This window comes from Bos taurus, chromosome 17 (assembly GCF_002263795.3).
Source record: "Bos taurus isolate L1 Dominette 01449 registration number 42190680 breed Hereford chromosome 17, ARS-UCD2.0, whole genome shotgun sequence".
Lineage (NCBI taxonomy): Eukaryota > Metazoa > Chordata > Mammalia > Artiodactyla > Bovidae > Bos > Bos taurus.
Window position 1 is genome coordinate 69,988,945 of NC_037344.1, and position 569,113 is coordinate 70,558,057.

General features: G+C 48.5%; 12 protein-coding genes, 2 non-coding genes and 1 pseudogene across 54 annotated transcripts; 8 read left to right on the forward strand and 7 right to left on the reverse strand.

The window, feature by feature from the left end:
- The first annotated feature begins 16,002 nt into the window (after positions 1-16,002).
- RNF185 (ring finger protein 185) lies at positions 16,003-46,148 on the forward strand. Of its 3 annotated transcripts, none has more exon segments than NM_001083703.1 (7): positions 16,003-16,084; positions 30,999-31,220; positions 33,941-33,959; positions 36,012-36,124; positions 37,807-37,861; positions 41,776-41,893; positions 43,766-46,148. In NM_001083703.1, coding segments are annotated over 6 exon segments (579 nt in total). In that variant the 5' UTR covers positions 16,003-16,084; positions 30,999-31,044; the 3' UTR covers positions 43,864-46,148.
- Positions 46,149-49,869: 3,721 nt separating this feature from the next.
- Positions 49,870-104,357, forward strand: LIMK2 (LIM domain kinase 2). 3 transcript variants are annotated; one of them, NM_001038098.1, is given in 16 exon segments: positions 49,870-49,971; positions 64,516-64,615; positions 91,116-91,251; positions 91,928-92,037; positions 92,560-92,748; positions 93,902-94,007; positions 94,292-94,488; positions 95,562-95,748; positions 96,483-96,569; positions 97,202-97,333; positions 97,578-97,634; positions 99,034-99,099; positions 99,961-100,135; positions 100,813-100,868; positions 101,612-101,769; positions 102,920-103,317. In NM_001038098.1, coding segments are annotated over 16 exon segments (1,917 nt in total). In that variant the 5' UTR covers positions 49,870-49,955; the 3' UTR covers positions 103,065-103,317.
- Positions 104,358-105,487: 1,130 nt separating this feature from the next.
- PIK3IP1 (phosphoinositide-3-kinase interacting protein 1) lies at positions 105,488-116,237 on the reverse strand. Its single transcript, NM_001075552.2, has 6 exons — positions 116,004-116,237; positions 114,957-115,073; positions 114,750-114,869; positions 113,682-113,876; positions 113,508-113,586; positions 105,488-107,067 (listed from the first exon to the last, which is right to left on the reverse strand). Exons 1-6 carry the CDS (start codon positions 116,071-116,073, stop codon positions 106,863-106,865), a joined length of 786 nt encoding a protein of 261 aa, NP_001069020.2. The 5' UTR covers positions 116,074-116,237; the 3' UTR covers positions 105,488-106,862.
- Positions 116,238-136,995: 20,758 nt separating this feature from the next.
- PATZ1 (POZ/BTB and AT hook containing zinc finger 1) lies at positions 136,996-155,216 on the reverse strand. 6 transcript variants are annotated; one of them, XM_005218161.5, is made up of 5 exons: positions 153,207-155,216; positions 151,825-151,888; positions 145,681-145,852; positions 139,923-139,995; positions 136,996-138,515 (listed from the first exon to the last, which is right to left on the reverse strand). In XM_005218161.5, the coding sequence occupies exons 1-5, from the start codon at positions 154,475-154,477 to the stop codon at positions 138,482-138,484; spliced, it is 1,614 nt and encodes a 537-aa protein (XP_005218218.1). In that variant the 5' UTR covers positions 154,478-155,216; the 3' UTR covers positions 136,996-138,481. The 6 variants fall into 6 exon arrangements, with proteins under 6 accessions (XP_005218218.1, XP_015331072.1, NP_001178126.1 ...); XM_015475586.3 differs by having other exon boundaries at positions 136,996-138,512; positions 139,923-140,060; NM_001191197.3 differs by having other exon boundaries at positions 139,923-140,060; positions 153,207-154,477.
- Positions 154,974-155,036, forward strand: MIR11976-1 (microRNA mir-11976-1). Its single transcript, NR_162251.1, has one exon. It is a non-coding gene; the product is annotated as a microRNA mir-11976-1 (primary transcript).
- Positions 155,217-181,039: 25,823 nt separating the features above from the next.
- DRG1 (developmentally regulated GTP binding protein 1) lies at positions 181,040-195,935 on the forward strand. Of its 3 annotated transcripts, none has more exon segments than NM_001034691.1 (9): positions 181,040-181,231; positions 182,011-182,134; positions 183,042-183,217; positions 187,258-187,327; positions 189,615-189,784; positions 192,944-193,074; positions 194,139-194,306; positions 194,569-194,691; positions 195,623-195,935. In NM_001034691.1, coding segments are annotated over 9 exon segments (1,104 nt in total). In that variant the 5' UTR covers positions 181,040-181,189; the 3' UTR covers positions 195,723-195,935.
- A 4,383-nt stretch (positions 195,936-200,318) lies between these two features.
- EIF4ENIF1 (eukaryotic translation initiation factor 4E nuclear import factor 1) lies at positions 200,319-239,763 on the reverse strand. 8 transcript variants are annotated; one of them, XM_015475598.3, is made up of 19 exons: positions 239,695-239,763; positions 238,475-238,594; positions 225,867-225,940; positions 223,756-223,883; positions 222,425-222,711; positions 221,924-222,125; positions 218,409-218,584; positions 213,500-213,635; positions 213,106-213,285; positions 212,233-212,465; positions 209,295-209,366; positions 208,656-208,839; positions 207,646-207,725; positions 207,167-207,309; positions 204,975-205,059; positions 203,576-203,708; positions 202,106-202,450; positions 201,697-201,861; positions 200,319-201,173 (listed from the first exon to the last, which is right to left on the reverse strand). In XM_015475598.3, the coding sequence occupies exons 2-19, from the start codon at positions 238,565-238,567 to the stop codon at positions 200,932-200,934; spliced, it is 2,958 nt and encodes a 985-aa protein (XP_015331084.1). In that variant the 5' UTR covers positions 238,568-238,594; positions 239,695-239,763; the 3' UTR covers positions 200,319-200,931. The 8 variants fall into 8 exon arrangements, with proteins under 8 accessions (XP_015331084.1, XP_024833600.1, XP_002694676.1 ...); XM_024977832.2 differs by having other exon boundaries at positions 207,167-207,306; positions 239,695-239,762; XM_002694630.7 differs by lacking the exon at positions 239,695-239,763 and adding an exon at positions 239,512-239,586 and having other exon boundaries at positions 207,167-207,306.
- Positions 239,764-245,526: 5,763 nt separating this feature from the next.
- SFI1 (SFI1 centrin binding protein) lies at positions 245,527-333,485 on the forward strand. The gene is made up of 32 exons (XM_059876212.1): positions 245,527-245,684; positions 247,466-247,595; positions 257,035-257,208; positions 258,667-258,738; positions 276,834-276,944; positions 282,405-282,499; positions 285,065-285,182; positions 287,043-287,145; positions 298,817-298,973; positions 301,147-301,308; positions 303,034-303,104; positions 304,947-305,039; positions 307,069-307,166; positions 308,328-308,394; positions 313,062-313,192; positions 319,527-319,608; positions 319,932-320,110; positions 320,816-320,891; positions 321,410-321,505; positions 321,878-321,954; positions 322,706-322,808; positions 323,882-323,978; positions 328,576-328,736; positions 329,138-329,212; positions 329,697-329,771; positions 329,861-330,037; positions 330,118-330,380; positions 330,885-330,989; positions 331,090-331,488; positions 332,165-332,650; positions 333,115-333,226; positions 333,295-333,485. The coding sequence occupies exons 2-32, from the start codon at positions 247,498-247,500 to the stop codon at positions 333,397-333,399; spliced, it is 4,218 nt and encodes a 1,405-aa protein (XP_059732195.1). The 5' UTR covers positions 245,527-245,684; positions 247,466-247,497; the 3' UTR covers positions 333,400-333,485.
- On the reverse strand, positions 333,421-360,853 carry PISD (phosphatidylserine decarboxylase). 7 transcript variants are annotated; one of them, NM_001024475.1, is given in 9 exon segments: positions 333,452-334,673; positions 335,044-335,204; positions 335,383-335,529; positions 335,681-335,819; positions 335,962-336,198; positions 337,416-337,581; positions 350,834-351,009; positions 354,255-354,334; positions 360,775-360,830. In NM_001024475.1, coding segments are annotated over 7 exon segments (1,251 nt in total). In that variant the 5' UTR covers positions 354,255-354,334; positions 360,775-360,830; the 3' UTR covers positions 333,452-334,448.
- A 1,444-nt stretch (positions 360,854-362,297) lies between these two features.
- PRR14L (proline rich 14 like) lies at positions 362,298-412,311 on the reverse strand. 7 transcript variants are annotated; one of them, XM_015475599.3, is made up of 9 exons: positions 412,251-412,311; positions 402,763-403,286; positions 395,712-395,784; positions 387,952-393,067; positions 387,013-387,084; positions 386,253-386,424; positions 385,608-385,714; positions 378,509-378,580; positions 362,298-375,809 (listed from the first exon to the last, which is right to left on the reverse strand). In XM_015475599.3, the coding sequence occupies exons 2-9, from the start codon at positions 403,234-403,236 to the stop codon at positions 375,530-375,532; spliced, it is 6,366 nt and encodes a 2,121-aa protein (XP_015331085.1). In that variant the 5' UTR covers positions 403,237-403,286; positions 412,251-412,311; the 3' UTR covers positions 362,298-375,529. The 7 variants fall into 7 exon arrangements, with proteins under 7 accessions (XP_015331085.1, XP_002694685.1, XP_005218245.1 ...); XM_002694639.7 differs by having other exon boundaries at positions 412,172-412,311; XM_005218188.5 differs by lacking the exon at positions 412,251-412,311 and adding an exon at positions 411,697-411,781.
- A 3,818-nt stretch (positions 412,312-416,129) lies between these two features.
- On the forward strand, positions 416,130-489,061 carry DEPDC5 (DEP domain containing 5, GATOR1 subcomplex subunit). 10 transcript variants are annotated; one of them, XM_005218191.5, is made up of 43 exons: positions 416,130-416,331; positions 417,006-417,123; positions 421,619-421,706; positions 422,490-422,536; positions 424,130-424,215; positions 425,413-425,496; positions 426,497-426,546; positions 427,987-428,056; positions 429,634-429,712; positions 430,613-430,674; positions 433,549-433,618; positions 434,553-434,625; positions 435,897-436,000; positions 436,286-436,360; positions 437,664-437,798; positions 438,531-438,592; positions 438,731-438,804; positions 439,568-439,637; positions 439,833-439,869; positions 440,754-440,874; positions 443,386-443,606; positions 444,789-444,992; positions 445,734-445,869; positions 447,068-447,165; positions 448,795-448,860; positions 451,947-452,130; positions 452,294-452,454; positions 455,408-455,525; positions 457,619-457,786; positions 460,203-460,422; positions 462,572-462,705; positions 468,367-468,475; positions 471,195-471,260; positions 473,758-473,912; positions 476,391-476,468; positions 476,843-476,975; positions 478,165-478,273; positions 479,190-479,414; positions 482,096-482,265; positions 483,086-483,257; positions 485,611-485,671; positions 488,113-488,195; positions 488,312-488,936. In XM_005218191.5, exons 2-43 carry the CDS (start codon positions 417,066-417,068, stop codon positions 488,602-488,604), a joined length of 4,809 nt encoding a protein of 1,602 aa, XP_005218248.1. In that variant the 5' UTR covers positions 416,130-416,331; positions 417,006-417,065; the 3' UTR covers positions 488,605-488,936. The 10 variants fall into 10 exon arrangements, with proteins under 10 accessions (XP_005218248.1, XP_002694678.1, XP_010812498.1 ...); XM_002694632.7 differs by having other exon boundaries at positions 451,974-452,130; XM_010814196.4 differs by lacking the exon at positions 457,619-457,786 and having other exon boundaries at positions 488,312-489,061.
- On the forward strand, positions 434,352-434,537 carry LOC112442113 (uncharacterized; annotated as a pseudogene).
- Positions 489,062-503,454: 14,393 nt separating the features above from the next.
- LOC132342648 (uncharacterized) lies at positions 503,455-509,866 on the reverse strand. Its single transcript, XM_059876444.1, has 3 exons — positions 509,302-509,866; positions 504,849-504,936; positions 503,455-503,832 (listed from the first exon to the last, which is right to left on the reverse strand). Exons 1-3 carry the CDS (start codon positions 509,735-509,737, stop codon positions 503,727-503,729), a joined length of 630 nt encoding a protein of 209 aa, XP_059732427.1. The 5' UTR covers positions 509,738-509,866; the 3' UTR covers positions 503,455-503,726.
- Positions 509,867-514,630: 4,764 nt separating this feature from the next.
- On the forward strand, positions 514,631-524,402 carry YWHAH (tyrosine 3-monooxygenase/tryptophan 5-monooxygenase activation protein eta). 2 transcript variants are annotated; one of them, NM_174492.2, is given in 2 exon segments: positions 514,631-514,882; positions 522,958-524,402. In NM_174492.2, coding segments are annotated over 2 exon segments (741 nt in total). In that variant the 5' UTR covers positions 514,631-514,795; the 3' UTR covers positions 523,612-524,402.
- A 41,246-nt stretch (positions 524,403-565,648) lies between these two features.
- Positions 565,649-565,721, reverse strand: TRNAW-CCA (transfer RNA tryptophan (anticodon CCA)). The gene has a single exon. It is a non-coding gene; the product is annotated as a tRNA-Trp (tRNA).
- Between the last annotated feature and the right edge of the window lie 3,392 nt (positions 565,722-569,113).

Consider the following 569,113-nt stretch of genomic DNA (forward strand, 5'->3'; position numbering starts at 1 on the left):
GGGTGCTGAAGGAGTGTCCAGGGGCTCAGAGGAGGCTCCTGAACTTGGCCTCATCACCCCGCCTCAGGGATGGCTCCCACGCCTACCTCTGCAAAGCTGGCGGAAGGTCATGAGGCTCTGCCAAAGCTGGGTAAAGAAGACGAGGGCAGGGCTGGGGCTCTGTGGTCCCCCCTCATCCGGGAGCTCTGAGGCTTCTGGGAAAGGGAGCATCCATCCCCCGGCCGGTTGGGGTGCTCCCCCTGCCCAGTCCTGGTTCTAGGAAAGGCACTCAGCACACTCAGGGAACAGAGTCCCAGGCCTCCCTGCTTCCTGGACTCCAAGCACAAGCGTGGCCCAGTAGCAGCCCTCCTGGTCTGATTGATGGTGTAGACACAGCCACCGCAGACTTTGAAAGCAACTCTGGGCTGGGCTGATACTTTGGGTTTGAAGAGATGGACGTCCCCAGAGGAGCAGAGGTGGACTCGGGGGCTGGGTCTGCAAGCGCCTCCATGCTTGGACTGCAGTCACCTGGGGACACGGCAGCCCATCCTGTGTCCTGCAAGAGACCCGGGCGGTCTCTCCATCAGGGAGGGGCTACACCCAGTGCATGTTCCTATATCTCAAAGCTGATGTGTTATTCAACTTCCAACCAACTGGGAAAGCTGGGTACTTACAACCCACATGCAGATGAAGAAACTGAGAATCAGTGAGGGTGAGGAAACCTCAGCTGACAGTCAGAGCCCAGCTCGGGACGGGTTAGAGGCTGGGAGTGCAGCTCTTGGGGGCTTTGCTGGGAGGCCAGAGCTGGCTGGGACAGTGTCTCTTCTGTTCTGCCCGTCAGCCTACTGCTCCCGTAACATCCCCTCAATCTCCACCTGGGTCTCTTCCAGGAGGACGGGCCCCAGTGGGGGCAGAGGTGGGGAAGGGGAGCTCCCCGGGGCAGAGGAGGGAGAAGGAAGCTACAGGCTATGCAAATGCATCTCTGGCTTCAGCACCAGCCTGGGTCTGTAGCTCAAAAGGTCATAGCTGGGGACAGTGAGGAGGAGGGGGAGAGGGGGAGGGGAGCACAGCATCCAAACTCCTTCTCTCCAGAGGCTGGGAAAGCGGGTGTAGGGTAGAACAAGTGGTGGCTGGAAGGATAGGGATGCCTGGGGTTCCCAAAGGCAGGGACTGAACACAGAGGGGGTCCCTCTGGGAAGAAGTCTGATGTTCCCAGTGTCTGGGAACTTTCCCAGTGTAAGACCCTGTCACATACCTTGCCCTCCTTTTTTATATTACAGAAACTTTTCATGCTGGTCACAACCCAGGGAGTCTGGGAGGTGCCTGGGCAGGAACCAGACTTTCAAGGTGGGACAGACCAAGCTTGGGTCCTGGCACAGTGTGACTTCAAGCTTGGAAGTCTCAGTTTCCCTGAGCCTCTGTCTTCTCATCTATGTGACAGGCATACTCACAGTGGACACTTCACAGGACCCTGGGCACAGTGCCTGGCATCTGAAATGCTATCACTGAAGGCTCAGGACACCCCTGGGCAGGAAGCAGTTTACCCAGAAGAAGGCACATCCACGAGGTTTCAGGGCCACAGCATCTGTGGCGGGGAGTCCTGGTTAGGCCCCTGCCTGGCGATGTGACTGCAGGTTCGTCTCTGCCTCTCTCGGGGTCTCAGCTTCCTGCTCTGTTCAGTACGGGGTGCAGTGGAACTGACCTTTGAGGTCTCTTCCTGCCTGGTTCCCAAAGGGAGGCAGGCTGGGGCCTGCCCAGGGCCTTGAGGGAGGGGTCACTGGATTTTCCCTTTAGATTAACCGGCAGCCACGTCAGCTGGACAGGCTCTGGGGCCGTGCTTCCCCCGGGGGCGCCCCTCAGCGGCCTCGGAGCAGAGGGTGCCGGGAGCCAAACCAGTGGGACAGGACCGGACCAGTGGGGCCCACAGACAGGAGGAGCCCCGCCGGTCCAGGGCGTGGCAGGGTGCAGAGTCGGTGACGGTGTGAGTGCCGGACGGGGGTCCTTGGGAGAAGGAGTCCCCCTCCCTCCCGTCCCACCGTTTGTCTCTGTCTCCCCATCCCCGTCATCCTCTGTCTCTTCTGGCCCCTCTCCCATCCCTCTCTGTCTGTCTCTTTCCTGCCCTGACTCTGATTCTCATAATTTCTGTCTCTTCCGTCCCTCCACCTCCATCTTTCTGCCTCTAACTTCCCATCTTCTTTCCTCTCTCCATTTCTCTCTCCGTCTTTCTCTACATTTTTTTCACCGAAGCCCTTCTTTTTTGTTGTCTCTCTCCTTCATTCCTTCTTTCTCCATCTCTCAAATGTTTCTGTTCTGTTTCTTTAGTGCATGCGTGTATGTGTGTGCGTGTGTGTATGTGTGTGTCTCTCTCTCTCCTAATTCTTTTCCTCCTTTCTTTGTCCCTCTCCCCCCTCCACACCCTGAACCCAGGTCCAGGGCCCAGCTTAACCCAGCCCTTTCCTGCTCATATTTTCCCAGCCGTGACCTCATCTGATGCTCACAACCCCTGCCCCTCCCTGGGAAGACAGGCAGGGCAGGGTTTCTCATCCCATTGTCAAGATGGATGGAGGTGATTTGCCAGGAGTCACACAGTGCATAAGGGAGAAGCCAGGTTAGACGTCCCCTAGGCTGTGGGGAGGGCCTCCCCTGGCCCTGGGAGACTCTCAGCTCCTTGAGAACCTTCCTGCCGAGGGCCTTCCTCCCTCTGCCCCGTGGAGCTGGCCTCCCGGCCCCACCCGAGGGCTCTCTGCAGCTCTCTGCGCCAGGACAGTGGTGCAGGCGGTGCCTAGCTCCAGAGCATTCTGCATTCATTCAAAACCTAAAATAGTTACTGAGAGTCTACTTTGTGTCAGGCACGGGCAGAGCCATGCACAGAGAGAGGAGGGGAGGGCGGTCAAGGATGCTTGAGTTGGGGGATGGAGGTGGGAGGCATCCTTGGGGGGTCAGGGGTCGGGCAACCCGGAGCAGCTGGGGCCTGGGCTGTGTCTTCTAGGAAGCTGCCTCCATGGGAGGGAGTTCCCTGGTGGTCCAGCGGTTGGGATTCCGCACGTTCACTTCTAGGGCCCTGGGTTCAATCCCTGGTCAGGGAACTGAGAGCCTGCGGTAGATCTTAGTGACCACACGTAGTGACCTTATCAGATCACACACAAGCCTGGCTAGGTTTGTCCCCTGGCCATCTCTGACCTTCAGGCTGAAGCCTGCCATGACTTGCAGGATCTGGGCCTGGCTGAACTCACCAGCTCCCCGCTTCTCTGTTCCAGCCACACAGGACTACTTTCATTTCTATAATAACGAGGCCCTGTTAGGGCCTTTGTACGTGCTGTTCCCTTTACCTAAAATACTTCCCTCTGCTTTTCCTGGGCTTGTTTCTGCTCATCTTTCAAGTGTTGGTTTAATCACCTCCTCCAGGAATTCCTCCTCCCTGACTACCCTAACCCAGGATGGGCTCACCGAGGGGCTGGCAGTTGCTGCTGGCATCAGGGGCACCCAGGACACGGTTCAACACTCAGCAGCAGCACCCTCATTTAGGACAGGGGACTGGAGGAGGGAGGCATTGTGGGTGTCATAGATTCAGGGTTCAAATGGACCCTGTTTCCCATCCTACTCTGTCATAGCTGGTCAGTGTAAAGCCACTTTTCTGAGTCCCTGTTGTACAAGTAAATAAATCCGTTCTGTCCACACCAGTGCTGAACAATAAAACTCTAGTGCAAGCCATGAATGTAATTTAAAATTTCCTAGCCACAGTTGAAAAAAATGAGAAACAGGTGACATTAATTTTAATGATACATTTTATGTAAACCACGTGCAAAATATTATTTCAGTGTGTAATCAACACTTAAATTATTAATGAACTATTTTGCATTCTTTTTTCATACTAAGTCTTTGAAATCTTTGTGTATTTTATATTTACGTGCATGTGTGAAGTCTCTTCAGTCATGTCTGACTCTTTGTGACCCTGTGGATAGTAGCCCCACCAGTCTCCTCTGGCCATGGGAATCTCCTGATAAGAATACTGGAGTGGGTTGCCATGCCCTCCTCCAGGGGATCTTCCCAACCAAAGATTGAACCTGCATATCCTGCATTGGCAGCTGGATTCTTTACCCACTGAGCCACCTGGGAAGCCCGTTTCATACTTATCAGTTCAGTTCAGATCAGTTGCTCAGTCGTGTTCAACTCTTTGAGACCCCATGGACTGCAGCATGCCAGGCTTCCCTGGCATTCCCAGGCTTCATCACCAACTCCCAGAGCTTACTCAAACTCATGTCCATTGAGTCAGTGATGCCATCCAACCATCTCATCCTCTGTTGTCCCCTTCTCCTCCTGCCCTCAATCTTTCCCAGCATCAGGGTCTTTTCCAATGAGTCAGTTCTTCACATCAGGTAGCCAAAGTATTGGAGTTTCATCTTCAGCATCAGTCCTTCCAATGAATATTCAGGACTTCTTTTCTTCAGGATGGACTGGTTGGATCTTCTTGCAGTCCAAGGGACTCTCAAGAGTCTTCTCCAACACCACAGTTCAAAAGCATGGTGGCTCTGAATTTGGATTTCACATTTCAAGCACTCAGTAGCAACATGACTCTACAGGCTACTGAATTCTACGGCATGGCTCTGTGTCTTGATCTGTGTGGTGATTACACAGTGTATTTAGATGTAAAAATCCATGGACCCGAATACTTAAGACTTTGGCCTTTTTATGTATACAAATTATCTCTAGTCTTGAGAAAAAAAAATATTCCCAGGTTTCTGGCCTGATCCTGGGTGGAAAATGGGTGAGGCAATTTCCTGGGGGTGGAGAAGACTGAAGGTGAACAGATGGGGAGCAGGATAGGAGGAAATAGTCTGAAATCTTGATCCCTTTAGGGGTTTGTTGCTCCCAGGACCTGGGCAAGTTTCCAGTCACCCCACACCCCCGACCAGGAGCTGTGCAAACTTCAGCTGCCCCCTGGTGGCCATATAGCAGTTCAGTTGCTCAGTCGTGTCCAGCTCTTCGCAACCCCATGGACTGCAGCATGCCAGGCCTCCCTATCCATCACCAACTCCCGGAGATTACTCAAACTCATGTCCATTGAGTCGGTGATGCCATCCAACCATCTCATCCTCTGTTGTCCCCTTCTCCTCCTGCCCTCAGTCTTTCCCAGCATCAGGGTCTTTTCCAATGAGTTGGTTCTTCACGTCAGGTGGCCAAAGTATTGGAATTTCAGCTTCAGAATCAGTCCTCCCAGTGAACACCCAGGACTGATCTCCTTTAGGATGGACTGGTTGGACCTCCTTGCAGTCCAAGGGACTCTCAAGAGTCTTCTCCAACACCACAGTTCAAAAGCATCAATTCTTCGGCCCTCAGCTTTCTTTGTAGTCCAGCTCTCACATCCATACATGACTACTGGAAAAACCACAGCTTTGACTAGATGGACCTTTATTGGGAAAGTAATATCTCTACTTTTTAATATGCTGTCTAGGTTGGTCCTAGCTTTTCTTCCAAGGAGCAAGCGTTTTTTAATTTCATGGCTGCAGTCACCATGTGCAGTGATTTTGGAGCCCAAGAAAATAAAGTGTCTCACTGTTTCCATTGTTTCTCCATCTATTTGCCATGAAATAATGGGACCAGATGCCATGATCTTCGTTTTCTGAATGTTGAGCTTTAAGCCAACTTTTTCACTCTCCTCTTTCACTTTCATCAAGAGGCTCTTTAGTTCTTCTTCGTTTTCTGCCATAAGGGTCAGGTGGCATCTGTGTATCTGAGGTTATTGACATTTCTCCCAGCAATCTTGATTCCATCCAGTCCAGCGTTTCTCATGATGTACTCTGCATATAAGTTAAATAAGCAGGGTGACAATATACAGCCTTGACATACTCCTTTTCCTATTCAGAACCAGTCTGTTTTTCCGTGTCCAGTTCTAACTGTTGCTTCTTGACCTGCATACAGATTTTTCGGGAAGCATGGAAGGTGGTCTGATATTCCCATGTCTTTAAGAATTTTCCACAGTTTGTTCTGATCCACATAGTCAAAGGCTCTGGCGTAGTCAATAAAGCAGATGTTTTTCTGGAACTCTCTTGCTTCTTTGATGATCCAATGGATGGTGGCAATTTGATCTCCAGTTCCTCTGCCTTTTCTAAATCCAGCTTGAACACCTGAAAGTTCACGGTTCATGTACAGCTGAAGCCTGTATAATGTATGGCTGATAATCCTTTCCTCTATGAACTGTTAGGAGGACTCACTGAGATGGGGCTCCCCTGATGGCCCAGTGGTTAGGGCTCAGTGCTTTCACTGTGGGGGGTGTGGCTGCGATCCCTGGGTGGAAACTAGGATCCTACAGGCTGAGCTGTGAAGCCTAAAAAAAAGGGGGTTTATGAAGGATTTTTTTTCATAAAGTTAATCCTTTATGAAGGATTAACTTTCATAAAGACCTTAGCATGGTGTGTGACTCATTAATAAACATTCAGTTCAGTTCAGTTCAGTTGCTCAATCGTGTCCAACTCTTTGTGACCCCATGAATCGCAGCACGCCAGGCCTCCCTGTCCATCACCAACTCCCGGAGTTCACTCAGACTCACGTCCATCGAGTCAGTAATGACATCCAGCCATCTCATCCTCTGTCGTCCCCTTCTCCTCCTGCCCCCAATCCCTCCCAGCATCAGAGTCTTTTCCAATGAGTCAACTCTTTGCATGAGGTGGCCAAAATACTGGAGTTTCAGCTTTAGCATCATTCCTTCCAAAGAAATCCCAGGGCTCATCTCCTTCAGAATGGACTGGTTGGATCTCCTTGCAGTCCAAGGGACTCTCAAGAGTCTTCTCCAACACCACAGTTCAAAGGCATCAATTCTTCGGTGCTCAGCTTTCTTCACAGTCCAACTCTCACATCCATACATGACCACAGGAAAAACCATAGCCTTGACTAGACGGACCTTTGTTGGCAAAGTAATGTCTCTGCTTTTGAATATGCTATTTAGGTTGGTCATAACTTTCCTTCCAAGGAATAAGCGTCTTTTAATTTCATGGCTGCAGTCACCACGTGCAGTGATTTGGGAGCCCAAAAAAATAAAGTCTGCCACTGTTTCCACTGTTTCCCCATCTATTTCCCATGAAGTGATGGGACCAGATGCCATGATCTTCGTTTTCTGAATGTTGAGCTTTAAGCCAACTTTTTCACTCTCCTCTTTCACCTTCATCAAGAGGTTTGTTAGTTCCTCTTCACTTTCTGCCATAAGGGTGGTGTCATCTGCATATCTGAGGTTATTGATATTTCTCCCGGCAATCTTGATTCCAGCTTGTGCTTCTTCCAGCCCAGCGTTTCTCATGATGTATTCTGCATATAAGTTAAATAAGCAGGGTGACAGTATACAGCATTGACGTACTCTTTTTCCTATTTGGAACCAGTCTGTTGTTCCATGTCCAGTTCTAACTGTTGCTTCCTGACCTGCATACAAATTTCTCAAGAGGCAGGTCAGGTGGTCTGGTATTCCCATCTCTTTCAGAATTTTCCACAGTTTATTGTAATCCAAGGGCTTCCTTGGTGGCTCAGAGGTTAAAGTGTCTGCCTCCAATGCGGGAGACCTGGGTTCGATCCCTGGGTTGGGAAGATCCCCTGGAGAAGGAAGTGGCAACCCACTCCAGTATTCTTGCCTGGAGAATCCCATGGACGGAGGAGCCTGGTGGGCTACAGTCCACGGGGTCGCAAAGAGTCGGACACGACTGAAAGACTTCACTTTCACATAGTCAAAGGCTTTGGCATAGTCAATAAAGCAGAAATAGATGTTTTTCTGGAACTCTCTTGCTTCTTCGATCATCCAGCGGATGTTGGCAAAGTTGGATGTTGGCTAATAAACATTCAGTTCAGTCGCTCAGTTGTGTCCGACTCTTCTCGACCCCATGAATGCCATGATTAATTCATTCATGGGACCAGATGCCATGATCTTCGTTTTTTGAATATTGAGCTTTAAGCCAACTTTTTCACTCTCCTCTTTCACCTTCATCAAGAGGCTTGTTAGTTCCTCTTCACTTTTTGCCATAAGGGTGGTGTCATCTGCATATCTGAGGTTATTGATATTTCTCCCGGCAATCTTGATTCCAACTTGTATTTCTTCCAGTCCAGCGTTTCTCATGATGTATTCTGCATGTAAGTTAAATAAGCAGCGTGACAATATACAGCCTTGACATACTCCCTTTCCTATTTGGAACCAGTCTGTTGTTCCATGTCCAGTTCTAACTGTTGCTTCCTGACCTGCATACAAATTTCTCAAGAGGCAGGTCAGGTGGTCTGGTATTCCCATCTCTTTCAAAATTTTCCACAGTTTATTGTGATCCACACAGTCAAAGGCTTTGGCATAGTCAATAAAGCAGAAATAGATGTTTTTCTGGAACTTTCTTGCTTTTGCCATGATCCAGTGGATGTTGGCAATTTGATCTCTGGTTCCTCTGCCTTTTCTAAAACCAGCTTGAACATCAGGAAGTTCACGGTTCACGTATTGCTGAAGCCTGGCTTGGAGAATTTTGAGCATTACTTTACTAGCGTGTGAGATGAGTGCAATTGTGCGGTAGGTTGAGCATTGCCCTTCTTTGGGATTGGAATGAAAACTGACCTTTTCCAGTCCTGTGGCCAGTGCTGAGTTTTCCAAATTTGCTGGCATAATGAGTGCAGCACTTTCACAGCATCATCTTTCAGGATTTGAAATAGCTCAACCGGAATTCCATCACCTCCACTAGCTTTGTTCCTAGTGATGCTTTCTAAGGCCCACTTGACTTCACATTCCAGGATGTCTGGCTCTAGGTGAGTGAACACGCCATTGTGATTATCTGGGTCATGAAGATCTTTTATGTACAGTTCTTCTGTGTATTCTTGCCACCTCTTCTTAATATCTTCTGCTTCTGTTATGTCCATACCATTTCTGTCCTTTATAGAGCCCATCTTTGCATGAAATATCCCCTTGGAATCTCTAATTTTCTTGAAGAGATCTCTAGTCTTTCCCATTCTGTTGTTTTCTTTTATTTCTTTGCATTGATCGCTGAGGAAGGCTTTCACCCATTATTAATAGGAGTGTTAGTATTTGTCTTAGAGGAGCAAGAGGAGAGGAGGTGTGGGGCAAGGAGGAAGGTTAGGGCTATTAAAATAAGAACTCTGGGGACTTCCCTGGTGGTCTAGTGGTAAAAAATATGTTTTTCAATGAAGAGGATGAAGGTTGGAACCCTGGTGAGGGAATTAAGATTTTCCGGGGCAACTGAACCCCGCCTCCACCCCCACCTCAACAACTATTGAGCCCTGCAATGAAAGATCTGCATGGCTAAGACCTGACACAACCAAATAAATAAACATTAAAAAAAAAAAAAAAAAAGAACTCTGGGGATGCTCAGAGCAAGCAGAAGAAGAAACCAGAACATTTCTATTTATTGTATTATTCCCCACTAAAATGAATATTTTTCACTTAGCACAGCTTGTGGTAGACATCAAATACTATTAAATCCATGCTAGGTCCTAGCAACATAAATGCAAACATCACCACTGGGGCTTCTGGGGGCTGTATGTACCTCCACGTGCTAGGCAGAAAAGCTATTACTTGATATATTTTTGAAGCTGAAGTGCTTCCAAGTTTGGTAGTTCCAATCCTGTTATGTCTTGGGAACGTTTCTAATAGCAAGAACATGAAGAAATAAACAGTGCTATTTCCCCAATGTTAAAGTTTTGGGAATGTTTCCAGACGAGACCGTGAGAATGACCTCATTTCTGACAAAGGAAAAGTTGAACTCTCACCTTCAGTCTGACTCAAGAACCCAAGGAAAGGACAAATGGGAATACAATCAGCAAGTTTGTCTTAAATGGAGCTGTTGGCTTCAGTATCTTTTCATAATGATGGGGTTCTGTGACTTTTCAAAGGAGGTAGCAGGTCAAGCAAGAATTTACTTCATTTTATTTTGATTCTTGTGTAGCTGGTTTACAGTGTTGTGTTAATTTCTGCGGTGCAGCAAAGTGATTCAATTACACACATGCTATATTTTTCATATTCTTTTCCATTTTAGTTTAGAACAGGATATTGAATACAGTTCCCTGTGCAAAACAATAGGACTTCTTTGTTTATCCATTGTATATGTAATAGTTTGCCTCTCAAACAGGAATTTTTTTAAAGTACACTGAGAGGTCACTCAGTTCTAAGCCTGTTCCGTATCCTCACAACAACATTCTGAGGTAGGACTGCTGCTGCTGCTGCTAAGTCGCGTCAGTCGTGTCCGACTCTGTGCGACCCCAGAGACGGCAGCCCACCAGGCTCTCCCGTCCCTGGGATTCTCCAGGCAAGAACACTGGAGTGGGTTGCCATTTCCTTCTCCAGAGGTAGGACTAAATCTTTCCATTTCAAAAGGTGAGGAAATGGAGGCTTCTGTAGGTGACACTTCTGTCTGAAGTCATACAGCTAGTAAGCATGGGACCTTTGAACACTCTCCCATCAGAGATTAGCAGAAACACGCCCCTGGCTGAACAAGTTGGGTTTATTATTTGTTACAGCAAAGCAGGGGATGTGAACTCTGAGAAACACTAGGGCATCTCAGTAACACAGTCTTAGGAAGGTCATTTAGGATTTGGGCTTGTGAGAGATAATTCGAGGATAGGCTTTAGGAAGCAGGGCTTCCAATCAAGGAATGGATAGGAGACCTGAACAGACATTTCTCCAAAGAAGACATACAGATGGCCAATGGACACATGGAAAGCTGCTTCACATCACTAATTATTAGAGAAATGTCAATCAAAACTGCAATAAATTATGACATCACATCACTCAGAATGGCCATCATAAAAATGACTACAAATAATACATGTTGGAGAGGGTGTGAAGAAAAAGGAACGCTCTTACACTGTTGGTGGGAATGTAAGTTGGTGCAGCCACTGTTTAAAGCCATTTGGAGATTCCTCAAAAATCTAAAAATGGAATTACCACATAATCCATCAATCCCACTCCTGGACATGTATCTGAAAAAGATATAAAGTCTAATTTAAAAAGATACATACACCCCAGTGTAGCACTATTTACAATAGCCAAGACGTGGAAGCAGTCTAAATGTCCATCAACAGATGAATGGATAAAGACATGTACATATATACATATACATACATATACAAAATGGAATATTATTCAGACTTTCAGCTCAGTTCAGTTCAGCTGCTCAGTTGTGTCTGACTCTTTGCAACTCCATGGACTGCAGCACACCAGGCCTCACTGTCCATTACCAACTCCCAGAGCTTGCTCAAACTCATGTCCGTCAAGTTGGTGATGCCATCCAACCATCTCATCCTCTGTCGTCCCCTTCTCCTCCTGCCTTCAATCTTTCCCAGCATCAGGGTCTTTTCCAATGAGTCAGTTCTTTGCATTAGGTGGCCAAAGTATTTGGAGTTTCAGGTTCAGCATCAGTCCTTCCAAGGAACATTCAGGACTGATTTCCTTTAGGATCAACTGGTTGGATCTCCTTGCAGTCCAAGGGACTCTCAGACTTTAAAAAGAATGAAACATTGCTATTTTTCAGCAACATGGATGGACCTAGAGGTTGTGATACTAAATGAAGTAAGTCAGGGAGAGAAAGACAAATATTATATGGTATCACTTATTTGTAGCATCCAAACAAATAATACAGATTCATTTAATAACAAAATGGAAACAGACTTAGAAATGAAGAAAACAAACTTATGGTTATCAAAGGGGAAAGGGGAGGAAGAGGGATAAATCAGGAGGATGGGATCAACAGATAGACACAACTATATATAACATAGATAGAGGATCTGTGCTCTCACTTCCAAGGGACCAGGCTTGACTCCTGTGGGCGTGGAGGGGGGAGCTAAAATCCCACAAGCTGCTTGGTGTGGCTAAAAAATAAATAAAGTTTAAAAATTAAAATAAACAACAAGGATGTACTGTTTAGCACATGGAACTATATTCAACACCTTGTAATAACCTATAATGGAAAAGAATCCAAAACTGTACATTTTAAACGAACACAATATTGTAAATCCACTATAGTTAAATAAGGAAGCAGGGTTTTAATTTGGATCAGATGCTGTGTATGACTGGGTATCTTGGTAAATCTTATCTAGAACAAGGAACTAGACAGGGACTAAAGCTGTAATTGATGAAGAAATAGCAATCTCTATGTAAGCCATGGTAGGGAAATACTTGGTCATTTTTGTGCTTTGGACAATGTTCTTCATTTTGTCTGATTCAGACATGATTATGGAAAGGTCTTGTTCATGTCTTGATCCATCACAGTCATGGAGTGGCCTTGTCTGATGTTGATGTTCTGTGCTTTGCTTTTATGCTGAACAGGAGAACACCAAGGGCTCCCTGTGAGTGTCAGCCTAGCTCCTGGATATCAGGGGCTACTTTTCTGTTTCTCAGAGCCTGAACTCAAATCCAGGTTCATGTGACTAGAAACATCTCCTGTGTCTGCAGGAACTTGAAGGATGGCAGATAAGGAATTTCATTTATGAGTTTATTTCATCTACTGCCTTCACCTCCTAGTCAGACTCAAACCGCTAAGACAGTCCCTGGGATAACAGTAGGCACTTAATAAATAAATACTTGTTGAATTAATGGAACAATGAAGATGGGTGTTAAAAACTCCAGAGAGCAATGTCTGTGTGCAAACTGCAGCTCTATCATCTTTCAGTATGTCATCTAAAAACTGTTAATTAAATGACAAAATTGCATAAGCTTTTAAAAGCTTTTCTTTACCATTTGTAAAGCAGAAGTAATGACCAAAACCAGTCACAAGACTGCTGTGAGGATCAAATGAACCATTGTGTGCAATGTGCTTAGGCAAGCTCAGTAAATGTTTGCTATTAATATTTTGAAGCTAAGTAGCCCATTAGTTTTGTTATTGTATGTTTAATATTTTACCTGCTAGGCATGAAAGCAAAGATCTTGTCTTCTTTTCTACTGCTTCACCATGCCAAGCACACAAATGTTTGATACGTAAATAAGTAAATTGGCTAGTAGGACCCAGGCTCTCCCCTCATTTTGAGGGTAAATTTTAATTTTTATATAATTTCTGTCAAATGAAATAAAAACACACAGTATGGGAGCAGTCAGTTTCAATTTTATTGAGGACTTACTGAGGACTATAGCCCAGGAGGAGATAGCTTCTTAGAGGAACTTCTCTGAGGAACTGCTCCCAAATGATAGTGGAGGTTGCTATATATGTGACTTTATATCTAAAATCACATATATAAATTGTAAAACTGTATAAATCTAAAATTGTGTGTGCAGTCAGGACTTCCCTGGTGGTTTCAGTGGTAAAGAATCTGCCTGCTGATACGAGAGATGCAGGTTCAATCCCTGGGTCAGGAAGATTCCCTGGAGAAGGAAATGGCAACTCACTCCAGTATTCTTGCCTGGGAAATCTCGTGGACAGAGAAGCCTGGTGGGCTACAGTCCACAAAGAGTCGGACACAACTTACATGCAATCAAGTACACATCTTGATAGAAGTTTGCTGAAAGTCACGAAAAACACACAAGTCAGTTAATGACAAATATTTTCCTAGCTATAATAATATGCAAGAAGTCGGGCTCCTAAAATTTTCTCCTGAAAATACATAACCATCTGAAGGCCTGTTCTGCCAGTTTTCCCAGTGCAGAGTGCCTTTTTTCTGATCTCCACCCCCAAACTCCTTTCTTTGTGTGTTGGAGGTCAGAGACTATGGTGGCTAATGACTCAATCCTCATAGAACCAGGTGTCAAGAGTCTTTCTTCAGTTGATATTTAAAACTAAAAGAAAAGTTGCAAAAATTATGTAAGGAACTTCCACATACCCTTCACCTAGATTCATCACTTGTTTACATTTTGCCTCATTTGCTTATTCTCTCAATTTTATACATTTTTTCCTAAATCATTTTAAATTAAGTTGGAGACATTGTGCCCTTTTATCCCTAATAATTCAGTGAGTATTTCCTAAGAAAAGGGGAGTTCTCTTAACTTATAACAGCAATACAATTATCAAATGTAGAAATTTTAACACTGATACAATTTGTAATAACAGCAAAACCACGTCCATATTCAAATTTGATCTCTTCCAGGAAACACATGATCTTTACTTGACCTATAACTGGTGATGTTAACTCTGATCATTTTGATTCACTTGTCCTGCAAGGCTGCTGCTGCTGCTAAGTTGCTTCAGTCATGTCTGACTCTGTGCGACCCCAGAGACGGCAGCCTACTAGGCTCCTCCGTCCCTGGGATTCTCCAGGCAAGAACACTGGAGTGGGTTGCCATTTCCTTCTCCGATGCATGAAAGTGAAAAGTGAAAGTGAAGTTGCTCAGCCATGTCCGACTCTTCGTGACCCCACGGGCTGCAGCCTGTGAGGCCCCTCTGCCCATGGGAGTTTCCAGGCAAGAGTACTGGAGTGGGTTGCCATTGCCTTCTCCACCTGCAAGGCTAACCTCTGTAAAATTCTTATTTTCCCTTTGTAGTCAATAAGTAATTTATGGGAGACCCTTTACTGTGTAACCATCCTGTTCCTCCAGGTTTACCATCCATTACTGGAAGAAACACAAGCTGGAATCAAGATTGCCGGGACAAATATCAATAACCTCAGATATGCAGATGACACCACCCTTATGGCAGAAAGTGAAGATGAACTCAAAAGCCTCTTGATGAAAGTGAAAGTGGAGAGTGAAAAAGTTGGCTTAAAGCTCAACATTCAGAAAATGAAGATCATGGCATCGGGTCCCATCACTTCATGGGAAATAGATGGGGAAACAGTGGAAACAGTGGCAGACTTTATTTTTTGGCTCCAAAATCACTGCAGATGGTGATTGCAGCCATGAAATTAAAAGACGTTTACTCCTTGGAAGGAAACTTATGACCAACCTAGATAGCATATTCAAAAGCAGAGACATTACTTTGCCAACAAAGGTTCGTCTAGTCAAGGCTATGGTTTTTCCAGTGGTCATGTATGGATGTGAGAGTTGGACTGTGAAGAAGGCTGAGCACCGAAGAATTGATGCTTTTGAACTGTGGTGTTGGAGAAGACTCTTGAGAGTCCCTTGGACTGCAAGGAGATCCAACCAGTCCATTCTGAAGGAGATGAGCCCTGGGATTTCTTTGGAAGGAATGATGCTAAAGCTGAAACTCCAATACTTTGGCCACCTCATGCAAAGAGTTGACTCATTGGAAAAGACTCTGATGCTGGGAGGGATTGGGGGCAGGAGGAGAAGGGGACGACAGAGGTTGAGATGGCTGGATGGCATCACTGACTCAATGGACTTGAGTCTGAGTGAACTCCGGGAGTTGGTGATGGACAGGGAGGCCTGGCGTGCTGCGATTCATGGGGTCACAAAGAGTCGGACACGACTGAGCGACTGAACTAAACTGAACTGGTTTTCTAACTCCATCATATTTGTTAGTCAGCATTCTACTAAAGGGTTTCCCAGGTGGCGCAGTGGTAAAGAATCCACCTGCCAATGCAGCAGAGGCAAGAGACATAGGTTCCATCCCTGGGGTCGGGAAGATCCTGTGGAGTAGGAAATAGCAAGCCCGCTCCAGTATTTATGTCTTGAAAAATTCCATGGACAGAGGAGCCTGGTGGGCTACAGTTCATGGATTCACAAAGAGTCCAACATGGCGTGCGCTCTCTCTCTCACACACACAGTCTACTAAAAAGAAGAATTTTCCCTCTTCCCCCATTTATTTGATCACTTCTTTATTTATATCAGTAAAGACTCATTGGGTTACCATTTTAGTCAATCGGTTATACTCTGTTACTCTCATCATGTATTTTGCTCATATTGCCCCAATTTGGCCAGTGGGATCTTCAAGTTAGCTCATGGGTCCTTTGACATATTCTCGTCAGTCTGATTCCCATCATCCTTAGACATTCCGTTCCAAAATGTTCCAAGCTTGTCTGACCCTTTCCATGGTCACACCTTGGCTTTCTCAAAGGCTTCCAGACAGTCCTTGTGTTTTTTCCCTTCCTCCCGGCAGGCGGAACCTTAGAGCCCAGGATCTGGCCCGGAGCACAGCGCAATGGACCAACCTCTTCCGGTTTGGGCCGGAAGTTCCTCGGAAAGCGGCGGCTTGGCGTCAGCTGACCAGAGTCCGCGTAGAAGCGCTCCGAGGTCCGGCCGGATAGACTAACCCAGGTAAGAGACTGGCTGAGCGACCGACGGGCTGACAGGCTGGGGCGGCCTTGGCGGCGTTAACTGAGCAGAGGCAGGTACATAGGGGTTGGGTGGGGGGTCAGCTCGGGGCCGCCCAGGTTGAGGGACGGGGATCGGTTTCCGCCCTCACCGGGCCCACGGACTTGGACACTTGAGCCCAGAAGCGCAAAGACTTCAAGCCCGACTCTGGCCCAGGCCCTTCGTCCCAGGAGGGAGTTCAGGATTATGTTGTGGTCTTCTGTCCAGCAATTACAGTTTGGGGAAACTGAGGGCTAAGTAGAGAGAAGGCTCCCACAAACTCTCCCCTCCAGTCAGGAACTCACTCAGACTCCCAGTCGAGGCCGCTTCTCACGTGGGGGGTGCTTTTAATGAGTTTGCCCCCAGTGGAGAGGCCGAGGCCGGGCAGCGGGCTGAATAGAGTTGGCTTGGGAGTGAAGGACCAGAGTTGGAGACTTCGCCGCCAGCAGCCAGTCATGCTTTCCGTGCCGAGTCCTTTCCGCGTACCAGGTCTGTTCCTCACTTGTGAAACAGGGCAGTGTTTCTCTAAATACGGTTCTCACAGCCTGTGCTTTGAAATGCCGTGGGGTGCATACTTCCCAGTACAGGACTTAAATAAGAGCTCTGATTTAGAATCTGGGTCGGAACCGGGGAAACCGCATTTTGAACATACTCCTCGGGGGTCCTCTGCATACCCATGTTTGAAACCCACTGATGGTACGTGCTTTCTTGCTGTGGGTTCTAGAAATCCATTCTTTGCTTTGAGCAACTGGAACTCCTTCAGTATCTTTGGAAGAGGGTGCGGTGGTGTTTAGCCGAGAAAAGAGAGCAATGGAAGGGAACTGTCATCGAAAACAATGTTATGGTGAAAAGAGCTTCCACTTCATCTTTGCTGTTGAAAGAGGCAGGAACTAGGACCAATAGGTGGATTCTACAGGAAGACAAGATTTTAATTAAAGAACTTAAGGGTGGTCACAGGGGACCAGCAATGGAATGGATTGCCTCCAGAGGTGGTGTACTTCCTGTCGCAGGAGTTTTTAGATGAAAGTCCTTTTCAACTTTAAAGTGGCTAATTCTAAGTCTTTTTTTAAGTCTTCTCTGGTGCTGACTTCTTTTTTTCTGCCCTCTTTTTTTAACATCTATGTCTCCCCAGCCTACATCTCCTAAAAGTGAGGCCAGTGGGTCTGAATTTATGTAATCTCTTCCTTGTTCTGTGTACCATCCTTTTCAAGGACTTGGGAATGCCCCATCTGATCAGGGCCATTAATGTTTGTTGAATGAATAACAAAGCAGGGTCCCCACCCCCTCGGTTTGGAGCTTATTTTCCTAGAACAACTTGGAAATGAATCTGAAGACTTTGTGATTGATGAGGAAAACCCAGTAAACTCTTTGGACTCAGAGTTGAGGAGCCTGTGTCTGAAAGATCCCCTTGAGGTTGTTCAGGCCAGCCTCCCCCCAGCCCCGGGACATAAATTCCTCTTCCTCTGCTCCTGCTGCTAAGTCGATTCAGTTGTGTCCGACTCTGCGCGACCCCATAGATGGCAGCCCACTAGGCTCCTCTGTCCCTGGGATTCTCCAGGCAAGAATACTGGAGTGGGTTGCCATTTTCTTCTCCAATGCATGAAAGTGAAAAGTGAAAGTGAAGTTGCTCAGTCGTGCCGGACTCTTAGCGACCCCATGGACTGCAGCCTACCAGGCTCCTCATCCATGGGATTTTCCAGGCAAGAGTACTGGAGTGGGGTGCCATTGCCTTCTCCTTCCTCTCTCTAGCAGTGTGTTGTTATAGATGATGTGTCTACTGAGAGAATTTTTGCAATCTGTTGGCTAACTTCAGCATTAAAACCAGTCCTTTGATGGACTTGACTTGCCAGTTCATTCTCAGCCGTAGTCTGCAGATAATGCTTCTAGCGTGTCTTTAGTTTTCTAATAAAACATCATAGCTCCTTATTTTGTGATTTACAAAACTCCAAGCAGATCCCTTTTTAAAAACCAGTTAGAATGTTTAGGTTGCCCAATGGAACAGAGGTTCCATATTATGACCCAATCCTGCTGACATGCCTTTGCCAAAAAAAGGTTAGATTTGAGCCAAGACTTCGTGCTTGTGTTTATTCTTCCTCCCTTTTTTGTGTTTCCTAGAATTTTTTTTTTAAAGTTGTGAAGTGCTTATTCAGATGTTATCCAGGTGCTGAGTAAAATGGTTTTAATTTGGTGGTGTCTTTAAAACTTTTCAATCTGAAGTTTTCCTTTTAAAAAAGTACCTTAATCAGGATTTCCATAATGTGTTCTTCAGGCTGCTAGTCTGAAGAGAAGCCTCTGAAAAAAATATTCTGTGGTTAAAGTAAGTTTGGAAAAAGCTATGTATGAGTACCCCTTCTTAGAGCTTCTCAGCGTGTAGTATCTTGTCAAAGGCACTGAGACGTCGATAAGAAATGTGCCTAACCTTGTTTAATCTAGTGTTGCCAAACTTAATTGATGTGAAGCACTTTTTTTTTGGGGGGGGGGGGGTTGGGTAATGGAAGCACACTGGCAGATTCTGACCTGGAGCAGGAGTCTGCAGTCTTTGGCCTGGGGCCCAAATCTGACCCCACTGCCTGTTTTTGTGTGGCCTGTGAGCTGGGAATGGTTTTTACTTTTTTTAATGGTGTAGATTACATCCAAAGAGGAAGAATATTTTTTGATATGTGAAAATTAAAAGAAAATCAAATCTATTTCTATCAATAAAGCTTTATTGGAACACAGCCACATCTGTTAATTTACATACTGTTTTTGGCAGCAAAGTAGAGTAATTGCTCCAAAAACCATATCATCTGCTAAATCTAAAGTATTTACTATACAGTGCTTTTCAGAAAAAAATTTGCCAACCGCTGACCTGCTCCATATACTTTTTTTTCTTTTTCTTTTGAAATGATTTTAGACTTCCAAAAATAACGCATAAAGTTCAAGCATACTCTTAACCCAGCTGTCCCTAATGTTAACATTTACATAACCATAATAAAATTATCTGATAAATTTAGGATAAATACCGTACTACTAACTATAGGCTTTATTCAAGTTTTGCCATTTGTTTCACTGATATCCTTTTTCTGTTCCAGGATCCAATCTAGTTTCCCACATTGCATTTAGTATCAAGTCTTCTTAGTCTGTTCAATCTGAGACAGTTGCTCAGTCTTTTTTGGCTTTCATGAATGTAAACTTTTTTTAAAAAGATGACTTTATTTATTCATTCATTACATTTTGGCTGTTCTGGGTCTTCATTGCTGTGTGGACTTTTCTCTAGTTGCAGAGCGTGGGGGCTACTCTCCAGTTGTGGTGTGTGGGCTTCTCATTGTGGTGGCTTCTCCTGTTGCAAAGCACTGGCTCTAGGCATTCAGGCTGGAGTGGTTGGGGCAAGTGGGTTCAGTAGTTGCAGCTTGCAGACTCTAGAGTGCAGGCTCAGTAGCTGTGGTGCAGACGTTTAATTACTTCTTGGCATCTGTGCTCTTCCTGGATCAGTGCAGTGCCTCCTGCATTGGCAAGTAGATTCTTTACCACTGAGGCACCAGGGAAGCCTGACTGTAAATTTTTGAAGAGAGGTGGCCGATTATTTTGTAGATGTTTCTCAAAGTTTTTGAGAGGGTGGGATAAAATTCACATATTATGAAATTCACCATTTTAATGTGTGAATGTTCCCAAAGTTATGCAGCCTTCACTGCTGTTTGAATTCCAGAGTATCTTCATCATCCCAAGAAGAATCCCCGTACATGTTAGCAGTTTCTCCCTCCTCTTCCCTCTTCCCATCCCCTGACAGCCACTAATCTGGAATCACATAGTATGTGGCCTTTTGTCTCTGGCTTCTTTGATTAAGCATAGTGTTTAGGGTTCATCCACATCATAGCATGTGTCAGTACTGCGTTCCTTCCATGGCTGAGTAATATTCCACTGCGTGGACGCACTGTTTGGTTAGTTGTCAGTTGATTAACATGTAAGTTATTTCTGCCTTTTAGTTGTTACGACATGCTGCTCTGAACATTCATGTGCAAAGTTTGTGTGAACATATTTTGAGTTCTTTTAGATGTGTATACCTAGGAGTGGAATGGCTAGGTCATATGGCAACTCTGTTTTTAACCTTTTGAGGACCTGCCTAACTGCTTTCCACAGCACCTCACCATTTCATATTTTCACTAGCAATGTATGAGAAGTCCATTTTGTCCACGCCCTGTTCGACACTTGTTATTGTCCTTTATTATTTTATTATTTTTTCCACTCTAGTGGGTGTGGTGTGGCATCTCATTGTAGTTTTATTTGCATTTCCCATTTCCCTAAGACGTGATGTTGAATAACTTTTCACGTGCATATTGGACATCCTTGCATCTTCTTTGGAGAAATGTCTATTCAGACCCTTAGCCCTTTTGTAATTGAGTTACTTGTCATCATGTACAATTTTGCATGTAAATATTCAGAGTGTGCAGATCCCCTGAAGCCCCTTGAAGTAATTCAGCATGAGCTGAACTGCAAAATCTGAGGCAATGCCAGTAACGCCCTGATCTGAATGCAGTTGGATTTGGACATGTTGAAAGGGCTTCCCAATGGCTTAGCGGTGAAGAATTCTCCTGCCAGTGCAGCAGACACGGGTTCCATCCCTGGGTTGGGAAGATCTCCTGGAGGAGAAAATGGCAACCCACTTCAGTATTCTTGCCTGAAAAATCCCATGGACAGGGTAGCCTGATGGGCTACAGCTCATGGGGTTACCAAAGAGTCGGACACAACTGAGTGACTGAGCGTGAAGTTCAGAGTAAGTTGCCATTTGAAACTGCTGACCACTCAGAGCTTGGTTCAGCCCAACCACTGCTGACTGTGCAGAGCTGGGATGGCCACGTCCAGTGAAAGGGGTACCCCGGCCTCACCCCAGACATGATAAGAACACTAGGAGATGCTGTCATTCAGGAGCTACTCTTGTGTTTGTCTGATCACAGGCAGGGACTTGAGGAGTCAGAGGTAGTTGGCAAAGTCAGGACTGGTGATGGCCTTGGGCTGCTACCTGAGTTGGCAGAGCTACCAGTGCCCTCATACATCTCTGGACTCCAAAGCATTCAGCTCTCACTAGACTGGAAAACACACCAGTAATTATTCTTTTTTTTTTTTTTTAATTAAAAAAAATTTTTTTAAGGTCCATTTTTTAAGTCTTTATTGAAAATTTGTTACAGTATTGCTTCTATTTTATGTTTTGGCTCTTTTAAATTTTTTGGTCAAAGGCATTTGGGAACTTAGCTCCCCAACCAGGGATCAAGCCTGCAGCCCCTGCATTGGAAGGTGGAGTCTTAATCTCCGGACTGCCAGGGAAATCCGCACACCAGTAATTCTAATTGTGAAAGTAATTTGTGCTCCTACTAGACATTTTGCAGAATGCAGAAACCGTCAGACAGTTTCCCGCAGCAGCTGAACCGTGTTACATTCCACCAAAAGCGCACAAGGCTCCGGTTCCCCACCTCCTCGCCAGCTCTTGTGCTCTTCTGTTTTCTTTTGTTTTCTTTGACAGTAGCCATCCTAATGGGTATGAGATGGCATGTCATACTTTGATTTGCATTTCCCACATAATTAGTGATGTTGAGCATCTTCTCATGTTGTTATTGGCCATTCGTATATGTTCTTTGGGGAAATGTCTTTTGAAGTCCTCTGCCCATTTTTGGATTAGATTGTTCATTTTTTTGCTGTTGAGTTTTAGGAGTTCTATATGTACTCAGTATATTGATCCCTCAGATACGTGACTGGCAGATATTTTCTCCCACTCTGTAAGTTGCTTTCTTACTCTGTTGATAATGTCTTTTTTTTCCCCCCGCTTTGGCCTTATGGCTTGTGGGATCTCAGTTCCTTGGCCAGGGATTGAACCCAGGCCACAGCAGTGAAAGTGCCAAATCCTAACCACTAGACAGGGAACTCCCCTGATCTGTTTTATGCATGCTCTCCTGATGGTCCTCCTTAGGACCTTAGGAGAAGTGGGATCATTGTTTTTGTCAAGTATATGCTGACGTTATTAAAACTCTTAGACAGTTTTGTTGTTACCTAGTTAAATCTTGTTGACCTTATTCATTTTCTTGATGTTCTGTCTTTAGAGTTTTTCAGAGGTCCTCAGCTTCAGATAAAATTTGAATTAATGAGATTTTGTAGACTCTGAATTGAATAACAATTCACTGGCCACATGAAAACAAAAGCTGAACTCTCACTTTGAAAAGGTTTTGGATGACAAAGCAAGGGCACACACAATCACCCCATCTGCAGGTGAGGACCCTGGCCTAGCTGAGAGGGCCAGCTGAGAGCTGGACTAGGCCCTCTGGCTCTAGGTTGTTCCTCTCACTGTATTATACTAAAAATTCACCATGCTTGCCTAGGACCTGTCCACTCTGAAGATCTTTCTTTGATACAATGTTTTATCCAGTTATGTTGATTTGAACTGAAATTGTCAAATTCCCTTTTGTTTATTGACATATTTATTGAATGTATATTGTCTGTCACGTACTGTGCATGTGACTCTGGGAGTGTTTAACTGGAGTAAGCAAGACAGTTCAGTGAATAATTGATCCTCTGTGTGAGTAGTGTTATCTCTAATACAGATCGGTACTAATCTAGGGAAACCTGAACTTTCTATGGTCCCATATCCATAATCTTTTTTTTTTCCCTTATATCTGTTGAAGAGTTTTGGACAATGCTTAAGAAAAAAATTACTCTAAAACAGTTATGTAACATTTCCAGTTCTGAAAAACATCCCTGAAGAATGTCTTGTACTTTTAGAACACTGATTTTCTACGGCTTTAGTTGGCTACATTGATTCATCTTGAGTTGTACAGTTCAAAGTACTCCTGGGCATCAGATCCATCAACCTACATGCATTTATGAGGTGCTCTTGAGGTGTCTAGCCCTGTGCTAAGGCACTTAGGGTCTGGGTCTGGACTTGAGAGGACATACAAATGAATCATTGAGGTACTTAATTGAGCACATTGGCTTGGGAGTTGAAAACTGCCTCTGACTGGCTCTGTGACCATGGGCAAATGACCTAACTACTCTGCACCTCAATCTGACATCGCAGGGGGTGCTGTGTATGGTAGGGAGTGTTTACCTCGAAGGCAGGTTGTGAAGATTGGATGAGACAGTTTGTGTAAAGGGCTGAGCACAGTGTCAGCTGATGTTACTCATAGTGGTAATAGATACAACAGTTCCCTCCTGACCGTAACACTGTTGGGGGAAATCTGATTTTGCCCAGGTCAAAAATCGTGTCTTGGTCTGGATTTGCTCATACACAGTTCTGCTGTCTCATCTACAATGCCTTCAAGGAACAATGCTCATTCAGAAAGGGAAGTTTTGACTCATTCATTCAGCAAATTAATCAAATAAATATCTGCTGACTGCATAGATCCGTGGGGAGTGTGAAGAAGTAGTTACACCTTCAGTATGCTCTGTGAAACCTCAGTGGAGGGGTATTAACTCTGTGCCAGCCCTCATTGTTTTATCTCTTTAATCCCTCCAACTACCCTGTGAGGAAGGTAATTGCCCCATTTTAACAGATGGGTAAAAAAGGCCTGAGAAGGTAATGCGCGAGGTCACAGAGTAAGTGGTGGATCTGAGATTTGAACCCAGAGCCATCATATTCCTCTGTGCCATGATGATTTTTAAGGACAAAAGCCCATAAAAAGTTAAAGAACATTTTAAGACAGTGGTATAAGGAATGACAGAAGGCAGCCTTTTGGTCCTTGAAAGTTTGTGCTGGGGTTATCTGAATCCTACCCCATCCTTGCCTATGAAACCTGGTAAGCTTTAAGAAAAGTCATTGACACTTGATGCCAAACAAGCTAAAACACTTTTGATTTAGAAATGATGGAAGATAGGACTTCCCCGGTGGTCCCCTGGTTGGGATTCTGTGCTTCCACTGCAGGAAGCGTGGGTTTGATCCCTGGTCGAGAAACTAAAATCTTGCATGCCACGCAGCGCAGCCACAAACACAAAAAGGAAAAAGAAAAGAAAAGAAAAAAAAAACAATAATAATAACTGAAAAAAAAAAACCCACCGAAAAACAAATAATTGAAGACAATGTGAGAAAGTTGAAGCAGCTGAGCCTAGAATTTCCACTCAAATACGTGTTATGTTTGGAAATTGTTACCTATAAGGCCTGGTCTAGTGCATGGGATATAATGGGTTTTAATAGTTAATTAGCAAATGAATTAGTGAATTTAAAATATCTTCCCAAACTGCCAAAATTACCCTATTTTCCCCATGAGACTTAGGATGCGTTCTCTTTTGAAAACGTGTATACTGTTGGCAAAGATGGGAGTAACAAACACTCTTGTGTATTTTTCATGGGAGTAAAAATTTGCACATCCTTTTTCAAAGGCGTTGGTACAAAATTACAAATTTTAGATACCCTTTGACCCAGCAGTTCTAAGCTGGAATATGTCTTAAAGATGTAGTCTAGAACCATTGGTCTCCAAGGCCAAGAACAGGATGACTAGGTTGCATGGATGAGAGAGACTTTTCAGTCTGATCATTTTGTGCCTTTTGAATTCAGCCACATGAGTGTTACTCATTAAAAATATAAATCAATAAAATTTCAAAATGTGAAATGTCTGAAATAATTATTATGCTAAGGATCATTACAAGTTAGTATAGATATCTTTAATCAGATTGCTTTCCTTTTTGTCCTGTACTAAGATCTGAAATTCTGGGACATTTAACATTTTCCCATATTTTTCTGTGTCTTAATAATGTAGTACTTACTATGGAAAAAGTGGGAAGTACAGTTAAGTGTAAAAGCAGCTTTAAAAATTTGCCCATGGTTCCATTATCCAGAGACACTACAGATAACATTTGGGCCCCTTCCACTTTTTTTCTGTATCTTTTAACCTGTTAATATCATACAGTATGTTCAGTTTGGTATATAATTTTCTATTTTGCTTTTTTTTTTTTTTTACTTTATGCTATATAGAAAAATTCCCACATAACCAAAATCCTCATAGAAGGGTAATTTTTAGTGGTCTTATAATCTGTCGTGTGAATCTACCAGTTTAGTTTAGCCAGGGGATGGAGCTGGGTGGGGAAAGGAAGAGACATTGGGATCATGGAAGCCTTTGGAAGGTGAGGTGGGTCTGGGTTAGGTGGCTCAGCTGGGCATGTCAGCCTGACAGGCCAGGACTGAAGGGCACAAGGATTTCCACGCTTTCCTTCCTGCTTCGGCTGCAGACCTTGCTGCCCTGCTACCCCCACATGAGCTCTGGGCTCCAGCCATGCTGAACTTGGCAAATTGAGTTGTCCACTTGTCTTGTGTCACCAGTAAGCCCTGCCCTCGGGCGCTCTGTACACACCACTGTCAGCACACTGGGCTGCCTGTTGGTTCACTTGCCTGTATCTCCCTTTAGACTGAAACCCTTTTTTATTTATGCCTTGAATGCCTGGCAAATAGGATCATTAATAAATCTTTGATGGTTGGTATGGGATTGGGTGGACAGATAGATTAGCGATACCCAAGAAAAGGACCCGTGCAGCCCTAAGGAAAAGAGGCCAGTTGCTTAGCCTCCTCTGTCCTTCTGGGCCTGAAAGCCCACTCATGCCCTTGGCCCTGTATTTGAGGGCTGGGCCTCTGTGAGCTAACTGTGGGACCAAAACTTCACGTAGACGCCAAAATTTTAGGGCCTGGTTTCTGTGTGTTCCGAGTTCAATCACCCTCTTACTTAGATTTCCTCCCACTCTAACCTTCTGTGAGTATGATGTCGACATTCTTAGAATGTGGGTCCCCTCTCTGCCTGTGTGTCCAGCAGCAGCCTGATGATCCGTGAAGACAGGCTGGGGCTCGCCACTGTTCCTGACAGAAGACTTCTTTGTGAACACGTGTCTGCCCATAGAAACAAGACCTCTGCGGGATCACCTCTCACATCATGCTAGTTATTTATCATCCAAATCTGTAATCTTCATAGTTAGAACCAACGTTTCCAGATGTCTCTGTACACTCTGGTCAAGGAATTCTTAGAGTTAAAGGGGCAGGAAAGGAAGATTATGCATTCCTGCAGTTTTCTCTAGGACCTGAGAACTGAACACAAGAGTACTGCAAAGAGATTTCTTCACGAGCTCACATTCCCTGGTAGTTCCTTCAGGGATATGCAACTCTTGCTTTCTCTCTTCTGCTTCGATCCTGTGAGGTAAGCCAGGCCAGCTCTGGGAAGGTCGTAGGAGTGAGGATGCTCAGTCAGTCCACTCCAGCTGCCAGGCTTGGTGTTCCTAAGGGATCATGGAGTATTACAAACCTGCCTTAGTCCCAGCACTATGTGTGGTGCCTTGGACATCTCAGATTTAGAGATGTTTTTCAGAGCAAGGTATGAACTTGTTCTTTAAATGATCAGCTTTGTCACGGATGGTCCAGGTGCTGGCTGGTCTGAGGCAGACTTGTCCCTGCCTCTGCCTGCCCCCTGAGTTGACCTGACTTCTCCGTGGTCCCTGTGGGCTGTAGCTGGGGTTGGGCATTCTGAAGGACAAGCCTTGAGGTTATTGTCTTTCCAAACTGCATTCTGGTAGAGTTCTACTATTTGAGAGCTGATTTTCCAGAACACTTCATCAGAATCATCTGGAGTGGACTGTGGGGACACTTATTTAAAATACACATTCTTGGGACTTACCTGATAGTCCAGTGGCTAAGACTTCTCACTCCCAATGCAGGGAACCCGGGTTCAGTCCCTGGTCAGGGAATTAGATCCCACATGCTACAACTAAAGATCCTACAATGAAGATCAAAGATCCCACCATCCAGTTCCAGATCCTGTTTAAATCACTGAGGGAGTCTAGGAACCAGATCTCTGGGGGGCTGCCGTGTTTAGGAAAAACAGGCAAGTTTGATGGAGCTCCTTGTTAAAGATTATTATAATTAGCTCCTATTCTAGACTCCAGGGACTCAGCATGGTCTTACTCTTCTTTATGACTCTGTCACCCCAGGTGGTAGCACCAGGCCTCCATTGTAGTTGGAGTAGAGATCCTTTGGTCTCAGGCATAGATGGATGAAGGGTGAGTTTGCTTTGCAATCACTGCAAAGAACAAAAAAGTTAGAGGAATACATTTGAGGAAAAGCAAAGACCAGATGTTTAATTTTGTAATGCTGCATGTCAAAGGGGCAACAGGTAAGAGTGAAAAGAGTGCTGATGTGTTGGAAAGTCAGAATCGGGCACAGAATTATTACACGTGTAGTGGCCTGACCTTGGGCAGGTCCTCTGACATCTCTGGCCTGATGTCCTCTGTAAAGTGGAGTGAGAGTCAGAAGTGGTAGTAGATGTGAATGTGCTTTGAAAACTGGAAAGTGCGTTCAGATCAGGAGTGAAGAACGGTAGGGGTAGGGACAAGGGCACACAATGGACTGCTGCAGGGCTCCTCTGTGGTCAGGTCTAAATCGAGGCCTTCCGGGGACCAGGCCAGCTTTCAGCAGGATGGCAGCGCACATATGCCCGGGGTCTACTTCCTCTCTACTCTATCTGGTTCCTGAGCTGACAGGGCCCTCTGTTCTCTAGACCAGTGTCCCAGAGGCTCTGTCCACATCGTGTTCTGCAGGTGCTCAGTGAATGGACCCGGGGAAGGGCCTGGTGCAGTGAGGCTCCTGTGCCTGAGGGAAGGCAGGAGGTGGGGAGAGGAGGCTCTGGGGATGGGGCCCAGGGTACGTTGCAGAGAGAGCTTGTGTGAGCGGCCGGCCTGGGAGTTGACTGAAACCAGTTATGTGTGTCTGTACCCGCTCACTCAGCAAATATTTGAGTGCCTACTGGGATGAAGCTCTAGAGCTTAGGTAGGGACCACGTGATCAGTCTGCTAAGAATTAGAAAGAAAGTGATACGGTCTACCTAGAGTCGGCACATGCCGGCCTGTCCCAGTGCCTGGCCTGCTGCAGGACTGCTATTCCCTGCAAACTCTGAGGTGACCTGTCACTGTCCCCTGGCCATTCCTACCCTGCCACCTGCCATGACCCCGATTGTCCCCTTAGGCCTCTGTAGGAAATGTGCTGTGTGGAGCCTTGTAGGGCCAGTGAATGGAGAGGGCAGTGAGTTGGGGGCAGTGGGTGTATGTGCATCTCCCCACAGCAGCAGCCCCCTCCTACCTTGGTGGCTCCTACAAGTCACTGTGTTATCTCATACGGCCACCTTAGCAGCCTGTAGGAGGTGTGACATTTTCATTTTTCTGGTGAGATACTCAAGCCATCAAGGCTTTTACTCACAGGCCTTTACACGGCTGGTCAGTGTGGAGCCAGGACTTCAGCTCAGAACTCTCAGGTTTGGGAAGTGAAACATCAGGGAAAAAGTTTTTTAAGGGCATTGTTATTGTCTGACTTTAGAATACAGGTAAAAATGTCAGTATTATAAACAGGGAGGACCTCTGACCCCCACCTGCAAAGTTCCCCAGCCCTCCTAATCCCAGAAATGACTGTTGATAGTTTATAGTGTGTGCGGTGTAGACATTTTCTTTGTGAATGTGTGGATGTACACTCATTTATATAATCTATTTCTTCTCACCTAAATAAACTTATACTCTCCTGCAGCCTGACCTCTTTGTAAAGTACCTTTTATTATGGAAGATTTTCAAGCACACATAAATAATGCGATGAATCCGCATTCATCATCCAGCTGCAACATCAACTTCCTCGTTCTTGTTTCATCTTTTTTTTCCACTTTCACTTTTCCCCCTCGAGTACTTTAAAGCAGGTCCCAAACATTTTCTCATTCCTTCATAAAGACTTAATTGTACATATCTAGCAGGTGAAAAAAATTTAAATATGCCATTATCACAACCAATAAAAGTAACAGTAATTCTTTAATATAAACTAATGCCCAGGCTGAGTCGGTTTTTGTCAGCCATCTCACAAACGTCTTTGAGCAGGTGGTTTGTGTGAATCTGGTTCCAGTGAGACCCGCCTGCTGCCAGTGGCTGGTGTGTCTCAAGTCTCAGTTTATAACTCTGCGCTGTTTATTTTCTGGAGAACTTTGGTTACTTGTCCTGTAGAAACTCCTACATTCTGAATTTGCTGATTGCAGCTCCCTGGAGTTGTTTAACACGTGCCTCTGTGCCCCGTATTTTCTGAAAATGGTCATTTGTTTTACAGACTTGATTAGAGTCTGTGTTTTAGGGCGAGGACACTTTGTTATTGGTGCTGTGTGCTTCCTGTTGCATCACATCAGGCGACTGTCATTAAGATCCATCAGTGAACCTGACTGAAGGTTGTCTTTCCACATCTGTACATATAGTCCTTAATTTAAAAAAATTTTTTTTTTTTTTAAAGAAACACACGTGTCAGGGTGCTTGAGTTGGAATGACAAAGAAAGGCCATAATGGGGCCCTCACAGACAGGCTCCATGCTGTGAAGAAGAGAGCAGACTTGTGGAGAGGTGGAAGCCCTGGACCACGGGGAAGACCTGGAGCAGAGGCCAGAACAGTGCTGTGCTGCTGGCAGCCAGCTGCTCTTCTGGGACATTATGTAAAATGATGTAACTGAGTGAAAAAGTGGTGCTGAGCTGGCTGCCTCTCCCTGCTCAAGTCACTGAGCTGCTGTTGTGGTGAGGGGTGCTCGTGGACGCCGAGTTCCAAGTCCGTGGTGTGTAGGAAGGCCCTGGGCCTGAAGGGACTGTGGCCTTTTGGTCCTTATCTCTTGGTACCCTGGAAGCTGAAATCAGGGAGGTCTTCTGTTGCTCCAGGGGTGAGTCCCAGACTTGTGGTGGGCCTACCTGCGCTGGAGAGAGTGAGTGGGATGGCCTGCCGCAGCAGTCTCAGAGAAGGAGAGGGCACCTGGAGACCATGGAGTCCAGTGCCTCAGTTTACAGATGAGGAAACCGTGGCCCAGAGAGGAGAAGGGAGGGTTTCAAGACCACCTAGCAAGTGGTCTTGGAACCACTATAAGCAAGCTGGAGGCTCAACTGTGACCAGCATCCAAGCCTCTGATTCTCTGACTGGTAGTCAGCTAGCATTTCCCCCTTGGAATTTCTGAGGTGACCAATTCTTACTCTGCAGCTAGAATTTCTGGGTATCCTTTGGTGGTGGTCTCATGCTTGTTCTTGTTCAACTCCTGGTGGATCTTTGAACTGGAGGTGGTCATGAACGGTGGTCTGTTTCTCCCCGCGTGTGGTGCCCAGCTTGGTCTGTGGTGGTGCAGTGGTGGAGTGAATACAGACTGTGTCAGGAGTCCCAGCCTCAGCTCCGCATCCGTTAGTCAGCCAAGAGGTCTCATGCTGCAGTTTTCCTGAGGGGTAAAAGCTTTTCCTTCATTATGTTTATATTTATTTTTTACTTACGGTAGGTGATACTGATTTTCTATTTTCAGCAGGGATATAGCCTTCTCTTTATTGAAAGTTGGTAGACTTAGACAAAATAAGGTAGATAGGATTCCAGCTTAGCAGAAGGGAAAATGCAAAAGATGGCAGTGTGGAAAATGTTGGACCAGATGACTTTTTGTCCTTGCCAGCTTCCTAACCTTTCACGGTTCCAGGGTTTTCTTTGTATTCTGGTGTGTGCTGGTCACAATCCTCTGGCTTGAGCAGACTCACCCACCAGCATAGAGGCCGTCCATAGTTATGAGCACTGCCTGTGAACTTTCAGTCTGATTGAGCGTGTATTTATCACTTGGGCAGTTCCCCAGGAGAATGGAAATACACTGAGACGGGGTCCTGGTTCCAGTGGAGGCTGTCTTCTTCTTGTGTGCTGTTATTTACGTGGTCCATTCTGGGCTACATTCACGGAAAGTTTCTGAGTCATTTTTCTCTGGCTAACACCCCACGACTGCCACCCTCTGCCACTTCTAGGAAGTCTCAAGGGTTCAGTCATAATCTGAATTTCCAGACGTGAGAGAAGATGGGGGTGTTGGTGTGGAGCGGGGCACAGAGAGTGGGCTGCAGAAACGGGCAATCATGTCTCTGCCTTTCAGATTTCCCTGGGGAGAGTCTTCACCCCGAGCTTGCTGACGGCCAAGGATGGCAAGCAAGGGGCCCTCAGCCCCTGCGTCCCCGGACAGCTCCAGTGCGGGGGGGCCCAGTGGCAGCAGCAATGGCGCTGGTGAGAGCGGGGGCCAGGACAGCACGTTTGAGTGCAACATCTGCCTGGACACAGCCAAGGACGCCGTCATCAGCCTGTGCGGCCACCTCTTCTGGTCAGTACCCTTCCGTTCTTCTGGGGCACACGTGCCAGGTCTAAAAAGCTTGTGGCCCTGGACAGTTTTGGAGCATTTGGGTCCTGATATACTCAGGCCCAAAGGCAGGAGACCTGGGTTCTCATCCCCGCTGTGCTGCTGATAAACTGAGTGACCTTGGACAGGTCCTGTCCCCACCCTGGGCTCCCTGACCCCATCCCTGAAGTGACAGTGCTCACCATTTAGTGAGCACCACTCCATGCCCACTTGCTGCACTGAGCCAAGAGGCAGTTACAGTGCAATGGCCCTGAGCAAGGACCTTGCCCTGAATCCTGACTCCACCACTTTCCTCCTGAGTGACCGTGGGCAAGGTGCTTCCACACACAGTGCTTCATTTTACAGGGTTGTTAGGGAGCATTCAGTGACTTAGAAGAGCATGTAGAAATGTTATGTTTTAGCTGTGATCCTGATGTTTGTTACCATATTTTACGTTTATCAAAATGAAGTGGCCGAGTCCGTGTCCATTTCAGCCTTGGTGCTTATAGAAGCCCCTCCTGGCTCTGAGAATCTGGGTGGATGCCAAGATTTTATTGATTTATTTTTTTGCTCTTGCTTTTGAGCTGGACCCTGAGGGTTAAATTGGGGAAACGAGAGGGATGAGAGTGCCAGCCAGGTAAGGTGCAGAGCGTGCCGCCCGAGGCAGGCGGTTTGCATGGTCAGGTTCATGTGACACCTGAAGCTGCTGTGTGGGCAAGGAAGTATTAGAAGCAAGAGGGTTAGAGGAGGATTGGGCTAGATTGTCAAACCTAGATTTGATTAAGCAGAACATGGAGCTGTTGAATATTTTTGAGCAGAGGAGTGGTGTGAAGAAAGGGTCATTTAAATAACGTGTCAGTAAGTTTAAATTGGCAACAGGGAAAAGGATAAATTTATTAGCGATTTTTTTTTTGGAGGCTCTTGCTTTGATGATTAAGTTTTATGCAAGAACTGTTTGTCATCAGCCCTCTCTTAGAAATTGAAGATACTCTAGTTTTGTGACTGAGGTATCATAAAACCAAGATTTTAAAAAATTAAGAATTCAGTCAGGGTACCATTGGAAAGAACACATTCAAAAATGAAACAAATGCTTCCAACCCTAGTGGTTTGTCCCCAAGCAAATCTGCTGTCCTCGCTCTGAACCCCAGCTTCCTTGTCTGTGAAGTGGAGACAGTTGCCTCGAAGGTTAGTGTGACGACTGTTGAGTGACACGGAAACAGGAATAGTCATTCAGCCATAGCCTGGCACACAGTGGTTGTTTAATGCCTGGGAGTGACCATCATCATTGTTAGAATCTGGAATTTTTCCTGGAGAGGCACCCTGTCTTCTCCCCTGCAGCCTGTGAGGGAAGTTGCCACTGGAGAGCTGCCACAATTTGGGGTGCCCTCTGCTCTGTTGGGAATGGAGTTGCAGGGTTAACGTTGGAGTCAGGTGTCTGTTATGTCCAGGGAGGTTGTGTGTTCTGGGTTATGAGGGTAAAGTTCAGTAATTGGGAAAGGAATTATCGTCTGAGTCCAGAGGAGATACGTTGCGTCTGCGTTTTCTACTGTCCTAGCGCTTGGTAGGCATGCACCAAGTGTTTGTTGGTTGAGTGGATGAATGAATGAAGAGAGAAAGAATAAATCTGGAGGTAGAGTAACTTTTCCTTCAGTTCTGTAAATGTCTCCAGCACCCAGTGCTGGGCAGCAGAGGGACAGGAAACTGGAAGCCAGAAGACTTCTGTTTTGTTTGTTTTTGACTGTGCTGAATCTCCGCTGCTGAGCAGGTTTTCCTCTCGTTGCAGCTTGTAGGCCTCTTGTTGCAGTGGTTTCTCGTGTTGCAGATGGCAGGGTGTAGGGTGCTCAGGCTTCAGTAGTTGTAGTGCATGAGCTCAGTTGTTCTGTGGCATGTGGAGTCTTCCCAGATCAGGGATTGAACCCATGTCTCCTGCATTGGCAGGAGGGTTCTTTACCACTGCGCCAGGGAAGCCCAGACTTCTGTTTTAGTCCTGGTGCCACAGGCAAGTGGTTTCATGTTTCAGAGTTTGGTTTCTTCATTTGTAAAATGAGAAATCAGGTAGCAGTCTCTCCCTAAGCTGAATGTAGACCTTTCTGCCAAGCAGTGTCCCCGTCTTTCCATTATTTCACGATGTCTTTACCGTGCCGTTGAACTTTTAAGCTGCTTCCTGCCTGCAGAGCTCTCAGGGCTGAGAACAGCCTGAAGATTTTGTTAAATTGGGTCTAGATCCCACCTTCCTTGTGGGCCTGAGGAGGCTGTGAACCCACTGAAGTTGAGTCTAAAATAGGACATGTGTGCACGTGCGTGTGTGTGAGGATGCCCCCGTGAATTTCCCTGCACGGAGGATCCTTAGCTTTTGGTGGTTTCCTTCAGAGGTCGTAACCCCCCCAGAGGTCGCTTTGTAGAGAAGCTGGTTTGGGGAGGGTCTGGAGCCTGGGGATCTTCATAAGTAGTGGGACTCCGAGGGTAGAGACTCGGGTCTTGTCCCCATTGCTTCTCTTCCTCTGTGGCTTTAGCTTAGTCTCTCCTAATTTCTGATACCATCAGTCCCCACAGGCTCTCAGTGGGTTGCAGTACTCCACAGTTCAGTCCTGTTGCCCCTTTCTCTGCTCCCACCACACCCAGTGTTTCTGTTAACGAAATCATTTTTTTACCTTTCCCCCTTTCTCTTTCTCCTTGATGAATGCTTGCCCTGGGGACTCTTGCAGTTGGCCGTGTTTACATCAGGTAAGATGCATTGCATTTTACTTTGTCTTTCATCAGCTGTGGTTGCACAAGACACCCCTGGTCTCAGGAGACTGCTGTCAGCAGCTGCAATCTCCCCTGCTTGTGGGCTCATTTGCCTGTGTTCCCCCTAACCCTGTGTATTCACCTGCCTGCTGACAGCCACTTGATGAAACAAGAGGTCAGTGGCGTCCCAGGCGGGGTGCTCCTGACTGCTGCCAGTGGCCTTTGTGGCTTTGGCAAGCTGCTCCTCTCTGGGTCTCATTCCCTCATGTGTAAATCAGATTGGATGTGATAGTATGTTAGATTTTATTGTTGAGATTGTGTTTCTATAAAAAGTACCTCCCATCATATCAGCACTCTTTCTAGCCTTAAAGGCCTTGAAAATACTAGGAAGGGGAGAACTCTTTTCGTCTCAATGGAGAGCTTCTATGAAAAAGTCTGTTTTCCCAGCATTTGATTATTATGAAAACCAGTTGGTAAGTCTTCTCCAAGACCCAGGCGCCTGCTTGGTGGGACAGAGCGGGGCCTGGCATTGATGGCTGGCTGTGAATAATCGCTGCTGGCTGACAGTCTCCATGGTTGTTGGCAGTCAAGCCCTGTACTCGTAGGTGGCTTGGGAATGTAGAGGGAGGTTAGAAATTCCAGACCGCTGGAGCCTCAGAATCTGAACGGGAGAAGCAGAGGAAGCGAGAGGGCTTTCCACTGCGTTTCCAGGCTGTGTGTTCTGACCCCAGTGGAACCTGGTAGAGCACGTCTGTTGTACATCGATAGAGAGCACGCAGCACACTTTCACGCCTTTGACAGTAAAATAAAGGCAGTAGGGTATAAAACCGTCAGATGCTGCGTTCTCCTTGCCCTGAAATTCTAGATTCACATTTGTGTGATAAATGACGTATCATTGTGTCTAAAGGTACAATTTATGCTTTAAGATAAATATTGAGTGTGTATGTATGTGTGTGTATATGTATAGAGAGAGAGATTATAAATCAGTATCTAATGTCTACAAAGACACTAACGTAATGTATTTTTATTTTAATTTTGTTTTTGAGAAAACTAAAATTATTTTAATACAACCAGGGAAAGGACCTAGAAAACTCAAAATGGGATTGTTGTTTTTAATTTTGAAAGAAGTAGTTGAATGCACAAATTAATGGAAATGCATTAAAAAACACTAAGCAAATTTAGATAATAAGAAAAATCTATCCTTAGCACATAGTAAATAACCAGAAAATGGTCAGTTTATGTCTAGATACTGATGACTAAGGTACATAGTTGTTGAGGAAATGCTGTAAAAGTAAGAAACAGAAAAATATGACTGTCAGGATCATACAATTGACCTGTTGAGGAGGCCTGTTGAGGAGGTGGAGATTTAAAGTTTGTTATTTTGGGACTTCCCTGGGGTCCGATAGTTAAAACTCTGTGCTCCCAATGCAGGGGGTGGAGATTCAATCCCTGGTTGGGAAACTGAGATCCTACATAACACATGGCATGGCCAAAAAGAAAAATAAAGTTTGTTATACTTACATGTGCGTGCTCAGTTACGTCTGAATCTTTGCAATTCCATGGTCTATAGCCCGCCAGGCTCCTCTGTCTGGAATTTCCCAGGCAAGAATACTGGAGTGGGTTGCCATTTTCTTCTCGGAGGATCTTCCCCACCCAGGGATCAAACCTACATCTCCGGCTTGGCAGGTGGATTCTTTGCCACTGTGACACCTGGGAAGCCCTTGTTATATCTGCCGCCTAACCTGAGACTGGGTCTGTCAGACCTCTTGACACAGCTCCAGGCCTGCAGTTGCTTCCTGCTGGGAAGCCCCGTGAGAGAACGAAGCATTAAAAAGCCTGTTTAATTATGATAGCATTTAAAGGCAATTTTGATTGCACCACTAGTAAATATTTATCAAGTGCCAGGTGCAGGATGAGAGACTTGGGTTCCTTGCGATGTTCCTTGCTGGTGTTCATGTTTCCAGCGTGAGACCTCTGGTCCTCTGCTGGCTCTGACAGACCACCCTGGTGGGCTTCCGCCCTTCATGCACTTTTCTCTCCTGCTTGCAGTGGTTGGAGACGAGACCTAACAGACAGGTGTGTCCAGTTTGCAAAGCTGGCATCAGCCGCGACAAGGTCATCCCGCTCTATGGCAGGGGCAGCACTGGGCAGCAGGACCCCAGGTGAGTCCATGGGGCCCCTCTTACTGCTCCCCGTGGACACATACTCACTTCCATTCAGCACCCCTCACCCCCACCCTTTAGTAGGTGCTTAGAGACCCTCAGTTTCCAGACGCTTGAGATCCAGATGGGAGTCAGCCAGGAGGGGAGCGGAGCCAGGTTGCCACTTGCTGGGCTGTAACAGACGTGCTCTGAGCACCTGCTCGTGGGCTGGTCATGTGCTGGGCAGCACGCCGGACTCCACCACCGCAGGTGTGCAGAGTGCTGTGAGGGAGCCTGGGAAGCAGGGTATCCAGCGGGAGGATCTGCAGGGAGGGCGGTGGCTGTAGCAGTGATGTAGAGAGTCAGGGGGAGGAAACGGGATTGGGAGACTTTCTGGGGTCTGAGATTTCTGGAGATGGAGGCATGAGCAGGTCTGGCATGCTGTAGACACAAGTACTGAGAGCCTGCATGGTGTGGTGCGTGCACACACACACACACACACATAAACACACTCTCTTCCTGCAGCTCCTCCCCCACACACTCTATCTCTTCCAGCATCACACACACATAGGCACACACATAGACACACACACACACACACACACTCTCTCTCTCACTCTCTCTCTCTGTCTCTCTCCCTCCACCCCCTCGCCCCAAACTCCTGCAGTGTCTCTTAACCTTCCACCCCACTCCAGCATACCCTGTACCCAGACACATTGGCCTTCCCTTAAGGGACACACTTACCCTTTTACCTTCATGAGCCTTTGTATTTATTGTCCCTTTGCCCTTTCTACCCTGTTGGTCCTGCTCAACTCCCCGCTCCTCCTCTATAAATTCTCCATCTTTAATGAGCAGCCCTAAAGTCACCTCCTCCTTGAAGCCCCCTTTCCTCCCCACATTAGGTGCTTGTACCCTGCTCCATTCAGTTGGCACCTCCATTAAAGAAGTGCCTTCTACACAGTAGTGTGATATTTTACAGCCCCTTTAACCCACAAGCACTTCAGAAGTGGTGTCTGTCATAGCCTGCTGCCTGATGGGTAATGAGCAAAGTACTTGCCCAAGAGTAGTGGGACATAAAGCTGAAGGTGATGGGGTGGAACAGAGAGACCCTGAATCTCAGCCCTCTCTGCTGACAGGCCATCTTCTGTTCCAGTTTGGATTTTGGGTTTTTGACACAGTGACCCACTGGCAGTCATAACCAGTCTAGGTCCAGCTCTCTATTAGAGGAGTAAGCCAAGAGCAATCTGATGAGCATCTTGTAGCAAGTGGATTTTCTCTCTGGTTTTCTACACACTGCTGCCGTTGTTGCTGCTGCTGCTAAGTCGCTTCAGTCGTGTCCTACTCTGTGCGACCCCATAGACGGCAGCCCACCAGGCTCCCCCGTCCCTGGGATTCTCAAGGCAAGAACACTGGAGTGGGTTGCCATTTCCTTCTCCAGTGCATGAAAGTGAAAAGTGAAAGTGAGGTCGCTCAGTCATGTCCAACTCGTAGCTACCCCATGGACTGCAGCCCACCAGGCTACACACTAGGGAAAGGCAATTGCAGGTAGCACAGAGTTGATAGTTGATCTGACTGGGCATTGGTTCATGTGCATGGCACGAAAAGGGGCCCTGGCCTTGACCTTTTTGGTGAAGGGCTCCCCCACTCAGGAAACAGATCAAAGCGTTTCCTAATGGACTGACTTTACACCGTTTCTGTTTCAGAGAGAAGACCCCTCCCCGTCCTCAAGGACAGAGGCCAGAGCCGGAGAACAGGGGGGTAAGGAAAATTCTAGAACAAACCTTCTTGAAATGAGCCCCTGACTTTAGAAGTTTCCCTCTTGGCCCTACACTATTTCTCCTTGATTACAAAAGTAAAGGGAAATTTGCAAAATACAGAAAGGAAAAGAGGGGAGAAAATAACTTATAATCACACCATCCAGAGATAACCACTGGAAACATTTTGGTCTGTTTACTTTTCTATTTTTCTATAATTATTTGTGTACACAAACTTTATAGATTTGTGTGTGTATCTTTTACAGATAGATCTGTTTGTATACGTATATTTTTATTTTTATGGCATTTGGCTCCTGTTTTGTAACCACCTTTTAAAATTGTATTCTTTCTTTTTAAATTAAAAAATTTATTTTTAAAAATATTTCTTTTTAAAATTTTATTTAATGCCTTCTGTATGCTGGGCATCAATCTAGGCACTGGTGATGTACATAGTGAACATACTAAAGATCCCTGCGTCTGTGGAGTTCATAGGCAGCTCTGGGAGATATTTCAGGTTCCGTTCCAGACTGCCACAGTAGAGTGAGTATCACAGTAAAGCAAGTCACACAATTTTTTTGGTGTTCCCAGTGCGTATAAAAGTTATGTTTGCAGTATAGTCTATTAAACGTGTAATAAGCAGACATAATTTTTAGACAGTAAATTAAATTATGGCCAAAAAAAGTATATACTTCAATTAAGAAATACTTTATTGCTAAAAAATGCTATCATCAAAACCTTCAGCAAGTCTTAGTAGTAGTAACACCAGAGATTACTGATCGTAGATCACCATAACAAGTCTCATAATGAACAAGTCTGGAATACTGCGAGAATTAGCAAAATAGGATAAATCAAACCAATGATGTTGGAAAAATGGTGCCTTTAGACTTACTTAATGCAGGGTTGCCATAACCTTCCATTTGTAAAAAACACAGTGTCTGTGAAGCACAATACAATGAGAAATATCCTCAGAGAGGGAGGGATTTGTAATGATGTATCTTGAGATTTTGCATCAGTAATATTTTACTTCATGGCCATTTAAATGATCACATGGACTTAATGTAATTTATTTAATCCTTTGGATTGAATGGATATCTAACTGCTTCCTTTTCTTTTTTATATTTAAAAAATACTCTGGTGAATTTTTTTTTTGGCCACACTGCACAGCCAGCTTGTAGGATCTTAGTTCCCCAACCAGGGATTGAACCCAGGCCCTCGACAGTGAAAGCACCGAGTCTAAACTGCTGGACCACTAGAGAATTCCCCTTCTGATGAATTTATAACTTTTTTGCAGGTTCATGATTACTGGGATAAATTCTTAGTAGAGTTACTGGATTAAAAATTTGCACATTTAAATGTGCACAAAACAAGTATATTTCATTTCCCCATCTTTTCGTCTGTGTGCTTGTGTATGTATATTTTTATGTAGCCATTAGTATTCTGCTTTCTTCTTCAAGAAAATTGTTTAATTTTAAATTTTTTATTTTGTATTGGGGTATAGCTGATTACCAGTGCTAAAATTTAATTTTGACAATATTTTCCATAATGTTCTTCATGTCCTCTTTATTAGTTTTAATGATAATAAAAAATACTTATTTCATTGAATTTTGATGCATTATAATTTGTTTTTTTTTTTCATTGAAGGACCTTTTAGTTGCTTTCAGAATGAGGATCTTAGTAACAGCAGTGAACACTTGATGAATGATTATTATATGCAAAGAACTGTATGTTAAGGCTTTATATGTATGATCTTATTTAAACCTTACATCAACACACTGAACAAAAGAGAAAACTGAGGCTTGTGAAGTGACTTGTCCGGGGCCACACAAAGCTGAAACCTAGACCAGGCTTGTATTGAAGTCCTGGCTCTTGACTACCAGATGACCCCACGTTAACCATCCCAGGCTTTGGTTCCCAGCAGAGCATTGCTCCTAACACGGTAATCCGAGGCCCCAGGAAGGTGGAGGCCCTGGCTGAGATGTACCTCAGAAAACTGAGATGTACCTCTGACGTTGACCAGCGCCACTCACAGCCGCCAGTCAGGCTTTGCCTGCTCTGCCCCAGGAGCAGAAGCCTGTGAGGACTTGTGGGGTTGCAGAGGTGTTGCTGGAAGTGGGGCTGGAGGGCCAGTCCTTGGGCTGGCCCTGAATGAGGTGGTGGTTCCTGATGAAACAGTTGCATCTTTCTAGGTGAGGCAGCCCTGATCCCAGGAGCCCTCAGACTCTACCAGGCTGGTTCTGAGTCGGAGGCTTTTCTGTACCAAGGATATGGAAACCAGTTGTTTTCTTCCCTGAACATCTTATCAAAATCGGCTGTTAGGCTTTATGGGTAGTGCGGTCCAGCAGGAAGTTCAGAGCTGGTGCCAGGCTACGCTCAGTAGGGATGGGGGCGGCCACTTCCATGACCTTCGAAAGGCTCACAAGTGCAGCCGGTCAGCTGTTTGTGAAGAGCAGTTAGCCCAACAATTTTTCTTATTAAAATTATTTTAAAATCATTTGTTCTAAGGATCTACCCATGGATGCAGAGGAGGAGAGTTTTTTTAAGATGTGCACAGTAATTAAGAACATGGAGGGGGAAGAGGGGTCCACGTGATTAAGACTCTGCACTTCCATTACAGGGGGCTCAGGATCGATCCCTGGTCAGGAAACTAAGATCCCAAATGCTGCTCAGTGCTGCCAAAAAAATAAAATTAAAACAATATGCTTTGGGACTTCGCTGGTGGTTCAGTGGCTAAAACTCTGAGCTCCCAAGGCAGGGGGCCCAGGTTCCATCCCTAGTCAGGGACTGGATCCCACATGCCACAACTAGCACAGACCTGGTGTAGCCAAATATTAAAAAAGAAAAAAAGCATGGATTTTCAAACCGTATTATTGATCTAGTTTCAGATCTAAACTCTACCCCTTACCAGCTGTGTGACCTTGGTCAAGTTATTTCACCTCTGAGCCTTGGTTTGGTCATCTGTGAATGTGGGTGATGCTGATGTAAGAATTAAATGTGATTTGAATGTCCCAGTACTTCACTTGATGCCCAGCACAAAGTTGGCCCTTAGAAAATAGGAGTTAACCTATTTACAGTATTGCAGTTCCTGCCGAATCTTTTCATGTGAAAGATGATGCCGGGTAGAACACATTATAGAGAGAAAAGCTGAGGATGATACCAGACTGCTGGCAGTGATCATTGCAGGCAGGAGTTATGAAGTGGAGGGTGAACAAGGAGACCTCTGACTTCTATGTCATTTATTCTTACAATATGTGAATTTCTCATAGCCAGCATATATTACTTTTATAATCAGGAGAAAAGGTGTTTTGAAGTTTTAAAATTCTCTGTGACAATATTAAAAGAAAAATTTGAGGGAAAATACTTACCCTTATCTTTTCCACCTGTGTACGTATTGTCTTGTACCTGTGATCATGGTGTTCAAACAGTTTCATCTGATAACTTGTCACAAGAGTCTTTCTGTGTTCCTGCATAGTCACCGTAATGTTCTCTGGGAGGAGGTATGGAAATTGTGATCATGGTCTCCATTGTTGGCTGATTACGGTTCCACTTTCTATTGCTGTTACAGATAGTGTGTAGCTTGTTCTATGTTCCTTTGTAATTGGGCATGGGGGTTATTGCCACTCCGGCTGTTACAAAGCATGAAGAGTTTTCTGGCTAGTGTAGGACTCTGGGAAAGAACCCCTGGAGCTCTGAGAACCCTCACATGCATCAGCAGAGAGTTCTACTTTGGGCCAGAGCCAGCCCTTTCTGGCATTCACAGCTCCTTAGCTGGGCCACCTGGAAGGGCAGAAGAGCAGAGCTCCTCTGCCTTGGGGTTGAGATGGGAGGAAAAGAGGGTGGGAGGTGCCACACGTAAGTAAGGTGACATGTGACAAGTAGGGGAGAAACCTGCTGGTTCTGAATTGCGTCTCTTCCACACAGGGATTCCAAGGGTTTGGATTCGGAGATGGTGGCTTCCAGATGTCTTTTGGAATTGGGGCCTTTCCCTTTGGCATATTTGCCACAGCATTTAACATAAATGATGGGAGGCCTCCTCCAGGTAAGACCCTGTTCTCTTGGTAATTTTTCTTGTGGACTCCTTGGAATTGCACAATATGTATGTTACTACATGGATAATCAGGCTTTTCAAAATGCGCTAAACTCTTTCCAGATTACTGGTAGTCCTGGTCATGACACTGCACACTTACCAAGTGTTAGGCATGTTCAGAATGCTTTCCATCATAAACTCGGGGTCCTCCCAATGAGCCCGTGGGATGGGGGTGCAATCAGCTCCATTTTACAAACCAGAAAACACTCAGTAGTGGTTCCCAAGATATTTCCCATGCCCCTAAAATGAAAAGAGATAAACTGTACCAGCTGAGTAGAAGCATCATCCTGGGCACATACGCCTCACCTTTGACCATTGAGGGCGGGGAGGGCAGGGAGACTGCATGGAGTCAGGACCTCTCGATTACTAGCATCTTTGGCCATTTTCCCCCAGGACACACATGGGGCTGGTCCTAAGTCCCAGCCCTTTGGGAACTCTGCCTGGGTCTGCCACCTGCTTCTGCCTTTCTCCCTTTAGCTAGCTTGCGTGCCAGCTCGTTCAGTGTCGGGCAGGGTGGCGAGGTAGATGCCCTGGGCTCTGTTACAGTCTGATGCCCGGGCCTAGATCATGACCCTGGAGCTGCCAAGGCCACTGAGTGGAGCCCATGCTCACTGGGGCCTCCGGTGTGCAGGGCACAGTGCATGGTTCCGGACCAGGAGCTCACACTCTCAGGACAGGAGCCTCTCCTGAGCTGTCCATTCTTCTCGTACCTCCATCCTGGTGCTTGGCACGTGGCAGACAATCCATGAGTCTTTGTTGCCTTCCAGCCTGCCTGACTCCACCAGAGTGCCTCACTGGGGAGGAACGCAGCACCACACAATCTGGGGACTGGCCTTCCTGACTTCCTCCACCCCAGAAGTCTCTCCTCTGTCCATCTGCTGTTTCAGCAGAGGAGAGAGGTCCCGCAGCGCCGGGTGTGCTGTGCTCCAAAGGAGCCAGTCAGGGCCCTGGGAGGAGCAGGCGCCTGCCTGGCAGCACGGTTCCATCCAGCCTGGCCCAGTCTCACCTGGGCTTCCCAGGCGCACAGCCAGGCTGCCCTTGGGCCACTCCACCCCCCTGCCCCAGTCACAGGCGGTTTTCCCTGTCGTGTTGGGTACAGTTTGCTCAGCTGGGATGGAGATTCTCCTAACTCCTTGCCCCACAGGCAGGAGGAGGAGCTCTGTATAGTAGCTTTTCTCAGAGCGGAGAGGAGTGGAGACCCAGGCTCTCAGCCCACTTTTGCCCCGAGCCTGCTATGCACTAAGGGAGACAGGTCGTCTTGTCTGTCTGGGTGCTCATTCTTGCCTCTGAAAAAGGAAGGCACCCCACACGGGGCTCCGTGAAACACCTCCTGACTCACCAGTGCCAGAACCCGGAGATGGTGTGCAGAGGCTGAGAGCACAGCTGCGGGGTCTCCACCAGCTCATGGACCTTGAGATGTTGGGAAGGTCCCCTCATACCTGTGCTTCAGTTCTTGTTACACAAAATGGGATAAAAATACCTACCAGGCCGTAATGTGTACACTAAACAGCATACATCAGATACTTAACAGATCGCAGCTTTTCTTTTCTTCCTCTTAGACTTTCCTATTTTATGTGCACCTGCAGGCAAAAACCCTCTTAGGATAAACTGGAGACTTTTATCCTCATTGTTACATGATTCCACATTTTTCAAATAATTCTAATTTTGTTTTGTCTGATATTATTTGGGGTTGGAAATATTTTTAGTGTAGCAGGATTCTCTTGTAAAGAGACGAAGGTTGATGCTCTGGACTTCTGACCCCAGCGGGCAGTGTGCACAGCTGTAGCATTCTCACAGCCTCTCCCCTCCCTTGTGTCCCTCCAGCTGTCCCAGGAACGCCCCAGTACGTGGACGAGCAGTTCCTCTCACGCCTCTTCCTGTTTGTGGCCCTGGTGATCATGTTCTGGCTATTGATTGCCTAATGCTGGGCTCCCGGCCCACACCCACGGCAGGGCCGCTGGACCGGTGACACGCCACCCCCACTCTTGATGTTTGACTTCCTGGCTAATCCTGACCCCTGGAATCAGTGGGGTTAGTGACACATCAAGGAGTCTTGCTTCTCCATCAGAGTTTTGGGACTCAAGACCAGCCGTTGAGGACCCTGGAGTCTGGCCACTGCTGTAAACACCCTGCTGTAACCTCAGGCCTTGGCATCGAGTCCGTCTCTCACTGGTTACACCATGAAATCCGGTTCCAGCCAGCTCAGCAGGTCCTGACTCCACACAGGGGAGAAGCAGGAGAAGAGAAACTGTCCAGTTTCCCCCAAAGTTAACATTACAAAGACAAAGGGATGAGCCCAGTATGGGAACTTTCTTCCATCTCTTTAAATACCCCTTGGTGAGTGGCCTCTGAAGTCAGTGGGACTCCTTGAACAGAGAGGTTCCCCTGCCACATCCCAGTCCTGTTCTGTCCTGCTTCCTCCTCTTCCTCCTCCGCAGACATGCATGAAATTGCCGTTCTATTAAGAACCTAATTGCAGCAGCTGGAGCTGGGGTTGATTCATGAACTCACCGGAGACCCAAAGATATATTGCCTCTGGGCCTTGTTCAATGTCTTCGGCTCCAGAGTGGCCTGAATGACCTCCTGATTTCCTGACGTAGATTACCTGCAGAGACATGTGGTTGCCCATCACCTTACCCTCCAGAACGGTGCACATCTGCCTCCTGCTCGGGGGCACCAACCCAGGTGATTGCCGAGCCCGGGACCGACTGCATCTTAGGAACGATCTGCTGTGGAACTCAGGTGGGGTTCCGAGCTCGGGTGCAGAAAGGATTGAGCAAGCAGCCATCCCAAAGGCCGCAGAAGCTCTGGGTGCATCCTCTCCCAGACCCCCCAGAGGATACTAGGGGGCCGTGTTGAGTCATCCCAGCAGCATGTTGAAGACCACTCTCCTCAGAAGCCAGATTGTCCTTACTGAAGAGGCAGGGAGGGGGAGACCGGCATGTGACTCTGATTTTGGTATGGCTCCAAGACCTTCTGTGTGTGTGCTAAAACCAGGGGAGCACGCACCTCCAGAGCCCCTGGTGTTTTGTAGAGCCGGGCGCAGAGACCAGGAGCCTCAGCATGATAAGAGGATGCAGTCTTCCCGTGGAAACCTTCCCCTGGAAACGTCCAGGGAAGCCATTCGTCCCCAGCCCTTGATCTGATTTTCACTCTGAATCTGATTGAGGAAGAGTGGTGCCGGCAGCAAGCCAGTTTACCGGGTGGGATGGATCTCGCTCTGCTGGTCTGGCCTCTTCCTAGAAATCTAGTCTCTTGCAGGAGAGACCCTCGGGATGGGGGGAGGTGGATTTACTCTGGGGCTCTCTCCCTTCACCGGTCCACACTGCTCCTGGGTTTACCCCAGTTGAGAGCCCCACCTAGTGTGTGTTCCAGATACGGCTCTGCACAGCCTGTGGAAACCGAGACCTGGAGGAAGATGAGGGAGGCCCTCTGCCCTCTTCACTGCAGCCCCCTTCCCCAGCCCCGTACCTTTCAATGCCAGAGCTCAGTGTTCAAACCGACAAAACACAAGTATTGAATAGGTGGTTCATTTACCGAGCCCATTTGGTAGGAATAAGCCACCTGCTTTACAGTGTGCCTGATGGATTTTAAACATTCTCTGGGCGCCCACAGAAGAGTGCTCTTTTTCTCACCTCTGGAAATCCCCAAAGTGTGAGGCCCCCTGAAGTTTCTCAGTGCGATGGCCCCACCTAGTGATGGGCAAGAGGACTTCAGTTGGATGGATCCAACAGAAATGGGTCTGCAGAAGAAAGGTTAAAGAAAGAAGGGTTGCAGGTAGGAAGACAAATAATTTGGACCCGTCAGTGAAGTGGAGTGAGCCCAGGAGAGCTCCACCAGCAAAGGCATCCCAGGAAACTGTTAGAAAAGCCAGGTTGGCCCTGTGCTAATCTTGAACCTTGCAGGTCCCCACTTGCCCTCTGCCAGGAGTTGGGGCAGGAGAGCCGGCTTGGGACTGCTGGCCCAGCCCCGACAGGGAGCCCCCTTCCACCACTCCCCCACCCCCATCCCCCACAGGCTCACCACAGCGCCTCTCTGCCGAGGCAGTTTTCCTTTCTTCTGTGTGTGTTTTATGTTCTTGGTCCCCAGCCCCTCCTGCCACCTATCAGAAAACAACACCGTGTACAGTGGCACACCTTGACCAGTCACTAATTTTCACTGTTGTGAAAGTGATTTGATTTAGAATTAAACAAATGGTTTTACATAACTGTGAGCTGTGGAGTTTCTGTGTCAGGGGAGTGGGGGTATAGGCTGGGGACTCATCACGCTGGTCTGGCCTCTTCAAAGCACCTTTGTGTCCTCAGGAATGTTAAACTGAGGATGGAAGTCTTCAAACACCTGTGGATAATTAGAAATGAGAAGCTTAGGTTGGAGGCCTGGTTTCATAGACAGCCCCACCCAAGTTGTGACCTGTCTGGCAGGCAGACCCAGTTCTGATAAGTGTGTGGAAATCTGAAGCTTGCAGGCTGCCACAATGGAGCCTGGCTTGTGGCCCGAAAGAGCCTTGAGGAAAATTGGGTTGTTGAGTGTCAGCATGTCTCTCCATGTTCCTTGACGAGGCAGGCTGTCTTGTCCTCCAGCCGTGCCCTCCACCTTGAGCAGGGGCCGTGCTGCTCTGTGGAGTTCCTTGGAAGACGGTGGGATTACAAACCTGGCCCAGCCTCAGGCTCCCCAGCACATCAGAGCTATAGGTCATCCCTCTGAAAGGAGCTCTCTTCACCCTCTTAAACTTTGACCTCAGAGTTACCAAGTTGAATAGTGTCAAGATGTAGTAGAAAATTTGAAGATAAGGGAGCTCTAGGAGTTGATAAACCCAGTAAGAAAAGGAAACAAAGCACAGAAGAACAGGACAGTAAAGCCTCCATGGAGCAGTCTGCCAGCCCCAGTAACCGTCAACACAGGTCCAGCCTTAATTTATCCCCACGCTCACACTTCCTCTCCAATTCATTTGTCCTGTTAGAACACTGTTTGGAAGCAAATTCTAGTCATAGCCCATCAATTAAGTATTTCAATGTGCATCTCAATAATGATTTTTTTAAAACTAAAATACTTTTCATGTACCTTTAAAAATTAATGGTACTTCCTTAATATCATGTATCTAATCATTGTTCAAATCTTCCTAGTTGTCTCATAACTTTTTCGTATAGTCTGTTGAGATCCAAAATAGACCCATACATTGGTATTGGATGTCTTAAGTCTCTATTATATCTGTATGGTCCTTTTCCATCTCTTTTCTTTCCCTTGGGGTTTATTTGTTAAGGAAACCAGTTCATTTGTCCTGTTGAGTTTTCTGCGGCTTCGCTTTTGCTGTTCGCATCACCATGATATTAACCAAGTCTACTTACGCTTGTATTTCCTGTAAGTTGGTTGTTAAGTCTAGAGACTTGGCCAGATTCAGGCTTTATTTTTTGTTTATTTTGTAAGACTGTGTCATAAGTGGTGGTGTATACTTGCTGCATCATATCAGGAGACACATAATGTCTGGTAGTCCCTCTTTGTGATGTTAGCAGCCTTTCCTGATCACTGTCTAGATGTTCTCTGCGCTGTGCAACACAGTAATTGCTAGCCATGGGTGGCTGTCAGTCTCCTGAAATGTTGCTAGTGGCCTGAAGAACTGAATTTTTAATCTTAATTTAAAATCTCACATATGGCTAGTGGCTACCACACTGGACAGTGCAGATTTAGATTAGTTCACAGGGGTTGCAAAATGATATACTTGAAAATAACAATGTGTTAAGAGTTTAGAAACAAGACTGCACTTCTGGCAGAATGGGACAACAGAACTACAGAGGACATGGGGAGCAGTGGGGTCAGTGGGCACAGCTGGTGGCTGTAGGCATGGCAGAATGGCACTGGGGCAGAATGCGTTCAGGAAGAAGCAGAGTCCTGGGGAGACGGGAGTAGGAAGAGAAGGCTTTAGGGTGAGATGTGGTTAGCTCATGAGGGCCTGGTTTGGCTGTTATTTTGTAGGCAGTGGAGAGCTATCACAGGTTTTTGAGCAGAGAGGTGACAGAAGCGTAACTCTGGACGATTCATCAGTCCATTTTAGGTAGGATGATTCAGGGAGAGGAGATTACAGATCCTAGACTGATTTGGTTTGAAGCACATGGAAATGACACGGAGTGTCTGGCTGTTGACCAGTAGACCAGTTCCCTCAGGATGGCAGAGCTTCTTGCACCTTAAGCTGGTGTTAGGGCCCAGGTTTCCATTTCTGTCAGCCCAGAGAGTTGATCGTGAGTCAGTCAGCAGTATCTGGCCTCAAGGACTGACCAAGCCATGGTCATGTAGTCAAACTGGACAGTTGACTTGGTACCAGAAACGCAAGGGGCCTTCTCTCTGCACACACAGGTCTTTTCTGCCTTCTAGAACTCCCTTTGAGTTCAGTGCTTTTGAAATGTTCTTTGTGTCCATGTTGAAAAGCTTTCTCTGGGTTATGTCATTTCTATAGACTGCTGTTCTCTTCCTTTCCATTTTAACTTGTGTTTCTCAGAGTTCCCTCAGCTTCCCAGGGGGCAACTTGGGGGAGTTGTTTATCCCCTCACTCCCAGTGGGTGAAGACCATGAGGTTTGAGATGGGAAAGAAGGGAGAGAGAGTGAGGAAGGAGATGAAACAGACCTGGGTACCTTGCTTTGGGGCAGAGAGAGAGGGAAAGCCTCCCAGGGGTCTTGATTCCAAGGCTGCCAGTGCCTGGGTGTCTGGGAAAATATAGTGTAACCTCTTCCATGTGCAGGACAAATAAAAGTCCCGTGCCTTTTGTCTAGCCCTGAGGTGGCTTGTCAGGAGAGTTCCCTGGATCCCCATCACTTTAACTTAACACACAGTTTCGTCTTTACTATATCAGAGCAGAGATTTCCTCAGACACTAAAGCCAGCTGCTGAAGAAGTTTCCCAGGAACTAACAGAAGTCAGACATATCTCCGCCACTGCCCCTCAGCACTTTCTTCACACTCAGGACATCAGTGGCCCATCTGACCTGCATCTGGTTTGGACTACATGGTTAGGGCAAGAGGGAAGAGAACTGTGCTCACCTTTGCTGGGACTGGAGTCAGTGGGATGAACTTCGTCATTGGTGGGCGTGTCCTGATTCATTTCCTTGGGCCCCCTTCCTGTCCCTTCCTTGTCATTTGTACACTTTCTCATGACCTAAATCTGATCTAAGAAAAGACCCAGCACAAGAGAATCAGACAGGAAGGACCTCAGGGACCAGCTGATGTGGTCAACCCTTCATCACACAGGGAACCAAATCCAGTGAGGGAAGTGGCCATCAGCCAGGTAGTGGCTGCCAGAAACCAGTCTGTTGTCCTAAATCCTGGTCCAGGGCTCTTCTCTACAAAAAGGAATCCGAAAAGGGTGAATCCAGACCACAGGTATATTTCCACTGGAAGATCTGGTGTTTCGGAGTCATTTATGTACATACTTGGCTTGCTAAGGATCTGCCACCGAGTGTGAGCTTGCTTCTAGACAAGTGACTTCTCTGAGCTGGAAGCTTCTAAGAAAAGCTCACCCTCCACCACCCTACCCAAAGCTATTTGAGGGGTAAACCTGGTTTCTCCAGATTCATATTCTTGATTCTTGCTCTACTGAAAAGAGCTTTGAACTGGAGATTAAGAGCCTGTGTTCGCATTCCAGCTCAGCTCATTTTGAGGTAGTCAAACTTGACCCTTTAGCCCTCTTTTCTTCATCCTTAAAATGGGTAGAGGGTCCTCTGAGTTAGGTCTCGGGCCTGCTCTGAATCGCCCTCACCAGTTCGGGCACCCAAGGCGGGCGCCTCTAGCGCTAGGGGGCGCTAGGGCTGCCACAGAGCCGAGTCAGGGGGCGGGGCCTGGCCTCGGCTGGGCGGGGCGTCGGCGGGCGGGCCCCGTTCCAGGTGCGGGTTTGGTCCTCACCGGGCGCCGTAAGCGGTGCAACCCGCTCGCACCCGGGGCTGAGGTCCTCCCGCGCCTGAGGCGGCGGCGGGAGCTTCGCCGAGCTGGTGTGGCAGCGGTCTCCTCCTCATTTCCGCGCCTCCGGGACCATGGCGGCGCAGGCAGGTAAGAAAAGGCCGCGTCGTCCTGTCCTGGGCTCGGGGCGCCTGAGGGGAGCTGGCGACCTCTCGGGGGTTTCTGTCTGTGTGGTCCCTGCTCCTCTGAGGGATAATTTGGCGAGTGAGCGCAGCGCTCCCCGAAGACTCGGAGGTTGTGGGGGGCGGGGAAGAGGGCTCGCGAGAAGTGGGGGGCTAGCGGAGTGGGTCGGTTTCCCGCTAGCTGAAGTCCCTGAGGGGGGGAATGCCGGGGAGCATCTTTTTCTGTGGCCCTAGGGGCCGCAGGTCCTCAAATTAAAACTCTGGAAGCTGAGGAGCTCGGGTTTCCTTAGAGTGAGGGGTTTGAGGGAACATGGAGAGCACGGGAACCTCAGAGTTTGAGGCAGTTCTGAGGGAATGGAGAGTTTTCCCGGGTAATGGGTTTTCTGTGGAAAATTGCGGAGAGAATGGCTTTCCCCATGGGATCCAAGGCTTCTGGCGGGTATGTTGCGGTCGGTCTCCTGGGCGTTCGGATTCTTTGAGGAAGTAAGCAGTGTGGGCTCCTTGGGGGTTTAGGAAGCGATGGAAGATAGGGAGAGTGCATCTTTCTGGGGCAAGTAGGCCCCCGCCCCGGGGCCCTCACGGGGTCCCTCTGAGAGCAGAGAGGAATGTGGGCCAACACCTCCTAAAAGGAAGTATCTAAGGGTGAAGGGTAGCTTCAGGGTTAGGTTGGCTGGGCCTGCAGTCCCCTCCCCATCACCTCACACCACCCTGCAGCTTCCTGCGCTCCTTGTCGGTCCCCCAGCACCAGGACCTTACTGTTTCCCAGCCACCTGTGTGGGTGGCCCATCCTCTAGGTCGACCAGGGTCAGCATCCAGAAGCTTTCTAGAGCTGACAGGAGGGAATAGTGGCGGAGGGAGACTGTCCTGGATATCTGCCCCCTGCTTCCTGGCTTTCAGCTTGTGGACAGTCACTTCCTCCATCCTGAATACAAGGAGCAGGCCACCAGTGGGTCACTTCCTCACCATGGGAGCATGGCATTTTCTCCTTATTCTTGATAATAGGCTTCTGGAGAAAGAGGGCTAGGGGTAGACATGCTGCCTGTCTCTTCCTGTTTTACCTTTGTTTTTTAGCTTCCAGAGTTTCTTCATCTCAAATGATTTCTAATTTTTTTTTAACTTCTAGGTAATGTCGGTTCCCTGTCTTGAACTTTGATTCTCAGAAACTTGTGAAAGATCTTAGAGTGCAGTAATGTTTATTGGCTCTTTCTCTGAAGGAACTGAAAAGCTGTCCGGAGGTATTAGTGCTCCTGGATGCATTAGTTTGTACATTCTTCCTTAAAAATATTTATTGGATACTTCTGAACCACGCGCTTAGCCAAGCGCTGAGAAATATAAACAAAACAGACACAGTTCTTACCTTTATGGTGCTTACACTCCTAGAGATGAACAGTAAATAAATGAGGTGAGCAATTGAGATAATTGCAGTAAGATTGCACCAGGGGCAAGTGGAGTGGATAGGGAATACATTCCTTCAAAAAGCAAGTTTATACTGAGCCCTGAAGATAAGAAGTTAGTCCAGCTAAGAAAGGGCAAAGAACTTTCCAAGCAGAGGGAACATTAAAAAGGTCCCGGGGCAGGAAGGCACGTGGTGCCTTTGAAGAGCTATGAGAAGGTCAGTATGGCTGTATTATGGGAGAGGAGACTAAGGTTCAGAAATTGCTTGTTCAAGGTTGCAAAGTAAACCAAGTAAATGGCGTTGGTCAAAATTCATATTTTCCAGCTTCAAATATGGTGCATCATCCTCTCTATATCACAAGCACTAGAATGAAGTTGCTCATGGAGTCAGAGAAGGAAGTGGGACTTAAACTTTTACTTGTCATGTCTGAACTGTGTTCCAAGACAACTCAGATTCTTGTGTAACAGGAGAATCAGCAACAAAGAAATCAAATATTTGCTGAGTACCTATGGTGTCTAAGGCACTGGGCTGGGTCCAAGTGTTACAGATGCTAGAGATAATGTAACTCTCCTCATTTTATATGTAAAGAAACTGAGGCCCAGGGAGGAAGATGGATTTGTCTTGGGTCACTCAACTAGTGGTAGAGCCAGGACTAACCTTTGACCTGTCCAGTGCTCTTTCCAATAGTCCAAAGTCCTTGAGGTGTACAGGGTCTGGCACACAGTAGGCCCTTGGTAAATATTTGTGGAAATGAATAATATGTGGTTTGTGCCTTTGAGATATTCACTATTTAGAGTAATTAAGGAAAAAAAAAAAAAACAAATCAAGACAAGCTATTATGAGTCCTGTAGGTGACAACATTTTGTGTGTGTGTATTAGTCGCTCAATCATGTCCAACTCTTTGTGATCCCATGGACTGTAGCCTGTTAGGCTCCTCTGTCCATGGGATTTCCCAGCAAGAATACTGGAATGAGTAGCCATTCCCTTCTCCAGGGGATCTTTCTGATCCAGGGATGGAACCTGCATCTCCTACATTGGAGGCAGATTCTTTTAATATCTGAGCCACCAGGGAAGCTTTCAGGTGATAACACTAGGGAATTTCAAAGGTGAAGGAGAACTTTATTCATACATTCATCCCACAAATATATATTAAGTTCCTATTGTATACCAAACACTTCTAGGCCTGGGGGATTCAGCACAGAGCAAGATAGATCAAATCCCTTCCCTCATGAAGTGTATGTTCTGGTGGTGAGAGATAGACAGTAAGTAAATATATGAATATCATATGTCAGGGGTAACTGCTTGGAAGAGAAATGAAGTATGATAAGGGCATAGGTGCAGTGGGAGGTCATGAGAACCTCTGTGGTTAATGCCATCTGAGCAGAGAAATGAAACGTATCTGGGGGAAGAAGATTTTAGACAAGGTATACAAGAAAATGAGCAAAGACTCTGAGCCAGGAATGTGCTTGGCATGTGAAGAACAGCATGGTGTCCAGAGTGGCTATCCGATTTGTTCAGGGAATACTTGAGGGTAAGATTTGAGAAATCTTAGGTAGGTTAAAGAAAGGGGGATGGGATTTAGCAGGTTGATATCCTGGTAAGGGAGAAACTGTGGGAGTACAATTGCAAAGGCTGGTGAGTTTCAAGATCTTCACAAGGGGTGGTGACTTGATATGTAGGTAGAGACAAAGATTGGAAGGTGTGGGAGTCGTAGGAAGTGGAATGTAAAGCTGAGAAGGTGCGTGAAGCCAGCCTGGAGGTTTTAATGCCAGGCTTGTAGAATTTTCTGGTCTGCAGTAGAGACCATAGGTTTAGTGGCATGATGTGGGTATTTTATGTTTAGACTATCAGTTTGTTTTTGGTGGGCACGATGAATTGGACAAGGGTGAGGAAGAGCACCAGTCTGGAGTAGGGTACTTTGGGCCCTGAGCTGAGCTTGTTAGTGATAGGAATGGAGAAGGAGGCACCAACTAGAGGAAATGCCTTTTGTCATGATCAGGACAGGGTGACACGAATGGCCCTGGATATGGGATGGAGGGAGCAAGATAGGGTCCAAGAAGACCACAAGGTTTTAAAGCTGAATAGAAACCCATCATAGAATAGAAACCCAACTGTTAGGTTTCCACATTCCTGGTGGGTTGTCTGCCTTTTCTGGAGGCTAGGCTGGTTTTAGCCCAGGCTTCTGATCAGTGCAAACTGAGGCAGGGAGCTCAGGCTCAGACATACTAGGGAGGTGTGGGGTCCACCCCAGGTATCACTTTGGCATTTCACTGAGAGGACAGGGAACTGTACAAGTCTCTTATAAGTCTGTTCTTTCCCACTTTTGACATTTCTTTATACAGTAGCAAGAATTAGACTCTTACCTATTCATTCACATCCAGCAGTAGCTAAACATGAAACCATTGCTTGATTCTATTAAAATAAACCTTGAACATCCATCCTGGGATTCTGTTTGGTCAGATCTTTCTGGCCATGATTTATTTTTCCAGGAAAGAAAGTCTAGAATGTAGTTAAAGACATAGACTTTGGAGTTAGCAGACCCTGTGGTTTAATTCCAGCTCTAACACTTGCTAATGGACCATTTCTATTTCATTTTTAGTAAAATGGAAACAATACTAGTCCTTATTTCATGGAATCCTTATTTTTGATTTTTAGTTTTTAGTCACTCAAGTTGTGTCCAACTCTTTGAGACCCCATGGACTGTCAGACTCCTCTGACAGTCTATCCCGCCAGACTCCTCTGTCCATGGAATTCTCCAGGCAAGAATACTGGAGTGGGTTGCCATTTCCTCCTCCAGGGGATTTTTCCAACCATGTTCGTTTAGTTCATGCTTGCATAATGCTTAGAACACTGCCTGACACGTAATAAGGACTCAAAGTAATTCTTCTCTGCCGTTGACAATGGGTTGAGAATGACCATTGAAGAGTGTACGATTGGTTAACCAGGTTCACCAATTTGTAGCCCTTCCCCCAGATAAGAAAATGCCCACTCATTCACAGCTAAGTAAACTTGTTGGAAGTGAGAACCTGAGTGCCCCAAAGCTGCAAAAACCACCTGTCTTGTTTGTGTCTCTACCAAATATCTTAGTCCTCTACCAAGCTTGCCCTGCCCCCAGCACCTGGTTTGTCCCTCTTCGAGGTCTGTTATTTTTGTACATGTCCTTGCCCCTTATCCTCATGAAGGGCCCCAGAAGTTTGTGGCCTACTTTGTGTCTTGCATGTGGGCACATAGAAAACATTTGCTGAATTTGTTTTGAAAACCTCCCCTTCAGATTTTAGAGGCAGTGGGTTTTTTGTGTTTTTGGTTTTTTTTTTTTTGGCCGCATGGCATATAGGATCTTAGTTCTCCCATCAGGAATTGAACCTGTGTCCCCTGCAGTGGAAATGCGGAGTCTTAACCACTGGACCACCAGGAAAATCCTGAGGCTAGTGTATTTAATAGCTCAACTGTTTCCCCAGCCAACTCCCTAGGTATACAGGAAAGAAAGAAGGAAAGCTACTCACAATTCAGTTGCCAACTAAGTGCCAGGCACTGTGGGAGGTATTTTCATGTAATGTATGTCTCTTAATTCTCTTGGTAATGCTGTAAGGTGGATGATATTATCCTCTTTTTAAAGATTAAGAGACAAGGGAGGTGAAAAAGGTGAAGAGGATTAAGAGGTACAAATCTCTAGTTATAAAATAAGCCACAGGGATGTAATATACAGAATAAGGAATATGGTCAATAACATTGTAGTAACTTTGTACAGAAACAGGTGGTTACTGAGTGTGGTGATCATTTCATAATGTACACAGACATCACATCACTATACAGTACACCCAAAACTAACACAATGTGCTGCTGCTGCTGCTAAGTCGCTTCAGTCGTGGCCGACTCTGTGTGACCCAATGGACGGCAGCCCACCAGGCTCCCCCATCACTGGGATTCTCCAGGCAAGAACACTGGAGTGGGTTGCCATTTCCTTCTCCAATGCATGAAAGTGAAAAGTGAAAGTGAAGTCCCTCAGTGACCCCATGGACTGCAGCCTACCAGGCTCCTCTGTCCATGGATTTTCCAGGCAAGAGTATTGGAGTGCCGTGCCATTGCCTTCTCCGAACATAATATATATCAACTATATTTCAATTTAAAATCTTAACTGATAGGAACGGGGGGAGAAAGTTATTTGTTTACTTTCTTAAAAAAAAAAACTTTAAGACACAGGATCTGAGAGGTTAAATAATTTGCACAAGGACACAGAGTCAGGTTTCAAACCCAGGTCTAATTCCAGTTCTTCTGCTTAACCCTTAGAAATGTTTCCCAATAAACTAAAGAAGGGCAGAAGGGAACAACAGCAAGAACAAAACCTTCTGAGATTCCTGTGTTTGTGCCTTGACCTGAAAAATGAGAGGCCCCTGGTTTGGTGTCATAGACCCTCAGAATTAGTAAGAATAATCTGATCCCTCCTTTCATGAAGAATCTAAGGTCCAGATAAGTCCATAAGCATCTTTAAAAATCATCTACTTTTTCTTCCTTAGACACTCCCTTTGGTATATTTGGGAAGCTAGTGAGGAGGAAAATTCTTTGGTATGCAGAGAAGAGTATCTACTGGAACATAAATCATTATTGTTAGTCTTGTTGGTAGTCACTTCATTAAAATGTGATATTTTTTCTCTTGGCTGTTTCCTACCAGTTGCTGCCCTGCCCATTTGCTTCCTGCTTTATCCCTAAACAAATCAGATTTCTATACCTGACCTGTCAACTCCCAGGGGGCACAGCAGTCACCATACTTGTTTTGTGCTGCACGGAATTGGCTGGGTTTTGTTCCTGGTTCTCATTGTCTAGTGGAACATGAGAAGCACCATTGATTTTTTTTCTCAAGTGAAAGGATAAAATCTGTACATGTTGGTTCAGGTCAGGCTTTATGGTTTCATGAGCTCTCAGCGCTTGAAATTTCTCACCACTTTGAAGTCAGGAAAGGACTAGTTTGCAGAAACCCAACTCTTAGCTCAAGATTAAGGTGAATTTTAGTGTCTTATGGGAAACACACTGGCTCTGAGTTGGGGTGGCAGGCTGAGCCTTCCACAGAGTAACTGTAGTCTTGAGCAAGTCTCAGCTTATTTGAGGCTGCCTAGGGTCATGAACTGAGAAGGCGATGGCACCCCACTCCAGTACTCTTGCCTGGAAAGTCCCATGGATAGAGGAGCCTGGTGGGCTGCAGTCCATGGGGTTGCGAAGAGTCAGACACGACTGAGCGACTTCACTTTCACTTTTCACTTTCAAGCGTTGGAGAAGGAAATGGCAACCCACTCCAGTGTTCTTGCCTGGAGAATCCCAGGGACAGGGGAGCCTGGTGGGCTGCTGTGTATGGGGTCGCACAGAGTCTGACACAACTGAAGCGACTTAGCAGCAGCAGCAGCAGCAGGGTCATGAAACGGAGAAGGCAATGGCACCCTACTCCAGTACTCTTGCCTGGAAAATCCCATGGATGGAGGAGCCTAGTAGGCTGCAATCCATGTGGTCGCTAAGAGTCGGATACAACTGAACGACTTCACTTTCACTTTTCACTTTCATGCATTGGAGAAGGAAATGGCAACCCACTCCAGTGTTCTTACCTTGAGAATCCCAGTGACGGGGGAGCCTGGTGGGCTGCCATCTATGAGGTCGCACAGAATCAGACACAACTGAAGCAACTTAGCAGCAGCAGTAGAGTCATGAAAATCTTAAAAGGTCTGGTGGTCTCAGAACTTAGGTTTGAGCCTTTCTCATGGTTTGATAACTCAGTTATCCTCTGATCCCATTTATGTTTCAGAAAAATGAAAGGGTTAGGTTTGAATAGATGATTTTTAGCCTTACTATCCTCGTACCCTTGTGCCTGCCCCAGTAGAGTCACAGGTTGTTTGAGGGTCACATCACCAATTATTAAGTTGGGAGAGAGAAGCATGTATAAGCTGAATATGTTTTATACCGTTTTTCCAAAGATCCTGAAGGTGAGAAACTTCCTTAACGAGCCATTTATTACAATTATCACCTTGTCTGCATTGCACACTTAGCACTTCTTAAAAGCAACAAATCCCAGTAATAACCATGAAGGGATCAGTCAATTCAATTCAGTTGCTCAGTCATGTCTGACTCTTTGCGACCCCATGGACGGCAGCATGCCAGGCTTCCCTGTCCATCACCAACTCCCGGAGTTTACTCAAACTCGTGTCCATTGAGTCGGTGATGCCATCCAACCATCTCATCCTCTGTCATCCCCTTCTCCTCCTGCCTTCAGTCTTAATCTGTGAAGGCACAGTTTTTTGATTATTAAACACCTAACAAGGGCTCTGTATTGTTCAAAGTTGCTGAGGGCATTTACGTAGCCAAGCTCCCTTTTTCAGACTCTTGACAATCAGTAGTCGCTGTTAAGTCTGCAAACAGGATCGGTAAACACAGTCAAGGGAGAGGTGAACAGCCTGGTACAATGAGGTCTTTTCTTAGAGGAAGACTTTCCCAGGCAGATAGCACTCAAGATTGGTCTTCCACTGGGCCTCACCAAAATCTCCAAGACTTTGTATTACTATATTTTTCTTCCTTTTCCTAGAATGAAGGTTATAAGAGAGAATCATTGACTTTTAAGACTGTAAGCGTGCGGAAAAGGCCAAGAGTATTTTTCTGAAGAAAATCCAGGCATGGGAGGCTGAAGGTTCTGAGGGAATTGCCTAGGCCAGGTACAGTGTGACAGACCAGGACATTTTCATATGACTTTACCTGGAGGTAGTCCTAAGGACACATTCCAGGTGACTCATCGCTGCTGACTGTTGAAGCTTATCTTTGGAAATTACCTCTATAGCTGGCAGCTGGGTAAAGTTTTTCAGTTGGATTTGCCACATAAAGGAGTATCCATTTGGCACCCACCTTTAGGCTAGGCCTTGGAGATCTGAAGATGATCAAGATACGATCTTTGCCCCTTAGAGCTGGGGGCAGTGATGCAGACTGGGAGGGAGGGACTGAAGGAGGCAGAAACAATGAGCTGTAATTACAGAACAAAAGGTATTAAGCAGGTATTTGACAAAGTGAAACAAACACTTACTGCCTTTAGAGGACCGTGAAGGGAAGGTGGACGTCTGATGAAGGGCAGAAAAGGTGGGTAAATAGTAGCCTAAACACCTAGAGTAGCTCGAGGTGTGAGCGTTAGGATACAGGAATATGAATGTGTGTGACAGGGATGAAAAATAGATCAAGATGTGACTAGAACATTCCTTTGTAAGGCGTGTTAAAAGATAAAGGTTCTTTAGGGCCACCTTGTAGAGGGCCATTCCTTCCTTTTTCTTCATTTCTTTATTTTTGGCTGTGGCTGAATCTTCATTACTGTGAGCAGAGACTCTTCTTTATTGCAATGTTCTGGCTTCTCATTGTGGTGGCTTCTCATGTTGTGGAACATGGGCTCTAGAGCGCACAGGCTTCAGTAGTTGTGGTGCATGGGCTTAGTTGCCCCACAACATGTGATATCTTCCCGGACCAGGGATTGAACCCATGTTCCCTGCATTGGCAGGCAGTTTCTTAGCCACTGGACCACCAGGGAAGTCCTCCTTTCAATAAATGTTTGTTGAGGGATTGTAATAGACCAGGGAGCTGACAATAGGCAGCTTTAGTGTGTGTGAGGAGCTTGTGTTCCTGCCTTAGGAGCTTTGCACAGATCTGCCCACCATCCCAGCTTCCACAGCTATCCTTTCCTCCTCCGCTTTGCCTGCTTAATTTCTCTTCATCCTTTAGAGCTCAACTTGGAAATTACTTCCTTAAGGAATATGTTTTTGTGTGCCCTACCCAACACCATTTGCTCCGTTATAAGGACTTGATATCTCCTTCCTATGACTTGCCACAATTATAGTGAAAATAATTATGTTATTGTTTAATATATGCTCTATGTTTAATCTGTCTCCTGTGTGCTGCTCTTTTCCGACCAAGCACAGTTAGATACATAGTTGGCATGCAATAAATATTTGCTGAAAGAATGACTGAAGCATGTCCATTGAATTTAGCAATAAGCAGTCACTGTTGATCTTGGTGAGACAGTTTCAGAGAAATGGTGGGGGTGGAAGTCAAATTGCAGTGGATTGTGTGGTAAATAGGAAGTGTGGAAATGAAAGCAGTGCAGTATGTGTAGACAGCTTGTTTTTAAGTTGAAGTATAGTTGAGCTCCTTATTGCCAAATTCAGACTTAAATTGAAGAAAGTAGGGAAAACCACTAGACCATTCAGGTATGACCTAAATCAAATCCCTTTTGATTATACAGTGGAAGTGAGAAATAGATTTAAGGGACTAGATCTGATAGAGTGCCTGATGAACTATGGACTGAGGTTTGTGACATTGTACAGGAGACAGGGATCAAGACCATCCCCAGGGAAAAGAAATGCAAAAAAGCAAAATGGCTCTCTGGGGAGGCCTTACAAATAGCTGTGAAAAGAAGAGAAGCAAAAAGCAAAGGAGAAAAGGAAAGATACAAGCATCTGAATGCAGAGTTCCAAAGAATAGCAAGAAGAGATAAGAAAGCCTTCCTCAGCGATCAATGCAAAGAAATAGAGGAAAACAACAGAATGGGAAAGACTAGAGATCTCTTCAAGAAAATTAGAGATTCCAAAGGGACATTTCATGCAAAGATGGGCTCGATAAAGGACAGAAATGGTATGGACCTAACAGAAGCAGAAGATATTAAGAAGAGGTGGTAAGAATACACGGAAGAACTGTACAAAAAAGATCTTCACAACCAAGATAATCACGATGGTGTGATCACTCACCTAGAGCCAGACATCCTGGAATGTGAAGTCAAGTGGGCCTTGAAAGCATCACATATATGAACAAAGCTAGTGGAGGCGATGGAATTCCAGTTGAGCTATTTCAAATCCCGAAAGATGATACTATGAAAGTGCTGCACTCACTATGTCAGCAAATTTGGAAAACAGCAGTGGCCACAGGACTGGAAAAGGTTAGTTTTCATTCCAATCCCAAAGACAGGCAATGCCAAAGAATGCTCAAACTACTGCACAGTTGCACTCATCTCACATGCTAGTAAAGTAATGCTCAAAATTCTCCAAGCCAGGCTTCAGCAATACATGAACCGTGAACTTCCAGATGTTCAAGCTGGTTTCAGAAAAGGCAGAGGAACCAGAGATCAAATTGCCGACATCCACTGGATCATTGAAAAAGCAAGAGAGTTCCAGAAAAACATCTATTTCTGCTTTATTGACTATGCCAAAGCCTTTGACTGTGTGGATCACAATAAACTGTGGAAAATTCTGAAAGAGATGGGAATACCAGACCACCTGACCTGCTTCTTGAGAAACCTATATGTAGGTCAGGAAGCAACAGTTAGAACTGGACATGGAACAACAGACTGGTTCCAAATAGGAAAAGGAGTACATCAAGGCTGTATATTGTCACCCTGCTTATTTAACTTACGTGCAGAGTACATCATGAGAAACGCTGGACTGGATGAAGCACAAGCTGGAATCAAGATTGCAGGGAGAAATATCAATAACCTCAGATATGCAGATGACACCACCCTTATGGCAGAAAGTGAAGAGGAACTCAAAAGCCTCTTGATGAAGGTGAAAGAGGAGAGTGAAAAAGTTGGCTTAAAGCTCAACATTCAGAAAACAAAGATCATGGCATCTGGTCCCATCACTTCATGGGAAATAGATGGGGAAACAGTGGAAACAGTGTCAGACTTTATTTTTGGGGGCTCCAAAATCAGATGGTGACTGCAGCCATGAAATTAAAAGATGCCTACTCCTTGGAAGAAAAGTTATGACCAACCTAGATAGCATATTGAAAAGCAGAGACATTACTTTGCCAACAAAGGCCCATCTAGTCAAGGCTGTGGTTTTTCCAGTGGTCATGTATGGATGTGAGAGTTGGACGGTGAAGACAGCTGAGCACCGAAGAATTGATGCTTTTGAACTGTGGTGTTGGAAAAGACTCTTGAGAGTCCCTTGGACTGCAAGGAGACCCAACCAGTTCATTCTGAAGGAGATGAGCCCTGGGATTTCTTTGGAAGGAATGATGCTAAAGCTGAAACTCCAATACTTTGGCCACCTCATGCAAAGAGTTGACTCATTGGAAAAGACTCTGATGCTGGGAGGGATTGGGGGCAGGAGGAGAAGGGGACAACAAAGGATGAGATGGCTGGATGGCATCACTGACTCCATGGATGTGAGTCTGAGTGAACTCCGGGAGTTGGTGATAGACAGGGAGGCCTGGCGTGCTGCGATTCATGGGGTCACAAAGAGTTGGACACAACTGAGCGACTGAACTGAACTGAGGCTTTCTCTGGTTGTGGCGAGTGTGGGCTGCTCTCCGTTGTGGTGCTTCTCGTTGGGCTTCTCGTTGCAGTGGCTTCTTGTGCTGCAGAGCTCGGGCTCTAGGTACTCAGGCTTCAGTTGTGGCTCACGGGCTTAATTGCTCCACGGCAGGTGGGATCTTCCTGGACCAGGGATCGAATTCTAGTCCCCTGCATTGGCAGGTGAGTCTTACCCAGTACACCACCAGCAAAGTCCCATAAGTTTATCTTCTGTTAGACAGCTTTTAATACATGTGGCTACGAAGTGGAGAAGCAAGGGTGGTAGCTAGAGGAGAAAGCGGGCTCCAGATTTGTTTTTAATGGGAAAAACTTGAACTTATTTAAATGGCAGTTGGAAGGAGCCAGTGGAAAAGGGAGTGGTGGTGGAGACTGTCTTCTGAAAGGTGTGATGGGGTGGAGTCCAGATCATAGCACATTGTTCAACAGTTGAGTTCTGTAGACACTGGGGAGTCTGGGCGAGTCAGCCGAGACTGTGCAGTACACCAGGAAAAGAAGCTGTCTATGGGGTCGTACAGGGTCGGACACAACTGAAGCGACTTAGCAGCAGCAGCAGTGTCTAGTACAGAGCACGTGTTAAGTGTTTGTTTAATGGCTTTGAGTTTCTGAAGACTGGAGCGCACCGCAGGCTCTGGAGGGTATGGACATAACGAATTAGCTTGAATATCTTCATAGTGGAAAGTCCTGATTCTTCTTGAATTTCGGAAACAGCCAGAGGTCACTCAGAGCCAAGACAAATTGTTGAGCAAGTGGGTGGTCAGTTCAGAGACTGTTCCTTGTGGGTTAAAAGTAAAAGCAAGAAACAGGTGTAGCTTAAAATAATCAGACTTGCTGGGGGTGAGACATGGCAGTCTTAACAGGCCTTTCATATAAGAGTTCCCAAAACATTTCATGCCAGTACCTCCAGAACTGGGAAGATTCATTTTGATGTCTGTGTTCACTAAAAACCCTCTCACTAAACCACCGGTTGGAGACAGTGTCTCAGACTTTTCTGCCTCAGAGTTTGTGAGGTTTTTGGTGCACTGTGTGAACACTACCACCTTCAAAACACAAAGGCTTCTCCCCCTTGAAAGTCTTAAGAAGTTTAGATCCAGGAGGTGATGCGTGCATAGGAGAGAAGCAGGTGGGCCGAGGCTTTAAAACCTTCTGCCAGCTTGTTCAACTCTTCCCTGTGCTGCGAGGACAGCTGCCGGTGCCCTGGCTGCCCCGGAAGGCCGCCAGGCAGTCTTGAAGTGTGCGGAGCCGTGCATTGTCTATTCATAGCCCCTGTGCCTGTAAACCAGGGTCCGGTGCCTGTCACTGTGCCTGTGGCAGTCTGGAGTTACCCAGAGAGAACAAAGCTGCACACACGGGCACACAACAGAGTCTTGTAACAACCCTGTCCCATTTCCTAGGCCCGAGTCAGGTACCACAACTTGATCTCAGCTGCCCGCTTTATTTCACGAAGTTAGCACCTGAATCACACCAGGAGCATTGTGTTCTGTCCCTTTGGAAGGGACATGGACGGGCTCTGTGCTACTGCCCATACTTCTCTGAGCCCACACAGCCCTTCCCCATCCTTTTTCAGGCTTTAGTAAACTTTCCCCATCTTTCAAGGCTCAACTTCCCCTGCAGACACTTTACTGGCTCCCCTGAGCAGAATGAGCAGGAACTAGAAAGAGCACAGGCTTTAGAGTGAGCCAGACCTGAGTTGGGATGCTAATGCTGCTGCTTGAGCTTTCACCCCCAGCCCCAAGTTTCCGTTCCCTCACCTATTAAATGAATATAATAATACCTGTCTCATGGTATTGTTTTGAGAATTGAGATTGGGTCTGTGAAAGAACCTAGCACAGTTCTTGGCAAGTAGGAGGCGTTCATGAAATGTTTGTTCTTTCCCTACTGTACTGGTAATTTCTTTCTCTGAACTAAATACTTTGATGTGAAATAACATCTCAGTAAAAAAAAATTACAATATGGAAGAATGTTTCTTTTTCAGTGCATTTCCTCTTCCAGGAGCAAGGTGATTTATCCAACAGCCTCCAGTGTAGAGCTTAGACTGATGGGTCCAATGAAAAGACCCGTGATGCTGATTGAATGAATGAGCTCCTAGACAAAGTGATGGGAAATCAGCACAACTAGGGCTTTTGAGGAGAAGGACAAGGCTGCAACTTGTGTAACCTAGAGAACAGACCTTTCTGGGTGCTGGCTAGGGACAGTTGTAGGAAAGGCCGACCCGAAAAGAAAGAGACTTGTTCATTTCATGTACTCAGGACTGTAAGCATGGGCTGAAAGGAAGGAATAGGCAGGTTTTGTTTCAGTAAAAAAAAGGAACAACCAGAACCAGCTTTTAAAATATTTATTTACTGGTTGCTTCAGGTCTTTTGTTGCTGCACTTAGACTTTCTCTGGTCGCAGCGAGCAGGGGTTCTACTCTGGGGAGCACAGGCTCTAGGCACACAGTAGTCAGAGCACAGGGGCTCAGTAGTTGTGGCACATGGGCTTAGTTGGAATCTTCCTGGACCAGAGATCGAACCCGGGCCCCCTGCGTTCCTATGCACTATACCACCAAGGAAGTGCCGGGACCATTTTTTAAAAAGTGGAGCGACACTGCTTTTGAGGCTATGGAGTTGCTGTTGCTGGGGAGATGAGCAGCTGGATGATTGCTCAGAAGGGATCTTGTGGAGTAGGGAACCGTGCGTGTAGCAGAGCATCACTCAGCCCTTCCAGCACCAGAGTCTGTTAAGTCCATCTTCTACAAGGTGGGGATCCTGCCCCCGCACTCCCTGCTTCTTCAGCCTCTGAACCCCTTGCTTCTGTGTGCAGGTGACGATGCCTGGAGGTGTCAGGGCTGTGGAGACTATGTCGCTCCAAACCAGAGGTTGTACAGGACCGTCAGCGAAGCCTGGCCCACCTCCTGCTTCCGGTAAGTGAGTCCATGTGCCTGTCTTCACCAGCACCCTGCGGGCCAGGCACTGGCCTTCATCCTCTGGAAGATACAGAACATGCTTCTGACTTGAGAGTTTCCATTTCGAGGGGTGATGTTCAGGGGGCAAAGAGGGAGGTGCCCAGGAAGTACATGTGAGCAGAGGTCAGGTGTGGCCCCCTGACGCCAGATGGAACTGGAAGAACGGCACGTGGGCCAGGTATGGCTAAAGATGGGAGGTTTGGGGATGGGAGGAGCCCTTTTCAGGGTGTCCCAGCACCCTCACCTGGCAGATGAGGAGACTGAGGAGGAGAACGTGCGACTTTCCTACACCTGCACTTCTGATTACACAGATGCCTTGAGGGCTGTTGGCACAGCCAGCTCTTCTTCACCCCAGGATGCCTCCCTAGCTTCCTGCTTTTTATTATCAACTCTGTTATATCAGTGGCTCTTAGATGATTGTTTGGTGGAAGCTTGGTTTCTTGAAAACAGCACAGCCTTTAATGTCAGATCTGTTCCTGCTCTCTGAGACTCAGTTTCTTCATCAGGAAAATACAGATGTTAATCATCTCTCTCACAGACTTGTTGAGATCTAATGAAGTCAAATATGCCAAGGGTCCAGCCCATGGTAGGTACCTACTGAATGGCTGGAATCCTCGAGAGTAGGAGCTTGTCTTTGTATAATACAGAGCATAACCCAGCGCCTGGCCCGCAGTCATTCTTCACCGGGAGGCTGGGTGGGCATTTGTGGCCCTCGAGGTCTGAAGCGGCAGGGCTGTGCTCACGACAGAGAATGAGACAGAGTGCAGACAGGCACCACATGCTGTAAATACCAGCTCCCACACACAGCAGAGCATCCCCTGTGCTGATAGCAAGTTACTGAATTGACCTTTGAGCACTTGCCTCCGCCCAGGGAACTATGTGGCGGGTTGGCCTGGAGGGCTCTGGCCTCTGGAGGAGTTGGAGCACTTTCCTGCCCTTTCAGCTCTAACTCAGAGCTCGCCAGTCTTCGCTGTGCATCTGATTACCTTGGTTACTCCTCTTATCCCCAGGGAAGTTGATTCTACTTCCGTTTTGCTTCTTTGGTAAGATAGGAGCAGAGTGTCAGAGCTGCAGGGGCCTCTGGCTGCCCTTTCATTTTACAGCTCAGCCAAACCAGCATCAGAGCCCTGTGAGTTCCCAGGCTGGAACTGTCCTCGGCCTTCAACCCACATGGTCATGTTTGTTCCTGCCATTTTCTTACTTCTATGGATATCTGCTATCCAAAATAAGCAAGAATGGGTAGAACAAGCTATAGGAGAATTGCTGGATTCTCCTATAACTAGAAGCACCACTTCCTGAATGATACAGCCCCTTCATATCACAGACTCGAGGCCTGAAACCAGAAAGACAAAAATTACATGGACTGGCCATGGATGAAATGAGCTGGCTCTAGAACTTAAGTCTTGGGTCACTAGTAGGTCTGGTGAGATGCTAGCTTGTTAGAGTGCACTGTGTGTGTGTATGAGACAGACACAAGTACGTGCTCACAATGAAGTGAGGCATGTTATCCTGGTGGCAAAGAGTGCAGGCTATGAAAGAGAACTGTTTTCAAATCCTGGCTTTGCAGTTTGTTAACTGGCCATCAGTGACTTCCCTGAGCTTCAGGTACCTCATCTGTAAAATGGGGAAAAGAATAGTTCTCGTCTCACAAGGTGGTTCAAGAGGATTAAAGGTAGTGACCTGTGAAAAGTCCCTGGCATAGGGCCTGACACATAGAAAACCATTAATAATCAGTAGTTGTCATTAAGTGCTATGTTGAGTGTGTGTCTACATTCCCCTATATGCGCATGTGTATTTTAACTTTGAACCACCCTGGCACAGTTAAACCAACGTCATGCCTGTGGGGGAAGCATTCAGGTCAGTCTCCTATTTGCAGCTTTGCCTCGAGGACAGAATCTTTCTGATCTCGCTCTACTGAAGGGGCACGTCTCCCGACTCCTGAGCTTTCCCATGAAGTGGATGGCGTGGAACCCTCAGACAGAGCCTGGCGGTTTGCCCTGGGGAGACTGGCTGCTCTGGAGCCAATTTGTTGTTGTTCAGTCACTCAGTCCTGTCTCTGTGACCCCCATGGACTGGAGCATGCCAGCCTTCCCTGTCCTCCACTAGCTTCCGGAGTTGGCGCAAACTCATGTCTGTTGAGTCGGTGATATCCAACCATCTCATCCTCTGTCACCCCCTTCTCCTCCCATCTTCAGTCTTTCCCTGCATCACGGTCTTTTCCAGTGAGTCAGCTCTTCACATCAAGTGGCCAAAGTATTGGAGCTTCAGCATCAGTCCTTCCAGTGAATATTCAGGGTTGATTTCTTTTAGGATTGATTGCTTCGATCTTGCTAATTTGACTCTGCCCCAAATTGGAGGAATATCTTCAGGGCTTGGAAGGACTGCATTTTCTCTCTGACTCTAGAAGTGACCTTGGTTACGAGGAGCACAAGGCCTCAGCCTGAACTGTCTTAAAAGGTCTCTTCCACCCCAGCTCATCTGATTTCAGAGTGTGGGTTCAGAGTGTCTGGGTTCAAGTCTGCCAGAAGCAGGGCCCTCCCTTCCAGCTACCCAAAGAAAATCCATTCTTTGTGATTCCCAGCCCGGCTCTTACCCAGCTGGGCTCCAGTTACAATAAAGGAAATGACTTTTCTTCTCCCCTTCCCCCACACCTTTGTTTTCCTAGTCACAGGGTGGGGCTGGATATTGAATGGAGAAATTGCTGGAGTTTGGCCCAAACTCCCCCCCTCGCCTTCTTACACCAGCCCATCCTCTGTCTGCAGCCACATCCGTAATCTTGCCTCTGATAGTGCCTTCCGCCAGATTCTCAGGTTCCCCGGACAACAGGAAATCACTTACGGCTGGGAACCGCGGCTGTACAGTGGAGGCCAGGTGACAAACCTCCTGGAAGTCTGGAATTGTGCTGGTGCCAGTGGGCGCCTGGCCAGGATCCCCCTGGTCTCTGGATGCTTGGTGACCACCCCTCCCGCTTCCTCCCCTCAGCCTTTGCAGTGGGCCCATTTGGACTCTTAAGTTCCTCTGACCTTCCTTCTCCATGAGCAGTGCTGTTGGCTCTAGAGCCGGGGCCCTCCTCTCTGAAGCTCTCTGGAAAACTGGCCCCTCTTGCTGGGGAGGGAAGCAGCTGGGCCGCTCACCCTTTGCTGTTGTTTAGTCAATATGCTGGGTCTGACTTTGTGACCCCGTGGACTACGGCAAGCCAAGCTCCCCTGTCCTTCACTGTCTCCCAGAGATTGTTCAAACGCATGGCCATTGAGTCGGTGGTGCCATCCAGCCATCTTATCCTCTGTGGCCCCCATCTCCTCCTGCCTTCAGTCTTTCCCTGCATCAGGGTCTTTTCCAACAAGTCAGCTCTTCCCATCAGGTGACCAGTGTATTGGAGCTTCAGCATCAGTCCTTCCAGTGAATGTTCAGGGTTGCTTTCTTTTAGGATTGACTAGTTTGATGTCCTTGCCGTGCAAGGGACTCTCAAGAGTCTTCTCCAGCACCACAATTCGAAAGTGTCCATATTTTGGCACTCATTGTAGCTGAGGTTAAAACAAGAAGCTATGAGTGGTGACTTGGTCTCTTGGCATGTTTGCAAAGCAGGTGACAGGTTTTCTGAAGACTGTCCTTTTCACCCTCGTCAGAAACGGTTGGCCATGGAGGAGGGTAAAGCTGCCTCTGCTGGTCTTCGTGGCCCCGACCTAGAACTCTGCTGTCTGACCTGCTTTGACATCATCTTCAGAGGGAAACACCGGGCCCCCTCCCCCCATACGGCTCCTGCTCACGCTCAGGGCCTTCTTCCTCAGGGCCATGAAGAGCTTTCTCTTTCGAGAAGTGTTTGCTAAAGGCAGAGCTCTGGAAAAGAGATGCCGCAGATAGAAAGCTGTCATCACTTCGTCAAGCTGCAGACCATTTCCTCTAAATTTGTGACTCCAGGAAAGGCTGGTGAAGAAATCACAGACGTAGCCACCGACTGTGGTGTAATGGGCTGGCTGACGACAGAGGGTTTTCTGCGGTGCTGAGAGCACCCACACCCCTATCCACACAAGCACAGTAGCTTGATAATTAGAGTAACAGGTACCATTTATCGAATGCTCACTCTGCACCAGACACTGTCCTAAGCACTTCACATACATTATCTCATTTAATTTCCACAGCACCCTAATAATGGTGGTGCTGGTCTTACCTATTTTACAAATATAGGGAAGTGGAGCTTACTTGCCCACAGTCACAGAGCTAGTAGCTGGCATAGCTGGGATCTGAATCGAGGTGTCCTGCCTCCTGGCTTACCAGAGTCTTTGCATTCCTGACTGGGGCAGTCATTTAACCTCCCTGAGGCTAGATTTCCTCTTCTGTAAAGGCAAGGTGAAAAGAGACCACTGGTGGTATCAGCTAACATTGAAGGGCCTCTGTTCAAAGGCTTCGAGAACTCAAGTGTCGACAGAAAGTGCTGTTAAACGGCTCCGGGCGTGGGAGTCGGTGGAGCATCCCTGCCCCCTGCTGTTGGTGCTGCTGCCACTCAAGCCCCTGATGCCCATTGACCCGTTTGTCCAGTTCGTCTCTAAGGAAGCTGTCAGCAGCAGGGCGTTAAGGCGGGTGCTCAGGGGCCTGCGGCCTGCCGCGCCGGGAAGGGAAAGGGCAAACACCTGGGCCGCCTTTTGCCCCCACAGGGGACTCCATCGTGGACAAGGTGGGGCTGCTGGTATGCAGCAGAGCTGTGCACCTTAGTCCTGCTCTGTTCTCTGGAAAGAGAAAACTAAGATCCCATAGAAGCCCCGCAGCAGCTACTGGGGCAGAGATGGAGAGGGGTTGTGGGGAGCCAGGGATGGACAACTGATATTTACTAAGCATTGTATTGGGAGTTTCACTTAGATTATCTGATTGAATCGGTTTCACTTAGCTTGCCTTACAGTGATCCTGCAACCCCATTTTGTCCTAAAACAGAAAGGGCCAGAAAGGATAGGTAACTTGCTCAGAGTCACACAGAGCTGACGTTTGAATTCAGGTCTCTCTGGCTCGGGGCGGGGGTGGGTGTGGGGGGTTCTTCTTCCCACTGTGACTTCCACAGAGGAACAATAGACCTGGATTTGAGCTTTAACTGAGCCAGGCCAGCTGTGTAACTGGACCAGGTCGTTAGCTACAATGAGCCTCATTTTCTTATCTCTAAGACATGGTGAAAGTTACCCACCTCATGAAGTCCCTGTGAGCATCACAGACGTAGCGGATCAGAGAGCACTGAGAGTGTTAGGATGGGGCAACGCAGGGTCAGCGGCTGCAGGGGCAACTCTGGTCCTTAGTTTGCCATTCTGACTTCACTTAGAGCATCATCTACTGTATTAAAGCATGCAGTTGGCTGCTGTTGGGGATACAGATTTGACTTCTTGGCCTGGTCTCCTAGCTTGGAGCATTCTTAACAGTGGGCTCTAGTCTGTCTTCCACTGTGTCTCTCCCCTGGAACATTCCCTTGTTGGTGGTCCAGAGGACAGCCCCACCAGTCTGTCTGCCAGCCACTTTTCAGTCCATCTTGTCTGGCCTCCTGAGCTGCGCTGGAGGTGTTAACGTGAACCAGAGTTCGCAGTCAGGCTGCTTGAGTTTCCATCCCAGCGCCACTTGAGTCACCACCTTCATCTTTCTTTGCCACAGTTTCCTCCTCTATAAAGGAGTGACTTGGTTCCATCTCAAAAGGTCATTCTTTGTGCAGACTAAATTTGACCGTGTGCTCAGTGCACTTAGCACTGCCTGGCCGTAATCAGGACTTAATAGGTGTTAGCGTTGACTGTTGGTGTCTCAGTCACTCTGGAAGCGGCCCCTCCCCTTGGCTGCCCCGAGTTTCCCCGATCTCTCTGGTCGTTGTGGCTTGTTCACGCCTCTCTACCCAGCTCTGAAATGCTGCCGCCCCTCCGGGTACTCTATTTCCTCCCTGGGCAGCCTCACCCACCCCTGCGGCTCCTGTCGTCCTGCACACACTGGTGACCTATACTCCACACACTGATGAAACCAGTACCAGTCCAGACCTTTCCACTGAGTTCTAGACTAGCTGTCCTTCTGTCGACCTCACATGTCCCTTTGGATGTCTTGTGGACATCTCAGACCCCGCTGGACCTTCAGTCTTCCCCCCAAACTGACTTCTTTTCCATTGTTACCTGTCCCGTTGAATGGTGCCACCATCCGCCCACTGCCCAAGCCACAGCCCAGGTGTTCTTCACCTCTTGTCATCTGCATATCCAAGCCTGCCGGTTTTAATATCTCTTTAAATAGTAATATAATAGCTTTGAATGCCTCCACTTCTTTCCATTGCTCCTATCACCACTGTGTTCTGGGTTACCACCATCCCTCACCTGATGACCGCAGTAGACATCTAACTGTCCATAGTCATTCTGCACCCCCAGTCCATTCTCCACAGAGAAGCCAGAGTAGGTGATCTGTGGGGGGGAAAAAAAAACCAGTGTGACCCCATCACATTCTGTCATCTCTCTGCCTTATACACTTCAGCAACTTTCTAGCGTTCTTAGATCAAGGCCACAGTCCTTTTGGGTGCCTGTAGAGCCCCCTGTGGCCTGGCCTCGCCCCACAGCCTCTGTTTCCTCTGCTTCAGCCTTGCTGCTCCTCACAGATCCAAAACTTGCTCTTCTTTCTTCTGAAAGGACTTTGTTCCTGCTGTTCGCTCTGCCTGGAATGCCTCCTCACCCTGTTTTGGTCTAATTAACACCTGCTCATCCTTTAGATCTCTACCTGGATGAGGAATGGATGTGTCAGGGAAGTCGCTGCAGAATAGGTCATGGCCCCTGTTTCACAGACCTTTCCCTTTGAAGCCTTTTCTGTGGGTTTAAGCTCACATTTATTCACTTGATCATCTTCTTAATGACATCCTCAGATCTGTACTCTGCTAGCATAACTTGGTTGGGGACCACAGGGCTTTTTACCTGTCATGTGTCGCCACTGAGCTCATGTTGGCATGGGAGGGATAGTTGTTGAATGAATTGCCAGGGGGCGGCGAAGAGATGTGAAGTAAGTGAGGCCTTTCCTTGCCCTTCCTTCCCCACATCCTTCCCTCAGCAGCCTCTGTGGCTGCAGTTACTGTAAACGGTAGTGAGTGAGTGGTTCTGAATGTTGGGTTACTTGGGACAGCTGCCTGCATCTGTTGAGGTGAGAAGTTAAAGACTTGTCTTCTGCTCCCAAAGGAGCCCGAGAGGCTGGCCCAGGAGTCCTCCTGTCCAGCGGCAGGTCTTGACCTGTCCTTCTGTGTAGGTACAGTCCAGACAGGAGTAAGCCCTGGAGAGAGAAGGGGCTCAGCTACTGTGGCCCAAATTGGTCATGAACTGCCCTGAAATCTGCCAAGTCCCAATTCTAGTTGTAAGTTTTAAATTTTGTTTTTTAAACTTTTAGAAATCTTTGAAAGATGGCATTAGCTAAAGATGACCATTGAGTGTAAGGGAGGGGGGGGAAGTATCTTTTACTTTTGGGTGATTTATGGTGGGGAGAGTGTGGATTTGGGCACTTCCCCAAGAACTTGGAGATGAAGTTTGTCCTGTGGGGGTTAGACTGGTTGGGTCCGTGTGGAATGGGAGCAGTCTTGTGTGGTAGTTAAGAAAGACTCTAGAACTAGATTGCGTGGAGGCAAATCCTGGCCCTGGCATCTACTAGCTGGGCACCTTGAGCAGGGTACTCACTCTCTCTGTGCTTTGTTTCTTCATCTGTGAAACGGAGAAAATTGCCTACTGCCTGCCTCCTGGTATTATTTTGGGGGCGAGTGAGTGAAGCTGTGTGTGGCCCTGGTGGGGCCAGGGCTGGCAGAGCAAGCACTTGTCACTATTATCTGCTTGTTGGTAGCTGCCAGGGAGCCCTGAGTCTCCCAGGGCTGAATCAGTATGTAAATTGGTGACATATGCTCCTTAGAAGAAAAGCTATGACCAACCTAGACAGCATATTAAAAAGCAGAGACATGACTTTGCCAACAAAGGTCCATCTAGTTAAAGCTATGGTTTTTCCAGTAGTCATGTATGGATGTGAGAGTTGGACTATAAAGAAAGCTGTGTGCCAAAGAATTGATGCTTTGGGACTGTGGTGTTGGAGAAGACTCGAGAGTCGGAGATCCAACCAGTCCATCCTAAAGGAGATCAGTCCTGGGTGTTCATTGGAAGGACTGATGTGGAAGCTGAAACTCCAATACTTTGGCCACCTGATGCGAAGAGCTGACTCATTGGAAAAGACCTTGATGCTGGGAAAGATGAGGGCAGGAGGAGAAGAGAACGACAGAGGATGAGATGGCTGGATGGCATCATCGACTCGATGGACATGAGTTTGAGTAGGCTCCAGGAGTTGGTGATGGACAGGGAGGCCTGGCGAGCTGTAGTCCATGGGGTCGCAAATGTTGGACACAACTGAGTGACTGAACTGAACATACTTAAAGAAGTAATGATTTTTTTTTCAATTAAAATTATTTTAAAAACTAGTGGAAGTCTTCCCTGGTGGCTCAGTGGTAAATAATCCACCTGCCAATGCAGAAGACATGGATTTGATCCCTGGTCCAGGAAGATCCCACATGGCACAGAGCAGCTCAGCCCATGCACCACAACTGTTGAATCTGTGCTTTAGAGCCCGTGAGCTGCAACTGCTGAGGCCTGTGCTCCCCAGTGCCTGTGCTCCACAGGAGAGGTCACTGTGATGAGAAACCCTTGCACCACCACTGGAGAGTAGCCTCGACTCTCTAATGAGAGAAAAGTCTGCACAGCAGCAAAGACCTAACACAGCCAAAATAAGTGATTTTTAAAGAAAAGAAAAGTCAGTAGAATAATGTCCAGCAGTGAAACAGAAAGTGAAAAGTCAGGCAAAGCTAAAAGTATGTCCACATAGAGATACCGAATCTGGGTTTAGTCACCAGAAGGGCCTTCTTTGTTGCAGGCAGGGCTGGTTTGGTTAACACTCAACTCCCAGAATGACATTTCTCTCCGTGACTCTTCATTTCCCTTTATCTTAGGTTCATGCTCACATTACAGCTTTCTGATGCCTAATTCAGCTTCCTGGGTTCTTCTTTTTTTTTGGCCACACGGCACGTGGAATACTAGTTCCCCGACCAGGAATCAAACCCTCACCCTTGCAGTGAAAGTGCTGTATCTTACCCTGGGACCATGAGGGAAGTCCCTAAACTGACTTTTAAAAAAATAAATGAAAGGACCGTCTCGATGGAGACCTGGCCTGAGGATGAAGCTGTGCTCTGCTGTTAGTGAACACTAGCCGGCAGCAGGCCTCAGTGGACGTGCACACAGTCAGCTGTGGACTTGAGACAAATGCCAGTAGTGGGAGAGGAACTGGCAGCTCAGGACCGGCACTCCCTTTGTATTTCAGTCTTCCTGTTCTCTTGGTTGAGAGCCTCTGCTTGCTTAATGCCTCTGATGACTCCTCTTGCCCTTGGGCGACCTGGCTCATGGTGGTCTGCCCTGCCCTCCCTCACCATCCCAGCCTCCCGCTGCTCGCTCGCTCACATGTGCCCAGTGCCAGGGGGGACGGGCCTTCCTCTGTTCCACCTCAGTGCTTTTGCACATGTTGTTCCTTCAGCTGGAATGCCTCTTGTCTGCCTGGCGATCAGCCTGTTAGATGCGGCCAATCCCTCGTGGAGGGGCCTCCCCACATGCACCCGCTCTCCTCCCCACCAATCAGAGGAGACTTTCTCCTTCTCTTATTCTCCGTGTATAACCTCAGGCGCGGCTCCGTCAGTATTTGTTTACATGTCTAGCATCACTCCCCGAGTATGAAATTCTCTCAGTCTGGAGCTGCATCCAGTTCATCTTTGTATCCCAGAGCTCGGCAGAGTGCCAAGAACACAGCGGGCACTTGGGGTTTGTCGGGTGAACCATGTTTTTGTCCAATGACCACCTTTCTCTTTTGACTCTTGGATGAAGCCCGCCCAGTACACGTCATCACCATCTCTTCGCTCTGCAATGTTCTCCCAGGTGAGACCGCTTCTTCTGACATGGGGGCATGGAATAAGACCTCCATCTGTAAATGTCATTCTAGAGTCTGGAGCCAACAGTGCTGCAGCCTTGAGGGATGGCATGCTTTCTGCACAGCCCAGCCCATGGTGCTAGAACCTCTCCTCCCTTGGGCAGTGCTGGAAGAGTGCTAACAGGCTCTCTTTCCACCCCCCTCCCCGTGACCAGGAAAAACCTCCCAGTACCTCAGGCCGGATTATCTGAGTGGTTTTCTACGCGTCAGTCACCTTCTGGTCCTGCCTTACCCGGTAGTGATCCTGGTTAGATTGAGGGAGCCCCACTCTGCTCCCATCAGTAGCACTGACTCTTGTAGCAGTACCGGCTGTTTTTGTTTTTTTAAATATTTATTTATTTGACTGACCCAGGTCTTAGCTGGGGCATGTGGGCTCTTTAATTGCAGCATGTGGGATCTAGTTCCCTAACCAGGGATCAAACCCGGGCCCCCTGCATTGGGAGCATGGAGTCTCAGTCACTGGACCACCAGGGAAGTCCCTGTTTTTGTTTTTGTCAGCCCTTGTGCTTTGCTTTGTTAACTTGTTTCAGTTCCAGAGGTGGCCTTTTCATGAGATGACCGTGTATTCTGGAGTCACCTTTCCCCACTGTACCTTGAGCAGCAACACTGCATTGTCACTGAGGACAAGAGAGAGGCAGCTACTGTGGGTTCCAGATGCGTAAGAACAGTGCCAGGAGGGGGGCGTCCCCAGTGAGCCAAGGCTTCACAGGATGTCAGCCACCAAACCTTTCTTTACTCGAGCTGCATCCAGAATAAGCAGATGAACAGACTGCCTGTAGCCGTTTCCTCCTTCGTAGCAGGGGATGCTAGTGATCTGTCCTGCCTGCCTCTCGGATTTTGTGTGAGGATAGGATGGAATCAAGGGGGAGAGCGCACAGAGAGAGGAAAGCTGTGCTTTCAGCCTCCAGTCTGCATCAGAAACACTGGGGCTTACGCAGAATGCAGTTCTTGGGCTCACTCTCAGCAGTTCTTACTACATCGGTCTGGAGTGGGCTCAGGAAGCTTGATTTTTAACACGCTGCCCAGGGGCATCTCATGCTGCTGTTCTTTTAACCACGGTTTCAGAAACACCACTATAAATCAAAGAACAAGTATAAAATAGTTATTCGAGGCAACGTTAGTGCCTTGGACCTGGAATCCAAAGTCTTGGGTTAAATCCCAGCTCTGCCCATTCCTAAACCCGTGACCTTGAATGACCTTCTCTTTGAGCTTCAGTTCTTCTTAAGTACAAAGGAGATGATACTCTTGGACCTGGAATCCAAAGTCTTGGGTTAAATCCCAGCTTTCCCTATTCTCAGACCTGTGACCTTGAATAACCTTCTCTTTGAATTTCAGTATTTTGCCTGTAAAATGAAACTGGTACACCCCAACCTCACAGGGTTGTGAGAATTAAAATGTTATGTGAGCAAGCCCACCTCAGTAAAGGGCTCATGGAATTCGGTCAGTGTTTTACAGAAAGGGAGCCAAGTGTCCACTACTTCTGGAATGTGGTGTCGTGTTAACAAACACAGGGTGAAAGACAGTCCTTGGCGCCGAGCTTAATCAGATGGCACAGAGTCTGAATAGAGCCTTAGACATAGGGTCCAGCCCCTCGGAACTCGGAAGGGAGGACGGAAAGCCCAAGGTATACAAGGGTACCCAGTCATGTGAAATGTGTTTAGTTTAGATGGAAAAATTATTCCTCAATACACTGAAGAAAGAAAGGCGGGGGTGGGGGGACCTTATGGGTGTAGGAACAAAACTGCTGTTAGTAACTTTTGAGAAACTGTGCGGAATGGGGTAATCCCCCCGGGTGTAATTGCTTATTACTGTATAGTTGTTAATACCTGCTGTGTATCAGGCATTGGTGATCTAATCGTGAATAAGAACGGAGGTGGCTAACTGGCCTGGTTTTCAAAAAGGAAGAATAGAGATCCTGGAAAAAGTACTCATTACTTTTTTGGCTTGACTCCTTCACAGAGTCCTGATGGGATTTTGTGGACGAATTCCAGTGGGGTTCCGTGGAATTTTGCAGATGATGGAATAGGTGGGCAGTGAACACTTAGGACAGGGGCTCCAGCAGCCGTGGATCCGTCGTGACTCATTAGACCTGACTTCATATTCTCACTGGGTCCTCTTGAATTCTACAAGGCATTGGATAAAATCTTTTGTGATATCCTAACAGTGCAAATGTGGGCAGGAAATCTGGAGAAATCAGAGGCAGAAGTTCAGGGTACCCAGCACTTTGGGGCCCTGTGTTGTTGCAGAGGCCGGATTCCTGAATACCTCACTTGGGCTCCTGTTGAGGAAAGGCCTTAGGACTGGAGGTCGGCAGACCCGGCTTTTAATCTCAGCCCTGAGCTTCCCACAGTAACTTGGATGGGTTGCTAACATCTCTGGGTTTCCCTTGCCTTGTCTGTGCTGTACATACTCCTTTCTAGGTTGTTGCAGGGACTGACCTGGCTGATGAGCTTGAAAGCTCTCTGTAAATGGAAAACACTTTATAAACCTTAGTTTTCATCACCAGTCTAGAAGTTGCTCATAACGGGGTTCCTGAACCATTTACTAGGCATCTGTGAACATCAGGTGTGGACCTCACATATTCGATCTGGAGGTAGGTGGATACAGGCTCCAAGTCCCTCTTATGTGATGTGCTTGAGGACGCATCAGGGAATCCCCTTCCTGAGAAGATATGAGTGCTCTGTGGGAGGTGGGCCTGGAAAAGGGAGGAGATAGCTGCCAGCTGGAGGTGGAGGAGGCTTCAGAAGGAGCTAAGGGAACAAGGGCTTGGGGACTGACTACCCAGGGAGAGCCTGCATGGCCGGGTGAGGAAGTGGAGGGGAGGAGGTGGCCAGAGCCATGACCCTAGGAGCGAAGCTGTGGAGACAGCCTGGGGATCCCCAGTGCAGGGCGCCCAGGCAGGCTTAGCACTAGGAAAAATGTGTGAGGTGTTTGCTCTAAACCGTGGGACTTCTTTTTGTTTTTGTCCATTTATCATTTTAAAAACCAGCACTTAGGAGCTTCCCTAGTGGTCCAGTGGTTAAGAATTCACCTTGTAATGCAGGGGACACTGGTTCCATCCCTGGTCTGGGAAGATCGTACATGGCACATGGCAAGTAAACCTGTGCACCAGTTAGTGAGCGCACGTGCCCTAGAGCACATGCTCTGCAACAAGAGAAGCTGCCACAGTGAGAAGGTGGTGCACACAACCAGAGGGTAGTCCTGCTAGCGACAACTAGAGAGACCTGTGTGCAGCAGCAAGGACCCAGCACAGCCAAAAAAGCAGCACTTAGGGACTTCCCTGGTGGCCCAGTGGCTAAGACTGTTCTCTCCCAATGCAGGGGGTCCAGGTTTGATCCCTAGTGAGGGAACTAGAGGCCTCATGCTGCAAGTAAGACCTGGAACAGACCAAAAAAATATATATATATATGTATATATATATATATGCGGCACTTAAGTGTAAGGAAAACAATGTAGGCAGTATCAAAAGGGTAGAAAATGAATGCTGTTTCATCTGTGCTGCTTGTTTCACTGCCCTAAAGAGGAAACCGATTAGCCATGCGCTAGAATCCAGCAGGATGGCTAAGGACTATGTATGCAGACTTTTGAAACAATGGGAACACTCTGCACATTCTCTCCTATGCCTAGATTTTTCATATAACCCCTCATCCAGGACAGTTTCTGTTTCAGGACCTAAGGTCTCCCTCATTATTTGTAACAGCTGCATAGTATTCTGTCTCATGGATGTGCAATAGCCCAGTCCTGCTGACAGACACATGGATTGTTCCTCATCTTTTAGTATTAAACCATGCTGTGAACAGTGTCTCGGCGCATTTGTAGGAATATTTCTCTGGGCAAGATTTCTAGCAGTAGAATTGCTGGGACTCCCCTTCCTGAGAGCTGACTGCTGCTGTAGTGTGGAAAATGAGCTGGAGTAGAAGGGGAGCAGAGGCAGGAAGAACGGCCAGCAGATGGGCTGACGCTGCTCCCTGGCTAAGGTCCCTGAGTACCCATCCCTGGTCAGAGTCCTCCCGGCCAGTAGAGGGCCCCACAGGGACAGAGTTCCCCAGGCATCAGGCTGTCTGACCAGAGCTGCCTCCGAGAAGAGGCTGGGGTGATTCATTCATTCATAGTGTTCACTTGGGACCGCTGGTCTGAGGGCTGTCCTCTCCAGCCTCTCACCAGCCACCTTGAAGCCCCGCTCCTCAGCTGATTCCGAGGAGTCGGTCGGCTGGGCTCCCTGCCAGGTTTCCAGCTCGAGAAACGTGCAAAAGATTACTGCCTCTCCTGCCATCTTCCCCCGCCGTCACCGCCAGTCCAGGGATCCCGGCACTGCCTCTGGCAGCTGCCGCGTCTTGTGCCAGCTGCTCTGGTACCTAGAAGAGTGGCTTCCCACCCAGAACCAATATCCAGGGGCAGGGCGTAGAAATACAGCCTCCACTGTGACCTTTCACCTCCCATTCTGAGGGGTTCGGGCCCTTCGAAGTTGGCCCCGAGGAGCCACACACTTGGGTCTGAGCGGCCAGCGGCTTCTCACATCTGGTGGTCCCCCATCTTTTGTGGTTTCTCTGGAGGTCTGGATTTATGGGGGTCAAGCAGACTCTGCCTGGGAGGGGCCTGGGAAGTGGCTGCACCTCTTCCTGGGGGAGGTCCTCACATTAGTTCCCCACACGCCCACCCACCCACCGAGTGCTTTGTGAGGGAGCAGGGGGATGGAGAGAGCCTGCAGCCTCGCTCGCATTCCTAGACACCGACTCACTGCGCCCGCCGCCGCTGGAACAGCAGAGCTGTGTGAAATGTCAAGAGGAGTTATGCTCATGGGCTCCCTGGCCCTGTCTCGCTGTGGCTTGCATTTTCTTCCACCCGCACTCTGTTCATCAGATGGAAATCAGAAGGTGCAATTAGAAGATAATTTGCTAGTTCCAGACTTAATTTGGGGCCCCCTCCTTGCCTGATCGAATTACAGGGGAACATAATAGATTTTTGGTGAGAAGTAGTTGGCTGGAAGAACAGAGCTCCCCGCTCTCCAGCTGGGCGGGCCTTTCAGTATCCCGCGTGCCGTCCCCCCTCCGCTCTGTGCGGCTCCCCACCCCTGGCTCTTGTGTGGCCCCCAGGCCGGAATCCTGATCCTCCCAGGGTCAGCTCAAGAGGTCTAAACTCAAATTGAGACCCAGGGAAACAGGGAGCCCTCTGCAACTTCATAGTGCTGAAAAACGTGGAAGCTGGCAGTTTTTTAGAAACATCACTGAGACCGAGATAGAGGCAGCAACTTGCTGAAGGCCACAGAGTGAGCCTGTAGTGGTAGTAACAGTGGTCTTAATGATATTAGCAGCTAACATTTATCAACCCTTAATGTGTTCCAGACTGCGTGCCAAGGGCTTACGTGCAGGGCCTTGTCGCATTCAAACCCAGACAGTCTGGCTGCAGTCCCAGGCCAGGCTCCAGCATAGCAACGGTAGAGCCCAGGATTGACAGCCCAGGTTCGAATCCTCGCTCCACCTCTCACACGTGCAGCTGGTTGACCTCAGGCATGGGGTTTATACTCGGTACCTCGGTTCCTTCCACCGTAAAAAGGGGGGAGTCACAGGACTGTCAGCTGGCGTGGTTTAAGTTCATTCATGTGTGTAAGGTGCTGCGCGCAGGCTTGGGGCAGGGTGCGTGCTGGTCCAGTGCTCACTGCCCGCCGGCCGCCTCGGAGGCTGGAGCGTGGGGCCCGTGTGGCAGGACACAGACATGGCTGCCGTCCGCACGAATGCAGGAAGTGGTCTTCACTATTAGAGGCCAGGTACAGTGTGGTTGAGGGAGCTGCCTGTGGGGCAGAAGCCAGCAGACTAGCCCACTGCCTCTTTTTGTACAACCTTTTGATTTTCACATTTTTTTATCTTTTTTTTTTTTTTTTTCAAAAAAATATATTTATTTATTTATTTGACTGCCTTGGGTCTTCTTGCAGCATGTGGGCTTTCTCTAGTTGTGGTTGTTCTGCGACATGTGGGTTCCTAGTCCCCTGGCCAGGGAGCAAACCCATGTCCTTGGCGTTGGAAGGCAGATTCTTAACCACTGGACCACCAGGGCAGTCCCTTCACATTCTTAAACAGAGGAAAGCAAAAGAATATTTTGTGGCACGTGAAAACAGCACAAAATTCACGCTTCCATATCCATAAGTAAAGCATTATTGGAATATAGCGACATCCATTCATTTGTTTTATATATATAGGCCACTGTCGTGCTGCAGTGACACAATCTGTATTCATTTTAGGCCTGCACAGCCTAAAATGTTTGCTCTCTGGCCCTTTACAGAAAAAGTGTCCCAACCCCGGCTCTTACTGGATTTGAAACCCAGCTCCCTCACTCAGCAGCTGTTTGTCTTCAGGCTAGTGACACAACGCTTAGGAACCTCAGTTTCATCATCTGTTAAACGGGGGTGATAACATCTACCCCATGTATTGGCCATTTAAGTATGACAGATAAGTGATAATGCAGGGCCTGGAACGTCCTAAGTGCTCCATAAGTGGTAGCTTATAACAGGGTGCAGACACCCTGTCTTATCACTTGCGTCCTTATCCCCGTGCCCCATCAGTAGAGGAATGGGAAGAGGCCCCCCCAGCTCCCAGCCTCCACCTTCGCCACGGGCTTTCCTGTCTCTGGGACAGGGTGACTTGCATGGAGAGGAGCGTGTGTCGGGTGGGAGAAAGCAGGCGTCGCTCCCTCAAGTCCAACAGTGGGGTCTGGACGTGGCCCTGTCTTCCTCAGGCAGAGGGTAAGGGACTCTCTCGATGGTGGGCCCTGGTTTAGCCAGTCCCGTCTCCAGACACGTGGCTCATCGTCCCCACAGGCACCCTGGGCCTTGCCCTCCATCGTGCCCTGGTTTTCAGTGTGAGAAGCCTGGTTACCGTGGACACCGGGGAAGAAGCACCACTGCCTGCTGAGGCCGAAGGGTGGCATTCCAGGAATGAATGAATGAATGAATGAATGAGAGGGCACAAGTGACCTGGACTCCAGTCCCTGTGCTCCTCCTGTGTGCAGAAGGGTTTTGCGGGAGATGTTTTACCTTGAAGAGGCAGAATGAAGCTCGGCGGCTGAGACCTCCAGCTCTAAAGTCACATGAGCCTGCATTTAAATACCAGCCCTGCCGCCGACTGGTTATTTGGCCATGGGTAAGTGACTTAATCTCGCTGTACCTCGCTTCCCTTGTTTCCACCGAGGAGATAGCCCCCATGTCAGAGAAACAAGACAGTATCACATGGCGCTTGTCACAGGAGAAATGGCAGGCAACATAGCGCTCTGGGCCTTGTTTCCTCATCTGCGGCGCAGCTCTGCCCAGAAGTGGAGTGCCCAGGCCAGACAGAGGGAAGGAATGAATGGGGACCCTCGTGCCAGTACCGTGTAGATGCCAGCCCGGAGCCGAGAGCCCAGAGGGCAGCTCCCTGGCCCTGGGTCTCTGGACCGGCCTCTGGGGCCGGAGGGCTCCCCCTTTAGGGGGTGTGGCTTGGCCTGGAGCTGGTCTCCTGGGCTTTTCTTCATCTCCGAGCAGAGTTCCCATCCTTTGGGCAGCTCTTCAGGCCGGGGACACTTGGGGCAGCTGTGCCCACCCCGTCTCCTGCCCTGCCCTTCCCCAGGCTGAGGGATGGACACCCAGCCAGTCCTGGTTATTGTCTGCGGCGCCAGCCTGCAGCCTCCCTCCCGCTCGGCTCCACCCCTTGCCTGCAAGGTCTGTTTCCTAATAGCTGCTCCAACCACACACCTCGTTCCGCGCGGAGCCCCTCCCCTTCCTCCCTCCCCCGGCAGGGGTGGGGCTGCCGAGGAAGGCTAACTTGACAGCAGCGCCTCTTTCTTGGCGAGTCACCGGCCCCTGCCTGAGAATGCCTGAGTGCGTGTAGCCTCTGCAGAGAGGTGCTTCTCCTGAGTCCCGAGGGGCCGCCCAGCCTCGGAGAACCGGGGAGCAGCGTCCCAGCCATGAGCTCCTGCGGGACTTCGCTGAGGGGCAAGGGGCTCAGAACGCTCACGCCCCTCCGGCCGCCCCGGAGGGAGAGGTGAGCTGGGCAGCCAGCGCTGCCAGAGCCCCAGGCCTGTCATGGTGGCCGCCCGCAGGCCGGAGGCCCTCCCCGACGGGTTTGCAGCTGAGCTTGTGTCTTGTGTGTCTGGCGTGGGAAGAAGATGGGGAGTTACTTGTCCGTCCAGGCTTACTTCACCTCCAGAGACCCCTTCCGGTGAGTCGCGCTTCCCATCTCCTCTTTGGGCCCCGGTCCTGAGGGGAGGGCCAAGGCCACCCCCCTTTGCCTCTTGGGTTTTTCTTGTCCTCCCATCGCGCGTGTGTCAGGCACAAGCCAGTGGAAGCCGCTTCCCCACGGAACCAGGTCCCCCCACCCCAGGTGCTGGGAACAGGGAGGGGAGGGGCGGTCGGGCCGCAGCCGCCAGGGAGCTTGGCCTCCCGGGGCTTCCCAGACGCACCTGGACGAGCCTCCGAGAGATGCAAGGTGCTGCCGAGCTGGCCTGCTCACGGTGCTACTTCTTCCTGGGGGAGCGCAGGAGGGGCTGTTCTTTCCAGCTCTCCACGTCTCACCTGTGGGCTGTGCCGCCTGCCCGGGAATTTGTCCCAACAAGCAGGATGGGCAGGTTTTGCCAAACAGCGTGGAAGCCGGCGAGGCTGGGTGTGGGCAGCCCAGTACACTGTAAGCTCTCTCATTACACACGTTTGTTCTCTTAATAGCAGGCACCTTGGCCTCTGGCCTCTAAGGGCTCCTGCATTCCCTGTGAGTAGGATTGCCTGGCAAAGTCCTGGGCACGTGAGACCTGGGGCAGCCGGCTTTGGAGGGTCCCGAGCTAGGGGGCCAGCCCCCATGCCTGCCAGGTCCCCAGACCTGAGCTTCTGCGGGGCTTCTCACGGGGAGATGTGGAAACTTCCGGTCTACCTCCGACCTGCCTTTCTCTACTGTCTGCCCCACCCCACCTCCCTACAGAAACTCCCCAGGGGGTTCTGGCCTCTGGGTCCCTCCTGGCTGGAGCCATTCCTGGCTGGGGTGGAGCTTGTTTTCATTCTTTGGGAGCAGCCTGTTCTGAGGTCTGCCTCCCCCTCACCAGTGGTCCTGGTCGGCTTCTCCCTCTGGCGTCCCCAGCCCAGCCCCTTGCCCAGATTGCGCTGTGGGGATCAGTCGGGTGGCCGTGCCCTGGGCAGAAAAGCAGAGCACCACGTGGCTTCTCAGAATCACCAGACCCTGGTCGAGTGGTGGGAAACCCCAGGGTCTGAGGGGGCGGGATAAAACTGGTCCTCGGGGCTGCCTCTTCCAGACATCCTGCCCGGCACTTCATCCTGCAGTCTCTTGACAGCCTCAAGACCTTTGGTGTCCCCGTTTTACAGATGTGGTAGCTGCTTTCAACAGTTAACTTGCAGGGTCTTTCAGGCCAGCCTCGGGAGGCTGCATCTCCCCCTGCGTGTATCTCCCCAGGACCGTTCTCAGGTTTGCTTTCCTCACAGAGGAGAGAGGGAGCAAGCAGGGAAAGGCTTCCCCATAGTTTTCCTGGCACATGGCGGGGACAGCAGATATCCTCCTCTGCAGGGCCTTTGGGGATGGGGATTGATCTTGAGTTGTACCATGTGGAATCAAGATGCCAAGTGTTTGAAGCAGCCACTAGTTTAAGCCAGGGCCTCATTAATCCCTCTTACTCTTAATCCTGGATCGGCAGCCTGGGGGTGGGGTGGCTTCCTTAGAAGCCAGGAATGTGTGCCCCTTTTAATCTCTGGGGGCACAACACAGCCTCTCAGGAGCTCAAGCAGATAATGGACAGTCAGCGTGGACCTGTGAGGACCCGGCCACTGCGCCACCCAGGTCTGCCCGTGCTTTGTCTTGCTCTGCCCCAGCCCCTCCGGGCAACCTGACGGCCCTCCCCCCAACTCTGTTTGCCCAGCTGGAGTCAGGGGGGGACTGACTGGCGGGCCACAGCCGCTCTCCCCTCCCCCGAGATGGGAGGCCACATTCCTGAAGCCACTTCTGAAGAGCTAGCCGAGCATGGGGCTCTGTGCCCTGCCTCCCCACCCAGGGACCACCCAGACCCTCTCCTCTCCCAGGTAGCAGTCCAGTCAGTCACCAGTGTCACTGCCTTGTCAGAAAGCCGCTTCTGCCCTCGCCCCCTCCTTTATTGCAGGATGTCCTCAAGGGCTGCCCTCTGACCAGGTGCCTGACCCCACCCTGGGCCTCGGTTTCCTCCCCTGCGGAGCGTAGGGACTGGATTTCCTGGGCTCCTCGACACGACCCTTGCCAGATTCTGTGGAAGAAATTAAGTCCTTGACCCCAGGCCCTGAGCACACAGTTCTGGGTCTGCAGCTTCAAGGAGAGTGACGCAACCAGATTCCATGGGGACATGATCAGGCGTGACAGCTCGCCGGGGAGGGAAGTGGGAGCCGGGGATGAAGAATGCGATTTCTGTGCCCCAGGCGCCCCTGCCCGCCAGGCAGGCAGGCAGGCATCGTCCCCTTCTGCCCGTGCACCAGGGTTGGGGGCTGAGACGTAGTCATGAGCGTCCTCGCGAGTAAGAAAACCCCTCCGATCGGAATTTACAGAAGAGGAAAATTAAAGAGGGACTTTAGTCTGACATCATTAAAGGATTTTTCTTTTTACAGCTTTCCCCTTAATGCCTGACGTTGATTTGGTGAGTTTGGTTTACACATTGTCTCTTGAAGAAAACAAGTGCATCTTTGTATTCTAAAGCAACCCTTGTTCAAAGGGAGAAACTATTCTTAACCCTGCCCACCTTCACAGTCATATTTGGCAGCTGCCTTAGGTCCCCTGGGACTCTCTCTCCTCTGAAAAATGAAGGGCTCAGATCAGGTGAATGGTTCCCAGCTCTGCAACCCACGTGGCTCCTCAGACACACAAGCCCTCTCCCATTAGCTGCAGCACCATGGCACAGATGACTTGAAACCACAGGCTTTCTGGCTTCTGGTTGGAACTGAGTCAGCGCACTCTGGCAACACTTATTTCTTGCTGATCAGAAGCTCGTTATGTGTTTGGTTAATTTTTTCAAACAGGATAACAACCTATTTATTCCATAATAATTACGGCTTAATTGACAGCCTGTTTCAGTCTGCAGGGTCTGCAGGAAGGAGGGGTGATTAAGGGGTCTGGGGTGGTAGAAGGCTGAGCTCTGACGGACCGGAGTCTCTGGGCCCCTGCTCTATTCTGCCCCCGACCCCTTCGGGCCCAGAGGAGGTGTGGCGACCCCAGTCGTTTCACTCAGGCTAGAGCAGAGAGATCTGCCAGGTGCCCCGTGCACCCCAGTCAGTGCTCAGAGGCAGGGGCTGGAAGAAGCTTCTCCCACTCTGCTTTCTGCTCAGAGGCTAAGGACAAGCCTCCGGCCAGGCCCTCAAGCAGGACGCTGGAGGGCTTGTTCTTTAACCTGTGTAAATCCAGGTAACAATGGCTGTTCTGGCGCTCTCACCACCAAAGGTGGAAAATTTACCTGTAAACGTTTGGTCTGAAGAATTTTCATGTGACTGAGGGCGGGGCCTCTGTCTTATCTCACTTGGCTTCTCTCAGCACCTTGCTTGTTCCATCTTGCACACCCTCCATGAACAGTAACTGTTTCCTAATTGGTCAGAATTGATTATGATCAATTGATTTCTAACTGGCTAGATAGATAATTCATTTGGGGACCTTCCCTGTTTCCAGAAATCTGTTTGGTTCTGGGCCAAGAAACAGGTCCCTCTTGCTTGGGCCTGGGAGAGGGACGGGTCTGTCTCCTTTCACCCTGGGTGTTCTCCAATCGGAGAGGGAGGTGGGGAGATGAGCACTTCCTGGGCCCCCGCTCTGGGCCAGGCTCTCGCTGGGCGTCTGTACGTGGTTTAATTTTCATCATCACCAGTGTGCGAATGAGGACACTGAGGCCTGGGTCATGAAGTCACTGGCTTCAGGTGACTCAGATAGTGAGTGGCAAATATGGAATGTGGACCCAGGTCTTAAGAGAAATTATTTATGAAACTTTGATTATTATTTTTTAACCAGTATGTTCCCTGCTGACTCTAAAGGCTTTAGCTTGGATCTGAGCTGCCCACTGAACTGACCATCAGGGTTTGGTCCACTCTAGCTGCCCAGGCTCTCCATAGTGCTCCAGGAAAGTTCTGGAGGTTGTTAAAGCATGTGGCTGGAGAGTCTCTGCTCCATTCACTGCTCTGGAGAGTGTGTTGGCTGATGCCTTGGCCCTGGGGTCTGGCTCCACTGCCAGGCCCACCACCTCCAAGCTCGATGCCCTGGGCCTGTAGCCAGGGCACATGCTAATTTTCACTTGAAACTTCGGAAAATTGAAGGCTGGGAAAGGCTTTGGGGAGAAGGTATTGTGGCCATGGCCCCTGAGGATCAAGGTGGAATTCTCCTGAGTCACACCTTACATTCCCAGAGTGAGTTTTGGACCCTTTTAATAGGGGCAGAGTCTGCTGGGGACCAGCCTGCCATGGACTCAGTGGAGGAGGAGAGTCATTGTGCCACTTAACGTTGGGTCCTTGGGCTTCAGGAGAAACACCAGCAGGTGTTGACACGCAAAGGGACGCGTGCTCTCAGGGCTCCAGCCTCTGTGTCTTCACAGATGCGAGCCCCACGGCCCAGCTTAGTGGGCGTGCTGCACCATGAAGCGGAGGCACACGTTGGTGCAGATTCCGGCTTCGTCATGTGTGTTCCGGGCAACTTCGCAGAAGTGACTTGACTCTGCTTTTCAGTCTCTTAGTCTGTGAAACAGGGCTAATCCTATCACCCTGCAGGGTGCGGTCAGGATTAGAGCTCATGAAAGTTAGGTATCTCATACAGCGCAGCAGAATATGGTTACATTCTCGAAACAGGTCACCGTGGCTGCTGTGAACATTTAAGTGAATCTGCCGCAGCAGTGTCTCCGGAGGCCCAGAACCACTTGTGTCCTGTGTAAAGCAGCCTGGGGGCTGTGTAAAGCAGCCCGTCCTCCTGTCAGACGTTCAGCTTCCTGTTCTTCAGAGTTGCCTGTGGCGCCGGCCCTGGCTGAGCAGCCGGCTGTGCCCCGCAGAGGCATTCCTTGACCCAGATATGTGCGTGGTGGTGTCACGCTCTGGCCAGGTCTTCTTCCCAGGAGGCCAGCACGTCTGGCTCCTGCATGCCTGCACTTGCCCCTCTCCCTGGCCCCTTCCCGGTCCTGGCCTGGGCTACTTGCAACAGACAAAGGGAGGCTATTGGCAGTGGAGAGGAGGACGCATTTGGTGCTCCTGTGCCCTGCAGTGCACATACCATGGCAGGGCTGTAACAGGGCCCCAGCCAATGGTTGGTGCAGGTTCGTCTGCAGCAGCTCTCCTCCACCTCAGACAGGAGAGGGGCGGGCAGGGCCCGGTGACCGGGAGCCGCGAAACCCCAATGCTCCCACCTGGACCGCTGGTGCTCACCACGCCCATAGTGTTCACTCTGGAAATGTTTGCTGAGGGCTTACTCCGAAGGCCCTTTGCACGGTGCTGAGTCTCGCAGGGGTGAGTGGGATGCTGTTCCTCTCCTCAGTGAAGGAAGAAGGCAGGTACCCAGATGCCTTACATCAGAAGGTGGGAGCATGAAGGAAGGCCCTGCCCCTGCTGCCGGCCCCCGTGCCGGGCACGTCACCACTGTCCAGAACTGAGTTCTGTCCTCACTGCCTGCCTAAAAATAGGTGATGTTGCCACTTCAGAAATAAGGAGCCGAGCAGCTGGCCTGAGATCACCCGGGGGCGGGGTGGGGGGAGATACATGGTGCTGAGATTGGAGCCTTGGATCATCCAGGGGAAAGTCTAATCCCCTCAGTTTACGGGTGGGGGGACTGAGCCCAGAGAGAGAGAGGGGCTTGTCCAGAGACATGTGGTTCCTAAGAACCTGAACCTGGTGTCTCCTCCCAGCTCAGAGCGCATGTAAAAGTGTGCCTTTTACGCTGAGAGGAGTTGGAGTTGCGTGCCCAGAACGGGGTCTTCCCCTCCACCTCCTGTAACTCATGGTCTGCACTGAGCCGTCCTGGGCACTGCACATCCATACTCGTCTACCTGAAATTCAGCAGCCAGAGGACAAATGAGAAACGCTAAGAGTGGGTGGCTGATGGCGGACGCCCCATCTCGGCCTCTCGCCCTGCACTGTTAATCAAGTTTTGTTTAGATTTTCTCTTCTTCAACCCATTATAAGCTCTTGGAAGTGGAGGAGGGGACCCTGTATGATCTATCTTTTCTATCTGCAGTGCCTACCAAGTTACTCTAAGAACACACTTGCTTTGCCCTTCACAGTTTGCAGGAGACTTTGCTCTTTATTAACTTACTTGTTCTTAGTGGCTCTTTGTAGTAGATGCTATGGGTCACGTTTTGTCCGTGAGAAAAAGCTAGTAAGAGAAGTTCTCCAAAAACCACCCAGGTAATGGCAGTAAGTGGCCAATAACATGAGTTTCCATTATCATCATCACTCAATAGCAGTGGACGCTACAGCATTGTTAGAGTGCTAGGCCTTTTATATAAGCTGTCTTATTTTAAAAAATATTCTTGGCCCTGCCACACAGCTTGTGGGACCCTAGTTCCCCGAGCAGAGATCAAACCCTTGCCCCCTACAGTGGAAGCACAGAGCCCCAGCCACTGGACCGCCAGGGAAGTCCCAAACTGTCTGTACTTTAACATGTATTATTTTATTTTCACAGTAGTCTATATTACAGATAAGGAAGCTGGGTCAGAGAAGTGAAATAACTTGCCCAAGATGACATAACTAGTAAAAGGCAGGTCAGGATTCAAACCAAGAACAGTTCCACCCTGCCTCTCAGAAAGCAAGGAGAGTGTGGGTGCTGCGAGGCCTCGACGACAAGAACAGTCTGTTAACTAGGAAGAGGGAGGTGGGACAGGCTCACCCGGCCAAGGGGCTCTTAGCTCTGAGTGCCAGGGTCAGACGTGAGGGTGATCGCGTGTGTAGACATGACCCCAGAACACCCCCAGCCTGACCGAGTGTGGAGCTTCACAGCCCAGTGACTGGAGGAGAAAGGAGCTCTGAGGCTCACACGCACATGTTACATGGTGCTGATGGAGTCTTTCTTCCCCTCATTATTTTATTTTGAAAAATTTCAGATATATAGAAGAGTTGAAAGACTAGTTTAAAAAACTCATATATCCTTCACCTAAGATCATTTGTTAAGTTTAAGCCACTTCATATGTCTGTATACACACATACACAGAGTTTTATTTTTTACTTATTTATAAGTAAATTGCAAGTAAAAGGAAATCAGTCCTGGGTGTTTGCTGGAAGGACTGATGTTGAAGCTGAAACTCCAATACTTTGGCCACCTGATGCGAAGAGCTGACTTATTGGAAAAGACTCTGATGCTGGGAAAGATTGAGGGCAGGAGGAGAAGGGGACGACAGAGGATGAGATGGCTGGATGGCATCACCGACTCAATGGACATGAGTCTGGGTGAACTCCGGGAGTTGGTGATGGACAGGGAGGCCTGGCGTGCTGCGGTTCACGGGGTCGCAGAGTCAGACACGACTGAGTGATTGAACTGAACTGACTCTCCTTATTACTTTACTATTTTTCTTCTATAAATTCTTCTGTATAGGCAAAGTATCATTATCGCATCTAAAAAATTAACAGTAATTTTGCATTATAATCTAATGTATAGGCGAAATTCAGATTTCCTCAGTTCCAAAAATGTCACTGTTGCCTGTTTTCATTTTCAATCCAGAATCGAATCCAGGGCTTAGGTGTTGCATTTGGGGGTTTCTGTGTCTACTGGGCTTTTCTAATCCCTGTGCCTTAACTTTTTAAAACAGAAAAGACCAGTTGTCTTACAGAATGACCTCCCCTTTCTGGATTTGCCTGATTGTTTCTATACACTTAATCTGTTTTTCTCAAGGATGCTCATAGGTAATGCTGTTGGAGATGGGTAGGTTCTCAAGAGTGGAGGTCACTGAGCTTCTTTGGTTCATTGAGGTATCATTCTTGACCAGAAGTTCTTAACTGGCACATGAATGGGCTTCAGTCCTATGACATGTACCCCATACCTAAATTATATGCACATTTTCCTCATGTGTGTATTTTTTTTGGGAGAGGCTTCTTACTCAGTCGCTAAGTCATGTCGGGCTCTTTGCAACCCCATGGAGTGCAGCTCACCAGGCTTCCCTGCCTTCCACTATCTCCCAGAGTTTGCTCATTGAGTCAGTGATGCCATCCAACCATCTTATCCTCTCTGTCATCCCCTTCTCCTCCTGCCCTCAATCTTCCCCAGCATGAAAGTCTTTTCCAGTGAGTCTGCTCTTTGCATCAGGTGGCCAAAGTATTGGAACTTCAGCTTCAGGGTGAGTCCTTCCAGTGAATATTCAGGGTTGATTTCCTTTAGGATTGACCAGTTTGATCTTTTTGCAGTCCAAGGGACTCTGAAGAGTCTTCTCCAGCATCACAATTCAAAAGCCAAGAGGTTTCTTGACTCTTATCAAATTATCAAATTTCTCCAAGGGCTTCAAGACCCAGAAAGGTTTAGGTTTCTGTTCTTGCCTTGCTCTTCAGGTGTTCTGAATGCCAGGATTCCCTCACCAACTGGTACTATGAGAAGGATGGGAAGCTGTACTGCCACAAGGACTACTGGGGGAAGTTTGGGGAGTTCTGCCACGGATGCTCTCTGTTGATGACGGGGCCCGTCATGGTGAGTGCATCCCTCCATCTCTGCCCCCTCCGTCGTCAGAGTTCATTGGCAGTGCCTCCGGTTCCCTGTGGCCATTTACCTTCTGTCTTCCCGTCAGCCGAGGCCTCTCCCTTTATTTATTCAGTCACTTAACAGATGATTTTTAGGACCTATTAAGTGCCAGATGTGATCCGTCTCTCAGAGACTTAACAGTCCAGTGTTGGGAGGGCTGGGCAGGCAAGGAGGGGAGACGGTGAGATGGGATGGGGCCCTAAAGGGGAGTATGAGCCTCCCTCCTGGGGCTGATGACTTCTGGGGGCCTGTGCCCATGGCTGAGACCGAGAGTTTTTTTCTTACAGTCTCAGAAATGACAAGGAGGGACTTCCCTGCTGGTCCAGTGGTTAGGACTCCTCGCTTTCACTGCCAAGGACCTGGATTCAGTCCCTAGTTGGAGAACTAAGATTCTGCAGGTCACATGGTGTTGACAAACAGAAAGAAAGAAATGACAGAGAAGCACCAGTCCAGCCCTTTCCCTGGAAGCTCTGGGACGGGGCGGGCCAAAGTCAGCGATGACTGGGCAGGGATGGTCTGTAGAGCCCTGATGGGAGGCCCCTCACCCACCCCGCCTCCACTCGGGCAACAGTGCCAACTTGTCTCCTCCCCACGTCTGTCCACCCTGCTCCCCACCTGCCCACAGGTGGCCGGGGAGTTCAAGTACCACCCAGAGTGCTTCGCCTGTATGAGCTGCAAGGTGATCATCGAGGATGGGGACGCATACGCCCTGGTGCAGCACGCCACCCTCTACTGGTAAGATGGTGGCCCCGTGTCCCTCCTTCCTGACAAGGGTGGCTGAGCGGGCGGGGCAAGTGGCAGTGTGAATTGTGCAGGACTGCTGGGGTCTCGGCGCGCTGATTGTATTCCTGTCACAGCGATGGCTCTTGACCAGCTCTGAAAGCTGTGAGCGAGATAATGAACGTCTCTGCCTTCTCTCCGTACCTAGTGGGAGAATAAGCATACTGCCCTGCAGGCCTCCCAGAGGGAGAAGGTGGCTGGGAGGGGACTCTCGGAGAGGGAGCCCAGGATGTTAAAGGCAAAGGCCCCTTAGAAGTCAGCCCAGCTGCCTCGGTCGACAAAAAAAGTCAGGCTGAGGCCCAGTTCTTACCTTGAGTCAGAGGCAGAAAACCCAGCTGCTCATTGTGAGCAGCCAGCTGGAATCGGGCAGGGCAGTGAATGTGGGGCTATGCGCTCTGTCGCTGGAAGGCTCATCGTTGCTGGGGGCTTCCAGGTGGGGCTCCAGGATCTCAGCCCCCTTTCTGCTCCTCCCCGCAGTGGGAAGTGCCACAACGAGGTGGTACTGGCACCCATGTTTGAGAGGCTGTCCACGGAATCCGTCCAGGACCAGCTGCCCTACTCCGTCACACACATCTCCATGCCAGCCACCACCGAAGGCAGGCGGGGCTTCTCCGTGTCCGTGGAGAGTGCCTGCTCAAACTACGCCACCACCGTGCAAGTGAGAGAGTGAGTGCCTGGGGTAGGGGTTCTGGAGCGGAGCACACAGCAGGCCTTGGAGCCCCAGCATCTTAGCAGAGCTCTGCATCCACATCGCGTCTCTCCTTCCTGGGCTCACTGTGCTGTCACCACGCCTAGGCCCTGGCACTGACTGCCCTCATCCCCCACCATGACTGCTTCCCGCCAGATACCTAACACCAGAACCGCTTACCTTTCACGGGTCAAATTTCCATCATGTTTGCTCTTTGAAATTATCTGGCTTGGTTATGTTTGTTTATCATCTGTCCTCCTCAAGAGTTCCCTGTGGAACTTAGTCTGGTTCTTTGCTGCGCACCCAGGGCCTGGAGCAGTGCCTGGCACATAGTGGGTGCACATGGATTGTTGTTTCATTGGTTGAGTGAGTGAATGGAGGAAGGAGAAAGAGGTAAAGACTCCATGCTGTGTCCAGGCTGGCGACCGGATGGGGAAAGGGTCTGTCCATCTAATACCAGTTGTGAGGCACTGTGGCTCCCAGCCCTGTAGACGGTGATCATGTGCTTACTGTGTGCTGGGTGCTGGGTGCTCACAGCAGAGCGGGGTCCTGGGGCTGGGAAGTCAGAGGGAGGTGAGGTCTGCTCTAAGCCCGAAGCTGTGTTCAGGACAGAGGTGGGGGTCTGTGGCTGTGTCTGGTATAGATTGGGTGGTTGGGAATAGCCAGAAGGGGCCTGTTAAGTCACAGAGAGCCTGGATCATGAGGATCCAATGGGTCTCTTGAGGGATTTAAGCAGCAAGGTGACATGACCAGGGGAGCGTTTTAGAAGCATGCTGCTGTGGAAGTGGGATGGGAGAAGGGCAGGCCTAGAGGTACAGAGACCAGTTAGCAGGCTGATGCATGGAGCAAGAGACGGGTGTTGGTAACCATGGTGATGGAGCATTCTTCAGGACGTGAGGATTGGGGGGTAGTGAGGGAACTCCTGAAGCGGGGAATGCCGTCTAGGTTTCTGGCTTAGGCCTCTGGGTGAGTGGGGTGCCTTTCACCGAGATGGGGTAGAGCCTCTCCCTGAGTGGCCTGGGCCTGGGGGCCAGTCGGGGCCCAGGGCCTGGTGAGCCCTTCCTGCACAAGTGAAATTGGTCAGGCTGTCTTTAAAGATGCCTCTGCCCTGCCTTCTCTCATCTGGCCCAGGGTCAACCGGATGCACATCAGTCCTAACAACCGAAACGCCATCCACCCTGGGGACCGCATCCTGGAGATCAATGGGGCCCCCGTGCGCACGCTCCGCGTGGAGGAGGTACCTGCCGTGTGTCCTGTGGGGAGTGGGGGGCGGACCGTGAACAGACCCTCTTTGTCTTGCCACTGAGCCTGTGAGCACTGGTGACCCCCTCTGTCAGCCTGGCTTGTTCCCAGGGCAGCAGGGATGGCTGGCCATGTCGGGGAGTGCCAGGCTGTGGGCAGAGGGCACGGTGTGGCCAGTGGCCGCCAGAGGCCACAGCGGGCTCTGGTCCTCTGGCCTGATGGTGGGTGGCCCACGATGGGATGCCCTGCGGGCCTGCCTCACACCGCTCCCGGCTGCAGGTGGAGGACGCCATTAGCCAGACGACCCAGACACTGCAGCTCCTGATTGAACACGACCCCGTCTCCCAGCGCCTGGACCAGCTGCAGCTGGATGCACGGCTCTCTCCCTGCGCGCAGAATGACAGACACGCGCACACCCTCAGCCCCCTGGACACCAAGGAGAACCTGGAGGGGACACTGAGGAGACGCTCCCTGAGGTGCCCCGTCCCGCCCTGGCTCTGTGCTGCCCCACGCCCAGCTCTTGGACTAGTGGAGCTGGCTCTCTGAGGCCAGCAGAGTTAGGAAGGGAGCCAGCTGGCCGGGAGTGGGCAATGAGGATTGTGCTGACCCAGCGCCCCCCCAAGGATAACAGTTCATAGCCAGGGCCCATGTGTGATCTGACCCAGCTGTCTGCCAGCTTTCCCTAGAAACCAGAGTGTAGTTGCTAAGTCATGTCCGACTCTTTGCTACCTCATGGACTGTTCCCTGCCAGGCTCCCCTGTCCATGGGATTTTCCAGGCAAGAATACTGAAGTAGGTGGCCATTTCCTTCTCCAGGAGAAGCCAGAGGGTCAGGCTTTGTCCACTGAACTCTGAGCTGGGCAGGAGGCAGCGGTGCTGGATCCCAAAGGGTGGCAAGGCCTGTGGGGGAAGCGTAGGGTGCCGAGGCTGGACACGGGGCACAGATAAGTGTAGATAAGGACGTTGACAACCAGAAAGCAAGAGATGAATGCACGAGGGGGGACCAGAAGTCCCTTCTTTAGGAAGTCAGAGTGACAGTCACCAACCATTGGCTGCTCTTTAAAAATGTCATAAACAAAGTGGCTTTTTTGCTCTAAAAATCATACGCACTTATTAAAGTTCAGGAAATAACAGGCAGGTACTACAGAGATGTCCCATTTGCTCATGTTTTGGGTGGTAGTAGGCTGTTGCTCTAAGCCAATCGGGGCTGTAAATCAGGCAGACCTGGAAGGTGGTGGATTCCCATCGACCCATCGACAGTGCTGCCAGCTGGTGGAGTCTAGTCCCTCACTCTGGGTGAGAGGTGCTCAGGGTTCCCGCTTTGCGGGTGATTTTCCCATGCTTACATAGACTCCGGATGTCTGCCGCCCCCAGACAACACCTCTGTCCAATGTCAGAGTCCCCCTCCCCCGTCCCAGCACCCTGACTGCAGAGGTTGGAAAGACCAGGGTGGCCCTGAGGTTCCTGCCTCAAGGCTTCCATGCTGGGTCTTTGAGGGCTGCCCTGTCCCCACCCTCATCCCTTCTCCTCCTCCTCCTCCTCCTCCGCAGACGCAGTAACAGCATCTCCAAGTCCCCCGGCCCCAGCTCCCCCAAGGAGCCGCTCCTGCTCAGCCGTGACATCAGCCGCTCAGAGTCCCTGCGCTGCTCCAGTAGCTGCTCACAGCAGATCTTCCGGCCCTGTGACCTGATCCACGGCGAGGTCCTGGGGAAGGGCTTCTTCGGGCAGGCCATCAAGGTGAGCGCCAGCTCTGCCCCTGTGCCCCCCAGCCCTCAAACCCTCCTCTGGGGATTTTCACTATTTGCCCTCCCAGGCCACCTGAAGGCAGCGTTGCTGCTGGTGTGAGCTTGGGGGACCTGGAGCCCCGGGTGGGATGAGGTTGACTGTGGCCCCCCCATCTCTGGTCAGTGAGTGTTTCTAGGTGCCCAGAGGCCTCGGTGTGGGAGTGGCTCCTGCCTCCCTGCTGAACAGTCTCGGGGACTAACCTCTCTCTCTCTCTCTCTCCTCCTCCTCCTCTGCTGAGAGCTGGGAGGGGGGGTCAGGTAAGCCATGTGTCTCAGCCTTCGGGGCCATGGGGCTGGAGAGCTTCCTCCCAACCCCCCCAGCTCCCTGGTGCATGTCTGTGGCACTGACCCTCTTGCCCCCCAGACTCCTGTTCCCCGAGAGACACGCTCCTGGGTCAGATGACCAGAACCCTTGCTTGGCTTGGCAGCACCCCTCCCCCTGCCTCCCCCCAACACGCCCCTTTTGTGGGTTCTCACCTCTCCTCCGTGCATGCCCAGCTCTCCGGGGAGGAAGGTGTGCTCCCTTCTGAGGCCCTTGCTGTGTGTTCTGCACTTGAACTGTCAGTCTGATCCGGCTGATGACGTCAGCGTGTCCTCCAGGGCATGGGATGGCCAGCGACAGATTTGCGCACAGTTCCCCAGAAGGACCTCTGTTCTCTACACTAGTGACAGTCACCCTCCTTTTAGGTGACGCACAAAGCCACGGGCAAAGTGATGGTCATGAAGGAGCTGATCCGGTGTGATGAGGAGACACAGAAGACTTTTCTAACTGAGGTAAGAAGCGGGGTGGGGGCTAGGAGTTTGTGTCACTGTTGAAAGAAGGAAATTGATACTAAAGAATGACTTCAATCCCAGCTTTCAGCACCAAAAAAAAAAAAAAAAAAGATGTGAAGAGGAAGCTTAGTTTGGAGTCGTCACTTTCTTTCTGCCTGCCTTTCTTAAGGCAGAACAGACCATTAGAGGAATGTCCCTGCCCCCCCCGTAAATGACGGCACATTATTTGTATAAAAAACACTGAGGACAGCACGAACTGGTACAGTGAGCTGTGCTTCATGGAGCTCGTGGAGTGTGGGGTGAGCGCAGGCGCTTTGGAGCAGCTCGACGCTGGACACCCCGCCGGGCCAGCCTGGCACCTTGGTGTCCTTCCCCACCGCCCCACAGGGTGCTGCCCTCCTGGTCTCCACCTCGCTCTGGGGCCCTGCCTCTCCAGTTCCCCAGATGTAGCTCCTAGAAAGGCAGGGTCCCAAGCACGAGGCCAGGGAGGCTGTCCCCATCCACGTGGGGCTTTCTTCCCCAGCACCCGAGACAGGAGGGGGAGACACGGGGCACATGTGTCATGCTGACTCCCCGAGGGAGGGGGTGAGGAAGAAACTGGGCCCCGCCCTCATGGCCTCCCCGCCCTGCAGGTGAAGGTGATGCGCAGCCTGGACCACCCCAACGTGCTCAAGTTCATCGGCGTACTGTACAAGGATAAGAAGCTGAACCTGCTGACGGAGTACATCGAAGGGGGCACGCTGAAGGACTTCCTGCGCAACGTGGTGAGCACAGCACCCCCAGAGTCCCTAAGAGCCTTGGGGGGGTCATCAGTGGGGCCCCTGTGTCACCACTGCTCTGGAACCACAATGATCAGAGAGACCTGCTGCCTTACCTGCAAAGGGCCATTTTGGGTGGGACTGGGCACAGGCAGGGAGGGTTTACTGCAGATCACGTTGACCCACGGGGCCTGGACCACCAGTAGAACAAGGCCCACCGGCCTCTGACGGGCCTTCCTCCATCCTGCAGGACCCGTTCCCCTGGCAGCAGAAGGTCAGGTTTGCCAAAGGCATCGCCTCTGGAATGGTGAGTCCTGCCGACAGCCCTGCCAGCAGAGTGGGTCTGGGAGGAGCTTGGACAGGCATCTGCTGAGGCTGGTGTGTAGGTGCTTAGTAGGGGTTAACAGTGACCAGAGGGGCTGACATTGAGGAGGCCAGAAGGAAAAGGCAGGCACACACCGTCTTGGAGGCAGGTGGCACAGGAGAAGGGTGGGCACCCCCTGAGGAGGGGCGCCAGGCAGGTTGGAAAGAGTTCCGTGGGCCTGTGAGCGGCTCCCGGAGCCCAAGGGAGGGAACTGGTGTTGCGGGGAGAGGGGCGGGTTTCTGCGTGGAAGGGTGGCTCAAGAGCCAGAGGCGGAGGCCTGGATGGGGAAATAGCAAATACAGACTGGTTTGGACACATGAGGGTAGGAAGAGGGAGAGGTTAAAGTCAGAGTGCTGAGATAAGAAGATGCGGCACGTACACACAGTGGGGTATGACTCAGCCGCGGAAAGGATGGATTAGGCCGTTCGCCGCCACGGACGGACCTAGAGACTGTCACACTGAGTGAAGTCAGTCAGACACAGAGAGACAAATATCATATGATACCGCTTATGTGTGGACTCTAAAACAGTGGTACAAATGAGCCTGTTCACAAAAGGGAAGTGGAGTCACAGATGTAGAAAACAGACTCATGGTTGTCAAGGGGGAAAGGGGGAGGGATAAACCGGGAGGATGAAATCAACATATATACACTACTATATGTAAAGTGCGTCACTATTAAGAAGGCACTGAGGAGTACAGGGAAGTCTCCTCAGTACTCTGTAATGACCTGTATGGGAGAAGAATCTAAGCAAGAGTGGATATGTATATGTGTCACTGATTCATCTGCAATACACCTGAAACTTCACATAGCATTATAGATCAACTACACTCCAATAAATTTTTTTTTCCCTAAGTGAGAGCACTGAATGCTAACCAGTAGATCACAGGGAAAGTGTAGACAGAGAGGGAAGTGTGTGTTGGGAGGACAGATCAGCTGGGCCAGGAGGTGGCCACTTCCCCTCTCCCAGCAGGAAAGATCCAGGGTGGCTAAAGCCAGAGACTGGGAGGGGGTGGCCTAGCTCTGAGTAAAATAGGTTGGGGGGTGCTCACTGGGCCCAGGGAGTCGGGAACTTCAGGACAGAGCAGCGCCTGGGTTGGGATCGGTGAACAGAGGCTGCTGGGCAGGAGACGGCAGCAGGGAGAGGGGAAGCCCTCGGCCTTCTGTTGACACCGGGATGAGGAGTGACGGCAGGAGGGCCCTGGAGTCCAGCTTGGGTTCTTAAGCTGGCGTGGGGGGTGGGGGTGTCCTGGGGGAAGAGCAGGTTTTGGGGCCCCCGAGTCTCAGAGTCAGCGTCTAGCCGATTGACTGGCCATGGGCCTCAGCTCCTACCTCTTGTTCCAGGCCTATTTGCATTCCATGTGTATCATCCACCGGGATCTGAACTCGCACAACTGCCTCATCAAGCTGGTACGTGCCCCCAGGGCAGCCCTCCTGGCTCCCTTGTTGCCAGCGAGACTGCCTGGCCCCTCTGGCTTTAGACCAGAGGTATCGCCTCAGGCTTCTGTCTGCTGGGGGATCCTCACACATGCAGACAAACCCCACCTCCTCCCAGTAGCAGCCTTTGAAATCCTGTGGTTGGAAGGGACTTGAAGTTCCTCAACTGTTTGTAGAGCCCTGTCACTTTTCCTGGTTTTGCCCCGTGTTGGGGGCAGCAGCTCCCCAAGGACCCCATTTTGCAGCTGTGGCACCTGAAGCCTCAGCCCGAGGCTACAGAGCTACTAAATTCACAGGGAGGGGTTTGGGGCCAGCCTCCCTCTCCCCTGCTGGTCAGCTCTGCTCGCTACAGTGTTACTCCTGTTGACTTGCAGTGTAGCTTCCTGGGTGTCCACTCACTGGCCCTGGCCATGCCCTCTGGACTCACACCAAACAGTCTTAATCCCTTTTCCACATGACTGCCTTGTAGCTATTTGAAGAGCTTATCTCCCCTTCGCCCCCCACCCCCACGGAAGGCCTGTATCTTGTCTTTTTCTGTCTTATCCTGGTTCCAGCTTTAAATCTTTCTGAGAACAAGGCAGGATGAGAAAAAAAGCAAAACGAAATCCACTGTCCTGTCTCTTGGGTTCCACTCTCCAGGTCCCAGGGCCTCTGCTGAGAACACCCTCTAGGTCTGGGGGTGTCTGCCATGCAAAGAGCGCAGACTGAGACGACAAACACCACCATCAAGACCCCCCTTGGTCATACGCGTCTTCTCTCCTCCTCTTGGGACTGTCCTGTCCCCGTCCGGTCGTCCCCCGCCCCCCAGGGCTGACCTGACCCTTGTCCTCTCAGGACAAGACCGTGGTGGTGGCTGACTTCGGGCTGTCACGGCTCATAGTCGAGGAGAGAAAGAAGCCCCCCGTGGAAAAGGCCACCACCAAGAAGCGCACCTTGCGCAAGAGCGACCGCAAGAAGCGCTACACGGTGGTGGGGAACCCCTACTGGATGGCCCCGGAGATGCTGAACGGTCAGTCCTGACACCCCGGAGGGGAGGTGGGGCCACATCTTGCAGCAGAGCCCCAGGGCGTGTAGACCAGGTACCCGAAGCCGGGGGTGCACGGTTTTCATCCCATGCCTGACTGGACCTCAAAGACGCCTCCCTCCCCGAGATCAGGCCTGCAGGCTGGCTGGCGCCCCATCCGGGGCCCACGCTGAGGTCTGACCGCGGTTCCTGTGCCCCAAGGGGTAGCTGAGCGCTCAGGCACTTTACTGCCTGTTCTCACTCCTTGCTGAGAACTGAGGTGTGCTGCCCCCTCGTGGCTGAGGCGCAGACCAGCCGGAGATGCTGGCCAGGCCTCCTGAGCCAGACAGCGCTGTGAGACTGCAGAAGTGGCCCGCTGCAGCCGTTTCTGAGGTCTCCAGCCAGAGAGTGCACAGGAGGCAGTGCCAGAGTCCAGGCGCATCCTGGCCCAGTTCTCTTTCACTATCCCGTGCGGCTTCACCCTGGGCAGTGTTGTTTCATGAGACCTCTCTGAGGCTGACTGGTTTTCAGACGGGGCCTGTCCCCACAGCCTTAGAGGCACCCCCACAGAACCTCTCCTAGCCCTGGCTCTTAGCTCTGACCTGACCTGGCTCCAGACGCAGTGCAGAGCAGAGACGGGACCAAACCTAACAACAGCCTGCTCTCCTGTGTTTTTTGTGAAGGAAAGAGCTACGACGAGACGGTGGATGTCTTCTCTTTTGGGATTGTCCTCTGTGAGGTGAGCCCCAGCACGGAGACCAGGCCTGAGGCAGCAGACCTGGCAGCCCGGCCCCCGCAGTCGAAACGGGGGCTCTTCCTCCTAAGATGCATAGTGCCACAGAGTCAGCAGGAGCAGAGGGCCGTGTCGGTTATCACGGGTCTTTGGACACGTTCGAGTCTCACTTTTAAAAATATCGTTCACTTAACAGAAATCAGTTCAGCATCTACTGTATGCAGAGCCCTGGGCTGGCAGCAGAGGGCTTCGGACATGAATCAGATCCAGTGCCTCCCTTCTCAGGGCCCGAACTCCAGCACAGGGCAGGGCGGGGCTGTGTGGAAGCAGCCCCTCCAGAGGCTGGTCACGGGCGTCTTGCTTCTGTGCTGAGGCTCCTCCAGATTCTCTAGTCAGGAGACAAGCCTGCATTAGCAAGATACGGAGAGACGGGAGGGGGCAGCCCTCTCAGCTGGGTTTTTACTTCCTTCCTCTTCTGTTTATTTGACTGCATCTGGCCTTAGTTACAGCACGCAGGCTCAGTGGCTGCAGCACAGGGCTTAGTTGCCCTGCAGCATGTGGGATCTTAGTTCCCTAACCAGAATTGAACCTGCGTCCTTGCATTGCCAGACGGATTCTTAACCACTGGAGCACCAGGGAAGCCTCTGCCTCCCGCTTCTGACCATCCCTCCTGTCCTGTCCCCGCACCAGCACCCCCCTCCCCCACCACATGGCTGCACCGTCCCTGACCACTGTCTCTCCACCTGCAGATAATCGGGCAGGTGTATGCAGATCCTGACTGCCTGCCCCGAACACTGGACTTCGGCCTCAACGTGAAGCTCTTCTGGGAGAAGTTTGTCCCCGAAGAGTGCCCCCCAGCCTTCTTCCCCCTGGCAGCCATCTGCTGCAGACTGGAGCCTGAGAGCAGGTTGGAGTCCACGCCCCTCGCTCAGCCCTCATGGTCCTGGGATGCTCACCCCAGTCCTCAGCCATTGCCAAGCCTTTCCCAGGCTCGCAGATGTGGCCATCAACCACTGAAGCCACCTGACGACCCTGACATGTCAGTCAGCAGGGAGGAAGACGGGGGTTTTGTAGCAAGTGACCCAGAGACAGCGTTAAACTTTAACAGCAGGAAATTCACCCAAACCTATATACCATGCTAACAGTGTTTTCAAGTTTCCATATTCCCATGTCCAAACACATTTTTTTTTATACAGTTATCTTAAGTAGAGAAAAGTTTGACATTTCGCTTTGCATTTTTGTCACTACCCAGTATTCCAGATTATCATTTCTGTTGACTGTGAAATTCACTAGGAGACTGTAGGAACATACATGCGTAGATGTTCAGGTTTTTCCAGTTTGTCCTTATAGTAGGTATTACAGTGAGCATCTTTATGCATTAGCCAATTTTTTCCTTTAAAGAAATCTTCTTAAAATTATCTTTAGTATATGAGAACATGTATTTAATATGTGAGAAAGACACAGATGCTATGGAAAAAGTACTCAAGCCAAGCAAAAAGGGTTGTTCAGGGTGCAGGTTACCACCATCTTTAAGATGGTGCTCAGAGTAGGTCTTGCCAAGAAGGTGACAAGATGTTTAAGCAAAATCGAGGAGGAGATGGAGGAATGGACCTGAGCTGTCTCCAGGGCAACAGGAGCCAGGCATTCTCTTTCTCTTTGGGGTGAGCTGCCAAGACTGTGAGAAGCCCCTCCCGGGGCAGATCCCATCGATATGGAAACGACTTTCAATCTCAGGACTGAAAGGATCTTTAAAAGGGCACTTAGTCCAAACCTACCTGTGATGATTGCGTTTTCTCTGAGACCTGGAAGGGGCTTTTCTCCTCCTGTACTTCATTTTCAAGCTGCCCCTTTGAGCCAGACCCTCCTCTCCCTGTGTTACCACCTCTCGTCTTTGCAGCAGCCTGTGCAGTCTATGACCTGAGGCACACCAAGGTTAAGGGCTCGCCCAAGGTCAGACACCCAGGAAGTGGTGGAGCCACAGGCCTGGGTGCCTTCTTTGCCACCTCACTGCCCACCCCTACCCCCATGACTCACCTGTCTCCTCCTCCTCTTTCTAGACCGGCATTCTCCAAACTGGAGGACTTCTTTGAGGCACTGTCCCTGTACCTGGGGGAGCTGGGCATCCCACTGCCCACAGAGCTGGAGGACCTGGACCACACCGTGAGCATGGAGTACGGCCTGATCCGGAACCCGCCTCCCTAGCCCTGGCCCAACCCCCTTCTGGGGGCATCCCCCAGCCAGCACTGCCCCCTCTGCACCCATCCCTGCTGCGGGCAGGGCCAGCCAGGCCTCCTGGGGATCGGCAGCTCATTCAGAAGCAGGACTGGCCATCCTCCTACGTCCCCGGAGGCAAGCGGGCACAGCACCAGGGAAACGTCCCCACAGGTCCTGGAGCCCGGTTACTGTCTGTAAATCCCACACTCGCCTGGAAGCTGTGAAGAAAACAAACAAAGCCTGGTCCCTGAGCCAGGAGGAGTCTGTTACCCATGACCACTCGGGAGCGCCCTGGCAGTGGATTCCCAGAGGCCCTTGCTGACACTGACCAGCGCACCCTGGACCTGCTGGGCAGGCTCCCAGGTGCACCGCCGGCGGACCCTGACGCCTCTGGTTCGGCCGGTGCAGGAGGACTTCTTGTGGAGTGTGGCAGAGAGTGCGGCTGTCCGAGGACCGGAAGCGACCGCGGTGCTCCCCGGCCCTGGCGCGTCCCGCCCTCCCCTGGGCAGCATTGAGGGAGTGGGCTGTAAAGCGTCTCCTGGTCGGTTTGTGGTGGGTCCGGCCAGGAGTCAGGAGCAGGGCTGGTTTCTGTTCGCCTCCTGGGCCCCGGGGCCCCATAGGCTCGAGGCGGAGCCTCCACTTGTGTTCTCACACTGAGCTCCGGACTGGCGGGGAGCTCGTGGGCGCGTCCCTCCTGCCAGCGACAAGCAGTCACCCGCAAGCGCAGGTGGCGGCCAGGGTGAAGGAGAGGCCCTGCCCTCTCGGAAGCCCTGGTGTCCTGGCTGCTGTCCTTTGCACGCTCAGGTGCGCTTCATCCAGGAGCCCAGGCTTGTGCGGGGCGGGCTCTGGAGGACACTGGTTAGTGGAGGCCCAGCATGTGGGGTGTGAGGTGACCCTGCACCATATTTGCTAAGTGAGGAGTGGGTTTGGGACCTTACTGCGGTGTGTGTGGTTGTGCTGGGGGCGGGGGCGGCTGGGTGACGCGGGAGAAGGCGGTTGCCGTTCAGACTGTCTTGGTGTTGTACCTGTGGGGGTGATGTGTGAAACGCTGTACACAGACAGACCTGATGAGCTGAGGCACTGGGTGTTGCCTCTGGCCAGTCTCCTTGCTGTTGACGCCCTGCTCAGGTGTGGAGTGCGCGAGCCCTCGCCCTGGGCTCCCGGCAGCAGGGAGGCCGGCATCGTGCAGCTGGTGCTGCCTCGGTGGTCCCCGCAGGAGTGGGGGTGGTGGGCCCAAATCAGGCCGCGGAGCAGACCAAATAAATTAAGCAGTTAACATGACTGATGGTGCGGAGAGTGAGAACGTGACTTGCGGCCTGGTTCAGGGACACGCACATGGAGGCTGCAGTGGCCACTTTGAGGCCCCGCCCATGTGACCCCACAGCAGGGGTTCGAGTGCTCTGACCCCACCTCCTTACACAGACACCCGCCTGCTCCAGGGGACGTGTGCAACCCGGAGGCAGCCAGGCCTCGGGGCAGGTGACCTGCCGCCTCCCAGCCACGCCATCCCCTCAGGCCCACCCAGGCCCGCCCTCCGACGTCCGTGCACTCCCACTGCCCAGCCGTCCCGGAGTCCTCTCTGCAGGGCTGGGTGCCACCTTAACAGAGGGAGGAAGTGTGTGCTCGTCACCCCTGCCCCTGGTGTCTCCTTCCAAGAGCTCAAGGGGAGACCTGCTTCTTGCGTCCGCACATGGGGCCTGTGGGGTGCCAGCTGGGCCAGGTGATGCGATCTGGCTCGCGGGATCCTGGGCACAGCACGCATCCACAGACCCAAAGGTGCTTTCTCCCAAAGCTGGCTGGAGTCGGGGCCAAGATCTAGTTCCTGGAAAAACACGTGCTAGGGTGCCCCTTGCTGGCAGCAGTATAGAGTGGTGACTGGATACAGGCAGAGGTTGCCCTGGGTGTTCCTAGAGGCTAAGAACCTGTTGTGAAATCCTTGCTAAAAAGCCCCCAAAAAACTCCCGTTGGTAGCTTCTGCTAGAGCTCTAGGAGTCACCCTGCGGGGACCTCCCTCGGCCCAGAGCAGCTCCTGGGAGCCCATCACCCCCTGCACACCCATCCCTGCTTCGGATGCTGCAGCCGTCCCATCCCCCAACCCTGTCTCCAGCTCCTCCCTAGCGTCTAAAGAATGCTGAGGGGGAGAGGGTCTGCAGTGACTGGCTGCCCCCTGCCATGCTGCACAGCCTCTTTCCTGCAGCTTTGACCCGAGAGGCTCTCCTGGTGATGACGCTCCAGTTTCCAACCACCTGGCTGTTGCCCCTGGTGTGGACCAAAGGGAAGGACAGACAGCGGAGCTCGCCCTGCAGGTGTTGACAAGGTAATCAAACACTTCCCAGCTTTTAAGGAGGAGTGTCCTGACACCCCACAAAAACTTGGCAGTATGGGGTTTTTTTTTTTAACGTTGAGTCAAATGCAGAGCAATTTCCTGCGCTTTTATTCGCAGGTGTCAGAATGAGGTATATAAAAACATGTACACAGAAATGCTTTTATAGAAAAGTAGAAACCGGTAATGTTCTCCTCTGCATCATGACCAACAAGAGACCCCCCGAGGCCTAGGTCCCTCAGCAGGTGACTTCTGGGAACAGCCTGCCCGAGAGACAGGGCCCCACAAACCCGGCCTCCGTGAAGGGTGGTGGCAGGGCTTTGGGAAGGAAGCTCTGCGGACAGGTTAGCTCTGCTGAGGCCCCGGAGTGTGCCATCAGGGCCTTGAGGCTGACTGGGCCTTGAGGCTGACTGTACCGGTAGCTTCCTCTTCAAACCGTAGTGTCACACCCTTCAGGCCCCCTCTGTCCAAAAGGCGTCAGGAACCCTAAGGTCCCTTCCAATAGGTCTGTGATTGTTTCACAAGTTAGGGGTCGTGACCCTCACCCTGCTTCCCCACAGGAAGGTGCTGGTCCTGAAGCCTTCCATCACCTCACCTCCAGGCGGGTCTCCGGGGTTAACCTCCGAGCAGCAGCTCACGAGGCCCCGCCCACAGCATCATTCCTGCAGGTCAGCTGGCTGCTGTCTCAGCCCTGAGGAATGCAGAGAGGTCACTGTGCACCCTGAGAGGAGGCTGTCGGGGGTGCCCCGGGCCCGCTCAGGTCCTGGGGGCTGAGGCAGCTGTGACCCCTCGCCCTCCTCAGCGGAATGTTCAGTGCCGTTCTGCCCTTCCTCTCCTTTGGGAACAGAAAGAGCCCTGGGGCCCTGGGCCCGGCCCGCAGTCCTCAAGGCACATCGCTGCCAGCAGCCTCTGCCTAGATCCTGTTCTCAACCCACAGTGCTGACTTTCATACAGACTTGTTTCCATTTCTCAGAAATGGTCAGTAGGGGACTGCGTCCCAAATGCTGAAAAAACCAAATATGTTTTTTAAACACCGCCTCTCGACCTACGTGACCAGAACTGTGAATAACAGCACACGCCACTGAGACCCACAGCGAGCACGTGGGGAGGCCGAGGCTGAGGCCACCTTGCACAATGAAGCAAAGGGGAGCTGGGGGAGCCCCCTGTCCATCCCTGGTTTGGTTCCGGGGCACAGGAAGCCCCTGTCACAGCGCTGCTGTGGGGGCTGCTGCTGTCCCCATCCGTGGGAAAAACCCTGCTCCACGGTTATGGAGAGAGAGCCTTGGCAGGACCCTACCCAGCCTCGCTCTCAGCCCACAGTGCCACCTGCTCCTGTCTTCGGGTTCAAACAGAAAAAGTGGGGGGTTTCAACCACAACAAAGTGTAGATCCTCCCAGCTGTGGAGGGGGGTAGGTAGTCCCACACCAGTGTCTGCAATGGGCTCCTGCCCATCGTGGCAGGGCTCAGGCTCCTGGAGTGCCCGCCTGGCCCATGAGGGGGGCACTGCCCTCCTGAAGGTCGACTGGAGTCTGGCTGGCGTGGACCACAACGGTCTTCTCATCCACGATCTCGCAGGTGGGGTTGGTGAAGGCAGACAAGGGCAGGGTGATCCGCTGCAGCTCCCGCTCGCACACTTTCTGCTCGTGCTGGGCTTTCAGGTCCTTGCCCCTGGCAGGAGAAGAGGGAAGAGTCGGGCTGTGCCTCCCGCACGGTCTGCTCATAGGCCAGCACCCTGAAGCTCGGCAGGGGCTGGCCGCAGTCACAGCCAGGCAGGGCTGTTCTGCCAGACTACCTCAACTCAGCAAGGAGCCCCTAAACCTCGTCTGTGAGATGGGGGTGACAGGAGCACAACCCTCACTCAGCTGCAGTGGGGTTAATGAAGATGGTGGGGACAAAAGAGACGCTTAAAGCAAAACAGAGTTTTGCTTTTTCAGCCCAAGGCACCATGGGATCCAGAAAAACCCTCAGCCCTCACCCATAAAGCCGTCCAGAAAACTGACCTGACCATCCTGTTCTGAGATGCCTCATCCAAAAGTCTCAGAAGGTGTGAGCTCTGACTGGAAATGGGAACCATCCCCTCCCCGGAAGGTGTGAGCCCTGGCTACAAAGAGGGACCATCCCCTCCAAGCGCAGTGGGCAAGGAGCCTCTGCGGGCTGCTTGGGTCGACGGGAAACGGACACAATGACCATGGGACCCCTGAGTGTTCACAGGCCTTCTCCTGGTACTCCGTGACCCAATCAGGCTGAGGTGTTAACCCCATTTTATTCACATGAAGTGCTCACTCCATGCTGAGGGCTTGACGTGCATTACCGTACTTCATTCTGAACCCAAGCAATTAGGTGTTATCATTCATTTTATAGATGAGGAAGTAAGTCCAAAGAAGCTGAACTCTCCAAATGACACGGTGGGCTCGAGCCCAAGTCTGTTGGACTCTGGCTGATGCTCAAGAGAAGTTCTGACCTTATCAGGGTCACCCCCACAAAAAGGATAGGGCAGGGCCTCACCCACCCAGTCTTCGGCTGCACATGTCGGGTCCACCCCACTGGGCCGGCCACGCCCACTGCAAGCCAAAGGGTGTGGTGTGCGCCTGGCACATTGCACACCAGAACCCAGGTCAGCATCCTTAGCACAGCAATCAGACACGGCTCAGCCGTCAGAGGAAATCTTCCCGGAAGGAGCCCATCCTGAAGAGGCCCTGAAGCAAGCAGCTGATGGATGACCTGGTGCGGCAAACAGGCCTGCCTCAGAGTCCCCAGGGAGACAACCGAGAGCAGACGGATGACACAGCTATTGCCCAGGGAGGTGCAAGGACAAAGATTTCCAGAGTCACAAACGCTGAGGACAAGGGCGCTGGAGGGAAAGGAGCAGGGGCCTCCTAACTGCCTTTAAATCAACCAGTTCTCCACCCCTGGAGCAGCCCAGCCTGGGCTGTGTGACACGGCCTTGGGGAGCCTTGTTTCATCATCTGTGAAATGGGAATGATACCTGACTCCAAATATGATGATCAAAGTGAAAGTGGAGTCACTCAGTTGTGTCTGAATCTTTGCGACCCCATGGACTGTAGCCTACCAGGCTCCTCCGTCCATGGGATTTTCCAGACAAGACTACTGAATGGGAAAGCATTTCGGAAACCATGGGACTGCTATAAAGCTCACAGGGGGCTGTTGCGATTTGCCCTGAAGGTGATGTGACTCACCAGGCAACGTTATCTTAATCTGGGTTCCCACAGGAACTCTCCTACTGGACAGCCAGGGTGAGTGTTGTTTATGTGACCCCGACCACTGCCCTCCGCTCTAGGCCTTGAGCTTCATCATCCTGTAAAACGGGGAGCCGGACTTGAGAACCTCCAGGGCCCCTAACATCCTGTGAGATCCTGAGCATGACGTGTGCCCCGCGCACCCCTGCTCCTCACTGTTGGGTCACAGACAGCATACCTGTGCGCTCATGCCCCCGACTAGCCCTGGGTGGCCAAGTCTCTGCATGTAAGCCTTGCAGCTCCTGTCCATCCGCATCGGGCTCCCCAAGCCACAGCAGAGGAGCTCCCCGAGCCCCTGGAGGGGCTGAGGAGGGCCACGGGGACACGGCTGCCTGGAGCAAGCGCACCCCCACTCATGGCCCAAGGTTCGCTCTGCCTCTGGGCACTTCTTGGTCACGGCTACTGCCACACAGAAGAGAACACCTCTACCTCTGGCATACAACAGAAAACTACAGTCTGCCCACGTCAGGAGAAACTTGGAAAGTCTGGATTTAATTCTATTAAGGAAGAGTCCCTTGGACTGCAAGGAAATCAAAACAGTCAGTCAAAGGAAATCAACCCTGAATATTCATTGGAAGGACTGATGCTGAAGCCCCAATACTGTGGCCACCTAATGTGAAGAGCCAACTCGTTGGGAAAGCCCGATGCTGGGAAAGATTGAGGGCAGGAGGAGGAGGGAGTGACAGAAGATGAGATGGTTGGATGGCATCACTGACTCAACGGACATGAGTTTGAGCAAACTTTGGGAGATAGTGAAGGACAGGGAGGCCTGGTGTGCTGCAGTCCACAGGGTCGCAAAGACACACGACTGAGCGACTGAACAAGAGGGAGCCCGCAAACAAGCCAGCAGAGAACCAAAGGCCATTTACAAAAGCAGCAGAGTATGTGCCCAGAGCCTTGTGCCAAGGCCCGCATTTCAAAACCTAAGGGGCTGGAGGAAGAAGGAAAGCAGGAACTCATGCTTTCCAAGGACCCACTAAGGTGCCAGGAAGTGGCCTTCCCACCTTCCACCCTGAGAAGGGCCACCTATGCACCGGCTGGATGCCGCACCCTTTATACGTGCGTTATTTTTGTCTCATTTCCACCCAGCACTGCGTGTCATCCACATTTTACAGCCGAAGAAACTGAGGCTTTCCTCAGCTGCCTCCTTTACCAAGCATCTGGCTGTGGTCAGCCGGGCTGTTGATAATGGTCAGGCTACGTCATACACAAGTCTCGGGGGGGAGAAAAATCAATGTGGATTAATGGGGCAGAGCTGGGCTTGAAGCTCAGCCAAGGGTAAACGCAAGGAGCAGGTGCCGGGACAAGTCTGGATGGCAGTCTCTTCCATTTAGAAGCCTCAAAACACACTCAGCCCCACATGCCTCCTGCTAACGGCGCCTGTGAGTCCTAGAGGTGCCAAGGCAGCCCCCAGCTCCTTCTGGGGTCTCAGAGAGGCCACCAGCATGGCTGTACTGACCGTCAGGCAGCTCAGCCCCTTCTCACACCTATGAGGTGGGGGGACATCCAGGCTGTTGTCTGACAGCCAAGAAAGAACAAAAGACTCATTCACTAACTCAGTTCCTCTCCTGGGCGGGCTGAAGCGTTGACTGACAGTTTTCCCCCTGCCTTTTAATCAGAGCCAGAGCACAGACACTGCGCTCGGGGCAGTGAGCTGCAGGCTGGCCACCTGAACCAGAAAACCAGGATAGAGCCCACCAGGCTGAGCCCTTACCCGCTCCCACCTGCCTCCCTTCCTCCCCTGAGAGGAAGCCTGGTGCCTGCCCGCCCCTCCCAGCCAGGGGAAAACTCCCTCCCATTAGCCTCCTGGCCCTTGGAAGGGTTCAGGGCTCGCAGGAATTCTATCCTGACTGCTCCAGGGTCAGGCCTGGTGGCCGGGCTGGCCAGAAAGCAGGAGTGCACGGAGCTGCTGTCTTTATCTGACATCCGCCTGCTGGGTGATAGAGGCACCCAGGACCTCCTTTAGGCATCACAGGTTGCCTCAAATTATTGCGTAACTCTGAGCCACTGCTCTCGTCCCCGTCAGAAGTGGCGCTGTGCCACACTGCTGCTCAGGACAAGTTCTTCAAGGCAGCCAAGGTCAGGAACACCAACTGTCTGCCCAGACTACACTCATTTGATCGTCACAACAGACCTATGCGGCATCTATTAGGATCTCTGTTTCAGGGACAGGACAGCAGAAGTGGAGAGGCTCCACCATTTATTCACGCAGAGGGCGGATTTGGGATCTGAACCTAGTACTGCCTGTGGCCCAGCAAGTAATACTGTCTTTAGGAAACGTTTGAGCTGGGCAGCTCATCGCTAACCTGCCCCCGTGCTATTTTACACATGAGGGAAGCAGAGAAGGTAAATGACTTGTCCAGTGTCACACCCAGAACTGCTCACAGTTCCAGAACCAGATCCTTGTTCTTTTCACTTTTAAGCCCAGCTGTTATAGTTTGAAAGTTTCTGTTTTATTTTGAAAGGTTCTGTGCGTGTTCACCCAGTCGTGTCTAACTCTTCTGCAATCCCATAGACTACAGCCTGCCAGGCTCCTCAGTGCATGAGATTTCCCAGGCAAGAATACTTTGCCGTTTCCTCCTCCAGGGGATCTTCCCAACCCAGAGACTGAACTTGGGTCTCGTGCATTGGCAGAAGGATTCTTTACCACTGAGCCAGCTGGGAAGCCTGCACTGTCTTATGCACTCCAAAGCAAATTGGCATGAAGCTCCTGAGCCTTGCTGGACTTCTGGGAGACACTGGCAATCCTTATTGGCCGTGTAGCTTGGACACACCGCTGAACTCCTCTCGGTCTCAGCTCCTCGCTGTGAAATGGTGTAAAAGTGGTCCTTCTAGTGTGGTCCTGCGGCTTTGGTGCAATCGTCAGGGAAGGACACTCAAGTGGGTCTTAAGAAAGTCTAAGTGGCTGTGGTGGTTATTTAACCTGACTGGTGTTCTGCTGTCTCCATGTAACAGTTAAGGGTAACCTGGGGTGGGCATGGGTGTGCATGAAGAGGGGGCACAGCTCCATGGAACAGAGGAGACAAGGAGGTGCAGAGAAGTGGAAGGACGTGTGCTCCACAGTACTTCCAGGACACTGTTCTGTGACTGGGGAGAGAGGGGGCTGAGCGCTTGCCTCCAGCCCACAAGCCGTTTCCTGTGGGCTGTGCTTGGGGCACTTTTGCTGAGGAAAGGGGTGGTCCCGTGGTTAGAAGTCTGGTGACTCGGTGCCTCGCCCTGAGATTACAGGAAAGTAAATATAGGCTCTCAGGGCGCTCCCATGACAGCCTAGAGGAGCAGATCTAGAAGCAAAAGGCGTGGCTTCCTCCTCCGGCCTGAGAACTGAGCTCGCGATTAAGGACGTTTAGCAGTCAGTTCAAGCACCTGGAGGCCTGGACACTGTCACAAGACCGGAGGCAAGCCCAGTGCTATCCAGTGGCTGAAGAGGAAATATTTCAACAGCTAGACTCAGCCAACACGGTTTGGGTCTGAGCTGCGAACTGTAACCAGGGCCTCCCCATCATTCCCCCTAACTCCCTGAAATGACAAACAGGTGCCCCTAAACCTGCCCCATCCACTGTCGTGCTGAGGGCAGCGACCTTATGCTAGGGGAAAGGAGACCCTCTCAGGTCAACACTTCCCCCCTCTCTGAACCTGTGCTTCCTGAATCACAGAAGATCAGAGAAGCAATGGAGCCTGGAGAGCACAAGTGCAGTGTGCCCACATTTTACAGAAAAGAAAAACAGCTATGGTTTACTGATCTCTTTCTTTGGGCCAGGCAGTCAAGAGTCTCAGCGACAGCCGTGCCCTGGAGTAGGAAACAGAACCACCCTGCCCGAAGTCACACAGATTGCTAGTCACTGGCAGGACTGAGACTGAGCTCCACCGAATGCTAGTGTGTGACCTCAAACAAGTCTCAGTTTCCTTATCTGTAAATATCATTGGCCTTATCAGGGCTGATTGTGAGGACTGAGTTAAAGCACACATATCATTTGAAGCAGTACCTGGCCTTCAGAAATACTGCTGCTTTCACTGTTATTATTCTTACCAATATGTCCCCTTTTCCATCTGTAAAATGAGACTGACTGCATCACTCTAGAGACAACTCGATTTTATTTAATACTGGGTGTCCCACTGGGGCTGTGGTCCTCACCACTGGAAAACGCAGGCCACTACATTACTTCCCTTATAGGAAGCCTTCCCAGACCACAGAAAAGAAATATCACAGATACTCAGGAATGGAAGTCAAATACCCTGATTTTTGCCCAACGTTTTGCAAATAATCTTCCCAGAGTCAACCAGGGCACAACTTGATTATCATCATGCACTCCAACTCGCTTCCTTCCTCCTGTCCTAGAGGAGATCCCACTGCTTATAGCTCAGGACATTCAAGCCCCAACTGCAAAAGCAGTGGCTGGGAACCTTTTCTAGGAGCAGATTTTTATAACTCACAGAATTCAATCTCCCAGTCCCTGCAATGAGAGCCCAGCCTCATTTCTGAAAGGCCACCCAGTTCCACAGCAGACATGCTTCCACACCAGACAGCAGGGAATGTCGGTGTCAAGAGAGCTGGATGTGACTCCAGCCACTCCCAGGCAGTATAACCTTGAGCAGGTTACTTCACCCTTCTGATGAAGGCCTCCTCACCTGTACAACGGGGAATAAGAATCCCTACCTCATCATGCTTTCTGGGTGATAAGTAAATGCACCAAAGAAGAGGGTTTGTCCAAGGCCACCTGGTGAAAACTAGAACCAAGTCTCTGCATCCAAGACCTCACTTCCTTTACAAGTAAGAATGCCACAGAGGAGTCTGGTTTGACTTTGTGTACCTTCCTCTCCTCTCTCACCGAGCCCAGAAAAGAAGCTACTGACCTCTTGTAGGTGTAGCCAAGGACAATTCCAGCTCCAATGACGACGATGATCACCATCATGGTGATGCCCAGCACGTAGCCTGCCAAGGACAGGACACAAGGTTCCATTAGCTCCACCCCAGATAATCAAATATTTCTCCTTGAATTTCACAAGGACAGAGGCGGGCAGTCATACCCAGTGTTCCCAGGTCCTTCTTCTCCTTGGAGTTCACCCGCACTCGTTGGCTGATCCCAATCACTGGCTGCACAGCTGCAGCCTCGCTCCGGGCAGGCAGGGCGTTGGCAGGAGCAAACACCTCATCTCCCCCTGGCACTTCAGGGGCCTCCTCAGTTTCTGTTGCAGAGGTTGGCAGGCCCTGGGAAGTGGTATCTGGAGGTGAAGTGGGAAAACAGCTCTCATCAGAGAGTGGCCTGAGTTTGGGGGAAGCTGAGTGGGCCCACCTTAGAATGCGCTGTACACACTGAAATCAAGACCTAGGGGCAAGATCTGGCCTGAAGGCTGGACCACAGCTGGAACAAGACAAAGAAGGCTGTGAGAATGGGCCTCACCTGCCTCCCATGTCTTCATATTTTCAAATTCTTACCGTCTTCCAAGGCCCAGCTCAGCTCACCTCCAGGGGTACCCCCTCTATGCCAAGAGGCAATGCGTAACTCCTCTAAACAGCTCGCATTTGCTGAGCCCACGCTTTATGCCAATCCCTATGTTACATGCTAACATATCCCATTTAATCCTAGAGAATCGTCCTTGCTGCCCTGGGAGCCATAAGCTGGACTCTAGAGTCTAAGAAACTTGGATTCAAATCTGGACCCTGCCACTGCCTTTGGTAAGTCGCTGAACTTCTCTTTAATCTTAGATCCTCCAAACTGGGTGCAGGGGGGCTGTGAAAGAGTGCCTAGCACACAGCAGAAACTACACAAACCGGCCCATAAACACCGAGGGGCGAGCTAAGGGCGTGGACCAACAACACACTTCTCCGGGGCTCCCCCAGCGGCGTTCCCGGCGCGGAGCTCGGCCGAGGGGCGGGGCCTAGCCGCCCACAGTTGTTTACTAGGAGCTCGCGGAGAATGAGCTCATTCCGGGCGGCGGCGCCGGCCAATGAGCTTCGGGTCCCGCGGCCTGGAGACAGCCCTGGCCAATCGGACGGGGCGGGGCGGGGCGGGGCCGGCCGGTGTCGCGCGGCCGCACGTGCGCGGCGGGTGTTGCGACAGCTCCTGGGAAGCCCTGGGCGCGGGGTCTGGGTACCTGGGCAGCGCAGGTCCTGGCAAGGTCGCTTCTCGGGAGCTCCAGCCTCGCCGCTGACGTAGCACCAGGGCCCGCGTGGGTCCTGGTCCGGGTTCCGGCAGTAGCTGTGGTTGCCGGCGCCTGAGAGGGGAGAGAAGGCACCATGGGTCGGGGTTGGAACACGGCCTCCGCCCGCCCGCCCGCCCGCCGTCCGGGACGGGCACTCACCCGACTCTGGGGCAAATGCCAGGCCGCTCTGCGCGTCCAGCCAGTTAAGGCAGCTGTGGCCCGGCGCGGGGGAGGGCTGATCTGCCCGGTACAGGTGGCCGTTATCCCAGAAGCAGCCTATGAGGAAGAGGAGCCCCCCGACAGGACACTGAGTGGCGGACAGGGGAGCCCGGGCCCACCCCTCCTGGGAGACCCTGCCCTCACGTGGAAAACCCCGCCTGCCTCGCTGGGCTGTAGTGAGGCCGGAAAGAGAAGGGAGGGCGGGCGAGTGAAGAGCCCCTAGCCGGTGCCCGGCCCCCTCTGCTCAGTGTTGGCTTTTTTCTTTTCTTTTTTAAGCCGGAAAGCACTGCACAAGTGCAAGGGGTTGTTGCTCTGGAACTTGTGACCACTTTGGAGGAAGGTGCGGGGGAGCCCTGGGTTCAGGACCGTCTGTGGAGACGGTGGGAGTTTTGGGTCAGGGGGCGGCAGGACCCCAAATCCATCCGTGTGTTGTCATTCTATGTTATATAAACTCTGGTGTTCTTGTCTCCGTGGATGAGGCCACACTTTCACAGGCAGCATTCCCTCCCAAGAGAATCCTACAAAGGCCTTTATATCCAGTCAGGCAAAAGAGAGCCTCAAATGGAGGGAACCTGCCTAATTGCTGCCTGGATGTGACTCCAAACTCCCACTCCCCTCAGCAGGAGGGCCGCAGGAAGGGGCTGGGTAAGGAGGGCAAGTGCTCTGGAGACAACCTGCAAAGCCCCCGAAAAGAACAGGACTTAGGAGTGGGGGAGGTGAACCTCCAAGTTCCATCCACTCGTGAGCCACCGGCAAGAAAAAGAAAAGAGAAAGTGCTTACTTGCCTTTGTTCTTAATGGCAAAGATGGAGCTGCAAGCTCCGGGCAGGGAAAGGAGAAAGAAAAAAACAAAACCAACAAAGCTTTCATGGGACAACAGGAAGCTGCTACAAGCTCCGTTTCCTGTCCTGGTCCTGCTTGGAAAATAGGAAGCATCACCCTTTCTGCTTCATTAAGTTGCTGCAGAAAGGAAAGATTGTAATCTCACCTCCAGATCCATAGGCTTCTGCCAGGAGCATGTTGCTGACGAGGATTGTTCGCACCCAGGCCAACAGCATCCTCACCTCCTTCATCCTGCAGGTGACTGACCAACCAGAGTCCAGCCGGGGTCCCCCTAAGCGGCGGCTCTGCCTCCCGTTCCCAGCCTTGCAGTCAGACCTGCTCTTGTTATGTGCTTCTGGTAAACAGCCTCTCTTTAGAACTGGGAGCTTCCAGCAAGCTTGCTGCAGCGAGGTGGTTTTTTTATTTTTCCGGCTGAAAGGCGCCCCCTGGGTCCTAAGCCTCCTATGCCATGCTCATCACTCTGCCCTGAGTCAAGAGAGGAACTCAGCCAAGCGGAGAGAGGCAGAAAAGTTCAGGTCGTGCTTAGCAGTGGTTCAGCTTGAGACATGCACTGGCTGCATCCCCGGAGCCTTTCATCTCTTCTGTTTACATTTGTGTGAGTACATAAAGAATAATTTTGTCAAGAGGCATCTCTAGGGGTTGGGGGCTCAGCGAGTTTGGAATTATAGTCAGTAAGGCAGAACCACTTAGGGAGAACATGTTTGCTACACAACTTGGAGGAACTCAAGACTGGATGGGACACAGATAAGAGAATCCAGGTGGAAGCAGCTCTTTATACCCGTTCTTGAAAAAAAGAAAAGGGCCTTGTGGTTTATACATGTTTATAAACACTGACTCTCTCTTTTTTTTTAAACAGTGTAACTTTGCCAGAGTCATATCAGTCACATTCTTTTGCTTCTCTTTGGGGCTTGGGAGCGTCATATATAGTAGGAGCCCACTAGGGGTCTCTTTAGTTGGAAAAATATGTCCTGCAGACATTGGGACATTTGCTCAGCTGTGTTTAATAGCCTGGCCTCTCTACCAGCCATGAATTCATATAGAGGAAGTTAAGGAAAATGGTTGCCCTTTCCCCACCCCCACCCTGTGGGAAATCCATCTGCAGCAATTTATATCCATTATTAAACCTCACCACATCCATACGCCTGAAACCTTTTGGAGTTAGGCAACACGGCCCTCTTCCTGTCTGGCTGGCAGCGCCTGTTCCCAGGCAGCCTCAATAAACTGAGGGATGGAGCAGAGTGATTCGCCAAGACTACCTTGTGACTCAGGCGAATCTCAAAATAGAAATGGGAGACGGTTTCCATCTGAGGGCTTGCATCTTGCAGGCAGTAATTTAGGGAGGAGGGGAACAAAAAAACTTTACTACGTAAGTTTCAGAAGTTTTCTCAAGGAAGAAAGCTAATGTTAAGCCAACTAATGTGAAGTGAATCTGAATTCACTCAGATTCAGACGTGGAAAGGGCAGAGAGATGAATTGAGTTGACTCTGTAGAAGTTCGGTGACACTGGGTTCCGTCCACCCATCAAATAAGACACATGGCTTTGTTTGTGCAATTGCTCTCCCATCTACACAAGCTTCTGGTCCTCTGACTCCTGACTTGGACTGGGAATAACAGACATAAATACACAGATATGCCAAATTTTTATACTTTAATAATTCTAACATATTCAGGGGTCTTTTTAAAACACTTTTAATTTTACAAAAATTTTAAGAACCTCCTATAAGTACATGTTAGATAAGGTTCTGTATACTGAAATACTGAGAAGAAATCTGTGAACAAAGTATTTGAAATATCTGCCTTCATGGAGCTTATATTCTAGGTTAAAAAGAGAAATGACAAATCTATAAAAATGTCAGGTGGTCTTAAGTGTTATGAAAAAAAGTGAAACTGGATAAGAGGGGGAGAGTAAGGAGGTGGTACCTCACTTGCTAAAGAAAGCTTACACTGTTTTCAAGGAGGATATTTTTACAGGGAAAAGGCTGAAGGGGAAGTTCTTTGTGCAGTTTTCCTTGTGAGTCCTAAGTGCTCTTACACCACTGCGAGAGACGTATGATACATATTTTATTTCATTACATAAACTATATCAGCTTGGGAAAATGAGGATGCAGTTCTGATTTCAGAGTAGCAGGAGATTCTTGTGGATTGATCCCTCAGCATCTAATCTGTTGCCTTTGTAAGCAGTGAGCACTCAGTTATTGTCTGATGAAATGCTCCTCCTTAGACTCTGAAGGGCTGCTTCCGCTGGATCATAATACTTTTCCTCCTGATTACAGTAGAGACAGCTGTGCTCAGCCCGGCACTCGTACCATTTTCAGATTATCCACTGTGCCCATATAGGAGTGCCAGGACTTCCTCCTCAGGAGCCCAAAGCTGCTTTACCTGTTGCTCTTACCGTCTAATTTCTCCTTTTAAAACACTGCTGTCTACCCTAACTTACACACTTTGATATACGGCAAAACCATGTTTTGTGCTGTGCAACTTAGCTGGAAAAGTGCTGCCTGAAAGAGATAAAGAACAGGCCAGAAGAGATTTCTTTCAGCTTAGTCATCTCTGCTTTTTCTCCCTGGTAACTAAGGCGTTTATCAGGGTGATTTGATTTTTTTGAGACTGAGGGACTCATGTCTCAGTCCTTCAAAGGCACACTCTATTATAATAGGCTCAGTGCCTCCCTTCCTTGGGGAAATCAGATTGAGTTCAGAGATGTGCCTGTCGTCATCACTGATGATGTCTTGTTTTTTTCCTTAGGATCCAAATTTGAATTTTGTTTCATGTATTGGTGCAATATTGGTCATTTTCTGTGACCTATAGTTATTCTAAACTTCAGATTTCTTCTGGAAATATTACTGCAATAATAATGTGATACAATGCTACCCAAAATAGTTACTTTGGATTGTTTATTTCCTGAAGATAACATTGTGAAATATAATACTCCTGTTTTACTAACTATTCCAGGGATGTTTAACTATTGGTTTCATGTTAAATCATTGCTAATCCAGAAAGGAACTAAAAAACCTCTTGATGAAGGTGAAAGAGGAGAGTGAAAAAGTTGGCTTAAAGCTCAACATTCAGAAAACGAAGATCATGGCATCTGGTCCCATCACTTCATGGGAAATAGATGGGGAAACAGTGGAAACAGTGGCAGACTTTATTTTTGGGGGCTCCAAAATCACTGTAGATGGTGATTGCAGCCATGAAATTAAAAGACGTTTACTCCTTGGAAGGAAAGTTATGACCAACCTAGATAGCATATTGAAAAGCAGAGACATTACTTTGCCAACAAAGGTTCGTCTAGTCAAGGCTATGGTTTTTCCTGTGGTCATGTATGGATGTGAGAGTTGGACTGTGAAGAAAGCTGAGCCCTGAAGAATTGATGCTTTTGAACTGTGGTGTTGGAGAAGACTCTTCAGGGTCCCCTGGACTGCAAGGAGATCCAACCAGTCCATCCTAAAGGAGATCAGTCCTGGGTGCTCATTGGAAGGACTGATGTTGAAGCTGAAACTCCAATACTTTGGCCACCTGATGCGAAGAGTTGACTCATTGGAAAAGACCCTAAACCTGGGAAGGATTGGGGGCAGGAGGAGAAGGGGACCACAGAGGATGAGATGGCTGGATGGCATCACCGACTCTATGGACATGGGTTTGAGTGAACTCCGGGAGTTGGTGATGGACAGGGAGGCCTGGCGTGCTGCAGTTCATGGGGTTGCAAAGAGTCGGACATGACTGAGCAACTGAACTGAACTGAACTGAATCCAGAGAGACAAGCCTATTGAATTACCTCATAAGGGAGCCTCTAGAGCATTCCCCAAGAAGGATGGGCAGTTTGCTTTGAACTTAGCTCTAAGAAAGCCTTCATCTGTTAAAAGGCTTAAGAATGCTTTTTGTCAGTGAAAGGGCCAAGATGTTGGTTTTAAAAAAGTCTGTGATGAGATCTGATGAGTTGACACCAGATATTCTCTCCATATGATGTGCTGTCAAGGGGCCGTAAGTACTTCCCTGGAGACCCAGTGGTTAAGACGCCAGGAGTCTGCTACAGGGGACATGGGTTTGGTATTGATCCCTGGTTGGGGAACTAAGATCCTGTATGCATCGCAGCATGGCCAGAAAGGAAAAAAGCGACCACTGAGATTTTGCTGAGAGGTGTTTGGGTGTACAATCACAAACTGAGCAGGGGGTGATTTTATGAAGCTTGTTAGGAAATAATAGTCCAGTCAAAAGAGCTAAACTCCAATGGTGTTTCTAAAGTTTGGCCTTCAGTGAGTTAGGTTATGTACATTTTGGTACATGACGAAGTGTTCGACAAACATTTGAAACAAAAGGGAAAAGCAAAGTATGTGAAGGAAAGAGTCTAATAAGCCCACAGAGAGTAGTAATTTTTTAAGGGTAAGCAATAAAACACCCAAGGGGTTCCCTTGGTAAAGAACCCACCTGGCCAATGCAGGAGATGGGGGTTCAGTCCTTGGGTTGGGAAGATCCCCTCCAGTAGGAAATGGCAACTCACTCCAGTATTCTTGCCTGGAAAATCCCATGGACAGAGGAGCCTCAATGACTATTGGGTTGCAAAGGGTTGGACACAACTGAGCGACTAAAAAACAAATTACTTAGCATAGGTAATCCCACGTATCCTTAGCCTCTCACTGTAGGGGTTGAGAATACAAACACAAACGTCAGGATTCAAGTCCCAGCTCTATCACTAGCTACCAGTAGGGAAGCTACTAAACTCCCTGACTCAGTTTCCTTATATGGGAGAGAGAGAGAAAAACAGTGCCTGCATCACTGAATTGTTGACATTCATGAAGCCTTGAATAATTAATTGTCAGTTTTTAATAAATGTGTCCATTTTTGTGTCACTAACCTCAACTTAGAAATACTGAGTACATTTGCTGTTTTTCAGAAAATTACAATCTGGTTATAAAGATCAGACTAACACGTTTGAAAATAAAAACAAGATGGGGCATTTATAAGTAGGTGTTGAAGGGCATGGCAGGAGGAAAAGGAGGCAACCGAGGATGAGATGGTTGGATGGCATCACCGACTCAGCGGACATGAGCTTGAGCAAACTCCAGGAGACAGTGGAGGACAGAGGAGCCTGGTGTGCTGCAGTCCATGGGGTTACAAAGAATCAGACACGTCTTTGAGACTAACAGCAACAACCACAAAGTCTGACACAGATGATAAAGGTTTATCAGTTCAGTGATTATTTATTCAATGCTGTTCACAGGCGGGCACTAAGCTGAGCGCTGAGGATACAACAGGGACCCTACCAGGTCCTTGTCCTAGAGAAGTTCACAACCTTGTGATAGGTCAGGTGTCAGTGGACAGGCAGAGCAGTGCGGAGAGGGACTCCACTGATACTCCAGTGACAGAGTCCATGCGTCCAATGCAGGGGGCCTGGGTTTGATCCCTCGTCAGGGAACTAGATCCCACATGCCTCAACCAGAGAGTCTGCATGCCACAATTGAAGATCCCTCGTGCTACAAAGAAGATTGAAGATCCTATGTGCTTCGACTAAGACCCAGAGAAGCCAAATAAATGTGTTTGTTTTTTTTTTTTTAAAAAAACACACACACAGAGATGTCAATACTAAAGATTTCTGCTACTGGGACTCACAGGAGAGGCAAGTGGTCTAGTTTTAAGAGGTCAGAAAAGGCTTATCAGAAAAAGTAAAATCTGAAAGGGAAAGATCCACTTTCTTGGCAGGTTGGAGGATGTACAGAAGCCTGGTAGGGGGCTGTTGCCATGGCTGCTGGAGCCTTCAGGGAGGTAATTAAAGTGAGGCTGAGAAGCCAACAAGTGAAGTCGAAGAGGGAAACACCAGGTTATGGAGGTTCCCGAATGTGGGCGTTATCCTGAAGATGAGGCAGATCCAGTATAGAGTCAGACTTGTGTTTTAGTTAGCTGACTTGGGCCGCAGCATGCAGAATTAGAGGAAGCCAAGGCAGAGCTGCAGATGGTGACTGCAGCCATGAAATTAAAAGATGCTTACTCCTTGGAAGGAAAGTTATGACCAACCTAGATAGCATATTGAAAAGCAGAGACATTACTTTGCCAACAAAGGTCCGTCTAGTCAAGGCTATGGTTTTTCCTGTGGTTATGTATGGATGTGAAAGTTGGACTGTGAAGAAGGCTGAGCGCCGAAGAATTGATGCTTTTGAACTGTGGTGTTGGAGAAGACTCTTGGGAGTCCCTTGGCCTGCAAGGAGATCCAACCAGTCCATTCTGAAGGAGATCAGCCCTGGGATTTCTTTGGAAAGAATGATGCTAAAGCTGAAACTCCAGTACTTTGGCCACCTCATGCAAAGAGTTGACTCATTGGAAAAGACTCTGATGCTGGGAGGGATTGGGGGCAGGAGGAGAAGGGGACGACAGAGGATGAGATGGCTGAATGGTATCACTGACTCAATGGACGTGAGTCTGAGTGAACTCCAGGAGTTGTTGATGGACAGGGAGGCCTGGCGTGCTGTGATTCATGGGGTCGCAAAGAGTTGGACACGACTGAGCGACTGGAACTGAACTGAACTGAGGCAGAGCTGAAAGGCCTAGAGGAGGCCGTTGCAGTGGCCCAGGTGAGAGAACAGTGGGCCTGTCCTGGGGCTGAGGCCACCTGGGTGTGAATGCTGCTCTCCACGATGGACAGGAGTTTGAGCAAGCTCTGGGAGTAGTGGTGGACAGGGAGGCCTGGCATGCTTCAGTCCCTGGAGTGGCAAAGAGTCAGACAGGACTGAGCGACTGAGCTGAACTACCACCTAATAGCTGTGTGACCTCAGGCAGGTTGCTTAAGGCCCCTGTGTTTCTGTTTCCTAATCTGGAAATGGAAAATGGTAATAAAATTTACCTCAGAGGCTTGTTGGGAGGATTAAAACACCCAAAACACACCTGTCCGACTCATAGTCTCACAGACATAGGCAGTGTGGCTGAGGAAATGTAGCGCGTGAGCAAGACTCTGGCTGAGGGGGTGTCGGGAGCAAGCCGGGGGACCTACAGAGTCTGCAGAGGTGGTGGTGGTGCCACTCGCTGAAACCAGGATCGAGAGGAAGAGCAGGCTGCGGAAAGGCTGAGAAAATGTGGCCAAAGGTGTGTGGCTGGCAGCCAGGAGAGTGTCTAAAGTTAGAGAAGCTGTTTCGGGAAGGAGGGTGGGGTCAGCATTGCCAAATGCTGCCAGGAGCGTCAAGGAAGAGCTGAAAAGAACATGTCAGTGAGACTTCCCTGGCAGTCCAGAGGCTGAGACCTCATGCTCCCGACGCACTGCACCTTAGAGTTCACATGCTGCAACTAGGGCCCCCGGTGCAGCCAAATAGAGTAAAAAAAAAAATTTTGCCATAAATTGGGGAGGTCAGAAGTGTGGAGTCCAGGAGCTGTAGACTGTCAGGAAGAGGAAGCAGGAAAGGAACAACTTGGGTTTGGAGCTGGAGTCATTGCCCTTGGCCAGTTGCTAGGTCTGGTGTGGGCAGTCACATGACATGATGGACTCTGCCGGCTGACTTTAGGGAGGCAGCACTTTAGCCGGAACCTTGGCTGTGTCTTCAAAATGTAAAAACGCTCATCCGTATCATTTCAGGTGTGCCTAGATGATCGTGGTGTTTGCCGTGAATTATTTTAATTTGTCCTACATGGCTGTAGTTATTAATAGCGTTTATATTCACGTGAACAGTGTGTAAACTGGGTGTTTATCTGTTAAATCTGTCCTGGATGCAGGAATTAGCATGTAGCTGGGAAAATATCTCTGTACCACCTTTTGAATCCTGAAATTCTCCTCCACTGAATCCTGTTGATTCCCTCAGTAGCAGCTGTGTCTGGGCTGAATCTCCTTTCCCACGTCACTCTCCCCTTCTCCCGCTCCTGCTCTGCACTGTCACGTACATCGTTCTCTTCACCCACCTTTTCCCACACTTAGCTTCCTCCCATCTCCTCTTCAGAGATATTCTTTAGGGACTTCCCTGGTGGTCCAGTGGCTCAAAGACCCCACGCTCCCAATGCAGGGGGCCTGGGTTCAGTCCCGGGTCAGGGAACTAGATCCCGCATGCCACAACTAAGAGTTCTTATGCCACAGCTAAAGATCCCACCTGCTTACAGTTAACACCCCATGTGCCTCAGGTAAGACCCGGAGCAGCCCTTCCCCCAAATATATATATATATATATATATATAGTTTAAGAAATAAACTATATTAATAAACTAAAATTAATAAACATTGTAATATATAATCTCCAGACTCTGTTACAGTAAAATGAAGAGAGAAGAAAAAAAAAAAATTCCAAACAGGATCAAAGAGTGACTGTGGCTGGAGGAGGTGCAAGGATGAGGGAAATGAACGTCTTATTACCGCGAAGCCCAGATAACAGAACCGAGCGTGTCACAGGGGAGTCATAAGTGGACGCAGTTTGGCCCCAGCTCGGCAAGACCCTGATTTCAGTGACAGGAGGTCACGTATCAGCTTCAGGCTCTCAGTGTGTCCTGTGAGTTGCCATTGGCGTTTCTACCTGGAACTTTCTTCTACGTTTACCTTAATGGCTCAGTTGGAACGCAGCCATCGCCACCTAGCGTTCTCGAGCTTTATGCAGTATTGGCAGCCGCTTCCTTATTGTCCTGATATTAGAAATAGAAATTCCGCCCAGTTGCAGCCAGGCTGTCGCCGCCCAGGTGTTGGAGGGGCACTTCCACTTTATAGGACCTTGTCCCTCCCAGCGCCGAGGGGCCTTTTGTCGCCTTCAAGAGCCGTCAGATTCATGAAGAAGCTCCCCGCCCCTCGGGTGGCTCTGCCGTCAACTGTCTCACCGCTTGCTGCTCTGACTTTGTGCTCCCTTGGCCGTGAGAGTAAAAGCTGCCCCAGTCAACACGGCAGTGCTAACACGCGTAAAGCGTTTAGAAGAGCGGCTCACATGCATGGAGAGCTATGACCATTGATATGACTGTTGTTACTGCCACCATCCCAGATCAGCAGCTATGCTGATGGTTATGAAAATCCACATGATCTAGAAATGGGGTAGAGAATACTTGGTTTCCTCTCCGTTTTGTGGCCACCAAGGAAGTCCCTGCGAGTCCTTTGATGCACAGAAGTTTTTCAATTTTGAGGAAGTCTAATTGGTCTGTTTTTTCCTTTGGTTGTTTGAGCTTTGAGTGTTATATTTTACATGTGTTTGTTTAGCTGTTCCAGCACCATTTACCCATTGGCTCAATGGTAAAGATTCTGCCTGCCAATGCAAGAGATGCAGGAGACTCTGGTTCAATCTCTGGGTTGGGAAGATGCCCTGGAGTAAGAAATGGCAACCCACTCCAGTATTCTAGCCTGGAAAATCCCATGGACAGAGGAGCCTGGTGGCCTGCAGTCCATAGGATCACAGGGTCAGACATATCTGAGCAACTGAGCACAAACACACACCCTTCCCATTAAAATAATTATGCAGTGTCTTTTTTTTTTTTTTTGCCCTACTGTGCTGTGCTTGGATTTATCAACCTCTTTTGTCATCCTGCTTTCTGAGTTGGTATTTACTATTTAGATAGCCTTGTTTGCACTGTCTTTTCTGGAGCCAGACTCACTAGGTCTCAGGTCCCACCCTCAGACGTCAGAGAATGCTGGCTGTATTTTTCAGTTCATCCTCACAGAAACTCGGACCACTCCCGCCTGCCTCAGCCCAGACCTAGTACCTCCTGCCAGTTGTGAATTGAATTTCTGGGGTAAAGGACTGCTAAGAAAGCCTCTGTCTTTCTTGTTTAACCATTTAATTTTTTGTGTATTTTTGGTTGTACTGGGTCTACGTTGCTGCACATGGGCTTTCTCTAGTTGCAGAGCTGGAGGGCCGCTCCTCACTGTGGTCCGCAGGCTTCTCGTTGCGGTGGCTTCTCTTATCGTAGAGCACGGACTCTAGAGCACGCAGGCACGGTAGCTGCGTGCACGGGCTTTGTTGCTCCGCAGCACGTGGAATCTTCCCTGTCTAGGGATCGGACCCATATCCCCGGCACCCAGCGGGTGGATTCTTATCCACGGTACCATCAGGGAAGTCCAGAAACCTCTTAGTGGAACCAGAGCTCTCCAGAGGTCAGGAGTGGCACCAGCCTTACAATCTGCTGTATGCTTTTTTGTAAATTACTATCTTGGAGAAGCCATATGAGGAAACACATGGGGGAAAAAACTTATCTTTTGAACTTCTCTTGTATTGCCAAAACAAGCCCCTACAAGTGCTGTGTGTGTATGTAACGTGTCCCCATCCTTAGACAGGAGGTGCTCCTGGATGACGCGGCTTGTTCAGCTTGTACAGCGCCCGCATGTGTCCCGGGAGCAGAATTCACCCCTCATGCCCGTGGAGTCTCCTGTCATCCTCGCCAAACTCAGCTTTCCTACTGGGCCACTGAAGACAGAATTTACATCTCAGTCGCTTCCCCGAGGGAGGTCTGAAGTTCCTTCTTCCCCGCTCTAGCAAATAACCAGGCGAGGGACCCCAGAGAAAGGACGTGCACATGCTCTGCTGTTCTTTAAAGGATCAGGCTCGTGGCTCCTGGAGCAGACCTGAGGGAGGAGGGATAGCCGACCACGTCCACAGCTTCCGGGTGTCTGTCCTGAGCTCATGCAGATTTGGGGTGAGCAGAGATGCCCAGTTTTCTCCCATAATAAACAGGGTATCTCCTGTGAAATTTGGCTGTAGCAGTCATCCACCAGCTGGTTGACATACATAAACTTCCCCTGTGGGAATTTTCAAACAGATACAAAAGCAGAGAGACTAACGAGTTAGCAGGTACGTGTCACCCAGCTTATGGCGCTGTCAACACAAGGCCAGTCCTGTTCCTCCCCTCCCCCCACCACTCCCTCTCCCCACTGCATTATTTGAAAGAAAATTAGTATATTGATCAAGTTTTCAGTTTCTACTTGTTCTTGAAGCTGTCTCCCTCAGGTGCGGGAATGTGAGCTGTCATTTAGCTTGCTCTTAGCAGCTTTATTGAGCCCGGCGTTCTCTCTCTGGCAGTATTTTTGGTATTGGCAGAAGCACAGGAATTTTCTGGCCTCAACAGTCAGAGTCCCGGGAGCCCATCCTGTGTCTTCCCTGTGATCCCGGCGCTAGACCTCCGCTCGTGAGCTCTACCGGCTCATCTCTCCTGACGGTAGGGGCTGGGGGTTACTCTTCACGAGGGTCTAGGCTGGCTCAGAGAAGGGGCTTAATACCGAGTTGTTGTGCCTGACTGGATGAATTCCATTTGGCCTTCCCCTCACCCCAACCTCACCCTCAGCTGTGCACCTGGTTCTGTGTGTCTTAAATGAGGAGGAAGTCACCTGAGCCTCACTACCCCTTCTGTCCAGCTGCAGAATCCAGCTTTTTCCTGGCTCCCCCTGCTGGCCGCTCCCGTACAGCTGCGACAGGTTGATGCCAGAGCCAGCTCTGCCAAAGGGAAAGTTGAACACTGTCCTGAGGTGGCCAGGCCAGTCCAGGCAGGTCTGAGGAGGAGAGCAGCTCATGGAAAACAGCTCTGGGAAGGGCGGCTTTCCGGGGAAGGGACAGGGAAGGTGGCCCACTGCCCACCTCGGTCAGGAGAGTGGAGCTGGGGCCTCAGCCCTGGAAGGCCACGTGGGCCCGTGAATGAGCAGGTCATCAGGGTGTGGGTATCAGGCCAGTACTGATAATAGAGTTGGGCTTCTCCCGCCCTTAAGACACAGCAGCCTGGGGTCAGACATAGTCACTGGGCAGGCAGGGGGCTGCAAAATTCTACCTTGGCCTCCATGGAGGTCGAGGCCAAGAGGGTGGTGAATGTAGGCAGGAGCATCCCCCCAGTTCCCAGCTCTTTGGACGAGTGGCAACTCTGCAGAGCTCTGGGTGCATGTTTCTGCATGGAGGGGCCCTCCCTCCACCCTCCATAATTATAATAAATTTTCCACACCTCCCCACTCCTTTGATCACATTTCTTGGTTATCTGCACATATTTCTCTTTTCCACAACACGACTTCCCGGGAAATGGGCTGTGGCAGGACGCATCTCACCAGACTCCAGCCAGCCTCAGGCGTCAGGAAGAGCGTGGGAGGTGGTCCAAGCCTGAGGGCAGGGCCCCTCTCCTTCCCTCCAGCCCCTAAGCCTAAGAGCCAGGATAATTCCACCCTGAGCTGAACATGGAAAATGGGCTTTTGTTCTCTTTCAGGGTGTAGAGTTTCCCCAATACATAAGGAAGGGAACCCAATCCAGAAGAACCCCAGGGCATGAACGTTGCCATTGGACTTGGGCAGGTGTAACTGTGAGACAGTCCCTACAATGAAATGTCTGGAAGGAGTTAATTTCTGTGCAGGGTGATGGGGAAGGAACAGTGGCCCGTGACCTGCTGTCTTATGGGGGAAAGGAGACCGTGCACTTACAAAGTATAAGTATATAATACTAACACATCAGGTGTGCTGTGTGCTAAGGTTTAAGAAGAACCTGGGGAAACAGAGAGGGGAGGATGTGTTGTGTTATATTAGGTGGTTAGAGAGAACGGCTCTGCCCTGTGAGTGCCTGGAGAAAGAATATTCCCAGGACTCCGTGGGTGGTCCAGTGATTTAAGACGCTGAGCTTCCACTACAGGGGGTGAAGGTTCGATCCCTGGGGAATTAAGATCCTGCATGCCACACGGCTGAAATAAAGAAATAAAATGTAGATGAACAGCTTCAAAAAAGAAAAACATTATTCCAGACAGGGCACAGCGAGTGCAAAGGCCCCAAGGTAGGAGTGTAGGAGCGTGCTAGCTTGTGAGAGGAACATCCTGTGTGGCCAGAGCCGGGTGAGGGTGGGAGGGTCAGAGAGGGAACAGGAGACCGGGTCCTGAGGGGCCTTGCACACCTCACAGAGGGATTTGGATTTGCTTTGAGTGAGATGAAAAGCCCATCAGAGTGTTTGGAACCCCCACTAACATGAGCCCACTGACGTTTGAAAAGACACCCTGGCTGCAGAGACTGCTGGTAGGGAGGGCTGTGTGGGCAGGGGACCAGCCGGATGACAGGGTGGAGAGACGAGGTGGCCGGGCTGGGCAGCAGCAGGAGCCAAGGAACACTCGACTTGCAGATGGGGCTGCAGGTACAGCCAGCAGGGCGTGCGGGCTGCCTCCAGGGCCTGGCCTGGGAGAACAGGCTGCCCTTCACTGAGATGGGGGGTGGGCGGGGGCTGTAGAACAGCAGGTCTGAGGAAAGATTCACCAGTTCTGCAAGTGAAGGGGTCCTCTTCAAGTGACAGTAGACATTTCAGAGAATTGGCTCCTCAAAGGAATAATAATAATGGCTAATGACATTTCATCATGAGAAACGCTGGGCTGGAAGAAGCACCAGCTGGAATCAAGATTGCCAGGAGAAATATCAATAACCTCAGATATGCAGATGACACATCACCCTTATGGCAGAAAGTGAAGAGGAAAAAAAAAGCCTAAAAAGCCTCTTGATGACAGTGAAACAGGAGAGTGAAAAAGTTGGCTTAAAGCTCAACATTCAGAAAACGAAGATCATGGCATCTGGTCCCATCACTTCATGGGAAATAGATGGGGAAACAGTGGAAACAGTGGCAGACTTTGTTTTTTGGGGCTCCAAAATCACTGCAGATGGTGACTGCAGCCGTGAAATTAAAAGACACTTACTCCTTGGAAGGAAAGTTATGACCAACCGAGATAGCATATTCAAAAGCAGAGACATTACTTTGCCAGCAAAGGTCCATCTAGTCAAGGCTATGGTTTTTCCAGTGGTCATGTATGGATGTGAGAGTTGGACTGTGAAGAAAGCTGAGCACTGAAGAATTGATGCTTTTGAACTGTGGTGTTGGAGAAGACTCTTGAGAGTCCCTTGGACTGCAAGGAGATCCAACCAGTCCATTCTGAAGGAGATCAGTCCTGGGTGTTCTTTGGAAGGACTGATGCTAAAGCTGAAACTCCAGTACTTTGGCCACCTCATGCGAAGAGTTGACTCATTGGAAAAGACTCTGATGCTGGGAGGGATTGGGGGCAGGAGGAGAAGGGGACGACAGAGGATGAGATGGCTGCATGGCATCACTCGATGGACATGAGTTTGAGTGAACTCCGGGAGTTGGTGATGGACAGGGAGGCCTGGCGTGCTGCGATTCACGGGGTGGCAAAGAGTCGGACACGACTGAGCAACTGAATGGAACTGAACTGAATGACATTTAGGGCTTCCCAGGTGCTGTGTGTGTGCTCAGTCGCTTCAGTCGTGTCTGAATCTTTGCGACCCCATGGACTGTAGCCTGCCAGGGTCCTCTGTCCATGGGATTCTCCAGGCAAGAGTACTGGAGTGGGTTGCCATGCCCTCCTCCAGGGGATCTTCCTGACCGAGGGATCGAACCCAGGTCGCGTGCATCTCCTGCATTGCAGGCCGATTCTTTACCCCCTGAGCCATTAATTAATTGGCTGCATCCGGTCTTCACTGTGGCACATGGGATCTTTGTTGCATCATGCAGAATCTCTGGTTGTGGCATGGAGTCTCTAGTTGTGGCACACGGGCTCTAGAACAAGAGGGTTCAGTAGTGTGCTTGGACTTAGTTGCCCCGTGGCATGTGGGATTTTAGTTCCCGACCTGGGATCAAACCCGATTCCCTGCATTGCAAGGCAGACTCTTGGCTGTAGGACCTCCAGGGAAGTCCCGAGCCTCGATTTTCTCATCTGTGAAATGAGTACTGGGTGAGACTGCACCAGTCACAGTCATGAGAATCAGAAGAACCGTGTGCTCAATGAATGAGGGAGCTATTAGGGAGGGAAGACTTGTTATTTAAACCTGGCTGTAGAATTCCTCTTAGGAAAATGTCTTTGTTCAGACCATGGAGCATGGTCTGCCCCAGCCAGCTCTTCTTCACTGTCTGATTGCTGGCTGACTTTCCCCAGCAGCCCCTACACAGTCAGAAATGGCCCTTTTCTCCCTCAGTGATATGAAGGCATTTGTCATTGTGATTGTCAGCTGTTATTTGGGCGTCAAGCGTGTGTTTGCCCAGGTCCTTCCTTTTCTGAGTCCCCGCCCCGTTTCCCCCCACCCCACCCCTACATCTCTGAGTCGAAGCCTGCTCCAGGCTCCTGCTGCAGGGCCACCACCTTCTCAGACCTCCTGCAAACCAGCAGAGCCTTTATCTCCCTCTCCCCTCTGCTGTCACATCCTCTCCGGAGGTTCGGACGTTTCCTTGTGTGTGCGTGTCCCACGTCCTGTCCTCCCCGTGCAGCCGAGCGCCGTGAGAGCAGTTCAGCCCTTCCTGGCACGTCGCCCTCTCAGAACATCTGTCAAATGAATCAGCCATCGCTGAGTGCCAAGCACTATTCTAGGTGTTGGGAACACAGAGATGAATTATCTTTGCACGAACCCCGTCTGCAACGAAGCCTGGCCCCGTGTGGGGAGATGGATCCATAAAAGGATGATGTAAAAGTAGAAATTATGCAGAACAGGGAGATGGCACTTAGGGATGGGGCCCTGGGATCCACGGTCAGACAGTTCAAGATTCGGGTCTTGACTCTGGCACCGCGCAGCTGTGTGAACATTGGCAATTACTTGACCTCTCTGGGCCTCTGTGAGATTAAACAGAACCTACTCCTCAACCACCGGAGAAGGCAATGGCACCCCACTCCAGTACTTTGCCTGGAACATCCCATGGATGGAGGAGCTTGGTGGGCTGCAGTCCATGGGGTAGCTAAGAGTCGGACACGACTGAGCAACTTCCCTTTCACTTTTCACTTTCATGCATTGGAGAAGGAAATGGCAACCCACTCCAGTGTTCTTGCCTGGAGAGTCCCAGGGACGGGGGAGCCTGGTGGCTGCCGTCTGTGGGATCACACAGAGTTGGACACGACTGACGCGACTGAGCAGCAGGGACGGGGGAGCCTGGTGGCTGCCGTCTGTGGGATCACACGGAGTCGGACACGACTGACGCGACTCAGCAGCAGCAGCAGCATTCCTCAACCACGGGGCTGTTGAGGTACTTGGGGCCCCTGGCACGGTGCATAGCGCAGAGCAGTGATGTGAGGGTGAAGCTGCCTCCCTCCTGGAGAGGGCGGGGAAAGCCGTACAGGCAAGGGGCCACCTGAGCTGAATAAGATGAATAAGCATTCCTCTCGGGCTTCTCTGGTGGCTCAAGTGATAAAGACTCCACCTGCCAATTCAGGAGACACAGGTTCAATTCCTGGTCTGGGGTGACCCCACATGCTCCGGAGCAACTAAGCCCGTGTACCGCCACTACCGAACCTGTGCCCTAGAGCCCGGGAGCCCCACCTGCTGAGCCCACATGCTGCGGCTGTTAGAGCCGCAAGAGAAGTGGCTGCAATGAGAAGCCCACTCACAGCAACTAGAGAGCAGCCGCCGCTCGCAGAAATTAGAGAAAAGCCCGGGCAGCAGTGAAGATGCAGCACAGCCGAATAAATAAATAGATAGAATTATTTTCTTTAAAAAAACGGAGCTCCTCAGGTAGACAGGAGATGGAAATGACACGAAAAGGCAAATAGTTTATCATCATCCAGAGAAAAGCTCAAAAAGAAGTAAACAGGCCCTGCCGCGTGTGGAATCTGTGGTCCTCAGCGTGGACGTCGGGCAGTTTTTTAGCTGAAATCTGAAAGATTACTCACTCAAATGGATGTGAACGTAAGCAAAGGCTTCCAAGAATCAAGAATGCCATGTGAAGACTGCCGAGAGTGACGGAGGCCGGAATCCTCTGGAAGAACCATGCGGCATCCATTCCGGTTGAAGCGTGCCTGGAGCAGCATCATGGGGGCCGGGGTGGGGCGGGCAGGCTCAGGGCACGGGTTCCGACCCGGGAGAGGAGAGAGGCAGAGGAGAAGGAACGTGCCAGCCGGACGGAGGTGTGGTCGGTCCCGCAGGCCCGCCCTCAGCGCTGCAGGCCTGGCCCCTGCCCGTGTGGCCTCCCCCGTGTGGGGCGCTGGACGGAATGCAGGCAGCAGGCCTTCCCTGCAGCAGAGGTGCGTGCTTCTCCTGTGGTGGCTCTCTTCAGCGGCCTTATCCTCCAGGAGCCTTGTTTGGTCAGGACGGATTCGTCTCTTAGGTGAATGTTTGGCGTTTCCTTTCACACAGTTTAGTGGGAGATGCAGATCCAGACAGACATCCTGCCCCCTGAACCTCTCCAGTGAGGACCACCTCCCAGGGTCCAGCAGGCACCTCGGGAGGGCCCGGGAGAGTCAGGCCTTGGCCATGGAGAGCGGGGCAGAGGCGGGGTGTGTGAAGACGCCAGTTCTGGAGGCCTGCTGCCAGGTGCTGGGTGGCTGGCTGGGATGTGAAAACTGGCGGGAATTGGCGGGGCCCTGGGGATAGCGTTAGGGTGAGTCTGACGTGGCCACCCAGCATAAGAGAAGGCAGGACTGTGGAATTTCCTCCTGCAGGAATACTGGAGAGAACTGAAACTCTGAGCTCACTGCCAGACCTGGCCCTTTATCCTGGTGCCTGTGAACACAAGCCTGTGGGGAAGCCAGGGGGAAAGCTGGGGCAGACGGGGACAGAGCTGGCCTCACTCCCCACTTCTCCGGCTTCCCGCCCACCCTCTTCCCTCTGACCTGCCTCCTCTGCCCCGCCCCTTCCCCCAGAGGAGACATGAATGAAAACAAGGTGACCAGAGAACTGGGCAGGCAGGTCTGGCTCTGGGCACAGTAGGTGCTCCTTTGTATGGGGCTTGGAGTTCTTTGAATGACCTTGTTTGGGGGACATGGCATTGCGCTCTGCGGGGATCAATGGACTGATCAGCAGACCAAGAAATCATAAGCTCTGGGTGTCCGATCCATTTTACTCACATAAACTGTGAGCCCGCAGTTGGCTGGCCCCGAGTCTGAGAGAAGTCTGAGCTCTGAAGCCAGGGGAGGCCGGAGGAACAGGAAGAGAGGCTGGTCTCGAGTGGTGGTCAGCCGACTCGGGCTATATGGGAGCCAGCATGCACCAGGTTTTATAAGACGGATGAGCTAAGAATGATCTTTACATTTTTAATTGGTTGGAAAAAAACCCCAAAGAATATTTTGTAGCACGTGAAAAGCATATGATGTTCAAACCTCAGTGTCCATTGATGCAGGCTTGTGGGAACCCAGCTGTGTCTGTGCCTGGCTGCTCCTTACAGCGGCCACAGGGCTCTCAGAGCTGAAGGTGTGTACCCTCCTGTTTCACAGAAAACACTTGCTGGTCCTGCTCTTGTGCTTTTGTGTGGGTATAGCCTGGTGGAGGGGACGATGCAGGTGAACTAGGAGGGAGCCTTCTGAATGTCTCCTGACGTGCTTCACAGGAACCAGCCTGTGTAATCCTCACAGCGGCCTCGAGAGTAAGAGCTGCACCTGCCAGAGGCTACCGGGTTAGAAAGAGGTGGTACTCGGACCCTCGCCCCGTTGGCAGTCTCAGAGCCCACCGAGAGCCAGGGCCTCTGGTGACAGTCCGGGGAAGGGGGCCGGTGCGGCACTGCGAAAGGTCAGGGGAGGGCAGAGGTGAAGGCGGCCACGGAGACGCTAAGACTCAGGTGCACAGGGCTGTGGAGGAAGAGCCTTCCAGGTGGCTGGTGTTTCAGGGAAAAGGCTCGGGGCTGGGCCAGTTGGGAGGTGCTGAAAAGGGGTGGGGAGTGTGGAGCCTGGTGGTCAGGACTCACCCCAGTGCAGGGCCAGTCCCAGCCCCTGCCCCGCACCACTGAAGGCCCTATAAGGCTGTGTGTTCTGGGCACATTGTTCAAGGGTAAGAACAGCCTTGCCTCTTTGGGAGGTTGTGAGGGTGTATAAGTGTAAAGTGTTCAGAAGGGCACCTGGCACTTGGTATGGCGGCTATCGCACTTACTCTTGTTAAGTTTGGGCTGTGACTGCAGGTCCGCACCAGTAGGGGCTTGTGCTCTGGCAGCCCCCGTAGAGAGTGTAGGATTGGAGCGGGGAGTCTGGAGGAATCGAGCTGATGTGGAAAGTTATTAATAGTTCTGGGGACCGCACAAGGCTCTGGAGAGAAAAGGGCAGAGTAGTAACAGAGGGGGCCAGGGAAGGCTTGGGGCCCACTCACGCCCAGGGATGTGCCCGATGTGTGTGATTCAGCCTCAGTACAACCTCCCAGGTCAGTGCTGTGTCCCCCCTTCACGTCAGGAGGCCAAGGCGTGGAGCATCGCCACGGCTGTGGAAGAATCTCAGAAGCACCTGAGACTTGCCTCAGGCACCCCCACTCCCAGCTGTCGGTGGTCACCTTTCTTGGTGGCCATATGTGCTGGGGTCCCTTGGTGCCACAGGGCCCCGCTGTGGGTTATCACCACTGTGGGGAGGCAAGGCCAGTGCCCCTGTCCTAGCCTAGACCACCAGGCAGTGAGTGGCTGGACAGGTTCCCTGGTGTGACAGGTCTGCCCAGAGCCAGTCCAGCAGACTGCTGGGGGTGCGCGAGCATCTTCATTCAGAGGGACCCAGGTTTCCCGGGTGGCTCACCCGTAAAGAATCTGCCTGCCAAGCAGGAGATGCAAGTTGGATCCCTGAGTGGGAAAGATCCCCTGGAGAAGGAAATGGCAACCTACTCCAGTATTCTTGCCTGGGAAACCCCATGGACAGAGGAGCCTGGCGGGCTGCAGTCCATGGGGTCCCAAAAGAGCAGGACACGGCCTGGTGACTAACCAACAAGGGGACCCGGGAGCTGAGGGGGTCAGTCTCGAGATGGAGAGTGCCCTCACTGTCTCGGGCACTCCTGGCACTGACCCTGACTTCCTCTGCAGCTTTTTTCCGGTGCAGGCCCTTGTCGTGGGAGCCTGGTGGGGAAGAGAGGCAGCTCTGTGCCAGGTATGGCCATGTGCAGAGGTACTGCCACTGGAGCTGGGGCCAGAGGCCCTGGAGTCAGAGGACAGAACTGAGTGTGAATCCTGCCGGCGCCCCTTCCCGTGTGATGGGGCGAGGGCGTGCTGGGGGCAGGGCAGCGGTGCCTCCACCTCTCAGCCCATCTGCTCACCTGCAGGAGGGGGAGTAATGGGCCCCACCTCACAGGCTGTGCTGAGAATTAGGCCCAGGGTTCAGCTCAGGCTCCCTCCCGGCCTTGTCCTTCCTCTGACACTCACCCCAAAGGGCCCAAAGCCTGCATCACACACTCCACAGAGCCCAGCCACTTACCCCAAATTTCCTGTAGATGCTTCGGGCTTTTAAAGAAAATCCAGCTATGGGAGGTGGGGGCAAAATAGATGAAGGGGATTAAGAGGTACAAACCTCCAGGTATAAAACAAGCCACAAAGAATGTAATATACACAGTAAAGAACACAGTCAATAATGTTATAACTTTGTATGGGGATAGGTGGTTACTGCACTTATCCTGGTGATTGTTTCATGATACACAGATTGCTATGCGGTACACCCAAAACTCTCATCACGCATGTCAACTCTATTTCCATTAAAAAAGAAAAAAAAAAAAATCCAGTCTTTACCTTTAAGCCAGAACAATGTAATTACTGATATTAACGTGGGTCTAAATCACTTTGCGCCTCATTTACTTCTGGTCTATTTCCCTCCCATCGTTACACTTTTCCTTTCCACCTGCTTGGAGGTGAGATGCTGTTTCTGAGTTCTGGGACTTCCCTCTTCCCTGGGGTTCCTCAGGATGTCCGGGGTTCCATCCGTCTTCCTGTCCCTTTGTGCGCTGCCTTTTTAACACGTTATTTACTTTTGGCCGCGCTGGGCCTTCACTGCTGCACAGGCTTTCTCTAGCTGTGGAGAGCGGGGGCTGCCCTCTAGTTGCAGCGCACAGGCTTCTCATCACAGCGGCTCCTCTTGTGGAGCCCGGGAGCTAGGGTGCGGCCTTGGTGATTGCAGCTTACGGCTCAGGATGAGCGATTGCGGCGCTTGGGCTCAGCTGCTCCCCAGCACGTGGCATCCACCTCTCACGGGCCTGGGGCGCGTACCTGCTCCCCTGCTGTCACTACTCCTACCTTGGATGTTTATCTGGACTCTGTGGTTAAGTCTGCTTACTGGTTACCCGTCTCTCTCCCTTCAAGCTCCATGAGTGTATCCTGGGCACCACGGTGACCTCAGGGTCTGGGGCAGAGAGCAGTGAAGACAAAGGGGAGAGGGTGGGTGGACGCTGGCAGCCCAGTCTGCAGGGAAGCACCCACCTGTCGGTCCCAGTGGAAGAGAGGCCTCCCGGGACCGCACACGGGTGCAGGGGCTCAGATGCCCATCCCCCAGTCCCAGAGACCCTCATAGCTGAAAAAAACAGAGTCAGGACAGCAGGCAGAGTAATGTAATGTACTAATGTTTTTAATACAGTCTGATCAGGTCAGTTCACGTCACAGGGTTGACCCGGGCTTGCTCCCGTGCGATACAACCACGGTGCATGATGTCCACCCTCGCTCGTTCTGCCTCCCTCCAACAGCACAGAGAGCCCCGCCCGCCCTGACCAGACTGGCATTTTTAAAATTTTGCATAAAACTATTTCTTCCATAGACTTCAAACAATCAACTAGCCAAGTTAATTATGGTACATCTAAACAAAGTTTTAATCCTAACCCTAAAGTGTGACTGCGGTTTACAAAGAGCTCTGTATCACCTGGGATAGCTTTCAGTAGCAATTCACTACGACTGGTCCTAAAAAATAATAATAATAATAATAATAATTAGAGAATTAAAACCCAACAGCAAGTTGAATGGTTAAAAAATCGCAGAAGAACTGGAATTTGGGGTTGGAGTGTCCTCAATGCTAAGCCTGTCCTAGTGGCAGAATGCTAGCCTTCAGGTAGGGCTCAGAGAAAGGGTGGGGGCCCTCCAGGTCAAATGTCAAGCTCAGAGGGGCTCTCAGAGGGCACTGCCCCCACGGTCCACGGGACGCTGCTGCGGGCTTCCAGCTTCCTTAAAAACAGTTGGGCATCAGCTTTGTGTAAGTGGGTAGAGACCCTACTGTGGCTTCTGTGGAGGGATATGAGAAGGGGGGATGAGGGGTCGGAGAAGGAGGGCAGGGGACTGGACTCTCCGAGGTCCCAGGACGCTGTCAGGTGTGGGGGTGGGGCTGGGGCCACTGAGAATGACGAGCACCGGGGGCTGCCCGTTGGAGAAACCGGCCCTGGCCTCCCCCGGGAAGCCCGCGTGTAGTGTTTTTTGCCCTCATCCCATACCGGGTCTTGCAGGTTATTTCTGCCGAGTATCAGATGAGAATCTATTTCTAAAGACCACTGGGGGATGGGTGGGGGGTGGGGGCGACAGGGCTGGAGCGGGGGTAGTTAAAAACGAATAAAAATCTTCTCAGCTACAGAACCCAAAGACACAACTTCCCTCCGCATTCACAGCATTTCCCAGCCGTCCCCAGCGGCTGTCTCCGCAGGGACGCAGCGTCTGTCTGGCTGCCTCACTTGCCCTCGGGCCCCAGGGGCTGCTGGTCGACCTCGGGGTCGACCAGAGACGAGGCGAATGCGGACTGAACGATCTGAAACCCGAAGGACTCGAGGAGAGACATGTTCTGCTGGGGAGAGAAAGGCGAGCCGAGGGCGGGGCCCAAGTCCCCCAGGGGGCCCCCGAGGGCGCGGACGTGCACCTTCTGGATGTGTTTGTTCAAGTAGGACTTGGAGCGGAAGAAGCTCCCGCACTCGGGGCAGGGGTACTTCTTCTCGCCGTCAGACTCCATTTTGTTTTTGGGGACCGCCATGTCGCAGGAGAAGGAGCCGTTGGTACTCTGTTTCTCGGGCGTCTTCAGGTCGCTGGCGTCCGAGAGGTCACCGTAGGAGTCGGAGCTCTCAATCGGATCCTGATGCGAGCATTTCTGGCCTTCTAGGAGGAAACAGAACACAGAGGGGCGGGTGAGGCCGGGCTCTGGGGACGCCCCCTTGGAGGGGGTCACCAGGGGCCAGCTCACAGACTCGTGGAAGGCAGCTGATGACCAGCCACCGCCCAGCAGAACCCACGGAAGTGCAGCGGGTCAGTCGGGGAGCCCGGCGTGCCTACGGGGGGGTGAGGCAGCAGGGCCTGGGGCCGCTGACCTCCGTCGCCGCGGACTCTCCACGCAGGCGCACTTGAACCGCTCACCGCCATCTTAGCCTGCTTCAAGGAATATGGAGAGGGGGCCTCCACTGTCTCCACCCGGAGAACTCAAGAGCCCAACTCCTAGGCGCCCTCTCAGGTGCCTCTGCGGGTAAAACAGCTGTGGTAATGATGCTGAACAGGTATGTCGGTGACCTCACCTCGGCACCAAACTGGCTGCGCCCTAGCAAGGCAGAACCAGAGCCGTGGGCTCCTCGACCCAGGCAGACCCCATCGACCGCTGAGGCTGAGCCGGTCCTTCTCCCGACGCTGCGAACACACGCCCTGCCCTCCGCGCCTCCGCCTGCCAGAAGCCTTCCGGGCCAACTGGTCAAAGCACAACAGCTTAGAAGGAACTGAACAACTCCATCGGCTGCTGTCCATACGCAGGGCCCGGGACAAGCCGGCCTTAGGACAGCCCTTGCTCATCTGCCCTGCCCGGCCCACACGGGCATCCTCCACCAAAAGCAGCTTCCTGTCTGGGTTCAGAGCGCCATGCCGGGAAGGGAGGTCTGTGATGGGAGTGTGGAGCATGCCAGCTCTGCCCTCTGCCAAGCCTGGGCATCACCCACAAGGCAACCACAACTTGAAATACCGCGGAACAACCGGAATCAACCAGTGGAGGTGGGGCCTAGGGAGCTCTACGCAAACCGAGTCGGAGTCAGCGCCATGCATCTCACAAACGCGGCCAGAGGCTCTCCGGAAAGGGCTGCCCACAGCAGCCAAAGGCCCCTGCCGAGGGGGAAGCCAGCCCTTGGCTCCCCCTGCCCACAGGCTCAAAGGAGAAGGAAGCGTTCAGCCGCAGCACCACGCCCTCCTGGAAGGGCCACAGGCAACGGACAGGCCCAGAGGCTCATCATGCAGGGCTCCTCTTCCTGCCTGGGCCGGGGGCGTCCCTCAGGGCTCTAGGTGTGGGGACTGGCCAGGAGCGAGGGGGGAGGGCTGGGGAAGAGGAGGCGGGGGCTGGATCTCGGCAGTGCCCTGCAGTGAGACCCCCACTGTGACTTCTGTCCTGGAGGCCACTGCCACTCGGATCTCGAGCCTCCTCCTCGAGGCGGCCAGCAAGTCGGCCGCCTTCCCGCCTCCCCACGCCCGGCCCAGCGCCCCCACAACACAGTCTGCGCAGAGAAGCAAAGTGCAGAGCAAGGGGTCGCTTGCCTTTGTTGCCATAGGTCCTGGCGCAGTGGAACGCTGCTCCCCCATTCGGGATGGGCTCCTGGTGCCTGGAGACCTGGGGAAGGGGAACACCGTGGTGGGTTTTAACATGGACCTTTAAGTAGGAGGCAGAGGAGAAACCTAAACAAGACAAAAGGAGATGAGATCCGCGGCCGGCACACAGACACCTCTCTCTGCTTCCCCCTCGCCTCTCCTCTGGCCGCGCGGGCTAGCACTTCTAACAGGGGCCCTCCTTGGCTCAAGAGCGCCGCAGCCACGGGAGCCACTGCCAGGCTCAGGAGGGCGGCGGCACCGTCCTGAGTCGGCGTCTCTGCAGAGCCTGCCCCGCAAGGCTGCGGTGGAGTCCGCCTGGAGGGAGGGTCTGAGATCCCACTCCTGCCGGGGCCAGAGGCCCGCTGCCTCCAGACCGCTCAGTGCCTCAAGGGGGCCAGTGGTCAGAGCGGATGGTTCACAGCCCCACACCAGCTGCGGGGACCTGACTAGAAACACAGTCAGGAAAACACAAGGGACTCCAGGGCAGCCGCGGGACTCCAGCTGCCTAACACGAAGGCAAACCATCTGCACAAGAGACTGGACGCAGGCAAAATGAAGTCCCAAAGAAGCGCCTCCGGAGTCCCCCTTTTCCTGATGGTCAGGACCAGCTCTATTCTGCTCATTTCTCACCTGCAGAGTGACTGGGTTTAGTGACTGTTTAGACCTTCTGAGGAACAATGAAAATGGGAAGTTGTCTTAAAAGGAGGGTTGCAGTCATCTCTCATTCACAGTGGTCTTCTTGGTTAGGTTTTGGAGGATCCATCAGGTTCACTTAAGGAAGAAGGAAGAGGGACAGTCCTTGTCTTTACTGGGGAGAGGCAACCCCGCCATCTGGGAGCTGCCCCACTCAGATGCTCCGAGGTCACTTTGGGCCTTGAGACGCTTCCGCAGCAGCAATGAGTCCTGGGAGATGGAACTGGCTGGACCAAAGGAACTCCACTTGGGGTGTCACGGGAAGGAGCTGTGACATCAAGTCCCCCTACAGCCAAGGATCCAGAAGTGCCTTCAGCAGGAACCAAAACTTTGCAAAAGACCCACGTGCAGTGCTAGTGCCTTGATGGTATCCCTTCAGTCCAGAGGCAGCTGACATATCCTTGGGTACTTCCATTTTCTCGTTAAATTGTAGCCACAGGGTAGCAGTGGGCCCACAACCAATGGGCCAGTGGCTGGAGAGTACAGTGAACGTGTGCACAAGACTTGGGTTTTTTTTTTAATGTTTATTTATTCTGTCTTCATTGTGGCTTGCGAGATCTTTAGTTGCAGCATGTGGGATCTAGTTCCCCAACCAGGAATCGAGCCCAGGGCCCGCCCCCCTGCATTGGGAGCATGAAGTTCTAGCCCCAGGGAAGTCCCTGAGACTAGTTTTAAAAATGCTTGGATTGGCCTGGCTTTCAAATGCTGCTGGAACTATTGTTCAGTAAAGGTCACCTTCAGCCAGTGACAGAGGCATGCCAGGCCCTGCATACTGTGTGTATCGTGCTGTGCTTCACAGCCACAGGTACAGCTGCTAAATGGCAGAGCCTGGACCCAGTCCGGGGACCACCACTAGGCAGACTGTCTAATGGTCCCTGCATCTTGGTCCTGGACCCAGAAACATCCCCGGGCTTTGTGCAACAGGCTCAGTTACCACCACTTAAATTCCTGCACTTTTCTGCCACATATGCATGCTAAGTTGCTTCAGTTGTGTCTGACTCTGTGACCCCCATGGACTGGTAGCCCACCAGCCTCTTCTGTCCATGGGATTCTCCAGGCGAGAATACTGGAATACTTGCCATGCCCTCCCCCAGAGGATTTTCCCAACCCAAGGATCAAACCCAGGTCTCCTGCACTGGCAGGCAGGTTTTTGTAGAATCTCATTTAACAAACGTGCTCCCGATGGTAGCAATTGTGGTTCTGGAGGGAAATGGGGGACACGGTGAACTGGGCTTCCTCTCCTGATGAAAATCCTCCGGGACAGGATGCTACTGTCCCGCCCTGCCTAGTAGAGCATGCTGTCCTGCGCTGTGACTGGGTGGTCTGCCTGCGGCCAAGCATGGGAACAGACTGGCTTCTGAGGGTCCCACAGGAATACTCCCTCGAGGGAGGTTGTGGTCAGAAGGAGCAGCGAAGGCCCACAGGATGGAGGACCTCAGCCCTGTGCCCTGGCAGGCAGCAGAAATATCAGACTTCTGCTGATATGATGACACCGCTTCAGCAGGCAGTCTGTGTCTCTTCATCCCTGTGGGGCCTCTGAAGTGGAGCGAACCACTCTCCTGGCACACCAGGACAGGGCCACGGCAGCCAAGAGGGACAGAAGAGGTGGGAAGGAGCCCCAGGAGCTATTATATCTACTCCTTGTGGGAAGAGCTGTGCTGGGGACACAGCAGATGCTCAATGAAAGCTCACTGCATTTTCCTGGAAAACAGTCTGGGGACCACGTGGCTGGGTCCCCTTGACTCTGCCCCAGCTGCTGACTGCTTACTATCTATAGCAAAGCCACGTGGTGGGTGGTAGGCAGCATCCACAGCTGCCACCTAGAGCCCAGAATTTAAACACACGGCAGCTCAGCAGCCAAGTTCTGGGTTGAAAGCTGAGTTTTCCACAAACACATCTTTGAAGCCAGACACATTTGGCCGGAATTCTAAACTCACCTGCTTGTCCATCACTGACTAACCAAGAACCAAAGAGGCCGCATGATACAAGGTTTGGGGTGATGGGGCTCGAGCACACCCGTGACACCCCCATCGCCGACGGGCTACCTTCCCACGCTCCAGGGGCAGAGAGTTTACTGCCACGAAGCCACTGGGCCTCTGCGGCATGTCCTTGGCTGGTGTGTGCACTTCCCACTCTGGAGGCAAACCCTCTGCTCACAGCTTCCACATTCGTGCGGGGGTCAGAGGCTGCTTTCTCTTGGTCCACACCTTGGTGGGGCCGCGCCCAGCTGAGCTGTGCTGGAGAGGGCTCTGAGCAGGTCTGTGTCCGCACGGCCCAGGAGATGGCACACCTGTTGTTGGTGACAATGTGTGTGCTCGCCTCTGGCTGGAGTGACGGCGTTCCCTACCCGTGGAGCAGTGACACGTGGGTGCAAATGTTGTCTCGGTCACGGTCAAAGGGAGACTCCCAACGTGCTCCCCCTCGTCCCAGGATACACGCACGTGTACACGGCCTACCACAGAAACTTCAGAAGAAGGGAGAGCATGGCAATTATTACACCAGGTCGTCCCCACCATTCAACTTGGCTGACTTCCTCAACTCGAACGTGAGGGAGCCGGCTTCTGCAGCCATCCGATTCCCCTGCTGGGACTCATCTCCTCTAAGATGGGACGGCCCATGTCCCGATGTGTCTCCAGCTCAAAGACGAGATCATCTGTCTCCAGCGTGGGATCTGCTCTCTCCCATTCTTCATGGGCAAGAGTCTTCTGTGTGGCTGCAAACAGGCAGATGGGTGAGTAGTTGAGCTGACTGCTCAAGGACTGCTGGGACTGCAGGCTATCAGAAGACACCTGGAAACCGACCTGATCCAGCCTCACCTGTTGATCGGCGGGCTGACCCTCCGCTTGGTCCATCGCAGACAGAAGGATATCCACCTAATTCCTGCGGCAGCACCTGCGTCACAGCTTTGACAGGTCAGCCCAGAGCTCCCTGTGATCTGATTCCAGGGTCTCCATGTCCCAGTGGCCCGTCCTCTTCCTGGAAAAACTGCCTTCCTCTTCCTCTTTGTGGGGGGAAAGGAATTTCTGCCCAAGGAATGAGTCTAAGGTAGAACCCTGCTTCTTCTCTTCTGACGAAGACCAAGACTGTCTTCCTTCTGAGGACCCAGGGTGGTTTGGACTTCTCTCTTCTTAGAGGAATAGGACTTCTGCTCTGACGCTGGGACCCGAAGCTGCTTTGCTTACAGTCCAGATCCAGGGGCTTTTCTGAGGGAAGGAGGGCTCTGGTTCTACTCTACCAGCACCCCCACCCACCGGAGCCACGTGGCCTGTGGCCGCCGCCCAGTCCTCTTCACCAGCGCAGGGCAAACACAGCCTGACTTTCAGCAGTTGCTGGCTCTGCCACACCAGCTGTCTCCTGACTGGGTTAGCATTCCCTCCTGCTCCCCGCTGCTCTCAGCTCTTCTTTCCTCCTGAGCAGGGTCCCCAGGGGCTGTGGCCCTGGGCCCCCACCCCATCTCCCTGCCTCTGTAATCCAGGCTTCATTTCAGTCTCCTCACTGGCATCCTCCTCCGCGTGCACCGGTTTCCCACCTCTGGTCTCCGATGCCGACTCTGAGGCTGAGAACGTCAACTCTGAAACCCTGACAGAGTGCCTGCTGGCAGCACAGTGCAGCGGGCCTGAGCCATCAGGGGCGTGAAGAGGAAGCCAGACAAGGAACCGTCTCCTCCCGGAGCCGGGCAGCCCCGCTGCCCTCTACGGACATGCAGAAAATAGGACGGATGCCTCCGCAGCTTTTCTGACCACCTCCCAACCTGCCCGCTTCCACAGCACTTCCTGGTGGTACACACATCGGCATCCGGCAACCTTCAAGGCAAACCCCAAGTGCGCAGTCCTGGTGGGGGGTGGACCCAGCCCAGGGCAGCAGGAACACCTGGCTACTCTGCAGGCACCCTCCACAGGATTCAGAGACCCCGGCCAAGGACCGCAGGGGTGCTGTGCCTGGTCCAGACCAGAGTGTCGGAGAGCTTTGTGTCTCCCGACACGGCGACAAAGGAGGGCCTCCCGAGTGTGCTGTGGCTTGCAGGGCCCAGAGAACGGTCACCCGCCCCGTCTCCCGGGATCCTCACAACAGCCCTGTGATGTGGGCAAAGGGGTGTTCTCAACCCCTTGTAGAGATGAAGAGACTGAGCCTTAGACACAGGGGAAGGGAGAGTTCAAGGTCGTACAGGAAGGTGAGGTGGGAGGGGCCGGCGAAACCCAGGGTCCCCCGCCTCCTGGCTCAGTGGTCAGCCCGTGAAGCCACACATAGGACTTCCAGGAGCACTGGAACCAGCGCGTCCCAGGAAACAGGACTCGCAGCCCTGTCCCCCGCTCCCAGCCAAGCCAAGCGCACCATGCAGAAGCTGCCTCACGCACGCCGGACAGCCGCGCCGACTCCGTCAGCAGACACGGCACAGCCTCCTCCTCAGACAACACGAGCCTCAGCCCTTCCGGCAGCCGGCAGGCCCGGCAGAGGCGACTTCACCCAACACGACAGTCAGACGCCAGCCAGGCCGACCTTGGCCGCGAGCACGCTGCCCTGCTCCGAGCACCTGCCATGTTCTGCCCTCGTCAAGGCCACAGTCTGCCCGGGTCTGGATTTTTATGCTAGAAAGTTCCGGCCCTTGTTTACCTACGGACTTGAGCTCTTTACCTGGCTGCTGACTTTCACCCGTATGCCTGTGACTCAGCCGGCACGGCTCTCGGGTCAGTCTCTCTCTCTCCTACCTCTCGGGGGTCTCACAACTGCCACCGACCTCAGTGGTTCAGCGCATCCATCCTGCCCCCGGGGCAGCAGGTGCGTCATGGGCCTCAAGCCTGGGAAACACCTCTCTCCTGTCCCCGCCTGCTGACCTCCTGGGAGCTCCCACTCCAAGCTCCCCAAGTTGACGGGAAAGGAAAGGGCAACACACAGCTAGCTGAGGGTGAGGTGTTCACCGCTCAGTGGGGTGGGCGGGAAGGGTGGCTGTGCAGAGTGGGGCCTGAGGCGGGGCGCAGGCCCGCCCCCCGACGTGAGGAAACAGCAGGGCGATTACCTCGGTTACAGATACTGCAGAAGTTGCTGGGCCCCTCGCTGTGCTTCTTCAGGTGGTCTGCCATGTACGCCGCCCGCAAGTACTTCCCGCATACCTGGCAGGGCACCTTGTCTTCGTGGCAGGCCAGGTGGGAGCGCAGGCGGTCTCGGGTGGCGAAAGAAGCATTGCAGGTCTGAGGGCAGAAAGGAGAACGGGGTGAGGTAAAAGCTGGCCCCACACCTGACTCCCCGTTGAGCACACCGTGCCACAAAGCATTTCCAACCAACACAGGAACTCCCTGTACAAAGAGAATTCGGCAGGTGGCCCAGGCTTCCTGCCCAGATGCCGAGCAAGCCGCTCCTGCTCCCCACAGTCTTCCCCGCAGGACCCCTGAGCTGGGATCACTGGTTCCCACTGGCCCCCGACACGCCCGGTTCATGGCAGGCTGAGTTCTGCAAAACGAAGAGCTAGGCACTTTTCATTCTTGAACATTTAAGAACTGACTTTAGTTGCCCTGGCTGTAAGTGAATTTACAGAAGAGCTGCTGGCATGTAAATAGAGCAGTCTTCACCTTCTCCACCCTGGGTTTCCCCTGGTTGCCTCACACGAAGAATTCCATTTACTCACTATTTATTCAAAAGTGACAGTTGCGGCCACGGGGAAATGGGAAGGAAAGGCAGGGTAGAACAGAAATTACTCTTCATAACATTCGCGTGCATTTGCATTGAAAAAGCAGCCCATGAAAGGACAGCATCAACTGCGCGAATGTGAAAATTAGCAGAGACCGAGAGGCTCCTGGGGGGCATCTGGAGAATTCCCAGGACTGGTGCCAACCGGGACAGCACCGCCTGCGCCGGCCAAGTGCCCCTTGTGCCGGGCAGGCCCAGGCTCCGCCTTCATAGGTACTAGTGACGGACAGTACCTCACGGTGGCCCTCGAGCCTGGCTGTGCCCTGACCCCGCCAGCTGGGAGCTGCACTCAGCTCCCCAGGTCCCTCGACTCAGTCTCAGTCCCGGATCTACCCGCAGCGTTCCGCCCAAGCCGGGGCCTGCACAGAGCCCTAGAGGTCACAGAATGTCGGGAAAGCCCTGAGGGTTCAATCTGATGACCTTCAAACTATTTTGGTTCCATGCATATGTCTCAGCTTTGAGTCAAGGTTGACTTCATTTCTTTTCTCCCTATGTGTGTGTTTACTGTTTTAGAACCATAAGAGAAAGCAACATTCACCTTTAAGGTCATCACAGACAGAACATTAACTCACTGAAGACGGGCCACCCCCATCAACTGGCTAGAATGGAGGTGCTCCCACAGTCTCCGTTGAACAGAAACAGATCCTGAGACCCCCGAGGCCTTAAGGTAAGCGTCTGAACACTGTCTCCACGTACAGCGTTTATCTGTTGCTTCACTATACAATCAAAGCGAGAAACAAACGTGTGAGATGCTGTGGAGATAGAAGACGCCGAGGTGGCCACCCCGGCCCCAGATGTGTGTGTCAGGACCGCCTCTGTTCTTCTTGGCCGTTATGTCTTGAACAAATGTCACAGATGTGAATAGAACAAGTTACGCTAATAAAATACAGCTTACCCTTGAACAGTTTTCAAGGGTTTGAACTGCAAGGGTCCGTTTACATGCAGGTTTTTTCACTAGTAAATACTGTGATAGGTGGTACAGCGCCTATAATCAGCCGAACCCAAGGAAGAGGAGCCTGGACAAGGAGGAATCACAGGGACAGGAGGCCGACTGCTAAGTTGTGCGTGTGTATCTGAGCCCGAGTCAGCGCTCTCACCTTCACGTTGTTCCAGGGTCAACTGTACTGCTTTCACCTACTTCACATGTTGAGTTGATTCATTTGACAAATGAGGGGCTAAGTTCTGAGAGCGACCTGCACAAAGCAGAGGGCTCAGCTACTGCTGGGCCAGGGCCCTCCCCTCCGTGGTCAGCCTGGGGTGTTCCCACCCTCCGCGACCCACAGGCAGGCAGGCAGAGGTCCTGCGAGGACCTGGGGCAGCTGGACTGAGAGCCGGCCCGAGCCCATGCTCTGACCACCTCCAGCCTCAGCAGAGGTGTCTTCTGGTGAAAGGTGTTGGTAGTTTTTATCAGTGCCCTTGGGGGCCAGGCTGTCCTGACAGAGGTGACAGGATTTGTGCAGGGAAACTTGGGCACTCACATGACTCAGAAAGCATCATGGGTGTCTGGTCTCATGGCCTCAGTTGGGGGAAACAGAATTCTTCCCTCACCCAGCCCACCAGACTGTAAACCAGGATAAGGGGCGCTGTGGACACCTCAGGGAGAAGGGATGAGAGCTGGCTCTGCTAGACAAGTGACCGCGGACCACCCATCCCGTGACGAGGCGCAGTGTAATCTACACCACGCAACACAACTCAAGAAAGGAAGCAACCACGGACCAGGTGTAAGAAAACGCAGCTGAAAACGCACACTGAGGATTCCACCTTCCGTGCTCTCTGGAAGAGGGTGCCGCCAGAGGGAGGTGAGGGAGAAGCCTCGTTGCCAACTTTCTTTTGGGACGTATCCTTATAAACACTACCTGTCACGCTTTGCTAACAAAAGATAATGGACAACCAAACCTCAATTATCCGCAAGTGGATTATCCGTCTAGGGGATTCGCTAAGCAAAACTGAAATCGCAGACCAGGCTGAGGTTCCCCACCCCGTCCTCCACTGATTATCTCTCAAGGGATGAGAGCTAACTTGAGCCTGAGTAAGCATCATTAGGAGTGTAAATCTGCTACTTGGAAAAAGAAAATGTGAAAACGTTTCCTGTGTTACAAAGCCACGCTGGAATGGTGGTTGGCTTCTCTATGCCAGCACTGACCCTCTGGCCGGAGAACCAGAGGTTTTCTGGAGGAACTGAGAAAGTGCCCAAGTCCAGGCCTGCCAGAAGTTCACACAACAGCGAGCATAAAGGGCCTGGCTACTTGACTCAGGAAAAGAAGCAGAAAGGCTGAGAGAGATGGATCTCAAAGACGGGGTGCCCAGAACTTCCAGGCTGGGGCCACTCAAGACAGAGGCAGCCCCTGTCCTAGGGGCAGAAGGCAGGGCACCATGCCAGGATCAGGACCCCGGCCCGGTGGTGCTGGGACGGCCGCCTGGCCCCAGCCCCGCGTGCAGGCAGCCTGCTGTTGCCAGCGGTACACCGGCCAGGGCCCCCCAGCCTGAGTCCCCTCTGGTCGTCACCACTCAACCCACAGCCCCAGCCAGGCTCCCTCCCCGCCCTACCAGTTTCTCCCCATCCCAGACTTCCAAAAGTCCCAGACTCCCAAGGGTTGAGCAGTTTGGGAATGGGGCCCAAGTGGTAGCAGGGACACCGGGGCACACCCTATGCCGGTGGCCTTCGAGTCTGGCAGCCTCGGGGTAGAAGTCTTAAGGGCAACGTGTGGGGGCCCAGCAGGCCCCCTTCTGGAGGATGTCAGTTCCTTTATTCCCACCTCAGTTCCTAATGAGTTATCCCTCCAGCCCAAACCCCACCCCCGACCAGCCCCTGAGAAGTGGGGCCACGGGGAGCAGCAGGAGAGGTCTGAGCTGTTCCAGCCTCTCGGTGTCAGGTTGAACTCCCTGTGGGGGGAAGGTCCAGCCCACAGCACGTGCAGATGAGCAGTGCTGGGGCATCATGAAACCCCAGGGAAACTGGTGTGTCACCGCCAGGCTGAGCCTCCAATGCCCCTGCATTCGGAGGACCTTTGCCCTCAGGCTGAGGTATCAGTCCCCGTAACCGCTGCCTCTCTGGCACCAGGAAGGCCGAGAGGTATGGCCGTGCCCAGCCCTGCCAGGGGCCCCAGGAACCAACTCCCAGCGAGCCGTCTCTTCACCTCCGATGCTTTCAGCACACACACCATGCAAAACAGACTCCCCTGCCCTGTTTAACCCAGCCCCGGCACACCTGGCTGGCCAGCCTAAGCCTAAGGGGCAGCACATCTTCACCTGCCAGGTCACCGTCAGGGGGGTTCTGGCTGTGGGGCTGGAGGCGGGACCACGGCCCTGTGAGCGTGTGTGTGTCGGAGGGCAGGGCAGGGCAGGCACGTACACCAAGAGACCGTGAGGTCAGCGTTATGACACAGACCAAAGACAAAACACACAAAGCCTCAAATGTTAGAATGAAAACTTTTATCATCACTCCTATTATTCCCACAGAGCCCAAGGGGGCTAAAGGACACACCACTGGGATCCAAGGGGGAGGGTCTACAACTGCTTTATCAGCCCCCAAAGCCATGTATCAGGATGACCCAAGGTAAAGCTACTGGTTAGTCTAGTTCCTGAGCAGACCTGCTAATGAATGACACTCAAAACCACAACCGTCTAATTCACGAGCCAGCAAGGAAAGCAGGACCTGTGTGAGTGGAAGGGAAGCAGGCAGCTCGGGCTGGCCAGCAGGAGGAGGACTCACTCCCAGGGTAGGAGGAGAGGAGGCCAGGCCCCCTTCCAGAAACCCCAGGCTTCAGGGAGGTGCTATCAGGGGAGGGGAGGCACTGGCCTCCAGGCAGGGGCAGACACCCAGGGTACCATCAGCTAAAGGGGGGAAGCAAGGCCCGAAAGCCCTGAAAGAAACACGGAGACCACGGCGGGCCCAGGAAGGAGCTCCCTGCAGCCCCCACATGGGGGTCCCTGAGCTGGGGAAGAGCCCGAGTACCCAGGAGGAGCTGGGCACAGTGGACAGGTCTCTCCCAGGAGCAGGAGGTCCAGCCCGCTGCCCCCACCACAGAAGACCTTCTCAGGAGGCCCGGCTAGCCTACAGGCCATTGGGTAAAGGCCCGGCCACCCTCAGAGGCCGTCCAGCCCTGCCTCAGATATCCTGGGGGGGCTGGGCAGAAGAGAGCGTTGCTGGAGGGTGCCGGGCCCAGGTTTTCAAGGGCTGGGAAGGATTTTTTTAGAGAAAGGGAAAAGGCGGTGTCAGGAACCGAATGGGACGACCTCCACAAAGCAGGCTGGGCAAAGTCCCATGATGGCAGGTCGCTAGGAAGAGATTCCAGGGGCGGCAGGCCGCTGCTGCTCCCAACCCACACCTGGAAAAAGGGCAGAGAGTGCAGGTTACCCCCCCAGGCCACCGGGCACGCCCCCACTGCCCGCTGGGCACCTCCTGCTCTGCTGGGCTGCTCAGCACACTACCTGGGCGTCAGAACGTGCTCCGTAGCGGAGAGTCAGAGAGAGAGGAGGCAGCGAGCGCACATGCATCCTGGCAGGCCTGCAGGAGCGCCGCCATGCCTGGCCCCCTGGGGCTCCCCGTCCCTCCTGCAGCACGTCCAGCCCTCCCTGTCGGTCTCCCCGGAGCACTCCCTCCTTGCCACCAACAGGATAAAGAGAAGCAGGTCACCCCACAACTGTCTCTCGCCTGAGATGGTGAGAACTCGGCCCAGGAAAGGGAAGATGACCAAGGAAAAGAGAGAGTCGTGTTTTCCCCCCACACAGGACTGCTCAATGGCCAGGAGAGGAAGCTTGGTTTTCTGGGCACCACAGGGCACCCAGATACCATTCAGGCAGACACACCAAGGGTGAGAATCTGGCTCAGTCTCCCCTACCTACTGCTACACAAAGAGCTCTCCAGGACAGGAAGCCACCTCGCTCTCCAGTTCTCAGAAGCCCTTGGCTGCGCGCACACGTGGCTTGGGACAGGTTAAGCAGGTGCCGGTGCAGAGGTGAGAGCACCAGCGCCCTGCCTCCTTGCCACCACCCCCACCGCGAGGTGCCTGAGCCGAGGGGACCCAGATGGAGCGCCAAGCCGGGTCAGGCTGCCAGGCACACAGAGGAAGCGGTGCGGGCCGGGCCACCAGGAGCCCTTCCGAAACCACTTCTGCCCACGGTGGCCCCTGCGAACCGCCGGGAACCAAAGTCGGACGCGGTGGGCTGCCAGTACCCCAGGACGACACGTGTGCCCTGCGGCCCACCATCCAAGGAACTGGCAGACGCCAGGAGAGGACAGCCAAGCAGCAGAGCGAAGACAGAGACGGGTGGGAACCAGGACCCAGCAACCAGAAGGGAGGGGACATCAGCAGTTGGGGGGAGGGGGCAGGGGAGAACAAAGGAGGAGAGCAGACGAGGGGGAGGGGGGCAGGGGGAGGGGGCAGAGGGAGGTGTGCACAGCGGCGGTCAGCCGGCAGGCCCGCTCAGACGCCAGCGGGCTCGTGCTCCCTCTCTGCCCCGGCCTGGCCCCTACCTGACACTTGTGAGGCCGCTCAGAAGTGTGCACCTGCTTGATATGTCCGTTCAAGTGATCAGGCCTGGAAAAGAGAGACCAAGAGAGACTTTAGAACAAGACCTCCAGAGAACAGGGGCTGCAAGCTTGGCCAGACCTCCCCCTCTACCCCTGCACGACAAAGGAAAGTCAGCTCGCAGCCCTGGCTCCTGAGGCCCAGGCCTCTGTGGCCCGGTTTTCTCTAGAGGGGGAAGGGAATGAGCTGAGCATTTGTCTCTGACCTTGTCTGCCCGCCCCCACCCCCAGACACTCCGTGATTTCTAGGTCCCAAGGACAGGGCTTTAGAAAGAGACCAGGCTGCCTTGCTGCAGCCTTTCCGGGAGGGGCTGTGTGTGCTTCATTGTCCGGACTAAAGCCCCTTAGAAACTCCATGTTCCCCTCCCCCAGCCTCTCCCGCCACAGCAGCCAATGAATGCCACCCGGATGGAATTCAGTCCCCAGAGGCCAAGGAATGGAGCCCTAAGTCCCCAGCTGGGCTGGTAAACCAGATGCCCGACAGAGCAGGTGGGCAGGGGCTGCCTGACCGGTATGACTGGTTCCTGCTTGGGGCCCCTCTGAGGGAGTTCTCTGCATGGCGGTGTTCAGACACACAAGGCCCTCAGAGCCCAGGCAAGCTAAAACCAGCCTTTTATTCTGAATATCCTCTTAAGAGGAAAAACAACCCTCTGCTGGCAGACAAGTCTGCAAGTTCCTTATCAGTCTCAGTAAAAAAGTCGATCTAAAAAGACATCCTGCCCTTCTTCCCCCTCCGTCCAGTGCACATAAAGGGGATCTGTGGGTTCAGGTAGGCTCTGGAACCACCAGGTCAGAGCATATCAAAGATCTCGCTGTTCAGAAGACTCTGGGTGCCCAACTCCGTGCCCCGTGATTCCGGGGTCTCCTGGCCCAGGACCGCCAGTGGTGGGGGTGGGGTCCTACGCCGTCCCAGAGGCACTTGTTTCAGTCCCTCCCCCGGCAGCCAGGCAGCCATTCAAGCGGGGAAAGTCGCTGGAGGAGCCCGGCCTCCCGCCCCCAGAGGGGGCCCCTCGCCTGGTGCCGGAAACACAAAGGGAGCCCAGGGAGAAGAATGGTGAGGCCCGGCGGCTGTGGCCACAGCCGGCCCCTTCCCACAAGGCCCCGAGGAAGAGCAGCAGGGCCCGCCTAGTGCCAGAGAACGTCCCCCGAGGCAAGAGAAAGCGGGTCGTGACCACACCATCTCAAAAGTCAGCATCGTTAAAACCCTCTGCCCAAACCTGATGTGGCCCCACAAGGCCAAGTGAATCCCCAGATGCTGGCGAGGAGCTGGCTGTTCCAGGAGGGGGGCTAGGACAAGTCATGGGGGGTGGGGGTGCGCCGTTCCTCACCTGGAGAAGCCTTTCCCACAGCTCTGGCAGATGTAGGGCTTGCCCACGGACCCGTCGTGGGAGCGCACGTGGTAGGACATGCGATCTTTCCTCTTGAACCGCAGCCCACACACGGGGCAGGAGTAGGGCTTCTCCCCCGAGTGGGAAAGCTTGTGCCGGTTGAGATGGTACACATCACGGAAGATCTTGCCGCAGATCTCGCATGCCACCTGCTTCCTGGTCCGGCTCCTCTTTCGAGGGCCGTCAGGGTCCTCAGAGATGGGCAGCCCGTTCTCACCCAGCCTCGGAGGAGGAAGGTCGATGTAGCCCAGCTGGAGGCTGGTGACCCCATGCTGGGCCTCGTGCTGCCGGAGCCGGTTGGCATCAGTGAACACCTTCCCACACAGGCCGCACGGAAGGATGCCTGCCTCCCTTAGGCCCCCCGGGGACCCGAACATTGAGTCCAGCAGGTTGGCCTTCCTTGGGCGGCCCCTGCCTCGCTTGCCAGTCAGGGGAGGAGCACTGGATGCCACATTGGGGAAAGGTGAGGTCAGCAGCTGGGGGGACAGGGGTCCGGCCACCATGGGCAAGCGGTCCACCCCAGGTAACACAGGCAGGGAGGCCTGGCTCGCAATGGCTGCACCAGCTGCCCGCGCTGCCTCCTCCTCGGGCTGCATGCTGCCTGCGATGCCATTGCTGTTGGCAGCTAAGGCTGCCCCGTTGGTCATGTCCAAAGGGAAACCCAAGTCCGAGGTCCCGGGGGGCCGAAAGAGCATGATGTCGGCCCGGGCAGGGGGCACCAGGATCTGCACATTGGACTGTTTGATGACTTCCTGGCAGATCTCAATGACCGACCTCATCAGCAGAAACTTGGCGGCGGTCATAAGCTCAGGAAAGCTCTCCAGGCGAACCACGATGCGGGAGGTGTAGGCGAAGTCCAGTATGTCCCCAAACACCTTAGAGCTGATGGTGTGCATCTCCAGCTCCCGGCTGCCCCCAGCCCCGCCGCCCGGGGCCGCCGCCGCGCCCCCCACGTCAGCGGGGCCCCCGTCCGCAGCTCCGCCGTCGCCCAACTGGGCGCTGAACACCGACTCAAAGTACTCGCTGCAGGCGGCCAGCACCGCGCGGTGCGCTGGGAAGCTCTCGTCGCCCACCCGCAGGAGCACGTCGCAGAAGCGCCCGCCGTTTTTGCGCTGCTGGTTCAGGTTGTGCAGCATCTCCGTGCTGTGCCTGCTCACCTGGTAGGTGTAGCAGCCCGACGGGCCGCAGGAAGCGTCGTTCACTCGCTCCATGGCCGCCGCCCCCTCCCCACAAGCCGGGCCGCCGCACTCACCCGCCCCACTCCCTTCCCCTAGGCAGCGAGAAGCGGGGCGCAGCGAACGTGTCTATACTCCCCACACGTGCCGGCCCGGGGCTCTGTAATCTCGCAGGTGCGCCGAGCGCACACGCCCCCTGCCCGGATCGGACTGTCTAGACGGCAGGACGCACCACCGCCCACATAGCTGCCCCCACCCCTGCCAGATCGTGCACTCTTCTCTCGTCTCCGCCCGCCCGCCTCCCCTTCTCTTTCTACCTCCGGGGGGGTACGCGAGCAAAGAGGTGCGCCCCTCCCGCAAACACGCCTGCCACCTCCCCTCCCGCCCGCCAGGCGGCGCCGGCGCGCAGCCAAGAGGGCGCGCGCGCGCGGGGAGGAGGAGGGGGGGGTCTGTCGCGCAGGCGCGCGCGCGCGCGCGCCGCGGTTTTTCCCGGGCCCGCTGGGGGCGCGCGCTGCGTCCCCTGCAAAGCGCGAGCCGGGGCGGGGGCGCCGGAGCGGAGGAAACAAAAGGCTAAGGCGGCGGCGGCGCCGGGGCGCGCACCAGGGCGGCAGCGCGGGCCGGATCCCGGAGCCTGGCGGGCGGAGTCGGCAGCGAAGGCTGGAGCGGGCGGGCAGCGGCGGCGGCAGGGCGGGCCCTTTCCCGGGCTGAGCGAAGACGGCGGCTGAGCGACTGCGTTGCGGCCCCGGGCTCCGTGTGTTCGGAGCGGAGGAAAGATGGCAGCGGCTGCACTTCCTCTTGCACTTTCACCCCTGGGGGGAGGAGAAGGAGGGGGCGATACCAACAACACCCCCCCCCTCGCTTGCAGAAAAAAAAAAAGAAACGGCGAGCTCGGCGTGGGGGGCCCTCGGTGCCCCCGGCCCTGCACGTGCGCACCCGGATCCCTGGCCCGGACCTCCCCGCGCTGCAAACTTTCCACTTTCTTTGTGCCGAGCGCCCCCCCCCCCCTCACTCAGCCGAGGATGCACGTCCCCCCTTCCCTATTTATACACCCCCCCTCGCAGCTCCGCTCCCCCCCGCTTCCTGCCCCCCCCTCCCCAGTCCCCTGCTCCGCCAATGCTAGCGCAGATTGAGCCCCCGTCCGGCCCCCGCCTCCCCACCCCGCCCACGGGGCCGGGGGCTGCAGTCTCACCCCTCCCGGACCAATGCAAACGAAGCGCCTAGCCAGCAAACCAGCTCCCACTGCCCCTCCCTCCCCGCCAAGAGTGGCGGCTAGCGGACAGGGCCGGGGGAGGGGGGAGACCAAGGGGGTGCAGATCCGGGCCCCCCAGCCTGCCGTGTGCGCCCGTAAGTCCAGCGGGCGTCGGCTACGCTTCGGCACCCCCCTTTGATGCGCGAAATCCCCAGAAGTCGCTTGCGACCGCCTCCCCCACTCCCAAACCCAGAGAGGGCCAGGGTCCTCGCTGGGGGCAGGCCGAACCGCCGGAGCTCCTTCTGGACCCCGCGCACTGACTGAGCCGAAGGGGCTTCGAGCCCGGGAAAGCTGGGGATACGAGGCCATCGTCCATCCTCTCCCCCAAACCGCCACACGCCAAGCTTTGTGCCCTAGGGAGTGGAAAGTCACCAGTTTTGGGAGGCGACAACAGAGGCAAGGGCGGTGGGCAGGAGCTGGCATCCCCGCGTTCCCCAGGGAAATGGGGGTACAGGAGGCTCCAAGGAGCCTTCCTGAGGTCGGGAGCATCCCCAGCGCCCGCAGCCCAGCGAGTCGCCGAGCGCTCGGGCTCTGAGCCCGGCGGGCGGGCCTGGACGCTTTGTCCCCGGCTGTCCGGGAGATGCTGCCGCGCACGGGTTGGACGCAGAGGTTCGTCTGCTCGGGAAGAACCGGCGACTGCCGCCAGGGAGCCCGACTTGGAGCCCTGGGCTACAGGCACAGCGTGTGCGGGCGGGAAGTTCCCACAGTTGCAAAGAGGGAACGAAGTATGTGTTCCAAACTTTCCACGGTTCCAAACTGAGCGCTTCCATTAAGAGAAGCGGTGTGCGGGGCGGGGGGGTGGGGTGGGGGGGTGGGGGTGGGGGGAAGCATTCTGGGTATTAGCATGCAAATGAACGGGCCCGGCTTCCAACTCCTTTCGGGATTCCCACCGCCGCGCGCCCTAGTTGCGCGGAGCCACGCGCACCCGGGGGCTTCCGGGCGTGGCACCGCGGGAGGACTCGAGTTCGAATTCGAGACCTCTGCTTGCTGGTTGTGTGTCCTGGTGCCAGTCACTCGGTCTCTCTGAACCTTAGTTAAGCACACTCAGTTTCCTAATAGGTACACCCAGGACAGCAGCACCTGTCTCGAAGTCTGCACAGCACGTAATTCTGGGCCGGGTCTTTCTACTTACACACCTCCGCCTTTCTAGGCAGAGTAGGTGTAAAACACCTGCTGAAGAAAATAAGTGATGAGGCTTAGAGGCTTGAAGGAAGTTCTCTGGACCCGGAGCCAGGCCATCTGTATTCTAAGCCCAAACTAGCTGTGCCACCTCAGGCTACTGCCTTAACCTCTCTGAGCCACATCGCAGATCTTTTGGTGGATTCTGGGAACCGGCAATTTTTGTGTTGGAGAGCAGCGACAAAGAATGAAGGAAGGAATCTGATTATTGAGTGCTTACGGTGTAACACACAGCCTCTCTCCAAGATAAGAGATGTTCCCATTCTACTGCTGAAGAAAATGAAAGACTTGCCCTACACCACACAGGTAATGGTGGATCCAGGAATCTACCTGGGTGTGCCCCTTCGTAGTCAGTGGGTCCTGAACCCTCCTCAGTGTCTCCACACGAACTAGGAACTGGTTCTCAGTCTGCTGTGTTTAGAAAACAGGGTGCTGAGACATCATCCTGGAGGGGTCACTTTGAGAACATGGGCTCTCAGAGTGCTCTCAGAACTCTGCCCCACAGTGCTCTGAGGAAAACAGAAGATGCATCAGCCCCATTTTGCGGATAGGAAGCCCGAGGCTCAGGGAACTTGAGTGAGTGGCCCATGATCCCACTATGAGGAAGTGGCCAGAGACTCATCTAGATCCCAGTCCTGACTGCTACTGGGAGCTTTTTTCTGCATATCCTCTGGGCAGAATAATTGTGTAGTTGGCCTGTGATGGTCTCCCATTTTCATCTATGGCTGAACTTTTCATCTTGCCTATCTCTTAGGTTCTTTTGATATAATTGAGATGAAATTCACATAAAATTATCCATTTTAAAGTGTCTAATTCAGCAGGACTTATTACATTCATAGTGTTGTACAAACAAGACTTCTTACCAAGTTCCAAGACACTTCTGTTACCCTAAAAGAAAATTATGTCTCCACTCCCCACTTCCTCCAGCCCCTGGCAACCCCCAGTCTCCATTATGTTCCTATGGATTTCCTTGTTCTAGATATTTAATATAAATGGAATCACACAAAATTTGATCTTTTGAGTCTGGCTTTTTAAACTTAGCATAATGTTTTCGAGGTTCATCCACGCTGTAGCACTATCATTCCTTTTTATGGCTGAATTCCACCATCTGGATATACTACCTTTTACTTATCTGTTCATCGGGTTGGTGGTCTTTTGGCTACAGTGATTAGTACCACTGCTGCTGCTGCTGCTGCTAAGTCGCTTCAGTTGTGTCCGACCCTGTGCGACCCCATAGACAGCAGCCCACCAGGCTCCCCCGTCCCTGGGATTCTCCAGGCAAGAACACTGGAGTGGGTTGCCATTTCCTTCTCCAATGCGTGAAAGTGAAAAGTGAAAGTGAAGTCACTCAGTCGTATCCAACTCTTAGCGACCCTATGGACTGCAGCCCACCAGGCTCCTCTGTCCATGGGATTTTCCAGGCAAGAGTACTGGAGTGGGGTACCATTGCCTTCTCTGGATTAGTACCACTATGAACATCCAATTACAGATGTTTGCTTAAGTACCTGTTTTGGGTATATACCTATCAGTAGAATTGGTATCATATGATAATCTATGATAATTCTGTGTTTAACTGTTTTCCAAAGTGGCTTCACCATTTTACATTACTACCACACATGTCTTTTTATGAGCAATTTTAGACTGATCAAACCTCTCATTTTATGAATAAGCATGCTGGGGCTCAGAGAAGTTAAGTAACTTGCCCAAGGTCACACAGCAAGCTTCAGACTAGAATCACATTTTCCTGAGTCCCTAGCCTTCCACCCATGAAGAGTCTCTTACGCACCTTCAAAGACCTGAACTACTTGCCTGAGCATCCGATGACTGATTTGACAGACCTGTCCAGTGAACGGCTAAATCAACCCTATTGTGCAGCTCCTCCTCTTCCCTCAGCATCTGTCCAAAGATCCCACCACCATGTTCCCAGTTTCCAGATCACACCTTGAAAAGATGCAGAGCTCGTAATCCCTGTGTCTGCCTCCTGCTGCTGGCCTGGTGGGCCCACTTCTGTTTCTGTGGAGACCACACGCCTCCATCTTGGCAGTGCACAGCTGGACGGCGAACCAAGAGCATCCTCGTCTCCCAGGCTAAGTCAGCTGTCAAGGCTGTTTGCTCACTAGATCCATATTTACTGAGCATCTACTAAGCACTAGTTTTTTTGTCTGTTTGTTTTTCAAAAATTGTTTTAGATGCCAGGGATACAGCAGTGAGCAAGTTAGACCACGAATCGTGCCCTCAAGGAGCCCACAGCCTAGGGAAGGAGACAGACCAAAAAAAAAAAAAAAAAAGGACATCAAAAAGACTTCTCCTGCCTCTCCTCCCCCATTCTCCCATCCTTCCAGGCCCTGCCCAAATCCCACTTCCTCTGGGACATCTTCTCCACAAGCCCAGATCCAAGTAATAACTCCTCTCGTCTCTCACAGTGCTTCCCCTCCACCATTGGAAAAGTGATATGTGCATTGCATGAAAATGTAGAAAATACATGAAAAGACAACAAAAAAGAAAGATCCTCTATAATTTCATTACCAAGAATTAAGCGCGCCACTTCCTTCTGGTCTTTTTCTCCTTCTACGTATGTATAATGTTTTTGTTTTTTAAACATAATTGGGTTCTATTTTACATACTGCTTTATGCTCTGGTCTCATAGCAATGTATTTTCTTCCCAGCATGTTTCAGTGTTCCTGTCTGGGAACAGGGTGTTGATAATAACAGCAGACATTTATTGAACAGTAATTGCCAGGCATGGCACTAAGGACGTTAACTTGGTCTGCCGTCTGTCATTCTCGAAACTCCCCCATGAGGTGTATGCTCTGGGATTCTCATTTTGCAGAGGAGGGCACTGGGGAACAGCCAGATGAGGAAGGGGCCGGGGTGGCTGATTATGCATAAAGCAGAGTGACACCTGGACCCCGACCACTCCTGGGGCCTTCCCCACAAACCCAGACTGCCAGGCTTTGGTCGAGCAGTTGGAGCCAGGGATCCAACGGGAGGAGGTGATGGAGAGAAGTAAGCCAGAGAGGCACCTTGGTTTCTGCCAGGCAACCAGAAAGCACCCTTCACACCTTTATCGGGCTTGCTTAGAAGGCCTGTGACAGCAACGCGCCTCCTCTGCTGGCTCCCCAGTGCTGGGCTGTGTTGACAGGGTCATTCGTTGGGCCACGATGGCACCTCATGCAGGAGCAGAGCACGGAATCTGGAGCCAGACAGACAGTGTCGTTTTGGGTGAACTGTGCCAGAACTTTATTTAGTGCTTCCAGCCTTCCTCTGAGGGTAGGATTATTGCCCTCTTTCTATAGGTGAGGTTACTGGGAAACGAGGTGGTTCGTCCAAGCCTGCATTCGTGGAGGGTGGGGTCCAAGTCGAGAGCTGGCCTCCCTGACTTCAGCAGCCAGTCTCTTAGCACCGAATCCTAGGCCTCTTTTCTTTCTTGACAGCTGGGTTTTCTTCGTGCCTGGGAAGAGCATGCAAATCATTTGCCTCTTCACAGAGGATCCTGCAAGAGGCCCCAGAGCTTCTGCCTCCACCCCCACCCAGCTTATCTCGGCCTCTCTGTGCTGTGGTCTCCGGGGCCTGACAGGGACCCTGCAGGCTGGGGTTTATCATCAGCCATATTTCCTGCCGCTTTGTCACCAGCAGGACTTTCTGTCTCTTTCGGTTAATCGGGAATGAAAAAAAAAGCAAAAAGGCTTTCTATGTAATTATCTTATTTTTCTTCCTATATGCAAATCTATGAGAATTTTTCTTCTTGCTCCTAACTAGTTGAGAAAGAGCTATGGTGCCACTGGTGACGTGGGTGCAGGAAGCACGCGTGCGCACACCCACATATGTGAAAGACAAGGGGCCAAGCATGGCAGATGATAAGCTGTTGTGTGTATGCTTGCACGCGTGCGCGCACCCACATACGTGAAAGACAAGGGGCCAAGCATGGCAGATAATAAGCTGTTGTGTGTATGCTTGCACGCGTGCGCGCACCCACATACGTGAAAGACAAGGGGCCAAGCATGGCAGATGATAAGCTGTTGTGCGTATGCTTGCACGCGTGCGCGCACCCACATACGTGAAAGACAAGGGGCCAAGCATGGCAGATGATAAGCTGTTGTGTGTATGCTTGCACGCGTGCGCGCACCCACATATGTGAAAGACAAGGGCCAAGCATGGCAGATGATAAGCTGTTGTGTGTATGCTTGCACGCGTGCGCACACCCACATACGTGAAAGACAAGGGGCCAAGCATGGCAGATGATAAGCTGTTGTGTGTATGCTTGCACGCGTGCGCACACCCACATACGTGAAAGACAAGGGGCCAAGCATGGCAGATGATAAGCTGTTGTGTGTATGCTTGCACGCGTGCGCGCACCCACATACGTGAAAGACAAGGGGCCAAGCATGGCAGATGATAAGCTGTTGTGCGTATGCTTGCACGCATGCGCACACCCACATACGTGAAAGACAAGGGGCCACCTGAAGAAAGCTGGCTCCAGATGCCAAAGTCTATATCCTTAATATAGAAAGAATTCTTAAAGATCAATTAAAACGTAAACATCCCTCAAATCAGGATATTTGCCGTACTGTGTTTTAGGCATTTTGTGAACTTGAGATTTTTCAAAATAAATGAATTAACTAAAAAAAGAACTCTGAAGCACACAGCATTGTGAACGTACTAAATGCCTCTGAATTATGCACATTAAAATGCTGCCCTTTACGTTATGTGAATCTTACTTCAATTTAAAAATTTTTTTCTTTTTTCTTTCCATCCGTCTAGTAGGCTTTGTTGGTTTAGTTTTACACAACATTTTTCATGACCTAATTATACAAAAGGTAAATGATTGCTGCAAAATACAGAAATATAGAAATAAAATTGTTTTAAAAACAACCATCATCCCAACCAACAACAAGCCAGTTACAATTGGGGGAGCATTTATTGGTAGCACTCTAATTTATATTCCATTCCTTCTCTTTCTGGATACAAATCCGTTAATTTTTAAAAGAATATCCTAAAGGAAAAAATGTGCAAAGGACACAAGCAGGCAACTCACAAAAAGAGGAAATGAAGCGTCCTATAAAACCAGATACTCTTTCCAGTGTACTAGTTTGTCTCCATTTAAATATGGCTTCCCCAGACAGCCTAAGTATTGGATTGGCCAAAAAGTTTGTTCCGTTTTAAGAAAAAGACACATCCTTGGTGAAAATTTAAAACGTCTTACAGTTTTACTTAAAACTGAAAAAACTTTCTGGCCAACCCAATAGTGAACGGTCACTATGTTTCCAGCGGTGCCCGAAGCTGCTCCTTTCTTATTTTCACAACGCCTCTGACACCAGCGTTCCTCAGGTAATGAGTACCCCTTAAGTCGTCTTCTTCCCTGCTAGACAGAGGCTCCCATGCAGAGAATCCTCTTATCTCATCCCCACAGTATCTCCATTGCCCAGTACGTGCATGTGACTTATAAATACTTGTTGAATGAATCTATGAAAAAGGCCATTTTGGGCAATCAAATTATCCAATGTTTTGCTAGCTGTCATTATGGCTGCAAGGGCCCAGAAGGACCTGGTGTTCTCATGCTCTGATGGTGCCTCCTGCAACTTTCTGGAAAGCAATGTTCTAAAAGCCTAGGAAATACGTTTGCCCTCTGACCTAGCAATTTCATTTGATGAAATCTGATGAAATAAGCACAGCTGTGCTCTTAAGATATGGGTTCAAGAATGTTCACTGGAGCACCGCTCCTAACGCTGACAACTGGAAACCATCAGCTGTTTGCACGAAAAAAAAGTGACAGCCTTTGGGTTGAGTTAAGCTTTCAGCTGAAGATTCCGTGGTAAAGTGTGGCCCAACCACCAGCTCCCTTTGAAAACTGTCATCACTATACGGCAGACGGTATGGCAGGATGGTCCTGGGACGCTCCTGTTCCCCAGCCCTTGGCACAGGACACAGAGCCCGGAGCGCCCTTGGAACTCAAAACAAAATATGTTTATTGAAGTGAACTGACCTCAATGGAGAGACCACAGGGTAACCCGCCATGGGAGTCCGTGCTGGGTCTCTATCTCGGGCTCTTCCTAGACCACCGCCCTCCTCTGAGCCTCAGTTTCCTAACCAAGAAGTTGGCTCAAAAAAGTTAGCTCTCGTTATCACGGCTTGCCATGGTGGTGGTCAGCCTGGTTTAGGTCATTTTTATTTTTATTGTTCATTTTTCCAAAATGGATTATTTGGAAGTGAGAAGCAGACGGAAAAAAATGATCCACAATCCCATTATCCAAACAGAGATACTAAAATGTTATTTTTTGCCTAGCCCTTTCTTCCAGTTTTTTAATCACGGTAAAACACAACTAACATAAAATTCACCATCCTAACCATTTTTAAATGCACCATTCAGTGGTTTTGAATACATCCAGCGGCTCAGCGGTAAAGAATCCGCCTGCAATACAGGAAATGTGGGTTCGATTCCTGGGTCAGGAAGATCCCCTGGAGAAGGAAACGGCAACTGGGTTCAGTGTTCTTGCCTAGGAAATCCCACGGACAGAGGAACCTGGCGGGCTACAGTCCATGGGGTCACAAGAGTTGGACACAACTTAGCAACTAAAAAACGACAACAAATGGTACAACCGTCACCACCACCCGTCTCTGTAGCTCTCTTCATCTTGCAAAGCTGAAACTCTGTGCTCTTTAAACAATAACTCCTCATTCCCGCCCCTCCGCTGCCCCTGGCAACCACCAATCTACTGTCTGGATGATTTTGACTCCTCTAAGTACCTCATGTAAATGGAATCATACTGTATCTGTCTTTTTTTTTGGTCTTATTTCACTTAGTATAATGTCCTCGGTGTTCATCCACGATATCAGAATTTCCTCCCTTTTTGAGGCTGCCTCATATTCCCCTGCATGTATGAACCATGTCTTACTTATCCATTGATGGATACACAGGTTACTTCCTTATTTCGCTATTGTAAATGATGCTACCATGAACATGGATGTATAAATAGCCTTTTTTTCCCCCATTCCAACCTGTAGATTTTTTTTAAGTGTCACAGTGATACTAATGAATATATACAATTTAATCTTGCTGCTGCTTCTGTTTTTTTAATTTCTTTGTTTGGTTGCAGCAGGTCCTCACTGGGGTGCACACGAGATGGTCACTCTTCGTTCTTTTTTTCTTTTAGTGGTGGCGTGCAGGCTCTCAGTGTGACCCATGAGATCGAATTCCCTCATCAGGGATTGAACCCGGGCCCCTTGCATTGGGAGCGTGGAGCCTTAGCCACGGGACCACCAGGTAAGTCACTATGCTGCTTCTTAAATGTACCAATATGTCATGAATACCCTGCATGTTACCACTGGGGCTGGAGGTAAGTATGTTTGTGGGGCAGCTTCACCTTTTACCTTAAGGATTTCTAGTGTTTCATTCTATTTTTGTAATGAAAAGGGATTGCTTTTGTAATTTGAAAAGCAATGAAGATTCCATAATGTTGTGAGTACTTTTCAAGTCATTATATAAACATTAAATATAAGATAAGCAAACACTTTCACTCGATGCAGAGTTTCCTGTTGCACGGATGGTTGTCTTTTTATTTTTAATCAGTTTCTATGTTGGCCCTTTAGGTTGTGTTCTTTTTATTTTTCTTTGCTGTTAGAGTCAGCACTGAGATGAACATCTTTGCACATCACACATAGTGTGAGTTTCTAAATGATCATCTAATTTTGTACGTTGGGCTGAAAATAGAGGAAGACAGCTTGTCGGGCCAGCAGTGCTTTCTCAAGGCATTTTTTTACTGGGAGAGAAGGTGAGAGATAAGTAGAATTTGGGCAGGGGGCTTACAACAATAAGAGTGAAAAACAGATTTTAAAATAAGAATTTTCATGTAAATTACTGGAGTTTCCATAAATGAGCCTCAGGTCCACTTTGGCTCAGAAATTTGGGGTGTCAATTCAGACTGGTCAGTAGTGATTCTAACTGGACTGGTGAGTACCTCAGTCCAGGGCTGGGATGCAGGGTTGCAGGGAGATGACACCTGCAGAAACTTGCAGTCCACCGTCCACACTTGCCAAACCCCTGTCAGGCCTCTTGCAATTCCCTCTGAGGGCAGATATAGCTCCAGCCATGGAGGAATTCCTGGGGGAAGGACTAACTGGCCAGACTTGGATCCACTGCTACGTGGGTCCAGTCAGCTGTGGTCAAAGGCAAGATCATGTGGTGCAAACGTGGCTGCCAGGAGCCAGCCCTCATCTCTTTCTTCCCCCAAGCAATCTTGCCCTCTACAGACTGGCTTTCTCTATCTTTCCAAGCACATGGCAGAAGAGGGCTACATTGAGTGAGTGAAGTCGCTCAGTCGTGTTGGACTCTTTGCGACCCCGTGGACTGTAGCCCACCAGGCTCCTCCATCCATGCGATTCTCCAGGCAAGAGTACTGGAGTGGGTTGCCATTTCCTTCTCCAGGGGATCTTCCCGACCCAGGGATCGAACCCAGGTCTCCCACATTGCAGGCAGACGCTTTACCCTCTGAGCCACCAGGGAAGCCAAATTTTGTCATGTTCCTCATCCCAGGCACACTAACCAACTAGAGCTGCTGAAGTCCAACGTTGAGTCCTTTGCAAAGAAAACTGGATGAGTCCAGTTCAAATCTCTTATTCACCATGCCTGTGGCCAGGAGAAAGGAAAGAGTCCTGTCCTAACAGATGACTCCCCTGTGGGGAGAGGGTAGTTCTCAGAAAATGTGGATTGTTATGAACTGGTCAGATACTTACAAAATGAGGGCTCTTCCTGATGCGACTCCATCATGTCGTAGCTGCTAAACTGCTAAGCTTGAAAACGTTTTCTCAAAGAAGGGGCTTGCTTATCTGTGTTCCATTGAAACACCAGAGAAACTGAGTCTTTTCCTTTTAAGGATTTCAGGACTAGAAACCTTTCTGCACATGGACTAATCAGACTGGCCAGCACCGTGAGCTAGACTGCCTGCTGGGTCCTGACCATCCAAAGATGATCAGATATCGTTTCAGCTCTGGAGATCCTGCCCCCGCCCGCAATATTGTGTCTGTATCAGTCAAGCTCACTTAGAAATCTGTTATTTCTGATACAGCCTGCTTTGCAACTTCCATATGACTGCATCAGAAGGCACTAAATTGCATGAATTCATCTGAGAGTTGAGATCACAGGAACTAATAATGTACTTGATCTCCTTACTTTGAATCATCATTTTTTTTTTAAACAAAATATTATGAAGGCCATTGACGGTGGTGAAATTAATATCCGGTTGGGATTTCCCAAGCAGCCGCAGAGGCCTGTCATTACGTAGCGGAATCTGGGCCAGACACCCTCGTGATACGCTCCAGTGTCTGCCTTGGCTTGTCGTGTTGTTAGCACTTCTGCTGAGAGCAGGAGGGGAACACACTCAGTGCAGGACACACATTCATCTGGGTTGTTGCTGCTGTTCAGTCGCTAAGTCGTGTCCGACTATTTGCCCCCCATGGACTGCAGCACCAGGCTCCTCTCTTCTCCCTGTCTCCCAGAGTTTGCTCAGATTCATGTCCATTGAGTTTGTGATGCTGTCTAACCATCTTGTCCTCTGTCACCCCCCTCTCCTGCCTTCAATCGTCCCCAGCATCAGAGTCTTTTCCAACGAGCTGGCACTTCGCATCTGGTGGCCAAAATAATGGAGCTTCAGCATCGGTCGTTCTAATGAATATTCTCTGGGTATTCCAGAATAGGAAGGAAGTACCTAACCTTCCATCTACGAGCTGGGTCACTGTGGATGGTTCATCTCCCCTCTCTGAACCCCAGAAAAAAGGGCTGGCTGCCTCTTAAGTTGTATTCCATGGAACCAGGGACTCACTGCTGATAAATCCTCGGAGCTGGGGATTCCAGTGAGCAGCCAAAGGAAATGTTCACACACTGCTTCATTGGCTAGTGCCTGAATTGACTACGTAGAGCTTGTGTTTCTCTTATGATTTTTAAAACACATCTTAAAGACTCTGAATAGAAGGGACAAAGGCAAATGTAAAAACAAGAAAAAGTTGAGCATCATCTTTTAACACATCCAGGTACATGTTGCTGCTAACATCATTTTGTTTTAAAGCTAAATAAACCGTGCTGCTGTCTCAGCCGGGTTTTTTCCTCTTCTTTTATCTCGTGTGCCTCACACGGAAGCAGAGATCCTAAGTTTTTTTTCTCTAGGCTAATCTGCAGGACCCAGTGCAAAATGAAAACTCAGGGCCCCCTTGTACACAAGACAGGAAGAAAGTGGTGTTGAAAGTAACAGCAAGTAAGGCTTTTCCCTTTCTTCTGTGATCACTCTTTCTATTAATATCTGTCTCAACTTACAGTGTTTTTCATTTCATATTTAACATAGTTCCAAAGAGAGAAAAAAAATTTTTTTAATTATTAGTATGAATTTTACCATTCCCCTTGACATTGTGCATTGCCAGTTTTAAACGCAAAAATCTACGAGAGTCTAACTCACACAAAGAGTTACCAAATTACACAATTTGCATTTTGTAACTTGTCCACAGGCTTGTGTTTTGTGTTTGCCACAGCAGTGGAAGCGCTGCACAAAACACACTCAACTGTTTTTATTTCACTTCTCAAGACACACATGTTCCAGCAACAGCTTACTGATGAGTCAGGGCAGACTGGGAGGAAAAGAAACTCTGGGTTGCTGTGTCTTTGCATTTTCTCCTGTCGTCATTTTCAGCATAAGTACTTGGCTGATACAAAGGCACATGAGTGAGAGAGAATACAACCGGGCTCTTTGGTCATTCATCTTTCTTAAAATGTTAGTGTCTTCTTTCTGCGTTCAGGCAAGTCCCAATTCAAACGGAAGACATGGCCGCTCAGGGCTGTGTCCCCGCTTCCCCTCAGAGGAACCCTTTGACCTTGTACTTGCTTTGGGGCTTGCTGAATTCCCACGTAGCGTGGCTCCACCGGAAGCTGTGCCCACCGAGCATCTAGAATGCTGGATCCGTTCTCCATGTATCAGTGCTGTGATCAGTCATGTCCAACTCTTTGTGACCCCATAGACTGTAACCCACCAGGTTCCTTGGTCCTTGGGATTCTCCAGGCAAGAACTCTGGAGTGGGTTGCCATTTCCTTCTCCAGGGGTCTTCACCCAGGGGTCGAACCCGCATCTCCTGCATTGGCAGGCGAATTTTTTACCACTGAGGCACCAGGGAGCCCACATTTTGACTGTATATTGATTTGTGTGTTTGTGTTACTGTACGCCACGCCATTTTTACTCCACTGTGAGCTCTTCCAGGCCAGACGATGTGTTGGTTGTCACTCAAAGCAAGTGCTGGGAAAACCCCAGGAGTATTTTCCCAAAGGGATTCTGATAAACCGCAATTGTTAATGAACAGAGAAGTTCCTCATGATATAATATTGAGCTCAAAGAAAGAGTGGTATGAAACAATATAAAGAATGATTCTCTTGTAGTAACACGGATGGAGTTAGAGATTATCACACTGCCCGACAAAGACAAATATCATATGATATTATATGTGGAATTTAAAATATGATACAAGTGAATTTATTTACAAAAGAGAAATAGACTCACAGACGTAGAAAATACCTTATAGTTACCAAAGGGGACGGGTGTTGTGTGTGCTCAGTCGCTCAGTCGTGCCTGACTCTTTGTGACCCCACGAACTGTAGCCCGCCAGGCTCCTCTGTCCATGGGACCTCCAGGCAAGAATACACGAGTGGGTCGCCATTGCCTTTCCCAGGGGATCTTCCCAACCCAGGGATCGAACCCACGTCTCTTTTGTCTCCTGCATTGGCAGGCGGATTCTTTACCACTAAAAGGGAAGTGGGGAGGGATAAATTAAGAACTTTGGATTAATAGATACACGCTGCTGCTGCTGCTGCTAAGTCGCTTCAGTCGTGTCCGACTCTGTGCGACCCCAGAGACGGCAGCCCACCAGGCTCCCCGTCCACTACGATATGTAAAATAGATAAAAGACAAGGACCTACTGTATAGCACAGGGAACTATGTTCAGTATCTTGTAATAAGCTACCTTAAGACACGTACACTTACACGGCTGGTATTTGTGTTACTGTTTTTAACACATAATTTTAAGTTTCAAGGTAATACCCTGTTCATACTTGTTTTAACAGGTGAAACTCTCTTAATCGTCTCTTGCCGCTGGCCTCTCTTTCCACCCCCTGAATGTAGGCAGGTTTGTAGCCCAGTATGTATCTATTTCTTTATCCACATTCATCCACTTATCTGCAGGGCTTCCCAGGTGGCACTCTGGTCAAGAATTTGCCCGCCAGTGCAGGGGACGTAAGAGACATGGGTTCGATTCCTGGGTGGTGAAGATCCCCTGGAGAAGGGAAAGGAGTCCTTCTATTCCTGCCAGGGAAATCCCACGGACAGAGGAGCCTGGCGGGCTACAGTCTATGGGGTCGCCAAGAGTCGGACACGCCTGAGCACACACACACAAAGTGAGGTGCTGAGAATAATCGCATTAATTCATCATGGCTTAAGGTTTCCTGCGTTTTTACCTAATGTCCTGGATCCCATCCGGGACACCACGTTATAGTTGTTTTTGTTTAAACACTTATTGATTTATTTTTGGCTGCATTAGGTCTTAGTCGCCCTGCACGCAGGGTATTCCGTTGCGGCCTCGGGGGCTTCTCTCTGGTTGCGCACAAAGGCTTAATTGCCCGGGGCATGTGGGATCTTAGTTCCCCAACCAGGGATTGAACCGTGTCTCTTGCATTGGAAGGAGGAGTCTTAACCACTGGACCACCAGGGACGTGCCATCACGTTATATCTGAATTGGCATGTCTCCTTAGGCTCCCCTTGGCTGTGCCAGTTCCTCAGACGTTCCATGTTTTTGATGACCTTGACAGTTTTGAGGAGTCCCTGCCAGGTATTTCGCAGACTGCCCCACTACTGGGAGTGGTCTGATGTTTCTCTCATAATCAGACCGAGGTTATGGCTTTAGGGCAGGAAGACCACAGAGGTAAAGCATCATTCATCACATCATATCCAGGGCGCCCACCATCTGCAGGATTTATCACAGTTGTTAACCGTGATCACCTGGCTGAAATAGTGTTTTCGGAGTTCCCCAAGGTCAAGTTGTCCCCTCTCTTCGCACACACACTGGACTCTTTAGAAGGGGGTCTCTGTGCACAGCGGGCACCTGTGTAGTAGGGACTTCGGTTCCCCTTCCTCATGGACAGAGTGGCTGTGTGAATCATTTGGAATTGTGCACAGATTTGTCTCTTTGCCCCATGTCTCTTTTTAAACGTTTATTTCATTTATTTATTTGACCACATCAAGTCTTAGTCACAGCATGTGGGAGCTACTTCCCTGACCAGGGATTAAACCCAGGCCCCCTGCTTTGGGAGGTCAGAATCTTAGCCACTGGACCACCAGGGAAGTCCCTTTCCCATGTGCTTATTAATCAATCGTTTCCACCGATGTGGACTCATGAACATTTATTATTTATCCTTTGGGTATATGTGGTGTTCCTGCAAATCTCAGTCGGTAAAGAACCTGCCTGCAATGCTGGAGACCTGGGTTCAGTTCCTGGGTCAGGAAGATCCCCTGGAGAAGGAAGTGGCAACCCACTTCAGTATTCTTGCTTGGAAAATCCCATGGACAGAAGAGCCTGGCGGGCTGCAGTTCATAGGTTGCAAGAGTCGGACATGACTTAGCACTATCTCTTCTTTCTTTCTTTTTGTGTATGTACTTCTTTATTTACCTTATTGCTCAAATTGTTCTAGTTTTGGCCATTGGGAGCTTGTATCTATAGGATTTTACGTGAGTTTTTTTTGTTTTGGTTTTGTTTTCATAAAAATTAGGTAAACTGCGTATGTGTGTACACGCTAAGTCGCTTCAGTCCTGTCGGACTCTTTGCAACCCAGAGAATGGTAGCCCGCCAGGCTCCTCTGTCCATGGGATTCTCCAGGCAAGAATACTGGAGTGAGTTTCCATGCCCTCCTCCAGGGGATCTTCCTGACCCAGGGATCAAACCCACATCCTTTATGTCTCCTGCACTGGCAGGAGGATTCTTTACCACTAGCATCACCTGGGAAGCCCTCCCTTTTAGTATCTATGCCTAATTCTGTATTGTTCATATGCAGAATGGAATCTGCTGTTCCGCTACTGATGGACATTGGATTGTTGCAGGTTTTTTTTTTTTTGCAATGACAAACAATATGCCATAAACATTCTTGTACTTATTCAGAAGTTATAAGATAGATTCCCCAAAGTGGAATGCAGGGTCAAAAGGCATGTATGCTTTAAATTTTGGTAAATACTGTCATTTTATTTCCCAAAAGGATTATCACAATTCACCTTTCAAGTAACAAGGAATGAGAGTGCTCCTTTTTTCCACATTCTTACTAGTCCTGGATGTCTTTTCTCTATTTTTATCAATATAATGGGGACAAAATGCTATCTCCTTATTTCTTTAGTTAGAATTCCTGTGGTCAGTAGACCCATAAACTCTTTTTCATATATTTACTGATTCTTAAGACATTCCTTTCTTCCATTAACAAACTGCTAGAGAAGGCAATGGCACCCCACTCCAGTACGCTTGCCTGGAAAATCCCATGGACGGAGGAGCCTGGTAGGCTGCAGTCCATGGGGTCCCTAGGAGTTGGACACGACTGAACGACTTCACTTTCACTTTCATGCATTGGAGAAGGAAATGGCAACCCACTCCAGTGTTCTTGCCTGGAGAATCCTAGGGACGGAGGAGCCTGGTGGGCTGCCGCCTATGGGGTCGCACAGAGTCGGACACGACTGAAGCGACTTAGCAGCAGCAGCATAGTATCAATAAGAATGATAAAGTTTTGTTTTTCATACGTGTTGTAAATATTTCTTTTATCAGTTGGTTACTTATATTTGGCTTTGTTGTGGGTGTCTCCTGCAGTCCAAAAATATGTTGTTTTGTAGTTAAATTTGCCAGTCATTTCCTTTAAGGCCCCCGGGTTTGTCTTATTTTAGGAGGCTCCACTCACCCAAGTTTTTATAAATGCTTTTTTCACGTTTTTTTGATTGTGGTCATTTTTAAAAGATTTAATATCGTACCATTTCATGTAAAACATGACACTCTTACCATAATATAATTCCATTTACACCCCCAATATTGTCCTTTGTGCTATGATGGTCATATTCCATGTGTCTGTACACAACTCACAATACAATACTGATTTTGCTTTAAACAGTTGTCTTTTTAAAAAAATATAAAACCAAAAATTTCCAGTTTTACCGAGACGCAGTTAATGTGTAATTTAAAAGACAAGTTAAAAAATATTTATCTACATATTTTTCATTTCCAGTGCTCTTTGTCCTTTTGCTCATCAGAGTTCCATCTGGAGAATTTCCTTGAGCATTTCTTGTGGCTGGCAGTGAACTTCCCTTAACTTTCAATTATCTGAGCCCCTTTATTTCACTCTTTCTTTTTTTCCTAAACTTTAAACTTTTTATTTTGTAATCAGATACAGCTGATTAACAGTGTTGGGGTAGTTGCGGGTGAACAGTGAAGGGACTCAGCCATGCATATGCATGTATCCACTCTCCCCCAAGCCCGGCTCTCCTTTAGGCTGCCGCATGACACTGACACCCTCGCTTTCTTAGAATAGTTTTACTGGATGGAATTCTGTTCTCTATTGCAGAGAACAGGTTCTCTGTTTCAGCGCGTAAAGGACCTCGCACTGGTGTCCTCTTTCATCTGTTTCTGATGAGACAGGCCTTGTCGTTTGTGCTGATTTCCTCCATGTGTCTTTTTTCCTCGGGCTGCTGCTTGATTTTCTCTTTAGCTACGGTTTTCAGCACTTTGCATATGGTGTTCCTAGGTGTGTGTTTGTATTTATCCTACTTGAGGTTTGTTGAGCTTCTTGGATCCACGGGATTGTGTTTTCTGCCAAACTTGGGAGACTTTGGCCCTTGTTTCCCTGCATGGTTTTTCTACCCTGTTATCCCGCTGCTCCTTCTGGGCTACTCATGCACCATTTGACGCTCCGTTTGTGTCGTCTGGCACCCACTCCAGTGTTCTTGCCTGGAGAATCCCAGGGACGGCGGAGCCTGGTGGGCTGCCGTCTATGGGGTTGCACAGAGTTGGACACGACTGAAGTGACTTAGCAGCATGGAACACTAAGACTCTGTTCCTTTTTCCCCCCAATTTATTTATTTTCGTTTCTCAATTTAGATAATTTTTGTTGATTTTTCAAGTTTGGTTTAGCTTTTTCTTTGCACTTTAAAAATCTTTTGTTGACTTCATAAGGTGAGATTTTCATTTCAGATGTGGTGCTTACCTGTTCTATAAATCCCATTTGCAAAAATATCTCCCATGTCTCTGCTAAGATGTTTCCTCGTATGTCTGCTGCTTCCTTTAAATCCTTGAATGTGTTTATAATAGTCCTGTTAAATCCCTTCGTGCTCATTCCAACCTCTAGGTCCTCTCCTGTAGATTTTTCTCTCTCCAGGTTGTCTATCTCACTTTCCTTTGTCCTTGTGCGTGCAGGTTGTATAGTGTGGTGGATATGAGTGATACGTTGTAGGGAGTCTGGATTTCACTGCATTCAAGGGTTTTGAGTTTGGGTCTGGTAGGTAGTTAAATACCCGGGGTTCCCTGACCCGGGGTTGAACCTGTGTTCCCTGTATTGCAAGGCGATTCTTAACCACTGGACCGATAATGGAAGTCCCACCAGATTTGGTTTTGAGTTGTGTCTGGGAGAGTCTTTTTCGGTTTTGTCTTTAGTCCTTGGGCATGACCTTTACTCTAGGGCTTAGTTCTTACTCCTAAAGCATGGCCTTTGGGGAGTCTCAACTGAATAACTCAGATATTGAGGATGTACATTCTGATTGGGTTTGAACTGCATGTTCCAATATTGAACAAACTTTGCTACCTCTATTCAGCTCTCAGCCCCGAGAAGCTGTCTCTGCTGAGCCTCACGGGGTCTCATCCTGTACACACACAGCCTGTCGGCCAGCTTTCCTCAGCAGAAGGATCAAGAGGAATTCCCACATAGGCTGTTGCCTCCTTCCAGCCCCTGCTGTGCTGCTCCCCTACCCTGGCCTGCAAATGCTTGCTGCATCAGCGGCCCCAAATACTGCCTTCTGACTTTTCAGCTCAGGAAAAGTCACTCCTTTGCTTGGGATCCCCTGCAGTTGGGAAATTGTCACCAGGGTGAAAACCAGCAAACATGGGACTCATCTTGTGTACCTCCCTTTTCTCAGGGATCACAGTCTGCCTTGCCTCTTTTCCAAAGCATGAAACCGATTGCCTCTGATTTTGTCCAGTCTGATACAGATGTTGTTGAGGATCAAAGGATTAGTTCATCATCATTGGAAGTGGAAGTCCTACTTTCTCTGTCTTTTTGTAAACATCTTTTTAGAGGTATAATTGACATAATATGTTGTACCTAAGTGAAGTGTATAATTTTTAAAATATTTATTTATTCGTCTACCTTGGGTCTTTAGTTGCTGCATGTGGGATCTTAGTTCCCTGACCAGGGGTCGAATTTGCATCCCCTGAATTTTAAGGTGGATTCTTAGCCACTGGACCATCAGGGGAGAACCTAGAATGCACAACTGATGAGCTTTTATTTATGTATATTCCCATGGAACCATCACCACGATAAAGAAATAAAGATAATGAACATATCTATAACCCCCAAGTTTCCTCTTGTTCTTTAGAACTGAAGACATCTCAGCTTAAAACCATCTGAACCTGGTGCCTCCTAAAAATGATTGATACTTACTTTTACAAACTCTAAGCAGTTAATATACTAATCTATTTAGGTCTAGTCTTCTCTCCTGGGGAAATTGTACTATTTTATTTTATTTTTTTTTGCAAGGAATGATGGTGTTTCCCATAGATTTTCTAACTATTTGATGTAGAGTTATACAGAATAGCTTTTTGTAATCATTTTTAATTGCTTTTATTAGCGGTTATATGTCATTTCTGATTCACAGTTACTGTTTATTTATTATTTTTCTATCTTTTACCCATGTGTCAGACTTGCCAGGATATTTTTCCTTTCGATTTTATTGGGCCTTTCAGATCCTTTCAACTATTTTGACAAATTGTTATTTTGTTCATTTTCTATTTAAATTATTTTTAGAATTTTCTTTCTACTTTACGTGGTTCTTGTACTAATTTTTAAAATTGAATATTTAACTCATTTATCTTTTTAAAAATAATTACAACCTTTAAGACGACACAATTTCCTGAGTACAGTTTTTGTAGTATTACCATGGTTTTGTATGACATGTTTTATTCATAAAGTTATACATAATTTGACATTTCACTATTTATTTAAGTATAGTTGATTTACAATATTATATTAGTTTTAGCTGTACAACATAGTGATTCAATGTTTTCATAGAGTATATACTCTATTTCTTTATTTTATTTAAATTTTTTAGTCTTGGTTACACTGCGTGGCTTGCAGAATCTTAGTTTCCCTATCTGGGACTGAACCCTGCCCCTGGCAGTGAAATCTCAGAGTCCTAACCATTGAACTGCCAGGGAATTCCCAATACTCCATTTAAATTTATTACAAAATAATGGCTCGATTTTCCTGTGCTGTACAATATATTCTTGTTGCATACTTATTTTATACATAGTAGTTTATATCTCTTGATCCTGCACCTCTATCTTGTCCCTGAAATTCAGTCTTTTCATTGTATGAATAGATGTATTGGATGTTATTCCTTTCATTCTATTTTATGTTTATTATTTATGCTACTTTATTATTTCCTCTTTCTCTTTTTCATTACTTTGCTGCCTAATCATATTCTTTATCCCTCCTGTTATTTTAGAAGCTCTTCTATACTTTTTGATTCTACATTCTTACCTTCCCATTGCTGACATCATAATCAAATGTACATTTCTTTATTAACATACCACAGTTAAATATGACTAAGGCTTTGGAGGTACGTGTATTTCTCCAACCTACCTCCATTTTGCTAAACTAGATTGACATTTATAGTCTAGGGTTTTAGTAAGATTTCTCCTCAGTTCATTTCTTCTGTTTTGAGCATACTTACTTAGAACAAATAATACACGTTTTTGGATATTTTTACAATTTTCTCAGAAGAAAACTAAGGGAGGAAAGTGAGTGTTCTTTTAGCAAGGTACTGTTTGCTCTTTGCCCCCAAATGACTGCCCGCCCTGACCATATTCACCGTCTCAGATGAGCAGGATGTATGCTGGTGTTCAGGAATAATTTCCTTTCTTGAGACACCCTTAGCCCACACACTTGCTCCAGCCTAATGGCACTTTCGAAGCCACAGTGCTTCCCCTGCCCTGCCTTTGCTCATCTGCCTGGAATGTTCCCTTTCTTTCATCTCCATCTCCATTTCCCTGGGCACGTCTCTTTCAAAGCCATTTTCTGACCCAAACCAGATGTAAGCACTTCCTTCTTTGAACCCCACAAGGTAGCTTGTTTATACCTCTTCTGACACTTGGCATTGCTCACTGGGTCTTGTATTAATGAGTTTGGGGTATTTTCATACTTTTACCCCTCTCCTGGGGGATAAAAGATATCCTATCTTTGCATCCCCAGTGCCTACCACAGTCCCTGGCTCATAATTCATACTGAATAGAAATGACTAGACTGTATTGTGCAAATCAAGGAATCACCCACTTGAATGGCAGAAGAGGCAGACTTTTAGTGAAAACTTTTGTGTATTTTCTTTTTTTTTCTTTTTGCATTTAAGAGAGAACGTGTTTGTAGAGAAGAATTGTCTCCATCATGCTCTGTTGTTTTATTCAGTTGCTCAGTCATGTCCAACTGTGACCCCATGGACTGTAGCACGCCAGGCTTCCCTGTCCTTCACTATCTCCTGAGTTTGCTCAGACTGCCCTAGATGTGCACATTCCCTTCTAAAAGTAAGACACGTCACTCACTAGTGATACTAATACCCATCCTTCATGGAGGGCTTCCCATCCTCTGCTGTCACAGTATCTGGGAATTTTTTATTTTTTCTTTCTGTATCTGGGAATTTTGAAGCAATTAAAAAAGTGGTAACATGGATTTTTCATGTATCATTATCCTGTTATTTCTCCTGCCATCAACCAGATATAGATGTTTAGCTTACCTTTCTATTGTGTCTGTAGATAAAGTATAAATGGTCATTTAGGGGAAAAGTTACATATCTTTTAAGCTTCTTCTTAAAAAAATTTTCCCCCTGTCTTGTTTTTATTTCCATTTTATTTTCCTGGTGTACAACCTGTATTCTTTGACTGTTAGAATTATTTACATTTGTTTAATAAATATGTTTCAAGGACTGCCTGTAGCTGTCCCCATGCTGGTGTTGCAGATTTATATCCTCACAGGCTCAGGGGTTGGTGGGGAGTCAGAGGAGTAAACAAGTAGAGTGATTGCTGCTCTGATGAGGTGAAAACCTGGGGCAGCCACTGGCGGCTCTCCACCAGTCTTAAGCTTCAAGGAAAGCTTTTCAGAGACTGTAGGGCCTGGAAGACCATGAGGTTGAAGAAGAGTTATCCAGATGCAGGCGGCGCAAGGAAAGGGTGGGAGCAAAGTATACTGAGCAGAAAAAACAGTGCAGAGAACACCTGCACATTTGAAGAACTGCAGTTATTTCAAAATGCTTGGGGGGTCCTGTCAAGAGACAAAGCTTGTTCTGTCTTTCCTCTGTTTTATTCCTTTTTTTTTTTTTTAAAGAAACACAGTGCCAAGGCACTAGTAGTTTAGCCCTAGGGCAAGAAGGCCTTCTGTTGTGGTTGGTACCCAGCAGACCTGGGCTCGCTATGGCTCTTAGAAGCTGAGCTTTAAGGCCTTGCCGTGGCCTCCCCAGGGCTTCCCTAATAGCTCAGTCGGTAAAGAATCTGCCTGCAGTGCAGGAGACCCGGGTTCGATTTCTAGGTTGGGAAAATCCCATGGAGAAGGAAATGGCAACCCACTCCAGTATTCTTGCCTGGAGAATGGATAGAAGAGCCTGGCAGGCTACAGTCCATGGGGTCACAAGAGTTGGACACGACTCAGCGACTAAAACACACACACACACACACTCGGCCTCCCAACCTTGATACTTAAGCACAGGGACAGTGTCTTAGTCACTCTGCTCTGTCCTCAGACCTGGTACAGTGCCAAAAAGCAATAGGAGCTCAGTTACTATTTGTTGGATGAAGAAGACAGCCACCCAGGACCTGGGAGTGCTTCCCTGGTAGCTCAGTCGGTAAAGAAGCTGCCTGCAGCTCAGGAGACATGGGTTCGATTCCAGGGTTGGGAAGATCCCCTGGAGAAGGAAATTTCAACCCACTCCCGTATTCTTGCCTGGAAAATCCTATGGTCAGAGGAGCCTGGTGGGCTGCAGTGCATGGGATCACAAGAGTAGGACATGACTTAGTGACCAAACCACCACAGGACCTGACAGAGATCAGTATTACCCTTCAGCACAATCCTGACAGTTGGGGCCCCCCAGGTCGGTCCTGGGGTGTCTTTGGTCAATGAAGTGGTTAACTTAGCTGCAGGCGTCCTATGACAGATTTGCTAAGGAGAACCTCTTCACAGAGCATCATGCCCTTGATATTGTCAGCCAATTAATTCCTTAAGTACTGTAAGTTAGCAAAGGCATGCTGATTTGATTTTATCTGTCTTTTAAGACTGATCTTTGATCATATCCCATTCCAGCTGGACTTCCTCTCCTCTCCTTCCCTCCTCCATTAGACGGTGCATGATCTAATTACCTCATCACCCCTTAATTTATTTATGAAAAGACTGAGGTTAAAGGAAAAAAAGACAGAAACTTCTGAGTCCTTCGGGACTTTCTATAAAAGCTTTCCTTTCTCCATTCCTTCCCTTACACGGAATAAAACCTCCTTTTGCGTCTCTGGCAAGTTGGAATTGTTCTTACTTAAAAATTTAGATAAATAAACTTCCCTCCCAGGGCTGAGTGGAGGCCAGCCTGCAGGTTAAGCCTGGCCTGCGGACTCCCAATGGATCAATCAATCTATCAACAAGAATTCCTTGATCTTGCAGGAAGCAGCTTTCAAAATTAGCACACAGCTTCTGGGCGTCCTGGCTTCCTCTGCACAAGACACTGGGGAAGAGGAGCCTTTTGAAATTTTAAATTTTATTATTATTACACAAATAATGCATGGATACATTAATCTTTTTTTAAAAAATTGAACAACAGTAAGAGAAGGCAATGGCACCCCACTCCAGTACTCTTGCCTGGAAAATCCCATGGATGGAGGAGCCTGGTAGGCTGCAGTCCATGGGGTCGCTAAGAGTTGGACACGACTGAGCGACTTCACTTTCACTTTTCACTTTCATGCAATGGAGAAGGAAATGGCAACCCACTCCAGTGTTCTTGCCTGGAGAATCCCAGGGACTGGGGAGCCTGATGGGCTGCCGTCTATGGGGTCGCACAGAGTCGGACACGACTGAAGCTACTTAGCAGCAGCAGCAGCAGCAGCAATGCAGAGTAAGAAGTGAAAGTCTTTCTCCACTTTTCCTTGCATCCATCCCACTGTTTGAGATTGTATCCTTTAATTCAGACCATTTAACCATGTACAACTATATAAACATATGGATGTGAGAGAAAGCTGTGCGCCGAAGAATTGATGCTTTTGAACTGTGGTGGTGGAGAAGATTCCTGGGAGTCCCTTGGACTGCAAGGGGATCCAACCAGTCCATTCTAAAGGAGATCAGTCCTGGGTATTCTTTGGAAGGAATGATGCTAAAGCTGAAACTCCAATACTTTGGCCACCTCATGCGAAGAGTTGACTCATTGGATAAGACTCTGACACTGGGAGGGATTGGGGGCAGGAGGAGAAGGGGCTGACAAGAGGATGAGATGGCTGGATGGCATCACCGGCTCGATGGATTTGTTTGAGTGAACTCTGGGAGTTGGTGATGGACAGGGAGGCCTGGCATGCTGCAATTCATGGGGTCACAAAGAGTCGGATACGATTGAGTGACCGAACTGAGCTGAACTTTAACATCTTTCTGTGTCCTATCTTTTTGTCTTTTCATACTGTTCATGGGGTTCTCAAGGCAAGAATACTGAAGTGGTTTGCCATTCCCTTCTCCAGTGGACCACGTTTTGTCAGAACTCTCCACCATGACCCGTCCATCTTGGGTAGCCCTACATGGCATGGTCCTACAAGGAATGGCTCTTAGTTTCATTGAGTTAGACAAGGCTGTGGTCCATGTGATAGATTGGTTAGTTTTTTGTGACTGTGATTTTCAGTCTGTCTGCCCTCTGATGGAGAAAGATAAGAGGCTTATGGAAGCTTCCTGATGGGAGAGACTGACTGAGGGGGAAATTGGATCTTGTTCTGATGGATGAAATGAGATGTGATGGTTGGATGGCATCACCTACTCAATGGACATGAGTTTGAATAAACTCCAGGAGTTGGTAGACAGGGAGGCCTGGCGTGCGGCAGCCCAGGGGGTCACAAAGGGTGGGACACGACTGAGCAACTGAACTGAACTGAACTGAACTTTAACATAATTGGGATCACAACGTAGGTGCAGTCTTGCTACCATTTTTTTCTTGAAACACTATGTCCTGGACATCCTTTCAGTTAAGACCACACAGATCTACGTTTTAATGCCTGAAATAGTATTTCACAGCATGGAGGTACCGCTATTTAATTATCCTTAACACAGTTTAGAGTTTTTCAGTATTACAAGCAATGTTCCAAGGACCGGTTCTTTGGGAATTATCCAAGCATGCGTTTACTGCAGCCTCACCATGTGCCACGCACTTTACTCGGGGTTGGGGGGGTAAACAAAACAGACAGCTAAAAATAGTTTTGAGTGATGGAAAGGGGGTATTTTCTTTTCCCAAGAGGATAAGACAGGCTGAAGATCGGTCTCCACATCAACCCAGGAGGCCAAGCAGTCCCCCGGGTGTCTCCCCAGCAGGGAAAGGGGCCCCAGCACCCGTCGGTGCTGGCGAGGAAGATGTGGGTGCCCTTTTCAGGAAAGAGAGGCTGATCGCTGCGGGTCAGCAGCGAGGAGTCGCTCCACATTCACCACGCGCCGGGCGCTGGGCGCGGAGCCCTGCGCGGAGCGCACGTCCGGCGGGGCGGGGCCGAGCGGCGCGCGACCCTCAGCGCGCTCGGGGAGGTAAGGACCGGGGCGGCCTCTCTGGCCCCCAGTCCCGCGGGCTCTATGACACCGCACTGGCTCGCGGGACGGGGCGGGGCGGGCTGAGGAGGAGGAGGAAACCAATTCACGTTGTAAATCTCGCGGTGAGCCACGCGGGGAACTCTCGTGAGACACAGGAAATACCGCGCTTGCGCACTGCTGTAGCGCCCGGTGGTTGCGGCCGGTCTGCCGGCGACTGTGAGGCGGGCAACTGCTCCTGTGGAGGCCGTTGAGTCCCCCGCAACTCGCCACCATGAGCAGCACCCTAGCTAAGATCGCGGAGATCGAAGCCGAGGTAACGGACGCTCGAACGCTCCGTCCTACCTTCCTCTGAAGCGGCGTTGCTCCCGCCTGAGCTCCCCTCAGACGTGTCAGGCCCGGGGCCGCGTTGCCGGCCTCCCCTCAGCCTCTGCTCGCTCTTCTTGACTCCCCTCAGCCCGGGCCCGCGCTACTTACTTTTGCACCTTACTTGGCGCCCCCTCCCAGCATTCGGCTTCTGTCTGAACTTTCAGTTTTCTGTTTCTTTTCTGTGAGCAGCACGGAATCCGATCTCCTCACTTTAGCCCTGACTTGCTCACGAACCTCAGTATCTTTCTTCACACCCCTTCTTCCCTAGTCTCTGCTTTGGTGACCCCCTTTCCCAGAGTGTTGCTCCCGGGAATAGGATCTGGAAGTAAATTGTCACCTGTGGTAGGTTTGATTTCACCTGGATTGTTGTGTGGTTCTTCTGTCTGAACGGCTCAGAGTTCTTTAAAATCGATTGGGGTACACGGGGTACAAGCAGTTGAAAAGGGTTCAGCAGTTGAGTTGTAGTCTAATCTGTGAACGCTGATTGTAATGATTTTGGTCACATTTCTTCTCTGGGCCTCAGTTGTTTGCTCTGTAATGAGGCGAATTGACTGGGTGATGGAGAGAATGGATTTTTACTCTTTCAAAGTCTGACTTAAAATGGGTATAGTGACGTTAGAGGACTTAGAAGAAAACATCCTTCTCAGAGCTGAGGGAGCATTCATTCTGGATGTTTTACCTTGTAGGAACTGCTTCTGATTTATGGCTGTGATTCCTCCCTAATAGATGGCTCGGACTCAGAAGAACAAGGCCACAGCACACCACCTAGGGTTGCTTAAGGCTCGTCTTGCTAAGCTTCGCAGGGAGCTCATTACTCCAAAAGGTGGTGGTGGTGGAGGACCAGGAGAAGGTTTGTGTTTGGGTTTCTCTTTTCCTTTTGTGTGTGTGTAATTTTTATGAAAGTAGTAAAGGTAAAAACTAGTTTAGAAATGTCTATCAAAGTAGATTTATGTTTTCTAAGCTTAAATTCTTGAATTGTGTTTATTTTTATTCTATTGATTTCTGGGTTTGTGTGGGGTTTTTTTTTATTTGGCCATACAATGTTGCTTGTGGGATTTTAGTTCCCCTATCAGGGATTGACCTGGGCCTTGGCAGTGAAAGTGCAGGATTGTAACCACTGGGCTGCCAGGGAATTCCCAATTCTGCTGATTTCAAAGGTTAATGAATATTCTCTCTAAGTGAACTAGGGTTTTGTTTATGTATATCCTGTCCTGATCCAAAATAGATTTATGTTGGCTCAGTGAAATATATAAATAAAGAGTCGACAAGATAAAGGAAGTTCCTACAAAGGGAAGTGAAGGTAGGAAGAGTAAGTTGAAGCCAAGAGAAAGTTGGTATGAAAAGTAATGTCACAAGGTCTGTACACTTCTAGAGAAGGGCCACAAATTTGGCTTTGAATTTGTTTGCAACTAATTGTAAGAAAAGAAAACTCCTGCTAGTCACACAGTTCCCAGAGTTTGTAGGGGAAAAAAAAAAGTTTTTTAGATCAATTATTGTATAATATTTGGGCCCTAAATACTGTGCATAGGTATATAACAACTGTTAGAGGTATAAAGTTTTTCCATCAAACAATCCATTAAATACTGTGAATTGCCATGGGGGAATTTTGTGTGCTTAAGTTCTACCCTAGAGATAAAACTGTTAAAAGTTGGAGAAATAGGTTTTAGAGGGGTAGGCGACCAGAATGTAAAAGGAATTGCTTGAGTCTCAATGCTCCCAGGATAACATTCTTCTTTTTATATTTATTGATATTTTAGGATTTGATGTTGCCAAGACGGGTGATGCTCGAATTGGGTTTGTGGGTTTTCCGTCTGTGGGGAAGTCAACGCTGCTCAGTAACCTGGCAGGGGTATATTCTGAGGTGGCAGCCTATGAGTTCACTACCCTGACCACTGTGCCTGGCGTCATCAGATACAAAGGTGCTAAGATCCAGGTAAGTTAGGCCTGCAGGCCAAGGACTGGAAGAAGTCAGTTCTTCCATTCATTAAAAAAAAACTTACTTGGAACTTTCTGTATGCCAAGCCTCGTATTTGATCTACCAGAACCTCTTTGGCTAGCAGGGGAGACAGAGAAGACCAGTGCATACAAATAAAAATATCGTTTGTAAAAACACGGAGAAAGGAAGGACTACTTTTTCCACCTGAGGATGGGGTGAGGGAAGGTCTGCTAAGACAGAAAAAGCTTTACATGGAAAGTGACAGTAAGATGGGTTTTGATGTTTATTAGAATTTTATCAGCTGGAGAATATAAAGGGCAATTTCAGGCAGCTGTAATGGGGAACAGCCTGCATTTTGAGCTTAGCTGTGGATAGGAAGTAGTAGAAACTGAATTTGGAAAGGTAGATTGGAGCTGAATTATGAAGGATCTTATGTGCCTGTCAAGGAAGTTGAATTTTATCTTGTACATAGCTGGGAGCCATTAGAAACTTCTTAATAAAGAATAACATGATCAGACCCTTTTTAGAAGGTAATTCTTATCTGTGAGGCTTAATGAAGTTGTTGTCTTCAAAAGTTCTCAGATAGATGATAGATTTAGGGCTCCCAAATGAGGAGTCCACTTGGGTATGAAAGATATGTGTAAAATATGATGTAACACTTTCTTTTTGGCTCCGCAGCTAAGAAGGTAAGGTTCTGAATTTCATGACATTTGAATCTAGGCTAGAGGTTCCCAAACCCTTAGTGTCTCAGTAGGTTCATACCCTCAGTGTCTTAGTAATTATTTCCTGACAACTTTTCTGTTTCTAGTAATTTTTTGTGGTGCTCCAGACCAAGAGAAGTAACCTGTTCCTTTAACAGTTAGAGCCAAACAATTTTTTATGATCTTACAGCTACATTTACTGTAGCTGTAAGTAAATAACAGTTATTTACTAATGGGATATGGACACTGTTAGGTACCATGTAACTTCTCAGACTTTGGAGTCAGATTGAATACTGCCACATTTGTTTCTTTTTCCACCCTTATTTTTGTGTGTTGCTTAATTTTTGCCATAGTAATCTCTGAAAAATCCAACTTTCCAAAGATTTGGATCTGTTATTTTTGACATCGGTGTAGTAGAATCTAATGGTGAAATTGTGAGCTTCTTGGATCTAGTAGGTTGACAGATACTGAGAATTGCTGTTTGTCTTGAAAATCAGAATGCCCCCAGTGCCTTGGCAGAACATTTAAAAACTCTTTAGTGTAGGCATTTGTTTTCCCTCTAAACAGTGAGTTACAGAGTGAGTTGTGAAGTGCATTCATATTTCCTTATTACAGAGTCTGAAGTAAGGAGGGACCAGTGTCCTGGTGGTATTTTCAGTGACTTTTTCTTTCTGGTTAGGTTCCATTAGAACACATGCCTTTCTAGGACTCCATGCCAATGTATATAATAAGAATGAGGACACTTGGGCATATCTGGACCATTTCTTAATTTCATCGGATTTCAGAATCTTATTGATAGTCAGTTTTGTCAGTTCAGAGAGTAACCTCTTTCCTGAAGAGATGTTATGGCAACGCTTGGTAAAACCCCTCTCTTTTCTTGTCTTTTCCTCAAAACCTTTATTTATTTCAGTCTCTTTTGACCTTTTCAGGTTTTTTTCTTCCTTTTTTTCATGGTGCTTTCTTTTCCATCTGTGCCCTCTGCCTGTTTTTCCTTCCCTTTCAACTTTCTCCAGAAACCAAGTTAAGTAGGCATACTAGTAGGTGTGTTTAACTGGATTAAAATGATTGCCCTCAAAATGTTTTTTAAAAGGCTCTTTTGTGGCAGAGGATTCATTATCTGTGATTCTCTAGGGAATGGTATACAAAATTAGAACCATCTAATAATTATAAGGAGATTGATTTCTGGTTTTTGTTGTTGGTGGTGGTGTTAGGAAGATTTTTTTTAACAATAAAGGTGCCTAAAAATGGAATAGTACCTCTTGAGGTAATTAGTTACTGTGTCTGGAGATGTTCAACTAGTAGCTGAACCACCTACTAACCAATTAACCAGTGATGTTAGAAGAAAACTGATGTTTCACATTGTCAGAGATTGGCCTGCAAAGTGGATGTACAGTGCTTTAAAAATTATGGGGCTTATGTTTCACCTTGCCAGAGTCCCTAGGACTCTTGTCATATATATGTATGTGTGTGTGTTGTGTATCTATGTATATGGACATGCACATATATCTGCTTTAACTTCTAAAGGCATTCGAATTTAAAGTAGGTTAGCATCCAGATCTTAAAATCCTACAGTTATGTGATTTGAAGATATATTTTTTTCTTTTCTCAATTCTTAGTTGTAATCTGAAATTCATATATGTAAAGGATGGCCTGTTTTTATTGGGTGAAATTTAGTTGCCACATTTTAATAGTTCAGTGTAATTTAAAATATTTAAATAGTTTAATGTAATTTTAAATATTTCCCTCTCAAGAAAAGCTTAAGTTAACTTGCTTTTATGTGTGTTGGGGCCTCAATAAATTTCTCCAACATGTTCAGCTGCCACAGTTAGAAAGCTCTTGCTCTTTTTTTCTCAGTTTAATATTAAAGGAAATATTATTTTATTTATTGCACTGTGCCAGGTCTTAGTTGCAGAAGGCAGAATCTAGTTCCCTGACCAGGGATTGAACCTAGGCCCCCTGAATTATTGGGAGTGTAGTCGTTGCCCCTGCATCACCAGGGAGGTCCCCAGGCTTATCTTATATTTTCCCTGCCCCAGACCTGCAATGAACCACTTCTGAAGGAGCTGTTCCTCCCTTTTGTTGGAGACAGGTACTTAGAAATCAAGATCTGGTGTGCTCACTAGTCCCAGTTTTAGAGGAGGTGATGTTATTTATTATGTAGTGAGGAATAGAGAGGAGCTTTTGAGCAGGTTCTTGAATGGAAAAGTTGAACTCTAAACACCTCCCGAGTTTGTTCTTTTTCCTTGTGGTTTATTTAATGTGAAGTATATTTCTGTAATATCAGATTTGCTTACCACAAAGGATAGTTGTTTTTTTTCCCTTTGGCCATGCTGCACAGCTTGTAGGATCTTAGTTCCTAGACCTGGGATGAAACCCAGGCCCTCGGCATTCAAAGTGGAGAGTCTTAACCACTGGACTGCCAGGGAATTCCCCAGCAAAGACTAGTTTTAAATGATGTTTTGATAAGCTCTAACTATATCCCTGTCTGTTCATGTAGATAATTCAGTATTGGCCATTCAGTACCATGGCCCTTGGTATTTTCAGGTTTTACATATGCTTGTAACGGACTCTTAAGAGCTTGTAACTGTAGTTTATGATCATGAGTGCTACAGATTTGGTTTTGATGTTCTTATCATTAGGTACATACACTGTGACTTATGTGAAGTTTTACTTATTGCATTTCCCGGGCAATTGAGTGGTTATTTTCAACTGAGGACACATATCAGAGTCACCCTTGGAGCCTTTTGAAATACACATCAGTATCTGAATCCTACTTTGGCTCTTGCAAAGTAGAATTTGCAGGAATAGGGCTTAAATATCTGCATTCTGAATTGTTTTATAGGCGATTCTTGTGTGCTTGCTTAAGAATGGCTGCAGAAATTTTTGTGAATTGGAGGATTTGCAAAGGTCTCAGGATTTATCACTTGTGAATATCATGATCCAGTTATTATCTATAGTAAAGAATTTGTGTGGAGGCTCAACTTTCTGCAAAGTGGGAAAATATTGAAAGATACTAAGGTAGAATTATGGATTTGTGTCCCCAAGATGTGGATTAAAATCTGATTTATTTGGACTGTGACTTTGGGCAAACCACTTATCCTCTCTGAACTTCAACTAATATCCTTATTCACAGACTTGCTACGTATTTTGAGTGAGATAAAGTATGTAAGAAGCTTGCAGCTGGTATTTAGTAGATGCTTAGTAAAAGTAAGATTTACACATTGACTTACAAGGAAGGTTAGATTTGGATCTCCTGAATTTTGAATACTTAAATCATTCTGTTTAATCTGTTGAGATTTATAACCAACTTTTCCTTTTCTCTCCTTAATCTTGCAGCTTCTGGATCTCCCAGGTATCATTGAGGGTGCCAAGGATGGGAAAGGTAGAGGCCGTCAAGTCATTGCAGGTGGGTATTCTGGGGCCACCGTCCTGGTATATCATCTCTTCACTGGGTGCTGTTCCTTTAGGGACTGTGGAGCTTGGAGTTGGCACCACAGTGAAGGGAGTAGTTTTACCTGACTTCTCACTGGAGCAAAATGTTGGAACTTGAAGGTATTCAGAGAACAGTCCAGACCCCCATTTGAAGGGAAAGGAAGGACAGGAGAAGTGAAGTGCTTTGATAGAATGTTGCCCTGTTGTGACAGATTCAGAGCTAGACCTCAGGTTTCCTGACTCCCACTCATGCCTTTTCTTCTTTTTTTTTTTCATTTAAAGTAAAATTTTATACAAAAAAATAAATAAAGTAAAATGTTATAAAAGGCTAATCATAGGGTAATTCTTTGGTGGTCCAGTGGTTAGAGCTCCATGCTTTCACTGCTTAGGGAGTGGATTCAATCCTTGGTCAAGGACCACAAGCCACATGATGCAACCTTTAAAAAAAAAAAAAAAAGACTAATCATAAATTGCACTAATCTGCTACTCCATCTGTTTTCATCTCTACTGTCATTCCCCATTGGCAAGTACTGTCAAGTCTTCAACTGTTTATTCTACTTCATATTTTAAAATGTTATGCTTATATTACTGTTTCATGGTTAATTAATTTTAAATACCATCTATTGGTTTCATGTTATGGTAGGAAATTAGCTCTCTCATACTCCATATCTCTTCTATTTTTTCAAATATATTTTTTCAAGTTATAATTTTTAGTTAACTCATCAGTCATGGTTTATGTTATTATGTAATGACTGTGTAACTTATTCAGTGCTGAGATAAGTACTGTATTATGACTTGATTTCTTTAATCTTGAAATCTGCTTTTTAAATTTGTTTTTCATTGAGTTAATAATTGGTTCTTCTTTTGTTTGCTTTTCTGTTTGCTAATAGTTTTCAAATGTTCCAGTAGATCAAATGCCTATCAATCAGTATTTTTCTAGATATTTGAATACAGTGGCTATTGAGGACTTTGTGTGCCTGGTGCAATTGAGTTATGGAATTTTAAATTTTATCATTTTAATTTAAATTTGAATAGCCCCAGGTGGCTAGTGGAGTCTGTGTTGGACAGTGTAGCTCCAGATTTTTTTTTTTATAGATACATTTATTTATTTCTTGAAAGTGAAAGTGAAGTTGCTCAGTCGTGTCTGACTCTTTGTGACCCCAGGGACTGTAGCACACCAGGTTCCTCTGTCCATGGGATTTCCCAGGCAAGAATACTGGAGTGGGTTGCCATTTCCTTCTCCAGCTCCAGATTTTTTGCATGGCTGAGATTGTGTATGGGATCCCCTATTTCTTAGAGTTGTTGTCTTACCTTTTTTGGGTTATTTTCATGTTTTGCTGAAGTACATTATTTAGAAACTTAACGAAAAAGAGTGAATGATAGGTAAATTGTTCTTGTTTTTTTCATGTTTGAAAGTATTTTTATTCCACCCTTACATTAAAGTAATAATTTAGCTATTTATAGAATTATAGGTTTGAAGTCATTCATGGATGACTATTAGGAACTTGCTAAATGAAAAGAGTTGGGCACAAAAGACTATATTTTGTATGATTCCATTTATAGAAAATTCTTAAAAATGCAACTTAACCTATGGTGACAGAGCAGTGGGTGACTGGGAATTGAAAGGGAGAGATTGCAAAGGGGTACAAGGGAACTTTTGGAGATGATGAAATGTTCCGAATCTCAGTTGCTATGGTGGTTACATAGGTGTATACATTTGTGATCAAATTGTATGCTTAACATGGGTACTATTTATTTTTTATAAATTATAGCTCAAGAAAGTTGACAAAAAATATGCGAACTGGATAACTGTTTTCTTTTAAATCTTTCTGAACTTTTTCAGGGATTCAGGTTATTACCTGGTTTGTATCTTCATTCCAAATTATTTTTCTGCTAGTGTATCTAGAATGCTAGTATATCTAGATCTAGACACATCTCTCCATGCACTAACAGAAAACAAAGCATACGTTGCAGAGTGACTCTGGCATAAATCTTTGGAAACCTTAACTTCATGTGTGTGTGTATATGTATGCATGATAAGTCACTTCAGTTGTGTCCGACTCTTTGTGACGCTATGGACTGTAGCCCACTAGGCTCTTCTGTCCATAGGATTTTTGAGGCAAGAATACTGGAGTGGGTTGCCATTTCCTCCTTCAGGGGACCTTCCCTACCCAGGGATCGAACCTTCGTCTCTTACATCTCCTGCATTTGCAGGTCTTTAATGATCTTTGAAAAAGATTTTTTTATTTTCAATTCTTCAGTGGCCAGAACGTGTAACTTGATCTTGATTGTTCTGGATGTCCTGAAACCCTTGGGACATAAGAAGATAATTGAAAATGAGCTGGAAGGCTTTGGCATTCGCTTGAACAGCAAACCCCCCAACATTGGCTTTAAGAAGAAGGATAAAGGAGGCATTAATCTCACAGCCACTGTAAGTGAAGAAAGTATATGGGGTAGGTTGTTGAAGGGACTGGGGTGGAGAGTGGATTGTGGTTCGTGGACACTGACATTTGGAAATTGCTTGGCTTCTCCCAGAGCTAATTGAAGTCCTACAATGACATTGTAATGACTGACAGAGTAGGACAGGAGTCCGTCTCAGACTACTTTTGTGGTTTTATTTCCTCTTTGGGGTGGTATGGAACTAAAGCTTATGCTTGCATGAAGTAGATGGCTGCTTATGTCATCTATTTTCATTCATTCAACACAGATTTATAGAGCACCTCCCATGGGCCACCATTGTTTTAGGCTTTCCGGGGAAATGGAAGTTCAGTCAGTTCAGTCGCTCAGTCGTGTCCAACTCTTTGCGACCCCATGAACCACAGCATGCCAGCCTGTCCATCACCAACTCCCGGAATCCACCCAAACCCATGTCCATTGAGTTGGTGATGCCATCCAGCCATCTCATCCTCTGTCGTCCCCTTCTCCTCCTGCCCTCAATCTTTCCTAGAATCAGGGTCTTTTTAAATGAGTCAGCTCTTCACATCAGGTGGCCAAAGGATTGGAGTTTCAGCTTCAGCATCAGTCCTTCCAATGAACACCCAGGACTGATCTCCTTTAGGATGGACTGGTTGGATCTCCCTGCAGTCCAAGGGACTCTCATGAGTCTTCACTAGACAGACCTTTGTTGGCAAAGTAATGTCTCTGCTTTTTAATATGTTATCTAGGTTGGTCATAACTTTCCTTCCAAGGAGTAAGCATCTTTTAATTTCATGGCTGCAGTTACCATCTGCAGTGATTTTGGAGCCCAGAAAAATAAAGTCTGACACTGTTTCCCATCCATTTGCCATGAAGTGATGGGACCGGATGTCATGATCTTAGTTTTCTGAATGTAGAGCTTTAAGCCAACTTTTTTACTCTCCCCTTTCACTTTCATCTAGAGGTTCTTTAGTTCTTCTTCACTTTCTGCCATGAGGGTGGTGTCTTCTGCATACCTGAGGTTATTGATATTTCTCCCGGCAATCTTGATTCCAGCTTGTGCTTCCTCCAGCCCAGCGTTTCTCATAATGTACTCTGCATATAAGTTAAATAAGCAGGGTGACAATATACAGGCTTGATGTACTCCTTTTCCTATTTGGAAATGGAAGAGGGGGCAAAAATTCCTGGCTTTATATTCGAATGGGTAAGTAGCAAACAAAATTAATGAGTGATTATAGTATATTATGAGTCTGAGTGCTACCTGCTGCACTATTACAGCGTATTATGTTAGGATAAACTAAGGACAGAAGTTAACTAGGGAAAGAGGATGGAGAGTGTTGGTGGAAGGGTTGTGGTTCTAAGTAGGTTGATCAGAGAAATCTTCACTGAGGTGACAAGAAGGAGTGAACCAAATGAATATCTTGAGGAAGGGCATTTCATGTAGAGGGAACATCCAAGTGCAAGACAGGTAGAGCTTGCCTTTGCTTGTTTGAAGACCAACAGGATGAGCAAGTAGAAGAATAGTTAAGAAACAAAGTCATGGCATAGGGCCGTACATACTTTTACTTTGCAGAAGATGGTTGGGTTCCGGTCTGTGGAATAAAATTGATTCAGGTTTTAATGGAATCAGTCTGGCTGTTTGTTGAAAACAGACTGAAATGGGTTAAGAACAGAAACACAGAACCCATTTAAGAGGTTATTAAAATAATCTAGGCAAGAGGTGATTGTTTCTTAGATCAGAGTTGTAATAGTGGAGGAGATGTGGAGTAGTTATTGTGGAAAGATCTTGGAAATAGTTGGTGGGAATTACAGCTAAACTGGATGTGGGTTGTGAGAGAAAGAGGTGATGGTGAGTTTTTGTTATGAGCTAGAAAACGGACTCTCGTGACTAAAATGATAGGATTTAAGTGCAGAATAGGTTTGGAAGGGAGGGGAAGATCAGATATTAAGATGCCAGTAACACTCAAGTTAGATATCCAAATATTACTGTCAAATAGGCATTTGATCGGAGAAGGCAATGGCACCCCACTCCAGCACTCCTGCCTGGAAAATCCCATGGACGGAGGAGCCTGGTAGGCTGCAGTCCATGGGGTCGCTGAGGGTCGGACATGACTGAGCGACTTCACTTTCACTTTTCACTTTCATGCGTTGGAGAAGGAAATGGCAACCCACTCCAGTGTTCTTGCCTGGAGAATCCCAGGGACGGGGGAGCCTGGTGGGCTGCCGTCTGTGGGGTCGCACAGAGTCGGACACGACTGAAGTGACTTAGCAGTAGCAGTAGGCATTTGATGAAAGATCTTGCTGCAGGTATAAATTTATTGGTTATCAATTTTAAAGCCATGAGCTTAGCTGAGATCACTTAGCTGAGGAAGGGAGTATAAATAGAAAAGAGTTCCAAGGATTGAGCTTTGTGATACCTTCCTCCACCCTCTCACAATGATTAGAGGCCAGGAGATGGGAAGAATCAGCAAATGAAACTTCTCAGTCAAGAAAGAAAATCAGAGAAGTTTAGAATCCTGAAAGCCAATTAAAGAAAGTGTTTCAGATTGGTAGAGTGATCGGTTTTATCAAATGCTCCTTCTAAGTCATATAATTGAGGATTGAGAATTTCCTATAACATCTAATATGCTAGAGGTCCAAATTATTTGACTGGCATAGACTTAAGCTGTCCTGCCCCAAAGATCTTTCCTATTATCTTCTCATAATGTTTGAGTTGGAGGCTTCTTTCTGTATTTTTGCTATGGCTGCTGTAGTAAAGTACTATAGAGTGGGTGGTGTAAACAGCAGAAATATAATTCTCTTAATTCTGGAGCCTGGATACTTGACATCAAGATGTGAGCCATACTGGTTTCTTCTGAGGCCTCTGTCTTTGGCTTATAAATGGCTGTCTTTTCCTGTGTTTTCATATGATCCTCCCTCTGTGTGTCTGTGTTCCAATCTTGTAAGGGGGAACATGAGTCATATTGGATTAGGGCCCACCCATATGACATTTTAATTTAATTACCTCTTTAGATTTTAAGTATTTCCTACTCAAAGCCTGTCTTATCTAGGATAACGGTCTTTAGAAATAAATTTGCCCTTTATCTAGAATTATCTGGGTATATCAACAGATACTTTTAGGAGATTTTTTTTTTTTTTGCTCTCTGACCAGTTTTTGTCTTCTGTGCCCATTCAGTGCCCTCAGAGTGAGCTGGATGCTGAAACTGTGAAGAGCATTCTGGCTGAGTACAAAATCCATAATGCTGATGTGACTCTGCGTAGTGACGCCACAGCAGATGACCTCATTGATGTGGTGGAAGGAAACAGGTACTGATTAAATGGTGCCTGAGTTTGAATTTGAAGCCTTGTAATGGAAACAGCATTGGATTGTGAATCTGGCAGACAGCAGTTCTAACTCCAGTTGTGCTCTTATTAATAATAGTGGGCCTTGCTTTCTTTTTTTTTTTCTTCTTTTTTTCCTTGCTTTCTTGATAAAATGAAGGGTTGTTCTTGATTGCTAACATCCTTCTTTGCTCTGAAGTTTGATGATTATCAAATTGCTTGTTTCAGTTACTTGCTATGAACTAGACTATCCACTAAGCTCTGTGTTGTATGATGGTTCAAGAGAGTAGGTTCTCAGTCTGCTCTCACAGAATTAATCCATCTGAGAAATTCTGTAGGCTCTTCTGCAGAACTTAGAGCAGACTGGGATGTGTCTGTTCTCTAAGAGTACATAACTGAGATCTTACATAACATGAGACAGTACTATTTGAAATTAATAATTGAAACTACTGTTAAGTTATTTCTGGCATTTTGAAAACAGACAAAAACTGGTGCTTTGAGTTACATGTTTTATAAGTGAGGCAACTGAAGCCTGAGAAGTTGTAGCTGGCCTAATTATTAGTAACCTTAGCTGCCCTATTGATTGAACAGTTAGGATTGTGACACTGCTAGATGTTGTGTTTAAAATTTTTTTTTTTAATTCTTGAAGTTATTATACTATTAGAAGTGTTTTACATTCTTACAGTTCATAAAACAACTGGGAAATTAACTCTGAGATCGCCTAGGGACACATGTCTAGAAAGTGACAGAGCTGGGAATACATTCTGTGTGACTCTAAAGCTTGTAGTATTTACACTGCAGCATGCTTTCTCAATAATTAGTTGCATGATTAGGGACTGTGGCTTGAGTTCCGTTACTTCTTAACTGATAATTCACTTTTTGCATGTTCTACCTTATTTTGATAGGAAACATTTTCTTTTTTTTGGCTGACTTCCTCATGATTCCAGTTTAGAGTCTCTGATTTTGAGTCCTGGGTGAGGGGCTGTTGAATCAGACTGACAGTCTTGTCCACAGCTCTAGACTAACATACTGTTTTTCTGTTTCTGTAGAGTCTATATCCCCTGTATCTATGTGTTAAATAAGATTGATCAGATTTCCATTGAGGAGTTGGATATTATCTATAAGGTGCCACACTGTGTACCCATCTCTGCCCATCACCGCTGGAATTTTGATGACCTGTTGGAAAAGATCTGGGACTATCTGAAACTAGTGAGGATGTAAGTCTTAGTGGAGAGGGTGTTATTACTGTAGGACTTAAAGCAGACTGTCCAAAAATAATACCTGCTAGAGCTCATTAACATAATCTGTTTTTGGAGATAAAAATAAATTAATTCCTATCATCTGCAAGGCCATATTGAGGGTACCTTCTCCCTCAAGATAGAGGTTATCCATGTCTGGTCTGGGTTGATGGAGGGTTGAGTTGTGTTCACACATGAAGCTTTCTAAGAAGTAAGCAGCCTTGCTCCCTCTGTGTTCTAGTTACACCAAACCCAAGGGCCAGTTGCCCGATTACACGTCTCCAGTGGTGCTGCCTTACTCCAGGACCACGGTGGAGGATTTCTGCATGAAGATTCACAAAAATCTTATCAAAGAATTTAAATAGTAAGTATGATGGCATGTGGTGCCTTCTTTTCCCTGTGAGCTACTGATTCTTCTAATGAATAATTCTTAGGATAGTGTTATAGAAATTCAGTCAGTTCAGTCGCTCAGTCGTGTCTGACTCTTTGCGACCCCATGAATCGCAGCACGCCAGGCCTCCCTGTTATAGAAATTAGGCATCAGGAAATGCTTGCTTGGTTAGAACCTTGCAATGTCTTCTTAAATGCTAAATCAAAACAGAAAGTGACACCACGCCAACTTGGAGCAGGAAGAGCCCTAAACACCGTTTCAAGTTGGGAGGGCTGACAATACAAATTGCTCTGAGGTTCTCTTGTTAATTCATTTTCCTCTTGGCAAACACAAAATGTTAATTCTTCCTGCCAGCCTCATATTGGGCTTCACTGGGTACTGAGCCCCCCTAAACCTTTTGGATAAGCAAATACTCTCTTGATAGAGTTCTCCTAGTATGGCTAAGGAAGGACATCCTATGTTTCTTACCAGTAACCACTGATGGTTCATAGGCCCAATGAAAACTAGTATCCTGTAACTGACATTGCATTTGTAGGAATCAATTTCCAATCAATTATTTCAGGGTATTTCTCTATAACAAGTCTGTGCTTTCTCCTTTTATTTTTAAATTAGTCTCGTCACACTTCTCATTTGTATTTTTTTGCTTGACTTTCATAAATTGGCTCTGGAGCATGGGGAACCACATAACTTTTAAGTCTTCCACATTTTATGTGAAGGCTCCAGTGTGCCACACTTCAGGGGAAGCTAAAGCCTTTGGGCTTTGACTGGGGATTGGGAACCTTGTCTGTTGCAGGCCTTTGACTCTTAAGAACTGGAATGCTAACTCTAAACAGAAAGTGACACCTAGGTAGCTAGAAGCTAGGTGATTATTTACACTGAATGTTCTTTTTTTCCTTCCATACAGTGCTCTGGTGTGGGGTCTGTCTGTGAAACACAATCCTCAAAAAGTGGGTAAAGACCATACGTTGGAGGACGAGGATGTCATTCAGATTGTGAAGAAGTGATGCCATCCCCTTCCCCATCTGCTGGGCCAAGCCTAGCAGCTTTCTCCACGATCAAACACCTGACTCCAAGCCCCTCCTGGGTTTGACAGGCACTGGATCAGGATCAGGGAGGGAGATGGAAGCACCCAAATTGGAACTTCACTTGTCTTAACTTGGTGTCACCTTATATGTTGAGCTGCATAAAGGACCTGGTAGGCCAGCTGACTATGTACAGTTCATGTGTCATTGTCAGAATTTGTTTTGAGATGGATTGAATGAGGATGGTTATGTACAGTGAGGCAGCTGCAGAAGAGGTCCTTGGGAGCTTGGTATTGAATGTGAAATGGGTAAAAATATGACTGCAGCATTTCATCTGGTGGTTAGTCATGAGATGCTTCCAACTGGATGTGGTCCTTTCAGTCCTTTCAAGGGGTCTTTCTCTAATGATACTGGAGAAAGGAAGGACTTGATGTAAGTTAAGTGATTATTCCCTGCAAGTCTAGCCCACTTGGGAGATGGTGGTTCAGTAAAATACTCCGACCAGACACATTGGGCTTTGAGTGGCAAGCCCACCTTTAATTAGCTGTGGAACTCTGCATAAATTACTTGATCTCTGTGTCAGTTTCCTCGTGTAACATGGAGATGGTAATAACACCTTCTAGAATGGAGATTCTTAGTGTTAAGAGATGGTACTTGTAAAATGCTTATTAGCACAGTGTCTGATATGTAAATACTTGGTGAATGTTGGCTGTTGTTTTCACTGGTTCCTCTCCTTTAGTTAGAGCACAGCTGTGTATCGGTGTTGGGCTGAATGTTGAGCTGAACTGTGCTGCCAGCTGCATGCCACTGTCTCCTTTGCCATAACCCAGCCCTTCTTGACTTCAGGACTTCCCATGGCAGTCCTGGCCCCAAGCACATAACCTGGATGAAAGCATGGAGGTAGCCCAGTGCAAGTGAGGCAACCAGTCTGATCAGAGCAGGTTTGTGGGTACACCTGTGTGTTTGTATGGAGGTGGGAGGGAGGGTAGGTTATAAGAAGTAATGGGGTCAGGATTGCTAGAGAGGGTACTAAGGACATCATTAAAGGTTAATAAGGGAATTTAAAGGGGTTTTCTTGATAGTGGAAAATTGACTGGCAAAAATCTGTGTGTTGGAGTGATTAGTGAGAATATGGGAGACAGAGGGTGTGGGCGTACAGGAGGAGAGACCTAAACCTGGCAACTGGCCTGCTCTTTGCAGAGAGAAGTCAAAGACTATATAATTATGGATTGCACGGATGATAGAGAAGGGTGGTCCATGAGAAAGTCAGCAAGGGAAACAGATTTACAGGAAGACAGAATTTGATTTTAGATGAGGTGAACTAGAGCTTCTAGCAGGCTGTGAGCAGTGAGGATGTGGGATTATCTACACACTCGGCCTTTTCCAGGAGTTGTTTCTCTTGTTATCTTAGTGACAGTTGTTTCCCTCTCGTATCTTCCTAGAGCTTGGGCTTAACACTGTCCCCAGACCCAGGAGATAAGCCTCTCAGGCCTGGTATCCTAGTGACTTTGGAGGGTGTAGATCTTGATATCACTGGTACATTCATGATAGAGGCCATAATTTAGAGTCTACTCTGGCTTTTCAGAGACACTGGCTTTCTGAGATATGGGATTTCCAGCAAGGTTTACTTTCCAGGCAGAGCTTATATTGGGTTTTGAGGAATCCTCAAATTCACTTTCATTGGGCAATGAAATGCCAGAATGTTGAGAAAGATGTTGAAATCTGGGTTCATTCCAAGGCTTCAGGATATGCTTTGAATGGGCTTTGCTTCCATCCTTCCACACCTTCCCCTTCCCCCATCAGTGGCCCCCTGGTGTTTGAGGAGAGCATTACCCTACCTCCTTTCTGAGCTCAGACTTGGGAGTTCTGGGAGAGGTACAGTTTTGTGTTTGGAATGCTGCCTGGGGTGGGGCCACCAAGGAGCGTTATTCCTACAGGGCAAAGCTTTCTCTTCCTGAACTCCACGACTAGGGTTGAACTCCACGACTAGGGTTGTTTGACTGTCACAACATAGCTTGAATTTCCATTTTTCTTTTCAAATGCCTTTAGCTGTGTTTCAGTTCAGTTCAGCTCAGTTGTGTCTGACTCCTTGCAACTCCATGGACTGTAGCATGCCAGGCTTCCTTGTCCATCACCAACTCCTGGAGCCTACTAAAACTCATGTCCATTGCGTTGGTGATGCCATCCAACCATCTCATCCTCTGTCATCCCCTTCTCCTCCCACCTTCAATCTTCCGCAGCATCAGGGTCTTTTCCAGTGAGTCGGTTCTTGTCATCAGGTGGCCAAAAGTATTAAGCTGTGTTTAATAGCGGACAATAACTTAACTGGCTGAAAGGAAGAAAACTTGGTCTCTCACATAAGTTGTCTGGAGCTCAGATGGGCTAGCTGGTGGGTCACTGAAGATCCAAATTCTTTCCATGATGCCATCCTGTTCACTGCTTTGCTGGGCAAATGGCGCCCTTCACAGTCAAAGAATATCTTTATAGCCTTGGGCTTTATACCAGTATCTAGAGGATGCCTAAGAGGGCTGAGTCTTAACTTTTGGTGAAGCCATTTCCCAGAAGCTGCACAGCCAATTCCTCTTAGTGTCTCATACCCATTCTTGAACCAGCTGTTAGTAAAGGGAGTAGAATATTGAAGAGTCTGTTTACTCCAGTTATGTTATCTTCATTCTTGGAGTTTATCCCTTTCATTTATAGGCTAGTGGACCTGACTTTCTTTCTACCTTATAAGAGACTGTCTTATAATCTCCTATAAGAAGACCTGGCTGTATTTTCCCATTAAAAAAAAAAAAAAAAATTAGCTTTATTTTTTTTCGTTGTGCCTCATAGCACACAGGATCTTAATTGCCTGACAAGGAATTGAACCTAGGGCCCCTGCACTGGGAGTGTGGAGTTTTAACCAGTGGACCACCACGGATGTTCCTGTACTTTCCCATTTTCCCCCCTACTTCTCATTATTACTAATTTTCAAAGTACTGGTTGCTCAACTGCTTTCTTAGGGGTGGAGGCAATGTTCTTTCCTACCTGACCCCTCAACTTCCACGAGATTCTCTGTGGCCCTCTGCTGTTTTACTTTGAGGAGGCTTTGCACATCCTTCCAGCTTTGATTGCTTCTAAGCTTGTCTCATGCCTGCTAGACTCCCCAGAGTTGCTCCCTGTAAGAGGGCTTATTAGCTGAGACATCATGTCATCATGCTCTCCTTACTCCATAGCTGGCTCTTAGTTTCTGAAGACTGTATTCACTTCCTTTTTTGCCTCTACTTCCATTCACCAAAATAGCTTTAAGATCTATGCATTTAGCTTCTGCTGTGCTTTTCTTAGCAGCATTCCTTTATTTTCTTCTGACCCCCATCTCACCAGCTACTGGCTTTGCCCTTTGCTTGGTGCCTACATTTGTTCATGTCTGTCGTATTAGCTTCTAGCCTAAAAAGGAATTCCTCACTAGCAGCTTCAAACCAACCCTCCCCACTTTACACCTAGGACTGTTGGTTCAATATGAAAGGAAGTGAAAGGACACACTAGATGGAATTTGATCCAGGTTTCTGTTTTGCCACTGTTGCTTGAGACTGTTTTCCAGATTTTTTGTTTATGAAACAAAGCATTTGTGAGAATTCTAAACAGGGCTTATTTCTGAAGTTGACTCACTCAGGTCCCACTGCAGGGAGGGAGGGGTGAAGCTGAAGTACTATGAAAAGGCAGACCTCATGCTCAATCCACAAAGCCAGGTTTTGTTGAAAAGCGACTTGCTATTTGTTCTTGGAAGTATAGGGCAGGGTGGGCAGCTCCAGGTTTATAGGCTGCACCCCTAACCCTTAGGCTGTTTTTTTAACCTTTCAGTCAAAATCCAGTCATCTTGCTAACTTCACTTGTGCCGAACCAGAATGGTCTCATTATTTGAGCCTCTACTATGAAGTCAAACTAGAGTTGAGGGCCCTAAATGGATAAGAACTGAGAAATCGGCTGAGTTAAGTCGAGGAGCTTGAGATTTGTCACCTCAGATTGGGAGGAATAAAAAACCTTCAGTCAGGAAAGGGGACTCAAGGCCATAGTTATTCTGGTAGAATCCTTTTCCCCAGTGTTGTGCATGTAGTTACGGTACACAGAATAACGGAACGGAGAAGTAAGAACACAGAAGAAGTTAACACAGGCACCAGAGTCTTGAGGGAAGTTCTATATGGAAAAAATTCTGGAATGAATCAGAATACTAAGGCTCCATTTTTCCCTATTGGGGACTCTGACTTGGAGACCCAGGAAGCCAACTGTTGACTTTTGCCCCAGTAAACGTGACAAAGGACCATATACCTGATTACCCAATAAATTATTTTCTCTAGTTGGGTTTAATTTTAGAAATTACACATTATCATCTGATATTAGCCATAAGACTACCTATAGGGTCAGCTCAGTCTAAACTCACCCATTGGAGTCATTAGGCTCAAGAAAGAGGGCCATGGCTTCCTCCTCCCAGTCAGAGTTCAGGTCCATGAGTCCTACAGAAAAAACTCAAGGTAATTTCCCTCAAGAACCTACTGAAGAGGCAGGGATTCAGGAAGAAGAAAACACAGCAGTGGCATTCACTTCATTCACACACTTAGCATATGCAACTTTAATCAACCAAAAGAAAAATCCCCAACTGTACAAGTGAAAAAAAATCCAAAATGTTGACACAGGCTTACCTAACACCAGCTACTTTTATGTACAGCTGTATAATTTCAAAAAAGCTATCCTATATGTATGTACAAAAGTTGTTTATACACAGGTCTGTACATAAGGGTCTATACATTTATTTCCTCAGAACCCTTAAGGTGCCACCTCTTGGTGAAGACACCAACACTTCATTCACATATCTTACAAAAAAAGACTTTCTAGGACTGACAATACTGCATCCTGTATTCAAACCATGTAGACTCCACTGACTGGTTAAGTTCCTTCCATCATAACGCAGACCACACCAGAAGCCTGGGTGCCCTAGACAGCTTCACACAAGAATGACCACACCAGATGCCTGGGTGCCCCTAGACAGCTTCACACAAGAATGACCACACCAGATGCCTGGGTGCCCTAGACAGCTTCACACAAGAATGCTACAAAGTAAAAGCTGCAAACCGACGTGAGATGAGGAAGCAGAGTCCTGAGCAGGTGCCGCCGCAGGTCCAGGCTTTGGTGAGCGCGGGAGCCCCGCCTGCCCTGCTCACTGTCGGTACTCCAGTTCATCTACACTGATGACTTTGGTGGGCATGGAGGGCAGGGGCTGCTGTAGCACATCTGAGCCAAACCATTTGGCGAGGCCCACAGGGGAGCTGCTCCTCTGGCTGGGGCGGTGCTCGAGCTGGGAGTGCACATGCGGCAGGCCTGACCGGCTGGGCACATTCTGAGGAGTCGTCTGAACGCTGACAGCAGCTGCCTGGGAACCAGAGCCTGGAGGATGAAGAACTGTGGAGATACGAAGGAAGGTTCTCATTCAGAGCACAAGGAGGGGAAGTAGTTCTCCACTAGGCCGTGCTTCACTGTGCACGAAACTGTGAACAGTTCTTAACAAGGTGATTGATTCTAGGCTTCTTTTGGAAACTCCTTTCCAAAATGCCAGAACAGTACCTTGGAAAGCTGAACTATTCAGAAGCCATTTGTACTGACAGTCCATCTTAGGTGACACACCCCCTACTCCCCATGACAAGCAGAAGCAACGACCCAAGCCAGGGAGAGTATCTACTCTCGGCACTCCCTATGCTAAATCTGTCAGAAGGATTCTCAGCCTCTCTTCTCCAAAGAGGCAAACATACCCCACCCCCCCCCACAAAAAAGCCAGGGTATACCTGGCTTTCCAACTGTCTTCACAGGAATTCCCAATCCAATCTTGCTAGGATGTATTAGTAAATAGTGTCATTTTATCCCCTTCACTGGAAATTGGTTCAAAAACTCCTAATCCTTAGCTCATCTGGTCCTCTCCTGAACCTACCTGAGCGCTGTAGCTGCTGCTGCATCATTGCCAGATGCAGAGGTGTCCCAGGACGAGGGTTTAGGAGAGGGTGACTAGTGGCAGGTAGAGGGTAAAAGGGTTGACTCAGGATTGGGCCAGACAGTCCCTGTAAATGGGTCAGGTCCATCCCAGGGGGAAGCACACCTATTGGGCAGAAAGAAGAAACATCAGAAATAATGTACCTGAAAATTTTCAAGCTTGACTATACAGTTTTGCTGATCTGAAAGTTCCTTAAGAATGAAGACTGCTCAAGCTAGGTTCCTAATCTTTCAGTGGGCTAAGGACTAGATCAGATTGGACCCAATGGAATATCTTTCTAGGGATAAGACCCTCCAATGGTACAGCACTTCATCAGTTCTAGCAACTCATGCTAGAGTTAGAAACTCACCAGCTTGGAGCAAACTTGGAAGATGCTGTGGATGTACTCCCTGGGCCAGCATCCTTTGGACCAACCCTGGGTGAAGCTGGTGAGCGGGCCGAACGATGGGGACGTGGGGGACCAGGGGGACTTGGTGGACAGGGCGGAGAAAAGGTGTTCCTGGAACGGGGGATGCCAGGGTGGGTGTCTTCCTCCCCGTTGCTTTAGGTCGATAATCTTGTTCTTTGGTGTAACGGTTGGTCTGGGACAGTGGGGTGGAACAGGAAAACCGCTGCAGGGTTGACAATTTGGGATTTGTGGTGGGAGAAGAGTCCCGATCAGCAGTGGGCACAGAGCTGGATGACAGGAGGTTCTCTGTAAGGATCCAGACAGAATATTTTGGTATTCACAAACTTTTTTGTCTTCCTGATGAACCAGTAACTCATTTGTTAGAAAGCTCACAATCCTTATTTGATCCCCTCAACATATTTAGAGGACTGCACAGTGGGGCCCACTGTTTTTTGTCTTATGAACTGGCCTAGTCAAGGTCATGGGTAGTTAGGGACAGACCCTGGAGTAGATCCCAGGTTTTCCAGTCTTCCAACACCTTGCTGGAAGAGTTTATTTTTGCTACACTCTCAAAATCCAAAGACTCTGAAGTTGTAAATGAGATAACTTTAAAAAAATAAAAAGGATCCATCTTTGTTCTTCCCAATCCAAGAACAGCTATGGGCAAGCAAGGCTGGCACATCGGGTCTGGTGGCCTGACTTGGTCGGGCACTTGGCTCTGTCCATAGTTAGGGCTGTGCTCTGACTCTGTGTGGGAGTTGCTCCTGTCCTAGTCGGGTGCTTGGGATTAACTTGCTTTTCAGCCTAAGAGTAAAAGTGAGTAAAATAATGCAAATTCATCACAACAGAAAGCCTACAGAGCAATTATTGTCTGGTGAAGGACTCTGAACTGCCTTTTAATAGGACCAACAGGATTTCCTTCCTTTCCCCAGAAGCTTTCTCAGAGGCAGAAAGCTCTTAGATCAATATCTAGACCTATGCAAACCTCACTTATTAGAATCTGTTTCACTATGTCCTTAATCTGAGCTGTGCAACCCCTAAAAACCTCTTACATTTTCCACGTATTTCTGAAAGCCTCACACACCTCCTATATGTGTCACTCACTGCACAGATCTTACTGGGTAATTAGTCTCCAGACTGGAGAGAACCTTTCAGAAATAAAACTGGTTGAACTTTTATTAATTTGCCAAATAAATGTACTCATAATTCAAGCCTAAATAAGGATCCTGAATGCTTGTTCTTCCTAATGCCAGCACTCAAGGCACTATTAGACTGGTCAGAATTTCAAGTGGCTAAGTGACTATGAGCTGGTCCACTCCTCCTGTTAGACCCAGAACTGAGGTCCGGAGCAGCAGGGGCCTTGCCCAAGGCTTAGCGCGCTGGCGCACACATTGCTGGTGCTCTACCACACACTCAACGGCTCTGAAGTACCTTCACTGGGCTTCTGGGTGTCCTCTTTACCGTCACCAAGAGCTGCTTTTCCAGAGGTTGGTTCCTCCTTGCTTTTCTCTTTGCTCTCATACATCTTACGAATCACTGAGGTAGGAGTGAAGGAAGGAGAAAGCTGTAGAGGAAAACAGTATTCACACATTCTTTAATTGCCTCTCCCTAATCAAGTGGCCAAACTACTGAAGCTGAAGAGTCCCCTTTCACAGCATGTGGCAGAGGCCAGCTCCAACATTCTGGCCTCTAGCTGCTGAAAGAAGAGCATCAGGATGGGCCGAACAGGCAGTGTCCCCAATGTGCCGTCCCTTGCTCGCAGTTCACTTTAGTCAAAACCGAGATGCAGCTAGCACACAGCTAGTTAAAGCACAGAAAGTTCTACCTGCCTCTGCAGCCTCTGCTCCAGCCATTCCCCACGCCAGAGTTAGGCTGGGAAGGGGGAAAAACATGGCCCGGAGAAAACCCTGCAACAGCAGGCCCCCTCCCCTAAGCTGGGAAAAGACATTTCAGATGCAACCACAGAACCTAGACTTCTCTGTCCTCTTAATGTTTCCCACCCTTACTTGGCTACCAGAAAACCCAAGTAGCTTCCTGACGGTCTCCTCCGCACCAGCACTCACCATTTGGGGTCATTTGTTCCCACCTCTTTACTGCCTGTTTTTACACTGACGTTTTTACTGTGCATGCAACTTTTCTCATTAAACAACCCTGTATCCTTGATGACAGGAGACAGGGCATGAGTTAAGCACAGAAGAGCTCCTAGATCCTGCCTTCAAGGTGCTTGGTGCAAAGACCACTTGGGGTACTGAAGTACAGAATAATAGTCTTTTACCCTCATCTTATCAGCCCTGAATAGGTGATAAAGGTCTGTGGGTTGAGTGAAACCTAAAAAAATAAATGATGCTGGTTCTTGAGTCAGTTGTGAAGCTTGACTTGTCACTGCAAATGAGCAAGCCACTCTGTCCCAGCCTTAACTCTGAGACCTGAATCTAAATTTGTGGACTCACACCATGGTTTACTGGACTCCCCATGCTCTAGCTCCCATCACCCATCTTCCTCACCTCCCATCCTTCACGTTCATCCCTCTTCTGCTCCCCACTCCAGTGATCATTCATCGGAACATACCACACCACCCTGTATGCCCTGGCCCTGACTCTTCTGTCTGCTGGAACACACTTTCCCCAACATGGGGGCTTCACTAGAACTTAGAATCCTAAGAGACTACATCCTGAAAGGGGAGGCCCTAATTAACAGGCAGGTGTAAACGTCTATTACATCACTGACTCCTGTGGAAGGCGCTCAAGGAGAATTTGGGGTACCTAGTGACACAGGAGCAGCCAAGCAGGGAGAAGCCTAGGAGTCATTCATAAGGGCAGAGGTCACTGACCATGCTTGTGATGGAGGCGGCTGGGGCAGGGGAAGAGGAATTCCCTCGGTGCACGGGTGCTGGTGACTTGGTCACTCGCTGTTGCCTGTAAACAAAAACCAGTTATCCGTGTGAGTCCCTAGCTGCTCAAACTCCAAGTTTAAACTGCATAAAACTCAAGGCCAGCCCAGGAAACATCCCATTTCCTTTCTTCAATTTCCCAAGCATTTAGTAAGTGTCTAACATGTGCAAAACTATATGCCAAGTTCTGAGGAGAGACAAAAGCTTAATGACACATAGTCCTGGGTCTTGTAAGAGCTGTCATCTAATGAGGGAGATACTAATCTAGGGCAAACGTGGCATGTCAAGGGTACCAGCAGAGTACAATGGGAAAGCGAGGGGCAGAGGGGACAAGTACAGGGACATGGGAAGGTCTTGGGAGTGCAGGGTTATCCAGGGCAGATGTGGAGTTTGTTGCTGACTATGCCAGTGAGGCAGGCTGGAGAGGGCCTGCATTCTGTAGGGCAGGGAGCAACACCAAGTACTACAGTCCCTGGCACAGAACTGAGGCTCTGAGAGACACCAGGTCAAGTCAGACAGGGCACCAGGACTGAGCTACTTTCAGGACCCAGTCACCCGGAGCATTCCCTGCCACTCTGGGTCTGTACACAGGGCTGGCCCCGGGCCTCCCAAATAAAGTTTAAAAGAGCAGACTTCCTTCTCTCCCCAGACTTTCTACTTATTCTCTCTTGGAAGAAAACAGGAAAGAGTTGATGACCACACAGGCTGAGAGAAGAATGAATTACATGAGCTCACTGGCTAATCAAAGCTTCACTGCATTTCAGTGATGTCAGACCTTGTACTGCAAAGGCCAAAGCCTCAGGACAGTCAATGATTCTGAAGTTCACTGACTCATAAGCAGAAGGGAACCCTAAACTCCTGGCTGCCTTCCAGTCTGTATCAGGGAAGCCCCAGTGCTGCCACACTGAGACCAAGTAAGACAGCGAGGGGAGAGAGTATTCTGAGTGACTAAGAGGTAAAAAACAGGCAAGACAAGGAGAAACCGTGTCTGTTGGGGGCCACGACTGTACACAGAGTGTACAGGCAGGGAGGGCCTACCATCTGATCCAAAAATTGACACTGTCTTGGATCTACCTGCTGCTTTCAACTAAGTCACATTTGAAAAACCTGTTTCTGTATCTGTCAAATGCAGTTCTTTACCCCATCTACCTCACAGAGTTGTTGCCAAGAGCAAATTAAGTTGTGGATATCTAAAGTGCTCTGAAGGTCAACAAACTGCTATGCCGTAGAGAGAAGTCCAGTGAAGGGGCTCAGCAGAGCAGCTGTGAGCTCTCTGTACAGGCTGGAGGGCTCTCTCAGGGTGGGCACATTTATGCCAGAGGACAGGGTGCTTACTAGTTCCAGTGCTTTCTGAAAGTGCCAACATATGACCAGATAAAGTAAGACACTGAGGCAGCATTTTTAATAATCACATCAAAACAAGTAAGTTTCAAGTGCCAAATACTATATACAGTGGGAGTACTGTGTTTAAGGATGCCCACTTTGGTGATAAAACTAAGAATATGAAGGTGGTGACTACTTTTCTTTTAGAGACTGGACAATGGTCACTTCTGGAGAAAGGGATGAGGGACAAGGCACAGGGATGGCTTCTGGGGAGCTGACAAGGGAGTCTGCCTTACAACAAGCTATACATTTGCTTCATGCAGTTTTCTGCCTGTTTTATTTTACAATTAAAAAAAGGACAATATTGCTACTCTTTCTTCCCCAACTTATGGTTCGTTTCATTTCACTGCCTGTTGAAACTGCTGGGGAGGATGGGAGGAGAGTGCAGTCAGGAACTATTTGATCAACAAACCTGACTCAAGGGACAGTTTGATACTCAACAAGGAGCCTGAGGGTGAGGAAGCAAGGTGGAGTTTTACGTTCCATCATTTCATAAGTATAACTGCAAATAAGTAGCTATGCCAGCTACATCTGTAAAAATGAATCCTTTAAATGAAGAGTATAAATAAAATTATATAGGATGAAAAGCCTATGCCCCTGCAACAGAATTCAATTATACAATTTCCTCTACTGAACACTCGGTAGATAAGACTTGTCACCATATGTTGTACAGTGTATCAGTGTGTACAACAGAAATGATACTGTGGATAACTCATTTGCAAATCTCAAGGGTAGGATTAGAAATTTACCTGTTTCTGAATCCATCTCTGGTTCTGTCCACCTGCGGTTTGCCAAAACCAGGCTGGTAGAAGTTTGCTGCCTGCAGCGCGAGGTCATGTGGCACGGCCAGCCCCTCCAAAGCTGCCTGTTGCAATTCCAGCTGGCTCATCTGCTGGACAGATGTGGCAGAGTGGGAGTTAGCAAAATGACAGCCAGTGCACCTTCTACAAAGGTCTCTCTTTGATCTTTCAGAAGAGGTATGTTTTAATCAGCAGCTAAGAGAAACTAAGATACTGCAAACCTGCCTAAACTGTGCTGCCATCCACTGAACTGGATGTTAGTGATTTATGACTTTATATGATGCAATAACTTCACCAGTTTTCTAGCCTTCACTGAGCCTGAGTTACAGTTCAAAACCACTTTCAAGCATTACAGCCACTTAATTCTGTACCCCACAAGCAACAACAAGGGTGGAAAGCAAACAAGTTTGAGAAAAACTCAGCCAGACCTGGGCCGTGACTGGGCTCATGGGCTTGCGCATGCCTTGGAATGGATCTCCGAGAAGCTGCTGTGGTCCTGACGTGAAACCTGTTGGGAAGGTTAGATTCAGGGCGTGTCAAGACAGCACCTGTCCCTCAGAGGCATTATCTCTACTACATGATGCGCCTTGCTGAGCATCATCTCTTTCATGAAGGACTGACTTCCTGGGCTGATGATGTCGCTCTTCTTCTGTGCCCCTACAGTGGGGACCTCACGGACCTCTATCCGAGCACTTAATGATTCAAGCTGCTGGGGTATCCATCCCCCACTAAGCTGTCTCTTCAGAGCCGAGACCTCTATCTGGGAGAGAAGAGCTTTTCTAGCCAGTGATCTGGCTCTCTGTAACCACACCAACTGGTACCAAAGCAGACACCAGTGTTCTGAGATTCACACTGTTTCCATTAGATCTCCCTAACTGTGGAAAGATTACAAAAACTTTCTCTCACAATATAATTGGCAGGGGTCAGAACAGCCAGCAGCATAGAGTGGTCGAGGGTACAGGAACACAGATTCTGCACAACACTTTTGCTAACACAGCTTTCTGGAAGTGCTTCTCCCATTCATGTTCTGAATCAGCCGTAATACCTCACAGTTGGTTGTGTATAGCTTCATCAGGTTGGCAGAGAGCCACTAGTCTGACTTCTCCATGAAGGAAAAACCTAAGGAGCCAAATTAATTTTTTTCAGTTGAATTTTCCAAATAAGGAAGATGACTAAAGAGCTGGATCCAATTTAGTTCTCCAGAGAAAAAAATACAAAACTGTAACATAAACCTATTTATCCAGAAGGGCAGCTGGATAATTATCTTCCACTTGTGTCCTTACCACCCCCTGAAAAAAGTGTAACAAATCAGCACGTTTCTTTTTAAACTCTTCAAGGGTACCAATGAAAAAGACTTTGCCAGTTTTAGGAGATGGGTATACCCTAGGGGAAGGAGAAGGGAAATGACGGATGGACACCTATGCACAAAAGCATTTACCAATTGGTGATGGTATTCTGGGACGAAGATAGTCTGCTGAGGCTGCTCTCGTCTGAAACACCTGTGACAATGGAGGAGAGGGTGCTCTCTGGCCCAGTAATGATGTCGTAGGCTCCAGGCTCCCCATAAGGCCACTCAGGAGATTGGAAGAAGCAGGTCTCTGAACAGGTGGGCCCAGAAGTTCCTAAAGGCAGAAAAGTCAAATCCTTGTGAACAAACCTAGTTCTTTCTTCCTCCTAGTCAGAGGCTGTGGATTATGAATTTGGAAGCCAATGATGAATCTCCCTCCTGCTTCACTGAAGGACTTGGTACATGTACATGCAATGAATTTCTCTGAACGTTCAGCTACCAAGATTTCCTTTAAGTTAGTGCTATAGATATAGGTTAGATACTTTAAATTTCCACAGAAATTGCAAACCTGCAAACGGGAAACCAAGGCTTTACTCGATCATCTTTTTTACCCACCAACCCACCCCACATTTATAGCTACAGAGAACTATGTCAGGCAGCAAAACCGTATCCTTCATTGCCAGGCAACATGGATCATTCTCTACGGCCCAAAGCTGGCCCACTACACAAAACCAGTTTGGAGGACTACTGTTCAGGACTCCAAGGCCTCGGTATAAGATTGTTAAGTACCTGCAAGATGTTCTTAGGGACAGGCTGGCCTGGAATCTCAGCAGGGGACATCAAATGGCTTTCAAGAGTTCGCTAAAAAAGTCAAAGGAAAACTGGTTTTAACCTTCTCACATACTTAACTTATAGATTAATTGGGGACCACAAGGAAACATTAAAAACTCCCCAGGGAGTTGGCACTTAACAGCAGAATGATATCCAAATCACAGAAAACTTAGATCAACTTGCCCCACTTGTCACACAGGTCCCAGAGATCTTGGAACAGGAAGAATTTTCACATATACATGAAAAGTCCACTCAGAGACCCTCAGACAAGGTCTTTTCCTCTCTGGTAACCCTAAGTCCATTTCACTATTTCTAACATTGCATCCAAAAGAAGGGAAAAAGAAAATGGCGAAATGGGGGAACACTTTAGTAAGAAGCCACAAGTAGGAAATTTTGATAATTTACAGATTTTAATGTTCACAGCAACCTTTGCTAGCTATTATCTTTAACAAGATTTACAGATCATAGATGGTATAAAAAAAATGTGAGTTCAGCCAAAATCATATTTCAGTTTCATATTTTAGGAAATTTAAATGTTATTATTTTTAAGCAGCTATTCCAAAGTGGGTCTCCTATTCAGGGCGAAATTAAAATCTTCCACTTTCAATTCTTTTAATGCAGTAGCAGTTATACTTTGCATCCAACTTATATTACCTCTGGTGCTTCAGAAAACCCTTGTGTGTCCGTTTAGCTCTGCTTGAAGTGTTTCTCTGTCAAGTTTCCCTTCTACCAGCTGGAACTGTGAAGGTCCACAGCAGTGTCCTCAGGCATGACAAACAGCCCCAAATATGCAAGTGTTTCATGGTTGGTTTTGGAATTGGAAAGGACTGTAAGTGATTTTAATAAGATCTCCTCAAGAGTCATTTAATTCCAACTAACAAAAACAAACGCACAACTTTATACTAGATGGCTTGCTATATCTGGAGGATAGAGTCTACAACTTAATTTGGAATAGAGTTTAGACTGAACCGATATGTCCTCTTTTGGGGATAAACAATATGACTGAACCAAAATGGCTGGAGGCAGATCAGAAATAGTATACGCAACACACACAGCTGTAGTAACTAACGGCTTGGAAGCAGTCCCTGACGAACAGCAACATGCAAATTAAGCAGTATTTTGGGATGATGCCTCGTGCACTTCATAGATTATTTCCTTGTTGTTGTTTTTCTAGATTGAGTTTGTGTTCCCCTTTGCCTATCATCCACTCCTTTATGCATCTGTCTGAGGCTCATTCCCTCAGCTGAAGCCAGATATATTTCAGAGCACTGAACCCCCAACATCAAGCAAGTTATCTTCACAGCTTAGGGGCAACTGTGTTAATATCAAACCCTAGAATCATATCTAAAACAAAATGTTCAAAAGCATCATTGGGTAAACAGTTGAACCCACCCCCACCCCCGCTCCCATTTCTTTACTAAGACTAAAAGAAGCTATTTACAAGATTTGACCCACCCTGCTGTGGTCAGCACCTAATCACCAAGACAGAAGGTAACAAGAAAGCAGAGCAGGACTGTTTACAGCCAAGTGATCTGGTCCTCATTTGAGAGCATTTACATCTAATAGTTCCTTGCATGGAAATTATTTAAAGCAGCTTACAAGGAACATTCCCCTGTAGCTGGCATGGTGTGGTCAGATACACAGGAATAACTCTACCTATCTGCAATGTCCCCTTCTGGAGGTAGAGAGTCAGGTAGGTAGGCCAGGAACAATGGTATCTATGTTAGGATTTATCACTAACAGCTAGTCAGATTCAAAATATCAAATTCAGATATCAAATATCAGATTCAAAATATTCTCCCTTGGTACCAGGCACAATGAAACACATGCTTCCCCCATGGTTAACCAGTAGTTCCCAGACAAGAAGGTGTCAAGAAAAACAGGCAAAACTCAATTTGGTAAATTTGCGATAACTTAGCAACTAGAATAAGTCTATGTTTTTTGTTTTTTTTTAATTAATATTATTTGATTTACTGTTTCCCTTTCACTCTGTAATCATCAAGGGTTAGCAATAGTAACACACAGACGGTGGCTAAGAGGCACCCTCTAAATGTGTTATGCGGAAGACTAGTGTGGGCTACACACCTGTAATTTACTGACATACAATCACCTTGTAACCCAACTTCATGCCTAAAGGTGTTTTATAAGTTTGGAGTCACAGCTTTTTCTATTAATAAATAAACAGAATGCAACTGTCTTGAAAAATCCATCTTAGATACTTTACAAATGCCATGTATATCTGTCAACTACCTAATCAAGAAAGCAAATAATCCCAGGTATCTGGGAGCAATTAGGAGTAGTGAAAAGATTTTACTATAAAAATATGGTAACATTATTTTAACTTAAGTAGCTGAATAAGGGCTTCCCTGGTGGCTCAATGGTAAAGAATCCTCCAATGCAGGAGATGCAGGTTCCATCCCTGGAGAGGGAAGATCCCCTGGAGAAGGAATGGCAACCCACTGCAGTATTCTCGCTGGGAGATCCCATGGACAAAGGAGCCTGGCAGACTATAGTTCACGAGGTTGCAGAAGAGTCAGACACGACTTAGCGACTAAACAACAGCAAACAGCTGAAGAAACAGAAAACTCTCTCTAGAGTTCATCCCTAAAGGTATTTTTACACCATTTTTTTTAAGCACTGAGTTAAGATAAGCAAGTCATATCTGAATCCATCAGTCTCTCTACTGTCATGCACAATACATACAGATAAACCTGCTTTCTCAAGTAACAACAGAACAGTGCTAATTGGAGAAGACACAAAAGCATCGAGGATCAAGTGACTACTAAAGAATTTCCAACTTACTCAGAGTACCTTTTAAAAAATCCATTTATTGGATGGGACGTGGAATAGAAAGAGAGAAAAGGAGAAAAGGCTGGGGTCTGTGCCAAATACTTACACTGACTTTAGGCTGAGAAGGCAAAGTCCCACTTGCCTTCATGGTGCTCACTAGCTTGTTGAACGCAGTCATGTCTCCGTCTTTTTTGAGCTGTCGATTGCTGGCCACAGTACTCAGGGTCTCCTCTAAATGTTCTGCCATAAAGGGGGTCGAATTCTTCACTTGCTGGTCAACCTTCAAGCCCTTGAGCCCTGCTTCCACCTCCTCCACGGAAAGCACAACCCCTGAATGTGCTGAAAGGTTGAGAAAGTCTAGGTTCAGCCAAGCAAAGGAATATGTGGTAGGAACTCTCTTTGTACTCTGTGGTGGATAAGGTGAAAATGATTTATTTCACAGTTGAACTGAAGTTGTCAGGAAAGACTGGTAACAAATACAGACAAACTGAAGGCACCGAGATCCTGCAGGAGGATGTCTATTATAAAGAGTCTTCTGGAGACTCGTGATGAGGGACAGGAATCCCAGACAGCCCAACAAGAACGAGAGTGCTGCCTGCACGATGGTTATTCTAGCATCAAGGCTGCATGTTCAGGGCTTATAACCTAAGCAAGAACACGGCAACCCAGGGCAGAGGTGTGAGCAGCTGCCAAGTTATGCTCAGGAGGACTGAATATTCACTGGAGGGCTCTACTCAGGCTCCAGGTGAGCAGGACTTAGAAGAAGAGTTCTTGCCACAGAGTTCAATGACCTGCTGATCTGGTAGATTCTCAAAAGAGGTGGTACTGTTTGATAAGTGTTTTTGAAGAACATTAAACAAAACCCACCATCTATTTGACTTTTGATGAAATAGCAGTCTGTTAGAACTGATTCTGCCTTAATTAAGACTCAGCATCCAAATGTTTTAAATACCTAAAACAGACTCTAACAGACACTTACAGCTCTCTTTAAGCTTTTCTTTATTTGCAGAAAGGCTGGAAAGAAGAGGCTTTAAATCCACTTTGGCTTTCTGTAGCATTTCTAGAATATCCACTTTAGTTTCAGCATGGTCTTCTAATGGTATAGGAGCAAAATAATTCCCCGAGTTCTGTCCAGGAGAGAGTATGGCTTGTTCCAGACCTAACATGGCAAGTTAATATATGTATAATTAATTGGTCTTCAAAAAAGCACAGAAACACATCTTCAACAATATTAAAATGACACAAATTGAAGGATATTTTTCAGTATCCAGAAACCCATGAATGCTAATGGACCCCTGACTAATAAGGATGAAATGAACCATATTAAGGAAAGCTCAAGTCTATGTCCAGGACAGAATCTGAAGCAACTGTACCTGCAAGTCTCTCCAGTTCTTCATGAGGTGTTGACCCAAGGCTGCTGGATCGGCTTCCTGATCGGCTCGGGTTAGAGAACCACCTACTGAACCGACTGGCAGAGACTGAACCTTCTCCCAAAACATCTTCTATCATCTAAAGGGAGAAATGAAAGAAGCTAAGATAACAGTTTCCAGGTGAAAAGGACAAGAAGGTTCAAAATTTAAGGAAGGGTCACTTACTTTGAAACTTCCTTTGATGCTGCTGACCTGAAGGCAAACACCCTCAGAACTTAGGATTTTGAACATCTTTAACTTCTCTTCCCCTCCTGGATCGTTTCTGAGTAACCCAAACTTGGGCATAACCATGTATTTTCTAAGCATATAAAGCAAAACCTCTTTGCCACAGAAAGTGTTCTGATTTTCTATCATTTGCCTCATTAGAAAATCCATGAATGTTCTAAGAGGGCACAGTTTCAAAATCAAAATCAGCACCAAAGTAAAGCATTCCGCTGCCAACCTTGAGTGGCCTTTAACTAAGCATCAGGTGTGGAGAGCTGATGAAAGAAAACCCTTGCTTCAAACTTCAACACCCTCAAGGTTGTAATAAACACCGTGAAATCCAATGCTGCTAATTTCAGAACCCAAAAGCTAAAAAAGCAGAGCTCATATTTCCAAGTCAAAGTTTAAGAAGTGTCAAAATGTGAAAGACAGACTTTTAAATGATCTCTAATATCTGTTTGAACTTCATGGAAAGTTTCAGGTGTTTGTTTTCTTTTAAATCTGACCTCCATAGTTTTTGGTTTAATAAGAGTGATTAAATGATGCATTATGATCAGAAATAATTTTTCAACAGTGTTTCTTAACAGTAATTTCTATTACCAGTCCTTCTTGAAAACTAGATTTAAGCATTTTTTGGAAAGAAATTTTCAGTTATACCCTATTATAAATCTAATTAAATACCCAAATTGATCTTTATGCAGTGCTCTGATCAATATTTAGAAAAGACAAGATAAAGCAAATATCAATCCAAAAATGAGGCCCATTCTTGACGATAAGGCATAAACAGCAAACAGGTTTTTCCCCAAGACTTGTACATATATGACGGAGTTAGGGACTTTGTTTTATCTGAAATCTAGAACTCATACTTCTGTCTTCGCAGGTATTGTTCAGCAGATTCAATCACATTCCACTTGTAAACTCTTACACCTTGAATAATGCCGACTTTCAAGTGTACTAATTTGCAATCATTAAATTTTAAGATAAACATTATAAAGTGATGTTTCACTGTGAAAAATTGGGAACTGTACCCAAAACACAACCGCCTTGGTGAAAAATGGTTATTTTTAAAAATAAAAGCTACAGCTATTTAAAATATTTTAATTTTAGAAAGAGTTTGAAATTTTACAAATAGCAAAAATAGCTTAGCACTGTACTTTGTTTTTATTTCCTCTGATCGTACTGTATAGGAGAAAAGCCAGAAGATACACAGGAAGAACGTGAAAAAGTAAAGAAAGTGAATATAAGGTATCTGGATATTTTCTAAGGATTTGACAGTAAGTGTTGAGAAACTCATTTCCATACTTTGATCAGTGACCAACTTTGTTAGAGAAGCTTAGTTTTATTATAGCTAAAACATACGCAGAAACAAAGTCGCTTTTACTCATGTTTACTGGAAATGCCAATTTCAAGAACTAGAACATTTTGAAGCCAAAAAGAATCCTAAGAGTCAATCTGGTCAGTCATTTTTGCCACAGGGCCAGCTGGGATGCTACAATGCTCAGCTGAATGCTGCTACATCCCACATCCTCCTCTAATCAAGTCTTTGAGGAGGCTGTGAACTGCAGTCTGGTATGTTTCAAATGCTCCTTCTAGACATTTTTAATAGCATTTTTAAGGTCACCCATACGACTGCTAGTTTGGTCTGTCAGAGGTTGTTTAGACCGCTCATATCCTAGGATTCATATTATGCTGATACAGATACTGTGAAATATTTTTGCTCTTTGACAATTACTAGCTTTTACTGATCAATGCTTTTCTTACTTTCCACTTTCACTGAAACGTCTATATTTTTGTATTTGCTTCATTCTGGTTTGATTTTTCTTTGGATTTCTAATGAATGCATTTAAGGCTACCTGTTTTCTTCTTAGCATACTTTTGACTATACCACCAAGGTTTTTCTTTGTCTCATTCCTGTTCATCACTAAGTGATTTAGGATTTCTGTTTTGATTTCGTTTTCCTTCATTTGACAGTTCTATGTACTTGTAGTGTGTCAGGCTCTGTGGTTAAGAGGTGCAGATCTAAAATCAAATTATTTTTCATTATTTATTTGACTGAAATTATTTGCACATGTGATCCAAATTTTCATTTTGTACAGATTTTTGTGGCTGTCAGCTTCTAATGTATTGTAATGCTAGTAAATATAACTTACAAATATAGGTGCAATTCTCTTTATGCCAATTTCTACCCAGTATTTATGGGGCCTAAGTGCCAGGTACTATCTCAAACATTTTATATAATTTGTCTGTTGATATTCAAACATTATATTGCCCTTATCTTCCCCAACTGATTGGTCATTTTCTGAGAATTATGAGTCTAGTTATTTATAAAGCACAAACAGAGCATCTCTTTTTACTGATCCCAGCTTTGCTTTTAAGTGAACCTATTGTAGAATACATACCTTAGTGAGTAAGTACCTCCATGAAAAACCTGGAGAGAATTCCTAGCCTAGGTTCCTATTCAGAATTAACCAAGTTTTGGTTGAGGGTGAGGCTAAAGGATAAGACAGTGCTCAGCTCCCATTCCTCCCGTTTATATTTTATAGGCAGTACAGTTGTGGGGAATTTGGAATAAAGAACTCTTAACTCAAAGTACAAAAACTAGAATTCAGTTTCCACTACTTACTAGCTATGTGACTTCAGAAAAGTGATTTAAATCTCTCTGTGCCTGCTTCGTCATCTATGAAACGGGAACAGTTGTAATCTAACTTACAAGGTTTTTCTGGGGATTAAATGACCTGTTGAATGTAGAGCCTAAAACAGCACAGCATGCATGTTACCTATCATTACAAGTTCAGCTTTGAATTCTCTGTCAAGACACACAGGTAAGTTTCACGGGTGCTCACAGTGGGAGCCAAGTACAGGCCTCTAAATTTTGACCTTTAGCTGTGAAAACTTTTTACAATAAGATTTCCATTGTCTTCTAAGAGAATGCAAAAAAAAAAAGTCACTAAACACAGTTGGTGTAAAAATAAAAAAATTACTGTCCCCTAAGAATTTGAAAAGACCACTCGGTTTTATATCGGGTAAATTAAACTCACATCTGGATGCAACCCTTCTGCTCAGTGAGCCAAAGGACTACTAGTCAGCTCACTGTAAGCGAGATATCAGACTAGGAGACTAACAGTTAAAACTGTGCTAGAACTTAAGCAGCAAAGCCAGGCAGCTGCCAGTTGGTTTGCAGCCACCCTCCACCTGCTCCTGACCAGCTCCATGGACAAGTGTGGTCTTGGGCCAGGCTGGTCCACAATAAGTTCAGAGAGCTGCAGTAAGTGCTTAGAAACTTTGGTAGCGATCTGGCATTGCTGTGATATTTTTACTTTATACTAAAGTACTGGTCCTCAGTGGACTGGAAACAATATCTGGTCCTCACCATAGAGAATTTAAGCTCTACTGCCCTAGCACACTCTTGCCTGGAAAATCCCATGGACGGAGGAGCCCGGTGGGCTGCATTCCATAGGCCCATTATTCCATGGCGTCGCAAAGAGTAGGACAAGACTCAGCAACTTCACTTTCACTTTTCACTTTCATTGGAGAAGGAAATGGCAACCCACTCCAGTGTTCTTGCCTGGAGAATCCCAGGGATGGGGGAGCCTCGTGGGCTGCCGTCTCTGGGGTCGCACAGAGTCGGACACGACTGAGCGCCTTAGCAGCAGCAGCAGCCCTAGCACTCACCTGTGGCCCTACACCTGTGAGTGCTATGCAATGTCTGCTCACCTGTTCTGGGTGGGCATCTTTTAGGCTTTGGGCAGCAGGCAGATGACAAAGGAGACAGGACAGCGCAGCCTGCTTGGTCATGCCCAGTTTTGTCCACTCATGTAATAATCGACCAGGAAGCAGTTGTAGTTGAGGAGTCAAGTAAGTTAAAGTCTGTGAACCAATAATTCTAAAGGACTGGCCAAACTTACTAGCTGTATTTCATGTCCTATAAATGATGTCTAAGATGTACAGTTGCTCTTGGTCAAATGGCCTTAAAAATTCTATCTCATCAGTCCTATGCACTGTTTCAACAACTACAGAGTTCTGAGGACATAGGTCACAGTTTTGTATTTTCTCTGAAAATTTGATGAAGCATTGCTAATCCCTAAGTGGTCAAAGGGGATGCGGCAAGGGCAGGGACGAAGAGCAGATGTGGGATATCTTATTGTTTCTATTTTAGAAGTCGAGAAAGATTAGACCTCAGCAGTTTAACAGCAACAGTGATGGTGTCCCACGTTCCTTTCCACAAAAGGTTTTCAGAACCATCACATCACACAGGTACCACCTAACCAGCCATACCCGAGGAATGCAGATCAGTGTGGTACTGACCACCAGTTATAAAAATCCACCTCCACAGTAACTTTTTACAACAAACACTTGACTATTTAAAAATAGAAGCAATGTTCTTAAACATCTGAAGAATTCTTAGTCCAATGCTAACAGCCTGGAGAAAGAGTTAACTGGTACAGAATCCTCACTCAATCATTTCTACTTAGCCTCTCAAAACAAAGCCAACAAAAATTCAAATAATATTTAAGAATAAAAGTCAAAAAAACCTCCCAATCATCTAGCAAAACAAAACTTTTAAATAGAATCTTAAAGATTCAGGTCAAATTTAATCCCAATTGGCTGATCCAATTGTGATTAATTATAAGCATGCTGCTACACTCACCGAAGCCAAGCATGGCACCTTATCAAGGTTAAAGAATTCATTAAAGTCAAATTCTCCCGGGGACTGCTCGGGCAAGACGGCCTCCCTTGGCACTTCCTGATCAGCAGCAGGCTCCTGTTCGAGGATGACCTCCACCTCATCCTCTTCAGCCACTCCTCCATTGCACTCGACTATGCCTGAAAGCAAAACCGGACAAAGACAGTCTGATCAAGCACACTGCTCCAGAGGTATTCGGTGGCCTCGGCACGATCACGAATGCAGAAGAGCCGCGGGTGACTTTAAAAGCAGACTTCCTGTACCGGTGCAGCACTTGCCACGTATGGCTCCTACGGGGGCCAGGGCAGGAGAAAGCCTGAGTACCAAGCCACAACACCAACTTGACTCAGCAAGGGCTATGGTCCCTCCTCTGCCCCGTCTTCAAATTGTCCATAATGCAGTGGATCTTCTTCTAATTTTATTTTTAAAAGGACAATCTTTGAGCATATCTTATACGAATGGAACCAAATTGACTTGGCTCTGCTTTCACCCATGCGCCTGCATTAACACTTTAAGTCAGAGTAGTTACGTGAAACCTAATCCAAGGGCAATTTTCACTTGCCTACTGACTGTAGTTCATCCTTCAAGGCAAAGTTCAAACCTTCACTGGGAAGTATGTCCTGCCTACCCAGTTTTACCCTACCAGAAAATTAATCACCGCCTTCTCTGTAATATGTGTGCTATCCCTCAGAGTACATACCACACTATATTAAAGTCTGATGAGACTCGTCGGCTTTGCCTTACTGTACAGTGCCTGGTACGTGTAAAACACAGTTACGTCCAGATGTGAGGATGGGAAGATAAGGGAAGCTAACATCTTAGTTTTAGCCAGAGGATGGGGCATAAAACAAAATCCTTCAGATAAAAACAAACCCTTTTTTTTTCTTTTAAAATAAGTGCACTGAGAGATACAGGAAACTCAACCTTTTAATCTGAAGGACAGAGCTCCCAAAGCCCTTCTCTATAAAAGCACCTGTGGAAGAGCTGCTTATGGTTTCAAGATCATAGCAGACACGAAGTCCTCTTAGGGGGAAACAAAAGAGTACCCATCCCCTCTCGAAAGGCCCCCACAGGCCTGCAGTCTTGTTATCACTCAGCCAGGATATTCTAGACCAAGAGAGGCTACGTGCTAGCGTCTGCTTTGGTTCCAACAACACTTCAGAAAGCTAGACAGCAAGGCAGGGGCTACAGCGACTGAAAGGTGGGGGGACCCACTCACCCAGGTCATGACTGTCAGGCGGGGGTGGCAGCCAGGGCGGCAGCAGTGCTCCACCATGTGGTGCTCCGTGCTGTGCCCAGGCGGCAGAGGTGCCCGCCCCCTCAGGGCCTGGGCCTTCTGAGGGCCTAAGGCCCCAGCGAGGTGGCGTTTTTGTGCCTCGGACAAGGCAGTGGGTCAGCAGACACTTATTGCCAGACAGCAGAGGCCGACTGACATTTAACTAAAACTACTACTTAGGTGGAGGTAGTTTCCTCATTTTATAGACAAAGAAACCAAACCCTAGAAAAGGCAAACAACAGCCTGATCAGTGCCAAGTCTGTGTTCTTTTCCACTAAAGCAGCTTCTCACTCATCGAACCTACTGGAACCTGTCTGCCTACTTCACAATGAGAGCCAGCAGAGTCTGAAATTAGTTCAAATGCTCACAGAAAAGCTTTAGTGATTCTCCTGTTCTCCTGTGTGGAGATGAGAGCATCTCTTAACAGATGAATGGCTTTTGCAAGCGGCAGAAGTGCCCTGTGTGTAATTTTATGCCAGCTTGAGAGCAAACTGGGTCTAACAACTGAGAGTGGGTAGGAATATGCTCTAGCAGACGAACACAACTGGCCATTTATTATGATGGTCTCCAAAGCCAGGGACCCAGGAAAGATAATTAAAGTTAGGTTTTATCATATTTCAGAATGAACATATGCTTTTCTTTTTTTGGCCTTGCAGTGCAGCATGTGGGATTATCTTAGTTCCCTGACCAGGGATCGAACCCATGCCCCCTGCAGTGGAAGTGTGGAGGAGTCTTAACCACTGGGCAGCCAGGGAAGTACAGAATGAATACAGATTTTTCATTAGAGAGAACACAAATTAAAATTTTCTATCAATGGAGACCTTTAACCATTTCCTCCTTCCAGATAATTTTTTTTTCTGTTTTAAGTGCAATACATTCAAACTTTCATTCATCACCATATATACAGTACCTAGCACTGGGCCCTCTATGCTAGGTGCTCAACACACACTGTGTTAAAACCACGCAGGCAAAGAACACATCTGTTTTGTTGATGGCTATACTAGCACTGTGATGTGCCTGCAAGGAACTCAACACACGGAGTTCAATGGAAAGCTAAAATACACTTGTAAATGGGCTCAAAGGCACTCATCAGCCCTCCCTGTCTTTTCATTCCTGCAGCCAATAGACAACTACAGGACACGTTCATCTTAAAGACGGTCGGTAGGGCAATTAACCACTGCCGGTGACAGAGCCAGGAGCCCTGGATGCTGCTTGAGGCTCTGCCGTTCAACCCACAGGGCCGGGGCCCTGCTGTCACCTCTTTCCAGGCCTGTCTCTTTTTGCATCTGTGAGCTGAGGAGGTGACACTACTGATATATTTCGCTACTTTTGGTTCCTTCTTTGTTGATACAGCAATGGCTAAAATTCATATTTCATCTTAGTTCAGAAAAAGATTGGCTTTTTCTCACCAGAAGCCTGATCTTTACAATTAGGTGAACAGATCACACTTGGTGGCGTTGCCTTCACCTAACTGAGACAAGACAAAAGCATCTCTCAAAGGCAGTTTAACTTCAAAGTCTCTCAAGCTGCCCACTTGCCTCTTCACTGCTTCCTCCCAAGACCACCAGCCTGATCACTGCCCTGAACATGACTATGAGCTCCACCCTGCAGCAGGCATGCCTCATACTTCAGCTCTGGCTTCTTTAGTTTAGCCAGGGAGGTGCCTGAAAAAGTGAGTTTGGGAGAAGCCAAGTGACAGCTGACTAGGAAGGCCTACCACCACAATGAGGGAGGCTGGCTCAGAAGCACGAGCATCTTGCTCAACTTCACTACTCACTTCCTCAACGTCCACCTATGGAGCCACCTATGTCTCCACTTGCTCTAAGATGGGTACAACAGCCTCTACCTCACAGGGCTGTTAGAAGTAGGATTATATAGACAAAATGCTAATCGCATGTCCAGTATACATAGGCTCAATAAACGAGACCCCTATTATTTCTATCACATACTCTTACCTCTGGGGGGCCCTTTCGTGTACACAGTGCTCTTACTGGGTGGGGAGACTGCTCTGTTTAGCCCTGCAGGCAGGACACAAGTTGAGGAGACGTACGGCCTACACAGTGAACTCACGCACAGGAAGCAGCTTCACTGTTCAAAACATGCCACTTCTAACACTGCTGCCTATCTCTAAGTGTAGTTAAGCCAACTATAAACATGTTTCATTTCAGAACAGTGAGCTTTCCCTCCCAGAGGTCTTGCTGACCTTCCTTCACAGAGGCTGTTCGTCGCCGCGTTCTTTTTCTCCCCTTATGGTCTTCTTCCAGTATCTTATCATCAAAGCCAGTCAGCTCAATGGTTTCGGACTGACTCGTGGGTCCAGCTGAGAACCATTCTGGTTCTTCTTCTGTGTAGGAATCGTTTCTTCTACGCTCACCAAAGACACGCTTACTATCCACAAACTCCCTCTGGAAAAGTACACAATGCAAAATAAAAAGTAAGATTCTAGTCAAGGCATTTCTACCTCAGTCCAAGTCTTGATGAGTTAAGCGATGCTCGGTAGCGCGATGAAGATGCTCTGTGGCGGCCTGACGCTGCTCCCCACCCCAGCTCTCGGCTCCTCCCTCTGTACTAGGATGGGCTGTGTTCACCCAGCATCACGGCTCCTCCCTCTAGACTAAGATGGGCCGTGTCCACCCAGCGTCACACAGCACACTGGTATAAATGAAGTGCACACGCGAGGTGCCAGAGGATCGAGGAGACAAACCCTGAAGCGCTTGTCCTTGTAGTCCCTCTCGCGGTCTCTCTCTCTCAAGTCTCGCAGGTCCTTCTCGCCAAGACGGTGATCCTTCTCAAAGGTCCGAGCAGAGATGATCCTCCCGCTGCCGATCCTGCGTCCGCCAAGCAGGCGGAGCCCGTCGCCGTCTTTCTCCAGCGGGCTTCCTGAGCGCCGGGAGCTGACGGCCGCCGTCACGTGGCAGCCCCCTCCAAAGCTGCGTCTCTGTGGGCTGAGAACAACATCTAAGTCATCTTCCTTCACACGCTCTCGTGGATCTGCAAAGATGCCAGAAAGAGAGAGTCAGGTGAACCAGCAAGGGTAGTTCTCCTCCCTGGGGTAGGGGTGTGTCTGTGACTGGTGGCCACTGGGGTCCTGGGAAAGAGTCACCACTGAAACAGCCAGAGAGTTCACATATTTTTAACAAAGCGTGCGCCTTTTGCTTCATCTCTGGAGGGAGAAATGTACTTCATAATCAGTAACTTTCCATGATTAATCTCCACAGTCCTTTTAACTAAATTCTTTCTTTTTTGGGGTTGTACAGCATGGGATGCAGGATCTTAGTCCTGGTGTGTGTGTTCAGTTGCTCAGTGGTGTCCAACTCTTTGTGACCCCCTGGACCACAGCCTGCCAGGCTTCTCTGTCCGTGGGATTTCCCGGACCAGGGATCAAACATGCACCCCCTGCAGGGGAAACGCAGAGTGTTAACCACGGGACTGCCAGGGAAGTCCCTTAACTAAATTCTTATCTGTATAATTATTAGCAAATGTTTCGTCAATTAATAAACTATAGTAGGTGTCAGTATTTGAAACTAACTACTTTAAAAGTTAAAGTCTCTCTTCAACAAATGGTATTGAACAGCTGACTATCCATATGCCAAGAAAGCCTTATCTTCACGTTGCTATCACATATAAAAATTAACTCAAAGTGGATCACAGATATAAATGTGACCCTTAAAACTACAAAGCTTCTAGAAGAATATATGAAGGAAATCTATGACAGTGGCTTTGCACAATTTTCTTAGGCTTTGACACCAAGAGCACGATCTACGTTAATAAATGATAAACTGAGTTTGATCAAAATCTAGAACTTCTGCTCTTTTAAAGTTACTGTTCAGAGAAGATAAAAGCAAATCTACCCACCATGGCCACACAGGAGGGCTATGATTTTACTTGCCAGGTAATCATTAATGAACTGTTCAGTCAGTTTTCTGATAATGGTACTTTCTCCCAACGCCTAAAACTCTCACAGCTATGAATGAAGCCAGAAGCGAAGGGCACTGCCTCTGAAATCGCGGCTCCCACCTCTTGGAGACTGCTTACCTACTATCCTGCGCACCAGGGAAGGCCGGTCCGTGTCCAGCTCTTTCTTCAGGCTTTCCACCGGTGAGCTCCGCCCTGAAGCTGGGTAGAGGGAGGCGTGCCACTTCTCAGGGTCCCAGACACCATCACTGCAAGTCAAAGGGCACCATGGTTCAGCTCCTGCACCACAAACTACACAGGTAGTCTACCTTCTACTACTGCAGGTGCCAGGTTAGGGAAGCCCCTTTGCGCTATAAAGCTTCACGGTGGCCATCAGAACGGTTCCCTCTTTCAAAATAAAAACAATAACAAATTCTGCAGTACTTTGCTATTGTTCATGTAACAGCAACAGACGTGAAAAGCCGTGGTCTGAGAGGAAGTGTATCTAGCCCTGTCCTATACAAACAAATGCTCCCTAAATATCGATTACTCAGTTTACTGAAGATAAGTACAGGGAGGAAAAAGTCCCTTAATCTTCTCACTAGAGGCAGCTCCTGGAATGCTTGGTGTATATTCTTCCAGAATCTCTATGGACAGTCTTGGGTTTTCCCTCAAAGGTGCGTAGTCTAGGTCTGATATTGTTACTCCCATGCTAATGATGGGGTGGCAGGCGGTGCCGTGTGCCGAGCAGAAGCTCTGGAGCCTAATGATCTGGTACGAAACTCCAGCTCTGCCACCGCTGACTGGGCCCTCCGGACCCCTTACTGAGCTATGTCCTTTAGCCTTGTCCAGAAAGGACTTTCGCGCCCCCGGGTCAGACCAGGCTGTGCTGCACACTAGCACCGCACCCTGCACTCGCCCTCCACAACCCGTGATGGTGGGCACGACAGGCTCTCAGGAGCATCTGTGCCCTGGCGCAGGCCCACAGTCCAGGATGACGGCACGGTGTTCAACAGCACCTGACACCCAGCGCTCGCCACACAGCGGGCAGCAGTGCAACGCCTCTTCAGTGAGTCAGTGACCGTCTGGGCCTCAAACTCCTTTAACAAAGGAGGTATTACCTACCAAGGATCACCTGGAGTGTAAGAACCCAATACATCTTAATTCTCTGAGAGAAAAGAAATAGCAGAATGAGAAGCCCTTTCCTCTGTCTCTTCTTTTCATCATTATCAATATTATTAGGCACAATGTCTCCACTTCAGGATTAAAGCGAGTACATGTGCCCATGGTAACTTTATTTTATGCCAAGGAATAGCTGTAATAAGAAAATTCAACTTGAGGCATAAAAAACCCATTACAGCTTTAATGAAGAAAAAAAAAAACCAAAAACCAAAACTCAAGCTCATCTGAGACTCAGCAAAAAATACTAACCAGTTGGAAAAGCCGTTATTCAAGGATCACCCTTACCAGGGGGTAAGTGGCGTGGAGTCCAGATTCAGCACCCCATGAACCGTCCATATACAAAATTTAAAAAAAAAACATGTCCTATTTTACCAAACAATTAAACACTTTATATTCTTTAAAAAATGTGGGCCAATATGAAGTATTTACCTTGATATTTAAGTGACCGTAGAGTCTTAAGATAACTGTAAGAAATGCAATGTAGGGTTATTGTAATTTCAGACCATTGTAGCTATGGCCTTCTCAAACCAAAGCTTTCTACTTCTTTGGAGGGAGCCCAAGATGCAAAAGGGCTAATCTGATTGGCCTAATGGTTCTCCTGTTTGGTGGGGAGAGGGCTGATAAAAGGCTCAGAGTTCTGCTGATCATCCTACCCTAGGCCCTTGAAGAAGGACCCTCAAAAGCATGTGCAAAACATCACTGGTAGAGAGAAAAGACCCTGGCTGGGACTCCTGTGCTCAAGTCAACCCTGCTTTGTGACTGTGTGCCTTGGACCAAGGCATTTTCTAGTTTTAGTTTCAACACCAGTTAGTTGAAAGGGAACTGGTTCAGTTGTCCCTGGAGTTCCCCGCAGCTTCTATCTCTGAACTTTAGCGAATCAATCATGAAGCTGATAAAGAAGACAGTGCAGTGAGATGCCACTTTTGTTCAAGCTTACCTGCAATGTACTCGTGTGGAAACCCCTGAAATCTCCCCACTTGTTAATTCTAGCAAAACAATACAACTCTTAATTTACTAAGTTTGGTATAACTTAGTAAATTATACCAAAAGAAGCTGACCCCCATAAATACCTGTCATATTTCTCAGAGAGGCACGAAGGCCTCTGTTTGGAATGAGGGCGTTCTTTAATATCCAAGAGCTCCTCCTAGAAAGAGAAATCATATGGTGATTTTGAACAGTATTTCTTGGGTCACATACTTTCAACTTACTTTTGTTACCAGTAACTTAGTGTCTACGTTAAGCAGTTCACACAGTTCTTATTTATTTACACCCTGGCTTACTCCTGAAAGGACAAAGTCGGCTCAAGGTCCTCAACAGGCACTCAAGTGTAATTGGCAAATGATGTAAGTGATCAGTTTACTGCTAAAACACATTCTCTCATAAACTTCCATCCAATAATATACTCCACACACTGAACGCTGATAAGGCATGGTAGCTTCAGGCTGATATAAAACGTTCAGCTAACCTGTCTAGTCTTAAATGCATCAGAATCCAACTTACAAGGGGCAGATTTCCTTTCCATTGAATAGTGAAACTGCAAGGGGAAAAAAGCGTCCCAAACACCCATGTACCACTTATCTGGTGTACGTGTCCTTAACATTCACAATGTCTCTCCTTAACTGTTTTGGTGCTCAAACTGAGAGCCTCTTCAAACTGGCTCCTGTATCCTTTTGACACACCCCATCATTTTAAATTTTTATTTATTTAAGCCGTGATGCCTGCCATGAAGGATCTTAATTCCCCAACCAGGGATCAATCTGCACCCCCTGCAGTAGAAGCACAGAGTCTTAACCACTGGACCACCAGACAAGTCCCCCATTATTTTTAAAAAAGCACGTTTTTACTTTCTGCATTACATGTACCCATCCTGTCCTAGTCTTAGAGTCAGCCATTTCTCTGAGAAATCCAAGTTCCTTTAAGTGAGAATGGTGTAAGAATTCGAGGTTTGGTAACTCGGTATCCTCATTTGCTTCCAGGTATGTTATATACCTGGAAAATGAGAAAAGAGAAGCTAAAGGCAAAGGAGAAGAGGAAAGATATACCCATCTGAATGCAGACTTCCAAAGAATAGCAAGGAGAGATAAGAAAACCTTCCTCAGTGGTCAATGCAAAGAAATAGAGGAAAACAATGGAATGGGAAAGACTAGAGATCTCTTCATGAAAATTAGAGATACCAAGGGAACATTTCATGCAAAGATGGGCTCAATAAAGGACAGAAATAGTATGGACCTAACAGAAACAGAAGATATTAAGAAAAGGTGGCACGAATACCCAGAAGAACTATACAAAAAGGATCTTCATGACCAAGATAACCACAATAGTGTGATCCCTCAGCAGAGCCAGACATCCTGGAGTCCAAAGTCATGTGGGCCTTAGGAAGCATCACTATGAACAAAGCTAGGAGGTAATGGAATTCCAGAGTTATGGAATTCCTGATGGAATAACTGAGTTATTTCAAGTCCTAAAGGATGATGCTGTTGAAGTGCTGCACTCAAATATGCCAGCAAATTTGGAAAACTCAGCAGTGGCCACAGGACTGGAAAAGATCAGTTTTCATTCTAATCCCAAAGAAAGGCAATGTCAAAGAATGTTCAAACTACCGCACAATTGCACTCATCTCATACTCTAACCAAGTAATGCTCAAAATTCTCCAAGTCAGGCTTCAACAGTATGTGAACCGAGAACTTCCAGATGTTCAAGCTGCATTTAGAAAAGGCAGAGGAATGAGAGATCAAATTGCCAACATCTGCTGGATCATAGAAAAAGCAAGGGAGTTCCAGAAAAACATCTACTTCTGCTTGACTGACCACGCCAAAGCCTTTGACTGTGTGGATCACAACAAAATTTGGAAAAATTCTTAAAGAGATGGGAATATGAGACCACGTTACTTGCCTCCTGAGAAATTTGTATGCAGGTCAAGAAGCAACAGTTAGAACCGGACACGAACAACAGATTGGTTCCAAATTGGAAAAGAAGTACGTGAAGGCTATATACTGTCACCCTGCCTATTTAACTTATATGCAGAGTACATCATATGAAATGCCAGGCTGGATGAAGCACAAGCTGGAATCAAGATTGCCAGGAGAAACATCAATAACCTGAGATATGCAGATGACACCACTCTTACGGCAGAAAGCGAAGAGGAACTGAAGAGCTTCTTGATGAAGGTGAAAGAGGAGTGAAAAAGCTTGCTTAAAATTCAACATTCAATAAAGTAAAATTATGGCATGTGGTCCCATCACTTCATGGCAAACAGATGAGGAAACAATGGAAACAGTGACAGACTTTATTTTCTTGGGCTTCAAAATCACTGCAGATGGTGACTGCAGCCATGAAATTAAAAGACGCTTGCTCCTTGGAAGAAAAGCTATGACCAACCTAGACAGCATATTAAAAAGCAGAGACATTGCTTTGCCAACAAAGGTCCATCCAGTCAAAGTTATGGTTTTTGCAGTAGTCATGTATGGATGTGACAGATGGACCATAAATAAAGCTGAGTGCCAAAGAACTGATGCACTGTGGTGTTGAAGACTCTTGAGAGTCCCTTGGATGGCAAGAAAATCCAACCAGTCCATCTTAAAGGAAATCAGTCCTGAATATTCAGTGGAAGGACTGATGCGGAAGCTGAAACTCCAATACTTTGGCCACCTGATGCGAAGAACTGGCTCATTTGAAAAGACCCTGATGCTGGGAAAGATTGAAAGCGGGAGGAGAAGGGGATGACAGAGGATGAGATGGTTGGATGGCATCACCAACTTTATTGACATGAGTTTGAGCAAGCTCCAGGAGTTGATGATGGACAGGGAAGCCTGGTGTGCTACAGTCCACGAGGTTGCAAAGAGTCGGACACGACTGAGCAACTGAACTGATGTTACACACACACGCACCTGCTCATATAGATGCATATACACAGAACCATTGCCGCCTTTTTATATAAACATCTTCAAGTAAACTAAAAATAGCGATTCCCAAACCTTCAGTACCAGTAAAATGCTACAACTGCTTTGCAAAAAAGCACATACCACTGTGCCAGGGCCCCTCCAACACCCTTGTCACAGGCCTCACAACAGAACACTTGCTGCTTGTCTGATCACCGCTTCCCCTGTCTTGGGGAGAATATGAAGGGGCAGAGTTACTCTCTTAGCCTTTAGGCATCACTGCATAGAAGCATGCCATGAAATCACTCAGTGTCGTCATACACCTGAGGTACCTAGATGTTTTCTCCATGATAGCAAAATGCCTGAGAAGCAGAAGACATTTTACTTTTAATACCACGATATCAATCAGGCATTTACATTTATTTATGATTCACTTATGAATTGTGTCTTATTAATTGGGTAGAAATACCTAGAAAAATTGGGAATGTTGAGATGCACAGAATCCCAAATATAAGAAAATGTCTAGAGGCTACTAAAAATTCTGAAAAAAACTGTCAAAGCACTGACATACCACTGCAAACTGGCAGTAGCGAGTGGAGTCCAGTGGGATCTGCGTGGTGAACGACGTCAGGAAGGTAGGAGTGACACAGCCTGGTGGTGAGGGAGGGGCGGGGTGGATGACCCACAGTAGTTATGATGACAGAAGACATCCTAAGAACAGGAGGGCTTAAAACATTTTCCAGTAAAAACAGGAAGGACCTTGCAATATAGGAAATACTTATACATATACCACAGGAAAAAAACACTGCAATTTTCTGCTACTTGAAGCAGCCCAAAGATGAGTACACACCCCTCACTTCACCATTCACAAATCCAATATTAAAGTAAGAACCCCAGGATACTATTAAACCAAGGGCAATGTACTTCATCCTTAAATAGGTATATTCTCAATACACAAAGTTCCTAAACAGTGTGGCTTTGAAATGTTTTAACTCCAAACAACAGGGAGCCCAAGTGATAGGTGTTCTCTATTATTACTATCGCTGTTTGCTGAAATGAGATACCATTTCATGTCTACCAGGACGACTGTTTAAAAAAAAAAGAAAAGAAAATAGTATTGACAAGGATGTAGAGAAACTGGAAACTTCTATCATTGCTGATGGGAATGGAAAATTGTGCAGCTATTGTGGAAAATGGTGGCAGTTCCTCAAAAAGTTAAACACATGACCTAGCAATTCCCCCACTAGTTACATACCAAAGAGAACTGAAAAATTATAAACCTATACAACGCAATAGTTAGCAATAATACAGAATAAGTTCTGATGCAATATAAGCCTTGAAAACACTACGTTAAGTGAAAGAAGTCAGACACAAGAGGCCACATACTGTGGGATTCTCTCTACACGCAACATTCAAACTGGGCATATCCATAGCGTGGGAAAGTAGGTTGATGGCTGCCAGGTGCTGGGGGAAGGGAACTTTGTGGGGTGACTGCTAGTGGGTAGAGTTTGTGTTTGTGGAGACGAAAACAATCTCAAATTAGATAGTAGTGATGGCTGTACAACTTTTTGAATTTACTAAAAACCACTAAATGGTATATATATTTTTTTAATGTTTATTGGACACACCGCATGTGGGATCTTAGTTCCCCAACCAGGGATCAAACCCATGCTCCCTCCATCGGGAGCTCAGAGTCTTAACCACTGGACCACGAGGAAAGTCCCTAAATGGTACATTTTAAAAGGGGTAATTTTATGTATGTGAATTCTATCTCAAGAACAAAAAAATTTTAAGCAAACTAAGAGGTTCAGTTACCAAAAGTTAATGTTTTACTCTCTCTTTTTACAGATTTATCACTCTAATTACAGATTAATAAACACAAACGACTCTCAGATACAGAAAAGAGGCTCAGATTGGTACAAATGTTTTATGTTTCTCTCCCGTATTAGTCCAGTTTTCTCTGTTGACTATATGCTTGGCATGTACTAGGTGTGAACGCTCAAGGGACTGCACAAACTTGACAGGCATGTAAGAGCACGGAGGGGAGTTACATGCACGGAGTTACGGGCACGAAGGTTGGTGCACGTGGGCACCAACCATGCCAGCAGCACCATCCGTGCCAGGGTATGCCTCTGACCAAATGCAATGGCCAAAACACAGTCCACCTGTCTACAGAGGATAAAGAGTCATTTACTTTATTAACAGGCCAAGAACTGGGAAAACAAAACAATTCTTGGATTGTAATAATTGCTGGAAATAACATCTTTAAACATCTAGGTCAAACTATACACTGTTCTTGAGAGTAGGCCTTCTAAAACCAGTTTCACAGCATCAAGGAAACCGCATATAAACAAATTTGTACAATTTCTGCAATAAGTGTTCATCTCCAATGGCGATCCAAAGACCTCCACTGGACCCTAAGAGGTTAAGAAGTAGCACTTTAAACCAATCACGTTTCTCAAAATGTGGCCCAACGTCTACCCCAACATTTGGGGAAAAATGAGATCCTCATGGGGTTTAGAGAGCTAAACCTGTTAACCTTCAGCAATGTCTCAGGTTGCTTAAGATGGTTTTCCATCCTGAGAGGATCCCCCACGTAAGTGGGGAGGAGAGAAGCCATTAGCTAAGTCAACACAAAATCTGCTCTTTCATAACTGTCCACAGAACACTTCCTGTGTGCCAGGCTTAGTGGCTAGCACAGGCAGATGACTGTTGTCCCTGGCCCCACTGCTCTCCAATCTCTCAAGAGACGTCTTCTTGAACTCGCCATCTCAGGAGTTCTTAACAGCAATTATTCCTGGAAAGGAATCTCTTTGGGATACTTTCAAAGAAAACCTTCAAGTTTGGCGAAAAGCAGAATACTTCAGAGTGCTCATTTTGAACTGAGTATGTTCCTTCGCTATGAGTACTTCAGGAGGGGATGGGAGATTACCCTTTTGTAGAGTTCTGATAACCTACAGAAACTTGCATCGTGGACAGATTTACTGAAACGATCATCTGGTCAAGAGAAGAGTTATTATCTGAGACCTTGCTTTTTTTTTTTTTTTTAGACCTTGCTTTTTTGCATAAGTGACTAAAACCTGACTGGGCAAGAATACGCTGCTAATTCGCTAAGAGTCCCACGCCCACAGAAGTGTAAACGTATTTTCTTAGGTTTAGCAGCCTTCCTTAAAGAAAACGTGTCAAGCTTTCCCAAACAATCTATCTGGGAACTACTAACATGGACACCGCTTTCAGTGATCAGAATTAAAGTAGAAATCAAATGACAGAAACCCAAAGCAATAGTTAAAGCCTTACACAGTTTCTGCAGAAATCCTATGCATTCTGTTGACCATCTGACATAGACTTTCACACAAGTCACTTAGAGAGGTGTTCTTTACTTCTGTGAGCTGAGTTTAATTCCTACGAGTAAGACGGCCAGGCTTTTTTTGGGGGGGGCAGGGGCTGTGCCCTGCAGCATCAGGGATCCTATTTTCCCAACCAGGGATCAAATCCGTGCCCCTGGCTTTGGGATGAGGGGTTTCAACCTCTGGACTGCCAGGGAAGTCCCCAAAGCCCGATTTTTTTATGATTACCCTTTACATTTCTATTTCACTGTTAGTTGTCTAAGCACCCTGGAAATGACTCAGTACCTCACCTGTGTGCCTGCTCTTTCTGAAGAGGGCAGATGTCCCTGGAACAGCATTTGGGCTGGGTTCCCCTTTGACCTCCTCTCCTGGTCCCCACCCTCCACACACCCATTAACTTTGGGCTTCGCCCATGAGGCTCTCAAATGGTTGCTGACTGACCTGATATCTCAACCTAGGAGTCACATGACTTTTCTGAAAGGCTTAGAAAGCTTTTAAAAATAGCAAAGGGGTACTGGCATCCAGAGATGACAGCCAGGCAATGGTAAATGACCGACAGGGTGTGTGGGATGCACTTCCCCATCCCCCACTCACGAAGTTTGCTGAAGGGGCACCATTCAGAGCAGGTCTTACAAGCAGGTCAGGGTTCAAACTAGATCCTGTAGCATCCTGCAGGATGCAGCACCTGGATTCAACCCAAGCCTCTAATGGTGGCTGATTTGATGCACACACTTTCTTCTATTGAAAGAATTCATGTGAAGATAAGAAAATGGAAATAGGGAAAAAAATAGGAGAGCCTGCTTTTTCTGTTGATCTGACCAATACAATAAAAATAAACCTTGGCTTTTAAACATGTTTATACAACTGATAAAAGCAATGTAGAACATGAAGTAAGCTGGTAAATAAGTACAGAAAGAAACTTACAAAAATCATTTTCAGGGTAGAAGCACTATATCTGCAATACTGCTTTATGGTTTCATATTAAAATGGAAATGGTTACTGTGACGTACAGAAAGCAAGCATGTGGATCTGAAGTCGGTATCTGAAGAAGCTACCTTTCACTGCTTCCCCCTACCCTTATTATATCATAAGCTGTTTCTAACACTTATTGTGTGTCAGGCACTTTTCTAAGCACTTGACATCCATTTTCTCATTTATTCTCTGCAAAAATCCTATGGGGTAGACACTGTTCTATCTGCATTTCACAGAGGACAAGGATGAGAGTCAGAGAGGTGAGAATATGGCTGAAGGCAACACAGGTTAAGTGAGTGGCAGAGTGGGGATACCAAACCAGGCAGCGGGTTTTGGCGGCTCCCTGTTCTCTCCACTGATTCTCCCAGAGGATGAAGGAAGACACCCAAGCCCTCCCAGCAGCTCTGTCATCAGTGCTGGGTTTGTCTCCGTCCACTGAGACCACGAGGAGCCCTGAACAAACTGCCAGCTCCCTGCACAGGCTTCCCCTGGGCCAGCTCCTCTCAGAGAACCTTTCCTGAATCAAAGGCCCTGCCCACAGATGTCTATGTCCCAAGTTCCCATTGTGAAATGACTGGCTCCTTATCTAGCCAGAAGTTCCCACCACAAGCAAGGAGAGGATACCCAAGGGGGCAGGGAACCGTGAATCCTGACTTTTTCCAGATGATTCAGAATTGGAACAGGTAGGAAAGAGCACTAGCAAGACAGTGTCTGCAGTGGTATCAGTCAGCCCCCTCTAAGAACTTCCAGTTAGGTTTTCTGGACAGCAGAAACTTTAACATGGTATCGTGATTTTTTTGTACCATAAATCTGCCTTCCCCAATATAAACAAGCACCCCTATTTTTATGCTGGCTTGAAAGTTTGTAGCTTAGTGCCTCACTGAAATGCCACCTATTAACTCAATTTATGAGGCACCCATGAAGTTGTTGAACGAGATCTCGGTATAGTAAAGACTTGACTATCTGACTACTGATTTCAACCTAGACTTTAAATCAAACAGTATTCTCAAAGGCTTGACTTCAAGTCTCGCAACTGATTCTAAGAAGGCCAGAATGATTACTCAAAGCAGTCCACTTCAGTTGCTTGTCTGTTTTCTTAATGATTTTCCCTGGCAGTCAGCACTTTCACTGCTGGGGCGCAGGCTCAATCCCTGGTTGGGAAACTAATATCCTGCAAGCCATGCAGCATGGCAAGACAAACGCGCACATGCACACAGAAGCAAACAGAGCAAAACGCAAAACAAAGACACCAACGCGGCTGTCGCACCGCACACAGAAGCAAACAGAGCAAAACGCAAAACAAAGACATCAACGTGGCTGCAGCACCGTAACCAACTGCCCCTCAGCCACAGATCAGTGTGCTTCCCTTTAAGGATCCTTACCCTGACAAAAGGGTGCCGGTTTATAACTAGTCAAGGCAATGAAGAGCACACAGGAAACTCAGATAATCCAACACTTATTTTTCAGGTGGTAGATTTAACATGCAGGCTTAACATTGGTCAGTATCAAGCTGAATATTCTAACTGTCCTCTGCTTTTATTCCCTGTCCAACTGGCAGGTGACAGCATTCATTAAGGAGTCTGTGGCAAGCTACAGGAGCAAAAGAGCAATAGTACAAAGCGTGTAATACTCCGATCTAAGAGAATCAGTTTATTCACCTGAAGGAAAAAAAAAACCAAGGATCTGAACAGTGAGATAGTCCCAAGCATTTCTATTCTGTGTTTCAGGCAAAAGATGCTACCACTAACTGAAGAGCAGGTACTACATCTCAAGAGCTGGTAAAAGGGCCTCTGAAGAAGGTAAGCAGCAGCTAACGGGTCCCCAGCTTTTCCCACTCGTGAGCCTCACTACCTCCTGTTTTCTAAACAGATGGTTCTCAAACCTGAATCTGAGTCAGAATTCTCTGAATTGCTTGTTATTCAGCCAGACATGGCTGGCCCTACCCCTAGAGTTTGATTCAATGCCTATGAGATGGGGCCTGAGATTTTGTATTTCTAACAGTTTACCAGATGATACTAAACCATGGCTTCCCTGGTGGCTCAGATGGCAGAGAATCTGCCTACAATGCAGGAGACCTAGGTTCAAACCCTGGGTTGGGAAGATTCCCCAGAGAAGGAAATGGCTACCCACTCCATTATTCTTGCCTGGAGAATTCCATAGAGGAGCCTGACAGGCTAAAGTCCATGGGGTGGCAAAGAGTCAGACATGACTGAGCAGCTAACACTTTTAGTTTTCACTAAACGTTACTTCAAGCAACACACTTTGAGAACCATTGTCTAAACTATTTTTAATCCATGACTTTTGATGTGGGATCCCACTCTATAACTTCCCAAAGTCCTTAAACATAATGCACTCACTAAAAAAAAAAAAAAAAAAAGCACCATTTAAATACTACCAAATCATAGCTTTTGATCTTAGGAAAATGCCAATCTAGCAAAATGGACCTCAGTAGGTTTACACATTAAGGGCTCAAAACCCTCAAAATAGCAAGTGATATAATAAGTCTACTTATAACCATCCAAATTAATAATCACTGAGGCTTAGGAGGAGGCCTGAAAATTCCCAGTGTGACTCTTACATGAGTTCCTGAGACATTCATAGAGGCACAGCAGACAGTAACTGAACCCTGAGGAGTAACTATGCACCTGAGTCCCTTGACAACATCAACACCACATTTCAAGTTCCCCACGGAAGATGAGAGCCTTGTTACTCAAAGCATGGTCAGTGGGCCAGCAGAATGGGCCCCACCTGAGAGTTGGTTAAAAAGTCTCATTAAAAGAGTTGGTTAAAGAGAGGCAGAAACATCACTAAATGCTTTGTTTATTCCAACAGTTTGGTCCCAATAAGTAGATAGGGAGGAGGATGGCTCAAATATCATTCCAGGAGTAGAATCAACAGACCATTTACTATAGTGCTCAGAACACAGAACTGTTTTAAACTTCCTTCAAAAGAAAAAAGGCTTAGTTTGCCTCAAATCCCACATGAAATTACCAGAGTGTTGAGAAACATGTACATGGAAACACTAACCTAACACCCCGACAATACCCAGTTGCCACCCTAAAACTGTGTGTGTGTGTGTGCTCAGTCCTGTCCACCTCTCTGCAGCCCCATGGACTGCAAAGCCTGCCAGGCTCCTCTGTGCATGGAATTTTCCAGGCAAGAATACTGGACTGGGGTGCCATTTCCTACTCTAGGGATCGAACACATGTCTCTTGCATCTTCTGAACGGCAGGCAGATGCTTTACCACCAGCGCCACCTGGAAGCCCCTGTAATTGTCATTAACTAAAAACTCTTAAATGAGCCGCAAAGTACAACTATTTCTAACTAACCTGCGTAGAGACCGTTGAATCTAAATGGTCATGAACCGAAAAAATTTCTTTAAGGCACATTTATTTAACTGAGGCAGAATTCTGAGGCTAGACTGCCAAATACAGGCAATACTGAGTTTCTTAATCTTTACTGTAGACATTGTAGACATTCATAAGTTCTACACTAACAGATTAATAATATCTTCCTAAAAAATGACTTATTCATAAAGATAGATATGCATTAAAAAATGAAATATACACCTTACCCTCTAATCAGGGTGTGAAAGTAATTCAACAGCCTCTATGCCTGGATTCTACAATATAATGCACCAGTCAGAACTTTCACTCAAAAAGAACCGGGAGACCTGAATTCACATGAGTTTATAAAAGCACTTTCCTTTCTTTTAATAAGCCTTTCTCCATTCAGATTTCACTTGTCCACATTTTAGGTAACGAGTTTAAGTTGTGAAATACTACTCAAGCACTCTTAGGTTTGAGACAAACTATATTTGGGAAAAGCAAACCTGAATGAAGAAGTCACGTGCTTTCTATCGCTGCATATTCTGTTATGCCAAAACAGACTGGCTTAAGATAGAAGCTGACCAAAAACCTTTAACAAGTGAAAACACTCTTGTCCTCAAGTTTTTTTTTTTTTAATGCTAAAAATGAATGTTACTCCAATAACATTGGGTATTTTATCAAGTAGTTAAAGTACCCAGTGTTACTGGAGTAATATTCATTTTTAGAGAATTAAAATTAGCTAGTTAAAAGTAGCAGCATCACTGCACACACAAGCTGGTTAAAAGAAGCAGAATCAGTGCACACAGAAGGCCCGAGTTTAAAACACGAACCAGCCAGCATCCTGGGAAGCCTGGGACAACAACCACATTCGAGTCCTTGACTGGGCTCGTACAAGGGAAGTAAGATACAAGGCCCAACTGGGGCATAACCCTCCCCCCAACAGTCCCAAGCACATTTCAGGGAACTAGGAAAGAATTCAATGCTCTTGTCAACTGCTTCAGAAATGGTCAGTAGTCCACAGGACAGTGAAGCAATAGCTTCAATAAACACATGACCTTGAGGTGATTCCTCCCCCAACCACCTCAGGAAAAGCAGGTATCTAAAGGAATTGAAATCACCTCAAGTCTTCAGCTAAGGGAAATATGATTAAAGTCTTACTTTCTTGAGTCCATATCCATTTTATAACAGCACGTAAAAACAATTAAAAAATCTGGTTACCCTAGGAAGGCACACCAAAGAGTACTCCTGTGAGTTCACCTCTCAATGAAACATCAACAGAGGACACTGATGTCTGTGAGGCATCGCAGAGCTGGAATCCTTACTCTACGGCCTGTAAGTCAGTAGTAACGCACCAGTCGCACAGCTGTTACACAGAGTGTGCGCCAACACATTTGTTGCTGTTGTTTAGTTGCTAAGTCCTGTCCGACTCTTCGAGAGCCCATGGATGGTAGCTGGCCAGGCTCCTCTGTCCATGGGATTATCCAGGCAAGATTACTGGAGTGGGTTGCCATTTCCTTCTCCAGGGGATCTTTCCGACTCAGGGATCGAAACCTGGTCTCCTGCGTTGGCAGGCAGATTCTGTACCACTGAGTCACCAGGGAAGTGCCAACATATTCCGATCCACAAATTCACACAGGGAGGATCTGAGCCTTCAGTGGAAGCCTGCTGCTGCTGCTAAGTCACTTCAGTTGTGTCTGACTCCCTGCGACCCCATAGACAGCAGCCCACTAGGCTCCCCGGTCCCTGGGATTCTCCAGGCAAGAACACTGGAGTGGGTTGCCATTTCCTTCTCCAATGCATGAAAGTGAAAAGTGAAAGTGAAGTCGCTCAGTCATGTCGGACCCTCAGCGACCCCATGGACTGCAGCTTTCCAGGCTCCTCCGTCCATGGGATTTTCCAGGCAAGAGTACTGGAGTGGGGTGCCATTGCCTTCTCCTCAGTGGAAGCCTACTTAGGGGCAAATTTTAAAGTCTGGGTGTTTGTACTTTCAGAAAAAAGGTTCAAAGCAATGTTTTACTAAATCTAGTTAATATTTAGTCCACATAGTCAGAATGAGACTACCTCTTTAAACAATACTAATGAAGTTTCTGCACAATGTTACTTATCTCCTCACCTATAAAGAAACACTATTTCATTAGTAACAAAGCCTACTTTTGTATAGCGATGGGGGGATCTGGAAGCGGGTTGCTTCTTCAGGTCGAGAAAAGCATCTCCATTTTCTGTTTCACCCACACTTCTATCCATGGCTCCTTGGTTGACAGTTTTTTGCACCTGTAAGAAATCAAGAACTGTCACCGAGAACAATAAATTTTAAAGAGTCCTCACTGTTTAAGAAACTGAAATGATCTCGGACTCCCTTTAAAAAACCCTTTCTGTAAACCAGAACCCACTGGAAACAAAACCACTGGTACTTGGATATCTCTTATAGTAAAGAGCTCTAAGCATCAACAGGGTAAGGAAAGCAGAAGTGGAACGTGCCCAGATCAGGGGACAGCCTCTAAGCAGCTTTAATATAAAAAGAAACCAAGCCTGGTCGCTGCCACTCGTGAGGGCCGTCCGGCGGAGTGGGGAAGTTTCCCGAAGTGGGGGCAGGTAGGAGACGGGCTGGGATCGGGGAAGCGGAGCAGTGGTAAAGTGCCTGTCACTTGCCAATGGACGGCGCCAGCTGCCCCTTGTTACCGGAGGCAGGGGACTGGGGACGGGGCCACAGCTCCTCTCACCCGGCCCGCCGCACCTGTGGACATGTCAGGGGCGCCCGTGCCAAGGAAGGGGCGAGCGCCGGCTTCAGATCCAAAACTCGGCTTCCCGGGGCCGCGACCCCAACCCCCGGCCTCTCGCGCAGGCCCTGGCCCAGCAGCCGCCTTCGGAGGAAGGGCGGGGACAGTACTCACTGAGGGGAGGCGGGCCAGAGGGAGCGGGAGGGCCGAATCCCCCAGCCCCGGTGCTCCAAGCTGGAGCCGGCGCAGGCCCGCCGCCGTCCGCCCCGGCCCGGCGGCTCGGGCCCCGCCAGCCCGCCCGCTGCCCGCCAGCCGCCCCGCTGGCCTCCGGTCCCTGCCCGCCCCCCGCGCGCGCCTCGGCGCTCGCGCTCACGCACGCGACCCCGGGGCTCAGCGCGCCCGCGCCCCTTCTCTCCCCGCGGGCCCAGGCGCGCGGAGCCCCGGACCCCGCCGCTGCCGCCCGGCCCTTACTGGTTGCCTCGGCCGCCGCTCCCCTCCCCGCCGCCCGCGCCGGCCCGAGAGCTGCTCCGCGCGGCCTTCGCTCTTGCCCCCCCCCACCCGCCCGGGCTGTCTCCCTTCAGCCGCCGTAACCGCGGCCCAGCCCTCCGCCCCTCCTCCCCGGCCCCCTCCCCCTTAATAACTCCCTCCACGCACCCGGGCCCCAGCACCGCCTTCGCCGCCGCGCGCCCGGATGTGAGGTGTCCGCGGCGGTGCCGGCCGGAAAAGGGAAACACGGCGGCGCGCTCCCAGGGCGCCGGCCCCTGCGTGCGCCCGGCGGCGGGGAGGCGGAGGCCGGGAGGCGATGGCGGCGGCGGGTGGAGACCGGGCCGGGGGCCGGGAGAGCCCTCCCGGATGCGCGCAGGCAGTCGTCGCGGGCAGCCCCGGGGAGGACGCCGCGTTCCCACGCGCGCTTCGGGGCGGGGCGGCCGGGGAGGACGGGACGGGCGGAGCTTGGAGCCCACCATCACCGCCCGGCGGCCGTCCGAGGAAGACAACTGGGGCCGGGAAGTGGATCGGGGGGCCGCAACCTGGGAACGCGGCGGCTGCTGCGTTTGCACGATCCGTTCTAGGCGGAGAACCCTGGGGCTTCGGCAGCGGGATTCTGTGTTAGGCGAACCTGGGGGCTTGGAGCCTTCCGGAGTGTGTTCGAACCTCGACTTTTTTTTTTTTAACTGGTGGTGTGATGTTGGGCAAAGCTCTGACTGAATTCCGCTCTTCTTACTGTAAATGATGTATGTGTGTGAGGAATAAGCGAGATTACACGTTGCTGTGTTAAAACTGCCACGGTTGCTTCTGAATGAGCTACGGGCGACTGACACATTCATTGAAATGTTCTTTCCCGCCCCGTAACCTGAATCTTTCCTTAGTCTGCACGGGAAGGGGAAGTGCGAGAGCTTTTGGCTGAAAATGAAATTGCAGATGTCAAGCGCTTAGTACGTAGTGCTGGAACCGGCAGACAGGGCCACAGAGAGGCAAAAATATCAATATGATTCCCCTCATCTGTGAGCAATGAGAGTAACTGCCGTGCTGGGAGGAAAGGTTTAACGGAGATCGCGTGTAAGCCTGGTCTGCAGGAATTTCACGAGCTCGTTTCTGCCTCGTGGGACCGTGAAATGATACGTGACTGTGGAGGGAAACGTAATTTTTCTCGTGGAAGGATAGCGAAATCTACATATCTTTCAATGAGCCTGCTTTCTTTAAGCTTCAGTTGTGAAATCAGCCCACTGGGCAGTGACTGAGCTCTTGAGTTCCCGTCCTGAGTCTTAGCAGAGAAAACAATTATGAAAACTTTTTATTTTTGTCTATTGGGTAAAATGTGTTTTTTTACAGTCTTCTATCCGCAAGCCACTATGGAGAAGTGGAGCAGGCCTTTTTTTTTTTTTTTTTTTTTTGAAGCTCTTAAATCCTGACCCTCACAGTGTGAAACCATAGTTACTTTACCTTTGGAACCTGTTTACTCATCTATCAAAAAGAAATAGCAGTACCTACTTTTCAGGCTTGTAGTGGGAATTAGAGATAACATTAAAAACACTCTTCTGGTTATCTTTTGCTGTTTAACAAACAATCCCAGAATTCAGTGGCTTAAACCAACATTTACTTTACACCAAATCTGCAATTTGGGGTGGTTCTAGCTGGGACAGCTGGTCTCTACTCCCTTCGGCTTCAGCTGTAAGGTTGGGCACTGCTACTGCTGCTGCTAAGTCGCTTCAGTCGTATCCAACTCTCTGCGACCCCATAGACGGCCGCCCACCAGGCTCCCCGTCCCTGGGATTCTCCAGGCAAGAACACTGGAGTGGGTTGCCATTTCTTTCTCCAATGCATGAAAGTGAAAAGTGAAAGTGAAGTCGCTCAGTCGTGTCCAACTCTTAGGGACCTCATGGACTGCAGCCTACCAGGCTCCTCCGTCCATGGGATTTTCGAGGCAAGAGTACTGGAGTGGGTTGCCATTGCTTTCTCCGAGGTTGGGCACTAGGAACATCAAATGGCTCACTAACGTGGTTGACGGTTGGTGGTGGCTGTCAGCTGGAACCAATGAAGCTATTGGCTCTAACACTTAACACCTGGTCTCTTGCGTGGCCTGAGCTCCCTCACACTACTGGCTAGATTCCCAGAGCAAATGTCCAGGTAGGAGAGGGCCAGACAGTCGTAAACTGTCTAGCCTAGCTTCCAAGTCACTCATTGTATGTTCTGCCCCATACCAGTCTTTTTTTTTTAAGATTTTTTGATGTGGACTGTTTTTAAAGGCTTCATTGACTTTGTTACAGTATTGCTTCCCTTTTATATATATATATATATATATATATATATATTTTTTTTTTTTTTTTTAGCCAAGAGGCATGTGAGATCTTCGCTCCACAACCAGGGATTGAACCACTAACCTCTGCATTGGAAGGCAAAGTAGTAACCACTGGACAACCAGAGACGTCCCCACATCCCACATTCTAGTCTTTAGATAGGAGTCACTAAGCCAGGCCTGTATTTAAGGGAAGAGGACTTAGACTACACCTTTATATAGGAAGAGTGTCACAGAATTTGCAGGCATATTACAAGTCATATATGAAATGTGCTCCAGGCACGGTAGCTATTATGCTAGAGGCCTGGTCCTCTGATCTATCCTAGTGAGAATGTACTCTTCCTCCCCCGGGCTCTTCTTTAATGTATTGTAGAATCTTGTTCAATTTACTTTTTACCTCTCAGAGCCTTAATTTATCCTTATTAAAGGAGACAATTATTACCTAGGAATAAAGGCAATCTTTTACTAAAGGAGAGCCATCTGTGAGCTCCTTTCACCTGTCATGTAAAGCTGCTGCTGCTAAGTCGCTTTAGTCCGACTCTGTGCGACCCCATAGACGGCAGCCCACCAGGCTCCCCCGTCCCTGGGATTCTCCAGGCAAGAACACTGGAGTGGGTTGCCATTTCCTTCTCCAATGCATGAAAGTGAAAAGTGAAAGTGAAGTCGCTCAGTCGTGTCTGACTCCTAGCGACCCCATGGACTGCAGCCTACCAGGCTCCTCCATCCATGGGATTTTCCAGGCAAGAGTACTGGAGTGGCGTGCCATTGTCTTCTCCGCACGTAAAGCTAGATGCTTGCAAATCTTTGTTTCACTGTAGCTTTTGAATGCTATTCTCTTTGGCAGAAATGATAATTTGTAATTCCAAATGCCTCCTTTACAACTAAAATGAATTTTCAAGCATCAGTATGGGAAATCCCTTTGAGAGAGTAAGAAAGAGATAAGTGATTTATTCTACTTATAGATTATTTGTAAAATCTTGGTTTAGGTTCACATTCTTGTTTTATAGTCCGTTGGGGAAATGAGCAGTTCAAGAACAGCACAAAAGCAAATGGAAATTAGAAGCCTAGAAATTTTGAGAGCAGCTTCAACTCATAAAGTTGGGATTACATCTCCACTGCTCTCCACCTTTCTAAATGGGCTTTTTCCTAATCAGCTTTTCTGTCTCCAAGGGTACTCCCTAGTTCCAAGAAAATAGGATTTGAACAGTTTCACAGCTGTGGCATCATGTACTCAAGGATTCAGTTCAGTTGCTCAGTCATGTCCGACTCTTTGCAACCCCATGGACTGCAGCATGCCAGGCCTCCCTGTCCATCACCAACTCCTGGAGCCTACTCAAACGCATGTCCATTGAGTCGGTGATGCCATCCAACCATCTCATCCTCTGTCGTCCCCTTCTCCTCTCACCCTCAATCTTTTCCAGCATCAGGGTCTCTTCAAATGAGTCAGCTCTCTGCATCAGGTGACCAAAGTATTGGAGTTTCAGCTTCAACATCAGTCCTTCCAATGAACATTCAGGACTGCTTTCCTTTAGGATGGACTGGTTGATCTCCTTGCAGTCCAAGGGACTCTCAAGAGTCTTCTCCAACACCACAGTTCAAAAGCATCAATTCTTTGGCGCTCAGCTTTCTTCACAGTCCAACTCTCACATCCATACATGACCACTGGAAAAACCATAGCCTTGACTAGACGGACCTTTGTTGGCAAAGTAATGTCTCTGCTTTTCAATATGCTATCTAGGTTGGTCATAGCTTTTCTTCCAAGGAGTAAGTGTCTTTTTATTTCATGGCTGCAGTCACCATCTGCAGTGATTTTGTAGTACTCGGGGATTACAAAGGCATTATTAAGGGACTTCTGGAAGACCATACAGCAAGTTATTTGCAGAGCCTAAACCCTTCCTGGAGAAGGCAGTGGCACCCCACTCCAGTATTCTTGCCTGGAAAATCCCATGGACAGAGGAGCCTGGTAGGCTGCAGTCCATGGGGTCACGAAGAGTCGAACACGACTGAGTGACTTCACTTTCACTTTTCACTTTCATGCATTGGAGAAGGAAATGGCAACCCACTCCAGTGTTCTTGCCTGGAGAATCCCAGGGACAGGGGAGGCTGGTGGGCTGCCATCCATTGGGTGGCACAGAGTTGGACACGACTGAAGCAACTTAGCAGCAGCAGCAGCAGCAACAAACCCTTCCTGGCACCTTACATCTTTGACTTTATATATGCAAAGTACTTAAAAGAGTCTGACACCACCAAGTGCTGTTGCACTATCTCTTGTTATTCTGATTAATCCTTCCCAAGAGGACTAATTATTTTATTATAATTCAAATAGAAATGGCTTTAATTCCTTCATAAATCAGTCAAAACCAACGGTGGTAAATGCATATGAAAAAATATTAGTAAACCATTTAAAAAGCATACTTACTGATTTATCTTCCTGGATAGTTGTAATTTGTATAAACATTATTTACATAAATATTCATACTTATAAAAGTAACTTTACAGTAAGTAAATACTAGTTACCATGTTAATTAAGATTTTTGAAAGTCACTAAATTATTTTAAAAAGTACTTGGCCACATCAGATAAAAAGATTTTCCCGTGTCCCGCTAAAGTGGACCTTCTCCTTTTAAACACTTTTAATTACAAAAACTGACATAAGTAGAAAATAGAGCAAAAATGCAAATTACCTGTGATTCTAATCCCAAAGCACTCATCTTATTTTTCCTCATGTTTTTAACGTAACATGTCTCAAGTATTTATATTCATAATGCTAGCCTTTGTTTTTCGCGCTCCACCAGAAATCTCAGGTGCTTTAAATGTTTTACAAAACACAGAAGGAAAGGATTCAAAAATGCCCTACCTTAATGACCTATAATGAAAAAGAATCTGAAAATATATACCTGAATCATTTCTCTGTACACCTGACACTATTAACACTGTAAATAAACTATTCTTCAATTAAAAAATAATACCCTACCTAACGTCTCCCATCCCCATGTTAAAAAGATAATGAGTGGGCCGAAATTTTAAAATTAACGGCTGTTTATGGGATACTAATAATTAATGCTTGTTAGTTACGTTTTAAAAGTAATGGTTAAGAGACGATATCAACCTGGGATAATCTCAATTCCCCGGCTGGGCAACCATGTGCCCTCACCCACGCAGTCCTCGCTGACAATCTCCCCATTGCACGCACGCGCGCGCTTCGGTACCGGCTCACTGCTCCCCGGGAACCGTGGAACAGTGCCGCCCATCACGCGCGAGGCCGGAGGTGGCTGAAGGACGACCTCGGTCCCCCCCGCCGCCGGCCTCCACGCAGGAGCTTCGCTCATCTCTAGTGCCTGCCCCGCGAAGTGTAACTCGGGAATCCACTCAAAACAGGTTCAAACCAACATCGATGTCGTAAAGCAAGTGAAACAGCTCCCACCGCTCCTGTCCAAAAGCGGTAGAAAGCTGAGCTCTGAGAGAAGCGAGCAAGCCACAGAGGCACCGAGGCCTCCGTGGGGGCTGCCCGAGGCAGGTGCGTCTCTCCACGCACCTCACGGCTAACTCGCATTTCGGATGCTGAGAGGTGGCGTTGGCGGGTGCGGGTGGGCGCGTCCTCTGCCGCACTGAGGCTGCGCGAACTCCGGGTCCCGGGCGGGGCGTCCCTCACGCACGCAGTGTTGCCGTGGAGACGGGGGGCGGGGCCGGCGCGAGACTTGCGTCCTGAGGCGCGGGAAGCGAGGGGGTGGCGGGCACTTGCCTCGACGGCCCGAGGGGTTGGGGCCGTATCTCCCGAGACTTGTCTGAGGCGGGAAGGCTCGGCCTCTGCGGCCGGAGCCTAGAGGCGAGCGCACGTCCCTCCGAGCCAGGTCGGTGACTACTCTGTGGGCGCGTCCGCTTCCTCCTCCTCTGGAAGTGCAGGTGATGCTGCCTCCCCGCAGGGCTGAAGTGGGAGAGGGTAGGCGAGTGGAAAGGGCGCGCAGGACGGCGCCCGGCGTCGTCGCTTCTCGCCCCGCGTCCTCCCCGCGCGTCAGGTGAACCCGGGCGGGTACGAGTGCCGCGTCGGTGCTGGGCTCATTGGTGCGCGCGAATTCGAATTCCCTGCTGTGTGGCCGAGCGAACAGGGAGAGTTTGCAGAACTTAGGGGCCACACCAGAGCCCCGAGGGCCAATTGGGCGAACACCCGCAAGTGGGAGATTAGTGCTTTTTTTTTTTTTTTTTAGTTCAAACTAGTTTACTTGTTTATTTTTGTTTGCACTGAGTCTTCGTTGCAGCGCTCGAGCTTTCTATGGTTGCCTGGTGGCATGGGGTATCTTAGTTCCCTGGCCAGGGATGGAACCCAGGTCCTCTGCATTGGGACGCCGATTCTTAACCACTGGACCACCAGGGAAGCCTCGTGGTGCTGTTTTTATCTGATGGGAGGCAGTTCAGGTTTATTGTTAGCCTCTGGATTATAGTAAATATTTGTTGAGCGAATGGTGTTAGGTCCCTGTGTACCAGCCCCAGCTGTACCACTTAGTGATGATGTGGGCCCTTCATCTATAAAATGAAGATGGTTACCATCTGCTGAGGTGGTTGTGTTAAAGCAACTAGTTAATGAAACGTGCTCAGTATTGATACTGTACCTGGGACAGAGTACCCGCTCCATGAATGCTATTTTGACTCTAATCTAGACTTTCTAGGTGGCATGGTACCCACCTAAGTGCCATAGAAGCATAAGGCTTGGAGGTCTCATGGAAGGCTTCCTGGAAGAAGTAGTTGAAATTTATTCTGCAACATGGCATATAAATTTAGGTATTTCCTTGCTTTTCTTTAGCAAGATCTCATTTCTCAGTTATTGTTAGAAGCTGCAGAATACTGTAGAAACTTCTTTAAGTTACTCTTGGATTTGCATTTTTCAAATTAACATGTGTATTAAAAAATTAGTATTGGGACTTTCCTGGCAGTCCAGTGGTTAAGATTCTGAGTTTCCAGTTTCCGGGGTGCAGGTTCCATCCTCCCTGGCCCAGGAACTAAGATCCCATATGCCGCCTGGCAGGGCCAAAAGAAAATTAATATTGAAAGCTTATATTAGAAAATAGTCTCCAGGTTGCAGTTCCAGTTTCCATTCTTCTAACTGTTCTTCCTCATGTTACTTGTAAATTGGAAGTAAATAACCTTATAGGTGATATTTTTTGATTTGTTAAATTTACACCTTGTGTCAACCATTATTCATGGGAAATAAGTACTTAGCTCAGTTTTTCTTTCCTCATCCCATCAACGTGGTTATGTGGTAATTTGTTGTTAATAGTGTTTACGTTAAATAACAAATATTCACTGTTGAACCAAATGTATGTGCCTGTGCACGCCCTCAGTTGCTCAGTTGTATCTGACTCTCTGCAACTCTGTGGACTGTAGCTTGACAGGCTCCTCTGTCCATGGAATTTTCCAGGCCAGAGTACTGGAGTGAGTTGCCATTTCCTTCTCCAGGGGATCTTCCCAACCTAGGGATGCAACCCAAGTCTCCTGCGTTGGCAGGCGGATTCTTTACCACTGGGCCATCTGGGAAGGCGCATGCTGAACCAAGTGGACTGTTGCAACTCTTCCTCTCTTGTATATCCCATCATTTTTTCTGAGAATTAATGCTTGTCTTATTTTCTAATTTTCCTAGTATTCCATGCACAGATCACTAATTTTTGATTCATGAAGAATCTGCTTACTGAAAAGTGTGCATCAAGCCACTGGTTGAATTTTCAGCAAAAAAAGATTAAGCAGAGAATGGAGAGGAAGGTCGACTCCAGGTGAGTGATGAGACTTGACAAAAAAGATAAGTGAAATTATGGCTTATTTAAAAGCTTGTAAATATTTTTTGTGTGAAAATAATAAATTCTTAAAATGTAGTTTTTTCCTAAAATCAGGAGTAGTGAGTAACAGTTTTTTGTTGATATTTTGGGTCTCTCATCTAGGGTATAGAGTATAATGCACATTTTGTACTTTATGTTACAGTCAGAATCCATTTTGGGTGTGTGGAGATATCCATCATTAAAATTCTTACTTTGAGCAGAAATAAGGATGATATTCCTGAGAAGTTATATTGAGGCTGGCTTTCTCCTTCTCCTCCTTTGGATCGTGGCTGCTTTCAGCCTGCACTAAGGTTCTTTTGATTGAAAATAAGAGACTTCAGTTCTGGCTAGCCAAGGAAAAAGGGAATTTACAAGAAAGAGACTACAATTTACTAACAAATCTCAGATTCACAGTGGTGACTTGCACCTGGCCCTTCATGAGTATCCTGCCCCTTAAGACAGAGGGACTGGTTCAGGGCTGGGCATGTGACTGCATGGGGCCAATCAGAGGTTTTCCTCTAAAGCTGGGACAGGCTTTGAAGAGTGAGACCCACCTGGTGCTGAGGTTATAGTGGCAGCTGCTGCAGTCTGCATGCTGCAAAGGCTGGGACCCTGTACGCAGGTCAGCACACTGAGAGAAGCAGGAAGAGTTGGCAATTTGAGCTGCCAGTTCTAGTCTTAAGGCTCATGTTCAGACTTCGGAAGTATGTGAGCTAGGGATTTACCTCTTTGTGCTGGCTATCTTCAGTATAACCCAGGGCTTTCCACTGAATTTGACCAGTGAGGTCCTGGTAGAAGATAGTGAGGAGAGAGGAAAGTGAGGCCAGACTGTTTATCCCCTTGGCTCCCTCCCTGCAAGATGCCTTTTGGCTTCAGTCTTTCCCAGCATCATAGTCTTTACCAATGAGTTGGCTCTTCGCATGAGGTGGCCAAACTATTGGAGCTTCAGCATCAATTCTTCCAATGAATATTCAGGGTTGATTTCCTTTAAGATTGATTGGTTTGATTTCCTTGCAGTGCAAGGGATTCTTAAGAGTCTTTTCCAGCACCACAATTCAAAAGCATCAATTCGTTGGCACTCAGCCTTCTTTATGGTCCAGTACTCACATCCGTACATGACTGCTGGAAAAACCATAGCTTTGACTATACGGACCTTGGTTGGCAAAGTGATGTCTCTGCTTTTTAATACGCTGTCTGGGCTCGTTATAGCTTTCCTTCCAAGGAGCAAGCAACCTTGCGTCCTAACTAACATGCAGAAGGTTTTTGTTTATTTATTTGGCTATGCTGGGTCTTAGTTGCAGCGTGTAGGATCCAAGTCCCTTACCAGGGATTGAACTCGGGCCCCCTGCATTGGTAGCACAGAGTCTTAGCCACTGAACCACCAGGGAAATCCCCATACAGAAGTTTCTTTCTTTCTTTTTTTTTTTTAAATAGAATCTACTAGGTCTTGGGCAAGGTGGAAGCGAGCGTAGCTGGAGAGACCTATTCAGTAGCGTTTGGTCCCTTCCTCCTGAGTAGTGCCATCTTTGTACTTCAGCCCCCATGTCCTGTACAGACTGTGTCTCAGCTCAAAATTCAGTTCTAGGAGAATGAATCTGGTTGGTCCAACGTAAGTCAAATTTCTCCCCGTGCTCTAATCAAGTTTTTCTTGGAGTAGGGTCATGGAGCTCCCAGCACAGCTTCTGAGGTCCTACCCCTGCTGATCCCACAGCTTTTGAGGGATCCATCCTCAAAAGCTGAATCCATGCCCTGACAGTGTTTAGCAGTGATCCGTAGAGAGCTTGTCAGGCCTGCCTGCCTTTAGCTTCTGAAACAAATTAACCATGGCCTTAAATTGAAACTCTGTTTCCTCAAATAGTCTGCAGCTTTAGGATGGGAAGCTTTGATAGGAGAATGGATTCCCTAGGTATTCTGCCGTAAAGCAGTCTGAGATCCACTGTGTGAGTCCTGCAGGACTCCTTGACGTTCCTTTACTCTCCTTGAACGTCTACACTGCTCATACCTAGTATTCACACCAGCTCTTTCCAGTTCCCAACTCCCGACTAGTTTCTACTCATACTTCCAAACTCAGGTCCAGTATCGTCTCTAGGAAGCCTCTTCCCACCCTGTCCCCCCTCCCCCCCAGTGTGGATGACGCACCCAGTGTGGGTGTTCCCATAACACACTAAGTTTACCTTTTTCGTGGCATTTAATGATTGGTATTCTCATTGTCGTCTTGATACACCATTAACTCTTGAGAAACTCTTAAGTGTCCAGTAAACTTTCTCTGAGTGAATAAAAAGTGTATGTGTATGTGTGCGAATATACACGTATAGCATACACAGATATACATCTCTTTAGTATCTGAAGCCTGTGTGGATCTGTTGTTTCTGTTACCTTATGCGGAGTCGAGCTTCTTTGTATGCTGGACCCGGTACATTACAGGACTGTCTCTAGGTTTATGAAGGTGCCTTCCTTCCTAAAGGGTTTGCATTTCCCTTTGTTATTCTTGGTGCATTACTATTCCACAGTCGCCTTAAACCAGTTGTAAGGCTTATGATTCCCTGACCCTCTTAGAACCCAGAGTGTAAATTCTCACAAGCCTGTAGAACTTCTGATTCACCCACACCCTCAATTTAGAGAATGGGCCCTGAGTCTTTTGGAGATGGGCTTGTGCTTTCTAAACTGATGTACCTGTCAGCATGCCAATTACTTCCATTCATTTCAGTGCATGAAGTACCAGTTAATTTGTTTACAATGAGAAATAACTAGGGAAACCAGCAGTGTATGCCTACCTGCTGCAGGAAGCCATATTATATTCTGAAGTTTTCTTAGGAAGTTTGAAATCACAGTGTGGGAACATAGTTGATACATTACCTCCAGGATGAGTGCAGAGTATTCAAATCTGACTGTGTCACCCCTCCCTACTTAGAACTTTCCAGTGACTCTTGTTGCCTTTGGGCTCCAGTCCATGCTCCTTTGCTTTGCCTTCAAGGCGTCTCCACAGACCGTTTTCTAGCCTCATTTCTCACCACTCTATGCCTCATACTCTGTTTGCAGCTGTCCAGCTCTGTAAGTTTGGGTCAGGTTCAGGAAATCCAGACTTGTTGTTATTGTTTAGTTGCTGAGTTGTGTCCAACTCTTTGCAGCCCCATGGACTGTTGCCCACCAGGTTTCTCTGTCCGTGGGATTCTCCAGGGAAGAATACTGGATCAGGTTGCCATTTCCTTCTCCAGGAGATCTTCCTGACCCAGGGATTGAACCTATGTCTCCTGCATTGGCAGGTTGATTCTTTACCCTGAGCCACCTGGGAAGCCCGAAATCCAAAGTAATGGATGCTAAACAAGATGGAAGTGATTTTCCTTTCACACATAGGAAGTCTGGAGGCAGGTGGTTACGATGATTATGTTCAGTAAGGTTCTTATGGACCCAGGACCTTCCCACTGTCCGCACCGCCATCTCTGAAAGGTCCTTATCCTTCTGGTTCAAGTGCGCAGCCATTCCGAGCAGCAGGTAGGAGCAAGATAGGAAGACAAAGTGTGCATTAGCTGGCCCTTAAGGCAGATCGTAGGAACCTGCCACCTGATGAGCCCCTATACATCCACTTAGAACTTAATTTTAGAAGGTAGCAGTAGGGGAGCCTCAGAAATGTAGCCCTTATTCTGGGCAGCCATGTGTGCAGCCAAGTAGAGGATAAATACTGGGAGCGTGTCAGTGTCCTGTGCTTGCTGTAAGCTGTCGATAGTCTTGTTTTCTCATTGTAAGACATGAGAAACACACTGAATACACATTTGTCTTTGTAGCATATTAAAAAACTGAGAAATTACTTTGCTGACAAAGGTCCACATAGTCAAAGCTATGGTTTTTCCAGTAGTCATGTATGGATTTGAGGGTTGGACCATAAAGAAGGCTGAGCATCGAAGAACTGCTGCTTTTGGTGATATTGGAGAAGACTCTTGAGAGTCCCTTGGACTGCAAGGAGATCAAACCAGTCATTCCTAAAGGAAATCAACCCTGAATATTCATTGGAAGGACTGATTCTGAAGCTCCAATACTTTGACCACTTGATGCAAAGAGCTGACTCATTAGAAAAGACCCTGATGCTGGGAAAGACTGAAGGCAGGAGGAGAAGGGGCCACAGAGGATGAGATGGTTGGATGGCACCACTGACTCAATGCACATGAGTTTGAGCAGCTCCAGGAGACGTTGAAGGACAGGGAAGCCTGGCGTGCTGCAGTCCATGGGGTTGAAGAGTGTCGGACACGACTGAGTGAACAACAGCAACGACAGCAAGCCCCAGGCTGTACTGTGTTGCTGAGCGTATTACAGTAGGTGCTTGATACTGAGAGAATAAACGAACACTGCAGGGCGCACCTGCCAAGTAAATAGTTAAATGAATTGGTCAGGGCATGCCTTCCCCCGGGCACTGTTTTGTTTTTTAAATTTTTCTTAATTTTAAAAAAGTCAAAAAAAGTCAAAGTATAGTTGATTTGCAGTGTGTGTGTTTCAGGTGTACAGCAAAGTGATTCAGTTACACATATGTATACGTTCTTTTTCATATTCTTTTCCATTGGAGGTTATTACAAGATACTGAATATAGTTCCCTGTGCTGTATACAGTGGGTCCTTGTTTATTTTATAGTAGTGTGTATCTGTTACTCCCAAACTCGCAATTTATCCATTTCACTTCCGGTAACACCAAGTTTTCTGTATTTGTGAATCTGTTTCTGTTTTGTAAATAAGTTCATTTATATCATATTTTAGATTCCCCATGTGAGTGATATTGTATGATAATTTCTTTATCTGCCTCACTTCACTTAGTATGAGAATCTCCAGGTTCATCCATGTTGCTGCAAATGGCATTATTTCATTTTTTATGACTAATATTCCATTGTGTATATATGTACCACATCTTGTCTATCTATTCATCTGTCGATGGCCATTTAGGCTTCTTTCATGTCTTGGCTATTGTAAATATTGCTGCTTTGACCATTGGGGTACATGTATCTTTTTGAATTAGAGTTTTTGTCTTTTCTCCTTGTCCCTTTTGAATGAACATTTTCAGATTCTGTCTCCTCACTTCTATTTTTCTGTGTTTCTTGGCTAATCATCATCCTCCCATTGACATTTTTTTAAAAAAAAGCAATTGTATTCCTGTGTTCTGAATTAAACCAGGCTCCTCCCTGTTCCTCATGATTGTTGGGTTTCTGGTATTGTTTTTGAAGTGCCTTCTGTTTCATCTTTCTTTCCTTCTGCCTTTCCTTTGTTCCATAAGTGAACACATTTTATATGTCTACCTACTGTGAGTGCCTGGCAGTGTGTTAGGGGCTGAGTATATATTAGCAGATAAAAGTGGTTCCTTTCATCATGAGGCCTTGTGATGGGAAACAGGCATATATGTACGGAGACAAATCTGTGGCTTCAGTTTGTGATCTCTTCCTTTCGGTGTTAGAATAGCTTAGATTTCTGGGGCTACTTCACTTACACCAGAGTTGGTATCCTTATGATCTTTAAACTTACAGAGCTGCAAATAGTTCATTGCTGCTTGACTCACTAGCTGGTGAGGGGGAGCCCAGAGTCTGATGAAAGGAGAGAGCAGTGGTCAGGGATGACTTCAGGCGTGGGCCTCCCCGTCTGATGACCTGTTTATGACGTAACAGGACTTCAGAAGGGCACTGACCTAGCACTTTTTCCTTGAGTTTGCTGTTTCATAAGCTCTTAACATTTTTAGAGCCTCTTTTATTTTTATGGTAAAAGGAGTGGGATGAAAGCCTCATTTTAAAATTTTTTGTTAATGTTTTATTTTGAAATAATTTCAAATTTAGAGAAACATTGCAAGATTGGGACAAAGAACTATATATCTTTCTCATCCCAGGTTTTCCTGTTGACATTTTTACCACATTCATCTGGTTCTGTCTCTCTCCTCCCCGCATCTCCGTCGTCTTGTCTGTCTCCTCTCAGTGTTTTTGTGTCATTTATAGACACGTGCAGAGGGGCAAAGCATTTTAGTCCCCGATACACATGCTTCTGGCTGGACTCAAACACAGCCACGCTCTGCCTTCTCCTTTCAGCTCATACTGTAGGTGAGGACCCTTCTCCAGTCTGTGTACTGCCATCTTTTCACAGTTTGTGCTTTCTGTTGACAGTTTTGCTGTTTGAAGTGGCCCCTAATCAGAGCACTGAAGTTCTGTCCAGTGTTCCTTGGTACAGGAAGACTGTGATGTACCTTAGGAAGAAAATGTAGGGGACTTCTTTGGCGGTTCAGAGGTTAAGACTCCACTCTCTCAGTGCTGGGGGTGCGGGTTCAATCCCTGGTTGGGAAACTAAGATCCCGCATGCCTTGTTTGTTGTCCATTTGCTCAGTCGTGTCCGACTCTTCGCGACCCTATGGACAGCAGCACGCCAGGCTTCCCTTTCTTTCACCATCTCCTTGAGTTTGCTCAAACTCATGTCCGTTGAATCGGTGATGCCATCCATCCATCTCATCCTCTTGTCGTCCCCTTCTCCTCCTGCCTTCAGTCTTTGCCGGGATCAGGGTCTTTGAGATGTGGCCTTGAGATCAGGCCTTGAGACGAGGCCAAAAATAAAAAAGAAAGTGTAGGCCTTCCTGGTGGCCCAGTGGTTAAGAATCTGCCTGCCAGTGCAGGGACCACAGATTTGATCCTAGTCTGGGAAGATTCCACATGTCACGGGGCGACTAAGCCTGTGCGCCCCAGCTACTGAGTCCACGCTCTAGAGCCCGTGCTCCATAATAAGAGAAACCCCTGCTAGGAGAAGCCTGTGCACTGCAGTGAAGAGGAGCCACTGCTGGCTGCCACTAGAGAAAGCCCATGCACAGCAGTGAAGACCCAGCACAGCCGGAAATAATTTTTTTAAAAAGTGTATGTTAGATGCACTTTGTCCAAGCATGAGTTACAGGGCTGTTGGCTGTGAGTTCAATGTTAAAGACTCTCCATATGTATTAAGTATGGTGTCTTTAAACACAGGCACACAGAAAACAAGGCTCCATATTGATTAGTTGATGATATTTTTTTGGCATGCAGGATCTTAGTTCCATTACCAGGGATCAAACCTACGCCCCCTGCAGTGGCAACGTGGAGCCTTGACCACTAGACTGCCAGGGAAGTCCCCATGAGAATGCTTTTAAAGACTGGCAGGAAGCTAACTATGTGTTCTCCTGTAGGGACAGTGGTTCGGTATATTCACTAGCTCAGTGCTTATGGTGGCTTTATAGAACTTACCACAAACAGTGAGAATCAAACTATGTGTTTCCTCCCTCCCCTGGGCCCTTTGTGAGTAAACTGAAGTCAGTTGTCCCCAAAATGATATTTATAGCAGAAAGAAAACAACAAAATGTAAGAAAAACTTCCCTTTTCATTTTGTCTTTTTAATATTTATTCATTTATTTGGCTCTGCTGGGTCTTAGTTGCAGCATGTGGAATCTAACTCCCTGACCAGGGTTTGAACCTGGGCCCCCTGCATTAGGAGCACAGTCTTAGCCACTGGACCACCAGGGAAGTCCCTCATTTTGTCTTTTTAGTCCCCTTTAATTTGGAAATATTTCTCAGTATTTCCTTATCTTCCATGACCTAACATTTTTGAAGAGTTTAGCTTACCTTTTATGCATATATTTGAATTTGTTCAGTGTTTCTTCATGATGAATTCAAGTTATGTATTTTTGGCAAGAATTTCACAGAAATGATGCTGTGTTCTCAGTACGTCAATATCAGGAGATTTGGTCCTATTACCATTGATATTAACTTTTATCACTTGGTATAGATGATATCTGTCAGGTTTCTCCACTATAAAGAAGTGAATAAGTGTTTTATGGGGAGATACGTTGAAACTACATTAATAGCCTATTTCTCATCAGACTGGCACCCACTTGTTTTTACATCCATTGATGATTCTTAGCTGAGTCAGTTATTCCTGTGATGGTTCTTAAAAGTTTATTAGTTGTATTCTACTGCAGAGTAGAGCTTCCCATTTTTCTTCATCTATTTATTTACTCATTTACTTACTTCAGTATGGATTTGTGGATTCCTGTTTTATTCAGTGGGTTTTAGTCTGTTACTGCCAAAATTGTCCCAGATTTGGCCAGTGGGAGCCCTTTTCGGCTGGTTCCTGTGTCCTTTCGACATTCTCCTGTCATTCTTTGAACATTTCTTTACTATCTGATCCAGTAAGATAGTGCAGCTTGTCTTGTATTTTTCTTGTCTCAGACCTGAAAGTCAGCCGTATTTCCAGGCACTGCCACTTCCTCTTAGTAGGCAGTGACATTTTAGAAACAGTATTTGAGCTCTACGTTTGCTCATTCCTGGTGGGATGTTGTTGCCACCAGATATTTCCTGCAGGCAGATCTCTGACACGTGTTTTTGAAAATCATGCTGCTGCTGCTGCTGCTAAGTCGCTTCAGTCGTGTCCGACTCTGTGTGACCCCGTAGACGGCAGCCCACCAGGCTCCCCTGCCCCTGGGATTCTCCAGGCAAGAACACTGGAGTGGGTTGCCATTTCCTTCTCCAATGCATGAAAGTGAAAAGTGAAAGGGAAGTCGCTCAGTCGTGTCCGACTCTTCGCGACCCCATGGACTGCAGCCTTCCAGGCTCCTCTGTCCATGGGATTTTCCAGAATCATGAGTTCATACCAATAAGAAAATCTCTTAATGTTTCTAAAATGGGATTAAAAGTCATAAATTTAGTGTTTGGTCAAGGTGTGTAGTTTCACATTGATGTAAAAGTTGCATAACCTGGAAATCATTCCTAGTTGTTTCTGCATGAAGAAACCTATTTCTAACTTGAAAATGATTCCCCTTAAATGACACGTTAAAGAAGTATGTGTTAGGACTGAGGTCTCCAAGGTGCCCTGCAGCTCTGTAGCTTCTGCCTAGAGCTGATCTAGTAGTGCCCACCTCCAGATGGGGTGGGCATTTCTTTTTTTTGTTGTTTATTTTAATAATTTTTATTTATTTTTTGGCTGCACTGGGTCTTTGTTGATGCACACGAGCTTTTCTCTAGTTGCTGTGAGCGAGGGCTATTCTGTAATTGCGGTGCAAAGCCTTCTCTTTGCAGTGGCCTCTCTTGTGAGGCATGGGCTCTAGGGTGCTTGGGCTTCAGTAGTTGTGGCTCCTGGGCTTTAGAGCACAACAGACTTAGTTGCTCTGCAGCATGTGAGATCTTCCCGGACCAGGGACCGAACCCATGTCTCCTGCATTGGCAGGCGGATTCTTTACCACTGAGGCCCCAGGGAAGCCTGGGGGGTGGGTGTTTTTGTCAGAGATTGGGCAGTTTATTGTCCTTGAAGTAGAGTTATTACCTTTCTGTCTTGATGAGCTTATCTTTTTAATTTCACTTGTATGTTTAAAGATATTTGCATCACGTGCAGAGATAATTTGGTTCTCTCCTTTTCTCCTCAAATTTGAGGTCTTTTAGGGACAGTGCAGTAAAGAAACCTTATTCTCCAAAGATACTGTCCACAAAGAAGCCCTCTGCATTCTCTGGGAGCCGGAGTGAGGTATCTAGGGCCAGTCACCCAGTGAAATACCATCCCTCACAGGCCCGGACCCGAAGGGGCCGGCTAAGAGAACTGCGTGTCAGGTGAGCTTGCCAGGGGTTCCCTGCCTCAGGGACTTGGTCATTGTTCCCCCTTTTTGGTTAAAACAAGGGGGTGAGTCTTATTCTCTTATCTCAGTTAATTGGAGACCGCAATGCCTGTTCGCCATGATGGAATGCTCAGAATATTTGGGAATATGCAAATGTAAAAGCCATCATTGAGTGTTTTCATTCATGGGCTCCACTTGTGCCCCACAATGTGTAAGCTATAAAGAGTCTTCCAGAAAAAGTCTAAACGTGATCCAAGAAAATGATCATTTTCTGCTACTCTTGATTAGGTCTTTGAAAGGCATCCTTTTGTTTATTCAGCAAAAAGTTATCAGGTGCCTGCCTGGCCAGGTGTGGTGTTAGATGCTGAGCGTATAAGGTGAATATGACATTCCTAGTGCAAGAGCTCACGGAAGTGTAAAGTCAAGTAGGCTTGGCAGACAAGCCACAACAGTGAAGTGTGGTAAGTGCTGTGAGGAGGGCGGATGTGGTCCCCAGGCCCATGGGGCGAGAACAGTGCACTAGCCCGGCATTGCCAGCAGTGACTTCCTGGAGAGGTGGAGTTTAGCTGAGTCCTGAAGGATAAGTAAGATTAAGGCAGGTAAAGGGCAGGAGGAAGGAGAGTGTTCCAGGCTGAACCTGGAGGTTAACTGGCCAAGACACGCTCACCTTCCTGTGTGCTCCAGGTAGCGTGCTAGGGATACTGTGAGCCACGGTCCCTGCTCTCAGGCTCAGAGTGCAGAGGGAATGATGGGCACCCTGTGAGCGGTTTCCTGGGATTCTGCATCATAACATTACTCTGGGGGCTGGATCAGGGCTGAGAGTACCAAGCTCCTTGCTCTGTTTGGTTGGGGAGAGCCCAGGAAAGCTTCACATAGGAGTGAGCGTTGAAGATGAACCTTGTTGGGTAAGCGGGCATTTGCCAGGCCTTTGCCAGGTGTTTCGGGCAAGAAGAATGTGAACAAAAGCACTAGCGTATACTTCCTGTTCCTCAATTCTGAAGTCTTTATGGACAGAGTATATTAATAGTATTTTTTAAAAATAATCTGCTCAATTTTAGCTTTTAAAATCTGTCCCATCTTGTGCTATTTTTTAAAAATTTATATTAATGCAAAATAATCGGCTTTACAATATTGTGTTGGTTTCTGCCATATATCAACATGAATCAGCCACAGGTGTCCATATTATCACCTCCCTCTTGAACTTCCCTACGGCCTCCCACCCCATCCCATCCCACCCCTCTAGATTGTCACAGAGCCCCAGGCTGAGTTCCCTGTACCATACAGCAAATTCCCCTTTTTTCTGTCTGATGCAGGATTATCTATGATTCACCTTCGACTCACGCTAGCATCCCACCCCCTGAGACCATTAAATTTCCGTCTCCTTTCCAGAAAATTGATGATACAAACCAGATGGAGTTCTTAAATGTGTATGTCCTTTCTCTCCTTCTTTCAGATGCGTGGCCAGAAAGTACTTTCATTTGTGGATTCGCATGACTTTTGGAAGAGTGTTTCCCTCTAAAGCCAGGTAGTATTAGCTCAGAACACCAGACTTCCCCTGAGTTTCATCCTGGGTTTCTGTTTTGCACGAAGCCCGTGTGTAACCTTCATCCTGGCGTGTGTTTCATTCCCCCTCTGCTCCTCCCCGGCCGCCAGGAGGGGAGGATGATATAATGGTAGTCTAACACTTACTAGTCTGACTGAATGAATGTTATAAAGGAACCACAAATAAACTAGGACAGCTAAGACCCTCTCGGGGAAGAAGTATTTGCCCTGGAGAAGCAAATGAGCTCTTTCAGGTCCCTGTTGAGAGTAACAGATTGACTTGGTCTGGGGCAGAACCTAGGGAAAAGTTGACGCTGTCAAGGGGCGTGAAATATAGTCAAGTGTAAGTCCCACAGCTTCAGTTTGTCTAGGCTGCCGCCTACTGCTGTGGGTGTTAGTGAAGATCATTATGGCTGCAGTGCCCAGAGTGGACCACACGGGGAAGACACTGGGGTCAGGACACTGCAGGAGGGGCCAGTGTAGGGAATGTTTCAGAGAACTGAGAACCATTGAGAATGTTGTTTTTGTTATTCTGTTGCTAAATCATGTCCAACTCTTTTTGACCTCGTGGACTGCAGCATACCAGGCTTCCCTGTCCTTCACTATCTCCCAGAGCTTGCTCAAACTCATGCCTGTTGTGTCGGTGATGCCATCCTTTGCATCTTGTCCTCTCTCGCCCCTCTCTCCTCCCACCTTCAGTCTTTCCCAGCATCAGGGTCTTTTCTAACGAGTCAGCTCTTTGCTTCAGGTGGCCAAAGTATTGGAGCTTCAGCTTCCGCATGACTCCTTCCAGTGAACATTCAGGGTTGATTTCCTTTAAGATTGACTGGTTTGATCTCCTTGCTGTTCAAGGGACTCTCAAGAGTCTTCTCCAGCACCACAGTTCAAAAACATCAATTCTTTGGCACTCAGTCGTCTTTATGGTCCGATTCTAACATCCATACATGACTACTGGAAAAACCATAACTTTGACAAGACAGACCTTTTTGGTAAAGTGATGTCTCTGCTTTTTAATATGCTGTCTAGGTTTGTCATAGCTTTTTTCCCAACGAGCAAGTGTCTTTTAATTTCATGGCTGCAGTCACCATCCGCAGTGATTTTGGAGCCCAAGAAAATGAAGTCTGCCACTGTTTCCATTTTTTTCTCCATCTGTTTGCCTTGAAGTGATGGGACCGGATGCTCTAATCTTTTTTTGTTGTTGTTGAATTTTAAGTCAGCTTTTTCACTCTCCTTTTACGCTTTCATCAAGAGGCTCTTTAGTTCCTCTTTGATTTCTTCCATTAGGGTGGGATAATCTGCATATCTGAGGTTCTTGATATTTCTCCCAGCCATCTTGATTTCAGCTTGTGATTCATCAGAGTACATCTATTTCACATGATGTACTCTGCATATAAATTAAATAAGCAGGGTTACAGTATACAGCCTTGTTGTATTCCTTTCCCAATTTTTTTTTTAGATTAAAAAAAAATTTATTTATTTTAATTGGAGGCTAATTGCTTTACAGTGTTGTGGTGGTTTTTGCCGTCCATTGACGTGAATCAGCCATGGGTATACATGTGTCCCCTCGTCCTGAACCCTCCTCCCACCTCCCTCACCATTCCATCCCTCTGGGTTGTCCCAGCACACCAGCTTTGAGTGCCCTGCTTCCTGCATCGAACTTGGACTGGTCATCTATTTCACATATGATAATATACATATTTCAGTGCTATTCTCTCAAATCACCCCACCCTCACCTTCTCTCACAGAGTCCAAATGTCTGTTCTTTACACCTGTGTCTCTTGGTGTCTTTCATATAGGGTTGTCTTTACCATCTTTTAAATTCCATATATATGTGTTAATATACTATATTGGTGTTTTTCTTTCTGACTTACTTCACTCTGTATAATAGGCTCCAATTTCATCCACCTCATTAGAACTGACTCAAATGCATTCTTTTTTGTAGTTGAGTAATACTCCATTGTGTATATGTACCACAGCTTTCTTATCCATTCATCTGCTGATGGACATCTAGGTTGCTTCCATGTCCTGGCTATTTTAAACAGTGCTGCGATGAACATTGGGGTACACGTGTCTCTTTCAATTCTGGTTTCCTCGGGTTGTATGCCCAGCAGTGGGATTGCTGGGTCATAAGGCAGTTCGGTTTCCAGTTTTTTAAGGAATCTCCACGCTGTTCTCCATAGTGGCTGTACTAGTTTGCAGTCCCACCAACAGTGTAAGAGGGTTCCTTTTTCTCCACACCCTCTCCACATTTATTGTTTGTAGACTTTTTGATGGCAGCCATTCTGACCAGCGTGAGATGGTACCTCATTGTGGCTTTGATTTGCATTTGATAAGCAGTCAGTTGTTCCATGTAGGGTTCTAAATGTTACTTCTTGACCCACATGCAGGTTTCTCAGGAGGGAGGTAAGGTGGTCTGGTATTCCCATCTCTTTAAGAATCTTCAACAGTTTGTTGTGATCCACAGAGTCAAAGGCTTTAGCATAGGCAATGAAGTAGGTGTTTTTCTGGTATTCTCTTGCTTTTTCTATGACCCATCGGATGTTGGCAGTTTGATCTCTGATTCCTCTGCCTTTCTAAGTCCAGCTTGTACATCTAGAAGTTCTTGGTTCACTGTTGAAGTGAACTATTGTTTACTTCAGTGAAATGAAGTGTACTGTTGAAGCCTAGCTTGAAGGATTTTGAGCATTACTTTCGTAACGTGTGAAATTAGTGCAATTGTACAGTAGTTAGAACATTCTTTGGCATTTGGGATTGGAATAAAAACTGACCTTTTCCAGTCCTGTGGCCATTGCTGAGTTTTCCAAATTTGCTGGCATATTGAGTGCGGCACTTTCACAGCATCATCTTTTAGGATTTGAAATAGGTTAACTGGAATTCCATCACCTCCACTAGCTTTGTTCATAGTAATGCTTCCTAAGACCCACTTGACTTCACACTCCAGGGTGTCTGGCTTAAGGTGAGTGATGACACCATTCTGGTCATCCATGTCATTAAGACCTTTTTTGTACAGTTCTTCTGTGTATTCTTGCCACCTCTTCTTAATATCCTCTGTTTCCATTAGGTCCATGGTGTTTCCTGTCCTTTATTGTGCCATCTTTGCATAAAGTGTTTCCTTGGTATCTCTAGTTTTCTTGAAGAGATTGCTAGTCTTTCCTGTTCTATAATGTGTTTTTAAAAGCTGGAATGTTACGGGTTCTCACCCCTTCCCCCTCTCCTTGCTATGCCTTCTCCTTTTTCTGACAGAATAGCTTTCCTGATCTGGAAAACCAAGGTCTCTTGATTCAGAGTCTCTCGAACAAATTCAGCTTTTGTCTGTGTTCTCTGAAATCTTTTCCCTGTATACCTGGGGAAGGGCCCTGCTGTTCCCGTCTTCTCCCCGGGTCTTTACCAGAGAAGCTCCCGGGGTGGCCGCTCCTCCCAGCCCAGGGGTAAGGCATAGTCCACCTCTGCTTCTCCTCCTTCCCTTGGACCTAGCCCTGCCCTTTACTGCCCGGGGAGCTCTTCAGCCTTCAAGGAAATCTTTTTTTGTGTGTCTGTCTTTCTTGTTGCCACTGGGAGAACTAATCAGGCTTACACAGGAAGTCTTTTGTTTTTCTTTCTTTTTTTTTAAACTCGGTTGAATATTTTATTTATCTTCCCTGTGTTAGTTTAGAAGTTGTGTACTCTTTCATTCTTCTTTTCCTGACTGCCCTAACAGATTTGTTTAACTTTTTCAGGTATAATGTTAATTGGTTTTTTTACCCTCTCCCCAAACAAGGTTCCTTTGATCACTTTAATTCTGCCTGTCGCTGTCCCCATTTATGTGCCCTACTGTAAGGTATTTTAATTCAGTTTACATTTTAAAATCTTCAGAACAATATTTTTTTTCTTTTGGCCGCATCATGCAGCATGTGGGATTTTAGTTCCCCCAACCAGGGATCCAAAAGTAGGTCTGCTTGTGATGAATCCTCTCAGATTTTGTCTAAAAATGTTTTTACTTTGCTTTCATTTTTGAAAGATATCTCACTGGTTATAGGAAGTCTACGTTACCAGTTTTCTCCCCAGCCTTTGAAGATACTCCATTGTTTCATGACTTGCATTTGCATGCTGTTGATCTTTTGAAGATTCAGTGTTTGTCTTATTTCTTGAAGATTTAATATGATATACCTGGGTGTGGATTTTTTTTTTTTTTAAGTCTTTTAGCTCATTTTGAGATAGGTTATAGGTTTGGTTGGTGGTTTTCTTGTTTGTTTTTTTCCCCCCATTTTGTGGCATGTCTTTCTGGAATAATTTTTTTGTCCATTGTTGCTGTTCAGTCGCTCTGTCATGTCAGACTCTGTGACACCATGGCCCACATAACTCCAGGCTTTCCTGTCCATCACCATCTCCTGCAGTTTGCTCAAACTCATGTCCATTGAGTCGATAATACCATCCAACCATCTCATCCTCTGTCCTCCCGCCTTCAATCTTTCCCATCATCAGGATCTCTTCTAGTAAGTCATCTCTTCGCATCAGGTGGCCAAAGTACTGGAGCTTCCGCTTCAGTATCAGTCCTTTCAGTGAAGATTCAGGGTTGATTTCCTTTAGGATTAACTGGTTTCATCTCCTTTCTTTCCAAGGGACTGTCAAGAATCTTTTGTCCATAGGCCTGTTACTCTCCTTTTCTCCTACAGTAACTTTGTATAGAATTTGACCTCAGTTACTTTTCTGTTGCTCTTTTTTATGTGAAATTAATTTTTGTGGACTTTTACAGTGAAGTGAGCTTTAGTTAAGCTTCCTAATTGCACTCATCTCACACGCTAGTAAAGTAATGCTCAAAATTCTCCAAGCCAGGCTTCAGCAATATGTGAACCATGAACTTCCTGATGTTTAAGCTGGTTTTAGAAAAGGCAGAGGAACCAGAGATCAAATTGCCAACATCCGCTGGATCATAAAAAAAGCAAGAGAGTTCCAGAAAAACATCTATTTCTGCTTTATTGACTATGCCAAAGCCTTTGTGTGGATCACAATAAACTGTGGAAAATTCTGAAAGAGATGGGAATCCCAGACCACCTGATCTGCCTTTTGAGAAATTTGTATGCAGGTCAGGAAGCAACAGTTAGAACTGGACATGGAACAACAGACTGGTTCCAAATAGGAAAAGAAGTTCGTCAAGGCTGTATATTGTCCCCCTGTTTATTTAACTTACATGCAGAGTACATCATGAGAAACGCTGGACTGGAAGAAACACAAGCTGGAATCAAGATTGCCGGGAGAAATCTCAATAACCTCAGATATGCAGATGACACCACCCTTATGGCAGAAAGTGAAGAGGAACTCAAAAGCCTCTTGATGAAGGTGAAAGTGGAGAGTGAAAAAGTTGGCTTAAAGCTCAACATTCAGAAAACGAAGATCATGGCATCCGGTCCCACCACTTCATGGGAAATAGATGGGGAAACAGTGGAAACAGTGTCAGACTTTATTTTTCTGGGCTCCAGAATCACTACAGATGGTGACTGCAGCCATGAAATTAAAAGACGCTTACTCCTTGGAAGGCAAGTTATGACCAACCTAGATAGCATATTCAAAAGCAGAGACATTACTTTGCCAACAAAGGTCCGTCTAGTCAAGGCTATGGTTTTTCCTGTGGTCATGTATGGGTGTGAGAGTTGGACTGTGAAGAAGGCTGAGCGCCGAAGAATTGATGCTTTTGAACTGTGGTGTTGGAGAAGACTCTTGAGAGTCCCTTGGACTGCAAAGAGATCCAACCAGTCCATTCTGAAGGAAATCAGCCCTGGGATTTCTTTGGAAGGAATGATGCTGAAGCTGAAACTCCAGTACTTTGGCCACCTCATGCCAAGAGTTGACTCATTGCAAAAGACTCTGATGCTGGGAGGGATTGGGGGCGGGAGAAGGGGACGACAGAGGATGAGATGGCTGGATGGCATCATTGACTCGATGGACGTGAGTCTGAGTGAACTCTGGGAGTTGGTGATGGACAAGGAGGCCTGGCGTGCTGCGATTCATGGGTTCGCAAAGAGTCGGACACGAGTGAGCGACTGATCTGATCTGATCTGAATATCACAGAGCTCCCTCTTCTGTCCCTTTCGTGGTGTCCACAGGTGTGGAGGCTTGCTCCTCTTAACCACGCCTGGTCTGATCCTCTGTTTCCTTGTCTCCTTGTCCTTTTCCTGCTCAGTATCTACTCTGCTCCCAGCAGTTCCTCCTTGGCATGAATCCCTATCTGATTTTGAGGTCAGCACCTTCAGCTCTCACGTGAGCCGTGATTTTGGAGAGTACCAAACTCCTCTGTATTTCAGCTGCTGGTCTCAAATTGTGCCTCCACATTTTGCCTTGACTACTCACCGGCTGATTTAGGTTCTCCTGTCCTCAGGCTCCTCAGATACCAACTTCATTGCTCCTTTCAATGATGAAAGCTCAGCTTCTTTGTACTCTGGTGCTGGATCAAATCTTGGACACAGAATTCCGGGTGAAGCAGAAAAGGATAGCTCTATTGCTTTGCCAGGCAGAGAGGAGCACAGTGGGCTAATCCCACAAAACCAAGTGTCCCAACTTGGGGAAGACAGTGACAGGTTTTATAATAATTGTTCAAGGAGGGTGTGATCAGCTCGTGGACATTCTTCTGATGGCTTGGTGGTGCGGCAATTAGGAGTCCACATCATCAACCTTCAGGTCCAGCTGGTCTGGGGTCTGCATGCTGTGTATCAGTCATTATCTTCTTCCGCCTGAAGTGGGTTTTAATATCCACAGAGCAGCTCAGAGATGGGGGTCCTTTGATGGGGAAACAGGACCCTGCCCCAAGGCTGCTCTTTTCTCCTTGGTCTCCCATCCTCTCCCTTCCCTGATTAACGGCTGCTTGAATCTGCCCATTGGAACCCAGGGAAGATCATGGAGCTGAATGAAGGGTGTTTCCTGCAATCAAAGAAATGAAGGACACAAAGGCCTTGTGGCCAGGACCCCACTTTTCTTCTCTACGAATGGTGGTCCTTTGACTTGGGTGATTTGTCCTCACCTGCTTGCATTTTGGGTTTTTAGAGTTAACTTGTCACCTGGTTTTGTTGTAGTTGATACATAAGTTTTTGGTTTTTCTGCATGGTTTCTCTGTGTGTTTTATAAGGGTTCAGAGATTGAAACACTATGTGGCTGCCTTCACTCTCTTCCCCAAATCCTTTTCCTGCTTAATTTTTTTATAACTTAAATTTGACTCATTTAACTGGAAACCTCTTCAAATAATATCTATTTATATACCAAGTATTGGGAGATGCTAATTGTGTTAGAAATGCATTTGACTCCAAGTTAGAGAAAGTCAGAAGATGGCTTATGCAAATCAGGATTTGGTTTTTCTCACAGCCTGGTTGGAAAAGATGCTGATGCCGAGAAAGATTGAAGGCTAAAGGAGAAGGGGGTGCAGAGGATGAGAGGGCTTGATGGCATCACCAACTCAACGGACGTGAATTTAAGCAAACTTCCGGAGACAGTGAAGGACAAGGAATCCTGGTGTGCTGCAGTCCATGGGGTTGCGTAGAGTTGGACATGACTTAGTGACTGAACAACAGCTGTTTGGGGATGTCATCAGAGACTCAGACTTTTAGATACTTTTCAGTTCACCATCCTGAGCATATTGGCCCTTTATCCTCAGAGAGGACTGTTCTGGCTTTGCACAAAAAGGGCAAGGAAGGTTGGTATCAGCTAGACCTGTCTGTTTATCAGGAAGGCAAAACTTGCCTAAAACCCCCACCTGCATTCTGCTTTTGTCTCATTGGCTATAGCTCTGTCACGGGACTCTTTAGCTACAGAAGAGGCTGGAACAAAAACCTTCCCAGCCTTTCTAGTGGATGCTAGTGAGGAAGTAGAGGCTGGGCATGGGGTGTGGGGTATCTGCGACCCACGTCTGCCTCTCTGCATCAGAGCATTCATGTTGCACTCTTGTTCCTTCCTTTGCACTTGAGTGGTGGCAGGGATCGAGGAAAGAATACTGGGCTGGGTTTTAGGAGACCCGAGTTTCGGTTCTTAACCAGACCCTAGATAATCACTTGATCTGGGATTAAGTTACAACTCTAGGCCTCTGTTTCTCAAATTGTAAAATTGAGAAAGTTTGTTCTCTAAGCATCTACCAGAATTATAATTCTGATACTGTGTTTTCATTGACTTTGAAATTTGTGATGGAGTGGGTATTTTCAGCTTGCAATCTCTTTTTCAATCAAATGGGTTATAACTTTGGGCAAGGTTGGGTGTATTGATCCCCCCCCCCTTTTTTTTTGGTCTTTTCCCATACTGAATTATTTATTTCTCACTTTCAGGAACATTAGGAGAGAATGATATCACACCAGAAGTTTGAGAATAATGCCTTTATGTGCTTGGAGAATGTTTTGACGTCTATAAACCGTAGTTGTTCTATGTTTTACTTGGCGCCCCACTCCAGTGCTCTTGCCTGGAAAATCCCATGGATGGAGGAGCCTGGTGGGCTGCAGTCCATGGGTCACGAAGAGTCAGACACGACTGAGCGACTTCCCTTTCACTTTTCACTTTCATGCCCTGGAGAAGGAAATGGCAACCCACTCCAGTGTTCTTGCCTGGCGAATCCCAGGGACGGGGGAGCCTGGTGGGCTGCCGTCTATGGGGTCGCACAGAGTTGGACACGACTGAAGTGACTTAGCCACATTAATATATGGAACCAGAGTAACCACTGAATTAGTAAGGGCAAAAATAATATAGTATGGGTCCTTAGGTAAGGCCATCTTAGGTAGGAAGTAGTCACTTCTCTTTCTGAAGAGAAGATCTGAACAAAATTACTGAGCTAATTTGGGAAGTAGATAAAAACATCACTTCCATTTAGAGTATTTAGTTTATCAATATTTATTTCTCATTCTTAACCGAGGCCTTGCTTCCTATTTTCTTGAGAAAATAGAAGTAACAGAGGAGACTATCACTGCATCTCCCCACAGCCAGCGTCTGTCACCATGTGGCTTGCTTTCCCTACCGTGAGGCAGATGAACTGTCCAGGTTCTTGTCTCTGGCAACATCTTCTGGTGCTGCACTTTCCGGTGCTTATACCAGGCCACCACACTAGCAGTTTCCCCCCCCCCCCTCTCTTTTCTGTATTAATTTTTCCCTCTTTACTGGATCATTTGCACCAGCATATAATGCTATTATTTTCCTATCCTGAAAAAAAAAATCTCTTTGATGCTGCTTCCTCCTGCAGCCAGTTCTCTGTCTCTTTGCTGCCCTTCAGCTCTCATCTCCTGAACATCTCCAGGCTCTATAGCACCTCTTTTTGTAGGCTCAAATTTACCTCATGAGGCTTTCGTTTTCCACCTTGCCACCAAAACTGTTTTTACTTTTGTGAGGTCACTTTGTTGTTGTTCAGTCACTAAGTTGTGTCTGACTGTTTGCGACTGCAGTACTCCAGGCTCCCCTGTCCTCCCGGAGTGTGCTCAAACTCATGTCCATTGAGTTGGTGATGCTGCCTAACCATCTCATCCTCTGCTGTCTCCTCCTCCTGCCTTCAGTCTTTCTCTACATCAGGGTCTTTACCAATGAGTTGGCTCTTTGCGTCAGATGGCTAGAGTATTGGAGCTTCAGCATCTGTCCTTCCAATGAATATTCAAGGTTGATTTCCTTCAGGATTGATGGGTTTGATCTCCTTACAGTCCAAGGGACTCTCAAGAGTCTTCTCCAGCACCACAGTTAGAAAGCATTAATTCTTTGGCGTTCAGCCTCCTTTATGATCCAACTCACATCTGTACATGATGACTGGAAAAAGCATAGCTTTGACTATATGCGCCTTTGTCGGCAAAGTGACATCTCTGCTTTTTAATACCCTGTCTATGTTTGTTATAGCTTTTCTTCCAGGAAGCAAGTGTCTTTTAATTTCATGGCTGCAGTCACCATCCACAGTGATTTTTTTTAGCCCCCAAAAATAAAATCTGCCACTGCTTCCACTTTTTCTCCTTGTACTTACTATGAAGAAATGGGACTGGATGCCATGATCTTAGTTTTTGGAATGTTGAGTTTTAAGCCAGCTTTTTCACTGTCCTCTTTCACTTTCATCAAAACGCTCTTTAGTTCCTCTTTGCTTTGTTCCATAGGGATGGTGTCATCTGCATATCTGAGGTTATTGATATTTCTCCCGGCAATCTTGATTCCAGCTTGTGCTTCATCTAGGCTACTATTTTGCATGATGTGCTCTGCATATGTTAAATAGGCAGGGTGACAATATACAGCCTTGTACTCCTTTCCCAGTTTTGAACCAGTCATTTTTTTCATGTCTGGTTCTACCTGTTGCTTCTTGACCTGAATACAGATTTCTCAGGAGGCACGTAAGGTGTTCTGGTATCCCATGTCTTTAAGACTTTTCCATAGTTTATTATGATGCACATAGTCATAGGCTTTAGTGTAGTTAGTAAAGTGGAAGGAGATGTTTTTCTGGAACTCTCTTGCTTTCTCCACGATCCAGCGAATCTTGGCCATTTGACCTCTGCTTCCTCTGCTTCTTCAAAGCCCATCTGTACATTTGGAAGTTCTTGATTCACACGTTGCTGAAACCTAGCTTGAAGGGTTTTGAGCGTAAACTTACTAGCATGTGAAATGAGCACAATTTCATGGTAGTTTGAACATTTGTTGGCCTTGCCCTTCTTTGGAATTGGAATGAAAACTGACCTTTTTGAGTCCTGTGGCCACTGCTGAGTTTTCCAAATTTGCTGACATTTTGAGTGCAGATTTTTAACAGCATCATCTTTTAGGATTTGAAATAGCTCAGCTGGAATTTCATCACCTCTACTAGCGTTGTTTGTAGTTATGCTTCCTAAGGCCCACCTCACACTCCAGGATGTCTGGCTCTAGGTGAGTGACCACACCATTGTTTTTATGTGGCTCATTAAGACCTTTTTTGTACAGTCCTTTTGTGTATTCTTGCCATGTCTTCTTAATCTCTTCTGCTTCTGTTAGATGCTTACTGATTATGTCCTTTATCATGCCCATCCTTGCATGAAATGTTCCCTTGATATCTCCAGTTTCTGTGAGGCGATCTCTAGTCTTTCCCATTCTATTATTTTCCTCTATTTCTTTGCCTCGTTCATTTCAGAAGAATTCACCATTGATTTTAGTAAGTTCACTACTTCTGCTAAAGTCAGTTGTGAATTTCCTCTCACTTGCCTCACCAGGGAGCATTGGCCAGCCCACCATTCTCTCCTCTAAGAAGCCCATTCTTCTCCCAGCTCCCAGGTGGCCACCCTCTCACTCCTCTGCCTCTGCTCCTCCCACTTTCTTCTCCTGGTCCCTCCTCACCCAAGTCCCCCACCCCTAGTCCTTGCACTGCCTCTCTGTCTGCATCCCGCTCATGGCAGCCTTATCAAATCCCAGGTGATCCCCAGAGGTATGCACTCGCCCAGACCTCTCCCTTGAACTCTGGACTGCTGCCCGCGTGACATTGCTGCCTGCACCAGCTAGACGTCACAGCTCAGCGTGTCCATAGCCAAAGTCTGGATGTTCCTCACAGACCTCCCTGCTGAGTCTTCCCTTTGCAGTAAAGGAAACACCCATCCTTCCAGAGACTCAGGTCAGAAACCTGGGAGTCCTCCCTGCTAGCTCTTACTCCCTCATACCCCAACTGTGGTACCAAATGCCAAAATTATGTTGATTCAGCCTTCAGAATAGATGCCGACTCGAGCGCTTTTCAGCACCTCCACTTGCCACCATGGTGGTTCAGGCCATCATCGTGTCTCCCTTGAATGACTCCAGGAGCCTCATCCCTGGTCTCCTGCTTCCAGTCTTGTCCTTAGTCAGTCTCTTTACACAGGCCAGGGGCTGTTTCCCATCCTATGGACGGTAAAAACCAGAGTCCTTACTGTGACTTACAGGCCAGTCACCTTTTTTTGTTTTAACTATTTGTGGATCTTTTCTTTTTTTTCATTTCTGCCATTATAGTTTTAATTTCCAAGAGTTCTTTTTTTGTTGTTGTTCTATGAATGTTCCTTCCACTAGAGAAGGGAATGGTAAACCACTTCAGTATTCTTGCCTTGAGAGCCCCATGAACAGTATGAAAAGGCAAAATGGTAGGATACTGAAAGAGGAACTCCCCAGGTCAGTAGGTGCCCAATATGCTACTGGAGATCAGTGGAGAAATAACTCCAGAAAGAATGAAGGGATGGAGCCAAAACAAAAACAATACCCAGCTGTGGATGTGACTGGTGATAGAAGCAAGGTCCAATGCTGTAAAGAACAGTATTGCATAGGAACCTGGAATGTCAGGTCCATGAATCAAGCAAATTGGAAGTGGTCAAACAAGAGATGGCAAGAGTGAATATAGACATTCTAGGAATCGGCAAACTAAAATGGACTGGAATGGGTGAATTTAACTCAGATGACCATTATATCTACTACTGTGGGCAGGAATCCCTCAGAAGAAATGGAGTAGCCATCATGGTCAACAAAAGAGTCTGAAATGCAGTGCTTGGATGCAATCTCAAAAATGACAGAATGATCTCTGTTCATTTCCAAGGCAAACCATTTAGTATCACAGTAATTCAAGTCTATGCCCCAACCAGTAATGCTGAAGAAGCTGAAGTTGAATGGTTCTATGAAGACCTACAAGACCTTTTAGAAATAACACCCAAAAAAGATGTCCTTTTCATTATAGGGGGCTGGAATGCAAAAGTAGGAAGTCAAGAAACACCTGGAGTAACAGGCAAATTTGGCCTTGGAATATGGAATGAAGCAGGGCAAAGACTAATAGAGTTTTGCCAAGAAAATGCACTGGTCATAGCAAACACCCTCTTCCAACAACACAAGAGAAGACTCTACACATGAACATCACCAGATGGTCAACACCAAAATCAGATTGATTATATTCTTTGCAGCCAAAGATGGAGAAGCTCTATTATACAGTCAACAAAAACAAGACCAGGAGCTGACTGGCTCAGACCATGAACTCCTTATTGCCAAATTCAGACTTAAATTGAAGAAAGTAGGGAAAACCACTAGACCATTCATGTATGACCTAAATCAAATCCCTTATGATTATACAGTGGAAGTGAGAAATAGATTTAAGGGCCTAGATCTGATTGATAGAGTGCCTGATGAACTATGGACTGAGGTTCGTGACATTGTACAGGAGACGGGGATTAAGACCATCCCCACGGAAAAGAAATGCAAAAAAGCAAAATGGCTGTCTGGGGAGGCCTTACAAATAGCTGTGAAAAGAAGAGAAGCGAAAAGCAAAGGAGAAAAGGAAAGATACAAGCATCTGAATGCAGAGTTCCGAAGAATAGTAAGAAGAGATATAAGAAAGCCTTGCTCAGCGATCAATGCAAAGAAATAGAGGAAAACAACAGAATGGGAAAGACTAGAGATCTCTTCAAGAAAATTAGAGATACCAAGGGAACATTTCATGCAAAGATGGGCTTGATAAAAGACAGAAATGATATGGACCTAACAGAAGCAGAAGATATTAAGAAGAGGTGGCAAGAATACACGGAAGAACTGTACAAAAAAGATCTTCATGACCCAGATAATCACGATGGTGTGATCACTCATCTAGAGCCAGACATCCTGGAATGTGAAGTCAAGTGGGCCTTAGAAAGCATCACTATAAACAAAGCTAGTGGAGGTGATGGAATTCCAGTTGAGCTATTTCAAATCCTGAAAGATGATGCTGTGAAAGTGCTGCACTCAATATGCCAGCAAATTTGGAAAACTCAGCAGTGGCCACAGGACTGGAAAAGGTCAGTTTTCATTCCAATCCCAAAGAAAGGCAATGCCAAAGAATGCTCAAACTACCCCACAATTGCACTCATCTCACATGCTAGTAAAGTAATGCTCAAAATTCTCTAAGCCAGGCTTCAGCAATACATGAACCGTGAACTTCCTGATGTTCAAGCTGGTTTTAGAAAAGGCAGAGGAACCAGAGATCAAATTTCCAACATTTGCTGAATCATGGAAAAAGCAAGAGAGTTCCAGAAAAAACTTCTAGTTCTGCTTTATTGACTATGCCAAAGCCTTTGACTGTGTGGATCACAATAAACTGTGGACATTTCTGAAAGAGATGGGCATACCAGACCACCTGACTTGCCCCTTGAGAAATCCGTATGCAGGTCAGGAAGCAACAGTTAGAACTGGACATGGAACAACAGACTGGTTCCAAATAGGAAAAGGAGTTTGTCAAGGCTGTATATTGTCACCCTGCTTATTTAACTTACATGCAGAGTATATCATGAGAAACCCTGGACTGGAAGAAACACAAGCTGGAATCAAGATTGCCGGGAGAAATTCAATAACCTCAGATATGCAGTTGACACCACCCTTATGGCAGAAAGTGAAGAGGAACTCAAAAGCCTCTTGATGAAAGTGAAAGTGGAGAGTGAAAAAGTTGGCTTAAAGCTCAACATTCAGAAAACGAAGATCATGGCATCTGGTCCCATCACTTCATGGGAAATAGATGGGGAAACAGTGTCAGACTTTATTTTTCTGGGCTCCAAAATCACTACAGATGGTGACTGCAGCCATGAAATTAAAAGATGCTTACTCCTTGGAAGGCAAGTTATGACCAACCTAGATAGCATATTCAAAAGCAGAGACATGACTTTGCCAACAAAGGTCCGTCTAGTCAAGGCTATGGTTTTTCCTGTGGTCATGTATGGATGTGAGAGTTAGACTGTGAAGAAGGCTGAGCGCCGAAGAATTGATGCTTTTGAACTGTGGTGTTGGAGAAGACTCTTGAGAGTCCCTTGGACTGCAAGGAGATCCAACCAGTCCATTGTGGAGATCAGCCCTGAGATTTCTTTGGAGGCAATGATGCTGAAGCTGAAACTCCAGTACTTTGGCCACCCCATGCGAAGAGTTGACTCATTGGAAAAGACTCTGATGCTGGGAGGGATTGGGGGCAGGAGGAGAAGGGGATGACAGACGATGAGATGGCTGGATGGCATCATTGACTCTATGGACGTGAGTCTGAGTGAACTCCGGGAGTTGGTGATGGACAGGGAGGCCTGGCGTGCTGCGATTCATGGGGTTGAAAAGAGTCGGACACAACTGAGCAACTGAACTGATGTTTGTTCCTTTGAAAAGAAAAGGACTTCCTTGGTGGTCCACTGGTTAAGACTTCACCCTCCAGTGTAGGAAATGTGGGTTTGATACCTGGTCGGAGAGCTAAGATTCCACATGCCTTGCAGCCAAAAACTCAAAACATGAAATAGAAGCAATATGGTAACACATTCAAAAAATTCAAAAAATAATGATAATGACATCCTCGAGGCTTGTAACTTTTTGAGGTTAATATAGTGATTCGTTTTTAAGATTTCTGCCCTCTCTTCTAAGCTGCTTTTTTGTGTGTGCCTTTGTTCACTGTCGCATGTGAGAGCCTTTCCTCAGTCCTCGAGAGATCCTTCTATTGTCAGCCCACGTTTAAGAGTTAGGCGCTAAAACTCAAATTTAGAAGATAGATACGTCTATTATATTTGTATGCATAGGGACTTGTAAATTGAGGGTTTCCCTTTAGGCTTTTGACAGTTACCTGGGAGACCTCCATCTTTCAGTATCGGAAGGCTTTTTCCCTTAGGCTGATCAGCTTTCCCCAGAGGAGAGAATCCTCCAGACTCCTGGGTTGAGGTGGAGTGGAGTGGAGGCGGCGGTTACAGACTTGGCGGCAGGCGGAGGAGGGGAATGTGGGTCTCATTGTTGGGTACGTAGACTCTTGGTTCAGGACCATCTCTTGAGCTCTGCCTGGTTTTGGAGAGTCCAGTGCCACTCAGGTTCATTCTCTCAGAGATAAGCCTGAGTCTCTGCCCGTGTGAATAATGGGGTCCAGGGGGATCCAGCCTCTTCTTACAGGCTTGCAAAACAATCCTGTGTTTTCATCCCAACCCAGGACTCCGCACTTCCTGATGCCGCTCATTCCCACCCCTTTCTTGGGTCTGTGCCACCATGCACTTGCCTCTTGCCCCCCAGAAACTGAGTTCTCTCTCTCTCACCTGTTGATTCAGTTGCCACCCTCCTGCCTGCTTTCTGTCCTCTAAGATTTGTTGGCGTCTCTTGTTTAACATTGTTGTCTCTTGTCTCTTTCTTTGTGGGCTTACACCTTTTTAAAGTATTTGCTGTTATTTTAGTGAGGTTTTTGGAAAGAAAGGAAATAGATGGAGAGTCGATGGTAGAAGGAAGTACTTGTGCAGAGGGGTGTGATTCTTTTCCATTAAAAGTTATGGACAAAGCTGTTCAAAATTTTTTCAAACAAAAGAAATCTGTAATACAGGAAACACCAATCTCTTGTAATGCCTCCCTGAGAGAGAACCGCTAGTAACAGTTTGGTATTCTGGAGGTCTTTTCAGGATTTTAATATATATAATACAATAATTTATGTTCACATATATACATGCATATGGACATGTTTTTATGTATACATACATTTTGTACCTATTTATTTGGTATGTATTAATTCTAACATGGGTACTGGAAATACAAAAATTACTAATAACTTTTTTTTTTTAAGTTACACATATCATATTTTACCTACCATGAGGTGGTGGTGGTGGTTGTTCAGTCGCTCAGTCGTGTCCACCTCTTTGAGACCCTGTGGGCTGCAGCACGCCAGGCCAGGCTTCCCCGTCCTTCAGCATCTCCCAGGTTTGCTCAGACTCTTGTCCGTTGAGTTGATGATGCCATCCAACCATCTCATTCTTTGTTGCCCCCTTCTCTTCCTAGCCTCAAGCTTTGTTTTTTCATCCAGCAGGTTTTCTGGAGTACCTTCCATTTCAGTATCTTTAGTTCTATTTATAAAAAGATGACTATGCATCGTTGATTGAATTTGACATTGATTAGAATTTAAGATGTTCTCTTTTGATAGGTATTTGTGGTGATTTTCTCTTATTTATTATTATGAAAATAGGTGAATTTCTTTCTTTTCTTTTTTTTCCATTCTTTTTCAAATTCTTTTTCCATTTATGCTATTGCAGAATATTGAGCAGAGTTCCCTGTGCTGTACAATAGGTCATTGCTGATTATCTGTTTTAAATATAGCAGTGTGTACATGTCCACCCCAAACTCCCAGTCTATCCCTCCAACCCCTCCCACCCTCCCTCCTGGTGACCTAAAGTTCATTCTCTTAAGTTTGTGAGATATTTCCGTTTTGTAGATAAATTCATTTGTATCATTTTTCAAAAGACTTTGCCTATAAGTGATACCATAGGACATTTGTCTCTCTCTGTCTCCTCACTTAGTATGATGATCTCCAGGTCCATCCATGTCGCTGCAAATGGCATTATATCATTTTTTTTTTTTTACGGGCAAATAGTATTCCTTTGTGTGTGTGTACCATATCTTCTTTATCAGTTTATCTGTTGATGGACATTTAGGTTGCTTCCATGTTCTGGCTATCGTTAATAGTGCTGCAGCGAACATTGGGAGTTTAATTTCTCTATGTATATTTTTGCCAGCCAGTTTTTTAAAACCTATGACTGAGTGAGGTAACCTGCAGAAGCAGGGAAAGATTTGGAGTGGCTGACAGGTCAGAGTTCCCGAGTAACCGGTCTTCTTGACCACGCTGTTAACATCAGTACGCTGTCACTGCTCCGCTGTTTTCTTAGTAGGTTTTCCCTTCTTATTTTATCTTGCTTCTGTTTTACTCTTGTTATAAATCCCCTGGCCAGATTTCAGTTAAACTAATGCACTCTGTTCTGTTAAGTCCTAGAACTGCCATTAGGCATTTGCTTATTTTACAACTTTTAATCTCCTGGGTATGTCAATGAGAAGTAGAGCTGCTATCTTTTACTAATCAAATATTTTTCAGTCCTGTGAACGAAAAAAAATTGAGAATGTTAATTCTCAACTCATTGTATTTGAAAAGTCAGAGTTTTTTACTTTCACCTCTTGAATTGATAAGAACTAGAGTATAAATTTTTTTAGCTTTATTTCTAGTGTAAGTAGAGCTAAGATTTTGACCTGAAAAAGTTAAATATGTGTATTTTTAATCTATATTTTGGTGTTATCGAATAATAAGCCACAGTTTTCTGTGAGAAAGCAATGACCATAGGAAACAGTAATTTGGGAATAGGTATCAGCTCCAACATCATCAGGTATGTCTCTCTGATTTTTTATTTTTCACTGCCGTAGGCTTTACTATGAACAAAAAATTCTGCGAAAGGTCTTTGAAGAGTGGAAAGAAGAGTGGTGGGTTTCCCATCGAGAGTGGAAACTCCGTGTTCGAGCTGACTGTCACTACAGGTCAGATTTCATGTTATATTACTTTAATTTTACTGGTGAAGTGAAGTGAAAGTTCCTCAGTCGTATCCAGCTCTTTGCGACCCCATGGACTATACAGTCCATGGAATTCTCCAGGCCAGAATACTGGAGTGGGTAGCCTTTCCCTTCTCCAGGGGATCTTCCCAACCCAGGGATCGAACCCAGGTCTCCCGCATTGCAGGTGGATTCTTTATCAGCTGATCCACCTGGGAATTTTACTGGTACACATTATCAAATAATTACTTGTTGGCATGATCCTAGATCAAAGGAAGATAAGTCTTTTTTTTTCTAGTTTTGTTGAAATATAATTGACATATATGAATTACTGTATGACTTTTAGGTGTACAGAATAGATATTTGACTTACATATTGTAAAATGATTGCCACAATAAATTTAGTTAACATTCATCATCTCATATAACTGCAATAAAAAACAATGAGGAAAAAATTTTCTCCTTGTGATGAGAACTTTCAGGATTTATTTTCTTAACAATTATCATATATTCTCTTAACAACTGTCATATATATCATACCGCAGTGGTAAGTGTAGTCGTCATATTGTACCTTGTATCCCCAGAACTTATTAGTGTTATACCTGGAAGTTTGTACCTTTTGACCACTCCCCTAACCCCATGCCTCTGGTAAACCACAAATCTGATCTTTTTCTCAGGTGTTTTTTTTTTTTTTTTTTAAAGAGTGCACATGTGAGATCAATGTTTGTCTTTCTGTGACATACTTCTCTTAGCTTAATGCCTTCAGATTCCATCCATGCTGTCAAAAATGACAGGATTTCTTCTTTTATATATGTATATGTGTGTATATATATATATAGTTTTTGTGGAATTTCCTCATTTTTAAATGGCTGAATAGATTCCATTTTATGTATTTGGGTTGGCCAAAAAGCTCGTTCTGTTTTTTCTGTAATGAGCTTTTTGACCAACCTAATGGATACAACTTCACCCATTCATCCATCTGTGGCCTCTTAGTTTGTTGCCCTGTCTTGGCTTTTGTAAATAATGCTGCTATGAACATGGTCGTGCAGATATATTTTCAAGTTAGTGTTTTTGTTTCCTTTGGATATATTCCCAAAAGTGGGATTTCTGGATTGTCTGGTAGTTCTATTTTTAATTTTTTGAAGAGCCTGCATACTGTTTTCCTTAGTGGCTATTACCAATTTACAAATTGTACCAGCAGACCACAAGGTTCCCTTTTCTCTATATCTTCATAATAATTTATCTTTCTTTTTTAATCTCTTATTTTAGGGAGACCTAATTTCCTACTTTTTTTTAAATTAAAGTAAAATTGGTTTATAGCATTATATAAATTTCAGATGCACAGCATTATTATTCTATCTTGTCCTTTTGGTAATGGCCTAGAGGTGTGAGGTGATATCTCATTGTGATTTTGATTTGTATTTTCCTGATGACTAGTTATCTTTAAGTATCTTTTCATGTACCTGTTGGCTGTTTGTGTATCTACTTTGAGAAAATGTCTGAGTCATTTGCCCATTTTTATTTATTTTTGTTGAGAATTAGTATGTTAAATGGAGAAGGCAATGGTACCCCACTCCAGTACTCTTGTCTGAAAAATCCCATGGATGGAGGAGCCTGGTAGGCTGCAGTCCATGGGGTTGCTAGGAGTTGGACACTACTGAGCGACTTCCCTTTCTCTTTTCCCTTTCACGCATTGGAGAAGGAAATGGCAACCCACTCCAGTGTTCTTGCCTGGAGAATCCCAGGGATGGGGGAGCCTGGTGGGCTTCCGTCTATGGGGTCGCACAGAGTCCGACACGACTGACGCGACTTAGCAGCAGCAGTATATTAAACACATGCGTTGCATTAATGCTCATTTAGAAAAAGAATGGTTAAAGGAAGTTGTATAATTTTTAGATTGGATAAAGATGAAAACATTGGGGATTCTGGAACAGTATTTACTTTCATTTAATACATATTCTTATTTTTCCTACCATAGGACTTTTGAGCGCCCCAAGAGCTTAATTGTTGTTATCTATTTAAAAAAGTAACCTCACTTTTCAGTCTTTTATCTTTTACCTTTGACCACTTTTAAATTGGATTATTTGATTTTTTGCTATTGAGTTTATATATTTGGATATATATATTTATATCCAAATTATATATTTGGATATATATATATCTTTATATAGTTGGATATTAATCCCTTGTCAGATATATGGGTTGCAAGTATGTTTTCCCATTTTGTAGGTTGTCTTTTTCACTTTATTGACGTGTTTGCTGTGCATAAGCCTTTCGGTTTACTGCAGTCCTCCTTGTTTATTCTTTATGTTGTTGCTGTGCTTTAGGTATCATATCCAAAGAATCAGTGCTAAGACCTATGTGGAGGAGCTTTTTTCTTGTGTTATGTTTTCTCCTGGGAATTCCATGGTCTTGCATTTAAGTCTTTAATCCATTTCCATTTAATTTTTGTGAGTGGTGCTAGATAGGGGTCTAGTTTCATTCTTTTACATGTGACTATCCAGTTTTCTCAGCACCCTTTATTGAAGAGACTGTGTTTCCCCCCATTGATTCTTGGCTCTGTTGTCAAGTATTAGTTGACTGTATATATTTGGGTTGATCTGGGGGCCCTGGATTCTGTTCCATTGGTCTCTGTGTTTTTTATGCCAGAACACTGTATGTGCTGTGCTTAGTTGCCCAGTCGTGTCTGACTCTTTGCAACCTCATGGGCTGTAGCCTGCCAGGATCCTCTGTCCAGGGGGATTCTCCAGGCAAGAATTCTAGAGTGGATTGCCATGCCCTCCTCCAGGGGATCTTCCCAACCCAGGGATCAAACCCGAATCTCCTGCATTGCAGGTGGATTGTTTACTGTCTGAGCCACCAGGGAAGCCTATGACATTGTATACTACCGCTTTATAGTATAGCTTGAAAACAGGAAGTGTGATGTCTCCTGCTTTGTTCTTCCTGAGGATAGCTTTGACTATTTGAGGTCTTTCGTAGTTCCACATAACTTTTGGGATTTTTTTTTCTACTTCTGTAAAGATGAGATTGGAATCTTGGTTGGGGTTGCATTGAATCTATAGATGACTTTTGGTAGTATTGACATTTTAACAATATTTTCCCAGTTCATGAACATGGACGACCTTTCTGTTTATCTGTATCTTCTTTGATTTCTTTCATTAGTGTCTTGTAGTTTTCAGAGTAGAGACCTTTCACTTCCTTGGTTAAATTTATTCTTAAATATTTTGTGTTTTTTTTTTATGCGATTGTAAATGGGATTGATTTAGTTCTTTCTTTTTCAGATAATTTGTTGTTACTGTAGAGAAATGCTACTTATATTTTACATTAATTTTATATCCTATGGCTTTGCTGAGTTCATTGATTAGATCTAAAAGTGTTTTGGTTGAGTCTTCAGGAGTTTCTATATATAAAATCATGGCACCTTCAAATTGAGACAGTTTTACTTCTTCCTTTCCAATTCTGATGCCTTTTATTTCTTTTTCTTGCCCACTTGCTCTGGCTGGGACTTCCAGTACTATGTTGAGTAGGAGTGGTGAGAGTAGGCACCCTTGTCTTGTTCCTGAACTCAGAGGAAAAGCTTTCAGCCTTTCTCCATTGAGTATGTGCTAGATGTGGGCTCATGATATGTGGCATTTATTATATTGAGACACTGATGATCTTTTGGTTTTCTTTTTTCATTCTATTAACGTGGTGTGTCATATCGATTGAGTTTGTGGTGGTTGGACCATCCTTGTAAGGAGAAGAGTTTTGTATTATTTTCTGTTTTTCTTCAAATTCTTTTTAGAGTAAGCAAGATCAGAGTCCTAAATTAAACCCAAGGCACAGTACTGTATGCATGTGAACTTATACACACAGAGGTAACCCTCTAATTTAGGTAAACCATTATGTACTGATCATGTTAATGATTAGAATAGATTTTTCCTCACCAGCTCCCACTGCTATATAATTTCTAATTCTGTTTTCTAAACCAGTAGAGTTACTTTAGTTTATATTGCTTGGGAAGAAGTATATGCCCAATATAGAACTTTAAGAAAACAGAAAAGAGGGACTCCCTGACAGTCCAGTGGTTAAGACTCCATATTCTCAATTGCAAGGGTCATGGGTTTGGTCCCTGGTCAGGGAACTAAGATCCTCCATGCTGCACAACACAGCCAAATAAAATAAAGTTTAAATTAAAAAAGAAAATAGAAAAGAAAGAGAAAAAACTTTAAAAAATTATTTATTTTTTAGTGATAGAAGAAACTCTTAATCCGTGACATTTGTATTCCCAGGGATGTGAAAAAAGTAAAAATTGGGAATTCTATCACATACATATTTTCTATACCTTTTTTAAAAGTAAAAACTTAATATATCTCACATATTGTATCTTTTCCAAATGGTATTCACTCGTAATCACGTCTTTAGGCTCTCTGGGGTAGGGTTTCTGATTTATGGATATTTCAGATAAAGTATAGACAATGTTTTTATTAGGGGTTTCCCTGGTGGTTCAGTTGGTGAAGAATCTGCCTGCATTGTAGGAGACCCCAGTTCGATTCCTAGATTGGGAGGATCCGCTGGAGAAGGGATAGGCTACCCACTCCAGTATTCTTGGGCTTCCCTTGTGGCTCAGCTGCTAAAGAATCTGCCTGCAATGCGGGAGAGCTGGGTTCCCCTGGAGAAGGGAAAGGCTACCCACTCCAGTATTCTGGCCTGGAGAATTCCGTGGACTATATATATAGTCCATGGGGCCGCAAAGAGTCAGACATGACCTGAGCGATTTTCACTTTCACTTTCACATAGACAATGTTGAATCGTTCTAGTAAGCTGGCAGAGTGTGAAATCAAGTCTTAGGAAATGGGATAGTGAAGAGATGGAGGGACTGACAGTCCTGTGGATAATGTATGTATTGAGGAGGAAAAGACAAAGGAGGACGCTGACCATGTTTTAAGTGCAAAGGAGAACTGGTGTTTTCCATGGCGTGGGTGAGTAAGAAATGACTGTCTTTCCAAATGCTGCAGCTCTGTGGACGCTGAAGATGAAGTCACGCTCAGGTAATTCATGCCTTTTTCCCCTTAGTGATAACATAAGGTGCGGAGAACAACTCTGTCAAGGAGGACACATTTCACTGTGATTGTAGGAAATTAAGCTTTTAGTCATTCTTTATGACCCCATGGACTGTAGCCCTCCAGGCTCCTGTGTCCAAGGCATTTTCCAGGCAAGAATGCCGGAGTGGGTTGACATTTCCTTCTCTAGGGGGTCATCCCAATCCAGGGATTGAACCCACGTCTCCTGCTTGGCAGGTGGGTTCTTTACCTCTGAGCCACCAGGGAAGCCCAGCTTAGGATATGGATTGGTTTTTCTGTGTCAGAAGTGTTCTGTTAATTTTTCCTGTGTTCAGAACGGACTGGGTGTGTCAGATTAAGAGTTGTTTTGTTTTAAAGAAACACTGCTTGCTTTTGTGGCTCCTCAGGTATTACTTGTACAGCCTGATGTTCCAGACCTGGAAGACCTACGTGTATCAGCAACGGGAGATGAGGAGCAAGTACCTGAGAGCCGAGAATCATGGTGAGAAGAGGAAGTACATGCTAAAGAAAATGCCTCCATTTACTTGTTTTTGCTTTTTCCCCCCCCTTTATTAAGACTTTATTGGGAGTCCCCTGGTGGTCTCATGGTTAGGATTTGACGTTTTGTCTGCTGTGGTTTGGGTTCAGTCCCTTGGTTGGGAAACTTGGGATGTTGAGCAGAGGTGGTGAGGAGTCATCCTTGCTGTATACTTGGTTAGTGGAAAAGCTTTTGAGTTCCTCACCATTAAGTATGGTATAGGCTTCTTGTAGATATTCGTTATCAAGTGGAGTAAAACCCCTCCCTTTTCCTAGTTTACTGAGAGCCCAGATTTACTTTCATAGAAGCTTCTGTGAAGGACAAGTACATTGTCTTTGAGAGAGAATAACTCTGAGTCAAAGGGAAGAATTGATTGACTCCCCTTCCTGTTTTCCCGGATGTGTGATTTCTCAGCAGGAGCTCCTGTGATCACATCCCCATGGTTTATCTCCATGCGGCATGGTTTGGGCACCTACAACTCACGTCATCATGGTTTGTGTGAACAAATCACCAGGTTCCCACCCTGCTGCTGCAGCGTGCTGGCCGTGTTTCTCCCACAGCACATGGGGCTGCTGTCTGTCTTGCCACTGTGTGTCAGATCACACTGCTGGCTTCTGATCTTCTTGGTCCAGGTTGACCCTTAGTCATCTTGTGACAGTTCAGCTCTGGTTGGTATCTGGTTCCTCTGTGAGTTGAACTCAGAAACCCGTTTGGGTAAATCTAAGGAAAAAACGCATACTGAATGATAATGTCACCTCCTGCTATTTCTCATAACCACGAACGCCCTGTAGGCCCCTCAGACTCAGCAGGTCCCTCGGACGCCTTGTCCACTGCACCCTGGGTAGACCTGCTCTTCCTGTAGCTAAGAGAGACCTCACTTAGGAATGGCTTCCCCATGCCCACAGCATTCACCTGTCTTCTCTTAGGGCACGGCTCCCTGAGCTGTCACTTGCATTCTTCTTTGTCACTGCCTGATAGTAAACGTTATAAGGCCCTCTTCTTTCATCTTTTTTCATTTGTTTTCTCCTTTTTATAGATAATCTCATTTCAGTTCAGTTCAGTCGCTCAGTTGTGTCCGACTCTTTGCGACCCTATGAACCGCAGCACACCAGGCCTCCCTGTTTGCAAATGTACCTCTAAAGGAGGCACCATTTTGCAGGTGAGGAACTTGTGTGGGGTTACTTAGCTAAGTGACAAGGACAGTACTCAGGCCCAGCTTGTCTTACTCAGCAGCCTGTGCTCTAAAACCGCAGTGCCCTGCTGGTCCTTCTTGCCTGAGATGTGCTGACTCCGGAGCTGGGGTGGGCCCACAGAAAACTGTGAAGTGAAAGTTGCTCAGTTGTGTCTGCCTCTTTGCAACACCATGGACCTGTTGCCCACCAGGCTCACCTAGTCTGTGGAATTCTCCAGGCAAGAATACTAGAGTGGTTTGCCATTCCCATCTCCAGGGGATCTTCCCAACCCAGGGATCGAACCTGGGTCTTCTGCTTTGCAGGCAGATTCTTTATCTTCTGAGCCACCAGGGAAGCCCAAGGAAGCTACATATTAAATTCTTTTTCATCTTTTGATGTGATTTGTCAACAACTATGAAATACAAAGTAAAGCTATAGTCCTCCTGTCCACATTTTAGAGAATGTGCTGAAAATGTTTTACATATTTTTATTTTCTCCTTTATGTTCTTTAAAAAAAAAAAAAAAAACTTCACCAGTAGTGACTCTCACAGTGAAAATGGAATTTACTATAAAGGGAGGCCCGTGGACCTTTGCCCTTCCTGTATGTAGTAAATTCTCTTTGCTCTGGGATCATTACTGGCCCTTTTTATTTTGTCTCACAAATAAATACAGATAGTATCCTTTCCTTTTTATCTTGCCTATTCTACTTTACAAATATTGTTTCAAACAGCAAATTTTATAATATGACTTCTTTTTTAACCTTATATTGCTAAGTAGCTTCAGTTGTGTCTGACTCTTTGCGACCGCATGGACTGTAGCCCACCAGGCTCCTCTATCCGTGGGGATACTCTAGGCAAGAATACTGGAGTGGGGTGCCATTTCCTACTCCATTAACCTTATATTAATGGAAATTTAAAAAATCCACAAAATGGAAAGATACAATAATGAACTTCTGTGTACCCATCACCCAGCTTCCAGTTGTTATCAACTCACTAGTCTTGTTACATCTGTATCCCCATTCACTTCCCTGCTTCCTTTGTTATTTCATGTGTAGGTATTGAAGAGTATATAACTCTATAAAAAATAAGGACTTTTAGAGATATCTGAACAGTGCAGTGCATTGGTTTTCCTTTAAATGTTTTGTAAATGTCATCACTTACGTAACTGTTCTTTGCATCTTGCATCTTTATTAAGTTTGTAGAGCTTCACAACTTTTCCAGCAGAGGGCACTGGAAGACCGGAGGAATTTAGATACTCAGCAGAGGGACCCGTCTGAGGGCCTCTGAGCTTTTTTGTCTTAAGCCAGAGTAATCCACCTTTCCTAACCCCTTCTTGGAAATCTTTTTGGTGCATCTAGATGCAAAGCGAAATATGCGACGGGCCTGGAAGTCCTGGTTGGTCTACGTGGTTTTCCGTAGGACCAAACTTGAGATGCAGACCACTGCCCTGGAGTTCAGGCAGCGGAGTATTCTGTGGTGAGTGTGCTGCACGGCCCTACAGATCAGCAACATTCGTTTTTACCTCATCATTGCTTTATGCTGCTGGAAAGCCAGCATAAAAACCCACCTTAAAACAACATTTTGAATATAATTGATACGTAGTAAATATTTATTGGTACCTTGTTCAGCATTAAGATCAGGTTTTCACAAAATCATAAGTAACACTAATTGAGTATTTACTGTTAAGCCTTGTGTTAAGTTTCTGAGTATGTTGATTTTTTAATGTAAAGTGTCCCATTTACTCCTTACCATAAACTGTAAGATAAATACTGTTATTGCACAGATTAAGATACATGAGCTCAGGCAAATTACTCAACGTTTCTACTGTGCATGAGTCGTAATTAGCGAAACTAAGGCTCACCCTCCCATCTTTCTGATGCCACAGCTCACACTTTTACCTGCTGCCCTGCACTGCATCTCAGCAGCACCGTCCTCCATTGGAGAGACCACCTGAGTCAGTTCACTTTGAAAGCCAAAAGTGTGTAGCAGTGAGCTGCTTTATAGTGGTACTGATGCCTCTGTGCACTGTTCCCAGCGGTTCTCTGTCCCGAACGGCAGCGCACTGAAAGCTCAGTTCTGGCCAAGAGAGCGGGGCCCTGTGTGTAGCGTGGGTAAGAGCAGAAGCCTTGCAGCTACACTGACTTGGGTTCAAACCCCTCTTCTCACAAGTACTGGGTCATTTCACTTCTCCAGGCCTCACTTTCCTCACACCGTGAGGTGTCTTTTTCAGGTTGTCATGGGAAATACATAAGGTAGTATTTGTGAAGTATTAGCCTAGTGTCCAGACCATCACTGGACATAAAGAAGTAATTTAAAATGTTTCTTATTTAAACTTTATTCAGCAGATATTTGTAAATGCTTAGTAAGTACATAGTTTCTCTAGAGTCTATGGAGGATATTTCTACATAATTTTATTTATTCAGTATCTGTTACAGGCTTAAAATGTTTCTGATTGAGTCCAGAGGTTACATTCAGGGAATTTATAATTTCTCTAAGTGCTTAAAAAGATAAGTAGTAATGCCTGATAGGTTGAGATTTTGAAGAGATACAGCTAAGCATGGCTTAAGTTAGGAGGAAGAAGATATTGGTGAGTTAGAGTGACCAGGGTAAAAACAGAAGTTGCAAATGCTCTTTTCCACATTACTGCTTTTCTGCAACAAATCAGAGAATAAGTAGGAAGGAACCCAAGGCTAGAATGAAACCTGGCAAGGACAGGAGGAAGGGAAGGGATCCATCAAGATTGGAAATCTAAAAGCCATTATTGGGTGACTTCCCTGGGGGTCCAGTGGTTAAAACTCTGCTCTTCCACTGCTTAGGGGTATGGGTTCAATCCCTGGTCAGGGAACCAAGATCACACATGCTGCGTGGAGTGGCTATAAATAAATACTAGTAGTTTAGCAGTTTATCCTGTGGGATCTCCTGAAGTAGTTGGCAGTGATTTTTTTTTAAACCCACATTGGCCAAACAGAGTGTGTCTAAATTGTCTAAGGCTGGTCTGACCTTGTGTGCTATGTCACCCTGGTTGTGTCTGACTCTGTGTGACTCCACGAACTGTAGCCCGCCAGGCTCCTCTGTCCATGGGATTCTCCAGGCAAGAATACTGGAGTGGGTTGCCGTGCCCTCCCCCAGGGGGTCTGACCTTAGGGACCATCAGTTTCCAACCCTTAGCTGGCAGCTCTAGAACTGTTCCTTGATTGCTTTTTCTGGCAGCAGATCTAATGGTGTTGGTCTTAGGGAGAGGGACCTGAGCCGGGGGTCTGAGGCCCAGCCCTCACTTCCCTGCTCTTTTGCTGACCGTGCTCTGACTGGTCCCGTCTTTGATTTGCTCTCCGGCAGGGTGTGGTGGAGTGCGTGGAGATGGCGACTGGGCCAGGTCCGCCTAGGCCGAGCCCTCCAGGCCACAGCCGTGAAGCGCTGGGCCCAGAGCCTCCAGCTACAGGTGAGTGTGCAGACTCGGGCTTTGGGGTCTTCTGTGCATGTCGTCAGGCCCCCACCCACAGAGCACGCGCCCGACTTCTGGCGTCGTGCTGCTGCCTGTGCTGGGCCCTCCATGTGGCTCCAGGGGTGGGAGGCACAAGCAGCGTGGAAGGCTGGACTCTTCAACAGAGAGGCTGCTGGAAGGATACAGTAGATGTGATTTTTTGTTGTTAATTTGTTTTTGGCTGTTCTGGGTCTTTGTTGCTCTCTGCGGGCTTTCTCTAGTTGTGGTGAGCGAAGGCTACTCTCTAGTTTCGCTGTGGTGGCTTCTATTGTTGCAGAGCACAGCTCTAGAGTGTGGGGGCTTCAGTATTTGTGGTGCATAAGTTTAGTCTCCCTGTGGCATGTGGAATCTTCCCAGACCACAGGTCAAACCTGTGTGCCCGGCATTGGCAGGATTCTCTACCATTGAACCACCAGGGAAGCCTGCCCCGCCCCAGTAGCTTTTTATTAGACAACATTTTGCATCATCTCTGCAAGTATATGCAATACATGGAGATCGTGTGCAAACAGCGTAGGTCAGGGGTCAGCACACTCGGCCACAGATCAGGTTTGGCCAGCTGCCTGTTATAAAATTTTACTGGGATGCAGTTACACCTGTCCATTCATGTCTAGGCTGCTGTCAGGCTACAACGGCAGAATTGAGTAGTTGCAACAGAGACCACATGGTCTGCAAAGCCTAAAATAGTTACTATCTCACCCTTTAAGAGAAAAATTTGTTGACCTCTGAATTCACAAGGTCTTTTGAAGCAATAGGAAGGAAGTAGACTTAGTTGTTACCAGTGATAATGTGGTAACAAGAACAGTAGGAGCAGTAATGGTGTTTTTGTGGTCTTACTGTCCTAAATGCTGGACTAAGGCCCTTACATGTGTTACCAGAATTTTCAAAATTATTTTTAAAAGCCCATATTATTACTTTGCCAACAAAGGTCCATCTACTCAAAGCTATGGTTTTTCCAGTAGTCATGTATGCATGTGAGAGTTGAACTATAAAGAAAGCTGTACGCTGAAGAATTGATGCTTTTGAACTGTGGTGTTGGAGAAGACTCTTGAGAGTCCCTTGGACTGCAAGGAGATCAAGCCAGTCCTAAAGGAAATCAGTCCTGAATAATCATTGGAAGAACTGATGCTAAACCTCCAATACTTTGCCACCTAATGTGAAGAACTGACTCCTTGGTAAAGACCTTGTTGCTGGGAAAGATTGAGGGCAGGAGGAGAAGGGGACGACAGAGGATGGGATGGTGGGATGGCATCACCAACTCGATGGACATGAGTTTGAGCAAACTCCAGGAGTTGGTGATGGACAGGGAAGCCTGGCGTGCTGCAGCCCATGGGGTCGCAAAGAGTCGGACACGACTGAGCGACTGAACTGAACTGATAATTACAGGTTAAATAACTCCGATACCTGGGCCCTGACCTTTGTCGTGCAGCTGGCAAAGGTCAGGGGCAGCATTTGAACCCAAGCAGCCTGAAAAGTGCAGAGTCGTCCCTTGACCATCATGCTGCCTTATCCTCATGGACTGGTGCTCTCAGGAGGGAGAGGGGTCCAGGTGAAAAAGCGGAAGCACAGGAACGGAGTGAGGCTGGTTTTCCGTCACTGAGGGGCTCGGGCTGTGTGCGTGCTCTTCCCTCTCAGCAGCCACTTTGAGAGCCTGCACACTCGTTCTGCGGGTGTCACTGTTGCTCAGCACGCTTTTAGAATTCCCTTTTGACTTTTGCCCTCAGAGCTTGCAACAGTGGCTTTGAATGACTATCTTCAGTGATAGGTTTTCATGATTTGAGGTTGGATTTAACTTATAAGACACAGGTCATTCAGAATCAAATCCAATGAAAAACATGAGCAATAAGAAAACACTGATATGGACCAAAAGCTTTGTGAGACTCTTAAGACAAATTTTATGCTGCAGATTATAAATAAAATCCTTGTGTCTGGTACGTATGATTTACCAAGAACCTTAAGTCATTCCTCTCAATCCTCACATCTCTGAACTAGTCAGGACAGACATCATGACATATGTGAAATTATAAAAAATGAGGTTTAAGCATAAAAACATGAAATATGAAACACTTGTTAAAAATATTAACAGGAGTCTTCCTTGGCTGTCTAATGGTTAAGATTTCACTTTTCAGTGCAGGTCCAATCCCTGGTCCAGGAGATAAGATCCCTCAGGCCTCACAGCCAAAAATCCAAAACATAAAACTGAAGCAACATTATAACAAGTTCAATGAAGACTTTAAAAATGGCCCACAACAGAAAAATTAAAAAAAATTAACATATCCATATCTCCAACATACAAATTTAAAAGCTGTTAGCATTTTTCCATCCTTGCTCCAGAATTTGATGTAATTTTAATGTAGTTAAATTCGCATTTCAAGCCCTATCCGTCCTTCCTTCTGCCACCTTGCCTTCTTAGAGATAACTCCACCCTGATGTTGAAATCCTTATTCTCTTATATTCTTTTTCACTTGTAAAAGTGTATGTATACATGTACATAGAGAATAAATGTTCTGGCTTTGTGTTGTTAGGAAATTTATGAATGGCATCATACTCTACTTTGCAGCTTGCTGCTCTGTGTTTTTAATGCAGCAGTGTATTTTTGAGGTTTATTCAGGTTGATACAGAGATCTATTAACTGCATACATTCAGCCATTTTGCTGAGTAAGACTCAGTTTATCTGCTCACTGCTGCTAGACTGTTATTTCTTCCTGAGTACTTTTTTTTTTTTTTTTACAATTACAAAGTGTTGCAGAAAGCGTTCTTTTTTAAATGAGTTTACTTTTGGTTGAGCTGGGTCTTTGTTGCTGCTCACAGGCTTCTCTAGTGTGATCGGGGGCTACTCTCTGAGTTTCCATGCGTGTGCTTCTGATGGCGGTGGTTTTTCTTGTTGTGGCCCATGGGCTCCAGGGTGTGTGGGCTTCAGTAATTGCAGCATGTGGGGTCAGCAGTTGTAGCTTGCGGGTTTAGTTGCTGTGTGGCATGTGGGATCTCCCCAGACTAAGGATTGAACCCGTATCTCCTGCATTAGCAGGCAAATTCTTCACCATTGAGCCACCAGGGAAGCCGCCTCGGAGAGCATTCTTAAACACACATCCCTGTGTGAGAGTCTGAGAGTTTCTCGTTCCTGGAAGTGAAGCTCTTGGGTCTTTGGGTATCATCTCGTCATCCTTATCCAACATCACCCGTTTGCTCTCCACCGCTGTGCCAGTTTACATGCTAAAATTGTTGTTCTGGTTTCTTTGGGACTCATCAGCACTTTGCATTGCCAGACTGGGTCATTTTCACCAATGTGATATGTGTGAGGTGGTTCTTCATTGTTGGTTTAATTTCCGTTTCACTGATTCCTAGTGAAGCCCGGTATCTTTTCTGATGCCTGATTGTCGTTGGGTTTCTGGTTTTGAGCTTGTTACCATCCCTCACTCCTTTTTTCTGTTGGGTTATCTAGCTTTTTCTGCTCTGTGCACATTGTCATAGATTCTGCTTACTAATCTTTTGAACTATTAGGTACACTAACTATTAGGTATTTTCCTCTAGCCTATAGTTTATTTACTTATTTATTTTTTTGCTTTATATATGCTGCCTTTTTTTCATACAAGTGTTTTCTTAAACTATGTATTTATTTTACTATGATGTGGGTTCGTTGCTGCGTGGGCTTTTCTCTAGTTGTGGTGAGTAGGGGCTCTTCTCCAGTTATGGTGCAAGGGCTTCTCATTGTGGCTTCTGTTGTTACAGAGCATGGGCTCTCAGGAGCATGGCCTTCAGCGGTTGTGGCTCCCGGGCTCGAGAGCACAGGCCCGGCAGTCATGGTGCATGGGCTTAGTTGCTCCATGGCACAGGGATCCTCCTGGATCCGGGATCAAACCTGTGTCTCCTGCACTGGCAGGTGGCTTCTTTACCTCGGAGCCACTAGGGAAGACCCCCATACAGGTGCTGGTAATTTCGTTGTAGCCTAACTTCTATTTTTATAAGTTGTGTGAGACAGGGTCTTAGTTTGTCATTTTCCTTATGGGTAATTAATTTCCGCAACACTCTTTACTGAGTAGTTCATCTTTTATCTTTTTTATACTCATCTTATTTGGAGAAGGAAATGGCAACCCACTCCAGTGTTCTTGCCTGGAGAATCCCAGGGACAGGGGAGCCTGGTGGGCTGCCGTCTGTGGGGTCGCACATAGTCGGACACAACTGAAGTGACTTAGCGGCATACTGATCTTATTAGTCCACTTCCATTTGGGGCAAGGTCCCATTTGTTCCAGGGTCTGTTCTGACCCTCTCTGGGCTCTCTGGTCCATTGGTGTAGCTGTCTATCTCTAAGCCAGCATCACACTGTTTTAATTATGATTTAATGAAGCAGGTAAGAAAGAACAAAGGTTCTCTCATCAGAATACCTGGGTGGACATTCTGCTGCCGTCACCTGTTAGCTTCCTGCCCTTTTTAAATGAGTTATCTAATCTCCTTATACCGTACCTTATTTATTTGTAAGTAAATAATGGTGTTGGCTTCCCAGCCCGGTGGTAAGGAATCAGCCCGCCAGTGCAGGAGAGGTAGGTTCAGTCCCTGTGTCAGGAAGATCCCTGGAGAGGAAATGGCAACCCACTCCAGTATCCTTGCCTGGAGAATCCCATGGACAGAGGAGCCTGGCGGGCTACAGTCCATGGGTTCGAAAAGAGTTGGACATGACGGAGCGACTGATCGTGCATGCAAATAATAATGGTACGACCTAACAGGGCTGTTGAGGATTAAGTGTGATGAGGCATGTAGTATGGTTAGAATGATGCTTGGACTATGGAATCCTCAGTAAATGCTAACTGTTTATTACTACTACTGATCTTACTGTATAGCTCTTAAGTCTTCATATGTGGAAAGAGATCTTATTTACTCTTGTTCTTTTTCAAAATTGCCATGGCAGTTCTTCCTTACTCTTTTAGTATCAACTCATCAAGTTCCACAACAAAGCCTACTTGGATTTTTATTGCAATATACTGACTTTTCACACTAGATTGGAGAAAGTTGTTTATGATAGTCTCCCCACCTGTGAACTTGAGGTAGCTCATGATATATTGATAAGTGTGAGAGGGAGAGTAGGAAAGGTTAGGCTGTGGTGTAACGAGGCGGGCTGAGTAAGGCTGTGCCCGCAAAGGCTTTGCAGGCTCTTTTTCCAGGGGGAGGGGCAAGCTCCTGGCTTTGTGTCGAGAAGAGCTATGATCACACTTCCCTCTTAACAGGCTCCCTCTGGTTCATTGAGTACTGCCTTTTGAGGAAGAAAGGGAAGAGAGAGTGTGTGTTTTCTTATATTTTCAAGAAGAAATAATGGAAATATAAACCAAAAACGGAAGAGTTGTTACCTATGAGGGAAGGGAGGGAATATATAGGAACAAAATTTCAAGGAATTTGCTTTGTTACACAGTTTTAAGTTTGGAACCATGTAAATATTTTATATAATTAAAAAAGAAAAGTAAATCAATAAGTAAAAGAACCAAGCTCTAGGATTTTAGAACACACTGAAAACAAATATATCAAGTTTGTAGCAATGACTACAAAGAGAAAAGAATTACTTTAAAATATGATACTCTGACTCTTCATTCCTAGCTGGGAGTATTCTAAGGACACAGAGAACTAAGACATCTAAAGTTGGATTCAGTGGTCTTATTGTTTGTAGCAGGTTTGGATTGTTGCCTTGAACTGTTATAGCTACTTTGTAAGATAAAGCAAATAACCATGGCAGTGTCATTAAGAAGCAGATTTTCAGTATAAAAGGAAAGATTACAGGTATAAAATCAAAGAAACAAAAGCCCTGTAATCTGAAATTAGAAATTCCAGTGTCAATATGGACCCATGATTTTATTTTTTTAACCTGAATTAGTGGAATTCTAACTATTGACTGAAAAGACTTAGAGGCAGTGGCAGTAATACAGCAGTTAGCATCCCCAGTGCCTAAGCTATGGTCTCTTATTTCCTTTTATTTGCCACTAAAAGGAACTGAGGTGTTTTTGGGGGAAATGACTGATTCCAGGAATAGAGCAGGAACTAGACATCAAGGCGATGGCACGCCACTCCAGTACTCTTGCCTGGAAAATCCCATGGATGGAGGAGCCTGGTAGGCTGCAGTCCATGGGGTCGCTAAGGGTCGAATATGACTAAGCGACTTGACTTTCACTTTTCACTTACATGCATTGGAGAAGGAAATGGCAACCCACTCCAGTGTTCTTGCCTGCAGAATCCCAGGGACGGGGGAGCCTGGTGGGCTGCCGTCTATGGGGTCGAAAAGAGTCGGACACAACTGAATCGACTTAGCAGCAGACATTGTAAGCCTAAGTCCTAGGAGATGGTGTGCAGGACTGTGAAGAAATAAAGAGCTTGATGGGCTTGTGTCCGCAGGCCTCCTGCAGGCTTAAGAACAATTTGAGCATCAAAAAGCGTAATGACTATAGTGGGTTGAAAATATACAAAGCATATAAAAATTCATGCATTCATTAGAGGAAAAAAGAGCTGATTGGTCACAATTTTGGGTTGTTAGAGCTTTAATTCTATTCTTTGAAAATTAATGAAGACCAAAGTCAAGCATTTATCCTGCCTTTCCTGTACAGACTACTCTCTGAGAAATGAGAGGGTTAATGAGAGAATAAGGCTTTTTTTTAAAAAATAGAATTCCAGTTAATAAACAAATGTAGGAGTATTAGAATTAGAAAATTGTTGTTTTTCCTCCCAGTGAGAAAATGGATCTGGGCAGTAGTCACCCAGCGGAAAGACAACAGAGAAATATAAGGGAGGGGTCAGACTGATGCCATCTGAAGCCACTGAACAGTCTTGGCACTGAACAGTCGCTAAAGCTACGGCAGCCTTCCACGCTGCCGTAACAGGAAGGAATCCGAAGCACTTGAAACATGTCCCTGACTAAAATTTGAACACGACTCCAGCCAAGCCTAACGTGAATCTTATTATCAGTTCGTGGGAAACACAGGAATCGGAGGGACAGTTTAAAGACACCAGGAGGAGACAGTTGGCCAAATCTAAGACGTGGAACAGTTTATAGGGTACGTGACCTGGTTTCTCCTTAACAGGTTAGTAGCATGAAGAGAAAAAAGGCCGAGAGGGAAATTGTCATCAGAATGGAGAGATTTAGGTACTTCCCTGGTGATCCAGTGGCTAAGACTCCAAGCTCCCAATGCAGGGACTCGATACCTGGTCAGGGAACTAGATCCTGCATGCTGCAATAAAGATTTTAAGGTTGGTGCAGCAGTAATTGTGGTTTTGGACCCTGAATTTTAAATCATCATACCTGGGCTCATATACGTCTTTATTAATTAAAACAGGAACCTTTACAGTCAACACATTTTTGCCAATAAGAAATTAGTTTGTTTTATAGCATAAAAATCCACGCTTCAGGATTTGATGAACTCTTGGAAAGCATTTTTTGTGTCCTCCTGGTTATGGAAGCATTTTCCCTGCAAAAGGTTGAGATGCTTGAAGAAGTGGTAGTTGATTGGCAAGAGGTCAGGTGAGTCTGGCGGATGAGGCAGAACTTAGGACCCGGTTTGTTCAACTTTTGAAGCCTTGATCGTGTGGCGTGCACTCAGGTGGTGTTGCTGAGAAGAACTGGACCCTTGCTGTTGACCAATGCCGGCTGCAGGCGTTGCAGTTTTCCGTGCATCTCGATTTGTTGAGCGTATTTCTCAGATGTGATGGTTTCACTGCGATTCAGAAAGCTTTAGTGGATCAGATGGGCAGCAGACCACCAAACAGTGACCATGACCCCTTTTCTGATGCAGGTTTGGCTTTGGGAAGTCCTTTGGAGCTGCTTCTAAGTCCACCCACTGAGCTGGTCATCACCAGTTGTCATATAAAATCCATTTTTTGTCGCACATCACAGTCCCTTTGAGAAGTGGTTCATTGTTGTTGCGTGGATTAAGAGAAGACAGCACTTCAAAATGACGAGTTTTTTGATCTTGGGTCAGCTCATGAGGCACCCACTTAATGGAGCCTTTTCACCTTTCCAGTTTGCTTCAAATGCCAAGTAACTGATTTAGAATGGTTGATGTTGAGTTCTTTGCCAGCTTCTTATATAGTGGTAAGAGATCAGCTTTGATGATCCTCTCAACTGCTGCTGCTAAGTCGCTTCAGTCGTGTCCAACTCTGTGCGACCCCATAGATGGCAGCCCACCAGGCTCCGCCGTCCCTGGGATTCTCCAGGAAAGAGTACTGGAGTGGGTTGCCATTGCCTTCTCTGGATCCTCTCAGCTGGTTGTTGTCAGCTTCCAGTGGCCAGCCACTGTACTCCTCATCTTCAAGGCTCTTGTCTCCTTTGCAAAACTTCTTGAACCACCACTTCTCTGTACATTCCTTAGCAGCTCCTGACCCAAATGCGTTGTTGATGTTGCAAGTTGTCTCCACTGCTTTGAGACCCATTTTGAACTTGAATAAGAAAACTGCTCGAATTTGTCTTTTGTCTAACAGCATTTCCATAGTCCAAAATAAATATAAACAGCAAGTAATAGGTCATTAGGAAAAAAATAAAGCAAGAAATGCACATTAAAATGATCTATAGCATAATCACATTTAAGAATGTATTCCAGTATCAAGTGGCAAAGTTCAATAATGGAAAACCACAATCATTTTGCACCAACCTAATAGAAGATCCTGAGTGCCACAGCTAAGACTTGGTGCAGCCAAATAAAAAATAGTTATTTAAAAATAAGTAGCAAAATGGAGAGATTTAACTTACAAAGCAGTCATAACTAATGAAAAAGGACCACTGGCTGCTGTGCTAAGAACAGACGACGGAAAATCAAGAGTAAAAGCAGGGGGGACAGTTAGGAAACGATTACAAAGTTCCAGGCGAGACTCTGGGCCAAGATGAGAGCAAGATGGTGTTGGATTCTGGATATGTTTTGAAGGAATTGCCAGCAGGGTTTGCTGCTGGACAGATAAGGTGTGAACCTTCAGAGAAAAAGTCTGAGAGGACTCCCAGGCGCTTCGGCCCGAGTCACTGGGCCAGTGGAGTTGCTGTTTACTGAGATAGGGAAGGTGAGGGCAGAGGCAGGCTTGTGGGGAAAGAAGGGGAGGAGCTGCATCCTGGGCTCCATAACTTTAGCCTGATGGGCCTTTCACATGACCTTGAGGGGCTGTCGGGGAGGAGCTGGGTGGGTATGTGTGGAGTGTTGAGTCCACACCAGAGAGGTAAACTCGGGAGTCCTCAGCACACAGGTTTCATTTGGAGCCATGAGATGGTGAAAGCACAGAGGGAGTGGGTGTAGCCAGTGGCACTGAGCCTGCCCAGTGAAGAGACGGGAATCGGTGGTGGGAGAGAGGAGAGGCGGAGGCAAGGAGGCCCGGTGGGGAAGCTGAGCTGTGTCAGACGCTTCTGGCAGGCAAGGACTGCGGTTTGGCCTTTGGATTGAACAACGTGGAGGTCATCGATGCCCTTGATAAGAGCAGTTTCAGTGAACCCAAGGAGGAGAGGATCTCCCTGCTTACTGGGGGAAGAGAAGTGAGAAAGTAGACAGCCCTGCTGAAGAGTTTGGAAAGGAAAGGAGAGCACTTGGGTGTTGGTGGGTGGCCGAGTGGTCTAGAGAGGGGTGTTTGGTGGTTGGTTTGAGGATCACTGATCTATTCGCTTCTGGAAGTACTTGGGTGACCATAGTCTTTTAAAACTTTATTTATTTATGGACAAGTCTTCCTTGCTGCACCCGAGCTCTCTCGTTGCTGTGCACGGGCTTCCCGCTGTGGTGGCTTCTCTTGTTGCAGAGCATGAGCCCTAGGCATGCGGGCCCAGGAACGGGCTTAGTTGCCCCGAGGCTTGTGGTAGCTTCCTGAACCAGGGATCAAACCTTTGTCCCCTGCACTGGCAGGCAGATTCTTAATTACTGGGCCAAGAGTGAAGTCTCGTGTCACACTAGGCTGCAGTTTTTTCCCTCAACTTTTTAATTTTGACAAGTACCAGATCACAGAAAAGCTGGATACTGGCTTCTCTTCACCAGGTTAACCCATCCTTAGCATCTTCCCACGTTTGCTTTCTCAAGTGTATCGGTGTATTTCTTGTATTTTCTGAGTCGCTTTAAAGTTGCAGACATCAAGTTCAAGCCTGAGTGAAAGTGAAAGTCACTCAGTCGTGTCCAAGTCTTTGTGACCCCATGGACTCATACAGTTTATGGAATTCTCTAGGCCAGAATACTGGAGTGGGTAGCCTATGCCTTCTCATACAGTTTATGGAATTCTGTAGGCCGGAATACTGGAGTGGGTAGCCTATCCCTTCTCCAGAGGATCTTCCTGACCCAGGAATAGAACCAGGGTCTCCTGCATTGCAGGTGAATTCTTTACCAACTGAGCTATCAGGGAAGCCCCCACCCTGAATACTTCAGCTCATATCTCCTAAAACAAGAACGTTTTCTTATGTAACCACATCCTCACTGTGTAATGTTGATCTGATAATATTGAGACTACAGTTTGTATTGCAGCTGTATATTGTTGCTCTTTTAGTATCAGATCCAGGGCCCAATCAAAGGTCACCCGTTGCTTTTGGTTGTCACATCCCCAAAGGGAGAAATAACAGCACGTTTGAATGCTGATTTTAAAAATCTAGCAGAGAGTGAAAGCTGATGACACAGGAAGGGAATGGGGGTAATTGCCAGAGTGATAAACTTGAGAAGGTGAGAGAAGATGGGCAGGGTAGGGGTGACCTTTGTTGGGAGTGTGGAGAGAAGGCAGAGCCCCTGGGGGATGTGTGGGAGCTTGAGAAAATTGTCTTTTGATTGCTTTTATTTTCTTGGTGAAATAGAAAAAATGGTATTCAGATGAGAGGAAGGAAGGGAGAAGGGGTGTCACAGGTTTACAGAGGTATGAAGGTATAAAAGAAGGTATCAAGTCATCTATGACAGTTTCCTTCAGAGTAGGGCAGGTGTATTGCTGGGTGTGCATGAAGACCTTCCCAAGGGTACCCTAGATGGATAATCTTAAGGGAATCCGTCCGCAGACCCTCGGTTTCTGTAGGTCCATGTCCTGGGGACTCACGTGCTGAGAAAGGGCCTCAACCGTAGGCTTCCTCCCCCTTTGGAAGAAAAGACAGAGCCTCACCTGTCCCAGATCTGAATTAATTATACCACCCCTTGGATTGTCCCAGCTTATTATTCCTCTTCTTTTTTTCCCCCTCTTAATCCAGGAAAGGAGGGCTTTCTTTGGTTGCGCTGAGCAGGGGCCACTCCCCAGTTACAGCACGTGGACTCAGTTGGGTGACTTCTCTTGTTGCAGAGCCTGGGCTCTCGGGCCTGTGGGCCTCTGGAGTTGCAGCACACAGCCTTCAGTCCTTGGGGCTCCCGGGCTCGAGAGCACAGGTTCAGTGTTTGTGGTGCACAGGCTTAGTTTCCCTGAGGCGTGTGGAATCTTCCCCAGCCAGGGGTCGAACTGTGTCTCCCGCATTGGCAGGTGGATTCTTTACCCCCGGACCTCCAGGGAAGTCCCAGAATGCCCTTCTCAAAGATCCTCTCACCCCACATCCCCATCACTTATGATCCTGCTTTGGAATCGCCACTTCCTCGTTTTCTGACTTCACCCTCTCCAGTGTGTGGGTTTCTCTTTTCCCTTACCTGTATTTCACCTCTGGTTTCCTGCCTCCCTTAATGGTTGTCTTTTCTCTGGTTTCCAGGCTTGGTCACGGTGGCAGGAGCAGCTCCTCTTTGTCCAGAGGGAGAGATGGAAGACGGTCTCCGCAGTGACACACCTTCAGCGTCGGCAGCAGTGGAGAGCCCTCAGGGCCTGGCTTGAGTACCTGCAGCTGCGCAGAGAGAAGAGGCTGCGGAACCGTGAGTCCTGGGCGCCAGGGGTAGAGGGAGGGTCGCCATGCCCACTGCCGCCAGGGGTGGCCATGAATTTACGGGGGGTAGTAACAGTTACAGCACAGATTTTGAAAGAAAAGATCGAGGAGGACAATAAAGCATCCTGAATTCACATTTAAGTTATTTCCTTCTGTGTTTTTTTTTTTTTCAATATTTTATTCAGTTTTTTTACTTTATTATTGTTTTTTATTGAATGAAAGAGTCTTTACATCCTATAGAGCTTTACAGTTTTCAGAAGTTGCGCACACGTGATTTTGTATAATCCCATAACAAGCCCCCTCCCCACTGGCAACCATTAGTTTGTTCTCCACGCAGCCGAGTCTGCTTCTTTTTTTTCTGGATTTGCTAGTCTGTTGTGTTTTTAGGTCCCACGCATAGGTGGCTTCGTACACTATTTGTTGTGTCTGACTTGTTTTTAAAGTGGCGTTTTGTGTCCTCTTCCCCTCAAGGGACCGGCATTCTCCGGAAGGGGCTCCTATTCAATGTATTTAATTCAGTAGGATTTTAATTACGCTATGAGCGCTGCAATTATTATGATTAGTATGATACACAGTTTTGTATCTTGCTTTTTTCCATATAACTAATCGATGCTTTCCTGTGTCTTTAAGTTACTTTTTATAAGATTTTTTGTGTGTGTGTGTATACCATTTTTAAAGTGGTTGAATTTGTTATGGTATTGCTTCTGTTTTATGTTTTGTTTTTTTGGCCATGAGGCATGTGAGATCTTAGTTTCCTGACCAGGGATTGAACCTACATCCCCTGATTTGGAAAGGTGAAGTCTGTTTTTTTTTTTTAACTTTTTATTTTGTTATGGGGTATAGCCTAATGAACAACATTATGATAGTTTCAGATGGGAACTCAGCCATACATACACATGTATCCATTCTCGCCCAAACTCGCCTCCCATCCAGGCTGCCATGTAACATTGAGCAGAGTTCCTTGTGTTATACAGTAGGTCCTTGTTGATTATCCACTTAAAACGCAGTGGTGTGTATATATCCATCCCAGACTTCTAACTATCCAGAAGACGAAGTCGGAACCACTGGACCTCCAGGGAAATCCCATAAATTTTTTTTTTTTTTTATGACTGTTTTACAGGGGGCGCTTACCTTAATATACTTAGTCATTCTTCTATTAATAGATATTTGGGGGAATCTGTGGCAGTCCAATGTTAGGACTCCATGCTGTCACTGCTGAGGGCGAGGACTTGATCCTTGATTGGGGAACTAAAATCCCATAAGCTGTGTGGTGTGGCCAAAAAAAGAGAGAGAAAAGAGATATTTGGGTTGTTTGTCCCTAGTTATGCAGATGCATGATTTATGATGTTGCGTTTTCTGAGCGCTATCCTGAAGGTTTAGTTTTCCCACAGTAGGTCAGAAGTAACGACAAATTGGTCATGAAGGCCAGTACTTTTTGTCCTTCAGTTTCTCGAGCCCACACAGAAGTCCTGGCCGCAGGGTTAGGCTCCCCTGCTTTCCCCAGGCCTCCCTGCAGGATTCCTAGCCTACCAGCACTGTCTCTTGGGAGAACTGATGTGCCCACTTGAAAATAGTGATGAGGGACCCACTGTCTGGATGCCCAAGCCTGGAAGTTCAATGAAGGCATGAAGCTACTTAATGATGAGTTGCAGACTAATACATGCCTCCACCTAAGGCATTCTCATCCCAGGACCAATGCCCTTCCCCTCTCTGGCTTTAAGCTCATCAGGTCATTAGCTAATTAGTCTTAAAAGGAGATGGAGCTGGCGGCCTGTATCAGCCTGGCTGACGGCTCACAGAAGCCTCTGCCAGCGTGTCGACCGAGTCGTGTGTCACTGACTCGTTCCTGAAGTCCCGAAATGCTGGTAAAGAGGCAGGAGTAAAATGGGGTTTTCTTTAGAAACAGCTGTCCTCGGTCACTAACCAGGAGCTTCAGTCCTTCGACAGAATCCTTTTCTCTTTCTGCGGAGAGCAGAACTGTAGCTAAGGAATCCATAGTAACCCTCCCCTATTCAAAACCCTTTTTTCCAACGTTCTCTGTGGAGCAGCAGCCTTAAATCCCAGCTGTGTGCCAGTGGTGGGTTTCAGCCCATCCTAGAGATGCCTCCAGCTTGTGGCCCAGCCTTGACGGGGAAGCACTGAAGCTCCTTTCTCTGTTGCAGAGATGGCCGAGCGAGTCCAGTGCGCCACCCTGCTCCAGATGCACTTCTCTGCCTGGCGGCGGGCCTGGGCGCGGAGGGAGAGCCTGCATGCCCACCGCGCGCGGGTGGAGGGCCTGGCCAGGAGGACGCTGCTGCGGAGAGCCCTGACGCACTGGGAACACTGTATCCTTTGCATTCCTCAGGCCTGTCCTCCGGCCCAGCCAAGACAGGGAGAGCCCGGCAGCCTGTAAGACAGTCAGGAGACATGGGAAACAGTTACCCAGCAATTTCGGACAGTCCTGAACTCTGGTCGGCTTGTTAAAAAAAAATTTTTGTTCCATTCTGGGAATACTCATACAAAAGAGTGCCTATAACAAACATTTGTAGTTTAAAGAATAATAGTAAAATGAGCACAACTCAGTAGAACATCGCACACACCCCAGTCCTCTCCTCCCTGACTGTATTCCCTTTCCTCCCTCTCAGAAGCATTCCCACTGCCCTGATTTTGTTATCATTTCATCCTTTTCTTCCTGCCCATTAGATGGTGGAAATAGCCATGCAGTTTCTGCTTCAGAAATTTGTTTCAGTTCACTTCTGTTTCAGAAAACCTTCTGTCCTTGGCGGCCATGTTGTTACGATCCCAGCTTCCGTTCCTTGAGCTGCTGCTATGTGCAGACATTGTGATTATCTCCTTAATCCTCATAGCAACCCGGTGGAGTGGGTGTCGCCATCTCCATCTCACAGATGAGGAAGCGGAGTCGGGGGTGCTAAGTGATTTTCAGTCTCATTGGCAGAGCCAGGCTTCTGACTCCAGTGCACTTTCTTAATCCCTCCCCCTGCCACAGTCTGTGCCCAGGTTTGGGGTTTGGACTGCCCTGGATATTCACTCACGTTTTCATTTGTTCACTGAACTCTTGTTTTAAACCCCTGCCCAAGTTGTTGAATACAGGGAAACCTGGAAACTTAACAGTAGCTCATTGTCAACTGGGGGAAAATAGACATGAAAACCAGCCTGTGTAAATGTGGCCTGATAAGTACTATCATAAAGGTTTGTATTAAGTCCTGCTAGAGCTGCTGTGGAGACCTAGCCGAGGAGGTAATTGATGTTTGAGCTGAATTTAAGCCTTGCGGGCTGACACGTTCTCCCGACGGGAATCGGGAGAGGCGGTTCAGGTGTAAGGAGTGGCATTTACGCAGGTGTGGATGAGAAAGGGCACCAGGGGTGGTGACCAGGGTCTGCATTGCGTTGTGGGGTGTTAGGGGCAGGCAGATACAGGCTGGGGCCTGGCTCGTGGGGCCCTTGTGTGGGTGGTCAGGAATCTGGGCTTCATCCCGGGACGCTGAGGATCCCCTGCAGGTTTTTGAGAAGCGATGCAGCAGATCTGTACTTTGGGAAGGATGAGGCTCGATGGTGGGAGTGAAGCTGGCACAGGGGACCCAGTCTGGTGCACGGCCCAGTGCTGGGGGTGGGGACAGAACCCAGAGACAAGGAGGGGAGCAGATGGACTTGGCAGCTGAGAGATGGAGGGGTAGGAGGAGAAAAGGACTGAAAATAACTCCAAGGGTTTAAGCTCAGACATCTGACCGGATTGTGCTGCCAAAACAGAGAGTGCGGGAGTCTCAGGTTCTGCTGAGATTTTTAAATGTTTACTCTGACTGGTAGCAGTTTATCTCGACTATTTTTGCCCCTCATGAAGTAGGCATCACAGGGGAGAAAGGCAGATAAATAACTCACATCGTGGTTCCCCTCAATCCTCTCTTCCCTGGGTCATCAGGCGAGATGAGGTAGACACCAGCCCTCCTGGCTCACCCGTCGTCACCTGCAGCCGGGACCCTTGGGACGGGTCACTGGGGTCGCACCAAGCTGGGGTGGGGCCTTGTCGAGACGAGAAGCCTTGACTCGGGCAGACATGCTGCTGTGCGCAGAGGACGCTGAGCGGTGGAAGGCGGCAGGAGAACACTACAGGCGAGGCCTGCTGGTAAGGGCGCCGTGGCTGTGCTCGGGCATCCCTCCTTGGGGGGCCCGACCCTCGTCATGCTCTTTAAGTGCATCTGGTTGTGTGGTTGCCATTTGTCATGGAAGCCCCCTTCATTGTCATGTCCTGATTTTAATTTTGGATCAGAGATGGCGATGGTGTGGGGTCAGAAGGGTTGGAGCTGCAGAGGAGCCTTAGAAGCGATCCAGTCCTGGGGTATCAGCACTTCAGGCCCCCTCTTTAAATGGTGGAGGCCTAGTCTTGCAAATGAATCCAAGTTGAGGTGCGTGGATGAAGCCAGGTCTTAGAATAGTGTCCATTTTGCCGGCTGCTCTCCCCCACCCTCACCGCACGAGGTGGCCTCCAGACACTGTCAGGAGCCTCTGGGGGCCCACAGATCACTCTGTGAAAACCCCTAGGTGCTTCTTCTCTATCTCAGAAAACTGAAGCAAGCCTGTGGAGCATGGGCTCTGCTTAGTCACCCATGAAGCATTTTGGACGGAGCTGGAGCCAGGCCAGCATGTCTTGCCCCTGTCCCCCGACCTCAGTCACCAAAGATTACTTCTTTTCCTTCTGTTCTACTCTGCAAAACTGCATTTGCGGTTGTGTAAATATACAGGATTGCCAAGAGGAATAGCAACAACTGCAGATATACAGGTGATACCACCCTGATGACAGAAAGCAAAGAGTAACTAAAGAGCCTTCTGATGAAGGTGAGAGAAGAGGGTGAAAAAGCTGGCTTAAAACTCAACATTCAAAAAACGAATATCGTGGCATCTGATCCCATCACTTCATGGCAAATAGATGGGGAAACAATGGAAACAGTGACAGACTTTATTTGGGGGAGTTCCAAAATCGCTGTGGCTGGTGACTGCAGCCATGAAATTAGAAGTCACTTACTCCTTAAAAAAAAATCTTCAATCGAGATAACGTATTAAAGAAAAGAGATAACGTATTAAGAAAAGCTGACAATCCGAGATAGCATATTAAAAAATAGAGACATCAATTTGCCAGCAAAGGTCCATCTAGTCAAACCTCTGGTTTTTCCAGTAGTCATGTACAGATATGACAGTTGGACCATAAAGAAGGCTGAGCACCGAAGAATTGATGCTTTCGAACCGTGGCGCTAGAGAAGACTCTTGAGAGTTCCTTGGACTGCAGGGAGATCAAACCAGTCTATCCTAAAGGAAATCAACCCTCAGTATTCATTGGAAGGACTAATGCTGAAGCTCGAATACTTTAGCCACATGATGCGAAGAACTGACTCATTGGAAAAGACCCTGATACTGGGAAAGATTGAAGGCAGGAGGAGAAGTGGGTGACAGAGGATGAGATGGTTGGATGGCATCAGTGACTCAGTGGACATGAGTTTGAGCAAACTGGGGGAGATAGTGAAGGGCAGGGAAGCCTGGTGTGCTGCAGTCATGGGGTCACAAAGAGTCGAACATGACTTAGCAACTGAACCAAGTATACATGTTGACCCCACATGGTAAAAAAAAAGTAAACCCACCATAATCTGAAAGTCTGTCTCTTCTCTGAGAGGCAGTGGTGATATTTTGACCTTTGTCTGGTGTTTCTGTGTGGGTCACAGGGACTTCTCCTGGTCAGGGGTGAGGGTGATTTGCTCTTGTGTGTGCAGTACCTGTGGGCAACAGGGAGTGTTTATTAAGTGCCTACTGTGTAGGCTGGCTTGCATCAGACTCCCAGTTGAATCTCAAAGCAGAGAAACACTGTCTGGGACCCGGGAGCATCTGTGAACAGCCATGGCTGAGCTTCTCACCACCTTCTCTGGCGTCGAGCTTACTGTTACAGGCACACTGTTGACTGTGTCTGTTCTTTTCACAGCATCTTTGCTTTAAAGCCCTGAAAGACAACGTGACCCACGCCCGTCTCCAACGGATAAGAAGGAATCTTGCTCACCAACAGCATGATGTCATGGTGAGGCCCTCTTCTGTACCAAAGCATTTCTTCTGATGGCCCTTCTTTCTCTCTTTTTTTTAACCTTTGTGCTTAGAGGTTTGTTCAGATCTTGAGACTCCAAAACCTTCAGGTCCATATTCTTCAGTGATCCATACCACAGGATAGAGAAACTTTTTTCTCTTATGTAATGCCGTTTTTTATCTGTTTGCTTAAGAAAAAAAAATGGTGATTGAATCAGAGGTCAAGCACTGTGGATTCAGCCTTGACCTGGGGAGTATAGTCTTAAGTCGTGTGTTCCAGGGACTTTGGTACCGTTTGCACCGTGTGTCTGTCGTCTTCGGTGGTTAATTTTCCTGAGGGTAACCAGCATTCTACCTTCATTTGTCACTTGTGCTTCTGGGCATAGAAGGGGGTTTTCTAATTGTGAAAGTGTTGAAATGTACAGAAAAAATATAAAAAATAGTATAATAAACCTCAGTTTACCATTTAAGTTCAACAGTTGTTAACAATTGCTTTTTTTTCCTGAGTCATTTCAAAGTAAATTACAGATGTTTTGACACTTTACATCTAAACGTTTGAGTATGCATTGCCCCCAAATGAGGACATTTTGCTCTATAACCACAATATCATTATCATCCCTAACAAAACGAATAGTAATGCTCTAATACTAACCAGTGTGTGCTCACGCAGTCATGTCCAACTCTTTGCAACCTCTTGGACTGTAGCCTGCCAGGCTCCTCTGTCCATGGGATTTTCCAGGCAAGAATACTGGAGTGGGTTGCCATTTCTACTCCAGGGGATCTTCCCGACTGAACCTGTATCTCTTGCATCGGCAGGATTCTTTACCACTAGTGCCACCTGAGGAGCCCAGTATTAACCAATACCGAGCACATGTTGAAATTTCCATTTTCAAACTCAGTTGCCCCAGACCCAAATGTGTTTATAGTTGTTTTTTACAAGCCAGGATTCAATTAAAAATTTATGACTTACTACATTGGGTTATGTCTCTTAAGACTCTAGTAAATCAATAAGCTTCCCCCACCCCCCATTTCTTTTGTTTAACATGTTTATTTTTTAATTGTGGTAAAACACACAAAACTTCATCTTAACCACTAAGTGTACAGTTCAGTGGCATTAAGTACATTAACATCACTGTGCACATCACCCATCTCCAGAATCCTTTCATCTTGCAGAACCAAAACAGTAAATCCCAGTCTCCTCCACCTCCCCCAGCCTCTGGCAACCACCGCTCTCCTTCCTGTCTCTGTGAATTTGACTGTTCCAGGTACCTCATATTTATAGAACTTTGCCCTTTTGTGACTGGATCATTTCACTTAGCATAACGTATATATGTATTTTTAATGACATTGACTTTTTGAAAAGGAAGACCAGTTTTTTGTACAGTCTTCCTATTCTCCATTTTTCTGTTTACTTTTGATGTCATTTGATTTCCCTTTTTCCTATGTAGCTCTTGTGAACTGGAAATTGGATCTAAGGGCTTGACTAGATTGAAGTTAAATGTTTTTTGGCAAGACTACTTCGTAGACAGTGAGCTTCCTTCACCAGGGTAAAGAATCTACCTGCCAGTGCAGGAGATGCAAGAGATCCAGGTTCAGTCCCTGCGTTGGGAAGATCTCCTGGAGTAAGAAATGGCAACCCACTCCAGTATTCTTCCCTGGGAAGTCCCATGGACAGAGGAGCATGGTGGGCTGCAGTCCATGGGGTCACAAAAGATTCATAAGTAGTAATATGTAATAAGATCAGTTTTAATTTCTAAAATGGTGTTGGCCTCCATGAGGCCCCGATTAGGAACAGCTTCTTCATTTTTATTTCCACAGATCTGATAGATTCAGCAGTTTGTTTTTTATGTTGGCCCAGAATAGTTCCATATAGTTTGGCCATAATTATTTTTCAAGTCTCTTACATGTCGGGTGTTCCAAATTGAGGTAATTCCTGCATCTTCTGGAGTTACAGATTCGCTACCTAATGGGTCAGGAGAGATTGTTTTGCATTAATGCACTTCCATTTCCTTCTTGTTTCACTTCAGCTGCTTCACAGGGTCTGGAACCTCTGGCAGTCGCGGCTGGAGCAGAGGGAGGAAAGAGAGCAGCTGCCCTTCCTGCGTGCTGCCTGGGACCACGGCAGGTAGGGACGTGGCCTGCAGGCTCCCCAGGCCCCGCTGTGACTTGCTTGCTGGTCTCTAGGAGTCATCACCGCCCTTCCCCACGTTACTGTGCAGATTCGGAAAGGCCCTGCCATGGACCCGTGGTTCCTGCGCCTGCCTCTTCCGTTCGGTTGATGAGGTGGGAGGTGGGATGAGGAGTGCTTGTGCCGGTGCTCGGCCAGCAGCGCCTCAGGTCTCAGGCGTCGGTGACGTTCTGTCTTGGGATTCAGGCGTCATTAGTGTTACAGAGACGTCCCAGGCAGGTGGGTGTTTGTGGCTTGGTCTTGGAGGTTGTGAAGCATGTCCTCAGTTAAACATTCAGTTAGATTAAGTAAATAAAAGCATCACATGTCCACAGGGAAAACTCAGAATGTATAGAAAAGAAATAGAAAGTAAAAAGTAACGACTGCCTGGACGCCTTCCTTCAACGACTTAGTCTTATTTTTCAGAGGGAACCGCTGTTCACTTTTTATTTTTTTTTGACTGCCCCTCGTGGCTTGTGGGATTTTTAATTCCCCCACCAGGGATTGAACCAGGGTCCTCAGCAGTGAGTGTGGAACCCTAACCACTGGATTGCCAGGGAATCCCCTTTTCTAAAAAATTTTTTATTACTTTTTATTCACTTTCTTGCTGCAAGACATGTTCAATAAACCCTCCCCCAAGAGTATAACTTAATTTGCATAGCTATGGGTCCAATTTTGGAGCACTTTTTAATGAGTCAGTGAGAATCCCAGTATTTAGCCGACTCATATCGGAGCTGCCAGGGTATATCACTATTATAAGTCCTGTTTTACAAAGCTGAGTGTGGTTCTCAATCTTGGTATTATGTGAAGGCATGTCACAGACCAACATGGTCCTAAAAGACCCCAGAGTTTGGCCATAAAACCAGAAAGCTCAGCATACTGGGGGGATTTCATACATATTACCTAATTCCAAATCCACTGTCCTTGGTGGTCCAATTTGGTTTACAAGAAAGCTGTTAAATTTTGGGGATTGGCCCACAGTCCAAAATCAGGGGTTGGTGGATTTCATGTCAGAAATCCAAAGTACCTGCACCCAGATTCACCTTCCTTAAAGTCAAAACAAAAGTTTAGAAGCCTGGAAGTGGGAGGGTGACTCCCTTGTGTTGTGTTTTGTTTCAGAATAACATTGCTTCGCAAGTGTTTCCAGCTGTGGTCACAGTCCACCCAGAAGAGGCGATCCCAGCAGGTACAGAGTTCCTCAGCTCAGCGGGCTCTGCTGGCTCACGTTCTTGGATCTGCTGGTGTTGGAGAGATTCTTAGGGAAGGCCTGTGTCAGGAGGCCTGGTGTTCTGGTTTGGAGGCAAGGGCACTGAAAAGCTCAAGGTTCTGCCCCAGGGCCCTCCAGGAGTGTCAAGGTCTGCATGACTCCCATCCCTGCCTCCATGTGCTTTGACAGCACAGCTGCTCTCTGAAGGCGATGAGCGTATAAGCCATTCTGTTCACATCTTGACTGTCCTCAGCCAGCCCTTCATCCCGTGGGACCTTCGGGAGATGCCGGGGAAGGTGGAGAGCCTGAGTCCCATATCCCAGAGCTAAACCACGTGAGACACAGGTGCTCGCGGTGGTGGGAGGAGGCAGGTGGAGAAAGGCTTACCGAACAGCTGCTATGCCTGAGACCAAGCCAGGCCCTGAGAATGCAGCTATGATACAAAGCACAGGGGGTTCCTACTCTCACGGGGCTTGTAGTTCAGCCCCGGAGGGCCTCTAATGATGGCTGATCGCTGAACTGAGAAAGGTGGGTTTCCAGGCCACATCAGGCTCAGGGGAGTGTGTGTTCAATTGGTGATGTCTGCAGGGCCTCGCAGTAGGACATGGGCTGCTCAGCTCTTTGCTTGGCCTTCCCCCGGTGAAAACGGGCGGGACACGAACCAGGCTTCTCCTGGTTATTTTGCTGCTGCCCTCTCCACCTCCTCATCTATCTGCTGCTCGAGTCTGGCACATGGATCTAAGGAGCTTGGCTGGTTGCTTGGTTTGAACATCATACTGACTCCCTTGGGAGCTGGTCCTGTCTGCTCTTCTCCCTATTCCTATTTCCACTCTGCCCTTCATAGCTATGCACAGTCCAGCTGCCAGTCCTTCCTGGGTGTTCTCTGCCTGCTCCTGTTTCCCAGTCTGCCCACTGCCCTTTCAGCTCAGGTGTCAGCGCTGGCCCCTGCCCCTGTGCCACACGCAGCCTTCTCATCACCCAGCATTGGCTGCCCCCACCCTATCCACCCCACCAGGCTCTAGGCTCCTTGAGCACAGAGCCTGCCCTGCCCCGTTCATCTCCTGAACTGTTGGCCGAGGGCAGGCCCTGACTGTGTTTGGATGAGCGAGGGACACAGGTGAACAAACAGATGAGCTGCTGGTGACTGCTTCAGACTTTACCCCAAAGACCACCCCAGTGCTTGATGTTTGGGACTGATCAGGGCCTGGGTCGATTCTGCGTCACCTTTGCCTTCCACACCTGGAAAAGGCTTAGAATTGGTGCATTCTTTGACATCCCTTTGGATTATGTGGCTGTTTTGGAAAAGACATTGCCACCTGGTCTCTCAAGGTCATTTACTGCAAGCACAACAGAATATGAAGAAAGAGTCCTTTTAGAAAAAGAACATGAGCCCCCAAGTTGAAAGGTTATGTTTATTCAAGGTGGAAAAGAAGCAAAGGGTCTCATTGAATTTCTCCCTGAAAAAGAGGGATCCCCTCGACCCTGGGGCCCAGCACTGGAAGAAGGTCAAGGGTTGAGTCCTTATCTCTACAGGCCTCCAGCGCAGCCCACACAGTGGACGGTCTGAAAAATAGTAAGAGCCCTGCTCAGCTGTTATGTTTTAAAAAACCTGTAGCTAACAATCTGGGTATTATTGCTTGGTTCAGATATCCAGGAACACATCAGTGCCTTTTATTTTAAGAAAAGATAAACGTGTAATTTATTATGCGTTTCCTTCTATTTAAGAAGTGATATTACAAAGAATGGCGAGAATGTTTGCTTGTTGTTGAAGCTGGGTGAGAAGTCTGTGGGGATTTGTTTTATTATTGCTTCTACTCTTTTGTATACTTGAAAATTCCCATAAGCAATAGGTAGACATCACAGAAAATTAGAGAAGTGTACAAAGACATAAAAAAAGAAAAAAAATACCCATAATCCTGCCTCTAAGATGACATTTGGTGAGTAAACCTGATATTTTTTTTCCTCTGTGTGAGTAGGAGTGTGTGTACCCATATATTCACAAACACACACGTAGGCATGCTGTAAAATTTTCTATTGCTCTGTAAAAAAAAATCACCCCAAACTCAGTGGATTAAAACAACCACCACTTTATTATGTTTTAAGAATTCTGTGTGTCAAAAATAGAGAGGACATAGCAAGGATGATTGGTCTCTGCTCCGTGTTGCTGGGGCCTCTGCTGGTATGATTCTAGTGGCAGGGGGTTGGAGTCATTTAGCTTAGTTTCCTCACTCACTCACCTGGTTCTGGGGCTGGAATGACTCAAAGACAGGGCTCCACTGGGACTGTTAACTAGAGAGCCTATGCACGGCCTTCCCCAGAGGCTCGGGCTTCCTTTCAGCATGGCGGCCCCTGGGTAGCAGACTTCCTGTGTTGCAGCTTAGGGCTCCCAGAGTGTTCCCACGAACAGGACAGGAGCTATGTGGCTCTTTATGACCCAGCCTTTGAGGTCACTTAGTGTCACTTTCACCACTGGTCAAAGTAGTCACTGTCCACCCAGGTTCAAGGAAAGGAAGATCAAAGAGTTTGCAGTCTTGTTTTTTGGTTTTGTTTTATTTGTTGTTACCGTTTTTGGCTGAGGCATGGGGGTTTTAGTTCCCCAACCAGGGATGGAACCCGTGCCCCCCAGTGGTGGAAGCCCTAGCCACTGGACTGACAGGGAATTCCCTGCAGCCAGCCCTGTCTTAAAAACCGCCACACACATGTATGCTTCCCCGCCACCCCAGGATTTTGTATCATGGAGGCATATGTATCATTCTGTCAGTGGTACATCTTCCTACTGATGTAGCCATAGAATAGCCATAGAATAGTAGTTTTTGTCAGTTGTTCAGCCGTGTCCAACTCTTTGTGGCCCTGTAGGCTGCAGCACACCAGGCTTCCTTGTCCTTCGCTACCTCCTGGAGTTTGCCCAAACTCATGTCCATTGAGTCAGTGATGCCATCCAACCATTTCACCCTCTGTCACCCTCTTCTCCTGCCCTCAATCTTTCCCAGCATCAGGGTCTTTTCCAGTGAGTCAGCTCTTCGCAACAGGTGGCCCAAATATTGAAGCTTCAGTATCAGTCCTTCCAGTGAATATTGAGGGTTGATTTCCGTTAGGATTGACTGGTTTGATCTCTTTGCTGTCTAAGGGACTCACAAGAGTCTTCTCTAGCACCACAATTCAAAAGCATCAGTTCTTCGGCGCTCAGCCTTCTTTATGGTCCAACTCTCAGATCTGTACATGATTACTGGAAAAACCATAGCTTTGACTAGATGGACCTTCGTCACCAAAGTGATGTTTCTGCTTTTTAATACTCTGTCTAGGTTTATCAAAAGTTTTCTTCCAGGAGCAAGTGTCTTTTAATTCCATGGCTGTGTCCCCATCCTCAGCGATTTTGGAGCCCAGGAAAATACAGTCTGTCAATCTTCCCATTTTTTCCTCCGTCTATTTGCCACGGAGTGTTGGGATCAGATGCCGTGATCTTAGTTTTCTGAATGTCCTGAAGTTTAAGCCAGCTTAAAACTGGACAGAACAGTAGTTGCCTTTTTTTCTTCCTGTTTTTTATTTAAATATACATGTTTTTTATTTTAATTTGTGTTGGCTTCTGCCATACAACAGTGCAAATCAGCCATAATCATACATACATCCCCCCTTTCCCTCCCTGATTGCATCCCTCTAGGTCATCACAGAGGGCCAGACGGGGCTCCCTGTGCCACACAGCACTTCTCCCCAGCCATCCGTCTGACACCTGATGGTGTCCATATGCGGAAGCTACTTCCCATTCTCCCACTCGCTCCCTCCCCCACTGTGTCCACAAACCCATCCTCCACATCTGTATCCCCAGTCCTTCCCTGCAGATAGTATCATTTTTTTAGATTCCATATATATGCATACATATGTTCGTTTTTCTGATTCACTGCACTCTGTAACAGGCTCTAGGTTCGTCCACCTCACTAGAACTGACTCATTCATTCTTTTTTACAGCTGAGTGATATTCTGATACATGTACCACAACTTCTTTTTCCATTCATCTGCTGATGGACATTTAGGTTGCTTCCGTGTCCTTGCTGTTGTAAACTGTGCTGCTGTGAACATTGGTACATGTGTCCTTTTTGATGATAGTTTTCTCAGGGTATATGCCCAGTAGTGGGGTTTCTGGGTCACATGGTAGATTTTACTGATCCTATAGTAGATTAAGTAGCCTTTTATAATTACATAAAAATTTAAAGACTCTGTATTTCAAAAAAGTATTATAAAATCAAAAGATACAGGGTGGAAACAAAAATTGATAACACACACGACAGAGGACTAATAAATTTAAGGTTCAAAAAACCCATATATGTCACTGAGTTAAATGCTGACAGTCAGTAAACTGGGCAATGAGGATGAACACTTGGGCCATAGGACAAAACGTTAGATAGATACACATACACACGCATATGGGGTCAAATGTAGGGAGAGACGCTTAATTCACTTTTAATGAAAGGCAAAGTTTTCCACCTATTATTTCATTTTTCACCTGTCATGTTGGCAGAAATTGGAAGTCATGCTTTTCATTTTAAAAGGTGTTTGTACCGGAAGCAGTCCTCCTTTGAGAATGTGACCTGGAAAGACTTTTTTCGTTTTTAATGTAAAGTGCAAATGGTCATTCACGGTCTTCCCCTCAGCTGTTGCAGGCCAGAGCAGACGGCCACTTCCAGCAGAGAGCCCTGCCTGCAGCCTTCCAGGCGTGGAGGAGACTCTGGCGGTGGCGCCAGCAGCAGCGAGCCCTCGAGGCCCGGGCAGCGTGCTTTCACAGGTACCCCGCGCAGCTCCTCTCCGGCCATGTGTCTCGGGTCCAGGTCTGCTGCTGCCCATGCAGCCCTTTGTTTCGTTTCTCAGCCTGTTGGCACCGTCGGCCCGGGTTCTTCCTGGATTTTCAACACTGTAGGCTCACTGAGCTTGTCTGCCCGGAAGAGACAGCCCGTGTTTCCCCTGGGGAAACATTTGCCCATCTGTGTACAAGTGCTTCGAGAACTGCCCTGGTTTTATATCCCTTCCCGCATCACGAGCCGCAGTGAGCTGCTTTAAAGCTGCCCATCAGCGTCCCGGATCAGGGTGTGGCTGGACGTCGCGTCACCTTGGCTGGCTTTCCTGAGCGTGATTTCCCTGAAATGCTGGCTCCTCTTCTGCTGGACCATCTTTTCCCTCTCGATGGGTGCGGTCTTCCTTGGGGTGCTTCTTTAGTTGTGGTCAGTGTGAGCTTAGTTGCCCCGTGGCATGTGGGATCTTAGTTCCCCAACCAGGGATCAGCCTGGGACCTTTGTCAACCCCAACCGGGGACCTGTGTCCCTCACATTGGAAGGCGGTCTCTTAACTCCTAGGCCACCAGGGAAGTCCCTCAACCTGACTTTTTGAAGCCTTGAAAATATTGTCAGCAAAGTTAGGATGGACAGAACTCCATCCTTTTAGCTCCCGTGGGGGCAGCCTTGCCGAGAGCAGGTTTGCGCCACCCGTTAGTGGAGTACAGTGAAGAGGTCATTAATGACTAACTGGCGGCCACAGAGGTGTAGGTGTGGTGCGAGGGGAGAATGGAAAATACAGAAGCCCATTTGCCTGTGACGACATCACCTCCACTAATACTTTCCTTCTCACAGCAGCCCGGAGAGAACAGGTTCAAAGTGATAAATGACTCACCCTGTAACAACAGCCAGTGTTTACATTCAGGTCTTCCTGATTCCAAAGTCCAAGCATTTGCTGCTGGATCAGGAGGAAGGTCTTCTTATGACTTGGTTCAGTCCAGTCACTCAGTTGTGTCTGACTCTGCAACCCCATGGACTGCAGCACGCCAGGCCTCCCTGTCCATCAACAACTCCTGGAGTTCACCCAAACCCATGTCTATCGAGTCAGTGATGCCATCCAACCATCTCATCCTCTGTTGTCCCCTTCTCCTCCTGCCCTCAATCTTGCCCAGCATCAGGGTCTTTTCAAATGAATTCAGCTCTTCGCATCAGGTAGCCAAAGTATTGGAGTTTCAGCTTCAACATCAGACCTTCCAATGAACACCCAGGACTAGTCTCCTTTAGGATGGACTGGTTGGATCTCCTTGCAGTCCAAGGGACTCTCAAGAGTCTTCTCCAACACCACAGTTCAAAAGCATCAATTCTTCAGCGCTCAGCTTTCTTCACAGTCTAACTCTCACATCCATACATGACCACTGGAAAAACCATAGCCTTGACTAGACGGACCTTTGTTGGCAAAGTAATGTCTCTGATTTTTAGTATGCTGTCTTGGTTGGTTGTAACTTTCCAAGGAGTAAGCATCTTTTAATTTCATGGCTGCAGTCACCGTCTGCGGTGGTTTTGGAGCCCTATGACCTGGTAGGAACTTTCAGTCTTGGTGAGGAGGAGAGGCTGATGCTCAAGGGACAGTTGGAGAACAGTCCTAAAGAACAGACCATCTGTGTCCTCAGAGTGTCAGCACAGGTTCTTCCAGGGCTCAGAGCTGGTGCTGAGGGGTGTGCCTGGGGAGGCTTGCTTTGTGGGTGGGGGAGAGTGGATGGTGGGACGAGGAGGGCCAGACTGAGGGGCCGCCTGATCCTGCAGGTAGATCGCGCACAGGTGTTTGACAGGTGCGTGGAAGTAGTGACACTTTGGATGTTGCCCTGAGCGCGGTGCGCATCACTTAGGGCACACACGGGGGGGCCAGCTCTGGGAGAAGTGGACCTGCACTTGGCTTTGGAGGCGCCGAACGCTGGTGTGAGAGGGTCAGCCAGAATCCTGGACTCCGTACACTAAGGTCAAGGAGGTGCTTTTAGTGGGTGGCCATGAAGCAAAGAGGCTGGCGTGGGCTGGCATTTATCTCTGCCCCCTCTGCTGCAGAGAGGGGCTTTGCCTTAGTTTCCGTACTGAGGTCTAATGTAAGAGGCATTCAACAAATGGCTTCACTGCCTACAACGCACGTTTCCTTTACAAATGAGCTGGTTCTGTTGCTTGCTTGTTTGTATTTTGGGATGTTATGAGGACCAGAAATCGAGGGCACCTTCAAAGCAGCCCAGAGGAGCTCCTAAAAGGGATGTGGTTGGCGTCAGCCTTGGGCGAGTTTAGAACCATCACTTGAGACAAAAGTGTGGAGGGCGAATCAAGGTAGGGAGTCAGATGGAGGCTTGAAGGCTGGCAAAAAAGATCTAGACTTTACTTCTTTGGGTTTAGTTGGATCTTTTTAGAAAACTCAGTTTTTCAGGTTCCTGCCTTCCTGGTTCACGAGGAGGCGGAGTGATTGGGAACCTGGCTTAGAAGCCGACAGGCCCGACTGAGTGCAGACCACACTGCACGCTTGGCAGTTCTGTGGCTCTGGGCAAGTCACTCAGTCTCTCTGAGCCCCAGTTTCCTCAAATGTAAAATGGAGATGAAGTGATAATATCCCACAGGGTTGCCATGACCATTGAGTAGGATAATCCATCCCCTGGAACTGATTTGTGGCTCTTAAGGTCAATTGATGTCCATGGGTTTGGTTTTGAGTTTAGCAAATCAAAGTTCCAAAAAAAAAAAGCATATGTTCTATCTTTCCATAATTCTTGGGGTACTTAAAAAAATATTTCAGGAATATAAACTGAATTCATGGTGGAATCTCATGAATTATGACTAAATAGTTTATTAACCAGCCAGTGAAACATTATACCGAGAATGAGGCGATACCATTTGCCTTTTTTTTTTTAATTGAGCTAAAATTTACGTACAGTAAAAGGTATAGATGTTAAGCAAGTAGATTGAATTTTTACAGATTGCGTCGCAGGATAACTAGCACCCCACCTGAGATACAGAATGCTTCCATCATCCCGGAGAGTTCCTTCCTGCCCTTTTCCAGTCAGTTCCTACCCGCACGAGTAATCCCTGTTCTGCGTTCTGCCCTTCTAGGTTCGTTTTTGTGTGCTTTTGAACTTTGCACAGTGGGATCATATAGTACCTGCTCTATTGTGTCTTCGAGTCTTTTAAAGTTCAGCCTAATGTTTTTGAGATTGAGCCAGGTTATTGCATGTATCTATAGCTGTTTTTAACTTGCTGAGTAGTATTCAATTGTATGTGTCTAAGACACTGTTTCGATCTGTTTTAACATAGGAGTTGTTTTCCAGTTTGAGGCCGTCGTACCTAAGGCTGCTGTGGACACTGTTTTAGTGGAACACATTTTCGCTTCTCTTGGGTCGATACCTTGAAGTAGACTTCTGGGTCAGAGGGTGGGCATCTGCTTAATCTTGTAGGTGGCTATAGCATTTTCTGCTCACACCAGAAAACCTGAGGATTCTGGTTGCTCCAGCATCCTCACCAACATTAAAATATTTTTTTATTTACTTTTGGTTGTGCTAGGTGTTCGTTGCTTCGTGGGCTTTTCTCTACTTGTGGCGAGTGGAGGCTGCTCTCTAGTTGTGGTGTGTGGGCTTCTTATTGCAGTGGCTTCTCGCTGCTGAGCGCAGGCTCGAGGGCATGCAGGCTTCAGTAGCTGGGGCTGAAGGGCTCTAAAGCACAGGCTCATTAGTTGCGGCGCATGGGCTTAGGTGCTCCACAGCATGTGGGATCTTCCCAAGTCAGGGCTCGAACTTGTGTCCCTTGCATTGCAAGGCAGATTCTCAACCACTGGACTGCCAGGGAAGCCCCAACATTGCTCTCGAAGTCTTTTCAGCTTTGCTGTTTCAGTGGGTATGTGGAGAGCAGTTTCATTTTCCTGAGGACTAATGATGTACAGCATTTCTTTAAAGCCTGATTGTTGCTGTTCATTCGCTAAGGCATGTCCAACTCTTTGTGACCCCGTGGACTGCAGCACGTCAGGCTTTGCTGTCCTTCACTATCTCCTGGAGTTTGCCCAAACTCATGTCCATTGAGTTGGTGATGCACTCAGCCTTCTTTATGGTCAAACTCTCACATCCTTACATGACTGCTGGAAAAACCATGAAAGTCGCTCGGCCGTGTCCAACTATTTATGACCCCATGGACTGACAGTCCATGGAATTCTCCAGACCAGAATACTGGAGTGGTTAGCCTTTCCTTTCTCCGGGGGATCTTCCCAACCCAGAGATTGAACCCAGGTCTCCCACATTGGAGGCGGATTCTTTACCAGCTGAGCCACCAGGGAAGCCCAAGAATACTGGAGTGAGTAGTCTACCTTCTCCAGTGGATCTTCCCAACCCAGGAATTAAACCGGGGTCTTTACCAACTGAGCTGTCGGGGAAGCCCACAGCCTTGACTGATCAGACCTTTGTCGGCAAAGTGACGTCTCTTCCTTAAAGCTCATGAGCCAGAAACAGGACATGTGTAATTTGACCAAGTCAGATTGACTGCCAGGAAGGAGGGGAGCTCTGGAGTGCTGCTCTCTGTACACGAGGGAAGGGAATTTGTAACCGAGGAGGCTCTAAGAGAAAGAGGGTTCCTTTTTGGATGGATCGCTGTTTCTGAGGCCAGATGGGGCGGGTTGAGAGGTGGGGACTCACTTGGGAGCATTGTCATCGTGAGTGTCCTCGGGAGTGAGTGGTCACAGCAGAGCTTATCTGGGCATCACTGCTGAGGACAAGGGGGTCCTCGTGGCGTCTGACAGCTGCCGCGTCACCAAGGGAGAAGCAGGCTTGGCTTGTGGTTGGCTTCATCAAGTGTGGGAGTCCTCCAGACCTGATGCATGGTCGGGCTGCATTTACGCTTTTCAGTCTGAGCTGATTTTCATCCTTGGAATACCAGACAGGTTTTGATCCTTTTGGCCTTTATCACATGCTCACTGACCACTTTATACCTTTTGGGAGGTGTCCGTTCAAGTCTTTCTCCTAGTTTTTAAGAGAATTGAATTGTGTGTCTTTTAAAAACTCTTACTGATTTGTAGAAGATTTTAAAAATATTTTCTGGATACCAGCTCTTTGTTGGACTACGGTATTGAAAATACTCTCTTCCAGGATGTGGCTGGCTTTTTCATTTTCTAACTATTTATTTTAACTGAGAGCAAAGTAGGTGATTATATATGTACTGACGTGAATTAACTGTGTTTTGTTTTCATTTTTTTGTGAGCGGAAGTGTTTAATTTCAGTACGGTACAATTCCTTGATTTTTTTTTTCCTTTGATAATTTGTGATTTGGGGATTCCCAGAAATAATTTGCGGTCTCTGCCTCAGCTCAGTGAGATTGTCGTGCTCTCCTCGGCCTCCCTCCCCTGACCCCAGTGTCCAGAAGGTGCCCCCCAGGCGAAATGGGGCTCACCTTGCACGTTCCCTGTCCCTCGATGATCACACCTGCGGTGCCTGAAAACAGTAACTTCGTGCATCTTGTCCCAGTTTGTACCACGTGGACGGATGGGTTGCTGTGTCCTGGCAGGAAGTGCAGCTCTTTGTTCTGAGTGGTGTATCCGACGGGTTAAATGCCAGGGTCGCTGTCTCCCGTCCCCCAGCATCAGTCCTAATGGCTTTGCCAAGGCACAGCCCCTGCAGGCTGTTGACCAGTTGTCCCAGTGCTGCTTCCCTGGTGGCTCAGACAGTAAGCTGTCTGCCTACAGTGCGGGAGACCCGGGTTCGATCCCTGGGTTGGGAAGATCCTCTGGATCTGGCAACCCACTCCAGTACTCTTGCCTGGAAAATCCCGCGAACTGAGGAGCCTGGTAGGCTACAGTCTATGGGGTCACAAAGAGTCGGACACGACTGAGCGACTTCACTCACTCACTCACTCACTGACGGTGTGCAGGTAGGCCTGGGCAGAGGTGCAGACCATCTCTCTGTCCACTTCACCTGAAATACTTGTTTGAACTTCTTTTTCTTGGGGCCCAGCTCAGCTTTGGGTTTTCCGGCTTCTGTTTTTAACTGCTTGCCCTAAGGACGTGGGTAGCAGCAGCCTGGCTGCTCAGCAGGGACTGGAAGGGCTTTCCCTGCGCCCGTCGAGCACTGTGGGTAATTGAGCGTGGGGCGCAGGAAGAAACAGGGTCTCCAGGCCTGAATCGTCTTCACACCGTGTGGGTGAGGCCGGAAACTGTGTGGAATGTGTCAGGTCATTTGGGGGGTTTGGCTTTTGTCTGCTTTCCTTGCTCCCCACCTGGGCTTATTTGGCTCTTAATATAAGAGAAAAAACCTAGTCATTTGGAACGTATCATTCTTGTGGAGTTAAGTGCTCTCCTGTTATTCACTTTTTCAGGGAGGTGTTAGAGAAGCAGGTGTTTGCCATCTGGTGTCAGAAGATGTCTCAGCATCGAGAACACCGCTTGGCAGAGAGGATGGTGAGTGGCTCCCCCGGGGCCCCCCAGGGAGGTGCTGGGACACTCAGGGCCTGCTTCAGGTCTCCACCTGGCGCCTTGCCCCTGAGGACGCTGCTGGACACAGACCCATGCTGCAGGGCGACCCGCCTGCAGCCAGGCTTCACGAGGCCAGGGCAGGGCCTGGCATCTGTTTCCTTGTCTGTCAGTGGACTCTGCAGATGGTTTCTGGGCCCGCCCAGCTCCTGCATGTCCAGCTCTTCCGCCTTGGTCATCGTTCGTGGCCTGGACTTTTCCTGGCTTCCGTACCGCCGCCTCTGTGACCCTTCCAGTCTCTCCTGCCACAGGCCGTGCTCCATGCAGAGCAGCACCTTCTGCAGAAATCATGGTCCTTGTGGCGCCAGCAGGCAGCGGCACACCGCCTGGAGCAGCAGCAGCATGCACTGGCCTGTGCCCACCACCACCTCGGGCGGCTCAGGAAGGCCTTCTGTGTCTGGAGGGAGGGCTCCCGAGGGCTCAGAACAGAGTGAGTGGCTACTCGTGCCTTGGAAACCCTTCCCCACTCGGGGCAGCTTTGACTGTAGTGGCAGACTGTTAGCTCTGAGCGTCTGCCGGTGGGGGTGGGGAGGTGGTCGTGTCAGCCTGGATTCTGGTCTTAAGTCCCGGAAATTCAACTTGAAACCGTCTAAGCAAAACTGGGGCTGCAGTGGGAGGCTCCTGGGGTGCTCATGGATCTCTGGGCTCAGGACCTTGGCTGGTCAGCAGGGCCTATGGAGCTGAGGTCCCGCCCGTCAGCTCCATCCTGCTCACTGATTGGGGCCACTTGAAGCGCCCATGGCCAGGGCAGACTATGGCAGTTTCACCACACCCCGTAGTCAGGGACCAGGGCAGACAACCCTGTGTGCCCGGCAGGCGTCGTCCTGCCCTGGGTTCTCTCTTGATCTGCTTTGTGCTCCGAGGGTCTCTCACTTCTAGAACTCTGGCCACATTGAACCTCCTCCTCAGTTACCTGTTCCCACACGAACACAGAGCCCTGTGAATTTGTCCACAAAAATTGGGCTGCATGAGTGCTGTTCTGGGTGGAACGCCCAAATCCTTTGTCAGCTGTTCCCAAAAGGTCTTGATTCCCCTGCATGTTTAAGACCCCCTGGGCAGGGTCCCGGCTGCAGTGGGGTGACCCTCGAGAGGGCCTTCACAGGGTCTGGGCTGAGTGCCAGCTGTCTCCCTGCAGGAGGACGGGCACTATGCGGGCTGCACGGTTCCACGCGGCGTGGCTTCTGCGCCGGGCCTGGACCAGGTGGCGGGAGGTGAGGCCTTGGCACATGGGCACTGCCCGCCTGGGGCTGTGGGTGGGTGGAGCTTCATCAGGGTGACTCAGGGCGAACACAGGGTCTCCTCCACGGCCCCGCGGAAACCACCTTCCCCTGAGTGTGTGTGGGAGGCCGGGCGGCAGCTGGGGTGAGTGCCCAGCTGGTTTCATGAGACGACTGGGCATAGGTCCCCGCTGTGGCAGGTGCCAGGCTGTCCCTCCTGGACGCTCTGAGTCTAAAGTTCCTGGTCTAACGGTTCACAGACGTCCTCTTCAGGGCGAAAAAGGTTCACACTGCTGCTGGTTCGCACTGAACCGCAGGAGGCATTTGCCCCATGTCATCCTCACAGCCCTCTAAGACAGCCCTCTAAAAACAATGTGTTTACAGAAGAGGATGCTGGGCTTGGGGTTAATAACCACTTTACCCGAGCTTCCCCAAACCAAGAGTGAGACTGAGGCACGGCCAAGCCCCCCTCAGCCCTGGGCCCGCGGCGGCCGGCTCTCTCCTCTCCGCAGCGCCGGGCTCTGCGCAGTGCCGAGTGGCGGAAGCTGGCGCAAGCCGACCTGCACCACCAGCACAGCTTGCTGCACAGGGCGCTGCAGACCTGGGGGGTACGCGATGCCGCGGTCCCCCAGACCTCCTTGGCTGGCAGGGAGGGGGATTCCGAAGACTTTGTTCCCCTTCCTTGTTCCTCCCGCCTCTCCCGAGGTAGTAATTCCACAAGACTCAGAGCAAGTGCCCTGGCCAGTGGGTCTTACACCCCTGAGCTAGTTCTCTGTCCTTCCCCGGGGGCCAGGGGCCTGGGGGCTGGACTTACCAGGTGAGGGCATAGCTGGTCCTCTCGCTGTTCCTGGGTGGGCTCCTGGCCTCCCCCCACCCTCTGTGCTGCCTGCTCTGGGCATCACAGGCCCTGTACCCCTGCGGCTGCCCCAGGGTGACAAGTGCTGCGGCCTGGGTCCTCCAGTCCTCCTGGTCATCTGCAGGTTTATCAGAGCCGGGTGCGGAGCGTGCTGCAGGAGGCGGCTGCCAGGGAGAGCCGGCACAAGAGGCGGCTGCTGCGGTGAGTCCGCGCGTCCCTGGCACAGCCCAGGGACCGGGGAGCAGGCTGCAGACCGCGGCAGGTTGGGGGGACCCCAGCCAGGGTCTGGCAGTCACGCCTGGCTGCCTCCTGCTGCTGAGAGCAAGGCTTCGGTGTTTCCAGTGCTAGTGCTGTTCACTGGGGCCTCACGTGTCTTGAACCCACGCTGTGTGCTGAGCGGGGCCTCTGGGAGGCACCTGCGCCATCTCCCGCCTGTCTTGTTCATCTGAGTACCTTTCCCTGCCCCGTTCAGACCTGCAGGAGGTACCTTGTCACCTCTGCTCCCTCCCAGGCCCACCTCCTGCCCTCCCCCCACCCCCTGCTCTAAGCCTCTCTCCAGCTTCTGGGCCTGTCTGCATCTCGCATGTGGGCTCACTCACGCCCCTCGGCCGCGCTGTGTTCTTCCCCTGCCTCAGTCTGTTCAGCACCTGCTGTTCCAGGCTGTGCGTGCCTTCCTCAGTCTTCCTGTCTGCACCTCTCTTACCATGGATGCAGCGCCTCTGTCGTTGTCACTGGGTTGCAGCCCTGTGTTCCCCGTGGCGCCTGAATGCACGAGGCCGTGGTGCCCGTGGTGCTCCCACGGCACCGCTCAGCCGCGTGCGGGGTGTGCAGTCAACGTAAATCGTCCGTGCGACGGACACGCTCGGGTGTGGGGAGACCTCGATTCACGACCAAGCAGAAGAGCCTCGCACTGTCCACCCCCAGGTCACCCTGTCCCCCCGTGTGCCCGCAGGCATGTGTTACATCGCTGGAGAGAGAACGCCATGGCCCAAGCAGACGAAGCAAACAAGATGTCCCGGGCGGCAGCTCACTACAGGAGGACTCTGTGCTCCAAGGTGAGCCCTGTGGGCCAGCTGGCCGCCGGGGGGCTGGGGCCGCGTTCCTGCCATGGGGCGGCCTGGAAGTGCCTCCAGAGGCGTGAACTGAACGAGGAGCCCAGAACAAGAGACAGCGCCCTTCTGCACATACACAGCTGGGCCAGCAGGCGGGCTTGTGTACTCACTCCTTTTACTGAATTCTGAACCAACATCCGTAAAACAAAGGCAGGGTGTATACTGACTGTGAACCAGCTCTCCCCAGAACCAGGGTTGCCCACACACGTGGAACCTTCCCTTGGGACGCCACGCCTCTGTCTCCTCGTATCATCACGGGGAGGCCTCCCTGACCCCTGCTGCTCTTTGGCCTTGTGGGATTCATGGCCTCGGGGGCTTTCCGTAGAGCCTCCTGGAAAGTGCGGTCATTGGTCACAGTTGGCAGGAATTGGTGCCCTGGCTCCACGTGCTGGGGGCGCATGGGAACAAGTCACGTCATGTGACAGGACGCACATGCCGTGGTGGAGGTGGTCCTCGACTCGGGGGCATTTCAGAAGAAGGCAGTTTGCTGGGAGCCCGAGGCTGTCCTGGCAGCTCTGGGGCCTCTGTGAACAAACAGCAGTTCCACGTGGTCAGGGTCCAGTCTGCTCTCAGGGAAGTTCACAGGCCGGTGTGAGCGCCCTGCTCTGGAAGGACGGTCGGGGCTCGGAGGGGAGGCGGCCTCTGGGGAGTGGAGTTCGTGACTGTGTGGCGGGCAGGCGGCAGGCACCCTCTGTCCTGTTACTGTGGTTTCACGTGTGCCTCACGTATGTCGCACGTGACATGAAGCTTCCACTTAACACACAGGATGGGAGCCCGAGTGAGCCTTGATGTCTTAACGGCACTGTGTGAAGTTCAGCTCATCTGGGCCCATCGCCTGGGACCCAGGGCTTCCTGCGAGGGGCCTGGGCAAGGTGGCCTGGGTCTGTGTGGACGGCGGGCACTTCCTGGAGCCCACATGAATGCCGTTCACTCCATGAGGAGCCACCCACAGAGCCGGGTTGACCCCAGGAAGTGGGGACGTGCCATGACCACACTCTTCTGCTTCTGCCCCTCAGGTCCTGCTTGAGTGGCGAGAGGCAGCATCTGTGGAGGTGTATTACCGAGAGCAGGCGGACGGAGCTGTCAGGGAGGCCCAGCTGGTGCTGAGTAGAGGTAAGTGGGGCCCGGCAGCTAGACGGTGGTGGTTCAGTCATGTCTGACTCTGCGACCCCATGGACTGCAGCACACCAGGCTTCCCTGTCCTTCACTGTCTCCCAGAGCTTGCTCAAACTCATGGTCATTGAGGCCATCCAACCATCTCATTCTGTCGTCCCCTTCTCCTGCCTTCAGTCTTTCCCAGCCTTTTCTGATAAGTTGGCTCTTCTCAACAGGTGACCAAAGTATTAAAGGTTTAGTTTCAGCATCAGTCCTTCCAATGAACATTCAGGGTTGATTTCCTTTAGGATTGACTGGTTTGATCTCTTTGTGTTCCAAGGGACTCTCGAGTCTTTTCCAACACAATTCAAAAGCATCAGTTCTTTGGCACTCAGCCTTCTTTGTGGTCAGACTCTTCACATCCATACATGACCACTGGAAAAACCATAGCTTTGACTAGACGGACCTTTGTTGGCAAAGTGACGTCTCTGCTTTTAATATGCTGTCTAGGTTTCTCATAGCATTTCTTCCAAGGAGCAAGCATCTTTTAATTTCATGGCTGCAGTCACCATTCGCAGTGACTTTGGAGCCCAAGTAAATAAAGTCTGTCACTGTTTCTACTGTTTGCCCATCTATTTGCCATGAAATGATGGTCCTGGATACCATAATCTTCTTTTTTTGAATGTTGAGTTTTAAGCCAGTTTTTTCACTCTCTTCTTTCACCTTCATCAAGAGTCTCTTGAGTTCGTCTTCACTTTCTGCCATAAGAGTGGTGCCATCTGCATATCTGAAGTTATTGATATTTCTCCTGGCAATCTTGATTCCAGCTTGTGCTTCATCCAGCCCGGCATTTCTCATGATGTACTCTGCATATAAGTTAAAAAGCAGGTGACAATATACAGCCTTAATGTACTCCTTTCCCAATTTTGAACTAGTCCATTGTTCATGTCTGGTTCTAACTGTTGCTTCTTGACCTGCAAACAGGTTTCACAGGAGGCAGGTAAGGTTATCTGGTATTCCTATCTCTTTAAGGGTTTTCCACAGTTTGTTGTGATCCACACAATAAAAGGTTTTAGCATAGTCAGTGAAGCAGAAGTAGGTGTTTTTCTGGAACTCTCTTGCTTTTTCTATGATCCAGCAGATGTTGGCAATTTGATCTCTCCTTTCTCTGCCTTTTCTAAATCCAGCTTGAACATCTGGAAGTTCTCAGTTCACGTACTGTTGAACCCTGACTTGGAGAATTTTGAGCATTACTTTGCTAGCGTGTAAAATGAGTGCAATTGTGCAGTAGTTTGAACATTCTTTGGCATTGTCCTTCTTTGGGATTGAAATGAAAACTGACCTTTTCCAGTCCTGTGGCCACTGCTGAGTTTTCTAAATTTGCTGGCATATTGAGTGCAGCACTTCAACAGCATCATCTTTTAGGATTTGAAATTTCTGTCACCTCCACTAGCTTTGTTCATAGTGATGCTTCCCAAGGCCCACTTGACTTCACATTCCAGGATGTCTGGCTCTAGATGAGTGATCACGCCATCGTGGTTATCTGGGTCATGTTTTTTTTTGTATAGTTCTTCTGTGTATTCTTGCCACCTTTTCTTAATATCTTCTGCTTCTTTTAGGCCCATGCCATTTCTGTCCTTTATCGAGCGCATCTTTGCATGAAATGTTCCCTTGATATCTCTAATTTTCTTGAAGAGATCTGTAGTCTTTCCCATTCTGTTATTTTCCTCTCTTTCTTTGCCTTGATCACTTAGGAAGGCTTTCTTATCTCTCCTTGCTATTCTTTGGAACTCTCCATTCAGATGAGTATATCTTTCCTTTTCTCCTTTGCCTTTTGTTTCTCTTCTTTTCTCAGCTATTTGTAAGGCCTCCTCGAACCATTTTGCCTTTTGCATTTCTTTTTCTTGGGGATGGTTTTGATTACTGTCTCCTGTACAGTGTTACAAACCTCTCTCCATAGTTCTTCAGGCACTCTGTCTGTCAGATCTGATCCCTTGAATCTATTGGTCACTTGCACTGTATAATCGTAAGGGATTTAATTTAGGTCATACCTAAATGGTCTAATGCTTCTCCCTATTTTTCTTCAATTTAAGTCTGAATTTGGCAATAAGGAGTTAGTTCAGGATCTGAGCCACAGTCAGCTCCTGGTCTGTTGTTGCTGACTGTATAGAGCTTCTCAATCTTTGGCTGCAGAGAATGTAGTCAGTCTGATTCTGGTGTTGACCGTCTGGTGACGTCCATGTGGAGTCGTCTCTTCTGTTGTTGGAAGCGGGTGTTCGTTGTGACCAGTACGTTCTCTTGGCAAAAGTCTGGAAGCTGAAGAGCGGCCTGTGAAGATTAAACTCAAGGTGCTGGCAGGGCCGTGCTCCCTCCACAGGCTTTGCGGTGGTGGGGAGGTGGTCTCCTCCCCTGCTCAGCTGGCTTCTGGTGGCTCCTGGGCACCCTTGCTGCACCTCAGGCTGTAGACATGTTGTCACTCCGGCCTTATCGTTCCTCACGTCATCATCCGTGTCTGTGTCTCTTCTTAAGAGACCAGTCATAACTGGGTTAAGGGCACACCCCACTCCAGATGTCAGTTGCTCCACACACCATTAGCTCAGGTTCTGGGGTGGATGTGACCTTGGGAGGAGTAAACTGGTCCATCTTCACATCCTTTTCCCAGCCAATTGCCATTAATGAAAAGGCCCAGGCTTGAGATCTACAGAGAAGTAAAGACCTGGAGCTGGAATGGGGTCTTGGAGGCAGTTTGATGGGGACGTTCTGCCCGTGACAGCTGCTTGTCAGGTTGGGCCCTCCCTGTCAGGGTCCTGCTTCCTAGTCTGCTTGGGAAGCAGGGACTGTCCAGCTGGCCCCAGGCAGTCCCATGACCTGCCATTCCAATGGCCTGGGGGGACCGCTGCTGGAGAGAGATGTGAAAACAGGGACCCTTGGGTCTGCAGGGGCACGTCTGACACTCTGAGGAGACAGCTGCTGGTTAGAATGAATGAGAAATGGTTTAAATCGGACCATAGAGAAAATGGATCAAGCTGTTAAATTGGCTTAATAGCATTTGCTCTGAGACAAAAGCTAATCCACTCAGATTTGGTTCTGACTGGTTCTTGTGTCAATGAACACAGTTCCATGCTCTCCTGGACAGAATCTCAGGGTCCAGCACGCTCCTCTGTGACCTCAGACTGCCCCTCACCCTAGAAACCAAGGTAAATGTTTCTAGTCATTCCCAGGAAAGATGCGGCGCTCAGCCCGCCCCCAGTCTCTGCTGGGACGGCTGCCCCTCACCCTAGAAACCAAGGCTAAGTGTTTTTAGTCATTCCCAGGAAAGATGCGGCGCTCAGCCCGCCCCCAGTCTCTGCTGGGCGGACTTTGGCACTGGTGCTGCACGGCACCCGGTTTGGGTCAGGCGACCGCGGTGGGGGGGTGACCGGCACAGCTGAAGCTGCTTCCCTTGCGGGCCTGCCGGCAGCGTCTTTCCTCACATGGCTGGTGGCACGTGGCTGGCCCTCAGTTTCTGTGTCCATTAGGGCTGGTGCGGGGCGCTGGGGGCTGTTGATGACATGCCGTGTTCTCAGCACGCAGCACATGTGCTCGCCATACCCATGGGGCTCTTTCTTGGCATAAGTGAGCCTCTGAGTCTCAGGCACACATTGGTGGTCCAGGGCTCGGCTGGGGCTGCAGGAGGACGGAGCAGGGGTAAGGGATCGTGGGCACTCATGCCCATCAATGGCTGTGTAACTCAGGCAGGGCCTCCTCTCAGCCTCGGTGTGCCGGCTGAGTGTGGGAATGGTAGTACCTGCCCTGGAGGTGGTCGTGGGGGTCCAGTGAGGCTCACACGTCCGTGTGTAAAGCAGGACCCGGGGAACAGCAGCACTTAATGTGACACCTCCAGGCTACAGAAAAGGAAAAACTCCAAAAGGGAAAGCAGCACCAGAACAGAGTGCTTGGTCCCTCGAGAGAGTCTGGTGACAGACACGCAGGGCGCGGCCCCGACCCACCTGCTTGCGGAGCCCGGCTGTCAGAGGATGCATGCGCTCAGCAGAGCCGGGCTTCGCCGTGCCTGGCTCGGGCTGCCTGGGCCGCTGAGCCTCGGTTTCCTCCCATTGCCTCAAGCCCAGCAGCTGCTTGCAGGCGGCTCTGCAGGGGTCTTGGCACACCTGCGGCTGCTGTGCACAGGCTTATGGCTCGGGTGGGGTGGGGGGCCCAGCGATCAACAGCCCTGGTTCCCGTCAGGGTGTGCGCAGCCTCTGAAGGTGGCCAGAGCTGTCCTCACAGAGGACATGTCCACACGCAGTGGTCTCACCCAGGTTCTCCACCCTCTAAGTTTCACCGTTGCCTGCTGCTCTGTGAGGGCTTCCCAGGTGAGGCTAGTGGTAAAGAGCCTACCGGTGCTGGGACATAAGAGGCACAGGTTTGATCCCTGGGTTGGGAAGAACTCCTGGAGGAGGGCTTGGAAACCCACTCCAGTGTTCTTGCCTGGAGAATCCCATGGACAGAGAGGAGCCTGGTGGGCTACAGTCCATGGGGTCGCAGAGTCAGACACGACTGAAGCGACTTAGCACGCACAGCACTAGGGGTCCACGTGCGTCCTCCACGAGAGCTGACTGACTCCGGTCTGTCTCAGGCCGTCTCAGGACCTGGTTTCGGCTCTGGCGGGACCGAAGCCGGAGGGCTGCCCAGCAGAGGGTGCAGATGGAGCGGGCAGTGCGACATTGCTGCCGGAAGCTGCTGCAGGAGGCCCTGGCCCGGTGGAAGGCGCACCATCAGGGCTGCGTCAGGAAGAGGGTGAGGCGGGGGGCAGCTCCACGAGCTCCCCAGCGCGGCTGGGCTGTCTGGGTGAGGAAAGGTCTTTGCTGAAGCGCTCCCAGCAGCCAGTGTGGACGGTGGTGACAGGGGTCTGTGGGTGCAAGGCTGCCCTTCTGGTTGGTGAGTGAAGGCGGGGGACGCAGCCTCGGGAGCCTGGCCCCCGGAGGGACAGTGGCTTTGCAGAGAACCCGTTCAATCTGAACCACGCCTGTCAGCACTGGGTGAACTGCAGAGCCATCTGGACACCCCACCTGTGCAGGAGGCCCTTGGGAGGAGGTGCTGGTGGGCCTGGAGCCCACGACGCCCTCGGGGGCTCTGCGTGTGGGCACCTGCCGGCCCCAGGCACACGGCCCACAGCCCACTACGTGCTTTCTCCCCAGCTGCGGCAGAGGCAGGCCGCCCGACTCCGGGCCCAGACGCTCAGCCGGGCCTACTTCCACCAGTGGAGACGACAGGTGGGCGCCCTGGAGAAGCCCCTCCCCGTCCTGCTCCCTCCCGGCCTGCCTCCAGCTCCTGCTGGTGTCACCCTCCTCCCGGGGCCCCCCCATCCCTGCCAACCACTGCCCAGCACTGCCAGCTTCCTTCCCTGGGAACCTGTCTAAGGCCAAGTCCCTTCCTGCAGTGTCCTGTTGAAAACATGTCAGGGTAACGTGTAGAAATTGATAGGAAACCCACTTCAGGTCTTTACTGAGGCTTTGCGGAGACACCGGGCAGACTGCGTCCTGTGTCCCACCTGGCGGCCCTTCAGGGGTCCGGTCTCTTTGCTCCCCGGAGCCCAGAGTCCTGCCCCCGGAGCTCCTGGACATTCTTTCCCGAGCAGCTTCCTCGATCCCCAGCCTCAGGGCAGGCAGGGCGGGACCCAGCTGGAGAGGGATCTGAGGGTGACTGGGGCCGCGCAGGGGGGCTCCCTGAAGGGGACACTGCCTTTGTGGCCCGCAGCTGCTGGACAGGAGGCACGAGCAGCAGCGCACGGCGCAGGCCCTGTGGTTCTGGGCCTTCTCCCTGCAGGCGAAGGTAACGGGCTCCCCGTCCCAGCAGAGGCCACAGCCGGCGGGAGGGGGCCTCAGCAGGACGGCTGGGCCTCACCGCTCCTCTCCCTGGAGGCCTGGGCCGCCTGGCGGGGCTTCGTGCAGGAGGCGAGGAGGAAGAAGGCGCGGGAGGAGCAGGCAGTGCAGGTCTACCAGCTGCAGCTCCTCAGGGAGGGCGTTGAGCGCCTCCTGCGCTTTGCGGCCGGCATGAAGGCCTTCCGGCAGCAGCTGCACGCCCAGCAGCAGGTGCAGGTGGGTCTGGGGTGTCCCCATCCCCCCAGCCCCGTGGGCACGGGCGGCACAGCACCGCCCTGACCGGAGGCTGTTTGCAGGCGGCCCACAGTCTCCACCGCGCAGTGCGTCGTTGTGCCACGCTCTGGAAACAGAAGGCGCTGGGTCGGGGCAGGGAGCCGCAGTCCCCTGTGTCCACTGAGCCCAGCAGAAGAGTGACGTTTGAGTGTCCCCTTATTAGCCACGTTGCCGCCGGGGCTGGCGATGCCCCCCTGGAGACCAAAAGGCTACCAGCTCCTCGTGGGCTTTGGGGAGCTTTGGATGGCCTGGCGTCAGCCCCTGGGGACCCCCAGCTCCTGGAGCTGTGAGTAGCCCCGTCCCTCACCTCCTTCTCCTCGCTTCCTCCTGGGGCAGATCTTGGACAGTATGGGAAGGACACTGGGCTCCGGGGTCACGGCTGAGCCACTGGGAGCCCCCTGTGCAGCAGAATCCTGCCCCCGCTCCTGTGGGGCCCTAACCGGGGCTCAGCTGCTATTCCTCCCAGATGGGCCCCCTGGTAGCCCCTCCTCACCAGGCCTGGTAGTCTCCCCACTTCTCCCGGCACAGCCAGGAGCGGGTGCCCTCTGGGACACGCTGGCCCTGCACGCTGCGCTGCTGCAGCCTGTGCCTGGCTCCCGTGAGACGCGTGGGTGGGGCGCCCACAGGCAGCAGGCCCCTGGAGTTGCTCGTCCAGGAAGGCAGCTGGGGCGAGGGCCTTCCTCACCCGGCCTCCAGTCTGCCTGAGAGATTTCAGAGGACGGGCTGGATGACTGCACCCACAAGGTCCCAGGCCCTGGGCAGCCTGGAGAAACAGCCTGTTTCTTTCCAGCAATGCTGCCCGCTGGGCACGGAAGCAGCCGCGACGCCCAAGCTTCCTGGTGGAGCCCTTGCAGAGCCAGGTGCCCCTGGTGTGTGGCCCCCTCAGCAGGCAGGGGTAGGTGCTGCAGTCCTGGTGCCTTAAGGGGGCCTGGCTCCCTTCCTTCCTGCTCCTCTGGGGGCACTGCCTGACCGGCTCCCACCGCTCCGCCACTCAGGTCCCAGGCCCTGTGGGAGTGCGGCCCACACCAGGTCCGGCCAGTGGGCCCCGCCCGGTCAGTGCTGGACCCAAGCAGCCCCCTGCCACGCGCCCCTGGCCTGAAGCTACCACCCACAGCACACCCCAGCCCAGAGCTGCTGCCCCCATCCTCCTTTGCGCCACGTGGGGCCCAAGTACCCGTTTGGGTAAGACCCCTGGGGCGTGTTCTGGTCTGGCCTTTGCTGCTGCTTTCTCGCATACTCAGTGCCTTAGCCAAAGCTGTGCCCGCTGCCTTGGGAGACGTACCCAGTGTAGGGGCCACTATCCTGGGGACACAGCAGGGAATGGCCCCCAAGGCCTGTGCTCGTGACGCTTACACGGAGGTGGAGACCAAAGGAAACCCCACATGCAGACAGAGGTAGAGGCTGTGGACCAGGGAGGGCCATGCAGGCCCCAGGGAGAAGCTGGACTTAGGAGAACGAGAGGCTGTGGACGCGGGTCCAGCAGAAGGTGCTGCGGCTGGGCCGCGGTGCGTGGACGCCATGGGAGGCAGAGCAGGCAGGGCTCGCTCTGATGGGTTTGGCGAGAGGAAGGGAAGGAGTCCAGGATGGCTCCTGGGTTTCCAACCTGAACAACGAGGGGAATAATGAGTTCTTTTACTGCGAGAGGGAAGACGTGGCTGGGGACCCAGGTGACACATGAAGAGTGAGTCCTGAACCTGTCAGGTTTGAGGTAAAGCAACAGATGGAGCCTGGCCTCCAGGAACGAGGTCAGGGCTGCAGATCAAAGTTGACAGTTCGCAGCACAGGTTGGAGGTAACCCCCTGAGAACCGAAGGGGTGACAGGGAGGAGGGGTTGCGACTCTGGGGCCTGTGATGTGAGAGTCAAGGAGCTGGGACGGGGAAGTGAGGAGGCACAATTGTGCCCTGGGCTGGCCCCGCAGGAGCTTGTGCCCGAAGGGCTGCGACCTGAGGGGGTGGAGAGGGGGTGGGAGCATCGCATCTCTCCAGGGGCTGGTGTCACCAGGAGGAGGGAAGGAGGGCTGGAGCACCTTTCTCAGGGAAATGGTCGGTCGGTCTTTGCTAGAAGGGGTGAAAGCTTGGTACAGCTGGCAGTGGCTGCTCCAGTGGTGGGGGCCCTCTGGTGGGGTCGGGTGCGGAAGTAAGAGGGCAAGGCCAGAGCAGGCGTGGGGAACCCCGGCTCCCCACCTTCCTCCCGCTTCCCTGGTCAGTGTTCATCTTTCCTTCACAGTTGTCAGCCCAGCCGGTGACGCCTGGGCTTCCATCCCAGGTCCGTTCGTCCCTGGCCGGTGTCCCCAGCCCCTGTCTGCTCCTTCCTGGGGACTTCAGGGGCACCAGGCCTGGGCCTGGCTCTGACCCTGAAGGTGTGTACCAGGGGCCTGTCAGTGCCTCGAGAGGGGGCACCCCTCCTGGCAGCTCAGCTCATCCTGGACTGAGCCAAGAGGCTGGCCGAAATCAAGCATATTCTCCTGTGGGCACTGGCCACAGCGACCTGGAGGCTGAGCTTGAGGGCATCCGGCAGCAGCTGCAGGACTACCAGACCACAAGGCAGAACCTCAGGTGAGACCACGGCACTTGTGCCACCCAGCAAGGGGGCCGACCGGGGCGCTGTGTCCCTGGGGACAGCCCCGCAGGCAGGCAGAGCAGCGCCCCGCTCAGGTCCAGGGTGGTCTCACCTTCAGGGACCTGAGGGCGTAATGCTCAGGAAAAGCTGAGCAGAACTTGACACCCAGCTGTGCCCCTGGAAGCCGGTGGTCTGCCTGGTACGTTGTCACTCATTCGGGATGGTGCCCTGCGTGTGCTCTGGTCCACAGCCAGCCTCCCCCACGCCCAGGCACCTCCACATGGGCAGCAGCCTTGATCGGAGGGAAGGGCTTGGGTCCCCCAAGGCCTGCTCTGCACAGGCTGAGGATGGTGGGGGAGCCTCTCTGCCTCCGCCCATGGCAGCAGAAGCGGGTGTGCTTGTCTCCAGGCTGCAGGCTCTGCCTGGGCAAAGCCAGGCAGCAGTTGCCTTACGCCCTCAGGTCCTGCCAGCGGCAAGCACACAGCCTGAGGCGGTGGCTAGAGCTGAGCAGGGCGGAGCCCCGGGCTGAGGATCAGGAAGCTGAGCAGCAGGTTGAGGAGGAGCTGCAGAAGGTGAGGCGCGGGCGGCTGGGATGGCTCCTGGGCTGGGCTTCCTCTCAGCTGGCCCCCCATCCCCCCAGGTGGAGGTGCAGATCCAGCAGCTGGCCCATGAGCTGCAGGCCCGGCGCCAGCCCGTCCACACCTGCATCTCTCGGGTCCAGGCCCTGCGGCGGGCTCTGTGCTAGTCACCACGTCCAGGAACAGAATGCAGAGCAGCAATGTTTTTTAGTTTATTTCAAAATGTTGCAATTAAATGAATCACTGTTCAGAAGTCTCCCACTTTTCATACAAAAATACTGTGCTACTGATACAGTTGAAAAAGTTCAAATGGCTTCTCCTGCAGGAGAAATTCACAGCATCCCCAGGAAACATGAAACTTGGCCCTCCCCCCCGCCCCCCATCAGTGGCTCCCTCAGGACTTCGTACCTGTTTGTTAGTATCTGTTACTTGGGGACAGGTTTTCTAGGCACTGACACCCCCCTCCGTCACACACCAAAGACATCAACAAGGCTCCTTTGTTTCCAGTGTAAGCCCCTGATCAATAGCAGCAACTTCTGCATATTTATATTTACACAGGCCTGGATGTAGGGAGGGGACACAAGCTCGCCCCTGGTCCCAGCTGGGCCACCACTAGGGGGGTCGATAATAGATCCTACCAGCTCCGAAAGGTCACTCGCCAGGGCCTGCAAAGCACCGAGCCACCAAAGGCCACCCTTGGAAGCTGCTGACAGAGTCTCGGCAGGTGACGTGTTCAGCCACATGTGCAAAGAGAGAAGACAGCCTTTCCCAACAAGCAAGGTGGAGAAAACTCAGGGACAGAAAGCAGCTGCGTTACCGGCCCCGCTGTGGGGCCCACAGTCAGTGCCAGGAGGCACCTCACCCTGTGCAGGGGAAGCAGAGGCGGAGGCCAGAAAGCAGTGACAGGACGAGCAGCAAGAAGGTACCTTAACTACCGCGTATCTCAGAACGGAAATCGGGACCAACCGAACGCTTGGCCGGGAGGTCAAAGAGCCAGTTTTTACGAGACGTAAGAAAGTCTCCAAGAGGGACTCCATCATCCTGGCCCACACTTTCTCCTCGGGTGGGAGAGGGGGTGACGGCGGTCTAGGCACGATGGGCTCTGACGACCTTGTCTGCACCCCAGAAGCAGGGACGGAAGTCACCCAGGTCCTGCCTGGTAAGACCCTGCAGTCCCCTTGAAAGGACCCTCAGCAGCCACGGCCATGCAGGAGGCTCAGAGGGAGCCCAAAGCCTCCCCAAATCGGATCTTCTGTCCTGCCTGCAGTCTGAAGTTGAAGTCCTTGGGGGCCTCGAAGATGAGCACGATGGTGGAGCCCAGGTTGAACTCGCCCAGGTGCTCGCCCTTGCGCATGGGGATGCCCTCCTTGTTGGCGTGCGTCACGAAGCTGAAGTCGTTGTAGGAGCCTTTGCTGTACCGCGGGCTGTTCGTGTGCAGGTCCTGGGAGGTGGGGACAGAGCATGTGGGCCGTGGACACACCCTGCCCCCCACCCTGCTTGGGAAGGGAAGTGGGAACAGCAGCTCAGGCCAGGGGCCAGGTCTGAGCTGAGAGCCCCTGACCTGCTGTGACCTGGGGCTGGAAGGAATGGAGGAGGCATGACCTGCCTGTTCACCTGTGCCCGTCACACACAAGGGCTCCCCTTGGGTTTTCAGCAGAAGCAAGTGCCAAGCACGGAGATTAATTCCCTCCCCCTGCAGCCACCTCTAGACCGGGGTGGGAGACCCGCCTTCCTAGAAGTCGCAGCCCCAGCAGCTCTGGCCGCACAGGAGACAGTGCAGGGAGCCCAGAATGGCCGTGGGACCTGCTTACCCGGTCGAAGTAGATGCGGATGGAGCCCACGTTGGTGGCCCCCACGGCCGTCAGTGAGAAGAAGCCGTGTTTCCAGTCCCCAGTCAGGACCACCCGCTCATTGTGGCAGAAGAGCTCCTTGATCCAGCGGGCCATGCCAGGGTTCACGGACATCAGGGAGCCTGTGGGACAGACATGTGTACTCCCTGCCTGGCCTGTCATTCTAGATGCAGAGCAGGCTGGACCCCAACCTGCATCCCCACACCCAGCTTTGCCCCCAACTCTGGAGCCCACGGCCTCTGACAGGAAGAAGCCGAGGCGCTCGTCCGAGGCCCCCGGGGGCAGCTGGGCCCGGCCTACCTGGGAAGTGGCGCCTGTGGGAGACGGTCCAGTCAGTAGGGGAGTGGAAGCAGTGGTAGTCCCCGGGGGCCAGGTAGATGACGCAGTGGTAGAGCTCGTTCCCTTCGCGCGTGACCAGCTGGCTCCTGAAGGAGCTGTGGGGCGTGGCTGCGGGCAGACGTGGGCCAGCTGCTCAGAGCCCTCTGTGCCACCTGGACACCGGCTCCAGGGAGGCCTGAGCTGCAGGCAGAGGGTCTCCTGTCCACAGGCCTCCCGCCCCTCCACCTGCTGGCGCCCAGCACCGAGGGCCAGGACCCACCTGGGGGGAAGGGCAGGTCCTCTGAGGGCGTGCGGGGGCCCAGGAACGACTCCAGTGAGTAGGTGACCCCCTTCACCTGCTCCACCTCACAGTTCTTCACCTGTCCGAAGTTGAGGATCTTCCCATCCGAGGGGCTGATCTGGAAGGGTCAGGAGAGGCTCGCTGCAGGGGAGGGTGTGGAGGACAGGGCCATGGCCCCCCTGGGGGTCCAGCTTGGAAGCAGTGCCCACCAGGCCCAGTGTGCCCAAAGGTGCCGAGGCGGGAGGTGGGTCGGGCCTCACCACGCTGTGCAGGCCGCACACGGGCCGGGCCTGCGGCTTCAGCTTGCGCCGGAAGAACTCGCTGAGGTTGCGGTAGTGGTGCAGGTCTTCCACGGCGGCCTCCTTCATGTTCACCCCGAAAGTCCAGATGTACAGGCTGTAGACGGGCCTGCGCAGCCAGTGCGGCAGCTCCACTTGGTTGAGGCGGCCCCAGGCCCGCGACAGCAAGCGCGTTGGCACCGACTTGTACAAGGCCACCTGCAGGCCCCAAGGGCAGGTGAGTGTGCCACGCCGTGCACGCAGCCCCAGGACCCCCCCACAGGGACCAGCTCTGAGGCCCGAGCAGCTGGGACCCTTGAGGGCTTTGTGACATGGTGGTTTCTCACCAGGAACCAGACTGAGCTTCCAAGTCTTTACACAGTAGCTCAGGTATCACCCGTTTCCTGCAGCATTCCCACCCCGTTTCTTGGATGGGGACGGGCATACGAGGATCGGATGTGGTCACACACAGGCTGTGGTGGGCACTGCTGCGAGCGTCCCAGACCAGCACGGGAACAATCGGCTCTCGGTGCTCAGGCGAGTCCACACCCCAAAGTGCACGTGCTCAGCCTGCCCTGAGCATAGGGGCTTTCGGGCAGAAGTACCGGGCACTGACACCTATACTCCAAGGGCCTCGCAGTCCACACAGCCGTCCCCACCCAAAGCTCCTCTAGGAGAGGGAACTCTGCACCTCAGTCAGACCCTCCAGCCCAAGCTCTTAAATCTCAGGTGCCACTGCAGGACCTGCTTTAATTGGTGGCTGCTGCTTGCTGAACACTGCCAAGACCAAGTCCCCAGGGTGCAAAAGCAATTCCACTCCCAACTTTAAACACCTCTAAAGAGGCACTGAGTTAGCAGCTCTTTGCACTCCCGGCTGATACCCACGTGTGGGGGTGGCCCAGGGCTGCCCTATGACCCTAGGCCTAATGCCCAGTGCCCCATAGGTACCCTCAGCTTCCAAGCCTGGTGACACCCATTGGGCTGCTCAGGGCCCTCACCTGGCCCTGCTGGGGGCTCCTGGGTCCTCAAAAGCATCCCTACCCAAAGAGGCCACACAGGCTCTAGCGTGTATGAACTGCCCTCTGGCGTCCAGAAATTTGATTCTTCTCAAAATCACCTCTAAGCTTTCTTCTGCCTGAACACAGGAGATGAAACAGACACCATTTTCTGAATGCCCAATGTGGGTTCTTTCCAGAAACAGAGCACTTACACGGCAGGAATGCAGGCAGAGAGAGCAGCCCGTGGATGATGGGCCTTTCCAGTCACCTGTCCACAGCCCACATGGCCACCGACCAGCCCAGCCCTTCCACCAACTTGCCTTCCAACAGCATCTGTTGAAGGGCTCAGGCCCCACAGCACCACCTCTGCCCAGATAACTGGGCACCCCCCTCCAGCCTGCTGCGGGGAGGCAGGGCCGGCAGCCCCCGCACACTTACCCTGCTCACAGGCCTCCATCCCACCCGGCTGAGGGGCCTGAGGGCGCCGAGGGGCAGGAGATAGTAGAGGACCGTCAGGGGCCAGGAGCGCAGTTTCAGGGCAGGTTTGGACATGCAGCTCAGCTGTCCCAGCCTCCGCCTCAGGGCCAGCTGAGGGAAGTGCAACCTGCAGGGCACATGTCCACGCACGACCGAGGTCAGCAGAGGACCAGGGGCCCCACCCTTCCCATCCACCGCACCCTCGGCAAGCTTGCCTGCCTCTCCACGGATTTGGTGACACTGGCCAGACCTCCTCACGCTAACCGCACTCTGAGTCGGGGGCTGGGCTGCCTCTGTCAGCGCTCACCTCCCAGTCTCTCTACCTGCATGTCAGCTGAGACTGCTCAGAATAGCTTCTGAACCTGGCGAGGGCCCTGTCTCGGACCGTGGGGCCGAGCACCAAGGAGGCAGTGTAGACAGAGCCCACAGGGCGGTCCCCGCCTGCCTGAGGCCAGCTCTGTTCACGTGGGCTTCAAGGAGAGCTAGGCTGAGCCCCCAAGCCTCTGGCAGCATAGGATCTGGGTAACTCTCTCCACGGACCAAGCCTCTTCCTTCCTCATCTGATAAGAGATCAGGCCTGGTAAGATCACACATACACACGCAGGTGCACACACACAAACCCCTCACGGCTACTGCTCCATCCCCCCTGCAGTCTTTCTACGTCAGCTCAGGTTCTCCACGACAATCCAGAGGGTGGTGGCGCGAAGCTCCCTGCCAACCCTCAGGCCTGCTGGGGCCACACACACCTGACCCAGGCCCCCCCTTCCAGTAAAGGTAGGTGGGCCTTCCTCTGACCCCACCAGCCCTAATTCGGTACAGTCAGCAAAGGCTCAGCTTCAGGGGAGCCAGAGACCAGGGTAAGTTCTATCCTGAGTCGTGACACTGAGGCCCAGGTCGCCGTGCCACAGACCCAGGACCTAGATGCTCTCAAGGCCCCAGTGTGGGCTTTAGACCACACTACTACCCGCTCGGAGAATGTCCTGGAGCCTCGGTTTCATCAAAAACACTACACTCAGCTGGAGCAGCAGGCTCCATCTGCGCCTCTGCTCTCAGAGCAGCTCGGTCCTCTGCCCCCAGCTGCTCAACAAACCAAGGAACAAAGGCAGCACAGCTGATAAGAAAGCAGAGAAGATGGAGAACAGCCGAAGGCCGGGCCCTGCAGCTCAGCAGCGGCCCTGAATCTGCTGACTCTGCACTGCTCACCAGACCCTCTGCGATCATTCTCTCCCGTCCCTTTAAAAAGGTCCACGAAATGGGTAGGGGCCAAGCCAAGCCAGACACATCACTCCTCTACCCCAGGTTCCTCCCGCCCACCCTGCTCTCTGCAGGAGTGCGGGGACCAATCCCAGAGAAGCTGCGCCCAAGCGGGGCGGGGGCGCAGCGTGGACACTGGACCACCAGCCCGCTGGCCCCCACCAATACCTGAAGCGGGCTCTCCGACTCAGGCCCCCCGGAGTGGGCCCCTCTAGCCGCGGAAGCTGGTCCCCTAGCCCCCTGCCGCCGCCACCACCTCCACCGCGGAGCCGCTGGACGTGAACTCTGACCTTCCGGAGGTCGCGGCGGGGTGCGGCGGGGTTAGGACGCGGCCGTGGGCATCTCACCATTTCGCCGCGCGGAGCTCGGGTCCTCGCCGCGCCTCTGACTGACACATGGTGGGCGGCGCGAGGAGGCGGGGCCGGCGCGCCTTTGTCTCTCCTCCTTCCTCCCTTCCCCCCGGGTCGGCGCTGTCACCGCTCCTCGGCCCCAGAGGTGGCGGCTGGGGGGACCGCTCCCCGGCTCCGTCCGGTCTGAAGGCTCGGGGGCGCAGGTGAGAAGTCGGGGCTGTTGCGGAGACAGGCGCGGGTCACGGACCTGCTCGCCCCGCTGTGTTCCTGGCCACCTGCCCACTCCCGGTAGGGAGGGGACTCGGCGCCGCCGGGCCCAAGCGGGAATCTGAGCTCTGCGCTCCGGGCAGGCACCCAGCGTCGGCCCTGCCGCCCCTCCCTCACCAGGACCTGACCCATTTTTCCTTTCAGGTGACAAAGTAGCATCTGAGGGATGAGGGCGCGGCGCTGGGACCCGGCGTCTGGCCTGCTGTGGCTCTCCTCGCGGCCTCCACCCCTTCCTCCTCATTAGAGGGGCAGCCGGGCGCCCTCGGGGAAGCCCACCACCCCGCCTTCCCCTCTCTCCGGGGACGAGCGGCACTGTGGGGCGAGGGCGCCTGCCTCGCAGCTAGCGGGCAGGGGAGCAACATTCCGCAGCCCCGAGTTCGTCTGCCCAGCACACTGCCGACCCGCGAGCCTGGTGGCATCTTTACAGGAAGACACATGGGGGCCTAGGGCTGCTCCCGCCCGGGCTACCGAGCAGGGCAGAGCAAGAGGCCCCAACTCGGACCACCTGGACGTCTGCCGCCCAGGGCAAACCCACCTCGCTGAAGGTGAAAGTCCAGCAACTGCCGGCTCCCTGGGTGTACGCGGCCATGGGGCTGGACCAGGCCGACTAGGGTCTGGATGGTCAACTGAATTTCTGCCCTATCTCAAACCAGGACACCCATCTCCCCAGGCCACCCTCCTGAGTGGCCAGAGGGTGCCCACCCAGACTTCCTCTGCCCGAGGGCCAGGCCTGAGCTGACGTCCTGCCCACCTATGAGCAAGCCTGCCCCACCTGAGGCCCCAAACTTGCCTGCTGGCTCCCAAGAGAAGCAGGCCCAGTGGGAAGATGGGCAGTTGGGATTGAGCATGGAGCTAGGCTTCAGGACCAGGTTCACCAGCCATGCCCCACCCCCCTCTAGAAAACTGGATTCATGGTGGGGGCTGGTGAAGTCTTGTGGGCCTGGATAGCAGCCAGACTTCCTTGGGGCAGATTTCCTCACTGTCCTCCTGGCGGGACCATGACCGATTCTGCATGTTGTCAGGCACATTCAGGAGCCCACAAACAAACCCAGCTCATTCCAAAACGTCAGGCCCTCAAAGCAGATCCTCACGTGTGCCTTTGCGCTGCATCCTCTCCCAGAGCCTTCAGTCCAGGGGCTCTGGGGGGACCAGCCCAAGGAACTGCTATCCTGGAGTCACTCCAGAACTGCCCTGAGGAGCCCGAAATCTGCATGCCTCAGTCCTGTCTCGGCCACTACTCTGCTGCCTCCTCTAAAATGGGACACTGAGACCAGGGTCAGATTTCTTCTAAATCACCATCGGTGCACCCCCCAAAGGCCCCCAGGAAGCAGGCATGAGTTCAGCTGTCCCCCAAGAAATGGGCCAGCACCCTCAAGCACCAACCAGCTGGGAGCTGCACACTGGCGGGAATGGGTCCCTAGAGGTCCACCCTTCTCACTCAGGGTGTTCCCACTTCAGAGACCCCCTGCCCTCTGTGCCTACAGTGGCCTTTGGAGGCCAAGCCAGAGCCTTCTCTCTCTCTCTGGCTCCCTGAGTGCAACTTGGGGCACTCAGGCCTGAATGTGGACTCTGCAAGGAGGGCACTCTGAAACACAAGTACAGACAGCTTCCCTCTCTCCCTAGAGTCCCAAGGACACTCCGTGGGATGAGATGGGGCTGGGACCAGTAGGAGTTCAAAGTCATTGCGCAGCCTAAGAGCCAGCCATGCGGAACATGTGGACAGAGTGGCTCTGGTGGGGGACGGGGACCATCTGGTGGCTGTGACCCTGGATGCCCCCGCCACCCTCACCCTGCACGCTGGGAAAGGCCAGCGGCAGGCGCTGTCTAGGTCTCAGTCCCCTCATCTGAAAGGGGAAGGACTGCTCCTCCTGGTCACCTGTCTGGAGGCTTGGAAACCCCACGCCTCCATTCCCCCCAAAAGCTTAGCGCAGCCTCATCCCGCAGTCCTGGCTCCTGAGGCCCCCCTCCCTTTCAGACCCACGCTCTGGGAGGACAGAAGTTTGCTCTCACAGGGAAGACGGAAGGAACAGGGCGGAGGAGGCAGTTCGGACAGAGGAGCCCCAACCCCAGGGCAGCAATGATGTGAGCAGGAAGGGCGGGCTCAAGAAGACCAAGTTGGAGGGGCTCACCTTTGTCAGGACGAGCTCTTCTGGGGTTCACAGAACCCTAGCCCTGCCGCAACATCCCCGCCCACCCCTCACACCCTGCACAAGTCAGCCGGGGGCAGAGGGGGCAGAGGGTGTTCCGTATGGAAAGCTCCCTGGGTGCCAGACACCCGGCCTGAAGCCTCGGCAGGTGACCCCCAGTGCCCCCAAACCACGTGTCCCTGGCCTGACTTGCGGTGCACACGCCTGCTCTGTGGGGTAGTCACAGGGCAGCTGTGTCCAGGTGGGGCCACCAACGATTCCTCCGTGAGTGCCAGGGCTAGAGGTGACAAAATGTCAGAAGTAGGGAACCAAGAAAATGGATTCTCCCTGAGAAATGGGTAAGCCATCTTGGGGAAGCCTCCGGTGAAAGAAGAGGAAGCAAAAAGAAAGGTCCAGATGCGCCTTTTTCAGGGGAGGTGCAGGGAGGAGGCAGGAGTCGTTCTTAGCTCCCCTCAAGGAAAGCAACCTTCTCCAGGACAGTCCTTGGCACCAGCCGGGAGTGGGGTTCTGGGAAGGGCGGGTTTCACCCCCTCAGGCCCGTGGTCCCGCTTCCCTCCCCTCAACTCCCAGCCCCCGGCAGCACTGAGGAAACTGGGCGCAGGAAAGACCCCGAGCAGCCCGGGTTTCCCTTTTCCGGGCTGTGGGGCGAAGAGATGCTACAAGACGCTGAGGAAGTGAGCTCATCCGCCGGGCCCCGTGACCCACCGCGTGGGGCCAGGGAAGCCACAGCTCGGTGAGGACCGGGAAGGGAGCGGGGTGCTCCTCAGATCCCCGGTGGGAAGGGGCGACCCACAGCCCAGGAGGCGAGGGCCTCCTTGCTCACTCACCCGCAGGTGGTCGGCTCCGCTCGCGTCCGCGCCGCCTGCGCGACTGAACTCCCGGGAGGCGCCGCTCCACGGAAGCAGGGGGCGGGCGGGCGGGGGCCTGGCTGCAGCCACTCAGGCCGCCGGGGCGGGGGCAGGGGCCGGACACCAGGCTCGGCCGCGCCCGCCCCGGCCAGGGTCCCTTTAAGGGGCGGGGCGGGGCAGAGGAGCGGCAGGAAGAGGGGACCGCCTCCGGGGCTGGGGGCGCCGCGCGGCCCCCCACACGCCCCTCCCCACCGCCGGGCCTCCTCGCAGTGCGGGCCTCAGCCTCCAGCCACCTTTTCTAGCCAGCCCTCAGAGCTGACAGAAGGCAGCGAAGCCCTCGCTCCTTCTCACACCCAACCCTGAGGACAAAGGCTGCTTCCCCTCCCCAACCCCTCTTCTCCAGGCAGATACACCCTGACACATAAACCCCCAGTGCAGACCAGCACAGGAGGCCCAGTGGGCAAGGTCCGCCCAGCCCTGCACGCAGGCTTCCTCGCAGGGATTAAGACCTGTGGGGTGATTCTCCTCCTATCTTCCTGCCCCACTGGATGGTGGGGCCCCAGCCTGCAGGCTTCAGCACCCTACCCCCTATGCCCACCAAAAACACTTGGTCAACATGGGATGGAATGAGCCAGTTTTCAGGGGTGCACCACCACCACGACTCAGTCACAGAAAGCACGCAGTACCACCCCAGCATCTTCTGACCATGGGGAATTCACTTTCCAGAGCATTTAGAAGAGCCTCTTCCTCTTCAGGAAGCCTTAGGGCTTGTGAGGAGATGGCAGGGGAGCCAAGGCCATCTGCGCCAGATGCAGAGAAGGCGCAGTGGCACACACAGCTCACACACCTGCCAGCATCTGGATCCACCAACAAACCACAGCCTGGGGCATCTCAGCGGGGAGGAGGGAGAAGACGGAGGCTCCTCCCTCAGGGACGGCCCCCATCACCGACGGGGCGGAGCTGGGAGGCAGGCGGGGAGGGGGGGGGGGGGGCATGGGCATTCTCAGCGAGTCTCCAGGCTCCTCTGAGCTTAGAGCGCCAAACACCACTCACGATGGGAGGACAAGGAGTTAAAGCACAGAAGATGCTGATACACAATCCTAACAAGAAAAACACAGACCCAGAAACCTGGGGAGACCATCGCGGCTTCCCCAAAGCCTGCAGTGCACCCAGACCCGACGGAGCGGGGGCGGGGGGGGGGGGGGGCAGTGTGTGTGACAAACCTGGCCCAAGAGCCCAGCTTTTCATCCTCCGAGCGCCCCGGAGCACTGCTGCTCTCCACCGTGAAAGGACCAACTGGGCTGCTCCACGTGGACCTGAGCTCTGGAATCATTCGAAACTCTCAGGCTGGTCAGTGCTTAGAAAACTCATAAACCAGCCCTGAGACCGGCTCTCCCGCCTTCTAACCTGCCCTCCACCACGCGTACCTCAGGAGGGAAATGCCTTCTGGACCATATTCCAGACAAAACTCAACATGGTTTCTGGGACTAACAAACCCCTCGGCAGGTGCACTTTCCCCGAGTGAGGCCCCTCTGGCCAGCCACACTTGGGCCTCTATTTCCACCTTGCCTGGACTCCCCTGGGCGGGAGTGCCACCTAGCGCCACCGCAAGGTTCTGCAGGCCCCCAGCCACTCGGCCAGAGCACTGAGGACGGTACCGGCCCCTCCCCACACCCTGAGCACCGTGCCCTGCTGGGCCAGGGGGCCAGGGAGTGGCAGGTGTCCTCTGTTAGTTCTCACTGCCCGGGGCTAGTGGAGGCCCCTGAGGAAGAACAGTGATGGCCGGCGTCCCAAAGCTGGCACAGGGAGCCAGCAGCAGGTCATCAGCCTGGCAGGAGCCGGGACAAGCACAGAGCGCCCTCGGGTGACTTCTTGATCCAAGGGCTTTTCACAGCCCTGCCAAATTCTCCCGTGGGGCTCTCCAGTGTTAACCAGCAGTCCCACCAGCTCGATGACTTCTCTGCTGCCTGGAGAGCAAACAGGGTGCAGAAGATAAGGAAGCCCAGCAGAAAGCTCCCTCCTGGCTGGAGCCCAGCCTCATCCATTCCCTGCCCCCTCAGGGCTCCAGGCACAGGTGCCCCCCAGGCTAGGGGAAAGGAAGGGCTGGAGGCGCTGCCACAGCTCTGCTTCCCACCAACTGGACTGTCTGCCCATCTTAACATCCAGAGTTGTCTTCTCACCACCTATGAGGTAAGAAGCAGAATAGCACTTACTGAATACCCACCCCCTGCCAGCATGGGACCAGGTATTTATACCTGTGTCATTCTCATTTAAAAGCAGCCTGTTCACAGAGAGGAACAATAAAGAAGCTACAACAATTACCGGAAGTTTAAAAGCATGTAAAACGAGCTCCACACTGTCCAGGCTCACGGAGGGAAGGATTACCGGAAGTTTAAAAGCATGTAAAACAAGCTCCACACTGTCCAGGCTCACGGAGGAAAGGAGACGCCAAGTGCAGGTGGTGGGTGGGGGCGGGCCACGTGGGAGACCGACAGGCTGATCCGGCTTTCTTTCTTTTCACAGCTGGGATGCCGCACCTTCCTTTTAAAGATACTAAACTGAGCCGGAAACAAGGAAGCGATGTTAACACAGGGACCGCTCCCTGAACACCCCATGGCTAAGCTGAGACAACAAACTGCATCCTATGCTCAGATGTGGACTGAAGTGTCGAGGGATGAAGTTGCATTTTACAACATCTGCAATGTTCTTTCACTGGCTTTGAGGGGAGTCCACAAATGCACGCAGAAATGAAGCAGATACAGCGAAACATTAATGTCCATGAATTCAGTGGTCTGTGTGGGTAACTCTTCTCTCAACTTTTCTGCCTTATTCAAATGCTCACAATAAAAAACTGGAAGACTCTGTTTAAGCCACGGAAAAACTCTAAATTCTACTACTGGGGAGAAAAGCCCCAGACCAGGCTGGCACACGGTGCCTCTCCTGAGAACCCCTCTCTGTCCACACAGCAGCTCCTTGCCTGGTGGGAGAGGCAGCTGCCAACCACCACCCTGCACCTCGGGCCCCATCTCCATGGAGTCAGCTCCTTGGTGCAGGAGGAGGACACGTGCCAGCTTCTGCCCCAAAGGCCACCCTTTCCACCCCGCCCACATGACCACACCTGTCCTCAGGCCCGGTCAGAAAGGGACACCTCAGAAGTGCCAGAACCTGGGGGTGGAGGCTTCTGCCACCAGATGCCACCCTGCGTGGGACAGGAGACCCTGGGGTGGGCACACCTATGTGCTCCCTCCACACACCTGCCACCCACGTCACCTGCTGGCACACCTTTCAGCCTCTTGGTAAGAAGCACTTGCGAAGGTCTGTTTCCCCTTTTGCACTTACGGAGACACAAGCAGGGCATATCTGAAATCAGAGCCGCCACACAGACACAGACCTCACGACACTCTGGGCACAGGGGGCGGGGGCGCCTTCCAGCCCCGGGCAGATCTGTCCCCTCAAACCCACCTCTCCACAGAGGCCCGGGGCGACCACCCTCCCCCTGGAGGCCAAACACCAGGCCTGAGCAGCCCAAAATGATCAGACTCTTTGACCCTGAACCCAAAGCTTTCCCAGGAAGGACATCATGAGTTCCTGAAAAGGCACTTGGGGAAGAGTCTTTGCCTCGCCTAGCCACAGCTCTGGCTCTGAGGGCAGGTGTCTTGATCCAACCGGGGACGCAGGAGGGTGGGCTCCTTAGTCCATGCCAATCAGACTGAAATGTTAAGCTGACAAGTACACTGAGCCAATACAGGCAGAGAATAAACACATGAGAAATGTTGATGGGGACTCACGCTCAGAGAAAAGCCGACAACAGAGCGTAATACAGTGTGAGTCTGGAGGCTCTTCATTCCCTCCCCTCCACCTGCTCAAGTCAGAACTCACCAGGCGTTTTCCACTCCCACCCCACATCCAACCCAGCAGTGCATCCTGTGCACTCTCCCCTCAAAACATACCCAGAATTGAATGTGCAGTCTACAAAATCCAATGACCTGGCGCAGCTAACAGAAGCACAGCAGACAGGTACCAGCAGAGCAGTTGCCAGGGGCGGAGGGAGGGACCCTGGGCTGGGGGTAGGAGGGGCAAGCTATTAGGCACAAAAGAAGCCACAGGAATATACTGTACGACGCGGAAATACAGTCAGCAGTTTATATGAACTATAAATGGAGCATGACCTTAAAACCTGTGAATCACTGTACTGTACACCTGTAACTTACATTCTACGTTAATTACACTTCGATAAAAAAACAGCATAGACTGCCTTTCCCCTCCTCACTGCTCCCACTCTGATCCAGGCCCCACCTCTCCTGCTGGGATCCTGTCAGAGCCTCCCAACAGGTCCCCTAACCTGTCCCCACGGTAGCCAGGACAGTCGGATCAGAACCCACATCACTCAGGGTGCACTCAAAAGATAGGCAGAGCTGGCGCCCTGGGTCCTCCCGCCCTCCGGGCCTCCAGCCACAGGGCCTCTTGTTCCCCATCAACAGCAACAAGCGAGCTCTGTCCAATCTGCCTGGATGGCTCTCGCCGCTCCTCAGATGCCCCGGGAGCCCACACGGCTCTGGGCGGGCCTGCCTTCCTTCCTTCCTTCCCTGGTCCTGCCCAGTCCAAGACACTGTGCCCTGTACCTGTCTGTGCTTCCTCCATGGCGTTTCAACACCTCGACATGCCCATGTGTCCCTGTTTCTTGTCTGTCTTAGCCCCTAATAAGGGCAGCTCTCTGAGGATGGGAACTCCGGTTCTCTTCACTAGTGAACCCCCTGTAGCTCAACAAGGCCTGGCACATGAAAGAGCGCAAAGATTTGCTGTATGGAATAAACACGAGAGGAATGATGTTTGCTGTGACAATGGTTTCACTAACACCCACTGAGGTTCATGTACGATGAGCCTATGCCTAATGGACAATGCCTATCACAGACGGCTACAAGAGGCTTAGATGCCAAACACACAGCACAAACTCTGCAGGTCCCCACACCCTTTCAGACAGCAACTCTACAGCCAGCACTCAGCCCGCGGACAGGCCTACGTGCAAAGACATGCTCAACATTGAACCCTAGTGAAAACCACCAGTGCACCAGAATCCACCACAGTAGCAGAGTCACTTAAAGTTCGTACTTACGTGGAGTCTGCAAAGTCATCATACTAGGTTGGTGCAAATGCAATTTCAGTTTTTGCATTGTTGAAATTTGCTGTTTGATACTGGAATACATTCTTAAATGAGGTTGTGTTATACAACATCTTAATGTGCATTTCTCGCTTTATGTTTTTTGTGCTAATGACTTATTGCTGTTTAGTTTACATTTATTTTGGACTATGGAAATGATGTTAGACAAAACGTAAATTCGAGGGATTTTCTTATGTGAGTTCAAAATGGATCTTAAAGCAGTGGAGAACACTCGCAACAAAATGCATTTGCCCAGAAACTGCTAACATACATACAGTGCAGTGGTGATTCAAAGTTTTGCAAAGGAGACGACAGCCTTGAAGATTAGGACTGTAATGGCCAGACATTGGAAGTTGACAATGACCAAGTGAGAGGATCATCGAAGCTGATCCCCTTATAACTACGCGAGAAGTTGCCAAAGAACTTAACATTGACCATTCTACAGTCGTTTGGCATTTGAAGCAAACCGGAAAGGTGAGAAAGCTGGATAAGTGGGTGCCTCATGAGCTGACCGAAAATTTAAAAAATTCTTTTGAAGTGTCATCTTCTCTTATTCTAAGCAACAACGACAAACCATTTCTCGATAGAATTGTGACATGCAACGAAAAGTGGGTTTTATATGACAACCAGTGATAAGCAGCTCAGTGGTTGGACCAGGAAGCTCCAAAGCACCTTCCAAAGCCAACCTTGCACCGAAAAGAGTCATGGTCACTATTTGGTGGTCTGCTGCCCATCTGATCGACTACAGCTTTCTGACTCTCAGTGCTGAGAAATACACTCAGCAAATCGATGAGATGCACCCAAAACTGCAACGCCTGCAGCTGGCACTGGTCAACAGAAAGGGCCCAATTCTTCTCCATGACAACGCCCGACCACATTTCGCACAACCAACGTCTCAAAAGTTGAATGAATTTTGCTAAAGTTTTGCCTCATCTGCAATATTCACTGACCTCTTGAACATTCACTGACCTCTCACCAAACGCCACTTCAATCATCTTAACAACTTTTTCCAAGGAAAACGTTTCCATGACCAGCAGGAGGCAGAAAATGCTTTCCAAGAATTTATCAAATCCTGAAGCACAGATTTTTACACTACAGGAATAGATCAATTTATTTTTCATTGGCAAAATTGTGTTGATTGTAATGGTTCCTATTTTGATTAATAAAGATTGTGTTTGAATCTAATTATAATGATTTAAAATTCATGATCTGAAACCACACTTACTTTTGCACCAACCTAAAGACACAAAATAGGAGCAGCTGCCCCTGGACGGCACAGGTACGAACTGCACGGGTCCACTTATAAGCAGTGTTCTCAATAAATACGCACTACAGAACTATGCAAATGGAGGATACGGAGCCACGTACCCCAAGGGTGGCCTGTAAAGTTACATGCACATTTCTGACTGCTGCAGGGACAGAGGTTGGTGCCTCCAATTTCTACATTGTTCAAGGGTCAACTGTATATCCGTTTAAAAACAGAGATAGACAGGAAGTGAATACACGAAAACTAAAGCCCACGATTACGCAACAAGTCATCTAGTGAGAAGGAGGGGGAATCAAGAGTGTCCTGTTTTCTAACATTCTGTCAGAGCATTAACATCATCTCTGTCATTTACGAGAGAATGAGACTGATTTACAGACAGGGGCCGCCACCACTCAACCGGGAAAGGACAGCCTTTTTCAACCAACAGTGCTGAGCACACCGGACATCCACGTGAATGAAGTCAGACACTGACTTACACGACACAAAAAACAACTCCAAACGATCAGAGACCTAAACATCAGACCTAAAGCCGTAAAATTCTTAGAAGAGAGACTTCCCTTGTGGTCCAACGGTTGAGACTCCACGCTCCCAATGCAGGGGGCTGGGGTTCGATGACACACGCGATGGGGCCACTCAGCTGTGCACACCCAGAGCCGGTGCTCCTCCACAAGACAGACCAGGATGAGCAGCCCAAGTGCCGCCCCACTCACCGCAACGGAGAGCCCGCACAGCCAACAACAAATTTACAGAGGAAGAGAGCGCAAGCAGGACTGACTTCAGCCCAGCTCTTCCAGGCCTCTCGCCGCACCGGGCCGCTCTGCCCCCATGTCCCGTCACTGTCCGGAGCCCAGAGCTTATGAGCTAATTCAACCCTGTCCTCTTTACAGACAATCGTCTTTCAGGTACTGACTCACAGGTGGCAGGAATTCCAGTTATACAAACAATGGATGCTAAAAAAAAACACTGACGTTGGTCTTTTGTGAATGAGGAAGCAGATTTCTTCCACAAGCAGATTCTCTTGGGATTCCTTGGAAATGAGTGGGGATTTCCTGAAAGCAGGTGAGCAGGTCACAGGGTGGCTCAGCCTGACAGATGCTCAGGGTCAGAGGGAAGAAAGTGTGAGTCTAACACTCCAGTGGGGTCATGGGTCACAGTCTCACAAGTATTTCACTAGTTGGAAGGAGAAGGATATGTTTACACAGGAAACCACCACCAACAGATACGCAGCGCTCAGCGTACTTAACAAGTGTGACTACATACTATACAACGACCCCTCACCAAAAGGAGTCTGGAGTATGTGACCCCACAACAGAAAACTTGGAAAGTGATCTGTCTGAATCCACACAGCTACTAAGGCGCACAGACAGAACCAGCCTTCAGGACTTGAGACCCTGGCTGCCAGGGGCAGCCGGCCCGGATTAATGATATGGGGAGGCTCACAGGGAAACCCACACACATCACCCCAAATACCATCAAGTCTCTGCTTTCACAGGTCAGGGTCTACTCACAGTGCAGGTATTTCATTTGTTAAATTAAGGGTGAAAAGAAACCAATTTTTAAACTCACACCTTTATACTCAATTTCAGCGTTGACGGAACGTCCACTAGGAGTCAGGAGCGACGCTGTGCCGCGGGAAGCCCAGGCGCCTTGAGTTCATCAGGCGTCCCTTGACCGCAGCCGACACTCTGTGACACCCAACCGCACCCCCACTTCCCGGCCCAGGAGCTTTTTGAGCAGTAATGGTAAAGAGACTGGACGATTGCAGTCTGGTTCCTGGTGAGAACGTATCCACATCACACAAGTCCAACTCTTCTGGCCCGCCCTCAGACTGAGGAAGCATGACGGCCAGGACGCCAGCCCCAGGGGAAGGCATGAGCTCCCAAGATTTCAAGAGGCCTTGGGAAGACCAGGGCTGAGTCTGAAGACAGAGGGAAGCCTGACACGACTTCTACATCGCCCCAAACCCACTGGAGACATGAGCTCCAAGAAAGCACATTCCGCTTTCTCAGACGGCTTAACTTCGGGGTGATTTACGGAGGGACAGGAACTGTGCTCCGGGAGGACACAAGGCGGCTCCCCGGTTCCTACCTCCCAGTGACCAGCAAGCTTGGGCGGGACGTCCAAGCCCAGCTTCTCCAGCTCTCGCTCCCGGTACTTCTCGTACTGCCGGTACCCTGCATACCCGCCAGCCGTGGCGACCAGAATGGGCAGGGGGCGCAGCAGGGACGAGGTGCGGGCAGGGGCCGTGTGGACTTTCCTGGCATCTGTAAAAAAACAGGAAAACGTTGAGCCAGGAGAAGGGACAGCACTGAGTCATGCAAACACAGCACCAACAGGAAGGCTGGGACAAGCCCTCAGGAAAGCTGATGGGGCCCCAGAGATCTGACGAGCAGGAGCAGCCGTGAGTCACTGCGGAGACGCTGCTGCCTCCAGAGTCTACCTAGTTGGGGACTCACGCGTCTTCCCCGTGAAACAACGATGTACCTCGACTGCCACCACAGCTACACAGTTTAAGATGAAAACGTCAAATGTAAAGAGATCAAGAAAGTATCCCAGGGTGCCCTGCTGGCTACCCACAGGGCCAGACAGGGACAGGCTCTCTGATCTCACTTTTATGACCCAGACCCAGTTCTGACTGGACAGCAGTATTCTTTCAAAGGCAAAATCTCATGAGCTCTTACAATTCAACAATAAAAGACAAATAGCCCAATTAAAAAACATACTAAGGGCTTTCTTCATGGCTCAGTGGTAAAGAATCTGCTTGCCAATGTAGGAGACACAGGTTCTCTCCCTGGTCTGGGAAGATCCCACATGCCAGGGAGCAACTAAGCATGTCCGTCACAACTGTTGAGTCTCCGCTCTAGAGCCTGAGAACCAAAACTGAAGCCTGCCAGCCCAGAGCCCGTGCTCCATGATGGAAGACGCCACCGCAGTGAGAAGCCCGTGCTCACCACAGCCAGAGAAAAGCTCACGCAGCAACAGAGACCCAGCACAACCAAAAATGAGTAAACAAAAAAATAAAAACATACTATGGATATGAACAGATGTTTCTCCAATAGGAATGGCCAGAAAGTACATGTAAAGATGCTCAACATGCATTATGGGTTGAATCATGTCCCCCCAAACCAGGTGGCTCCATGGTAAAGAATCCACCTGCTAATGTAGGAGCCACAAGAGACTTGAGTTCAATCCCTGGGTCGGGAAGATCCCCTAAAGTTGGAAGTGGCGACCCACTGCAGTGTTCTTGCCTGGGAAACCCCATGGACAGAGGAGCCTGTGGGCTACAGTCCAGGGGCCACAAAGTCGGAGACGACTTGGTGACTGAGCGCGCACACACACAAAATTCATATGCTGAAGTCCCAGCCCCAGCGCCTCTGTCACCTTTCTTGGATAGAAGGTCTCTACAGAGGGAATCAGGTTAAAATAAGGTCCCCACAGTGGGCTCTAATAATATGACTTGTCCGCTTACAGAAAGAGAAAACCTGGAGACAGACACGCATACAGGGAGAAGACCATCTGAAGACCATCTGAAGACCATCTGAAGGGCAGCGAGGTGAAGGCAGCAAGTGAAGAAGACTGCAGCACAGTGAGAAGAGGGGTTTGGATTTTTTTGTTTTTCTTTTTTTCTGGCCATGCCGAGAGGTTCGTGGGGTTTTAGTTCCCAGACAAGGTATTGAACCTGGGCCCTTAGCAGTGACAGCTTCAAGTCCTAACCACTGGACCGCCTCCCTGCTGTTTCTTTTTTTAATGAGCAAGTATGGATGTCATTAATCTCTTCCATCTTCTGATTATTCCTAAAGAACCCTTACTACTTAAACTAACTAGTCTACCTCTGACCAGAAAAACTTGTCAGAAAGCAAGAAACAGTTTTTTCCCTCTTTCTGGATTGTCTGGTGAGGAGAGACCTGCTGTACGCAGCCTCACGGCACTTAGCCAGCGGCCCAGGCTGGCGGGTCACACCCTCCTCGGCGCTTTGGCTACACCGGTCCTTGCTTCAGTTATAGGTCTCTTTCTCTACCGGCTTTCTTTACTCCTCTAACAGGAGGCAGTAAGCAGAGGGTGCCCTTCACTCCTGATGCCTCCCCGCTGTGTTTGTCATGTTATAAAAGCAGTTTTTCTGCAGATCTGCGACATTCTGACTTCATTTCTGAGGCTCCCCTCCATCCTTCAAGTGAGTCTTACATGTTCCCACGCGCAAGTCCTACTTAAGTAACACCCAGATGTGCTCCTATTTAACTACCTTAATAATAAGCTTTTTGTTTTTATTCTCATTAACCATCTCATTTTATTCCCAAGGTATGATTACTTGGCAGTCAAAAACAGCTTTTGGTACAACAGAATAAAAAGGGTATCTAGATAATAAAAACAACGCACATTTTTGTACAGATTTAAACAGCTGCTTAAAAGATCCAAAAAGTTCATAACCCAGTGCTGAGGTGGGTGTGGGGAACCGATGTACTCATGAGCCTTTTCTGCTCAGGAGTGTAAACTGGGACAACCCTCTCTGAAGAGCAATTTGGTCTAAATACCAAGTTATAAAATACACAAACCTTTTTAGTCGGCAATTCTAAGTCACCAAATTTATCCTGAGGATGCATAAAGATATGTTACTACAGAACTGTCTGTAATAGAAAAAGAGTTCAGTTCCGTTGCTCAGTCGTGTACAACTCTTTGCGACCCCATGAACCGCAGCACGCCAGAACTCCCTGTCCATCACCAACTCCCGGAGCTTACTCAAACTCACGTCCATTGAATCAGTGATGCCATCCAACCATCTCATCCTCTATCGTCCCCTTCCCCTCCCGCCTTCAATCTTTCCCAGCATCAGGGTCTTTTCCAATGACTCAGTTCTTCACATCAGGTGGCCAAAGTATTGGAATTTCAGCTTCAACATCAGTCCTTCCAATAAGTATTCAGGGTTGATTTCCTTTAGGATGGACTGGTTGGATCTCCTTGCATCCAAGGGACTCTCAAGCGTCTTCTCCAACACCACAGCTCAAAAGACTAGAAGCAACTTCAATGTCCAACACTAAACGGTACAGTCAAGTGATGGAACACCACACATGCACCCAGTAAAAATAATCAGATAACAGCAGCTAAAGCTTCAGTGGTACCTATGTGCCAGGTACTCTAAGCACCTCACAGGCACAATTCCATCTGATCCTAACGACAGCCCTGTGAAATAGGTGCTGTGTTTGTGTGAATTTACTGATGAGTGAACTGAAGCCGAGAGGCCGGCGCCGTCTCTAAGTGCTACTTGTGCTGTGCTTAGTCGCTCAGTCGTGTCCGACTCTTTGCAGCCCCACAGACTGCAGCCCGCCAGGCTCCTCTGTCCATGGAATTTTTCAGGCAAGAATACTGGAGTGAGTGCCATTTCCTTCTCCAGAGGATCTTCCCCACCCAGGGATCTAACTCACATCTCTTGAGCCTCCTGCATTGGTAGGCAGATTCTTTACCACTGTGTCACCTGCAAAGTCCAATCTTTTGTAAGTAGTAAATTGCTACTTACTTGTGGAAAAGGTTCTCAGAGGTGGCTTCCTCAAGGACTGAAGGAAGTGGCTCAAGGCAGCATCTTCACAGTGAGGACGCCTATAATCAAGCAAAAAGGAGTCGTTAAACATTTTTTTAATTAAAAAAAATTAGAGGATCAACTGCCAAAATTTGAATACAATCTATAGAGTCAATAATACTATTGCATCCACTTAATCTACCAGTTGTGACCACTGCACAGGACTGCCGTTTTGTAAGAAAATGTCCTTATAGGAAAAGGGCTCAAACAGTTAAAGGGAAAGGGGCACCAAGTGTCTCAGCAGAAAGTGTACACATATACACACTCACAGAAAGAGACAGAGGGAGAGAAGGGGGAGTGATAAAGCAGATACAGCTGAACAGGGGAGTCAGAGCACAGGGTATTTGGAAATTCTCTGTACTATTTTCATATCTTTTCTGAAGTCTAAAACTTTTTCACAAAAGAATTACTCTTAAGACCATAATAAGCAGTCAAGCTGCACTTACACAAAAAGCATACATTTCTTCACCACAAAAGAACAGCTGTACACAGCCTTGTAGCTTCTAACTCCTATTAATTAAAGAACCTAATAAAGTGCTGAAATTTTAAATGTTTTGCTTTGGGGCTGTGCCACGAAGCCCACAGGATTGAACCTGTGCCCCAGCAGTGGAAGCACAGGGTTCTAACCACAGGACCACCAGAGAATACCCTGAATTTTTAAACTTTATATGTTTACCCTGGGGAAAGAATGACGCAAACAAATCAGGCTGAGCTACTCTAATCTACTTTGAGTCTGGAAGGCTCAACTTGTTTGGAATTTTTAAATTATTATTTGTGGCTATCTTGCCACAAAAGCTACTTTCACAGGGTAAAAGGGTTTTCAAGCATTCTGAGAAAAAATATGACCATTTTCATGGCTTCAAGCTGTAAGGAAATGGTATTTTATTCTTTGTCGCTCTTCATTTCCTCTTTACTTAGGGAAATAGGACACATCCCCAGTGCAGTAAGTGACTGTGCGAGCAAGGAAAGCATTAATGAATTTTTAGTAAACAACCGGCTCTCTCCTTAATCAAAGAGCAAACAACCCACCTTCAATTCAGATAGCACTTCAGTTCTCCCAAATACTGACCTGAAATCTAAAGTAAAGAAACTACGTCCTTGTTAGTAAGGGTTTCTTTTTTTCCTTTGGAGTCTTTTATGAAAGTATAAATTTACTCTATTATAAATGTCTAAACTGCTATTTTTGTGGAAAATAGAATGGCATTTATGACTTTCATACAGTAATATTTACATTCATGGATTCTTAGTAGTTATGTCTTACATAAATATCCTGTGAACATTATCAGATTTAAACATCTTCATTTACTCCTGTGAAATTTCCTTAATGACACTCTCGCAGCTTGGTGCTAACAGGGTGACTCTGATTCTCCTACAGGCAAGCAAGATCTGCATGCTGAACAAGTCTGGGACCTTGACCATCACCACCCCTTCAGAGGCCAGATGGACGGACAGCTACTGACACAAAGGAGGGAGTGTTGCAGTAGGTGAATGTCCTTTCAGAGTGCACAATGCTCATCTCTCAGACTGGACAATCCCACTGCAAAAGCAAGCGCCTGAGACTCTGCTTTCCCAGTGGAATTAGAGCCAGCGCTGTACGTTCTGACTGAAGGCTGCATTGTTGCGTGGCGCACACTGCTGCACTGTGCATTCCAGAACTGCTGCTGAGCCCCCAACTCAAAGAATGCTTGCAGACTGTTGAATAAGGCTTTTTCTTCCCTCCCCCCGGGGTGGGGGGCGTTGGTTAGGGGAGATACAAGTGGGAGATCGTGGTTTATCTACTGTAACCCAATGCACAGCACCCAGGTAGCTGGTTTGCATTCACATCTTCCCAAGAACAATGTCAAGGTCTCGCCATCCACTGCTGCAGCCCTAGCTCCTGGAACAAGTGCCTGGCAAATAGCTCGTTGCATCAGATTGTCTTTCATCCCTGGGTCATTCTTATTCTCATATCAACACCACACTTTTTCTGATCTTACAACACTGCCCACGCCACTGCGGGCGCGCAGAAAGAGCAACGTTCGCTGCCATCACTTCCTCGCCTTCCTGTCTCTCTTAATCCCACTCAACCGGGCTTTTGTCCCCACCACATCGTCTCCTGCCAAGGTCACCTCTTCCACGCTGCCAACCCCTACTCACATTTCTTGGACATCGTGTTATTTGACCTCTCAGCAGCATCTGTCACAGGTGATCCCCTTCTTTTTTTTTTTCCCCCTCCAATTGAGGTATAACTGAAATGTAACATTATATTAGTTTCAGGTGGAGGATATTATTCCCTATTTGTATATATTGAGGAAGGATGCCCACAATAAAACTAGTTAAACATCCCTCACCACACGTATTTGCAGATTTTTCTTGTGATGAGAAGTACTCTCTTAGCAACGTTCAAATACACAAGACAGTCCCAGGAGCTGCAGTCCCCACACTGTGCCGTGCGTGCCTGGGACTCAGGCAGTTTTAACTGGGAGTTTGTCTCTTTCAATGCCTGCCTTCACACCTTGCTCTTCTTGAAACACATAGAGCCTTTGGAGCCCTGATTTTCCTCCTGTCTGTCCAGTCTCCCTAACTTCAAACAGCTGCCATGCCCAAGGCTCAGACACCTGCTTTGTCCAGGCTGTCGCCCTAGAGATGTTCACCCAGTCTGGTTTTAAACAGCCAGATGCAGAGGACTCTCCTCACTGCTACGTCAGAGACCTCCAGACCATATTTCAACCTGGTACCCAACATCCTCACTTTGAAACGCCTCAAACTAAGTTTGTCCAAAACAGAATTCCCAACCCTCCCTCACTCCCCTTCAACGGCTCCATCCCCCAGAGCTGTTGATCTGTGGCAGAGACTAGCCAGCCGGTTATTAAACCCACTTCCTCTGCCCAACAGATGAGATTTCCTAGAAGTGAGTTCTAACCACTGTGAGAACCATTCAGACTTCCCAGGTCCCCTCCTGGCCTGTTAGATGGAGACAAACATGCAGATCCTGGGCAGCCGTGTGTTACGATGGCAAGAGATGGGCCCTCAAATCACGGTGCCTTCACGATGAAAAGCAGCCTGGGCTTATATGATAGAGACAAAAACTTTCACTGTGTTAGTCACCAAGATGCTAGAGTTTACCTGTTACCACACCAACACTGCTATAATTAATACACCATCCCAGAAAAAAGGCACCACAACTCCCCCAGCGCACAGGCTGAAACCCCAGAACTCCTTTGCAAGTCCTTTCTTTCTCACTGTCCATATTCAATCCACTGACAAGGCGCGAAGCCCCCACTTTCAAAGTACACCCTCATCTGCCTACTTCTCTTCTGGCCTGAGCCACTGGGTCTCTGCTGAAGAGCTGCACTAGCCTGGTCTCCCTGCTTGGCCTCCGTGTCCCATTCATCACAGAACATCCAGACTGACCTTTTCAAAACAGACCCTACAGAAGTGGCCCTCTGAACCCCAGACCTCCTGCTACTTCCCCTCTCCTCATGCATCCACCCCCTTGCACACCCACGCCTCTGCATGTGCTGTCTGCTCCGGGGGGCACACCCCTCCAGCTCAGTCCCTCCTCACTCAATTCTCTGCTCAAATGCTTCCTCCTGACCACAAGCCCAAGAGTTCTCTCTCTGGAGCACTAACTCCTTAATTAACTTCCTTTATTTTTCTTCTCACTACCTGAAATGAACTGATTTTATATATATTCACATATTTCTGTCTGTACTTGTCGACAAATACAGGGGTTTGTCTGTTTTCCCCCTAGACGTCAATCTCAACAGCGAGATTAAGCATCAGAGAAATGAACGGCTAGGTTCAATCACATGTACCTTCTGTATGGTAAACCCACGTGTACCTCCTGCAAGCAGGCAATTAAAGCCCACTATTAAGCACTTAAGTCTGACCCTGGGGCTCAGATCTCCATTCCGCCACTTGTTAACTAATTCTAAGCCTCAGTTTCTCCACCTCTAAAAACAGGACCCACCTCATTAGGAGTAAATGAGACAATCACATAAAACCTGAATCCCAGGCCCTGGTACCTAGCTACATATCACTCTTATCAAAAGTAACACAAGTGAGGTTCAGCTGGCACATGGGGTGGCCGCACCAACTGTGACCACTGTTCACCCTAACTGGTCTGTGTCCACACTGTCAGAGTTTTAAACTATTTTATGATTTACTTATTATTTTTGGCTGTGCTGGGTCTTTGCTGCTGCGAAGTTCTCAAGCTGTGGGGAGTGACAGCCACTCTCTGGTTGTGGTGCTCGAGCTTCCAATTGCAGTGGCTCCTCTTGCTGCAGAGCACAGGCTCTAAGACTCGGTAGTTTCGGCTCTCCAGGCTCCAGAGCACAAGCTCATCAGCCATGGCACGTGAGCTTAATTGCTCCACGGCATGTGGGATCTTTCCAGAAGAGGGGTCGAACCCATGTCTCCTGCATTGGCAGGCAGATTCTCTACCACTGAGGCACCAGGGAAGCCCAGTTTGAAAATATTTTTAACATCACCTCTGGTGGTAACACTAACTATAGTCCTTATGGCCCTCCTGCTTTTTAGAGCCGTGAAAAGTTCTCCTGAAAATGAACTGGCAGGTTTCTTAAGGCCTTATTCCATGTTCTATCTCGTATTATTTAGCCGTATTCCCTCTCTCTTCCACTAAACTGTAAAGTTCTTTCAACGCAAGGCCTGTATCTTTTAATTCCTCTCTTTTCTCCTGCCCTCCCCCCTCACCCCGGCATTGTAGTTGACAGTGGCAGGAATGTCATAAATACTCCTGAAGGAAGGTCTTGCACAACCACGCACCCCCTAGGCACTAGGTTCATACGTGCCTGAACCAAAGAATCGTCCAGAGCACCCATAAAAAATACAGTTGCAAGGGCCCCAACCTACACCTACTGAGCCTGAATTTGGCAGCATTGTGGGGATATACCTGGGAACCTCTTTTACTAATAAACACCCACTCCATTCTTTTATCAAATTTAGGAAACATAGTCCTAAATTATCACTTATAATTACTTTCTCTATTTCTCACCTGTCACATATCACTCAGTTACTGGAAAACTCTGCAGTATGAGGCTTTCAAATATATGTCTCTCAAACAGACACTGCTTTACTTAAAAATCATGGAAATGGTATCTTTTGGGGGTTTTCTGCATCTCAATATAGTTTCCATCTGGATATGTAACAGCTTTGAAAACTGAATTACTGTACCCAAATCCTCACCCCTCCTACCCAGTGGCCCTAAATCCAGTTGTATCTACCTATACTCGTACTAAAGTTTCGACTTTTTTCCCTTTTTAAAAGATAGTGGGTGAAGTCACCTTCCTCACCATCGTTTCAAAAACAAAACAAAACAAAAACAAAAACATGAGGGTCACTTTTTTAGTCTTTCCAACTTATGACACATTTTACTACTGACTCGTAAACAGCACACCTGGTAACAACATTAAAACCACAGAGACCCTCTTCTTCAAATCCTAACAGTTATCACCACACTGTGGAGCCCTCTCCTGAGAAGTTACACCACTTCTGAGTAGTTAATAATAGAAGAGGGAAGTTGTCCTAGCCAGGGCAATGGCATTTTCTGTTCCCTCTCTGTCCGAAACCAGTGTCTCTACTTCCCAAAATCACAGCGCAAGCCCTCGTCCACGCTGACAAAATGAAGCCAGTCCGAAACACAAAAGTTGCGGGTCTCGCAAATCTTAGCTCTTCGAAATGACACCGAGCGACAGATTCTAAGTTACAGCAACCAACATTTTAATCCATTTCCCCAGAGTCCAAATGCTCCCATGCTAGCTCTTACATAAGCTACTTCGAATTATGAATGTCCTCACGGTGGGCAGCCTGAAGGAAAGGTCCCTGCGTGAGACACAGAGGTACCTGGGAAGGAGTCTCAGCTCTGCTGCTACCTGGCTGGGTGGAACTGAGCAAGTCCCTCCGTCTATCAGGGCCTCGACCTCGCCAAAAAGAAAGGGCTGGATTTATGACCCCTCTAAGAGTTGACAGTCACCAGGGTAACCGAGACCCTATTTCCATCATGGACTATTTTGAGATTACGGAATCCTATCCTCTCACTTCAGAGTCCAAGAATCCAAAGTGAAAGCCGCCCAACTCCAGCTCCAGTGCTTTTCCCACATCTCGGCGCCCCTCCCAGCAATACCACTCCCAGAGAAAGAAGCGTCCAGCCCTGCCTCGGCTCTAGTGGCGGACACGCAGCCCATTTCACCTGGTTTAGTGGGTGCTTTTTGTTTATATTTTTGTTTTTTTGTCCCTTGTGGAGTGGAAAGGACAAAGAGAGAGGTTTAGGCCAGATTCGGACCGTCCTAGGCGGAGGCAGTCGCACCTGCGCCCGAGCTCTAGGTGAAGGTGAGTGGCTCCGTCTCCACTCGAGCATTCCTCAGGGCGAGCCCGCGACAGAGAAACGACTCCTCTCTCTAGACCCCTGTTTGGCTCGGGCCGTCCGTCGCCCCGAGGCAGGCTCCCCAAACAGCTGTACCTGTTCCGCCACGCGACCCCGGGCAGCCACCTCAGACATCCCTGCCCCACGGACGCCGCCATCTTGTCTCCTCCTTCTCGGCGGGACACGCCCCCCCACTCTTTTATACGCGGGTCGCACTCATGTGACGTAACGAGTCTCGAACTCTCGGGCCCAATGAAGAACGCAGTGCGTGTGGGGGGCGGGGCTATGTGTCTAAGGTCCTTCGCCCGCCCCTTTAGGCACCTGCAGAGCCGGGTCGGGTAGGTGAGCAAGGTGGCTGCGCCTACTGTGCTAAACCTGGACCTGGGCGCCGGGTTGCCAGTTCTCCTTCCTCCCTCTGACGTGCGTTTCCGCATGTGCCCGGAAAATCTGACTCACCCAAGGTCTGAGAATGGATCAGTTGAGCTAAATTGCTCATTTTACGGGTGGGGAATCTGAAAGCGTCCACAGCTCAGCTGCCGTTGAGTAAGCGCTTCTTAAGTGCCAAGCTCTGTGCTAATGACTCAGCGTGCACGGTGTCTCATTCTTCACTTCTCATCGCTGTACTATCAGGGAGTCCAGAGACCAGAGGTCTTCGATCACCTAGAAATGCAATTAGTCGTTGCACGAGGTAACTGATGTGACAGCGAGTGCTCCTGCAGTTTCTTGACCTTCAGGTTTAAGTGAAAATAGACTTAATAGTATCTGCCTTCGGCAGCTAGCTCTGAGAATTATTCTTATTTTAAAGATAGAGAAATCAGAGCTCAGGAAAGCTAACCACTAGAATGCTAAAGGGCATACTGCTATAAAAGAGAAAAGCTAGAATTTGAACATACATCTCTAGTTCCAAAACCCATGAACTAAACATTCTTCTTTTTAAGCCCTTTGCCTAGAATCTGGCTGAATATGGGTCCCCAAACTAAAGGAATATAGCTCCGCTTTTTCCTCCCTAAGCTGCTAATTGTACTTGTCTTCACCAGGCATTTGATATTTGCCTGGTGCCTGCAATTACTGACATTTCTACATGGTTGGTTATGCTCAATTAGGACATAACCAGGCTCTAAAGGGAGCCTAACAGGCATCGGATTTCCTATTGAAGAGGAGACATTTCCCTTTATGGTTTTCAAAAGTCTGAAGCAGGTGGGGAGTATAGAATGGATTTTACTATTCATTGAGAGTAGTAACTCAAAACCAGGGTAAAAAAAGAAGTGGGAGAGGGAGATTATTTCAAAATGAAGTGCATTTGTGGAAACTGAATATTTACATGGTGGCTCAGGTGGTAAAGAATCTGCCTGCAGTGCTGGAGACCTGGGTTCAATCCCTGGGTCAGGAAGATACCCTGGAGAAAGGGAATGGCTACCCACTCCAGTATTCTTGCCTGGAGAATTCCATGGAAAGAGGAGCCTGACGGGCTACAATCCATGGGGTTGCAAAGCGTCAGACACTACTGAGTGACTAACACTTATACCATATACAAAAATTAACTCAGAATGGATCAAAGACCTAAAGCCAAGAACTACATCTTGTATAAAACTCTTAAAACAAGGGAAATTTTCATGACATTGAATTCAACAGTGATTTCTTAGATATTACATCAAAAGCATAGGCAACAACAAAATAACAAAAGTTGGATTTCATCAAAATTTAAGTTTTGGGCATCAAAGGACGCTGTCAATAAATTGAAAAGACAACCCTGAGAATGGGAGAAAATATTTGCAAACAAACACATCTGATAAGGGTATGGTCTCCAGAATATATACAGAATTACTAAAACTCAACAACAACAACAACAAATAATTCAATTCAAAAATAGGCAAAGGACTTGAACAGACATTTCTCCAATGATAATATACCAAAGGCCAATAAAAGATGCTCAGTGTTACTGATCATTAGGGAAATGCACATCACAAGCACAGTGAGATACCAACTTCACACCCATTAGAATGGCTATAATCAAAGAGAAAGGAAAATAACAAGTGTTGGCTAGGATTTTGAAAAATCAGAACACTTACGCATTGCTGGTAACAATGTAAAATGGTACAGCTGCTATGCAAAATGACTTGGTGGTTTCTCAAAAAGTTAAACAGAATTATCATATGATCCAGCACCTGTGTGCGTGCTCACTCTGACTCTTTGCAACCCTATGGACCGTAGCCCACCAGGCTTCTCTGTCCATGGGGTTCTCCAGGCAAGAATACTGGAGTGGGTTGCCATTTCCTCCTCCAGGAGATCTTCCTAACTGAGTTCTTTACCACTAGCGCACCTGGGAAGCCCCAATCAAGCACCCAGGTATAACCTAAAAGAATGGAAGCAGAGACTCAGAAATTTGTACACCAATGTTCATAGTAACATTATTCACAATAGCCAAAAAAAAAAAAATGGTTCAATAGATGAATAAATAAAAATGTGATATGTCTGTATAATAGAATATTATTCAGCTATAAAAACATGTATGAAGGGACTTCCCTAGTGGTCCAGTGGTTAAAAATCTTCCTTCCAACCCAGGGGTCATGGGTTCAATCCCTGGTTGGGGAACAAGGATCCCACATGCTATTGGGCAGCTATTAATAAATCCACAGTTTGGAACCCCTGAACCCCCAAGCCATAACTAGAGAGAGAATCCCAGACACCACTCGAAAGACCTCCTATGCTGGAAAAAAGATCTGTGAGCAGCAACTAAGACCCAATACAGCAAAATAAGTAAATATTAAAAAAAAGTATGAAGTATTGATATACGCTACAACAGGAATAAACTTTGAAAACATTATGGTAAGTAAAATTAGCCAGTCACGAAAGGACACATATTGTTTAATTCCACTTACGTGAAGTGCTTGCTGCTGTTTAGTTGCTCAGTTGTGTCCAACTGGTTTGCGACCCCATGGACTGCAGCCCACCAGACTCTTCTATCTGTGGGATGTTCCAGGCAAGAATACTAGAGTGGGTTGCCATTTCTTGAACGGGGGCTTCCAAGGTGGCGTTGGTGGTAAAGAATCCGCCTGCCAATTCAAGAGACCCCGGTTTGATCCAGGGTTGGGAAGTTCCCTGGAAGAGGAAATGGAACCCACTCCAGTATCCTTGCCTGAAAAGCTCCATGGAAAGAGGAGCCCGTGGGTTACAGTGCATTGGGTGGCAAAGAGTCAGACATCACTGAAGTGACTGAGCATGCAAGCAATAAATGATCTCCTTTTTGTCTCTATAGATTTCCCTATTTGGCATTTTCATATGAATGAAATCATATCATATATGCATTTGCATAACTGGTTTCTCTCACTTAGCATATTTTCATGGTTTGTCCATTTTAGAACATGTACCAGTACCACATTTTAATGATTGAATAGTATTCCATTATATAGATAGACTGCATTTCTTTATCCAGTCATAGTTAATCATTTCTACCTTTTAGCAATTATGAAAAATACTGCTATAAACATTCATATATGGTTTACTGTATAGGCATATATTTTCATTTCTCTTTTGTATATACCTAGGAGTGGAATTGCTGAGTTGTATAGTTTAATTGGGTTTCCCCAGTGGCTCACCCGGGGCTCAGAAACAATATGGACCTCACAGAAGCAGAAGATATTAAGAAGAGGTGGCAAGAATACACAGAACTACACACACACAAAAGATCTTAATGACCCAGATAACCATGATGGTATGGTCACTCACTTAGAGACAGACATCTTGGAGTGCAAAGTCAAGTGGGCCTCAGAAAGCATTACTATGAACAAAGCTAGTGAAGGTGATGGAATTTCAGCTGAGTTAGTTCAAATCCTAACAGATGATGCTGTTGAAGTGCTGCACTCAATATGCCAGCAAATATGGAAAACTCAGCAGTGGCCACAGGACTCAAAAAGGTCAGTTTTCATTCCAATCCCAAAGAAGGGCAATGCCAAAGAATGTTCAAACTACCACACATTGCACTTATTTCACACGCTAGCAAAGTAATGCTGAAAATTCTCCAAGCCAGGCTTCAACAGTATGTGAACTGAGAACTTCCAGATATTCAAGCTGCATTTAGAAAAGGCAGAGGAACCAGAAATCAAATTGCCAACATCCATTGGATCACAGAAAAAGCAAGAGAATTCCAGACAAACATCTACTTCTGCTTCACTGACTATGCTAAAACCTTTGACTGTGTCGACCAAAACAAACTGGAAAATTCTTAAAAAGATGGGAATACCAGACCACCTTACCTGCCTCCTGTGAAACCTGTATGCTGGTCAAAAAGCAGCAGTTAGAATCAGACATGGAACAACAGACTGGTTCAAAATTGGGAAAGAAGTACGTCAAGGCTGTATATTGTCACCCTGCTTATTTAACTTATATGCAGAGTACCTCATGCAAAAAGCCAGGCTGGATGAAGCACAAGCTGGAATCAAGATTTTTGGAGCATATCAATAACCTCAGATACGCAGATGACACCACCCTTATGGCAGAAAGTGAAGAAGAACTAAAGAGCCTCTTGAAGGTGAAATAGGAGAGTGAAAAGCTGGCTTAAAACTGAACATTCAAAAAACGAAGATCATGGCATCTGGTCCCATCATTTCATGATAAATAGATGGGGAAATGATGGAAACAGTGACAGACTGTATTTTCTTGGGCTCCAAAATCACTGCAGATGGTGACTGTAGCCATGAAATTAAAAGACACTCCTTGAAGAAAAGCTATGACAAACATAGACAGCATATTAAAAAGCAGAGACATTACTTTGTCGACAGAAGTCCATCTACTCAAAGCTATGGTTTTTCTAGTAGTCGTGTATGGATGTGAGAGTTGGACCATACAGAAGGCTGAATGCTGAAGAATTGATGCTTTTGCACTGTGGTGTGAAGACTCTTGAGAGTCCCTTGGACTGCAAGGAGATCAAACCAGTCCATCCTAAAGGAAATCAATCCTGAATATTCATTAGAAGGACCGATGCTGAAGATGAAGCTTCAATACTTTGGCCACCTGATGCGAAGAGCCAACTCATTAGAAAAGACCCTGATGCTGGGAAAGATTGAAGGCAGGAGAAGGGGGCGACAGAGGATAAGATGTTTGGATGGCATCACTGACTCAATGGACATGAGTTTGACCAAGCTCCCGGAGATGGTGAAGGACAGGAAAGCCTGGTGTGTTGCAGTCCATGGGGTCGCAAAGAGTTGGACATGATTGTCAGAGAGTGTTCTGCCTATGTTTTCCTCTAGGAGTTTTACAGTTTCTGGTTTTACATTTAGATCTTTAATCCATTTTGAGTTTATTTTTGTGTATGGTATTAGAAAGTGTTCTAATTTCATTCTTTTACATGTGGTTGACCAGTTTTCCCAGCACCACTTGTTAAAGAGTTTGTCTTTTCTCCATTGTATATTTTTGCCTCCTTTGTCAAAGATAAGGTGTCCAAAGGTACATGGATTCATCTCTAGCTCCATTAAAAAAAAGGCATTTGGCTGCACCAGGTCTTAGTTGCAGTACACAGGATCTCCCGTTTTCATTGTGGCCTGCCCAGGCCCCACGTACAGTAAAAGACACGACCCTTCTCCTAGGACCCCACCTACTGTCACACCAGGTCCTGGTGGTATAAAAAGGAGGAAAAAACACTGTAGTTGCCTGGGACAGACTTGAGGACCTTTACCATGGTCAGATGGAACCCTCTGCTCCGGACCCCCCTGGCTACTTTCCAGCAACCCTTTGACATGCACTGGACTAGAAGCTTCCAAATATGTGTTGACAATGGTTTCCTCTGGTCAGGACAATTATACCAATTTCATGTGTTGTCAGATTTTGTTTCATCTCATTTTTCCTTTAAGTCGTCTCTGTAGAAACACATTGTATTGGTGAGTCCCTGGGTAAAATCCGAGGGGGGAGGAGTTTCCTGAGTCCAGGTAGAGATGCTTATCCTCCAGAGTGAAGGCTGGCAAATGAGGTGTCACTTCCTGTTCTGTAAATCGAGTTTTATTGGAATACAGTCACCCCTATTTGTTCACATAGCATCTATAGCAGCTTTCCTGCTACAACCACAGAGCTGAGTAGCTGCAGTAAAGGCCATATGGCTTGCAAAGCCTGAGATAGCTACTGTCTGACCCTTCACAGAAAAAGTTGTCTAAAATCTTGTCTAGAGCACCCTGCATGGGGGCCTCTGTCCTGGCATCATCAGAGATGGGAGCTAGCCACAGCCTCCCAAAGAAAAAATGTAAGAAGGGATTTGGATATAGTTCACCAAAATGGAAAATTATTTCCATGGGATGGTCTATGCTCTCTGACATTCAGTGACTATCAAGAATTCAGATTGGAATCAATGGAATATTGATCAGGTTAATTGTCCTGGGATTGGTGGGGAAAGACACAGAGGGCTTGCTGGAGAGCTGGAAATACTTGTAGAAAAGGCCAGGGAAGGCTTGCTGACAAGTTCAGAGGGGCAAAGGGACAAGCACATACCCGGCCAGCCCAGAGGAGTGGAAGTCATGGCTTTCAGCACCTCATCTCACATCTGAGGATCCACGTTGGTTGTCAGCATAGAAACTTGCTATAGAAATTCTTTAGGAAGGACAGAGCGTGAGATGGTTGAATGGTATCACTGACTCAATGGACATGAGTCTGAGCAAATTCTGGGAGATAGTGAATGACAGGGATGCCTGGCATGTTGCAGTTCATGGGGTCACAAAAAGTTGGACACAACCGAGCAACTGAACAGCAACAATAGTTTAATTGTTTAAGGAACTGACACAAGGTTTTCCAAAGTGGCTGTACCATTTTGCATTCCCATCAGTAGTGATGAAGGTTCCAATTTGCCTGGAAATTGCACCGTAGTTGAAGGGGTCTCAAAGAGTCGGACATGACTTAGCAACTGAACAACAACATGGAAATTCTAGCACAGTTCTACAGGGGAAGGTGATCAGCACTTTTCAGTAGTAAACAACAACAAAGCAAAGTAAAAGACACTCGTATACAACCTCTGACATCTTCAGTATGTGTGTATCTTTGTGTGTGTATATATACATACATGTATATATATATATATGTATGTGTGTGTGTGTGTTAGTTGCTCAGTCGTATCCAACTCTTTTGCAACCCCATGGACTATAGCCCGCCGGGCTCCTCTGTGCATGGAATTCTTCAGGCAAGAAAACTGGAGTGGATTACCATTCCCTTCTCCATATATATGTGTATATGTATATACATATGAACATGTTCCAACCCCCTTAAAATTTAAGAATATATATGTCTGTGTGTGGATGTAAAATCTTTACATATCAGAGCTTCAAGGCCTCCTTCCAGCTATGAAGTTCTATGATTTTAAGGCAGCATGTGCCTAATTTGGGATTCTGTTCAATTATATATATATATATATATATATTTTTTTTTTTTTTTTTGCAGCCATGCAGCATATGGAATCTTAGTTCTCCAACCAGGGACCCAGTCTGTGCCCCCTGCATTGGAAGTGTGGAGTCTTAACCACTGGACTGCCAAGGATGTCCCCATAAATGTTTAAGATGATAAATCAGTTCTAGATTGTGTCTATATAATGAGGAGAAGAGAGGGGTACTTACTGGACAAAGAGAGAGGGAGGGAAAGGAGTTGACAGAAGAGGCAGTGACGGAAACAAACACACCCATAAGGAGCTGCTGACGTGAGGAGGAGGCTGTAAGGAGGGCGGCAGGTTCACCGGGCCTCACCTCCAGCACCTGGCCTCTTAGAGAACATCATGAAAGTTCTTCCGAAGGTGTGTTGCGGACCTAAATGTGGTGCACGACCTGTAGGCAGATAAATGTACTCGGTCGGGCTCCTCTGAAGCTCACAGGGTGGAGAGGGGGTGGATCGCAGTGCAGGTAGTTGAGCGCATGGGGGAGTGTGTGGGCTGAGGAAGCAGCTGAGAGGCGCCTAACAGGGAAGGAGCCGTAGGCAAAAACCTCCAGAGACCCGAAGACGTGGAGGCAGTCAAGTGTAGGGGTGGAAGAAAGAGTATGTGCACCCGACGGTACAGCTTTTTGTGCAAAAGCATCAAGGCCAGAGGCAGCAAGGAGGGTTTGAAGAACCAGAGGGCGGAGCGCCTGGGGGCGGGGCTGGAGAGGCAGGTGTGGGCCGAGGGGTGGGGTTTGCTAGCAGAGGTGGATTGCACCGGGTGGTGTAGGAAGAGACCTCGGCGCAAGCACTTGCGCCGTCAGTCAGTCTTTAAGGCTCAGCTTCCTCATCCACAAAGGGGGATTAAAAACATCTACCTCATCAGGTTGTTGTGAGGATTCAAGAAGGTAATGAACAGTGCCATTACCTTGGTTTACTGGCACTGGGGGTCAGTAAACGCTACTGTGGGAGAGAGGAACACTGGGGAAGGATTTCAAGGGAGTGAGTGGTTCTGACAACGGCGAAATTAGATCACTTCGGGCTGGTGGCAGTAGGGGGAAACCCATCAACCACTGCAGTACCTGGGGATATTTGCCCCGTGTTTGTACTCTTCCAAGGACCATTTTACCCTCTCCCAAAGTCTGACATTAAAATGCAAAAGGGAGAAAAATTCTCAAGACGATTCTTGCCTGCAGGAGCCTCCACCCTCGGCATCCCGGCGTGTCCGTGCCCAGGGCCAGGGATGCAGGCTCCAGTTTGGGCTGCGGAGAGGTACGTGGAAGGTAGGCGACCCCACAGGAGGTGAGAACATCTCGCTGGCCCCGCCCCACCTGTGAGCTACAGCCAATCAGACGTCGCGAGGTCAGAGTGGGTGTGGCCGCGCCGGGAAAGGGCCCCAGTTCACTTGCTGTGCAGCCACCAACCAGGTCCCTGGAAGGGTAATAAAAGGGAGGAGAGTCATGAGGTCTTCAAATACTCAGAATCGGCAGGATGGAGAGGACCTCAGCCGGCCTGTCAAACAATAGGTTCTGTTAGTGAAGGCGACCTTTCATTCACAATCAAGTGTTTACTGAGCCCCTATAATATATACCAGGCATGACCGACTCAAAGGGCATGAGCTTGAGCAAACTCGGGGAGAGAGTGAAGGACAGACAGGGCAAGCTGGTATACTGCAGTCAATGGGGTCACAAAGAGTCGGACACCACTTGGCTACTGAACAAGGCGGCAGTGTTTTAGGTGCCTGAGGGGTCTCAAGAGGGACCAGAGAGGAGCCTACCTTACAGGGATGAACAGATACAGGGAGGAAATTATAAATGCTAGACACATAAAGCATCGGAAAGAGGATTTACCAGGAGCTGGGGGTGGGGGGAGGGTACACTTTTAAGAGTGATCTGGGAAGGCAGAGAGCTGAACAGTGTCTGTGGGCATCACGTGGGAGAAAACCCTTCTGGGCACCAGGATGCTGGGTGAATACATCATAGGGAGGACCATGCCTGCACCGGCCAAGGGTCTGCGTGCAAGTCCTGGTCAAACTGCTCCCACCCCAGGGAAATGCCCAAGCAGAAGTACTGGCTGACAGCGAGGAGGGAAGAGGACGGAGTAAGCCTGAAAAAGCCGTTAGAAAAGACTCACCTGTGACCCTGGAAGTTACCTGAAGAACTGGGGATTTTCTAAAACCCTCCTCAAGAAAAGTCCCAGAAGGAACTGCAGAAATTAGGTCTCCATCACACGCAGGGGGCAGGCCACAGTAGAGGATTCTTCCATCAGTTTGGACCTCTTGCTCTCAAGAGGCCCTATCAAGGCATGCTTCTGTGGTGGGGATACTAAAGCAGTAACATGGGGATTTCCCTGGTGGTCCAGTGGTTAGGAAACCACATGCCAATGCAGGGCACATGGGTTTGAGCCCTGGTCCAGGGAAGATTCCACATGCCACAGGGCAATTAAGCCTGTGTGCCCCAACTACTAAAGCCCACGTGCCTAGAGCCTGTTCTCTATAAGAAAAGCCACTGCAATGAGAAGCCCACGCAACTAGAGAGTAGATCCTGCTTGCCACAACTAGAGACAGCCCGCGAAGCAACAAAGACCCAGCACAGCCAGACATAAAGGACCAAACTAGTAACACTGCCTCAGGTGATGACGGGCCTCTTCCTTCTAAAGGAAGAAAAGGTGTGGGGAGGACTCTGCTCTAAGTAACCGTGAAACCTAACCAGCACAAGCACATCCGCCAGGCAGGATGCTCCCTGAAGGTGACAGACCACATGGACAGAGATCTTTGCTGCAGAAATCCAGGAATTGGAAAAAGGCCAGGAAGAAAGACTTGGGCACTGCTTTTCCTCTGGATGAAGAATATCCTCAGGAATTTTGCTTCTTTCTGGAACATATCAGCATGATGGTAAATAGCGTTGTATTCAGTTATTCTCTTGAGTTTCCACTGGTTAAACACAGAGCTGAGAATCAGAAGACTCGCAGCCTAAACTCACGTACAATTGGGAAGGATATGTGATAGAAGGCAAGACCTTTTTTTCATTTTATTGTTTCAAGGCCTTTTTAAAAGTAAGTGAATGTACTCCACCATATTTATACTCTCCCAGGTAGCCTCCTCAGCAGGCTAAGCTCTTCTTCCAGACATCTTACTAATATTTGATGTTTATTTTGACCTGAACTTGTTACTGCTTTTTTCATTTCCCAGCCATGTGACAAAACCAGCACTATTCAAAAACCACACACACAGCTTCCCTACCCAACTTAACGGGGTGTGACATGAATCTCAAGGAGTCTTAGCTGTTTCCAGATACTGAAGCCCCTCAAAATGATCCACCGCCTGAGTAAACTTAAAATGCTGCACAACTGGCTCAGAAGGCCACCCACAGGTGGAGCTCTACACATGCCCTGAGCACAGGCCAGTCCTCAAAAAGTGGTGACCACTTTGGGAGGAAACATGTTTGTTGTGATATATGTAACTTTGGAATGTCTATTAAAATAAATAGCAACCTCATTATATTACAGGTAAAAATTTAACTTATGAAGCCATAAGAGGAGCCTTGAGAGTTATCTGAAAGGTTTTCAAAAAAAAAAAAAAAAAAGAATCTTTTTATTTTCATAAATTAACACACATAACAGTGGGATTTTTAGTCACAAACTACCGAACAGAAAAGAACTGCAGGGGCATTGTGTGTGCCAAGTTACCAAAAATGTACAAATTTCACTTAACTATTGACCATGATAATTATATAAACACTTCAGGCGGCTATTTACTGGCCCAGACCAGCCCAAGGAGATGCTGAGGTCTCTCGCCAAGGATTAAAATCCAATTCAGCACCAGAGAGGGGCTCGAGAAGACACACGATGTACAAGGATCCAATCTGACAGGGTGCAGTGCCAGAGGGCGGACTATGCAGGGACCCTTGCTTCACAATCAGAATAAACAGCCTCTGCTGCTCAGTGTGTGGCTAGATGATAGTGTCACACTTTGATTTTAGTAAAATGAAGCCTTCTTCCTGGCCAACTTTTGATACAGGAAGTTTGGCTCTGGCAAGGAGCCCTCCCCGTGCACGAATCCAAGGTAGGGGGCTACGAGCCTCTGGCCAACCACAGACTTTGGGGACAGCCACCCACGATGCTGTCTCAGAGGTCCTTTCCATGATACTGGGGTCGGGGGACACGCACAGAAAACAGAACACAAGGTAATTAAGGAAAGCACCGACTGCATACTCGGCCCCCAGGGAACGGGGGAAAGTACCACCGCCTACAAGTTGGTCTTTTGCAGATCTCGACGTACATTATGAGATGAAATTCTAGCCCTGGAAACGAGCACTGGCTCTGTGTTCCACCAGCTGCAAGAGCCTTGGATTGATGGCCCTGCCCTGCACCCTCTGTGCCACCCTCGGCCTGGCAGGCAGAGAACCAGCCCCACGGGGAGGACTGAGCCCAGAAGGTGGGATCTGCAGTTAACCTCAGGTTGGCTCTGGTGCCCTTGGTAAGGCCTTTCCAGGCAATATTGTGACAAAGTGTCTGATTTTCACAGCTCGAGGGGGAGTGCTGAGTTCCAGATTCACAGCATGAGTTTCTGAGCTCTTCCGGCTCCAAGTAAGGCAAACGCTACATGTCTCTGCACTGCACCCTCCTTGGCTGTAGCTCTTAAGAGTAAGGTCAGTGTGAAAAAGTGGACATAATCTGCTTGAGTGGGTGATGAGGTACATTTAAACTGATAGAGAAATGAAGCTGCAAAGGAAACCAGAAGAAAAAGGGGGAGGGTGGCCAATACTGCCAGAAACTGACAGAGAAAACCACAGCTGAGGGGTCAGTGAAAAGCCAACGGGCAGAACCACTGATTGGACCTGAGATTTCTCCTCTCTTTCCCATATTAAAATCACTAAATCTGGTGGGGTGGGAAGTCCCCATCCATGGAAACTACCAACTCCAAGCCCAGAACCAGACCTCCCAAGGCTCTGGGCAGGTGGCGCCAGCAGCCAACTGGTGGCACGTGGCATAGCTCCTAGGACCACGGACAGTGCTGCAGCTGTTAGACATTAAGACAGGTGCGGCTGAACACAGCTAAAACCTGACGTGGATTCAGGCAAGCAACTTCAAGTCTGCAGCGGGGGCCCCTTCTTAACTTCGGAATGAGGCAGGACCAGAGGCAGGCCGAAAATTACAAGGGGAAGCTGGCCTCAGAGAAGCTACTTCCTACACTCCCAGGACAGGAAGGAACCCGGCTTCCACCTCCTCCATGCCTCCCCTCCAGACGCTGCAGCTCCAAACCCCGCTCCCAGCCCTGACAGGTGCCATGCCTGCAAAGGGCAAACTTGAAATTGGATCTCCAGAACACTGGTGAAACTGCAGCCGCACCCACTTCAGTCTGCCACGTTTGCCCCACGGTGGACTCATCTACACTGGCGACGGAGCTGGCAAACAGGGTTCTGTTCATTTGCTGGGAGTTTGTCCAGAGGGAGCGCCCTAAAAATGTTCGTACGTGGGCACAAACTCATCCCTACTCCCTTGAGCAAAAAGATGGACAGAAGCATTTGTGTCTGAGGACCCTGTCCCAGGATGGGAGAGGTGCTGAGGCGACACACAGGTCATGTGTACACAGTCTGAGCAAAGTGGATGCACGGTGGCAGCCTCTGGTTTGCACTGTCCACGGCCGGTGTGAATGCCTGACTCTCCTCCGATGCTGCGTGGCCATGGCCTGAGAAGCCTCCGTGGGTCAGCAGGCCGGTACTTCGGTTCCTGAAAGCTCTGCCTGAGGCAGCGGGCCGACGAGACAGATGTGGCACTTTTCTCACACTGTCTGTTCTGCTCCAGTGAGGCACAGACTATCAGCCTGCAGAGGAAAGGCACATAGAGACCCCCACCCCCCACCCCATCTCCCCGCCCGCTGACTCACGGGGCAACAAAAGGAACCCAAGAGACATGATCCAGGATGGGACCACCCAGCCCTCTCACAGGCTGCCTGGGAACGTCCCCACTGGCCAGCACTGCTCCCCGGAGGAGGGTGGAGGTGGCGGCCGGCGCCTGGGCTGGGTTTTCAGGGTCTGGCTCACCAGCCAAGGAATGCTAACTCTCTGCACTCTTTTTACAGAGACAGAGATGAAAAGAAAAGATAAAACTCAAGGGAAGGGGAAGGGGGAGCAGGGTGAGGGCACACAGGCCTGACGTGGGATGGGACGAAGCCTCTGGGTTGGGGGCCTCACACAGCAGCCGGCCGCTCCCCCGTCCACACACTCCTCGGGTGCACACAGAGAAGCTGAGAGACCTTCCTGACGTTCCTCCAGGCTTCCAGCAGCACTGACGCAGGAGCCCAGAGGACAGCAAGGTGCCCTTGGACGGGGCTGCCCGTGAACTCCGTGACCTCGGCTGGCCCCCTCTCCCCCTGGACCAAGCAGGTCTGGCAGCTGTGGACACTCTGGGTTGGCCTTCGTCACCACCAGGGCCGCTGTGGACCTTTGTCATGGACACCACTTCAGATGAAACCCGCTGAGACCACACCCAACTTTCCGACTTGTTAAATGACCAGGAGAGAAATCTGCTCTTACTTCCGTCATTACAATAAATACATCTAGTTAGTGGCCGAGAATGAGAACCCAGATGAGTTACAACAGTCATGCCCCGAGTTGCATGTGGGGAAGAGGCTGCCCAAACGCGTTGATGGGAAAGGAAGGCTCTTGGCCACCCACCAACAAACCGGGTCAAATGCCTGTCGTGTGTTCTGGAGATGTGTATTGTCTTTCTCCTTGATGTCTTAAAAAATTCGTTTTAAAATCACATTTAAAGGCTCCAAACATGCAGCAAAAATTTAAAAAAAAAAAAAAAAAGAGGGAAATAAAACAAATTAATCAACACCACAACATTAAAAAGTGCAACTTACTTCAAATGGACCCTGGACGGGCTCCTCTGGCACTAGTGACCCACAGTCACAGAGGGGAAAAGACAATAGGGAAAAGCCACACACACACACACTCACACACACACCCCTGGTTCTGGACAGACGGACTCAAAGGATTAGAAAACACAACAGCTCGTCTTTCCTCAACTACTGAAGTGAGCCAGTGAGACCTCATGGGACAGGACGCCAGGTCTCTCTCCCCAGGCCACATGTCTGAATGATCTTGGTCTAGCACCACCATAAACGACGTGGGACTTTCACATGGACGTGCAAATGCTGTGAGTCGTTGAAACCTAGTGTTGCTGAAGGGGTGCCGCGTGCCCCTCCACGGATGGCAGAGAATGGGGTGAGGAGGCCGGCGTCATCCGGGGCCATTTCCAAGAGAAAGGGAGCGTTCCTGAGGTTCTGTGCTCAGCAGTACAAGCTGGAGGGCCTTCCTACACCAACTCCAACAGAGGCTGCACCCGGAAGGAGGTAAAAATCCACAGCCTGTGCTCTGAGGGGTTTAGGTGGGAGGGCAAAATCAGGTATCCTCTTCCAGGAGGCCAAGAAAAGTCTGAAGCCGAGACCCCCAACCTGAATCGCCACTCAGCAGCCGGATGACTGCTCCTGCTCCTCCTCTTCCTTGGCAAAGAAGGTCTCCAGTTCCATCAGTTTCTGTATCAAGAGTGCGTCCAGCTCGCGGCTCTGCAGTGCTGCCTTCTGGGCCCGTGTAAAGCTGCCTGCTACCTTGACCTTTCCACGTGCACGCCTCTTCCGAGGGACTGTGAAATCCTGAAACTCTAGGACTCGCTTCCTCTTCTGTTGGCTGATGGAGATGAGCGTACCGTTTCGTTCCTTAGGTTCCTCGAAAATGGTCTCTAAACACCTAAAGGTGAAGTACAAGACAGGATCACTGACACGCAGACCTGGGGGGCCACCGACCCTCCCCATCTATGCTGAAGGCTCACTCCTCCTGACTCAGCTCCTGTCTCTGGCCTGGAGCTTTATTTTTTTATGACCAAAAAAATACATACATATATATATATATATATATATATATATATATGAATATGTAACACAAGCACTTTGAATACGTAATACAAGCAATTTGGAAAACTCAGCAGTGGCCACAGGACTGGGAAAGGTCAGTTTTCATTCCAATCCCAAGGAAAGGCAACGCCAAAGAATGTTCAAACTACTGCACAATTGCACTCATCTCACATGCTAGCAAAGTAATGCTCAAAATTCTCCAAGCCAGGCTTCAACAGTATGTGAACCATGAACTTCCAGATATTCAAGCTGCATTTAGAAAAGGCAGAGGAACCAGAGATCAAACTGCCAACATCCACTGGTTCACAGAAAAAGCGAGAGAGTTCCAGAAAAACATCTACTTCTGTTTTATTGACTATGTCAAAGCCTTTAACTGTGGATCACAATAAACTGTGGGAAATTCTTAAAGAGATGGGAATACCAGACTACCTTACTTGCCTCTTGAGAAATATGTATGCAGGTCAAGAAGCAACAGTTAGAACCAGACATGGAACAATAGACTGGTTCCAAATTGGGAAAGGAGTACGTCAAGGCTGTATATTGTCACCCTGCTTATTTAACTTGTATGCAGAGTACATCAGGCAAAAAGCCAGGCTGGATGAAGCACAAGCTGGAATCAAGATTGCTGGGAGAAATATCAAAAACCTCAGATATGCAGATGACACCACCCCTATGGCAGAAAGTAAAGAACAAAAGAGCCTTTTGATGAAAGAGGAAAGTGAAAAAGTTGGCTTAAAACTCAACATTCAAAAAATTAAAATCATGGCATCCAGTCCCATCACTTCAGGGCAAACAGACAGGGAAACAATGGAAACAGTGACAGATTTTATATTTTGGGGCTCCAAAATCACTGTGGATGGTGATTGCAGCCATGAAATTAAAAGCCGCTTGCTCCTTGGAAGAAAAGCTGTGACCAACCTAGACAGCATATTAAAAAACAGAGACATTACTTTGCCAACAAAGGTCCGTCTAGTCAAGGCTATGGTTTTTCCAGTGGTCATGTATGGATATGAGAGTTGGACTGTGAAGAAAGCTGAGTGCCGAAGAACTGATGCTTTTGAACTGTGGTGTTGGAGAAGACTCTTGAGAGTCCCTTGGACTGCAAGGAGATCCAACCAGTCCATCCTAAGCAAAATCAGTCCTGAATATTCATTGGAAGGACTGATACTAAGATGAAACTCCAATACTTTGGCCACCTGATGCGAAGAGCTGACTCACTGGAAAAGACCCTGATGCTGGGAAAGACTGAAGGCAGGAGAAGGGGACGACAGAGCATGAGATGGTTGGATGGCATCACCGACTCTATGGACATGAGTTTGTGCAAGCTCCAGGAGTTGGTGATGGACAGAGAAGCCTGGTGTGCTGCAGGCCATGGGGTTGCAAAGAGTCGGACACGCGTGAGCGACTGAACTGAACTGAATACAAGCACATAGTGAAGAAACAGAAATTGGACAGGATGGTAAAGAATAAAAGTAAGACACCCCCACCCCACTAGCAACAGTGTTTCGTGTATCCTCCCAAAGTCATTCAGCATACAGACGTGCACAGGTGAACATGCCATCAGCAGAGGTCAGCCCTGATATGTGAAGGGCTGGGTAGCAAACATTTTAAAAACTGATGAGCCACTTGGGTCTCTGCTACATATTTATTTTCATTTTTTAAACAGTCCTTTGAAAGAACAGAGATCATTCTTAGCTCATAGGACTGGAAAAAAAGAAAGTAAACAGGCAGCTGGCTGAACCTGGCCTGTAGTTTGCCAACTCACGGCACCATCCATCCAGCAGTCTGGGTTCCTCTTTACTCAAGGGGTAGCAGACCACAGGCTCTCCTGTGCGCTGTGCCGCTCTGACTAGCAATAACCTTTAAGAGCGCCCCAGCTGGGTACGCAGGGATCCCATTTTAAGTGGCTGTGCGGTGTAACCCACAGTCAGGATGGATCGTAATTTAGTCAGAACTCTAGTAATGGGTATTTTTAAAGTTATTTCCAACCCTCTCCTATTATTGAGTTGGCCAAAAAGTCTGTTCAGCTTTGTAAAATCGTATGGACAAATTTAAAAGAACTTTTTTGGCCAACCCAATATTTAGCAATGCTGCAATGAACAGCATTATATGACAAAAGCTTCATAGCAAATGCTCATCCTATCTTATAGGATAAAACTCTCCTCCTTCATCCTAGACACCACAGGAATGCAATACACGTTTAACGATTTGAATAGAATTTAGACCCACACAAAGCCAAGTAAGTGAAATGTCTTCTGTATTTGGGTTTGGAGTCAAATCTGTAGATCAATGATTCTTAGTCTTGAAGACACAAGTACAAACGAAAAGAGGATGACCAACCTGACACATTTCTTTCCTGTCCTACTGCTGACTCCAATTCAAGCGAACACTGAAAATACCAATCCTAGTTATTTTTGAGATCCGGTACTGGAAGAACTGAACATAAAACCCATTCCAAAGTGAAAAGACTGGAGACTTACGTCGATCATTTCAGAAGCCCTCCCAATCTATTATTTCCTACTTGTGTGTACCTACCTGTTTGCAGGAGGAGATTTATAATTCTTGTTGGTATATATTTCTTCTAAACTAAACTCTTTTTTCTTTAACCTGAAAAGAGAAAAAGGTATAAATTCTTCATGGTCTCGGTTTTAAGAAAACAGATTTATTTATTTGGCTCTGCTGGTTAGTTGCGGCATGTGGAAGCTAGTTCCCTGCCCAGGGATCAGTCCCAGGCCCCCTGCATTGAGAGCTTGGAGTCTTAGCCACTGGACCACCAGGAAAGTCCCTTCACGGTCTCCTAAGAGCAACAGGATTGGTTTCCCAACTTTATCCTTTTCCGGTCTTTTACTTTCCAATAGCTCTTGATATGTCTCATGTGAACCATGAATCCTGGATCTTCCTTTTCATGCTGCTGATCTTAACTTTGTGAGATTCAGTTCAGTTATACTTCCTGGGAGGGATATAACTGGATCTGTACCTATTATCTTAGCTTACAGCTTCTTTTTTTCCTACTTTTTCAATGTTTCTTCTCTTTGACTGACTGTTCTCTTTTTTACCCTCCCCTCCTGGCTTAAAAATTACACATCTTCTGTTCTTTTAGCGGTTGCAAGAATTTTGATTAGCATATTTAACTTAGAAACTGAAGTGCAGTAATATTTTTACCCTTCTCTCAAACAACACAAGGTCCTGGGAAGTTCTAAGTCTAATCAATACTGTCCCAATTTAAACGTTAGCAGTGTTCTACGTTGCCTTTTGATTTTGTAATTATGCATCTAATGAGCTAACCATGTTATCTCTTTATTTTGTTAATTAAATTTCCTTTATTCTATTAACATGGTATACTACACGGATTGATTTCCTGTGTTCAACTAACTCTGCATTCCTGGGATAAAACCCACTTGGTCATGGGTATAACCATTTTTTCAAATATGTTGCTGGATTCAGTTTGCTAGTATTTGAAGATTTTGGTGTCTACGTTTACAAAGTTTCCTGGCTTCCTTTCAGATCATCTTTCTGTCTTTGGAACTCGGAGCTCTCCTCCCCGCCCTGGCTTCTTTTCAGATCATCTTTCTGTCTTTGGACTCTAAGCTCTCCTCCCCGCCCTGTCATCTGTTCTCTCTGTCTCTGTCTCCATTGCCGCCCTGCAAATAGGTTCAGCAGAACAATCTTTCTAGATTCCATAAATACGTGTTAAAATGTGATATTTGTTTTTCTCTTTCTGACTTACTTCACTCTGTATGACAGACTCTAGGTTCATCCACCTCATCAGAACTGACTCAAATGTGTTCCTTTTTATGGCTAATAGTCCCCTGTATATATGAGTTTGTGTTTTGTCTGTTTATAGCTTGTTTCTTTTTTCCCCAGCAGGAAAGATACAATTTTTATGAAATAGCTTATTCAGATTTTTATTTTGACTCTGAATTTTGTTATAGTTAACCATTTCCTCTGATTTCTTCAAGTTTCTTTTTTTTTACATTTAAGTCTGATTTCATGTGGAATATATTCTGGTGAAAGGTCTAAGATAGAGACCCAGCTTTATTATTCTTAGAATGGCTGCCCAGCTGTCCCAGTAGCACTTTACTGATTAGCCCATCTTTGCATCACTGATTTGAGGGGACACCTTTGTTACGTATTAAATTTCTCTATCTTTTTGTGTCTATTTATGGACCCCTATTTTTGTTTTACAAGCTTGTATATTAATCCTCTGGCATCATGTTGTTTTGTTCTTCTCCATTCTGCCATATTTATTTACTTTTTGACATGTACATGTGTGTTTAGTCACTCAGTCATGTCTGACTCTTTTGTGACCCCATGGACGGTAGTCCAACAGGCTCCTCTGTCCATAAAATTTTCCAGGCAAGAACACTGGAGTGGGTTGCCATTTCCTACTCCAGGGGATCTTTCTAACCCAGGGACTCAATCCTGGTCCCTTGCATTTCCTACACTGGCAGGCAGATTCTTTTTTTTTTTTTTAATTTTTTTTTAGTTGAAGGATAATTGCTTTACAGTATCGTGTTGGTTTCTGCTATTCATCAACATGCAGGCGGATTATTTACCATACACACAGCTTTACAGTTAGCTGTGCTGGGTCTTCGCTGCTGCACTTGGGCTTTCTCTAATGCAGTCAGCGGGGGCTGCTCTTCATTGCAGTGCGCAGGCTTCTAATTGTGGTGGCTTCCTTTGTGGAGCGTGGGCTCCAGGGCACGTGGGCTTCAGTAGTTATGGCTTGCGGGCTCTAGAGCGTGGGATCAGTAGTTGTGGCAAACGGGCTTAGCAGCTCTGCATCATGTGGGATCTTCCTGGATCAGAGATTGAATCCATGTCCCTTGTGTTAGCAGGCAGACTCTTATCTACTGTGCTACCAGGCAAGCCCTGGCATCATGTTGTTTAAATTGCTGAGATTTTACAACATATTTTAAGATCTCTTAAGACTATATTCTTTTTTTTTTTTTTTTAAATCTACTTATTTTTGGCTGGGCTGGGTCTTGCTCAGGCTTTCTCCAGTTGCAGCGAGTGAGAGCTACTCTTCATGTGTTGCATGGGCTTCTCATTTCAGTGGCTTATTGCAGAGCACAGGCTCTAGGCACTCATACTTAGTGGCTGTGGTATGCAGGCTCTAGGGTATGCAAGCTTCAGCAGTTGCAGTTTGCAGGCTTAGTTGCTCCACAGTAAGTAGAATCTTCCTGGACCAGAGATCGAACCCATGTCCCATGCATTGGCAGCAGATTCTTTACCACTGGATCACACAGGAAGTCCCAAGACTAGTACTCTTTTATTTCACTTGTTTGCTGAATTTTCCAGGCTATTCATGCTTTAGTTCTGTACCTACGTTAAATACGTGGCTTCCCGTTCATTCATATCTCTTCCTAAAACTACAGAGCCTGGTCAAGTGTATTTGCTTTAAATTTTGTTTACTGGAATGTACCAGTTACTAAATTACTGCTTCTCAGCTCAGAACGTGGCCTCGGTACCTGCTCTGTGATCATGGAATCTTGGCCTCCTTACACGTTTCTTTTCCACAGTGAGTACAGTGCTGGACTTTGGCAAAAGAAGGCACCAGACGAACACTGGAGGAGGAAGGGAGCTTTTTTCTTGCTCCTGCCACATGGTCCATCGTGGGTGTTTGTGTACTGGGGTGTCTGAGGTGGAGTCAGATGGGGACACTTGGAGGGGCTCAGTCCCAGCTGAAGAGCCAGAGTGTGCAGCCTCCAAGGACTCCTGCAGCACTAGTTTGGTGACCACTGCACCACAGATAAGGCATTCAGGGACAGAAGCACATGGTGGGACCCCAACTTCCTGGGGGTCATTTCCTGTGACTCCCCTGGAGCAAGCATCCCCCACTGTAGGCCACGCAACTGCAGCAGCACCCCAACACCCTGGGTGCAGCCCTCCAGCCTCATCTCGTGTCCCACAAGGCTGCTGTTGTTTCCTGCTCACCCAGCTCCAGTGTTAGCAACCCAGCCATCTGATGGCTGCAACCATACCTTCTGCAACAAAATGAGACTCCAGTTGAGGTGAGGGCCCTAAGATGCCCTTCAGAATTCTCTGTACGGGGCACTTTCCTGGTGGCTCAGAATTGCCTGCCAATGCAGGAGGCATAGGTTCGATCCCTGGTCTGGGAAGATCCTACATGGCGCAGAGCAACTAAGCCGATGTGTCAAAACTACTGAGCCTGTGCTCTAGAGCCCAGAACTGCAACTACTGAGCCCAAGCGCCCTAGAGCTTGGGCTCCGCAAGAAGAAAAGCCAGTGCAATGAGAAGCCTGCCCACTGCAACCAAGAGCAGCTCCCCGGAACTAGAGAAAATTCTCTGTACACCTCTATGGTTACTCTTCTGTTATATTTATAGTTTAACACTTTAATATTAAACTTGCCCTGTTTAACATACCATGCGGTTTCCATCTCTGAATGGACTCAGACTGATATGTGATACTAAGGTAAAACCCCTAAGGCTTTGCTACACCACGGGTCCTCACACCGGCATACTGGAAGACTTTCAAGAGAGCACACGGGAACTCAGCTCCAGCGTAATCAACCTCCTGAACTCTAATCTCCTGCTCATGACTCATCTAGAAGTGTCCGTACGCTCATGCATAAGTTCCCACAAATTCTTCCCGAACAGTCCCATCCACCCTGAATTCTACCTTAGTATCGGAATCAAATCACTGATCTCACCAACCCCTCTTTACAGATTAATGAAGTCACTGTAAACTTGTCTGGGATGTGTCTCTCCCCACTTAACACAAGGTTCCATGAAGCGGCTTTATCGAGAGGAGACTGGGTCTGGTATAAGGATATCTGGATTTCAGATTCAGTGTGGGATGGAGCTCTCAGAGGGACTTTGTTTCATTCACCTCCTGACTATCATCAGACAACGCCTATTTAAGAAAGAGAGTTTCAAACACCAAAAACTAAAAGTTTAACTGTACACAATGTCTTTTTCAAACTATTCTCAACACTCAGTCTGTTATCACTTAGAAAAGCTGGACTTAATAGTTGATTCTTCTTCTTAAAAAAAAAAAGTAACTGAAATGTTTACTGGGACTATCAAACTTTTGAAGATAAAGTATATAAAACTTAGAAGAATTTTAATCAAATGTTATACAGAAACATTAAGTCAATTATTCAATCTTCATCTTATAAAATACAACTTCTACTTTCTGTTAACAACAAAAATTATATGATGAGCTGCCATGACAATTGGTTTGCAGTGATACACTTGTACCCTACATTGAAGTGATGAGATTTTATATTAATTAATGGATCTTTTTTTTCCCATGATTAGTTGTTCCTAAAAGTCTAATCACAGTTTGATTCCTGCATGTGCACACATGTACTGAAGCAACATCATGCTTTGTTATATAGTCCTCTCTTTGTAACTTATTATTTTAGCTACAAATCACATTGCTTTATTATAAATTCAATAACAGGAAATTTTTATACATAGATTTAAACTTTGTCTTATGACTTTTAGAAATCTATAAGATGTATTCCATAGTTTATTTCTCAATGGTCTGTATGGTTCTCTTGAAGGTGAATATTAACATAATTATTGTTTCATAGCCCTGGGCGTGGAGGGGAGACCGTATTTGTGGCACTGTGCCGTTTCATGTAAGAAACTTGGGCATCCATGGATTTTGGTATCCACAGGAGCTCTTGGAACCACTTGCCCGAGGATACTGAGGGACGACTGCATTTGAATTGGAAAACAGAAAAGTAAGGAAATAAGACTGATCCGGCTGATGGGCTTGAAAAATAAAATATGCCTTTGCTAATTAAGTTACATGTCAAAAACTTTCCATAAGTTTAAGGCACTAAATCAGCATCTTCAAGACATAAAAGTGTACTTGAAGTAATAAAAGCATCTTAATCAAAATGTCTTTGGTAAAGACTTATTGAAGATCCTAGTTTTCAAGCTCACTCATTATATAGGATTAAATAAAGTACCTCTAAGTGACAAAGTAGCATGTAATTTGTTAGCCATCTGATACTGGTCAGATCCTCCTGGGTCACGTCCCACAAACCAAGACACTGCCTACCTGCAAAGCCTGGGTAACAGAACCCAAGGGAGTCAGCACTTTTCAATTCTTTGCTTTCAAAAAAAAATTAAGTGATAAATCATTAAATATAATTTGATGATAGATCACTGAGGTATTTTTTAATATTACTTGACAGAACTTGAAAGGGTTGAATGTCACTATTCCACTAAAACTCTCTCCACTCCTACTACTTATCTAAATAAGGTGAATAAGGTTTTCTAGAACTTATATCTACCAAAAAATTGAAGATAGGATATCATAATTCTGAACCCTATTTTGTTCTAATAAAAAGGACTATTCAACACAGGATATCTGAAATACTTTAAAAATTTCTCTTGAAAAGACATTGCAAAAAAAAAAAAGAAAGAAAAGACATTGTAGGATGATCAATAAAAGAACTATAGGATACAACACATTAAGATAAAACCAAGTGGGAAAAGCGGAACGTCAATCATAGTAACAGTTAACTGTCACATCTGTATTGTGTGAAGCAATAAAATAGATACATTTTTTTCTCAACTGGACTGTACAACAATTTTAAATATTGGGAATTCTTATTTACCTTCTACAGGTAAGTCCTTGATGTTCAGGAGGGTGAAATAACTTACTTTGGGTTAATCAAGGGACCCAGGCTTCAATTCGCCAATGAGAAATGAATGCGTGAAATCCATCCCAAAGGAAATGTAACTAGACATCTTATAAAAATGTGTGTGTCTTCATTGTGTGTGTGTGCGTGTGTCACATGCACAGTCGTGTCCCTCTCTTTGTGACCCCAAGCACTGCAGCCCACCAGGCTCCTCGTCCATGGAATTTTACAGGCAAGAATCCTGGAGTGGGCTGCCATTCCCTTCTCCATGGGATCGTCTGGGCCCAGGGATCGAACCCGGGTCTCGTGCATCTCCCGCATTGGCAGGTGGACCCTTTACCACTAGCGCCACCTGGGAAGCACATATGTGTAATGCACATCATCCCCAAACTCCAGTCATGTCAAATACACAATCCAGAATCATGCCCAATACATAATTTAGTAACCGTTTTCTTTTCACTTCGCTCTTTAGGGATGAGCAATCGTCTCTGTCACAAAAATCTTTAGAATCCAAAATTTTAAATCATCTCTGTACCATAACACGGATCTAGCATTAAAAAAAAAAAAAGACTTCTCTCATAACTTGTGGGTCGCTTTCCAGTTCTGTGTGCAGAATGTCGTGAGTCTGGGCTGTGCGGTTGAGTGAGACCTGTGGGGATAGGAGCCACCAGGGCCAGGACAGAAGTTCCGGCATAACACAGGTGTCTCAGCCACTGAGCCCTGGCACCGGCACCTAAGCCTGGAGACAACAGCAGTGCCGACTTCCCAGCACCCCTGGAGGAGGCATTGGGATTGTAAACACAGAGGGACCTGGCACAGAGAGCTCAGGAAGTGACCCAGAACCCTGCACACAAATCTCTGGCCACAGTACTGGTGAAATTCTTTTGGATAAATTCCTAGAAGTATTGATATAACAAAAGCTCAGAGTATATGATCATTGAAAAGGCCACTATATTATACTAAACAATTTCCAGAAAAATACATCCGTGTGTGTTAGAGAAGGCGCTCACCTTTTGGGTCGAGGAAGGCCCATGGGCGTGAGGTTAGGGTCTGGCTTAGGAATGGTTTTCCGGATGCGAATCTGTGAGACTTTCTTCGGCCTCTTCTCCAGCTCAGCCTATTTTTAAGAAGAAAGACAGGTTGTAAGTCATTCTAAATACACAGAGGCCCCTTTGTTGACACTCACCACACTACTTTCTCAGTGTACAGGTGGCTTCGGGAAGCAGTTTTATGACAGAGCTCCCCCAACCACTCCTCCCAACAGCATTTTCAGCAACTGCCCTCTTCATGTCACTGTGCGTGCAGTTCAGATACTAAGATGATCAATACACAAGTTTAAAACTGTTGGAGACAGTGGATGTTGAGAAACTGAAGCACAGCATCATTCACTCATCTCTGAATGTGTGAAGTCCCCTGCTCTGTGCTTCAATTCTCTGAATGTTGTTAAACGCGTCATTAAGAAAAAAGGGTCCGGAGAGCAACGAGGATGAAGAGATCCCAGGCACCCTTTAGTGGCCAATGGAAGAGCCCCTGTCCTGGTGACATCCGGTACTGGGCTGAAGCTACAGGTGGCAGTAAGGAGACCCGGGGGCTGTCTGCACCTGTCGTGGAAGCTGAGGCGCCTCTGCCACCCGAGCCCACCGCACCAAGTTTACCTCTTTCTGGTCTGGAGGGCTGCCCTGTGGTCGGGGGCAGGCGGCCGTCACACCGTCCAGCTCGTCAAACCCGGGAACCGGGAACTCTGAGGCTGAGAACAGGAGCTTGCTGACGGCTGAGTCTGTTACCAGGTGAGACTTTGGTACCAAGGCAGGGAATGGAGGCTCTAGCCTGAGAGAGACAGCGGAGAGAGAGACAAAGAAGCAAATGTGGGACAGGTTCACCTTCCACGCCGGCACTAAGTGACATTCCCGTAAGGCTGTCCCCATGTTGCTTCTGGACACGCCTGTGTCTGCATGTGTGATAAACTACAAGAATGTGGTCAAGCCAGTTCCCTGGGGTGGAATAAGGAAACTTGGAAGATGCAGTGAATAAGGAAAAAAATGGGAAAAGGCAAGGAGTGCTTGCAGGAAGAAGACATTTAGGGAACTGAACAAACAAATTGTGCTTGGATATGATCAACAGCATCCGGGCACTGAAATCGGCTCAAGACCTGAGATGTATCTTGAGGGGACTTGCAGTACAATGACCTGGCTCCTGATTTTGACTTTTTTCATTTTTTAAGTAAATGGGACTGATCCCACAAATCACACAACTTTAGTTACACAGTCCTGAAGCTGAACCTCTGCCTGTGCACCTGAGAGATGCAGATCAGGCTTAGAAGGAGAACAGAGGCCAGAACTGCACCGAGCTCAACCCACAGCAGCTGCTAGAGTACCCCCCTCAGCCCCACGTCTCCCTCCCTCCGCGAGCCCTCACCTCATGTGACTGCCGCCGGCACTGTAAGCAGCTTCCAGGCCCGGAAGAGGCATGGACGGTAACACGGTGCGGCTGAAGTGGAGCAAGAATAAACAGTGACAGGTCAGGGTGGCAGGATGGTGGGAAAGGCTGTGGGGCCCCGCAGGTTTGGAAGGATGCTCAGTCAGAGCCCAGGGAAGACCTGAGAAGCGTCCATCTACCCATGGAGACAAAAACCTGCCTCCAGGGCATGGAATTTACATGTCCATGCCCATCACTGGAATGGAGGTGGGCTGACAGGAGGGCTGTGGCCTGACTTAAATGGAAAGGCAGAGAGAGATCAGAAGGCAAACTGATATTGGTGAAATTATTTTCAACTGTTCTCAGTGGTCAAACCACAAGAACTCTTTCCCAGTTCATAAAAGCCTATGAATTCTATAGCTATAACATGTACATGCCAATCTTTGAAGTTCCTCTACTCCAGAAAGAAACAGAGGTAGGCTTATAAATAGTCTGGGTGTTTGCCTGCATAATTAATTTAAAAAGTACTTCTGTATACTTTACACACCAAACAGTGAGTATTAACAGCTGTGAACAGATCATAGATACAAGTCACAAGTCACCACTTACAGTCTTTAACACACAGTGCGATTTTTTCTTGGCAAGAAGAGGGCAAGAGAAGAAAAAGAGAGATTTAAGATTTAACGGTTCGTAGAATTAAACCAACAGAATGAAGGAAGGTACCAAATAAAGGGTTCTGCAGGAAATCCAGATCCTTCAGGAAAATTCGAGGGGCCCGTACTTCAGAATTACTGCTGCACTTTCTTAGCAGAGATCTGGCAATAAACAGGCAATGCAGACACAGACTCTGAGCCTTGTAGCTTTAGGAGCGCCCTCCCCTCTCCCCAGTGGGAGGATGCAAACACGGGACTTCAGCAAAGGACGGGGCATGGAGTTTACCTGCTCATGGCGCCCAGAGGTGACTGCCGCTTGCTGTGAGAGGGTGGAAGGGCAGAGATCTCCAAGGGGCAGGCGGAAGGCCCATGCTGGCTCCAGATGGACAGCACCCGGCCCACCGAGTAGGGCAGGGAGCAGAAGACCTTGTCAGCTATGGAGGCGGGAGACCGCAGCCCTTTGAGGCCCTGTGTTAACTGGGTCATGAAGAGCCTCTGCATGGCAGGCGTGTGGCTGACGCAGCTCCGTTTCTTCGTCCAGATCCGGTAGCATCCCGGGGAGCAGAGTGCTAGGAGCGTGTGGAGCCCGAGGACGGAACAGCCCCCTCTGGTCTGGACTAGGGCGGTGGCCCTGCGGTCCTGGAGGGGAACTGGAGGCTGGGCGCCTGCCTGGCTGCAGAGGCCAGGGTCTTCCCTGAATGTGGCCATTCCAGGGCAGCCTTGGGCCAGGAAGAAGGAGAAGGTCCACTTGGGAGGTGGAGAACGGCCCCAGCGGGCCTCTCCTAAGGCGAGTCTCGCGGGCGCACAGTGCTCGGGGAAAGTCCTAGGGGACTCGGCCACGCGCTCAGGGCCCAGCTTCACACGGAAGGATACCGGGAAGGTTTCGGAACCGAGCAGCAGCGATGGCATCTTGTCACTCACATCTATGAAGCTCATTTTGACAGTTTCGAGCGAATAAAGCATCAGGGGTTTACTGCTAGGCCTTCTGTCCCAGTCACCAGCTGCCAGACACGGGTTCAGCTGCGTCATGCTGCAGGAGAAGCCGTCCAGGAGCCTCCGGTATCGGAGCTGCTTGTAGCTTTTAGCCACGGGGAGAAGGTCCGAGGAGCACCGCCGGGACCGCAGCTTCTGGGTCCTGGCAGCGGGGACCAGTCTGGAGGCGAGGATAGACAGCTTGCTGAGTAAGGCCAATTCTTTGGTAGGCATCCGCACATTCAGGCCCCCCGAGGGTGGGCCCGGGGCAGCCTTCAGCTTTGGTACGTGGCTCACAAGGCTTCTGGCAGGGGCTGTTTCGGGCTCTGGGCACGCAGGTACAGACATGGCACGGGAAGTGAGAAACCTGTGTGCTTTTGTGGGGATGGTCTCAGAGGAACTCTTTAGGAAAGCAGAATGTGCAATTCTACTCCTTTTCCTCCCTACGGAGACCAGCTCCTGGCAGGAGACTTTCTTGCAGGTTCGGGGGGGCTGCTTCTTTAAGGGCAGCGCCCCCTTCCTGTGAGAAGTGTTCCCAAAGGCACCGTGGAAGGCCTCCCGCCCCGTGGAGCTGGGGTCTTGAGCACGCCGAGGGGCAGTGCGGGGGCCGGGGCATGTGCATGACTCTGTGTCCTTTCTCAGCGGGTGACACGAGCTTTCCTCCTCCACGTCAATGGGCTTCTGAGGCCCCACGGCAGAGGCGCCCGTGGCCGGCTTTGCTGAGGTGACTTCCGTTTCTGAGGCGGGCTCATTTTCGCCACCCTGAGGTGGGCTCTGACTCTGCCCCTCATCTGACAACGTATGAGATGTTGTGCACTGTCCCAACACTGTGTGTGCTTCTTTCTGGCGTGCCTGCTCCTCTTCCTTGTGGCTCAGAACCTTCTGGCTTGGGCGTCTCTCCGAGTCAGCCGGCACCCTCGGAGCTCTAAGGTGGGTCTGAGATGCCTGGCTTGGGACATCAGCGAGACCGCCTTCCCTGATTGCCATCTCTTGCGACTCCTGCCCGGCAGGAAACTGACCCCACGGCCCGCTCTGCTGCTCTGCAGTGTCTTCTCCTTTCACATTAGTTTCTGCATCTAGCATCAAAGGCGAGCTCTCCGCCCTAATGGCTGTGCTGCTCTCTTTGCTAGGCTCACTCTCACTCCTTGGTGCTCCTCCTTCCATCTCAGGCAGGACTGTGGTGTTCTTATTCTCACAAGGCATTTCACCGTCTATTGGCTTAAAAAGGTTTTGGGGGTCAGTTTCTTCACTATTAATAATTGTTTCTGATTTTTTTTGAGACAATGGGTGCAAAGGCATTATCTCAGTGGATTTCGGGCTTCTCGAGGGGACAGAGTTTACATCGTGGTGTCCAGAAGATGTCAACTCTACTGAAGAAATTCCAATGGTATTTTCTTTGTCTTGCTCAGGATTTATTTCTAGTCTTGATCCTTCAATTGTTCCTTGTGTTTCTCTCAGGGATGCTTCTTTAACTTGCTCTTCATGATGAATGTAATTTAAAGACATATTTATTTTACCCAATACTCTTACATCTGGTTCATGATCTGCAACAGACCCCGTGTCAGGCACACAAGGGCCTGGACACACTTCCATTTCACAGTCTTCTACCGGTCTCCATACTTTCTCTTCACATGATTTTTTAATATTGAGAGAGTCTGATGTAGAAGAAGCAGCATCTTGAAAATCCGACTCCTGGTCAATCACTCCTATAAATGCAGCGACAGGCGCTCCCCTCTGGGACAGCGTACTCGCTGAGGCTTCCAGCGACGTTGCCCTGGCGTGCCTTGCACCCCCAGTGAGAGTACCAGAAACCCTTCCATCCAGAATGCCTTCTGTGGGCTCATCACTACAGCCTGTGGAGACCACATGTGCTGTCCCATCTGTGGGCTCCGCACAATCAGAAGTCCTCCCACAGCCCCCTTTCTTGGGGCTCCTGCCAGATGCTGAACTGTTACTGCCTGAACCAACGGGTGGAGCCTTCAGGCTGTGGCTCGCCTCTCTGTCAGGCTCTGTGGGCGACTTGCACTGGTCACGGCCGAGCGTCTCCTCAGCTGGGTTACCTTCACCTCTGCATTCATTGGGTCCGCCTGGGTTACCCTGGGAGCCGAGGGCGTCATCTGCCTTCTGCTTGGGAGTTTCAGCTGCTTGGTTCACGTTCTTAACACCGGAGAACATTATGGGAGGAAACTGGCCAAACAGTTTTTCAGGACTTGGAATGTTTGTGGGTTGGTTTAATTCTTGTGCGACACGAGCAGAAACATCACGTTGACAGAACACAGTCTCTTTGGGTGTGTCCTGTTCTTTTTCCTCTGGCCCTTCCTTGCATGGTCGGGTGGTTTGGTCTGGAGCTTCACTGTTTAACGTGCCTGCCATCATTTCATCTCTGGCCTCACCTCCAGGAAGGCTGCCTTCAGTTTCTCCCTCACCTGGCTCACTTTCCTCCGATGCACAATTCTTTCTACAGCTGCAGCTTTCCACAGAGCTGTCTCTCCCTTGGGAGTGGTGATCGATATGCTGAAAGGTATCTTCATACTTGGTTAACAGACAGTTCTCAACGCCCAGGGTCGTTCTGCTGGGCTCCAGGGCAGCACACCTGCTCTCCTCTGGGACGTTTTTCTTCACACAAGGGCAGCTAGAGAGATCCTGAGACGGAACGCTCTGACGTTCCCGGACTGAGACCTCTACAGGCAAGGCTGCCACTTTGCTCTTATCTGAGGGAAGTCCAGAATGCAGACTACCTACTCCCGAGTTAGCTGCTTCGGTCTTTCTTTCTAGGCGTTCTGATCTGCTGTTTGAAGAGGCACCACAGGTTCTGTCACTTGGTGGAGAGATGTCTTCCGTCTTTGTTTTCACAGGAATGGGGTGGGTTCCGGCAGTGACAGCTGTGCCATCCTCTGATGGAGGGCGCTGGCTCTGGCGGGAACCCCCGCTCACTGCCACAGGCATCTCTTTGTCGCTTGGCAACTTTGTGTGGGTTTCAGAATTAAGGGACACTTGATTTAAAACACATTCACTTCCTGTTTTGTTTACAACCAGTTTGTTGTCATGAGGAAATTTATTCACCTCCCAGGCAGCGCTCTGTTTACCTAAATGTGGACCATGGTCCTGGGCATTTTGTATGGCTATTTCTGACTCAGGCCTGTCATCAAGTTCTAGGGATGGTGGCAATGGAGTAATGTCTTTCTTGGGCTTAGACATCTCATTTATAGAATTTATCTGGTCCTCTGGCGTTAAACTCACAAGGGATTTCCCTTCAATTAAAAATCCATTAGGTGAGGCTTGGTTTAACTGGGGTCTGCCTTCTAGATTTCTCTGGGTACGGACTAAGGAGTCACAGTCTCTACTGTGAGTCTTCTCAGTCAGCACACTGGGCTCCAGGGTAGTTGTCTGTTCTGGTTCTTCAATCTGCACCGAGGAGGGAAAATGACTCCCTTCAGAGTCTGTGCCTGGTTGGCTCATTTCAGCAAAAGTTCCTCTGTGGTCCTCATTGTTTGCCAAGCTACCGTGAACATCTAAAGTGATTTTCAAATCATTTTTTTCAAGCATTCCTTCCATGGCTTTAGTAAAAGAACTGGGTAGGAAGGAATTGGAGCAGCCTATATGGGGACTGCCTCGAGGGCAGTAGTGATCGTGGGCATTTTCTTTGGGGAAGACAGTAGTCTCTTTTTTTCCAGAACAGTGGCGACTAGAATTCTCTCCTGGTTGCCTGGTGTTAACAAGGAAGAGTTCTCTTTCACTTCTAGGGTTCAAAGGCTGTTTGTGTTCTTCTCTAGAAGACAAGTTCTGGCTTTGACCATTCCCATCCAAACAGGAACTGTGCGTCTTTCCAGCAGATCCCTTTGGCAAGCCATCACCTTCAAGACCACGCTTTTCTGAGGATGTTGTTCTGGATCCTGGACCAGATAAACCTGATGTGAAATGGGAAACTTTAGAATTTTCTTCTGAGGGTTCTGTTATAACCACCTTTCTCGTGGCTTTGGGACTGTCATGTGCAGAACTGTGTCTCTCACTGTGGTGCCCAGGGACCTGTTGGTGATTGTCATCGGCTTCACAGACGAGGTTTAATTTACGTAACTCTTCCTCCCTGCTGTCCACTTTGGAAACAGCACTGTTCCCTGGTAACAATGACAACCAAGAAGGATAAGTTCTTATTTCTTCACATTCTTTTTCTTTTGGATTTGCTTCTGTTAATCCAGGGTCCACAATGTTTAAAGGCTCTAGAGAAACTAAGGTGCTGGACTCTGAAACCTCAGCACTGGTCATGATTTCGTCTGTCTCTGAGTGTCCACGACACCCAGCCAAGAGACCCTGACTCACACGGCCATTCTCGAGTCCTTTGTTATCGTCCACCTTAGTTCCATGGACCTTCATAACTTGGACTTCCTCAGTAGATGTCAGAAGAGTTTCAGCTGTGATTTGTACATTTCCTTCTGCACAAGAGAAATAAATCTGAATTAATGTGTAATCATTTGCTCTAACTTCATAAATTTAATCACGCAACAAAAACAACTCCAAAAGAGGATTGCAAAGTTAGTGTTACAATACCATTGGCTTTGTTCTTCTTTGCAAAATATGACAGAGAGCCAAAAGAGTACCTGAAAGAAACAGGTTATTCTGAACAAATCCTTTCTTTAAATGTGTTACTTACTTAAACACACTGACCTAGCTGGACAAATGACGATAATGGGAGACATACGCTTACTTCAGTCTTAGGAAGCTTTCATCCTAAAGCATTTATAAAGCAGACTCACATTAAAATAGCTTATGTTACGAAATGACCATCTTAATACTCGAATAAATAAGTAATAAATAAAATTATCTTTGAAATAGAATAGTAACATATAAAGCCTTAAGTAAAAGAGATTAATCTGTAAGTGGAATATGAGTCTTGAACCCGATTACCTGCAAGGCTTGCCGCCCTACAGGGTCGGTCATGAGTTGGTAATAATTGAAGGTGAGAGACAGGTTCACAGGGATTTAGTATTTTTTCCTTTCCTCTTCTGAGTAAGTGAGAAATTTTTCATTATGAAACATTAAAACACACACACACAAAATACCTAAGATGTAAATGTAACTCATGAAGGAGTTTTACTTCCCAGAAGTTCTCTGAAACTCTAGGCACAGGATGCAGTATAAAGAAGTTCCCCCAACCTGTTAATCTACAAAAGACTTTTTGTCCCTCTCCCAAAGCTGTTCACATAGAGGTAAATATGTGTATATGCCTGTATGTATGCTGCATGCATATAACAGGACGCCTGCACTGAGCAGACAAAGCAAGATGCAAATCAACCTACAGATCTAGCTCCCACTAGAACATAAGCTCCACGAGGGGAATGATCACCTCTGATTTGGTATCTCCACCTCCCTGTTGTCTAGCGTAATACCCGGTACATAACAGCACTCAGTAAATACTTGTGGAGCCGATAAATGACTACAGTTAGGTGACATCAACAAATGCTATTGGATCTTACTGCTCACTCTGTACTGAACACCCCATGGTGACCCTGGTGACTGGTAGGTATGTTACAGATGTCAGCAGAACAAGGAATTAAGTGAGGGAAGCTGTTACAAGTTAGGCACACTGGAGGGTGAAATGTGTTCTGTGAGGTGTATGCCTGTTTCAGCAGCACAGGAGTTTCGCAACCTTGGTTGAACATCGTGGATTTGTAGTCGTGTGACAACTGTTTAAATGGTGCTTACATTTGCAGAAATTGACAGACAGTCTTAAACTTGTATGAAAATGCAATGGACACATAACACCCAACACACAATCTTGAACAAAGAAAATGGACTGGAGGGGTTGGAGAGGAGGATAAGGAGCCTGCAAGATGGAAATGTTCCATTTTTTTTATGTGATTACACAACTGCATGTTTGTGTACACACACACACACGAGTGAATTTCACTGTATGTAAGCTATACCTTAATTAAAAAAAAAAGTCAGTGCCCCAAATGTCTAGACCGCTTCCTGGTTGCCTTTTAAATGGGTGTGGTACTGGCTCATTTTTCAACTTTCCACTCCTCCAAAATGTGAATTACAGGAAGATAATGACTATCCTCAACTTCAGAGCTTTACTCTCCACAGGACAGCAAGGCCTTTGAGCCACAGAGAGAAACTCCAGCAGCAGGAAGCAGGAGGATGAACTAGGACAAGTGTCCTTTCTCACAGGGATGGTCTGCACCCCCTTTTCTGTCCAGGCTGCCAAGAAGCATCATCAAATCTGACGCTGTTCCACAGTAACAAAATGTTCATGTGATTAAACATATTTGCTGTTTGTTTTTTTTTTTTGCAGCTCTAATTATTCTACATAGTTAATCTTAATTATGCAACAGATACACACAGAATCTTGGCTCAGCACCCTCTTTTAGGCCTCGGTTTCTTGCTTAATCAATGAACAGATCAATCACAATGAAGTAGTATCTCTGAGGCCCATATCCTACCATTGTTTTGAGGAGCAAATATGTGTACGTGCTCAGTCACGTCTGACTCTTCGCGACCCCCTGGACTGTAGCCCATCAGGCTCCCCTGTCCGTGGGATTCTCCAGGCAAGAGCAGTTTGCCATTCCCTTCTCCAGGGGATCTTCCCAAGCCAGGGATCAAACCTGAGTCTCTTGCATCTCCTGCATTGGCAGGCAGAGTTCTTTACCACTGCAAAACCTGAGGAGCAAATGAGGTAACAGAAATGAGCTTGGCAAACTCTCAAGGTGATGGGGAGTGGACGTGGGATGAACACAGTGGGATGTCCTGTGAGGCAGTAGTTCCTGCCCTGTCCATGTGAACTCGTTTGGAAGGCAGGGTTGCTTTATAAAGTCAAATGGAAGATTCCACACTAGTTTTAAGGTTCAACTCATAGTCAATGCCTCATTACAGAAAAAGTGGGAAGCAAAGTTAGTCACAGAAGAGGCACCATTGGATAACACCAGGGGCCTCCGAGCATGTCCATGGGCAGTAATACCAACAGCTGCTACAGCCGGTCCTTTGTGCAAGATGGGGTCCTACAATCCTCATGTTCTCAGTGGGAACAAAAATGGTGTAACAAGTGGAAAAAGGAAAGGATGTGAGAGAAATGGATACCTTTGTTCCTCAGACCATCTTCAGGGAGGCCCGTGCATAAAAGTTCTTCACTTGCCTGCATCCGGAGGTCCTCCTGCGGTAAGAAAACCCAGTGGTCAAGGAAGACCCAGAGACTCTGAGCTCACAATGCCAACGATCCTCTGAGAGGCTTCTCTGCAGCTCTTAGAAATGTGCTAGTGGTCACAAGGACTGGGAACTGAAGGAAGCCGCAAATTCAAGTTCATATTATTAGTAAAACTTCCATTCCTCTAGACTTTGAACTTGAAAAGTCAAGTTTCCCAAGGTCCTGACAGATCCAAACAAAACCTTGTGTCTTCTGAATCAATAAACACACTGGTGCAGTGTGATCTTAATAAAGTGAAAACCTAACTGGAAACTATCAGGAAGTTGGATGGCACCCAGCCCCTAACCATGTTCTTTCTTCCTGGAAGGGCTACTTTCCCTTTTCATCCCTGTTCACTGGAGCAGGGGATGAGGGGGAGCACCATCAATGACAACGGACAAGAGGGACTTCAGGAAAACAGGCAGGGGCAGCGTGGGTGTGGAGCCCGATGAGGACAGGGTCCAAGTGGGCTGGCCAGCTGCAGACGCCGACTGACCGACGACGGCTGCTCACATCAAAGTGTCCTTCTGGCTCACCTCTGTTTATTTGCCCACTGATTTACATTTGTTTTTTGTTTTTTTTTTTTGCAATGTAGACCCCAGACCAGTTGGACCCAAAGGTTGACGATGTGCACTCCTACTTACCTCATCACTGACCCATCAGAAGGGTGTCCACCAGCTAATCACGCCCTCTTTGAACAATTACTATAAAACTCCTCACTGTCTTCCCCAAGTGGGGACACTTGGATTTGAGGGCATTAGCCCACTGTGTCCCCCTTTGCCTGGCAAAGCAATAAAGTTATCCTTTTCTACTTCACCTGTCCCAAAACTCTGTCCCAGAGATTTGACTCAGCACCAGCATCGGGGCACAGAGAGGCTGAACTTCTCGCATCACCCTGAGGAAACTGAGGGTAGGAACTACATGCCCGCCGGCCAGCATTCAACTGCCGCAGCCACGCCATGCGTGACGGCGCACCCCAAGGAGACTCAGGAAGAGAGGCACAGGACACTGACCTCAGGGAGCTGAGGTGTGCATCAGAGGAATGAGTTCAGTGAGTTCAGACTCTTGCATCTTCCCACACAGACAAAAGCACTAAATTCCTTAACTGGAGATATCTGGGGGTTTTTTGGTCTTCTTCTATTTTTTTAAAAAAATCTTTTGGTTTTTCTTTTTGCCTCGCCCTGAGGCACGAGGGGTTTAGTACTCCCCCTCCCCACCAAGGGTGGAGCTCATGTCCCCTGAAGCGGAAGTCTGGAGTTCTAACCACTGGTTTTCTTTTACATCAATAATCTTTTGATGTTCAAAAAAAAAAAAAGAGTAGAATTTTCCCCTACACTAATTTAATTGGTAAGTACAAGATTCTGACTGACACAACACTCACTTAAATCTACAGATGGTGAAGTCACTGTTGTAACTTCTGACAATTTTTTTTATAGCACTTAAAAAAACAATAAGCAAAACCATTTCTTCTCTAAGCAAAGTTCTGCGGTGGAAACAGAAGACCCAAGTGATGGCAAGTACAGGGGGAAAAAAGTATCGTCACTGGACCTGAGAGAAGAGGCCTGGCATGGAGCGTCATGCAGGAAGCAGGACTGTGCCTTTGCTTTTTCTCGCAACTTTAGAGATGAATGCTTTGGCGAAGCATGAACTCAAAACACCTCTCTCCCACAGAACTTACTGTTACTGTACTTGACCAAAGCGTACAAATTCTAGCGTGATGCTGGGTCAAATGTATTTGCAAATGGGGAGAGGAGAAAGCTCTTACTCATCATGGAAGGAAGGACGGAACTAGAAAATCACCGCTTGGGAACCATCATGATTATTACCTCAAGGAGACTCATGAGTGGGTGTTAAACCTACTGGCTAAAAGTTTGAATGAGAAACAGAAATAATTACGTATTCTTCAAATATCGCCCCACAAGATACTCAATAATTGTGAAGGGGAAAATGGTACCTCCACAGTGGAGAGGCCGGGCAGTTCCCCTGCCCAGGAAGGAGGCACCCCCTACACCAAGCCTGAGAGAGGATGTATGGAGAAGAACCAATCATTTCTGTGGGATTCCTGCCCCGCTAAATGCACAACCACGATCTGATCATGAGGAAATGTCTGACAAACCCAAGCTGAGGACAATGCTACAAAATAAACGGCCTGCACTCTGCAAGTGTCAAGGTCATGAGCTGAGGAAACACTGCAGATTAAAGGAGACTAAAGAGACATGACAAATGAATGCCACGAGTGATCTTGAATTTTTCTCTTAGACCAAAAAAACATTTTCTTTTGGTAAAAGACGTCAGTGGGACAACTGGTCCAGTGTGAATGTGGTCTTTCGATAAAAGGGTTAATGTCTTGATTTTGATTCGTGTACTGCAGCCACCTAACAGAATGCCGGATGTCTGTGAGTAAATACACAGTCAGGCATTTAAGCCTCACATCTGCAACTGCAAACTAAGATCAGAAGGGGAAAAAAGCAAATGTGGTGAAAAGCTAACAGGAGAGGGATCCACATGAAGGTCTTCACATTGCTTCTGCAACTCTTCTGTGAGTCTCAAATTATTTCAAAATGAAAGGTTAAGAAAGCACCTTTTTCTGTGGTAACCCTTGATCCTTACTCCAAATGACACTGCCCTGCACACTTCTAATTCTCAGGCTGTGTCTGAGGGGTGAGACTGGATGCTATTCGAATAGTTCTTCAGATCAACACTCTATAGGCAAGGCCGAGTGCTGGAGCAGAAGCCGAGGGGGGAGGACCCAGACTCAGCTCTGCTCCAGCCTCAGGATGCCCAACTGTAGCTTCGCGGGGCGGAGAGCGAGCTCCTAGGTGGTTTTATAAATGGGGACCACAGACAGCTTGCGCCATGAACAGAAGCTCTCGCCACCCAGCACACCTCAGACACTTGTCATCCCTTCCTGTGAGAAAGCTGACAGGACTGTCATCAGCAGACCCCGGTGTCATCTGGGGTGACCGCCCTAAGCTCTTCTGGGTCTAAAGAGCCTCTGCAGGGTGAGAGTGGACCTCCCGCCAGCAGCACACAGCTCCCCTCAGATTCCCAAGGGCCCTGGTGATCTCGCCAGGTGACTCCTGAGGGGGCCCTGGTGGGGCTGCTGGGAGTTCAGTTCCTCCACACCTGCTGCTCGAAGGAGGGGTCCTAGCTAGAGCCCTCCCACCCAAGCCAACTGCTTCAGGTCATCCCCTTCTCCCTGGTTAGCAGCACGATCCTAACAGGGAAGGGGAGACGCAGGGGCCAAGAGTGACAGATTCCCCTCTCCCTCGCTGACCTCTTGAAAGGTCCTAAGTAAGGAAAAACAAGTCTCCCCGCGTAGGGGCTGTGGACCCTACAAAGCTTTAAGTTTCAGATCTGATCTGGGTTATCAGATACGACCAGGTGAGGCTGATGTCGGATGTGAGGGACACCCAAGCACTGCCAGCAGGGTGGTGGGCGACCTCCAGATCAGGTGGGAGCTTGACCAGCCTGGGCCCCAAGTGCAGATAAGAGCACAGAACAGACAACTTGCAAGCTGTGGCTGAGTAGCCTAAGTGTCCTGTGTGTAACTCCACCGCCCTCCTAAGGCCAGCCCATCATGTAACACTTGCAAAAACTTATCAGACATGAAGTTCTCTTCCTATAATACTTTATCAGCTAGTTTTTTCCAGTAGTCAGGTACAGATGTGAGAGCTGGACCATAAAGAAGGCTGTGTGTGTGTGCTTAGTCGCTTTAGGTCTGTCTGACTGTGACCCTATGGACTGTAGCCCACCAGGCTCCTCTGTCTGTGGGATTCTCCAGGCAAGAATCCTGGAGTGGGTTGCCATGCCCTGCTCCAGGGGATCTTTCCAACTCAGGGACTGAATCCGTGTCTCCTGGGCCTCCTGCATTGCAGACGGATTCTCTACCAACTGAGCCACCTGGGAAGCCCAAAGAAGGCTGAGTGTCGAAGAATTGATGCTTTTGAACTGTGGTGCTGGAGAAGAGTCTTGAGAACCCCTTGGACTGCAAGGAGATCAAACCAGTCAATCCTAAAGGAAATCAACCCTGAATATTCACTGGAAGGACTAATGCTGAAGCTCAAGTCCCAAAACTCTGGCCACCTGATGCAAAGAGCCGACTCACTGGAAAAGATCCTGATGTTGGGAAAGATTGAGGGCAGGAGGAGAAGGGGCTGTAGAGGATGAGACAGTTAGATAGTATTGCTGACTCAATGGACATGAATTTGAGCTAACTCCAGGAGACAGTGAAGCACAGGGAAGCCTGGCATGCTGCAGTCCACGGGGTCGCAAAGAGTCAGACACGACTTAGCGACTGAATAACAACAACAAATGTACTTAAGTTTCAGGATTCCTAGAGGTAAAGTCCTAAACATTTCTCTCTACCATCTAGATTTTTTAGCTGATGTCCATAGCTGATCACTAGTGTCTTAATATTCCTTGCAAAATCTGTTTCCAAGATAAAAGTTAATGTGGATCCCTCTTGCAAATTAAGTGAGATCACTACATCAGTCTGTAGCATGATATACACTACGTAAAATAAGAAAGGCCACACCACAGTGGAATCTGTCAAACCGACAGCGACCTCTCCACCTCAGCCTGCCACAGCCAACGTGTCACTCTCCTGCCCACTGCTTTCAACCAAAATCAACTTGCCATACTTCTCCAAAGTCGAGGCAGATTTTAGGAGGGTACTGAAAACCATTCTTACTGTTCATCTGTAATCTCATTTCCTGTTAAAAGCTGGCTGTGAGTCCTAAAAAGATGCAATACTGGTTCATACCTATGAGGTTACTATAGAGCCAGAAAAAAAAAAAAAAACCCCACAAATATCTTTAGGAGGGAAATGAACACATACCAGGCTCTTCAGCTTTTACAAGCAGGCTGGTTAAAGCTCCCTGGGGCCTGATGTATCTCTGAACCTTGGGCCCTAGATCCTGCAGACCTCCTCCAAGCCTAAGCTTCCTGAGTTGCAGGCAGTGGTGGTCCCAGCTTCAGGCAGAACCACCGCCGACACACGGAACACACAAAAGCAGGGCCACACATGAAGCAAACGAGATAGCCCACACTTCTTGACGCTCATGGGAACAGCCGTGACCATGTGTGTATACTGAAGAACACTGAAAATCAATGAGACTCCGAGTCTCCAGATGGACCTGTTACCTACACTTGCACATCTGGGAAGAGCTGTGGGACAGGAACTCTAAATCACCTTTACAGGGTTTACAAGGAGTGTTCCTCTGTGGATCTCAAGTCAGAGAAACTTTAGATAAGGCATCGATTATGTGAGCTGGGTAAGGCATTTCATGACAGCCCCCCACAGGGACTGACCTAAGAGAACTGCTAAAATAATGAGAAAGTTTCACCTTGTGTGCATGCTCAGTCATGTATGGACTGTAGCCCACCAGACTCCTCTGTCCATGGGATTTCCCAGGAAAGAATACTGGAGTGGGTTGCCATTTCCTCCTCCACGGTATCTTCCCACCTCAGGGATCAAACCCCCATCTCCTGCACTACAGGAGCACTCTTCACCGCAGAGCCACTAAGGAAGCCCTAGTTCTACCTTAAAGCCTGGCAACATGCACACGGTGTCTCGGGCACTGCTCTGTCACACACTTTTAACAACAGGAACTGAGAACCGCAGGCACATGGGGATCACTGTGTCCTGGCTGACCTGGAGAAGAGCTTATGGCCATCAGCTTCACTACTGAGAGTGTGAAGTTCAGATTTTTTTCACTTTTAAATAACTGAAAACGAGTTCTGTCCAACAAGATCTTTTTTACATAAACAGCAAGCTCCTTCACACTGTGGAGAACTTCCTCAGGATCAGAGACTCTCGGGGTGACAATGAAGCAAGCTTAACTGGCCCTCAGCATACCAGCCTTTCACTTAAGTGAAGTCATGGAAATCACACGAGATTGGGTCTTTTATGAACATGCCATTAAATTACAAGTTTCTCAAGAGTGTCACACACCTCGAGTGATCACCGGCCACTGTGCATCCTTACTGGATGTCTCCTGTCCACATATCTGTCAGACGATGTACTGAGTCCTCGGATGTTTCAGCCAGCAGATGATTCAGAACATTTTCTGAATCTGTGCTGAGCATGAATATCTTGAGGCTAAAGCTTTCACAACAGATTCAACCAGGCAGATCTATCCCTGTGACTCTCAGCACCAAGAAAAACAAACAAAAGAGCAAGCACAGGGCTTCCTCGGTGGCTCAGTGGTAAAGAATCTGCCTGAAATGCAGGGGACACGGGTTCAACTCCTGGTCCAGGAAGATCCCGTATGCCATGGAGCAACTACCCATTAGTCTCACCTAACGAATCCCTCTTACTCTAATAGCAAACTCACAGAGACTGGATTTTTCACGTCACACTAAGCAGAGATTCCACTTCTCACTCTGTATTAAAGAACGGGTTTTCTGATTTAAGCTTCAGCCTCCCACCAAGTGGGTTACCTTGAATCAGTTCTTTGGAGATTATCATCTCTGACGTAGAAAAAAATATAATCAAAGTTTAGAAATGACTTTCGAAACAGAGAGACCCCTTGAGGGTTTCCATCCTGTGAAGCCCTTGCTGCGTCCAATCTCCCTCAGGCACCTCTGTGACACCTCACTCTGTCCTGACCGTGATACTACCAAACTCAAGCAACCAGTACGCATTGTTCCTTAACACTGAACACAGAAACCCCATGCAACTGTCACAAAGAGACTCAACATTCCATACACAGCAGCTGCCACACAGGACTGACACTTTCTTCATGAGATAAGCACTTCCTCTCTTCAAGTGTCTGATGCGACACACGTTTTCAAAGATCACTGAAAGAAAGTTAACATCAAGATCAACATTCTGGAAATGTTTCAAGAATGAGTTGTAAGCCACCTGTGAGCATCTGTACTTTATCTTGTGACGCGTCAGTCCAGCTGGAGAGACGCCGAGTGAGCCAAGGTCTCGTGTCTTACCTGGCCGGGGCGGGGCTGTTCTCCAGCAGCTGTGGGATACTGATGCAGGTCTTCTTCCGCTCCCTCACAGGGGTCTCTCACCACCTCTGCCTGGTCCCCTTCATCTCTGAAGACCTTTTGCTCCAGGCTCTTGGCTTTCGCTTCCCTATCCAGGCTCCCAGGAGCCACAGGACCTTCTGTTGAGGGGTCCACCAGCCCACACTGCCCAGGCTCACCCCCATGGTCCGAGGTCTTGGGGGCTTCTTCACGACAACTGTCCGCAGGAGTCCTCTGCAGCTCCGAGGGCACAGCCCTACTCTGACTTACACGAGAGCTTGAGGCTCCGGGTTTTACATCTGGAGTTGCACTCGGCTCGGGGTCAGCATGAAGCTCTTTGGAGGCACTCCCTGGGAGTTCAGAGTATAATTCCTGCACCTCAGCAGACATGGAGGAATCAAGTGGAACGGGCTGGGTCTCCACGCCGGATGACAGCATGGGGGCAGGTGCAGATATGGAGTCAAGCCTCTTACACCAAACGGTTCACCCTGACACAAATCAAAGGAAGGGATAAGAATTTAAAACCTTGCAGGGTAGAAGGAAGCTGTCTCAGCTCAAATTGACTAAAACAAGCGCCAAAAATTCTACCTCAAATGCCAGCATTATCTGGCACCAAGAAATCTGCTTAACAGACTGAGTTTGAGGAAAAATAATACCTTAAACCTTCAGTAGACGTTTGTCTAATTGTAATTCAGAGACCACCTTGTGATAAATTCTCAATTTAAAGCTGGATTTAAGTGAGATCTGATCAAAAGTAGATGAGAATAAGACATGTCTAAGCACTCAAGGATTGGAGAAGGCAATGGCACCCCACTCCAGTACTCTTGCCTGGAAAATCCCATGGACGGAGGAGCCTGGAAGGCTACAGTCCATGGGGTCGAGAAGAGTCGGACACGACTGAGCGACTTCACTTTCACTTTTCACTTTCATGCATTGGAGAAGGAAATGGCAACCCACTCCAGTGTTCTTGCCTGGAGAATCCCAGGGACGGGGGAGCCTGGTGGGCTGCCGTCTATGGGGTTGCACAGAGTCGGACACGACTGAAGCGACTTAGCAGCAGCAGCAGCAGCAGCAAGCACTCAATGATAGACCCGATGTATCAAATCAATTAGAAGATAAATGGGAGTTCCCTGGTGGCCCAGTGGTTAGGATTCCAAGCTTTCCCTGCTGGGGCCTGGGTTCAATCCCTGCTTTAGAAACTGAGACCCTGCAAGTTGTGAGGCAAGGTCAAAAAGAAATACATTTTTGAAATTAGAAGGTAAAGATGGTTTTCCACTTGTTCTCAGGTCATGAACCTTGCCCATTTTATTCAGAGCTGCAGCCCCACTGCCTGGAACAGCTGCCTCACACCTAGCAGGCACTCAGAGAGCATCTTCTGAATGAACATACACTGAGGGACTCAGAATCTGATCGACTGACTTCTCTTCATTAAGAATTTTCTTTAGAAGAACATACAGAGAAAACAGGATTCGATTCTTTTATTGTCACCAAACCCCTGAGCTGTGTCCACACAGCCTGGAGCCAGACAGCACTATACCAGCTCTGGGGCAGAATCCTTCCTGACTTCTACTCAGCACCTCAAGATGCCCAAGTGCCTTCTAAGACACCGCTCACGTGATTTTCCTGACAGCCCCATGAGCTGAGCAGGGCAGCCGTTGTCCTTCTGTTGTAGGCTCCAACACCAAAGCTGAGGAGGGTGAGGGTGACCTGCCGGAAGTATTGGGTGCTTTCCAGGGGGCTCAGTGGTAAAGAATCTGCCTGCCAATGCAGGAGACATGGGTTCGATTTCTGGGTTGGGAAGATCCCCTGGAGAAGGGAATGGCGACCCACTCCAGTATTCTTGCCTAGGAAATCCATAAGACAGAGGAGCCTGGTGGACTACAGTCCATGGAGCCACAGGAGAATCAAACACAACGGAGAGAAAGAGCACGCATGCCTGAAATATTGCATTGTTAATGCAAGGGAGGAGAGGGGACGCCTGGGGCTTCTAATGTGGGTGTCACGTTTCACTTCTTCTGCTGGGCAACAGAAACATGGGTTATCTGCTAAAATAAGTATGTTTAAGTAGTTCATGATACTACATTATTAAAGTAATCAAAACAAACACGGAGAGGTAGGATATGGTACCCCCAGAGCCAGGGGTTCCTGGCTGGTGACTTTTCCATTTTAGTCTACCAAATGTGTGCAGTTTCCACCACAAAATCCACTTGACCTGACCAAGGCGGAAATGGTTAACCAAATGAGATACTGCATGCTTTCATTCTTGATGCTTTCCCTAACCCTGAACAGGAGGACAGAGAAAGTGAGAAATATTTGGCAACTCCGAATTCAGAACACGAATTTACTAGAGGTACTGGCGGCCAATCCCTTTGGCCAAAACAGACATAGAAAGGATGTTTCAGAAAGCTACTCCCACTGCTTCCGAAAGTCCACGTTTTCCCATAATAAACACATTACATCAAGTAAAACCCAGTGCCAACTACAGAACTGTTCTGTGTTGAGCAGTCTCATCTTCTCCAGCGACCGCAACTGTGTTTCTGAGCAGGAGGGACTCCCTTAGACACTGTGTGACTCCTTAGGACCCAGCGGCCTTTGGGTCCCGTCTCTATGTGTACCCCGATTCCCTGAGGGAGCCCACCCGCATTGCTTCCACAAAGGCACATGCTCCGCTTCCCCATCACTGAGCGCCCTGCTCCTTGAACACCCCTGGGCTGACAGGGGGATGGACAGTCCCCTCCATGGGCTTGTGCTGCCTGGACTGGAGCTGGGACCGAGGAAGGGGGCGGGGGGCGGATGACAGGCTCTCTCCTTGTGGGCCATGCTGCCCTTCTCCTGGTCTTCCGACCCGTGGTGGACAGTTTATTCCCGCCCCTGTGCTCTCATCCGCTGAGCACCTCTGTGTTCTCAAGGAACCCTACTCAAAACGAAAGGGCACACTGTGACACCACTAATTTAAATGCTAGAAATTATAGGAAAGCAGACGGCTGATCCACGAGGCTGAGGTAATGTAAGAAGAGACTTAACTCCAAAAAGGAAACAAGGAGAGAGAGGCCGCTGACCACAGGAGCACGGCAGGGCTCGCAGACTTCCACAGAGAGCGCCAACAAGGCCTCCTTCTTGGAGTTCATTCTCCCTTTCTCTGCGAGCTCCTGGATATCTCCAGGGGTACTCTGGATTTTAGGCCAACGTGTGTAGATACGTGTGGGTTAAGGGAATAACAGTGGAATTGCTATTGAGGCCCCTCCCAAAAAAGGCTGGCAGTGCTCCTTTTTAATTTGGTTCAGCTCCCCTTTCACCTCAACAGACACCATCCAGCTTCTGACTGTCACATCACAAACAGACCACAAGAGCAAGCGCAGAAGTGGAAAGCCCACTGCAGGAGATGGTCTTGTGGCTGGAGAGGCTCCATGGGTCTTGCCAGCCGCCATCGTGCAGGGCTTTTCAAACCCTGCCCTGGACACGCCTTCCCCGGCTTCACTTTCTTCACGCCCTTGCCTTTTCATGCAGCTTGTCTGCCAAGAAGGTGACTCAAAACCGTCCCTTTAGGCACAGAGGAACCACATGACTCCACGATTCCACTCTGAGGAACATGTGCAAAAACCACACGACTGCACAAAAACTTGTACATGGATGTTCACTGTAGCACTGTTCACAGGGGCCAAAAAGCAGAAACAACTCAAAATGTCTATCAATGGATGAATGGCCAACAAAATGTCGTCCATCCACAATGGAGTATTACTCGACTATGAAAAGACCCAACGTGCTGGTTCGTGACACAACACGGATGCATCTTGAAAACATCATGCAGGTAAAGGAAGCCATCAGGAAAGACCACTGTTATAAGATCTCATTTCCATGAAATGTCCAGAGCAGACAAATCTAGAGCTGGAAAGTGGATTAGTGGTCGCCTACTTCTGGAAGCGATGGTTTTTCCAGTACTCACATACGGATGTGAGAGCTGGACCACAAAGAAGGCTGAGCACCAAAGAATTATTGGTTTCAAACTGTGATGCTGGAGAAGGCTTTAGAGTCCCTTGGACAGCAAGGAGATCAAACCAGTCAATCCTAAAAGAAATCGACCCTGAATGTTCATGAAGGACTGAAGCCGAAGCTCTAATACTTTGGCCACCTGGTACGAAGAGCTGACTCACTGGAAAACACCCTGATGTTGGAAAATACTGAAGGCAGGAGAAGGGGACGACAGGATGAGATGGCTGGATGGCATCACCAACTCATTGGACATGAATTTGAACAAAATCCAGGAGATGGTGGAGGACAGGACACTGGCGGGCTGCAGTCCATGGGGTGGTAAAGAGATGGACATGACTGAGGGACTGAACAACAACTTCTGGAAGAAGTGGACAAACGGAGTGGCTGCTGATGGACAGTGCTGCTTTGGGGCACAACTCTGACTATGCCAAACACCACTGAATTGTACAATTTACACTGTGAATTGTATGGTGTATGAATTATATCTTAACAAAGTTGACTTTTTAAAAAAAGAAACCTGTCCATAGCCCCAACCTTTTCTCAAGTTGTGATCTATGTTTCATTCACAAGGATGGCACCCTCTCAAAACTTGTTGTTTAGTTGCTAACTTGTGTCCAACTCTTTTGCAAGCCCATGGACTTTGCTCAGACTCTTCTGTCCATAGGATTTCCCTGGCAAGAACACTGGAGTGGGGTGCTATGTCTTTCTTACCCTCCTGCTTTGCAGTTGGATTCTTTACCACTGAGCCACCAGGGAAGGCCCCCCTCCCCCAAACTTAACATGTCTAAAATAGAGCACACTCAACCCAGTGAAAAATCGAGTGTTGTCCATGCAAACAGCTGTGAGATTCAAGGATGAGTTAAGATGTTCTCAGTAACCTTACACACTTATTTCTGATCCTGCTGCCTCTCTCAGTAATGGCACCGCGTTACCCTAGAGCTCAGACGTGAATCCCCGGATGTAACTGTCTGACCGTCCACACGCCGTGTAGTCAGCACTCATCCACACGCACCCAACGCCAGCTGCGTCTCCACCACATCTCACTGTTCCATCCCCATGGTCCTAACTCAAGATTTTGTTCTGAACACAGGATCACGCACAAGCACAAGCACACACACACTAAACAGATCTTTATCACAGAGGGGCAACACTGATCACCCCCAAAAATGGCTCAAAATATTCCTCAGGAAAAACTACTATTACTTTTCCTGTGCCCCCACCTATGCTGTGAACTGAAGTGGACCGAAACAAAATTGAAAGCTTGGTGACTAAAAGGTGACTTCCAATATACAAAAGCCAGATATCACAAAGCTACTGGCTCTCAATACGTGTGTTTGGTAGAGACAGAATTCTAAGACTTTTCAACCTGTAAAACAACCATGCATATCGGCTATTCAAGCAAAACAGACATCCTCTCCTTTTTCTCTTCAGCCCTTCTCATCCTCAAGTTTCTCAGCAGTGTGTAGTGGAGTCACCACAAACAGCTCAGCGCCTCAGCTGAAACCCCAAGCTGAGTGAGTGAGTGAAGCTGCTCAGTTGTGTCTCTCTCTGCAACCCCATGGACTGGACTGTAGCCCGCCAGGCTCCTCCATCCATGGGCTTCTCCAGCCAAGAATACCAGAGTGGGTTGCCATTGCCTTCTCCAGGGGATCTGCCCGACCCAGGGACAGAACCTGGGTCTCCTGCACTGCAGGCAGACTCTACAGTCTGAGCCACCAGGGAAGCCTCAGAGGTGAAGTAGTATTTAGAAGCAAGCCTAGAGTAGCAGTTTACAATTATTCTTAGCTCACCACCGCATGTCACTAAACTCTCCATCTATCAAGATACTTGGTTGTGCCACAAAGACAGCAGAAACAAAATTTTACCATTTGAGTCCTTCAAATTTCTGAATTCAGTGGAGCAATAAAAAAAAGACGGTATAGAAATATACCTCTCCATAGAAAGCTGTCTGGGATGTCTTATCAAACTAGGTAAACATTGTGTGTTTATCTGTTGTCAGTCGTGTCTGACTCTTTGCAGCCCCATGGACTGTAGCTCACCAGGCTCCCCTGTCCAGGGAATTTTCCAGGCAATAATACTGGAGTGGGTTGCCATACCCTCCTCCAGGGGATCTTCCTGAAACAGGGATCGAACCTGTGTCTCTTGTATCTCCTGCACTGGCAGGGAGATTCTTTACCACTGTGCCTCCTGGAAAGCCCATATTAAAAAATAGGATTATTTTATTTTGGTAAAGTATGTATCTACATCCATACAGGAAAAATCTTTTAAAAACTATAAGCCAAATATTAACAATGCAACCATGAGTGATAGGATTATTAATGACATATCCCCCCCCCCTTTTTTAACAATGAGTGTGTAATACATGTTAAACTTTTTAAAAATATTATATCTCAAGATCCAAATATGAAGCAATAAATAACAACTGGTAAGTGTATTATCCCTTTACTTTTATCAGTATTTTTTAAATGTTAGCTTTCTCCTTTAACCATAAACGTTTTTACATTAAAGTTTTAAATATACTTGAAATAAAGTAAGTATAGCACGTGCTTATAAAATGTAGACAGAGATTTATGGCTTAATGCTTACTACAGACTTATAACCAACCTACTGGATTGAAGACATCAGATAATTACCTAGTTTGAAGTACAAGGGAAAAATAACCCATAGACTCACAAACAGCTCTTTCTTACTGCTATTGGCTTGTCATCTTTACCGTGGAGACTAACATTTGGTGGAGTAGGCAACACAATTATTCCAACAGAAGAAATCATTTTTCAATTGAGAACAATCATCTCCCAGTCTTTGTGTTTCAAAGGCAGAGTCAGGGTTAGGAAGTAGTCTAGTTTTGGTCTCCAAGGTGGGAGACCAGGGTCCCTATCCTGCCCCTCACACTCAGCACGCCCTTGAGTGTGTGCCACTGAACTTTCCTGGGCTTGTTTTCCACATGTAAAATGGACAAGTCAAACAAAATAACCTCAGAGAGTCCTGCTAACCCATAAAATTCCCAAGACTCTAAATAACTTTTCTATTTCACTTTGTTTTGGCACAGGGCACCTAAAGACGCCAACAAAAGTGGTACAGAATTCAGACTAATCCCCACCGCAAGGGCAAAGGAGGTAATTTAAGACCACTTTACATACGAAAAGGGTAGAAAGCTGTTCTTTAGCGTGTCTTCAGGCAATTGGGAAGTGTTAACTCCTATCCCACCAGATGACAAAAGCCAGGGGGAGGGTGGGGAGACTACCAGTGAAAGATTAACTAACACTGCAGCTCTCAGCCTCATTAGAATACGTTTTATTATAGTAATTTTAAAAACCTGACAAATGACAACTTTTAGTCATTCAAACACTCCCCAAAACAAAAGTTCTGGGGGTATAAAGTTTACAGCACTAAGCAAAAGAAGAATAAGAAAAAAAAGAATCAAAGAAAACAGTAGAACAGAAAGCCATGTGCCCCAATAATCCCAAGTCTGAAGGTCTCCCTTCTCGTTAATTCTAAAAGCAAAGGGGCTGCCCTTAACGAAATGAAGCAGTGAGAACACTGGGCGCTGCCACACTTGTGTCAGGGGACAATACTCACAATAGTGATCGGGACCTCAGAAGTTCCCCACAGGCCTTTCACCTTGAGAAAGGGCCTTTCTTTTCCAAAGATTCAAACACTGTAGCCAATCTCTGAGGCAATTCGGAAAAGGGGCCTCTTCTTGAGGGACAGAGGAAGAAGGATCTTTTAACAAGCTCTCCAGACAAGCTCAAAGTGGGGCAGGGAAGTCCACACAATGAACAGGGCCTCGCTCTTCCACAAGGGAAAAGAGTGCACAGGAAATCTCAAGCGCATCAGGCACAGCTTCCCTGTTCCTCCTGTTATCAGCACTCAGAAAAAGGATCCCTCTGTCTCCACGGGGGTGGGGAGTGGGGAGTGAAACACTGAAAATGCTCCTAATTTCTACTGACAGAGACTCTGCATAAGAGATTTTCATCCTTTTGTCAAAGGGAGGGGAGAAGAGAAACCATTTGTGCCACTCCAAAGATACAGCAGGAAAGGGCACTCATCTCAAAGGTCTAGAATCATATTTTTCTTGGGAGAGCAAGAGAAAGAAGTTGGAATCTCCTTTCTGGGGGTGAGGGGTGTGCAGATCAGATAGAGGGAAGCTTTTTCATCAGAAGAGCAAGTACGGGGAGTGGAAGAGGGCAGCTCTAACCAGTCGGGAAGGACTGATAGCTTCTGTGGACAAAGGGAAGGCTGCTTCTCCTATCAGATCTTCCAGACCTGTTTGCCCAAACAGTCTTTTCCCCCAGATTACGCTAACAGCTTTGTTAATTTAGGATCTAAAAGAGTAAAAGCGCCTCTTTCTCTGCCCCCCGGGGGTTAAAAGCCTCCTCTCTAGTGAGGAAGGGACGCGGGGGGCGGTGGGGAGGGATGGGGAGAGGCACGCATGGAAAAATCTGTTTCTCTATGGAAGATACTACTTTTCTTTCCTAACAAATTAAGTAACTAATAGCAACAGTCTACCAAAAGGTTACTATGTACCAAACAGTTACACGAAATTTCCTGTAGTCTTGAGGACAATTCCATGAAGAGAAGACCGAAATTAAGAGATGGGCTAACTGACTAAAGGTGAAGCTGTGAGTCAAGGTCATAAAGATGGAAAGTGGGACACACGAGCTTGCATCCCTCACACTCCCAAACACTACGCTCTTCATGGTGCAAAGGTAAAGAGCTCAAGGCACACCAGAAAACTCGGGGGCAGAGAAGCAAGGCTCCCTCGGTGGACACGGCTGGGGGAGGGGGAAAAGGCCGACTAACGCCGCTAAGTAAATTCTAGGTCTTCCTCCCCATATACCGGGATACAGGCGAAAACTATGAGGGAAGATAACTCTAGCTTTTACAGGAAAGGAAGATCTCGCTCACTTTTAGGCAACTTGAATCTTTCTCTCCACCTGAGGGGCGCTGACCAAATCCAGACAAGTCTTATCCCTCCTGAAAATAAGTTCAGAATCGCCCCCTCGCACTCCGGGAGCGGGTCTCCCTCCGCTGACAAGCGCGATGCAGCCGGAGTCGCGCGTTCGCCCACGACAACGGGCGTCGCCTTCCCGAGGAGAGGAGTTGGGGGGTCCCCCGCCGTACTGAGGTCGACGAGGAGTCGCTTTCCCCCGCCGGGGCCATGACACCGAGAAGCTGTTTTGCCCTCGCGACGCGGGGCCTGGGCTCCTCCCTCTCCCCTGGTCTCTCGGCGCCCGCAGCGCAGCCTGCGTTCCCGTCGGCGCTCCAAGAGGGCGGGGGACCCGGGCTCTCCCTCAGCCTGCACCATCCGGCTGAGGGTCCGCTAGGGCTTGAGTGGGACGGGGCGGCTACGCCCCAAGCGTTCCCGCCCCCAGCCTCTTACCCTGAGGCCTGCTCCGCGGCCCGCGCTCGCCCCTCCAGCCCGGCCTCTGCTGCCGCAACCCCGTAGCCGCCGAATCTACCTGAGCCAGCCGAGCCGAGAGAGCCCGGGGGCGCTCCGGCCACCACAGCCTCTTCGTCTCTATGGTCGCCCTGCACTTCCTCATCCGGGGCCCGAGCCTGCCATGCGGACTCGCCCAAGTCCCGCCCCCGCACTGCGCGCGCGCACCCTTGAGGCGGCTCTTCCCTGTAGGGACTCCCGCCCTCGGCCAGCTCCGGCGGCCTCTGCCCCGTCCCCGCCTCCAGGACTCTTAAAGGGGAACACACCTTTTGATTCCGCTGTTGAGCCTCAGGCCCAGTGTCTGATTGCACTGCTACCAACGCTGGTCCAGTCCTCTTTTGTGGCCCTAATGTTTGCAGCTCTTGGGATCTCTCGGCTTCTACCCTGGCAGCCCAAGATATCTTTTTATACCTGGAATCAGTATTTTAGATCATGTCATTCCCCTGCTCCCTCTCCTTTCTGGAATTTTGTTTTCATCTCTTCATAGCTTTAACACTAGCTGAAATTGCCATCATCTATTTATCGACTCCTTTTATCATCTCTCTCTCCCACCCTTGTCTGTTTTGTTCATCATTCTTTGTTCACCGCCTAAAGCAGTGCCCGCGCAAGCAAACACTAAGCAGATATTTGAAGGAAGGAAAAGAATGTTCTTTTAAGAGGGAATTGAGGTCTAGAGAATGCAATCAACTTGCTCCAAATCACACAGTCTTGTGTTTAAACAGAAGTCTGTTATTTTTTGGCTGATTAGAGAGCTAAAGTTTAACAGTTTTGTGAGAGATTTTAATTTTCTCTTCTTTGATCAAGGTATCTTTGAACCAGTCAACATATGGACTGTTTTATCTGAGATAGTGGTTTTCCCAGCTTTAGTTAGGGCTGGAGATACAGAAACCCAAATGCCAACACTATTGTTTACATCCAGTGAGTCTATCCATCGTCCATGTATGCATGCACTTCACATATAGGCTACTACAGATGTTGTTGGGATTAAATAACTAGAAACTCACTTTAAGACATTTCAACACGTTTTTACAGGAGTATGCAAGACCTCAGGTTCTTCCTCAGGCCACTGCATGCCTACAGACAAGGATCTGAGAAACGCAGTGTTATTGGTTTGTCTTCTGCCTCAGGTTCTAAGATGACAGGCACTGCACCATTATTATTCTCATCTTTATTTTTAAAATGTAATATTTTGTTCAACATGGATTTTTTTGTAGTAACGCTTCCTTTCAAAACAATCACATTATCATTTATCTCACTGAGTTTTTTGGCACCCCCTTAGCATTTTGTGCCCTAAATAAGGCAAGTGGTTAATAGGATCACCGATTCAATGGACATGAATTTGAGCAAACTCTGGGAGATAGGGAAGGACAGGGAAGGCTGGTGTGCTGCAATCCATGGGGTCAAAAAGAGTCAAACCGGAATTATGACTGAACAACTCAGTAGCCTCACCCACCTCACCCTAGTCCTAGTCTTGCTCCTAGCTCTGTAGTAAGCACAAAAGGACCTCAAAGAAGTATCATCATTCAACCCCTTAAAAGTCAATGAGAGCCAATTTCCTGATAAATTCCATGCTTTTGGAATCACTGCAGATGGTGATTGCAGCAATGAAATTAAAAGACGCTTTCTCCTTGGAAGGAAAATTATGACCAACCTAGATAGCATATTAATAAACAGAGACATTACTTTGCCAATATAGGTCCATCTAGTCAAGGCTATGGTTTTTCCAGTGGTCATGTATGGATGTCAGAGTTGGACTATGAAGAAAGCTGAGCGCTGAGGAATTGGTGCTTTTGAACTGTGGTGTTGGAGAAGACTCTTGAGAGTCCCTTGGACTGCAAGGACATCCAACCAGTCCATCCTAAAGGAGATCAGTCCTGGGTGTTCATTGGAAGGACTGATGCTGAAGCTGAAACTCCAATACTTTGGCCACCTCATGCGAAGAGTTGACTCATTGGAAAAGACCCTGATGCTGGGAGAGGTTGGGGCAGGAGGAGAAGGGGACAACAGAGGATGAGATGGTTGATGGCATCACCGACTCAATGGACATGAGTTTGGGTAAACTCCGGGAGTTGGTGATGGATAGGGAGGCCTGGCGTGCTACGATTCATGGGGTCGCAAAGAGTCAGACACGACTGAGCGACTGAACTGAACTGACGTGGCATTTTAAGTTCTTTTAATTTCAAAGACCTAATGTAACATGTCCTTCACTTCATCTGGCCCTCAAACATCTCGTGAAGGAAGAATAACACATACTTTTAATTCCCATCTGTCAAGGGAGAAATTTGAGCAGAGAGAATTATCTTGTGCAAAGGTACACAGCTAAAAGCAGGCAATCCCACAGGTGGTTGTAGAACCAAGGCTATTGACTCCCCAGTATTTCAGCTACCTGCTCCAGCCTTCCCTAGCTTTGCCCAGCTTTAGACTGGGCAAAGTCTCAAACCTTGACAAGGTTTTTTGTTGTTGTTGTCGTCGTTTTTTTGGTTTTTATGAATTTTTGCCAAATTAAAAAGTGAAATATTTGTATTTCTAAGATATGACACCAATTATAGACATTGCTCAGGAGAAAGAATCAAATTCCCCTAAGGGTCAGGGACATAGAGTCCCCTTAATTCTGTTCCGGACGGAAGGACTTCTCACTAGCTACTAAAAAACAAAGAAACAAAAACAGTCTGAGAGATCCGGGGGCGGGGGGGGGGGGGGGGGGGGGGGGTGCCACCTGAAATGGCAACATAAACAAGTCTAACATTTAACATTTTATCCTTGAAAAGTTTTGCAACTGTTGCAGTGTGCTTGATTACATGCTTTTCTTTACAATTAAAAATTACAATTATTTAAAAATTATTTAACTTCTGAACCCTTCACCCACCCCCACCCCCAGTTCCTTTGTGATATGCGGTGCTTTTTTCCTTTCAACATTCAGAAAATTTCCAAAAATTATAGTCAATTGCCTTCCCTTGTAGCTCAGTCAAAATCAGTAAAGAATCTGCCTGCAATGCCGGAGACCCGGATTCGATCCCTGGGTTGGGAAGATCCCCTGGAATAGGGAATGGCAACCCACAGTGACTAACTTTCACTTTCATAGGTCTAGTAGATGGAACTGGAAACTTGCCTGGAGCCCTTAGCCAGCTTCAGGCTCTGCCCACACAGCGCTATTTCCCTTGAGAAGAGAAAGGTGTCCCAACACAATAGAGCCTTAGGCCCTTGGGTGGGACATGAGGATGCTGGTTAAACGCTCAGCCTTGGAGCCAGGTTGGACTGCATTGGGTCAGGATCCGTACTCGCTTACCTCCCGAGGATTTTTCTGTCCTCGGCCTGTTCCAGTTGTCTGTGAAATGAAATAGTATCTGCCTCCATAAAGGAATGTGACGATTACATAAGAATGTCTGTGATAAACCATGGTAGCTATTAGCAATAAACAGAGGCACTGAACACCACTTGGGGTTTGGAAGAATTTGAAAAGCTCCCCCAAAGTGGATACTTCCCAGCAGGGACCATCGCACTAAGTCGCACATGCTCAGCCCTTTACATTTTACAAAAGTTCCCCCAGAAACTCTATTTTGTGCCTCTCTGTTGCCCTAGGAGGCCCCGCGAAGGTCCGTAACATCCTTTATAGATCCTGGGACGCTCGTCCGAGTTTGTCCTGTTGGGGAAATCACTAGGTCGGAAGTCAATTCTTGGGCTTGAGTCTATTTCGGAACGTCTAGGAGGAAAAGGATTTCCTGCCCCGGTCGATGGCTCTTACGAAGCGGGAAACGCCGTCTGGCATCCCGGCCAATAGGCCGCACGTGAGGCCCCGCCCCCGACGCGAGCCCCGGATGGGGAAGTAGCGCGGACACCGAGACGAGGCGGAGGCCCGGCCAGAGCGGCCTGGCGCGGGTGGGCGGGAAGGGGGCGGTGCCCCGGGGCGGAGCCACCGGAGCGGCGCGGGTTCTCAGGTGAGCGCTCTGTGGCCGGGGCGGGCCGGCCGGCGCCTGGAGATCCGGCACGGGATCCTCGCGGACTCTGGGGGCGTAGGAGGGACGTCCGGAGGCGGCGCGGGGATCCGGCCAGGGTCCGGCCGTCGGAACCCCGGCCTCAAGCAGGAAGGGGCTCCGGAGCTGCGGGTGAGTGGACCTGTCCGCCGGGGCCGGAGTTGGGGATCAGGAGGAGAGGGCCAGGGCCCCGGTTCGAATCCTGGCCCCACCCCCAACCTGCTGTGTGACCTTAGACAAGTCTCTGTCCGTCTCTGAGCCTCAGTGACATCAGTTCTGACATGAGGGGTGCTGGTACGGGTAGGAACCGCGGAGAGTTTGTGCAGATGGAGGTTTGGGGAGCGATCTTTCCTCTCTCCTCGCCCAAGACATCGGTGGCCGAACGGGAACAGTAGGAATTCTCTGTCTCAGAGACCTCGGGCATGTCCCTTGCGCTGGCCCTCACTTTCTTCATCTACAAAATGAGTGTACCAAACCTCTTTTAAGGTCTCTTTAATGTTTGAGTGTTGTTGATTTATACAGAGGCAAGGTAATGGTGCCTCGTTTACTCCAAATTTTTCCTTCAGGGTGTGATAGCATGTCTAGGAGGCTGGAGTAGACCCTGACTTGAATTCCTTTTCGTTCCCAGATTGGTTGGTTCTGTTTTGTTTTCCATCCCTCTTGGTATTTGGAGGAGTGATTTCATCCAAGGATTGGTGCCACCTCTCAGCTGAGCAAGAGCAGTATTTTCACTGCCCTAAAATCAAAGAGCAGTTGCAAAGAAAACTCTGACATTCCAGCCTTTTTTGTTTGTATTTCACTGGCAGGGAGGCAAGATGACTTCTCTCCCCCAAACTTGGAACAGCTGAAGGAAACAACAGTGCAAGATGAGAACAACAAAGGTCTACAAACTCGTCATCCACAAGAAGGGCTTCGGGGGCAGTGGTCAGTATTGATTGGTCTTTGGGGTTGTGCAAGTTGGCTGAGGTTCTGATATATCCTGTGCCTTGAAGTTTACACTCTGACTCAGGAGACAATGGAGGCTCAGCAGGTAGCTTAACTGAGTGAGGCAGCAGGTGTGATACTGAAGTATTGAAAGGGTAGCAGGACCAGAGAGCACAAGCCCCTTCTAGAAGCATTTGCATTCTGCATTTTCAGGGATGTTGTGAGTATTTCCAGCTTACTACTCTTCATTTGTTTGTTTTTGTTTTATTTTTAATTGATGTGTGGTTGATTTACAGTGTTGTATTTAAGATGTATAGCAAAGTAATTCATATATATTTTTTTTTCATGTATTTTTCTCCATTGCAGGTTATTACATGGTGTTGAATATAGTTCGGTGTGCTAGGTCCTTGTTGATTTGTTTGTGTTTTTTATTACATATTTACTGTGTATGTTCTATAAAATTCCAGTCTGCACTGGTTCGGCAGATAAGAGAAACTTATGTTCAATGGAAGAGAGGTAGTAGGTGTGCATAAGACAGGTATGATCAAAGCAGGAACCTTTGCCTGGCTCTGAAGCACCATGAGTTGGGGCAGGACACAGCATGTTGCCCTCCATTAAACCTGAATCTGGGTATCAGCTCTGCCTCTTAATTTCCCTGTGACCTTGGGCAAGCCTCTGCTACTGCTGCTACTGCTAAGTCGCTTCAGTCGTCCGACTCTGTGCGACCCCATAGACGGCAGCCCACCAGGCTCCCCGGTCCCTGGGATTCTCCAGGCAAGAACACTGGAGTGGGTTGCCGTTTCCTTCTCCAATGCGTGAAGGTGAAAAGTGAAAGTGAAGTCACTCAGTTGTGTCTGACTCTCAGCGACCCCATGGACTGCAGCCTACCAGGCTCCTCCGTCCATGGGATTTTCCAGGCAAGAGTACTGGAGTGGGGTGCCATTGCCTTCTCCTTGGGCAAGCCTCTAGTTTACCTTAATTAGAAATTCCAGCTCTTTAGGGTAATTTCTCCATTTTTCTTAGCATGTTGAGATTATGAATCTGCAGAATGAGGAAGTACCTATTTATATGACTTTTTTTTTTTCTCTAGAGGAATGAATTTCCTTTCTGTCCTAACAACCTTATTTACTTCAGGAGTTGGAATTAACAACACAGTGTTTTAAAAATTGCATTTTACTATATATTTGCTCAAAATCCCTGGTGGCTCAGATGGTAAAGCATCTGCCTGCAATGTGGGAGACCTGGGTTCAATCCCTGGGTTGGGAAGATCCCCTGGAGAAGAAAATGGCAACCCACTCCAGTACTCTAGCCTGGAAAATTCCATGGATGGAGGAGCCTGGTAGGCTGTAGTCCATGAGGTTGCAAAGAGTCGGACATGACTGAGCGACTTCACTTTCACTTTTATATCTGCCCCTGTGTTATAGATGTATAAGCCTCCCAAAGGTAAGGGCTGCCTAAAAGGTAGAATAATAGTTTCTATATCATAAGATCTTAAGGGATCAAATTAAGTGATATATGTACAGTATTCAGCAGGCTACTTTGAGCTGCTAAATAAATGTAGCCATTGTAAGTACCAGGAAAAGGCTATACCAGGCATTGCTATATTTAAAACATAATTTCTGCTAAAACCACACTCTGTTGTTAACATTGTACTTTGTATGCAGTGGAAGCTGCTAAACCTTTGTGGAGCAGAATTGAACAAACAAATAACTTTTGACACAGGAAAGGATAAAAGGATACAGTGTACACAGTGTATCTATTAATACAGTGTATGTAAGTGTTCTTTTTCAGGTGTGCAAGACAGTGGTAGATCCCTGCTGTACCCAGTCTGCTGCAGGACTATAAAAAAAAATACATCCTACAATATTACTCAGCCATAAAAAAGAATGAAATGCCATTTGCAGCAACATGGATAGACCTAGAGAATATTATGCTTAGTGATTAAGTCAGACAGAGAAAGACAAATACTAAAAAAATAATACAAAACAAATGAATGTATATGCAGAACAAACGCTCAGACATATAAAACAAAACTTGTGGTAACCAAAGAGGAGAGGAAAAAAGGGAGGGACAAATGAGGGGTATGGGATTAATGGATACAGACTGCTGCTGCTGCTGCTGCTAAGTCGCTTCAGTCGTGTCCGACTCTGTGCGACTCCATAGACGGCAGCCCAACAGGCTCCCCCGTCCCTGGGATTCTCCAGGCAAGAATACTGGAGTGGGTTGCCATTTCCTTCTCCAATGTATGAAAGTGAGAAGTGAAAGTGAAGTCGCTCAGTCGTGTCTGACTCTTAGCGACCCCATGGACTGCAGCCTACCAGGCTCCTCCGTCCATGGGATTTTCCAGGCAAGAGTACTGGAGTGGGGTGCCATTGCCTTCTCCAGGATACAGACTACTATGTATCAAATAGATAAACAACAAGGATATATTATGTAGCAGAGGGAATACACCTCTTATCTTATAATAGCTCATAATGGTATATATTCTGCAAAAATACTGAATCATATGCTGAACACCTGAAGCTAATGCAGTATTGTATGTCAACTGTATGTCAATAAATAAATAAAATAAACATCAAATTGAAAAAAATACATCCAACAAATATTTATTAGGTACATACCTATACCAGTGGAGAAGGAAATGGCAACCCACTCCAATATTCTTGCCTGGAGAGTCCCATGGACAGAGGAGCCTGGTGGGCTGTAGTCCATGGGGTTGCAATAGTCGGATATGACTTAGCGACTAAACCACCTATCTATATGCCAAGCATAAAGATTTTGAATATGACAAGGTTCCTTCTCCCTAAGGAGCTTTCAGCTTGTTGAGACATACATGCAAAAAGAAATGATAAGATTAAACAGGAAGGAATACTTGTTAGACTGTGAAAGTTAGAGGAAGACTTCATAGAGGATTTGCTTTACACCTGTCAGTGCAAACTGTATCCCCCCCCCAAAAAAAGCAACTGTGGATTAACTCAGTACTTTGCTTTCCTAGGCTGAATTCTTGTTGGTTCTGATTATATCTGAAATCTGGACATATTTATTTGTCATAATTTTAGCATGATAGAAGGATATGTTGGGAATTCCCTATGGTCCAGTGGTTAGGACTCTGTGCTCTCACTACTGAAGGCCTGGGTTTGATCCCTGGTTGGGGAATTAATATCCTACAAGCCATGTGACATGGCCAAAAAAAAGAAAAGAAAAAAAAAAAAGACCATCTTTCCCTAAAAGCTAAAACAGAGACAAAGAAAAAACAACAACAAAAAGTACCGTATCTTTATGATCCTGAGTTTGTTATATTTGAAAGAGTTCCCTCCCCCGTCCCCGAGCCCTAGCGTGGGGCAAGGATAGGTAAACATATAAAATCACATCCTCTCTATATTTAAGTCTCCTGTACCCAGCTCCAGACTGAAAAAGAAGACTCTCATACATTATATGCTGTATACACTGTATCCTTACATCCTGTCCTCTGTCAAGTTATTTCTGTTGTCTATTCAATTCTGCTATATGTGAATTTTTTCCCTGATCAAGCATTGCCCTCCAAGTCCAGGGTGTTTTATTTGGCTTGAGGGGTGTGGGAGACTGTGGGTTTTGGAACCCTGGACTAGTAACCAGTCCTCGTGCACTGTCGTTACTAGCTCTCTACCTTTGGCAAGTTGCTTTATCTCTTGTTTCCTTCTATTAGATCTAGAGATTTATTGTGAGGGTCACATTCAGATAGTATTTTGAAAAATTCTTTGAATATTAAATAGAAGGGATTGTGCTGTATGTGGGCCCCTGGCTGTCTTGATCCTGGTGTATGCCAGATGCACGCCATTTGAGGAAGGAAAGAATTGCCCTAGAGGTCTAATTCCCAGAGAGGAAGAGCTGCCTTCTCCCTGGGAGCAGTGGGCTGGCAGGTAAAGGTCTGGAGACAAAGGTCCCCGAACACCATCCCACTCAGCTGCTCACCAGCTCTGGCTTCCTGTACAAATCCTTCAGTCAAGCTAAATTTCATTTATTTATTTTTAAAAAGAATTTTCGTTATTTTTGGCTTTGCTGGGTCTTCGTTGCTGCGCAGGCTTTTCTCTGGTTGCAGAGGTGGGGACTGCTCTCTAGTTGCGGAGCGTGGGCTTCTCGTTGCAGTGGCCTCTCCTGTAGCAGAGCACAGGCTCTGGGGTATGCAGGCTTCAGTAGTTGTGGCGTGTGGGCTCCGTACTGTGGTTCCCGGGCTCTAGGCTCAACAGTTGTGGTGCACGGGCTTAGTGGCTCCCAGTGGGATCTTCTCGGACCTGGGATCGAACCCATGTCTTCTGCATTGGCAGGTGGATTCTTTACCACGGAGCCACTAGGGAAGCCTTGATAGAAGGAATTTTAAATGGAACTTCCTCTGTGAGATGGGGTTGTCGTACTGAATGATGGGGTTGTAAGGATCCAGCATGAGAACCACAACTGAGTTGTGGATCCACAACTGAGTGAGTTGCTTGCTGCCTAAGATCCCTGAATTGTCTTTCAGACGATGAGCTAGTTGTGAACCCCAAAGTATTTCCACACATCAAGCTTGGAGACATCGTGGAGATTGCCCACCCCAACGATGAGTACAGGTGAGCATCTGAGCAGGAGCAGGGGGCTAGCTGGGCAGCCCGCTGTTTCCAGGTGACGTGTCGTCTAAGGGGATGGAGGGCGAGATGGCTCTTTGCCTTGGGATAAAAATGTTCCTGCCCTCCGGGATTTGCTAGACCAATCAATCTTTTTAAAAGGGGTCCATTCTTTCTGTTTACAAAGCTGAGAGGAGAACTCTGAACAATTCTGTAGCATTTATTCATTTCCTTGAATACAGTAAGTCTCTGACATACAGATGAGTTCTGTTCTGAGAGTTCGTTTGTCCGTAAGTCCAATTTGTCCCTAAGTCCAGCGAAGTTGGTCTAGGTACCCAACTGACACAATCGGCTGTATAGTACTGTGGTGTAATAGGTTCAGAACATTGGGCTTGCCAGTATTCGAGTTCTTCCATATGGAAAAGCCCAAATGAACTTTTTGGCCAACCTAATACTTTTTCACACAAATAATACATACATCAAAAACACAAAAAATAAAACATGTTTAATCTCACAGCACAGTACCTTGAAAACTACAGTCATCCAGTACAGTGGGTGGCACACAGGGGCTGGCGCGCACGTTCACGTCTTTGAACGTTCACAGATTGAAGGTTTGGATGTAGGGGCTTACTGAACAAGTGCAGAGTTGGTTTCTAAAGGAACTCTCTCCTGTTCTTGTGCTGCCAGTTAGAATATGTCCAGAGTGATCTGTTTGTGTTTTCTGGGTGGTAAAGAAAGCTGATTAGTTAATGCTGACAACATCTCTTTGTTGCTTTTTTTTTCCCCCAGCCCTCTGCTTTTGCAAGTCAAGTCACTTAAGGAGGATTTGCAGAAAGGTAAGAATTCCGTCTCTCTTCTCCAAGATTTTTTACACTTTATTGTTTCAGAAACTTTAAGAAACCCCCCTTCACAATGAGGGCACAGTACGTCTCTCCTTATCAAATTGTGTTCCTGCTAATGAAAATATTGTCAGATACCAAAACTGCCAAGGAATCTCATTTGTCAGCACCTTGAAGGCACTAGAAATTTTTAACTATGTTTAGGGACTTCCCTGGTTGTCCAGTGGTTAAGACTCTGTGCTCCCAATGCGGGGGGCCTGGGTTCGATCCCTGGTCAGGAAACTAAGAGTTCCCACAACTAAGACCTTCCACAGCCAAATAAGTAAATATTAACAAGAAAACAAAAACTATATTTAGAATCAAAAGGAAAGTAGATGAAGCCCTACACTTAAACTCCAAAACAATTGTTGGCAAAGCATGTTTTCCTCAATATGATATTTTTTCACAAAATATTTGTTACGTGTCTGCACTGGGTTGGAGCAGGAGAGGAACATATACCGCTGATTACCCAGCACCTGGGCAAGGCACTGTGCTGCAGCTGTTTGTCATCTATCTTTCTTGATCTTCCCACCAGCTCTCGAGTGAGGGAGGAACCTTTGTCTCGGTGGGATGAGCAAGTTTGCCTGGTGTTAGCAAGTGAAGGAGCCAGAGCAGTGATCCTGTCAATACTTACTCATTCTGGATCCAAATCCTTTCTTCTAATGACTATACCCTGCTGATCTAGGAACTAAAATGTTAACTGATAGCAAATAAAATAATTCCTTAAACGGCACTGAAAAGAAAAAAAAATTTTTTTTTAATCTTCTCTAAAGGATTTTGATGTCAACCACTTTTTTATGTTTTAACTTGATGGGAAAACGTGTTTTCAAACCTAGATCCTGAGTGTCCTTTTACTCTCATCTCTTCTTCTGCTGCCTGTTAAGGTTTTTGCTTAGCAGACTTCAGGGCTCATTGGAAAGTTTGTTTCTTCGTTGACTACCATCACTACTCTTATTCCAAAAGAGAAACGATCTCTTTCCTCTTCTAAATTTTCACAACCCTTTGAACGTTCTTATGTTGCTTCTTAAATTCTTTTCTCTATCTCTCTAAATATACATATACATATATATATATATATTTCAGTCTGTCTCTCTCTCATTTTTTAATTGCTTGGGTTCAGGTCTTACTTCACCTGAAAAGCAGTTTTAAGTTCCTGAAGACAGAAAACATGTCTTGCCCTTGGTAAGGGATCAGTTGTATTGTTTGTTGAATGTTTGGGTATTTATAGATTGTGTGTGTGTGTGTGTGTGCGTGCACACACACGCACACACATGCCCTCAGTTGTATCTCATTCTTTGTGACCCCATGGACTGTAGCCTGCCAGTCTCCTCTGCCCATGAATTTTCTAGGGAAGAATACTGGAGCGTGTTGCCATTTCCTTCTCCAGGGGATCATCCCGACCCAGGGATCGAACCCACACCTCCTGATTCTCCTGAATTGGCAGGCAGATTCTTTACCACTGAGCCACCTGAGAAGCCATTTATAGATAAGAATGTATTTACCTGGTTTTTCAGAATACGTTATGTGATCCAGATTTCTTCTCTGTTTCAGAAACTATCAGTGTGGACCAGACTGTGACTCAGGTGTTCCGGCTGAGACCTTACCAAGATGTGTATGTGAATGTTGTAGACCCTAAGGTATGTCTTTGTTCTGGATTTGAATATCTTATGGGGAATGATTGGAGAAGGAAATGGCAACCCACTCCAGTATTCTTGCCTGGAGAATCCCAGGGACGGGGGAGCCTGGTGGGCTGCCATCTATGGAGTCGCACAGAGTCAGACACGACTGAAGCGACTTAGCAGCAGTATGGGGAATGATTAATGCCTTACCTCAACAGTAGGTTTCTAAGGAAATAATGAGTTACTTAGGGCTTCCCTGGTGGCTCAGACAGTAAAGAACCCGCCTGCAATGCAGTAGACCTGGGTTCAGTCTCTGGGTTTGGAAGATCCACTGGAGAAGGGACTGGCTACCCACTCCAATATTCTTGCCTGGAGAATTCCAGAGACAGAAGAGCCTGGTGGGCATCGCAAAGAGTGAAACATGATGGAGCAACTAACACACCAAGTGTAGTGTTAGACTATTCAATGTGTGGTCATACAGAGGTTATTTAGGCTATAGACAGAATGTACGTTGCATTTAAAGTCCTCCTTTTTTAAAAGCTTGTCCTATAAAGATTCTGTACATATATGTATGTTTGTGAAGCTAAATATAAAATTCTCTATAAAATACTGAAATTTCTTTCTGTGTTGTCATTTTACTTTGAGCAATGATGCTATAAAATTAAGAGGTAAAAAAATCATTGTCCAAGTGACATAATCAGTATTATCTAGGGAAATAAAACCCATAGCTCAGTGTCACATTTGTGTACCAAAATCAAGACTAAAACACTGTCTACTCTGGTATGCTTTGCATTTGACCATGGTACAGTGGCTGTCGTATCTGTTGGACACTTCCCTGTCCTCAAAAGCCTTCTCAGGCAGGATAAAATTCTATTTCTCAGGGTTCCGCTAATGAATGGGCTTCCCTTGTGGCTCATTGGGTAAAGAATCTGCCCACAATGTGGGAGACCTGGGTTTGATCCCTGGGCTGGGAAAATCCATGGAGAAGGGAAGGCTACGCACTCCAGAATTCTGGCCTGGAGAATTCCATGGACTATATAGTCTATGGAGTCACAAAGAGTCGGACATGGCTGAGCGACTTTCACTTTCACTACTGAATGGTCTTCAGCGCTTGTCTTTTTGTCAAAAAGTTTCTCTGTGGTGAGTGAGCACTATCTTACACCTATAAAGCATGGCAGAGTAATGCAGAGACATACATCTGATTATCCTTTTTAGGATGTGACCCTTGACCTTGTGGAATTAACCTTTAAGGATCAATATATTGGCCGTGGGGATATGTGGCGACTAAAGAAAAGTTTGGTAAGATGTGATTTCTTTTTGTTTTTAAAGTCTATTACTTTTTCTATTATGTTAATAATCTATGTCACTGGGGAGATTTATGTCTAGTCGGAAGAAAAGTATAAAATCATTTCCAATTCCAGCATCACAGACAATTATTGTGGAGATGTTGTCTGTCTCCTTCCATTCTCTTTTCATGTTTTTTTTTCATGCTTTCTTCTGCTTGTTTGTTTTCACAGAGTTTTACTTTGCATTTTTTGATCTGAATGGGAAAGTATAATACGATTTTACATTTAAATGGGACTTTGATTTTCAAGTTTTCGCCTGATTTCATTTGCTCCTCATATCTCCTCCTGTGGATAGGCCTTTATTACCCTGAATTTATATATATGAAAACTGAGATAGAGGGGTTGAGTGAGTGCCCAAGACGAGAAAGCTAGTAAACAGTTGACACTCGGCTGGAACTGAGATCTTGTTGCTTCCAGGTCAGCCTGCTTTTCACTTTCCACTCCTCCCATTTTTCCTTGTTTATTTATTTTTACCTGGCATTTCCCACTGAACATGATCAGTTCATCACAATTGCGAGCTGGTGCAGACACTTCTCCTTTTGGACTCTTTGGCCATTATGGAACAGCAAGTCCTAAGTAAAATGTGCACACTGTATATTTTTAGACAGAGATGTTTTTGCGTATTTTTTATTTGGTGCGAGAAGGTTCCATTTTCTAAAATGAGAAGTAGATGTTCTATATGTAAATATAGGTGCATACGTGAGCGTCTATGACAAATACACAGGTGAAGCGGGCCACTTATTATCCGCCCAGTCTTTACTATTGTCTGTACCTGCCAAGCCCTTAAGAACCTACTGTTATACCCGCCCCAGCAGGTTTCCCTGTGGGATAAATCTGTTCTCCCATGTTAATTGAATATCGGGTGGTTAGAAGAGATTAGAAAGCCAGGAGACTTTCTTTGTGCCCTTTTATGGCCTCGATGTGTTGTTGAATCTCTCTCTCTCTCCACTTAGGTCAGCACATGTGCCTATATCACTCAGAAGGTGGAATTTGCTGGCATCAGGTAACTAGTGTGTCCCTCTTGATTCATCAGCTTGTGAACAGGAGCAGGATCCAGTGCAGTAACTGTTCTACATACAGCCTTTGAGTTGTGTGGGTGTCCATATAATAAAACACACAGTAGGTCCAGGAGCAGGCAGATCTGTTTGCTAGGCACACTTAAAGCCCATTGGAACACTCAGTTTGGGTGTTTTTCTGCTCAATCTGCCCAACTGCAGAGGATCTTCTGGAATATTCTCTCTGACTTGAGCTCTGATTCTTTAACGGCCAGTCTCAACACACGTGTCCTGGTGATGGAATTAACACTGTCAAGTACCACTTGTTCAGCACATGCTGTGTATCAGGCGTGTGCTAAGTATTTTTACATACAGTGCTTGTTCGTTGTAGACAATTTGAAAAACAGGATAAAGAAGCAAGAGGAGGGCTTCCCTGGTGGCTCAGTGGTAAAGAATCTGCCTACCAATGCAAGAGACACAGGTGTAATCCCTGGTCCAGGAAGATCCCACATGCCGCCAAGCAGCTAAGCCCATGCAACACGACCACCAAGCCTGTGCTCTAGAGCCCAGGAGCCGCAACTACTGAAGCCCGCTCGTCACAGAGCCTGTGCTCCGCAGCAAGAGGAGCCACTGCAGTTAGAAGCCCACACACCACAACTAGAGAGTGGCTGCTGCTCGTTGCAGCTAAGAAAAGCCCATGCAGCAACAAAGACCCGGCACAGCCAAAAAAAAAGCAACAGCTTAATCTCACAACAATGACTGAAAAATAAACAAAAATGAATTAAAAAAAAAAAAAAAGATGCAGGGACAGAAGATATCATATTACTTAATAATGACATGAAAAATTTTCAGTAAAGTGGCTTCCACTGGGACTTCCCTGGTAGTCCAGTAGTTAAGACTGTGCTTCCAGTGCAGGGGGCATGAGTTTGATCCTTCGTTGGGGAAATAAGATCCAGAATGCTGCATGGCTTGCCCGAGAAAAGACGGGCTCCACTGAGTAGGGATCCTGTGCCTTTATACTTCCTGTCTGCTTGTGATACTGCGATGCGTCTTGTTTTTGTTGAAACTCATTATCTCAAAGCTAGGATTAGCAAATTTGTTCATCAGTGCTTTCTAACTGTTTTTGTGACATGGGCCCTTTTGAGATTTGACAAAGTGTACAATTCTGTGCTCAGGAAAGACTGCATCATTTAGACGGTTCGTGGGTTCCCCAAAGCCCTTCCTCAGATTCAGAGGTTGTCTGTAGACCCGCAAATCAAGAGCTCCTGTTGTACAAATTCAGTGCACACTGAAAATTCTTTCTGTTGTGTCTGTGGCACTCTGGAAATCTGTAACTGACCAGGTCATTTGGGTGACAATGACAGAGTAGAGGGAGCTACCCTGAAGGCACCTCCATTTCTTCTTGGTTTATGTAGGACTTGTAATAATGTGTGTGCGTCTCCTTTTAGGGCACAGGCTGGTGAGCTGTGGGTCAAGAATGAGAAGGTCATGTGTGGTTATATCAGCGAAGATACCAGGGTGAGGTTGATATGATGCTTTTTTGGTTTTGTTTCCCCATGTTGTGATGTCTGTAAGTCATGAAATAAAAAACAAAACGGAAACCAGCAAAAACCTGATCTTATGATCAAGCTCGTGACCAAGCTACCATCTGCCCGACTGGAATAATACTGTAATAAAGCAGGGACTCCTGAAATTCTAGGGTTTTACAGTTTGATCTCTCTGCTTTGGGGGTGATCTTTGTTTTCTTTTGTTTATATCAGATGTAAAAATGGAGTGTCTAGGTCACAGACTTCTGTGCCCACTAATTCACAGCAAAAGTTAAGCTGAGTTGAAGATTGTGTTGGTAAACCTGGAAAAGGACCTTTGCCAGGGAATCTCCTGTGACTCTGGTACAGTTGGGAAATTCCAAACTGAGCGCCTATGCACGTTCCCCATGCTGGTGGGAATCAGGGCCCAGAAGCTGTGGCTCCAGGGCTTTCCCCACCCTGGTGAAAGCACCTGTCTGCTCTTCCGTGTTCCCACCCACAGCCTCCCCACCAGCAGTGGTTCTCAACCCCAGGGTGATGATGCCTCCCCAGGGGTCTTTTGGCAAAGTCTGCAGACATCTTTGTCACAACTGGGGTTGTGTGGAGGATGCTGTTCAATCTGTTACAGCATGAAGCATAGCCCTCCAGAGAGAGGATCACCTGGCCCGAAAGGGCAGTAGTGTGGGGGGCTGTACCAGGCGCTGTGGGCTGGTCAGTGTCCCTGGCTTCTACTCACTAAATGCCAGTAGCTCCCACCCCCGTCCCCACCCCCTGCAAGTCACAACCTCCAGAAATGTCACTAGACATCACCAGATGTCTCCTGGGCAGGCAAGGTAGTTGGGAACTTGGGGCAATTTTGAGAGATAACCACTCTGTCTTACAAAAAATTATTTTTGTAATTTGCTTATTTATATAGTGACAATACATATATATTTTACCCTAAGTAGTGTATTCCTCATTTTGCTTACTTTTGAGTTTTATTAAAGAGTAATGAAAATGTATTCTCCCCCTTCCTCCCTCCCACTTTCTTTTTTAGCTGTCTTGTTTGCACTCACTATGTCTTAAATCACTGATTAGGAGTGTATTTGTCATGTCATAGGTTCTGGTCTGTAAGATAAGGCCAAATTATCTTTCAAATTCTTTGGACCAATTTATACTCCTAGTTAGCCATATATAAAACCTCCTGTTTTTTACTTTCTCCAATACCCAGTTTTAAAGTTTGAAAATTTTTGCCACTGTAGTGGGCATGCATTGGTATTTTACAGTAATCTTTCCCCTAGTTTTATAGCAATTCACTCCTTTTTTCCTTTATTGTCTTGGCTGCGCTGCAAGGCATATGGTCTATAGTTTACCAATCGGGTCGAAACCCATTCTCCTTGCAGTGGAAGGGTGGAGTCATAATCGCCGGATCACCAGGAAATTCCCTTAACCATTTTTAAATGTACAGTTCAGTAGTTTTGAGTATATTCACATCATTCTGAAACAAATCTCCAGAACTTTTTCATTTTGCGGAACTGAAATTCTATCCAAAATTGCTTTTTAATGCAATTATGTTTTTGTTTATTGCAGGTGGTGTTCCGTTCTACGTCGGCTATGGTTTACATATTTATTCAGATGAGCTGTGAAATGTGGGATTTTGATATTTATGGTACTGTTCCTAAGTGTGGGTTGTAATGCTGATGGGGAGAAGTTTCTGGTTTCCTTCAAATTGGTATCATTAACTGTAATCTCTGAACATTCTCTGAAGATATGTCCTGAATCTTTATAAATCCTCAAATGTTAAAAATAAATATACATATTATATGTGCAGTGAATTGTATGAAATGTAGTAAAGCATTAAGGAAAAATCTGTATTCTCAGATCTTCAGTTATTCTATAGGTGCAGAATCAAAAGTCATAGAGGTAGTGACTTTATGGCCAGGAACCAGCATCTTCTTTGATAACTTTCATTTCATGTTCTGCCACTCACAGAAATCACCAAGTTTGTCTCATTTTATTAGAATTACTGCACTATAAGTGGAGTATGATAAAGCTGCCATGAGGTGTGGATGCTGTGCCCAACACCCCAGCCTCATGGTTCATGCAGTTCTAGCTTGTGTTTAGCAAAATTACAAATTAATTTTTCATGTAGGTCATCAAGGGTTTGCTGAAGAACAGCAGAAACTGCAAGGGATAATTTAGTGACTGCCCAGGGTCTGCCCGATCACCTTCGAACAAACATGAAGCGTCACTGTGAGAATACTTATATTTACCACTTAGATGGTTCTCTCATTTTGAAGATACACTCTTTTTCAAGCATCAAAACTTTTTCAATCTTTTCACAACTTTATCAGATCTTTTTCAATCATGGGTTTTACCCTGAACCCATGACCTCTTAGCAAGTGAAGTAAATATTAAATTTGGCTCAATAGAAAGTCTAGGTCGAAACCACTTTTAGGATAGAGCACCTTCTCTTTGACTAGTCCTATTCCTATTACTTTACTGAGGGAAGAATTTGTAAGCAAGAAATAAAGAGAATTCTCACCTTCTTCCTATTGTTTCTTTTCAGGGGATCTGTATTTTGAGAAAGCTGTGAATGGTTTCCTTGCTGATCTCTTTACCAAGTGGAAGGTATGTTTCTTCTCATGCACCAAGTCTTGCTGTATAAACATTATTCAGTGCAGATTTTTAAAACAAACTATTTCTATTAATCTGCATTTAATGGAGGCACCAGAGCTAATTGATGAGACTGTAGATTTAAATTACCTTAATCACTTCAACATGGTGAAGTGTACTTGTGAAGAACCCAGAGCTAACATCAAACTCAGTGGTAAGAGACTGAAGACTTTCCCCCTTAAGTTCAGGAACAAAATAAGGATATTTGCTTTCATCACTAGTATTCAGTGCAGATGGTGACTGCAGCCATGAAGTTAAAAGACGCTTGCTCCTGGGAAGGAAAGCTAGGACAAACCTAGACAGCATATTAAAAAGCAGAGACATCACTTTGCTGACAGAGATCGGTAGAGTCAAGGTATGGTTTTTCCAGTAGTCATGTACACGATGTGAGAGTTGGACCATGAAGAAGGCTGAGCGCTGAAGAATTGATGCTTTCAAATTGTGGTGCTGGAGGACAGCAAGGAGAGCAAACCAGTCCATCCTAAAGGAAATCAGTCCTGAATATTCACTGGAAGGACTGATGCTGAAGCTGAAGCTCGAATACTTTGGCCACCTAATGTGAAGAGCCAACTCATTGGAAAAGACCTTGATGCTGGGAAAGATTGAAGGCCAAAGGAGACGTTGGCAGAGGACAAGATGGTTAGATCGCATTGCTGATTCAGTGGACATGATTCTGAGCAAACTCTGGGAGACAGTGAAGGACAGGGAAGCCTGGTGTGCTGCAGTCCATTGTGTCACAAAGAGTCAGGCATGACTTAGGGACGGAACAACAGCAATTCAGTGTCGTACTGGAAATTCTAGCCAGAGCAACTAGGCCAACAAAAGAAAGAAAAAGAAGGCCCCCATGTTGGAAGAGAAGTAAAACTATCTTTCTACACAGATGACATCTTATATGTAGAAAACCCCCCAAAATCCATTAAAAGAAACAACTATTAGAGCTAATGAACACATTTACCAGAGTTCAAAATCAGCACACAGATCATTTGTATTTCATCAACAATGAACAATCTGAACAGGAAATTAAAACAAGGAATTAAAAAAAAATTTTTTTTAAACAAGGAATTAAAAATTTTAAAGAGAAATAAATTAAAAATTCCATTTACAAGAGCATCAGAGAAATAAAACACTATGCAATAATTTACCCAAGAAGGTGCAAGGTTTGTACACTAAAATCTACAAAATGTTGCTGAAGGAAAGACCCAAATCAAAGAAAAACATCTCATGTTCATAGATCAGAGGACTTAATATTGTTAAAATAGCAATACTACCCGAGGACTTCGCTGGTGGCTCAGACGGTAAAGAATCTGACTGCAGTGGAGAAGACATGAGTTTGATCCCCTGAGTCGGGAAGATCTGGAGAAGGAAATGGCAACCCCCTCCAGTATTCTTTGCTGGGAAATCCCATGGACAGAGGAGTCTGGTGGGCTACAGTCCACGGGGTTGCACAGAGCTGGACGTGGCTGAGTGACTAAACAAAAGCCGCCACCGCCAGATGTTGTTGTAAGTGATTTACCTACGTTATCCCACTGAATCCTGTCTCTTGTCACTCTTCACAGATAGGGAAAGTACAGCTGAAAGAGGTAGGTACCTTGCCTGGGATCAGTAGCCTGCAAAAGCAGAACAAGAATTCTAGTCCTGTTCCATCCTTTCCCCCAGTGCTCTCCTGGGATCGTAACCCCCAGGCCATCCTGTCTGTGTTTCTGTAGTCCTGAGCCATGTCACCCTGTTGTATGTCACCTCCTCCATCACACATGAGTTGAGAAGCTCACATGCCCATGCCAGCCCACCATCAGACATTTTTTCTGTCTAAAACTTACACCCCAATCAGATGAGTTTGAAGCTGCATTTGGAGTGCTAGGTGTCCAATAAATGAGTTGGTGGCTAGTGAAGGTATGCCCTTGGTCCTGTGGCTTGTATTTAGGGATTTCTGTCTGCCTGAGAGATAGCTGTGAAGACCATATGGTGACGTGCAATGTGCGTTATGTTGTCTTCCTTATATGATGACTGCTGAATCGTGCAATCAGTAGGCTGAGTTTGAGTCGAGGTTGGTTAGTGTGGGTTTCTGTTTTCAAAGACAAGGAGGAACTGATACTGAGCTTGCCGACTCCCTGGTGCAGGCCAAATTTCATGCCGTCTGTAAACACCCTACTTCTAGAACATTGAACTCCCGACTGCATGGAAATGTTTATTCTCACTCGTCCCCGTCCTAGTCTAAAGGTAATTCTCTGCCTTGATTTCAACCCCTGCATCTCAAGCAGCATCCAGTCCCCATCCTGTGACCCTGGAAGTAGGCAGGAGTGTCTGCTTCTGGCATCCCACTACCCTAGGTTCTGTTCTTCTCTAAACCACAGTCCTGAAAAGGTTAAAACACACCGTGAAGCAGGTATAAATACCAGGATCCTCTGACAGGGGGCTGGTCTGTTTCACACCACAGCAAGGAGACACCCCCACCTTACTGGTGATCTGCAGTTTTTTGTTTGTTTGTTTTGGCTGCACTGCGTAGCTTGCAGGACCTTAGTTCCACAATCAGGGATGGAAGCCATGCCCCCTGCAGTGGAAGCGTGGAGTCTTCACCACTGGGCCACCAGGGAAATCCAGTGATTTGCGGTGACTTCAGATAACTTTCCCAAGGTCACATAGTGGTCAGTTTCAGGGCCATGAGTCAGCCTAGCACTCTGTCCTCTGTATTATGCAGCCTACAGTTACAGGAGGTTACCCAATACCTGAGCCTCTGCTTCCCAGAGCTGAGACTGCTGTGTTCACGAAGGCTGCTTCACAGTGAAGTAAATGGATTGAACTTGAGCCCTCTTTTTCTGTATTCATGCCTAGGAGAAGAACTGCAGTCATGAAGTGACAGTGGTCCTGTTTTCTAGGACTTTTTATGATGCGAAATCTCTTGGTGAGTAACTCTTTCTCTTACAAAGTTATATTTTTTTTAACTTTTTATTTTGCACTGGGGTAGAGCCAATTATGGCCCCCCACTCCAGTACTCTTGCCTGGAAAATCCCATGGACGGAGGAGTCTGGAGGGCTGCAGTCCATGGGGTCGCTAAGAGTCAGACACGACTGAGCAACTTCACTTTCACTTTTCACTTTCATGCACTGGAGAAGGAAATGGCAACCCACTCCAGTGTTCTTGCCTGGAGAATCCCAGGGACGGGGGAGCCTGGTGGTCTGCCGTTTATGGGGTCGCACAGAGTCGGACACGACTGAAGCGACTTAGCAGCAGCAGCAGCAGCAGAGCCAATTAACAATGTTGTGATAGTTTCAACTGAACAGTGAAGGGACTCAGCCATACATATACATGTATCCATTCTTCCCCCAAATCCCCTCCTATCCAGGTTGCTACATGACATTGAACAGAGTTCCTTTGCGACATAGTAGGTCCTTGTTGGTTATCCATTTCAAATAGAGCAGGGTGTACATGTCCATCCCAATCTCTCTAACTGTTCCTAAAGTTATTTTTTTATTAAGCTTTCCACATGTCAATCCTGATTCACTCTGTATCATTTTTTCTTTCCTGCTCCATCTCTCCCAGTTTTTCGGTTAAAAGATAGGATAGAGTGGAAAATGACTCAGTCCATTAGTCAATGCAAGAAGTCTCTGGGCTGTGATCCATCTTAAAACCAACCTAGTTTTGCACAGTGGCAGTATCGTAGCCCATAAGGTTTATCTGAGGTGCCATTATTGCTAATTGAAAACTTTTCCCAACTTAATAGAAATATAGTTACCTTTTGTGTGTGTTTGTGTGATGTAGTTCTTCAATCCAGAAGGGGGAGCAGAGAAACTGAATTTCTTCAATTTGATCTACGTATGTTGTTTTCTCTATTTCAGATGAATTTCCTGAAATAAACCGAGCCTCAATTAGGCAGGATCACAAGGGGCGATTCTATGAAGACTTTTACAAGTATGTTTGGGTGCTTTTGCCTTTTTTTCTCCTTGCTTGTTTCTTACCTAACTTAAAAAATTAACCTTTTGACTTTGGAATAATTTTAGGTTTGCAGAGAAGTAGCAAAGCTAGCACAGAGAGTTCCCATATACGCTTTACACAGTTTACTCTGAACATTTCCTAACCAAGGTACATCTGTTAAAACTCAGATGAGCACTGGTGTGTGCTCAGTCGCTTAAGTCTTGTCTAACTCTTTTGCAACCCCATGTACTGTAGCCCACCAGGCTCCTCTGTCCATGGGATTCTCTAGGAAGAATACTGGAGTGGGTTGCCTTTTCCTTCTGCAGGGGACCTTCTCAACCCAGGGATCGAACCCCCATCTCCTGCTGGGCAGGTGGATTCTTTACCACTGAGCTACCTGGGAAGCCTCACGCTGGTACATTGCTATGAACTAAATCTCAGACTTTTCTCAGAGTTCATCAGCTTTTCCACTTATGCACCTTTTTTTATTCCAGGATCCAATTTAGGGTATCACATTGCTTTTGAACTTTCCAAGCTTTTTACTGTGAAAAATTTCAAATTCTCACAGAAAAGAAGAATGAACTAAATATAATGAACCCATAGCACCAGTTCCTGGATTAAACAGTTAATATCATTCCGTGTTTGCTTCACCTGTGTTTGTGTGTGTGTTAAATTTTACTTTAGAGCAAATTGCAGATACTAAAGCATTTTGTTCCTAAAGAATAAGGGGACTTTCGGATGATGACGTGTCCCTGTGGGTTTAGGAATCGCAACAAACACCCCACTCCAATGAGGAATATTGATCAGAATCGGGGAAGGGGAGGACAAAACATGTGTTAGAGGAGGGAATATGTGGAAAGTCTATAAGCCTCCTCTCAACGTTGCTGTTTTTTAAAACATTTTAACTATTGTTGGCTGCACTGAGTCCTCGTTGCTGTGCTCAGTCTTCCTCTAGTTGCATCTGGTGGGGGCGACTCTTTGTTGTGGCGCCAGGCTTAGTTGCCCAGCAGCATAAGCAATTTTCTCAGACCAGGGATCAAACCCTTGTCCCCGGCATTGGCGGGCGGATGCTTAACCACTGAACCATTAGAGAAGTCCAGTCTGCTAATGTTTGTTAAACACATTTGACTTCATCATGTACTGTTGTATGATAAATGACCCCAGCTCCAGGCGTCCCTTCTTCCCCTTTCCGTGAAACCCTGTAAGGGACCGGATGTCCCATGTGTCGTCGCTGCTTGGTACCCACCTTGCGATGGTGCTCCTTTCAGGGTGGTGGTGCAGAACGAGAGGAGGGAAGAGTGGACCTCACTCCTCGTGACCATCAAAAAGCTCTTCATCCAGTACCCAGTGCTGGTGCGACTGGAACAGGCAGGTACTGCACTTAGGTGCTGGGAGGTGTGCTGGGAGGGGAGGGGTCGGGTGGAGGCTGGGGGACGCAGAAGTTCCTGCTTGCCTCCCTCCCAGTGCCGAGTGCGGCTTCTACTTCTGGCCAGGTGTCTGTCTCAGGGCGGGGACCCCGATGGTCATTGTGTGTGCAGTAGGTTCAGTCGTGTCCCCTCTGCAGGGCGGGGGCCTGTGGGGCCAGGCACCTTCCGCTCGTTTCTTACGGGTCCGTCTTTCACGAGGTGTTGTTCCTTGTCTGTGTCTTCTGCTACAGAGGGCTTTCCCCAGGGAGACAATGCTACCTCAGCACAAGGAAACTACCTGGAGGCCATCAACCTGTCCTTCAACGGTGAGTGAGGCGCAGCTGTGGTGTGTGGGCATTCGCTGACCACGTGACCGTGAACGTCTCTTTACTGATGTGCAGAGACCCAGGCCGAGCTGGTGATGCCCCCAGCTGCCACCCTGCAGATTAACTGAAAGCAGTAACTTTATAAATTATATATTTATGTATTTGGCCCATCGGGTCGTGGTTGCAGCATGCAGGATCCTGGTTGCATCATGTGGGATCTTTTGTTACAGTGCTTAGTTGCTCCGTGGCATGTGGGATATTCGTTCCCCCACCAGGGATCGAACCCATGTCCCCTGCATTGAAAGGCGGATTCTTAACCACTGGACTGCCAGAGAAGTCCTGATTGGATGGATTCAATGGCCACCATGTAGGTCTTGGGGCTTCTGTTGGCAGTTGACTTGCTTGTCTCATGCTGTCCCAAGGGTAAAGAGCTGTAGGCAATCCTCCTTTGGGTCCTTTATTTTCCTAAAAACTGTGTGTTTATTATTTTCCACTCCATCCCTCAACTGCTTCTAAGTAATTTTTATAAATCTACCTTTTTTTTTTTTAATGACAGAAGGAACCCATGTTCCTAGAATTCAAATACTAGAAAAGTACTTCAAGTAAAATAAAAATCTCCCCTCTCCCTCCACTGTCAGCCTTCCCAAGAGGAACCATTGTTAATAGCATGATGTATAGCAGAGAGCTCGGCCGTACACATACATTCTCCCCCAAACTCGCCACCCCTCCAGGCTGCCATGTAACATTTAGCAGCGAATACTGTCTTAATTAATATTTGATTCTTCTAAGTTGCAATACAGATCCATTTATGGATGGTTTAAATTAACCACATGAAATTTGGGCATGGTGTCTCAGACAATAAAGAATCTGCCTGCAATGCAGGGGACATGGGTTCTATCCCTGGGTCAGAAAGATCCCCTGGAGGAGAAAATAGCAACCCACTCCAGTATTCTTACCTGGGACATCCCATGGACAGAGGAATCTGGCGGGCTATGGTCCATGGGGTCATAAAGAGTTGGGCACGACTGAGCAACTAACACTTTCACTTCTCACACAAGGCTGCACAAGCTAGGTATTTGCCCTTGAAGAGGGGGATTAACGAAGGTGACAGGGACATAGAGCTGTACACAAGAAGCTCTTAACATCGAAGGGGAAGGACAGACGTGAACTCAGGCCAGGAGGTGGCAGGCGTTCTGATAGGGACGTGGACGAATCGGGTCTGAGAGAACAGGAGCGCTGGCCACTGGCTGGTTTCTGAGAAGCTGTAGCATCTTCACCGGAGGACTGTTTGCTCTGTTTCAAGTGTTTGACAAGCACTACATCAACCGCAACTTTGACCGAACCGGGCAGATGTCTGTGGTGATCACACCCGGGGTGGGCGTGTTCGAGGTGGACCGGCTGCTCATGATCCTGACCAAGCAGCGGATGATAGATAACGGTAATGCGCCCGGGGCGCTGCCCTGCGTCCCTGTGTTTACAGCCTAGCTTAGCCTTAGGGCTCTGAGTGTCGGGACTGGGGACCTGAGTAACGTCAGGTGATGAAAAGAGTCCCATGGTCGGTCGGCTTGGGAATGCACAGTCAGGCACAGTTCCTCGTTGCCAGTGTGAAGGTGTCAGAGTGTCTTGCTTGCCTCTAAAGGACACAACTGGCGCCCTGAGTGTCCCAAACGTACTTGATGCTGGAGAACCCCTTTGGGGTTGTTTCCAGGATCCAGTGCCCATCGGCCCGTCCTGGGAAGCGCCAGAGCATCACCTGGTACTCCCTCCGTGATGTCCCCAAGCTGCGCCCCTCCTCCAGCTTGATTTGTGTTCCAACAGCAAGACACAGTTGGGAACATGAGTCCCGACGGCCAGTAAAGAGACTGTTAACTGATGGAATTGTTTTGCTTTTTACTGAGCTGGCAGGGTTCCCTTTCCTCTCTGGCCTTGAAACTGTGTTCATGGCCACATGGTGGTCTGCTCGACAGATCACGACCTGCAAGGCAGTCAGAGGCGGATTGTCAAGCGCTGATTAGTGGCAGCTGCAGGGGGACTTGGTGAAAGTTAGAAAGACGGAATGCACCTATTTCCTTCTGACCTGCCATGGGCAGCGCTGATACGTCAGCTGTGTCTCGAACCCTGGCCCCACTTAAATCACGCGCACCCCCCAACTCTCCCTTTTGTTCCTTAGGAATCGGTGTGGACCTGGTGTGCATGGGGGAGCAGCCGCTGCACGCTGTCCCGTTGTTCAAGGTGACTGATCTCGCACTGCTTGCTAAAAGCCAGGCTCCGGTGCAGGGTGGTCTTGAATAGTGAGAATCGGAGAAGCTGGGTGGCTCCAGGTCCCGCCTGCTTCCCAGCTCACCTGGTCCATGCTCTGTTCCCTTTCAGCTGCACAATCGGAGTGCCCCTCATGACTCCCGTCTGGGGGATGACTACAACATCCCTCACTGGATAAACCACAGGTGAGCGAGAGCCAGATTCACCGTAGGTGATCAGGGATTCTGTTAGCTCCCTTGCCATTTTTTTCTGCAAACCTGTTGAGCTCTTACCATAAAATCTTTTGTCAAGAAAATGTGGAAACTTTAAGTTGTAATATTTGCTTCAGGTCTCTCTACATGCAAAGCCATGGCCATGACATAATTACAGTCTGTGATGAAAAGCATGAGACCAAGTTAGAAGGACTTATTTCCACACCAGTTTCCAACTCCCACAGCCCACAGATGACTGATGCTGGGCCTGGGCCCCTCTGTTTGTAGGAAGCTCCCTGTGCCTCCTCTTGACTGGGACCAGGCCTCGGTGTTCCTGCTGATTTCAGCTCGAGGAGGAGGTTCTAGACCACTTAGAAATCAAGACTAGCACACATGAGACAATTTATGGGGAAAAGGAATAGAACAATAATTTAAAACGTAACCAATGTTTCCTAGTAATTACAAAGCAAAGTTAGAATTGGAAAGATCAGTGAGGGCTGAGTGAGCGTTCCTAGGAGGGCTGATCAATGCCTGGGATTCCAATTGTGTCTGAAGGTTTAGAATGAAGGGGGTTTGAGGACTTCCCTGGTGGTTCGATGGTTAAGACTCTGCACTTCCACTGCATTGGACATGGGTTTGATTCTTGGTAGGGGAAGTAAGATCCCACATGCCATGCAGCACTGTCAAAAATTTTTTTAAAAACTAAAAAAAAAATGAAAGGGGTTTAGATGAGTGACCCTGTCTGTTTCTTTCACAGTTTCTACACATCCAAAAGCCAGCTCTTTTGTAATAGTTTCACACCACGAATTAAACTGGCAGGAAAGAAGGTAGGTTTCATTGACCAGCAGAGCCTTTGGGGACTGTCACTGATATTGTTATTTTGGCCCTAAAATACCCCTGTTCCCCAGTGGTCATGAGTAAAAATTGAGAAATTCATTTTAAGATTTTATAGTCTTCTGCATTGAATAAATAAACAGCAGGGCAAATTCCAGCAGTGATTAACTATCTGTTTAACTTTACAGCCCACCTGTGAGAAAGCAAAAAATGGCCGTGATACATGTGAGTATTTTTTTCCTTCTTTCATCACTTTTAGGAAGAGTCAACTGAGCCATGGCAACAGGATTTTGTGAGGTTGAATAAAAAGTTCATGGCCAAGTTTGGGACCTGAATTCCCCTTGTGTGACCTTTGGAAGGTCCCTTAATGACTGCATATATTTTTGTCATCACCCACTGCAAAGTGGGTGATAACAAAACTCTTTTTTTTTTTTCAAAATCTTGTGTTTATTTTCCATAGGTTGGTTATAGGAATGGGGTGGAAAGTTTTAAAGGACTAAAGATACACATTGTGTGTGTGTGTGTATATATATGTGTATATATATATATATGCATAGTTGCTCAGTCGTGTCTTTGCGACCCCATGGACTGTAGCCTACCAGGCTCCTTTGTCCATGGGATTCTCCAGGCAAGAGTACTGGAGTGGGTTGCCATTTCCTTCTGCAATATATCCATTAAGGTGCCATTTTTTATGATTGATTTTTTTATTCTTTTAATTGGAGTATAAGTGCTTTACAATGTTGTGTTAGCTTCTGCTGTACAACAGTGCGAATCAGCCGTATGGATACATAAATCCCTTCCCTGTTGAGCCTCCCTCCCACCCACTCCCCACCCCACTAAGATGCTATTTTTTTAACAATGGGATCACAGAAAGAAATGGTGCCATCGTCTGGCCGTTACTTAGTGCTTGTAAATAGTAATTTCTCTATCATTTTGATGCAAAAATCATTTAATCTTTGCAACCTGATCATGGGTTATTATCTCATTGTTTTTCACGTGGAGATGCTGATGATGACCTACCTATACCTTGCAGATTTTGATGAAGACCATCCAAAGGCCTCTTGTTGAAGTGTGTTTTGATGACAGTTGATATTTTTTATGTGTTTCAGCTCTCGGGACCCCCAAAGAATCTGAGAATGCCCTTCCCATCCAGGTGGATTACGATGCTTACGATGCACAAGTCTTCAGGCTCCCTGGCCCCTCCCGGGCTCAGCGCCTCAGCACCTGCAGGTTCTCTGCCAGATGTGCTTTGGGGGTGGACGTAGAAACTAACTAGGAAAACCTGAGGCCCCAGAGGGACCTGCATGAGAGCAACCTTGAAAATATCTTAAATTAAAATGAGCCAAATGGAAGCCTTAGTGTGTATATCGTTAGGGAGTCTGTTTTCCCGTTCTCTGGCCTCGCCGTTTGGTTAGCTATGTTTGCTATAATGAAGTGTTCGCAAATAAGGAGAGCATTCTGCTTTTTCTAGTCAAGAGGAGCAATTTGTGAATTCTAGAATCTTCATTTCACTGAGCAGCCCCTAATAGATAAAGTGAAAGTGTGTTAGTTACTCAGTCGTGTCCAACTCTGTGGGACCCCATAGACTGTAGCCCACCAGGCTCCTCTGTCCATGGGATTCTCCAGGCAAGAATCATGGAGTGGGTAACCATTCCCTTCTCCAGGGGATCTTCCCAACCCAGAGATCAAACCCAGGTCTCCTGCATGGCAGGCAGATTCTTTATCGTCTGAGCCACCAAGTTAGATAGAGCAATAGATCGATCCCAGCGTCCAGAGTTTCTCTTAGGTTTATTATTCCCAGAGGGCAAGATACTTTTCTTTCTCTAACTCTTGTGTTTGAAATTTGCTCCCTGGTGTTTGGGTCACACAGTGGTTTTTCATTGTGATGTGTTTAGACTTACCAAAACACTCATTTCTGGGTCTAGTGTAAGAAAGCCATCCCAGATCCAAGATGTGTATTTTATGTTTTCTCCTAGTTCTTTCAGTGTTGGTTTCTGTTTGTCTGTTTGTTTTCGACTGCACATTGTGGCATGCGATTCCCAGGGATCAAACGACGCCTCCTTGCAATGGAAACTTGGAGCCCTTACCCCGGGACCACCAGGAAGTCCCCGTAGTCTTAGTTTTTATGCTTAGTGATTTGTGTAGATTTTTTTTTAGAATGTGGGAAACAGAGTTCTAGCTTTCCCCCCACCCCCCCTCGTTGACCAAGCATTGCCAGTCTATCTTCTGTATTTCTTAGTATGGAAAGTGTGCTGTAACTCAGTACCACTGGCTGGAAAAACCCCCTGTCTCTTCACATCATGACAGACGGGTTAGGGTTAGCCACGTGCTCGTCTTGTGTCCACTCCCCTCATCCCATCCTGATGTCTGGTCCCGAGAGTGCTCAGAGCTCAGGGTAGCGCTGTTAGCAGCAGTTCGCTGCACGTGGGTGCTGCCTTAGGGCGTGGTGCTGCTTTTCTTCTGAGCATCTAAGAACATGTCCAGGGTCCAAGATCCTTGGTTTTCTTTCTTCTGACCAAAGATGGCGAGACCCGATGTCCCAGAGACTCAGACTGTTCCGAGGGCATAGGCCGTGCCCTCATCGGTGCTCTGTCCCTCCACTGGGCTGAGCATGTGCTGGTGCTCAAATATTTATTGTTGGAATAATGAAATGTGCAGTCTGCCCTTGGGGTCTATCTTCAGGCTCCATTTAAGCTCTCACTTTAGAACTCTTCCAGGTAGAGAGAGAATAGCTCTGATGTCACAGGGGCAGCCCTGTGGGCAGTTGCTGACTCTTTCATTCTGAATTTTTGCTTCCGTTGGACTTCTCTCCTTCTGATCCTTCTTCCTGCCACTTCCAGAGGCTCCCGTCTCAGGGAGTTTCATGTTTTAATAAGGGCATACTGTTTTTTTGTTTTTTTTTTTTTTAACTTTTATTAAGGAAACTTTCAGAGACTAGTGAAATGAACAGTTATCAGCATGTCGTCAATCTTGTTTTATCACTTCTCCCACATTTGAAATTTCGTTGGAGTATTCTAAAACAGATCTCAGATACCCTTTTTTTTTTTAACCTGTAAATATTTCAGTGTGTGTCTCTAACAAATAATTAAAAAAACAAAAAACAAAACCCAACATGATCACAGTACCTGTGTTACTGGTAACAAAATTCACACTGGTTGCTAATATCCTCTGATAGCCAGTCCCTCTCCAGACTTCCCAATTGTCTCAAAAATGCAGTTTTTACGGTTAGTTTGCTTGGGTTGGGATCTGAAGAAGGTGCACACGTGGCTTTCATCTTGTGTCCTTTCTGTGACTGTAGAGTGTCTTGCTTTTTCTTCCTCTGGCTCTTTATTTCCCTTATTATGTTTAACTTGCCCTGTCGTCTCTGAGTCTCCTGTAAACTGGCGATTGTCTCTGGAGGCCCAGTGAGATTTAGATTCAATTTCTGATGCCAGGAGATGTCTCAGGTGGTGCTGTGTGCTTCCTCCTGGGTGACCTCAAGTCAAAACTCCATTTTCCGTGACTCGAGCTTGATGGTGGGATGAGGTGGCGTCAGACTGAGGGATTGCTTCTCTAAGGCTCTGATCCCAGGACTCTGGCCACGGGAGGACTGTCCATCATTTCCCCTGTTTCTTCCTGGAGCTGCTCAGGGCAGAGTACCTCCTGCGTCACCTCCCACCCAGAGATCCCATGGAGGGTTATCATTACTGGTCTTCCATGTAGCCCGGGCTGGAGACAGTGACTTGGTCTTCCACCTGCCAGGTCTGTGCGAGAGCGGGAGAGTCACAGCCGGAAGAGCGCCAGCTCCTGCGACGTTTCATCCAGCCCTTCGCTGCCCGGCCGGACGCTGCCCACGGAGGAGGTGAGGAGCCAGGCGTCTGACGACAGCTCGCTGGGCAGGAGCGCCAACATCCTGGTGATCCCTCACCCCCACCTGCACCAGTACGAAGTCAGCAGCTCCCTGGGCTACACCAGCACTCGAGGTCAGAGGGCAGGGCTGGGCAGCCGTTTTAATCTTTTGTGTCTTTATGTATTTGGCTGCGTCAGGTGTTAGCGGCAGCACTCGGGCACTTCAGTCTTCGTTGTTCGGATCTCTTTTAGTTGTGGCACGTGTGGTCTAGGTCTCTGGCCAGGGATCGGCTCCAGGCCCCCTGCACTGGGAGCACAGAGTCTTAGCCACTGGGCCACCAGGGAAGGCCCTGGACCCACTTTCTAACCTGGGTGTTTGCTTGGTGGGCATGCGACATTCCTCAGGGGACCTGGTTGTAGGTTTCGACTCTTTGATCCACCCAGGTTAGGGACCTGTCTGCCATTGGGTGGGACGGATTGGGTCTAAATAGCGTGCCATCTCCATGCCTGGTCAAGGCTGGATACACTCATTTCCTCATTTATTCCTCCCATGAATTTATTATTTTTTTAAACACAGTCACATTGATTGCTTATTCATGTTCCAGGCCTCTGCATCAGTGGGAGGGGGTTTCTGTCCACCCAGTCACCTAGGGCCTGGGGTTCCTTCTATCCCGGGATGCCATGGTCATCAACACAGGTCTCCAGAGTTTCCACAGCAGGGGAGAGGAGAAGGGAGGTCATGAGTGGAGGTGTCAGTGGTCCAGACCTTCAGGTGGAACAGGTCACTTCTGCCTGTGCTCTGCTGACTGGAACTGTTCTGTGGCCCCAGTGCAAAGGGGCCAGAAACTGCCCTCTCCTTGTGAGCCTCAGAGGAAAATCAAATGGGTCTAGTGAACTGAACACATTGCTGTCTCTGCCAGGGTCCCCCCTTCTGGTCACCAAATACCTACCTGTATTGTTCCTCCCGTATACAGAATACACCCACCCCATCCCCAGAGGAGACAGCTCCATGGAGTCATTGCATCCAGCTCAGAGTCCAGGGTATCCAGGCAATGTGTGGTCCTCTCCATTGGCTTTGGGTGTAGCTTCACTAGGCTAGTAATTTAGGGACCAGAACCTCCTTCTCTTAAGTGTTTAAAAAGTAAACAAACCCAGTATTTCATTTCTCTATAATTTGGCGATTTCCCTCATTTCCCTCACATGTACACCCTCCAAGGTCCTTGTCAGCCTCAGAGGCTCTCCTGCCTAGTCCTGCTTTCCCCGTGACCCTGTGCTTTCTCTCTATGCTCCCCCCTCATCCCCACGGTAACTGGCAGACGTCCTGGAGAACATGATGGAGCCACCACAGCGGGATTCCAGCGCACCGGGCAGGTTCCACGTGGGCAGCGCAGAGTCCATGCTGCATGTCCGCCCCGGGGGGTACACGCCCCAGCGGGCACTGATTAACCCCTTTGCGCCCTCACGGATGCCCATGAAGCTCACGTCCAACAGGAGGCGCTGGATGCACACTTTCCCTGTGGGTAAGTTTTTCTTGGGAAAGAGCCCTGGCCAGGAACTCCCAGTCCTGGCCCTCAGCACCCGTCCCTGCTTGACCTCAGTCAGAGATGTCATCCTTCTCTGCACCTGGAGGCAGGGACAGCCACATGTGTTCTTCTTGTCTGACTTGTTCCTGGGAGGAGCCCCTGCCTCCTATGCTGTTGTCTTTCTCTACTGTATCTCACTTGATGTGTGTGAAACAAAGGCTCCCACAATATTCTTTCTTTTATTATTTTTGGCTGTGTTGGGTCTTCATCGTTATACGCAGGCTTTCTCTAGTTGTGGTGAGTGGGGGCTACTCTCTAGTTGGCAGCGTGCGGGCTTCTCATTTTGATGAATTAACTTTGTGGCTCTCAGGCTCTAGAGCATGGGGTCAGTAGTTGTGGCATGCAGGATTAGTTGTTGCAAGGCATGTGGAGTCTTCCCAGAGCAGAGCCTGAACCTGCGTCCCCTGTACTGGCAGGCGGATTCTTATCCCCTGCACCACCGGGGAGGTCCCTGCAATATTCTTAGGCTGAGGCCTCACAGGAGGACAAGCCTCGCTCAGAGAAGGCGACGTCCCGTCTGGGAGCGAGAGGGTTGAGGACATGATGCTCCTCTGTGCTGTGGTTGCCTTTCAGCCTCTCCAGCGCTCGTGTCCTAGCAGCAGGAAGAGAGACAGTGTGAGGTAGAGTGTGGCTCTGGCTTCTGGGGGGACGATGGTCAGTGGGTCTCTGTCTGGATAGGACCGTCGGGAGAGGCCATTCAGATCCATCACCAGACCCGACAGAATATGGCAGAGCTGCAGGGCAGCGGGCAGAGGGACCTGACCCATTCCTCCGCGGAGCTGCTGGAGCTGGCATACCACGAGGCCGCCGGCAGGTGAGGCTGGGCCTGGGGCTCTGGGAGGTGCCGGGGTATTGGCGGAACGGGCTGCCCATGACACATCACGTCCGGGAGACTCGGGGACGTGGTGGGGCTGCAGCACCACCCTTTGTCAGTCCCCTTCCCTGGGCCCGTTGACACAGACAGCCTGGGGTGTTTTTGCCAAAGATGTTCCCCAGGCCCTTGCTTTGGCTTCCGCTTTAATTCAAAACACGCTTTGTCAACCACAGACATGAGTTACTTCTGATCCTCAGTCAAGGGTGAAAATGAATTCCAGGGCGGGTGGTTCTTGCTGTGTGTTCTGGGCAGTCAGTCTGTGACTTTTGTCGTTTTGGTCATTGAGGAATCCCACTGTTGGGTTAATGCAGAAAGCAAAGTATCTCAAAAGAATTAGAGTCATGCCTTCACTGCAAATATTTATCTTTTTAATTATTTTTCATATTTTATTGTATTGTTGAGGATCTCAAAATAACCACTGTATAAGAATTTATTTAATAGTAATGGTTGACAAATTGCAAATCATGAGACGGGTGCTACTGACTTTCAAGTGATATTTTTGATCAAAGACTATTATATATTTCTATATTATTAAAATTTTGCTTGATAAAAAGTAAGTAAGTTAAAACAATGGAGACCAAGGCCTGTGTTTATAGAAACAAGTCTTTTTGAACTGGGGTTCTAAATGTGTTACAAGGCATCCAGAGAGAGTCAGCCTAGGAAGAAAGTCATTTAACCCTTGACGTGCTCTAGCCCAGGCTATACTGGGTCTTCTGTGATGTGTTACTCTTGCAAGGTGCAATCTTTGGCCCCTTTCCAGCCATCCCAGCATCCCATGGGCTGGATGTGGGACACAAGCAGGGCGTGACCCTCTTTACCGGCTTAACGTGATACCTCTGTTGAAGCACCTCACGTCCCGCTGGGGATATCAGCAGGGGCAGGCTTAGGATGGAGAGGGCAGGCATCTGGCATGGTGATGGGGATGCAGCTGGGGTGCCAGGGTGAGAGTCTAGAGCTGGCATGCGCTCTGAATCCTGAAGCCTGGCAGCTTCGATGTGGATCTCAGTGTTTGCCAGCCCATGTGGCTGAACGTTCAGGCCTGTTTTTGATGAAAACCCCCCAGAGACAGGGTGAGCAGGATAAAAGAGGTGATGATCCACATTAAGCTAGGCGGCTGGGCTCTGTTTGTTCTCTGCAGGCACAGCACTTCCCGCCAGCCCGGCGACGGCACGTCCTTCTTGAGCTTCGCTGGGACGGAGGAGCTCTCGGTTAGCCTGCTCCGTGGCAGTGGTGCAGGTAACCCGCCCAGGAGACGCTCTGAGCAGGCCCACCCCCGGGAGCGACATGGGGATGGAAAAGCAGGGCCATGTCTATTTTGGGATCATTTCAGCCACAATTTCGGGTGACCTATTTAGAAGCTGTGCTTCTAATAATGCATGGAATTATAAATGGGCTGCACGTTACGTTTTTAGCTGAGAACATGTTGGTCAGGAACACATTTATCATTGGTCTGTCAGTGAGTCGTGATTGAGGGCTGCTTATGAGATCACTATTGAGGGCCGCACCAGGCCTGGAAGCTTTCAATTATATGTGGAAGGGGACCCCCCCCCCCAGAAAAATGATCAGAGACCCAGAGGGAGCAGTGTGGTTTGAGACTGGAGAAGAGAAGGGTGGCCTTGTCGCTTACGCAGGGGTCCCCAGCCTCTGGGATCTAGTGCCCGATGGCCTGAGGTGGAGCCGCTGTAATGGAGATAAAGCACACAATGAATGCAGTATGCTGAATCGTCTCAGGACCGCCCCCTCCCTCCCCATCCGTGGAAAGAGGGTCTTCCACAAAACTAGTCCCTGGGGCCAAAAAGTTTGAGGACCACTGGCTTACAGAAGTGGATAGGCACCTCAGATGCGAAGGGGTGGTATTTGGTTAGGAGGAGAGTTAGAAGGTGAGGGATTCTAAATGCAGGGAGGGTAGGAGCTTTTATTGATTGATACAGGCTTTATGCTTTTTGGAAGCACTTGTTATCTGATCATTCCTGTAGGGAGTAAGTCATTCAATACATTTTATACACGTAGCAACTTAACACCCAGAGATGTGGAGGTGTTATCCTGGTCTCTCCAGCCAGTAGCCAGCTGTCCTGCCGTTTCTGCGCTCAGTCGTGTCCAACTCTTTGCGACCCCGTGGACTGTAGCCCGCCAGGCTCCTCTATCCATGGGATCCTCCAGGCAAGAGTACTGGAGTGGGTTGCCCTGCCCTCCTCCAGGGGGTCTTCCTGACCCGGGGATCAAACTCGCCTCTCTTATGTCTCCTGCATTGGCTGCTGTTTCTGATTTCTGCACTATTCAGAGAGCCTTTACAGGGATAGGGGAACATGAGTTTAGATGGGTGGCAGATTTTGGAAAGCCTCAAAGGATAGATGGTATACCAAATGAATACGAGAAACAGTAAAATTGAAACAAACAATGAAGTTACTATTTCATGTCTTCGTTTTCTGTAAGTTAACTTGCCTTTCTGAAACTTGACTTGAGGAAGACAACGGAATTGAAATTTTATAAAAATTAGTTAATAAAGTTTGCCTCCAGTCACGAGTGGATTCAGCTAGTGATGCTTAGAGCGAGTTTCCTGGCGACCTGAAGCGGGGGAACCATGGGTTCGGGTGGTAACTGCTTCAGGATTTTCCCAGGGTGGACATGGAGTGTGATTCTGGGCCTGGGGGAGGCAGCTCTCATAGACCCATTGATTCCTCAGAAGATGAGTCCTGGAACTATAAAATCTGCTCTGGAGAAAAGAGGGAAGATTCAGAGAAATCCTAATTTAATGACTGATGTGGAAGGTTCTCTCTCTCTCTCTCTTTTTTTTAAAACTATAACTGGTCAGAACTTTTTTGCAAAATGAGCCTCACTGAAACAGACTCTTTTATCTTTCCATAGATGTGAGTCCTCGGACGCAGAATAAGGATTCTCCAGAGGACAGTGTGTCTACCTCCCCAGACCCAAGTAAGAGGGGGCGACTGATGGAGGGAGGCGGGGTGTGGGTGGATGGTCAGGGCACTGAGGGGGAGCAAGAGAGAGCCCTGTTTGGGGGAGAACAGCCTGGACGTTCACGTCTCAGGTGCGGGAAGGCAGTGTGGTGAGGGAGAGTCTGTAGCTTCTCTGATGGAAAGGGAGCGGCGGGGAGGCCACACGGGAAGGGTGGCCATATTCCCGGTGCTGGCCTTGGCTCTGAGATGCCTAACAGTGGCTGTGGGGAGAAGTCAGAAGGAATAAGACCTGAAGCTGTTTACATCCCTGCAGTTGGAAGTGTGTGTCTGGGTTGCATTTACATTGATCAACCTTGTCTGTTGAAATAGCTGAACATCTAAATATCAGCAATAGCAAAAGACCAGAAAAAGAAACTCTACTGCTTGATCAACATTGCTTTACCTCACTGTGACCAATGGATGTATGTACATCACCAAATCTTTTTTGTCCCCACTTTTAAGTAACTTAGCAATCATTGCACTGGTTCTCCAGGTCTGGCATGCTAGTCATTTTTCATGTCAATATCAAACATGTTACTATATTGTGATTTGGATAATCATGTCTATTGGTGGCCATTTGGGTGATTTCTAGTTTGTTTTTTTTTTTTAATAGTATATAATGAATGCATGGTGCCGTGGGTGTATTTTTTTCTCTTGGTTCAGATCCTTGGAATATATTCCAAAGAATAGTTGGCAGATTGATTATTTTCTAGAAAGCTGCCAGCCTTGAATAGATGAGCCTGTTTCTCCTCTGCAAGCCCAGCGCTGGATTTTGTCATCTGTGTTTGTCACTGTGTGGTTCTGAGCTGGAACCACCTCAGAGGCTTTGGCAGGGCCTGGAGGTACTGGAGGTGGAAAAGACGCCACCCAGACTCTTTACCCAGGGAAACAGCAGCAGCACCCAGCTCAGAACTGGGGGCTTTTCTCACCACAGGGTTTGAAGTCTCCATGTGTGCCCGTGGACCCTGTTTCTAAAAGGTTTTTCTAGTGCCAAGGGTCAAGGAACTGGCAAGGGCCAGGACGATGAGAAGGCACAGCAGCAGAGGGCCTTGCACTTCCGGCCGCCCCTTGGGGGCTCCATTTGGCGCCCACCTTCTGCTGCTGATCCTAACCCGGAAGCTCACACAAACTCACCCTCGTTTGCCATATGGGAAGTTGGGGTGCTAACTAGGATGCTGTGGACTGGGTCTTTTGTTTTTGTTTTTTATTGAAGTGTAGTTGATTTACAATGTTGTGCGACTCTGCTGTACATCCAAATGACTCAGTTATACACATATATACATTCTTTTCTTTATATTCTTTTTCATCATGGCTTATTACAGGATATGTAATATAGTTCCCGTGCTATACATGAGGACCTTGCTGTTGATCCATTCTAAATGTCAGTTTGCATCTGCTAACGCCAGACTCCCAATCCATTCCTCTCCCTCCCCTGCTTCCCTCTCGCTGTGTTTTGAGTTCTTGGGGTATTAAGGAGTTAACAAGGCCTGTATAGAGTCAGACTCATAGACTCAGAGAGCGCAGTGGTGGTTGCCAGGGTCCCAGGGGAAGGGGGCCAGGGTGCGGGGTGTTGCCAGTTGGTGGGTGTAAAACTTCAGTCCTTGTGAGGTGAGTAAGGTCTCTAGAGGCCTGCCGCATGGCACTGTCCCAAATTTAAGCATACTGAATTGTACACTTAAAATTTGTTAAGTTGGTAGATCTCAAGTTAAGTGCTCTTACCACAATAAAATAAAATTCAGACCAACCAACCAGAAGTCACCCGGGACCTGGAGTGGAGACCATGGAGTTAGGCTTGTTGCAGGTCAGGTCATCTTCCCCAAAGCCTTGTGGCTGCACGCTGGGCATGTTTCCCCCTGGGACTCAGCTCGAAAGTCTTCCTGGCCCCTGGCCCCCAGGCTCAGGGACACTCTTTTCCTGGGGGCACGTCGGTCACTTTAAGGAGGAAAGATCCCTGAGCAGAGAGGCTTCTGGTCCTGTGACCTTGGGGGGATTCAGCTCGGCCAGGTGTTTAAAGGGGTTGATGATGGCGCCACACCTGCTCAGAGGAGGGGTGTCGGGGACAGCGGGCGCAAGGCCGAGGAGCCACAGGAGATGAGGCGTGTGAGGGTCTCTCTGGGGACACAGAGCCTGAAGCGAGGAGTTTATCTGCTTCTAGTTGTTCCCTTGTATGGAGATTTGAAAAACAGTGTTCACTTACTTGACTGAAGAAGCTGACTGCCCCCCTGCGTTAACTCAGTTATTCTCAGCAAGGAATATTCTGCTCATCGGGGCACATGTGGCAGTGTCTGCAGACACCATTGGTTTTTACAACCAGGCGATACCACTGGCATCTAGTGAGTAGGGACCGGGAGGCTGCTCACATCCTGCAGTGCCCAGGACCACCCCCCATGACAGAATTATCCTGACCAGAGTAGGTCTCATGCCCTGAGGTGGGGAAGCCCCGCTTCACCAAAGCGCAGGTGATCTCTGACCGACCCAGAGGGTCAGGCCCACTCTGCCATGACAGCTCTCATCTCTAGATTGTTAAACTCCGGCTCCTAAAGTTCCAGCCTCGTAACTTTCCCAGACGTCCTCCCTTGACTCCTCTTCCTGCCCTGATGGATCTGTGACTTACTTTTCAATCCTGAGTTCTGCTCCCCTGTGCTGTTCCCTCCAGAATCAGCTGCACCCCCCTCTCCTCCCCACCTGGCCCCTCCGCCGCCTCTGGGAGGCTCCTGGCCTGAGCCTCTCTTCTGCTCTCAGGACATTGATTTGCTTCGATGTGTAACTCTGCCTGGCCTGCCCCTGCCGTAACCTCACTGGACTCATGGCTGCAGCTCACGATCAGCAGAAAATGAAAAGTGTCAGCTGCGACTCCCATTTGCATGGTGGGATCGGATAAGCACTGCGTTGTCTAACAGCCTCTGTTTCTCTCTCTTTCTCCCTCCCCCCTCCCTTTCTCTCTCCCTCCCTTTCCTGGCACTTTGATCACCTATCACACTGCCCTTCTCCCCCCGACTCCCCACCCACATCCCACACCTGCCTGGTGACCTCACTACATTCCTCCCTGTTCACACGAGGCAGTTCTGACGCTGTCTGCTCCCCCTGTAGTGCCAGGCTTCTGTTGCACAGTTGGTGTGGACTGGAAGTCACTCACGACTCCCGCGTGCCTCCCCCTCACCACGGACTACTTCCCCGACCGCCAGGGCCTACAGAATGACTACACGGAGGGCTGCTACGATCTCCTCCCGGAGGCTGACATCGACAGGTCAGTGACAGAGAGGTGCCTGGCTTTTCCTTCTCCCAAGACTGGTTTGCAAACCTTCAGTTTCACGTTCCACCACGGAAGGGCTCACGGGGATGGAGCTGGGGACTGGGGACTCTCTCACTGTGCTCCTGGCATGTCCTGTGAACGCCGTCTGTCTTTTCAGGAGGGATGAGGAGGGCGTGCAGATGACGGCCCAGCAGGTATTTGAAGAGTTCATCTGCCAGCGGCTCATGCAGGGTTACCAGATCATCGTTCAGCCCCGCGCACAGAAGCCCAGCCCTGCTGGCCCACCGCCACTCAGCAGCAGCCCGCTCTACAGCCGGGGTGAGGTTCCACTGCAGACCCTGAGTTTTCTCCTCTATTCAATTTGTGGAAACAAGTTCTTAAGATAGTAGGGAATACATACACTTAAAGTCATTGTTTTTCAACACACATTTTTTTTGATCTAGTAATTTCATATGTTTATGTATATATATTCATATGTTTATGTATACTGATAATAACATATTAATGCATCTATATAATGGCATATTTATACAGATATTCTCTGCTATATTGCTTACCCATTTTTTTTCCCTTAAAATTTTCACTTTATACAAGAATTAACGTCTCCTCCAAGTTCAGACTTATCTTAAAACTCTCTTTAATCTCCAGCTCTCCTTTTAAGGAAGAGGGTATGCCTAAGTTCAGGAATGTTCCAGCCTGGCTTGAGCAGTTCCTTGGGTCCCAGGTGGCTGAGCAGGGGCCGAACTGTCAAACTACAGGGTGAATATTCCTGTCCCAGAGGCCTGGGTTTATTTCGTGCACAGTGCCTGACACAGTAGGTCCTCTAATGTTACCTGAACCTGAAGTTTATGCTTGTTCTCCCCTCCTTCCCTATTCTTGTCACTGCAGCTCATTGCAGTTCAGTGACTGGAAGCCAAGATGGGTCATCCATGAGTGGCAGAGGCTAGTGAGTACAGAGACTCGGTGGTGCTGGCTGAGTTTGAGTTGGGCTCTGGAGGTCTCCCCTGAAACAAGTCCAGCAGCGAGAATTACATGTGGGGGCCTGGAACCAGAGAGTGGCGGTCACTTCCTGGAGCCATCACTGAGCATCTCTTCATCCCCTGCTTCCTCCTTGTAGCTAATGAGCACCCCACCCTGCTCCCTAGACAGCCAGAACCAAACCTCAGGCCAGCTTTGGTTCCATTAAAGCTCCTCCAGTCAGAGGATCAAAGAAGCATGGACCTGTCAATGGAGGCTTAGTGGTCCTTGCGTCCAGGGCCCATTGTTCAGCATGAAGCTTTGGGTTCCTCTGGGTTTTTTCTAAAAGCCTCTTGTGATATGCATCACGTGATGCCGCCTTCTCATATTATAGACTCTACTAATAGCCTTTCTGATTGCTAGGATAACTTCAGCTTCATCTTATTCTCTTCCACCATGGAAGCAACCGTGCCTGGTATAGGACAGCATGGGTCTATGAACTTACGACAGTGTTCATTCATTCATTATGTCATGTATTCATTATTGCACACATTCATTCATTATTTCACTCACTCATTTTATTCATTCATTCCTTATTTCATTAATTCATTATTTCATTAGTTCACTCATTCATTCATTAGTTCACTCATTTTATTATGTCACTCATTCATTCACTCATTTCATTAGTTCACTCATTCATTCATTAGTTCACTCATTTTATTATGTCACTCATTCATTCACTCATTATTTCATTAGTTCACTCATTCATTCATTAGTTCACTCATTATGTCATTCATTCACTCATTATTTCATTAGTTCACTCATTCATTCATTAGTTCACTCATTTTATTATGTCGTTCATTCACTCATTATTTCATTAGTTCACTCATTCATTCATTAGTTCATTCATTTTATGTCACTCATTCATTCACTCATTATTTCATTAGTTCACTCATTCATTCATTCACTCATTCATTCATTAGTATTTCTGAAGCTCCTGCTCTATAGGACAAAATAACATTAGTCAAACTATGAAATACAATGCCATGTTATGATAAAGACCATGACGGAAAAATCAAAATGCTTGCCCGAGAGTATTTAATATGGGATTGGATTTGGTCTGGAGAGTCAGGGGCAGCTTCTTTGAGGAGGTGATGTTTGAGCTGCGACCTGAAACACACGCAGGAGTTTTTAGTGTGAGAGAAGAGGAGTGGAGGGCAGAGCATGCTAGGCAGCAGGATTAGTGTGTGCAAAGGCCTCATGAGACTTTCCAGGCACCTAAAAGACAAGTGTGGGGAGTACCACGAGTAAGCCAGCAACATGGCCAGAGACATCAGGACACCCAAGCTGCACAGACCATGTGAAGGATTTTGTTCTTATCCTAAACACAGTGGTATGAATTCCCTTTCCATGTTAGTGGTCCCATCCAGGTTGGCTTTTCCCTGAACAGGCACTTTATAAGGTGCTACTGAAAATACAAAGATGAACAAGATTTGGGTCCTGGCCTCCTGGAACTTTTACTTTGTCGGGAGTGAGACCCACACACACAAGGAGCTATATCCAGGGTAGAATTCACCATTGATGAGGTCTGATAGCTTTCTGAAGAAGGTGGCACTTGATGGTGACCTTAAACAATCTTTAGGAATTTGATGGTGAGAAGGCAGAGATGAGATGGAAGAGAAGGCAGAAGAAACAACAGGAGCAGATGTTTGGAGAAGGAAATTTGAGCAAATAAATAAGTGGTTCTTTTGTTTTTTTGGCTGCACTGCATGTGGGATCTTAGTTTCCCGAGCAGGAATTGAACCCATGTCCTCTGCAGTGGAAGCACAGAGTCTTAACCACTGAACTGCCACGGCAGTTCCCAATAAGTGATCCTTTACGTCTGAAACATGGTGTAGCAGAGTGGGCGTCATGGGCTGGGTTGGCTGCCCCAGGGGCGAGGGTCTCAGGTGCCAGGGGGCAGCTCGTGCCTGAGAAGGGTGGAGTTCCATTTTAGTCAGTTAACACCCAGCTTAGAACTTCCCTTCACAGAGGACGAGGCATCAGGTCGTTCAGCCTCGAGTGTATCATCCAGATGCTGTCGGTACCCCCGACTCCAACCCCCTGCTGGCTGGCTCAGTAACAGAAAAATCTTCCACCTTCAGGACTTTTTTTTTTTTTCCAACCAAGAGTTATTTCTTTTCCACGAAATTGTCAAACTGAAAGTGTTGCCTCTTTTGTCTCTCCTTTTCTGAATCTATGTGGAAGAGAAGCAATTGCCTTTTAAAGGAAGGACCCTCAACCAGATGGAGGAAATTCTTCTTTTCCTTATTAGGCCTTGTGTCCCGAAACCGCCCGGAAGAGGAAGACCAGTACTGGCTGAGCATGGGCAGAACCTTCCACAAAGTCACACTGAAAGACAAGATGATCACAGTGACCCGCTACCTTCCCAAGTGAGTCCTGGGGGTTTAACATTTTCAGCTTCTGTCCTAGATCATGTCCACCTACCAAGCGATGTTTATAATACATACTGTCCGCATACTGAATTGCATGTATATTCACACCGGGGAGATTGAGTGAGTAGTTGTTGTTTTGGAGTTACTATTTTGTTTCCCAGGTTTTCTTTTTTTAATTTTTATGTATTTATCTTTGGCCCCACTGGGTCTTCATTGCTTTGCAAGGGCTGGTTGAGGCCAGCAGGGGCGGGGCTGGTGTCTGGGCTAGTTGCTCTGTGTAGGCTTCTCACTGCAGTGACCTCTTTTGTTGCAGAGCACACGCTCTAGGTGCTTGGGCTCCAGCAGTTGGGGCGCATGGGCTTAGTTGCTCAGCTGCATGTGGAATCTTCCTGGACCAGGGATCCAACCAGTGTCCCCTGCATTGGCAGCAGATTTCCACACACCACCAGGAAAGTCTGCTTTCCAGGGTTGTGTTTTATGGTTGCAGTTCACCTATTTCTGAAAGGGATTTGATCCAGCTTACAATATTTAGCATGAGTCTTAACACTCCAATTAAAAACAAAGAATATGATAGAAGAATAAGAAGGTTTCGGTTCAGTCACTCAGTCATGTCCAACTCTTTGCAACTCCGTGGACTGTAGCACACGAGGCTTCCCTGTCCATTACCAACTCCCGGAACTCACTCAAAATTATATCCATTGAGTCGGTGATGCCATCCAACCGTCTCATCCTCTGTTGTCCCTTTCTCTTCCTGCCTTCAATATTTCCCAGCATCAGGGTCTTTTCCAAGGAGTCAGTTCTTCGCATCAGGTGGCCAAAGTATTGGAGTTTCAGCTTCAGCATCATCAGTCCTTCCAATGAATTCAGGACTGATTTGCTTTAGGATGGACTGGTTGGATCTCCTTGCAATCCAAGGGACTCTCAAGAGTCTTCTCCAATACCACACTTCAAAAGCATCAATTCTTAAGCGCTCAGTTTTCTTTCTAGTCCAACTCTCAAATTCATACATGACTACTGGAAAAACCATAGCTTTGACTAGACGGACCTTTGTCAGCAACGTAATGTCTCTGCTTTTTAATATGCTGTCTAGGTTGGTCGGAGAAGGCAATGGCACCCCACTCCAGTACTTTTGCCTGGAAAATCCCATGGACGGAGGAGCCTGGTAGGCTATAGTCCATGGGGTCGCTAGAGTCGGACACGACTGAGCAACTTCACTTTCATGCATTGGAGAAGGAAATGGCAACCCACTCCAGTGTTCTTGCCTGGAGAATCCCAGGGATGGCGGAGCCTGGTGGGCTTCTGTCTATGGGTTCGCCAGAGTCGGACACGACTGAAGCGACTTAGCAGCAGCAGCAGCTAGGTTGGTCATAGCTTTTCTTCCAAGGAGCAAACTTGTTTTAATTTCATGGCTGCAGTCACCATCTGCAGTGATTTTGGAGCCCAAGAAAATAAAGTCTCTTACTGTTTCCATTGTTTCCCCATCTATTTGCTGTGAAGTGATGGGACCGGATGCCATTCATTTTCTGAATGTTGAGTTTTAAGCCAGCTTTTTCACTCTCCTCTTTCTCTTTCATCAAGAGGCTCTTTAGCTCTTCTTCACTTTCTGCCATAAGGGTGGTGTCATCTGCGTATCTGAGGTTATATATATTTCTCCTGGCAATCTTGATTCCAGCTTGTGCTTCATCCAGCCCAGCGTTTCTCATGATGTACTCTGCATATAAGTTAAATAAGCAGGGTGACAATGTACAGCCTTGACATACTTCTTTCCCAATTTGGAACCAGTCTGTTGTTCCATGTCCAGTTCTAACTGTTGCTTCTTGCCCTGCATACAGATTTCTCAGGAGGCAGGTCAGGTGGTCTGGTATTCCCGTCTCTTGAAGAATTTTCTAGTTTGTTGTGATCTACACAGTCGAAGGCTTTGGCATAATCAATACTGCAGAAGTAGATGTTTTTCTGGTTTAAAAACTGAGACATCTCCATCACCAGCCCCCTGAGATGAGTTGGTCACTGTGCTTGAATGCCAAGAATACTGAGAAAGAAAAGGTACAGAAGAGTTGGCGGATATCCTTGTTTGGACCTTTGTTTTTCAGGTACCCGTACGAGTCCGCCCAGATCCACTACACCTACAGCCTCTGCCCCTCCCACTCCGATTCAGAGTTCGTCTCCTGTTGGGTGGAATTCTCGCATGAGCGACTGGAGGAGTACAAGTGGAATTACTTAGATCAGTATATCTGCTCTGCCGGCTCTGAGGACTTCAGGTCAGAGAGCCCGAGTTGGCTTCCTCCCATTGTGGCCTGCCACATGTCTGTAATCTAATGCCTCTGTTCTTCCTCCTGATTGTAAAATGAGGGCATTCTTAGGGAAAAAAAAGTGGAGGGAAAAACACATCTGGATTGGGTTAAAAACTCAGTGATGAGATGGACGGGGACGATCACACAGCAGTGTGAATGTACTGAGCGCCACTGAATGTGCTCTTAAAGATCATTATAATGCTAAATGGTGTTACATGTGTTTTACCATATGGAACAACAAAGAGCAAAAAAACCTGGTGAGGATGTGCCCTTTGGTGGAATGTCCGTGCTCTTCACATCTTCCTAAGTGCTTGTAACTTTTTTTTTTCATTGAGGTGTAGTAGATTTATAATGTCACATTAATTTCTGCTATATAGCAAAGTGGTTCAGTTATATATGTACTTTCTTTTTTTAATATTCTTTTCCATTATGGTTTATCCTGTAAAAGTGAAAGTGTAGTCACTCAGTTGTGTCCGACTCTTTGCAACCCTTGGTCTGTAGCCCACCAGGCTCCTAGAATACGGGAGTAGGTTGCCATTCCTTTCTCCAGGGGATCGTCCCCACCCAGGAATCGAACCTGGGTCACCTGTATTGCAGACAGATTCTTTACCATCTGAGCCACCAGAGAAACCCCCCCATGGTTTATCCTAGGATTTTTAAAAATCTTTTTTCAGCTTTATTGCGGTATAATTGACAAAAATAGTATATACGTAAGGTGTGCAGTGTGATGGTTTCATGTAAATGTACATTCTTTTCTTTTTTTTTTTAATTGGAGTATAGTTGATTTATAGTGCTGTGTTAGTTTCAGGCATCCAGCAAAGTGAATCAGTTATACACATACATTTGTCTACTCTTTTTTAGATTCTTATCTCATATAGATCATTACAGAGTATTGAGTGGAATTCCTTGTGCTGTACAGTAGGTTCTTACTAGTTATCTATTTTATATATGGTGGTTTAGTCACTCAGTCATGTCTGACTCTTTGCGACCCCATGGTCTGTAGCCTGCCAGGCTCCTCTGTCTGTGGGATTTCCCAGTCAAGAATACTGGAGTGGGTTGCCATTTCTGTTTCCAGGGGATATTCCCGGCCCAGGGATCGAACTCGGGCCTCCTGCGTTACAGGCAGATTCTTTACCAACTGAGCCACCAGGGAAGCCCTATTTTATATATAGTAGCGTGTATATGTCAATCCCAGTCTCCCAATTTGTCTCTCCCCACTCTCTTTCCTCCTTGGTAACTGGTTAAGTTTGTTTTCTACATCTGTGATTCAATTTCTGTTTTGTTCATTTGTACCGTTCTTTCAGATTCCACATTTAAGTGGTGCCATGATATTTGTTTCTCTGACTTACTCCATCCATTATGATAATATCTAGGTGCATCCATGTCACAGTAATGGCGGTATTTTCTTCTTTGTTTTTTAATTGGAGGCTAATTACTTTACAATATTGTGTTTTCTGCCATATATTCACATGACTCAGCCATGGGTGTACATGTGTTCCCCATCCTGAACCCCCCTCCCACCTCCCTCCCCATCCCATCCCTCAGGGTCATCCCAGTGCACCAGCCCTGAGCACCCTGTCTCATACATCGAACCTGGACTGGCAATCTGTTTCACATATGATAATATACATGTTTCAATGCTGTTCTCTAAAATCATCCCACCCTCACCTTCTCCCACAGAGTCCAAAAGACTGTTCTATACATCTGTGTCTCTTTTGCTGTCTCGCATATAGGGTCATCGTTACCATCTTTCTAAATTCCATATATACGCATTAGTATACGGTATTGGTGTTTTTCTTTCTGACTTACTTCACTCTGTGTAATAGGCTTCAGTTTCATCCACCTCATTAGAACTGATTCAAATGCATTCTTTTTAATGGCTGAGTAATATTCCATTGTGTATATGTACCACAGCTTTTTTATCCTTTTGTCTGCTGACGGACATCTAGGTTGATTCCCTGTCCTGGCTAGTATTTCGTTCTTCTTGATGATCATAAGCTATTGAATATAGTTCTCTGTGCTGTGCAGTAGGACCTTGTTGTATATGCATTCTCTACATAAAAAGCTTTTTGATGTCTTGTTTTTAACTTTTCATTTTTATGTGTGATTTATGGTTGTAATGATAAAAGGCTGCCATTGCACTGGGCCTGGGCGCACACAAGCATTCCAGTGTCTCTGGGGTAGAAGGGAAGAGCAGCCTTGGAGGTCTTCCCTTGGAGCCTGCAACCTCAGATGGGCACGTGCTCCCAGGCAGATGGACCCTCCACACCCCACTCTGGAGGTGGGGGTGGGGGGTTGCTGAGATGGATGCACCTCGCTGGAGGTGCTTCTATCACCGGCTTGGTCTCACCTCCATCCGTTTTCCCACTGTATCCCTCCGCAGCTTAATCGAGTCCCTGAAGTTCTGGAGGACACGCTTCCTGCTGCTGCCGGCCTGCGTCACTGCCACCAAGCGCATCACGGAGGGAGAGGCGCACTGCGACATCTACGGGGACCGGCCGCGGGCCGACGAGGATGAGTGGCAGCTCCTGGACGGCTTCATCCGCTTCGTGGAGGGCCTGAACCGCATCCGCCGGCGGCACCGCTCGGACCGCATGATGCGGGTGAGGCCCCGGGGCCCCTCGCGGGCTGAGCCGGGTGTGGGCTGCAGGGACCGCCTCTTCTCACGTCAGCAGCCCCTCCCCGGCCAGTTCTTTACCCCACAGCCCCCCAGAGATTATGTTCAGTCCAGCAGAGTGGGTTCTTCTTCAGTGCAGGATGCAGTGGTTGGTGGTGGGGGAAGCGGGGGAAAGCTCCCCACCCGAAGACAAAGCCCTCCGTGAGCTCCCTGCAGGGTTCCCGGTGTCAGGCACAGCTGCCTGTGTGCCCTGGTACCGGATTGCTCAACAGCAGCCATGTCACTTCAGTCACTTGTAGAGGTTACCCGCACCCTTGGGCCTCCTTTCAGTGACTCACTCCCCAGTGAGGGTGCTGAGGCTTGTAGCGGTGATGGGAGGATGTGTCTCAGGACACCCAGCTAACAAAGGGCTGATCTGGGATGATTCGGCCCATGTGCACGCCTGTGTGGTTGTGCACACAGGTCTCTCAGTTTTATAAACGTATAGCTTCATGCCACCACCATCACCGCCACGGTCAGGACACAGAACAGTTCCATCACTCCAAGGAAAGCTCTCCCAGCACCCTTTAGAGTCGCACTATCCCTCCATCTCTAACCCTGGTGGACACTGGTCTGTTCTCCATCACTCTACAGTTGTCTTTTCCAAATACCCTATAAATGGGATCATACAGCGCATAATCTTTCCAGGCTGCGTTCTTCCCCTCAGCATAACGCCTTTGGCATTCATCTAACTTGTCGCTTGACTCCACAGTTCATTCCTGTCCATTGCTGAGCAGTGTTTCATCATCAGTTGTGTTTTTACTTTTTGTTTTTAACCTCAAGTTCAGCTGTCTTCTGTACACAGCATCATTTCCAGGAGAGCTGTGTAGTGGAAAGAACCTTGGTTTTGGAGTCAAGTCAACTGGACATGGAACAACAGACTGGTTCCAAATAGGAAAAGGAATATGTCAAGGCTGTATATTGTCACCCTGCTTATTTAACTTATATGCAGAGTACATCATGAGAAACGCTGGACTGGAGGAAGCACAAGCTGAAATCAAGATTTCTGGAAGAAATATCAATAACCTTAGATATGCAGATGACACCACCCTTATGGCAGAAAGTAAAGAAGAACTAAAGAGCCTCTTGATGAAAGTGAAAGTGGAGAATGAAAAAGTTGGCTTAAAGCTCAACATTCAGAAAACTAAGATCATGGCATCAGGTCCCATCACTTCATGGCAAATAGATGGGGAAACTGGAAACAGTGTCAGACTTTATTTTTGGGGGCTCCAAAATCACTGCAGATGGTGACTGCAGCCATGAAATTAAAAGAGGCTTACTCCTTGGAAGGAAAGTTATGACCAACCTAGACAGCATATTAAAAAGAAGAGACATTACTTTGCCAACAAAGGTCCGAATAGTCAAGGCTATGGTTTTTCCAGTGGTCATGTATGGATGTGAGAGTTGGACTATAAAGAAAGCTGAGAGCCGAAGAATTGATGCTTTTGAATTGTGTGTTGGAGAAGACTCTTGAGAGTCCCTTGGACTGCAAGGACATCCAACCAGTCCATCCTAAAGGAGATCAGTCCTGGGTGTTCATTGAAAGGCCTGATGTTGAGGCTGAAACTCCAATACTTGGGCCACCTGATGTGAAGAGCTGACTCATTGGAAAAGACTCTGATGCTGGGAAAGATTGAGGGCAGGAGGAGAAGGGGACGACAGAGGATGAGATGGTTGGATGCCATCATGACTCGATGGACATGGGTTTGGGTGGACTCCGGGAGTTGGTGATGGACAGGGAAGCCTGGTGTGCTGTGGTTCACGGGGTCACAAAGAGTCGGACAGGACTGAGCGACTGAACTGAACTGAACTGAACTTCACTTTTCTGAGACTTAGTTTCTTTTTCCATAATGTAGATGTAACATTGTTTACTTCCTCAAACTGTGATAAAAGTAAAATGTAAGTAAACCGCCTCAAAGAGGCAGTTTGTTTTGAGTCTGACAGCTACTTGGGAATTTTGGTTTGGTAAAAAGTTGTTTCGTGGCATTTCCAGCTCCTGGATCTCATCCTCCCGGACTGTACTAATGGGTTCCCAGAACCTGAGGCACAGCGGACACAGCAGCATCTGATGGCCTGTTTCCTTCTCTCTGCTCTAGAAAGGGGCCACCATGAAAGGCTTGCAGATGGCCGGGCCCATCCCCACGCACTCTCTCGAGTCGGCTGGCCCCCCGGTTGGGAAGAAGGGAACCTCAGCTCTGTCTGCCCTGCTGGAGATGGAGGCCAGTCAGAAGTAAGTGCCTGGTGGAGGGAGATACCTCCATGCCCCGTAGGCCCAAGTGCGGTGAAATGTTGGTGCTGTCTGCCAAGGAGCCAGTAATTGACAAAAGACAGGCAGGTGAAAAGAAAGGTTAATACATGGTAAGTGTTGAATGTCATGAAATAGGCCAGAATTTATGAACTTGAAGTCTGGAGCTTGATTTGAAATACATGTACAATTGTTTTTTTTTTTTCCCACAATGTTTTTTGTTTTTTTTGTTGTTGTTGTTAGTGGGTTGATTTTTTGTTTGTCTTTATTTTTAATAGACTTTTCTGTTTTTAATCCAGTTTTAGGTTCAAGGCACAATTGAGTGGAACAGAGGGTTCCCATATGCACCCTTCCCCACACAGTATCCCCGTCCCTCACTGAGCAGCCCATTTGGTGCAACTGATGGACCCAAAGTGCACCGTTTATTTACATCGAGCTTCACTCTTGGTGTTTCACACTCTGTGGGTGTGGTAGTGGTTTAGTCTGGTCATAATTCGTGTCTGACTCTTTGCGATCCCATGGACTGTAGCCCACCAGGCTCCTCTGTCCGTCGGTATAGATAAACTTACAATGACACATAGCCACCATTAAAGAGTAGTTTCTCTATCCAAAAAACACAGAATATTTTTAGAATATTTGGGCAATATTTGAACAATTTTTTTGTTTGTTTGAAGAGTTCATATAAAAATCTTGACTTCCGGGGCCTGGTGGTCCAGTGGTTAAAACTCTGTGCTTCCACTGCAAGCGGCATGGATTCAATCCCTGACTGGGAAACTAAGATCACACGTGCTGCACAGCCAAAATACATAAATAAGTAAATAGTAAAAAAAAAAAAAAAAGCCTTAAAAAAAAAATCTTAATTTCCTAGTGAATTCCTATATGAAAAAATAGATAACATATACCTACATGATGCGTGGTTATATGAAAAATATAGATAATGTCATACAAAGGTATGTTACATATAATATGTAATATTTGCTTGGCTTGAGCTAGTGGAGACTCAGTTAGCACTGGGTCCCCGTTCAAGCCTGGCCATGGTGGATGGGCTGGCACTTTAGGTGGGCTTGTGCCCTGGTTCACTGTGGAGCCAGTGCATCCTCTGTGCTTGGACTTGACTTGGTCCCTCAGTCCGCCACCTGACCAGCTTCTCTAGGCGTTAGAGTGTGTGGTCCCTTCGTGAAGAGCAGGCGCTGCAGCTCTCAGGACCCCAGAGGGATCCCATCTTGCTTTGGGATGTGGGATTTAAGATGTCTTTGTAGGAAGGGATACATTTATTCCTGGGGAGGTGGGACTTGGGGAAAAGGAGAAAACATTGCCATAAGCCTTAACCCCTGCCCCTCCACCCTTCCAGCCAGATCAAGTCCCCTCTGTGCCCCCCGGTGTCTATCCAGTGGCCTGGGGGGTTCCGAGCTGTGCCTGCAGGAGCCCACATATATTGAGCTTTCAGAAGGTAATGTGAGTGAGCTTGTGGCCCAGCGGGAGATACAATTGCAAAGACAGCGTGGGAAGTCAGACTCGAAGCTGTTCCTACATGTTCCCATAGCAAGAGCGGTGGTTTGGAAGTTTCTTTATTTTAATGTAAAATTTCAAACATTAAAAAAAAAAAGTAGATTCACATAATAAATCCCCAATTACCCATCACTCAGATTCAATGATTGTTAACTCAGGGCCAATCTTGTTTCATTTATATCCCACTTGCTTCTCTTCTTTTTTATTTCTTATAAAACCCCAGACATCTCATCTCTTCCTCTATAAGATTTCAGTGTGCATCTCTGAAAGACAAGTACTCTTAAAGCCGTAATATCATAATTCACCTAAGAAGTCACAGCAGTTCCTTAATATCGTGAAATATTCATGCAGCGTCTTTGGCAGAAGTGGTGTTTTCAGAGATGGGTCCTGCATATGGGAAGGCCTGGTGGATGGTCTCAGGAGGCAGAGGCCTAACTGGTCCAGGCGATAGGCAACAGAGGCTGGAGGCAAGGATGGGGTAGAGAGAAAGGGATACAGTGGGGAGGGAAGAGAGTGGCCAGGGTGATGGTGGGGGGGCGGGGGCGGACAGATGACAGGCAAAGCTGGGATAGGTCAGGCCCATGATTGAGGGTGCTGGGGCCTCCAGAAAATCTGACCCAGGAAAGACCCCACAACTCTACCTGCAGACTGTCCCTTAGCTAATCACAGACCTTTCCTGCTGGAAAAAAAGAACAAGGAACATATGTTGCTGGGAGGGGTGTGAAGCTGGAGGTGGGGGAATCTTATTTTAATGTGTCAGTGAGTCATTGTTCCGAGCGCTCCATGGAGCCTCTTTCTGCTCAGATGGAAAGAGGAGAGATGCCTTGGGGTGACAGTGTCCCCTAATGTGTGGGGGGCGCTCAGCTGACCCCATAGCAGGAGGCAGAACAGGGCGCCCTGAGATGTATTTTCCCCCAGATGGCTGCTCCCAGGCGACGTGGTGCCTCTTCTTAGAGCTGGAGGCCGAGCAGAGGCTGAGCAGAGGGAGCCAGGCCTTTATGTAATGTTTGCTCATGTGGCATTTTTTACCTTGTGCTTTTCTTTATTTTTTGCTACCCCAAGCAGATCCAGTTTTATTATGGAAAACTGTGTTGCAGCAGTATGAAGAAGAGCTTTAGAAGTTTCACCTGTAGGCCTGCCGTCTTATCACGTGTCTCGGTTTCCTCCGGTTCCCCTGAGTCTTTGCCTGGAGGTGCTCACATGGCGTCAGGCTCTCGTGGGAGGCAGGGGCCACGGGAGAAGGGCTGTGGGCAGTATGGGCTCCATGGCTTCTGTTTGATGGAGAGAAACTGACATCAGGGAGTCAGAGCAGGGAACGAGCCCACGTGGCAGTCATCGTGGCCTCTGGGAAGAAGGCAGCGTGCCCCATACGTGTCGTGTGGGCATGCACAGCATAGCAGTTTTTTTTGGTGGCATTCCCTCCCCTGAGCTGTGGAGCCTCCAAGGGCACGGATAGGTCCCAGGTGTCTCTGAATCCCCAACCCCTGGTCCATAGGTCAGCACATAGATTGCAGCTCAGTACACGAGGGTTGTCACGCACATCAGACGAGGGAACACTGGAGCACAGCCAGGGAAATGGCCATGGCTCCCAGGAAGCATAGGAGGACGTCCCAGTGGGTGTGTGTGGACAAGGCCCAGAGGAACATGCCATGATGTGATGCAGAGACGGCACGATGTATGGGGCTCAGGCAGAGTTGAACTTTTAGTCTGCTTTTCATATGTGAATCACCCTTCAGAGTAGCCAAGCGATTGGTGTGGGGAGGTGTTTGTCTCTCCAGTATTCAAGCTAATGGGTCCAGAGGGAGTGCTCGAACATTACCACGTGTGGGCTCCTATGTGCTTACGGATCTAGCAGAGATCACCAGTGACCGCTCACATCGCCAGATGCCGAGGCCTCCAGATAGAAGCACACAGCATGCTTGAGGAGAAGTTCCTGCCCATCAAGCCTAAATGTGCTCAAACCTCGAGATACAATTTCTAGTTCTCAGGAAGTGCTGGGCGCAGAGGAGCGGGGTAAACAATAAAGGGATGTGATGAGCACATCCAGATGGTAAATTTACAAGACCAGTGAGCTCCTTTCTCCCACAGATAAATTGCAGGATATGGAGAGATGAAAAGAGCTTCCGGCTTAAAGGATGCTCGAGAGACATGACTGACTGCAGCATAGGGACCTTAACTGCATCCAGCAAACACACTGTAAAAAGTTTTTTTGGAGACAATTAGAGAAATAATGATACTAGAAAATTTTTAAAAATTTAAGTGTGTTGATGGGATTGTTATTCTTTTATTTTCTTCTAGAGATGCAATACACACTGAAGTGTTTACAGATGAAATAATAGCATATGTGAGTTTTGCTTCCAAATAATCGGGGTGCGTAGGTATAGATGGGACAAGATTGGCTCCATCATAAATGATCCTGGGGTCCAGGTAAATCATGGGTTTGATTATATTATCCTGTATTTTCATATGGGTTTGAAAATTTTCCATGATAAAAGCTAAAAAGAGAAAATGTAGCAAGTTACTATGGAAACCAGTTTTTAATCTCCGATATGAGTTAACCTCACCATCAGTAACAGACGTGTCAGAATTTAAGACGAGAGAAACGTCACGAATTGGTTTCCCAGGGGAGGTAGGGGGCAGAGGACCGAGGGAGAGGCCCCGCTGCAGGAAAAGCCCCTGACGCCTCCGGTCTCCCCCTGGAAGTGAGCCGGGTTAGACCAGGGCCAGGCGTTTACACCCTTTGGTGATGGTTCATTGTCCCCAGGCAGCCTGGGGAAGGGCATGGGCCCCCCTGGAGGGCTGCTGGGGGGCTGCTGGACAAAACGGCAGCTCCTGATGCAGTGCAGCCACACGAGGGTCTGAGCCTCACAGTGCCCACCGCAAGAAGGGTGTGTCACAGTAACACCCGAGCATTTAAGACTGGGATGTGAGCCTCCTGGAACTTACCAAATAAAGATTCAGTGATACTTTAAAAGTCTAATTTGGGGGCTCATTTGAGTTACAGTTTGTTATTGCTTAGTCGTTAAGTCACGTCTGATTCTTTTTGTGACCCCATGGACTGACCCATCACCGACTCAATGGACGTGAGTTTGAGTAAACTCCGGGAGTTGGTGATGGACAGGGAGGCCTGGCGTGCTGCAGTCCATGGGGTCGCAGAGTTGGACGTGACTGAGCGACTGAACTGAACTGAACTGAACTGAATGGACTGTAGCCCACTAGGCTCCTCTGTCTATGGGATTCTCCAAGAAAGAATACTGGAGTGGGAAGCCATTCTCTTCTCCAGAGGATCTTCCCAACCCAGGGATCAAACCCAGATCTCCCACATTGGCAGGTGGATTCTTTACCACTGAGCCACTTGGGAAGCCCTAAGTTACAATGATTCATGGTTTATTTTAGTATGGAAAAGAAATTAGAAAAATAAATGTGAAAGTAGGCATTTATGGACTCCAGAACCAAGATAGGAGGAGATGTCATAAGAAAACCATAGTTGTCTTGTGTCTGAGATAATGCCTGTTATGTGCGTGGCTTTTTTTTAGGGGGTGGGGAGGGATTAAGTGTGTGCATTTGCAAGATTAACACATCTTCAAAATGTGTGAAGAGTTGACATGGTCCACCCTATTTAGTTGTGCTGAACGGTAACACAGCCCTAATTTTCAGAGTGTGCTTCTGGTGGTCTATTTAATAAAAAATGAGGAAAAGCTCTGTCGCAGAGAGCTGAAAGCATGGTGTTCACGGATGGAGTGACTCAAACCATGTCACTTGCCTTTTCAAAGGAATACGTAAACCCTAAGCTGTGCCACGATACTTTTATTTACTCGTTTATTTTTTGGCTGCACTGTGTGACATGCAGGATCTTATTTCCTCCACGAGGGGATTGAACCCACATCCTCTGCATCTTAACCACTGGACCACCAAGATGCTTTTAAAATTGAGCTATTTTCTGATTTTCAATGGCAGCTGGCAATCATTCAGGACAGTGAATGAAATTAAGGGCACCACACAGGGTCTGAGGAGAAACAAAGGGAAAAGCGTGTTTCAGAGATGAGGGCCGCAGAGCAGCCTTCGGCTCGTCATGGCCGACGCTGGTCCTTCCTCGGGCTCTGAGCAGAACCGCCTGTGTGTGTTTCCTCCTCTCAGGTGCCTGGGAGAGCAGCAGGCAGCGGCACACGGGGTCAAGAGCTCCGCCCCGCCAGCCGAGAGTGGCGGTGTAGCCATGACTCCCACCTATGTGGACAGCCCGCGAAAGGTAAAGGAGCCCCTTGGATGGGCAGGGGGCCAGCGTGTGCACTCAGGGCCTCGCCGTGGAAGGTAGCACACAGCCCTCGGAGCCAGAACCAAGTGTGCTGAGGAATTGGTGAACCCTTGGTAGCATCACTGTGTTGATGGCGGGACTTGTAAGGAAGCTGACTACCTGAGGAAAGCAGGTGTATTAGTCAGGTTAATTGGGTCAGTCAAGCCTGAAGGTCTGGCTTGAGCTGTGACGCTGGCCTCTGGTTTCCCTTCAGCTCCATCCTCAGCCCTCCCTGGTGAGGGTGAGAAGGGATGGGGGTGGGTGGGTGGGAGGAGGATAGAAAATGGCTGAAGCAGATTCCAGGAGAGCTCCCTCTTTGGTGAACGAAACGCCCATCAGTCAGCATAGACTCCTGAGAAGTAGTCAGACGGGAGTGTCCTGGGACACAGAAACCAAAACCTGGGACTTTGGCCCCTGCACAGGATTGGCGAGTACAGCAGAGGGGCTGAAAACTCCACAGGGCAGGCTTGTCCTGCCTTCGAAGACCAATAGGTACGACTCTGTCAGCTCCTTCTCCCCAGAAATTCAGAACCTGAGATCGTTCTCATGTGGCCGCACGTTCCCTCATCTGGTTTCTCTCACTCAGAGACTTAAGATTCAGTAGGTTTTTTTATTTTTCAACACTGTGGCCAACTTATATATCCATCTGCCTATTTATTTATTTTTCTACCACATCATGAAGATTTCCGCATCTCATTATTTCTCCAAAGCATGATTTAAAAAAAAAAGTCACTATATAATATTTCATCATGTGACTAGACCTTTATTTGTTTAAAACAACATGTATGTGGTTTCTGATTTTTAAAAATAGTTTTTGGTAAGTATTCCGTAAAGTTTTTATAATTATTCTGCAGTGTATCACAATTCAAATAATGCTGCAACAGCCTTGCACATAACTATTTGATCACATCTCTGATTATTTCTTCAGGATAAGTTCCTAGAATTAGATGACTAGGATGGAGGGATTGAAATCTTGAGAAAAGTAGCAGCCGAGGCTGCAGGCAACTTGGGGAATTCATAGACCTGAGACGGCAAACCTTAAGAAATATTTTAGTCTTTGTGGGCTGAGAGGCAGGACCCAGGTTATCGTGTGGACTCTTCCTCCACCATTTAAAATTTGCAAAGCTCGCAACTCACAGACTGGAACGGCCAGGGGACCAGATTTTTTTGTAGGCTGTTCTGCAAGCCCAGCTCTGAGACAGTGGCTCTGGGTCCAGTCCCCAGTGGAGTCTGTGCGTCGGGAACGACCGTCAGTGAAGGAAGTCTTTTCGTCTGTCCTCGGGTGCCTCGTGTCAGCATCTCCACTTCTGTGTGCGCTGGCAGAGGAGGGGCGCAAGCAGAGCATGGGACACACAAGTACCTGTGCTGTCCCCAGGACTAGAAGCCGTGTGGGGACCGCACTGAGAAGTGGGCGCTTACAGCCACAAGGATTAGGGTTAACACATGCCAGTGGCCAAACGGGAGGCTTGTCCACAGCACTCCCCTTCTCATCCGGCTAGACAGTGAAGTCCACACAGGTGGCCAGGGGTCTGCCGGGTGTAGATTTCCAAGTGGTCCAGGGGAGGCAGAGGGGTCAGGAGACGGCCTGCCACTGTCTCCAGGGAGACTCCTACACGTCAGGACGTGTGGAGGGTACCCGCATGCGCGTTTCCACTGCTCGTTACTGGAGCTTGTCGTGGCTGGTGGGCCGGGACAGCAGTCCTGGTAAAACAGACGGTGAAATGCTTCAGTGATTCTCCTTTTAGAATTAAAGAAAAGTTGTAGGCAAGCAGAGACCTTCAGGTATATGGAGTGCTAGTTCCAGATTTCAGTGATGACATAAAAAGTGCAAAGATTTTGAAGAGACAAGAGGATATGTCTTTACCTTAAGAAGGAAGGAGGGAGGGAGGTGTGATCGGAAAAGTTCTCTCTGCCGTTTATGTTTCAAGTCCACGGCAACCTGAACCCTGCAGGGATGGCGGGGAGGCCGTGCCAGGAGCTCCTCCTGGTGAGCATACACGTGTCTGACACTATAAATGTTTCAGCGGCTTCGTGGTGTCGTTACACAACCAGTAGAGGAGAAGGTACTGCTGCTTCTGTGTCCCTGGTTCGCTTGGAAAATTTAGCAAAAACTTTTCCTGCATTGAATCCTTTTCTCCCATCTGCTGCCGTGTTTAATAACAGGTGGAAGCACAAGCTTCAGGTGTCCACATATCACCCAGAAGCCTGGGGGTCTCCCCACCAGGCCAGGACCCTGCCCCCAGTCCTGCCCTGTGCCCCCACACACACAAGCTGCCCTGCGGCCTTCCCGTTCCCTCGGCATGGGTCTGAAGGACGTTCAGAGCTATGTCGGGGCGCAGGCGTCCGAGCTTGGCTCTGATGAGACCTGAGGCGGTTGGGCACACCTTCCCCCAGGTGCTGCGCCTACATGGCTGGGATGCTGTGCCTGGGAAGGTGTGGGTTTCTGCTAACGCTTTGCATCTGGATATCTTCCTCCTGGGTGGATGGGTCTCTCTTTCTCTCTCTCTCTCTCTCTCTTTCCCTTTCCCCTCATGTGCCCTTCTTTCTCTCCTTCCCTCCTTGTTTTTGTTTTTTTCTCTCGTCCCTTCCTCCTCCTGCAATGGTTCACTGCTGGGCCACGTGCCATCCTCCACCCTCTTGCACCTGCCGCCGCTTCCTGCCGCTCTGACCTCAGGACGGGGCCTTCTTTATGGAGTTTGTCCGCAGCCCGCGCACAGCATCATCCGCCTTCTACCCGCAGGTCAGTCCAACCCCAGAGCCCTGCAGCCCATGCATGCCTGTCTGTCAGCTGAAGCCTTGACCTGGCCTTCAGCTTGGTTCTGAAAACACCTGGAATTGGGCTGAAGCCGAGTTTGAGGGGCAGTTGAAATTGAATTTGATCTTGGAGATGCAGTACCTTCTGTTGGTGGCAACAAAGGGGTATCAGTGTCCCCGTCTTTGCCCACGTGGTTGCCACTGACATGGTAGCATCTTCCCCTTTAGGTGTTTTTGTCCATATGACATAGCAACCTGACTTAAAGGTTGAACTCTTTTTTTTCCTGGTAAGCGTCATAAGGGCAGGGGAAGTTTTATCTTTTTTAACTTGTTATTTTATATTGATTAACCATGTAATCATACAAACACTAGTCTGGCCCACCATCTGCTTTTGTCAATAAAGTTTTATCGAAACACAGCCACACCCCTTCATTCACATCATTGATGGTTGCTTTTGTGCTTTTTCATGCAGAGTTGAGCAGTTTGAACAGGGCTTATAGCCCAAAAAGCCTAAAATAATTACCATCTGGTCCTTGACAGAAGATATTTGCCAACTTCTGATTTAGAAGATAACTCTTTAACCACATCCTTGTGTGGGCTGGTGGTGGGGTTCTGACTCAGGAGCGGTAGACAAGAGATAACCCACAGAGAGGCCCAGAAGGGGCACCTGTGCCAGAGAGCTGGGTCTGGTCCCCTCCATTAGCTTCTAACTTTGTTTCATGGCATGAAACCTCTTCCTAAGTCTTGCTGGTTGAGGGCAGATGGTGGTTGGTAATTGCAAGCTGCCTCTTGCTGCGTTTCTTTGTGTATTTATGGGGCTGGCAAAGTCTATGTGGTCCTTTTTTTTTTTTTTGGCAATTCATTGAGCCTGATGTAGAAGAGCACACTGGTTCTTTCAGAACCAGGGATGACTTTGTCTCCCAGGGGACCTTTGGTAATACCTGGAGGCATTTCTGTCACAGCTGGAGCAGAGGGAGATGATAAGGGGGTCGTGGTTAGCGTCTGGTGAGCAGAAGCCAGGGATGCTGCTGAGCGCCCACAGTGTACCCGGCGGTCCCCACAACAAGGGCTTCATGGGCGCTCAGGCACTCTTGTGACCCCAAGGCTGTAGCCCGCCAGGCTCCTCTGACAATGGGATTCTTCAGGCAAGAATACCGGAGTGGGTTGCCATTTCTTCCTTCAAGGGATCTTTCCGGCTCAGGAATTAAACCTGCATTACAGGTGGGTTCTCTACCGCTGAGCCAGCTGGGAAGTTCCCACAACAAAGGCTTATTTGACCCCTAATGGCAGCAGTACCGTGGTTGAGACGCTCTCTTTTATTTAGGAGTGATATTTTTTTTATCATCTAATAGAGTATCTGATACTATTCTTCTGGAAGTACTCGAGAACCCCGTGTGAGAGAGGCCAGGCATCTTGTATCTTGCCAGAAGCGCTCTTGAAGGCTTGCCGTTCTCTCCAGACGTCCGCTGTCCCGTGCAGCCTCTCTAGGTGGGCGGGTCATCGTCCTGCCCATCAGGCTGTTTAAAGGGAATGAGACAGAAAACCATGACAGGAAGCAGAACGTGCCAGCCCCAGGCGAGGGTCCGAGACTGAAAGTAGAGAAGGAGATTTCTGTTTGGGGAGCAGAGTGAGTCAGGGAGCGTCTCACTAAGGGAGCAGCACTTGGAACACAGCATTTGTAGCCCACATTGGTGGGGACGGGCGTCCCGGCAGGGCACACAGACAGGATTGAACACCAGGGTTGACTCTGCTGGAAATGCAGCCGTGGGTGTGGGGGTGTGTGTGCGGAAGCCCCCAGTTCTGCGAGTCGGGTCTCAGTCCGATAGCTTGTGGGGAGACTGGAAAGATATCAGGGTAACAGAGTGATGGGGTGAGAATTGTCCTTTAGGAGGGTGAAGCTGGAGTGCTCGCAGGTAGGGTGTGTGTGGGGTGGGGTCAGTGGGAGCCGGGGGGTTCATGGGCAGATCTGGTGGGCTCTGGGAGTCAGTGGAGGGGAGGCCACAGGACGAGGCCTCTCCTTAGGGGTGAAGCGGGAGAAGGGGGCTTCAGGTGTGCCTGAGGTGTGAACCTGGATAAACAAGAAGACTGTCTGCACCCAGGACGGACGTGGGCGAGGAGGATAGGGCTGGGGGTCAGAGCTGCTTGTCTCTGTGCTGTCTCCCTCCTCCCAGCTCTGGGGGGACACCAGCTTCCTCACTCCTCCTCTGGGATTTCTTCAGTGCACACCTTGTGGCTTGAGTCAGGTGCTGGTCTGGGGGGTTCGCTGTGCACAGTGGCCTCCCATGGCCTCGGTTTGGGGTGCAGGAACTCCCCCTACTCTGATGGAAGGGGGTGCACGCCTGGTGGAGGGGTGGTCCCTGGACGCTTTAACTCTTCCCCCGGGGACCAGCAGGGACTGGGAAGGAGAGGGACAAGAAGGACCGTACATGTGAACAGCCTGAAAGGTTTTTGGGTTCTGGCATTAACTTTTAAATCTCCTGCAGGTGTCTCTGGACCAGACGGCCGCCCCGGTGCTGGACAGCAGCAGCTTGGGGGTGAGCACAGGCCAGTCCGTGGACAGGGGCAACAGCCAGACCTTCGGGAACTTGCAGAGCTTGGGGGAACAGGGCTTCCCCTCCGCAAACTCCAGCGATAGCGGGTGAGCCTCAGTAAGACCACACTTGTGCTCCTGGGAGGTGGGGATGCTCTGACTGCAGAGGCCGGGGGTCTGGATCTCGGGCCGGAGTTCTAACTTGGCTATGAGTTATGTCTGGGAGCCCAGACCAGTCAGTCCTCACCGGCACCTTCCGACGGGGCTGGTGGTCTGTGCCCTGCCCTCCTCACAGGCTCCTGTAGAGACACCACGGCATCAGGTGCTGTGTGGGATCTGGGCTCGTCCAGCCTCTCATGTCTCTAGGCCCACGTCCCCACCAAGCCTGGTGGACGCTTCAGCTCCGGGGCACAGGAAAGGCATGCACGTTTCTGCTTCCTTGTCGCTCACGAGGGTAGAACAGCAGGTTCTCTTCTGCTTTTGGAAGAGGAACTGGGAATGTCTAGGCTGGAGAAGGCCGGGACCTACACGAGTCAGAACGCCTGGCTGAATTACAGAGAACACACTCCATCTCACGGCAGAGAGCCCCAGGCAGCTGGTCCTGCCTCAGGGAACCAAGCTCTGCCGCTGATGATGTTCACACGACGGGGTGGCCTCTGTCCAAACGCTTGTCACAGGGACTCAGGCATTGGAAGGAAGTTCACTTCCAGGGTCTTTCTTTAAAGGCTTCTTTAACCCCTGAGGTTCTGAAATGCTCTGGTGGGTCCTGGACCCACCGAGTAGGAAGAGGAGACCAAGACGGGTGCCCGGGGAGGGGGCGGGGGTTAAGGACCTTCCGGATAAGCCCCAGGTTTGGTGTGACCCGTGCCTGTGTGTCCTGTGCCCAGGGACATGGGTTCAGTTGCTGAGTATTCAGCATCTTTATGATCCGTCATATCGTCAGGGAAGAGCTCGCGCAGCAGGTGATGGAAAGCTCTGGGCACTGGGAGCAGGCAGACGGGATTCAAATGTGGACCCTTGATGCCTCCTGGCTCTTTGACCTTCACCAGTTGTTTTTTTTGGCCATGCCATGTGGCATGTGGGATCTCGGTTCCCCAACCAGGGATTGAACCTGTGCCTCATACATTGAAAGCTCGGAGTCTTAACTACTGGACTGCCAGGGAAGTCCCCTTCACCAGCATCTTCCACGTCTCCAAGTTCAAAAGGGTGGCTGTTACTGTTGTGTTTAGTATCTTTGACCGCTTTGGACTTGGTGGGTGTCAGTCCATGCTCAGTATTTTACACACGTTAACCTCTCAGCAACCCTGGAGGACAGGAACAGTGTCCTCCCCAGCTTATAGATGGGGAAACTGAAGCCAAGCGAAACCAGAGGCCCTCCCACTGGTGGTGATGACCGTGGGATTCTGGCCCCCGTGCTCTGACCACAGTACCTGGTGCTTCTGTGTGTGCTGAGTCGCTCAGTCGTGTCCAACTCTGCGACCCCGTGGACTGTAGCCCACCAGGCTCTCCTCTATCCGTGGGGATTCTCCAGGCAAGAATACTGAAGTGGGTTGCCATGCCCTCCTCCAAGGGATCTTCCCAGCCCAGGGATCGAACCCTCGTCTCCTGCAGCTCCCACACTGCGGGCAGATTCTTTACCCCTGAGGCACCAGGGAAGAAGGATGTGGTGTGTGGGAGGCCCAGAGCTTCCCTCCAGGGAAATATCTTGGAAGTGGTCGGGCCTGACATAGATTATTCAAAGGGGAGATGCTTGTTAAAGGAAGCAAGTTAGGACACAAAACCACTTTGAATTCTTTTTTTTTTTTTAAATAAATTTGTTTAATTGGAGGATAACTATCTGTAACTGCTTTACAGTGTCATGTTGGTCTCTGCCCTGCAGCCACGTGAGTCATCATAGGTGTACCCAGGTCCCCTCCCTCCTGAAGCTCCCTCCCACCCCACCCCTCTAGATTGTTGAAGAGCACCAGTTTGAGCCTTCTGTGTGACAGAGCACCTGCCCTTTAGCTAACTAAATATTTCACATGTGGTACTGTGTATATTTCAGTGCTACTGTCTCAATTCATCCCACCCTCTTCTGCCCCCGCTGGGTCTGTAAGTCTGTTCTGTGGGTCTGAGTCTCTGTTTCTGCCCCACAAATAGGTTTATCAGATCAGCCCAACCAGCCCAGCTTGAGGGCAGCCACGATGTCATATATAGTCCCTGGGGGACATGGGGACCCAAGGATGGGGTTTAAATACATATACACACACACACACACACACACTTCTTTGGAAAGGGCTTCCCTTGTGGCTCAGATGGAAAAGAATCTGCCTGCGGTGTTTAATCCCTGGGTTGGGACGATCTCCTGGAGAAGGAAATGGCAACCCAGTCCAGTGTTCCTGCCTGGAGAATTCCATGGACAGAGGAGCTTGGTGGGCTACAGTAAATGGGGTCGTAAAGAACTGGACATGACTGAGCGACTAACACACACACACACGCTTTGGAAGCAGGATAGCCCCGCTGAGATACCCCCAGGATGTAGCTGTCCATACTTTGCTTCAGTGTCTTCAGTGTCCAGATCATCCTGGCTTCCTTCTCTATTTGCAGTGCTCAGCAACTGGTGGCCAGCTCTCTGACATCTTCCTCCACCCTGGTGGAGATCCTGGAGGCCATGAAGCACCCCTCGTAAGTGGCTGAATGCAGGGGGTCAGAGGATCCCATGGCATGAGCCAGGGTGCTGCTCAGGCAGTGCGGTTTGGTGGGTTTATACCTGACTCCTCAACAGCTGTGTGGCCTTGGGCAAGTTACTTGACCTCTCTGAGCCCTGTTACCTTGTTTGTAAAGCAGGGACTACAGTGGTTGAGTCACAGGTATTCTGAAGGCCAGGTCTTCCCCTCCCCCTTCTCCTTTCCCCCGTCACACCTTCTTGTCCCGCCACAGGGATTTCTCTGGGTCTGGGAAGAGTGGGGAGAGATTGCACTGTGAGGGTCCTCACTTCAGTGGGGGAGTCTCTTCTTTTTTTACCTTCTCTCTCTCCTTGTTGCCTCCTTGGAACTCAGGACAGGTGTCCAGCTGCTCCCTGAGCAGAAGGGCCTCTCGCCAAGCTGCTTCATCAGCGCGGAGGTGGTGCACTGGCTGGTGAACAACGTGGAGGGGGTACAGACGCAGGCCATGGCCATCGACATCATGCAGGTGAGACCAGGGGCGGGGGGTGCTGACCGATGCCTCACGGGCCCATCTTGCTTTGAAAGGCACTTCTATACCTGACTTAAACGTTAGGCAGGATCTGCCGTGTGCACTGAGGTGTTTTGGGCAGAATCTATACTTCTGACCCTCGGAGGGGAGTCCCAGTGAAAAGTGCCCAGGCAAAGCCTTCTCTCTGCCTCAGCGCCTTCCTGGCTCCCTGCTCTTCCCAGAGCGCCGGGCACAGCCGAGTGTGGTCTGTCTGCATCTCATTCATCCTTCGCCCTGACCGGGCCCTTTGAGAACAGGGCAGCTCCGACCATGTGTTTCCACAACACCGGTGCCCGAGTATTGCTTGGCACGTGGTAGGCACTGAGCCAGCCCTTGCAGAATTTAATGACATCGTTCGGAGCTGGGATTAAACTCGAGAAGTGGGCAAGGGAAAGGTCAGCGCACACTGTCCTGTCCACACAGAGGCCCCCATGGAGAATCAGTGACGTTTGATCAATGTGTGTCCATATAATGAAATTATTAAAAACATACATGAGAATTACATTACACTAACCATTTATTTCTGGATAGAGAAGAAGGGAGTGAGACATGGGAGAATCCATAGAGATTTTAAAGTTTTGTTTAGTTTTCTTTGGCTACGCTGCATGGCTTGTGGGATCTTAAACAAAAATCTCTTTAAGTCTAGAGAAGGCAATGGCACTCTACTCCAGTACTCCTGCCTGGAAAATCCCATGGACAGAGGAGCCTGGTAGGCTGCAGTCCAGGGGGTTGCTGAGGGTCAGACACAACTGAGCGACTTCACTTTGATTTTTCACTTTCATGCATTGGCGAAGGAAATGGCAACCCACTCCAGTGTTCTTGCCTGGAGTATCCCAGGGACGGGGGAGCCTGGTGGGCTGCCGTCTATGGGGTCGCACAGAGTCGGACACGACTGAAGTGACTTAGCAGCAGCAGCAGCAAAAAGTTAAATTAGTCGAAGGTGGCTGATGGTATGGCCTGGGTTTTCTTTGTACTTGTCTGTGTTTGAAATACCTAATGACACTGTATTATGCGTTTGCATTTTATAGTGTCATCTGTATCAGGCACAGCGTTTAACATAGTGCCACCGATATAGCTGATGGCAGGAGAGTGGGGTCTGAGGGGTTCCCCTGCAGGAATTTCAGAGTGTTGCTGACTCTCCTTCTAGAAAATGCTGGAAGAGCAGCTCATTACACACGCCTCTGGTGAAGCCTGGCGGACCTTCATCTACGGCTTCTATTTCTACAAGATCGTGATGGACAGAGATCCTGAGCGAGGTGAGGCTGACTATTGCCTACGAAGCAGGTATTTCCTGGCAATCAGATCAGATCAGACCAGTCGCTCAATCGTGTCCGACTCTCTGCGACCCCATGAATCGCAGCACACCAGGCCTCCCTGTCCATCACCAACTCCCGGAGTTCACTGAGACTCACGTCTGTCGAGTCAGTGCTGCCATCCAGCCATCTCATCCTCTGTCCTCCCCTTCTCCTCCTGCCCCCAATCCCTCCCAGCGTCAGAGTCTTCTCCAATGAGTCAACTCTTCCTGGCAACGCGCCCCCCCAACTACAGGGCTTCTCAGGCTCCTTGTGTGACGCTGTCCCCTCTGTTGATGGACATGTCAACCTCCCTGAGCATCTGTACTTACTTGAGCATCACCGGAGGATAAAATAGTTTTTTAATTGAAATAGAGGTCACGTGACATGAAACTAACCATTTTATTTATTTTTGCCTTTTTTTTTTTTCGGTCATGCCACGTGGCTTGTGGTGTCTTGGTTCCTCCATCAAGGGTTGAACCTAGGACCACCACTGTGAAAGTGCCTAACCACTGGACCACTGGGAAGTTCCCCCAAACTAAGCATTTTAAAGGGGACAGTTCAGTGGCACACAGGGCTCACAGTGTCACGTAGCCACCACCTCTGTCTACTTCCATGACCTTTTCATCACCCTAAAGGGAAACCCCATTCTCACGGGTGCTCCCTCCCAAACTCTGCCTCGCTCAGGCCCTGGCCACTAGTCAGCTGTCTGTCTCTAAAGGCTGCCCCATTCTGAACATTTCTACCCAAGAGGCTTCACGCCCTCCACAGCCTTTCATGGCTGGCTTCCTAGCGCTGTGTTTTCAGATTCACTGCGTCAGGCGTGAATCGGTGAGAACACAGGCACCCGTGCTGAGGGCCCCCCCACCGCCCTCCGCAGTGGCTGTGCAGCAACCCACCACCTGGCACACGACGGCAGTGGACGACTTCGCCAGCTTCCAGCGCAAGTGGTTCGAGGTGGCCTTCGTGGCAGAGGAGCTCCTGCACTCGGAGATCCCCGCCTTCCTGCTGCCCTGGCTGCCCAGCCGGCCAGCCTCCTACGCCAGCAGGCACAGCTCCTTTAGCCGCAGCTTTGGGGGCCGCAGCCAGGCCGCCGCGCTCTTGGGTAGGTGCTTGGGCCGGTGGGGCCCGGGGAGTGCTGGCGGGTAGCCAGCCGGAAGGGCGATGCCGTGGGAACCAGGGTTAGGGCCACCGTGGCTGTCATGCTGTGACTGTCAGCGCTGCGGGCTCCTGTGCAGCTTCCACCGGCTGAGTGGGGCACGTGCATTACAGCCAACCAACAGGGCTCAGCAGTCGTCAGATCGGGGCCTGGTGCTAGTCCTGCATGGACCAGACGGACAGTGTGGTCACTTTTCCCAGGGGTCAGGACACAGAGGCTGTGAGTGACTATTCTCTGTTGGTTTAACCCCTGCCAGAGGCTGTCCCCACACCAGAGTATCTCAGGACCTCAGAAGAGGAAGGGGTCTCAGGGGTGGTCCATTCCAGGCACTCACTCTGAGCATGGACCTCCCGTCTGTCCTCCCCACTAAATGTGCTTACCTTAGGGCATGCACCCCAGGACTCTTCCCTAAGGTGGGGTGAATACGTGCTTATTGAATGGTGGTGACCTGATTATGAGAACCAGACTGATGAGTTGAGATATGAGTTCTAGGCAACGTGTCATGAGATTCCCCTCACAGGCAGGTTGGAGTGACCCCGAAAACCCCGCAGAAGGAGGGGAACAAACATAACACAGGCCAGACTCCAGTGAAATTCCTCTTTCTACCTGGTCAGCCTGGAAGTGCTCGGCTAACTTGAGTTCTTGCCTGGCTGGTGGGATGGAAACCTTGCTGGTTTCCAGATTGTCAGAGTCACTCAGAGCCAGCATGGCCAATGCCCTGTGTGAGACGTAGGGGCAGGGCACCGCCCATCACCATGGCCCCCCAGGCATGGGTGCAGGGCCCCGTGTGTTGCACTTACTCCTTTGTTAGGGTTTCTGCTTCTGGGAGAAGTGTTATTGTTTTGGTTCTTGACAGTTTCTTCAGGAACACCCTGGGCATCAGGGGTTCAATAATTCTGAAACCAGGCAGAATCTTTCACGTGCACGTTTTCTGGGAAAATACTCTTACTATTTCAGGAGCTCGCATGATTGTTAGAGTGGGCTGCTGCCCATGGAGAAATGCCACTGGATTCGAGGGGGAGGGAGGAAACGGGACTGATCTCAGTTTATAGAAGCCCCAGGTCTGGCCTCACCCAGAAAGACAGAGTGGAGCCCTGGCTTTTGTTTACTTCCGAGCCAGCTTCAGGCCTTTGGTCAGGAACTCTATGTCTGACCCGTCTCTACAACACCCATCTTGGCTGAGAAGGATTTGTGAGCAGGAGCCCAGATCAGATGAGCTACTTTGGTGCTGACCTGGCATCAGTGGGCAGCACCCAGTCATTGGGACAGGGCATTGCATATGTCTGCTCCTTTATGTCTGACTCTTTGCAACACCATGGACTGTGACCCACGAGGCTCCTCTGTCCGTGGGGATTCTCCAGTCAAGAATATTAAAGTGGGTTGCCATTTTCTTCTCCAGAGGGGTCTTCCCAACGCAGGGATCGAACCTGTGTCTCCAGCATTGAGGAGGGTTCTTTACCACTAGGGCCACTTGGGAAGCCTGGGACAGAGCGTTAGATTTCAGTAAGAGTTTCCATTTCTTGAGAAAAGATGATAGAACTATTGCCTTCCTGGGTTGAAACCAAAAAGCAACACCTCCTCCTCACTCTGGTCTAGGCTGCTTGGTCTCTGGAATCGGAAGATCTGGGGCTCAGCCTGGCTCAGGTTCTGACTCTGATCTTGACCAGGGCAGTTCCCCTCCATGGGCTGCTATTTCCTCATCTGTAGATCCGGGGCTGGATTAGATTAGAGGAGGCAAGCTATGAACAAACAGGCCTATTTGATCATTTGTTTGTTTTAGAATAACTTTGGTTTTAGAGCACTTTTAGGTTCACAGCAAAACTGAGCAGAAAGCACAGAGCTTCTGTATACTCCCTGCCCGCCCCTGCCTCCCCGCCATCGACATATCCCACTGAAGGGGGACGTTTGTTACAGTCAATGGCCCTGTACCAGCACATCATTATCAATCAGGTCCATGGTTTCCCTTAAAGTCTGCTCTGGGTGTTCTGCCTTTTATGGGTTTAGACAAATGTGTAATGACACGTACTCACCATTATGGGGCTTCCCGGGTGGCACTAGTGGTAAGACCCTGCTTCCAATGCAGGAGACATAGGAGATGCGGGTTCTGTCCTCGAGTCAGGAAGAGCCCCTGGAGCAGGGCAGGCCCACTCATTCCAGTGTTCGTGCCTGGAGGATCCCATGGACAGAGGAGCCTAGCGGCCTATAGTCCACAGTCCAAAGGGTCGCAAAGAGTTGGACGTGACCAAAGCAACTTAGCACAGCGCAGCAGCACTCACCATTATAGTATCACACAGAGTAGTCTCAGTGCCCTAAAAATCTATCTGTTTTTGTAAATAAAGTTTTATTGGAACACAGTGTGCTCATTCATTTAGGTAATGTCTGGCTGCTTTTGCACTCTTAACAGCAGCATTGAGTAGTGAGAACAGAGACTTTATAGCTGCACAACCTAAAACACTTGCTTCCTGGACCTTCATAGCAAACATTGGCCGAGCCCTGGACTAGACGATCTCCAGGAAGCGTCTAGGCCCTGCAGTTTCACGTCGATGTGCTCGGCTGTTTGCTCCTCCTCCTCACCCCCTGCCTTCCTTTCCCTCCCCGGGCACCCCACTGCCTGCACGCTGACGTAGCTGCCACTGTCCCGGAGCAGAGGACCGTGACCCTGGACGTGGACGTGAACAACCGCACGGACCGGCTGGAGTGGTGCAGCTGTTACTACCACGGCAACTTCTCTCTGAACGCGGCCTTCGAGATCAAGCTGCACTGGATGGCTGTGACCGCCGCCGTGCTCTTTGAGATGGTGAGCCCCCCTGTGTGTGGTCGGGCCTGTGTAGGGATTCTCATCCCTTAAACAACTGTTTTCAGTTCAGGCTCCTGTTACCTTCACCTGGACCATTGCAATAGCCTCTCTCAAAAAATTAAACACTGTGAAAAACTCAAACAGTCAGAAAAGGTGTAGATCAGGGGGTGTCTGAGCCTTGGGCTCCTGACTTGTAGGATAGGTTGTTCTGTCAGGAGTAGGGGACCTGGCCTGTGCGCTGTAGGATGTAGAGACCAACAGCATCCTTGGTCTCTGCCCACAGTGGCACCCCCTCCTGTGTCAACCAAAAATGTCTCCAGATTTTGCTAGTGTTCCCAGGGAGGAAGGCATTGCCCCAGTTGAGAATCCCTGGTGTAGAGCAAAAAGTAACGCTCTCTCCCACCCTCCCCCTGTTCTCTGGAACTTCCATCTGCTGCCCTGACACTTCACTGGTACCGTGGAGACATTCTGTGCAGGTAGAGGCCCTGTCACTTTTTTTTTTTTAACAGATAATGTTCTGAGAATTTCCTGTCACCTATGTATCTTCTGTATAAATAAGTCGGCCTCTTTTTTTTTTTTTTAATTGGTTTTGCCTCATTTTGGGGGGAAGGTTTTTTAAAATAATGTTGTTTCTTAAAACAATGTTAACATATGTGGGATTTCCCTGGCAAGTCCAGTGGTTAAGACTCAGTACTTCCACTGCAGCGGGGCTCGGGTTTGATCCCTGGTCTGGAAAGCTAAGATTCTGCATGCTGCTTGGTACAGGAAAAAAAAAAGTTGTGCATAACCGGAAACTCCGTGCTTCTGTGCTTCCCACCAGGTTCAAGGTTGGCACCGCAAGGCCACCTCCTGTGGCTTTTTGTTGGTGCCGGTTTTGGAGGGGCCCTTTGCTCTGCCCAGTTACCTGTACGGCGACCCGCTCCGGGCCCAGCTGTTCATCCCACTCAACATCAGCTGCCTGCTCAAGGAGGGCAGCGAGCACCTGTTTGACGGTAAGAGACACCCGCCTCCCAAGGGCTGTCACCTGCACAGAGCCCGCCCCCCGCCCCACCCTCCAGGGTTGCCTCCCGAGGCACCAGGAGGGAGCTCAGCTTTTCGTGGGTGGTGAAAAGAAGGGGCTTCTGGTGAGGGACCAGCGTTTAATCCTGGTTTCTTCACTTAGTGGCTGGCCAGCCCTGGACAAGTCACCTAATGTCTCTGAGCCTCAGATGGCCTTGTTTCTCAAATGGGGCTGGCCAGAGCTGCCTTGCCAGCTCAGGGAGACCCTCGTGTGGCCGGGGGAGCATGGTGGGTAGGAGGGGCGCTGCTGTTTGGGCTCTCCCGTGCCCTCCTCTCTCCGCTCCAGCCTGACTGGCGTGGGTGGCAGGAAGCTGAGCCGTACGGGAGGCTTGCACCTGCTGCTCCATGCAGCAGGGCTGGAGAAGGGAGGCTCCGAAAGCAGAGCGGGACATGGTGCGCTGTGTGCACGGCTGAGGCGCCTCAGCACCCGGAGGGCTCCAGTCCCACGGCACAGGAAGGCAGAGCAGAAGGAGGACGAGGGGCCCCTGGTCCCAGCCCTCCCCCAGAACTGAGCCCACGGGGCCAGCCTTGCCCGCCTGACTCCAGGGGCAGGTGTGCACAGATCGAGGGGTGAGCTGCGTTCACACGGCACGGACTTTTCACCACCAAGCACACTGCAGTGAGCGTATTCTTAGCTCCTGCAAAGCGTCCCATAAGCTCACAGGTGACCTTTTTATAAGGAAAAGCTGGAGTCACTGCTGATGATCCGAGCCCTTTAGCTTCCTAGGTGTAGAAATTATCAGTGTGGAAGAAGAAACCTTTGAGGCAAAGGAGGTGCTTTTCCCTGAGTTCTCATGAGTCTGTGGCGTACTTGGTGGCAGAGAACCGTTCTCCCCCACCCCCATGCCGGGGTGCAAAAAGCTTTTGTTCTGAAGGTACATCTGTATGTTTTTTACATTTTGGAAGACATTTTTGTACAGACACAGCATTTTAAGCAGTAGTTGGGGATCCAGGCGAGCTGCATGACCCCTGGAGGCCATAGATCCCGTGATCCTTAGAGTTTATGAGTTCCCCCCACCCCCTACGCTCTTGTTTCCTCCTGTGGTATGGCTGCAGAGGGACCGTTTTCTGCACTCCTGAAATGCCAGATGTTTATATCCATGTCTGATGACTTTAACCCAGGCACTGCCTCCTACTGCTGTTGTTAATGTGCTGCGGAGAAGGCGAGATCTTCACCCACACCATCCAAAGACTCTTCTGGGGTCTCCCACCTTCGCTGTAACTGGGCAGGAGTGCTCACAGGGCTGGCCCCGGAGGACATTGCTGTATGAGCTGATGGTTCTCCCTGCCAGTTGTAACCCAATCTGCAAGACCAGCATCCTCTGTTGGTTGCCATGGTTACAGCTGAAAGAAAGGCATCCTAGTTGAAAGGAATAAGGACTTGAATCTGAAAATCGATTTTCTTGCTTCTGTGCCATCTCTGCTCCTGTCCTCTCCCTTTCTAATAAGGAATTCAACATCTTAAAAACATGATGAGAACGTGCTGTGTCTTGTATTTACCAATTAAAGCCAACATCTTTTTTTTTTTCTCTTTGGTTACCCAGAATCCTCACATCTATCGTACATATAAAATTCCAAAGAAGGAAAGAGCAGTCAAGCCCCTGCCGGCGCCCCTGGCCTCTGGGATGCTGTTTTGAGTGGTTGCTGCTCTAGCACTCAGCACGCTGACCCTAAGGGCAGCCCCAGCCCGTGGCCTCTGCCCTGTGACAACTGCCTCAGCCCTGCCACCTCCTTGCCCTGCTCCTCTCCTCACACCAGCCAGGCCACAGCATGAAGTCGGCGGTGGGGGCGGGCACCCATCTACCCCACGCCACTCCCCTCCCCAGCTGATCACTTTTCCAAAAACCATTTTTATATTGATTTGCTTCAGTTTCCCCACCCCTAAACTGGAAGATTGGTAAATCGTTTTTTTCTCCTTGGAAGCAAATAGCATGCACTTAAAGCTTGTCCTTTGCTTGGATTTAATATCCTGCTCCTTTCTGCTTTTGGCACAGACTTCATTAGAATGAGTCTCATAGCAAGTTCTGGCAGCTCACGCTGGTCGCTGAGGACTTGTGTTCCTCCCCTCTCTAGACCTTGATGGAGCTGGGGGGCTGTCATTCTCTTTAGGACGTCCCTCCTTGGGGTGGAGGCCAGTCCTTCTGAAAGCTGGTGGCGTGGAAAAGCAGAGCTCGGGCTCAAGGGGGGAGAATTGCCAAGAGTAGTAAGGGATCACGGAGGCCGGACCCAGGGATGATTGCAAACCTTGGAATAGCAACTCAGTGTTTATTCTTTTTTTCCTTGCAGGCTTTGAACCAGAAACATACTGGGACCGAATGCACCTTTTCCAGGAAGCCATCGCGCACAGGTTTGTTCCTAGCAAGAAGGAAGCATGGGGAGGCCTCGGTGTTTGTCTCAAACAGTGAAGCTAGTCCATCCCCTTTCCTGGGAGACAGAGCCAGTCCACCAAGGACAGGTGTACTGCGTGTCTCCGACGGGTCCCTCTGCTGCGGTTCCAGAGATGAGCCCTCCTGTCCAGTTCCTGGAGCTGTGGTTTTTTAGGCCTGATTCCCTCTCATTCGTGTTGGTGGGAGAGCAGAGAGCCGTCTCCTCAGCCTCCACCCAGAGGCAAACTTGCCAGGAGATGAAAACCTGTAGAATTTTTCAGGAGCCCCTTGACCCATGTTGAGAAGACAATGAACACTTAACAAGCAATAGATACATTTAGTGGCTACTTAGTGATACCTACTATGTGTACCAAGGAAGGCCTGTCCTAGGCGCAGGCCGGTCCAGCTCTGTCTCCAGAATGTCACTAGCTCAGTGTCCGGTGGCTTCCTTGTGTTAACCATAGAAAATCAAAACCTCCTGTGCTGCTTTTAGGGTCATATCACCTTATTCAGGTGCCTTCAGCTGTCCCAGCCGCACCGTGCACACAGACACCCACCGTGCACACACCACTGTGCATACCCACACCCACCATGCACACGCACACACTGTACACACACACTCACACCCTGTACACACACGCACACCATGCACGCAGACCTCACTGTGCACACCCCTTCCACTATGCATACACACCCCCACATACCATGAACACACATCCCCACTGTACACACACACACACCGTGCACACACCACTGTGCATACCCACACCCACCATGCACACGCACACACTGTACACACACACTCACACCCTGTACACACACGCACACCATGCACGCAGACCTCACTGTGCACACCCCTTCCACTATGCATACACACCCTCACATACCATGAACACACATCCCCACTGTGCACACACACACCCCGTGCACACAGACACCATGCTTACTCCCACCATGCACACACCCACCCACCGTGTACACACACACATACCTACTGTACACACACCCCATCATGCACAAACATACCCCCACTGTACACACACTCCACAGCCATAAGGTGAAGTCCAGACCATTCAGCCTCCTCCACCCAAACTGGCCCAGGCCTGCCTTAGATCTTCCTCTGCCCTTGTCTTTGATGTCTGGTAAAGGCTGTGAAATAAGTGCCAGGGACCTGACTTCCTCCTCTCAGGAGGAGGGTGTACGATTCGGGGCAGTCGAGTGAAGAGGTCGGTGGGAAAGGACTTTGACGTGAGAAGCATACAGGCCTGGTTCACCTCTGCCCCGCCCACCCCTCCACCAAGCATCCGGCCGAGGAGTCTTGAGCTGCTCTGCCTTCGTGTTCTCCCGGGTTGTTGGCAGGGTTCCCTGACATTCCTGTCACCCAGTGAGCCTCCAGGAGACGGTGGTTACTGTTAGGAAGACCCCAGCCGAGTTTGTCAGCAGGTCGTGCTGATCCACGCTGAGTAGATAGCCTTGATGGGAAAGTTGAGAGGAGGAAGCGCGAACTCCAGAGCTGTGCCCACAGGTGCTAGAACTGGCTGATGGTGCTGAGCTCACGGTGCAAGCAGCCGATCGGTTTAATCTACACATCTGACTTCACATGCAGCCGATCGGTTTAATCTACACATCTGACTTCACATGTCCTTCAGCAAAGAGTTATCAGGTGCCTTGTGAAACCGGGAGCTTCTGCCCAGGATGCAACACAGCACCTCCCCAGAGCTCAGTCCAGAGAGGAGACAGGACTGTGCCTGCTTTAGTGCTGCCTCCTCACAGCACTTGTTACATAAACCCCTCAACTCAGGGCAGGGGCCGCACTCGCCAGCACGTCCTCTACAGCACTTAGCAGGCAGAGCTGTGATGAATGCACTTTGTGGAAATAGAAAAACCAGGCACAGAACCTGCCATGGATGGAAAACAGCCCCTCCTGCCTGTTTCCAGAACAGAGTGAGGCAGGGCCCCATGTGTTTCTCGCCTTAAGGAAAATGACTCCGGTTGCGGCATTTCTCAGTGCGAAGCCTTTATTGGGAACACTGCACTTAGTGCAGGAGCCCAGACAGGAAGGGGAGTGAGGCCGGGCAACTCAGTGGAGTGAAGACAAGGGCCTGCCCCGGGGAGCTGAGGGTCTTGGGGGTGGGGTGGTGAAGGGGAGAGGGAGGCAGGGCCAGTGTGATGGAGGGGGGTGGCTGGGGGGATGACGGCTGGAGGAAGGAGGGCCAGGCAGGTGAGGGGCTCTCAGCTCCTCAGAGGGGACAAGGTGGGCGGGGCGGAGGGTGGGAAGCGGTGAGGATGGAGAGGAGCACAGGGACGTTCCACGGGGATACTTTCCAGGTCCCCTCTCCCAGGCCGGGCTGCTTGAGGGTCGTGTCAGCCACACTCCGGCCCAGGAGGTCCTCAGCAGCGTGTCTCGCTGACCTTCCTTTAGGTTTGGGTTTGTTCAAGATAAGTATTCTGCGTCCGCTTTCAACTTCCCAGCCGAGAACAAGCCCCAGTACATCCATGTCACAGGTGAGGCGCCCCGGGCGTGGCGTGGAGGGTGGGGTAGGATGGTGTGCACGGGCTGGCCTGGGGTCCCCTGCCTGCCTCCGTCCTGGCGGCACCGCCACCCGGCCCTGTCCCCGCAGGGACAGTGTTCCTGCAGCTGCCCTACTCCAAGCGCAAGTTCTCAGGGCAGCCGCGGCGGCGCCGCAACTCCACCAGCTCCGCCAGCCAGACCCTGTTCTGCGAGGAGCGCGTGGGCTACAACTGGGCCTACAACACCATGCTCACCAAGACCTGGCGCTCCAGCGCCACCGGCGACGAGAGGTTCGCCGACCGGCTGCTGAAGGACTTCACAGACTTCTGTGGCAACCGCGACAGCCGGCTGGTGGCCTTCTGGGCCAGCTGCCTGGAGAAGATGCACGCCAGCGCCCCGTGACAGGCCGGGGCTGGGGCTGGCGTCCCCCTGCCCGTGAGACTCGTAGGGGGGACAGTCGGGCAGGTTCGGGGGGGTGGGGGCTGTGGGGGTGCCTGTCCCCCACCAGCGTCCATCCTCTTCCCGGAAGGAAGTTGCAGGAGCCGCTGTGCCCCGGGAGCAGGCGGGAGGGCTGTCCCGTGAACATCCGCAGTCTGTCAGAGTGGGATCTGCCACTTCCCGCCCAGGAGGAGTGCTCACAGGATGTATAATTTTGTGAAATAATGTACCATAAGCTCACACCGCTGTATATACCTGTACAGAGCAGAAGCAGGAATAAAGTGCCCCGGGCAGCATCTCGGTCCCCAGCCTGGTCCCCGGCGGCAGCTACCCCATCCTGGGCCGGGCGGTCACGCCCCGTCGCCGGGGCCCTGGAGGCTGAAGACGTGGCCGAGGACACAGGGGAGGACTCCAGAATCCACCTGGGGCGTGTGGCTATGAGTTCGCTGAAAGTCGTCTCTGAGCTGAGAAGGGAAAGAAGGGCCTCCTTGCTCCCGCCCATTGGGAACAGGATGCTGGTCCGAGGCTGGGAGTTCTGGAGACGTTTCCCAGCTCGGTGATTGCACCAGGGGCAGGGGGTGCACACAGGCCCCCTGTACACCTGGGCAGCACCCGTCAGCCTCCCGGATGTAGAAATGAGCCTGGGGTGAAGAACCACATGGGGGTGGGATGCGGAAAACGTGGCGGGGAAAGAAATGCATCCCGTTACTGAAGCATCAAGAATTCAGGCCGCGGGGCTTCAGAGCAGAAGGGGCCGCCTTAGTCCCAGCTGTGGTTCCTCAAGGCTCCTGTGCCCAGGAGCGCCTTAAATTGCAGGCTCCACAGCCTCCCTTGGAGATTCTGATTTGGGGGCTCTGGACTCTGCACTGTAAATGATGCTCAAGGGACCCAGCTCTCGATGGTCCATTTGAGAAGCCCTGCCCCCATGCCCCTCCTCTGGGCTTCTTCCCGCTTACCTCACCTGCATCCCCAACCCACCTGGAAATCTGGTTCTCAGACCAAAGCAGAGTAAAGGTCGCACCCCGGAAGGCAGAGGACTCAGGAGCAGGGTGAATGACAAGTGACGGCTCGATGGCAGTAGGGGCAGATGGAGAGCCACAAGGACCGCCCAGGGTATGGGACCCCAAAGGCACAGGACCCCCCCAAAGGCTGGGCCAACACTGCCAAGTTCTACATCAGAGAGGCACAGAAGCCCGTCTCCTGTTTGTAGGAAAGTGAAGTGAAAGTCGGTCAGTCATGTCTGACTCATCTGACCCCCCACGGACTGTAGCCCACCAGGCTCTTCTGTCCACGGAATTCTCCAGGCAAAAGAATACTGGAGTGGGTTGCCATTCCCTTCTCTGCCAGATCTTTCCGACCCAGGGATGGAACCCGTTACAGGCAGATTCTTTACTGTCTGAGCCGCCAGGGAAGCCTGTTTGTTGGAAGAGACTCATCAAAACAAGATGGAAGGTTCAGGTTCTACAAGAAACAAGCACACGATACACATCTGAGACACCGAGGCGCTGCTCACGTGCAGGGAGTCGGGGAGAAGGCAGCAGAAACCGGCTACAGGCTCCTTCGGTTACCTGGAAGACCTGAGATGCGTGAAACGATAGTGGCACCATTCCTTGTGCGTTCCTGTGTTCTGCACAGTGTAGCACACGCCACGCCTCTCCATCCTGTAATCTTGTCAACAGCTGTCACGACCAGATGAGGGTGGGAGCCCCGAGGCCACACACCCAGGCCGTACAGCCGACTGCAGCTGGAATCAGGTCTGTGGGACCCCGGAGCCCAGCCGGGCCCCGTCCACTGCCCTGCGCCCCTCCCCTCCCCAGGGAGCTAGGACAGGCAGGCGTCAGCCACCGTTCCATCCTGGGGGCCCTTTGTGCCAGCTGACTTTTCCGCCGAGGTGCAGTGCGGGCTCTGGTGGGAAGTGGGCAGGGCCCTTCCTCTCCCCCAGGCTCCCCCACTCTGGCCTGAAGCCCCTGACGTCAGCCTGCAAGCGCTCCAGGCAGCCCCTGCCTTCAGGCTGGCCCCAGGCCTGGCCTGGAATGTGCGGGCGCTGATAACTCAGTGCCTCCAGCCCATGCATTTGACCTCTGCCCGCTTCTGTGGCTGTGGCAAGAGCCACCTGTTTCTCCGTGGATCCTCACACCCGCGTTCCGAAAAGGCGCCCCCTTCCCCGTGGGGGTGGGAGGAGAAGAGGAGCTGCAGCGCCGTTCTCGGAGGCCCCTGGCGCTCTGAGCACTTCCTTCCTCTGCTTCGAGTCTGGGTGAAACCCAGGGGCCTGCGGGACTCCAGACCTTCCCTTCTTAGCTGGCAGGAAGCCAAGCGCTGAGAGGGCTGGTGCCCCCTTCCCGGTCCTTCAGCAGCCTTGGTGGGAATGGAGTCTCATATCCCAGGTTGCTAATCGGGGGGCGGGGATGGGAATGGAGCCTGGATAAGCAACCTGGGACGTGGTTTTCAGGGTGGCTCTTGTGTTTCCCTTTTGTGGTACCCGTGGCTTGCCTCTCGAGGTGTGTATACACTCTTCGAGAACAGAGAGCAGATCTCCCTCACCGTGTACCCTCACTGCGGGTGCCCACCACACACGGGTGCCCACCCCACATGGGTGCTCATTTAGAATGGGTTGAATTCATTCGTTCAGCCAACATTTATGCAAAGCTGGACCAAGGTGGCCCTGTGCTCTTGGTGGAGGGCAGCAGATGCGTAAAGCACGACAGATAGGAGAGGGGGCGTAATTCTGTACAGGGCAGCTGGGCGAGGGCCGTTGTGCCCATCCAGAAGTTCTGACTTGAATGTGCCCAGAGGTTACCACCAGCCGGTTGGGAAGGGAAGGAAAGAAGGCAGAAGAAAGGTAACCTCGACCCCTCCAAGCCGGTGTGCATCCACTGTCCGGGTGCTGGGGCCTGAGGACAGCACCCCCGCCCCCACCCCCACTCCTCAGGGAACGGGAGGGACTCTGCCTGGGTTACTGAGCGCGCGCGCACACACAGGAAGGACTGGACTCAGGATTCTCCACCCCAGGGTGGAGACGTGGGAGACAGCAGCCCACAGACAGGGGCTTCCAGGGCGGGGCGGCCGCGTCCTGGAAGCAGGGAGGACAGGGCTGCCAGCCTGGACTCCCACACAGGGGTGCAGCCTGGGTTCCGGGCTCCCCAGGGCCTGGCCACCGCACTGGCCGCCGTTGGCTGTTGGTGCTGGGAGGATGAGAACGCTCCAGGGTGGTCTAACACAAAGGATGTGTCTTGCCTCAAAGCAGAAGTGAAATGGGACACACTTCCCCTTGTGAGACAAGAAGCAAGTCGGCCCACCCCCTCACCACTGCCTCCTGCAGGAGCGGGCGCCTGGCTGCACCGCTGGGGTCTGAGACTGGGGGACGACAGAGAGGAGCTGGCCTGGTGTGGGGACCCACACAGGGAGCTGGGGTCCACCTCCCACTGTGCTCGCTGCCTCGGGCAGCATCCCTGTGACTGGAAGATGCTATTTCTACCCAGTTTTATGATTTAGGCTCTAAGGGGGTTGGTCTCCGGGCAGAGCCACAGCCAGCCCATCACTGCAGGAGGGAGGTGTGTGTGGTTTGTTGGCTCATTCACTGTTAACACATTCAGCTTCCACTTTCCCATCCATCATTACATTAAGACCCATCTATGTGCCAGGCTTTGAGTGGATACAGGAGGGAGAAGGGCACGATTAAAGGCCACACAAATATATATGGTGATGACTATGAAATAAAAATAGGTGGGAAAAATGCTCCAAAGGCCATGGAGAGGCCACTGTGCGAGGTCTGACAGACACCTGACTGAGAATGGGGCTCATGGAGGCTCCTCTGTGGAGACCTGGTGGATGGTAGGGCTTGCAAAGGGCAGAGACGGTAAACAGGGGAGCTCCTGGCTGGAGGAGACTTGGACCCTGTGACAGAAGGAAGCTTCAGGGGTAGTGGGGGATGATGTCGTCGCAGAGGCTGGATCACACAGGACCTTGCAGGCTTCACAAAGGTTCTACCTGTTTGGTGCATCCTCCAGGGGTGTGTTGAGGGCTGGGGGACCTTGGGCAAGTCTTTCTCCTCCCCCTGCCTCAGTTTCTTCATCTTTTCAGTAGGAACATGTCCACTGTCCTTGCAGGGGTTTGACAAGCCCTTACATAGAGCACTGGCGCGGCGTCTGGCATGGGGGAGGTGCCCCCTAAGTGGAGTCATTAGTCTAATTGTGACTGAGCCGGGCCAGGAATCCAGGCTCCAGTGGCTGCAGTTTCTGCCTCCCCCACCCGCCCTCCCTCCCGGGTGCTTCCAGGAGACACCGAGCCAGGAGCCGTCATCAGGCTGAACACACTGGCCCGAGCTCCAGCTTGCTCTCTGCTAAAGTGTTTCCCTGCTGTCACATCACTGCCCTTTGCCAGTCACGCTAAGGATGCCTGGAAAGTGGTGCTGGTCCACAGCCACAGCCAGACCAGGAGCCCATGTCCACTCCCTCCTTCTAGTCCCCGTGGCGCCCCAGGCAGGATCCAGCAGATGACTGACTGGCCAGTCTCTGCAGACGCCTGATTCCTGCCGTGGCAGCCACGTGCCTGCAGGTGAGCGGCAGGGGTGACGCTGAGCCCGCAGCCCCGGGCCTGAACGCAGCAGGACCGCGTTATCCTGCAAGGGTGGAGGCACCTGGAACCCCTCTCTCCTGATTCAGGGAAGGAATCTCCTTAGAGGGGGAAAGGAGCTGGCCCGGAGGCATGCATGCCTGGAGCCATGTGGGTGCTCTACTCGCTACGTGGCTCCTTTCTAGCGACACCCCCTCATGCTGGGGACCACTGGCCAGTTTTACAGATAAGGACCCTCTGGGGATCGGGGTTACCCAGCTGACAAGTGGGGGAGTCTGGCTTCTAATCCAGGTCACCACGATCTTGCTTTGGCACCCGCCCCTTGGCTGGTGGCCCTTTGGGCTGGATTTTGCTATATTTTTGTATTTCATCTGACGTAAGCCGGACTGTAGGAGGCCTGGAAGCGAGGTGGGCAAGGTTGAGCTTCGGTTTCTTCATCCGGCAAGGGGCCATGGGCTGGAGGCACCTCAGTGCTGGGTGGGGGTGGGGCTGGGGCCCCCCTTTCTGGTTTCAGAGAGGAAGCCGAGGTCTGGAGGTGAAGGGCAGCTTGCCCAAGGTTACAAGGGTAGTTGGTGCAGACCCAGGTCGGGTGGGCTTCCCTTGTGTCTCTTTTGTGACCTCCCTTGTTGGCCTCTGGGCTGCTGTCCAAGCTTTTCCCGGTGGAGAATCCCAGCCCAGGCACCCTCGACCTCCTTTCTGCGTCTCATTCCCCCGGTGGCCCGGTCCTGTAATTCTGACCACCATCAGCATGCCTGTGAGTCTCCACTTGAGACCTCTAGCCTTGACTCCGAACTCCAGCCTGTCTGTCCAGCTGCCTTCTTGGCCCTCCCTAGAGACCCGAGAGCATAACGAGCTGGATGTGTCCATAACACAGCTCTTCGGAATTCCCTGCTGATCCAGGTTAGGACTCTGTGCTTGCACTGCCAAGGGCCTGGGTTCTGTCCCTGGTCAGGGATGCCCCACAAACCATGCAGTGTGACCCCAAAAAGAAGCAACCAAAAAACAAAACACAGGTCTTGATTTAGCTGCATCCTCCCTGCACCTCCTAAACCTGCTCCTCCCACAGCCGCGCCAGTTTTAGTCACTGTACCATCATCTGCAGCCCATCCTGAAGGAAAGCAACCTTGAATGTTCACTGGAAGGACTGGTGCTGAAGCTGAAGCTCCAACACTTGGGCCACCTGATAGGAAGAGTTGACTCATTGGAAAAGACCCTGAAGCTGGGAAAGATTGAGGGCAGGAGGAGAAGGGGATGACAGAGGATGAGATGGTTAGATAGCATCACTGACTCAATGGACATGAATTTGAGCAAACTCCAGGAGATAGTGGAGGACCGAGGAGGGTGGCATGCTGCAGTCCATGGGGTTGCAAAGAGTTGTACACAACTTAGCAACTGAATGACAATAACAACCATCATCTGCCCAGTTTTCAGGCTGAAAGCCTTGGAGATATCTTTTAGTTCCTTCTCTCCACCCCCACATCTAATCCATTAGCAAAAACGTACTGTGACCCTTCTTCCCATCTCCACCTTTATCTGAAGCAGCAGCCCCTGGCTGGTCCTCCTGCATCCCATCAACGGGATGGAATCCCAACTCCTTGCTTCTGAACACTTCTTTCACCTACTCTTCCTCGCTCTGAAAGATGCAGTGCCTCCTCTTTCTGCTGCGTGGATGCCCCAAGGTTGCCCCTGTCTCAGGGCCTTTACATGACTCTCCCCTCCTGCCTCAGGGTTTGCACGACTCTCCCCTCTTCTTGGAATCCTCCTCCCAGGATCGTGGCTCCGTTGCCTCCTCATTGTTGGTGTCAGCTGTCGCCCTCCCTGACTCCCGTGTCTAGAGACACACCCTCGCCCTGCCCTCCACTGCCCATTGTGCCCCCATCGTCTCCCTTGCAGCCTCTGACGTCACTGGAATCCCCCGTATCACTGGCCCCTTTCTCGCGCTGTCTCCTCTCCTCAGCGGGATGTAAGTTCGGGGACTGTTTTCCATTCCTGCCTCAGTACTTACAGTAACAAGGTGCCTGGCATGCAGTAGGTGCTCAGTGAGTGCCCGATCACAGAACCCAACACAAGGGCCCGAGTTTCACGTCAGGCTCATCCTGAGTTGCTGTCTCCAGACTCTCCTGCAAGACGGCACTCCCCTGTCCTTTGATTTCTTTACTGCAGTCATTTCTTAAGGTGCTCAGAGGTCGCTCAGTTACCTGCCTGCTCTACCCTCTACAAGCTTTGTGACCTTGGACAAGTTACTTAACTCTCTGGGCCTCGGTTTTGCGGACTGTAAAGTGAGAGTAGTAACAGTGCCCACCTCATAGGTGAATGTGTGTGTGTGCGCGCGCGCGTGCACGTGTGTGCTCAGTTGTGTCCGACTCTTTGCAACCCCATGGACTGTACTGCCAGGCTCTTCTGTCCATGGAATTTTCCAGGCAAGAATATTAGAGTAGGGTGCCATTTCCTTCTCCACTGTTACCTCTACTGCGATTTTCACCACCATTGGCACCAGTTTGATTCTTGAAAGACACGACTCTTGTTTCCTCTCTGCCTCCAGGTAATAACTGGAGTTATCTGGCCAATTTGCCTGCGTGGCACCCTCCAGGGGCTTCATATTCCACTTGGGAAGAGACCAAACCCCTGGGAGCAGCCTGGCAGGCCCACCTCCCTCTGCAGCCTCACCTTGCACAACTTTCCCTCTTGTTCAACCCTCTGTAATCACACCAACCTCATGTTAATTCTTCTTCTTTTTTAAAGTATTTATTTATTTGGTTGCGTGGGGCTTAATTGCAGCATGTGGGATGTATCATGGTGGCATGCAGACTCTCTAGTTGTGTTGCACTGGCTTAGTTGCTCTGTGGCATGCGAGATCTTAGTTCCCCAACCAGGGATTGAACCTGAGTTGCAAGGTGGATTCTTAGCCACTGGGCCACCAGGAAGTCCCCTCATGTCAGTTCTTTGTTCAACTGCTGCTTGTCCCACGACAGGCACTCTGCCTGGAATGACCTTTCTCTCCTCTCGCCCCTGCTTGGGGCCTCCTCACTTGGTCATGGCCCTTCAGCCTCCCGAGACGCCTGACGGGGTCCCTCCTGCACCCCTCCACCCTGGCACGGGGAGACTTCTCTGCCACCCATGTCTCGCCACGAGCAGGCACGCACGCCTGCCCTGGGTGGATGTGCGCCTTTCCCACGAGACCCTAAGTTCCACGAGAGCAGAGATGCGGTCATCCTGTGTCACCTTTGCAGTCACGGTGTTTGCACGCGGTAAATATTAAGTGAAGGAGTGGGGAGACAGCCTTTGGGTTGCACACGCAACCACCCCGAGAGAAAATTCTGCTGCCTTTGCGGAACCAACCGGCCTCTCTCACCAGCCTCCGGCCACAGAGCAGGAACAGCCCTCCCGACTTCCAGGAGGGTCCACTTGCTCACAGCGTGGCCAGGGGCAGCCCCTGCTTGCAGGCTGCCTTCTTCCACACGGTGCCCACAAGGTCGCAGGCATCGGGAGAGCCTTTGCTCAGCGAGGCCAAGATAGAAACGGGACATGAAGCAGCGACTCTATGGGGAAGTCCGTCTGGCTCCCTGAGCTTGGCCGGCTCACGGCCAGATATCCAGCTCTTCCTTCCCTCTGGAAACAGGGCGACTCTGGGGTCCTGATGCCCTTGTTTTTCTGGCTGATGGTGTTTCCTTCGACTGCTTGGACCAGAGGTCCTTGCAGGCTCCAGCCATGGGCTGGTCCCCCCCACCCCAAGTCTGAGCCAGAATGTGCCAAAATGAGAAAAATCGGGACACTACAGGGAGTTCTTGTAAAGCTAAATTAATTCTCAGATTGTCTGCCCTCCTTTTTTTGTGTGTCAAGATGCCCTTTCTTTTATGAAACAAGGGTGATGGAGGTTTAGATAGGTTTTCTTTCCTTCTTTATTTTTTTCCTCTTAATGTCACCACTTGTCAAATTACCTACTTAATTTTCTTTTGAAATTTCCTGGTCTGTGGACAGCAGCTGAGTGGTGGTGAACACTCTCTCCACTCTGCAGCCCCTCCATGGAGAGGATGAAACGCAGGGGAGACCCAGGAGCCGGCTGTGAATTATTGACGGGCTGCCGTGTGGAAGGGGAGACACGCTTGTTCTGGTTGCATCCTGGGGTCACTGGGGAGCAGTTTCAGATGGGCATGTCCCGGGCTTAGAATAGTTTCTGACAGGCAATTATTCAACCACAGAGTAGGTCACCCCATCACAGTTGTCCAGGCACAGCTGGGGCAGCTCCATTAGGGGCTGGTAGAGAAAATATTCTGACCAGGGCCGGGGTGGGGGGACCAATTAAGAATCTTGGTCTTAGATTCGACCTGCTTTCAGCACCAGTTGCACCATTTACTACCTGTGTTACCTTGGGCAAGTCTGATTCCTATTTAAAATGGGGTAATCTTTGTCACCCTCAGGGTCCCATGAGGTTTCAAAAAAGGAGTGAGACCTTCCAGGAGGGTGAATCCTGCCCCCAGGGAGCTTATTTAGACCCTGGTAGAGGCAGGAGAAGGCAATGGCACCCCACTCCAGTACTCTTGCCTGGAAAATCCCATGGACAGAGGAGCCTGGTAGGCTGCAGTCCATGGGGTCGCTGAGCCGGACACGACTGAGCGACTTCACTTTCACTTTTCACTTTCATGCATCGGAGAAGGAAATGGCAACCCACTCCAGTGTTCTTGCCTGGAGAATCCCAGGGATGGGGGAGCCTGGTGGGCTGCCGTCTATGGGGTCACACAGAGTCGTACACAACTGAAGTGACTTAGCAGCAGCAGCAGCAGAGAGCAGAAGACTCACAGAGAAAGGATCGTGTGTAGCAGTTTACCAACAAAGCCCTGCAAGAGTGGCCCAGACTTCTGAGCCGGGGGTGTTTCTGAGGACGGGTGATCAGGGGAGGAGGTAACACTTAAACTGAACCTGGAGACACTTCCCAGGCTGGACAAGTAGAGAGGAAAGGGTGGGCAGCTTCCCAGGAGGAGAGCATACAGCGGTCTATTAAGTCTGTTGTTACTTGCTCAGTCATGTCTCTTTACCACCCCAAAGACTATAGCCCACCAGGCTCCTCTGTGCATGGAATTCTCCAGGCAAGAATACTAGAGTGGATAGCCATTCTTTTCTCCAGGGGATCTTCCCAACTCAAGGATGGAACCTGGGTTCTCCTGCATTGCAGTCAGATTCTTTATCGTCTGACAACCAGGGAAGCCCAAGTATGGGTCTAGCAAGTAGCTATTATTACCTAAGTTTCCAGGGCAGAGCAATCTCTCTTTCCCTGGGCTGTCACAGCTCTGCGGTCACATTCCTGGCACATGAGAGGTGCTTGGTGCATGTTGAATGAATGGGAATGGCTCAGAATAGAGGGAGATATGACTAGATCTAAGTGACCCGGGGAAAGTGAGAGCATTCTTCCATCCAGTCATACACCTGTCCATCATCCAACAATACCCACATCCATTCTTCCATCTGTATGTTTCAGGCAGAGAGCAAGAAAAAGCCACTTAAAGCTTACATCAAGTGGGACAGGGCTTACAGATCCGAATCAAATAATGACATGAATAAGTATAAACCTGCAACTGTGAAGTGCCACAGTCAGACGGGTTCGTGGTGCCAGGAGAGTCCAAACCAGAGTGATTCGACCTATTCAGGGAGGTCAGAAAGTCTCCCCAAGCAAGTGAGAACTCATGGGTGAGCTGGAGTAACTAGAAGGATTGGAAGTGTGTTGGGGGATGTTCCAGGCAGAGAGGGCAGAGCACACGCCAGGGCAAGACAAAGTTGTGGGTGGGGTGTCAGCCTGTTGATGCAGGGCCTCCTGGGCCTGTTTAGGATTTAAATTTTCATCCATAAAGGTTCTAAGGAAGCATCAGCATCAGATTTAATTTTTGTAAAGACTGTCTGGCTGTGGTTATAGAAAATGGAAGTAGGGGTGGGACAGGCAGGTGTAACAGCAGGAGACCTGTGAGAAGCCAGGAAACCCATGATGGAACCCTGGGCTGGGAAGGGGTGGGGAGCGGACAAGTGGGCGAGGAGGCCTTTAGGAGATAAAGGGATGTGACTGGGTGATGTGTTTGGTGGGAAGAATGAGGGCGAGGGAGCTGCCTAGGATGATACCTAGGTTTCTGGATGGAGCTGTTGCCAGGCAACAGAGTGAAAGCGAGAAGAGCGCGGGGGAAGGGGTGGGACACACTTTCCCTTGCTGTTGTTATTATGTCTGTGTTTGCAAAATAAGGATGTCGGGAGTGTGGGCGTGCACCCCTCCCCGAACGCACGCATGCTTGCTCAGGGGTGGGAAGGCTGGTTTGAGGAGACTGCACGTGGCAGGTGGCAGAGCTGGGCTGGGAAGCTAGCTAGCCTTCCAGGCTTGGCTCCGCATCAGGGCAGCTGTGTGACCTGAGGGGGCAGCTTCACCTCTGTGAGCTTCGGCTCTGCAATGGACAGGATCAGCATTCGGTGCAAACTCTTAGTTGAGGCATGTGGCATTTTAAGGGCATAAAGCAACCTGAGTCTTACTTGTGTCCACTGGCATTATTTACAAGGCTCCCCCTTGGAAAGTTATTCCTTGTAGATCCCCTTTATCTAGAGCCTGAAGGTTAAAACAGCAGCAAGGGGACGTCCCTCGTGGTCAATGGCTAGGACTATGTGCTCCCAATGCAGGGGGACCCGGGTTCGATCCCTGCCCAGGGAACAAGATCCCACATGCCTCAACTAAGAGTTTGCACCGAACGCTGATCCTGCATACTGAGCCCACATGCCGCACCTAGGATCCAGCGCAGCCAAATACATAGATATTCACAAAACAAAAACAAAAAAATCAGTATCGAGTCTAGCATGTGAGCTCAGAGGACTCGCAGAGCCTGCTTGCCCCATCCTCTGATTTTACAGAGGGGCAGCGCTTGTGTCTGACTGATCCTTTTCTCTCTCCTCCTGCCTGACCCCACATGTAGCAGAACAGGGGGAACAGTTTTCATAGAACCACAAAGCTACGGGGCAGAAAAACACCCTTTGAGGTTAGTCCCACTGTCCTCTTCTCACTTTGGGGGTGGGGAGTCTTCTGCAGCCTACCACTGCTTCTTAGGACAGTTGGGGCTAGGCAGAGCTGTGGGGATAACGTAAGATCACAGACAGGTGATGCTGAGCATCTGGGGGAAGAGTGATGAAGGGGACATCTGAAGCTATGTCCTGCTAAGCTGGAGTCCTTTCTGACTCATTGAAGATGTCTTCTTGTCATGCACCCCTGCTGTGACTCCTGGGTGTCCTCCACAGGCTGCAGGATGCTCTCTGCAAAAAAGGAATTCAGTAAACCCAGCCTAGCCGCTCACCACCCCCCAACCCCCGCATACAAGATATGGAGACGAAAACCCGGTTGGAACCTCAGGGCTGAGGTTTCCATGGTGGCTCCACTCTGCCGCCCTTCCCATTGGCTGGGTGTCCTGCTCTGGCTTTAGCAACAGAGGCTCAGATACACGTCTCCTTCCTGATTGGCCAGGCTGGTGCTGCAGCGCCATGGCAACAGGGGCAGAGGGACCGGTCTCTGCAGAACAATTTGAGTCACTCTCTACCTGGGGTGGGGCTGAGATCCAGAGGGCTGTTTGCAGGGGATGCAAACTGGAACAGGTAGCCCCACCAAAGCTCAAAGTCAGGTGGGCCAGTTCTTGGTTGCCCAGGGCGTTGGGAGGCTGCTGAGCTTCTTCTCTTCTCATCTATCCTGTATCTTGCAGCACGTTCCCAATCCTCTTGCCCCAGGGCTACCGTCTCCATGAAAGAAAAATCAAATCTGTAGCAGTGCCAGCGGTTAATTCATTTGCCCAAAGTCACACAAGTTACAAGTTAGGACTTGAACCCTCATTATATTTCCTGACTTAAATAAAGGCTTTAGAGGGTCTTTGATAGAAAATCTAGGGGTCCCTTTTTTTTTTTTTAATAGACTTTGCTTTAAGGTCACAAAGTATATTCATGCCAGGGCTGGCCCTCCAATCCAGGCCTCTTGAATCCTTGTCAGGGGTCTACCCCCAAACCATTGGCTTATCCATACCAGGGGCCCCCAGGAGGGTTGAAGGGATGCTCCGAGGGGTTCTCTCATCTGTTTAGAGAACAGTTGCTGAATAGAATCAATGTCTCTAACATGGACCAAGGGTTTCACATCAAAACTCCAGTCCCTACCAGGCAATTCTTAAATGCGGCTCCAGTTCCCAGGAAAGGTCCTTGTTTCACTGCAAAACTTGCTGTCCACCCTGCTACGTGGATGCAAGAAGATACACGCACAAACATTACAGTCAGTTTAATGTTGCTCTGCACTTGAATCTGAGCTGAGGGCCTGCCTGACTCCTCATTGCAGCCTTGGGTCTTCATTGTCCACTGTTTGCAGATGCAGAGGCTGGCTCCGAGGAAGGTCGGCCTGCATGCCAAGGTCACACAGGTGGCGGTGCGGCCACACTTCCGACAGGAGGCCACCCGACTCTAAAGCGGGCTGACTTCAACATGTGACGGGCTCTCTGCCCCCACAGGAGGCAGAACGGCAGCTCCATGAGGCATCGAAGAGCAGATGCTGTTGCTCTGGCGTCTGCATTTTCCACAGTGGAGGCAGTGGCTGGATCTTTTCGGTGCTGGAGAAGGCAGGCTCAGAGGATCTACTTTGTGTTAGGGATTTAGAAATCCTTGGCCCCTGAGGAGCGACCCAGTGCCCCCTACACCGTCTCCTGTGGCCTAGAGTCTCAGTTTTGTGTGATCCTTCAGGAGGATGTGCTGGGTGGCTGGTACTTAGCCATCAACTTGGAGGAAGGAAAAACCCTGTGGTGTCCTTGCTCGGAATCTCAGCCCCAGCTGAAAATGAATGCTTTGGCAGATTTCTTTCCTTCCTGCTCAGCTTGGGCTCCCTGAAGCTCTTGCCCCTGAAACCCAGCCCAGCCACCTGGCCTGCCCTCCTGCCCTCCCAAGGGCAGGCTCTTGGAGGACACAGAAGGCGGGAGCTCACGCCCACCCCTCTGCACCCCAAGTGCCACACCAGTAAAGGGCAGGCTCAGGAGTTGCCATCAGTAAGTCTGCAGCATCCTCCCTGGGCCAGACACCCCACAGGAGCTAGGGAGATGGACAGGAACGTGTCCCTATAGCCCTGCCCTCAGGGAAGCTGCTGCCTGGTGGAGGAGATGGATGATGGACCACAAGTGAATAACTCATGATTTCTGACAGCAGTAAATGTTGTGAACGACAGATTTCCCTGGCAGTCCAGTGGTTAAGACTCTGTGCTCACAATGCAGGGGACGTGAGTTCGATCCCTGATCAGGGAGTTAGGATCCTGCATGCCACAAGTCACGGCCAAAAAAAAAACACCGAGGACGTGTGGACTGGATGAGACAGGGTAATGGGACAGGGAGTGGCTGGCTGGGACACGGGGTTTGTGTTTCCTATTTCAGCCAGGATGGTCAGGAAACGCCTCTCTGAGGAGGTGATATCTGAGTGTAAAGAACTTGGATAAAGGGGAAACCATTGATAGGCAAAGTGTGAGGGGCTGTGGGGTTTAGCAATCCAATGCAACAAATGTCTGCTGAATCCCTACTCTGCATCAAGGCACCAGGACAGACGGGGGACCTGCCCAGGTGCGGTGGGAGCCCAGAGGAAGTACCACCCAGGCCTGGAGAGCCAGGAAGTCTTCCATGAGGAAGCAATGATCCTTTGGAGGCCTGAAGGATGTCAGGTCAAGCACAGTGGGGCAGCAGAGGCATGGAAACACCAAGATGGTTCCAGCGGAAGAACAGCAGCTGCAAAGGCCAGAGGGAGGGAGAGCTGGGGATTGTCTGGTAAAAGCAAAGAGCTGTGTCTGAAGCAGAGAGGGGAAAGGAGGAGTTTACAGGGCTTCCCTGGTGGCTCAGCTGGTGAAGAGTCCGCCTGCAATGCAGGAGACCCTGGTTCAATTCCTGGGTCAGGGAGATCCCCTGGAGAAGGAAATGGCCAGTATTCTGACCTGGAAAATCCCACGGACAGAGGCGCTTGGTGGGTGACAGTCCATGGGGTCTCAAAGAGTCACAACTGAGTGACTAAGCACGAATGGGGTCAAAGTGGGCCTTGGAGGCCAGTTAAAAGACTCCAGCATTTTCCTGAAGGTAGTCTGCATAGGATTGCTAGGTTTAGCAAAAAAAAGAAAAAATACAGGCTGTCCTGTTAACTTTGAATTTCAGATAAACAACAAATACATTTTTAAGTATAATTATAGGCACGCAATATGTGGAACATTCTTATACTAAAAACCATTACTTGTTGATTTGAAATTCAGTTTTAATGGGGCCTCCTGCATCCTGTCTGGAAACCCTGAGTTTGGGCCCACAGAGGGGTTTTACGCAGGGGATGACATGGTTGGATTTACATTTTGTGAAACTTCCAGGATTTGTGGGAAAACACTGACGAGAGACTGGGAAGGGGGTGGGATGATGAGGCCCTGCTTTGTCCAGGCCAGAGACGCAGAGGACAGGGAACAGGGCCTCTCGTTGCGTCACCTGCCTCCATGCAGGTGGCCCTGGGTAAATCCCTCAGCTGATGCTCTCAGGTGGGTGACTAAAGACGAGGTCAGACCCCGGCTCTGCAGTGTGAGCCTCCGGGCTGGTCTGCTCCCTCCAGGGCCCTCGGCATCCTCTTCTGTCGAGTGAAGGGGTCAGATAGATAATCACAAGAGACGGTTCACAAGGGCCCTTCTGTTCCTGCCACCCTGGGCACTCTGTCCATCCTCCGTCTGACGTCTCTCTGGGACATTGCCCCACCACAGTGACAAGTCCAAACCCGAGACAGCTGGCTCCAAGTTCCCCTCCCTCGCCCCCTTGCTCTTTCTTCCCTTCCCAAATCACTCCAGCCAATGAATGCATGAAACACCCCCACAACTGGTTTGGGAGAAGGCACCCTGTCTGCTGAGGTCCTGCTGTGTGCTGGGCTGGGTCCTCTACATCACTGCTGGTGGTTTAGACTCTTGGTTGTGTCTGACTCTTAGTGACCTCCTGGACTGTAAGCCCTCCAGGCTCCTCTGTCCATGGGATTTTCTAGGCAAGAATACAGGAGTGGGTTGCCATTTCCTTCTCCAGAGGATCATTCCGACCCAAGGATCAAACCCATGTCTCCTGCATTGCTGTCGGATTCTTTACCGACTGAGCCACCAGCAACTTCCCGATCTACAACATTCATCTCTGTCAATTCTCACAAAAGCCTCTCGGGGAGGGTATCATGATTCCCATTGCACAGATCAGAGAACTGAGGCTCAGTGGTGCAGCTGCTGCCCAGCTGTGCAAGGCAGACCTGGGGGGAGTCTGGGACCAGTCGGCGCCAGGGCTCTGTCCTCCCACCATCTCCAGGAAATGTCCCCGGGAGCCCCTAATCCCCCTACATTTATCGCCGGGGCTTGGTCAGCAGTCTCCTTGTCCCATGGCAGGCACGTGATACCCTGGCTCTTTCTGAGTTAAGCCGGGGGACTAAAACTTGTTGCTGTGATGCTCATCTGATGGGGGGGCTTTCCGGTTTAGGAAACTTTACCATCTGTGCCCTCCTCACGACCCTGTGGGGACTCAGCATGGCCCCGCAGCCCTCCTAGCCTGCAGCTCTGCCGCAGTGGAGTCTTCATTAAATATTAACGGGGCCGCTCCCGGCACTGCTGTGACGTCAATTACCGGGCTGCTCTAGAGAGCTGTGGCCTCCTTTCCAAGGTGAAGCAGTGCCCGGAATTCAGCTGGTTCAGATGGTGTCCCTGGGGGCAGGCTGTTGGAGAAGATGCTGCTAATGTAAGACGTGGCAGGAGTCCAGGAGCTTTCCTCCCATCTCTCCGGCTCCCTCAGGACCCTGGTGGCATCCTGATGCTGGCACGATGTGTTCAGTCATTCGTTAGATATTTATTGAGCACCTGCTGTATGCCAAGCATGTCCAACAGATGAGACGGTTAGATAGCATCACTGACTCAATGGACTCCAGGAGTTGGTGAAGGACAGGGAAGCCTGGCATGCTGCAGTCCATGGGGTCGCAAAAGAGTTGGACACAACTTAGTGACTGAACAACAAGTATGCCAAGCACAGGTCTAGGCTCTGGGGAGGCAGTCATGAGGGTGACGAGGTCCTTCATCACGGGACATTCTTGTCTGGTGGTGGAGAGGGAGAAACTCTCTTAATGCAGAACGGTAGACCCATGCTGTGAGCCAGGGCAGGCGCCCACCCCAGCCTGCCTGTGACCAAGGGATCCTCCCAGAGGAAAGTAGGATTAAGCTAAACCCAAAGAAGGAGCCCATTAGGTCTGAAAAGAGGACGGTGAGGATTTTAGCAAGAAGGACTAGGATCAGATTTCAGACCCGAGTTCTATCCCTCCTTGGTCATTTACCTGCAGCTGGGTTTCCACTGTACCAGCTGCTACGAGGACTCCAGGAAGCCACAGCCAATGATAGCAGAGGGTTTGATGCCCAGGGAGAACTCAGGAGCAGCTCTTATGAAAATAGCTCTGTGCCTTCATAGAATTCCTCACCCTGTCAGGGATCCTTACCCTGATTTGGGGAGCATAGAAACTGAGGCTCAGAGGGGTGACATCACAAGCCCTGGGTAATATTGCGGATCAGACCCCAGCTGGACATAAGACCCCAGGCTCTGACTTGGGCTCTCTGACATTTTCCAGCCACAGGCAACCCAGCTGGGGTCTCAGCTCATTGAGACCCAGAATACCATGAGAGATCTCAGTGTGAATTCCTCAGCCTTCTTTGAGGTTAAGGCTGCAGCTGCCCAAGGACAAGCCCAGGCTTTGGCTTTGGGGGGAGAGGGGGCAGGGCCTAGGCCTTGCTCTGTTGGGAATCTCCTGTGTGACTATGAGTGAATTTCCTTCCGTCTCTGAGCTTCAGTTCCCCATAGTTAACACTAACACCAGCCTGGATCTCTGATCCTCACATCAGAGCTGTGGCAAAGGAATTATTTTTAATTTCTTGTTAAAGATGAGGAGCCAGGCCACAGAGCAAGTGGGGGCTGGATTTGGAGCCAGGTTCATCTGCTGGCAGAGCTGGCTAACCGCCCATCATGCAGTGTGGTCTCAGAGTAGGAAAGCCAACCTCAGTTGTCTCTAAGATCCTTATTATTTAAAAAAAATATGCATTTATTTAGGGACTTCTCTGGTAGTCCAATGGCTAAGACTCTGCACTCCCAATGCAGGGGGCCCAGGTTCAATACCTGGTCAGGAAAAATAGTGAAAACTTAAATATTTGTTTATTTGGCCATGCCAGATCGTTTCAGCAGGTAGGATATAGTTCCCTGTTGTTGTTCAGTCACCAAGTTATGTCTGACTCTTTGCGACCCCATGGACTGCAGCATGCCAAGCTTCCCTGTCCTTAACTGTCTCCTGGAATTTGCTCAAACTCACGTCCATTGAGTCGGTGATGCCATCCAACCATCTCATCCTCTGTCGTCCCCTTCTCCTCCTGCCCTCGATCTTTTCCAGCATCAGGGTCTTTTCCAGTGAGTCAGCTCTTCACATCATGTGGCCAAAGTACTGGAGCTTCAGCTTCAGCATCAGTCCTTCCAATGACTATTCAGGGATGACTTCCTTTAGGATTGACTGGTTTCATCTCCTTGCTGTCCAGGGGACTCTCAAGAGTCTTCTCCACACCACAGTTCGGGCCCCCTGTATCGGGAGCTCAGAGTCTTAACTGTTGGACTGCTATTATGAGTCTGTTGATTCAGTGAGTTCTGTATGCTCCCCAGGCCTGCAGGGCCCGGAGATTTCATGAGGAGGGCATTTCGGTTTGGGCTGGTCCTCTGATGCCTCACATAAAGCAGGTAACAGCACAGTCACAAGTGCCAGGCAGGCAGCACCCACTCCCTTCCTCATCCTTGTTCCTCCTGGCATCAGCGGCCAGGTGAGCAACAAACCCACTTTACAGACGAGGAAACTGAAGCTCAGACAGGTGCAACCATTTGTCCAGACTACTTCAGCTACTGCAGAAGAGCTGGGATTTGAGGCCCCGTCAGGCAACTCCGGATCTTATACCCCAAGATACTGCAAGGTGGCCAAATTCAACCGGGAGACCACCTCCTCCTCACCGAAGCCCCCTCCTGGGCCCTGCAATCTTGCCTTCCTCCCTCAGCTCCCTCCTGTCTTATCTTCCACGAGGCTGCCAATCAGCTGTCAGCCAGTATAAAGCACATTCCCCTCCTGGAAGACCTTGGTCACTTACAAAGAAGGATCTTGGTGGTGGCATTTCTTAAAAAAAAAAAAAAAATTCCTTATCTGGCCGTGTCAGGTCTTAGCTGCGGTGCAGGGGCCTCGTGTTGCGTGGCACACAGACTCCCCAGCTGGAGTGTGTGGGCCCAGTAGTTGCAGCGCACGAGCTTAGTTGCCCTGTGGCATGTGGGATTTTAGTTTCCCGATCCGGGAATCGATCCCTCATCCCCTGCATTGCAAGGTGGTTCTCAACCCCCAGAATCACCAGGGAAGTGCTTTGTAGCGGCATTTCTGCAGTAGGCACAAGGTGTGATCAGGTTTGATTGAGCATTCATGAAGAGCGGCACCCTGGACCCCTAGATGGTGAACGAAATGAAATGCAGGCTTGTCCTCTGGTGTTTACTTTTTACGCAGGAAATGCCAACTTCCTTTAGGAAGCAGCTGGTAAAAGTGACAAAAAGCGTGAACTTCGTAGTCAGAAAGGCCTGACTACGAAAGGGTTCACATCCTGACTCTGCCCCCATTAGCTCCATGACCTTGGGTATGAGAGCTTCCGTTTCCTCATCTGTTTAAATGGGTACAAGAGGACGCTCCCACATCACAGTTGTCATGAGGATTAAACAAGATTAAATTGCATAACACAGGGCTTGATGCCTAGTACCTGGCCAGGAAATACCAATCCTACCAAGAGAAGTCCATGCAGGTGGTGGATACCAGAGTCATGGTGGGAGTGAGTGGAAGGAGAGAGTGCTTCTTGGTGGAGACCTGGGAAAGATCTTGAGAGGAGGTGAGCTTTCGGCTGAGTGTTAAAGACTTAGAGGAAGAGGTGAAAGAATGGGAAAGTCGGCAGAAACTTGCAGGCAGGGCCTGTGAACCCAGTGGTTTTAGGATGTCCATACAGTAGGTAGTAGCTTGGAAAGGTGGGCCAGGGCCAGGTCACAAAGGGCCAGGCAGAGGGGTTTGCATCTTTTAAGGGTGAAGACGGCCTTCCTACCTATGACCCCAGTGGCCACTCAGGGCCATCTGCAGAGACCAGCCCCCTAGAGTCAGGCTTCTCCCCTGGCTTTGGCGATTCTAGATCCCTTTTTCTCCCGAGTCGGGGCCAGCCCACCACTGTCGTCTGGAAGCAGACAGAAGGCTGCAGCAATCTGCTTGCCTCCTACTAACATACTGGGGAGGGAAAGCTGTTTTTGAGCACAGTTGCCTGGCAGAGAACCTTGGTAGAAACTTATCAGCTCTCACCCTCACGTCCAAGGTTATGGTTCAAGCAGCAGTTAATGATAGTTACGTGCGCAGCTCAACAACCGAAAGAACTTTTCAGGTGCTCACAAGGTCAGGGCAGGCACAGGAAGGATGGTGATGGTGGTAGAGTGGGTCAGGATCCGGGTTCCCGCCCCCCGTTCCCTGTGCTGCAGTGGGACAATCTTAACCTCCTGGGCCTCAGCTTCTTCCTCTGTAAAATTGGAACGGAAATACCAAACCTTCATGTTTCTTCAGTAGTCATGTACGGATGTGAGAGCTGGACCATAAAAAAGGCTCAGCGCCGAAGAATTCATGCTTTCGAATTATCGTGCTGGAGAAGACTCTTGAGAGTCTCTTGGACTGCAAGGAGATCAAACTAGTCAATCCTAAATGAAATGAACTCTGAATATTCGTTGGAAGGACTGTTGCTGAAGCTGAAGCTCCAATACTTTGGCCACCTGATGCAAATAACCGACTCGCTGGAAAAGACCCTGATGCTGGGGAAGATCGAAGGCAAAAGGAGAAGGGGATGGCAGAAGATGAGATGGTTAGATAGCATCACCAACTCAGTGGACATGAGTTTGAGCAAACTTCAGGAGATAGTGGAGGACATAGGAGCCTGGTGTGCTGCAGTCCACAGAGTCCCAGAGAGTCGGACACGACTTACTGACTGAACAACAACACTGTCCTTACCTTGACTGAGTGGGAGCTCACTGGCCACTCGCTGCCCATGGCCTGCTGAGGAGTAGGTCCTGCTACCCTCTTCCACTCCCTGTGTAGATGTGGGCCAGACACTGGGCCTTTGAGGCATCACTGCTTCATCCTCTTGAGCTGCCATGTCATTTATGGAACTTCCAGTGGTGTCACACCCTAAACCTTCAGAGCTGGAAAAAAGACAGAAGCCTCCCATTTCATAGCCAGGAAGTCGAAGGCTCTGAGAAGGGAAGTCACCGCACTCCAGCTTTCCCTGGACCACCACAGCCTCTCCCACCTGGGCCCACCTCCTGAGAACCACACAGAAGGCAATTATCCAGATGGTTCCAGCCAAAGGATCTAGAAAATTCTGGCTAAGAAACACAAGCTCCTTGACCATCTGTGGAACTGAAGCAGAAGTCTTTTTTGCTCTCATTTTAACTATGATTCTATAGGCGACAGCTTGGCCTTCTTCCCCAGAGCCAAGCTCCACTGAACAAGCTTGCGGGGGCAGTGAATGGGGGTTGCTGAGAACGGGGCTCCGAGCTCCCCACCAGCTCACAGATTGCGGCTACCAGGACATTTTCGCACTTCTTAATGCCAAAAGCTGCCGTGGAAGCCGATCTGCTCCCAAAGAGGGCTTTCAAAGAGCAGCAGGATACTCTGGCTGATCCTGAAATCTGTGTGCTCAGATCCTGAAATCTGACCTTCGACACAGCGGGTGGAAGTTGGTATCTGCAAAAGGACCTGGCCAGTTGGCAGAGAGTGGGTGTGGGCAAGGAGGCCGGGGGTGACCGCCTTGACCACTGAGCAAGCACCTCACTGCTCTAGGTCTCCTTTTCCTCATGCATATGATGTGAGGACTTGGGGAGCTGGTCCAAGGGGGGTCAAGTGTTTATCCCCAAGGTAGGCAGAGAGCCAGCAATTAACAGCGAGAGCTGCTGCTGCTGCTGCTGCTGGTGATATCATCCCTGGCTTGTAATCGGCCAGGTTACTCAAGCGGCAGGAGGCTTGCATTTGGGAGAAAAATAAAATTGAAAATTCTATCTAGGTGACACAAATCTGTGGGCAGGCGGCCCCTCCTGCTCAAGCTGGTAACCATGCCGACAGTGTGAACGCCGTCTCTCCAGAACAATACTAGGGCTTCTTTGTAACACGTCCCTTGGTGTCCAGACTTCACAGGGAGCTCAGAGTGTCCCAGAGCAGGGGAAAAAAAAATAAAAGCAGGGCGTGCCTTTTCTGGGTCACCTATTCACTGGGCTCTGGCGGAGGGTTCTGGTGATGCTTTAGAAATCCAGTCCCGCGTGAGAAACAGTCGTTACCACTGGCTCAGGGTGGGGCACGGCATGGAATTTTCTACAGCTGTGATGGCTGGTGCAGGCGGGGTGGGAACTTGTTCTTGCTGATCCCCAATCCTAAGAAACAGGGTGGTCAGTTCTCCTGACAGGTGGCTTTCCCAAGGGTGCTCATCTGGTAACCGGGAGAGCAAACCCAAGCCCAGATCTCCAGATCTCCGTCACACACGTAGCGGTGGGGAGAGTGTTGCTCTGTTCCCCGGGTGAGATCCTGCTAGGTAAGGATGCAGCGTACTTGGCCCCTGCGCTGGGCACCTGCTCCGAGCTCGAGGGGCCACACAGTGTGTCTGACCGTGATCATCAGCCCCCATCCCCGGGTTCAGCGGCCCTCTTGGAAATTGCTCAAAAGCAACGTTGCTTGATGGGACTTTGAGCTCTAGGAGTAGGTAACCTGTCTAAGGTGGTCATCTTGGTCTCTGTTTACAAGACTTTAGGGAGCAGGCAGCTCTCTCCTGAGGGTGAAGGAGATGGATGCTGCTAAGTGTTTAGGCTACAAGAGGGAGGCTTGTGTGTGCTTTTCACAATCTGAATGACCGCTAAAAGGGGAGTCACACCTTGACCCCTTCTCAGCTACACCTCAAGACATTGTGGGGCCATCAGGCCCAGGAGGTGGATAGATTTGAGCTTGAATCCTGGGTCTGCTGACTACCAGCTGCGTGATTTTATTCAAGTCATGGAATATCTTCAAGCCAATTTCCTCATCTGTTAGATGGGGATGGAGGTCCTACTGACCTTACAGGGACTATCTTGAGGGAAAAGATATGCCCACCTCTGCAAAGCCCCTGGCCCAGTGCTGGCAATGAGGTAGAAGTTCCCTTCCTTTCAAGAGCAGGCACGGATGAAGTCACCCGGGATAGGGCAGAGAGCCTGGGCAGAGCTCTGAGAAGCCCTAGCATTTCTGTGTAGGCTGAGAAGATGAGCCCACACAGGAGACAGAAGAGGGGCGGCTGGAGCAATATAGAGGAGCCAGGAGAGGCAGGTCACGAAAGCTAAGAGGAGAACCTGCTAAGGAGGGGTGAGCAGTTGTACCAAGTGCAGAAAAGAGGGCCAGGAAGGGGAGGACTGTGCAGTGACCCTGGACTGGTGGCCACAGCCAGGGCCAACTAGGTGGAGGAGTGGGTGTAGAGCCAGAGTACACTGGATTGAGGGGTGGGTGGGAGGTGGAGACAGTGATGTTTTGTGAGAAGTAAAGAAAAAAGCCTTATGGGAGAACCAGTGTTCCCCATATGACATGTATGAATGTCAACATCAGTTACTTAGAATGCCCCAGTCTACCTGATTTTCACTGTTTTGAAATCACTCTCAGTCCAACATGATCAGAAGCCAGAAGGGCTCAAATCTGTCTAAGGACTGGAAGGAACTATGGAAGCACCGCCCAGTGCTTGCCCTCCTCCTACCTCTCACAGGAACCCATCCTCTTGGGGCCCCCGATGTATGATAAATTAGTATCTATTACTCTCTGGGATTCCGTGGTGGCTCAGACAGTAAAGAATCTGCCTGCAATGCAGGAGAACCAGGTTCGATCCCTGGGTTGGGAAGATCCCCTGAAGAAGGGAATAGCAAACCACTCCACTACTCTTGCTTGGAGAATTCCAGGGACAGAGGAGCCTAGGGAGCTACAGTCCATGGGGTCACAAAGAGTCAGGCACAACTGAGCAATTAACAGTCACTCATCACACATTTTAAAGATATTCACTAGGGGAAAGATCAGCCTGGTTTGTTAACCTTGATTCCATTTGTAGTTAGCAAAGGTGGCTCTTCAAAGCATGGAGAAACCTGGGGTGGGGGCTTCCTTCCAGACATACACTCAAATGCTGTGTCATGGGTCCTCACGGCAGCATCACAGCAGGAAGAAGGCAGCCCAGGAGTAGAAGACCTAGTGTGGAGGCCCTGGCTCTGCTGGCTGTGCAAACTGGGGCCAACCCCTCCTCCCCGAGACTTCAATGTCCCCTGATGCAGGATGAGGGGTCAGACAGTGGTGAATCTAAGGGTCCTGCCAGCTCTGACATTCCAGGATTTCTCCTACTCTACAGTACTTTAAACAGTTTTAGTTCTACAGGTGGTAGACAGGTCCGGAAAAGGACCCCTCTACCGTCCCTCTCTCTCCCTTCTTTTCAAATAATTTTTAAAATTTATTTTTGACTGCCTTGGGTCTTCGCTGCTGCTCTGGCTTTTCTCCAGTTTTGGTGAGCGGGGCTACTCTCCAGTTGCAGTGTGTGGCTTCCCATTGCAGTGGCTTCTCTTGTTTCGGAGCACAGGCTCTAGGGCACATGGGCTCAGTAGTTGCAATTCCCAGGCTCCAGACCACGAGCTCAATAGTGGCACACAGGCTTAGTTGGCTCTATGGCCTGTGGGATCTTCCAGGATCAGGGAGCGAACCCATGTTTCCTGCATTGGCAGATGGGTTCCTTACCACTGAGCCACCAGGAGGCCCTCCCACCTTTTAAAAAGTATGTATCGGCTGCGCTAGGTCTTAGTTGTGGCACGGGGGCTCTAGTTCTCTGACCTGGGATGGAACCCTGGCCCCTGCAACGGGCGTGTGGTGTCCCAACCATTGGACCACCAGGGAAGTCCCCTTCCTCTCCATTCTAATGCATCTGACCCTGCAGAGCAAGAATCTGGACCCAAAATCTCTCTTCCATGTCTCTGGTACTTCTCAATCACCCAAGGGTAAAGCCTCAGATCTTCAGTCTGGCATTGAAAACACTCCATGATCTTGTTCTATTCAACCTCAGGTCCCACTGCCAGGACTCTCTCCTCACTGCCAAGCCCTCGCCCTTGCTGGACCCCACTCCCTAAGACCTTTTCCCTGACTCACCTCCTTCAACGTCTGGCCCACCTGCTCTTGAGTACTTAGGTCTCTGATTCTCAGAGGCAGGCACTGTATCCTGCTCTGTAGCTACTCCTTTCCCCAGTGCTGAGCATGCAGTAGGCACTCAATAAGATCCTCAGCAAGCAAAAGGCCGCTCCCTTTTCCTGCACCTCCGTTGGCATGTTTTATTAAGTCTGGCCAGGCTTCAGTCACTGGGATTTTCCTCCCTTCCCCAGGGCCTGGCACCAGGGGTCCTCAGCGTGGAACGCCAGGACTGGGCTCAGTGAACAGCTGGTCCACTCTCCTCTTTCCCACAGGGGGAATCGTGCCACAACTTACAGGCGGTGTAACCTTCAGCACGTCACTATTCTGGCTTTGAAAGATGGGGAAGCCAGCAGCGCCCACGAGGGTGGGGTTGTGAGCATTAAATAGCATATGCCTGCAACGGCCTATACCACCAGGCCAGCTCCTGGCAGGTGTGTGGTGTTACCCGTTCCAGCGGGGCCTCTCAGTCCCTCCTCCCGTGGTGGAAGGGATAAGGCCACCTCCCAGGGCGGGGACCCCGTGAGTGAATGTGCGTGGGGCTGTCCCCGAAGACCGGACCCCACCCCGCCCAGCCAGCGCGGACCCAAGCGCAGGGTGTGGTCCACAGAAGCCCAACCGCCAGGCTGGGCGGGCGCGAGTCTGTCCGCCCGCCCCTCGGGCACGCGGCCTCCTGGCTCTCCCAAGCACTAAGTGTATTTGCTTTTGGGTCCCTCCTCAAGCCAGACGTCTATCCTGAACTCCGAGCCGCCTTTCCGGCTGGGGCCGTGACAGTGCGCGGCCTGCGAGGCCTCCGTTACCGCGGCCCGCGGCCCGCGGCCCGGCTCCGCAGTCCCCACCCCGGGTCTCCCCTCTCGCACCTCCACCTCTGCGGCGGTAAAATGCAGCACTCGCACGGCGCCTGCGCGACTCTGGGGCGGGGCGGTGGCCGCAGCTATTTATAGAAGGTGACGTCACCTTGAAATAGACCGTTAGGGCCGGGCCGCCCTTCCCCCCCTCCCACTCGCGCCGCTCCGCGCCGCCCGGCCCGGCAGCTCCCACTGCGCAGGCGTCCTCCCGTCCTCCCATCCCCCCCCGCGCGGCCGCCTGTCCTCCCTCGGCGGCGTCCGCGGCGCGAGCCACAGAGCGCCGGGCGAGCCAGCGAGAGGGCGAGAGGCGCTGCTTGCTGCCTGCAGCCTCGGCCGGCCGGCAAGCCAGTGCGCGTGCGCGGCGGCGGCCTCCGCGGCGACCGGAGAGGACGCGCGGGCGAGCGAGCGGAGCGGGAAGCGAGGCCGGGCTCAGCGACATGGGGGACCGCGAGCAGCTGCTGCAGCGGGCGCGGCTGGCCGAGCAGGCGGAGCGCTACGACGACATGGCCTCCGCCATGAAGGCGGTGAGCGCGCCGGGAGCCCGGGCGGTCGGCCGGGGGCCCGGCGTAGGGGAGGGGTGGGCGGCCCGGCGGCAGCCCCTTCGGGCCCGGGGCGAGCCCGCCGCCCGGCTGGGCGCGGCCGCCGGCCCGCAGCCCTCGCTTCCCGCGCCCGCCGCGCGTCCCGCCATTTCTTGCGGCCGGGCGGGGTGGGGTCTCCAGGGAGGGGGCGCAGCGGGGACCCCGCGGGCGGATGGGGGGCGCGGCATCCCATCTTGGAGCCCCGAATGGGGGAGGGTTCCCGGGGGAACGTGGGGGACCCGCATTCCTCCTCCGGTCCGTTCCGCCAGGCTGGGGCACCCCCTCTCGCTTTCCTCCATGCACCCCAACTTGTAATAAAGAATCACCTAGTGAGTGGCGCCCTGTCTCCACTGGTTTCCGCTGCCACGACCCGAAGTCGGTGTAATCCCGATGCGCTTTCGTTCTGCTCGCCGGAACCACTCTAGTTCCATCCTCCCACGCCCGGGGTCCGCTTTGTGTGCTGAGACCCCTACCCTGCAGTCAGGCGAAGGCGTGGGGCCCCCTCCCATGTCGGATGCCCGTCTGCCTGGAACCCCAAACGGGTTGCGACTCCTGGGCGAGCCGAACCCATGTGCCTTTGCCCGCTCGAGATCCTCGGAGACCCGCCTGCAGCTCCGTTTCCGGGGAAGGAATCGTGGCCGGCCACACCCTGGCCAGTGCCTTGGATTAGACACCACCTGCGTGTCTGAGACCTAGAGTTCCAGCGACCCCCTCACTGCTCTGTCTCCTCGTAGTATTTCATGTCTTCTTTAGATGATCATTACTTCTCTCTGCGTCAAGGTCACAGGGCTAGAGCCACAGTGGGCAACCTGCCCTGTTCACCCAGCGCACAACCTCCTGAGACGGGGGCGGATCCTCTGGGGCCCCACCCTAGACCTGCAGACTCAGATACTCGGGGGGTGGGACTCAGAGCTGCCCTTGACCCATCCCTCAAGGCAAGTGCCAGTGGGTTTAAGGTCAAGAATGACTGTCCTGGGTTATTTAGCTCCTTTGCCCTTTTTTCCTGGCTTGGGAGAAGATTTGGTACTGAAAAATCCTCAAATACAGTGGCTCTCTAAAATTTCAGAGTCATGTGAAAAGCTCCTTTTAAGGCTTTTGTTATTAATACAAACTGTTGTTGGGGTCCAAATTTAGGATTATCCAGGTAAGGAGGGTATTTGAAGCATTATCTTTTTCATATCCTCCACATCATACCTTGAACCAGGTGTCTGGAAACTACCATCACCACCGCCCATTTGTTGACTCATTGGTTATCTCCAGTTGAGCCCAAGCAGGGTGTTATGGGCTAGATAAGAAGGAGCTTTTCATCCACGCCAGGGACGATGTAGGTTTGGAACCTGAAGTCTATGTAATTCTGAGGGTCTCATAAGAAAAAAGAAGATTTAATAATTTAGCAGATTTTACAGAAATAAGATTGACTATGAGTGCATTTCTTCGCAAGGAGTCCTGAGCTTAATCTTTGGGATAAAGCCACTTGTGTCCACTCAGCAAGCCACACTCAAGTGCGCCTCTTCTCCCTAGTCACTGAGTGGCACTGAGGTTGTGCAGGTTGAGGCTGCTCTCTGGACGTTTTAGTGAGGCCCTCCCCTGTCCTGCCAGTGGGACCTGAAGACTGCAGTGTTGGAAGCCTTTTGGGGACTAAAAAAGGAGCTGGAAACAAAGTGATTGAGATTATGGGAAAATGACTAGAAGGCAGTTGTGGAGCTGTGGGAAACAGGAAATTTGAAATGAGAAGTAAGGGGAGAGTGCAGAGATGTAACAGGAAAGGAATAGAGTTTGCAGAGAAAAAATAATTGGTTTTCTGCTCTTTGTAAGCAGGCTTGAAAAATGCTTTCCTGTAGCCTCCTACTTGTGTCCACAGATTTTCTATGAGACGTTAAGGTAGGATTTTGCAAACGTGTATTGGAAACATAACATCGGTATCAGAAATAATTGGTGGGTTGGATAGGCTGCTGAAAATTGAATCCAAGCTCTAGTCATCTCAGAATTGTGAGACCAGTCCCTCAAGGTAACTCCTGCTAAAACGAGAACTTTTTTGGTCAATATGCCTGTTTCTTCTATTAAAGAAAAATTTTTTCTTATCTAAATTAATGGATATATTTATTGGAAAGGACTCAGCAAGGTCAGTGGAAAACTTTCTCACATTTTACCTAAGTTGATGTTTGAACGTTAAATTTTTAATGTTATTTAGAAGGCTTAGTCCCTATTTCACTAATATCCTAGGCCTGAAATACAGGTTTTGGGAGGATTTGGGATTCTGTTAACTCTCTGGGTTTATGGGGGTTCTCTTTAGGGCAGGTAAGTAGACTGCTGTAAGGCACCTGAGTGAGGGAATGCTCTGATGCAGCCACTCTGTGACCTTGAAGCGCACATCTCTTGTCTCCTGGTCCTCTGAAGGGCAAAACTAGTTATGTTGGTGTTCCTGTCAAATGAGTTTTTAGCTTTCATTTTTCTAACTTGTTTTCTGTTTCCTTTATCATCTAAATGATACCTAATAATATTGCCTGCCTGTAGTGACTGATGTTCCTTATGCTACCAGCGTCACCTGGAGGAGGATGTCGGTAAGGCCTAAAAAAAATCACGCATGTTGAAAACAAAGGTGTTTGTTCACATCAGTTGAGAGCTGCAGTTCCCTGTCTCATCCCCTAATTTGAAGAGGCAAGAAATGTTTTTGAAGTTAAGTAAAGGTGTATCTTCCAGCTCATCTCACACCTAGCTGCTTACATAGAGTGAAACAGTGGAAAGAAAAGTTGTGAAAGATTCGGGAACACAAATCCTTTTCAGACCAGGCTTGGAATGATCTTATACAGTTCATCACCTCATAAAATGAGCCTAGTTTCTCATGAAAACTATAAGATAAACCCATAATGTGGGATAAAAATATTAATGCATAAAACTAAGTGATCTAAGGAAAGAGTAATTGATCAGATAGATTTCTAGTGAATACTCATGGATAGACATCATTCAGTCATGTCACTACCCTTAGTCATACTGAAACGGAGGTGGCAATCATGAAGTTATAAAATGTCAAAATTATTTGGCATGGCGTGGTGTGTTCTAATATTGTTGCACAGTCATTGACAAAGGATGTAGAGAAATACACCTGAAGGACTTGAAGGCTATCTGTAGAAATCTTAAGTGCAGGCAACAAAGCTGCAGCTTTTGAGGCCCAGCCCAGTGCCGTAGCTGTAAGATCTCAGGAAGTAGGGAGTGAGGAAGTGCTCTCTGAAAGGTTAGAGCCCGCTGAGTGTCCTAGGCTGGGACTTAACCCATGTTGCAGATATGGAAACAGGATGATTTTGAGGTGGACCAGAACTGTGATCAGTGTGGCATCATACAGCCACATTGGTACTACTATTTGAAATGTGCGTGAACCATCAAGCTGTGTTGCCCATGTAAGTATCACTTTGTCTTAATGGCTGAGGAAGAAAGAGGGCTCTGCATTAGTCCTGCAATATTCTCAGTTAAAAGACATTCACTTGGTGAGCAGTTTACATAGCTTTGCTGCATTGACATGAGCTGTCCCCATCTGGATTTGGGGTTGCTAAATTATCCCCAAAAGAGCTCCCGCTGTCAAAAACCCCAACTTTCCTTTAAAGAAAACAAAAATATATTTTCTCGTCCTTGTCTGGAACTTAACACTAGTGATAAGACTTCAGTGTCACACTTTACAGAAATAATGACGGGGGGGGGTGATACCCCAAGTGTGTGTTCCATGTTACAGTTCATCAGGTTTATTAAATTTACCGTTTCACCTACTAGGCACTCAGTAAAGGGTAGCTTTGATTCCATGTGTACGTTATTTACTCTTGAGAACAACTCTGGATGGATCCTGTTACTAACTCCATTTTACAAACGAGATTTGAAGAGAGAAATTTCCTCAAGGTCGAGCTGTAAAGTGAAGATTTCGGCTCTCAAGTTTAGAGCTCTCCCTTTAACCCAGTGATGATGCCCCATGAGGCTGAGGGATCAAGTTTCTGTCTCGTATACTTTCTGGTCCTTTAGCCATTGTCATCATTGGTCACTTAAGTTCCGAGCCAGTCACATAAGTGGGCTTACTGAACAAATAATTCCCTCTATTAGGTAGAAGTCATTTATGTCAAGTTTAATTAAAAACAGAATCTGCCTCTTATGGGTCTTAGCTACAGCAGGGGAACATAACTGGATTATGCTTGGTCTCTTAAAGACCAGTTTTTTTTTTTTTTTTTTTAAGCTTAGGAAGCAAAGTATTAATTGAATTCCTGCTCTGACTTGAGAAGTGCAAGACTATGTTAAATTATAGTTTTAAGAGATTGTTTCTCCATATTGTGTTTAGTATATTTTACAATCCTAGAAACCCCCTAAGTTTCAGTGTTTAGGTTGGTCAGATTCTCCCAAGTGTCCAGGTTGAAGCCAGTCAAAACTGCCCCTCCTGCTCCTCACCCTGCAGTGGTGTCCCCTCCTTAGTGGTGGGTTTTGGCACTTCTGTGGTTGGAATCCGCACAGCTTCTGAAGATTTCAGACCTGGTGCCTCAGGGCAGTAGTGTGCAGTAACCCTGTTCGGATGGGGTTGTATTTAATGCCGGTCACGGCCCATGAAAATGTCTACTTAAAGCCCAGAGCAAGACAACAGTGGTTTCTTAATGATACAAGGGTAGCTATTTTGACCGATAGTGAGCTTAGAGGGAATAGTCACTAGCTGAACTCACCTGCTGTGAGCTCAAAGCCGGGTCCCTTCCCGGCCTTGGAGGACCTGCAGCTTCTGCCTGGTGAGGACAGAAGGTGGTCTTTCCAGGTCAGGGCAAATGGAGACCAATGATGGGTGCCTTGCCAGTGGGGCACCAGGCAGAATCCTCACTTTGGGGGGCATTAACTTGGGAAAGAATCAGCCTAAAAAAAACCTTTCATTCTTCAAGGTCACTTTTCTTTTTTAAAAATCTATATAGGGTTCTGCCAAAGAGGCTTAAAGACTATCATGTAGTTATGTTTATGTAATTGTTCTTGAGGGTTTTTTTTTTTTTTTTTCTGTTGTAAACTTCTATATCAAAAGCAAGCTTGTTGGTAGCATGCGGGTGTGGGTGGCTGTAATGAGTGGTAGGAGTGTATGTGGCCATGAAGGATGAGAAGGCTTCTTGGGGAGGAGGAGTATCTAAACCTCAGCTTGAGCCATGTGGTCTGGCAGCTCAAGGGTGATTTTTTTTTTTTCACTTGTTTGTTCAGTGTTACTTTTGAGGTTGGATGTTTCCCAGATTGAGAACTTTTAAGTTTTCCCAAATAGTTCAGGCGCTATTTTTGGCAGCAGGTCTATTTTTACTCACAAACACATAGCTTATTGCCCTTTGAGTTAGTGGGAGGAGGCCCTTGGGGATTGTTGAATAAGCCAATGGTGTCACAAGAAGATAAATGAACTCGTAACTAGCCAGGTCATTGGATGCTTTCAGAAATGCCATGTGGTCCAGAGCAGAGAAGCGTGAAGGGAGCTGGTGCAGCCAGAGGCTCCCTGGTGAGGACAGACATGAGCAGAATGACTGGCAGGGAGGCCAGTCATCAGAGGAGGTGGGAGGAGAGCCTTCCCAAATGGGAAAGCTTCAACAGTCTTAAGGTTTTCAGGAAGCATCTAAGTAGGATTACCTGGGGTGGGGAGTGGGGCAGGAGAACCAGATGGCAGAGGGGCAGTGAGCAGAGGGGGGGGAGTCCCTCAAAGCTGGCGTGGCCATGTGGGGACTTAGTGTCGGGGGAGGGGGGGTGCTGCTCTGGGCACAGCTGGCATGTGATGGACATGAGAGTGTTGGAACCAACATCAGAGGAGAAAGAAGGCTGAGAATCCTTGTCTAGGTCTCTCCTGTCTCGAGAATTCCGTGTCTACTCTTTCTGTTCCTAATTAGCTGTTTGGAAACTTGTGATCCTAGAGATGCAGGAAGTCATCTCTGCCGAATCCACAGGTGGCTGTCCCGCTAGGCTCCTCTGATGGTTGCTTGGGACAAGCAGTTCCTACTTTCCTGCCCTGCATCGCATTGCCCTCAGGATCTACCCCTCTTAGCGGGTGACCAGACTTGTCTTTAAGTATCCTGGCTCCTGTATTTTGGAAGTTGAAGTGTTGAGAATTCGCACTAGCAAACATTAGCAAAGGTTATTTGCAGTAAGTATCAACAGCCAAGACTGGCTATAAATCTTGATTTACAACAGGCCATCGGATTTCACCTCAGTCTATAATTTTCCAATCTGGGGAAAAGTCCCAATTTTCTTTAGTTATCTGATCAAGTAATAAAGCTAGCTTCCTCTCAAAAGTTTGCTTTTGTTAGCCAAGTTGTAATCCAGGAGTATTAAAAAACACTATATTTAAACATATGCAGTTGTTTCCTAGTTAGGCCCTGGCTGGGGTTCTGAGAACAATGCTTGTTTAGCTGTTAGTCACACTCAGCTGATGCCGATAGTGATTCATTCAGACTGGCAGGCGACCAGGTGATCGTTACATAAACACTGACACTCCTAGGCCCTAGTGTTTCTTGTGAAGGTGTCATTACAAATATTGCCCAGTAGCCTTTTTTGGCGGTTTATTCTGGATGGAGAAGGGATCAGACCTGTGGATTCCTGGGCCCCACAGATGCACCCCCATGGTACAGCACCAGCCTCAGGCCTTCACCGCACCTGTTACTGTTCAGGAGAAACAGTCGTAGGGTTTTAGAGCTGAAGAAATCCTTGGAGGTTGTTTGGGCTGGCTTCACTGATTTGACTTTTGATGCCCAGAAAAGTTGTATTCTGTTGAAGGTCACACAACTAGTTCAGGCTATGCTCCAGATGTCTTAGGATTTTTCTGAGTAATGATACTGCCTCTTATACAAACACTGTGTGATATATAAATATTTCAGGTATGCACTCAATTTTAATGATATACTCTGGGGACGTATCTTGAGGTGTCTTTGCAATAGCCCAACAAAAGCAGTTTTATTAGTCACAGGATGAAGTATATTATATAGTGACTCCTTATGGATGTCACTTGCACTTTAATATCAAGTGGCCTTAGTAGGGATTTGCTTACTGGAAGATCTGAGGAGCTTTCCAAATTCTGTTCTTGCCTCACATTTTGTTTTATGCAATATTGTCCTAGAAAAGTGTCATTCTAAAGGATTCAGGCATTCTGAGATTTGTCATAGTATTTGAGATAGAATTTTGATTTATATGGGTTGCTTCCATAAAAGGCCAAATTATCAGGAAAACATAAAATCTTTTTATACTTACAGTAAAGCAATGAGTATGTGAGTGTCTAAAGGCAGTCTTTGGAGAACACCAGTGGGGTTCCAGGTCTTGAGGGACCTGGGGATGTGGATGAGTAGAGAATAGGGGATTACTTCAGACCTGTGTGGACACCACTCCTATCTGTGTGATGGTACCGAGGAGCCCAGCTTGTGGGCAAGCCTCCTGGGGAATGTCGGGCGGCTTGCAGCTGAAGATGCTGTGGAGAATGAAGTGTGGTTGGGTTGATGGACTGGGCAGAAGAGAAGACCATCCCCGGCTAAGGTCTTGTAGCAGAAGAGGAAGAGTCCTGGGGATAGGGAAATGGGGAAAGTTAGAAGAGGGAGGGTGTTTATATTTTGTCTGGGATTTATTGAGGAGGGAAGTGGTGATAGACAATTGCTTGTTTCACTTTTTAAGAACTTGGCACAAGGCCTGAATTATGAATCTCTCAAAGTTCTTACTGCTAATATATTTGAGTTGGTATCTGCCTCTTCTGTTAGACTGTAGTCTCCCTTGAGACTATAGGGTCCTTGTCCAGTTAGTTTTTCTTGTGTGGCTTCTCTAATTCTGTTTCATTTTGGATATTTTTTGTCCATAGTGTGCAGCATGTAGCATCTTAGTTCCCTGACCAAGGGATCAAACCCATGCCCCCTGCACTGGGAGCATGGAATCTTAACAATGGGATCACCAGGGAAGTACCACATAATCCTGTTTTTCAGGAGGCTTGTTGACGGGGTTGAAGGGAAGATCTCTCTCCCAGGTTTTCGAATTTGGGTCTCAGTGTTTATCTTTTGGGGATGTTGCAGGTGACTGAGCTCAATGAACCTCTCTCCAACGAAGACCGAAACCTCCTCTCCGTGGCCTACAAGAACGTGGTTGGTGCCCGGCGGTCTTCCTGGAGGGTCATCAGCAGCATCGAGCAGAAGACCATGGCTGATGGGAATGAGAAGAAGCTGGAGAAGGTGAAGGCCTACCGGGAGAAGATTGAGAAGGAGCTGGAGACGGTGTGCAACGACGTGCTGGCGCTGCTGGACAAGTTCCTCATCAAGAACTGCAATGACTTCCAGTACGAGAGCAAGGTCTTCTACCTGAAGATGAAGGGCGACTACTACCGCTACCTGGCCGAGGTGGCTTCTGGCGAGAAGAAGAACAGTGTGGTGGAGGCCTCAGAGGCGGCCTACAAGGAAGCCTTCGAGATTAGCAAGGAGCACATGCAGCCCACACACCCCATCCGGCTGGGCCTGGCCCTCAACTTCTCCGTGTTCTACTACGAGATCCAGAATGCGCCTGAGCAGGCCTGCCTCCTAGCCAAACAAGCCTTCGACGACGCCATAGCCGAGCTGGACACACTAAACGAGGATTCCTATAAGGACTCCACGCTCATCATGCAGCTGCTGCGAGACAACCTCACCCTCTGGACGAGCGACCAGCAGGACGAGGAAGCCGGAGAAGGCAACTGAGCGCCTTGGCCCGCCCCGCCCCCGCCCCATCACCACCAGTCCCCTCTCGCCACACTCACTAAGTATCCAGTGCTCAACCTATCTGTACGGCAGCACAGCTACTCAGACCTGCTGTCCGCCCCCGGGAAGCAGTTCCAGATAAATTAATTCATGGGCATCGCTGGACTGACGGTTGCTTTGAGCCCACAGGAGCTCCCTTTTTGGATCGTGCAGACAGGTGCGTTCTGAAGGAGGCATTGTCGTTTGCTTGCCTGTCTAGGTGAATTGCAGGCGAAAGCCTCAGAAAGTTAGAGAGGAGAATTAGCCGCACAGGCTACAGTTGGTATTTAAATGGTCCACTTCAAACCAGCTGCTAGTGTTTTGTTAAAGCAGTACATCTGTGCATGCAAAAGTGAATTCACCCCTCCCTCTTCTTTCTTAGCTAATGGAAAACCATTAAGGGAAGCTGGGACGAGAGACCACTTGCTCCTTTCCATCAGCTTAATAATTAACTTTAACGTGAGGTTTCAGTAGCACCTTGTTCGCCTCTTTAAATTATGACGTGCACAAACCTTCTTTTCAATGCAATGCATCTAAAGTTTTGATACCTGTAACTTTTTTTTTTGGTTGCAATTGTTTAAGAATCATGGATTTATTTTTTGTAACTCTTTGGCTATCGTCCTTGTGTATCCTGACAGCGCCATGTGTGTCAGCCCATGTCAATCAAGATGGGTGATTATGAAATGCCAGACTCCTAAATTAAATGTTTTGGAATTCAGTGGGTAAATAAAAATGCTGCTTTGGGGATATTACCTCTATGTGTATGGTCTTCATTTCTCTCACTCTTGAAGAGCTGTTGCAGCTCCCTGCTCTGAACCCTGATTCGATCTCTCCAAACTCCAAAGCATTTCTGGAATAGGGAGTCTGTGCCCCCTGATTCCATCACAGGTTTTGCGGCATACACATAAGACTCATGAATTTTAAGTAGTTTTCTCTGAACCCAGCTAATGTGGCCTCTCTGGTCCCCTTTTCCTGTTGCTGGTTCCTTTAAACGGAAGACCCTAGTGCATCTTCTGAGGCACAGCCCCTCTGGAAGGTGGGTCTGTGTGCTGACTTCAGGGATGTAGCTCCAGCCACCCCACAGAACGTTGGTTGCTTTTTAACACACAAAGTAGGTACGTGTTCACCATTTTTCTTAATATTTTTTCTGCACTATGTGGAATAAAATGTTAACTAGGGACACAGCTTGGACACCCAATACAATCTTTAGCAATCATTATTAAAGCTCTGAGTATTCTTTAAAATAGGGTAACAGAACTCCCTCTGAGTTTTAAGAACAAGAAAGGCCTGGCCCCTAGTGTACTCCCCGAGCACCGCCCCCGCCCCCCGCCCAATCTGCCTCCTCCCCAGGCCGCTCCTGAAGCCCTGTGTCACCAACTAGACCCTTGAACTCCAGCCCCTTATGATTTCTGGCACTGCCAGCCTGGTACTCGGGACTGGATATGCTTGTCGAGCGGGTTGGTTCAGTCACACGAAGGCCCTAAGCACCTTAGGGCCTTCTCGACTGAAGCTTAACGCTAGGCTGGTGAAGGTGGCCATGCCCAGTCTCTGTCCTTGGTCCTACGTTGTGGAGCACAGAACTCGTCAGCACGGACACTTAACCTGTTTTCTCATCCTGATAGACCCACATGATAATGAGTTGTCCTCAGGAAGCTATTTCAGGTTGACCTAATTGCTAGCAAAAATCATTACTGAGTTTTGCTTCAATTAGTAGGTCAGGTATTTTAAAGCTACAAGCTTTATGTGGCTAAGGCACTTGGCTTTGATGAAAATACTTCAAATTTTCTAATTTGAAGTTTCTAATGTAAGTTCTTACATTAGGAATGCCCCTCACAAAAGGGGATTTAGAAAAAGCATTCACATTTTCACTTCACAGCCATCTTATGAAAAATTGTGTTCCCTTACAGGGGGAGGAAGTAGGTGCAGAGCTGGCAGACCTCTGGAATCATAGGACAGCCTCTGCCCATGACCTAAGGCTGTCTTCATCCACAGTCTCGGATTCAGAGTCCTAACTGCCCCTGGTGGGCCCCAGGCAGCTGACAACCTTCTAGGTTCAGGTCCCTCATCTAATTTGGAATAAAAGTTTTAATTCAACTCTTAAGTACCATGTGCAAGGCATCCTCTTGGGTCTGGGAACATGGTGTGGGGAAGTATGGACACATAATTCCAGTCAACCCCACAAGTAATAAACAGGGTTCTTTGAGAGGACCTGAAATTACACATGATGTAAAGCTGAAAGCATCTCTGTTGCGTGGTCTCAAAGGCTTCCAGTTCTGCATGCTCTGATGTTTTAAAACTTGTCAAGATCAAAGGAAAATGATAAAAAGCTTGTCAAGATAAATTTATGGAATGAAATAGGATCATCTCAGTGTTACCACAGGGGAAATGAGACCAGAGAAATGAATAGAGTCACACTGCAAAGTTAGTGCCAGAACCGAGGTTAGCATTCAGATCCCCGGAATCCTTGTTCATGGTTTTTTTTTCACTGGGCTACAGTCTTGGTGTTGAGAATAAAAAATGGATGTCACACACATCTTGTTCTGGGGCACTTTTCAGTGCTTTTAATATTTCACTTACAGTTCAACGAAATACACTTGGCAAGGAACATCTCTAAGAGTATTGGTGCTAATACTCAGATTTTCAGTAACTCCTCAAACCCTGCTCAAAGGTCCATTTGTTTGATTTGGAGGAAAGGGGAGGATTCTTGATAATGGCGCTATTGTCGGGTAAATACTTGGCCATCTCAGATCACTTGGGATTGGGAAGCTCAGGGCGCTGCTTGGTTCTGCAAAGTAGGCTGCATTCCGCTGTGCCAAGGGAGTCCTTGGTTCTCAGAAGGACCCCCCCTCCCCCCAAGCCCCAGCTATGGGGCAGGCCCAGGCACTGAGTCACAGCTGGGTGGGACTGAGTAGATCATCTTCTGTTACAAAACGCAGATGTTAGGCTGATGGGCACAACCATTTTGAACACCTTCTGTGTTCCAGACACTAAGTACCTGGTCTCTGAGTCTTTACAGAGACCCTGGAAGATAGGAATGGTTTAAGGGCCTCACAGCTTGTGGGAAAACGAACTTGACAGTGGATTCCTTCATCTTTAGCTCCCCCCGGGCTCCTGTACTGTGGGTCTGCACCACATGACGGCGTTTATCACCTGTCTTGTCAACAACCCGTTACCTACCATGTGGTAGGCACTGGTCAGGGTGCTGGGGGTGGATACCTTGGTGAATTACCTGTCCTTGTGGGGCTAAAACTAGGGCGGGGGGTACAATACAAACATAATATTATAACTATAAAGATAACACTCAAGTTCTCAGGGCCTAGCACACAGCTCAGAGTAAGAATTTGTTGACTTCATGAGTAAATGACTGACCTGAGACCAAAATTTTGAAAAGTGAACAGAAGGAATCCTTCGTTTTCACACCCAAATCTACCAATGAGCCACTTAAGAAACTGAGGGTCGGGACTTCCCTGGCAGTCCGGTGGTTAACATTCCATGCTTCCAGTGCAAGGTGCACGGATTCGATCCCTGGTCAGGAAATTAATATCCTGTATGCCTAGTGGTGTAGCCAAAAAAAAAAAAAGAAAAACCAAACAGAGTCATGAGTCCTTGAGCTTAGTTCTAACATCACCTATAAACTGGTTTGAGCATGTCCTGACCTCTCAGCAGCCTCTAAAAACGAGCCGGATGCTTGGGGTGGTCTCTGGGTACTTTTGCATTTTGGAGATTCTATGATTCTGTTATTTTCAACTGCCCTGGGATGGTCCCCATCCTCTTCCTGGCCTTTTTCCTGCTTTCCCCCTCCCTTTTCCTTCCGCCCTTCACATTTGTCCCTTTTGCATCCGCCCTCCACACCCCACTTTGCTTTCCTGGCCACCCCCTAGTTCCACCAAGAGGGTTTCCATGGCAATCATCTCCTGGAAGTGACATCACTCATCTCCTAGGCAACAGTTTCTAAGGCAGTGACATCATCCAATCACCATGGCAACCCTCCAGGAGGATAGTTCTGCAGTAAAATGGGCAAATAGAATTCTTATGTATTTCTGGGGGCTTGGGTGGGCAAGGTAGGGAGCTATTACAAAGATCTCAAGAACCAGATGTAAAAGCTTTGGGCCTGTAGGGAAAAAAATGGGAAGCCAATGTGGGGGCTGGAAAAGCAGCTCTGGGATAAAGCCCTTCTCCTTTCTAATAACTAGGTTGACCATTTAATATGTCACCAAATTGGGACACTGGGGAGCAAATAAGAGCACTATGATTGTTACACCGGATGACAGGTGGAAACTGGGCCTCCCCCAGCAAACCAGGGCATGTGGCTCCCGCCTAGGTCAGGCTGCTGCTGCTGCTGCTGCTAAGTCGCTTCAGTTGTGTCCGACTCTGTGCGACCCCATAGACGGCAGCCCACCAGGCTCCACTGTCCCTGGGATTCTCCAGGCAAGAACACTGGAGTGGGTTGCCATTTCCTTCTCCAATGCATGAAAGTGAAAAGTGAAAGTGAAGTTGCTCAGTCGTGTCCGACTCTTAGCGACTCAATGGACTGCAGCCTACCAGGCTCCTCGGTCCATGGGATTTGCCAGGCAAGAGTACTGGCGTGGGCTGCCATTGCCTTCTCCGGGTCAGGCTAGTGCCTGGCTTTACTTCCTCACCTGTGGCTCATCCCACAAGCATCGATTCTGCTCTTCTGTGTGCAGGCACGGGGTATACCACAGTGAGCAAAACCCACCTAACAGAACTCACAGTTGTGTGTGTGTGTGTGTGGTGAGGGGCTGGGGTAACACGCAGTCACCAGGTGAGTGCTGCAGTGCAGACTGAATGCAGTGCTCAGAAGGGAAGGTGCAGAGCCCCAGGGGTGGGTTCACCACGGGTGCCTGCAGCAGCTGTGGCAGGAGGGGCCTTGGTAAGGGGGGTGGGATGGCGTAGGTGGGGAGAAGTCTGTTCGGCAGAGGGAACAGCATCTGCAAAGGGAGTGTGCAGAGCACCAAGAATGGAAAGGAAGCTGTGTCAGACTGCAGGGCAGGAGGGAGTGGGCAGGCAGGAAATGAGAGTGGAGAGGTGGCCAGAGCACTGGGCACCCCCGTGGATGTGTTCAGAGGAGCAGGAGACACAATCCTGTTAGCATCTTCAAAATCTGGTTGCAATGTGGGGCAGAGTAGGGGAGCAGTTTGCCCAGGAGGGAGATTGGCGCAGGGGAGCTGGGTGATGGCAGGCAGATGGAGGATAAGGAGCATATATTTGGGAGACGGAGCTGACAGGATTTCCAAGGGCCACTTTCTTCATCTTCGCCACTATCATCTGTGCTTTAGGGCCCTTCCCCAGGCTGCTCTCCGCAGGAGGAGTGACCTCTGTGCCTCAGCTTCCCTTCTGTAAAATGGGGATAATGACAGTAGGCGTTCCCACCCCACTGATTTGTGCTGAGGCTGAATGAAGTGAGTAAAGCGATCAGAATGGTTTTCCAGTATAGACTGGATGGATGGGTGTCAGCAGCTATCAGGATGAGGGCAGGAGGGTGGGAGTGTGGGTGTGCGCGTGACACATGGCCTGTGGGACAGAGGTGGGAGAGGCGGGGCAAGGATACGAGGACTGGCTGATGGCCGAGGGAGAAGCCTCCTCCTCACCAGCTGGCCTCCGGGAAGACAGCACATTTTGCACTCCTCCTTCCAATCCTACGCCTGCTGCAGGTGGAGGAAGATGAGCCTGGCCTCCCTTGGGAAAAGGGCATCTTAGAAAAAGCCTGGAAGCAAGCAGTTCACACCCATGAGGCTAAAGCCTGGGGGCAGGGGTGGTGCAAGGGAGTAAGAGCTCTGCACACAGGCACCCGCCCCATCCACCTCCCCGTCGACTCCGCCACCCCCTCAACCCCGCCCCACCCCAACGCCTTGCTATTAAACAGTCAGGGTTTTGCTTTCACCTCCATCATTGCCGGGAGAAATATCAATAACCTCAGATGTGCAGATGACACTACCCTTATGGCTCTTGATGAAAGTGAAAGAGGAGAGTGAAAAGTTGGCTTAAACTTTTAAGCCAACTTAAACAGAAAATGAAGATCATGGCATCCGGTCCCATCACTTCATGGCAAATAGATGGGGAAACAGTGGCAACAGTGGCTGACTTTCTTTTTCTGGGCTCCAAAATCACCGCAGATGGTGATTGCAGTCATGAAATTAAAAGACGCTTACTGCTTGGAAGGAAAGTTATGACTAACCTAGACAGCATATTAAAAAGCAGAGACGTTACTTTGCCAACAAAGGTCCGTCTAGTCAAGGCTATGGTTTTTCCAGTAGTCGTGTATGGATGTGAGAGTTGAACTATAAAGAAAGCTGAGCGCAGAATTGATACTTTTGAACTGTGGTGTCGGAGAAGATTCTTGAGAGTCCCTTGGACTGCAAGGAGATCCAACCAGTCCATCCTAAAGGAGATCAGTCCTGCGTGTTTATTGGAAGGACTGATGCTGAAGCTGAAACTCCAATACTTTGGCCACCTGATCCGAAGAGCTGACTCATTTGAAAAGACCGCAATGCTGGGAAAGACTGAAGGCAGGAGGAGAAGGGGACGACAGAGGATGAGATGGTTGGATGGCATCACCAACTCAAAGGACATGAGTTTGGGTAAACTCTGGGAGTTGGTGATGGAAAGGGAGGCCTGGCGTGCTGCGGTTCATGGGGTCGCAAAGAGTCAGACACGACTGAACAACTGAACTGATAGGATCCTAAAGACACAGGCCACCTTGAGTTGCAAAAAGAGTGAATTAACAAGAGGACTGGGCCCTATGATGCCAGCACACACATATACAGACATACTTACTCACCCCTGCTTCCTCTGCGTATATTCATCAGGGTTCAGCCAGAGAAATGGTACCAATAGGAGATGCACATTAAGAGATTTATTGCAAAGAGTTGACTTATGTGAGTGTGGAGCTGGCGAAGTGAGTGTGAAATCGTGAGGTTCAGGCTGGAACTCCTGCCAAGGGCGGGAGCTACTGTCCAAGGGCAGAATAACTTCTTCCTCAGGGAAGCCTCTGCTCGGGTTCTTAAGCTCTGTCCTTCCAAATGGGACTGAATCAGGCCCATCCAGATTAGCCAGGATAATCTCCCTTAAGGTCAATTGACTTAATTGCATCTACCTTCATCACGACACCAAGATTAGGGTTTGATTGTATAACCGGGGACTGTAACCTGGCCAAGCTGACACAGTAAACAAGACTGTCACACTCAGCTTGTAGCTAGACATGCTTTGGGAGGCATGTGCGAAGCTGCTTTATGTTTATTAATGTGAGTAGTTACTGAGCATTAACATGTGTTAGGCAATGTACCAAGTGATTTCCATGCAGGTATCAGTGAATCCCCAAAGTTTCCTGTAAGAGCAGTTGCCCTTCTTGTACCTAATTCTGTAGGTAAGGAAACAGCCTCAGACAGGTGAGGACCCCTTGGGATGGCAGGTGTCCGGCCCCTCCCTGTTGGCCTGTCCTCTCTCGCTTTGTCTCTTCTCCTGGACCAGAAGCCAGAATTCAAATCGCATGATGTGAGGCGATCCTGAATTTCCGGCCTTCGGTTCTCTGCGAGGTGGTTCCATCCTTCCAGACTTTTCTGGGCTGAGGGCTGAAGCAAGAGGCCATTGTGGGAGCACTTTCTCAGTCCTTTGCCGCCACCTAGGGGGCTCGCCGGAGTTCGCTACGCTCCATACAGGCCCTGGGAAGGCAGATGAGTTGGCGGGTAAGCTGCCAGGACCAGCAGGGTGGGGGGAGGGAGTAGGTGGAGGCCAGTGTGGGCTCAGTACAGACACAAAGAAAACCCCACTGGCTCCTGTCCCCACCTGCTCACTTAGGTCCCCCAGGTCCCTGAAGAGTCCTCCAGGATTTCTGGGGCCCCAGGCATATTGAGGTTTCCATCACTGTGGAGCTCTGTGCTGGCCTGCCCCTGAGAGGCCCTGTCCATCCCCTGCTGAAGCTGGAAGCCCAGGATGCTTGGGTTCTAAGGAAGCCTGGAACCTCTCTCTCCAACAGGTCGCCTGATTGGCCTGCAGCACGGCTCAGGCTCCTGAGGGGACGCGCCTGTTCTGCTCTGGAGGAGGAGACCCAGGGGTGAAGGGAAAATCCGCCATTCTCCAGCTGTTGCTGTTGTTGCTGGTCAGTCACTGTCCGGTCCACCCTTTGGGACCGCATGGACTGTAGCACGCCAGTCTCCTCTGTCCTCCACCATCTCCTGGATTTTGTTCAAATTCATGTCCATTGAGTTTGTGATACTATCCAACCATCTCATCCTCTGTCATCCCCTTCTCCTGCCTTCAATCTTTCCCAGTATCAGGATCTTTTCCAGTGAGTCTGCTCTTTGCATCAGGTGGCCAAAGTATTGGAGCTTCAGCTTCAGCATCAGTCCTTCCAATGAATATTTAGGATTGATTTCCTTTAGGATGGACTGGTTGGATCTCCTTGCAGTCCAAGGGACTCTCGAGAGTCTTCTCCAGCACCACAATTTGAAAATATCAATTCTTTGGCTCTCAGCCTTCTTTATGGTCCAACTCTCACATCTGTACATGACTATTGGAAAGACCAGAGCTTTGACTCTACAGATCTTTGTCGGCAAAGTGATGTCTCAGCTTTTTAATATGCTGTCTACGACGTTGTTACTGCTTTCCTTCCAAGGAGCTGCTGCTGCTGCTAAGTCACTTCAGTCGTGTCCGACTCTGTGTGACCCCATAGACGGCGGCCCACCAGAAAGGAGCAAGAGTCTTTTAATTTCTCCAGCCTTAGTCCAGCCTCTATCCCCGCCCACCCACCGACCCCTCCCACCACATCCCCTTATCCACCCGTCGCCCCGCCCTTAGCCCTTGCCCCGCCCCCATCGCCGTCCCCACCACCGACCCCGCCCTCCCGCGCCCCCCACCAATGGCCCCGCCCACAGCCCTTACCCCGCCCCTCGACCCTGCCCCTCCGTTCAGAGTGAGGCCACTAGGTGACCCAGCGGACCGCGTAAGGTCGCGGCCACAGGCTCTGTGGAACCCTTTCGTGGTGGGTGAGTTGGCATGAAGTGAGCGGGAGGTGGAGGCCAAGGCTGAGAGGCCATGGCAACCCCCGCAGCCGCCGACCTGCCAGTCAATGTCGTCAGCCGTCTATAGTCCAGTCACTCAGCCTGTCAATCCTGCCAGCAAGCCTGTCAGTCACCTGTCAGTTCTGTCCGTCAACCTGTCAGCTCCTTCAGCCAGTCAGCCAGCCTGTCAGTCCAGTCAGCCTGTCATTTCTGTCAACCATCCTATCAGCCAGTTTGTCAGCCAATCTGTCGGTCCTGTCAGTCGGTCAGCCAGTCAGTAGGTCAGTTGGTCAGGTCACACGGCCTCACTTTCCCGTCGGCCCTTGTGCCATCTCGGGGCTCTGTCGTCGTCGAGGCCGAGGGTCCGTGGGGACGAGAGGAGCTCGGCGGCGGGACCCTGACCTGGCGGCGGACCCGGCGGGGCTTCTGCGGGCGCCGCAGCCGGGGGAGTGGGGGTCACCACCCGGCTTCGGTGGCTTCCCAGGGTCGACGGAGGGACTTAGAGAAGGAGGGGCGGCTTGACCAGACCACGTCCTTGCTCCTGCTAGGGCTTCAGTGATTGGGCGGCCGGACTCGCGGCCCGCGACTGAGGGAAGGAGGATCGTCCGAGGCCACGGGGGCGCTGGAGCAGCCACGGGGGGACTGGGGATGGGCCTGGCTGGGCAGGGTCTCCGGGCGGAAGGCCCCCGCAGCGTGGCCCGCGGAGCTTCCGAGACCTTCGCGAGGAGGAGGCTTTACCTATGCGGAGAGGGATGTGGGGAAAGGGTTAGGCTGCTGAACTCGGCTCCCTCTGGAGGCGGGTCTCCCCGCCTTCCGCCCCGGCCCCTCCCCTTTCCTCCAAGCTGGGGACCCTCTCCTGCCAGGTGCGAGCCAGAGTCCTAGAGGTGGAACCGCAGCTCCAGAGCTGGAGGGGGCGGGGCCTGCAGGACACCCCCGGGGGCGGAGGTCTGGGAGGAGCCAAGGGGAATTAGCTGTTCATCCAACTAGGATTTGTGCGCCGCCCACAAGTGCAGCTCTGCGCTAGGCTATGAGAGACAGAGCGAATGGAGCAGATGCTGCCCTGTTTCTGGGGTGCAGAGTATAGAGCGGTGGTAAGAGAGATCAGAGAAGACAAAATATGAAGTAAACAAATTGACTGTGGTCGAAATTGTGCTATGAGAGCTGCAGAGAGGATGCTGAGAAAAAAGATAAAGCACGTCAGTTTGGGAGGCTTCCCTGGGCTGGTGCCACTCAACCTAAGACCCGGAGAAGGAACCAGGGATGGAAAGGAGAGCGCGCTCCAAATGGAGGGAATGGCGCTCGCTCACTCGCGCTCTCATTCCTAGGTTACTGAGTGTCAGGTGCTGTTCTAGTTGCTAGAAGAACGAAGGTGGACAGTAGAAGGGAAGTTCTTTCTCTCATAGAGCTTGTGTTCTAGCGGGAGGAGACAGAAGACAACTTCAGGGAATGATGAATGCTATCAAGAAAATAAAAACAAGGTTGTGGGATAGAAAATGACTGAAGATGAGGGCGCTATGGCAGATGGGCTGGTGAGGGAAGGCTTCTCAAACTAGAATGATGAGGAGACAGCCATGCAAGGAGGGGGAAGAATATTCCAGACAGAGGAACATGGAAATGAATTTAGCATGTTTTGTTTGCAGCATATATCTGGTAGTTTAGTGATGGGCAGCTAGGTGCAGGGAGCAGGTGATGAAGGGAGTGGCCAAGCCAGGAGAGGAGTTTGGATTTCGTGTGTGTGTGTGTCTGGCTGCACTTCTTGACTTGTGAGATCTTAGTTTTCCACCCAGGGATCAAATCTGTGCCCCCTGCATTTGTTGCACAGACTCTTAACCAGTGGACTGCCAGGAAAGCCTCTGGATTTTATTAGAGGCACTGGGAAGCTGATGGAGAGATGTGGACGGTGTGAGGGATATGAGAAGTCTGATACCTCTGTGCTCCTTGTGGGTGTGGAGTGAGGGGGTGGGAGAGTAGGAGTGGAAGCAGTTTGGAGGCTGGTGCAGTAGTCCAGGGCAATGATGATGTTGTCCTGAATGGGGGTGGTGGTAGTGGAGGTAGAGACAAGTAATCAGACATATCTACGGGCTGAACGGATAGGACTCAATGACTGCTTGGAAGTGGGGCAGGGTTGAAGGAAAAGGATAACCTTTTGGATTTTAATTCCAGCAACCACCTGGATGGTGATTTCATTGAGTTGAGTGGGCTGTTGAGACAGTTTTTGGCGGTGGAAAATGAGAATGCCGTTTTGGAGAACTTACAGATATCTCTGTTAGATAGGCAAGTGGAGAGGCCAAGAAGGAAGCTAGTTTTCTGAGCCTGGAGCTTAGGGGAGAGGATTGATCTAGAGTTACCATTGGCTTGGGACACGAGATAATGCTAGTTAGGCCAGCAAGGACAGGGCAGGTCAAGGCACTAGGGCTAAACTGTCCATCACAGTAGCCCCTGGATACACTTGACTGTTGGGCACTTAACATAAAAGGCTTTGAATTGAGGTGTCCGTAGGTATAAAATACACACCAGATTTTGAATATTTAGCATGGCAAAAGGAGCATAGACTATCTTATTAATATTTTTTCTATTGATTGCATGTTGAAGTAGTAATAGTTTGGATATATTGGGTTATATAAATATATTATTAGACTTAATTTCATCTGTTTCTTTTTACCTTTTAAAAAGTAGCTATTAAAAAAATTACATCTTTGCTTGCATTATATTTCTGTTGGGCAGTGCTGCACTAGAGGTTTGGGCTGCACAAACATTGTCAGATGTGGCCAGTCAGGGCACCAGGGGGCAGTGGTGGTTAGGAAATGGAAGGGCACTGCTGCTGAGGGCTGCCTTGCATTACACCTAGGTGAGGATTGTTGGCTTGGCCCTTCCTTGCTTGCCTTCCTGGGACCTTGTCAGATCAGAATTGCAGCGCAGTCTTTGGACTTCCCAACTCCTTGGTTCTCTCAGTTGGAGCTGAGGAAGAGGCAGGAGGGATCTCAGTGAGCTCAGGAAGATACGGATAGCTCGGATGTCGAATTCTCATTCCCTTCATATTCCCCCTGGTTGACATCATCTGGTGGGGGAATACTTCCACTCCTTGAGTTGAGCAGGGTATGCCACCAACAGTTGTGCAGTCAAGGCAACCAAGGTCGTAAAACTCATAGTGATTAATTTATATGAAATAGATGTGACTGCAAGTTATTTTCACTCATTAGCATTCTAAATACCTTCCTCGAATTGCCTGTAGTGTTTCTAATTGGCAGGAAAACTGCCATTAGGAGAAAGGAGAAATGAGGTGATTGAGTGAGTTGAATTGAGTGAGGGAGTGAGGTTGAATTCACTTCAGTTAGTTGGGCATGATTTTTGTGAGTACCACTGTGTGCCAAATACTGGGGCTGTGTGCTCTGGGTTGTTGACTGTGCTGTTCTAAGGAATATATGTTGAAATACCTTAACACAGGGACACATGCATAAAGGTCTATATAGAGACCCATGAGAACTAGAGGAAGAGTGAAAGCCTGTGTGTGTGTGTCTATGTGTGTGTAAATTTTGAACTCAAAGAAGATACCAAGTGGGATCAGAGCTAAGGGTCAGGATTTGGCTATGCTGTGGAGGTGGGGAGAGAGGGTTTTCCAGGGACATGGTACATCAAGAAAGGACATGATTCAGGGAAGGGCAGAGAAAGAATTGCTTGGCTAGAATATTGGGTGTGTGGAGCAGAGTAATAGGAAAAGAAACCTGGTGCCAGATCTTGAGAGGCCTTGATTCTCAGGTTAAGGAGATTTGGCTTTAGACTGTAGATAGTCAGGAACGATTGAGGAGAGTGCTTAGAAACAGAAACCACTTAGGAAGAAGGAGCCACTTGCCTGGAGTTTTTGGTGCTCAGAGGACAGGACAAGGTAGAGTGTGAAACAGGAGGCTGTGTGGGGAAAGGAAGGAGATAAAGAACCCTTCTGGGACTAGTCAGCCTGCAAATAAGGTGGGGCCATGTCATGGTTAAAAGCATTCATTTGGGAGAGGGAAGACCTAGACTTGAGCTGTAGTCTTATAACTGTTTTGTTTTTTTGGCCGCATCTCAAGGCTTGAGGGGATCTTAGTTCTCTGACCAAGGATAGAACCTGGGCCCCTGCATAGACCCCTTTAACAGGACTGATGCTTTGGGCAGCTGCTGAATTATTGTGGGAACTGTGAAGGAGCCACACAGTGAGCTTAGAGGATGGTCAGTGCTCAGGAGCTCCCCTCTGCCCTGATTTCCTGCTTTGACACCTCTGAGGGCTCTGGGGGCAACTGTGGCCTCACTAGGCAGAGAGTGAGAGACAGAGTTGCTGAGGTAGAGACAGAGGGAGGAAGGGAGCCCTGACTCCCTGGCTTGTCGGGTTGGAAAGGTCCCTAGCTGTGGTTCCCTGCCTTTGTTAAGCAGAAGCGTGTCCAGTTTGGTGAGAAGGCAGTGCCCACAAAGTTATTTAAATGGCTTTGGTAGCCCAGGTCTTCTTCCTTTTTTTTTTTTTTTTAAATTGAAGTGCAATTCACACAACATAAAGTAAACTATTTTAAGGTATAAGTCAGTGGCATTTAGTACAAATACAATGTGATACAGTTATCACCTCTGTCTAGTTCCAAACCATTTTTATCATCCCAAAGGGAAACATATACAGTTACAACCTTAGTTGCCCTGATCCCTGGTCAGGGGGCTAAGATCCCACATGTTACAGGGTGACTAGACCCACACGCCATAGTTACTGAGCCCATGAGCTCTAGAGCCTGTGCTCGGCAACTAGAGAAAGTCTGCTCAACTAATGCCGTATTTTCCCCAGGTTATGTATTAGCATTTGAAATAGGAACCTTCTGGAGACATCAGTCAGATTTATTAATCAAATTTATTTTTCCCAGGAAGAATAATTTTTTTGAAAGGGAAAGTAGGACCAATGAATGAAAGTTGCTGGGAGGTTGATTTTTGTCCCAGGATGAAAGAGAAATTCTCAAGAGAGCATCTTGGAGATAGTGAGCTCTTGTATCCTAGGAGGTGACCACACAGAGGCCAGCTGACGTGTTGGTGGAGGGGCTTCCTGGATCCATTTGAAGGTTGTAGAGGGGATGCTGGCCTCCTGAGGTGCGTTTTGCAAGGGCTGTCTTTTCCACGCCTGCTCCCAGAAGCCCTTGCTCTCTCCTGCTTGAGTGGCTCCCTCCTTTGGTAGGGCCTGGAATGCCACAGGTATTGGGGTGCCAGAGGTGACTGCTGGGGTGGGTGCCTCCTGCAAGTGACCTGGCACCCTATCTCTCCTGCCTCCATCTCTCCTCTGCGTTTTCTGGCTTACCTCCTAGATAGAAATAACCCAGGGCCAAACATTAACTGTGAAACCATAAAACCACGTGAAGCTCAGGTGGTTTCCAGCAGCCTGGACTCTTGGTGCCCTGTTATCAAGAAATGTTGCCTCACCCCGCTGTGGGTGGGGAGGGTGTCATGGCTGGAATGTTGAGGGGGACAAAGCACTTTAGGCTTCTTCCTTGGCAGAGCAGGGGGCAGAGGATGCTTCTATTGCCCGAGGCTTAGGTAAGGGCTGTTTAGATCTGATCCTTGGGGCTTGGGGAGAGAGCGTAGCAGCATCAACAAGATGTGCCCTCACATATGCAATCCTAGCTTGCTGTGGGCCTAATGTACACTTACATGTGTGCAGTGATTTCACAGACATTTACATAGCACTGAAAAACACACCTTCCACCCATGTACACTGGTGTGTACCCATCTACTGTGTCTTATTCAGCCCAGAGCCTGGCACAGTGCCTAAAATAACAACACATCTGTGTTGAACTGATGGGTGAATGGTGACTTATGCCCATGCATACTCATCTACACATATACGCATTTTCGGGGGGGACTTGCAGATGCCACACATGGATGTCTACATTATACCTACATACTGCACGCACACTACATAAATGCACCTGTCTAAAAGCACTGGCACCTAAAAGTCATATATATATGAACATGTGAATTTATCTATAGGTTCCCAAATGACCCTGCTAAACAGCAAGGGTGGTGACTGTGAGGAGACAGTATGGTTCCATGGACACAGGACAGGGCAAAGATATTTCCACTGGGAAGCCCAGCTCCCAGGTGTGTGCTGGAGTGCTTGCCCACAGTCTAAAGCTTTTATGCTGCTCTTCTCCCTGGTAAGCAGTTTAGTGCACAAGGAGGGGCTGAGGGGAGCACACCAGAGCAAGTAGGACCAAGTTCAGCATCTCTTGGCCTCTTGTAATCTCTTCAAAAAGTGTACTGGTTGGGAACTGTTGGTCCCTTAAAGGATGATGATGAAAGAGGGCAGGGACTTCCTTAGTGGTTCAGCGGCTAAGACTCTGACCTCCCAATGCAGGGTGCCTGGATTTGATCCCTGGTCAGGGAACAAGATCCCACATGCCACAACTAAGAGTTCACAGGCTGAAACTAAAGATCCCACACGCCCCAGCGAAGACGGAAAATCCTGTGTGCCACAACCAAGACCTAGCCAAGTAAATAATACATCAAAAGAGGGGAGGAAAACAGTCTGAGATTCTAAAGAGGTGAAGCTCTGAGCAGGCTGGAGCCCTGCTCCAGGGAGGTATTCATGAAGTGTGCATGTGTATCCACATGTTGGTATGGAGGCTGAAGCTAGCTATAATTTCTTAAAAAGAGGGTGAGGCTTTGGTTTTGCTGTGTGCCACACACTCTGAAGCCCAGAACTGGGAGGTGAAAACTCTGGCATATGCTGGGGCTCTACCACCAACTTGCCATGTGGCCTTAAGGAGATGCTTCATGTCCATGTTACATGCTTCACACTCCAGTTAAGTGGTTGACTTGTTTCACAGAGGTCACATTAGAATCCCAGGAGCTAAGAGAGCTTACAAGTACTTTGAAGAGTGAGGAATATTTCCCCGTGGCCAGGCCTTGTTCTCAGCTCAGTGAAAGGCATTTCAAATATTCCTGCATTCTCAACAATGAACCCATACATAGAATAAAAGGTGGAACACAGTGCAGTTTCTACTCCCAAGAGAAGTAACCAAGTAGGAAGAAGTAACCATAGGAGTGGTCACTACAACCTCTGTGTTAAATGCTTTCCACTGGGATAGAGTGCAGTATACTGAGGTGAACAGAGAGCTGTGGTCACAGGGCCTCGGGAAGTCAAAAAGGGTTTAAGGGGTGAGGATTGATGTGGTTTAGTTAGGAGGAGGGGGAATGGGGGTGTAGGGACTGCGGCACTTTGGATAGAGGGTTAGGGGATGGCACCAGGACCGTGCAGCCAGGAGAGGAATGGTACCTCACCAGAGTATGGATGGTAAAGATTGAAGGGAAAGCAGGAGCCACCAGGTTAATTTTTGAGTCCTTTCTGGAGCTGACCCAGTACAATGGTTAATCATTTGACCCTCGAGGAATTCTTTGGACCCTGTCCCAGGCATACACACACAGACTGGAGCTGAGGGGAAACTTGGAAGTGACTTCATCCAACACTGACCCTTTACCAGAGGCAAAAACTGAGGTCAGGAGAGGACAAATAGAGGGACTGTGGTTTCCCAGGGAGTTAGTTACAGAGCAGGACCTTGAACTCAGGTCCCCTGAGTTTTGGTCATCATCAACTGGGTCTTAAAAGTGGCCTGGTTTTCAGAGGCTTTCTGCCTAGTGTTGGGTAAACCTCAAATGTGGATCCTGACTTGTAAGAGTAGCTGTATGTATTTGCTGATTGTTCTGGAAGTAGAGGTTAACACTGCACACTGGCTAGGCTCCTGTATGTAACCAAGATGGGCAGTTCCCAGGGATTTCATGGGTGACCAGAAGGCCCTCTGTGTTCCTGCTGCTAAGTTGCTTCAGTCGTGTCCAACTCTGTGCAACCCCATAGACGGCAGCCCAGCAGGCTCCCTCGTCCCTGGGATTCTCCAGGCAAGAACACTGGAGTGGGTTGCCATTTCCTTCTCCAATGCATGAAAGTGAAAAGTGAAAGTGAAGTAGCTCAGTCGTGTCTGACTATTAGCGACCCCATGGACTGCAGCCTACCAGGCTCCTCTGTCCATGGGATTTTCCAGGCAAGAGTACTGGAGTGGGGTGCCATTGCCTTCTCCCTCTGTGTTCCTACTTGGCTACTGATAGCTAACATTCTGCTGGTAGAACTTCGTGGCCACAGATACAGGTAACACTGTTCTGCCCTGAGTGCCACAACGAGACCCAGTGCAGCCAAAAAAAAAAAAAAAAAAAGAACCCAGCATAGCTAGAGTAGTAGCTCTTGACCATGGTTCTCAAGTTGGGTGTGCATCAGAAATGACCTGGAGGGGTTACTGAGACATAGATGCTAGGTCCCCATCTCAGAGTTTCTGGTTGGTAGGTCTTGCCTATCTAACAAATCCCAGGTGGTGCTGATTCTATTTTTCCCTTGTTTCCCACTGGAAGACTGCACTTTGAGAACCACTTTGCTAGAGAGCTTCTGTTAATTTGCTCCAGCTGCCATAACAAAGTGTAGTTGTCTCTTCATATCTGTGGGAGACTGGCCCCACAGGGTCCAGTGGGACCTCCTCCTCCTCCCCCAGTGGATACCAAAATCCAGTGATGCTCAAGTCCTTTATATAAAATGGCCATCTTCATATTTTCATGGCATTCTCCCTGTATATGTGTCTGTATCCAAACATTCCCTTTTTTATAAGGGCACCGGTCATACTGGTGGATTAAGGCCTACCCCAATGACCTCATTCTAACTTGATTGCCTCTGTGAAGACCCCATCTCCAAAACGGTCACATTCTGTGCTACTGGAGGTTAAGACTTCCATATACGAATTTTGGTGGGACACAGTTCACTCAATAGCAGAACTAACTTGTTGAGTTAGGGATACCTTCTTGGAGGCCCTGTGTAAAAAATGATCTTTGTACAAAACAATGCTCCCCTTGTGTTTGTTTTAAACAGAGGGCTTTTTTTTTTTATTGTTTTAAAACTATTTATTTATTTATTTGGTTGCACTATGTCTTAGTTGTGGGGTACAGAATCTTTTTTTGTCTTAGTTGCAACATGCGGAATCTTTAGCTGTGGCATTTGACCTCTTAGTTGTAGCATGTAGGATCTTAGTTCCTTGACCAGTAATCGAACCTGCCTTCCACCCCCTGCATTGGGAGAGCAGAGTCTTAGCCACTGGACCACCAGGGAAGTCCCTGCTCCCCTCATCTATGAATTGTGGATGGAGGTTAGCTTGGATAGGCCCTTCCTGCACTAGGAGGTAGGAGTCTTGGCTTCCAGTTCTGCTCTCATGACATCTGACTGGGGGACCTTGGATAAATTACTAATCTTGAGACCTTAGTATCTCCCTGGGCTTTGGTTATTCCAGACAGTCTGTGATTCCCAGGTGGTAAGACAAGGTTAGTTTTGGTTATTTCTCAGCCTTCAGGCTTTCTTGTAGACTTTCGATTTCAGCTAATGAGACCAAGTTTGGAAATTTGGGTTTTAAGGGACTCATTGACTTTTTTCTAGGGCCTATCATTTTTTCATTCATTCTTTCACTAAACACTCACTGAGCGTCTGTTGTGTACTAGGCATTGTGCTCAACAGGGCACAGTCCCTGCCCTTCTGAGCTCAGTCTGGTGGGGAGATAGCTGTATAGCCAAGTAACCAGGAACACATTTGTTGAATGCTATAGCTGTTTTGTAAATATCATGTACTATGGGTCCTTGGAAGAAAAGTTATGACCAACCTAGACAGCATATTAAAAAACAGAGACATTACTTTTCCAACAAAAGTTAGTCTAGTTAAAGCTTTGGTTTTTCCAGTAGTCATGTAGGGATGTGAGAGTTGAACTATAAAGAAAGCTGAGCACCAAAGAATTGATGCTTTTGAACTGTGGTGTTGAAGAAGACTCTTGAGTGTCCCTTGGACTGCAAGGAGATCCAACCAGTCCATCCTAAAGGAAATCAGTCCTGAATATTCATTGGAAGGACTGATGCTGAAACTGAAATTCCAATACGCTGGCCACCAGATGTAAAGAACTGACTCATTGGAAAAGACCCTGATGCTGGGAAAGATTGAAGGTGGGAGAAGAAGGGGACGACAGAGGATGAGATGGTTGGATGGCATCACCGGCTCAATGGACATGAGTTTGAGCAATCTCTGGGAGTTAGTGATGGACAGGGAAGCCTGGCATACTGCAGTCCTTGGGGTCACAAAGAGTCAGACACGACAGTGACTGAACTGAACTGAACTGAGCTGATGGGTCCTAGGAGTGTGAGCTGGATGGTTCTTCCTGGAGACATCAGGGAAGGCTGTATCAAGGAGATGAGCTGTATCTGAAAGGTTGAATAGTAGTACTTCCAGGAGAGAGGAACAGAAGAGGAATTCTAAGCAGAGGGAACAGCATGTTCCTGGTGCTATGGGAAAGTCATTAGATATGGCTAGTGCTCTGAGACATGTGGACAACTAGTGGGAGATAGGGCTGAAACGTGGCTTAAGCTTCATTATGAAGGAATCTGCCAGGCCAAGGAATTTAGATTTCATCCTGAGACTACAAAGGAACCACCAGGGTTTTTACACCTGGGGAGTTACATATTCACATGTTTGTTTTGGGAAGAACTCTGGCAGCAGTCTGAGGGAGGTGTTGGAGGTGAAGAGGCAGTTAGGGTCAGTCCAGCAGCTCAGGCAAGTGATGATGAGGGCTGGACCAAACCAAGGATTATGGTGATTGAGAAAGGACAAATTCAAGAGACGTTCAACAGGTCTTTAGCTTGGGCCACCGGATGTTTAGTTGAGCAGTGGCTGCTCAGGGAGGGGAGGGGGGTGGGCTGCAGAAAATAATGACTTGTGTTTGGACATATTGTATTCAAGGGCTCTGGGCACCACCAGGGAGGTGTGTGCCATCAGCTTGTGAACTGCAGGTCTGGAGTTCAGGGAGGGGCAGGGGCCATCTCCTCCTGCTCAGTGCTCCAGCCACTCTGCCCTTCTGTCCCATCTGAGCTCATGCCAGCCACACTCATGCCCACCTTAGAGTCTCTGGTTTCTGCAGGACTGGCTCCTCGCATTCTTCAGCCCCTAGCTCCCTGAGGGCAAGAACCTTCACTGTTTTGTCAGTGCTGTGTCCTCAGAGCCAAGCACAGTGCCTGGCACATAGGAGCTGCTCAATGAATGTCTGTTGAGAGAATAAGTGAATGGTGGCTAAAATCTGGATAAGAAGCAGGGGGAAAGGATGCACATTAACGTTAACATTAAAAGAATCTGAGGGGAATCTGATGGCAGAGCAATTCCCGCCACAGTTGGCACTGGAATCCTTTTTGAATTTTTGTTTTTGTTGATAATAATAATATTAAAAAGGACAGTGTATGAGATAGATTACCCAGGCTCAGATTTCTCTCTTATTACTTGTGTGACTCAGTTTTCTCACCTGTAAAATGGGGATTATAATACTTTTATCTACTACTCTGCCACTGTTGTAAAGATTAAGTGAAATGATGCCTGTGTAGACAGGCACAGAGTAAATATTCAATGAATATTAGCTATAATTAAATTAACATCAACTTACATCAGGCACTTTATTAAGGATTTTTCACTTCAAGTTCTTAATTTTCTCAATAACCTGGTGAATTTTATTTTCCAAAAATCCAGAGACTTCCTGGGTGTTCCAGTGGCTAAGACTCCTTGCCCCCAGTGCAGGGGGCTTGGTTCCATCCCTGGTTGAAGAACTAGATCGCACCTGCCACAACTAGGCTAAAGATCCCTCGTGCCACAAAAAGACCTTCAAATACACAAATTAAAAAAAATATAAAAAATCCATGTTTCATAGTTGAAACATGAAATGGAGGCTTAGGAAGAGAAAATCACTGAATTACCAGTTGGGAGGTGGAGGCACTGGAGTTAAGCCCAGGTTTGTCTGGCTTTGATGTTGGTGCACGAAACCATCGCATCACACAGCAACCCCTCTGCAGGGGTGACCCCAGAGTCCTGGCACAGTCAAAGGAGCTGACTGCAGAGGCTGATCAGAGCTTGGAATCCTGTCTCCTAGACTTTAGCCCTCCTGAGCCTGAGTGGACCTCGTGGAAGGGCAGCAGAAAGGGTATCCCAAGACAAGGGGGCACCGCAGAATAGGGTTCCTACTCTGACCGGGAAGCCTGGGCAGAGGGCCTTGTGATGTCTACAGCCTGGTGACCCACACCAACATATAGACCAGAAAGCTTATAACCAGTCATCACATTTTTCTCCACTATCTAGGAGATATTTAGGTATCTATATACCTAAGATATAGATATATATTATATATATCTAAGCCTCTGCTGTTGCTGCTGCTGCTAAGTCATTTCAGTCATGTCTGACTCTGTGCGACCCCATAGATGGCAGCCCACCAGGCTCCCCCGTCCCTGGGATTCTCCAGGCAAGAACACTGGAGAGGGTTGCCATTTCCTTCTCCAATGCATGAAAGTGAAAAGTGAAAGTGAAGTCACTTAGTCGTGTCTGACTCTTAGCAACCCCATGGACTGCAGCCTACCAGGCTCCTCTGTCCATGGGATGTTCCAGGCAAGAGTACTGGAGTGGGGTGCCATTGCCTTCTCCAATCTAAGCCTCTAAGAGGCTTCAATTAAAATAAGATCTGCCCCTTTGAACAATCAATTTTTAATTGTCTGGCCGCCCACTAACCTTGGCTGATATGCTGATAAACACAAGGAAATGACTTTTGAATTTGTTCCTTGACAACAAAAGTCTTCAGAGGAAACAGTGTTTTATGTATACACAATATGTGTATACATATGTATGTGTGCATGCACTGCTCAGTTGCAGACACCCAAACACGTGGCTATCGGGACGTACTCTCAGGGCACTGGTCCACATACTCTTGGGAACAGAAACTGTCTTGTGAGGAACTTGCCCTGTGTGCAAGGGCTCTTATCTACGCAATTCTGCACACATGGCAAAAATCAAAACAACCACACGCGCACACACGTAAAACCTTCAGATGCCTCAAGTTTGGAAGCACAGAGACTAAATGAAAGAACAGTAATACTGGCTTCCATTCAGTGAGAGCTCCAAGTGCTGGAGATTGTGTTAAGCACTTTACATTGTATTGTTTCAGCTAATCTCCATGGCAACCCTTTTAGTGTTCCCTGCTTTCCCACTGGGAGGCTGAGGCTGTGCTGAAGTCTGGATGCTCCAGGGGTTTATACGTTCATCAAAGTCTGGATGCCTTGTGGTATAGCTTGTAGGAGTGTATACAACTGGTAAGTCACAGATGCAAATAGTGAACTTAGTCGTGTTCTAAGTGTACACCACTAGGATTTTACCTGTCTGTATGTCCATAATGGTGACAGAGAGAAGAAACATAGATTAATGTTTACTAAAAAGCAACACATGACATCGTCTGCAGCCATCATCCAGCTTGGAAGGAGCAACTATTTTCATAGCACCTATCATTTTTTTAAATAAAAAGTTTTAAGATATTTATTTATTCTTGGCAGTGTCGGGTCATGGTTGCAGCATGCAGGCTCTTTCTGTATGGTGCGTGGGCTTCTCTCTAGTTGTGTTCTCAGGCTTAGTTGCCCCGAGGCATGTGGGATCTTAGTTCCCCAATTATGGATTGAGCCCCTGCCCCTCTCAATGGAAGTGCAGAATCTTATCCACTGGACCACCAGGGAAGTCCCAAAAGGTTAACTTATTTTTCAAGAAGGTTTGAGGTTCATAGATAATCCAATACCAGCTCACTCACCCCCTGGGAACATCAGTGGTAATATACTATTTATTCTTCCTGTCTTCCCCTGTTTCATTCACCTTCAGGCTTTCTGATCTAGGTGGTCCTGATCTTGCCTGAAGTATATTAGGAAGAAGGGAGACCTCCAGGCCTCCAATTCCTTCAAGGGAACCCCAGAACAGGTTCTCCTGATTCCTAGTCATGTCTGTTGTTTACTCTAGTTCTTAGCTTCTGAGGCGGAAAAGGCAATGGCACCCCACTCCAGTACTCTTGCCTGGAAAATCCCATGGACGGAGAAGCCTGGTAGGCTGCAGTCCATGGGGTCGCTAAGAATCGGACACAACTGAGCGACTTCACTTTCACTTTTCACTTTCATGCATTGGAGAAGGAAATGGCAACCTACTCCAGTGTTCTTACCTGGAGAATCCCAGGGACGGGTGAGTCTGGTGAACTGCCGTCTATGGGGTCGCACAGAGTCGGACACGACTGAAGCGACTTAGCAGCAGCAGCAGTAGCTTCTGAGGACTCCCACCTGTCTCCAGTGACTCCACACCCAGACAACATACAGCCAGAGAACAGCTGGGGAGGAACCATCTCAGCGCAATGCTGGGTCTCACTGCAAGATGGCGCTATATCCTTCTTAGCTTTTAGTTTCTATCTTGATGGAAAATGTCTAAATTTGCACACTGTCATTCAACAAATAGAACTGTGACCAAGGGGTGGCTTCACAATTTAAATAGATAATTTAATCGACTATCCTATTTCATGTTCTATTAGGTTTCAGATAGTTACAAATAAATTTGTTTCTTTGCTGTGCTTTTAAGATAATGGCGTTACACTAGAAAAGAGAGGGTCTCCAAACCTTAACTCATTCCTGAATATTCATTGGGGGACTGATGCTGAAGCTGAAGCTCCAATACTTTGGCCACCTGGTGTGAAAAACTGACATTGGAAAAGACCCTGATGCTGGGCAAGATAGAAGGCAGGAGGAGAAGGGGATAACAGAGGATGAGATGGTTGGATGGCATCACCGACTCGATGGACATGAATTTGAGCAAGCTCTGGGAGTTGGGGATGGGCAGGGAAGCCTGGTGCCCTGCAGTCCATGGGATCGCAAAGAGTCGGACACGACTGAGTGACTGAACTGAAACCTTAACTCTCACCTTACACATATGGATTTTCCAGAACTTTCTGCTACATTCCTTCTTATAAGTTCTCTGAAAAAGAGGCAATAATTTGGTCTTTCCTTCTTGCAAAACTCTAGGAGCCCATGGACCCTCTTGCTCCTTAGATGACATTGCTTTCATTCTATCTTTTTATTAGCTAGTTAGTCTATGTAAAGACACTAGCGTATATGCCTTGGGGACATGAAAAGGCAGGGCTTAGTCTCTCACTTTCACTTTTATGGACGTCCCTGGTGGCTCAGATGGTAAAGAATTGGCCTGCAATACAGGAGACTGGGTTTGATCCTTGGTCAGGACGATCCCCTGGAGAAGGGAACAGCGGCTACCCACTCCAGTATTCTTGCCTGGAGAATTCCATGGACAGAGGAACGTGGTGGGCTACAGTCCGTGGGGTCACAAAGAGTCGGACACGACTGAGCGACTAACACTTTCGCTTTAGTCTTCGGGTTGCTCTTAAAGCCTGTGGAGAGCTTTCCAGAAAGAGAGTGTAAACATAAGAGCTCTTTAGATATTCTGGGTGTTTATTTTGTGCATCTGTTTATTCCCTGTCCTCATGGACTTCACAGTCAGATGAAGAGAGTGGAAAATAAAGTATGATGTGTGCTATGAGAAGTACCCAGAACTAAAGACACCTAGGGAGAATATTTAAGCCAGATTTTAGGTGCAGTGGGAGGCTTCCTTAGAAGTGATAGTTAATCTGAGTTCCTGGGGGATGAGGTAGCCAGCTGGGGAACTGGGCCATATCTTCTTCCTCTGTTTATCTCCCTAGCAACACTTTTTCCACACATTACCTTCCACTTGAGCATTATTTAGTGTTGTGGAAGTAAGAGGGAATTTCAGGCAGAGGAGAGATTTGGGGCAGTAGAACTTCATAGTATTTCTCAGATTTTACTAAGTTAAAGAGTCTAGGGGAATTCAGCTTCTGCTGTGCAGTGCTTGGAACTTCATGAATTTTAGAATTGACCTAGAAGTAAGATGCCATTGATTCTAATCTTAAATACAGTGATGAAATCCCCTGTATGAAATCTTAGATAAGCGGTCAACCCACTTCTGTTGTTTAGTCCTTGAGGCTGAGTTTACTTCTTGCACGAGGCATCTCATTCTATTTTCAAATTAACTGGTTGTTAGAAATCTCTTCCTTATTTTGGACTTTGCCCCCTTTCCGCCCATTGTTTCCTGGCTTCCCACTAGAAACACTAAGCATTTCTGTTCTTTCCACCCAGTCACCCTTCAGATAAAGGATGACCCTTTATCTGGGTGACCCACCCTTCACCCTAAAGACAATAACCTTGTGTGTTTTGAGTCTCCTTTTCACCAGATGAAATATTCCTAGTTCAGTCAATCTCCACTTTCATTCTGAAAGCCTTCATGGGTCATCTTTTACAACTCAGTGAGTCTTTGTTAATGACCCACTGGGGTGGGAGGGGAGACTTGACGTCTCTTGAGAAGACTGGGAAGAAAAGGTAGCCCTAGGGGAGCTATGTACACACCTATGTGGGAAGATAACTACCTTGGGCTATGGTTCTTAACCTTGATACCATTTTGGAACCATCTGGGGGATTTTTCCTTTATTACATTATAAAAAAATGGTCATCAGTAAATATCAATAAAAAATGGAAATATCAATAACCTCAGATACGCAGATGACATCACTCTTATGGCAAAAAGTAAAGAACTAAAGAGTCTCTTGATGAAAGTGAAAGAGGAGAGTGAAAAAGCTGGCTTAAAACTCAAGTTTCAAAAAACAAAGATCATGGCATCCAGTCCCATCACTCCACGGAAATAGATGGAGAAACGATGGAAACAGTGAGAGACTTTATTTTCTTGGACTCCAAAATCACTGCAGTTGGTGATTGAAACCATAAAATTAAAAGACACTTGCTCTTTGGAAGAAAAGCTATGACCAACCTAGACAGCATATTAAAAAGGAGAGACATTACTTTGCCGACAAAGGTCCATCTAGTCAAAGCTATGGTTTTCCAGTAGTCATGTATGGATGTGAGAGTTGGGCTGTAAAGAAAGCTGAGCGATGAAGAATTGATGATTTTGAACTGTGGTGTTAGAGAAGACTCTTGAGAGTCCCTTGAACTGTTGTCAGTACTAAAGGAAATCAGTCCTGAATATTCATTGGAAGGACTGATGCTGAAACTGAAGCTCCAATACTTTGGCCACCTGAGGCAAAGAACTGAGTCATTTTGAAAAGATCTGATGCTGGGAAAGATTGAAGGCAGGAGGAGAAGGGAACGACAGAGGATGAGATGGTTGGATGGCATCACTGACTCAATGGAGATGAGTTTGAGCAAGCTCTGGGAATTGGTCATGGACAGGGAAGCCTGGCGTGCTGCAGTCTATAGGGTTGCAAAGAGTGGGACATGACTGAGTGACCTAACCGAACTGAAAAAAAAAAGGTAATTTATTAATTTACACTTTATTGTAAATCACAGATCTTTCATTGCAGTTTTTAAAAAATTTATTTATTTTTAAATTTATTTGCCTGAGTCAGGTTGCAGCCTGGGCCATCTAGTTCCCTGACCACACATTGAACCCCCTGCATTGGGAGTGTGGAATCTTAACCACTGGGCCACCAGGGAAGTCCCTCATGGCAGTTTTTTATTTTTAATTTAAATTTATATAGAATAAGATTCACTCTCTGAGTGTTTAGTTCTATGAATTTTGGCAAATGCAGAGTCATAGAACTACCACCACAATAAAGATACAGAAAATTTCCATCATCCCCACAGATTCCCACGTTTTGTCAATTTGTAGTAAACCCCGCCACTCTTAAGCCCTGGTGATCAGTTCTCCATTACTATGGTTTTCTGTTTTCCGGAATGTATATAAATGAAACAATACAGCATGTAACCTTTTGACTCTGACTTCTTTCGTTTTGCAAAACACATTTGAGATTCATCAGTGTTGTTGCATGAATCAGTAATGTGTTACTTTTTACTCATGAATAATTGTCCATTTTATAGCTATACTATTATTTGTTTATCCATTCCCTAGTTGAGGGACATTGTTTCCAGTTTTTAGCATGACTGGTTTTTGTGTGAAGGTAGGTTTTCATTTTATTTGAATAAATAGTTAAGAATAGGAATTGCTGGGGCACATGTAATTATATGTTTGACTTTAGAAGAAAACAACAAATTGTTTTCCAGAGTGGCTGTACCATTCTACGCTCCTGCCAGCAACATATGAGAGTTCCAGTTGCCCTACATCCTGTCCGATGCTTGATATTGTGCTTTAGTGAAAGTCGCTCAGTCATGTCTGACTCTTTGAGACCTTATGGACTGTGGCCTGCCAGGCTCCTCTGTCCATGGGGTTCTGCAGACAAGAATACTGGAGTGGGTAGCCATTCCCTTCTCCAGGGAAGTTGCCTAACCCAGGGATCGAACCCAAGTCTCCCACCTTACAGGCAGATTCTTTATCATCTGAGCCACCAGGGAAGCCCTGTGTGCTTTAGGTGTCAAGTATAAGAACTCTGCCTACCTCTAGATCATGAAGACTTTCTCCTATGTTTTAAAGTTTTGTAGTTTAACATTTTACATTTGTGTCTATGACAGTTAACTTTTATATAAGGTACGAAGTTTAGATTGAACTTCACCTGTGTGTAAGGATGTCTAATTTTCCCAGCACTGTTTTATTATTTTAAAATTTAATTAAAATATATGCATTTATTTATTTGTCTGTGCCGGGTCTTAATTGCAGCATGCTGGTTCTTTAGGTGTGGCGTGAGGGATCTTTTGTTGCTACATGTGAACTCTTAAGCACAGCTTGAGGGATCTAGTTCTCCAATCAGGGATTGAACCTGGGCCCTCTGCATTGGGAGCATGGAGCCTCAGCCACTGGATCATCAGGGAAGTCCCTAATTTTTTTAGTCAAGAAGAAATAAGTTTTATTTGTCTGATGAGCAGGGAGCAGCACCAGTGTCCCAGCTGTGCCTTCCTCTCTCTCAATACTTTCCAGACCTTCTCATGCACGTTACTTGTGCTCAATCGCTTCAGTTGTGTCCCACTCTTTCTGATCCCGTGGACTGCAGCCCAACCAGACTCCTCTATCCATGGGATTTCCCAGGCAAGAATAATGGAGTGGGTTGCCATGTCCTCCTCTGGGAATCTTCTGAACCCTGGGATCAAACCAGGGCCTCCTGCATTGCAGGTGGATTCTTTACCACTGAGCCACCTGGGAAGCCCATGTCACTTGGGGATCTGTTAATGCAGCTTCTGCTTCAGCAGCTCTGGGCAGGGTGGCTGACACCCTGCATTCTTTTTTATTTTCAGCACCATTAAAAAGTTGTATAATTCCTTAATAATATACAATGTTGGACATCTTTCCATATGCTATTTTCCAGCTGTACATTTTCTTTAGTGAGATGTGCTTTCATGTCCTTGACTTATTTTTAAATTGAGTTGTTCATTTTCTTATTGTTGAGTTCTATGAATTCTTTGCATATTTTGGATAACAGCCCTTTATCAGATGTGTCTTTAGCAAGTATTTTCTCCTGGTCTGTGGCTTGTCTCCTTATTCTCTTGACAGTGTCTTTCTCAGAGCAAAAGTTTTTAATTTTGATGAAGTCCAGGTTATGAATTATTTCTTCCATGGATTATACATTTGTTGTTGTATCTAAAAAGTCATCCCCATACTGAAGTTTACCTAGGTTTTTTCCTGTGTTTCCTTGTAGAAATTTTATAGTTTTGCATTTTACATTTAGGTCTGTGATCCATTTTGAGTTAAGTTTTGTGAAGGGTGTAAGATTTTTGTCTTGATTAATTTCTTTCTTTTTTTTTTTTTTTTTTGCACATGACTGTCCAGCTCTCCCAGCCTCTGTTGAAAAGACTATTTTTCTCTGTTATATTGCCTTTGCTCCTTTGTCAAACATCAGTTGACTATGCTTATGTGGTCTCTTTCTGGGCCTGTTTCTGATCTGTTTGTCTGTTCTTTTGCCAATACACGCTGTCTTTATACTGTAGCTTTATAATAACTATTGAAGTTGGATAGTGTCAGTCCTCCAACTTTGTTCCTCATCTTCAATACTGTGTTGTCTGTCCTGGGACTTTTGCCTGCATACAAACTTTATTTATTCTTAAAAATACTTATTTGGCTGCATCCGGTCTTAGTTGTGGCACAGGGGGTTTTCACTGCATCGTGTGAGATCTTTCCGTGTGGCGCACAGGCTTAGTTGTGCTGTCACATGTGGGATCTTAGTTCCCCCATCAGAGATGAACCTGCATTCTCTGCACCGCAATGAGGATTCTTAACCATTGGACCACCAGGGAAGTTCCCCTACAAACTTTAGACTCAGTCGTCTTAACAGGTGCGAGTTGATGTCTCATTCAGTTTTTTTTTTCAAGATTTTTTTTTTTTTTTGACGTGGACCATTTAAAAATTTTTTTATTGAATTTGTTACAGCATTGCTTCCATTACGTGTTTTTGTTTTTTTGGCCTCAAGGCATGTGGAGCGTTAGTTCCCTGACCAGGGATCGAACCCATACCTCCTGCATTGGAAGGCGAAGTCTTCCATAGCCATTGTGGTTTTGGTTTTCTTCTCTCTGATGATTCGTGATGTTGAGCACCTTTATGTACTTGGTTGTGATTTGTGTGTCTTCTTTAGAAAAAATGTCTATTTAGGGTCCTTTGCTGAAATTTAAAATCAGGTTATTTTTTATTATTATTATCTGGCTTTGAGATGCCAGAGAAAGGGTAGAATAGTTGCTGGGTGTGGTTAATTATGGAAGACTTGAATGATGGTTGGTTATGCCAAAGGCACAGACTAAGATATACATTTCAGATTTCAGCTTTGTCTGTTACTACTTCTGATTTGGGGCCATTTATTTCACTTCTGTGCATCTTAGTTTCTTCATCTATGAAACCTGGTAATAGATCTCACCTTATATCAGATTCTTATGAAAATTAAACTAGCCAATATATTGAAAAATGCCTAGCCTAGTGCCTAGTACATGGTGAGTAGCTGCCATAATATTAACACGGCAGTGTTAGTATTATCGTTCATATTATTACAGGGCAGGGCAGTCTGCGTAGAAGTAAAACTGTTGAGGAAGCAACAGTGAGTTATGTAAGTGGCATCTCTCCAGTGAGCTTGAAGACAGTGTCTGATTATCTTTGGACTCCCCGGTATTGAGCTATGTGTAGGGCGTTATTCAGGGCAGCCTGGTGAGAGTCAGCTATGATGTGGGCAAGGCAAGAGAGCTCTGGCAGATGAGAAGTGTCTAAAATCAAGGGCAGGTGGGACTTCCCTGTTGGTCCAGTGGTTAAGAATTTGCCCTTGCAATGCAGGGAGCACAGGTTCGACTCCTGGTAGGGCAACTAAGATCCCACATGATACCTCACAGCTAGAGAGTCCGAATGCCACCACAACAAAAAATCCTGAATGCCGTAACTAAGTCTTGAAGCAGTGGAAAAAAAAAAAAAAATCAAGGGTGGTGGGCTTCACGGTTGGTTTCCAGTTAGTGTTGTGAGGAACGCTAGGAGGAGTGGGCCCTTTGCAGGAGTGAATGGGCAGCAAAGTCTTCCAGGCTCTGAGACTCTGCTCCCCAAGTTTGTGCTTTAAATATATGGTGGTGAGGTAGGGGTCCATGGGAGCACTTATTTAAATCACAAATCCACAAGATTGGATGGTGGCCGAGAGTTTCAACTCATGACTTTTCAGAAGAGTGTGGGATGTGACTCCAGTTTGGCAGCTGGCTTGGCTGCCTCCTCCTCTTTGGGTGTGTTTGAGACATGTCTCCTTTCGTCAGCTGGTGGGGGATTCCCTGTGGTGGGAGGCTGATTAGTGGTCCCTCAGAACATGCATGTCTGAATCCCTAGAGCCTGCCAATGTTACCTTATATGGGATTTTGCAGATGTGCATGTAAGAATTTTAAGATGGGGAGATTATCGTGGTTTATCTATGTGGCCCAGTGTCATCAAAAATGTTCTTGTAAGAGAGACAGAGGAAGACTTGACACAGAAGACTTTGAAGGTGGACAAAGGGGCCACAGGCATGTAATTCTAGAAGGGGAAAAGGCAAGCAAACAGATTCTCTCCTAGAGTTCCTGGAGGCAGTGCTGCTGCTGCTGCTAAGTCGCTTCAGTCGTGTCCGACTCTGTGCGACTCCATAGACGGCAGCCCACCAGGCTTCCCTGTCCCCGGGATTCTCCAGGCAAGAACACTGGAGTGGGTTGCCATTTCCTTCTCCAATGCAGGAAAGTGAAAAGTGAAAGTGAAGTCGCTCAGTCGTGTCCGACTCTGTCGACCCCATGGACTGCAGCCCACCAGGCTCCTCTGTCCATGGGATTTTCTAGGCAAAAGTACTGGAGTGGGGAGGCAGTGCAGTCCTGCTTAATTTCAGCCCAGGGAAACTAATTTTAGACTTCTGACCTTGGAGCCAAAACTGTAAGAATAGTTGTGTGCTTTTCCCCCATTTTCAAATAAAGTTTAATAACAAGGAAAATCTTTATAAAAGAGTACTAAGTAACAAAAGTAGGCTACAAAGCCATATGCACATGATAAATGCTCCCTAGAAAATTATGTCGTCTTCCCAGATGGCTCAGTGGTAAAGAATCTGCCTGCCAAGCAGGAGACACGAGTTTGATCCCCAGGTTGGGAAGATCCCCTGGAGAAGGAAATAGCAACCGACTCCTGTCTTCTTGTCTGGGAAATCCCATGGACCCTGGGGGCTACAGTCCATGGGGTTGCAGAAAAGTCAGACACAACTTTGCAACTAAACAACAATAATTATGTATGCATGTTCGTATGTATGCGAGCACACATATTAGGGTGTGTCAGATGTGTGTACAACAACATACATAAAACCTGGGAAGGCAAATTGTTAGTAGTGCTTTTTTTTGGATCCTGGATGACTTAAAAATACTTTTCAATTATGAACATGTTCTACGCCAGATGGGAATGCTCAGCTACAGTCTGACAGTCAACATAGAAAAAGCAGAGATGAAGCACAAAGTTAGAACAAGGAAGTCTTGACATCATTTGGGTTTCTGGATCCAGTCATGGATAAATCAGCTCCCCGTCCTTCTCACAATTTTGTTGAATATGCAAATACATTACTTACACTTTGGTTTTTCCTTGTTCTGTTTCCTCTTACGTAAGGTTAAACTGGGCTTCCCAGGTGGCTCAGTGGTAAAGAATCTGCTTGCCAATGCAGGAGACGTGGACTTGATCCCTGGGTTGGTAAGATCCCCTGGAGAAGAAAATGACGACCTAATCCAGTATTCTTGCCTGAGAAATCCCATGGACAGAGGAGCCTGGCGGGTTACTGTTGTGAAAGGGTTGGACACGACTTAGCAACTAAGCAACAACAACAAGCTTAAACTAGGTTTCCATCACTTGAATTAAAGTTGTGTGTTGTTGTAAGGCACCAGGTTTGTGGTAATTTGTTAGAGAAGCCATAGGTAACTCACACACCTGCCCTCTCCCCATCTACCCTACCTTCCCTTCTTGGAGGGGCTGGATGTTCAGGTTGCTGCTCTTGCTTTTGTCCAGTGTTGTTACCTGGGAAATCCCATGGACAGAGGAGCCTGGCAGGCTACACAGTCCATGGGGTTGCAAAAGAGCAGGACATGACTCAGTGACTGAGCACATATTCACACATACCAGTTGTATCTTAATAAAATCGGGAGAAAATATTGCATTGAAAAAATTGACCAGTTTTATAAAAATCAGTCATTTTCCATTCAAAAAGATTGTTTTAAAATGTTTAAAGTGTAGTTTATTTGTTTCTTACCAGATAAACGAAAATTACACTCACTGAGGATGCTTATTTTTGCCTTGAATTCTGTGACTGCCCCTAGTCTGCAACAGGTGTCCTGTGGATAGAACCTGATGCCAGGTAGCTCTCTGGAGTCTCTGGGTTCCCCACCCCAGCTGTGAAAAGGAGTTTCCCAGGAAGAGGGTGTGACAATGCTCGTAAGGTGATTAGTGTTTCTTGCTTCAGACACAGGTGTGGCCTAAAGAGGGTGGAGCCAACCTCCTAGGCCAGACTCCTGAATGGAGCAGTGGAAACATGCCCTAACCTGACTCAACTGGAGGAGTGGGGGAACACCAAGCAGAGGCTCAGCGTCCTTCCAGGACCTCAGAATCAGGGAGCGGGTCACCGGAGGGTAGTGAGCTCAGGACAGGGCCGTCCCAGGGCTTACCCAGGGTCACCCGCCATGCCTGTGGCAGACCATCCCCTGGCTCCGCCCCGCACCCCAGGCTGCCTCTTATTAGGCAGATACTTGCTAAGCACCGGCTGTGTGCAGGGTACAGTGGTGCTCTGACTTGCGCTGTGCTCCTTTGTCTCGTGCTATGCCTTGTGCCCCACTTGCCTATTTTGCCTCTTTCCCCTGATCGTTATCACTAGTTTTTCCAAAACTGCTGACATCACTCTTCTGGGAGCTTTCCTTGAGCCCCTGCCTCCTGGGGCACAGCCCCGATTCAGGGCCCCTTCCAGAAGTTCTAGAGCACCCTGTGGGTGTCTTTGTCATAGCTCTTCTCACCCTGTACAATGTGGAGCCTAGATGTCCCTTCTTGTCTGCTTCCCCACTTGTCTCTAAGTGTCTTCAAAGGCATGGGCCTTGTTTTATTTACCTCTGTATACCTAGCATTCTCCGAAATGCCAGGCACATAGCAGGAGCTATGTTTATTTTTATTATTAGTATTGCCTTATTAATTGAATAATTACTATTAATATGTGTAAGGCATTGTGCCTAGCATATCCTATATGTCACCTCATTAATCATTACAGTAACACTGTGACTTAGGTCTTATCCTCATTTCGCAGAGGAGAAAACCTGAGACTCAGAATGGCTAAGTGCTTTGCTCAAGATCATATTACTAGCATGATCTATCTGCCGCTGCTAAGTCGCTTCAGTCATGTCCGACTCTGTGCGACCCCATAGACGGCAGCCCACCAGGCTCCCCGGTCCCTGGGATTCTCCAGGAACACGGAGTGGGTTGCCATTTCCTTCTCCAACGATCTATCTAGTAGTAGATAAATAGAGCTATGGACTCATGCTCAGGTCTCTTGGACTCCAAAATTCTATTCAGTAAATTATTAATGAAAGAATTAATCAATGATAAAAGATACCATGCTGGGCCTGTGGGAAACATACAGACAAATCAATATGTACTCTGTTTTTGAGAAAGTTTGTATTCTATTAGGAGAGAAAACAGGTACATAAATACCTAAGGCTTAAGGTTTATCCATCATAGGGTCTTGTATGTGGTGCTAAGTCACTTCAGTCCTGTCCAATTCTGTTCGACTCTGTGGACTGTAGCCTGCCATAGCCTGCTAGGCTCCTCTGTCCAAGGGATTCTCTAGGCAAGAATACTGGAGTGGGTTACCAAGCCCTCCTCCAGGGGATCTTCCTGACCCTGGGATTGAACCTGTGTCTCTTTATGTCTCCTGCATTCACAGGCATATTTTTTTTTTTCTTTTAGTGCCACCTGGGAACACCAAGGTCTTGAGCCTAAGGGTCTTGAAAGAAAAGTGAAGTCACTCATTTGTGTCTGACTCTTTGCGACCCCATGGACTGTAGCCTACCAGGCTCCTCTGTCCATGGGATTTTCCAGGCAATAGTACTGGAGTGGATTGCCATTTCCTTCTCCAGCGGATCTTCCTGACTCAGGGATGGAACCCAGGTCTCCCGCATTGTAGACAGACACTTTACTGTCTGAGCCGGAGCAATAATGTACATTGGGAATGGAGTATGGGGAAGCTTCTTGGGGTCAGAGGGCATTTGAGTCAAGCCTTATAGGAAGGTGGGTTGGACAGGTGGAGGTGACAGGTGAGCAGTGGGTAGTCCAGTTTTGCAAACTCAGTAGAAGAAGTAGCATGACCAAATGCAGAAGCAGAAGGGAGATACTAGGAACAGCAACCAGCTGATTTAGGCTAGGCCTGGGGTCTGTGGGGAGGGGAGGTCAGGGGAATGAGAAGCTATTAGCAAGTTGGTGTCAGATGGTGATGGGCCTTGAACACCAGGTCAACGCTTTTGGGTTTTCTTTGGCAGGAAAGGGGAGCCCTTGACAATTTTCAGGTCAGAGTGTGACTCAGCACGTCACCCAGGATGGACTGGTAGAAGCGGAGACTTGGAGGAGGGAAACCACAAGAGTCTGCAGCAACAATTTGGGGAGAGATGATGGTCTGGGAGGCTGCTGGGGGAAGGGGCGAGGAAAACACTGGAAGAGGCATTAAAAGGCTGACTCCATGGGCCCAGAAACCTGAGGGGTGAAATGTGGCAAGCTTTAAGGCGGCAGCAGGCCTGAGTTCTGGCTGAGCCACATGGCCTCACTAAGCCTCAGTGTCCCATTTGTGAAAGATGGAGGATGAGTCATGTCGTCTCTAGTGAACTTTCCAGGGCTCACAGTCAAGCCATGGAATTTCCAGATCTTTGAAAGAAGCTGAGCAAGTTGCAATCTAGGTGAGCAGATTTGGAAATGTAGACCAGTTGTCTTCCTCTGGGTGGTGAGCCAGCTTTGGCAAGACTTTGGCTCTGGGCTCCTAGGTGTGGAAGCTGTGGATGCCTTTGACACATGTGTGATCAGGGATCTGTGATAACAGAATTAGAAAGAAAAGAAAGTGAAGTCGCTCAGTCGTGTCCAACTCTTTGCGACCCCATGGGCTGTAGCCTACCAGGCTCCTCTGTCCATGGGATTTTCCAGGCAATAGTCCTAGAGTGGATTGCCATTTCCTTCTCCAGGGGATCTTCCCAACCCAGGGATCAAACCCAGGTCTCCTGCATTGTAGACAGACGCTTTACTGTCTGAGCCATGAGGGAACTCCCTGGTGGCTCAGACGGTAAAGTGTCTGTCCACAATGTGAGAGACCTGGGTTCGATCCCTGGGTTGGGAAGATTCCCTGGAGAAGGAAATGGCAACCCACTCCAGTACTTCTTGCCTTGAAAATCCCATGGACGGAGGAGCTTGGTGCAGGCTACTATCCATGGGGTCACAAAGAGTCGGGCACGACTGAGAGACTTCACATGGTCAACAGAATTAGAAACTGCTCCCTTATACATTTTTGCAGTGGGGGTATGTTGGCATGAGGCTTCCCTGGTGGCTCAGTGGTAAAGAATCTGCCTGCTATGCAGGAAACCTGGGTTTGATCCCTAGGTTGGGAAGATCCCCTGGAAGAAGGCATGGCAACCCACTCTAGTACTCTTGCCTAGAGAATCCCATGGATAGAGGAGTGTGGCAGACTGCAATCTATAGGGTCACACAGAGTTGGACAGGCCTGAAGCGACTAAGCAGCAGCATGTTGGCATGACTGAGGTTATCACCTAAATTACGTACCTTCTGAGAGAGGAGTACCTTCTAATTTACCGGCCTATGAATGTACCAAACTCATTATGTGGTAAGGCTCAAGATATGGGCCCTGCTAAAGGTCACAGAGAAAGAGCCAAGGGTCCTGAGCTGAGCAGAGCTTCCGGGAATCTCCTGTCTGTCCCTCTACCCACAGGCTATCAAGACTTTGGGACCCAGTCAGAACCTAAGTCTGGCTCAACTGGAAATATGAGAAGAGGGGGTCAGTAGCAAGATGCCAGAGGGGATGAAGGGAGCCCATGGACTGAAGAAAATGTTTATTCAGGTCTTCTGGCCATTTTTAAATTGGGATGTTTGTTTTATTGATGTTGAGTTGTATGAGCTGTTTACATATTTTGGATATTAACCCTTTATTCAGTTCAGTTCAGTTCAGTTGCTCAGTCGTGTCCAACTCTTCGAGACCCCATGAATCACAGCACGCCAGGCCGCCCTGTCCATCACCAACTCCCGGAGTTCATTCAAACTCATGTCCATCGAGTCGGTGATGCCATCCAGCCATCTCATCCTCTGTTGTCCCCTTCTCCTCCTGCCCCAACCTCTCCCAGCATCAGGGTCTTTTCCAATGAGTCAACTCTTTGCATGAGGTGGCCAAAGTATTGGAGTTTCAGCTTTAGCATCAGTCCTTCCAATGAACACCCAGGACTGATCTCCTTTAGGATGGACTGGTTGGATCTCCTTGCAGTCCAAGGGACTCTCAAGAGTCTTCCCCAACACCACAGTGCAAAAACATCAATTCTTAGGTGCTCAGCTTTCTTCACTGTTCAACTCTCACATCCATACATGACCACTGGAAAAACCATAGCCTTGACTAGACAGACCTTTTTTTTTTTTTTTTTTTAGACAGACCTTTGTTGGCAAAGTAATGTCTCTACTTTTGAATATGCTATCTAGGTTGGTCATAACTTTCCTTCCAAGGAGTAAGTGTCTTTTCATTTCATGGCTGCAATCACCATCTGCAGTGATTTTGGAGCCCCCCAAAATAAAGTCTGACACTGTTTCCACTGTTTCCCCATGTATTTCCCATGAAGTGATGGGACCAGATGCCATGATCTTCGTTTTCTGAATGTTGAGCTTTAAGCCAACTTTTTCACTCTTCTCTTTCACTTTCATCCAGAGGCTTTTTAGTTTCTCTTCACTTTCTGCCATAAGGGTGGTGTCATCTGCATATCTGAGGTTGATATTTCTCCCGGCAATCTTGATTCCAGCTTATACTTCTTCCATCCCAGCGTTTCTTATGATGTACTCTGCATAGAAGTTAAATAAGCAGGATGACAAGATACAGCCTTGACGTACTCCTTTTCCTATTTGGAACCAGTCTGTTGTTCCATCTCCAGTTCTAACTGTTGCTTCCTGACCTGAATATAGGTTTCTCAAGAGGCAGGTCAGGTGGTCTGGTATTCTCATCTCTTTCAGAATTTTCCACAGTTTATTGTGATCCACACAGTCAAAGGCTTTGGCATAGTCAATAAAGCAGAAATAGATATTTTTCTGGAACTCTCTTGCTTTTTCCATGATCTGGCTGCTGCTGCTGCTGCTAAGTCGCTTCGGTCGTGTCTGACTCTGTCCGGCGGATGTTGGCAATTTGAACCCTTTATTAGTCATATCATTTGCAACTATTTTCTCCCTTTCAGTAGATTTCCTTTGCAGTGCAAAAGCTTTTAGGTTTAATTAGGTCCTATTTGTTTATTTTCTCCTTTTTTCTCAAAGTTTGATTTCCTTTGCTTAGGAGACAGATCTGAAAAAAAATATTGCTATGATTTATGTCAGAGTGTTCCTCTAGGAATTCTATGATTTCCAGCCTTCTATTCAGGTCTTCAATCCATTTTGAGCTTATTTGTATGTATGGTGTTAAAAAGTGATCTAATGTCTTTTTTTTTTTTGCAGCTGTCCAGTTAGCCCAGTGCCATTTGTTGAAGAGACTGCCTTTCTGCTGTTCTGTAATCTTTCCTCCTTTGTCATAGATTAATTGACCATAGGTGCATGGATTTATTTCTGGACTTTCCATCCTGTTCTATATTTTAATTGATCTATATTTCTATTTAGAGTCTAAATATTGATCTATATTGATCTAAATATTGATATATATTTCTGGTTTTGTGCCATTACCACACTGTTTTGATGATGATAGCTCTGTAGTGTAATTTGAAGTCAGGGAGCCTGCTTCCTCCAGCGCCATTTTTCTTCCTCAAGACTGTTTTGGCTACTTGGGGTCTTTTGTGTCTCCATATAAATTGTAAGATATTTTGTTCTAGTTCTGTGAAAAAATGCCATTGGTAATTGGATAGAAATTGCATTGAATCTGTAGATTGCCTCGGGTAGTATAAACATTTTTGACAATATTGATTCTTCCAATCCACAAGCATGGTATATCTTCTTATCTGTTTGTGTCTTTGATTTCTTACAGTTTTCAGAGTACAGGTTTTTTTGTCTCTTTCAGTAGGTTTATTAGTTTGGTGAGTCTTGAAAAATGTTTACATCCATGTAACACCATCTTGGTGAGTAAATATAACATTGCCAGTGCTCCAGAAAGTTTTCTCATGCCCTTTTGCAGTTAATCACCCCTCTCTGGTTCCAGAAAACTGTAGGCTTGTAGTTAATTTTGCCTCTTCAAGAACTATGTACAAAGGAAATAATACAGTTTGTATTCTTTCACGTTTGCCCTCTTTTCCTAGTTCAGTGTCTGTGAGAGTCCTCCATGTTGCACTGTGCAGTTTGTTCGTTTTTTATTGATGAGTAGTATTATACTGAATGAATATACCAATGTCTGTTTATTGATTTACCTGTTAGTGGACATTTGGGTTGCATCTAATTTCTTGCTATGGATAAAACTATTGTAAGCACTTGTGTTGAAGTCCTTTTGTGGATGTATGTTGTCTTTGTCTGTTCTGGAGAGCTATAACAAAATACCACAGACTAGGTAGTTTGTAAACAACAGAAATTTATTTCTCAGTTCCAGAATCTGGCAAGTTCAAGATCAAGGTGCCAGCAGGGTTGAGTTTTGGTAAGGGCCCTCTTCTTGGTTCAGAGCTGGGGCCTTCTCACTGTGTCCTCACCTGGAGGAAGGAGCTAAGCATCTCTCTGAGACTTCTTTTATAAGGGCACTAATCCCATTCATGAGTGCTTCACCTTCATGGCCTAATCGTCTCCCGAAGACCCTGCCTCCTAATACCATTACCTTTTGGGGTTAGGACTCAACATGTGAATTTTAGGGGGCACATTTAGACCATACCACATGTTTTCATTTCTCTTGAGTAAATACTTACAAGTGGAATTGCAGTGTCATAGGCTACATGTAGGTTTAACTTGATAAGAAATTGTAAGAGTTTGTTTGAACAATGTTTTTGATCTGAGAATAAGTCAGAACATTGGATTGGGAGCTCAGAGATCAGGCAGTGACCTTGGACAAATCACCCTTCCTCTTTGGATCTCAATTTCCACTATAAAATGGGCATGTGTGCATATTCAGTCGCCCAGCAGTGTCCAACTCTTTGTGACCCCATGGACTGTAGCCCACCAGGTTCCTCCATCCATGGGGTTTTCTAGGCAAGAATACTGGAGTGGGTTGCCATTTCCTACTCCAGTGGATATTCCCAACTCAGGGATTGAACCTGCGTCTCCTGTGTCTCCTCCATTGGCAGGTGGATTCTTTACCACTATGCTACCTCAGAAGTGACAGGGTGGATTAAGTGCTCTTAAACCTCTTTCAGCCTGAAGAGTCTTTATATCTTAGAGATTGTGGAAATTGAAAGCCTGACACATGTCTGATTCAGGTATTAAAAGCACTGACCCTCAAGGCCATTCACCAGCAACTTCTGGTGCCCAAGAAGGTACAAGCAGCCCTCCCATATCAGGGCTATGTGAGTGCAATACAGTGTTAATGACAGTGGTGATTTGAAGAGGGCTTTGCCCCCAAAAGCTCACAGTTCTTTCACATGAAACAATGACTTTGACTTGACTTTGGAGAATATCAGAAGAAGCTCTCACAAGGAGTGGAAATGGGAACAAGTGGGTATTGACTCAGGATGAATGAAAACAAGAGATTAAACTAATATTTGTGATGATTGCTGGCTGGCCAGAAGAGCAAATGGGCTTTGTGGTCGCCTTCCATTAAACATAAGGCCTTATGGTTGGATCCATGCCGGGGTCCAGCCCCAGCTGATCCAGGGTATTCGAAGCGGGGACGGTGTCATCGGCGAGGGTCAGGATACAATAGCTTCAATTAGATATTAACTAGAGATGTAAAGAGTAATAGAATGAGGATAGCTCAGTGAGGAAATTCAGTGGAGAAAAGCGGCTGAAACAAGGATAGCTCAGTAGGAAAATTCAGTGAAGAAAAGAGGCTGAATAAAATTCCAAAGCAGGGAATTTACGTCACCTATGAAGGCCGCAGGCGTCCTCCTGTTCTCCCAAAGGAGAGGAGACACTAAGGCCTCCCCGGTCAGATCTTAGAAGCCCAGGCAAAATTAGTAGGCTTGATGAGCTTCCCCGCCTCAGAGGAAAAATTCAGCTAGAAGGTGAAAGAAAGAACGACATGGGGAGACCAAGTTTCGGTGAACAAGGCCCGCACTTTATTTTCCAAAGTAGTTTTTATACCTTAAGTTGTGCATAGAGGATAATGGGGGAAGGGGTGGAGTCATGCAAGGACAGCAGTTCCTGGTCCTAATCGAAGCCAGGCTTTCAAACTTATCCTATGCAGAAGTTCAGGTGATTTACATCATCTTCTGGCCAGGAGGCCTGTTAACATTTTAAGGAACTTATTTTTCTCTAAAGGTGATTATTCCAAAGTCAGGCACCAGCCTCCAAAAAAGCACTGGACAAAGCTGCATTCCTATAGGGCAAAGGTGAGGTGGGCTCAATCAAGAAAAGAATTAACTCAAGGGTCCAAGGTTACAAACATTGAGGCTACTACTTACATTTCTATACACCCATTATATCAATCAATACACTGCCAAGGACACAGTAGGTAAGGGGTATGGAGACTTAGCAACAAACATTGGCCCAATAAGTGAAAAACCCTTCACCAATACAATTTCTAATCAATCTTTTAACTACTCAAAAGAATCTGTGTTTAGACAGTTTAGAACATCTCCTCCCTCTCACAGTTGGGAGGCTCTGAACAATCACATGTGGCCGGAAAAACCTATTCAGGCAGGCTAGAGGATTTCCAAAGGAGTTTGTAGGTTGAAACACTGTCACACCCAGGAATTATTAACTGGAGCTGTAAGTTAACTCTTTTTTCAGAGAGAGGTAGTGGGGGACAGCCCGCCGTAAAGTCAGAGGTGTAGGTGAAAGCACAAAGCAGAAAGTAGGCAGACTCTGGTTTTGGGGGTAGATGCTTGAGAATTTCCAGGGGGACTCCTGAGGCTTGATCCCGCCTTTGCGTATGCCAAGCCTCCTTCCTCATGACCTTTGTCATGGGCAGAGCTCGCTCCCCGCAGATCCATGTCCTAAGTCTGTAATCAAAAAAAATCTCAGTTTCCTTCTCCACTTTTTTCAAACACAACCCTGAACCACCTCCTCTCACCCATCAGCAATTACAGTCTCAGCAAAGGTCAATTCCTTATTCGACCTACCTGTCAGAGCCAAATTAAAGCTGGAAGGTCAACCAGAAGGTCCTCCTTCAATCATAGAATCACTTGGAAGCCAGAGATTTCAGGATTTTGCATTCTGTAACATCACAGTGATTCTTTCTTTGAGTGAGTGAAAGTTGCTCAGTTGTGTCCAACTCTTCGAAACCCCATGGATTGTAGTCCACCAGGTTCCTCTGTCCACGGAATTCTCCAGGCAAGGATACGGGAGTGGGTTGCCATTCCCTTCTCCAGGGAATCTTCCTGACCTGGGGATTGAACCCAGGTCTCCTGCATTGGAGGCAGATTCTTTACCGACTGAGCCACCAGGGAAGCCTGAACTTAAACAACCTAAGAAGTTCTTTTTTTAAAGGTAGCCAATTTAGAATTGATGGTTCTTCAACTAAGAATTTTATTCTGTGCTTTGGAGTTGATATTTTTGTGTATGTCTATGTGGGTTTATATTTATGGGGATGTTCATATGTGTTTGTGTATATATGATTTCATTTTTATACCTGGTCTATAATACTTTTTAAATTGGAGTACAGTTGTTTTACAATGTTGTGTTAGTTTCTGCTGTACAACAAAGTCAATCAGCTATATGTTTACGTATATATAATACTTTAAGTTAGCGTAAAACATTAGGCTAAACCCCAGGCCACTGATGATTACCTCTTTGTTATTCAATGTAATGAGAGTGATGCTCTTCTTTTCTTGCCTCCTGGTAGGATTTTCCAAACTTGGAAAAAACCTATTGAAGAGTTTGGTGAGGACCCTTAAAAAAATCCCAAGGATCAGTTATACTTGACTGTGGGTTAGGTCTTTCGTCTTGGTCAGACAGAAGATCTTTCTTTAGCTGAGTCTATGCTTTATTACTTTGTCTTAGCATTTTTGGTGTCTCAACAAGGACAAACGAATCATCATTTGGAAAGGTGTGTGTGTGTGTGTGTGTGTGTGTGTGTGTGTGTGTGTGTGTTAGTATTTATTTATAATGACTCCTAGGAAATGGCAACTCACTCCAGTATTCTTGCCTGGGAAATCCCAAAGACAGAGGAATTTGGCAGGCTACAGTCCATGGGGTCACAAAAGAGTCAGACACGACTGAGTGAGTAAACAACAAATACTATTCGTGTGAATGAAGGCTGAAGATCGTATTGGGAGATCTTTCACGGGTTGGCGGTGACTATGACCACTAGAAAGCGTGTGTAGAAGAAGAAAACTCTTTCTGGGAAGCCAGTTTTGTGGTTCACTTATTTTTACACTTGTAAGCATTGCCTGGGTAATCAAGTCCATTTGCTTCACTGTACGTTAATCCCAGGGTAGAAAATAAAACCCAGCAGGAACCTGCAGGCCTGGGTTTCGGACCCAGCTCTTCCACCACCAATCTGGGCGACCTTGACGAGGTCGTGCCTTCTCTGGGCCTCGGTTTCTCACTATAAGGTCTTTTCCCTATTAGCTTCTGTGCTCTTACATCTTTGCCTCGGTTTCTCACTATAAGGTCTTTTCCCTATTAGCTTCTGTGCTCTTACATCTTTGCCTCGGTTTCTCACTATAAGGTCTTTTCCCTATTAGCTTCTGTGCTCTTACATCTTTGCCTCGGTTTCTCACTATAAGGTCTTTTCCCTATTAGCTTCTGTGCTCTTACATCTTTGCCTCGGTTTCTCACTATAAGGTCTTTTCCCTATTAGCTTCTGTGCTCTTACATCTTTGCCTCGGTTTCTCACTATAAGGTCTTTTCCCTATTAGCTTCTGTGCTCTTACATCTTTGCATCTTGCTATCTGCAGCACCCAGAGCGGTGCCAGGCATATATAGGACACTCCAAATATATTTCTTTTCTTTCTTTATTTTTAAAAAATATTTGTTTGTTTGGCTGTGCCGGCTCTTAGTTGTGGCATGTGGGATCTGTTAATAGTTTCCCAACCAAGGATTGAACCCGGGCCCCCTGCACTGGGAGTGTGGAGTCTTAGACACTGGACCCCCAGGGAAGTTCCTCAAAGTATATTTCTTGAGCCGGTGAATATATTATGAAGTCAAGTTGGAAGATCTCTGAGGTCCCCAAATACTTGAATACTCAGTGATCCTAGTGTAGTGTTCTTCCTCTTTCTCTCATACCCTCCCTCCTTCTTACTATCTATTGAACTAATTAACTTGACATTCTCATGTTTCCAATGTAAGCATATATAAAGTCTCCCAGTCATCCAGATATTCTCCTTGAAGGCAATCAATTTTGCCAGTTTCTTGTGTTTCCAAGAGATTTTAAAATTGTACATCCAAGCAAATATGTACCTATATGCTTCTCTTACCCCCTGATATTTTACACTAATTTTAGCATACTATACATTGTTTTGTATACTTTGCTTTTTTAACCTAACAAAATTACCTTTGAGATCAATACCTATCAGTATACAAGAGCTTTCTTTTTTATTTTTAGTGGCTGTGTACTATTATTCCATTAAGTAGATAAACTAATATATTTAACCAATACTTTATGGATAGGGATTTAGGTTGCTTCTAATCTTTACCCATTACAAATAGTGCTGCAATAAATAACTCTGAACATAGGTCATTTGCCCCCATGTAAGTCTATCTGTAGCATAAATTCTTAGGAAAAAAATGATTGGGTCAAAGGGTATGCGCAATATAATTTTAAATAGATTTTAAGAGCAGTTTTGGGTTCACAGCAAAATTGAGCTGAAAGTGCAGAGTTGCCATATAGCTTCCTCCTCCATGCACAGCCTCTGTCACTGTCAACATGCTGCACCAGAATGGTACGTTTGTTAGAATCAACGAACCTACGTTGATATCTCATTATCATCCACAGTCTGTAGTTCACATTAGGGCTCTCTCTTGGCATTGCACATTCTATGAGTTTTGACAAATATATAGCAATGACATGTATCTATAACCAGACTATCATACATAATAATTTCACTGCCTTGAAAATTATCTATGTCCTTCTGTTTATCTCCTTTTCCTCTCTAACCTCAGGCAATCACTGATCTTTTTACTGTTTTCATTGTTTTGCTTTTTCCAGGATGTCATAAAGGTGGAATTACACAGTATATAGCCTCTTCAGACTGACTTCTTTTTATAAGTTTTATTTATTTATGTATTTATTTTGTTTTCACTAGGTCTTTGTTGCTGCTTGTGGGCTGTCTCTAGTTGGGCAAGCCAGGGCTACTTTTGTTGGGGTTTGCAAGCTTCTCACTGTGGCGCTGCTCTTGTTGCAGAGCACAGGCTTCAGTAGCTGTAGTACATGGGCCTAGTAGTTGTGGCTCACGGCTCTAGAGTGTGAACTCGGGGCTTGTGGCACATGGGCTTAGTTGCTCCGAGGCATGTGGGGTCTTCCCAGACCAGGGATTGAACCCATGTCACCTGCATTGTCAGGTGGATTCCTATCCTCTGTGTCCCCAGGAAAGTCCTCAGACCGACTTCTTTCACTCATTAGTACACATTTAACATCCCTCTTCTTTTCTTGGTTTGATAGAATGTTTATTTTATCACTGAATGATATTCCATTGTTTGGGTGTAGGCCAGTTTGTCCGTTCACTTACTAAAGTACATCTTGGTTTTTGCCAAGTGTTGGCAGTTATGCTGTAAACATCTGTGTAAAACGGTTTTTATGCAGACCTGTTTCAGCTCCATTGAGTAAATATCTGGGAGCACTATCGCTGGATTGTATGGTAGGACTGTTTGGTTTTGCAAGAGACTGCCAAACTGCCTT

Excerpts from the sequence above, each read along its gene's own strand:
- SFI1 (XM_059876212.1), top strand. The coding sequence starts at position 247,498 with ATGAAGAATCTGCTTACTGAAAAGTGTGCATCAAGCCACTGGTTGAAT. Across the intron at positions 308,395-313,061 it reads AGAAGAGGCGATCCCAGCAG|CTGTTGCAGGCCAGAGCAGA; the intron begins GTACAGAGTTCC and ends TCTTCCCCTCAG. Across the intron at positions 329,213-329,696 it reads TCCACCAGTGGAGACGACAG|CTGCTGGACAGGAGGCACGA; the intron begins GTGGGCGCCCTG and ends TGTGGCCCGCAG.
- PATZ1 (NM_001191197.3), bottom strand. The coding sequence starts at position 154,477 with ATGGAGCGAGTGAACGACGCTTCCTGCGGCCCGTCGGGCTGCTACACC. Across the intron at positions 151,889-153,206 it reads TGTGGGAAAGGCTTCTCCAG|GCCTGATCACTTGAACGGAC; the intron begins GTGAGGAACGGC and ends TCTCTTTTCCAG. Across the intron at positions 145,853-151,824 it reads AGCGGCCTCACAAGTGTCAG|ACCTGCAATGCTTCTTTCGC; the intron begins GTAGGGGCCAGG and ends TTCTGCCCTCAG.
- DEPDC5 (XM_005218191.5), top strand. The coding sequence starts at position 417,066 with ATGAGAACAACAAAGGTCTACAAACTCGTCATCCACAAGAAGGGCTTC. Across the intron at positions 430,675-433,548 it reads ATCTCTTTACCAAGTGGAAG|GAGAAGAACTGCAGTCATGA; the intron begins GTATGTTTCTTC and ends ATTCATGCCTAG. Across the intron at positions 482,266-483,085 it reads CCGCCGTGCTCTTTGAGATG|GTTCAAGGTTGGCACCGCAA; the intron begins GTGAGCCCCCCT and ends GCTTCCCACCAG.
- PRR14L (XM_015475599.3), bottom strand. The coding sequence starts at position 403,236 with ATGCTGTCATCCGGCGTGGAGACCCAGCCCGTTCCACTTGATTCCTCC. Across the intron at positions 385,715-386,252 it reads GCCCTCCAGACCAGAAAGAG|GCTGAGCTGGAGAAGAGGCC; the intron begins GTAAACTTGGTG and ends TCTTAAAAATAG. Across the intron at positions 378,581-385,607 it reads GGCCTTCCTCGACCCAAAAG|GTTAAAGAAAAAAGAGTTTA; the intron begins GTGAGCGCCTTC and ends TTCTCTTTTCAG.
- PIK3IP1 (NM_001075552.2), bottom strand. The coding sequence starts at position 116,073 with ATGCTGTTGGCCTGGGTGCGAACAATCCTCGTCAGCAACATGCTCCTG. Across the intron at positions 113,877-114,749 it reads CCAGGACCTGCGCTGCCCAG|ATACCACTTCCCAGGGCCTG; the intron begins GTACCCAGACCC and ends CTTCACCTCCAG. Across the intron at positions 113,587-113,681 it reads GAAGGACCTGGGAACACTGG|GCTACGTGCTGGGCATCACC; the intron begins GTATGACTGCCC and ends TGTCCTTGGCAG.
- RNF185 (XM_059876037.1), top strand. The coding sequence starts at position 31,045 with ATGGCAAGCAAGGGGCCCTCAGCCCCTGCGTCCCCGGACAGCTCCAGT. Across the intron at positions 36,125-37,806 it reads ACTGGGCAGCAGGACCCCAG|AGAGAAGACCCCTCCCCGTC; the intron begins GTGAGTCCATGG and ends TTTCTGTTTCAG. Across the intron at positions 37,862-41,775 it reads CAGAGCCGGAGAACAGGGGG|GGATTCCAAGGGTTTGGATT; the intron begins GTAAGGAAAATT and ends TCTTCCACACAG.
- DRG1 (XM_005218164.5), top strand. The coding sequence starts at position 182,011 with ATGGCTCGGACTCAGAAGAACAAGGCCACAGCACACCACCTAGGGTTG. Across the intron at positions 187,328-189,614 it reads AGGCCGTCAAGTCATTGCAG|TGGCCAGAACGTGTAACTTG; the intron begins GTGGGTATTCTG and ends TCAATTCTTCAG. Across the intron at positions 189,785-192,943 it reads GCATTAATCTCACAGCCACT|TGCCCTCAGAGTGAGCTGGA; the intron begins GTAAGTGAAGAA and ends GTGCCCATTCAG.
- LIMK2 (XM_005218147.5), top strand. The coding sequence starts at position 81,722 with ATGAGCCTGCATTTAAATACCAGCCCTGCCGCCGACTGGTTATTTGGC. Across the intron at positions 96,570-97,201 it reads AGAAGACTTTTCTAACTGAG|GTGAAGGTGATGCGCAGCCT; the intron begins GTAAGAAGCGGG and ends CCCGCCCTGCAG. Across the intron at positions 97,334-97,577 it reads AGGACTTCCTGCGCAACGTG|GACCCGTTCCCCTGGCAGCA; the intron begins GTGAGCACAGCA and ends TCCATCCTGCAG.
- LOC132342648 (XM_059876444.1), bottom strand. The coding sequence starts at position 509,737 with ATGAGAGCAAAAAAGACTTCTGCTTCAGTTCCACAGATGGTCAAGGAG. Across the intron at positions 504,937-509,301 it reads TGAGCTCCCACTCAGTCAAG|CCTGCCCCCAGGGACACCAT; the intron begins GTAAGGACAGTG and ends CTTCTCCAACAG. Across the intron at positions 503,833-504,848 it reads CAGCTCTCTAGAGCAGCCCG|AAGAGGATGCCGAGGGCCCT; the intron begins GTAATTGACGTC and ends TTCACTCGACAG.
- PISD (XM_024977063.1), bottom strand. The coding sequence starts at position 339,058 with ATGGTGAGATGCCCACGGCCGCGTCCTAACCCCGCCGCACCCCGCCGC. Across the intron at positions 335,820-335,961 it reads TGTGCGGCCTGCACAGCGTG|ATCAGCCCCTCGGATGGGAA; the intron begins GTGAGGCCCGAC and ends TGACCCTTCCAG. Across the intron at positions 334,674-335,043 it reads TCCGCATCTACTTCGACCGG|GACCTGCACACGAACAGCCC; the intron begins GTAAGCAGGTCC and ends CCCACCTCCCAG.
- EIF4ENIF1 (XM_015475598.3), bottom strand. The coding sequence starts at position 238,567 with ATGGATAGAAGTGTGGGTGAAACAGAAAATGGAGATGCTTTTCTCGAC. Across the intron at positions 207,726-208,655 it reads CAGAATACCATCACCAATTG|GTTTCACGTCAGGACCACAG; the intron begins GTAAATGCTTTT and ends CCTTCCCAACAG. Across the intron at positions 205,060-207,166 it reads AGAGATGGATTCAGAAACAG|GCAACAGCGAGTGACCAAGT; the intron begins GTAAATTTCTAA and ends TTTTGTTTACAG.